Source organism: Purpureocillium takamizusanense, chromosome 1 (genome assembly GCF_022605165.1).
Source record: "Purpureocillium takamizusanense chromosome 1, complete sequence".
Lineage (NCBI taxonomy): Eukaryota > Fungi > Ascomycota > Sordariomycetes > Hypocreales > Ophiocordycipitaceae > Purpureocillium > Purpureocillium takamizusanense.
In genome coordinates this window covers 1-498,474 of record NC_063068.1, presented here as the reverse complement: position 1 = coordinate 498,474, position 498,474 = coordinate 1, and the positions used below count along the sequence as shown (strand labels likewise).

General features: G+C 56.8%; 173 protein-coding genes and 2 non-coding genes across 187 annotated transcripts; 89 read left to right on the top strand and 86 right to left on the bottom strand.

The window, feature by feature from the left end:
- Positions 1–3,830: 3,830 nt before the first annotated feature.
- On the top strand, positions 3,831–8,636 carry RGA2 (Rho-type gtpase-activating protein). The gene is made up of 6 exons (XM_047980950.1): positions 3,831–4,485; positions 4,547–4,577; positions 4,736–5,998; positions 6,058–7,803; positions 7,857–7,990; positions 8,044–8,636. Exons 1-6 carry the CDS (start codon positions 4,408–4,410, stop codon positions 8,188–8,190), a joined length of 3,399 nt encoding a protein of 1,132 aa, XP_047836908.1. The 5' UTR covers positions 3,831–4,407; the 3' UTR covers positions 8,191–8,636.
- Positions 8,637–9,284: 648 nt separating this feature from the next.
- JDV02_000174 (uncharacterized protein) lies at positions 9,285–9,707 on the bottom strand (the record flags this gene model as incomplete). Its single annotated transcript, XM_047980949.1, has 1 exon — positions 9,285–9,707. The coding sequence occupies one exon, from the start codon at positions 9,705–9,707 to the stop codon at positions 9,285–9,287; it is 423 nt and encodes a 140-aa protein (XP_047836907.1).
- A 735-nt stretch (positions 9,708–10,442) lies between these two features.
- On the bottom strand, positions 10,443–14,621 carry STU1 (suppressor of tub2 mutation). Its single transcript, XM_047980948.1, has 5 exons — positions 14,409–14,621; positions 13,669–14,170; positions 13,494–13,597; positions 12,539–13,435; positions 10,443–12,483 (listed from the first exon to the last, which is right to left on the bottom strand). The coding sequence occupies exons 2-5, from the start codon at positions 14,134–14,136 to the stop codon at positions 10,716–10,718; spliced, it is 3,237 nt and encodes a 1,078-aa protein (XP_047836906.1). The 5' UTR covers positions 14,137–14,170; positions 14,409–14,621; the 3' UTR covers positions 10,443–10,715.
- Positions 14,622–15,381: 760 nt separating this feature from the next.
- Positions 15,382–16,701, top strand: JDV02_000172 (uncharacterized protein). Its single transcript, XM_047980947.1, has one exon. The coding sequence runs from the start codon at positions 15,597–15,599 to the stop codon at positions 16,479–16,481; it is 885 nt and encodes a 294-aa protein (XP_047836905.1). The 5' UTR covers positions 15,382–15,596; the 3' UTR covers positions 16,482–16,701.
- On the bottom strand, positions 16,590–18,256 carry JDV02_000171 (uncharacterized protein). The gene has a single exon (XM_047980946.1). The coding sequence runs from the start codon at positions 17,991–17,993 to the stop codon at positions 16,839–16,841; it is 1,155 nt and encodes a 384-aa protein (XP_047836904.1). The 5' UTR covers positions 17,994–18,256; the 3' UTR covers positions 16,590–16,838.
- An 863-nt stretch (positions 18,257–19,119) lies between these two features.
- On the top strand, positions 19,120–19,473 carry JDV02_000170 (uncharacterized protein; the record flags this gene model as incomplete). Its single annotated transcript, XM_047980945.1, has 1 exon — positions 19,120–19,473. The coding sequence occupies one exon, from the start codon at positions 19,120–19,122 to the stop codon at positions 19,471–19,473; it is 354 nt and encodes a 117-aa protein (XP_047836903.1).
- Positions 19,474–19,853: 380 nt separating this feature from the next.
- On the top strand, positions 19,854–20,903 carry JDV02_000169 (uncharacterized protein; the record flags this gene model as incomplete). The annotated part of the gene is made up of 1 exon (XM_047980944.1): positions 19,854–20,903. One exon carries the CDS (start codon positions 19,854–19,856, stop codon positions 20,901–20,903), a length of 1,050 nt encoding a protein of 349 aa, XP_047836902.1.
- A 3,243-nt stretch (positions 20,904–24,146) lies between these two features.
- Positions 24,147–24,482, bottom strand: JDV02_000168 (uncharacterized protein; the record flags this gene model as incomplete). The annotated part of the gene is made up of 2 exons (XM_047980943.1): positions 24,147–24,219; positions 24,319–24,482. 2 exons carry the CDS (start codon positions 24,480–24,482, stop codon positions 24,147–24,149), a joined length of 237 nt encoding a protein of 78 aa, XP_047836901.1.
- A 3,756-nt stretch (positions 24,483–28,238) lies between these two features.
- Positions 28,239–30,316, bottom strand: JDV02_000167 (uncharacterized protein). Its single transcript, XM_047980942.1, has 5 exons — positions 29,795–30,316; positions 29,427–29,715; positions 29,353–29,377; positions 29,097–29,283; positions 28,239–29,017 (listed from the first exon to the last, which is right to left on the bottom strand). The coding sequence occupies exons 1-5, from the start codon at positions 30,301–30,303 to the stop codon at positions 28,366–28,368; spliced, it is 1,662 nt and encodes a 553-aa protein (XP_047836900.1). The 5' UTR covers positions 30,304–30,316; the 3' UTR covers positions 28,239–28,365.
- Positions 30,317–30,723: 407 nt separating this feature from the next.
- On the bottom strand, positions 30,724–32,266 carry JDV02_000166 (uncharacterized protein). Of its 2 annotated transcripts, XM_047980940.1 has the most exons (4): positions 31,882–32,266; positions 31,645–31,827; positions 31,064–31,597; positions 30,724–31,008 (listed from the first exon to the last, which is right to left on the bottom strand). In XM_047980940.1, the coding sequence occupies exons 1-4, from the start codon at positions 31,942–31,944 to the stop codon at positions 30,871–30,873; spliced, it is 918 nt and encodes a 305-aa protein (XP_047836898.1). In that variant the 5' UTR covers positions 31,945–32,266; the 3' UTR covers positions 30,724–30,870. The 2 variants fall into 2 exon arrangements, with proteins under 2 accessions (XP_047836898.1, XP_047836899.1); XM_047980941.1 differs by having other exon boundaries at positions 30,725–31,008; positions 31,064–31,827.
- Positions 32,267–34,167: 1,901 nt separating this feature from the next.
- Positions 34,168–35,136, top strand: JDV02_000165 (uncharacterized protein). Its single transcript, XM_047980939.1, has one exon. It carries the CDS (start codon positions 34,284–34,286, stop codon positions 34,992–34,994), a length of 711 nt encoding a protein of 236 aa, XP_047836897.1. The 5' UTR covers positions 34,168–34,283; the 3' UTR covers positions 34,995–35,136.
- An 890-nt stretch (positions 35,137–36,026) lies between these two features.
- On the top strand, positions 36,027–38,129 carry JDV02_000164 (uncharacterized protein). Its single transcript, XM_047980938.1, has 3 exons — positions 36,027–36,881; positions 36,988–37,346; positions 37,478–38,129. Exons 1-3 carry the CDS (start codon positions 36,524–36,526, stop codon positions 37,823–37,825), a joined length of 1,065 nt encoding a protein of 354 aa, XP_047836896.1. The 5' UTR covers positions 36,027–36,523; the 3' UTR covers positions 37,826–38,129.
- A 2,505-nt stretch (positions 38,130–40,634) lies between these two features.
- Positions 40,635–42,015, top strand: JDV02_000162 (uncharacterized protein; the record flags this gene model as incomplete). Its single annotated transcript, XM_047980937.1, has 2 exons — positions 40,635–41,515; positions 41,580–42,015. The coding sequence occupies 2 exons, from the start codon at positions 40,635–40,637 to the stop codon at positions 42,013–42,015; spliced, it is 1,317 nt and encodes a 438-aa protein (XP_047836895.1).
- Positions 42,016–42,646: 631 nt separating this feature from the next.
- JDV02_000161 (uncharacterized protein) lies at positions 42,647–43,848 on the bottom strand (the record flags this gene model as incomplete). Its single annotated transcript, XM_047980936.1, has 2 exons — positions 42,647–43,510; positions 43,582–43,848. 2 exons carry the CDS (start codon positions 43,846–43,848, stop codon positions 42,647–42,649), a joined length of 1,131 nt encoding a protein of 376 aa, XP_047836894.1.
- Positions 43,849–45,618: 1,770 nt separating this feature from the next.
- Positions 45,619–46,563, top strand: JDV02_000160 (uncharacterized protein; the record flags this gene model as incomplete). Its single annotated transcript, XM_047980935.1, has 4 exons — positions 45,619–45,930; positions 45,999–46,077; positions 46,147–46,207; positions 46,287–46,563. 4 exons carry the CDS (start codon positions 45,619–45,621, stop codon positions 46,561–46,563), a joined length of 729 nt encoding a protein of 242 aa, XP_047836893.1.
- Positions 46,564–46,657: 94 nt separating this feature from the next.
- On the bottom strand, positions 46,658–48,851 carry JDV02_000159 (uncharacterized protein). Its single transcript, XM_047980934.1, has one exon. The coding sequence runs from the start codon at positions 48,697–48,699 to the stop codon at positions 47,314–47,316; it is 1,386 nt and encodes a 461-aa protein (XP_047836892.1). The 5' UTR covers positions 48,700–48,851; the 3' UTR covers positions 46,658–47,313.
- A 500-nt stretch (positions 48,852–49,351) lies between these two features.
- JDV02_000158 (uncharacterized protein) lies at positions 49,352–51,368 on the top strand. Its single transcript, XM_047980933.1, has 3 exons — positions 49,352–49,875; positions 49,947–50,204; positions 50,270–51,368. The coding sequence occupies exons 1-3, from the start codon at positions 49,799–49,801 to the stop codon at positions 51,009–51,011; spliced, it is 1,077 nt and encodes a 358-aa protein (XP_047836891.1). The 5' UTR covers positions 49,352–49,798; the 3' UTR covers positions 51,012–51,368.
- Positions 51,369–53,132: 1,764 nt separating this feature from the next.
- JDV02_000157 (uncharacterized protein) lies at positions 53,133–54,761 on the top strand. The gene has a single exon (XM_047980932.1). The coding sequence runs from the start codon at positions 53,338–53,340 to the stop codon at positions 54,709–54,711; it is 1,374 nt and encodes a 457-aa protein (XP_047836890.1). The 5' UTR covers positions 53,133–53,337; the 3' UTR covers positions 54,712–54,761.
- A 706-nt stretch (positions 54,762–55,467) lies between these two features.
- JDV02_000156 (uncharacterized protein) lies at positions 55,468–57,838 on the top strand. The gene is made up of 2 exons (XM_047980931.1): positions 55,468–57,568; positions 57,636–57,838. The coding sequence occupies exon 1, from the start codon at positions 55,641–55,643 to the stop codon at positions 57,015–57,017; it is 1,377 nt and encodes a 458-aa protein (XP_047836889.1). The 5' UTR covers positions 55,468–55,640; the 3' UTR covers positions 57,018–57,568; positions 57,636–57,838.
- On the top strand, positions 57,500–58,580 carry JDV02_000155 (uncharacterized protein; the record flags this gene model as incomplete). Its single annotated transcript, XM_047980930.1, has 2 exons — positions 57,500–57,568; positions 57,636–58,580. 2 exons carry the CDS (start codon positions 57,500–57,502, stop codon positions 58,578–58,580), a joined length of 1,014 nt encoding a protein of 337 aa, XP_047836888.1.
- A 477-nt stretch (positions 58,581–59,057) lies between these two features.
- Positions 59,058–61,002, top strand: JDV02_000154 (uncharacterized protein). The gene is made up of 3 exons (XM_047980929.1): positions 59,058–59,654; positions 59,737–60,286; positions 60,347–61,002. The coding sequence occupies exons 1-3, from the start codon at positions 59,300–59,302 to the stop codon at positions 60,507–60,509; spliced, it is 1,068 nt and encodes a 355-aa protein (XP_047836887.1). The 5' UTR covers positions 59,058–59,299; the 3' UTR covers positions 60,510–61,002.
- Positions 60,542–63,796, bottom strand: JDV02_000153 (uncharacterized protein). The gene is made up of 3 exons (XM_047980928.1): positions 63,503–63,796; positions 62,822–63,452; positions 60,542–62,743 (listed from the first exon to the last, which is right to left on the bottom strand). The coding sequence occupies exons 2-3, from the start codon at positions 63,380–63,382 to the stop codon at positions 60,758–60,760; spliced, it is 2,547 nt and encodes an 848-aa protein (XP_047836886.1). The 5' UTR covers positions 63,383–63,452; positions 63,503–63,796; the 3' UTR covers positions 60,542–60,757.
- A 213-nt stretch (positions 63,797–64,009) lies between these two features.
- JDV02_000152 (uncharacterized protein) lies at positions 64,010–67,942 on the top strand. The gene is made up of 3 exons (XM_047980927.1): positions 64,010–64,329; positions 64,391–67,484; positions 67,535–67,942. Exons 1-3 carry the CDS (start codon positions 64,235–64,237, stop codon positions 67,832–67,834), a joined length of 3,489 nt encoding a protein of 1,162 aa, XP_047836885.1. The 5' UTR covers positions 64,010–64,234; the 3' UTR covers positions 67,835–67,942.
- Positions 67,943–68,211: 269 nt separating this feature from the next.
- On the top strand, positions 68,212–69,824 carry RIP1 (ubiquinol--cytochrome-c reductase catalytic subunit rip1). Its single transcript, XM_047980926.1, has 4 exons — positions 68,212–68,582; positions 68,711–68,799; positions 68,873–69,023; positions 69,126–69,824. The coding sequence occupies exons 1-4, from the start codon at positions 68,291–68,293 to the stop codon at positions 69,305–69,307; spliced, it is 714 nt and encodes a 237-aa protein (XP_047836884.1). The 5' UTR covers positions 68,212–68,290; the 3' UTR covers positions 69,308–69,824.
- cct1 (chaperonin-containing T-complex alpha subunit Cct1) lies at positions 69,657–71,780 on the bottom strand. Its single transcript, XM_047980925.1, has 3 exons — positions 71,527–71,780; positions 71,388–71,473; positions 69,657–71,319 (listed from the first exon to the last, which is right to left on the bottom strand). Exons 1-3 carry the CDS (start codon positions 71,612–71,614, stop codon positions 69,796–69,798), a joined length of 1,698 nt encoding a protein of 565 aa, XP_047836883.1. The 5' UTR covers positions 71,615–71,780; the 3' UTR covers positions 69,657–69,795.
- Positions 71,781–72,230: 450 nt separating this feature from the next.
- Positions 72,231–74,338, top strand: JDV02_000149 (Proline--tRNA ligase). The gene is made up of 2 exons (XM_047980924.1): positions 72,231–72,864; positions 72,928–74,338. Exons 1-2 carry the CDS (start codon positions 72,443–72,445, stop codon positions 74,174–74,176), a joined length of 1,671 nt encoding a protein of 556 aa, XP_047836882.1. The 5' UTR covers positions 72,231–72,442; the 3' UTR covers positions 74,177–74,338.
- Positions 74,339–74,378: 40 nt separating this feature from the next.
- JDV02_000148 (uncharacterized protein) lies at positions 74,379–75,638 on the bottom strand (the record flags this gene model as incomplete). Its single annotated transcript, XM_047980923.1, has 2 exons — positions 74,379–75,375; positions 75,454–75,638. The coding sequence occupies 2 exons, from the start codon at positions 75,636–75,638 to the stop codon at positions 74,379–74,381; spliced, it is 1,182 nt and encodes a 393-aa protein (XP_047836881.1).
- A 711-nt stretch (positions 75,639–76,349) lies between these two features.
- GINS2 (DNA replication complex GINS protein PSF2) lies at positions 76,350–78,615 on the bottom strand. Its single transcript, XM_047980922.1, has 3 exons — positions 77,926–78,615; positions 77,738–77,842; positions 76,350–77,538 (listed from the first exon to the last, which is right to left on the bottom strand). The coding sequence occupies exons 1-3, from the start codon at positions 77,970–77,972 to the stop codon at positions 76,482–76,484; spliced, it is 1,209 nt and encodes a 402-aa protein (XP_047836880.1). The 5' UTR covers positions 77,973–78,615; the 3' UTR covers positions 76,350–76,481.
- Positions 78,616–81,378: 2,763 nt separating this feature from the next.
- Positions 81,379–82,755, top strand: JDV02_000146 (uncharacterized protein). The gene is made up of 2 exons (XM_047980921.1): positions 81,379–82,105; positions 82,210–82,755. The coding sequence occupies exons 1-2, from the start codon at positions 82,049–82,051 to the stop codon at positions 82,552–82,554; spliced, it is 402 nt and encodes a 133-aa protein (XP_047836879.1). The 5' UTR covers positions 81,379–82,048; the 3' UTR covers positions 82,555–82,755.
- A 2,536-nt stretch (positions 82,756–85,291) lies between these two features.
- Positions 85,292–86,153, top strand: PSF2 (DNA replication protein psf2; the record flags this gene model as incomplete). The annotated part of the gene is made up of 2 exons (XM_047980920.1): positions 85,292–85,405; positions 85,479–86,153. The coding sequence occupies 2 exons, from the start codon at positions 85,292–85,294 to the stop codon at positions 86,151–86,153; spliced, it is 789 nt and encodes a 262-aa protein (XP_047836878.1).
- A 222-nt stretch (positions 86,154–86,375) lies between these two features.
- JDV02_000144 (uncharacterized protein) lies at positions 86,376–88,853 on the bottom strand (the record flags this gene model as incomplete). The annotated part of the gene is made up of 1 exon (XM_047980919.1): positions 86,376–88,853. One exon carries the CDS (start codon positions 88,851–88,853, stop codon positions 86,376–86,378), a length of 2,478 nt encoding a protein of 825 aa, XP_047836877.1.
- Positions 88,854–89,576: 723 nt separating this feature from the next.
- JDV02_000143 (uncharacterized protein) lies at positions 89,577–91,731 on the bottom strand. The gene is made up of 2 exons (XM_047980918.1): positions 91,409–91,731; positions 89,577–91,276 (listed from the first exon to the last, which is right to left on the bottom strand). The coding sequence occupies exons 1-2, from the start codon at positions 91,551–91,553 to the stop codon at positions 89,907–89,909; spliced, it is 1,515 nt and encodes a 504-aa protein (XP_047836876.1). The 5' UTR covers positions 91,554–91,731; the 3' UTR covers positions 89,577–89,906.
- Positions 91,732–94,349: 2,618 nt separating this feature from the next.
- Positions 94,350–96,016, bottom strand: LAP1 (Bacterial leucyl aminopeptidase). Its single transcript, XM_047980917.1, has 3 exons — positions 95,603–96,016; positions 94,807–95,544; positions 94,350–94,737 (listed from the first exon to the last, which is right to left on the bottom strand). Exons 1-3 carry the CDS (start codon positions 95,798–95,800, stop codon positions 94,471–94,473), a joined length of 1,203 nt encoding a protein of 400 aa, XP_047836875.1. The 5' UTR covers positions 95,801–96,016; the 3' UTR covers positions 94,350–94,470.
- Positions 96,017–96,282: 266 nt separating this feature from the next.
- JDV02_000141 (uncharacterized protein) lies at positions 96,283–99,062 on the bottom strand. Its single transcript, XM_047980916.1, has 2 exons — positions 98,444–99,062; positions 96,283–98,352 (listed from the first exon to the last, which is right to left on the bottom strand). The coding sequence occupies exons 1-2, from the start codon at positions 98,827–98,829 to the stop codon at positions 97,551–97,553; spliced, it is 1,188 nt and encodes a 395-aa protein (XP_047836874.1). The 5' UTR covers positions 98,830–99,062; the 3' UTR covers positions 96,283–97,550.
- A 623-nt stretch (positions 99,063–99,685) lies between these two features.
- Positions 99,686–99,949, top strand: JDV02_000140 (uncharacterized protein; the record flags this gene model as incomplete). Its single annotated transcript, XM_047980915.1, has 1 exon — positions 99,686–99,949. One exon carries the CDS (start codon positions 99,686–99,688, stop codon positions 99,947–99,949), a length of 264 nt encoding a protein of 87 aa, XP_047836873.1.
- A 1,833-nt stretch (positions 99,950–101,782) lies between these two features.
- JDV02_000139 (uncharacterized protein) lies at positions 101,783–103,807 on the top strand. Its single transcript, XM_047980914.1, has one exon. It carries the CDS (start codon positions 102,032–102,034, stop codon positions 103,565–103,567), a length of 1,536 nt encoding a protein of 511 aa, XP_047836872.1. The 5' UTR covers positions 101,783–102,031; the 3' UTR covers positions 103,568–103,807.
- JDV02_000138 (uncharacterized protein) lies at positions 103,776–104,861 on the bottom strand. Its single transcript, XM_047980913.1, has 2 exons — positions 104,540–104,861; positions 103,776–104,448 (listed from the first exon to the last, which is right to left on the bottom strand). The coding sequence occupies exons 1-2, from the start codon at positions 104,847–104,849 to the stop codon at positions 103,886–103,888; spliced, it is 873 nt and encodes a 290-aa protein (XP_047836871.1). The 5' UTR covers positions 104,850–104,861; the 3' UTR covers positions 103,776–103,885.
- Positions 104,862–106,374: 1,513 nt separating this feature from the next.
- On the bottom strand, positions 106,375–108,788 carry JDV02_000137 (uncharacterized protein). Its single transcript, XM_047980912.1, has 2 exons — positions 106,628–108,788; positions 106,375–106,535 (listed from the first exon to the last, which is right to left on the bottom strand). Exon 1 carries the CDS (start codon positions 108,535–108,537, stop codon positions 106,684–106,686), a length of 1,854 nt encoding a protein of 617 aa, XP_047836870.1. The 5' UTR covers positions 108,538–108,788; the 3' UTR covers positions 106,375–106,535; positions 106,628–106,683.
- Positions 108,789–109,011: 223 nt separating this feature from the next.
- ALG9 (Dextrin dextranase) lies at positions 109,012–110,995 on the top strand (the record flags this gene model as incomplete). Its single annotated transcript, XM_047980911.1, has 4 exons — positions 109,012–109,073; positions 109,152–109,410; positions 109,465–109,884; positions 109,934–110,995. The coding sequence occupies 4 exons, from the start codon at positions 109,012–109,014 to the stop codon at positions 110,993–110,995; spliced, it is 1,803 nt and encodes a 600-aa protein (XP_047836869.1).
- Positions 110,996–111,399: 404 nt separating this feature from the next.
- JDV02_000135 (uncharacterized protein) lies at positions 111,400–111,780 on the top strand (the record flags this gene model as incomplete). The annotated part of the gene is made up of 1 exon (XM_047980910.1): positions 111,400–111,780. The coding sequence occupies one exon, from the start codon at positions 111,400–111,402 to the stop codon at positions 111,778–111,780; it is 381 nt and encodes a 126-aa protein (XP_047836868.1).
- Positions 111,781–111,826: 46 nt separating this feature from the next.
- JDV02_000134 (uncharacterized protein) lies at positions 111,827–112,612 on the bottom strand (the record flags this gene model as incomplete). Its single annotated transcript, XM_047980909.1, has 1 exon — positions 111,827–112,612. The coding sequence occupies one exon, from the start codon at positions 112,610–112,612 to the stop codon at positions 111,827–111,829; it is 786 nt and encodes a 261-aa protein (XP_047836867.1).
- A 617-nt stretch (positions 112,613–113,229) lies between these two features.
- Positions 113,230–113,565, bottom strand: JDV02_000133 (uncharacterized protein; the record flags this gene model as incomplete). Its single annotated transcript, XM_047980908.1, has 1 exon — positions 113,230–113,565. One exon carries the CDS (start codon positions 113,563–113,565, stop codon positions 113,230–113,232), a length of 336 nt encoding a protein of 111 aa, XP_047836866.1.
- A 479-nt stretch (positions 113,566–114,044) lies between these two features.
- Positions 114,045–116,719, top strand: JDV02_000132 (uncharacterized protein). The gene is made up of 4 exons (XM_047980907.1): positions 114,045–114,423; positions 114,478–114,612; positions 114,673–115,481; positions 115,531–116,719. The coding sequence occupies exons 1-4, from the start codon at positions 114,293–114,295 to the stop codon at positions 116,505–116,507; spliced, it is 2,052 nt and encodes a 683-aa protein (XP_047836865.1). The 5' UTR covers positions 114,045–114,292; the 3' UTR covers positions 116,508–116,719.
- A 191-nt stretch (positions 116,720–116,910) lies between these two features.
- Positions 116,911–119,185, top strand: JDV02_000131 (uncharacterized protein). Of its 2 annotated transcripts, XM_047980905.1 has the most exons (7): positions 116,911–117,247; positions 117,321–117,637; positions 117,714–118,089; positions 118,232–118,443; positions 118,569–118,793; positions 118,856–118,894; positions 118,951–119,185. In XM_047980905.1, the coding sequence occupies exons 1-5, from the start codon at positions 116,965–116,967 to the stop codon at positions 118,740–118,742; spliced, it is 1,362 nt and encodes a 453-aa protein (XP_047836863.1). In that variant the 5' UTR covers positions 116,911–116,964; the 3' UTR covers positions 118,743–118,793; positions 118,856–118,894; positions 118,951–119,185. The 2 variants fall into 2 exon arrangements, with proteins under 2 accessions (XP_047836863.1, XP_047836864.1); XM_047980906.1 differs by having other exon boundaries at positions 118,232–118,793.
- On the bottom strand, positions 118,747–120,993 carry JDV02_000130 (uncharacterized protein). The gene is made up of 5 exons (XM_047980904.1): positions 120,873–120,993; positions 120,554–120,815; positions 119,791–120,490; positions 119,422–119,726; positions 118,747–119,365 (listed from the first exon to the last, which is right to left on the bottom strand). The coding sequence occupies exons 2-5, from the start codon at positions 120,753–120,755 to the stop codon at positions 119,301–119,303; spliced, it is 1,272 nt and encodes a 423-aa protein (XP_047836862.1). The 5' UTR covers positions 120,756–120,815; positions 120,873–120,993; the 3' UTR covers positions 118,747–119,300.
- A 309-nt stretch (positions 120,994–121,302) lies between these two features.
- On the bottom strand, positions 121,303–123,659 carry JDV02_000129 (uncharacterized protein). The gene is made up of 2 exons (XM_047980903.1): positions 122,871–123,659; positions 121,303–122,822 (listed from the first exon to the last, which is right to left on the bottom strand). The coding sequence occupies exons 1-2, from the start codon at positions 123,580–123,582 to the stop codon at positions 121,576–121,578; spliced, it is 1,959 nt and encodes a 652-aa protein (XP_047836861.1). The 5' UTR covers positions 123,583–123,659; the 3' UTR covers positions 121,303–121,575.
- A 152-nt stretch (positions 123,660–123,811) lies between these two features.
- JDV02_000128 (uncharacterized protein) lies at positions 123,812–125,421 on the bottom strand. The gene is made up of 2 exons (XM_047980902.1): positions 125,128–125,421; positions 123,812–125,065 (listed from the first exon to the last, which is right to left on the bottom strand). The coding sequence occupies exons 1-2, from the start codon at positions 125,362–125,364 to the stop codon at positions 123,968–123,970; spliced, it is 1,335 nt and encodes a 444-aa protein (XP_047836860.1). The 5' UTR covers positions 125,365–125,421; the 3' UTR covers positions 123,812–123,967.
- An 886-nt stretch (positions 125,422–126,307) lies between these two features.
- JDV02_000127 (uncharacterized protein) lies at positions 126,308–128,510 on the top strand. The gene is made up of 3 exons (XM_047980901.1): positions 126,308–127,347; positions 127,408–128,049; positions 128,100–128,510. Exons 1-3 carry the CDS (start codon positions 126,797–126,799, stop codon positions 128,365–128,367), a joined length of 1,461 nt encoding a protein of 486 aa, XP_047836859.1. The 5' UTR covers positions 126,308–126,796; the 3' UTR covers positions 128,368–128,510.
- Positions 128,511–128,521: 11 nt separating this feature from the next.
- On the bottom strand, positions 128,522–133,008 carry JDV02_000126 (uncharacterized protein). The gene is made up of 3 exons (XM_047980900.1): positions 132,640–133,008; positions 131,641–132,574; positions 128,522–131,567 (listed from the first exon to the last, which is right to left on the bottom strand). The coding sequence occupies exons 1-3, from the start codon at positions 132,763–132,765 to the stop codon at positions 128,554–128,556; spliced, it is 4,074 nt and encodes a 1,357-aa protein (XP_047836858.1). The 5' UTR covers positions 132,766–133,008; the 3' UTR covers positions 128,522–128,553.
- A 1,851-nt stretch (positions 133,009–134,859) lies between these two features.
- JDV02_000125 (uncharacterized protein) lies at positions 134,860–137,682 on the top strand. 2 transcript variants are annotated; one of them, XM_047980898.1, is made up of 3 exons: positions 134,860–134,919; positions 135,067–135,648; positions 135,722–137,682. In XM_047980898.1, the coding sequence occupies exons 2-3, from the start codon at positions 135,410–135,412 to the stop codon at positions 137,283–137,285; spliced, it is 1,803 nt and encodes a 600-aa protein (XP_047836856.1). In that variant the 5' UTR covers positions 134,860–134,919; positions 135,067–135,409; the 3' UTR covers positions 137,286–137,682. The 2 variants fall into 2 exon arrangements, with proteins under 2 accessions (XP_047836856.1, XP_047836857.1); XM_047980899.1 differs by having other exon boundaries at positions 135,067–137,682.
- JDV02_000124 (Catalase peroxidase) lies at positions 137,327–140,359 on the bottom strand. Its single transcript, XM_047980897.1, has 2 exons — positions 139,768–140,359; positions 137,327–139,689 (listed from the first exon to the last, which is right to left on the bottom strand). Exons 1-2 carry the CDS (start codon positions 140,092–140,094, stop codon positions 137,740–137,742), a joined length of 2,277 nt encoding a protein of 758 aa, XP_047836855.1. The 5' UTR covers positions 140,095–140,359; the 3' UTR covers positions 137,327–137,739.
- Positions 140,360–142,069: 1,710 nt separating this feature from the next.
- Positions 142,070–145,092, bottom strand: JDV02_000123 (uncharacterized protein; the record flags this gene model as incomplete). The annotated part of the gene is made up of 2 exons (XM_047980896.1): positions 142,070–144,076; positions 144,913–145,092. 2 exons carry the CDS (start codon positions 145,090–145,092, stop codon positions 142,070–142,072), a joined length of 2,187 nt encoding a protein of 728 aa, XP_047836854.1.
- A 667-nt stretch (positions 145,093–145,759) lies between these two features.
- On the bottom strand, positions 145,760–147,697 carry JDV02_000122 (uncharacterized protein; the record flags this gene model as incomplete). The annotated part of the gene is made up of 2 exons (XM_047980895.1): positions 147,239–147,697; positions 145,760–147,159 (listed from the first exon to the last, which is right to left on the bottom strand). The coding sequence occupies exons 1-2, from the start codon at positions 147,462–147,464 to the stop codon at positions 145,760–145,762; spliced, it is 1,626 nt and encodes a 541-aa protein (XP_047836853.1). The 5' UTR covers positions 147,465–147,697.
- A 659-nt stretch (positions 147,698–148,356) lies between these two features.
- Positions 148,357–150,342, bottom strand: JDV02_000121 (uncharacterized protein). The gene is made up of 3 exons (XM_047980894.1): positions 149,936–150,342; positions 149,360–149,861; positions 148,357–149,295 (listed from the first exon to the last, which is right to left on the bottom strand). Exons 1-3 carry the CDS (start codon positions 150,152–150,154, stop codon positions 148,463–148,465), a joined length of 1,554 nt encoding a protein of 517 aa, XP_047836852.1. The 5' UTR covers positions 150,155–150,342; the 3' UTR covers positions 148,357–148,462.
- A 539-nt stretch (positions 150,343–150,881) lies between these two features.
- JDV02_000120 (uncharacterized protein) lies at positions 150,882–153,160 on the top strand. Its single transcript, XM_047980893.1, has 2 exons — positions 150,882–151,760; positions 151,833–153,160. Exons 1-2 carry the CDS (start codon positions 150,917–150,919, stop codon positions 153,134–153,136), a joined length of 2,148 nt encoding a protein of 715 aa, XP_047836851.1. The 5' UTR covers positions 150,882–150,916; the 3' UTR covers positions 153,137–153,160.
- Positions 153,161–153,785: 625 nt separating this feature from the next.
- JDV02_000119 (uncharacterized protein) lies at positions 153,786–156,213 on the top strand. Its single transcript, XM_047980892.1, has one exon. It carries the CDS (start codon positions 154,074–154,076, stop codon positions 155,517–155,519), a length of 1,446 nt encoding a protein of 481 aa, XP_047836850.1. The 5' UTR covers positions 153,786–154,073; the 3' UTR covers positions 155,520–156,213.
- Positions 155,144–158,686, bottom strand: JDV02_000118 (uncharacterized protein). The gene is made up of 7 exons (XM_047980891.1): positions 158,319–158,686; positions 158,168–158,238; positions 157,399–158,102; positions 157,104–157,336; positions 156,701–157,042; positions 156,326–156,633; positions 155,144–156,253 (listed from the first exon to the last, which is right to left on the bottom strand). The coding sequence occupies exons 1-7, from the start codon at positions 158,423–158,425 to the stop codon at positions 155,646–155,648; spliced, it is 2,373 nt and encodes a 790-aa protein (XP_047836849.1). The 5' UTR covers positions 158,426–158,686; the 3' UTR covers positions 155,144–155,645.
- Positions 158,687–159,293: 607 nt separating this feature from the next.
- On the bottom strand, positions 159,294–161,733 carry JDV02_000117 (uncharacterized protein). Its single transcript, XM_047980890.1, has 6 exons — positions 161,072–161,733; positions 160,830–161,008; positions 160,175–160,767; positions 159,972–160,115; positions 159,762–159,892; positions 159,294–159,676 (listed from the first exon to the last, which is right to left on the bottom strand). Exons 1-6 carry the CDS (start codon positions 161,608–161,610, stop codon positions 159,391–159,393), a joined length of 1,872 nt encoding a protein of 623 aa, XP_047836848.1. The 5' UTR covers positions 161,611–161,733; the 3' UTR covers positions 159,294–159,390.
- Positions 161,734–163,239: 1,506 nt separating this feature from the next.
- On the top strand, positions 163,240–164,873 carry JDV02_000116 (uncharacterized protein). The gene is made up of 2 exons (XM_047980889.1): positions 163,240–163,818; positions 163,898–164,873. The coding sequence occupies exons 1-2, from the start codon at positions 163,421–163,423 to the stop codon at positions 164,610–164,612; spliced, it is 1,113 nt and encodes a 370-aa protein (XP_047836847.1). The 5' UTR covers positions 163,240–163,420; the 3' UTR covers positions 164,613–164,873.
- Positions 164,874–165,255: 382 nt separating this feature from the next.
- JDV02_000115 (uncharacterized protein) lies at positions 165,256–166,018 on the top strand (the record flags this gene model as incomplete). The annotated part of the gene is made up of 2 exons (XM_047980888.1): positions 165,256–165,303; positions 165,378–166,018. Exons 1-2 carry the CDS (start codon positions 165,267–165,269, stop codon positions 166,016–166,018), a joined length of 678 nt encoding a protein of 225 aa, XP_047836846.1. The 5' UTR covers positions 165,256–165,266.
- A 703-nt stretch (positions 166,019–166,721) lies between these two features.
- JDV02_000114 (uncharacterized protein) lies at positions 166,722–172,226 on the top strand. Its single transcript, XM_047980887.1, has 4 exons — positions 166,722–166,998; positions 167,057–169,161; positions 169,221–170,686; positions 170,742–172,226. The coding sequence occupies exons 1-4, from the start codon at positions 166,738–166,740 to the stop codon at positions 171,779–171,781; spliced, it is 4,872 nt and encodes a 1,623-aa protein (XP_047836845.1). The 5' UTR covers positions 166,722–166,737; the 3' UTR covers positions 171,782–172,226.
- CSK1 (Cyclin-dependent kinase) lies at positions 171,577–173,577 on the bottom strand. The gene is made up of 3 exons (XM_047980886.1): positions 173,314–173,577; positions 172,075–173,246; positions 171,577–172,016 (listed from the first exon to the last, which is right to left on the bottom strand). The coding sequence occupies exons 1-3, from the start codon at positions 173,330–173,332 to the stop codon at positions 171,966–171,968; spliced, it is 1,242 nt and encodes a 413-aa protein (XP_047836844.1). The 5' UTR covers positions 173,333–173,577; the 3' UTR covers positions 171,577–171,965.
- Positions 173,578–174,317: 740 nt separating this feature from the next.
- Positions 174,318–178,042, top strand: SYP1 (Suppressor of Profilin deletion). The gene is made up of 6 exons (XM_047980885.1): positions 174,318–174,630; positions 174,720–174,812; positions 174,869–174,954; positions 175,019–175,737; positions 175,788–176,765; positions 176,817–178,042. The coding sequence occupies exons 1-6, from the start codon at positions 174,592–174,594 to the stop codon at positions 177,536–177,538; spliced, it is 2,637 nt and encodes an 878-aa protein (XP_047836843.1). The 5' UTR covers positions 174,318–174,591; the 3' UTR covers positions 177,539–178,042.
- Positions 178,043–178,667: 625 nt separating this feature from the next.
- On the bottom strand, positions 178,668–180,577 carry TAM41 (Mitochondrial translocator assembly and maintenance protein 41; the record flags this gene model as incomplete). Its single annotated transcript, XM_047980884.1, has 2 exons — positions 180,367–180,577; positions 178,668–180,284 (listed from the first exon to the last, which is right to left on the bottom strand). Exons 1-2 carry the CDS (start codon positions 180,391–180,393, stop codon positions 178,668–178,670), a joined length of 1,644 nt encoding a protein of 547 aa, XP_047836842.1. The 5' UTR covers positions 180,394–180,577.
- An 807-nt stretch (positions 180,578–181,384) lies between these two features.
- Positions 181,385–181,928, bottom strand: JDV02_000110 (uncharacterized protein). The gene has a single exon (XM_047980883.1). The coding sequence runs from the start codon at positions 181,826–181,828 to the stop codon at positions 181,397–181,399; it is 432 nt and encodes a 143-aa protein (XP_047836841.1). The 5' UTR covers positions 181,829–181,928; the 3' UTR covers positions 181,385–181,396.
- Positions 181,929–182,279: 351 nt separating this feature from the next.
- JDV02_000109 (uncharacterized protein) lies at positions 182,280–183,222 on the bottom strand. The gene has a single exon (XM_047980882.1). It carries the CDS (start codon positions 183,194–183,196, stop codon positions 182,345–182,347), a length of 852 nt encoding a protein of 283 aa, XP_047836840.1. The 5' UTR covers positions 183,197–183,222; the 3' UTR covers positions 182,280–182,344.
- Positions 183,223–199,704: 16,482 nt separating this feature from the next.
- Positions 199,705–201,497, top strand: JDV02_000108 (uncharacterized protein). Its single transcript, XM_047980881.1, has 2 exons — positions 199,705–200,492; positions 200,549–201,497. The coding sequence occupies exons 1-2, from the start codon at positions 199,927–199,929 to the stop codon at positions 200,769–200,771; spliced, it is 789 nt and encodes a 262-aa protein (XP_047836839.1). The 5' UTR covers positions 199,705–199,926; the 3' UTR covers positions 200,772–201,497.
- Positions 201,498–202,133: 636 nt separating this feature from the next.
- On the top strand, positions 202,134–203,906 carry JDV02_000107 (uncharacterized protein; the record flags this gene model as incomplete). The annotated part of the gene is made up of 7 exons (XM_047980880.1): positions 202,134–202,256; positions 202,350–202,715; positions 202,783–202,887; positions 202,941–203,015; positions 203,078–203,162; positions 203,220–203,539; positions 203,616–203,906. 7 exons carry the CDS (start codon positions 202,134–202,136, stop codon positions 203,880–203,882), a joined length of 1,341 nt encoding a protein of 446 aa, XP_047836838.1. The 3' UTR covers positions 203,883–203,906.
- Positions 203,907–204,438: 532 nt separating this feature from the next.
- On the top strand, positions 204,439–208,274 carry MAD1 ([Phosphatase 2A protein]-leucine-carboxy methyltransferase). Its single transcript, XM_047980879.1, has 2 exons — positions 204,439–205,668; positions 205,723–208,274. The coding sequence occupies exons 1-2, from the start codon at positions 205,540–205,542 to the stop codon at positions 207,904–207,906; spliced, it is 2,313 nt and encodes a 770-aa protein (XP_047836837.1). The 5' UTR covers positions 204,439–205,539; the 3' UTR covers positions 207,907–208,274.
- On the bottom strand, positions 208,164–210,117 carry JDV02_000105 (uncharacterized protein). Of its 2 annotated transcripts, none has more exons than XM_047980878.1 (2): positions 209,699–210,117; positions 208,164–209,636 (listed from the first exon to the last, which is right to left on the bottom strand). In XM_047980878.1, the coding sequence occupies exons 1-2, from the start codon at positions 209,852–209,854 to the stop codon at positions 208,353–208,355; spliced, it is 1,440 nt and encodes a 479-aa protein (XP_047836836.1). In that variant the 5' UTR covers positions 209,855–210,117; the 3' UTR covers positions 208,164–208,352. The 2 variants fall into 2 exon arrangements, with proteins under 2 accessions (XP_047836836.1, XP_047836835.1); XM_047980877.1 differs by having other exon boundaries at positions 208,164–209,629.
- A 1,007-nt stretch (positions 210,118–211,124) lies between these two features.
- Positions 211,125–211,794, top strand: JDV02_000104 (uncharacterized protein; the record flags this gene model as incomplete). The annotated part of the gene is made up of 2 exons (XM_047980876.1): positions 211,125–211,486; positions 211,575–211,794. 2 exons carry the CDS (start codon positions 211,125–211,127, stop codon positions 211,792–211,794), a joined length of 582 nt encoding a protein of 193 aa, XP_047836834.1.
- Positions 211,795–214,698: 2,904 nt separating this feature from the next.
- On the top strand, positions 214,699–215,975 carry JDV02_000103 (uncharacterized protein; the record flags this gene model as incomplete). Its single annotated transcript, XM_047980875.1, has 2 exons — positions 214,699–215,033; positions 215,111–215,975. The coding sequence occupies 2 exons, from the start codon at positions 214,699–214,701 to the stop codon at positions 215,973–215,975; spliced, it is 1,200 nt and encodes a 399-aa protein (XP_047836833.1).
- Positions 215,976–216,645: 670 nt separating this feature from the next.
- HIP1_1 (histidine permease) lies at positions 216,646–219,402 on the top strand. Its single transcript, XM_047980874.1, has 4 exons — positions 216,646–217,633; positions 217,695–217,902; positions 218,014–218,223; positions 218,289–219,402. The coding sequence occupies exons 1-4, from the start codon at positions 217,213–217,215 to the stop codon at positions 219,355–219,357; spliced, it is 1,908 nt and encodes a 635-aa protein (XP_047836832.1). The 5' UTR covers positions 216,646–217,212; the 3' UTR covers positions 219,358–219,402.
- A 1,034-nt stretch (positions 219,403–220,436) lies between these two features.
- Positions 220,437–222,254, bottom strand: JDV02_000101 (Alpha-amylase; the record flags this gene model as incomplete). The annotated part of the gene is made up of 6 exons (XM_047980873.1): positions 220,437–220,488; positions 220,552–221,069; positions 221,129–221,510; positions 221,571–221,984; positions 222,034–222,081; positions 222,133–222,254. The coding sequence occupies 6 exons, from the start codon at positions 222,252–222,254 to the stop codon at positions 220,467–220,469; spliced, it is 1,506 nt and encodes a 501-aa protein (XP_047836831.1). The 3' UTR covers positions 220,437–220,466.
- Positions 222,255–223,819: 1,565 nt separating this feature from the next.
- Positions 223,820–224,848, top strand: JDV02_000100 (uncharacterized protein; the record flags this gene model as incomplete). Its single annotated transcript, XM_047980872.1, has 1 exon — positions 223,820–224,848. One exon carries the CDS (start codon positions 223,820–223,822, stop codon positions 224,846–224,848), a length of 1,029 nt encoding a protein of 342 aa, XP_047836830.1.
- Positions 224,849–225,032: 184 nt separating this feature from the next.
- Positions 225,033–227,921, bottom strand: JDV02_000099 (uncharacterized protein). The gene has a single exon (XM_047980871.1). It carries the CDS (start codon positions 227,693–227,695, stop codon positions 225,110–225,112), a length of 2,586 nt encoding a protein of 861 aa, XP_047836829.1. The 5' UTR covers positions 227,696–227,921; the 3' UTR covers positions 225,033–225,109.
- A 2,309-nt stretch (positions 227,922–230,230) lies between these two features.
- JDV02_000098 (Aldehyde dehydrogenase (NAD(+))) lies at positions 230,231–231,752 on the bottom strand (the record flags this gene model as incomplete). The annotated part of the gene is made up of 2 exons (XM_047980870.1): positions 230,231–231,277; positions 231,330–231,752. 2 exons carry the CDS (start codon positions 231,750–231,752, stop codon positions 230,231–230,233), a joined length of 1,470 nt encoding a protein of 489 aa, XP_047836828.1.
- Positions 231,753–235,627: 3,875 nt separating this feature from the next.
- Positions 235,628–237,301, top strand: JDV02_000097 (uncharacterized protein; the record flags this gene model as incomplete). The annotated part of the gene is made up of 2 exons (XM_047980869.1): positions 235,628–235,870; positions 235,928–237,301. The coding sequence occupies 2 exons, from the start codon at positions 235,628–235,630 to the stop codon at positions 237,299–237,301; spliced, it is 1,617 nt and encodes a 538-aa protein (XP_047836827.1).
- Positions 237,302–237,514: 213 nt separating this feature from the next.
- Positions 237,515–240,407, bottom strand: JDV02_000096 (uncharacterized protein). The gene is made up of 5 exons (XM_047980868.1): positions 239,716–240,407; positions 238,600–239,631; positions 238,431–238,521; positions 238,218–238,381; positions 237,515–238,156 (listed from the first exon to the last, which is right to left on the bottom strand). The coding sequence occupies exons 1-5, from the start codon at positions 240,208–240,210 to the stop codon at positions 237,746–237,748; spliced, it is 2,193 nt and encodes a 730-aa protein (XP_047836826.1). The 5' UTR covers positions 240,211–240,407; the 3' UTR covers positions 237,515–237,745.
- Positions 240,408–240,590: 183 nt separating this feature from the next.
- On the bottom strand, positions 240,591–241,330 carry JDV02_000095 (uncharacterized protein). Of its 2 annotated transcripts, XM_047980866.1 has the most exons (3): positions 241,180–241,330; positions 240,996–241,097; positions 240,591–240,909 (listed from the first exon to the last, which is right to left on the bottom strand). In XM_047980866.1, exons 1-3 carry the CDS (start codon positions 241,252–241,254, stop codon positions 240,811–240,813), a joined length of 276 nt encoding a protein of 91 aa, XP_047836824.1. In that variant the 5' UTR covers positions 241,255–241,330; the 3' UTR covers positions 240,591–240,810. The 2 variants fall into 2 exon arrangements, with proteins under 2 accessions (XP_047836824.1, XP_047836825.1); XM_047980867.1 differs by having other exon boundaries at positions 240,591–241,097.
- Positions 241,331–242,444: 1,114 nt separating this feature from the next.
- On the top strand, positions 242,445–244,521 carry JDV02_000094 (uncharacterized protein). The gene is made up of 2 exons (XM_047980865.1): positions 242,445–243,364; positions 243,468–244,521. Exons 1-2 carry the CDS (start codon positions 243,114–243,116, stop codon positions 244,207–244,209), a joined length of 993 nt encoding a protein of 330 aa, XP_047836823.1. The 5' UTR covers positions 242,445–243,113; the 3' UTR covers positions 244,210–244,521.
- BEM1 (bud emergence protein 1) lies at positions 244,214–247,896 on the bottom strand. The gene is made up of 5 exons (XM_047980864.1): positions 247,208–247,896; positions 246,793–246,885; positions 245,873–246,664; positions 245,219–245,816; positions 244,214–245,163 (listed from the first exon to the last, which is right to left on the bottom strand). Exons 1-5 carry the CDS (start codon positions 247,211–247,213, stop codon positions 244,895–244,897), a joined length of 1,758 nt encoding a protein of 585 aa, XP_047836822.1. The 5' UTR covers positions 247,214–247,896; the 3' UTR covers positions 244,214–244,894.
- A 4,170-nt stretch (positions 247,897–252,066) lies between these two features.
- On the bottom strand, positions 252,067–254,757 carry JDV02_000092 (uncharacterized protein). Of its 3 annotated transcripts, XM_047980862.1 has the most exons (6): positions 254,374–254,757; positions 254,114–254,279; positions 253,923–254,018; positions 253,092–253,810; positions 252,630–252,959; positions 252,067–252,508 (listed from the first exon to the last, which is right to left on the bottom strand). In XM_047980862.1, the coding sequence occupies exons 1-6, from the start codon at positions 254,661–254,663 to the stop codon at positions 252,163–252,165; spliced, it is 1,947 nt and encodes a 648-aa protein (XP_047836820.1). In that variant the 5' UTR covers positions 254,664–254,757; the 3' UTR covers positions 252,067–252,162. The 3 variants fall into 3 exon arrangements, with proteins under 3 accessions (XP_047836820.1, XP_047836819.1, XP_047836821.1); XM_047980861.1 differs by having other exon boundaries at positions 253,923–254,279; XM_047980863.1 differs by having other exon boundaries at positions 253,092–254,018; positions 254,374–254,754.
- Positions 254,758–255,997: 1,240 nt separating this feature from the next.
- Positions 255,998–258,476, bottom strand: JDV02_000091 (uncharacterized protein). Its single transcript, XM_047980860.1, has 3 exons — positions 258,149–258,476; positions 256,816–258,082; positions 255,998–256,749 (listed from the first exon to the last, which is right to left on the bottom strand). The coding sequence occupies exons 1-3, from the start codon at positions 258,231–258,233 to the stop codon at positions 256,536–256,538; spliced, it is 1,566 nt and encodes a 521-aa protein (XP_047836818.1). The 5' UTR covers positions 258,234–258,476; the 3' UTR covers positions 255,998–256,535.
- Positions 258,477–258,590: 114 nt separating this feature from the next.
- On the top strand, positions 258,591–260,966 carry VPS36 (Amidase). Its single transcript, XM_047980859.1, has 2 exons — positions 258,591–258,951; positions 259,022–260,966. The coding sequence occupies exons 1-2, from the start codon at positions 258,851–258,853 to the stop codon at positions 260,865–260,867; spliced, it is 1,947 nt and encodes a 648-aa protein (XP_047836817.1). The 5' UTR covers positions 258,591–258,850; the 3' UTR covers positions 260,868–260,966.
- Positions 260,912–262,650, bottom strand: JDV02_010828 (uncharacterized protein). The gene has a single exon (XM_047992565.1). The coding sequence runs from the start codon at positions 262,505–262,507 to the stop codon at positions 261,287–261,289; it is 1,221 nt and encodes a 406-aa protein (XP_047836816.1). The 5' UTR covers positions 262,508–262,650; the 3' UTR covers positions 260,912–261,286.
- Positions 262,651–263,344: 694 nt separating this feature from the next.
- Positions 263,345–263,986, bottom strand: JDV02_000089 (uncharacterized protein). Its single transcript, XM_047980858.1, has 2 exons — positions 263,849–263,986; positions 263,345–263,787 (listed from the first exon to the last, which is right to left on the bottom strand). Exons 1-2 carry the CDS (start codon positions 263,900–263,902, stop codon positions 263,560–263,562), a joined length of 282 nt encoding a protein of 93 aa, XP_047836815.1. The 5' UTR covers positions 263,903–263,986; the 3' UTR covers positions 263,345–263,559.
- Positions 263,987–264,199: 213 nt separating this feature from the next.
- Positions 264,200–265,654, top strand: JDV02_000088 (uncharacterized protein). Its single transcript, XM_047980857.1, has 2 exons — positions 264,200–264,541; positions 264,595–265,654. The coding sequence occupies exons 1-2, from the start codon at positions 264,354–264,356 to the stop codon at positions 265,262–265,264; spliced, it is 858 nt and encodes a 285-aa protein (XP_047836814.1). The 5' UTR covers positions 264,200–264,353; the 3' UTR covers positions 265,265–265,654.
- Positions 265,655–265,687: 33 nt separating this feature from the next.
- Positions 265,688–267,142, top strand: JDV02_000087 (uncharacterized protein). Its single transcript, XM_047980856.1, has one exon. The coding sequence runs from the start codon at positions 265,990–265,992 to the stop codon at positions 266,920–266,922; it is 933 nt and encodes a 310-aa protein (XP_047836813.1). The 5' UTR covers positions 265,688–265,989; the 3' UTR covers positions 266,923–267,142.
- A 146-nt stretch (positions 267,143–267,288) lies between these two features.
- JDV02_000086 (uncharacterized protein) lies at positions 267,289–270,447 on the top strand. The gene is made up of 2 exons (XM_047980855.1): positions 267,289–269,529; positions 269,584–270,447. The coding sequence occupies exons 1-2, from the start codon at positions 267,317–267,319 to the stop codon at positions 270,287–270,289; spliced, it is 2,919 nt and encodes a 972-aa protein (XP_047836812.1). The 5' UTR covers positions 267,289–267,316; the 3' UTR covers positions 270,290–270,447.
- Positions 270,172–271,032, bottom strand: JDV02_000085 (uncharacterized protein). The gene is made up of 2 exons (XM_047980854.1): positions 270,797–271,032; positions 270,172–270,722 (listed from the first exon to the last, which is right to left on the bottom strand). Exons 1-2 carry the CDS (start codon positions 270,907–270,909, stop codon positions 270,455–270,457), a joined length of 381 nt encoding a protein of 126 aa, XP_047836811.1. The 5' UTR covers positions 270,910–271,032; the 3' UTR covers positions 270,172–270,454.
- Positions 271,033–271,314: 282 nt separating this feature from the next.
- Positions 271,315–276,828, top strand: JDV02_000084 (uncharacterized protein). The gene is made up of 2 exons (XM_047980853.1): positions 271,315–274,176; positions 274,224–276,828. Exons 1-2 carry the CDS (start codon positions 271,926–271,928, stop codon positions 276,524–276,526), a joined length of 4,554 nt encoding a protein of 1,517 aa, XP_047836810.1. The 5' UTR covers positions 271,315–271,925; the 3' UTR covers positions 276,527–276,828.
- On the bottom strand, positions 276,767–277,958 carry JDV02_000083 (uncharacterized protein). 2 transcript variants are annotated; one of them, XM_047980851.1, is made up of 2 exons: positions 277,190–277,958; positions 276,767–277,101 (listed from the first exon to the last, which is right to left on the bottom strand). In XM_047980851.1, exons 1-2 carry the CDS (start codon positions 277,901–277,903, stop codon positions 276,874–276,876), a joined length of 942 nt encoding a protein of 313 aa, XP_047836808.1. In that variant the 5' UTR covers positions 277,904–277,958; the 3' UTR covers positions 276,767–276,873. The 2 variants fall into 2 exon arrangements, with proteins under 2 accessions (XP_047836808.1, XP_047836809.1); XM_047980852.1 differs by having other exon boundaries at positions 276,767–277,958.
- A 3,006-nt stretch (positions 277,959–280,964) lies between these two features.
- Positions 280,965–281,739, top strand: JDV02_000082 (uncharacterized protein; the record flags this gene model as incomplete). The annotated part of the gene is made up of 2 exons (XM_047980850.1): positions 280,965–281,249; positions 281,443–281,739. The coding sequence occupies 2 exons, from the start codon at positions 280,965–280,967 to the stop codon at positions 281,737–281,739; spliced, it is 582 nt and encodes a 193-aa protein (XP_047836807.1).
- Positions 281,740–282,161: 422 nt separating this feature from the next.
- Positions 282,162–284,170, top strand: JDV02_000081 (uncharacterized protein). 2 transcript variants are annotated; one of them, XM_047980848.1, is made up of 3 exons: positions 282,162–282,540; positions 282,683–282,994; positions 283,075–284,170. In XM_047980848.1, the coding sequence occupies exons 1-3, from the start codon at positions 282,348–282,350 to the stop codon at positions 283,779–283,781; spliced, it is 1,212 nt and encodes a 403-aa protein (XP_047836805.1). In that variant the 5' UTR covers positions 282,162–282,347; the 3' UTR covers positions 283,782–284,170. The 2 variants fall into 2 exon arrangements, with proteins under 2 accessions (XP_047836805.1, XP_047836806.1); XM_047980849.1 differs by having other exon boundaries at positions 282,162–282,994.
- Positions 284,038–288,353, bottom strand: JDV02_000080 (uncharacterized protein). The gene is made up of 3 exons (XM_047980847.1): positions 287,780–288,353; positions 285,418–287,706; positions 284,038–285,367 (listed from the first exon to the last, which is right to left on the bottom strand). The coding sequence occupies exons 1-3, from the start codon at positions 288,112–288,114 to the stop codon at positions 284,701–284,703; spliced, it is 3,291 nt and encodes a 1,096-aa protein (XP_047836804.1). The 5' UTR covers positions 288,115–288,353; the 3' UTR covers positions 284,038–284,700.
- A 1,200-nt stretch (positions 288,354–289,553) lies between these two features.
- On the top strand, positions 289,554–290,231 carry JDV02_000079 (uncharacterized protein; the record flags this gene model as incomplete). Its single annotated transcript, XM_047980846.1, has 1 exon — positions 289,554–290,231. The coding sequence occupies one exon, from the start codon at positions 289,554–289,556 to the stop codon at positions 290,229–290,231; it is 678 nt and encodes a 225-aa protein (XP_047836803.1).
- Positions 290,232–291,165: 934 nt separating this feature from the next.
- fur4_1 (uracil permease) lies at positions 291,166–293,905 on the top strand. The gene is made up of 3 exons (XM_047980845.1): positions 291,166–291,796; positions 292,001–292,310; positions 292,439–293,905. The coding sequence occupies exons 1-3, from the start codon at positions 291,713–291,715 to the stop codon at positions 293,704–293,706; spliced, it is 1,662 nt and encodes a 553-aa protein (XP_047836802.1). The 5' UTR covers positions 291,166–291,712; the 3' UTR covers positions 293,707–293,905.
- A 255-nt stretch (positions 293,906–294,160) lies between these two features.
- On the bottom strand, positions 294,161–294,232 carry JDV02_000077. The gene has a single exon. It is a non-coding gene; the product is annotated as a tRNA-Thr (tRNA).
- Positions 294,233–294,722: 490 nt separating this feature from the next.
- JDV02_000076 (uncharacterized protein) lies at positions 294,723–297,557 on the bottom strand. Its single transcript, XM_047980844.1, has 3 exons — positions 296,626–297,557; positions 295,708–296,525; positions 294,723–295,651 (listed from the first exon to the last, which is right to left on the bottom strand). Exons 1-3 carry the CDS (start codon positions 296,878–296,880, stop codon positions 294,943–294,945), a joined length of 1,782 nt encoding a protein of 593 aa, XP_047836801.1. The 5' UTR covers positions 296,881–297,557; the 3' UTR covers positions 294,723–294,942.
- A 476-nt stretch (positions 297,558–298,033) lies between these two features.
- On the top strand, positions 298,034–301,499 carry JDV02_000075 (uncharacterized protein). Its single transcript, XM_047980843.1, has 3 exons — positions 298,034–299,654; positions 299,761–300,268; positions 300,329–301,499. Exons 1-3 carry the CDS (start codon positions 298,634–298,636, stop codon positions 301,035–301,037), a joined length of 2,238 nt encoding a protein of 745 aa, XP_047836800.1. The 5' UTR covers positions 298,034–298,633; the 3' UTR covers positions 301,038–301,499.
- JDV02_000074 (uncharacterized protein) lies at positions 301,464–302,611 on the bottom strand. The gene has a single exon (XM_047980842.1). The coding sequence runs from the start codon at positions 302,319–302,321 to the stop codon at positions 301,731–301,733; it is 591 nt and encodes a 196-aa protein (XP_047836799.1). The 5' UTR covers positions 302,322–302,611; the 3' UTR covers positions 301,464–301,730.
- Positions 302,612–306,132: 3,521 nt separating this feature from the next.
- JDV02_000073 (uncharacterized protein) lies at positions 306,133–308,326 on the top strand. The gene is made up of 3 exons (XM_047980841.1): positions 306,133–307,085; positions 307,174–307,649; positions 307,715–308,326. The coding sequence occupies exons 1-3, from the start codon at positions 306,980–306,982 to the stop codon at positions 308,114–308,116; spliced, it is 984 nt and encodes a 327-aa protein (XP_047836798.1). The 5' UTR covers positions 306,133–306,979; the 3' UTR covers positions 308,117–308,326.
- Positions 306,843–311,340, bottom strand: JDV02_000072 (uncharacterized protein). Of its 2 annotated transcripts, XM_047980839.1 has the most exons (3): positions 310,739–311,340; positions 309,017–310,675; positions 306,843–308,962 (listed from the first exon to the last, which is right to left on the bottom strand). In XM_047980839.1, the coding sequence occupies exons 1-3, from the start codon at positions 310,852–310,854 to the stop codon at positions 308,950–308,952; spliced, it is 1,788 nt and encodes a 595-aa protein (XP_047836796.1). In that variant the 5' UTR covers positions 310,855–311,340; the 3' UTR covers positions 306,843–308,949. The 2 variants fall into 2 exon arrangements, with proteins under 2 accessions (XP_047836796.1, XP_047836797.1); XM_047980840.1 differs by having other exon boundaries at positions 306,843–310,675.
- A 496-nt stretch (positions 311,341–311,836) lies between these two features.
- Positions 311,837–313,350, bottom strand: JDV02_000071 (uncharacterized protein). The gene is made up of 2 exons (XM_047980838.1): positions 312,331–313,350; positions 311,837–312,264 (listed from the first exon to the last, which is right to left on the bottom strand). Exons 1-2 carry the CDS (start codon positions 312,790–312,792, stop codon positions 312,055–312,057), a joined length of 672 nt encoding a protein of 223 aa, XP_047836795.1. The 5' UTR covers positions 312,793–313,350; the 3' UTR covers positions 311,837–312,054.
- Positions 313,351–314,235: 885 nt separating this feature from the next.
- Positions 314,236–315,407, top strand: PPG1 (Protein-serine/threonine phosphatase; the record flags this gene model as incomplete). Its single annotated transcript, XM_047980837.1, has 4 exons — positions 314,236–314,251; positions 314,327–314,560; positions 314,645–314,899; positions 314,950–315,407. The coding sequence occupies 4 exons, from the start codon at positions 314,236–314,238 to the stop codon at positions 315,405–315,407; spliced, it is 963 nt and encodes a 320-aa protein (XP_047836794.1).
- RDI1 (rho GDP dissociation inhibitor) lies at positions 315,359–316,779 on the bottom strand. 2 transcript variants are annotated; one of them, XM_047980835.1, is made up of 4 exons: positions 316,506–316,779; positions 315,953–316,275; positions 315,850–315,898; positions 315,359–315,796 (listed from the first exon to the last, which is right to left on the bottom strand). In XM_047980835.1, the coding sequence occupies exons 1-4, from the start codon at positions 316,597–316,599 to the stop codon at positions 315,666–315,668; spliced, it is 597 nt and encodes a 198-aa protein (XP_047836792.1). In that variant the 5' UTR covers positions 316,600–316,779; the 3' UTR covers positions 315,359–315,665. The 2 variants fall into 2 exon arrangements, with proteins under 2 accessions (XP_047836792.1, XP_047836793.1); XM_047980836.1 differs by having other exon boundaries at positions 315,359–315,898.
- Positions 316,780–318,589: 1,810 nt separating this feature from the next.
- Positions 318,590–321,625, top strand: JDV02_000068 (uncharacterized protein). The gene is made up of 3 exons (XM_047980834.1): positions 318,590–319,376; positions 319,466–320,933; positions 320,987–321,625. Exons 2-3 carry the CDS (start codon positions 319,633–319,635, stop codon positions 321,018–321,020), a joined length of 1,335 nt encoding a protein of 444 aa, XP_047836791.1. The 5' UTR covers positions 318,590–319,376; positions 319,466–319,632; the 3' UTR covers positions 321,021–321,625.
- A 463-nt stretch (positions 321,626–322,088) lies between these two features.
- JDV02_000067 lies at positions 322,089–322,172 on the bottom strand. Its single transcript has one exon. It is a non-coding gene; the product is annotated as a tRNA-Ile (tRNA).
- A 937-nt stretch (positions 322,173–323,109) lies between these two features.
- JDV02_000066 (uncharacterized protein) lies at positions 323,110–324,241 on the top strand (the record flags this gene model as incomplete). Its single annotated transcript, XM_047980833.1, has 3 exons — positions 323,110–323,243; positions 323,338–323,604; positions 323,689–324,241. The coding sequence occupies 3 exons, from the start codon at positions 323,110–323,112 to the stop codon at positions 324,239–324,241; spliced, it is 954 nt and encodes a 317-aa protein (XP_047836790.1).
- Positions 324,242–324,569: 328 nt separating this feature from the next.
- JDV02_000065 (uncharacterized protein) lies at positions 324,570–326,466 on the bottom strand (the record flags this gene model as incomplete). Its single annotated transcript, XM_047980832.1, has 2 exons — positions 326,072–326,466; positions 324,570–326,007 (listed from the first exon to the last, which is right to left on the bottom strand). Exons 1-2 carry the CDS (start codon positions 326,305–326,307, stop codon positions 324,570–324,572), a joined length of 1,674 nt encoding a protein of 557 aa, XP_047836789.1. The 5' UTR covers positions 326,308–326,466.
- Positions 326,467–330,625: 4,159 nt separating this feature from the next.
- Positions 330,626–331,633, bottom strand: JDV02_000064 (uncharacterized protein). The gene is made up of 4 exons (XM_047980831.1): positions 331,414–331,633; positions 331,252–331,353; positions 331,105–331,191; positions 330,626–331,054 (listed from the first exon to the last, which is right to left on the bottom strand). The coding sequence occupies exons 1-4, from the start codon at positions 331,586–331,588 to the stop codon at positions 330,939–330,941; spliced, it is 480 nt and encodes a 159-aa protein (XP_047836788.1). The 5' UTR covers positions 331,589–331,633; the 3' UTR covers positions 330,626–330,938.
- An 839-nt stretch (positions 331,634–332,472) lies between these two features.
- Positions 332,473–333,496, top strand: JDV02_000063 (uncharacterized protein). The gene is made up of 4 exons (XM_047980830.1): positions 332,473–332,783; positions 332,834–332,968; positions 333,028–333,114; positions 333,166–333,496. Exons 1-4 carry the CDS (start codon positions 332,540–332,542, stop codon positions 333,294–333,296), a joined length of 597 nt encoding a protein of 198 aa, XP_047836787.1. The 5' UTR covers positions 332,473–332,539; the 3' UTR covers positions 333,297–333,496.
- A 1,055-nt stretch (positions 333,497–334,551) lies between these two features.
- JDV02_000062 (uncharacterized protein) lies at positions 334,552–335,648 on the top strand (the record flags this gene model as incomplete). Its single annotated transcript, XM_047980829.1, has 2 exons — positions 334,552–335,110; positions 335,200–335,648. The coding sequence occupies exons 1-2, from the start codon at positions 334,714–334,716 to the stop codon at positions 335,646–335,648; spliced, it is 846 nt and encodes a 281-aa protein (XP_047836786.1). The 5' UTR covers positions 334,552–334,713.
- Positions 335,641–337,043, bottom strand: JDV02_000061 (RING-type E3 ubiquitin transferase). Its single transcript, XM_047980828.1, has 3 exons — positions 336,714–337,043; positions 336,073–336,622; positions 335,641–336,004 (listed from the first exon to the last, which is right to left on the bottom strand). Exons 1-3 carry the CDS (start codon positions 336,800–336,802, stop codon positions 335,831–335,833), a joined length of 813 nt encoding a protein of 270 aa, XP_047836785.1. The 5' UTR covers positions 336,803–337,043; the 3' UTR covers positions 335,641–335,830.
- Positions 337,044–337,797: 754 nt separating this feature from the next.
- Positions 337,798–339,077, bottom strand: JDV02_000060 (uncharacterized protein). Its single transcript, XM_047980827.1, has 6 exons — positions 338,968–339,077; positions 338,834–338,911; positions 338,688–338,771; positions 338,502–338,549; positions 338,418–338,444; positions 337,798–338,357 (listed from the first exon to the last, which is right to left on the bottom strand). Exons 1-6 carry the CDS (start codon positions 339,037–339,039, stop codon positions 337,935–337,937), a joined length of 732 nt encoding a protein of 243 aa, XP_047836784.1. The 5' UTR covers positions 339,040–339,077; the 3' UTR covers positions 337,798–337,934.
- A 3,049-nt stretch (positions 339,078–342,126) lies between these two features.
- Positions 342,127–345,973, top strand: JDV02_000059 (uncharacterized protein). The gene is made up of 3 exons (XM_047980826.1): positions 342,127–343,238; positions 343,287–343,570; positions 343,631–345,973. Exons 1-3 carry the CDS (start codon positions 342,327–342,329, stop codon positions 344,196–344,198), a joined length of 1,764 nt encoding a protein of 587 aa, XP_047836782.1. The 5' UTR covers positions 342,127–342,326; the 3' UTR covers positions 344,199–345,973.
- Positions 344,069–345,453, bottom strand: JDV02_000058 (NADPH:quinone reductase). Its single transcript, XM_047980825.1, has one exon. It carries the CDS (start codon positions 345,193–345,195, stop codon positions 344,242–344,244), a length of 954 nt encoding a protein of 317 aa, XP_047836783.1. The 5' UTR covers positions 345,196–345,453; the 3' UTR covers positions 344,069–344,241.
- Positions 345,974–346,104: 131 nt separating the features above from the next.
- Positions 346,105–346,725, top strand: JDV02_000057 (uncharacterized protein). The gene is made up of 2 exons (XM_047980824.1): positions 346,105–346,172; positions 346,235–346,725. Exons 1-2 carry the CDS (start codon positions 346,153–346,155, stop codon positions 346,605–346,607), a joined length of 393 nt encoding a protein of 130 aa, XP_047836781.1. The 5' UTR covers positions 346,105–346,152; the 3' UTR covers positions 346,608–346,725.
- Positions 346,726–346,813: 88 nt separating this feature from the next.
- Positions 346,814–347,349, bottom strand: JDV02_000056 (uncharacterized protein; the record flags this gene model as incomplete). Its single annotated transcript, XM_047980823.1, has 2 exons — positions 346,814–347,277; positions 347,346–347,349. The coding sequence occupies 2 exons, from the start codon at positions 347,347–347,349 to the stop codon at positions 346,814–346,816; spliced, it is 468 nt and encodes a 155-aa protein (XP_047836780.1).
- A 3,962-nt stretch (positions 347,350–351,311) lies between these two features.
- Positions 351,312–356,367, top strand: JDV02_000055 (uncharacterized protein). Its single transcript, XM_047980822.1, has 2 exons — positions 351,312–351,581; positions 351,636–356,367. Exon 2 carries the CDS (start codon positions 352,959–352,961, stop codon positions 356,199–356,201), a length of 3,243 nt encoding a protein of 1,080 aa, XP_047836779.1. The 5' UTR covers positions 351,312–351,581; positions 351,636–352,958; the 3' UTR covers positions 356,202–356,367.
- A 191-nt stretch (positions 356,368–356,558) lies between these two features.
- Positions 356,559–359,495, bottom strand: JDV02_000054 (uncharacterized protein). The gene is made up of 2 exons (XM_047980821.1): positions 356,795–359,495; positions 356,559–356,731 (listed from the first exon to the last, which is right to left on the bottom strand). Exon 1 carries the CDS (start codon positions 358,919–358,921, stop codon positions 357,287–357,289), a length of 1,635 nt encoding a protein of 544 aa, XP_047836778.1. The 5' UTR covers positions 358,922–359,495; the 3' UTR covers positions 356,559–356,731; positions 356,795–357,286.
- A 195-nt stretch (positions 359,496–359,690) lies between these two features.
- JDV02_000053 (uncharacterized protein) lies at positions 359,691–361,368 on the bottom strand. The gene is made up of 2 exons (XM_047980820.1): positions 360,962–361,368; positions 359,691–360,897 (listed from the first exon to the last, which is right to left on the bottom strand). Exons 1-2 carry the CDS (start codon positions 361,073–361,075, stop codon positions 359,752–359,754), a joined length of 1,260 nt encoding a protein of 419 aa, XP_047836777.1. The 5' UTR covers positions 361,076–361,368; the 3' UTR covers positions 359,691–359,751.
- A 404-nt stretch (positions 361,369–361,772) lies between these two features.
- JDV02_000052 (Arginase) lies at positions 361,773–363,014 on the bottom strand (the record flags this gene model as incomplete). The annotated part of the gene is made up of 1 exon (XM_047980819.1): positions 361,773–363,014. The coding sequence occupies exon 1, from the start codon at positions 362,685–362,687 to the stop codon at positions 361,773–361,775; it is 915 nt and encodes a 304-aa protein (XP_047836776.1). The 5' UTR covers positions 362,688–363,014.
- Positions 363,015–363,159: 145 nt separating this feature from the next.
- On the top strand, positions 363,160–364,639 carry URA9 (Dihydroorotate dehydrogenase (quinone), mitochondrial). The gene has a single exon (XM_047980818.1). The coding sequence runs from the start codon at positions 363,222–363,224 to the stop codon at positions 364,623–364,625; it is 1,404 nt and encodes a 467-aa protein (XP_047836775.1). The 5' UTR covers positions 363,160–363,221; the 3' UTR covers positions 364,626–364,639.
- Positions 364,640–367,103: 2,464 nt separating this feature from the next.
- JDV02_000050 (uncharacterized protein) lies at positions 367,104–368,178 on the top strand. The gene is made up of 2 exons (XM_047980817.1): positions 367,104–367,658; positions 367,727–368,178. Exons 1-2 carry the CDS (start codon positions 367,334–367,336, stop codon positions 368,092–368,094), a joined length of 693 nt encoding a protein of 230 aa, XP_047836774.1. The 5' UTR covers positions 367,104–367,333; the 3' UTR covers positions 368,095–368,178.
- A 1,703-nt stretch (positions 368,179–369,881) lies between these two features.
- JDV02_000049 (uncharacterized protein) lies at positions 369,882–370,355 on the top strand (the record flags this gene model as incomplete). Its single annotated transcript, XM_047980816.1, has 1 exon — positions 369,882–370,355. The coding sequence occupies exon 1, from the start codon at positions 369,966–369,968 to the stop codon at positions 370,353–370,355; it is 390 nt and encodes a 129-aa protein (XP_047836773.1). The 5' UTR covers positions 369,882–369,965.
- A 1,504-nt stretch (positions 370,356–371,859) lies between these two features.
- JDV02_000048 (Endoglycosylceramidase) lies at positions 371,860–373,426 on the top strand (the record flags this gene model as incomplete). Its single annotated transcript, XM_047980815.1, has 2 exons — positions 371,860–372,336; positions 372,398–373,426. The coding sequence occupies 2 exons, from the start codon at positions 371,860–371,862 to the stop codon at positions 373,424–373,426; spliced, it is 1,506 nt and encodes a 501-aa protein (XP_047836772.1).
- Positions 373,427–374,579: 1,153 nt separating this feature from the next.
- Positions 374,580–377,365, top strand: OPT6_1 (oligopeptide transporter 6; the record flags this gene model as incomplete). Its single annotated transcript, XM_047980814.1, has 2 exons — positions 374,580–376,766; positions 376,817–377,365. 2 exons carry the CDS (start codon positions 374,580–374,582, stop codon positions 377,363–377,365), a joined length of 2,736 nt encoding a protein of 911 aa, XP_047836771.1.
- Positions 377,366–378,957: 1,592 nt separating this feature from the next.
- FKS1_1 (1,3-beta-glucan synthase) lies at positions 378,958–385,217 on the top strand. Its single transcript, XM_047980813.1, has 3 exons — positions 378,958–379,459; positions 379,515–384,782; positions 384,841–385,217. The coding sequence occupies exons 1-3, from the start codon at positions 379,305–379,307 to the stop codon at positions 385,172–385,174; spliced, it is 5,757 nt and encodes a 1,918-aa protein (XP_047836770.1). The 5' UTR covers positions 378,958–379,304; the 3' UTR covers positions 385,175–385,217.
- Positions 385,218–387,401: 2,184 nt separating this feature from the next.
- On the bottom strand, positions 387,402–388,723 carry JDV02_000045 (uncharacterized protein). Its single transcript, XM_047980812.1, has 2 exons — positions 387,885–388,723; positions 387,402–387,832 (listed from the first exon to the last, which is right to left on the bottom strand). Exons 1-2 carry the CDS (start codon positions 388,683–388,685, stop codon positions 387,458–387,460), a joined length of 1,176 nt encoding a protein of 391 aa, XP_047836769.1. The 5' UTR covers positions 388,686–388,723; the 3' UTR covers positions 387,402–387,457.
- A 1,073-nt stretch (positions 388,724–389,796) lies between these two features.
- JDV02_000044 (Hyaluronan synthase) lies at positions 389,797–392,012 on the top strand. Its single transcript, XM_047980811.1, has 3 exons — positions 389,797–390,453; positions 390,509–391,129; positions 391,206–392,012. The coding sequence occupies exons 1-3, from the start codon at positions 389,956–389,958 to the stop codon at positions 391,911–391,913; spliced, it is 1,827 nt and encodes a 608-aa protein (XP_047836768.1). The 5' UTR covers positions 389,797–389,955; the 3' UTR covers positions 391,914–392,012.
- Positions 392,013–393,185: 1,173 nt separating this feature from the next.
- Positions 393,186–394,283, top strand: JDV02_000043 (Beta-1,4-mannosyl-glycoprotein 4-beta-N-acetylglucosaminyltransferase; the record flags this gene model as incomplete). Its single annotated transcript, XM_047980810.1, has 1 exon — positions 393,186–394,283. The coding sequence occupies one exon, from the start codon at positions 393,186–393,188 to the stop codon at positions 394,281–394,283; it is 1,098 nt and encodes a 365-aa protein (XP_047836767.1).
- Positions 394,284–394,315: 32 nt separating this feature from the next.
- On the bottom strand, positions 394,316–395,651 carry JDV02_000042 (uncharacterized protein; the record flags this gene model as incomplete). Its single annotated transcript, XM_047980809.1, has 3 exons — positions 395,481–395,651; positions 394,886–395,405; positions 394,316–394,821 (listed from the first exon to the last, which is right to left on the bottom strand). The coding sequence occupies exons 2-3, from the start codon at positions 395,277–395,279 to the stop codon at positions 394,316–394,318; spliced, it is 900 nt and encodes a 299-aa protein (XP_047836766.1). The 5' UTR covers positions 395,280–395,405; positions 395,481–395,651.
- A 666-nt stretch (positions 395,652–396,317) lies between these two features.
- JDV02_000041 (uncharacterized protein) lies at positions 396,318–397,095 on the top strand. The gene is made up of 2 exons (XM_047980808.1): positions 396,318–396,661; positions 396,728–397,095. Exons 1-2 carry the CDS (start codon positions 396,554–396,556, stop codon positions 397,085–397,087), a joined length of 468 nt encoding a protein of 155 aa, XP_047836765.1. The 5' UTR covers positions 396,318–396,553; the 3' UTR covers positions 397,088–397,095.
- A 930-nt stretch (positions 397,096–398,025) lies between these two features.
- Positions 398,026–398,952, top strand: JDV02_000040 (uncharacterized protein; the record flags this gene model as incomplete). The annotated part of the gene is made up of 1 exon (XM_047980807.1): positions 398,026–398,952. One exon carries the CDS (start codon positions 398,026–398,028, stop codon positions 398,950–398,952), a length of 927 nt encoding a protein of 308 aa, XP_047836764.1.
- Positions 398,953–399,428: 476 nt separating this feature from the next.
- JDV02_000039 (uncharacterized protein) lies at positions 399,429–400,283 on the top strand (the record flags this gene model as incomplete). The annotated part of the gene is made up of 1 exon (XM_047980806.1): positions 399,429–400,283. The coding sequence occupies one exon, from the start codon at positions 399,429–399,431 to the stop codon at positions 400,281–400,283; it is 855 nt and encodes a 284-aa protein (XP_047836763.1).
- A 499-nt stretch (positions 400,284–400,782) lies between these two features.
- JDV02_000038 (uncharacterized protein) lies at positions 400,783–401,305 on the bottom strand (the record flags this gene model as incomplete). Its single annotated transcript, XM_047980805.1, has 3 exons — positions 400,783–400,885; positions 400,936–400,946; positions 401,027–401,305. The coding sequence occupies 3 exons, from the start codon at positions 401,303–401,305 to the stop codon at positions 400,783–400,785; spliced, it is 393 nt and encodes a 130-aa protein (XP_047836762.1).
- A 3,409-nt stretch (positions 401,306–404,714) lies between these two features.
- On the top strand, positions 404,715–406,406 carry JDV02_000037 (uncharacterized protein; the record flags this gene model as incomplete). The annotated part of the gene is made up of 1 exon (XM_047980804.1): positions 404,715–406,406. One exon carries the CDS (start codon positions 404,715–404,717, stop codon positions 406,404–406,406), a length of 1,692 nt encoding a protein of 563 aa, XP_047836761.1.
- Positions 406,407–408,464: 2,058 nt separating this feature from the next.
- On the bottom strand, positions 408,465–408,987 carry JDV02_000036 (uncharacterized protein). Its single transcript, XM_047980803.1, has one exon. The coding sequence runs from the start codon at positions 408,965–408,967 to the stop codon at positions 408,614–408,616; it is 354 nt and encodes a 117-aa protein (XP_047836760.1). The 5' UTR covers positions 408,968–408,987; the 3' UTR covers positions 408,465–408,613.
- A 5,628-nt stretch (positions 408,988–414,615) lies between these two features.
- JDV02_000035 (uncharacterized protein) lies at positions 414,616–415,889 on the top strand (the record flags this gene model as incomplete). Its single annotated transcript, XM_047980802.1, has 3 exons — positions 414,616–415,459; positions 415,530–415,670; positions 415,744–415,889. 3 exons carry the CDS (start codon positions 414,616–414,618, stop codon positions 415,887–415,889), a joined length of 1,131 nt encoding a protein of 376 aa, XP_047836759.1.
- JDV02_000034 (uncharacterized protein) lies at positions 415,840–416,774 on the bottom strand. The gene has a single exon (XM_047980801.1). The coding sequence runs from the start codon at positions 416,735–416,737 to the stop codon at positions 416,321–416,323; it is 417 nt and encodes a 138-aa protein (XP_047836758.1). The 5' UTR covers positions 416,738–416,774; the 3' UTR covers positions 415,840–416,320.
- Positions 416,775–418,327: 1,553 nt separating this feature from the next.
- On the top strand, positions 418,328–418,984 carry JDV02_000033 (uncharacterized protein). The gene is made up of 2 exons (XM_047980800.1): positions 418,328–418,389; positions 418,526–418,984. Exons 1-2 carry the CDS (start codon positions 418,333–418,335, stop codon positions 418,910–418,912), a joined length of 444 nt encoding a protein of 147 aa, XP_047836757.1. The 5' UTR covers positions 418,328–418,332; the 3' UTR covers positions 418,913–418,984.
- A 1,176-nt stretch (positions 418,985–420,160) lies between these two features.
- On the top strand, positions 420,161–421,483 carry JDV02_000032 (uncharacterized protein). The gene has a single exon (XM_047980799.1). It carries the CDS (start codon positions 420,702–420,704, stop codon positions 421,278–421,280), a length of 579 nt encoding a protein of 192 aa, XP_047836756.1. The 5' UTR covers positions 420,161–420,701; the 3' UTR covers positions 421,281–421,483.
- Positions 421,362–423,859, bottom strand: ALG10 (glucosyltransferase; the record flags this gene model as incomplete). Its single annotated transcript, XM_047980798.1, has 5 exons — positions 421,362–422,623; positions 422,672–422,809; positions 422,858–423,450; positions 423,500–423,588; positions 423,641–423,859. 5 exons carry the CDS (start codon positions 423,857–423,859, stop codon positions 421,542–421,544), a joined length of 2,121 nt encoding a protein of 706 aa, XP_047836755.1. The 3' UTR covers positions 421,362–421,541.
- A 307-nt stretch (positions 423,860–424,166) lies between these two features.
- Positions 424,167–425,423, bottom strand: JDV02_000030 (uncharacterized protein). Its single transcript, XM_047980797.1, has 4 exons — positions 424,979–425,423; positions 424,614–424,707; positions 424,501–424,557; positions 424,167–424,449 (listed from the first exon to the last, which is right to left on the bottom strand). The coding sequence occupies exons 1-4, from the start codon at positions 425,317–425,319 to the stop codon at positions 424,441–424,443; spliced, it is 501 nt and encodes a 166-aa protein (XP_047836754.1). The 5' UTR covers positions 425,320–425,423; the 3' UTR covers positions 424,167–424,440.
- A 163-nt stretch (positions 425,424–425,586) lies between these two features.
- On the top strand, positions 425,587–427,349 carry JDV02_000029 (uncharacterized protein). The gene is made up of 2 exons (XM_047980796.1): positions 425,587–425,795; positions 425,868–427,349. The coding sequence occupies exons 1-2, from the start codon at positions 425,648–425,650 to the stop codon at positions 426,749–426,751; spliced, it is 1,032 nt and encodes a 343-aa protein (XP_047836753.1). The 5' UTR covers positions 425,587–425,647; the 3' UTR covers positions 426,752–427,349.
- On the bottom strand, positions 426,873–429,651 carry TMN2 (Transmembrane 9 super member 2). Its single transcript, XM_047980795.1, has 2 exons — positions 427,468–429,651; positions 426,873–427,408 (listed from the first exon to the last, which is right to left on the bottom strand). The coding sequence occupies exons 1-2, from the start codon at positions 429,338–429,340 to the stop codon at positions 427,341–427,343; spliced, it is 1,941 nt and encodes a 646-aa protein (XP_047836752.1). The 5' UTR covers positions 429,341–429,651; the 3' UTR covers positions 426,873–427,340.
- Positions 429,652–430,169: 518 nt separating this feature from the next.
- On the top strand, positions 430,170–431,433 carry JDV02_000027 (uncharacterized protein). Its single transcript, XM_047980794.1, has one exon. It carries the CDS (start codon positions 430,241–430,243, stop codon positions 431,375–431,377), a length of 1,137 nt encoding a protein of 378 aa, XP_047836751.1. The 5' UTR covers positions 430,170–430,240; the 3' UTR covers positions 431,378–431,433.
- A 783-nt stretch (positions 431,434–432,216) lies between these two features.
- Positions 432,217–433,766, top strand: JDV02_000026 (uncharacterized protein). The gene is made up of 2 exons (XM_047980793.1): positions 432,217–432,915; positions 432,994–433,766. Exons 1-2 carry the CDS (start codon positions 432,384–432,386, stop codon positions 433,656–433,658), a joined length of 1,197 nt encoding a protein of 398 aa, XP_047836750.1. The 5' UTR covers positions 432,217–432,383; the 3' UTR covers positions 433,659–433,766.
- A 215-nt stretch (positions 433,767–433,981) lies between these two features.
- On the bottom strand, positions 433,982–437,297 carry PAT1 (DNA topoisomerase 2-associated protein pat1). Its single transcript, XM_047980792.1, has 3 exons — positions 437,037–437,297; positions 434,631–436,839; positions 433,982–434,573 (listed from the first exon to the last, which is right to left on the bottom strand). Exons 2-3 carry the CDS (start codon positions 436,793–436,795, stop codon positions 434,285–434,287), a joined length of 2,454 nt encoding a protein of 817 aa, XP_047836749.1. The 5' UTR covers positions 436,796–436,839; positions 437,037–437,297; the 3' UTR covers positions 433,982–434,284.
- Positions 437,298–439,437: 2,140 nt separating this feature from the next.
- Positions 439,438–441,318, top strand: KRE2 (alpha 1,2-mannosyltransferase 2.4.1). The gene is made up of 4 exons (XM_047980791.1): positions 439,438–439,773; positions 439,913–440,836; positions 440,893–441,181; positions 441,236–441,318. Exons 1-4 carry the CDS (start codon positions 439,720–439,722, stop codon positions 441,301–441,303), a joined length of 1,335 nt encoding a protein of 444 aa, XP_047836748.1. The 5' UTR covers positions 439,438–439,719; the 3' UTR covers positions 441,304–441,318.
- A 203-nt stretch (positions 441,319–441,521) lies between these two features.
- Positions 441,522–442,697, bottom strand: JDV02_000023 (uncharacterized protein). Its single transcript, XM_047980790.1, has 2 exons — positions 442,018–442,697; positions 441,522–441,849 (listed from the first exon to the last, which is right to left on the bottom strand). The coding sequence occupies exons 1-2, from the start codon at positions 442,591–442,593 to the stop codon at positions 441,775–441,777; spliced, it is 651 nt and encodes a 216-aa protein (XP_047836747.1). The 5' UTR covers positions 442,594–442,697; the 3' UTR covers positions 441,522–441,774.
- A 300-nt stretch (positions 442,698–442,997) lies between these two features.
- JDV02_000022 (uncharacterized protein) lies at positions 442,998–445,021 on the top strand. The gene is made up of 3 exons (XM_047980789.1): positions 442,998–443,465; positions 443,595–444,788; positions 444,887–445,021. Exons 1-3 carry the CDS (start codon positions 443,344–443,346, stop codon positions 444,930–444,932), a joined length of 1,362 nt encoding a protein of 453 aa, XP_047836746.1. The 5' UTR covers positions 442,998–443,343; the 3' UTR covers positions 444,933–445,021.
- A 339-nt stretch (positions 445,022–445,360) lies between these two features.
- Positions 445,361–445,665, bottom strand: JDV02_000021 (uncharacterized protein; the record flags this gene model as incomplete). The annotated part of the gene is made up of 2 exons (XM_047980788.1): positions 445,361–445,635; positions 445,662–445,665. 2 exons carry the CDS (start codon positions 445,663–445,665, stop codon positions 445,361–445,363), a joined length of 279 nt encoding a protein of 92 aa, XP_047836745.1.
- A 46-nt stretch (positions 445,666–445,711) lies between these two features.
- PKC1_1 (Protein kinase C) lies at positions 445,712–449,540 on the bottom strand (the record flags this gene model as incomplete). The annotated part of the gene is made up of 7 exons (XM_047980787.1): positions 445,712–445,773; positions 445,824–446,229; positions 446,280–446,481; positions 446,536–447,655; positions 447,717–448,700; positions 448,773–449,039; positions 449,114–449,540. 7 exons carry the CDS (start codon positions 449,538–449,540, stop codon positions 445,712–445,714), a joined length of 3,468 nt encoding a protein of 1,155 aa, XP_047836744.1.
- A 2,375-nt stretch (positions 449,541–451,915) lies between these two features.
- SHE9 (sensitivity to high expression protein she9) lies at positions 451,916–453,389 on the bottom strand. The gene has a single exon (XM_047980786.1). The coding sequence runs from the start codon at positions 453,317–453,319 to the stop codon at positions 452,093–452,095; it is 1,227 nt and encodes a 408-aa protein (XP_047836743.1). The 5' UTR covers positions 453,320–453,389; the 3' UTR covers positions 451,916–452,092.
- Positions 453,390–454,113: 724 nt separating this feature from the next.
- Positions 454,114–454,968, top strand: JDV02_000018 (uncharacterized protein; the record flags this gene model as incomplete). Its single annotated transcript, XM_047980785.1, has 2 exons — positions 454,114–454,744; positions 454,835–454,968. The coding sequence occupies 2 exons, from the start codon at positions 454,114–454,116 to the stop codon at positions 454,966–454,968; spliced, it is 765 nt and encodes a 254-aa protein (XP_047836742.1).
- Positions 454,969–455,230: 262 nt separating this feature from the next.
- JDV02_000017 (uncharacterized protein) lies at positions 455,231–456,960 on the bottom strand (the record flags this gene model as incomplete). The annotated part of the gene is made up of 2 exons (XM_047980784.1): positions 455,231–456,458; positions 456,545–456,960. 2 exons carry the CDS (start codon positions 456,958–456,960, stop codon positions 455,249–455,251), a joined length of 1,626 nt encoding a protein of 541 aa, XP_047836741.1. The 3' UTR covers positions 455,231–455,248.
- A 759-nt stretch (positions 456,961–457,719) lies between these two features.
- Positions 457,720–460,760, bottom strand: ALG3 (Dolichyl-P-Man:Man(5)GlcNAc(2)-PP-dolichol alpha-1,3-mannosyltransferase). Its single transcript, XM_047980782.1, has 2 exons — positions 460,102–460,760; positions 457,720–459,993 (listed from the first exon to the last, which is right to left on the bottom strand). The coding sequence occupies exons 1-2, from the start codon at positions 460,669–460,671 to the stop codon at positions 459,082–459,084; spliced, it is 1,482 nt and encodes a 493-aa protein (XP_047836739.1). The 5' UTR covers positions 460,672–460,760; the 3' UTR covers positions 457,720–459,081.
- Positions 458,542–459,059, top strand: JDV02_000016 (uncharacterized protein; the record flags this gene model as incomplete). Its single annotated transcript, XM_047980783.1, has 2 exons — positions 458,542–458,852; positions 458,954–459,059. 2 exons carry the CDS (start codon positions 458,542–458,544, stop codon positions 459,057–459,059), a joined length of 417 nt encoding a protein of 138 aa, XP_047836740.1.
- A 199-nt stretch (positions 460,761–460,959) lies between the features above and the next one.
- DAO1_1 (D-amino acid oxidase) lies at positions 460,960–462,356 on the bottom strand (the record flags this gene model as incomplete). The annotated part of the gene is made up of 4 exons (XM_047980781.1): positions 460,960–461,891; positions 461,964–462,061; positions 462,139–462,276; positions 462,331–462,356. The coding sequence occupies 4 exons, from the start codon at positions 462,354–462,356 to the stop codon at positions 460,960–460,962; spliced, it is 1,194 nt and encodes a 397-aa protein (XP_047836738.1).
- A 1,807-nt stretch (positions 462,357–464,163) lies between these two features.
- Positions 464,164–464,896, bottom strand: JDV02_000013 (uncharacterized protein). The gene has a single exon (XM_047980780.1). The coding sequence runs from the start codon at positions 464,800–464,802 to the stop codon at positions 464,446–464,448; it is 357 nt and encodes a 118-aa protein (XP_047836737.1). The 5' UTR covers positions 464,803–464,896; the 3' UTR covers positions 464,164–464,445.
- A 3,288-nt stretch (positions 464,897–468,184) lies between these two features.
- On the top strand, positions 468,185–471,975 carry JDV02_000012 (uncharacterized protein). The gene has a single exon (XM_047980779.1). It carries the CDS (start codon positions 468,948–468,950, stop codon positions 471,327–471,329), a length of 2,382 nt encoding a protein of 793 aa, XP_047836736.1. The 5' UTR covers positions 468,185–468,947; the 3' UTR covers positions 471,330–471,975.
- A 153-nt stretch (positions 471,976–472,128) lies between these two features.
- On the top strand, positions 472,129–473,253 carry TRX1 (thioredoxin trx1). Its single transcript, XM_047980778.1, has 3 exons — positions 472,129–472,501; positions 472,582–472,686; positions 472,843–473,253. Exons 1-3 carry the CDS (start codon positions 472,377–472,379, stop codon positions 473,039–473,041), a joined length of 429 nt encoding a protein of 142 aa, XP_047836735.1. The 5' UTR covers positions 472,129–472,376; the 3' UTR covers positions 473,042–473,253.
- A 165-nt stretch (positions 473,254–473,418) lies between these two features.
- On the top strand, positions 473,419–475,265 carry NUF2 (kinetochore-associated Ndc80 complex subunit nuf2). The gene is made up of 2 exons (XM_047980777.1): positions 473,419–474,751; positions 474,829–475,265. Exons 1-2 carry the CDS (start codon positions 473,480–473,482, stop codon positions 474,946–474,948), a joined length of 1,392 nt encoding a protein of 463 aa, XP_047836734.1. The 5' UTR covers positions 473,419–473,479; the 3' UTR covers positions 474,949–475,265.
- Positions 475,137–476,426, bottom strand: JDV02_000009 (uncharacterized protein). Its single transcript, XM_047980776.1, has one exon. The coding sequence runs from the start codon at positions 476,198–476,200 to the stop codon at positions 475,178–475,180; it is 1,023 nt and encodes a 340-aa protein (XP_047836733.1). The 5' UTR covers positions 476,201–476,426; the 3' UTR covers positions 475,137–475,177.
- Positions 476,427–476,763: 337 nt separating this feature from the next.
- JDV02_000008 (uncharacterized protein) lies at positions 476,764–477,672 on the bottom strand (the record flags this gene model as incomplete). The annotated part of the gene is made up of 1 exon (XM_047980775.1): positions 476,764–477,672. The coding sequence occupies one exon, from the start codon at positions 477,670–477,672 to the stop codon at positions 476,764–476,766; it is 909 nt and encodes a 302-aa protein (XP_047836732.1).
- Positions 477,673–479,465: 1,793 nt separating this feature from the next.
- On the top strand, positions 479,466–482,117 carry APL6 (AP-3 complex subunit beta). Its single transcript, XM_047980774.1, has 3 exons — positions 479,466–479,580; positions 479,644–479,795; positions 479,884–482,117. The coding sequence occupies exons 1-3, from the start codon at positions 479,541–479,543 to the stop codon at positions 482,014–482,016; spliced, it is 2,325 nt and encodes a 774-aa protein (XP_047836731.1). The 5' UTR covers positions 479,466–479,540; the 3' UTR covers positions 482,017–482,117.
- On the bottom strand, positions 482,025–484,501 carry JDV02_000006 (uncharacterized protein). 2 transcript variants are annotated; one of them, XM_047980772.1, is made up of 3 exons: positions 483,354–484,501; positions 482,653–483,157; positions 482,025–482,525 (listed from the first exon to the last, which is right to left on the bottom strand). In XM_047980772.1, the coding sequence occupies exons 1-3, from the start codon at positions 483,580–483,582 to the stop codon at positions 482,243–482,245; spliced, it is 1,017 nt and encodes a 338-aa protein (XP_047836729.1). In that variant the 5' UTR covers positions 483,583–484,501; the 3' UTR covers positions 482,025–482,242. The 2 variants fall into 2 exon arrangements, with proteins under 2 accessions (XP_047836729.1, XP_047836730.1); XM_047980773.1 differs by lacking the exon at positions 483,354–484,501 and having other exon boundaries at positions 482,653–483,245.
- A 553-nt stretch (positions 484,502–485,054) lies between these two features.
- On the bottom strand, positions 485,055–486,639 carry JDV02_000005 (3-hydroxyisobutyrate dehydrogenase). The gene is made up of 3 exons (XM_047980771.1): positions 486,292–486,639; positions 486,019–486,189; positions 485,055–485,912 (listed from the first exon to the last, which is right to left on the bottom strand). Exons 1-3 carry the CDS (start codon positions 486,607–486,609, stop codon positions 485,184–485,186), a joined length of 1,218 nt encoding a protein of 405 aa, XP_047836728.1. The 5' UTR covers positions 486,610–486,639; the 3' UTR covers positions 485,055–485,183.
- A 290-nt stretch (positions 486,640–486,929) lies between these two features.
- JDV02_000004 (uncharacterized protein) lies at positions 486,930–487,937 on the bottom strand. Its single transcript, XM_047980770.1, has one exon. It carries the CDS (start codon positions 487,692–487,694, stop codon positions 487,068–487,070), a length of 627 nt encoding a protein of 208 aa, XP_047836727.1. The 5' UTR covers positions 487,695–487,937; the 3' UTR covers positions 486,930–487,067.
- A 111-nt stretch (positions 487,938–488,048) lies between these two features.
- JDV02_000003 (uncharacterized protein) lies at positions 488,049–489,339 on the top strand. The gene has a single exon (XM_047980769.1). It carries the CDS (start codon positions 488,238–488,240, stop codon positions 489,096–489,098), a length of 861 nt encoding a protein of 286 aa, XP_047836726.1. The 5' UTR covers positions 488,049–488,237; the 3' UTR covers positions 489,099–489,339.
- Positions 489,340–493,474: 4,135 nt separating this feature from the next.
- JDV02_000002 (uncharacterized protein) lies at positions 493,475–494,048 on the top strand (the record flags this gene model as incomplete). The annotated part of the gene is made up of 2 exons (XM_047980768.1): positions 493,475–493,775; positions 493,837–494,048. 2 exons carry the CDS (start codon positions 493,475–493,477, stop codon positions 494,046–494,048), a joined length of 513 nt encoding a protein of 170 aa, XP_047836725.1.
- Positions 494,049–496,381: 2,333 nt separating this feature from the next.
- Positions 496,382–496,840, top strand: JDV02_000001 (uncharacterized protein; the record flags this gene model as incomplete). Its single annotated transcript, XM_047980767.1, has 2 exons — positions 496,382–496,429; positions 496,493–496,840. The coding sequence occupies 2 exons, from the start codon at positions 496,382–496,384 to the stop codon at positions 496,838–496,840; spliced, it is 396 nt and encodes a 131-aa protein (XP_047836724.1).
- Positions 496,841–498,474: the final 1,634 nt, after the last annotated feature.

Genomic DNA, 498,474 nt, shown 5'->3' with positions numbered 1-498,474 from the left:
CGCCGTCTGCATCGCCACGGCGAGGGCATGAGGGGCAGGAGAAGCCCCTGCTCATATCATGTACGTATGTGCGGACCACCACCACCACCACCACCACCACCCAGGCCCGGCCGATCGCTCGCCGCGACAAGGGTTCTGAATCTCACAAAAGGCATGCATGCACGCACGCACGCATGCACGCAGGCTGATGAGATGGGCTGAGCGAGCCGAGGCGGGGCCTGCCTTGTTGCTTGGCTTGTTTGAGCGTGCGTGTGCCGAGCTGCAAAGAAAGGTAGTACGTAGGTAGACAAACGCTGCGGCGCCACCCTACCTACAGTAGCTAAGGTATCCCAGTATGCGTGCCCCCATACATAGAGTACGTCGGAAGTAGTACGGAGGAGACTCATCTCATGGCTGGATGGAGTCGCTCCTTGTTGTTTCAACCTTGGGCTGCGCGAACTCCCCATCCCCCCCAGGAAGATGGAAACTGTGACATGCCAGGCACAGGCACAGGCTTCAGACCCGCCCCAGGGCTCTCTCTCCGAGCGCGCGCCACGTCTAAAATGGATGCGTTGCGCAACGGCATCCCTGACTACCTACGTAGTAAGTTAGTAGTGTAGGTATTCGTAGGAGGTGGTAACCCCCTTGTACTACGAGACGAGGAGGAGGGAGAAGATGGAGGAGCAAAGTCGGCGGCCAGCGCGCGCGCGCCCCTGGCCAAGGGACTAGGTGCGGCGCCCCCTTTTCCACCCCCCTCGAGGCTGTTTCGTGGCGGGTGGGGGGAGGGTCCCCATGTAGATGAAACGACATGGCAAGCCAGCCAAGCGCCAGGGTGGAGAGAGCGTGGCTGCGCTTCCAGTCGTCGTTCGACGTCGAGGCATCCCATCTCTCGTCTGCTGGTATGATGACGACAGTGGTGATGGTAACGATGACGATGACGATGACGATGATGAGGGTGATGCGAGGCAGAGCCGCTTGCTGTGCATGCTCCAGATCGTGGCGGGCGCCCTGTTACGCATGGTACATAGATATTGCGTGCGATGGGACGCGCAAAGTATAATATGAGGGTACCTATAGCATGCATCACCAGCAGGCTTTCCCGGCGGGCCGGGTCGGTCGGCGGGACGATCGATGGCCGCCGATGGCGCGGCCGCCGCGTTGTGTCCGCGATGCAACACTGTTCCGACATGGCGCTGAGCACGAGGCGTTTGCGTATTACTGTATCTGCAAACTACAACTCGAGTACATCTTGTTTGCGAGTGCAGTACGTATACTACTATACCACGTATTTGTCGTGCCTCATCCTGTAGTTTGTAGGAGATACGTCCGCGGTTTTGGTGTGGGTGTTTCGTGAGCCTGCCCATACGTTTTGGTAGCCTCGCACAAGAAACAAGGCACGAGCAGAGAGAGTGAGAGAGTCACGGCCAATCCGCTGCGTGTTTATAAAAAAAAAAGAAGGCCGGCTGACCCTCCTGGCCCCCGGTGTTGTCGTTGTTGGGTGTTGTTTGCGCCGGACGATTTCAGCCGGTGTGCATGTGCGTCCCTGGATCTGTATGTGCCTTGTGTGCGCGTCGAGACGACGACATCTGCCCACCGCCGGCCCTGCCTGTCCGGCCGGTTGGGACACGGCAGGCAGCGCGAGACACACATCTTTGGCCGCATGGAACAGAGGGCGAGCGGCAGTCACTCCAACAGGAGCAAAATGCAACAAACCCGCACGGCGTGAATACTACCTCTACATCAGTACTACTACTGCATACTAGGTACGACCACCACGTACTTCGTACTTCGTACATGCAACAAGGTACTGAGGTACTACGCGCTGCATACAACATGGCTGGACACGTAGGTAGGTAGCTGTAGGTTTCTGCTGACAGCAGCCTCTGGAATGGGCTTATGCGAGTCCAGGCCTTGCTCACTTTCCGCTTCGGGAGGCGGCGAGCAGAGGACTGGCCCGTCGAGCGACCCGGTTGGCCACGGCCGTGTAATGAGTTTAAAGCACGGAGGAAAGCATGGCAAGCAGGCAGGCCAAAGCCTCTTCCCGTTGTTGCTGACCCCGGATGGCGGGCAAAACACACCGCCCGCCGGACGCAAAGATGGATGCTTGGCCCATGCTCACCTCACCACCCCTCCTCATCCCTCCTTCTGCCGGCATCAGCCATCCATGTCCCACTCCACCCAGCCAGCTGGCCAGCCAGCCGTCATACAGCCAGCCATGCGGCCAGCTTGCTGACTTGTCGCCAGCGTTGCGCGGTTTCTCCAGACTGGACTGGCCTGGCTCGGCGCCCCCCCTGGCCGTTTCCCCGATCCAACGCGGGTGGCGATCCCTGTCTGACTCGTCGCGTGGGAGTCAGCCGCCCGTGACGGAACAATGCACAGCGGGCGGGCAGGCGGTCGATCGATACCACTACGTACTGCACCGTACCGTCGAGCCTGGGGGATCCCCGAGTGTTGCTGCTGCTGCTGCTGCTGCTGTTGCTGCTGTTGCGGTGGTGCGGCGCAGAAACCAGTTGCACGTACTCCGTATATCGGCTGGCGCTGCGCGGGCGATGGAGCTCGTTTCGCTGCCGGCTTTGGTGGGCGCCAACGAGATCAACCACACGCCGCCCCCGAACAGGGTCCTGGAACTCGAAATGCCCTGGCTTCCTCGCGCTCCCCCCCTGCTGGTCCAGCATGGCATGGCCCCGTCGCGCTTGTCAGCCCCTGGTCTCCATCCATCGAGGGCCCCTCTGTGGCGTCCCGCAGTTCGTCGCGCTTGCGTCGCTCCAGTTTGGCGTGAAAAGAGGCGGCCGGCCAGAGAGAGGGAGAGACGCGCCTCTCGCAGTGGCCGCCGTCAGCTCCGAGGCCAAAAAGCCCGCTCAGTCTGCCTGCCCTTCTGTGGGTGACGGGAGGGTGATGGTGTGCTGGCCGATGATGATGGGAGAAGGGGCCACACATTGGCTATGGCTTTCCCATCGTCCATGTGGCCAGCCACAGCTTCTCCACGGAGCACCTGTGCTGATGCCGGTAGGTGCTGGTTCTGGGACGCCCATCGGGCCAACAGGAACGTGTCCACGCGCGCGCGAGGACGGCCGTCGTGCTCGCACCTAGCTCTGCGTCCGAGGCAGGGTACTACCTAATAAGAGCACGTAGTAGAAGGACAGGCACGTAGCCCAAGGCCACCGAGGTGGGTTTGTCTGCTGTCAGCCCCGATCCGCAGCATTCCACGACCCTGAATTAGGTGACCGCCGCCCTGTGGTCGAAAGCGCCGCGCGGGATCCGGGTACCAGACAAGGGGGCCGGGAAGGGGTCGTTGCTCGTCAGGCACCGGGCTTTACTAGCGTGAACCCGCACGGGATGGTGGTGCACCACAAGAAGGGGAGCGGTTCCGTTTGCCGGCTCAACTCGACTGCGGGTTGGGGCTGTGACGAGGGGGGGTGGATGAGTGGTGTGGTGTGAAGGGATCCTGGAAGCTGCTTTGTACCTTCAGTACTAACTACTAGGTAAGCTTGTCGGCCGGCTCGCACCTGTAATGTGCCCGACCAGTGGAGTCCGGCCACCTGTGAGTTGAGGTGAGAGCCTGCCCGAACAGCAGCCTGGGCAGATGGGCATACAGCGCTGGGCCTGGCAGCATCCATCCATCCATTGAGCTCCCGTCCGTCCGCCCGCCAAGCTGCCCCCGGGGCCTGCTATCCGGGTCTCGTCGCTGACCCGCCTGCCATCCGCCGCCGTGGCGGCTCCCCTGGCTGGCCAGCTCGTGCTCCACAGCCTTTAGGGAGGCACTGGCCAGCTAGCCTAGAGCGCTGGGCTCCCCCAGTCCAGGCCAGCAGCCAATGTTCATTCCCTCCTTGCGCCCAATCCCTCTACGTTCCTCCTCGCCGACCTTGCCTCTCCGGCTCGACATCCCGCCGCGCCCTCCTCGTCCCTTTTCCCTCTTCCGTGCATCATCCTCCCACATTCTCGCCGCTCTGCTTTTGCCACGGCCACGGCGCAGAGCAAGCCTCCCAGAGTCATCGGCGCTTCTCCGTTCCTTTGTCTGCGCCGCGCCCGCTGGCTCGCTTCGGCGCCTCTCTTCCCCCCAAGAAGCAAAAGCCCGGCCGACCTCCTGATCCCGCGTCCGTGGCGGACGCCCGTCTACACGCCCTGGCCGCCGCTCGACCCGCGCCATTGAAAGCCGTCCTGCGGCTCGTCCTTGGCCCTGACCTGACTCCATCGACGACCGCGCATGGTCGTTCGTTCCGTCCATAGCGAACCTGTCCGTTGCTTTTCCTGCCCGGCCCCGCAGCCGCCGCCGTCGATCGGAGCCGCCGTCGATGCTTTCGAGTCGGTAGTCCGCCGTCCCGTCGCACGAATTCTCAACCGTCCTCGACTATACGGCCCGCGCCCGCATCTTCTCTCGACGCCGATAAGGTTCTCAACCGGTGGCCGTTCGTGCCGTGACACGTCGCCATGGCCACCATCGTCGACGAGTATCTGGACACCCAGATGGACACTGACGATGTCTTCCCCTGCAAGGGCTGCGGCGAGGTTCGTTCCGTCCGTCTCCGGTGCTGCCCTGGAGCGCGAACCTGACTGGTTTATTGCACAGATCCTCGAAGAAGGGAAAGCATTTGAGTTAGGTACGTCGATGCTGCCTTCTGCCTCCTCTCCGGCGCACAGAGCGCGCCTTAGCTGCTTGCCACCTGGCGGGCTTTGTCCGCTACTTTGCCTGGCTTGCCGTCGGCCTCCCCGCATGACCGCAGGCCGCCCAGCTGACACTTCCCTTTCTACCTAACAGCTGGCAACCGGTGGCATCTCGACTGCTTCCGTTGCAACACCTGCGGCACTCTCCTCGACTCTGATGCGAACTTGCTCCTCCTCGGCGACGGCTCTCTCATATGCAACAACTGCACCTACAGCTGTAACGCCTGCGGCAACAAAATCGAAGACCTTGCCATCCTCACCGGAGACCAAGCCTTTTGCGCCACGTGTTTCCGATGCCGAAATTGTAAACGAAAGATAGAGAACCTGCGATACGCGAGAACATCACAGGGCATCTTTTGCATGGGCTGCCATGAGACATTAATGGCCAGACGCAGGAAGAAATCCAAGGCAGCAGCAGCCGCCAAGGCTCGCGAAAAAGAAAACTCGCCTGCCATGACCGAAAAGTCTCTGCCGGCGCTGCCGCCCAACGCGATCCCCAACAATGCCTTCTCGAACGACCGCGTTGAACCCGACTCTGACACCCCGACCGAACTGTCCCCGCGACCCCGTGCTGGCCACAGATATGATGAGTCGTTGTCGTTGTCCCGAGGCAGCTCCCGGCCTGCTCGATCTCCGGAACGTGAGTCAGCTACCAAGTCCGAGGGCCTGAGCCTGCCGGCGACCACATATCGGAAGAATCGCGCTTCGGGCATGTACGCAACCGTAGATCCCTCAGAATCGCCCGAGAGCTTCTTCATCCCCATTGGTGTCGATCCAAGTCCCGCGCCCTATAGCGGAACCCCCAGATCTACGTCGGACAGTGCTAGCGCGAAGAAGGACAAGGACTACTTCAGCGTGCCCAAGTCCTCATCCAGTTCTTCGGAGAAACGCAGCGACTCTCACGCGTCCACGCCGCACATCGCCTTCCAGGAGAAGGGTCGGCAACACTCGTCCGACCTCGACATCACGCAAGTCAAGCAGCAACCGCGGCAGCAGTCCAAGGCCTCAGACCAGGACCAGAGTAAGACGTCTCCATCATCAGGGAACGAGTTCCAACTCCAAGATGCCCCTCGGGCGAAGAGCCTCGCGTCGCGAAGCAGCAGTTCCAACTCTGTGCCCCACGATGGCGCGTCTGGCAAGTCAGCGAACGGCATCTCCCGCAAAGAGGGACTATCCAACTTGTCGGAGTCGAGCAAGACAAACGAAAACCTGCCGCCGCCTCGTCCTTCTCAGGACTCCAAACGACAAGAAGACGAGGAGAACAGCTCTCACGATGTGGTCATAAAGGGGCCGCCACGCGCCGACAGCTCCAAGTCGATTCCGCGTAAAGAGGTTCCTTCGAGTACCTCAAGGGCCGGTATTATGCCTCAGCGACCGTATCAAGTGACCAGATTAATCGCTGACATGCCCGTTTAGCAAATGGCAAAACAGGCACCCCAGGCAGGCCCCCGGCGCCTGGTACTAAAGCTGGTACCACGGACACATACATGCACCCGCGCGCGGCACCTGCGCCGCCAGGTAACCAGGGCCATGCCACAAAGGAGTCCATCAGCTCCAATTACGAGCCAGCATCTCCCAAGGTGTCGCCAAAGCTGCCCAGGTGGAGCAGTGGCGGAGATTTCAGCATGGATGAGGACATGGCTAGGATCCTTGGGACCGACGAAGGTTCATCCTCTATTCTGCGCAGAGTCTCGAATGTCGTTCGTCACGGCCGCACCGGTAGTGTCGAGTCCGGCTACCACCCACATAGATCGAGCCACGCCCGGAGCATCAGCGAGACCACACGGGCGACGGTCTCTCCCAGATGGCCAAAGACGCCCGCGGGCGATGACCACAACGGCCATCCCGACATCAGCAACCCCGTCTCTCTCGCCACTGCCGACGATCCCCATCTGCTCAAACGCCAGCTTAGGAACTCGGAGCAGAGGGTCGCCGAGCTGGAGCGACAGTTCACCACCGAGAAGGATCTTCAGAACCTGAACAAAAAGCTCATTGAGAAGAGGAAGACCGTGTCTGTCCTGGACACCCAGACTGAGATTATGATTCGTCAGCTGGAGGTCCTGGCAGGTTACGTCGAACGTGCAAAGGAGACAAAGACGCCCATTGATCCTCGGGATCTGGAGGATTCTGCCATCAAAGAGTTCGTGCAGAAGCTTGACAAAGTCAAGATGGCCATGTCGGCGTCCATTGAGCAGCTTCACGAAGAACGGGACCTTGTGCTCGCCGAGAAAAACCAGGCCATGTCCGACCGGGATCGCGCTCTCATGGAGTTCGAGCAACTTTCCTCCAAGAACGCGCAGCTCGCTGACATGAACAACGACCTCACCCATCAAATCCAGGAGCGATTCAAGTCTCAGATTGGCGGCGACTTGAAACCTCCCAACGGCCTCGGAATTTACGGTTCCAAAGGAGGGGCCGGTTCGGCTTTGAACCTTGATGCTTCCAGTATGACTACTGGAGCCACGCTGGTAGCTGATGAGGAGCCTATTGTGGAGAGTGGCCCTACGGTGGTGCATGTTCGCAAGGGCCAAGTCAAGAAGTTCAACTGGAAGAAGGGTTCCAAGACTATGGCTCAGAATGTGGCCAAGGGTGTGAACAGGGCCGTGGTCGCATTCCAGCAGAACGACCGCGAGAGGATGCAACACGGCGGGCTGGTCGGAGACAACATTGGCTTGCCGTACAACATGACGGTTTCACAGGTAGAATCTCCCGCCCCCGTCGGCCCGAACAGCCAGGGCAGGCAACAACTCGACCCTGGCCGGCAAGGCTTCGGCTTCTTCGGGAAGAAGAATGCTATGCCCAAGTCGGCGTCAGCCAGCGCCGTCGCAGTGCCTGCCGCTGCAGAGCCTGCCTCGACCCTGTTTGGCTCCGACCTCGGCGAGCGAGCCGAGTACGAACGTCGCCAGATCCCCACCGTTGTCTCACGATGCATTGAGGAGGTTGAGCTCAGAGGCATGGACCAAGAGGGAATCTACCGGAAGACGGGTGGAAACTCGCAGGTCAACATGATCAAGGATGGCTTCGACAAGAATGACAATTTTGACATCTCCGACCCGGATATCGACATCACTGCAGTCACTAGCGTCTTGAAGCAGTACTTCCGAAAACTGCCAACGCCGCTACTCACTTTTGAGGTGTATGAGCGAATTCTGGAGTGCAACGGTACGTCATGACCCGCCCTGGTGTACTGTTACAATTTTACTGACTCAATGTAGCCATTGCCGACGAAACGGAGCGGTGTGATCACTTACGAAGGACATTTGTTTCCATGCCGCAGAGCCACAAGGACTGTCTCGAGTTTTTGATGTTCCACCTATCTCGTGTGGCCCAGCGTGAACCCGAGAACCTGGTAAGATGCGCTTTTTGCATTCCATAAACGGCAATGACTAACTCATCGGATAGATGTCACCAAAGAACCTCGCCGTCGTCTTCGCACCTACCATCATGCGAGACCTCAGCATCGAGCGAGAGATGACCGACATGCACGCGAAGAACATTGCCGTGCAGTTCGTCATAGAAAACAGCCACAGAATCTTTGACGACTCGTAAACGGTGTCTCGATAGTCATCTGAGAGCCGACTTTCGCAATCTGCGACGGCGTTACTGTTTTTACATCTGCCTGAAGCTATCTCCATCATCGGGTAATACCCTTTCCTTTCGGGGAATGCCCTTTTCTTGCTTTTATTTCCAGCCGATTCAGAACCCAGGTCATCACTGTGGAGTTGGTACGGAGGGGGAGATATCATGGGGGGCCCGGCGGTCTTGTGTCGTGTCTCCTGGTCGCTGCTGGGGGCCGCTTTTTGCTCTGCTCGCGTGCGTCTTTTCTTCGCTTGGGCGGGCACTTTTCTGTACGTGGCTGGGCACTGAGACCTTGGCCTTGTACCGACTTGCAGTGCGGTATTGTTCTGTAGCCCTCACATTCTAAGGGAGAAACGATACCAAAGATTACTCTAGAAGGTACTATAACGGACGATACCGAAGAAGATTCACAACAATTCTTTCCTTTCTTTTTATGTGACTACTGTCCGATCGAGATGCTACGCCAATAGGGTGACTTTTCAGTTGCTTTACCCTACTTGCAAAGGGGCCGTGAAGTTCTGCTCCGTAGCATCGGCGGTCCTCGAGCCTTTTTACATACATGCCAGCCCAAGTATCGCGCCTATGTATGCATTCACCCGGCCGCACGATCACGACGCCGGGATCGCCTTGGCTAGGCGGGCTACGTCGTGGGCGGCTTAGAGGGTCATGCGACAATAGCCTGTGACTTTTGGACCTTTGGTCCATGTGAGTGCGAGTTTGGGGTGCATACCATTTATTCTGATCGGGTTCCAAGCCGCCGCCGCATGCCAAGGGCCTTCATTGGGTGAAACGGCCCAACGTTTGTTGATATCGTTGCTCTTTCTAAGAATACCTGGTGCCGCCAGACCGCAACACCCCCCCCCCTCTCCCCAAGCTTGATGGTTATGCATGGAAAATCATAGAAGAAAAAAAAAAGATTAAGCGAACAAGAAGAAGAAGAAGAAGAAGAAGAAGAAGAAAACATAGCAAACAGAGTAGGGGGGCAGTGTTGCGTGCGTTCAGGTACGCATCCAGCAGCAGCAGCCAACACCCACCCACCCACCCACCTACCGGCCACCCCCTCCTCACGCTTCCGGCGCACTTCTATGCCTGTCAAGATTCCGAGAATTCTCCCTCGTCAGGGGCCGAAACGTCGCGCAGATATTGAAATGGATCAGACATCTAATCAGCTCCCCCGCCTTGGCGGCATCGGCGTAGCCCAGGCCGAAGAAGACGATGTCGGTGCCGGGCATCTCCGCAAAGTACACCCTCTTGATGCCCGTCTCGTTGCGGATTATCCTCAGCTTGAGGGGCAGCTCGCTCCGCTTCCAGCCGTGCTCGTCGATGGCCAGGACCGGCCAGAAGACGAGGGCACTGTCCCCTACCCATTTCACGGATTGCGTCACTTCTTCTCCTCGTTGTTCCACGTCCAGCACCCTGTGCGCGAGGTCCTCGCAGAACATGACGCTGAGGAACTGTGACACGTGCTCGGCTTCGCTCAGCTGCATGTAGGGTCCTACTTCGATTTCGGCTGGGGGGACGCTGGGCCTGGGGGCGCGTCGCTGTGCCCTTGTCCTCGCCATTTCATCAGGAGTTTCTTCGATGGAGGGAGGAAGTGGTGACGGCCTCTGTTCTGTTCCCCAATGTTTCACGGCGGCGTGAAGAGTAGCTGGGCCGCGAAGGGGGGGGGGGGTGTTTCTGGTAGGGGTCAATCGTAGTGACTTGGTCGGTATTATTTGCGCTCCCTCCCTCTCTGCCAAACTCGCGTTCTTCAACGCGCGTTAGAGCCAGACCTTGATGCCTCTTTATCTCTCTGACCACTACTGCTTGGGCCAGATGCTGTTGTACGCTTCACGAGGGGCTCGGTGTTTCACCATCCGAGCACAGAGTCCTAAAGTTACGTAAACCTCAATGTAGATGACGATAACCAATATCCAGCTTGACCGAGCTTGCCTCGCCCGCAGAGATCACAGCCTGGTGTTCACTTCTTTCCTGCGACCGTGCCCCGCCGTCAAAGCTTCCCCTTGGCCACCCGGTCGGTCTATTAATAAAGCCTTACGATCCTTGACACGTACGTCACGAGACAAACTCGAGAGCAATCATTACGTCCAAGTAAGAAACTGGACTCACCCACTTCTGTATTCCCATGTGAATGAATAGGGGATCAACAGTTTGCACGGTGGTCAAAAATGGCGAGCCAATAGCCACCTTGAACGGTGAGGGTGCATGACCACTATTACAAGCTCTGATGATTCTAGGACAGCGCGTGAGCTGCGTACCATATTCATCCAATATATTACAATGTCTCTACACAAACTACGCCCATGCGCCTCATCCCCAAAGACCAACTCCAACACCGGCGCGCTGGCTACGCAAACCAGCATAACATGACAAAACAGCATAAATAAGCGCACGCTTTTCATTCCTTCCATCAGACCCATCATCGTGTTGTAAACGCCTACACCGTGCGCTTTCCTGCATCTACAATAACGGCAAGTCTTCGATTGACCCCTCGCTCAAGAAGCAGCCGCGGCGCTACCAGCAGGGCTAAAGACCTGCTCGCGCTGCTTTTTGACGATGTAGTAGGTGATGAGGCTCTTCGGGTCTTCCTTCACGCCGCGAAGCGCATCCCAGAATGCTGCCTCACCCACGCGCTCGTGCAAAGACACGCAAAACTTGACGGCGTCCATGCGGACTCCCGAGTCCGCCGATTCGATGCATCCCCCGGCGAGGCTGGTGAGCTGGCCAAGCTCGCCCTCGTTGGGGATGAACTCGAGTCGCTTATCAAGCATCTCGCGCAGTACGTGGAGGCCCATGCTGAGGGTGCGGCACCCCTCCGTGGTCGTGTCGGAACAGGACTGAAGGCGTCGAGTGAGCACCACGACCATCTCGGACCCATCGCCAAGGGCCACGAGCTCGTCGGCGAGGAGCTCAAGGCCGCTAACGACATGAGCACGGGAATCGTATGCGCTTCGCGTCTGTAGGAGAGACTCGAGGGCCTTGGAGACGTGCGGTCGGAAGTTGTCACGCTCCTTGCGAAGCAGCAACTTGATAGTCGTGAGGGCCTGAGCCTTGACGTCCTGCGCCTTGTCCGCAGGGAGGGTGGGGAGAGTGTCTTCGAGGAACTGGAACAGACCAAGGACTAACGCTTCAAACTTGTCATCGGTGAAGACGGTCCTGCTGTCACGGATGAGTGATTGCAGCTTGCGGAAGCCATGAACCTCCAGCGACTTGGCTTTGATCTTGGCGATACCGCTGTCCAGCAGACGGCTATTTTGTCTAGCCTTCTCGGGAGAATCGATCTGCTCCACCGTGGGCTCCTTGCCGTTGGGCTTTAGGAGGTTCGCTGCATCCTCGTTCACTGGCTTGTCCTCAAGGACAGGAGATGTAAATGTGGGTCTGGGTGTCGCCTGATCATCCGTGAAGGGGTCCTCGTACACCTGCAAGGTGCGAGAAGATGATTCTTGCGGTATTTCGGGCTGAGTCGGGGAAGCAATCAGCGTCGACTCGGCATCAAGAGGCATTCTCGGCGGCCGTGGTGCTTGTGGCGACGATGTCCTGATGCTCGACATTTGCGGCACAACAAGCGTAATGTCTTCGTTCGCCTTGGAGGGACTGGACGATGGGATCGTCGTGCGCGATTGACGGAACCTGCTTGGGCTTTCCTTTGGCGATGGGATCTTGGACACTTGCGAGTGCACCGCTGGAGACGCGACACTCGATTCGCTAGCATGTGTGACATGGCCGGGTCTAGTGCGCGGCGCGGTCCTCTTCGGGGTCGTGTCTCTTGGCTTTGGGGTGGCGTGCTTGGATTTGAGAGTCTCGGGACTGTCGACCTCAAGCGAGGAGGGGTGGTCCCGGACTGAATAAGGCCCAGCCGTGGCTGGTCGAGCTGCCATCTCCGGCCTCCTTCGAGCCGGCCGCATAGGAGCCACTGACATACCTCCGGCGTTGACGGCGGTAGTCGGCTCGGGACGCATTCGCGTTCCGGATGGCTTTGCGGGGGCTGCGGCATGGCTGGAGCTGCTCGTTGTCGTAGTCGTTCGGACGGGGGAAATATGTGCCATAGCAGAGCCCGGGCGCGCAGGGAGGTTCTTGGCGGCAAGTGCCTTTTTCTGGGCCATCATGGCTTCGCGCAGACTCGGTTTGCTCGAGGTCATGGTGCTCCTAGACAAGCCAAGGCCCGGCCGGGCTGGAGGATCCGCGGACTTCTTGGGCGAGTTGGGGTTGTTGGGGTCTTTATTAAGGAGCTTCTGCGCCGTGGAATCCAAGTCGGCCATTATCCTGCGAGCTCGAGTTAGCGATGTGAAGCCGGCGGCAAATCGATGGAGGCACCTACGCATCGGCTCGTGCAGGCCAAACGCCCCAGAATGCCCAGTACGCTGACCGCATCTTCTCACGCACTCCTGGGTTGGCATCTCCGAGGCCCTTCTTGATGCACTTTTCCATCAGATCAACGCCCCCGCTGTGCTCGATGTGGCTCTTGTGGTGCGCCTCCTTTTTCAAAATCGTCTTGAGCCAGCCGGTCGAGTACAACCTGGGCTGCACGTTCTTGTCTTGACAGGCGCTCCAGATGTGCTGCATCAGTCGAGCCGTATAGCTCACACGGCCGATGATGGTGTCGACAGTGGTATTGGCGAGTTGCGAGCTGATCTTCTTGGTGCCGGCAGAAAGCTTGACGAACGTCTGCATCAACAGCTCCACCATGGGGTCCATGGCAGGGCCAAACGTGATGGCAATATCCTGAACCAGTCCGCAACCCTCCTTGGACAAGCTGGTGCGCAGCGAGTTGACGGCCTTGATAATGCCGTCCAGCATGCTTCGCAAGCCGGCGAGGAAGGAGTCGGGAAAGTCAGCCGGCGCATTGCCGGCATTGAGCTTCCGCAGAGTGCCCATGCTTTGCTCGCGCTTCATCCAGTTTTGCTCCGTCTCTTTGCCCTCAAAGTGCCACGCCATCTCGCGGAACATATCCTCCAGCTCGCGATGGGTGTTGACGTACATGGGCTCGATGGGTTCGGCTTGGACATCAACGGCGGGGGTTACGGGACGCTCGCTCCCGATGGAGGACACACTGGCGGCGAGATTCGGGCGGGTCGGATGCGTCACGTCACCTGGTGTGTCTGGTCGGCCGCCGGTCGGAGCGAGGGCCTTGACGATGGCCTGTTCGATAGCAGGTCGGACTTTGAAGTTCTTGAGCTGTCGCTTGAGATCAGACTTGGCCGCGTTCGGTGCGGTCCTGTGTTGATTAGTGCGTAAGCGAGATGAAGGCATTGCCGAGGTTGGGTGGCGCATACTTGAATAGTTCAATGACGGTGCTTTTAGCCGCGTCTCGGACCATGCCGTCCGCATCCTCAAGCAGCTCCATTAGGAGCGGCACATAGCTCCTGAACTGCAGTCCCTGCTCCTTGTGAGTCTTTCGGCGATGGCTGTTAGTGTCCGTCCAGAAGTGAGTTGCGACGAGAGACGTACCTGCAGAAGCCACTGCATACCAGCTTCCTTGGCTCTTGGGTTCTTGCCGCTCATGGCCGAATTGCGCACGACGCGCTCAACATCCTGCGGAGCCACGGCATAGAAGGTGTTGAGGCCATGAAGAGCCAACCCGCGGAACTTGTCCTTTTGGTCGCCGAGCTTTTCGATGACAAGCGGCAGGGTGCGGACGGCCTCCTTGGCCAGGAGCTTCGGGTCCTGGCGGGACAGGCGCGTGAGGAGGTGGTTCAGGGCAGTGAAGCCGGCATTGACAAGCGCCGAGTGCTGGGATGACGACGCGGCGCGCAGACCGTCGAAGAGCAGGGGCACTGAGGTCTCAGGGACGTTGTGCTGCTTGATGCACGACTTGACTGTGGTGACGAGCTGGACCTTGGCGTCGAGGGTCGAATCGCTGCGCAGGATAGCCACGAGGTCGGCGACCTGCTGGTCGGTAAGCTTGCTGTCTGCCATGGCCGGTAGGTGCGGCGTGGCTCGTTCGAGATAGCTAGAGCTGTCGCGAATTGCAGTCAGTCAAAGAGGCGCCCGTTTCACATGTCGAGGCAAACTAGCTGCGGTCCGACTTGGTGATGCGCAGGAAAAGATGCTTCAGCAGACGCGGAGAGACAGGAATTGCGCACCGTCCCGAGCGGGAAGCAACGGTGGCGTCCAGGGCCCAAGTCTGTCTTGTCTGTGGGCGTCTTCGGGGCAAACCCAAGGGCGGGCGGAGGGGGGTGAGACCTCACAATTTAGCTACGGAGGCGAGCGGAGCTTGTCGCAGGAAGCAAGGGCGGCTCGCTGTCAGAGTCCGGGGCAGCGAGAAGGGCGAATCAGGCTGGAGGGGGACGATCGCATTGGGAGGGCGCGCGCGCGGTGCTGCGTGTGTGGTTCGATGGGAGTGTCGGGAGGATGCTTTTTGTTTTTTGGTTGTTGATGACTGGTGATGGTGGTTGTGGTGGTGGTGAGGAGAAGGAGGTGGCGCGCAAAACAAACCTACCTTGCCTACCCACCGCAGTGAGACGGTGGGCGGAGGTGCAGCTGGGCGTTCCCCATTTCCGTTTGAATGGGCGTCGTTGGGCGGCGGCCGCGGCTGACGTGACCGACTCCCAATGCAGCAGCGCAGCGGCGAGGTGGGCGCGGGTTGCCGTGGTAAACGGTGGGCACTTCAGCGGCGGCCGGCCAGCACGCGGACGGGGCCCCGACGGGAGCTTCCATCCGCCAATCGCAGGAGCTTCGCGCCCGCTGTGGCTTCGCGGCCTGGTGCTCAGCAACGGCGTCATTTTAGCGGGGCGTCGCGTCTCTCCTGGGCGGGCAGCACCTCAGAGTCGCAACCGAGGCGCGTTCCTTTGTGGTGGAGCACTCACTGCAGGCGGGTGGGTTGGCTGCCCAGATCAATGTATTACCTACCCCGCCAACTCAAGCACCAAGTCGGCAGCCTCCCTGGAATGATAGCATTTTGGGCATCTCGGATCGTTACCGCATCATCGGCACATCTTTGCTCACATTTATTCGTCGTCAACGGGTGTTTTCCAAAGCAGTCGCTATTGATACGCACTTTCTTACTCTTTCGACTGGTTTTTTTTTTTTGCTACAGCTTTTAGCTGGCTATGAATAGAGTGCCCTCATGCAGTCAGTAGCAGCGGAGTGTTCCGTCGTAACTGAGAGAACCTGTAACCTGTTCTCTCAGACCCGTGCCCCTCCCCCCCCCCTCTTCCATCCACCATCCCTTCCCCGATCCAGGGGTCCAAGACTCCAAACCCCAGATCCGCAGTCCACCTCCGTCCGGCCCTGGGAGGCACACGACCCGCGACACTCCGTAGATTAGGCCCCCTGTCCGAGTCCTAGCGGTGCTATCGTTGGACTTGCTGTCCGTTCGTGGCGCACCGTCCGTCCGTGTCGTGTACTCCTTTATATCATCCACGAAAACCAGCACCATGTCCGTCCCGCCTCCCGGAACCACGCCGGCGCCGTCGTCGACGAGCATCTTCCAGCCCGCCATGTCGCCCGCCGTCCGCTCCAAGACGGACGAAGGCGACAGCAACGACAGCACCGCTACTTCTACTACTCCCACTCCTACCACCAGCAGCGACGGCGATGACGCCGAGCACGCGCCCAAGTTCCCCATGCCCAAGCTCCGCCTCGAGATCCGCGACCTCGGCCACCCCGGCGCCCGCCTCTTCCTCGACTCGGTCAACGCCACCGACTGCATGACGGCGGCCGTCGCCAACCTCCTCCGGCTACTATACGGCTCGCCCACCAACCCCACCACGACGGTCCCGCCGACCCGCTCCGTCACGCTCATCCTGCGCGACATGCCCGGCGTCGCCTACACCACGGGCTCCGACCTCGACGACGACCACAAGGAGGTGCACTTCTCGCTGCCCTACCTCGCCCGCGTACCCTCGCCCCGCGGCCCGGACGAGGTCGCCGGCGTCGTCACCCACGAACTTGTCCACTGCTACCAGTTCAACGCCTTCGGCACCTGCCCCGGGGGCCTCATCGAGGGCATCGCCGACTGGGTGCGCCTGCGCTGCGGCCTCGTGCCCCCGCACTGGGCGCGTGATGCCGACGGCGACTGGGACGCTGGGTACCAGAAGACGGCGTATTTCCTCGAGTACCTCGAGCGCCGACTCGGCGATGGCTTCGTCAGCCGCGTCAACGAGAAGCTGCGCATTCAGAGGTACGAGGCGAGTACCTTTTGGTGTGAGCTCACGGGGCACGAGGTCGACAAGCTCTGGGAGGACTATCGCGAGAGCCTCAAGGCCAGCAAAAACACGACGGGCGGTGATGCGCCGCAGACAAACAGCAGCAGCAGCTAGCGTCTGCGTCGCAAGAGAAGGAGTGAATTCAGATGGCCGCCCCCCCGGGCGACCGCTTGTATGGGCATAGAGGCATGCATGTTGTTTGCGATTCGGCTTACAAGCGTACGGCGCAAAGGGTTGCATATAAGCATTCAAAGAAATATTGGTATAAACTGTAAATCGAGAGATAGGACGGCCATTTGTTCGTGGCCAGTGATATGAGACCTGATATCCAATAGTCCGCAATTAACCGTTTCCAACGCCCTACCGTATTCTTCGCAGAATCAAACGTCCGTAACGCCGATGACAATGAGTCTAGGAATCTGGTCCTTTCGCCTCGCTTTTCTCTGGCCTACTGTACCCCTGCCTCCTTCTCTATGCGCGCACGGGACCGTGGGCGTCGCTCTCGCTGACGACGCTGCCCACCTCGGACCAGCTCACTGGCGTCAACACGCCCTCGCTGGCACTCATCACGTCGTACGGCCGCCCCGTCTCAGCCGCCCGCAGCGAGCGCACGTCCTGCGCGAGATCCTCGCCGGACCCGACCAGCGACACCGAATCCGTCGGCGTCAGCTGGCCATCGTCGCTGACGAGCTCCGGCTCCGACATGGGCGCCGCAGGCGTTACCGGCAGGGGCGAATAGAAGTTGCGGCTCGAGTCTTGCGCCCACGCCTGGATGGAGGCGTACGCCTCGTGGCGGTCCTCCTGCCCGGCAGACATGTACTCGTCGTCGGGCAGATGACGCTCCAGCGTACATGGGAGCTCGGACGGAGACTGCTGCAACGTCTCCGTGTGGGAAGCGAGGTCGATTAGGGCGGGCGATGCCTCCAGCGTGGCGCTGCGCACGTCGTCACCCTCGCGCGTAGTGGCGCTGTAGATATCCGACAGGCCTTCGTCCTTTCCGGGCGCGATGAAGGTGGCGCTCATCTCAGCAATATCGTCGCCATCGATGTGATGCTCGTCCGCGAACGGGTTGCTGTAGAGCGCAGAGGAGAACCCCCGCGAGCCTTCACCGCGGTGCCGAAGCCCAGGCTGAGAGTCTTGCACCTCTGCGCCGGTCTTGAACACATACGCGCCTGTCTCGGATCCCTCATCCTTGCGCAAGAAGTCATCAAAGGACGACCCCCGGTGGGCACCAGCTGGTCTCTTTGGAGGGGCCGGAAGTGCGGCCGGCTGCTTTTCTTCCTGATCCTTCTTTTCCAGTAATACCCTGTTCCAGTAGAGGAGCTCCTCACGCTGCCTCCTGCGGGTCTCTTCATCGGCATCGACGCCGGGCTCGGCACAGGAGCGGTGTCCGCCGCTGGACAACATGAAGCCCTCGGCATCCTCGGGTCTGTTGAATCGGGGCTCGCGATATGGCGGGTTGATGCCGTCGCCGATCGAGTGCAGGGTCATGGCTATGCGTCGACGTATGTCGTCGGCGTAGCGTCGCAGCTCAGGCGACTCGTACATAGCCATCGCGGCGGCGACGGCCACCGAGACGGCGACGACGGCGCCCGAGGCGAGGACGACGTGGTTCACGATGGGCATGTTTGATGTTGGCAGGCGGATGCCCGGCAGAGGGGGACCAGAGGCGGGGTAGTTGGGAATCGGATGCCGCGGGGAAAACAGGTAAATCAAGAAGTCAACGACGTTTGAGACGGCGGGCTACGGGCCCGGGGGAGGCCACAAAGATGAAGTGTCGAGCTTGCCACTGGGCAAGTGCGAGAGTCAGGGACCCCAACTATGAGCTCCGTGACGAAGCCTCAGGTGATGGTGTCGGCTGTGCTTGCGTAGGCCTGAGGGCGACTCATTTGCCACAGGGCTGTCGTCACTGGTCGCCCTCACAGGCAAGCGCCTTGCTTTCCCCATCGGGACGCAAGCTGAGGCGTGGCCGCGTACCCGTCCGCGTGCGAGGTCACATGATCTCAGCCGGTCACTGTTCTGCCTTGCGCCGTGGCTGGAGTCATGGCGTCGACGACTAGGCAAGGCAGAGGCAGGCAGTGAATTAGTATTATAATATATTTAGCTTAAGGACTTATTTTGAAAATTGATTTAATTACTCTACCAGACCTTCCTCGTAACTAAAGCCACCTTCTAGGCGCTCCCTAAGTCGGCATTCGTCGGCCTCTAGAAGCGCCTATTCCCGCTGTACTGTGCCGTCCAGACGACCCTGCTGCTACTCACGGCGCTGACGTTTCCGCCGCGCGGACTGTCGTCGCTGGTGCATGTGGTAACGGTAAAGGACAACAGCAGCAGGCACGATGCCATACTCCTGCTCATCACCGGGGGCGCGGCGCTCGTCAACTTGACGGCGTTTGGACCCAAGACGCGGGGCGCGATGCTGCATCTGTTTAGCCCTGCCGGTAAGTATATTGGTCCAATCGAAAATGGCGTAACACGTTGTCGCGCCCCATTGATGTCTGGTTCTCAACAACTGTCACAGGCAGTCGTCGTGATATCGCGAGAGATGGCACCGAGAAACCGCCGAGCAGCCTACAGTCGCTCAAAGGTCCTTTTCTACATACCACGCCACTGCGATACACCTAGACCTCATTTCCGTCGGCGCGACGTTGTGGTATGGCTGGCGATTGGCGACGAGGCTGGACTCTGACGGCACATGCGGCAGCGGAAGCTAGCTAACTTAGCTAGCTAACCAGCAAAGCGGGCATGTACAATGACGAATATGGACTCTCGCCGCTGCGCTGCCTCAGCTGAAAAGGTTGCTTTCAAATCACCTTTTTTTTTTCCGTCAAGTGTGATGGGGCGTGCAGTTCAATCTCGGCGCTGCTGCTGGGTCGTCACACAATATCTCTGGGACCTGCAACTGGGTTCCTGCAAGTCAGCGGCCGCGGGAAGGGAGACGATGCAACGTCATGACAAAGATGTTTATCCCGAGAGGAGGCACCAGCCCAAGATGCAGGTGATGAAGATGTCGGTTTTGATTGCGCTGAAACATGTCGATACGGAAAGAGGTATAACATTCGACAATTACCGTAATGTTGACGCCTGTTGTGATATTGGGGGGTAGGGTGACGATGCAGTGGCGCGCGGTCGCCAGCTGGGCTTCAGTTACATATGTAGGTTTGGGATGGGTTTCTTTGGTAGACTGATGGCGAGGTGATGGATAGGTGATTAGGCTTATGTGGTTGGGGTAGGTAGTTGAGATGGTTGGCAACGGAGATGCGATTGACGACCGTTTGTCAGGAGACTGGACGAGCTTTCTTGAGTGTGTGCATGAATTGGCAATCTGCAAGTGTTGCTAGCTTCGTGATTCCAGTAAGCTGTATAATTTATATAAAGGTCCGTCTGGCTCTCATTTTTGTTGTTTCGCCCGGCCAGCCATCAGACTGCTTCAGCATCGGTGTAGCCATTTCCACATACTCATTGTCCCTCTCATCTATAACCATCATGGTTCGCCTCAGTCTCATCAACCTAGTAGCATGCTCGATCGGGGCCACTGCGGCTCAGACGGTCGACGGCTCAGACCTAGATCTAGAGGTCGATAGCGTTACACACCCCGAGCCGAGGGTCACCACTACAATCCCTTACCTCGGCACAACTAAGACCTGGACGACACTCCGTCCCTGCAGCACCGGCCCGGTCATCGTCGTCATCCAGACCCCCATTAAGGTAACACAGTGTGGAGGTCACTCGGCCACGACATCGCACACAGCGACGCAGACCACGCCCACCACCGTGACGTCGTCAGAGACCAAGACGACGAACACCGCCAGCCATACTACCACATCCTCCTCCTCCTCCTCCAAGTGTCCAGAGCCCACGCCCGGCGGGCCCTGCCGCGTCCGGTACGGCTGCCCAGCCCAGGGCCTCGACATCGCCTACTACGCCAACCCCTTCGGCGGCTACAGCCGGCAGGGCAGCGGCCTCTCCTCGTCCTATTACCTCACGCAGGACCTCCGCCCGCGCGCCGCCTCGCTCACCAACCAGACCTACTTCCCGCAGGACACGCCGCCCGATGCGTCCGCCTTCCCGCGCGTCTACCCGCGACCCGCGGACCTCCCCGGCGCGTGGTACGCCGTGGGCTGGACGCGCGCCACCAACGGGGGCCTCGCCGTCGACGCCAATAACTTCACCGTCGTATACACGGGCTTCTATCGCGCGCCCGAGTCGGGCGTCTTCCGCCTATGCACCACGGCGGATAACGAAAACGACGTCTTCTGGGGGCACGGCGCAGCGTTTGATTGCGTCACCGGGCGGGCGGACCCCAAGGCCAGACCGACGGTGGTCTCGACGGGCGGCAACTACATCAACGGCATCAACTGCACCGACGTGACACTCGCCGAGGGGGAGTACTACCCGCTACGGAGCGTTACGGGCAACTGGCAGGGCCCCTCGGCGTTCAACCTGACCGTCAAGAGGCCGAGCGAGTCGTTTGAGAATCGCAAGAACATCTTTGACGGGCTGGTGTTCCCCCACTCGTGCGGAAGTTACTTCTGAGGGCTGGGCGGTGTAGTTGCGAGGCTGTGCTGTGCTGTGCTGGGCTGGGCTGCTGCTTGCATGTTGTCTGGTGGCGGCCCGTTCATGGTCTGATCCGGTTCCCGAGGCTGGCTTGTTGCGCCTCAACGGCAACAAAACCTGTGCCTGGTGCGCTCTTTGAGGGATATTTTCGTATTGTGTCTCGCCGCCGAAGATTTGTTTCTCGTCATAGTATATACCATTGTTGCTCCGTTGGTCCCTGCCGCTGGCTTGCCTAGTACTGTACGTAGACGCTAGAGTATGTCTGGTGGTACGAACAAAAGAAAACGAGATATAGGCTAGTCTTGCCGTTGGAAAAAGAACAATATCTTAGTCTTGTACCACGGTCAAAGTAGGTAATACTGCGAATACCCGCACGTACCGAGCGCGCGATGTAACATGGGATGATGCGGCGCCGCGACTCCCCTCTCCGCCCGGCATCCTGTGCCGCAACGTCTTATCGGCCGCTGCCGGACCGGCCGACGCAGACCGCAGGCCCCAGACGCCGGGCCGGCGGGGAGCTCGGGCCCTGTAGTAGTAGCGCATCGCGTACCAGATTATTGCTGCTTACATGTATGTGCCGGGCGCTCGACACATTGTTGTCGCACGACCCGGAGAGTGACGGCGGACGGACGGCAACGACGACGACGACCAATATGAAGGAAGGAGGGCTGGAGGCATGAGTCTTGAGCCTTACCCTACTGCTAGGCAGACGGCCTGACTCGCGCGGCAGGACCGGGATGGCGGGCGCGTATAATATTAGAGAGAGAGCGAGACGGCGCTCGACCGTGGGCTCAGACGCAGAGAGGGGACTGCCGGATGTGGGACGGTGCTCTAGCTGCAGAAGCCACCGTTGATGGATGACGCCTGCGTGGAGTTGAACGACGCGAGGCGCTGCAAGGTACGAGACTCTTTTCTCGTACTTCGTACGGGCGCGAAGCGACACTGGGGGGGGACCGGGTAGACGGCCAGCAGGCATTGCCCAATCTGGCAAGCACACTTGAGCGCCGTTTATCGATGCGACGTCGGAAGGGCTGGTCTAACCGGCAACGGGCCGAGTACCATCCATCAAGCGCTGGGCGCTCGTTTCGCAACGCTCGCGGATCGTTTCACGGATCGGAGAACCGCTGTGTCATCTGGACACACGATACTCTATCCAGGCATGTCCGATGTAAGTTACGAAGTATATAGGCACTTCGTATTTCTGACAATGCTCAGCACTAGAAGGTCCCAAGGTAGCGAGTGAGTGAGCATCGTACTCGACAGCACACAGCAACTTGGGTAGTAGTACTCAATACCTGAGCAAGCGCCGTCACTGTCCCGCCGCGTTACAAAACTTCATACCTGTAAGGGCGTCAATTAATGCTGCTTTGCGTATCCACCTCGGCCTTCGCGCGCCAGCTCGTCGCTCGCAGAGGCGCTGGCTGCCCGATTCACTCGTCACGCTCGGCACGGCAACGCCGGCCGGCGTCGGTCCGAGAATTGCAAGGCTCACAACTTGCTTACACTTCGGTGCTAGCACGGAGACACGCCCCCGCGACGCCGTGGAGCCGCGACAACTACCTTGCCTATCTCCGCGAAGCCCGCCCGCCCACAACAAAGAGCGAGCCAGGGCGGGAGTGCCGCTCGCTGTTGCCGTCCCCAGTATTTGCCTGCCCTTGCCTGCCCATGGGACCCGTGAAAGGCAGGAACATTATTGCACTACCTTAAGAGGTACAGTATAGGTGCGTAACTCAGCTAGAGGTACTGAAACTGGAAGGTACAAACGCCAAGGCGATGGAGACGCCAGTCAGTCTCCGAGCCGGCGTCGGGAAGGAGCGGTGGCTGCGCTTCCCTTGTCGCCAGCTGGATGGACCCAACCCAAGCCTGGCTGGCCAGTCGGAGCCCCGTCAATTAGGTAGCACCTTCATCCACCGCCAGGGCAGGCACGCCCTGTCATGTCAAGAAAACAAAGTCCCGTCAACACCGACAAAAGCCCTGCAGCTCTTGTTGGTGGTGCAACTCGTCGGGCGTCCTTGACGGGCCCATTCGGGCGGAAGTGCAGGGGGAGGAGCGAAGAAAGGGTCCTGTGTCCTGTGTCTTGTACCTGTGCATCTATGCATCCCGTCTGCATATCTGCATGCTGCATCATGCCACCTACAGCTTTTTTTTTTCGTGCAAAGTGCGACTTATCCCGCCTGTCGTAATCCTTCGGTGACGGTTTGGGGGGCGGCTACCTGGCCGGCCACCCCATCCCCTGTCAGCCCGTCAATCCCCCCGTGGGCCGTTAGACCGATGCAACACCACGCGCGCACTTGCTGCTCTGGGGCTCTGCAGGGCATCGATCGGTACTGCATGGGTGTTGCTGCACGCACGCTGCAGCCTCAGCAACGCCATCATAAAAAGGGCCTTGCTACAAGCTCTTGACACGTTGTATGGAGGACGCCGGGATGTCTTTTTTGTCACCAGCCCAGACAGGAAGCGGCACGCGAAAAAGGGGCCATCGAGCAAAAGCAAGGTCAACAGACGACAAAGAGGTTCCATTAGTGAATTGCGACGAGTCACGCCGCGTTGAGCAAAACGTACGCAGAACACCGCCGTTGATGCCTTTTCTCCCTCGCTTTCTAGGTCATTATCGCCCAATGACAGCCTGCAAACTTCTGAGAAAACCCATCTGGTGAAAGGGAGGAAGAAAATTCTTGCGACGCCACGACGGCGGCGGCCGCCACACCCAAAGGGTATCGACTGAAAAGGGGGGGAAAATCCATGAGACCGCTCCGTGGACTTGCCGCGGGTGGGCGCCCGGCTGGTTGATGAGTGGATGGGTGGTGGGTGGGCGGGCGGTTGAAGGTTTTCTTTCTGCGATGTGGTGGCCAGCCGATTTGGTGGTGCAGTGCCGCTCATTCCGAATTGTCCCCAGTGCCGTTCGAAAGGGGGGGGCGGAGATCTCTCCAGCGCCGGCTGGAGTCAAGACGCCCCCGCTAATCATCACCGCGCGCCCTCCGTTCATCCGTTGCCGCCTAAGCAAGCAATGCACGCTGCCCGGGTCACAATGGAAATGATCCTTGGATTAACAAACAAAATAATTGTTGGGGAGAATAACGCCGCATGCATTCTGTAACGCCGTATGCTTGTCTTGCTTCATGGTCGTAACCGTAAAAATTTTTGGTTGGTGCCTGGGCACCACCGCCAGTCTCCAGGGCCCCAGTGTTGGGTGAGCCGCCAAAGATCTTCAACAGCGCATGTCTAAGACGTGGTGCTCGATGCACTGGAGTCGACCGAGTCCATGGAGCTGGTGCGGGCGGCCTTCATGCGCTCACTGTAGAGGGCGACACGGTCAGCAGGTATTCTCTCTCCGTTTCTCTCTCGCTCTCTCTCAGACTGTCCTCTCTCCCGCGACAAAGACAAGTAGACCTACTAGGCGGAACGGTCCTGCAGGGTGCAGGCCCAGCGGGCGTTGCCCGTCTGGATGTGGAACTTGATGCCCTTGTTGTCGCCAAAGGTAGCGGGCGCGGCAGCGGGCTGGGACGCGGCCGCAGCGCTGGAGGGGGCGGCGCCAGAGGAAGCAGGAGAGCCGGGCATTGTGAATGTGGAGGAGGGTTGTCGTATAAGCCTGGGGCTATTGTTGTTATGTGAGAGGATGGGCACGGTGAGACAGCGAGTATGCGATATGCGGTTCGGTTCAGTAAAGACAAGTGAGTTGGACGGGTCGAGTCGAAGACGAGTCAAAGGGGAGGGCCAGGCGTCCTCTTATACAATCGCTGAAACAGTGAGTGGCGCCGTTTTGTGAGTAACGAAGTAAGTAGGTATCAAGCTTATCATGGGGTTGGGGCTTCGAGGTATGGGTATGGGGATGGGAGGGGGGGGGGGCAGCCACACTACGGCAACACGGCAAACCCGGCCACCAAGGCCATGACACCTCTTCCGCACGCCTCTCGGCGCCGGGGGCGCTGCGCGCTCTGCGATTGTGGCTCCCCAGATCGCACCGTCTGGCAAGGCGATTAATTTTAGGGTGCCACATACCTAGTAGGCACGCAGTACGCACATCCAGTACAAGGGTACCCAAAGAGAGACAAGGGGGGGTGGAAAAGAGTTACCATCTGCAGCAGGTGAGCCGCAGTGTCACGCCTATTCTGCGACAGCAAACGGCGCGACGCGCCCAGCCAAGACGGCCGAAGATGTCGAGGTGCCGTGCGTGTACCACGCCGTCTGAGTGAGCCATTTTCTGGAAGGGCACGCCACGGTCCTTTGCTCCCCCGTTGGAGCAATCTCGGTGCCCCACGATCGTGAGGTGGGTTCGGGATCCGCCCAGTCCGTCAGTCGCGTCCCCCCTGACGAGGCGGGTGGATGGACGGTGTTGAGATGGGGGCCCTCATCAACCCTGCTGCGTTGGGCCCCGAACGACAGCCCTGGCCAGGCTCTCCGGTGTCAGGTATTTTGTTACGAAGCACGTATTCCCACAGCACCTGTACAGTTAGTACTACTCTGTCGTCAAGCAACCGTCGACCGGGCGCGAGAACAATTGACCCTCTTTGTTCCCACCCCGTGGGCCCGGAGATTGTCAAGCCTGCGCCGGATCCGACGCGGCAAGGTTGACGCCCAAGTTGGGGCGGTCTACGTCGAAGCGGTCCGTTGCCAGTGCTGTAACACAGGCGTTTGGTGCATAGGTACAGTACATGCGTACCTACGGAGTACATGCAAGCCTTGGTAGGAGCTGTCGTTGCAGATGGCGCTCGACGGACCGGGGCCAGGGCCAGAGCCGCCTTGCTTCCGCCCTCATCATCAGCTGGGAGGGGGGGGGGCGGACGAGGGGGAGCGCGCCTGTGCGTCAGAAGAGTTTTGAAGGGGGCGGCATGATTGTGCCGCGTATCATCACGTACCAATGTACTTGGTTTGATGCCATGACAACGTTGCTCAACTCTGCGGCCGCCGGCGGCGTCTACGGTGGAGAGTCGCGGTGAGACAAACCCCGCGGACACGCACCTCGTCGCACATACTACTGCTACCTTAAATGGCAGTCTATTCCGGGTCTGGCGCCCTGCCTTGGCATCTGGGTGAGGAAGGCAAGGAAGGGCAGCTCGCCAGGAAGACGGATGGACGGATGGATGGCTGGAAGGATGGCAAGGATGGCATGGGTCGGACAACGGCGTTTTTGTGATGCGCGAGGCGGGAGGTGTTGTGCTGTAGCCCCGAAGTACAGTAGCTGCTGGAGAAATGGAAGAAAAGAAAACGGAGCCGCCTCCACCACCCCCAACCCCAGGTGGATGGATGGTGTGCTCCGCGGCAGTCATCCAACTGACCACTGATGAGTTGCACAGTACTGGTACGAAGTGGCAGGGGGTGGGACGCCCATCGGCCAATGCCAGACAAGCCTGGGCAAACAAGCCTTGCCCGCAGGGTTCTAGAAGGATGGAACGCTGCCAGCCCGCGGCGCCTGCTTCCATTGGCGTCATCCATCCTTTCCGCCACCACCGACGGCCATCTTCTCCTGGCTACGCGGATCCTGCCTAATAAGATACCTACGTGGACACGTACTTCGAAGTGCGAGCGAAGTACTAATATAGGTACTACGTGGCTAATAAGGTACTACAGGTAAGTTTGCAAGCAACAGCCCCCCATCCCCCCCACGGACATCCGAGTCGCGCTCACTCATCAGTGATTGCCAATCCCTCGCCTCCCACGGCCCACGACAGCATCGTTCTCAAGGTTGATTCGTTTGGCACAAAGGTGCGTGGCCTGGCGATCGTCGTCGAACAGACTTGCAACCGCCCACCACTTCCATCACATCCCCTCATGACCCCCCAGACCCCATCCCCGCAGTGGCTTGCTGCCGGCGAGGAATGACCAAGTGTCCCTCCCGTCGGAACCCGCAAGCGGCGACGCCAACAGCCACGGCCATATCAACCACTGTTTCGAGTCTCGCTCGCCTCCTCCACCTTCTCCCCCAACCATCGTCCCCTCGACGCCTATCAGTACGTCATTCTGCCAGCTCACACCATCCACCCCATCGCGGCCCCGGCGTGCCGTCTACCGTGACAGAGGGGCGGATGGAACAGGGAAGGATTGGCCCGGCGAGCTTTATTGTGACGACGCATGCAGCGCACATCGCGTCGCATCGCATCACGTCGTCGTCGTCGTCGTCTGGGCAGCTCGCTCCTTGTCGGGGCGTCGCTGACAGCCGCTCTCCGCCCATGCCAAGAATGGCCTTAGCAAAGCGAAATGTCATCGCCTTGTCCTCCCCGCTCTACCCTCACTCGCTGGAGCGAGAGATTGGCGCACCATCTGCCCTGTGCGCTAGGTAGACACAAATCAACTCGTATCAGTATTGCCCATAATAGGGCTCTGGGGCTTTTTAAAGCCACAATAGAAGGGAAAAGAGCGGCTGTCGTCCTATTTCGGCGTCTTGGCCCGCAAAGGAGGTGTAAAAATGAACTCGGACCAACCGTCGTTCGGCGGTTGATTCTTACGCGAGGTCATCTAGCATTGCCTGGCTGTCACTCCCGCCAGACGCAGCGCCACGGCATATGTAGTCTAAGCGTCGGAGTAGATCTCCCAAATGGCCTAGGGCTCTGGGCCGTCACGATCTTGCTCGCCTCGTCTGCTGCACCTTTCTGCGCCTTTTCCAGCACAACACGCTTTCGTGGAGCATCGCGTCCTGTATTATCGTGCGTCGGAGGGCGTCTCCGCTGTTGCTGTTGCTGTTGTGCAATGGTCCGTCCCGAGCCAGGGACAGCTCGTCTGGTGAGACCCTGGATCGTCAGCAGGCACGTAGCAACCCCCGACGTTTGTCACTAACTCTGACAAGAGCCACCACAAACTGCATGCAAACCATTGCAGAAAGGCAGGGTAAATTGAGCTTCATACGTAGCTCAATTGAAAACTTTTGCATGAGCTTCTGCTATGTTTTATTTTTTTTTAAGCGCTGATTTTCGGTAGAATTTAATGTTCATATACTTCGTAGTGTGTGCTGTACATCTAGCCGGGTTGGCAGATCGTCGCCAACGTCCCAACCATCGTGATGGCACCCCGATAGCAGGCAGCTTACAGAGCGCCGGCATACTCTCCACAGTTAACGTTGACGTCGGCACCCTTATAGTGAAACATCTGACCACCTTCTCATGTCTGGCAGTAGCGCAAAGTGCGTTTTCATGCCGTGCGACCTGGGAGTGGACGCCGACATCCTTATTCAGTAGCATTCGGACCACCTGCTCACATCTTCCGATGCAGAGGTTTGGGGCATCTGGCGGAGGAGGACCAATAAACGCAGGTTGCCATTTAGTAGAAAACTTCATGTATTTGCGCGAAGACGTCGAAATACATGTACACAACATGACAAACCCCAGCTCCTAGACCTCATTATTACTTTCCTAATAGTTGCATAATATACTTATGAAGTACTTTTACCATCCACGACCTACCACTGGAGTCCCGCACCCACAAGCGTACCGTTTATCGCAGTCCCGCATCAGTTGTTCTGAACTGCACGTGGCGGGAGTGCAATCCGGACTGACTTGAGCGGCAGAATCACCACAGCTGAGATGAATGCCAAGACTGCGCAGGAAAGAAACATTGCATGTAGTGCCGCTTCGTAGCTCTGGATGACTTGCTGACGGTACGGGGCGTTCAGCTGCAAAATTGCCGCGACAGAAGATCTGGCCAGAGATATAACGTGGTCTCTCTCGGCGCCATGGACAAATTTGTCAAGGTAGTGCACAAGGGCATTTTGAACAACCAAGCTGCTGACGGCAACGCCAAGCACCATACCAAGGCTCCGCCACAGAAGCAGGGTTGTCGTGACGACTGCCTGCTCACTTTGTGCCGATACTGCTAGCATAGCTATCAAAGTTCCAGGATACTGGAGCCCTTGGCCTATTGATGACGGGACAAGAGCAACGAGGTAAAGAGCCTGTGCCATGTTTCGTTGCAGGAGCCAGAGAGGGAGCGTGCCCAAAAGGTAGCAAGATACCCCCAGGTAAAGTGCCCACTTAATATGTCGTGTGTGAGTTATGGTAAGACCTGTCATGGCAGCTGTGACGGACGTGACAATAGATGGCAGCATCAAATAGAGTCCGGACGATGTCGCACTCGACAACAACACTGCCTGGAAGTATAGAGGCCTGAGAGCCAATTATTAGCTCATCACCAGCTGAGTATGTGTAATTGATACGCGAACGATATGTCTAGGAAAATACTGACATGTTGAACAATACCGCATGCGTCAGCATGGCTGCAATCAGGTTTGAGTAGAGGAGGTTGGCGTGCGGACGATGCCACACCAATCGCAAAGGGATGATGGGGCTTGCCACTCGTGACTCGGTCCACATGAAGGCCAGTAGAGAGAGGACAAAGAGACCAAGTGAAAGCACAATAAACGGATGGGACCCTTGTATTCGGAAAAGGTTAGCATGCGTGAATACAAAACCGATTCCTTCGGAGGTCATTTTCGCCTTACATGGCAGGATATTTCCACCAAGATTCTGTAATAACATTAGCGTGTAATTCAAGTGGAAGCAGAGAAAGTCTTACCAATGCTAAAAGCAGACAGACGATGCAAATAGCCAGCAATAAAGAACCTCCAGTATCGAATTCTTTAAGCGTCGTCCAAATGCTCCGCCTAAGGCTATGCTCCCGCAATCCGAGGCCACTAGGGATAAAAGCCAAGGACACCCCAAAACATGACAGCAGAATGGGTACCTGGATGCCAAACTCCCATCGCCATCCAATGGTCTCGGCCAGGACTCCACCGAGAGCGGCGCCCAAGGAGGAGCCAAGACCAAAGGTGACGTTGCAGTACGCCTGATAGGAGCCTCGACGTCTAATAAGGCGAGTATTGTCAGCTACTTCACGCAAAGGGCTCGGTCTCAAAGGGACGTGGAATTCGGAGCATGGCATACTCAACAGGTACCAGGTCGCTTGTGATGATCTGTCCCAGCGCCATCGCCCCTCCGGCGCCGAGTCCACAGAACGCCCTGGCGATCACGAAGGTCCAGAAAGTGCCTGCTATGGCGCACCATGCAGTAGCCAGTGCAAAGATACCAATGCATCCGACAAAAAGTGGTTTGCGACCGGTAGCATCTGACAGGCGGCCCAGGAGAGGCTGTATGGCCGTCGACGCGATCAAAAACGCTGTCGAAAGCCACGATGCCCCGCTAGCTACTCCAAAATGTGACGTGATGATAGGATGGGAGGATGACAGGATAGTAGTGTCGAAGAATCCAATAAACTGTACAAGTAGGACTTGCGAGAAAATGAGCCAGAATCGATGTTTTAAAGGACCGTGCTGGTACGAGGGCGATGTCGAGGGTTGCGTAGCTAGCAATGGCGAGGTTTCTGTGGCTTCCGTGGTAGTAGAGCCAACGGCCTGGACTCCAGGCACAGGCTTGACTGCCATGGCCTTGGCCATTGTGGGTGCTAAGATGGTGGCAGCTATTGAAGACGAGCCAGCTACAGCTGACGAGCTGTCAGCCCTTTATGTCTATATATGCCCCACCTCTATTCATTTGTCCTTCTTTTTTTTTGTTTCCTTTTTTTGTTTAAAGATTCGAGACAGCCTCTCGGTGATACCCATTTGTGGCTCTTCATCCGCTACCCGGCTCCTCGCCCCCAATCTTCCTCCGGGCCTCATCAACCCGGCAATCGTGCTGCAGGACCAAGCATGCTGAAGAGCATTGCCTGGCTGCATAAGTGGCTCATACCCTGCAAGGAGCCCGCATGCACACGTACGTCAAGATGTCGTTTGTGTTTCACATCGATCCTACCGTAAGAGCATAAAAACACAGTGCCACATCTATTGGGACTTCACGTGTTCGATGTAAAACAACAGCTTAGAAGTTAAATACACGCAGTGTGGTCATAGCTGGAGGCTCTATCCGATATTCTGATGCCAGAAAACCACTGGCTATATAAGGGTGACGAGGCCCATGAGCATCTCACAATCATTCTGGCAAACTACCATAAAGCATACATGAAACTAGACTTTGAGGCAGTACTGCTTGAGATACTCATAGTGCGGAATGTTGGCGTCCACAGTCTCACGAATGACCCTCTGCGCTTCCGATCCATACTTCTCCGCCCACTCCTTGTTCTCATCTTCGACTGACACGGTTTTCTGGTTGCAAAATGTCAGTAACATGGGTGAAGGCCTCAAAGCACCCATTACTTACCTGAGCATGCGTTCTTGGCTTGAGACTTGACGATCCATCAACATTGCCGTGGAAACCCTGGAATACAGTGGGAACCAGTCGGGCAGCGTGCTCCCTGTCGGCGTCGCTCCACTCAAGCATCTCCGGCCTAAAGTCAATTGCCACTCTATCGCAGTAACTTCTAACGATCTTCTCCGGCTCGTCAAGTAAATCATCCGCATCGATGACAATGAGCCGGCTTTTGTCAACAAGACCCTTCTCGATGCAGAAGTCGAGCATTCGCCTCAACTCCAAGTAGCCCGCCTCGCTCGGCAGGAAGCCGTCGAAGCCCGTTCCCTGGCTTAGGGGCGGAGTGGTGCAGCGGTAGAAGGACGGGATGGAGCGCCGTGGGTGTCGGATAAGGAATGTGAAGTGAAATTGCTGCAGGACTTCAAGTGGCAACACTGTTGGGTTACCAGGTTCCACTCCGGCTCCGAGAGATGGTACGATGCTAGACAGTTTTCCGTCTGGCTCAAACAGGGAAAAAGCCATTTCTTTCACGAATATTCTCTTGCCCTAGTTCACGTCAGTGGAGAATTAGAATGACGGTCTGTGGCTCCAACCCTCTCCTCCGCCTCTGCAAAGCTATCGAGGACAGCTTTATAGGTCACTGCAGAAAACTCTGACGTAGCGACAGTGGCAGACGTGCCCTTGTAGCGCTCTGACACAGCCTCAGGTCCGAAATAGAATGCAATGTTGAAAGGCTCATGGAAAGTCGCCAGGATATCACGTCGAGTTGTAAAGACCTGCGACTTGTCAATGAATTTGTCCCATTGGCTTTATCCCGAAGTCAGACGTACCCTCTCAAACGCAGTAGACACCGCCCGCGGGTGTGTCAGGACGATGATGCGGGGAGAAGTCATCCTGTTGGTGGTTGCGACACAGTAGGGTGTGGTAAAAGAGTGATAACAGACTGCGAGAGGGACGCAAGGAGCGCCAGGCTCGCTATTCTCGTTTATAGCTCAACGATAATGTCGGGTTACTTCATGCCGACGGCCCGCCGACATCCGTCTGTGTTCAAGGGTTGTTGGGTATATGTATGCGTTGTCAAGACATGCATGCAGTGAAAGCGGCACATGTGCTAGACATACTTGAAAAGCGGCAAGTCAGAGACAATCGTCAGCCGGCCCCTGGTGTATTGTCATCTCCCAGAATTGGGCACCTGTTACTGATTGTCCTACAAAGCAGGTCGCTTTTTGCCATTTTCTGTGACTACGGGTCCGAATGTGCCATTCACGGCTGACCCAATGCATGATGGTACGTAGTCGGAAAGAGGAAAGGGAGCGCATTGGAGCTCATTACATGTACCCGCTGTGCGTGCATACGACGCTCAGCTCTGTCAGCTATACATACTTTGAGTCTATATTTTGGTTAGACCTGTTTATACAAAAGCTGAAGTTACAGGGAAGTTCCCTGACGCATGCCGTATTTGAGCTCTTCACTGGCTGTAATGTGCGTCAAGACTTCGTGGATCATGGTGGCGGCAACGACACGGCACGATCCCACAACAACTTCGGGGGAGAGGGATACCACTAATAAGCCCCGCACGGGTCGATCCGCATACCTGCCCTTGCCCCCCTGCCCAAGGCGGGACAAGCAAGAACGCAAAAGTGCAATTGCACAGGCCGCATTGTCGCACGGAGTTGCTCAACCGTCAGTGTAGCAATATCACATAATTTCAAGTGACGACCGGCCTTGATGCAAGTCCAGTCACTGGGCAGTCGCTGCATGCTGGTTGAATTGCAACAGGGGATGTGCAAGACATTGACAAAGCGGTGGGGCATACCTGCAGGGACTTGTGTCGCTCTGCGCTCGATTTCAGCTGAGGACCTTCAGCTGAGGGCCTCTCTGTCAACCAGAAAAGTTGGAGGATCCCGGAGCTTGTCCCGCGGAACAGACCTTGCCAATGTGAAACAACACAAGATTAATAGCCGGTGACCCTGTTGGTGGTGAATTTAATATATCTCATCTTTCTTCTTGGTCGTTGGCGTCTTGTCTCTGTTGGTCCCGATGTGACCAGCCCTAAGGCAGGTTGGGACGACAGCTCCAGGCACCGGTGGCCCATGGCATGCATGAGTACGTATCTATATAGCAATGTCTGAGGGGATCTTCACTCGGCAATCGGTGAGACAGATATCCAGGTGAGCCGTCGTCCAAGGGCATCAGCAGGGGTTGGGCCCTGGACCCGCGGAACTCGAACCGTCGGGCGTCGGCCACACTTGGCGGTGTACGAAGTATGCAGAAGGCACTTCCCCAGGACCCCGCCTTTTGAGCTCGCGAAGCTGCGGCCTGGAGCCATCTGTGACTGTGGCAGCGAGGCTCCTGCACGCAGCTATTGTCTTGCTTGCCTGAGAGTCTGTACCGGAGACTGTGGTTGCGTCAATGAGTGCCGCAACCATGGATGTGCAACACAACGATAAATCGGTGGAAACTGCCATTATGGTAACACTTGATGCTACGCTGCGTTGCAATAAATTTAAGCAAATGGGGGTCGACCACGAGAACAAGTCAACATCAACCCGGGCGGCCCGGTACACAAGAGTCGTCATCGACTGTCTGGATAGACAGCATAAGCACGCACACCTGGATTGAACGGGCAACTACAGTACCGCTGGGAGCAGCGACTATAGATAAAATTGTTGCTTTCATATGAAAGGTGGACATCAAAGGCTATCACCACAAATGAGACCGCGAACACCGTTGACCTCTTATCACCAAACCCACCATATACAAGACGCCTTGCCCAGTCCCGCCCATGAGCACTCTCGTGAACGTTAGGACGATTACGTCGGGCGACAGCGAGGCATCGCGGGTCGTACTCGTCATTGCTGCTGCTGCTGCCTGGTATCTCTCGGTTGCCTCACGTTGCAAGCAGGATAATCACACACAGGAAATACGGGAAACGGTACTATACCATATGTAAGCTGAAAAAGTAGTGGCAGGCTCCTCCTTGATGCTCCCATAGGTTACTCCGCATGTTCGCTGCATATATGACAGCGAGAGAACATACGACATCTTGACGTATGAGGATTCCGTGGTTACACGAGAGCCCCCGCAGCCTCATGTTTGATGTCGGCCTGCTAAATCAACATTTTGTGTATTGAAACGGGGAGAATCACATGTCGAGGTGGCCAATTCGGCTCGCCTCTAGATTACCTTTTGAACCCAGCCCTTCAATACTCCAACGACCTTCTAAAAGCTAATGACCATGGCCCCAGCACGCATTCTTCTTTCGCACGGCGTTCTCGCCGACGGCTCGTCGTGGTCCAAGGTCATTCCCCACCTCCAGGCAGCGGGCCACGAGGTAATCACCTGTCAAGAGCCGCTCACCAGCCTCCCAGACGACATCAACGTCGTCAAGACTGCTCTGAAGACGCTCAACGACCGGAGCGATGTGCCAATCGTTGTCGCCGGGCACTCCTTCGGCGGCTTCGTCATAACGAATGCGGTGACCGACGCGCCCAACGTCAAGGCCCTGGTCTACGTGATGGCTTACGCCCCGGACAAGGGCGAGAGCGTCAACTCGCTCAGCGCCGACTACACGCCTTTGGAGTCGCACAAGTACTTTGTCCCCGACGCTGGAGGTCGCCTCCTCCTGGGGCAGCCAGAGTACGTCAAATACTTTGCGCCTGACGTCAACCCCGTGGATGCCCGTGTTCTGGCTGCGAGCCAGGGTCCCTTCGACGGTGCCCGGTGGGACTTTGCATCCGGAGAGCCGGCCTGGAAGCAGGTCAACAACAAGTACTACGTCATTGCCGAAAAGGATCAGATTATCCAGCCCGAGCTGCAGGCATTCTTTGCTAAGCGTATGAACGCCAAGACTCATACACTGAAGGGGGCCAGCCATGCTGGACTCATTAGCCGTGGGGAGGCCGTTGCTGATATCATCCTCGAGGCTGCGAATAGCTCCTAAGCGATTTTAGCAGCGCGGGTAATCCAGACGAAGGGCTGGCCCCCGGGTGCTGAATATCTTGTGCAGTTGCTTCCAAACCCCCATGGCGGGCCTACTTCCGTTCTCACTGTCCAGTACACGAGGATCTTCCTTGGCTTAAAACCCATAAGATTGACATTCTATCTAAATGAAATGATCGCTGTGATCTCAGCGCGTCGCATAAGAGAGCCGCGGTGTCAAAAGTCAATTTGCGAATGCCAAGTTCTGGCTCATGGACCGATTCTACCCATAAGGTTTAGTTGTCGTCGTGTTTCCCCTCGGACTCGGATTCTTGGCATGAGCAGCCATTCATGTTGTGGCACTGCGAGCTCTTGCTCATAGTCGCAATCTGGGAAGACGCGATATAATGTTCCTTCGCGCTCAAGGGTTTAATATGTGGGTGTGAACTTCGTTTCTGGTGCGTAGATCCCTTGCTAGCCTACACTGCAGGCGGCAGCTTGAGACGGGTGCTCAGCTTGACGCACGGCCGCGCGGCCGCCTCTCATAACATTTTCCGGGGGAAAAAACAGAAGAAAAATACACACAGCAACCCGCAGAAAGCGTCAAAGGGCCCATCGATTCTTTAGCGCACCGCGTGGGGCAATTGCTAAGGGAACTTCGTAGGCTGCTTGAGGGCGTCTCCGGCAGCGGTTGAGCCGACCCCAGACCCAGTCCTACAGAGTCAACGTGTCTCGTCGTGTGCGATGCTCGGCCCCATCTCTCACGGCCGCCCTCGTCGTCGTCGTCGTCGTCGTCGTCGCATCTGGCCTTCTACTGTTATGGCCCTCGCGCTTCAGCAAGTGTGAAGGCTATTTTTACCACAAAATGCCATCGAGCTGGCGGGCTACCGTGAGTGTGTGACCGCTTGGCAGGCATCGGCTAAGGCCGCGTCGTTTTGGCTTACACGGTGACGCGTTCCGACCCGTTTTGGATCCTCTGGCCACCACTTGTCGCTGGCGTTCGGGGAACCGGCTGAGAGTCCACAACAACACTGCATCGATCAGGGGAGTATCGGCTACGGGAACGCATCATGGCTCATGGGAGGGAAGGCGTCGCAATTGAGACCCGTATTTCGTATCTTGGTTCGGGGTTGGTGTCTTTGGTCATGACTGTCATGGTATGCGCCCTTGCAGCCACCGCTACCGGGCCTTCCGTCGTAGTGGAACCCCCGACCCGGGTTTGAACAACATGCCCCCGGTAGGGACGGCCAAACTCCTTCACAGCAAACACATTACGCGTCATCTGCTGCGACCATTGGCTTGCTTACACACTTTCTCTTCGCGGGTATGGCGATGAGCCTCAGGGGTTGCGCAAGAACAGTCGGGACTTGGGACGCCATCTCCTTGAAGCGCTCGCGATGCGTGCAGGGTAGTACTTACTTCGTAGTATAAGTGTCATGGAGAGACACGCCACGGTGAAAGAGATTGGGTAGGAGCAGGAAGCAGACGTGACGTGGAACCGCAAACTCGTCGTAGCTAGATTCAACCGGAGCATCATTCGTTGCCGCCGACATGGCCACACCAACTATTACTCTGGGGCCGACCCGGACATTCGCTGCCAGGTCTACGGCCACTTGCACCACGGCCGTGCCGGACAGATACGGCCATGTCCCGGGCGACGCATGCGATGCCTACTACGACTTCTACCCGAGCTTCGTGGGCAACCTGGCCTTCGCCGCGCTCTTCAGCCTCAGCACCACAGGCCACCTCGTGGAGGCCGTCGTGTTCAAGAAACGATTCTGCTGGGTCGTCATTATGGGCGGCCTGTGGGAGACGGCCGCCTTTATCATCAGAACCCTCGGTTCGCACAATCAGCAGGAGATGCAGTATGCTCTCTGGGGGCAGCTCCTCTTCCTTCTGGCCCCGCTGTGTGCGCGCTCTCTCCCTCTCTCTTTCTGCCGGGTTTATCCACCATCCTGCTATTCCGAGCGTTGGGCATACCGCTGACGTTTTTCTCCGCCGCTTTGAATCAACAGGGATCAATGCCTTCGTGTACATGACAGTCGCGCGCATGGTGCACTTTGCCTTGCCGAGCCGGAGAATCTGGGGCATTCGCGCAGCGCGCATGACGCTGCTTTTCGTGTGGCTGGACATTGTGTGCTTCCTCGTACAAGGCGGTGGCGGGAGCCTGCTGTCCGGCGACAACTCGGCCGACGTGCGGAGCATCGGATCCAAGGTGTACATGTCGGGCGTGGGCTTACAGCTAGCCTTCGTGCTCGTCTTCATCGTCCTGACCGGTTGCTTCTACCTCGAGATGCGACGGGTGACGGGCGGCAGGATGGGGCTGATGCGATGGTTGACACTGGCCATGATTGCCGTGCTGCTCTTCATTGTAGTGAGTCACGTCTCTTCTCTCTGTTTTTCTCCCCCCCTCACTCAGTGCGGGCCTATTCGGGATGGGTCCCATAATCTAGAGGAAGCGCGACGGTAGATACCGCTGTGCTGACATACCGGCTCTGATGATAGATGCGCATCGTCTATCGCCTCGTCGAGTTCAGTCCAGGCGCAGGCACGGACAACCCGCTCCTGACGAGCGAGATATACCCCTTCATGCTGGACGCGTTCCCAATGCTGGTTGCGCTGGTACTGCTCAACGTCATGCACCCCGGCTTCGTGCTGCGCGGACCGGAGAGCGAGTTCCCGCACATCAGCCGCGCGGAGAAGAAGGCACTGAAGGCGAAGAAGAAGGAGGACAAGCAACGGCGCAAGGAGGAAAAGAAGCGAGGCAAAGGCGGCCGGCCGAGCAGCGAGTACGCGCTAGCGGACGATGTGCGCCGGGCGACGGGGAGCGAGAGCGAAGCAGAAAGGATGTAAGAAGAGTGGTAAACCTCAGTATGCTCCTGTTTCGATGTACGAAGACGTTGTGTAAACCGACACCACTTACACCTCTGTAAGTGAAGCTCTTGATTGCCCGATTGGGAAGGAGGAATGGCCACCAAAGTGTGAAACTAACACAAGTGCAAATAGTGTGCGCAGTGTTCACAAGCGAGCCAACTGGCTTAGCAATCGTCCAATAGCGTGATTGGTTTAGTGGTAAAATTCTCCGTTGCCATCCGTGCAACGTCGGGGAGCCCTGGGTTCGATTCCCAGATCACGCAACACCATGTTTTTTTGCTGTCCTCAATCAAGAATCTGCTTTTGTCATTCATGGGTGCTTTTTTGCTCCCTTTGCAGACGATTGTTGGTTCCGCGGGTCGCTTTGACAAAGGAGAAGTGATATGAATGGCATTACGCTTACGTTTGGGACAATTGAATCGGAGTTGAATCGGATCAAGACCATGGCCTTGGTGCCTATTGCCAAACGACTGCAACCAGTCATCGCCCAGCACAGCCATTCTTTGTTCCGTGTATCGTGCAGTTGGGTGGTTGGGACTGGCCAGCCAAGAGCCATGTGTCCTGGTTGACCCCTGGGTGACAGACACACCCGACGACGGGCTGCGCCACGACACAAGCCGTTTTTCTAAGAAAAGAAGCCCAGGCCACCTGGTTTTTCGCACCGTGAATCTCGCCTCTGTGTGCGCTTCGACACACAGTGCAGAAATGCGCGCTGGCAGGCAAAAGACGTTGGGAGACAGGACTCCACTCCCCGGCGCTAGGCCCTGGACGGGTCATGGTGCCAGGGGTCTTCAGGGACCTTGGAACCTGCTGGCGTGGGGGAATGACGCTGAAGAGGCGCCAACCTTCAGCCCGCCAGGTCCCATCCCTCCGCCACTCCACGGGGGAAAGGCCACATGCAAGGCCCGGGTTGCCTGGTGGGCATCTTTTGGATGGATTGGATGCATCACGACATGCCCGGGCATCGTAGCACCGGCCGAACCAGCGGCGGGCGTCGGTGCACAGCCCTCGGAGAGAGCCCTGCCCGTCCCGCCAGGCCGATCGTGGGCCCCCCGCTGGTGCGACGAACGACGGCGACGACGACACGACGACGTTTTTCTTTGTTCCCGTTGCTTGACCACGCGTGGGCCCCGGCGAAGGGTGTGAGGACCTGGATCTTTTTATTATTCTTCGTCTTATTGCGCAACGTACTACGTACTACGTACGAAGTAGGTAGGTCCGATGCGGCACCACGTCCCGCGTCTCACCATGTCGGCGGCCGATCGGCAGAAGCTGGTTGGGGCGAGATCGCGACGTGGCAATGGTGGGCCGGTGTCGCTTACACGAATCGCAGAATAAATGGGATGTGCGACAAAGACTCGCCGAGTTGTGTTGTTGGACAGCGGATGAGGCATCTCATTCTCGCCCCTCTCTCCATCTCAGTTACGCTGTCCGGGTCCCTCTCTCGAGAGCGGGCAGGCGGGCGAGTCCCCTCCTCCGTGCCCCAATGAGTGAGTGAGTGGCAGCAGGTAATCAAATTGGTCCGGGGCCGAGGACGCAGGCTGGCACCGGCGACTACTAGGTAGGTGGAAAGGGCCCCAACGGGCCCTGAGCGAGGCAGGCGAGGGCAATTCGGCAGCAAATTGCGTGCATGAATGTGTGTACGCGGAGATGCAGCGAAGAAGAGAAAGAAGGAGGTCTGCCCTGGGGGGGCAGGACAAGCAGCCTGTCCGCCCGTCAGCTTCAGCGCCGGTTCGCCCAGCCACCCGCCGATGCCACCCTACCTCCTGCACCACCGCATCCGCCTCGTGGACAGGACCACTGCCGCTTCCCCATCGTGTGCCTTGCGCTTTCGCTAGTGACGCTGCCGCTCTTTGTCCCCTCGTCGCGCCGTGTTGGCGTGGTGGTCGCCCCCAGCTCAGTCCCGTCTCTCGCGATGACCAGCGGGGGGCGAGTCAGCGCATAAGAAGCAATTAATACATAGATAGGATGGGGGTTGCTGTCTCTCTGGGCCCCGAGTTCACGCCACTTTCCCTTCCTTTGAGATTCTTGGGCCCCGCGATTCCTTGTCATGAGGCGGCTGGACGACGGCTGTCACCTCAGCTCCGTCTGTTATCGCTCAGGTGCCAATACTTCACTTGACTTGGCGCACCCATCCCACCGCCCAACGTGCTTCGCGCCCGCCTCCCTACCTTACAAAGTACTTTCGTACCTTGCCGCCGGTTATTATCTGAAGATCCTGCAGGTGCCTGGCCCCCCTCAATCGATCGCTCCTGCTGCCAGTTGTGCCAAGTCTCTTCTTCCTTCGAAGGATTTTGCGTCTACTTCGTAGTACTTTCTTTGGGGCACGAGCGAGCAACGATAATACGAGGCAGCCCCTACACACGAGCTCCCGCTCGTCGGCTGCGGACCTTACGCTCACTCATCAGGCACGATCACCGCCCATCTCAACGACCTTTACGCCTCATCCTCCCGCCCGTCTCCTTGTTGCAGTGCCGGCACCTGCCTGCTTCGTACACCCGATCCTGCGCCCAGTCACTTCTTCCCCCCACCGCCCCCGACTGCCGCCTTCGCCTGGTCCTGCCTCGCGCCCCCTCTTCCCATCCTCATCGCGTCGTCCGCTCGAGGCATCGGGGCGCAGCCAGCTACTCAGTTTTGCTTCACCCGTCTTCGCCGACCTGCAACAACTAGATTCATACCGCCACGAGTATGCCACTTGCTTCCTCTTCTTGGATAGAGCAATCATAGCCTGTGCGGGCTCGAGCCATCACTTTGCGCCAACTCATACAGGCAGCATCCTCACAATACAATGACTGCCCGCCTTTCGCGCCAACGCTTACCACCACCCCCGGCGGGCCTCGCCTTTGTCGCCATCTCCCTCTCTCAGCTCGCGAGCGGCCATGTACTTCCCCGAGAGACCGAGACCGCCCACTTTCGTCCGCTCAAGGTCGAGCCATGGCCTCTCGCTGCCAGCACCGCCGCGCCAGCGCACTCTCCAGCTCCTACGGCGGCCATCGAGCTTCGCGATGACCACACCCTCTACAACACCGTCTGTGGCTACATAGGAGGAAACCCGGCGCTGCCTGCGACGTGTATGGCGGGATCGCACTGCGCCGTCGACGTCCAGCATGGCGCTATGGGCTGCTGCCCTAACGGAGGCGACTGCAACAGCGGTATCTTCACCAGTTGCGTCGACAAGAACAGCGGCCCGCAGACCGCCGACGACCCTTATGTCTACACCTGCGCCGGCAAGAATGTCTGTTACAAAAACACGTTTGATGGCGGCTACTTCCAATACGGTTGCGGCAGTGCGTCGAATTTGGCCACCAGCGTCGCCACCAGCGCGTCGGGACACAGTGCCCTGCACCTTAGCCACTTGACGGTCTCTCTGACTGCCACGGCCACGGCCCGCACCACTCCTACAACCATCGGATCCTCCACCACCTCGGACACTAAGTCTGACTCCGAGCCTGGTAGCACCCAGGCATCGCCATCGACGTCAGCTACTAGCGACGCCGTCGCGCCCAAGAAGGAGTCGAGCACGCCCAACACGGGTGCAATCGTCGGAGGCACTGTCGGAGGCGTCGCCTTCCTCGTCGCTTTGGTCGCGCTCGGCATCTTGTTGTGGCGGAGGAGACGAGGCAACACACGCCGGGGGCCAGGGCCGACGCAGGATACTAAGTATATCAGGTGAGACACTTCTCCTCCCCAGCCCGCTATTCGACGAGACATTGTGTACTGACGAATGTGGCAGCCCAATGGCTGATGTCCATCGAGACTTTGAGGCGTTGCCGTCATCTCACGAAGCCTCGGAACGAGACCTTCCGTTGCAGGTTCCACCAGCCCACAGGAATGGAGACGGCGTCAGCCCCGACAGCTCGGACGGCGACGTCGGCATGGCATATCACCACCACAATTACCTGCAAGACGGGGTACCGCCTGAAGGGATCACGGTGGGTCGCGGCGCCGACTATGCGTTGGACTACGATCAAGTTCCCTTGACGAGAGAAATCGACGACTTTTCCCACGGGTTCAACTCGGCACTCGAAAACATTCAAGAAGATGACAGCCCGACGCAGCCCAACATGGACTATATGTCGGCTTATCCCGGACCGCGGCGGGATAGGAGCGGAGGAGGGATATTGTGGCAACAGAACCGCCGCCAGGCTCGCAACCCCATGTGGATGTGAGTGGCGGGTCGACGACCAGTGCTTCTGCCCATAATTCATCAATGGTTGATTGGGCCCGCTTGTAGATGGGGATAAAAAGCAAGTTGGCGTTTGGGTGTTTCTATCAACTCAGGCGGGTGCTTTTACTTTGCTTTGGTTTGATACCCCCTAGAACCGACGAGACTCGGATTGAGAGACGGCCTTTATTTGTATACAACACTGGGGCACGGCACGGAAATAGCGCTTTGTTACAGCGTGCCTATCGCGGGGGATGATAAGTGGCAGCCTCAGAGTGCATTGCCTACACTACACTGGGACCTGGAATATCAAAGCAGCAGCTTCATTTGAGCAGCTTCGCAGTGCTACTGCCTTTTGCCTGAATGCCGTTTATTTGCGACGCTCTGTGGGGATTTCACGGGTAGTTGCCTCGATTTGCTGTGAGCTACCTACGGCTCGAGAGCCTAGGCTCGCCCACGTCGCACATGATCGTGGACGAGGAAGTCACCATCCTTTGCCAAGCCCTCACGTCTTGGTAGCCATCGGTTGCGCATCCTTCCCCGTCTCGTCGTTCATATCTCACAGACCCCATGTCCCGGTTGTCATAGGTCCCGCAGGCTCCTCCGGCTCCTTGAATGATGGGGGAAGCGTCGGTCTATGCGGGAGCGGTGCCCTCGCTCCTCGTCCGAGCGGGCTCCTCACCGGGGGCCCAGCACTCCTCGAGCTCGTCACCGCCGTATTCACCCTGGCAAATCATAACCCGGCTAGACGTCTTCGGGGAAGGGTCGCTCTGAGGTGCCGTGCCCGTGGGGGGGACGTCACGACCGAGGAGGGTTTTCGCATCCCGAGACAATTCTTGCACGGGAACGGCCACGAGCCTCTTGTTGTCAAAAATCGACTCCCACCACGGCTTGCTGTACTGGGGTGGTGGGCAATTCGCGTTGGCGCGGAAGTAGTTGTACAGGGTGTGTAGGCGCCTGACCTGGCCTGGCGTGAACCCCTCCGACATCTCCCCAAGGGACATGATGTTCTTGTCAGAGCACCTTGTTCGAACCTCTTTGCAGTCCGGAGTTGACTTCTTCCCAAAGGCCACGGGGTTGTTGCTGGAGCAACGGCTCAGCTCGTTGAGGCAGCTCGGGACAAGACCGCCATCGTTGAGGCACATGTCCTCGAACGGGTGAAGTAGCCCCATCCAAGCGGCCGTCAATTGCGCGACCATCGGCGACGATGGCGCCGAGCCCGTCTCCTGCAGGAATACTCCATCCGGAATTTCCCCCGAGTCCGATAGGTTCTTGGGTGCCAAGGCGCCTTCCGCGTATTCACCATCTAGCTTCGGACTGCCAAAGTAAAGGTTGAGGTCCTTGCCGCAACCCCTATGGCGGGGCCACAAGCGATTCTCTACAAAGAGACCGACCGCCCCGGCATCAATGAAGCGCTCTGTGTCCCGAAGCACGAAGGAAATCTTGGCTGGATTGAACCAACGGTTGAGCATGGAGACGTACGCGTCGTAGACCGCCGGCTATTTTTGGGGGGGTGTATGAGCTACTCGACGCATCGCAGACTTTGAACGAGGGGACGGACAACGCTTACCTCTGTACGCACGCCTTGACGCGAGCTCCTGAACGAGTGGATGTGAACACCGATCTCAATGGGCTTGTCTTTGTATGTGTTGTTCTTCTCCAGCTCAGCCATGTGCTTGTTGATCTCATATGCACCTCCGTGGTGCTGTCGCCAAACGTCGCAAGTGGATTTCGAAGATTCCTGAAGTTGGGCAGTACCATCTCCTTGTCCCTTCTCGACAGCGAGCGCGGCGACCGACGTGGCCAGCAGGCCTTGCAAGATAGCAGTCGACAACATGTTTGACAAAACTCTTTTCTGGATATTCCGTAACAAGTCTTTTCTGTAGAATGATTATGGCTGATAGAGACCACCAAACAGTTCCAGACACGGCGAGGAAGCTGACGCCTTTTATACACGGAGACCACTGTTTGAGACCACTGTTCGGTCGTATTGACGATGACGAAGTTCCCCATATTCCCCTCTTCCTCGCCGGAACAGCGTGGTTCTTGACCGGCCCTCTAGTCTCGTATGACTGTGCATGTTCTGCTATGCTGGAGGATTGGCCGTGACCAGTGAAACCCGTGATCGTATTTTTGGCTTGTGCTCTGCATATGATGCCACGTCAACGAGCCTCGAGCGATTGGTGCTTCAAGCGTTAAGGAATTCGTCGGTATATCAGGTGCAAATGCGGCGAGATAGCTATGGCTCGGGTGACATATACTAGCAAGGCTCGGAAGGCCTGGAGGCCCGCCGGAAGTGCGGCTCTGCACCTGTCAGGAGGGTCAGTTGCGGCAGGCCCCCGGTGCCGACAAGGTTGCGCCTTGTTCGCCCATCCGTTCCGCATTGTGCGGTGTTTTCGCCCTGCCGCGCAGCGCATGACATGTGCTAAAGGGTAGGATACCGGATAGCCTACGTGTTAAATTTAGGTTTGGCGTACGTTTGTGAGAGGCATTGAGCTTCATGCGCGACTCGATTGCTCATGATCGAATGATTTGTCTTGGCTGTGCGAATATACTGGACTTGGCGGAGCTGTCAATCACGAGGCTCTGACAGACGAGGATCAATGGGGCCCCGGTTTCGGCTATGCGTTAACTATATATAAACCCTAAATCCTGCAAGGCGAACTCACGAGGGACAGTTATATAGTATGTAGACGAGCTTGAACCTTCGCGTCGACCGCAAGAAATGCCTCGGGTAGATAAAGGGTGCAAGGATTGATACTTTGTAAGAAACAGCATGTTAAATGTATTCGTCGAGCTAGCCTCAAGGGCATGATGACTTACATGTGCTTGTGAATGATAAAATTGCTTGTTAAGAGGAGCAATAGCTTCGTCCTGTTAATATTGATGCTGGAGATTCTCCTGGACAGAGGCAAAGGGTGGACGACATGGGGCTTTACTCGGTGACGAAGTATCTCCGGTACTACCGAGGAGATACCACATTCCGTGAAGCCATTCTACCCCCTCCCCGTTCTGCTTGCAATTTTGAAAATGAATCGGCCTGGGGCCGAGTGGATGTCCACGATGTAGGCCGACGCTAGACACTAGCATGTCTGGTTGAAACGTTTGACCAGGGTCCTCCATTTTCTCACTCAAACATGCACAGACAACATTTCAGTCGATTGGGAAATACTTGACAGTTGGGAAATTCCCGAGATTTGCTGCGGAGACTGGTAGACATTCTTTTTGTCAAGCAGCCAGGCATGGGGTGTTCCGGTACACGTTGGCTAGCTTCACCTCTTACCCCGATAATGGCAACGGTAATCGTCATATGGCCTTCCATAACTAGCTAAAGCTACAGTAGCAATCGAAAGAGGAAGGCCGGCAGTTTTTGTCCTTCCGCAAAGCGTAAAGGAATTCCACGCGAACCAAAGGTGCACATATTGATGGCATCGGCACCAAACTTCTAGAAGGAGGTTGGCCGATATTGGGAAGCCGTAACATGAAGGGGATACATACAACTTGGGTTGATGAGACGTAGATATAAAGTATGAAGGCTACCAAACAGTCTGTGTTCTCTCTTTAATCGGCCTCAGAGCTGGACAAGCCGTCATCTTCGGGGTTTATCATGCCGACAATGTTTCATACCACCATTTTCATTTCGCTCCTCACCGCTGTGGCTCAGGCAACGTCTGTCCTGAGCCCCCAAGCTGGCGAGCGGTCGCAAATTAGGCACTCAAAAAGAGGCGATGTTCTGATGAACAACTGGTGCGGCCCTGTCAAGCAGGTCACCCAGGTGACTTCTGTTGAGGCGAGCTGGAGCGTTCCGTCCGTCTCGCGGCAGCAAGGCACCACGGATGACAACTGGTTCTACCACTGGGTCGGTATCGATGGTGTGGGAAATTGCAATGTCTTGTTGCAGGCAGGCACTGGTTCGACCGTGAGTATTCGATGGCTCTAGAGTCTTTTGACCACCTGGATGACATTGTGACTCTGACGCTGCGGTAGATTTACGATGGATATACCGATACTTACGCCTGGTACGAGTTTTACCCAGGTAACATGACCTATGCTCGTGAAGTACCAGGTATTGCTCTTCTACCTCTACCTATCGCATTTTGATAGCTATCTTTAAGACTAATTGACCGGGTTCTAGTTGCCATTGGCGATGATGTATACGTCAGCGTCGTTGCAACTTCCACCACGTCCGGCACAATGTAGGTTCAACGAAGACACGAAGCAGCCAGTAGAGTCCCCTCAGGAAGCTTGGCCACTGATTCAAGGCATCAAATGCAGTTACATCGAGAACAAGACGAACAAGAAGTCGCATACATACTACTTGGAAAGCGAATTTGGTGCTCTCTGCTTGGAGCACGCCGAGTGGATCGCCGAAGCTCCTGGCAAACCTCTTCCCAACTTCTCGACGTTCAGCATGACCGGAGCAAAGGGAGCTACTGCGAGTGGACAGACCTTCGACATGCAGGGCTCGGACATGGACTACATGTATCACTACGGGCCGTGCCGTGCGAAACTCCAGGGCGGGTCGGACGTGACGTTTTATAACAGGGTATAGCGACTGGAGTCGAGACACGGAACTCGCTACAGGATCTATGGCTTGGCAAAGGGTCAGTAGAACTAGGGTACCAGATAGGGCCTCATGTGATTTATCTACCACTGTATATTTCGATTAATTTGCCCATTTTGATCTTGATAGTACGCTTGTTATTTTGCTCTCGGTAATCCATTGTTGAGGCTGGCCGCATCTGGGACTGCTCGTAAGCTTTGACCAGACTTCTTCGCCCGAGTCGTGTGCGGCAATCTTGTATGGAAAATTACAAGCGATCAAGGCCTAGCAGAGTGCCAATGGCTCTTAACCATAACACTAAGAGGTTTAATCGTTTACCAACGCCACTTGCATCCCAACGAAGAAAGGATGCCGGACTGTGCGTATTCGGCTTCCTGGCAAGGCTTACTGATAGGGGCCAGAGACCGCGTCGATAGAGTCTTACTCGCCCTGAACATTTCGACTGAAGACGGGAATCATTCGCTTAGCGCATGTGTGCCCTTGTACTGACTGGCTACCCTGTTCCGAGGGCACACGACAAGGCGGTGGCGACAGCTGACGGAGGGCGGGGACTCAGTATGGTGCCACAGCACCGAGACAGGATTAAGCTTATTTCAGGTGTCCATAACCCATAAGCAACTACTGAATTCCCATTGACAGCGACAGTGCTCCCAATTTCCGTCAGTCGCACGGCAACAGATCTCTTGGCCCAAGCCCTGTGGACATCGTCCGAATGAGGTCGGCACGGCTGTCGGTAACTTAGCTCTGGGTATTGCTAATAGACCAGATCTTTAGCGATGATTCATCGAGAACCCGGCATTGACTGCTTTTGTCCAAAGTGTCACCGAGGACATGATCCGGAGAGTGTTCCCAGGCACCGGAGCAAGTGGCAACTACAGAACCGCAATCGTGCAGTATCGTGCTGCCGACAGGCGAATCGTGAGCCTTCCAATCCCAGGAGGGCGACAGAGGTCCGTCCCGAAGCCCGACGTTGTCCCACACGAGGACGTGGCCGTCTTGAGAGCCTCCCCAGACCTCAAAGCCAGCGGAACCGTATATATCACTTTGAAACAGGTCGCATGTCAATCTTTGCTGGCTGGCGCATCTGCGACCCGTCAAGACACTGAGCAGCTTTCCGGCACCGCGGATGTCGTACACGAGAAGTCCGCTCGACTGCCGTTCATTGATCACAAGATAGCGGCCACACGGGCTCCATGAAACTTGGACGACGCCTTGACCTCCGATGTCGAGGCCAAAGTCCGCGCTGGCGGCTTGTGAGATACTCCAGTTGGCAACCACCTTGTTTGTGCGCGACAGATCGTACATGCCCATCCAACGAGTCCAAGTCCCCGCAGCCACGAGAGACCCTCCGTTGGCATCGTAGGGAGAGGCGGCAAGGGCTGAGACGGTCCCTTTCATACCCACACCACTTCCCTTGGAAATATGTCTCTTGGACGGGATAGTGGGCACTGTCGTGAGGGGCCCGTCGGAGCCATGACGAGAGACGTCGAAAAGATCGAGGCGGTTTGCGGACCCGCAAAGGAAGTGAGTGCCGGGCTGCTGCCAAATCATGGAAGCGGGCGTTATGTACTGCTCAGTTTCCTTCCTGATGAGCCTGTACGAGCCCAGCGGCGTCTGATGCGTGTCTGGGTCAGGGAACGCATGGTGGAGGTGGATTGGATGGTCTCTACAGCTGACGAGATATGTCTGCGAGACAGGGTCGGCCAGACTGAAGAAGGGCGCGGCAGCAATGGCATACGTGGGCTCTGGGAGGTTGGTTGTGGCTTGGGGCTCCAGCACGAGGTCTTGGCCGGCAGACTGCAGGAGGTCGGCCGGGAGGACGAAGGAGGAGACGGAGTTGTCTGAGGCGCCTACAATGATGGTGGTGCCGTCGGACGTCCACTGGGCCGACGAGTAAAAGAGGCGGCGCTTGGATGCAGCGTCAGGGATGCCGCCACTTGCCGTCTGTCTCTGCACGTCATCATTCGTCTGCGGCTGCGGCGTCTCGCTTGGAGCGGGCCGCCGTGCCAGGAGCTCAATTTCTGGCATGCCTCCCGGTCCTTGGGTCGTGTGTGCTTGTTGATCAGGGGCGGCCGCGCTGGCGGCGTCGACGACACAAGCAGTGTCTGTTTTGGGCGAGGTCATTGTTGGGTCTTCTTTTGACGCCCAACGGCGGCGTGACCGCGATGCTCCATGAACTGGCGGCCGATTTTTGGATGCCGATCTACGGCTGATGGGCGCATGCGCGCGTCCTGTGCCGGGAAGGGATGATGCGAGGAGGGGGTGGGTGGTGGTGGATGGGCAATTGAAGAATGGGATGTCTGAATCGGTGGCGCAAAGCATGGAGCTCTCTCCAGCTGCAGTCGAGTTCGGTGCACCATCATGGAGCGCCGCAAAAAAGGCCCGTCCTCAGACAAGGTGCAGTGGAGGTCTCGCTGAGATGACCACTGAGGCGCTGCGCTGCCAGTGGCAGGGGCCCTAGCGCTCCAGGGAGCTCCAGCTGCACGGGCGACGTCATTGCCAGGGCCCCCGTTCCGGGTTAGCGCAGGACGAGGCGCTGGGGTCCATGTTAGTCTCAAATACAGGCTTGGCGTACTTTTTAGGCGGGCCAAGACCGTCTGGAGACCGGGCAAGGTGGGTGCCCACTAACACCGAGCATCGTGAAAGTGGGCCGGCTGCGGACGCTGGCAGCGGGCAGGGCAGCGTAGTGGATCCCCCCAGTCGCGCCCGCATCCCTGTGCCGCCCGCCCCAGCCCAGCACACACAGGCCTCAACAGCCCAGTCATCCTCGACTCGACTGAGCTCGTCTTGGCTCGGCTCGGCTCGCCTCACCTCAACTCACCTCACCTCTCTTCGGCCTCGTCTCCGTCCTTCCGCCTGCGTAGAGCCGCCCTTCCGTGCCGCTCTCTCCCTCGACCCACCGCCATCGTCGCCGCCGCCGCCGCTCCCGACGACCAGACTCGCCGTCGCGTACGAAGTACGACGCTCCATCACAGCCTCAGAGCCGTTCTCAGGCCAAGGCGCAGCGCACATCCCGCCAGGCGTCACTCTCCCATCAATCCTACCCCTCCCAACCACCATGACGGTCTCGTAGAGCTGGCGCTCCGTGGCTCTTTCTCTCCCAAGACAAGCCGACAGCCCTGAAGCAGCAGCTGCTCTGCTGCTCGTGCGGCTTCTTCGTTTCATTGTCGCCTGCGGGCCACCGCTGCCATCTTCTGGCCATCTCCGTCGACGAGCCAAAGCCATGGACTTTGTGCAGTCGACCGCTGCCGAGTGCGAGCGGCTCAAGACGCCCTCGTACCTGGAGCTTATTGTGTCCATGTTAGTCGTCCCCCTTGCTCCCGAAAGGTTCCGGATGGTCCGCGTTCCAGGGTTAACTCGCTATTGCTCAGCTTCATCCTGATCGGACTTTTGATTTCATACCTGCCCCAACACTATCGCATCATTTCGCGCGGGACATCTGAGGGCATTTCCCCCTACTTTGTTCTGCTCGGCACCACGTCCGCCACCGCCGGCTTCGCCAACATCCTGACCGTCCCGCCTTCACGTGCTGCCATTAGCTGCTGCAAAGAGCTCGAGACGTTTGAGTGTGCCGCCGGCTTGCTGGGGGTGGCTCAGCTCGGCATGCAGTGGCTGTGTTTCGCGCTCATGTACGCCATGCATCCCACCTCATCCTTGCCATCTATTGCCATGTGTTGCTGACAGCGCTCTTTAGACTCGTTCTATTCCTCATCTTTTTCCGTTATAGAGAGGCAAATGTTCCCCAGGAAGAGCTAGGCGGAGAGTCACCAAAGTGGCAAACGGCCGTTGCCGTCGGCCTGCTCTGTGTCGTCCATGGCCTTATTGTTATCATCGTCACGGGCGTGTTTGCCATCGCTTTGCCCAACCACCTCACTGTGTGGGCCAACACCCTCGGCGTCATGGCAGCTGGCCTCGCGGCCGTTCAGTACGTCCCGCAGATATGGATGACGTACCATTTGAAGCACGTCGGAAGCTTGAGCATCCCCATGATGTGCATCCAAACACCTGGAGGATTCTTGTTCGCGGCCAGTCTCTATGCGAGGCTCGGGCCCGAGGGCTGGAGCACTTGGGCGATCTATCTTCTGACGGCCGTGATGCAAGGCACCGTGCTGGTTCTCGGTGTGTATTATGAAATCGCGGCACGCCGATACGACGGTCACAGCGCCGAGCATAGCGTCAACGGGCCACATCCCTCGGCCGATGGCACGGCCGCGGCCCCCCGCCGCCCGTCTGCCAATCGGACTTATTCGGAAGGCTGGGAGCGCGGCCTACCTGGTCCCTTCACCGGGCACCCGGAGCGCTACGCCGAGACGGAAGAAGATCTTGATCACATACAGGAGCGCGAGGAGCGGGCCATTGCGCGGGAGAACCAGCCGCTTCTGCGTCCCGGCGGGATAGGCAACCCCCGCAGAAACTATAATTCTACCCGCAACTAATCTACCCTACCGGTTTAGAGTTAGTTGCGGGAGGAAGATCAGGAAGGCGGGTGAGGCGGAGGAGAAAGAAGAGGAGAAGAAGAAGAAGCGAAGACTGGGTTCCTTTCTATATGTCTAATTAGCACATTTATCATTATCTGGACATCTCAACAAAGCGTGTGTTCTTGCATTGATTTGTTGAGTTGCAACTGACGAATTTCCGAGCGTTTGGCGAGGGACAAGTATTATCAAACTCAACCGCGTGTCGATGCCGGCAACCCATGCAAGTGTATAGCTGCGGGTAGCTCTCTTTGGCAGTCGAGAGGGTGAGCTGGTTGGTGGTTCAGCGCAAGAATTCTCGTTCGCGCATGCAATTTACAAACCCATCATCATGGACCTTTCACAACCTTTACCTCGGCTGTCCGGGACTAAAGCCGGGGAAGCAGAGTAGTCATCGTACGCCCCAGCCGAGGAAGCTTTCGCGATGCATCAGTCCCGGAGCTGATCCGTCAGTGCAAGCCTCGCTTGCGTGTTCCTATACGCTCCCCGCCGAGTCACGCCACAGGATGCGTCAGAAACCCTTGGCGGTGACTGCATTCGGCTACATCTCCGTGATCTAGCATAGAAGGCTTGACAACATGCAAGTCGTCCGTATGACCAATGACTTCGCCTAGCATTTGAGAGTGGTGGGCGGCTACGATATCGTATAGGCCAGACACTTGTCCACACAGGTGTGAGACAACTGACATGGAGGGATAGAAGAACAGTGCAGGAACAGGCTTAACGATGGGGTCGGCACGGCTGGCATCGCGGCTTATCATCATCCCGACAATGGTACTACTTCAGTCGTTCCCAAATTCCCCGGTCGGCATATACGCCAATGCAAGGCTACGCGGAAGCGAGGTGTGTGACTGCTTGTCGATCGTGGGGTAGAAGACGATGCGTGCCGTGGGGGTGATACCCATGATCAAGCAGCGGCTGTGTAGAAGGGGGGGGCTGGGCGCTTCCTCGCGAGAAGCCGCCTCCGCAAAGACGAAAAGGACGATGAGGGCCTATTCGAGAGGGGGGAGCACGAAGCGAGGGTGGCCGCGATGTGACGGTGGTGGTGCCCCATCCTGTAAGTGCGGAGTCGAACTCGAGGTTGTCGAATGCACTTCACTTACACCGGCGATGCGGGGGATGAAGACCGTGCATAAGCGATGGGAAAGGGCTGTACCAAGTACGAAGTACGGCGTTGCAAAGGCTACATAGCTACCCCGCAGGCGGAACGAAAGGGGAGCACACCCCAGATACGAACTAGGTAATAAGTTAGTCTGGTGGTGAAGCCCCCGGCTATGCTCGAGTTTGGCAGACGGCAGCGCTGATCGCGTGTGGTTGCATGCGGGCGCCAGCGCGGGACCGCGGTTTAGATGGGTTGCAACGACAATCGGCCCTTCGGGGGGCGCATTGGCACTTGCGCATTCCTGTCCCTCTTTCATCCACTCACTGCATCTTGCCCTTTATGCTCTACTACTAACTAGTTACTTGTCTTCCTTTTCGATGGACCGCCTCTTCCAAAGTGCGCGGCTGTCCGTGCGCATGCTACGCGGTAAGCAAGTGACTGCGGCGAGGTTCCGAGTTTGGGTTCACCAGCTCGGCTCAACCGTTGATTAACCCTCCGTAAGCGGCCAGTAATGCATGGATGAAAGCACGGAAAAGGAAGTCTCAGCAGGGGCGATGACCGGTCGGGGAGATTAATCAGTCAGCTGCGCCGGCACGGCTATGTATGCGGTGCAACCCGGGGCGCGGGCGCGCGCAGGGGGGGGCGTGACTTTGTGTGTAAGCCAGCTGCGATACCTTGGCATGGCTCGGCGACCGATGGTTCGCGCGCGTGGTGCATGTATGCCGAGGGGGCCGATACAACCTCACGTACATGTCACTAGGCGGGCATTGGGCCGCCAGCCAGCCTCGTAGCCATGGCTTTGGCGTTTTGGTCGGGCAGGCGGTGACTCGGGTCGGGGACCTAGGGGGGCATGTGATGTCTCACCCATGATGAATGGGATACGGAGAGCAGAAAGAACAGGTCTCGGTCTATTTTGCGAGCTCAGCCGCGCTGTGTTTAAAGACGGGGCACTGTCCCGGTTGATGGGATATGCTTGAACGATTGTGGCCGTCCTCGAGGAATGTAGGTGCACGGAAAGAGTGAGCACTGAGTACTAGTAGCAGCGTTGTCTCTCTCCAAAGTCATTGACGCTCGCTCTTCTCTGGGAAGAGGCGGTGGTATCGTCGCAAGGAGTCGTCGCATACCAAGACCAACTCCTCGTCTCCTCGTCGACAACCCCGAGAGGTCGTCACCCGTCATCACACCATGGTCGCGTTCGGACTCCGGCTCGTGGCGTCCTTGGCCGTCTCGGCGGGCGTTGCCCTTGCGGCGCCTCCGTCCGACCGGCTGCTGGTCGACCGGGCCCAGGGCGTGCTGCCGAGCAAGGACCCCTGGTACGCCGTGCCGGGCGGCCTCGACGCCATCAAACCGGGGACTATCCTCAAGCACCGGGCGCCGCCCAAGCCCATCGCGGCGTTTGGGCTGCTCCCCGTGAACCTCGAGGCGTCTTATCAGATCCTATACCGCACGACGGACAGTCTAGGCAACGCGACCGCAACGGCCGTGACCGTCATGGTGCCGCACAGCGCCGACTACACAAAGGTCCTGTCGTACCAGGTCGCCGAGGACTCGGCCACCATCAACTGCGCGCCATCCTATGCGTTCCAGTTCGACCACGCCAAGGGCCCGGACATGGGCACCATGGTGACCGAGGCGGAGCTGCTGCTTGTCGAGGCCGCCCTCGAAAGGGGGTGGGTTGTCATTGCGCCCGACTTCCTCGGCCCCAAGGGCGCCTTCTTGGCCAACGCTCTGGCCGGCTACGCGACGCTCGACGGGATCCGCGCGGCCATCAACTCCCATTCCTTCACGGGCATCAGCACGAATCCGACGGTCACCATGTGGGGTTATTCGGGCGGCAGCCTCGCCTCGCTCTGGGCCGCGGAGCTGCAGCCGACGTACGCCCCGGAGCTCAAGATTGCGGGCGCGGCCGTGGGCGGGACGGTGCCCAACATCACGACGGTGGTGACGAGCATCAACGGCAAGGGGTCCGCGGGGCTGATCCCGACGGGCGTCGTCGGGCTGATGAACCAGTACCCGGAGCTGGTGCCGGTCGTGGAGCAGCACCTGCTGCCGCAGTACCGCGACGAGTTCTTCAAGGTGCGCGGGCAGTGCCTGGCGGCCAACTCGAAGCAGTTTGAGAACAAGGACATTGTGGGCATGTTTGACGACCGGAACCTCGTGTACACGAACCCGACGGCGGTGCGCATCATCGAGGAGAACGCCCAGGGCATCACGGGGACGCCACGCATCCCGCTCTTCATCTATAAGTCGGTCAAGGACGAGATCAGCCCCATCGGCGAGACGGACGCGCTCGTCGACAAGTGGTGCGCCGGCGGCACGCCCATCGAGTACCAGCGCGACAGGGAGTCAGACCACGAGAAGCTGGCCATTCTGGCGGCGCCCAAGGCGCTGTCGTGGCTCATCGATACGATGAACGGGCGGAACCGCAACACGCAATGCGAGACCCGCACCGTCTTCTCCTCCCTGCTGGATCCGGCCGTGATTGGGGTGCTGCCCAAGTTTCTCATTGACGCGCTGCTGGACTTGCTTGGGAAGCCCGTCGGACCATTGATCGGATGAAGCTGTACATAACGGTCGTGCGACGTCGTGTTCGTGCGTATTGACGATTGACTATTCGTATGCTTGCAAGTAATGGACGTGCTTGTGCTTGTGTTCGCCCCGGGCCTTGTTGGCAATACTGAGTGTAGTGGGCGCTTTCATCGGTAGATGGATCATCGACGCTTTCGGATCCAAGAGAAGAAATGATGGCGTCTTGGAGCACGGCGAAGCAAACGTGGACGCAGGCTGCCCCGTCACGTGGGCGCAGAAACCCACAACTAAAGCTATCGCGATGACGCCTGTCACTTGAAATGATCTTTTGCTAACACAACACATGTCGGAGACAACGTCGCTTACGAACGCCGGTGTGTAAACAACCGTCCCTTACAAAGGCCGCAAAAGCAGAACCATGCGCCCTGCAAATCCTCGTCGAAGACACCAAGAGCTCATAGGCCTGCTCCCGCTCGTCGTGTCATAGCCTCGTCAGGCCTCGAAGCCCGTATGCCACCGTCTTAAGAAGCATGTCAGCGGCGACTGCCAAGCGCAAACGCGTCAAAAGGGCATGCGTCCCTTGTCACCAGCGGAAGCGGAAATGCGACGCCCAGTATCCGTGTGGCATGTGCACCACCTACGAGTACAGCTGCAGGTACACCGATCAAGAAGATGACGGTGATGATGGCATCAGCGACGCTGCGGCAGTGGCTGTCCCCTTGCCGACCCCGGCAGAGCGCGTCAGCCTCAAGCGCAGGCGTGGAACGTCGAGCCCGGCCGCCATTACCACATCACGCAGTCCCACCAACCGGTTCTATGAAGCAAGGAATATTCGCGAAACAGCCCACGGCTCGTCGACGCAGACTCACACTACTACGAGCGACGCGTCCCCGGCCACCACAGCGCCCGTCGGCATCTTCGATGAGCACAGGCCCGTATACGCCGGGGCATCCGCGACCATGGCGTTCCCGCACATTCTGGGCGTGGCGCTGGGTTCCGACAGCCCTCCCAAGATGCACTCGTTTGCTTACAACTTTGGCGTTCGCCCCGAGGAGGCTTCCCAAGCTCACGACGTGCTAGGGAAACTCATCTCGGAGGATGACCTTGGTTTCTTCTCGGGCGTGTACTTTTCCGAGTTGGCCCCCATCGCCGACCTGATGGACTCGGCGATCTACGCCCAGCGATGTCGCGACTATTATCGTAGCCCCGGCAGTGCTGCAGCTGCCTTTGCCGCTGCGGCCGCCGGTGTGGCCGCTCTGGGGTCTTTTCTGTCACCCGACAGACACCCGCGGGAGTCCGAGATGGTGCAGTACGCCAAAGCCATCCTCGACGACCCGGCCTCGATGCGCATGCCGTCCGTCGACTACATCGTCGCGTGGGGTCTACGAATGTTGTACCTACGGGCCACAGCCTTCCCCAATAGTGCCTGGATCGCGTCGTGCACCGTCATGCACCTTTGTGAGGCAGTAGGGCTTCACGAGGAAGACAACATCAAGAAGATGGCGTCCGTCTCCGACGCCGCGACCACGGGATATGACGCAGACCGACTGAGGCGGATTTTCTGGACCGCGTGGGCAGGGCACAATATCCTGTCCTACGAATACGATCGTTCGCCTGTGCGATTCAGGGCACTAACTTGCCAGGCCATCGTCCCCGCCGCAGGGTCCGTCGCCGATCAGTTTGTACGAATAGCCCAGGTCATCCCGGCACCCAATTCCCCGTTCCGTCTTGAATGCCAGCAGCCTCTAGCATCTCCGAGGGAAGAGCTGTTTGAGCGCATCAAGGCATTGAGCAAACTCGAGTGCACCCATCCATTCTTGGTCATGACCAAAGCCGACCTCGCTTTTTGTTTCTATCGGCGCATTTACCAGCTCAAGATGGATATAACCGACGAGATCATCCAGCTCATCATTGAGAGCGGCAACGCAGCCGTGGGAGCGGCCGAGCAGCTGGCTGGCCAGGGTCGTCTATTCTGGAACGTCATTGGCAGCGTATTTCACTACACCTGCGTCCTGTTAGCCATAGACACGCCTGCCGCCTCTATGCACATTGCCGCTGCCTTCAAGGGCTTGGAGAAGCTCGTCGTAGCTGCTGACACGGGACTAACGCGCGAGGCACTATCGATGGCGCGACACCTGCTCAGCCTCAAGAAAGATAAGAAGCGAAAGGAGCTCGCTCAGCTGGAAGCTGTCGAAGCGGGCTATCAACTCTTCGAGGAGCCCTTGGAGGAGTCCGAGGCCGTTGTGACGGCGCCGGAGATGGGCTGGGGATGGGACTGGAGTCAGTTCCTCGTCGAGCCATATCTGTCGATGCTTGGCTCTGACGTTCAATTGTAGCGGCATGGACATAACCACTATATGACACCCTTCCTCGGAGCGATACGGAGACATCCGGAAGGCAAGCATCACTGCCATGCGGTTGTCGTGATGCGTGATGCGGTTGCTGCGGCTGCTGCGGCTCTTGCGGCCCGCCACTGCACCAGCCCAGGCGTTGTCGTGCTAGGCTCTGTTAGTCCATGCCCGCGCACGCCAGTGGGACTCGGGGCCATTCATCACCCCGGGAGGAGGCAGGTTGAACTCGGACATAGGACTCTTCAAAGACGAGCCCGGAATTCGGGAATCCGGCCCGGCTCGACGGGCTCAGGATGATAGAGAGGCATTGAGAGCATCATCGAGACGCGAATGTATATAAATGGGTGGGCATTCGCTGCTTCAGAGAGCAAGAGCCAGACACCAGAATCACACGCACACGCACACAGCGCCTACACCATCCCAAGACGCTCAACCACCTTGGTTTATTGTCAGGACATAGTGCCACGATGTCCAAGTACGCCAAAAACCAGCCGAACGGCTTCAGAAATGCCATAGAGAGAGTTGCCATTGTCGGGGTAAATCGAGCACTGCCCCCGCCACTGCATAACACACAATAATGTTGACAAACTTCAACTTTATTAGGCTGGAGGCACCGTTGGGTCGCACATTGTCGCCTCCCTGCTTGCCACCGGGAATCACAAAGTCACGGCCCTCTCCCGCAAGGACAGCAGCAACAACCCCCCCGAGGGTGTCCTCGTCGCCCCCGTCGACTACGACGACGAGGCCAGCCTCGTCACCGCCCTCAAGGACCAGCAGTTCCTCATCATCTCGTTGAGCCCCTCGGCGCCGCGCGACACCCACAGCAAGCTCGTCCGAGCCGCCGCCCAGGCCGGCGTGCCCTACGTCATGCCCAACGGGTACGGCGGCGACGTCGAGGACAGCAAACTTGGCCGGGAGTCGCTGCTGGGTCCCGTGGCGAGGGCCCAGAGGGACGAGATCGAGAAGCTCGGGATGCGGTGGATCACCGTGTGCTGCGGGTTTTGGTACGACTATAGTTTGGGGGGCGGCGAGGCGCGCTTCGGATTCGACTTTGACAGGCGCTCCGTGACGATATTCGACGACGGTCGCACCAAGAACTCGACGTCGACGTTGGCGCAGGTCGGACGCGCGGTGGCCAAGGTGCTGAGCCTAAAGGAGCTCCCCGACGACGAAAAGGACAAGAGCCTTACCCTAGCGGCGTTCCTCGACAAGGGCGTGTACGTCACGAGCTTCGTGGTCAGCCAAAACGACATGCTGGAGAGCGTCAAGCGCGTGACGGGCACCGCAGATGCCGACTGGACGATTACCCACGAGAGCACCAAGCAGCGGTACGACGAGGGCCTCGCGCAGGTCCAGGCCGGGAACATGGCGGGCTTCGCCAAGATGCTGTATGGGAGGGCGTTCTTCCCGGGCGATGCGAGCGACATGTCCGCCAAGGCGCAGAACGAGCTGCTTGGGCTGCCGGAGGAGAGCCTGGATGAGTGTACCGAGGCGGCCATTGCCCTTGCCCGGAAGCTGCAGCTTCGTGCCGAGCGCATGGCGACCTAGACAGTGGCCGCTGCATGCAGGCTTTGCATGAAATTACTCATGGCATATGGTTAGGATAGATCATAGAAAGATGACCTCCCTGGTCAAGCCGTCCCTCCCGCTGTGTCGTGTCGTGCCAGGAGGGCCGCGACGAGAGCGATTATGAGCGTATGTTATTCGAGGCGAGAGAGGTGCTTACTAGCCACCGAAACGGCCTTTATCGTGATGCAGCATGCCAATGGTCAACTGGCCGGGCCAGTCTTCATTATGCGCGCTGCGTAGAAGCATAGCGATACGTGTCTCTCTCCCCGCTCACCGGATTGACAGCAAGTGAGTGATGATGACTCGGGATGCGACCCCTGCCGGCGTTCCGGCAAAGATAAGCGTCGTCCACAAACGGGCCCGCATGCGTTGCGCTCGACCCCTGATTGGCAGATTCCGCCCACAACCCCCCCATCTGAATCATCGATGCGTCTCGCCTCCGACCGGCCATGGAGCCCGTCATCAAACTGTCTTCTATCGTTCCGTAACGCGCCCGTTGATAGTCAACCCCGCGCCCGGCCATTGCCACCTACCAAGTTGCACCTCCAGACTTGCCGTCCACCAAAGGCTCGCCACGCGTTCGAGCCAGCCCGGCACCCTGCGCCTGCCATCCATTGCATCAGGGTGCTGCCCCTCGAGTGTCAAGCACATCCCCGTCGCGGTCAATAATTCGATTAACGCGTCTCCCGCCCTCCTCCATGGCCATATATAGCGCCGTGCCTCCGCCGGAGGAACTCGTGTCGAACCAGTTGCCGCCGCAGACACCCTCGACGCCCGTTACCAATGGCGCCATTGACATCGACGCCTGGACGATCCAGGCTCTCCAATCGTTGAGCATCTCCCCCGTCGCCCGCGGCACCGGCACCCCCCTCGCCATCAACATCGACGACTGCAAGGTCACGGTCAAGACCGAGGCTCGCGCCCTTGACCCCGCCCGGTCGAAGACGCCAGACGTCCCGCGGCGGCCGCCGTCTGCGCGGGACAGTCAGCGCAAGCGGGACGCTCTTCTCCGAGGCAAGGAGGGCAGCCGGCAACGGCGTCGCTGGGAGAACGGTATGATGCTGCGCGCAATTCTTAAAACCCCCCTGGGAGCCGCCTGCCCCAATGGCCGCTGACATGAAGCGGGCGTGTCCAGATCGTCTCATCGGGGTTCCAAACGTGCAACCGCCGTTGCCGTCCGACTGGGAGGTCCGTCCGGCTCACCCCGTCCGCCGCGTTCCATATCAGCTCGCCCAGTTCTGGGACCGAGGCGTGCGGCAGCGGATTGAAGACAAGACGTCGGCTCTCCAGGCCGCCCGCAAGAAGCAGCAGCGCAATGCCGGCAGCGCCACCGGCCTGGGTGTCGGCGAGGTGCCCCGCGATCTGAGGGAGTCGGCCAAGCGCAACCCGGTCATCCGGAGCTGGGTGCGATCCCTCGAAGATCCCGTGCGGCAATACCTCGTCGACGAGCAAGGCCGCCGCCGACGGGGCGAGACAGAGCAGCGGTCAGACAGCATCGAAACCGACGACGAGCTGGACTCTGAGGACGAGGAGATTGTCTTTGTCGGACGTAAGAGCGCGATGAGGGAGCTCAAGGAGAAGCGGGAGGCGAGGCATAAAATGGCCCGGCGCGAAGTTGAGCACGAGACTGTTGATTCGGGCCTCGTCTTCGACTCGTTTGGCGAGGGCGAAAACGCCGCCTTCAAGTGCGTACCCCCATCCCCCATCCCTGTCTGTCCACCACAAGCTGACGCGCTCTTTCTCAGGCGCTGGCTCACCCACTCCATTTCCGACTACTACGGCCTTGCATCACGGTCCGTTGTTGTTCGCAACTCGTGCAAGGTCGTGTACGTTGGCCTGCATCAAGGTCACCACCTGTCAAAGCCCTCCTTTGGGAGTCTGCCCGTGCCGTTGTGGCAGTTGTGCTAAGTTGCCGACTCGAAGCGACATTTCTCTTCGCCGTCGGTTGCTCCACGACGGCAATTTTGATACACGACTGTACTCTGTGCATAAAGAACTGATACAGGATATACGGTATACCCAGAACGGGTAGTAGATGTCTTCTTGGGCCGGCTCAGTGGGCTATGATCCCCTGCTATGGCCAAGTCGCAAGTGCTGTTACCATATAACAAGCAAAAGTGCCAAGATCTACGCAATGAATCCCGTGTCGGCCCCTGTCAAAGCCAGGACCTACCCAGCAGCCTGCTACATCTGGCGAGCGCTTTATGCCCTCCTAGCACGGTGCCATACTTTGCAATCTTCATCTGCATCGGCAAGTCGAGGAACTCTGCAAGGCCAGAATTTCCATACTCCGCAAGGAGAGACTTGGATATGATTTGAGCACTCATGGCGTTCAACCCAGCTCGACGGAAGAAAAGCTCCCAGGGTGATTCTTCCAAAGTGATGACATTTGCGAGACTGGCTGTCCCTGTACTGCAATGACACAAGAAGGCCAGAATCCATTGCGCAAGTGTGCCGTTGGCGCCTGGAACAAGAAATGTCGGTACCCTTGTACAAAGGCTATTCGCAAAGCGAGCAAAGTCGGCGTACGACGCCAAGTCGGACGGGCTGAGACTACCGCTAAACTCGCCCGCCATATTCGACTCGGAAACGAGAACGATTAAAGTCTCGTATTTGAGACTGGCATTGTATATCCGGTCCCGAAGAGGGGCGCGCCCTTGTGACCCTGGAAGAGGCTTTTGCCTAACCTTGACGAGGCTCGTGGCTATAAGCCCCATCGTTGGTGTCAGGCATACATCGGCGTCTATCGCAGCCAAGCAGTCATATTGGCCTTGAGTTCCCGCTTCGGGGAAAGGTCTATCAGCGCCAAGCAACGAGAAGTCTCGGTCGACCAAGAGCTCCGGCGGCAAGTAGGTCTCCAACTGACGTATGATGGATCGATCGAGCGTCAGTGACACAATGCAGGGCCCTTTCTGGTCCGGTATCTCGAAGACAGGCTGCGGTGCTCGCCTCGGCTCTTTCTGATGTTGAGGCACTGACTGTTGCCGATGGCGAGTCGCTGACAACTGCGGCTGAGCGGCCTGTCGAGTTGGGCCTTGTCCCAGCGTTTTTGAGCCCGATAGCCGCCGCCGCTTAACACCCCGCAAGGCAATGAAGTCGTTCAAGAGCCTAGCGGTGCTTGAGATGTCCTCGGCGTGCAGGCTTCGCGGGCAGTTGTCGTCAACAATCTCACCATGCCCAACAGTCGGAAATCCTGTTGGCTGCTGAGGAACAGCTCGGGAAATGTCTAAAGGGAGCTGTCGAATGTCGGTTTCCGTTGTGTGACAGGCGAGTGTATCGTCGGTGGCAGGTTCTGAAACATCTGACAACTCCGGCTCTGGGTCTTCTGTCGCTTTGATTCTGATCGAGTCGCGCATTGTGAGGACTTGTATCCATGGCCGATCCTCGAGAAAGTCGTCCTGCTGGCTCGCCGACGCCTGAGTCAACTCTTCATGGAGACTTAACTTCCCAACACCACGCGGTAGTGGATTCCATCTCAGCTCACTGTCAAGCAATGCAGTCTGCGATATGCTAGTCACCAGGTGTCCCATCAGTGCGTATGACCCGACGAGGAGCTTGGAGAGGTGCTGTCTAGCTGTCCACGTATCAAATGGCCCCTGTGCCTCGGGGGTTTCAGTGTCCACAGACGGCACTGGGATACGTGAGTTGGTGTCGTAGGAGCATAGCTGTTCATGATCAAGTATGGCGGAGAGTTCGGAACGACGACTGTCCAGAAAGGTCACCAGCGCGTCGTCAAAGTATTTGTCGCAGATCTCTTCGTGGGAAGTCGAATCGGAACTATCTGGCATAACAGGAAGTCGGATTGCGGTCAAGGTTTCGTTCGCAGAGGGAGGATCCGAGTTCACAGCAGACAAAGGTACATCGACAATCAGGTCAGCGATCGACGTTTGGCCCAACTCGTAGTCTAGACAAGTCAGCAGTGGCGATGTGGTAACAGTGGTAGGCGGGGCCGCGACGTCTGAATCGAGACCTCCGTAGCGCAGCTGTGATTGGAGTTGCTGCACCAGAGGCGGAACTGGACTGCTTGCTTCAGACACGAGGTCAACGATGCTACCGTCTGGTCCCGGTATGAATGGTGAGGCCGGTTCAGAGCTGGAAACAGGAGAAAGCGGCGGTGTGATACATATCGGTCGGCCGGGAGGCTGCTTCTTTGGTAAGCGATGATCATGCGAGTCTCATGTGAAGTGGGTGGATGGTAGGCTCCAGTTCTGCTCACGGACCAGTGATAGTCCCATATTCGGATTTATGGGTGTCATTGCATCAGCAGCTGCTTCAATCGCCTCGTCTGCTAATTGCTGTTGCAAGACCAGATGTGAACTCGTGGAGGCTGCTGGAAATGCCAAAGACTCATCGTTTTCCACCGCGACAGGGCAAAGGGGCAGCCAGGCCTCGCGAAGGAGGCAAGTCCGCACAGATGCAACAGACCTGGCATACTCGGCGAAATCACTCTCCGGAAGTGAGCCAAGATCGAGGTCATCCACAGGCAAGGTGACGTTCTTGACTGTGCAAAACCGTGGCAGAATCGGAGGCGCTCGCGGTGTCAAATTAGGGGCGTCGGATTGCCCATCTGGGGCGGAGTCCGGTTGTATGTTTGGACGAGGGATAGACCAGGTCCGCAGGTTTGGTTCGTGGTCGTGACCTTGGGACTCTGGTGTTGTAGTCGAGGATTGAATAGACGCTGTGTGGCTGCGAAGGGAGAATGGTGGTAGTTGATGGTTTCGAAAACATCCAGAGCAACGGCCGTACTCGTAAGCGGACTCCATCTCAGTGACAGATCCCATGGTGCGTGTTTCGTCGCGGAACGATGCGCTTCAGGATCGGAGTGACCGCAACGATGGTCGCACTCTTACACTGGTTTGGTCATTGGGGCAAACCCTAATGCCTCACTGATTATTATGTACCTTTGGCAAATATTTGTGGTCTATGCTGCGTTTAATCCGTGTGTAATTATCGCTAGTCCGATGGCAGGTACGAGTTGTTTGCTCTTTCCGTATTTCTTGCGAGCAATGGGAGTTGAGATATCCAACAGCTGGCAGGCGTATGCCCTCAATGCGACGTACATGACACGAGTCTGAAGCGCGAGCAACTGGCGACAGGTCCGGCGCTGAGACCAAATGAGGCGCATGCTTCTGTGCGAAGACAAATGCACATGCGGCGGCACGACATAAGATGTTCGCCATCGAATAGGGTAGCTTAGAGGCCTTTGATGTGAACTGGGACTGAATGGAAACAGCAAGGGCAGACCCGCGACTATGTACCTGCCTAGCAGCGCTAATAGCGTGCGGTTATGGAGTGCTATGGTGCTTGCTGGGTGGTACGGTTGGTAGCGTTCCAGGCTATTAGTGAGCGACTGGTCTCCCGGCCAGTGCAGTTGGTGCTCCAAGCTCCACCTTCATCGTCAGCCACCGGCGTATCAATGCTGACCTCCATCCCTCCACTGGCACTGGCACAATTGGAGCTGCCGGAGCTCACGCCCCTCCACCCTGCTAACTCCGGCTCGGTGACGCACGACATTGCAACGAAACGTGACCGCTTTCGATGCGGGCATGAAGGACTTTAGCTCTCCCGGAGAGCAGAATCGCTTCTTCCTTTCTTTATCTGGCAATCACGCCTGATTTCCTCGCACAGCCACCATGTCATACGTCGCGCCGGTTCACAAGCCGACCAGCGTGCGCCATGCACTTCGCATCCGGTTCCTCGATCCGGAGCACGAGGATCTTGTTCTGGCGTGAGTACCGCTGCACGCACGAGAAGCCTGTTACTGTCATTCCTAACCTGTCGACATTCAGCAAGGCGAATCGGCTGGAAATCTGGCGCTTGACCGACGATGGGATGGTCTGCCTGCACACCAAGCTTATCTACGGGACCATATCGATGCTTCAACGCCTTCAGCCCAAGGACGCGACTACCGACCTTCTATTCATCGGAACCGACAGGTTACAATACTTCAACGTCGCATGGAACCCTGCCACGAAGCAGCTCGACACTGTAGAGCAAACGATCGAAGACGGTGCCGAGCAGTATATGCGCCAGTCTCAAAGCCAGAATAAATGCCTTGTCGATCCCACAGGCAAGTTCATGGCCATGCATCTGTGGGAGGGCGTTCTGAACGTGTTTCGGCTGCCGACGCGAAAGGGCGCCACAACAAAACTGGTCGCGCTTGACCAGGTTCGCCTCACGGAGCTGTGGATGAAGGCCAGCACATTTCTTCACAGCCGAACGGGCCATCCTCGGATAGCTTTCCTATACAAGACGCAACTGGACCAGGAAGAGGCGCGCATTGCCGTGTATCGACTGACAAAAGATGACAAGGGCGGAGAGGTGTCCAAGTTCGACCCGCACCGGGAACGGGAACTGGACCAGGTGATCCAGGATCCATATGCCTCCATGTTGATCCCCGTACCTGTGGTCGAGGAAAAGAGATACCACGTACGGAACAACGACGGAGCTAGAGCACACCTGGGCGGCGTCCTGGTTGTGGGCGAAACGCTTCTGACCTATTTCGACAGTCTCACCTACTCGAGCGTCTCTTCGCCCCTCAAGGAACCGAAGATATACGTTGCCTGGGCGGAGTACGACGGCATGCGCTACCTTCTGGCTGACGACTATGGTCGCATGGACCTCCTGACGATAGAAACGACGTTTGAAGCTACGGGCGTGGTCGTTACTGGCATGAGCGTGGCCCCCATGAATTCCCCAGATGGCACTGCACGTACCTCACGGGCCTCGACACTCGTCTATATGGGCGACAACAATCTTTTTCTGGCATCGCACCATGGAGACTCACAGCTTCTGAAGGTAGACGTGGACAATCGAACCATGATCCCCGTCAAAGCACTGTCGAACAACGCGCCCATTCTTGACTTTGCTATAATGGACATGGGAAACCGCGAAGGCGATAGCCAGCTTGGCAACGCCTTCTCTTCAGGACAGGCAAGGATTGTCGCCGGATGCGGTGCGTACCGTGATGGGAGCTTGCGCAGCATCAGAAGTGGCGTCGGCCTGGAGGACGAAGGGATACTGGATGAGATACCAGGCACGAGAGGCTTGTTTTCTTTAAAATCGCACGGCTCTGCGTCGGTTAACACGCTGGTCATATCTTTTATCTCAGAATCACGTGTTCTCTGTTTCGATCCTGACGGAGGCATAGAAGAGGTGTTCTCGTTCCAAGGTTTGACATTGGATCAAGAGACGCTGCTGGTCACAAATATCCCCAGCGGGCAACTTCTACAAATCACGCCGTTGTCGGTTACTCTGCTGGATTCGGAAAGTGGGATTGCGGTATCAACATGGGATGTCCCGCAAGGGAAGACCATTACTGCAGCGTCTGCAAATGCCAAATGGGCGTTGCTGGCCGTGGACGGCTCGACACTAGTCTCCCTGAATATCTCCGAAAATCTGGCCGCCACGACGAAGGAAGCTTCCCACGACGCTATATCCGGCCACGCAGACCAGATCTCATGCTTACATGCTGCAAGAGATCCTGAAAACCTTGGGGTGGTGGGGTGGTGGTCGTCTGGCACCATATCTGTCGTGGAGTTGGCGACCCTGAAGCCTCTTCAGGGCGAATCGCTTAGACAGACAGAAGACAGTGCTTCTGTTCCGAGGGACATTGCCTTGGTTCAGTTACATCCGCCTGGGACTGCGGGCCCTACCTTGTTGATCGCCCTGGAGGACGGAAACGTGGTCACTTTCAATGTGTCGACCGAAAGCTATTCCTTGTCAGGGCGCAAAAGCGTAATACTGGGGAGCAGCCCGGCGCGGCTGCATATTCTCCCCCAAGATGATGGTACATACAGTGTTTTCGCAACGACGGAGCATGCCAGCCTCATCTACAGCGCTGAAGGCCGCGTCATTTACTCGGCAACGACGGCCGACGATGCGACATTTGTGGCTCCATTTGACTCAGCGGCGTTCCCCAATTCGATCATTCTATCAACAGACTACCACATCCGACTATGTCGCATCGACAAAGAGCGTCTGACGCATGTCAAATCACTGCCGGTGCAGGAAACGGTCCGTCGGGTAGCATATTCACCAGGCTTGAGAGCTTTCGGCCTAGGTTGCATAAAGAAGGAGCTAATCCACAACGAGGAGATCATCACAAGTACCTTCAAGCTTGTCGACGAAATCATCTTTCAAGAATTGGGCGACCCGTTCGTATTAAACGCCTCCGCCTCGCTAGAAATGGTTGAATGCGTCATTCGTGCAGAGTTGCCTGACAGCAGCGGCACTCCCGCGGAGCGATTCATTGTCGGCACAAGCTTCATAACCGATACCGAGATTGCTGAAGACGGCGATACCCGTGGCCGAATCCTGATCCTCGGTGTCGGGGACGATCGGCAGGTGTATCAGATAGTGTCACACAACCTGAAGGGCGCTTGCCGTTGTTTGGGCGTCATGGGCGACTACATTGTCGCGGGACTATCCAAAACAGTTGTCGTGTACAGCTACGACGAGGAGACCACAGCATCTGGGTCGCTACAGAAGGTAGCCGCTTACAGGCCAGCGTCATTTCCCGTGGATCTGGACATATCCGGCAACATGATCGGCGTCGTGGACCTCATGCAGTCCTTGGCTCTGGTCGAATTTATCCCCTCACAAGACGGCAGTCGGGCGAAGCTCGAAGAAAGGGCGAGGCACTACCAGGCCGCTTGGGCTACATCAGTCTGTCATCTGGATGGCGATAGATGGCTGGAGGCGGATGCACAGGGCAACATTATTGTCTTGAGGCGCAATCAAGAGGCTCCGACTGAACAAGACCAGCGACGTCTAGAAATCACGAGCGAGATGAATATTGGGGAGCAGATCAACCGAATACGCAGGCTGCACGTCGCCTCGAGCGAATCCGCCATTGTATCTCCGAAGGCGTTCCTCGGATCGGTAAGCGCAGAGTCACCACATTTTTAATCGCAATGCTAACAAGCAGAAAGATTGATGGCACGCTGTACCTGTTTGGAGACATATCGCCTCAGTATCAAGACCTACTTTTGACGTTTCAAAGCAAGCTCCAAGACTACATCTATGCTCCAGGTAACATAAGCTTTGACCTGTGGCGGGCGTTCAGAAACCAAAGCCGAGAAGGAGAAGGCCCGTATCGCTTTGTTGACGGAGAGATGGTTGAGAGATTTTTGGATCTCGACGAAGGAAAGCAAGAGCTGGTCTGTGAAGGCCTGGGACCAAGCGCTGAAGAAATGCGTAACATGGTTGAGGAATTGAGACGAATGCACTAGTAGCCGGCAACCTCGGGTGGAAACCAGAACGGTGGCAATCGGAGAGAGTTATGTAGACAATTGTATCATGACGAGTGATCGGACCTAGACAAAATGCTTTCCCTTACGTATCGCTCTGTGTCTGGCGTTTAGGTGAATGAGCAGTTGGTCAGTTGGTGTTACCACAGGCATGAGTCCTGGCTTGCATCAGCTGCAAGATCGAGGGAAAGGTACGTACCCCGGGAGAGTCCGGGAAAGGCGCGCGGTGGTGGCACGCAGCCAATGAAGGGCTGTCAATTTCGGAGCTCGCGAGCTGGTTGGTAGCCTGAGGCCACCAGCCCCAGGCGTCCAAAACTTTCGGCACCAGAGGCAATCGTCACAGCCGACGGAGCCACCACCCACCCGCATAGGAGGAAAAGACCTCAATCACGAAGCCAGCCTCGCAACACCCGGCCCTCCTCCACTCCCTCAACAACGATGGCGTCCCTATCGACCGCTTCGCGCCTGTGCCTGCGCTCGGCCGCCGCCGTCAACCCGGCCGCCGTGCGCGCCGCCGCCCTGAGCACCACGGCCATGCGACCGGCCGGTGGCGCTGCGAGCGCCTCGTACACGAGCCCTTTCAAGGGCAACGAATCCAAGGGCAACAAGATCCCCGACTTTGGAAAGTACATGTCCAAGAACAGCGAGGGCTCCAACAAGCTCTTCTCGTACTTCATGGTCGGCGCCATGGGCGCCATGACCGCCGCTGGCGCCAAGAGCACCGTTCAGGGTATGTTTTGGTATCTTCGGGAGGAATGATCCATTGAGCCATTGGAAGGGCGCGACGTGGATCTGTGGTGATCGGATATATCTAATCGCCGATCAATGGACGGGGTTTGCTGATGCACGTCTGCGCAGAGTTCCTGGTCAACATGTCCGCGTCTGCCGACGTTCTGGCCATGGCCAAGGTTGAGGTCGACCTCAATGCCATTCCCGAGGGCAAGAACGTGAGTAGAATTTCCCGCACGCGGGTGTATCGACTCGAGCACGTCGGTTGTCTAATCAATCGTTCCCGTACAGGTCATTATCAAGTGGCGAGGCAAGCCCGTCTTCATCCGACACCGCACCCAGGACGAGATCGACCAGGCCAACAAGGTCAACATCTCCTCCCTCCGTGACCCCCAGTCCGATGACGACCGCGTCAAGAAGCCCGAGTGGCTGGTCATGCTGGGTATGTTTCTCTAACCCTGGCAACGGCGGGCGCGGGGTGGTGCATATAGCATACCACAATGGCGCCTGGAATCCCGCGAGAGAAGATACTAACGAGGGACAGGCGTCTGCACGCATCTCGGCTGTGTCCCCATCGGTGAGGCCGGCGACTATGGTGGCTGGTTCTGCCCTTGCCACGGTTCTCACTACGACATCTCCGGCCGGATAAGAAAGGGACCTGCCCCGCTCAACCTCGAGATCCCCGAGTACGACTTCCCGGAGGACGGCAAGCTGGTCGTCGGTTAAAGCGTGAACGGGAATTGTATCTCTGAGTCTGTACGAATACTCAACGGGGAGACAAAGGGAAAGGGGAGGGGCCTTTACATCGATTCGACGAGAAGATAGATTCATCGAGGAAGGCTATGAGCGGGTCACGGGGCCAGGGAAAGAGGACGGAAAGGTGCCGCGTCCTCGGTGGACGCCACTCCTGTTGCCTTAGATGTGGAATACGCGGCTTGTATAAAAAATACAACGTTCTACCAAACACCACGAGGGCGGAGCAGTTTCTTTTGTCAAGCAATATACATACTCACAACTGTTAACCCGTGTGTTTGCCTCGCCGCTGTGAAAAATGTGGCGCTGATGGGCATAAATGGTCGGAATTAATAAACATAGGCCGCCAACAGACACGAATTGATACAGAGTTCTGACCTCTCGTTTGCACCAGTTCTATGTAGGTAGTTACATCTATTACCCGGCATACAACCCCAGCCCACGATTCACGCACGACCGGCTTAATGGCCATGTCCGTCATCCTCCCTTTGTTCCGGATCCAACTTGATGAGGGTATCGATGCGCATGATGCTGATACAGGCCTCGACGGCGCTCTTGAGCTGCCGGACCTTGCTGATGCTGGGCTCGAGGACGCCGAGCTTGAGCTCGTCGACGACCTTGCCGCGCATGAGATCCAGGCCGTAGTTCTTGTAACCCTTCTTGCGGGCAATGGTCTTCTCGTCCTCGCTGCCGTCACCCTCCTGGATGCGCTGTGAAAGGGCGTGTCGTGACCGCAGTTGGGCGACGAGCTCGGCGCCGTCCTTGGCGGCATTGACAGCCAACGTCTTGGGCACCACGAGTAGCGACTGGGCGAACTCGCCGATGGCGAGCTGCTCGCGCGAACCGACGGTACCGGCAAACTCCTCGAGGTAGATGTGGAGGGCCGTCTCGACGGCGCCACCGCCAGGCACAATGCTGCCGCTCTCGAGCGTCCGCTTAACGGCACAGAGTGAGTCGTGCACAGAGCGCTCCATCTCGTCCAGCGTGAAGTCATTGGGGCCACGCAGAATGCATGACGCGGATGAGTGTGCCTTGGTGCCCTTGATGAGGATGCATTCGTCGTCCGAAATGCGCTCCTGGCTGACCTCGTCCGCGTAGCCCAGATAAGACGGGTCGAACCGCTCGTCGCCGTTGAGGTCGGATAGGGTGCTGAGGAGTGTGCCGCCAGTGGCCCTGGCGATCCGGCGCAGATCCTCCTTCTTGCATCTCCTCACACCCATGGCGCCCTTCTCGATAAAAGCCTTGAGGACCAGGTCGTCAATACCCTTAGTTGTCAAAATGACGTTGGCGCCGGCCTTGAGGATCATGTCCACTTTCTCGAGGATCATGCCCGACTCGCGGGCGCGAATCTGCTCTAATTGTTGCGGGTCGTCGACTGTGATCTGAACGCCCATCTTCATCCTCTCCTTCTGCAGGTTCATGTCCAAGATGGCAATCTTGGCGTCCTTGATGTAGGTGGGCATGGCTTGGGAGGCAACGGTGCAGTTCAGGGCGTAGCCCTTAACTAGCATCGACTCGCGAGTGCTCTTGCCATGGGCCTTGAGAATGTTGACGGCCTTGACGGGATACTTTGTCTCGTTTCGGTTGTTCGTCGTCTTAACAGCCAACATAGCATCGACAACCATGTTGGCGAAGAAGTCAGAGTCGGCGCCGATGATCTTGCTGGACATGGACGTCTTGGCAATGCTGAGAAGAGACTCGCGGCCGAGGTTCTCGACCTTGATGCTGACGTTCTCGTTGAGGTACTTGACGGCCTCGCGCAGGGCGAGACGGTAGCCGGTGATGATGGTGGTCGGGTGGATGCGGTTTTTCATCAGCTCGTTGCCGCGTCGCAGCAGCTCGGCGGCGATGAGGACGACGGAGGTGGTGCCGTCGCCAACCTCCTTATCCTGCTGCTGAGCCAGGTCGACCAAGATCTTGCCGGCGGGGTCTTCGACATCGAGGAGGCTGAGGATCGTGGCGCCGTCGTTGGTTACGGTAACATCCTGGTTTTGCGTGTGAGGGACAGCTCCGTTGGACTGCGATGCGAGGGTTCGCGGGGGTATCTGCTTACGCCGATGTCGTCCACCATCATCTTGTCGAGGCCGCTGGGCCCGAAAGAGCTCTTGACCACATTTGCGATCGCCTGAGTAGCAAGCACTGGAAGTATGTTAGCGTGCGTGAGCAGCCTGCACTGGAGCTGCATTGCTTGCCGTTCTGGTCGCGGATGTCGGAGCCTGAGATCTTCTGGCCGCCGAGGAACAGGGTGCCGTTCCGGGGCTGCTCGAACATGGACGCCATGGCTGTGGTCGTCCGGAGGGGTGTTCAGGCGACGTGAACGGTGTCGAGGAGAGGCGGTGATGCGACGTCGTTCTGGTGCGGAATTTCAAAGCCCAGCTGTGTCGTGGGATAGGAGCCTCCACAAGCTGGCGGGCGTAGCTCCAGTTGCGCTGCAGACTGCCCCTCGATACTTTTTCGCCGGAAGCTCGGATTGTTCCAGCTCCGGGGGTTTCTCCCTTTTGCGATGGAACCATGGAATTTGTGGCGCGGGCCAGTGAGGCGGCGACAGCCAGCAGCAGGGGAACCAGCCGTGCTTCTTCCCGTCGGTGGAGCCGGAGAGCCCCCCCTGCGCTGTGTGTCCGGTGACCACCGCCTCGGACAGTTGGTCCGGTCAGTGAAGGGCGCTGCCCGCGCTCCGCCAGCCAGCAGGGCCGCCGCTACCCATGGAAGCCCAAGCGGCCCAGGCCAGGGCGCCGAGACCCTGGGGCGGCTCCAGTTCTGATTGGCTGATTCACCTGTGACCTGAAATTTTGTCGTGGCCCCAATTGCCCCTCCTACCGATAGGGAAGGCGCGTGGCGGGGCAGCCGCCACAACCACAACGACACCGGAGCCCGATAAAAGAGTCGGTGCGAGTCACCTCCTCGCCCTGACAATACCCTTTCTTCGGCCTGACTGCTCCCACTGCAGCGACTCGACGACAGCTCCCCTCCTCGGGCTGCGAGTTGACTCACATACACTGCACCAGCGTTTCGTTTTAAAGAGCGAGCTTTGCGAGCCTCCTCTCCGAGTCCGCATCCTTTCCCTCCCATTTTCGACTTATCGCGATCGAGATCGGATACGTCGCCACTATGGACGGTGCCGTAGAACCCTCCAAGAGCGCCTTGAAGAAGGCTGAGAAACAGGCCAAGCTCGCCGCTGAGAAGGCCGCCAAAGCCGCGAAGAAGACCGCACGCCCCGTTGTCGGCGGCAAGAAGGCTGACGACATTATCGGCATCACCGTCTCGAAGGCGGAGAATTTCCCAGCATGGTACCAAGAGGTTGTTCTCAAGTCCGACATGGTCGAATACTACCAGGAAATTTCCGGCTTCTTCGTCCTGCGCCCTCTGGCCATGCATGTGTGGAGCGAGATTCGCAAGTGGTTCAGTGGCCACATCGAGGAGATGGGTGTCGACGAGGTCAGCTTCCCGCTGTTCCTGTCCGCCAAGTCCTTGGAGAAGGAAAAGGACCACGTCGAGGGTTTTGCCCCTGAGCTGGCATGGGTCACAAAGGCGTGAGTTGTTCCCTGCAACCCCGGGATAATTGGCTTCTTGGACCCTGGCTCACACAGCGATAGCGGCGATAAGGATCTCGAGGTCCCGGTTGCGATTCGTCCCACTTCCGAAGCCGTCATGTACCCTTACTACTCTAAGTGGATTCGCAGCCATCGAGATCTTCCCTTGCGATTGAATCAGTGGAACTCGGTCGTGCGATGGGAGGCCAAGCAGACCACTCCCTTCCTTCGAACGCGGGAGTTCTTGTGGCAGGAGGGCCACACAGCACACTTGACAGAAGAGCTCGCCGGCAAGGAGGTGCTGGAGATTCTTGAGCTGTATGCTGGTGTCTACGAGCAGCTCCTCGCTCTCCCCGTCGTTCGCGGCACCAAGACGGAAAACGAGAAGTTTGCTGGTGGCTACTACACTACCACTGTCGAGGGATACGTGCCTGCCAACGGCCGCGGTATTCAGGGCGCCACCTCCCACTGCCTGGGCCAGAATTTCAGCAAGATGTTCGACATCACTGTGGAGGACCCGCAAAACAAGGGTCAGCACGTCCACGTGTGGCAGAACTCATGGGGTCTGTCGACTCGCGTCATTGGTGTCATGGTCATGGTTCATGGCGACGACAAGGGGCTTGTTCTTCCCCCTCGCGTTGCCAAGATCCAGACAATTCTCATTCCCGTCGGAATCAATAAGAGCACTACTCCTGAGGACAGAAAGAAGCACGAGGAGCAAGTTGACAGCATCAGGAAAACGCTGAGGAAGGCGGGCGTCCGCGCCGATTCTGACTGGAGAGAGGGCTATACCCCGGCTTGGAAGTTCAATGACTGGGAGCTGAAGGGTGTCCCACTGCGGATTGAATTCGGCCCCAAGGATGCCGCTAAGGAGGTGGTCAGCTGGGCGAGACGAGACACTGGCGAGAAGGGCGTGTTCCCCATCGCCGAGGTTGGCACCAAGGTGCCTGAATTGCTGGAGACGATTCAAAAGGACATGTACAACAAGGCCGAGGCATCTTTCCGGGAGCATCGGCTCAAGATTACCAAGTGGGAAGATGTACTCCCTGCTCTGGACGACAAGAACGTGGTTCTAATTCCGTTCTGCCTGGACGGCAAGTGCGAGGACCGCATCAAGGAGCTGACGACGCGGGTTGACGAGCACCCGGATCTCCCCGACAACCAAAAGCTTCCCTCAATGGGCATGAAGAGCTTGTGCATCCCCTTCGACCAGCCCACTGGGGACGAGCTCGTGCCGGGCGAAACGGCCTGCCTCAACCCCGAGTGCAAGGGCAAGGCGCAGAAATGGGTCATGTTTGGACGCAGCTACTAAGCGACGGAGCATTTTGGCGTCGTTTGAGCCGGAAATGTACTGGAGTTGGCATACTCGGGGTGTTTGGTGATTTTCGTCTGTGAAGGGCACATGGCTGGTTTTCACAAGGCGGGAGGGAGTATAGATGAATGGATGATGATGAATCTAATGTCTATTGCCGCTGGTGTGACTTGCCGTGCATGTTTTGATGAACTCGCAATGCCTAGCACCACTCGTAGCGTTCATTTGCGACCCATTCGATGTCTTGAACAGACCCGTCGCCGAACCACCGTAGGCTGGCGATGCTGTCTTCCTCCCTGATGATGTGCTTAACATGCAGGTCGTCCATCTCGATGATGAGACGCCTTGTCCTCTCATCGGGGTTCCACATGTCGACCCGAGTGCACATCCACTCGTGCGCCTCTGCCCGTGCGGCTTCGAGGATGGCACGCCAGGCGCGGGTCAGATCAGAGTCCGAGATGCCCGGATTCTCGACGACGGAGCGCTGTATGTACAGCACGTTCTTGGCGAGGTCTGTGGTACCGCCGGAGTGGACGCGAGCCCAGATGGCCCAAACGCGAGAGCCGTCAGAGGGGTTAGTGTACAGGGCGCCGTGGACGGCGGGCGCGCGGCCAAGATGGTGCGTCGACATGAACGCCTCGCGGGTAAAGTGCCACCGCATGTGGTTCATGTCTGGGAGGATGGCGACGCGCGTCTTGGTGGTGGGGCGGGCGGCATCGTCGAGGGCGATGCGCTCGCGGAGGAGCTTCTCGTCGAGGGCCACGAGAGGCTCGAGGTTCTCGTCTGTGATGGGCGTCGTCGTCGCCGCCGTCTTCGTCTTCGTAAGCTCGCCGCGGGCACTGGCAGCAGCAGTAGCAGCATCTTTGCCGGGCGAGCCCACAGCAGCGGCGGCGGGCAACGACAGGTGAGTGCTCTCAAAGGGCGCCCAGCCGAGCCCCGCGTAAAAGGTCTTGCCAATGTCCGAGAAGAGCACGGAGAAGGCGGCGTCGCCGGGCCGGCGGGCTTCGTCGTCGGCGAGCTTCCTGCCGAGGAGGTCGAGCATGCGGGCGGCGTGGCCCTGCCGGCGGGACTCGGGGTAGGTGAAGACGCTGGCGACGCCGTGGGCGTAGACGTCGCGGGCGGTGGACTCGCCGGGGGCGCGGACGAGGGCGCGCTTGCGCAGCGTCTCGCAGGAAGAGAGGACGGGGCGGCGGCGATTGCTGTTGGCGCTGTTACCGCTATTGCTGCTGTTGGTGTCCCCGGTAGTGGTGGCGGTGGTGGTGGTCAAGATCCATTACGCCATGCCACCGTCTCGCGCGAGCGGCACGGTGAGGAGCTCCCTCTCGCGCGCGAGGTAGACGTCGAGGGGGTAGGACGGGCCCCAGAACGGATGCGTGTGCGTCCATGTGCGGACCTGCTCGTCGGCATCTGGGTGGGTGAGGACGAAGCCCGCGTCATCAGCGAGCGCTGATGATGAGGCCATGGTTTGTGGTGGTGGTGGTGTCGTCTGTTGGATGAGCTGGGTCGTCTACTTTGCGATTCTCCAGGACACCAGATTTCAGCGAAAGGCCCTGGCTGCCAAGGTGAGTGACAGTGTTCTGTCCGGTAAGGATTTTTTTGGGGGAGCTCAACTTGACGTGGTCCAACGGGATGTGGCGGGAGAGAACTACGGTGTCTGAGATGTATGCAGGTAGAGATAGATGGCGAGGTTGTAAGTCGCTCGATCATCAACCGCGCCCTCTTGCCCCGCACGGTTTGCCAAAGGTGGAGAGGTCTCTTTGTACCTGTTACGTTAGGAACTGTGTGGCACTACTACCTACGTACTACGTATCGTACGCCAAGTTGTCAACCCCTCGCTGCCCCGCTGTTGCTGTTGCTTCCGGGCAGACGCAGTCCGGGAGCCGGTGCTGCCCCCGAGAAGGCACCGAACCCGGAGGCCGGACCTGGAGGCCAGAGGCCGGAGCCGGGCGTGCGCGCGCCGGATCGCCTCCGAGACGGACCTCCCAACAGAGAGACGGAGCCCAACACGGGACTGTCCTGAATCGGACTGGATGCAATGTAACACTACTTCGTACAAAAGTATGCAACGCGATGCGACGTAACGTAACGCAATGCAGCACCGACGTACATAATAGTATAATGATATATAAGAGGCAAATTCGGCCCTAGCACAGGGCCACGAAATCTAGTAACATTGGAGGTGTTAGTTGGTAGCCGCAACATGGCAATGCAACTCTGGCATGAACAATGCAGCAACGACTAAAGGGGCAGATAAATGCCACGAATATCCTCTCTCCTTCTTCTTTTCTTTCCACTGTCTCGTCCTTTACGCCTCGCACGGCATCTCGTCCAGCGGGATACCATGCCGAATGTCATCCGAGCGGTCAAAGTCGCGCGCCTGCACGGCGAGGAACTGCAGCACATGGCGAAGCATGCCCCTCAACTTTGGCCTCGTCGTGGCCGTCGCCGTCGTCCGTGAGTCCGAACTGCCGCCGCCGCCGCCGCCGCTGCAGAGCTCGTCGAGGATGCGCTGCCCGCTCTGCAGGTGCGCCTCGGCGGCGACCTGGTCGCCGTTTATGGTCTCGAAGATGACGAAGAAGACGGCGCACAAGATGGCCTCGTGCAGGTCCGTGGTGCGTCGCGCCTCGCGCAGCGCGTGCCCGTAGCACGTCAGCGCGCGACCGTAGTGGTCGGCCGTCGTTCGGACACTGTGTTGCTGCTGGCGCGGCCCTGCCGTCGGCCGGCGGTGCTGCTGGTGCGGCGGCGGCGGATAATCCTGTTGTTGATGGTGTTGGTGTTGGTGGTGGTGGCCGTCGGCCGAGTGTATAATGGTCGGCCCCTTGGCAAAGATGAGCGTGTGGACGGCTATGTTGGCGTACCGCACCGCCGTGCTCTCCCGTACGAGGTGCGGCATCGTCTGCTTCCAAAACGCGTCATCCAAAACCACTGTGGTGGAATCCATGGCCGCGGCTTGCTGGCGCTGTGGCGGATAGAATGGTGGCGATGGACGATGATGGTGATGATGATGAGGAGGAGGAGGAGGAGGAGCGTTGTCGAGGTAGCTAGCGGAGACCAGCTCGACGCCGCCAAATTCTGGAGGGCTGGGGGCCATGGTCGAGAACGCGGCGCTCGACACCGATGATGCGTCGTCCGTCCAGCTGTTTCCGTGGGACGATGATGGTGTCGGGGGTGGTTGACCAGCGTGAAGGGGGGGACTTGTTCTTGCCCGTTGGGAGGCAGAGGAGGAGGAGGATGCTGCCCGCGACCGTGACGACCCTGATTGTTGGAGAGACTCGGGGCTTTCGTAGCCGCTGCAATATCCTGCCCACTTGAGGCAGTTTTTGCAGCATGGTTTCGTCTCGTCGCATTTGACGTGTCGCCGCCTGCACAGAAGCACGGGGTTAGTATCCTAGCATCCGGTCGGCGGTTCGTCAGAAAAGGGGGGAGGGGGGGGGGGGGCGAGCATCCGTCGCAGTACGGAGAGACTTACTTGCCTGCCACGTGTCAGCACATCATCACAGCATCAGCATCAATATTTCGCGGGCAAGATCAAAGACAGGAGGAGCTCAAGGGCACATCGACTTACACGTCACGCAGCCGGTGCGTACTTTGGCAAACTTGGCGCGCGTCGCGCGCTTCTGCTTGGCCACGGCGAAGGTGGTCATCATGGGTTCCCCCGACGTGGTCCTATTCCCTGAGTTAGACTAGACAGAATTGGAGGGCAAAGAGCAGCGGGGAGATGGAAAAAAAGAAGTCTTGTATGCACGTGCCTTTCCGAGTCGGTAGTGCCAGACAGCAACATGTCTGGACTCATCATGGCTTGTATGTCTAGTATGCAACTAGACGACGACAGGGACAACAACACACCAGCAGCACCAACAGCAACATGGAATAGTAATGCACGGCGCCTGCAGGAGGAGAATACAACGCTTCGGGAAGCAGAGAAGAAAAAGGAGTTAGAAGGGCCGAGGAAGTTTCTGTGCCGCGACCCTGGGATATGGATGGGTATGTAGGTCGTATTTGTGTTGGTGCCGGGGAGGGTTGCAGGCAGGCAGGCAGGCAGGCTGGCAGGTAGGCAGGCGCGGCGTGTGTGTCTGGTTTGTGAGTGCGTCTGCGTGGTAGTTGGTGGTGGTGGCGGTAGTATCGTCCGGAGTGGTGGAAGCAAGGTAGGTGTAGGTAGCAGCAGCAGGAGTCAGGCCGCGGCGGATGACGCTCCCCCCCAGTGAGTGTGTGTGCGTGTGTGCGTGGAAGGGGGACCCTCGAAAACAACTCAGGGCCAGCCTGTTGTATTACATGCCGGTCCAATAGAATAAAACGATGCAGCGCGCAGCAGCCCGCCGGACTTAAGTATAGTACGTGCGAGGGAAGGCATGGAGGGCCCGCCCGCCTTCTTTTATGTGGCCTGACCCCAGTTGAGGTCGATGGCACAGGCACAGGCACACACATGAATGTAGTGTGCTATTACAGGCAACGAGCAGCCGAGTACCATAATCCCATCACGACTGCATGCTAGCTAGTAGTAGCCGGGGATCTCGGCAGTCGTACATACACATGACGGGGGGGGAGGGGGGTGTCGGGTCGAGTGAGTGTGTGTGTGTGTGTGTGTGTGTCTGGCCAAGCCTGGCTTCTGGGGAAATGGGTGGGAGGCAGACAGGCAGACAGGCAGACAGGCTGGCAGGAAGAAGACAGGCAGGAGGACAGGCAGGCAGGTTGGTAAAAAAGTGAGGCAGGGTCACAAAGTCAAAACGTGGACACGGTTGTCGTCGACCATCGTCGTCGTCGTCTTCGTCGTCCGCCCCCTTGTCCATGGGGCTGAGCGCAGCCACGTTTTTTTTCTTGGAGCCGAGGGGCGTCGGCGGATATAGGGAGTTGGGACACAGGAACCACGTCGGCGACCAAGGCACCGGGTCTCTGCGACTCCGCGCTCAGCTGGGAGGTTGAGGCCGTGGTCCATTGGCTCCGCGATGGCCCTCCGCCCAGCCCGCCAGCCAAGGGAGGAAGGGGAGGGGGGTGTGCAGTTTAGGAGGGCTGGTGATGATTGGATAACGGTCCAAAGTGATTCAAGATGTCAATGGGGGGGGGGGCTGCTGCTGCTGCTGCTGCTGCTGCTGCTACTCTTCTTGCACGCCGCCCTCCATGCGCCGCCGCGTGCCTGCTTGGCTGTGGCTTTCTCTAGGCTCTCTGGTTTTCTCGCCCTGTCTCTCTCTCTCTCTGTCTTCTCACGGTAGGAACCAAGACGACGACGACGACGCTGTCTGGTTACTCTGGTACAGGATAGACGCACCTCACCGGCCGCCAAAGAGGTTGGCAGCGGCTTCTTCGGGGCTAGAGCTAGACCTGCATGACGGGAGCATCTGCTGGAACATTGGACTACGTAGCCGCACGAGGTTGGTGGTGCAGGCCTGGCGCGGCGCGCGGACTCCCCGGTCAGCCCTACGAGGCGGAGACGCACCTGTCAGCAGAGGAAACCAAGGCGCGGCGCGCGCCCTTTCCCTGTGAGTGGGTACTATGTAACAGGTGAGTGAGTGAGTGAGTGAGTGTGAGAGACAAAGGACATGATGATCCACAAGTCTCAAGGTTCTCAACTCCGCAGGCCGGGCCCCAATCGTCTCCGCTCTCCGTCCCAATCTCACGCACACAAAACAAGCATCGCCATCGTCATGTATGTATGATGTATGTGTATGTCATGTCATCCGCTACGTGCAAAGTATACTGCGTGCAGGGAACGCCGTGAGCGAACCAAATTACCTACCTAGCTAGGGCACATCAAGGACCCCCGTGGTGAGCACCAGACCAGAGGAGAGGACTCAGAGGAGGAGGAGGCGGCGGCGGCGTTTGTGTTCCCGGCAACCCCTCCCATCCCCATCCTGTTTTCTGACGCCGTTCCGTTTGGTTGGGAGGAGGAGCCACCAAAAAAAAAACGGCCCCCAAATCTAGAATCTGGAAGTTGTTTCGAACCCCCCCCCCACCGTCATCTCTCCCTCTCTCTCCCGGCAGCTTCAACGCCGGGGTGACGGATGACGGCAAGAAGCAGATACCAAGTGGTCTCGGTGTCGGGGCAGCGAATGGTCCGACTCCGCGGTGCGTTGCCGTGACTCCGTCTGGCGGACGTCTGGAAGATTCTCGGTGTAACGCGAACAGCCCGCCGTTGATGCCGTGAGTCAAATGGCGACGCGAAACACTGCACCCTCAGCGCTCACCGAGAGACCTCCCTCGGGCCGTGATATGCTCATCAGTAGGCATCTATCCATCCAGTCTCCGCCCCGTGCGTGCTCCCTGGATCCAACGTTGCGTGCGTAGGTTGCTTTCCTGCACACACGGCATGTGCTTTGTAGAGCAATTCCCGGCAGGCAATCCGTGAAGAATGGCGACCAACTCGGCTAGTGAGGCTAGATGCCGCGCCCATGAGTCCCCACTATCCCCCAGGTGTCGTATCATCACCATCGTCATCATCATCATTCATCATCACCACCACCACCACCACCATCATCCACGTCGGTCGTCGCACGCAGCGAGCCCGCGCGGCCGGGCGACCGACGGGATGCACGCCATCGGCCTTGTCTGATATCAAGGGGCGAGCGGCGGCGACTGTGTGTAGGAACTGGCCTGCAGGCCCCATGGCATGGGGCCGACTTGCATCATGTGCGGCGGCCGCTGTGCTGCTCTGCCCCTGCGCTCCCGGAGGGTTTGGACGCGCCGGGCGGTCCGCCGTTTTGTCGGCGACGAGAGCACTGCCACGCCGCGGCATGGCGGTGAAGCGCCGTCAGCCGGTGACTTGATCGTGGAGCATCAATGGAGCACCAGCACATGGGAGTGGAGCTTGCGGCAGGGCGGCTCGCAGCGGGTGTCGCGCCGACGCCCCCCGGCAACTGCTATAGGTAGGTAAGCTACCTACAGTCCAGTCCAGTCCACTGCGGGCAGTTCAGTGCAGTTGGGCAGTCCACTGCAGTCCACTGCAGTCCACTGCATCCACTGCGGCCTGCAGTCCATCCGTCCCTCGTCACTCCATGCCAGTACCAAACAATTGAGGCTCATCCATGGATCCGTTCCACTTCACACACGCATCCCCCCCTTCTTTCACCTTTCCCCCACCACGGAATGCCGACATGCATGCGGGCCCGCACGCCGGGGTTCTTGCTTGAGCCGACTATCGTCCCGCCATTTCGGCGTCGCCGACGCGGGCCGCCGCCGCCTGCTAGCGTTTCCTGGGACTCATGGCGCGAACGGCGGCCGAGGCACGGCCGCTCCGTCGCGCGCGCGGGCGGCTCATCTGGACGAGACAGACGGACAGACGGACGGACGGGGCGCGGGCGCCGTTCACATGAAGAGCCAAATATAAAGAAATGCCACCCCCGCCGCCGCCCCTTCCAGATCAGGAAGCAAGATTCAATCGCGATTGCCAGACGCCGACCGACGCCGTTATATCTGACCTCACCTCTCATTCTATGTGTAATGCGATGGTGACGCATGTCAGGCGGCCTCCTGACGATGGCCAGGCAGGCTCATCGTGCGCCCCCAAACCCTCCGACTTTGTACGAGCGCTTGGGGTTCTCGCGGCGTCGTGCGCGTGCCTCGCGATAAATGTGCGTCACATCTACGATGAGCTCTGATAGCCCGATCTGTACAGTATACGTATTGGTAATGCGGTCGCCTTGGAGAACCCCTCTTTAGACAACTGCTCGGCCAAATGCTGAAACACTTGCGTTATGAGATGAGGGATTTGCCACGTAGGGCCGATGTAGTTCGGCCTGCTCGAGGGCAAGCATCAATGGTTATATATCGTGAACCAGGGCCCAACAAAATCCAATCTTCACATCAATCTACGAGGAACTGCCAGACTGGCACTGCAGTCGCCCACGTACGCCGTTCGACTTGAAGCAGCCCAGCCCCAACATGCCCGGCGAACCCAAAGCCCAGAAAGTGGAGCGGACACACGTCATATTGCACGGTGTAAGTTTCTTCCACGGCCTTATATTGTCTGGGACCATGCCTCTCAACATGAGTTACACCCGTGGGGAGTCCGTCCTCTGACACCTCCTGGCACTTGTTCAAAGCATTGCAAGGTCGACACGCAAAAATGCCACGCCCCGCAGTTTGGGCCGCACGTCGAGCTCGGCATCCCTCGGAGACCTGTTATTAAAGCGCCAGATTTGATCGCCAAGTGCAGCAGCGACCTGCCCCCTGACCACCCTTACATTCTTTTCCCAGAACGATTTTCGTATGCTCCAGTGAAGCCGGTACGTCCACCTTCTACGGCGTCCAGCACAAGTCCCTCCCCCTCCCTCAACTTCCTTGGCCCCTGCATACATACTCGACATGAGACTTTGGAAGTTGACAAAGACTCCCATCGGGTTTCAAGCAGTGCGCTTGGGACGGCAATCCATGTTACTACAACATGACGAGCAACAAGGCCTTTTGCTATTGAGAGATGCTTGGTTAGCATCGCCATGGAGAGCTAAACAGGAGCAATCTTCATGCACACGGGTCGCTGGTGTCACTGTATCTGCCTACCTACCTACCTCCCCAAGCTAGTAGCAAAGAATATCAGGCTCCCATATACTGTCTTGATTACAAGTCCCGTGCCTGGAGGCCGACGTCACCATGCAAATAAAAAGAAACGAGACCACCCCTCCCCCGTCAATCGTGCGTCGTGTGCAAGGCTCATGTGCCCTGCCATTGCATCCCACAGGCTCGGTCTAGAATCCCAGTCGGCGCCCGGCGGCAAGGCGCGAACGGTACCGCCAATGAAGCCAGGCGTAGGGGGGAAAGAAATGGTCTCGGCAGCCTGACCCAAAAGCAGCTCTCTCCCTCCCTCCATCTCTCCCTCTGATGATGGGCGCCGGTGGTGGCATGACCCCAAAAAAAGCAGCCCCAAGCACAGCCCATAGGAGGGGAGGGAAACATCAATGTCCAGCCGGCGTAGGGCTGAAGACGCCACGTCTTTACGCCGCAGGGATAGGCCTGCAGAAACGACAGGTCCTGGAGTCCTCCTGAGGCACCAAGCCACCAAGATCACGGGCCATGGGCTTGCTGCGGCGCTGTGATGGCGTCGGCCTTGAATTCGAGACGTTAACGTAGTATGGGGGACGAACGGCAAGTGCCGTCGCGTTGGGACGGAGTTGGAGCAGCGTTGTAATTTCTTTGAATTTTTTGAATTTTTTTAAAAAACAATAATTTGAGGCCAATGCCAAGTTCTGGGCAGCTCATAACTCCCCCAACGGAAACCTAGCAAAAGACAGGGGCCATCACCGAAAGGCCTTACTGCTAGTAGATGATACAGATTACAGACCCACGAGCTGGATTATATGGCATGAATCCTTCCCTGCAAGACATGTGCTGAGACGAATTGCCCGGATTGTCGAACAACATGAGCTTCCACGCGTCGCGTACTCTGTGGAAAGGCACTGGGCCCGGTCAGGCGGTTGCGTAATGATACGAAGCTATCGCAGCTTGTACTACATTAACCAGGAGAGGGCTGAGTAACACTAAAGTTCAAAAAATATTTACGTTCGTTTCAGCCCGTTGGTGCCTCCGTCTTTGCTAATTAGTTATGAAATCAAGTCAGTCTCGTCGGCTGGTGACGTCGTCTTGTAAATTTATATGTAGGTCGGGCGACAACCCCAGACACGGTGCTTGCGCGTCCTGTATGGCATTAACTAAAACTTACGGCATGTGTCACATAACGCGTCATATCATTGAAATTTATGTAGTTCACCTGATCAGAATCAGCTCCAAGTCATCACCTAATGCATTGTTTCATCTAGACGTCAGTGCGTTTCTATTCGACAGCTGTTGCTAAGCCCTGAATAATCCATGTCTCTAGCGGCTGGACCATCTCCGGCGGCCACGTCTTCCCAATATCTATATAACATTCATGGAAGGAACGCGGTGCGGCTTGCACGTTCCCTGAGTACTTGTTACGTGTAAAGATGAGGCCGCTGGTAACGCCAGCCTTTGTTGCGTTTCTCGCCATAGCCATTGCCAACCCCGCACCCGCAGATGAGCAACTTGCTGCGTTGCTAGAGTCCTTGGCAGAAGTCAATCGACAAGTGCGGGGTGCGAGTAGCTACCATCTGCTACCTGATTCACAGAGAGTACAGTACTGATGCGCGTCCTGTAGACCTGCGATCCGAAAACAAGCGTCTGCACTGCGACTTACTATGACCTCGGTCCGTCTAATGGAGGTACCGCGCCTTTGAAATACCCCGTGGACGTGGAAAGATGGTGTTCTAATCGTGTACGTGTTCCTGGGCAAACATTCACCGTGTTCCCCGCGCAACAAACGGCCCCCAGGGAACTGACCGCCAGATGCTCTAGTGCCGATCTATAAAAGCCCCCTGTGTGGTTGAAAGAGTGGAGTCGCAATTGGCTCCGGATGAGAAGCGCTGCCATATGCGCGCGCCGAGTGCAGACATCCTTTTATCAAATATCCCCATTCATTTACATGAAGGCAACTGGGGTATGACTTTGACATTTAATAAAAAAAAATAATGAACCCTTGTTCCTGTGTCAAACTGATTATTGACGCTGATGGAGGAGTCAAGTGGTTTCCATGCTGGGCGTTGATGACTGGGCTGCCATCAACTCTGGTAGCTACCCTTCTTCGTTTCTCGTCCTGAAGCCCTGTGTGCAAAGTCCGACAGTATGAGGTTGCCAGCAACAACTTCCCCATCTCGTCAAACCTGAACCAGCGTTTCGTCAACGCGCATAACCACAGTATATGTTTTTGGTAAAGCTGACGAACATTGATAGAGAAAGCTGTGACCGTTCTCCGACAAGCTTTGGGAGGCTTGATGTCACCGCCTTGGGGATAGTTTCTCCTCAACGTTTTTCATTACTTAGGATACCTGTCTATGTGTTCGGGCTATGACATGCATAATCTCTTAGTATTTTGGCTATGACTGCAGCAGGTTGAGGAGCTCAATTTTATGCTATCGGGTAGGCTGGGCTCACTTGGTGGTGCGCACAGGCTATAATAGGGAGCTCCAGTCCGGCTTGGAGTGGGGTCGAAAAGGAAGTCCAACGGAGGGGGGCCATCCGTTCCCTCCTCGGCGGCACCTGATGGTCGCAACTACTCACCAAACTCTGCTTCGTCCGCCAGCAGCCAAGTTTCCGCCTTCCGAGCCGTTACTCACAATGGCGCTGCCTCTGCCGCCGGGCCTTGTGCCCTCTGAGGTTGGATTTCTTTGCGAGATGGAGCTCGTCACCGTGGTCCCGCGACAGCGTCTCGAGCCCATTGCCCTGCTCTCCGTAAGCGCGTCTCCGTCGCGTCTTCTCGTCCTCCCAAGCCCTCGTCCTTCTGTGACTAACCTCGGCGAGACAGGGCGAGACTCCGACGCTGCGGCCCCCGCACCGGGCAAATATCCCGCTCTGGCTCGCTCTCCTTCTCAAAAAGCAGCGGCGCGCCAACATCGTCGCCCCTCCCTGGCTGCACCCGGACTCCCTTCGCGACATCATCCACCACGAGACGAAGATTGACACCAAGGGCTGGGCACCGCCGCCTCCGCCGCCCGCGCGCGGGGACGCCCGCGGTAATGCGCGCCGCTACGGCCAGGGTGCTAGAGACGGCCAAGATGGCCAATTGGGCGTTGATGAGAGGGTCTTGTCGCCGCCCTTCCTCCCCTCGTGCACGTCCGATGCCCCCGTCGGCGCCCTGCCCTATCACTGGTTCGAGCTCGCCGAGATGCTCCTCGCCCATGCCGCCGACGATGTACCCGCCGCTGCCGAGGTCCGTTCCCTGCTGCGCGACCTGCAAGAGGTGCGCGCCGCGAAGATGCGTGCCAGCACGGCCCAGCTCGAGGTTGGCGTGGACGGAGTCATGAGCCTCCGCGGTGTCGGCGCCATGGAGCTCGCTGAAAGTCGGGGATTCGTCATCGGCGTCGTCGAGGGCGTGCGTAAGATTGGGTCCAGCGCCGAGGCGGTACGCCGCGAGGAAGAGGAGGAGCACGGTGGACGGGGCGACGATGACGAGCCGAGTGATGACGACATGGGTCTGTGAAGACCGATGCATGACGAGGGAATTGTTTATGGAGGACTCGACTATCGATATCACGATGCTACGACGGCAACTCTTTCCGTTGCTTTCTGTTGATCTGTCTCTCCAACGCTTTACACCCATACAAGTATGTGCCCTTGCATTACCCAGCCTCTCAGGCGCCTTAACGCACCAACTAACACGAGGCTGAAACAAGATGCTACAGGTGCCACCTCAGATAGGTGCCTACTTTTTCGCCTGGGCACCGGAGTGCGGACCAGGTCCGACGAGCTTGGCATTGGGTGTCCCGGCGGTTGCTCCCGACTTGGTACCGGCGGCCCGGACACTGCCCGCTGGAACTGCTGGAGCCAAGTTTTTACCAGCGACTGGCGCTGCGCAGCCCTTATTGCCGCTGGGTGGCAGGCTTCCACTTGGGACAGAAGGCGCTTTCCCCTTTGCGACGGCCGGTGTAGTGCCTTTGCCGACGAGTTGTCCTATTCCCTTACCGGCGGTGGGAGGCGTGGTCCCCTTGCCGCCGGCGGCCGTGGCATTCTTACCGACTACTGGCGGTGCAACCGCCTTGCCTACGACAGGCGTGGTTCCCTTGACAGCAACGGTCTTCAAGGCTCCTTTATCGGCGACTGAGAGCGTGGCTACCTTGCCAGAGATAGGAGGTGCGGTCCCCTTCACAGCGGCGGGCGCGGTTCCTTTGACGCCGACGGGCTGCATAGCTCCTTTGTTGGCGAGGGCGGGCGTATTCCCCTTGCCGGCAACTGGCTGTACTGCCCCCTTACCAGCCGCGGGTGTGTTTTCTTTGACGCCAATGGGCAGTGCAGTCCTCTTACCGGCGGTGGGCATGGTTCCTTTGACGCCAACGGGCTGCGCGGCTCCCTTGCCGGCAGCAAGACCCGTTGGACCCTTGGCGACAACTGGCTGTGCGCTTCCTTTACGAGCTGCGGGCATGGTTCCCTTCACGGCGACGGATTGTACACCTCCCTTACCGGCAGTAAGAGCCGTTGTTTCTTTACCGGGGGCTGGCTGTGCGCTACCATTGCCAGCGGCGGGCGGCGATGCTCCCTTACCGCCAAAGAGCTGCATCAGGCCCTTACTAGCGGCAGGTGGCGCGGCTCCCTTACCGGCGACTGACTCCGTGATCGCCCTCCCGGCTGCGTGCGGCGTTGTTTTGTTATCGACGGCCGGCTTTGTCTTACCTTTGCCAGCGACGGGTGGCGTGATTCCCTTCCCAGCGACAGGCTGACTCACCCCGTTACCAACAGCAGGCGGCGTGGATACTTTACCGACAACGGGCTGTACGCTCTCTTTACCTGTGACTGGTGGAGTGGTCCCCTTTCTGGCGATGGTTTGGGCGGCGCTCTTGCCATCGACGGACTGTGCGGCATCTTTGACAGCAGCAGGCGGTGTATTACCTTTGCCAAAGGGCCAAAGTCTCCCAATACCCCCGGAAGACGAATTCTTATCGCCGCTGGATGATTCAGCATTCTTGCTGGCAGACGGTCCAACACCCTTGGTAGCGGTCGGTGTGATGCCATCGCCAACAACCGGCGTGGTGCCGTTACTGACGGTTGCTACCGTATCCTTGCCAGCGGGTGGCACCGTGTCCCTGCCGGCGAGCGGTAGCGTGCCTTTGCCAGCGATTGCTATCGTGCCCTTTCCAGCGGTCGGTGTAGTTCCCTTGGCAGCGGGTGGCACAGTGCTCTTGCCAGCGGCCGGGACTGGGCCCTTGATCGAGGCTGGTACAGGGCCCTTGTGGACGGGTGGTGGACTTCCGCGAATGCCACGAGGTGATTTCTTACCAGAATCGGCCGGTGCAGTTGCCTTGCCGAAGGGCCATAGCTTTCGCGGCTTAGATGCCTTGTGGATGGGCGACAGACTTCCACGCCGGACAGGAGGCACATTCTTACCGGCCATGGGCTGTGAGGCACCCTTGGCACCGGTCGGCGTAACTCCCTTGGGAACAGGTCGCGTGGAACGCTTAATGTTGGGAGACACAACTGCCGAGCCGACAGGCAGCACCTTTCCACCACCGATGGGTAAAGCCTTCGGAGTCCTCACCGCGGGCATAGCTCGAGCGCCAGGTGGCGGCGCCGCCCTACGGTTGGCGGGGGGCGGCATGGCGGTCCTAGGGCTCGGCATATTGTCGAGATCCATCTCGTCAGGATTCCGTGGTTTGCTCCGCGGGCCAAACCCGTTGCCCGTCTGGAATTGCGTGCGAATTGGTACGACACGCATTTTATCGGGACGTGGGGATTGCGTAGGCCGGGCTCCATTTTCCGACTTGGACGTTGTCAAGGGCACCACCACCTTACCATGGTCCTTGGGGCCAGTGCCCTTCGGCTCTAATCCCACTTTGGCGCTAATGGGATGCTGGCGAATTCTCGAAGCAGTGTCGTTTTTGTGCGGTGCGGGTTTGGGGCCACGCAAACTCGTGCCCTGGGGTACGTTCCTGAGCATTGCGGTATTGAAACCATACCTGGTTGCCAGCGCCTGGCTGGCGCGTCGAGCGAAAAAGTCCGGCCCTAGCTGCTGACAGACGTCGAAGAACGTGAGGGGGGCGGGATCCGGGGGCAGCGGCTCCTTGGGGCGACCTCGGTAGTCGAGGCCGGACATGAGGTATGGCGCGTCGGCGAGATGTGCACGGATGCGTGTGAAGCGCATGGCTGTCCCGAAGCGGCGCGGTCGTGTGGGCTTCTGGACGGCAGACATGGCGAGAGACTAGGCGTTTGTGATATGTCTTGTCGAGAGTGTGTTGAGCGAGTGTATTGACAACAGTGACGAAAATGAGAGTCTTGACAAAAGTGCCGAAAAGGTGAAAAGAGTGTGAGTTTCTTGCTCGTCTCTCATCTTGGGGAAGAAGAAAGTAGGGGGTTCAAATACGTCGAATGCAGTCCCTCTACTGATGGAGCGTCCGACTCGTTCATATCGCGTGTGTTTTCTGAGCACTCGTGTCCATGTACTGGCGAAGCATGTTCAGTCCTTGTGTCTGCCCTTGGGGGGGGCTATCATCCCGTACGTTGCACAAAGGGCAATGTTCTGATGGTGCGCGCAAGAGACAAAGCCGCGAGGAGCCAGACGGTGAACAGGAGTTTGAACAAAGTTAAAACACTTGCTGACCTGGGCTGGGACACTATATTCCTGACTGGAGACACGTTGTCACCAGAACGCTATCGACTTGGGCCGTCAACATGGGTTGGGATAGCAAGCGAATGCGAATGACGCACTTTCCCGCCAACGACGAGCCAAAGCTGCCCGGTGGGTAGAACAGGAAGGCGTGAAAGCCACGCAGATACACCAAACATGATTTGAACCCCTGCGACACGCGCGGCGAAGGGGGCTCGTGGTGCTGTAGCGCATAAGGTGACTGGGTATCAGCTACCGTGCGGACTTGCGAAAGAAGAAGCGATGCTTTGCCGGGGAGCATATCGTGGAGTGGGTTCGAGAATATTTGGTGTTCAAAACGCCGTCCGAATAGACAAGCCTATGCGAAATACAAATAAATCTCCTGCTCTGTTCTCCGTTGCTTCTCTTAGGGCGATGGCGTCTTCAAGCGTTGTGTACCTTCAGCGATCTCTGTTCGGACATGAACGATGAGACTAGCCAGGTAGCGCGAACAGGCGCTCAACGTAAAGTATGCCGCTATATTACCAGATTACCATATATACGCCGTTCTTAATACCCATCCAAATTGCCGCTGACCATATCCAAATGTTGTAACCCCCCCCCCCCTTCGTGCCTAGCCTTTCCCGATATTATTGCATGTTAGGGCTTCTGCGATACAAACCGGTCCTTGTGGGACTTGAACAGTTTGGAGCTATCGAGCAGCTTGCCCGAGTCAGACCTATAAAAGTCTACTTGTAGGTTTTGCGTGTCGAGGAAGCGGATGGTGGCGTAGCTAAAGGCGTCGTCGTACGCCCAGGCGTTGAGCGGGCCCTTCTTGCCAACGGCGCTCAGGCCCTCGATGCTGCCCGCGCCGCCGGCGATAATGTACATGGGCGCCTTGGGGTCGTTCATGCCGGCCTTGTCGGCGGTGCCGTTGAAGGCGGGGTAGAAGCGCTGTGAGTTGTGGACGTGGCCGAAGACGCCGAGGTCGACGCCGTACTTGTACATGAGGCCCTCAAAGGCCTTCTGGCAAGGCTTGCAGCCGCCGTCGCCGGTCGTGTACCACGGCCGGTGGCCGGCTACGATGACCCACGGCGTAATGGTGCGGTCGATGGACGCGAGGTCGGCCTCGAAGAACTCCAGCTGCTGGTTGCGAGCGCCAAAGGGGCCGGTCTTGAAGCCCTGCTCGCCGCCCTCCGCGTCGGGCGCGTCGGCGAAGTCCGTCTCGGTGTCGATCATGACGACGTGCACCATGCCGTACTCGAAGGAGAACCAAAAGGGCGGTTTGGCCAGCGCGGCGGCCTTGTTGGCGTTGACCTTGGCGGCGGCGTCTTCCGAGGTGGAGGAAAAGGCGGTGGGCATGAGGCCATTGCCGAAGCGGCTCATGAAGTCGGTGAAGTTCTTCTGGCCGGTGGGGCAACCCCGGTTTAGGGCCGGTAGCTCATTGCAGACGGCCTCGTGGTTTCCGGGGCTGACCATGTAGGGCTTGCGGCCGGCGATGGGGGCGAGCTGGTCGTAAAAGTTCTCGAGGATGGCCTGGAAGGCGTCCGTGCCATGTAAGACGTTGTGGGGGCGCAGGAACCAGTCGTCTGCGTAGCCGAGGTCGCCCGGGTGGATGACGAACTCGTAGTCGTCGATGGTCTGGGCGAGGCGGCCGATGGTGGTGTGATTGAGCGAGGGCTGGATGGAGGGGATGGTGTCGCGCTTGGAGTGGTCGCCCCTAATGGTGAAGCCGTCCTCGCCGTAGACGCCGAGGTCGATGACGGCGTTGATGGCGAAGGGCGTCTTGTCGCCGGCGACGCGCGGGCTCATGAACTGCTCGACGTTGGAGTTGGCCGACTCGATCTTGTAGTAGTAGACGGTGGCGGGATTGAGGTCCGTCAGGGTGACCGTGTGAGACCACGTCCGCGACGTGGGGTACGTGATGGAGCGATTGGTGCAGGCCTCCAGCTTTAGGGAGCCGGACAAGGTGCCGTACTTTACGCATGCCTTGTCAAGCTGCTTGTATGTGTTCCACGCTATGGAGACGGCTGTTGCAACGCATAAGACGAAGGACATGCCAAGTCAGCCACGTCAAGATCCAGATTTGAACTGCTGAGAGGGACGGGGAAAGGTGGGTATATTTTTTTTTCTTTTTCTTTTTGGCTTTGGTTTGCGCTTACCATTGGGCCCGTTGACGGCAATGCGCTCCTGCACCGGCGTCGACAAGTCGTTCGGCTTGGGCGGCAGTCGGGCCTTGGCGAGTGCATCGCCGACGAACAGCGCCGCCGCCACGAGGGTTCCGTAGAAAGAGATGACGGGGGCCATGATGGCGAAGGGGCGGGGCGGGGCGGGGCGAGGCGAGGTCACGCAGGAGGAGCAGAGACGAGAAGACAGGTCGACCGGCTTGGAGTGAGATGGCCTATATGGCTAGAGACAGAAGCATACTACCACGACGGCTGCTATGTTGTAGGCAAGTAGGTAGGGCGAAAGCAGTGCGGGAGGGGGAGATGGAGACGGAGATGGAGATGGAGATATAGGTTGAGAGTTTGAGCGAGAGAGTAACAGAGATAGCCCTGATATATACTCATACATACATACTAACGTTACTACACCAAGCAGCCATCACAGGCATTGCCATGTGCACGGCTTCGCTCAAGACACAGCCCGGGGCAGCCTCCGCGTCCGCCCGGACTTTTTCGAAAAACCCCGAGCTTGCTCGCTCGGGCCGGCCTGGATACCTCGCTTCATGTTGCCGCCCTCCTGCGCCGCCGGGTGAGCCCGGCCGTATGCGGGGGGCCTACCAACGTGACTGGCAGCTCCTAGTCAGTCCCCGTTTCCCCCCTTCCCGTCCCCTCCCATAAGCAGCGAGAGAGAGAGAGAAATAGAGAGAGGGAAATGAATAAAAAAAATGTTAAAAAAAAAGACGGGACGAGGGCGGCGCCGATCACTTCGGTTGCGTTGCATGGCGTGCGCGCACAGCGGGCGACAGACGACGTCCGGCGCACGCGTGGGAATATGGTGTACAACCATTGGCCCGGGGGAGGCCCACCGCTAAAAAAAGAGAAACCCACCTTCTCTTCCAATCTATCATCATCCCAAGTTTTTCCCCAAATGCCCTCAAACTACCCACTATCTAGCCCGTCCGTCCGGGCGGCCGGCGGCAGATGGCCGGCCAGGGGGCGCGCTACTCGTCTCCCGTCCTACTGCGCCTCACAGGTCGCTCACAAGGACGAGCAACGGGGGTAACGGGGTCCCTTCGTAATAAACAAGCAACTACTAACACCAACTTGGGGTATCCACTATCATGTTTGGTGAACTGCCTGCCTCTTCTGCCTGGTGCTGTGGCCCCCTCCCCGTCAGTGCGTGCTCTCACCAAGCAGTCGTCAGTTTCGTCCTCGTGGCGCACCCCATCCCTGCATGTCCCGTTTCTAAAAGGGTAAGTTTCCTGCTACGTATAATGCATCGGGCCATGGCCGCTGTGCATACTTTCCCGGCACGATAGTAAGAAAACTCGAGCGCGCCATGTTTCCGCAGTTTTGAAACAAGAGGCAAAGCCCCTCCTCCCCTCCTCCCCTCCTCCCCTTGCCTCCCTTTTTGCTCGGCAAAACCATCAAACAATCATCAAACATGAACTTTGCAATCCCTTCCGACTCCAGCAGTTCCCCCCCCCCCCCTCTCCCTCCCGCTCCCTCCCTCTCGCCTTCGGTATTGCAAGGCGTTAGTCGACCGGCAAGCGGGGGGTGCGTGCGGGCGGGCGGGGCCGCTGGGACTGCAAGTGGGTGGTGGCCTGCTCAGTGCCGGCAACCGGGAACGTGTCGAGTGAGCAGGGCCGCGGAGGGGAGCGATTACCATACCGACGGCCGCCATTCGCCAGCTGCAGATCAGTCAGGGCACTAATAACTTTCCGCTGCTTTTGACTCGACTTGATACTGGGCCTCGGGACGGATGTGCGCTGTGACCTCCCATTCAGGTCGTCCAACTCCGCGTCTAGGTGGTGGTGTTGGTGGTGCCAGATCGTCGTCCCGTCCTCCGGCGGATATGTATTAGATACTAATCAGAAAAGGGCTAATTCAGGACGTCGGTATCGCGGGCCTGTGCCGTTTCGGTGATACGAGACCGGGCATTTCACGAAGCGGGCGGGGTTTGAGGCACAAGAAATGCTGGGAGAAGGGCGGGCAAAATGCCATACACAATGCGACCTTCTACTATCGCAACTGTGATTGCCCTGTCGCGACAAGAGGCAAAGATGCCAAAGAAGATGGAAAAAGATAAGGAAGATCATCGCCCGTCTCAATGACGGGCTCGTAAGGACAGTGGGGCCAGCCTCCGTCCATCAATCGCTCTCTCGCTAGCCGTGCGACGCCAATCATCAGGCCGGCATGGTAGCTTCACACGCCAACACCAGACAGAAACATACAAGTGTGTGTCTGTGTGTGTGTGTTTGTAAACGGGTGCGCACGAGGCCTCGCGAAAAGGGTGTGGTGTGAAGCAGCGAGAGACCACCAGGCGCTCCCATCATCCCATGTACAGACTCCAGAGGCTAAAGGGAGGTCGCGGCGGGTCCCAGGGCTACATCGGTCGAAAGCCAGCATGTTTTGTTCCCGCCGCTCCCTGCGGGACAGTAACTGCCTTACTACTAATAGCCTGCATAACTCGGTAGCTATCTTGGGCCTTGCCGTATTCAGATGAACGCCTGATCTAATGCATCCGCCAACCCCCCCTAGCTGCCTGCCTGTTTAGGGACGCTCTTTCGAGGCGCATGCATGCGTACCGTACCGTACCGCACCGCCTATGGTGGTTTCGGACCCCCCTTGTAGCAGCTCGCTTGCGTAGAATCTTGCTAATCGAGTGACGGGCGGACGAATGGGCAGAAGACGGACGGCGTGCCTGCGCGATTGGTGAAGAACGACACCCGAGGCGTTGGGGCAGCAGACATCCAGACGTGGAAAGACGTCGACCGGCAATTGGGCAGGACCGCGGTTCGGCTTCATTCAAACTATAGCAGGCGAGCGGTTCGTATACCTTGCACACTCCGCGGGCAACTAACTTTTGTAACCACCAGACGCCAAGCTGTGAACGGGGCATCTACAATCACCAGCTAAGCTTCTCAAGAGGTAATATTCTATTCATACTGTCAAGCTTGCTACTTGCTGCCACCCTCCGCCGGCTCTCTCTCGGCTGCGCTGGTGATTGCTAACATTCGTGTCTAGGGGCGGCGCCACTGCTCTTCCATCTCTCGTCCTTACAGCTCACTCGGCTCCTCCTTCTGCTTGCCCTCAAAGTCGTGGAAGCCCAGCTCATACACGAGTCCAAGAGTCATGCGCGCATGCTCTAGCATGTGGTCAAACGACAGATACTTGATCAGGTCGTCCGTCGTGTGAATGTGCGGGTCCGAGTTCTCAAACGCCGACTCGATGACAAACGCAGACGGGTAGCCGGCCTTGGACGCCGATGCGTGATCGGAGCAGGCATACCCGCACTTGGTCTCGACCCAGGGAATGTTGCAGTACTGTGTGAGTGCACATCCGTCAGCAAGACCTTCTCTATCCGTGGGAGAGGCGGTCAGGGAAAAACTCACCTGTTCAATCACCGTCTTGATAAATTTGGTCAGGCCCGGATCGACATAGTCTACAATGACACCAACGCTCTCCGGGTCACCGGCATCCAGCGTTCCCTGCACATATCCCGTCATGTCCTGCTGCAGCATGGCCTTGACGTCGCGGTTGCTCTTCTCGTACGACTGGAAGATGTCTTGGCTGCCGAGCAGCCCACCCTCCTCGGCGCTGTACCAGTGGAACTCGATCGTGTTGGGCGCCTTGCCCTCGACCACGTCCTTGGATCCGAGGAGCGTGCGGAACACCTCCAGGATGGTCACGGTGCCGCTGCCGTCGTCATCGGCCCCGGGCGCGGCAAGGATGGACGGCAGCCAGAGGTTGGTCGAGTCCTGGTGCGCGCCGATGACAATGGTGCTGTTGCTCTGCCCCGGGATCGTGGCGATGACCGAGTGCTGCTTCCACGCGTGCGGGAAGCTCTCCGCGTGGACAGAGCCCTTCGCGCCCGCATCCTTGATGATATCATTGACCTTGGCCAGCACCCAGTCCGATGACTGCAGGCCGTAGTCGGACTTGTAGTAGCGCGTGTGGAAGCTCGTGAGCTTCTCAAGGTTCTGCTTCATGTGTTTCTTGTCGAGCTTTTTGGAAAGCTTGCCGACGGCATCCTGCCTGACGCATTTGCCCGGGAACGTGACGGGGGACGCGGCTCGCATATGCTTGCCGAGGTTGCGGGCGTTGGTAATGTCCATGAAGTTCTGGCCGTTCTATACACGGCGGGTCAGTATCGCGCAATGGCAAAACGAGCATTTGGAGCGATCGCACCCTCTTCATCCCCCACTTGTCCTCCTCGGTGACCCATTTCGTCTCGCCGGGAGACGTCTCGACCAGGAATTTGTCCGTGTTGGGGTGCAGCTCGACGTGCGCGTTGGCGGCGGCGGCGGCACGCTCGTGCGTCTCGAGGAAGCGAGCCGAGATGACCGGCACGCACGCGGCGAGCAGCGAGGTGTGGGAGAGCTTCATGTTGGGTAGAAGGCGACGACGGGGGCGATGATGATGAGGACGATGACGATGATGGAGGAGAGAGGTTGACCTCTTCGCTGGAGGCCAGCGCTAGCTGGGTGTCGCAGCCGGCCCCCCGAGTGTCAGACCAGGCGGTCGCGTCACAGCGCAAGCTGCCTAATCGGGTTGGGCTGGACCCCGCGTTCCGCTGTCCGTTGCTGATGACGACGACGCCACCGTCACAACATGGTGGGAATTTCATCCGACCTTTCGAAGGTTTTGGCTGTGATTATTTGGCGCTTCAGTCGGTGGTCAAGATATACGATTTATGACAAGAATCGCTACCAAGCTCACAGAAAACCCGGGTCGCCCTGCTGAGGAAAACGGAGGGTTTTACTGGGGATTGCCACTATCAATGGCTTCGATAACTGGGTGTCGCCCACAGAATGCAGCATCTGAGTTACAGAACCCTCAAATCTTTTGTATAGGAACTACCAAAAAATTGTCCGAATGCCAGAGCCAACTTGCAGATGCGCCGAGCAAGCCAAGACTCGCGCATGATGTACGTATATCCATGTGCCCATGCGAGCGCATCGTCAATGCCTACTTGCACGCGGGGCACTCGTCTTCCATGCGATCCATGAGATGAGCCGAACCTGGCGAAAGCGCTGCTACCTAGCGGCTGAAGAACGATGGAGGGCTGACGGCGCGGGCACGTAGCAGGCCAGCATGTCGGTACCAGCATCTAGACAAAACGGCTGTGGCCCGCACGGATAGCGCGAGGTCAACGGCAGCACTCGCGCTGGTAATTTGGCGACTTTGCACGCTGTATGTGCACGATGCTCCAGATCGAGTCCTTCGAAAACCAGGGGGTCCATCAATATAGGGTATTATACAACATCTATCGGTCGGTCCCTCTGGGGATGAAGAGAGCACACTATCATAAGCGTGCTGCCTCGGCGAAGACCGAACCTGCACCATCCGCTTGTACGTGTAGGTGTTATGACGCTGTCTTGAAGATCCAGAGATCACCGTCACCGTCACCGTCACCGTCACCGCCGCCGCCTCTCTCTGCAGTCAAGCTGCAGCTCACGACTCCCCAGAGAGCAGGAAAACAACTTCAGTCGGGGCAAAGGGAGACTTGACGATGCTGAACGCATGCGATAAGGGACGCGAGCACGCTCGAAACAGCACGCTTCTCATTCAAAGGCCCATAAACTCTTAGTGACAGACAGGTCGAGATCATGCTCCCATCGCTAATAGCAAGGAGGGTGGAGCAATTTGGAAACACTCTCTCCCTCCCCGGACAGGAGTCCCCCGCGATCCCGCCAATCTTCCGCATCGGCGGAAGGACCGCGTTCCGAGTAGATCAACCAAGCCACCGCGGCTGATGCGCGTTTCAAAACGTGACGCTTCTTGAGGAGGGGAGGGCCTGACTGCTGGTGCATCACGGCTGCTGAGCTGCGTCAATCATCATCTCGTGCAATGCTATGGCCATCCCGCCAGCGGTGCGGCCGCCAAGCGGCATTTCTAAATGCGATGCTGTCTGGAAGTAGTCGCTATGCCGTAGTGACGTCGCGTTGGTGAGGGGCAAAAAGAGTCAGGTCCTTGGAATGCGTCGTAGCCAGCTCGCGGCTTAGAACGGGTTATGTCGGACCTATGTCTCGGCAAACTCTGGTTCATGATGCCGCCAAAGACACAATCTTAAATGTTCATCGCCCGCTTGATCCGGGTTGATAGAAGATTCGCAAGCTCCATAGAGTCATGGTCTTCAGCCTTGCAAGTCGCGTCCGCTCTTTAGACACCTCCCTTTCCTGCCCACTTCCTGCCGAAGATACTCGAGGCGGTCCTCGTCCTGCTCGTCAAAGCCGAACGCGCCCTTCCAAAACCCGCAATCTATGTTTGGCGTCTCGCCGCGGGTCTTGACTTGTTCTTGAGCCGCACGGTCTACCGGTGGCAGGTTCTTGTTGCCTGACTGGGTGTCGATGATGCTGGGCCCGGGGACGTGGTGGAAGAGCTCCGGGTTGACCGTCCAGCAACGCAGTCCGTAGTCGCGGCAGCTGAGCAGGATCAAGACATCGTAAGCCTTGTAGCCCCCTTCGGATGGCTCCTTGCCTCCCCATTCTAGGATACGGCGCGCGCCCGCGCGTGAGAGCGCATAGCCAAAGGTGCAGAGCGGAAAGACGGAGCGGTGGACGAGGCGCGTGTATTCGTCGACGCCGAGATTCTTCATCAACGATTTCGTAAAGGGATGTAGGTTGTCAGAATGCGACATGGATGGGTCGATGAACGCCGTGTGTGGCGTCTTTTCGAGGTCTTTGGGCTTGACATGGCCATCTTTGAACTCGACGTCCATGCCATGCCAGTAGTCGCCGCAATGGCCCAGATAAAGCAGGTCCCAGCTACTCGGATCGCCGTATGGATACTTTCGCGCGTCAAGACGTCTCGATGTCCGGCCGAGGACCTGGCGCACGGCGGCGGACACGAGTGGTGCTTGAGTTGTGCGGAGCCGGATGTCCCAGTCGACGTCGTCCTCGAGAAACAAGGCGGTATCTGCTCCCGAGTCGAGGAACCTAGGTAGCGATAGAAAGCGTCAAAGGTTAGAGACGCACACAGGCCTTGAACAAGCGACGCGATTGCAAGGAGGTGCGGGTTTTCCCTTACTGTTGCAGAGCGTGTAGATGCCCGAGCCAAGCTAGCAGTGAGCCCTTGCTAATAGACGAATTATTTGCAAGTCTGAAGTTGCGCTCATCGGCTTCCGTCCAAACTGGCTGCTCGGGAATGGTGAACTGCAACTCGGTGACATTGGCCGCCTGGATGATGCCCTTGCGACGCGCCGACCCTCGCTGCGAGATGACATAGATTTGACCGAAGCCAAGCGTAGCATTGCTGCTGGATGCCACAATGCCATCGTTCGACCCATCACCGCCCTCTATCCGGAAGAAGGACAGCAGCTGGCTTGACGTGAAGATCCAGACGACGAAGACGAGGAGGCACAGAGCTATCGCCCTGCCCGTGCGCAGCCGACGGTTGGCTTTGAGAAGCAGCATGTCGTCCTTTTGCTTTGGGTTGCGTCGTCCATGTCACGGCGGCGGCCAAAAAGAGGAGCTGGAAAGGGCCAGGTTTAACAAATTGCACGCTCGCTGCCTTGCAGCCTCCCCAGATCCTTCCGCCCGGCGGCACTGATTTACGCGCGACCTGAGGCCACGCACCCAGCCAGCCAGCCAGCCCGTCACATGGCGGCAAGCAGGCTTGGCAAATCATGCAGATTTGGAAGAACAAGGGCTGCCTGCTGGTACACTTCCAGGGCAGGGCTGTCGTTCCGGTGGCTGCTGGCGGCTGGCGGCATGCTCCTCTCCTGAGTCCCATCATGCCGCCGCTAGGTACCTAGTACACAGTAAATCGCGCACAGTGCCCTCCAAAACCACTATATAGCGTCACATTGTGGGAGATTTCTCGTCCCGTTGTCAGCAAGCACCACCAGCACCACAAGCCGGGGGGGTTGGATGGATGGTGGGATCCACGCATGTCCGGACACGGTGATGGGGGGACACGATGTTGCCAGGGGTCCTGGGCGCCGTGGGTGGCGTCTCAAGCCAACAGGCGGCCGGGACGGACCAACAACAGCGCTTATCCCCAAGCCGGTCGACCTCCTGCAGGCGACTTCTTGTTTGCGTCAGAATGAGCGCCTCTGTTGGAGCCTGGGCCCTCGGGGGCGGCTGAAAGAGTCCAGTGACTCGAAATTGAGTGTGCGTACATATAATTGCCTGTCGACCACCTTTCATCCGTCCGTCCCACCCCGGCTCTAGTAACAGTTGTCCAGATCAGATCGCCACGAATTCGCGGAAGTAAGCGGCGAACGATTCCACACGCCCGTCAGCCAGCAGCCCTCGTCTCAGCAAAACCATGCTCGCGGCCAAGGCGGGCCAGAGCCACTTCCTCGCTGCCGTGCTCATCCTCGCCCTTTCGTGCGCGGCAGTGCGCGCCGCCGGCGCCGTCGTCGTCCCTGCACCCGACGAAGTCATCAAACCGATCGACGAGACGACGAACAAGCAAAATCCGGGACAGACATGCGCTGCGTATTATCGGATCGACGATGTCACCGAGATTAACGACGAAATAAGGCGATGTCTGATACCCCGTGAGGCTGGAAACAATCCAAGACAATGAAGGGGGGGGCCTGGCTGGCTATCTGGCTGGACGAGAGAGCACGAGCGACTTGCATTTTCTTCGTCAGATTTGAGCAAAAGCGCAGATGCGGTTTCGGGAGTTTCGGCAAACCACATGGTGTACAAATTGAGGAACAACTCGGCCTGGCAGGGTGATACGATACATGGGCTCTGAGCTCCAGGGCGGCGGTGGCGCGCGTCGCTCCAACATAACGTGCAATGCGCGCTTACAAACGTTAATATATTCGTACCATCGGCATCTGCTCGGCATAACGCAGTCGTGGTCCTGAGGTTGCGGCCTAGGTGGTGCCTATGTCGGTTGATACGCCTGAGTTCAACACTGCAGCTGCCAGAAATGTTGCGACCACAACGGCATAAAATCAATGTCGGTGGGGCACTGTGCGCGACGTTGGAGTAACCTTCACGAGAGCACGGCACATTATTGCGGCGACAGGTGTGGTCATTGGGAGGGTTTGCTTGCCTGCGACAGCATCTGTAGCGTATCTATTCGCTGCAAGCCGCGGGTAAAGTACGAAAGGACTGTCGCAGGGCCATGGCTAATGCCAGCCAGGCTCGTAGCTTTGAGGTGCGCATGAACTGACCGTCATTAGCCTCATGGGCACATCGAGGGGAGGACGAGGGTCAACGGCACGGAAGGGGCAAGGCTCGCGACGGGTGGCATCTCACACTCGCTCGCTCACGCGCGCCCGCCAGCCACCTTCGGCCGCTACTGCACGCACAGAACAGGGCAGACTTGGCACCTCCTCTGAGAGGGGTGTGTGTGTGTGGATCCATCTAATGGATCCCTCCAACCCGCTGGGCTGTTGGGCGCCAGCTGGGGTACGTACCTGCATGACGAGGAGATGGAGGGCCAACGCCAGGGCGATAGTCAGCCTGCGTCCAGCAGACCTTAGTACTGCATCGGTATTGTAACAGGTTGCTGCCATTACAGCGCGTCGCCCACTGTTCCGTTCGCTGGAGAGTCAACACCCGGAGGCTACTAATTGTGGCCGCCCTGCGTCGCTCCACCTCTACCTACGAAGCACTCCTTGCCTGGTGCCCTACCTAAGAATTCCTGGTGACCAGGCCCTGTCAAATGAACCGTCCTAATCGCGTGACTGAATCCACATCGCGGCGGTAGCTCCGGAGCAAAGTCTCGACAATGCCTGCCACGTGCCGTTCCCCTGGAGTCTCAGACCCAGTTGATGTGGATGGTTGACGGCGGCAGAAACGCTTTGGGAAGCTAAAACTCGCACTAAGATAACGTTGAAGACGCTGGGCAGAGACAGAAAGAATGCGGTTCGGCGCGGGCGAGGTATTACGTTAGCTACTAAGTTACTACCTTACTTAGTTCGTGGTGGCCTGAGAATCGGCTTTTGCGGTACGAAGCACAGCTCATCAAGGCAGCTGGAAGAAAATCCCTTCTTGCGGGTCGCACGAGTGGCTGCCGTATTCGACAAAGTACTAACTAACCTACCTACAGGCCGCTGGGAGGAACTGCCTGCTGTAGGTAGTATGAACAATAATGATGTCCACCGCTTATTCTCAGGTCACTCACACTTCCATCGCCGCGAGCCAGAAAACCCGGACGCTCCCAAGTACCCACCCTTCAATTTCAGGCCCACTGTTGGCCGGCTTCCCATGCACTACGATCCGCCCTGATTTGTTCCGGGCCAGCCAAACGACATTGCAGCCCACCCTCAGCGCGACCGTTGGGGGCAGCGAGGATAACCTCCTCCACACCGTGCGAAGAGCGCCCGAGACGCACTGCCCAGCTGGACACGACACTCGACAACAGCCCCGTATGAGTGAAGAAGCTGGGGCCTTTGCTTCGCGCCAAAATCGATCATCCCTCCCCCTTTCTTCTCAGCCTTGGAAAGCTCGTCCCCATTGCACGAGCCAAGGCCCGGCCACCCACTTGCCCGTGAACGATGGGGGCCATGCTCCGGTTTGGTTTCTGTCATTTTGCTTCCTCTGCTGCTGCGGCCGCCATCTCGCGTCAGCCCAGGCCTCCGGTTTCCGGCCATTTGGTCCAACTGTCATGACTGAAGGCTCAGGGAGCCTCCAAGTTTGAGCCGTCGTCATGATGCGGAGGCGGATCAGGCTGACGCTAGTCTCCATATCTGCCCTGCTTGCATTTGCCATATTTGGCGGCATGCTGCAGGGTCGGTTATCAGGGAGCGCAGGCATATCCGACCCGACGCTCAGAAACGGACGTTTGGCTGCTGGGACGGCTTGCGCGTTCGACACTTCCCACTTCGCCGATATCAAGCAACGATATGGCATCGATGACCAGTTCGACTACCACGCTCGAATCGTCAGCTTTCGGCGTCGCCAAGGCCTCGAGCGGAAGAGCATGACGGTTCTCCCGCAGGCGTTACTGAGCACAAACACGGTGCCGATCGACATCACGAAGCAGGTCAACGCAGGCACCGTCAATGGCGACTGCCCCAAGCCCATACAAGTCGAGGTCCCGGTTTCCGGCCTGGCCTCCAGCGTCGTGGCTTCGGACTTTGCGTTCGGCGTATCGACTACATTCAAACGACTAAATGAGTCGCGCGTTGACATGATCGGTGACTGGCAATACTGGCTCACGAATGGCCATGGCGTCAGTAATGGCGCCAAGCTGTTCCTCATACTTGAGGAGGCTAGCGACGAGGAGCTCCGCGACGCTCGCACAATTCTTCGCGATGCCGGAATTGAGGCCCAAGTCGACCGATCAAACGAACCACATATGCCCGTTCGATACATCAACCTCGTTCCGCACCTATATCGACAGGAGGATTCTCGACACAGAAAGTGGCTAGTATTATGCGACGACGACACGTTCTTTCCCAGCATGCATAGTCTGATTCGGAGCCTCGGCGCCTTTGATCACTCTAAAGATCTTTATATCGGCACGCTCTCGGAAGACGTCGGTGCTGTTGAGCGACATGGTTCTCAAGCATTTGGTGGAGCCGGCGTGTTCTTATCATTACCAATGGCCAAGAAGATTACAGACTCTATCAGCGTTTGCGCATCGCCGCAGAAGGTGGAGGAGGCGGGATGGCAAGGCGACAAGCTCTTGCGTAATTGCATCTACGAAAACAGCAACGCACGACTTGTTGTATTGCCGGGCCTCTGGCAGCTGGACTTCCGAGGCGACGCGGCAGGATTCTACGAGTGGGGTCACAAACCGCTCTCGCTTCACCATTACCGAGGTGGTGGCTGGCACGAGGCTCGACCTTTGCAATTCAGCAAAATCGCCTACACCTGCGGCGAGGACTGCATCTTGCAGCGTTTCCAGACCTCCGATGACTTCATCATTTCCGGGCACTCCATTGCTTACTACCCTGCGGGCATCACGTTCGAGACAAGTCAGGTCGAACGTACGTTTGAGGCGCTGTGGGAAAAGGGTTGGAATTTCGATTTCGTGTTTGGGCCTCAGCGGCCGCCACTGAAGAAGGGTGGCGAGAAGATCTCGTGGACGATCCAAGGGTCGGAGATCCAACCCGATGGCTCAGTATTGCAAACATACCTGAGGAACAAGGACGATACCCGCTGGGAGGGTGTAGGGCATCGGCAGATGGGTGACCGCGATAGCGTGATTGAGCTGATCTGGGTGCCGTCTCCCACCTGAACATGCTCTTTTTTTGCATCATCTGGAGGGCATACATGCATCGGGCAATCAAGACCTTTGTATAAGGCAGGCTTCGGGGCGTTCTTTGGTGGTTACAATACATGACTGGCGATATGCAGCTCGTGGCTGAACAGGGTCACGTTCCCGTAATCCAGATATTGGGCTAGCACAAAGTCGAAGTATGCTCTACACATCATGTGAGGTATCATGCAGCTTAAATTCAAAGTACCGACTTCAAACCAATATTCGCAGCCACGGAGTCGATATTTCGGGAGAGTTGCACGTAAATACCATCGCCAAAGCCCCAAACCTCTGAGGCTACCCAAGTTCTGCCATATCTCTATGGTGGTGTCCAGGCAGCTCAGAAGGCGGTTGCTGAGGTACGGGAGTGACCGGAAGGGCCGTCTTAGACATGTTGGTCGAGGTGAAGCCGCCGGAGTTCAAGTAGCTCGCAGACCGCAGCTCTTCCAGCTCCCTCTTCTTTTTTGATCGGTACCCCGCAAAGAGGAGGATTGCGGCAAGGATGGCCAAACCGGCGACTCCTGCGCCGGCGCCGATGCCCGCTTTGGCTCCGGTCGAAAGCCCATTGTCAGTGGTCGCTTGTACGGTTGGGGAGGACGAAGGAGTCGCTGATGAGGATGATGGCGATGAAGATGACGATGGTGTGGATGTCGATGTAGTAGTACTTGTCGATGAGGAAGTAGTTGTTACCGCGGGCGAGATGTAAAAGAAGCCCGATGATTGATTTGTGATGGACGTGTTTCCTTGGGCAGAGGGGCCTCCTTCAAAGAGCCAGAGGAAGAACTTGTCGGAAGTGTCCAGGTTCAGGGTGTAGCTCTGCACCACCCAGTCGAAGTCCGTGTCCGGTCCATTGGTGGTTTCTGTATTAACGGGAAGCCTAGGTGAGACTTTCATTCGTGTTCTGCCTGCAGGTCTCTCTCTGCCTGCTGCGATGGGGTATAGTATACATACGGAAGAGAATGGGCCCTAGCCTTCCAGCACTATCCAACTGTTGCCAAAGAGCGATGGTGTACTCCGTGTATGTAGTCCTATACTTGATCTTTTGCACGTCACCAGCCCTCCAGCGCGGGTAAGGGGGCGCCCCGGGGACGAAGAACTCGGCCAGGGACAGGACCGAGGGGACGTGGACACTGATGAGCAGGATCCAGACGAGAGCGCCCAACATGGCTGGCTGGGTGGACGAAGCCCCCCAGGGGCGACGGAGGAGACGTTGTTGCAGCGCGTGATGTGATGGATGTATGTATGTTTGATGTACGGACATGAAAGAAAGCAGCGACCGCACGGTGCAAACAAAGGGTGCGGTCGGGAACGACATGCCCATGTGCTCTTTATTATTCCTGCCACGAGGCGGCAGCGGCTGCTGCAACCAACACCAACTTGTGATGACTGCAGCCCACCACCCAACCCCTTGTCCTGCCCTGCCATGGACATTGTTTTTTCACTCTCCAGCATGCAGGCCCGCGGGCCGGCGCTTAGGCGGCAGCAGCAACCGCAGTAGCTGGCCTCCCAAGCCCAAGTGTGGTTGAAGATGGGCACAACAACCAACCCTTGCTCTCAGCCAGCCTGGCCCCCCTGTCAACACCTGCCGCACCGAGCGAGGAAGTGCATCCTACGAGGAGCAAACAGCTGGAACAGAAAATTGGCGAGTGGGGTCTGAAGGTTTCTTCCACAGTTCTAACCAGGTCTCCCGCCTCCCTGCTCGATATGTGAATGGTTTGATACACCCTCCTCAGCGAAAAAGGGTGAGGCGTTGCGTGAACCGCGGATCGCCTCCACACACAACCCCAGCATCCCCGAGCCGTGCCGTTCGTTTCCGCCTCCCCCGTCATTACCCCTGTTCCCAACGCCGCTATGATCACTTTCAAGAGCCTCCTCCTTAGTGTGGGTGCCTGTCACCATCACTGTGTCTTCTACAATGGAACGAAGACGTTGACACCATCGCTGGTTACACAAGGAGCTGCATACTGGGGAGAGACAAATGTGACAGCTGCTCGTGCCGGACTACAGGGTCGCCCGGTCGTGTCACCTTGAGGGGGGGGGCGCAGCCGCCATTCAAATCACTACAAAAGTGCTCATTCGTCTGCGAAGCAACCCTGGTCTGATGTTGTCAGCAGTGTGCACCTCGAGGCCCCCTTCAGCAAGGCCCGTCACATGCAGCGCGGCCGTCAGCGCCGCAGCTTGAGGCGCCAAAGACGCTCTGGCAGCTGGCCTTCCACCCGCATTACTAAATAGGGTCCAAGGGTAAATGGTTAATGAGCCCCTTAGCCCTGATGCTCATCCTCTCTCCATTGCAGGACGTGTGAAAGCGCTGGCGTCCCCTAGCGTCAAGCACACAAGCTTGTCGTTCTCCCAATAACCCTCTGCACCGATGGACAGCTCGTTGATATACTACTCACTTGCACTCTGCAAACTTCGAAGCCTGTCGGAGCATTAGCTCCGCTAAGTAGCATTGCACGTGGCTTGCTTTCGCTTCTTGAACACCAGAGATGGCATATAATGTTTTGCAGCCATCATAGCTTTGTCTTTAGGATCAACCACCAGTCCTATTATGAACCTTACTTCCATACCTCAAAGACAGCCAGCAAAGGAGAAGTAACCCGTACGGCAGAACATCTTCCGGCCACCATCCCCAGCGGCAACCACCTCCCCTGGCTAGTAGGCGCTCAGCCATTCTACCCTGCAACAACAGTCTACAGATGCACCAGCCGAGGAAGATATCTCTAATTGGGCAACGAAACTGGTTTCACTGCGAGTCTTTCGGGGAATGTTCTGTCTCTCTCGCGGCATGAGCTTTGACGATATTGTTGGATTATTAACCAACTCATTGACGGTAGGTTGCGGCATGTTCTCTTTGAGCATGTGTACACTGCCTTGTCTAAGATCTCCTCTTTCCTTCCCAAGACTTTAGAAGCTCATCATAGATGAGTTGTCATTCAAACTTATTGCCCTAACTCGGGTTAGAGTCTTCTATTGCCTTGAGGCAGACTATCCATCATGGCAAGTCTGGCGTGGGCCATTTAAAGAGCCTCTCGTGCTTACACTGTGCCTGCAGGATGGTATCAACCGCTGTACTTCGTAGTCCTCTATTGATCCGGCTAAGACGGAGGCGGATGCTGGTATTGCCCGCCCCATTGCTGACCACCCCCTTGCGCCTGCATCTGGCTCATTAGGGCAGCGAGCAGAGCTGGGTTAACAAAAGCACCGCCTCCAGCCTGCTGCTGCTGCTGCTGCTGCGGTTGTTGTTGACCAGGCCAGCCTGGAGGCGGTGGCGGTGGCGGTGGCGGCAGTGTACCAGGGGCAGGAACCCCTTGCTGGCCTTGGGGTTGTGGCCAGCCTGGAAACTGGAAGCCAAAGGCCGGCATAGACGGCGCCGCCTGTGACTGATGACCAGGTTGAGGTGAAACAGGTCTCCATGCGGGTTGCTGCTGTGGTTGTTGCGCATGTTGGGGATACTGCCCGTATCCCTGAGGCGCCTGGGAGTAGCCATCCCTCGCCTGGTTGTTCCCGCCTCCCCGTCCGCCGCGTCCAGGCCCACCTCTTCCCCTGCCGCCTCTGCCACGGAGGTCGCCGCGCCGGCCACCGCGGTGGAGACCGGGCCGAGGCGGTAGCTCGACCGGCTCGCTCGAGGGACCTCCAGCGCCGAAACCCGGTGGCCGTGTCAACGGCTTGTACGGCCCATCATCATCATCGTAGTTGAGCGTGTCAGAGGACGCGCTGACCTCCTGTCGCAGCGGATGAGCCCCTCTGAAGCCGCCCCGCGCGCCTCCATCGCCTCCGGCACCAGCCTTGTTCTTGTTCTTTCTTTGCTTGATGGAGCGCTTATATTCGGCTTCCTTTTCGTCGTCAGAGAATTCCATCTCATCGTCGCCCACCTCCTCATCATGAATGTTACTCGCGTCCGAGCCCTTCGTGTTCTTTAGCGGTTCGGTGAAGACGAACGATGCGTGATCGACGGGATAGAAAATCTTGGCACCCAACTCAACTCCTAGCTCCTTGATCTCGTCTTTTGAGTTGAAGCGCACCGTATACATGGGCTGAAGAACCTTGCCAATGGTCTCGGCGACAGCACCAATGACGACGCGTTCCGCGTTGCAGAGCACGGAGCCAGTGTCGAGGACTTGGTATTCGCCTGGAGTGAAGGCCTTGATGAGCATAATGTTTTCGACAATGTGCTCCACCGAACCTAGTTCCTCAATCCTCATGTCCGTGGTTATGGTAACATCAGGCCGGGGAATTGCCTCTTCCGCGAGCTCATTTTTCGTGCGTAGCTGATTGGCGTTACCTGGCCGTCCGCGTTCGCCCTCGTCGTCGGACCCCCCAGCCTCCGCGTCCATGAGCAGGCGTGCGGTTTCTTCGAGGCCAAGGAGTTCGTAGCCCCCTTCATCGGAGGAGTCTGAACTGCTTGAATCGGTCGAGGACTCGTATGGCGAAGAGTCGACTTCCCATTCAGGGTTCTCGCCCTCGTCGTTTTGTAGCTCTGTAGTGCCTGATGGCTCTTGCGGCAGTGGTTGTGACTGCGCAGTAGTCGACATTGCCGTTTCGCATGTCGTCTCGCCCAGTTCACTAATGGCGGCCTCCAATGCCGATGGCGCCGTGGTCGTTGTCGTGATTTCGGATGTCGTTTCGCCGAGCCCGCCAATAGCTGCCTCTAGCGCAGATGTTAATGACGGACTCTCCGCCTTGTCAACCGCCATTGAGTCTTCAGTCGTGGCATGGTCTAGTGTTACGCCTTGCGATTCGACCGGCACGCCAGTTTCATGTACGGAGCTTGGTGCAGGCTCCGTGGCTGGTGCTGGAGGTTCCGTGGTCAAAGGTTCGACGTCGGCCATGTGCTCCTCTGATGCAGCACTGGCGGCGGCGGCGGTCGCACTCATGGCATCGGCGGCAACAGGCGGCAGGGATTCGTTAGGCTTAGCCTGCCCGAGACCGGGAATGTGAAAGCCGGACATTGCGGCGGTGCGCGTTGTGTAGATCGGTCGCGCGAAGTGGAAAAAGTCCCGACTGCACTGGAGGAGAAATGAGGCAGACTGACAGCGCGAGGCGGCGCTCACGTCTTGCTTGACGCCTTTGTCGGGATCTGTCGGGCAGGAGTAAAGTTCTGCATACGTGAGAGAAGAGTCGCTTTTTTAGAGGCGTACGCAAAATGCCGCGGATGGGATTGCAGCGATTGCAAAAGGAATGGAGGACTGAGGCGGCAGAGGCGCAACTTAAATGTGCCAGGCAGAACCTTCTTCGGGGTCCTGTCAAGAAAAATCAAGGTGAGCGGACAGGTGGGTCCCCAGTCCGCGTCTGGCGCTACCTTGACCGAGCCTCACCGAGCGCGACCAGGACAGGCAGGGGTGCTCCCTAAGCTCTCTCGCTCATGACGACACATTTCGGCACCGGCAAACGACCTGTGCTGGCCGCGCAGTGAAGCACTCACCATGCCTCCCAAAGCGCAGCCTGCTCAATTTGAGCACCCGGCCTCCTCTCATGCCAAGAAAAAGTGAGTTCCGAGTCCCAGTGTTTTGCGCTCCCTCCCAGGAGTGTTTGTGGCTGCCGCAGCTGCTAACCTGCCGACCAGGCGCAAGGGCCCCCATCCCATCGAGCCCATTACGGCCTTCTACATCTTCCTGGTGGCGGGCATGGTCGCCGCCCTGTTCGCGCCAATTCAGGACTGCGATGAGACGTTCAATTATTGGGAGCCCGCCCACTATCTGTCCCACGGCTACGGCCTGCAGACGTGGGAGTACTCGCCCGAGTTTGCTATCCGCAGCTGGCTGTACATAGCTCTCCATGCCGTCGTCGGCAACGCGCGCCGGCTGCTCCCGCAGTCCAGCAAGGTGAGCCAAGTTGACATCGTGAAGGGCGCGTGATCTGAGCTGACGCACCTCCAGGTTGCCGAGTTCTACTTTGTTCGATATGGGCTCGCCTTTGTCTGCGCGCTGTGCCAGACAATGCTGTTCAAAGTCATCAGCCTCACCCTCAACGGCAGGATAGCCATCTTCTTTCTGATTGCGACTGTCACAAGCCCCGGCAACTTCCACGCCAGCGCCGCCTTCTTGCCATCAAGCTTTGCCATGTACATGTGTATGCTCGGGACCGCGGCTTTCATGAACTGGCGCGGCGGGCTCAAGACGTCGCAGGGCATTTTTTGGTTTGCCATGGGTGGTGTTTTAGGATGGCCATTCGCAGCGGCCTTGTGTGCGCCTTACATCCTCGAAGAGATCGTCTTCACTTTTGTCAGCGATAAAACGGCGTTCATCGAATCGCTGATTCGACTTGTCCGCGGCGTCATCTCTGGGCTCATCATCGTGGTATGTAAAGCGCTGTTGTTATGCACGGCCTGGAGTTGACCAGTTTCAGTTTTTCGATTTCTTGATCAATCTCTTTTTCTATAAGAAGATTGCCGTCGTATCTTGGAATATTGTCAAGTACAATATCTTTTCCTCGACGGGCGGACCCGATCTCTATGGCACAGAACCGTGGACCTTTTACTTCAAGAATTTGGCGCTCAACTTCAACATCTGGTTTGTGCTGGCATTGCTGGCACTACCGCTATTTTTATTGCAAAAGCTCATTGCCCCGTCTGGACATGGCTTCCAAATTGGTCTGCGGACGGTGGTTTTCGTTGCCCCGTTCTACATGTGGCTTGCCATCTTCACCGCACAGCCGCACAAGGAAGAGAGGTTTATGTACCCGGTGTATCCGTTTCTCGCACTGAACGCATCGATGTCGCTGCACATACTGCTTACAGCTATCGGAAGTACCGACCCGGAAACCCTCATGGGAAAGATCCCAGCTCGCCTCAAGCTGTTGGCTGTCAGTCTCGTCGTGTTCCTCTCAGTGGACATTAGCTTGTCGAGAATATACGGCATTTACTCGGCATATAACGCGCCACTGAGCATTTACAAACCCTTGTGGGGTGACGGCAGCGATGGGGCCGGCGGCGTCGGCGGGCAGGACGACTTGGTTTGCTTCGGCAAAGAATGGTACCGCTTCCCCTCGTCGTACTTTCTGCCGCGCGACATGCACGCCAAATTTGTGCGATCCGAGTTCCGCGGTCTATTGCCGGGCGAGTTCTCCGAGGCAAAGACGGGCTTCGGCTTCTGGAGCGGCACGTGGCTCCCCACGAGCGGCCTCAATGACCGCAACGAGGAGGACCTGGGCAAGTATGTTGATCTACGGGCGTGCTCCTTTCTTGTGGACACACAATATCCGGAGCGCAAGGAGCCGCTGCCGCCAAACGAGCCCGACTACGTCGCGGACACGGAGAACTGGGAGGTGATCAAATGCGAGCCCTTTCTCGACGCGGCCAAGACGCCTCTCCTGGCGAGGATGGTATGGTTGCCTGATGTGCCGGCTATGCCAGACAAGTTTCGCAGAAGATGGGGCCGCCACTGCCTGCTTCACCGAAGAAGCAAGTGAGCAAAGTGCGTCAGATAGTCAAAACCAGTCTAGTGGCGGCTTGTCACTGTTGTGATTAGAGTAAGAGAGGCATAGAGAGGCCAGGGAGAGGCCATGTGCAAACTGCAAACATAGAAAGCTTAGGTGTACCAAGAGGGTGGCTGTAGCTTATTACAAGGCGTCGCAACGAAGTTTAGGTCGAGTGGCGTTGCTGTCTTGGCGCTCCCGTGACGCACGCTAGGAGGTCGACCTACAATGGTGAGGTCATCGCTAGGTACAAAGAAGCAGACGACGCGCAGTCTTGCCTGCCTCCATCAACTTTATTCCGTCAACCTCGTCAATCCCGCAAATAACGTCCCTTGACTGTCATCTATTAAGCCATCGCATCAAGACTAGACTCCCGGTACAGAGACAATCAGCTCGTCATGGCATCTCTATTAATTGCGCTTGCTGTCGGTGGGCGCCACTTATACCTGGTTCACAAAGACAAGAAGCGCGAAAGGCGTCAGCGCAAACTGCTGCAGGAAGAAATGGAGGGGTGCGATCGCAACGCGGGGTCTCGTTCTGGCAAGAGGGTCTTGAGAAAAGGACGCTCTGGGCGGCGGCGGGAGGGGGATGGGACGGACAACCCAACGGTCAGATATGCGCGACGCGACTCGCAGGAGACAATGACGAGAAATCGCCTGATAAGGGATGAAGACTCGGCTAGCAGGTTAAGCGAGCAGTCGACACTCGTTGGGGATGATGAAGCAGGTGCAGGGGGAGTGCAGGGAAATGACAGCTATCACTCTAATGTGGCTGCATAGAAGGCTCATAGAACGCAAGCCAATTGATCATCTAATTATTGCGCAACTACTGTTGGTCTGGGTCGGCATCCTTGAACGTCGTGCCAATGGCCACCTCATCATACCAGATCTGACGGAAGCCCTGGCTGCCCTTCATGTAGCCGTCGTCGTGCCAGCTGTTGGCATACAGACCGACGCGGTACTGGAAGACGCTATCGTCGTCGACGGTGGTGGGCACGTTAAGGCGCTCGAAGACCTTGTTGCCGTCGAGCCAGATCTTGTAGTACCCAGATGAGTCGCTGGCCCACCTGGCCTGGACGACGACCCTGTGCCACTGGCCGGCCTGGAGGGTGGCGAGGTTGGGCAGGGTGTCGATCTTGCGGGAGCAGTCAGGCTGGCGGTAGTGGCCGCTGACGATGCGCGAGGTGAGCTGGTTGCCCTGGACCCAGATCATGGCCGAAGGCATCCAGTCGTCGCCGCCGCAGCCCGCGCCGGGTCGGTTGGCGATGAACTGGGCGATGTTGTACGACTGGTCCTGGAACTCCCACGCCTCTGAGAGGCGGAACGCGAAGCCGTAGAAGAGCGTGTCGCCGCGCTTGTAGCCGTAGTTATGGTCCACCTCGGAGTGGTACCTGTCGTGGTAGCTGGCGTCGTACGTCTGCGTCATCTTGAGGGCCGTGCCGCCCTTATAAGACACGTTGTCCACCTGCGTGACGGTGCCTTGATGCTCGTGCCGCACGTAGTCCCAGCCGTTGAGGGTGCCCGAGTTATAGAAGGTGCGCTCGGCGAGGACGATGCCCGGTGCGGAGGCGGCAGCGAGGAACGCCGCGAGCGAAGAGACGAGTGCGACCATCGCGGGTGAGATCCTGTGTCAGGCCTTGCTATCTTATTGTCTCTTGTTGTTCTCAGGTTGCTCAAGATTGCGCGAGTAGCTGGAAGATGGCGTCGCTTGGCTCTTGACTGGGTTCCAAGTCTATTCGGGTCGTCGATCTACTCGAGAGTAACACTCGATCCTTGAGGTGGTCCTGTCGCCTTGGTCAACTTATATACTTCGGACTTTGGCAATATCCATCGCCTGCCTCGCCAGAGACCACTACCACATCCTGTACCCAGCGTCCACACGATGGTGAATCCGTCGGCGTCTCCGTCAGGGTCCGCACATGGTCGGTCAGCGTAGCGTTTCATCGCCCTTGCGCGGCGGCAGCTGGTCCATCGAGGATGCCACCAATGCCGTCCCCAGGAACACACCGTGGCGGCGGCACAGAGGCAAGATGGACAAGCACTCGCCGTGGAGAGCCGTACCCCGCGAATTTAAAAAGCTCGGAAGGATCTCGGTCGGATCGCGTGGTGGTGCGCGCTGCCGGGCCCGCGCGTGAAAGACGATTCGCGGATTAATTCCATGGCGCCGATGCATGAGCATTCAACCTGCCTCAAGCGGGCCATGGTCTGTCTCTTGGTGTCCCTTGGAGGCTAAAGGAGGCGATGGCCTGTCTTGGTGTCCGGGGGAAATCGCTGAAGCCTGACCGAGTCGAGGGTCTGGCGTGAGAAGCGTCCCCGTTTCCATATAGATATGATGCCCGAGGGGGCGTACAGTCGAACCCGGCCTGGTGCGGGGAACAGATGCTGCGAGAGGGGTTGGATGCTTGTGACGTATTCGGGGGACTGGACGGTGTCGTGTTGTTGCACCTCGGCTGGAGTAAGTACCCAAGCATCCCACCTGTCAGAGTTGCATCGAGAGGCGAGGGTGGCTTGACCCCGCTGCCAACGGAGTCGTCGTTTCATCTTGAAAGGGTGAGAGCAATCCATTGTTGACGACGAGGGGCCAGAAGCCACTCACGGCAGTGTGACATGTCGTCTGATGAGGCTATGGCCGCACCCAACAACGGGCGCCGAGACATGCGTAATCGCAAATATGAGCGAACGGCCTCGACTGCCGATATATCACTGATCAGAGATGGAAAGATGAACAAGGTATCGCACGCAACCGGTTGGACAAGACTGCCACTACATGGTAACGTTAAAATGCACTTCGTGCGTTAGCACTTAGGGACTTACTGTCACGCCTGCCCTGTGAGACAGATAGCAGTCCACTGAGTGGACATAACCCTTAAGGTTGCCTCAAGGGGCAGGAACAGCTCGCCTTGGCCTGGGACCGTGCCCGGCACATAGGAGCAATCGTCGCAGCACGTGCCCCCCTGAAGCTGCGCCCAGCGCGACGTCCAGGGCTCAGACCCACTGTGGCGGTCCCGCGACAGCAGCCAGCACCCTCCATCACAAAGGGCACTGCATCGAATCCAACAGGGCCCAAATGCCGGCGCGGTGAGCTCACCTGCCTGAATGGCGCAGCTCGACTCCATCCCTTGTTGGCCCCCTTTGCCCACTGACATCACCGCCAGGAACATCGCTCTCTCCCCGTCACGAGCGGCGTCGCCCGCGGCTTTTATTTTCATCCGCCTCTCCGAAACCCTCTGTCTTATCGTTATTGTCATCTACCGGCTCCTTACGGTGGCCGGCGCGTTCCCTTCCCAGCACCATGCCTATCCGCGTGAGGTCAAAAGCGCAGCCGGTGCGCGATATGAGCCCCGTGTCTGCCAGGATGGACTTCGACCTCCCCGACATTGCCGAAGACGACTCATTCCGCCAGGTCGTGCGCAAGCTATCTACGTAAGCCGGTATGCTGTTCCGTCCGGCACGATTGCCCAGGCTGATGCGCTGCAGATACTTCTACGACGCCATCGAGCTGCCCAGCACGTTTGAGCAGCTTAGGACAACTGCGGCTGGCAATTGCATACGCGTGCTCGTCGACCACCTCAACAACACCTGCACCAACCCTGCCATTGTCAATGCGCTACTGTGCGTGCCGAATTCTTCCCTCATCTTTTACGGGACCGTATTTGCTGACCGGGCTGCCAGCGCTCTCAAGTGGCACTATGCCGCCGATAGCGAGCATCAGGGCCTAGGCGAGGCCCGATCCAATGCCTGCGAGATCGTCGCCTGGCGCTTCCTCTCTCGGCTCTCTGAACGGGAGGCCATGAATTACTGCCTCTACGAGATCCCGGACCCCAAGGGAGACGAGGATGAGCCACCTGTCGAGCGCGACCAGGAAGCTGGCGAGACCTCCCCCCTGTTGCCGCGCATCCTGCCCAGCACCGGCGATGACGCCGGGCAGCGTCCGGCTGGCAGCTCGGCCAAAAAGGCTACTCTACTTAGCTCGTTGTCCAGACTGACCAACGCTAGCGAAGAGGCGTCTGATGACCTCGACCCGACCATCGCCTTCAAAGGCCTCAATGCGTTGGAGATAGCAGCCATTGCCGACGCCAAGCGTTTCCTCAGTCAGCATGCCGTGCAAAAGATCATCACTGGCATTTGGAACGGGGACATTGTGTTTTGGGATTCGCTGTCTGTGCACGCCTCCAAGAAGCACAAATATTACAATCCGCAAAAGTCGGACCCGTTCTCTCGCTTGCGTGTTCCCAAGTACCTGAAGAGCTGGGAGGTACTTTTTTTTGCAGTGTTTCTTGGCCTCTATTACACGGTGCTCATCGTACGCGACGAGGAGCACATTACCGTCACGGAAACCATCCTATATCTGTGGATTGCGGCCTTTTTCTATGATGAACTGACCGAATGGATGGATGCCGGGTCCGTCTTCTACACCACAGATATATGGAACTTGTTTGACATGATAATGATCTTCATCGGCTTCACCTTCGGCGTTCTCAGTAAGTTTCTGGTAATGGGCTTTTTAGAACACCTGCTCACCAAGGCCAGGGATCATTGGAATCACACAGCAAGACAAGCAGCTTACCGATGTCGCATTCAACGTGCTCTCCCTGGAGGCATTATTTATGATGCCTCGTATCTGCTCCATCCTGAGCTTGAGTCCGTACTGGGGTACCTTGATTCCCTGTCTCAAGGAGATGGGCAAGGACTTCCTCAAGTTCATGGTGCTCGTCGTCATCATCTACTTTGGCTTCCTGACCACCTTTTCACTCGTCGGCCGTGATACCTTTGGCCTTGGCAGGATGACAGGTATCCTTACCAAGATCTTCTTTGGCTCCAGCTACGTCGGCTTCGAGATCATGAACCAGATTGACCCCATCTTCGGACCGCCGCTGATGATCATCTTCATCACCCTCTCATCCATTCTTCTGACTGGCTCCCTCACGGGTATGCTGTCCAACAGCTTCTCCCGCGTCATCACTCACGCAAAGGAGGAGTATCTCTATGTTTATAGCGTCTACGTCTTGGAGGCGTCCACAAGTAATAGGCTTACGCATTTCTACCCTCCCTTCAACCTCCTCGCCCTGGCGATATTCCGGCCTCTCCGTCTCATTTTCCGCCGGGATGACAAGTTTCGCCAGGGCCGCATCGTCCTGCTCAAGGTCACACACCTGCCCATTGTAGGGGCAATCCAACTGTATGAGCTTGTTAGACGCAGGGTCACTGCTTCTGGCACGTTCAAGGGACCTAAGGAGGCCAAGAGAAGGCAGCCTCGGCCGTTCGCGAGGCCCACGTCTGGCAACCATAGCCGGCAGCTGTGGCCGTCTACACCGCGCATCGGATCACGCTCAACTGAGCGCCGACGTGAAGACGACGACCTGATGGAAGCGCCGACTGCTGTTGAGGCGCAGATCTTGGAGCTGACGAGCAAAATTGAGAAGCTAACTGCGGCTGTAATGGCTCTTCAGGAGAGCCCGTCGGCGTCGAAGGTCACATCAGAAAACCTCAGTGCGTCGGCGTCCTGAGGCGTTACCGCTTGAACCTGCGAGGCGGATGTGCGATGTTGTAATTGGTGTATGGTGCAGCTTGAGAATGGTGGCGAAACCGGATGCCGAATGACTCTCTGAACCTAGAAGACGTTTCCGTGGTGCAGGTGGTACCTTTGTTCATCCTGAATATGCGTGAATTCTTCGTAGTTGAGCTCTATCGAACAGGGTTAGACGTTGGCAAATCCTACGATGTTTTGTACCTTGCTGCTCTGTCGCATACATCCGTGTGGTGCCGTTGTCGTCCCCTGGAAAGTAGCCGATAGTGGACGCGGCGGGTCAGGGCCGAGACCCGGGGCCCCCCGGGCCGCGCCTCTTCCGGCCTACACTTGTGTGGCTTAGACCGGACTCCCCGCCTTCAACAGCTTGCAGCGTCACTTCACTTGAGGCCACGCACATCAGCACCGTGAAGATGCAAGGATAAGGATCAAGCAAAATGCAATCGCCAGCGAACGGGCGACCAGCCGGTAAGGAGCTCAGCGGACTCTCGGCAATCGAGATTCATGATGCCATTCAGCGTGGCGAAGTCACGGTGCAGCAATATGTGGAGGATCTGATTCGGCAGCATGAGAAGAGAGACGGCGAAATTCACGCCTGGGTTCACTACGACAAGGAATACATCCGGTCACAGGCCAAGGCTCTAGATGCGGTACCGACCGAAGTGAGGGGCCCGCTACACGGTGTAGCATTTGGTATCAAGGACATCTTCCTCACGCGCGGTATGTGAGCCTATACCATCATCATGCAGCATGGCACGACCTGACGCGAAGAGCACTTGACATGTGGTACTAGACATGCCGACGAGGTACTTTTCCCCTTTCCACGAATTTGACGGCAACGGTGCGTCAGACTCGGCCGCCGTTGGGGTCCTGCGCGCGTCGGGGGCGCTGCTCCTTGGAAAGACGGCAACAACCGAGCTTGCGTCTACAATGGTGGGCGGACCCTGCGTGAACCCGAGGAGCAAGGGCGGCAAGTCCTATACTCCCGGGGGTTCGTCCTCTGGCTCGGCGGCTGCGGTGGCGGACGGCCAGGTACCGATCGCGTTGGGGACACAGACCGGCGGGAGTATTGTGCGGCCCGGATCCTTTTGCGGTGTTTGGGCATTCAAGGTATGTTGAAGTGGCTTATTAGAAGAGGCTTCCCCGGGAGCAGATGTCCGATGGACAGCTGACGCGAATCAATAAGCCAACATGGGGTCTTGTCTCGACGGAAGGCGTGAGCCGCTGCTCGGTGACGTGCGACACCGTGGGCTTCTTCGCAAACCACGTCGATGATCTTGAACTTGTCGCGCGTGTCTTCCGACTAGAATTGGACACACCAGAGCGCGCAAACAGTATTAAGACACCGTTTGAGGTACGCGGGGCCCGGGTTGCCATGATCAAGACGCACGTGTGGGAGCTGGCCAAGCCGGCGACACGAGCGGCGTGGCAGCGTGCACGGGAGTTGCTCGTGGCGGCGGGCGCGCAGGTCGAGGATGTGGATTTGCCGGGAGGCTTTGCGCGGGCGCATGAATGGCGAGAGGTTATAGCTGGGAGCGAGGCGCGGTCTGCGTTTCTGTCACGTACGTTTATCCTTGCTTCTCACGCTTTGATCTTTCTTCGCCGCCTGTCAGCGCACTCGCAGCAGCCTTTTCGCCTATAATCAACTCTGCACGGATGCCGCGCAGCGCAGAATGTACGGATAACACGGAATATGGTGAGCAGGATACCTGGAGGACAAGGACAAGCTGCATGAGACCCTGCGCCCGTTTGTGGAGAGGCGGCACGTCCCAGGGCGGGACGACATAATCGACGCGCATGACGGCATCGCGGCCCTACGCCGTGAGTGGGACGGCATCGCGGCCAGGTACGATGCGATCGTCACACCGAGCGTGCCGGGGGAGGCACCCGAGGGTCTAGGCGACACGGGCAGCGCGGTGCGTACACACTCGCCCACTTTGCATCTCTTTCTTTGACGGCTCGGTTCTGAGGGCGCTCCGGTGTGATGGCGAGGTACAACACATACTAACTGCTGCTCTGGCTGGGCAACGCACTTTTGTAGGTCTTCAACGTCATGTGGACAGTGCTGCATGCACCGACGCTCAATGTGCCCGGCTTCGTGGGCGAAAGTGGCATGCCAGTGGGGTTGACAGTGGTTGGGGGGCGGTACAGAGATATGGAGGTTCTGAGGGCAGGAAGGGCCATTGGTGAGGTCTTCAACGAGAGCCGTGTATGACCGTGGTACGTTTTGGGGAGTCCATTGGTGAGGTCTTGACGTTCTTGAAAGGTACAGTAACTTCCAATTATTGTTCTCTAGGGTGAAGGGGTGCAGCGCTGACGGGTCGGTAGGGACGCCTTCAGATTCGCCTAAATACTCGATGTAAGTGGGTGAGTGCTGAGCTCAGATGACGTCCAAAGGAGTGTTAGTTAACTGACGCCTTCAGCCCGTGGTAGAGGTCGCGGACTTGTCAATCTTGAGAACCATTGACCCAAGTCGAATAAAAAGCGTCCATCGCGAGTCCCTCTGAGGACAAGAGACTTGCGTCGCGATTGAAGAACTTCTAAAACCATTTCGCTCGCCCTCTCTTTCCTCTTTCTCCGAATAATCCCTAATCGATAATCGACATGTGACTCGTCCTGGTTCAATGGCGCGCGAGAGCCTTTGGCCGTACGCTTTTGTGGCATAGCTTCCTACCGGCCCTCGGAAGTCGGTCCCGAAAGCCACTTCCCGTTTCTATTCTAGTCTTCAGGGTAATTCGCGGCAGTAAAGTTGTTAATGAAGCATTGCTCGTCGTCACAACGTTGCTGAGTAACTTCTCTCCGACTCTGGAATCTCGAGCCCCAACCACTTCCAGCAGCCTACAGTTGTTGGTCAGTATGTCGAGCATAAAGTAGGTCAAGTGGTATGAGATTACCGGAGAGATACAGATCGGTGCCGAAATATTTCTTCAGCACCTCCGGCCCCGATCTTGTAGAGTCGGGGTTTGACGCAACGGCGCTCTTGCCAACGGCCATCGCAATCATGGGCGCAAGATACACGAGCTCCCGGTACTGTGGCTCATGGCCAACGCTGTTCTCCAATGTTTTTTGGTGAATGTTCATGGCGATGCAGTATCCGCCATGCATGGCGCCGCCGCAGCGCTTGATGCCAGACCATTTGGCTGCGTCTCCGGCGCAGTAATGGTACTCGAAGTTTGGCGTGTCGGCGGGGAACATTAAGCTACAGTGCGTAAGTAACAATGGAAAAAATTGGCCCAGATGACTCTTCCAAGGCAGCAGCTTACTTGGGTTGAATGCGAACATGCCCCGAAGGGGCGACGGCGGCACCGGGGAGGAACCTCGTTGACGGTACACCATTGGAAATGGCCGTGATGACCATGCTCGCTGGAACCTGGACGCCGTTGGTGAACTTGACGTCGTATTCACCGGAGCGTCCTCCTGCTTCGATCTTGTCGCAGCTTTCCATTCGATGGCCCATGAATGTTTCGACATCTGCTCCCTTGAGCAGATCCAAGGACGTATCCTTACACTCATCGGTAAGACCCTCAGACGAGAGAAGTTTGTCGCGAGAGTGAGCGAGCATAACCTTGATGTCAGGCATGACGAGCTTCAATTCGGCCGCCATTTCCACCCCGACAGCGCCACCGCCGACAACCATGACGCCGTGTCTTGCGTTTTGAGCTTCTTTGATATGGTTGTGTACCTCTGCCAAATAGTCCGAATAAGTAAGCGACTGCGGAACTACCGGCCAATCTCTCCTTAACCCGGTGGCGGTGACCATGTAGTCATAGTCAAGGATATTCTCCTCGTTGCTATCGTGGGCAAGCACTGTAGCCCTCTTGGCGCTGCAATCCACGTGCGACAGCTTTCCGTGGATGAACTTGACGTTGGGTTCCTTGGAAAGCTTCAGGTCCTTGAACGGGACCCACGCCTGCTTGGAGTAGTTGAAGTCGGCCAAGGCAAGTGGAGAGCCGACGACGTGGACTGTTCGTGGTGTCAGAGGTGTACTGGATTCGAAGAATCGAGCACCCAAAGGTAAAAACTTACAAAACCCATCTCTCTCATCGACAATCACAATCTCGAACTGGACTTTGGGCCACTGGTCGTCGATGACATAGGGCTCCGGAGCCATGCGAGGGGGTAGGCCATGGTGTAGGTCCAGGAGGTTGACTGCCACGGCGAGGCCCGCATAGCTACCGCCGGCAATCAGAACCCTGACCGTTGTCTTCGAGCCCACGGCGGACGGCATTGCAGCGGAAGGGGGAAATAGCACAACAAGAAGGGTTGCAACGCAGGTCTACCGACAGCCCTTGGCTCTGGTGTTAACGTTTGAGCTCAAGCTCACCAAGAACTACCAGTTACGTACGAGGGCCAGAACCTTGCGCTGAATGGTGACGACTGTTGAGACAGCGAGGCGTTGGTCCAGTCGCGAGAGACAAGCACGCCCAAACTGTGCCAGCGAATGCCTAGATCGGCTTTAGGAAAGAATACGCGGGGATCAACTCGGGTTAATAGCAGGTAATAATAAATGTCTCATAGAAACAAACCGCGCGCGCGCGCCCAGACGAGCGGTCCAGGATCAACATGGCTTTTAGGGGGTTGTCCCGCAGTCCACGGTTCTGGTGAAATGCTGGGCACCCACGCGAGGAAGGTTTTCGGTACACACCCACTGGGCGTGTGCAGATACCCCCGTTCCACCTTTGCGGCGTCTGGTCATCGCTACGAGCGCCAAGCCAACTGAGGATTTTTTTGCTGCCAAGGAAATGCTGCAGATCGCAGCGCCTTTCTTCGTTGGTGTTCCAGTTGCTGCGCCGCGGACTTTAATCAGATGCATCTAATCAATCAGCCCCACCCACAAATGACCACCGAGAGGTTGGTGTGTGGGTATCACATTACATGTCGGAACCCCGACTGATTCCGAAAAACGCCGACGACAAGCAGTTCCCCACCAATGAAGCGATGCGATCTACATGCCCATTCAGGGCCGTCACGAACTCCCACGATCCTACCCACAAACCATCGTATGTGAGATGCCACGGCCGGACATGTAGCTTTTTGGAAATCAGGCTCTAGTCTACATGCCCATTCCCATTGCTCAGGGGCATGTCCCCTCCCTTGATAGCATGGGCGATCTGTAATGCCAGCGTCCGAGAAAATTGTCGGCACCATGAAAAGCTGCCCGTCATGAACCAGAAGCCAGGTATCCCCGTCGGCCTCCACCAGCCCTTTCTCTCTTGCTCGTGATCGAACGACCCAAAGCCTTCAAGTTTGTCCGCAACGTCGTCTCCCATAAGCTTTCGCACCGTCAAGATATTCCTCTCGTAGCCGGTCGCAAAAACAATCACGTCTGCGGCTATGCTTGTCCCGTCTGCCAATATGACAGATCGCTCCCCGAGCTCTTGCACACCTCCCTCGCACTGATGGACCTTGATGCGCCCATCGATGATCATCTGGCAGGCTCCCTGATCGATGTAATAATGCCCTCCAGTGATAAGCTGATGGTCTGCGAGTCCATATCCGTCCTCACCGGTACGGATGGCAAGTCCAGCCTTCCTAAGTCCGGCGAGCATCTCTCGATCGGCCTTGGCCATCTTACGCGTCAGGCCAATGCTCATGGAGCGAATGAGAGCGATAGGGATAGAGTTTCCGAGCAGATCCGCCTCTTCAGTTGTCAGACCTGGTGTGTTCCACAGGCCGAGCTGGAGGTTCCTCCACGTATCCCTAGACAGGCAGAAAATGGGGTTGCGCTGAACCATGGACACTTCTTGCGCGCCACAGCGCACAAAGTCCTGGGCAATATCGTGTCCGCTGGTGCTGCTCCCAATAACGACGACTCTCTGGGTCTTGACATCGGGCACGTTTCGGGCCGACTGATGCGCGATTGAATGGTAGATGATACCTTTGAACGCCCCCTGGTTCTTGAAGCTAGGAGTGATGGGAACGTCGCTGTAGTTTCCGGTGGCAAGCACGACGTGGTCTGGGTAGAGGACATCTTCTCCGTGCGGGCCATTAACTCGAACTTCGTATTTTGACCCAACCCTTCTCACGGACGTGACCGCAGTATTGAGCTGCACATCAAGGCCCATGATTTGCGAGTAGTGCTCCAGGAAATCGGCGGTCTGATCCCGATTGAGCCATTCGGGCCAATTGTCAGGATACTTCATGAACGGATAGTGGTCAGTGAAGGTCGGCGTATTGAGCATGATGGTTTCGTATCGCTTTCTCCAGGAATCGCCGACACGCGCCCACCTGTCGACGACGCGGGTTCTAATCCCCATGGCATGAAGGCGAGCGGCCAACGATATGCCGGCTTGGCCTGAGGCTGTTAGCGAGTGCTCACAAACAACGTCCTGTAAGTACATACCTGCGCCAACGATGACAACTGATGGCTCAACTTTGTCGCCGTTGGCCTGGCGGTCATGCAATAAGGGCGCGCCCCCTCGAATCCTTCGTGTCTCTAATTCTTCCTGGAAGTGAAGCTGAACTAGCTCCGTGTATACGGTCCATACTTTCCACTCTCCGCTGGGCTCGTTCACCAGTTTCAAGACACCATGGCCTTTACCAAATTTCGTTTGGAAAGAAAAAGCCGACTGCACCCAAAAGTCTCCAGACCATTCGACAAGGAATGGCTTCAACCCTCCGGATGAAGGCTTAAGATCGGTCATGACGACATCGGAGTCATGCAGATACGTGCTAATGTTCTCGAAGCCCCTCTTGGTGGTGATATCCCATGACAGTCCCAGCATGTCTCGCCACCAGCAGTCCGTGAGGAAGGACTCCGAAAGGCTGGCAAACTTGCGCTCTTCGAAACATATTTGCAGCTTGGAGAGCCACGCTGTGACGATTTCATTGGGATCAACGTTGTCCCTGCTCACATGGAGGCTAAGTTTTGGAAACTGAGGTAGCACGGTGCCATCCATCTCGAGAGTTGGTGCCACAAGGTGGCAATAACCCGGGATCGCGGAAAGGCGCCGGTAATTCTCAAGGTGGTGGCAGCTGATAATGGAAGGGGGTGTTCCTGACTGAACCGGTGGGCAACAGAACGAATCTTGGATGGGCAGTATACCGTCGAGCATGTCCAAATATAAGCATGAAGGACGGGAGGTGATGTACCATCCTTGTCTTGCACCAGGATTCGGGGCTTGGAGGAGGCGTGGAGCACGGCGATCATCGGAGGCCATTATGAGAGACTACGAGCACCTACCTATGATGCGGGGCTCCGCTGAGAAGACATGGGAGAGCTATGGCCTGAGGAGCTACAGCAGTAGGGGGGTGTATGTATCAGGGGATATCTGCTCACGGAGCCTCCCCTTGCGCCCATACATCTACCGCAAGGAATATCCATATTAGATCACTTATGCTTGGCAATACGGAAGTGTTCCGCCTGTCTCTTTTCTCTGCTTGTTGAAGGAACCATGATGTAAGCGTCAACAAGACATCGAGTCGTCTATACTCCTTTTACTAGCCCCTCCAAACTGCTTCCAAGGCAACGAAGAAGGTCATGGGGTTGGCCTCCAGTCGCACAACGTCGAACCTCTCGTCTGCCGCCTTGAAAATCGTCCTCCATGCCTCAGCCGGGCGCTCCTGAGCGTTGAAAAGAGCCATCATCCTCAGGTCTGTGGCTGTACCCATCTGCTGAATTGAGCGTGGTGTGTTTGCGGCGCCCCCATCGGCCTCCTGGTGTCCAACATAATCCAGGAAGAAGACTTTGCTGCCCGGTCGCAGCGCAGGTACCAGAGCCTTGAGGATTTTGACGCATTCTTCATCTGGCCAATCGTGTAGAATGAGCTTGATGAGGAAAATGTCAGCTTCAACGGGCTGCGCGTTGAAGAAGTCGTGAGCTTTAAAATTGACACGGTCTTTAAGGGCGTCTGGGCGGTGCCGATGGAAGACCGACTCGGCGTGGGGAAGATCCTCGACGACAATGTTGAGATTTGGGAAGCGCTGCGCCAGGGCGAATGAATCATGGCCTCCGGAGCCACCGAGATCAACAATGGTCGCGTTTCCGAGAGCCTTCCAGTCAAAAGACTCGGCCAGTGTGGACTCCAGGTGGAAAATGTCTTTGATGTAGCGCATAAACTCGACGAAGTTTCTTTGGCGCCAACCCTTCTCTTTGCCCTCACCATCATTCTCAATGAAGTCCCATGACGTTTTATAGTTGCCAATGCAACCACCTCGCTGGTAGAGAGCAAAGGCAGTTTCGCCGATTTCCTTGGTCAGAGCTGGCTTGCCACGCGAGTAAAGCTCCAGCGCGCGGTTCGTGGCCAGCATGGGCGCTCCTGCGTCGTCAATGATGGTAGAGACAAGCGCACGAAGTCCGGAAGACTTGGCGAGAGCTGCGGAACGAGAGGAGTGAGAGACTCGCTTCGTCACTTTGAAGTCGCCGTCTGGTGCAAAAAAGCGCAAGGTGGTGGCATGTCTGAGGACGCGGTCCACCACCTCCTCGGGCAGCTGTGCGTGATCTGCGATCTCCTTGACGGATGAGGAACCGTCCAAGGGAACAGCAGACCAGAAATCGAAGTGATTCATGAGATTCAGCGCCATGATGTCGGGAACACACTAGATTCCCAGTTTGTAAACGGGTTTAATCGCACGGCAGGCATTAAGGTCTCAAAACTTACTGTATGTACGTGATTGAAGATGCTCTCACTTGGCCCCTGGACCAAGTACCATAGATCTGTTATCTTGTCGAGCAGCGTCTGACGCTGCAGAAACATCTCGCCGCTCAAGTTCTCATAGCTTACTGGACTGTCAGCCTTGAAACTCGGCTCGGTGATTTTCTGTTCAGCCAGCGACTTCGTGAAGCTATCCGACAGGGCCGTGATTTCGGCCGCCAGGCCCTGAATACTCTCACTCATCGTGTTCGGTTCACTGTCAGTGCATGTACCTGTGGTTTGCCCCTGATGAGGATAAAGGGGGTACGGATGATTACTGGAGTAAATTTATACCGCGAACTAAATCGCAAGCAACCGACTGCATTACGAGGTATCGTCCCAGTACGGCGCGCTACCGCCACGCATGTGCCTGCAGTCAACCCCCTCAATTGACCGCGCCGCCAAGTCAAGCCACAGCTGCGCAGCAGTCGATGCCAATTCCGGTGTGGGATGGAAGGCCTCGGTGCCGCTGACTTACGTACGGCAGTGGAGCCATGATGCTCATGGCACGATGCGTAGCGTTTATGACCAGGGATCCTAGTGCCTGGTGGCCGCAGTGAGCTTCATGTTCTTGACCGGTGTTTAGATGTACCGCAGCCTCGGCCGAATGCCTGCAAGTCACACGGCCCCCAAAGGTGGAGTCGACCCCCATCTTGCCCTTCTGCGGCCGCATTGTTCACCACCTGGTGGCTCCCACGAAAATCATCGGTTGACAAGGCTCACACCCTGTACATTGGAATACATGGCTGCGCCTCGTACATGCAGTCTCGGCAGCGATCACTCCCATTTCAGATCTAGCTGACATGTGCGACCAAGGTTCGTCGAGGAGCGCGAATTCTGTACACGAAGCTCGAGAGATGAGGCATGCCGAGTCCTGGCTAGCTTCGTTCGTGATCCAAGTCTTGGTCCGCTAGCTAGGCCGCGCAATAAGGTCGAGTATCGTTATTGCCGAAAGAAACCATGCTGGGTCGGGGGGCGCCGCCGCCGCCGTGCCCCTCCAGAAGGAAGCTCCCGCCGCCCCAAGAAAATGCCGCAGGGTTTGGCTCGATGGTGGCGGCGCCATCAAATCTTATCAATCGGATCTGAAAATCAGTCTTGGTGAGGTGTCTAGGGTTGGTTTAGCGGATTGTCCCACAACTCTTAAGCATGACTTGTGGAGCGTCAGGGGAAGGAATCTGACGCACGGCAGTGCTGCATTCGCCGCTCACGACGCTGCGGATGGAGGAGTTGCCCGAACATTTAGACGAACACGGGCGATATTCCTCGCCGTGTCTCTTGGTTGACGAGAATTGGCCGAAGAACATTCATCCACCAAAATGACTGGCATGGGTCCTGCCAAGATATTGCCAAATGCCAAGGCCTGAATGGTGTGTCACCAAGCTTGTTGAGCAAGATCCGCAGTGGCACGTCGTAGCGACGCTCCATTGAAAGAGTGAGTGATAGAGTAAGCGAGATGGGCATTTTGAATTTCACATTATGCAGCGATCTGGGCCTTGGGACCCAGCCCGACGGGCCACCCGGTTCATAGAATCCAAATGGTAAAATATACTCACATGGCCTGACTGTGAATCTTTCTCCCGTCAGAAATGTCCACCAATTGCAAAGAACAAACAAAGTCCCTTCTGCTGAGCGAGAGATGGATAATCAGAAAAAGGTTTTGATGCTGACCAACTCCGAGTTGGGACAGGCAAATGTCTTTCTTGCGGTCGCTCATGAGCTATTACAGCTCGACTCACGTGTTCAGGTTGATATTTGCTCCTTTGCGCCATTGGCAAATCACGTCTCGTCGATAACTCAGCCTGGCACCGGCAATGGAGGCAACGGCAGAGTCAGTTTCATCCAGTTATCAGGCCCGTCTTGGAAAGAGGCACTTTTCGGTCGCCCAGATCACCAGTTTCAAGAGCTGTGCGATATACGGCCGACAGTCTGGAACGTTGCAAAGGCCACCAAGCTGACCCGCATTGGTTGCCCCTGGACGCCGGAGGAGGCCTGCGACACGGTCAAACAGCTGGAACAGATAATCACGGACACAAAGCCAGACTTGATTGTCGTCGACAACGCCTTTCCTCCGGCAGTGACAATCTGTTACAAGCTCAAGCCAAACTGGGTCGTACTGTCTCCCAACACTTACAAGGAGTTTGCGCTGGCCAAACAGCCGAATCAGCAATACTACTGGAAATACCCGCCGTAAGATTAGTTAGTGTCTGCAGAATAGGGGCTCGCTGAAGCTGACGTATGCTGCATTAGACCGAGATCTACTATTCCGTTCCCAGTGCCATGGTATCAGATACCCTTGGTGTACTACATGGTCCGAAAGATGTTCCTGAACGATTCCGATACCTGGATGCTCCAACATGTCCAGAAGATGAAAGAGACTATCGATACCGACTATGCAGACTGGGCGTACATATCCATTGTCCCCCCAGAAGGCTTAAAGATCCTTCTTGCGGCCCGCCCAGAGATCGACTTTCCGTTCGATGTTATGCCCAAGCACATGATTCCGTGCGGTCCGATATTGAAGCCTACTCAAGCAATTGGCGATGCGGACCCGGATCTCGCGAAGTGGCTAGCCAGGCGCCCTACCGTTTTCGTGAATTTGGGCACTCATGCATCCGTGACAGAGAAGAAGGCTGTCGAGATGGCGAAGGCCTTGAGGCACCTCCTCCAAAGAGCAGAAAAGAGACACACACAGTTACAGGTTCTCTGGAAGCTTCATCGACGCGGTGACTATGAGCTGTCAAGCTTGTCTGATGTGTTAGGGGAGAAGTGGTTGGAGCATGTCCGCATAACTGACTGGCTTGACGTTGAGCCCACGGCCGTCCTGGAATCTGGGTACATCGCCTGCTCCGTGAATCATGGAGGAGCAAACTCTTTCTTCGAGGCTATTAGGTGCGTACCCGGTTCCGACTTCCCGACACTGCGCTTACTGACCCGCTCAGTGCCGGAGTACCTCAGGTAATTCTGCCTGTTTGGGGTGACACCTACGACTTTGCGAAGCGCGCGGAGTGGCTCGGCATCGGCAAGTTTGGTAACCCTCGACATGCACCGGACGTTGATGCTAGGGAGCTTGGGCGTAACTTGGAGAAAGTACTGTTTGGCCCTCGGGCACAGGGAATAAAGGAAAAGGCACAGCGCCTGGCAGATCTTTGTCGCGATGGTGGTGGTGGACGACGCATCGCAGCTGAGCATATTTTACAGATGCTTTAGAAGCGAAATTAGGGTTTGTAGTCTTGGAACTGGTCTTCAGCATAAATGTCCTCGATACTGTCAGTGGCACCGCAAGGTTGGACAACTTGGTAGCACACCAATCCGCGCGAGATTAAGAAGGGCACCACATGGCCATGTACTACGACATGCATATTGGCATGTAAACAAATTTATATTCGAAAGTTCCTATTGCAACATTTGCTGCGTCGCGTTCAGCCTGTAGCTCTCATTTTTCTCCATCAGCTCCGCGTGCCGACCACTATCGACAATGCAGCCCCCTTCCACCACGAGAATCACGTTTGCCTTATGCACGGTATGCAGTCTGTGCGTGATTGCCAGTACCGTGGTCCCTGCAGAAGCACTTTCAAGACTTTTTTGAAGAGCCGCCTCGCCTGCCGCATCCAGAGCGCTGGTACTTTCGTCCATGAGCAACAGTCGCGGTCGACGGACCAGGGCACGGGCAATGGCAAGTCGCTGTTTCTGACCTCCGGATAGACGTGATGCCGACGCGCCACAGGGCGTATCGTATCCTTGCGGAAGAGCGACAATTTCGTCGTGGATCCCAGCGGCGCGACAGGCCGCCTCGATCTCCTCATCTGAAGCGTCGTGCCCAGGAACCGCACCCAGAGCAACATTGTGTCGCACGGTTCCGTCAAAGAGGGTGGGATCCTGAGGTACTAATGCGACAATGTCGCGGAAAGAGTCTGGCAGCCTTGAGATGTCCTGATTGTCTATGAGAATAGATCCCGACGTAGGTGCGTATAGCCTTTGAACGAGATTCATGATAGTGCTTTTGCCGGCTCCGGAGGGGCCGACTAGGCCACAAAATTGGTTGGGCTGAATGGTAAAGGAGACCTTATCAAGAACCGGTGTCTCAGGAGTCCTGGGGTATGCGAATGAAACGTCGTTAAACGTGACCTTGACGCCTCCCTTGGCAGTGGCGAAGGGCGGGTCTGGCCTAGGTTTCGCAGCAGACTCGACGTCCGTCCCGTCAGTGCAGATGCCCTTAACGCGAACGGTAGATCCTATGTGGACAATCTCCATGACGCGAGCTATGGCGAGACGAGCCCTGGAAAATTCTGGGGCGAGGGTAAACATGGTGCTCCAGAGCTTCGCGCCTGTGAGCATGGCGACTAAGACGATGAGAAGGTCTCGCTGTGTGTATTCGCCCTTCATGATGAGCTGGGATCCCCACCAATACGTCAAACCGTTGACGAATGGAGAAGTCGTGTGAGAAATCGACAGCAGGATGTTGGTTGTGGCTGCTGACCGGACGACCTGGTTCATGGGCGGCGCCAGCAACCGCTTGTACGACTCCATATAGGTGGTCTCGAGGGAGAGTGTCGCCACGCTGCGGATAGATTGAATGGCTTCAGATGCCAACGAATTAGCCTTTGCAAACGACTCCTTGTGTCTCTCTTCGAAGCGGGCCAACATGCGCAATTGCATGAAGCCAGATCCGAGAAGGATCGGGATGGAGACCAGAGCGACGAGAGCGATCTTCCAGGCGTAGATGTGAGAGATGATGACGCCGATGATGATGTTGACGCCGATCGCGAATATAGTTCCGAATGTAGAGCCGCTGAAGCTTCCAATAGCCATGCAGTCCTTGGTGATGATTGACAGCAAGGCAGAGGGAGTGCGACCCAGTGAAGTGTGCCAATCGAGAGACTGTTCCAAGAGCGACCGAAACGATAATGTGCGCAGAGCAAACAGAATCCTCTCGCCGATGATGCCGAATCCCAACCAGGCAAAGAAGTTTGCAAACAACTCGATTGCGCCAAGCATGAAGATGAGCCCACCGAAGAAGCGACCCATGGACAAGATACGCTCGACGGTGCTCTGACACGGGTTCAAGGCCCCAACCGTGTAGCCAAAGATCATTCCAGAGCCCGTAAACACAGCCCCAACGAAGACGGCGGCGAAAAGAGCGAGGACGAGCCACCCCAGGGAGGGTCTGATGAGCCAGAGGATGCCTTTCAAGACGCTGCTGAACGGCCTTTGAGTAACGTTCTTGCTGCCGACTTCGTCACCGTCATCATTTCCACTAGACTCCGACTTCTCGTGTGAAGTGGATTGCGGCTTCTTGTTTGTAGTATCGCGGTCGAACAAGTCGCCATCACCTTTTTTGCCTAAATCGTCCACAGAGGTGCTTGAGAGGCATTCGGTTTCTTCTGGGTCGCCACCACTCGCGTTCACCTTCTGCAATCTTGCCAACGCTGCAAATTTTCCATCCTCCCTGGCCATAAGTTCAGAATAAGTTCCTTGTTCCATGACCTCCCCGCCTTCCATGACGATAATGTTGTCGGCCTCGCGGATCGTGGCAAGTCGGTGGGCGATGGAGATGATTGCTTGTTTGCGAGAGGCAGCCACGCGCGCAATGGCGTCCTGCATGCGACGCTCGCTCGCAGAATCGACGCTGGCAGTAGCCTCGTCAAGAATGAGCACCTCGGCGTCCCGAATTAGAGCCTGCGCAAGCGCAATGCGTTGACGCTGGCCGCCACTGACCGAGGTGCCTTTGGGACCGACAGAGGTTCCATATCCAGCGCTTAGACGATCGATGAACTCGGCAGCGTCGGCTTGTTCCGCTGCCTTTCGTACGCAATCGGCAATCTCAGCCAAGCCGCCCCCTTGAGCTTCTGCCCAGGACATTGCATCCCTTCCTTTTGCGGCTGCTTGGGCCAGTAACGGGCCACCAAGAAAGGGCTTGAGGTGCCGATGACGCTCATGGGGCGAGTTGACAAGTCCCAGGGCAATGTTCTCCAGTATAGAACAGTTAAACAGGGAAGGCTCCTGCTGTACAAAGGTCATGCAGCTTCTCAGCGTGCGCACATTGAGATTTCTAATGTCTTGCCCATTCATCTCGATGCATCCGTCCGTAGGATCATGTAATCGAGCGATCAAGGAAGCGATTGTCGACTTGCCGCTACCTGAAAGGCCAACAATTGCGGTGTACTTGCCAGCCGGGAACTCAAGGTTGATGTTTCGCAGGGCGGGTTGCCCTGGCCGCGTTGGGTACTCGAACGTGACATTGCGAAACGTGATGCTCTTTGGTGTGTCTGATGGCAGAGCCAGGCCGGCATCCGAAGTGCCGTCGATAGCAGATGGCTCTTTGATGTCTCTGATGAGACGCTGATACGCGGAGACTGCGCCGCCGATGAATGGGAGCATTGGTGCTATCCCCCCCAGCATAACGCAGGCTATTCGCAGTTAGTATTATGCTGTGGCCGCAATTTTTGTTGCGGGTTGCAACGGCGCCATTATACGACTCACCGTCGATTAGAAGATACACAATGGCGTAGATCTGGCCAATGGATGATCCCTCACTGTTGTCTCTGGCTGCCTCGGCGATTTTGATACTGCCTTGCCAAAAGGCCAGGGCGTTTGCGCTATATGCGAAGAAGTAGATCAAGCCTGTCTGCACCGAGGCAATGATGGCCTTGGCAATGGCGTGCTTGTGTGCGACAGACATATGCCCAACGAACATGTCCTCGAGTCGAGAAGCGGCGCCGAATGCCTGAACCACGGGTATGTGCGATAGCGCCTCTGACGCAATCGATGAGGCAGATGCAACTGCTTCGCTATGCCTTTCTGCGAACTTTGCCGTGTACCTGCTGCCAATGGCGCCGGAGAGAAGAAACGCCGGCATCACGGATATCAGGATACCCGCCAGCCGTGGCTGTTGCGAGAAGGCAATGACAAACACCGTGGTCATGAAGCTCAAGGTGGAAACAATGGCGCCGACCTTTTCGGATGTGCCTGACTGCACGGCTGCGATGTCGCTTTGCAGCCTGCTCGAGACCTGCCCTGCCGATCCACGAGTGTCGAAGAACGAAGGCGGCTGCCGCAGCAGTGCGGCGACATAGTGATTGCGTAGACGCTGGGCGAGCCGCTGGCTGACGATGCTCCAAGCGGTGAGGTAGCAGTAGATGAGAACGAACGCAATGGCGCCAATCCATGCGGTTTTGATGACCTTGTCGTTGATGGACGACTCGTAACGGAAGGGATCTTGGCCGGAGCCATTTTCGGCGGCGCACGTCGCGCTGTTAAAGTTGTCTACCAGCTGACCGAAGAGCACTCCAATCAAAGGAAATGGCACGCCGGCTCCCACGGCACATATCGTTCCAAAGATGATGAGAGCAATGTCAACCCAGGTGGGCTCGGCGGCGAATAGGAGTCGGAAGAAGGCGAAGAATTGGCTGAATATCTAGAACAACATGTTCAGTCAACCTGTGTCACGATCCGTGTAACATCACGCCACCAGCAGCTTACGTGTTTCCCTTGCTTCTCGCTCTGGCTTTTCGGACTGCCCTCACTTTCTGCTCCTTGTCTGGCCATTTGCCCTTGGTCCTGCCCAGCTTCTTCCTCGCCCCCGCGCTTTTCCTTCTCCGAAGGCATTGCCCCCGAGTACTTGCGTCGTGCGGCAAGCTTGTGGTTCACCGACCAAAACACATTGACAATGAACGTAACGAAAGTTGAACAAAAAGAACTACTCTTCCGGCCTCTCGGTGGCAGTGAGGGTAGGGTCACAAAGTGCCCAGCTGTTAAACGACGGTATCGGGCTTAGAGAAGCCTTCTCTCCGGCAGTCTTCAATCGCGGTGTGGCTGACTGACGAACGAGCCAAGGCGGCAGCCACTTCCTCAGAAACTAGGTCTTGGGCTTGTTGGGCATTTCTCCGAGATCAGATAAGCTCGAGCGAGCATGTGACGCCTGGTGCCAAGAGAAGCTTGGCGGGAGTTACTCGCGCACTTCATCACATGTACCTTGATTGTACCGAACAGGGGGGGCTGCATCAGATAATTAGGGAGTGTCGGTAGTGAAAAGCGGCAGGCAGGCCGACGCGAACGTTCCCGCAGCCATTAATGGGCACCCACCATGCAAGAGGAGCTAGCCGTCCCTTGCTTGACCTTGACAATCACTTCCGCTGTTGAGAAAATTATTACGTTTTCTTTGCCGCCGTGGCACTTCGCAGCTCCTCGGCCGAGGCAGGTCGCATTTCCGACGCAGCTGGTGATTGATGCCGCACAGGATACCAACCCATACCTAGACACAAGATTTTCACGGTTGGCAATGCAAGTGGGAAACGTCTGCATGGCAATATGGATGCATGGATCGCCATTGTCGACGTACGTTTAGGGCCCGCTATGGTGGCTGGTTTCGACCATCCGCGGGACAGCGCTCGTCATATATTATCTGCCTCATTCTTGTAGGCGGACAAGATATTGTTGCTTAGAGATCTCACGGCTCCTCTCTAACCCTGTGAGCAAATGTTCAGCAATTGCAAAGGGCACCAGTCGTCTTTATCCTTAGCCCAGGACCTGTCCAGCAAGATGTATGTCTGGCAGCCATTCAACAGCTTTTGCGCCATGAAGCCCACGCTGGCATTCGTCTCCGTTCCCCTGGATTTCTATCTACATCAGTCATCGAAAACGATACGATTTGGTTCCGAAAAGTCAGACGCGTTTCGACGATTGATATAAGAAGACGAACACATTGCTGCCAGCAAAGTGCGTGCAGTCTGTCGGCGTGTTCTGGGAACGCTCTGTAAGGCGGGAATGGGCTCAGTTTCTACACGACTGCATGGGTTTCAGATCATCTCGGGATCTGGATATTTTGCGTATTTTCATCTATACGAATGGATACATCGTGGCACGCACAGCCCATGAGCATTATTGAAACTTATAGGCATGGAATACTCTGATGGATGGGATCGGAGAGCCGAATGTTCTGTGTCCCTGATGTTTTGCGTCCCTAATTATACTGTATAACGATGTCGACCACTATTGGTGTGCCATTGACAAAGTCCTGCCAGCATCTATTGACAAGCTGGGGAGGTCGCAGCCTACCTGTATCAATAATACATAGCGACGAGAGAAGACGCGGTGACCGAAGCGCCAACGTCCCAAGTTGACATGAAGCCTCTGCTCCTTGAGTCACACAATGAGCATGCGGGAAGACAGCTTTAACACTGTTGGTGCGGAAGAGGAGATGGGGGCTCAGAGAGAGCGACGCGATGATCCTTGCCATTGACGCCGATGCCCTGGATTCCGCGTACGGTGAACCAGCCACTAAACCCTGCTGGTTGAGTTAGCCCGGCGCTGCGAGAACAAAGCGGCGGGTTTGGTGTGCCTGTTGGTTTGGTGGATGCAGACGGACAAGGACCGATGTGGGCATCCCACACAGCCTGTCAACGGCTGAGCGGGGGGAGGTCAGACGAGACAGCTGCGCCGCATCCCATCTTATCAGATCCTCTTACGCAAGACTTTCTCGACCATCTTTCCCGTCCAACATGCTGCAGCACGTGTGTACTACCATAGAAGCACGCACCCTCGGCTGCCGTCGGGTATTGATGCGACCGCTAAGTTTTTGTTGGACACCAGATAGTTGTCGCCGCTCTTGGCGAAGCTGCCGCTGCCGCCAACGATTTCCCTCTTGGATCCAGTCCCGCCGAGCAGGAGGTGGCGTGTGATGGATGGGGCCTATGGGTCCGAGTTTAAACTGACGCCCGCATCTAATCAGATCCTTGGGCCTGGGTGCTGTTTTCGTGACTGGTGAATTGCATCCCCCCCCCCCCTCCCACCTCCCCCCTGCACGGCTTCCACGTTTGTCCTGCACCGGACAGAACGCTGGCTTAATCGAACGGGCATGATCACGCGTGTTGGATGCTGTGCCAAGCTCACAGGACCGGACGGTATTAGGGTACCTACAGGCCCCTTCCCCCAACCACCATTTGGCGGTGATGGACCCAGGCGGTTTAAGCGCTGCCGCCGTCGCACTCAGGGGGCGAAGGGTTCGAATAATCCCAGTCCTCCGGGGCCTGCAGATTTTTTTTTTCTTTCTTCCCTCGGATGATAATTGAGATCGAATAAGTCACGCTTGTCGCCGGGATCTTCCGTTTGTCTTCCCAAATGCGTCGCTATATCTATCTTTGTTCGTAACTTTTCGCCAACACCTTCGTCTCTCTGCAAATCGCTCTTATTATCATTAGCCTTTTTCCAGAACTCCCTCTCCCTGTTTTTGCCGACGGCATTGACGACAACAATGCACGCAGTTGGCGCTGACGGGCCTCGGCCGCAGGTTGGCGACCACGCTGTAACCGTCGACGAAGAGAAACATCCTGCTCAAAACGATGTCACCTCGGCCGCGGTCATGTCGGACGACCACGCCAAGAATGAAGAGGACAACAATTCCAACAACGGGGAGTTCCAAGATGGCGTGAAGCGCGTCCGTGCCATCACGACCGCTTGGTCGAAATGGACGCTCTTCACCATGTTTGCGCTGTATGTGTAGCAGCGACGCCGGCAGTTGAGCTCGCATGTCTGGTTCGTTCAACGTTGCTAATAAAAATCGTAGCCTGTATCTGGTCACCTTTGTGGATTATCTCCAAAATGCGGTTGATTCAGCGCTCAACCCGTACATCACCTCCTCTTTTGGGAGCCACGGCCTTCTCAATGTTGGCAGCGTCCTGTCCACCATCATTGGCGCATGCGCCCCGTTGGGTTTGTCCAAGATCATCGACGTCTTGGGCCGCGTCGAGGGCTTTACGCTCATGCTCCTCGTCTCCGTCATCGGTAGCATCATGAAGGCCGTCGCCAAGAACGTCTCTACCTATGTCGCCGCCCACACGCTCTACTGGACGGGTCACATCGGGATTGGCTACGTCGTCCGCGTTATGCTTTCCGACATGAGCAGCCTCAAGAACCGCATGCTTGTCATCGGCTTCAATCAGACGCCAAGAATCATCAGCAACTTGGCCGGCCCCAATATTGCAGCAAAGTTTCTTAACGGGCTCAATTTCCGCTGGGCCTTTGGCGCCTTCGCCATCATCCTGGTCGGATGCAGCTTGCCGGCCATGGGCCTCATGACTTACATGTTCCGCAAGGCTCTCAAGAATGGCCTCTTCCAGAAGCGAGCACCATCGGGAAGGAAGTGGCACGAGTCTGTCAAGCATTATGTCATTGAGATTGACTTGGCCGGCATGTTACTCATCATGGGCGCGCTTTCTTGCATCCTGCTGCCATTCAGCTTGGTGAGGTACGCTCCACAGCAGTGGAAGACGCCATACATCATCGCCATGCTGGTGCTTGGCGTGATCCTATTCCCCGTCTTCTACATTTGGGAGGCCAAGTTTGCGCCAGTACAATTCTTGCCCTGGAAATATCTCAAGCAGGGGACCATCATTGGCTCCTGCTTGCTATACGGCATCATGTTCTTGTCCACCTTTACTTGGAACGGCTACTTCAACTCGTACCTGCAGGTGGTGCATAGGCAGAGCGTGGAGCATGCGGGATACATTGTCAACACCTACTCCCTCACATCATCGTTCTTTGGGCCCATCATCGGTTACATCATTCACAAAACCGGCAACTTCAAGTGGACCGCCTATAGCGGCGTGCCGATCATGCTGCTGGGGACGGCGCTCATCCTGCCTTTCCGCCAGCCCGACGCGCCCGTGGGAATTCTCGTCTTCACCCAGTTCCTTGTGGGCCTGGGCAGCGAGGTCTTTGTCATTTGCAGTTCGCTTGCAGTCATGGCTCCCGTCACGCATCAATACATTGCCGTCACCAACGCGCTTGCCGGCTTGTTCGGCGGCTTCGGCGCCTCAATCGGTTTGTCCATCGCAGGAGGAATTTGGAACAATCTCCTGCCCCAGGAGCTGTACAATCGTCTTCCTGAGGCGGCGAAGGGTCGATCGGCACAAATTTTCGGTGACATCAAATTGCAAATGTCGTTCCCCGACGGTTCGCCGGAGCGGGACGCTATCGTTGCAGCCTATGCTCACGTCATGAGGTACATGCTCATCACTGGAGTGGCTTTGATGCCTCTGTGCTTGCTGTCCATTGTTGTCTGGAAGAACATCAATGTCAAGAAGATCGAGGAGGAAAGGGGCAAGCAGACAAAGGGCACTACTTTCTAAAGGACGGGTCGATCACATTAACGGCAATCTCTAATAGCAACCTGCAGTCTTCTTCTGCTTCAGGACATTAGTGTTCTAATCACCTTAAGAGCGAAATACATGACACGGCAATGAGACCGCTCTTGGTTCATACAGTGGAGGTGGTGGATTCTCTGTCAGCTCAAGCCATACCCTGACCAGCATCACCTCCACACGCTTCGGTCTACGAAGTACAAGACTAATCATATTAACACACCCGAAAAAGGCGATAACCAGTCAATTTCTTTTCAATTGGTGCCGCCTGCAGTTTTGTTTCAACAATTAGTGTTCAAGTCATACTCCGTGCCATCGACAGCTCATTTTGCTTCGCACATGTTTGACCACACATGTACGTTTCCTTTCGTACTCAAGAAACTACTCATCGGAAGTTCTCTGTCGGTATCCCTTTCATCCCCTCACTAAGAGTGGGCTTTGCTCACAGCCGGCTCGTAGCCCGCTGGCTGGCCTCCTTGCTCAACTCAAATCGGTCCAAGTTCATGACCTTGTCCCACGCGGCAATGAAGTCCTTCACAAATCTCTGAGCACCATCGGCGCTACCATAAACCTCAGCAACGGCACGCAACTCGGCCTGAGAGCCGAAAGCAAGGTCAGCCCTAGTGGCCGTCCACTTCTTGGCACCGCTCTTGCGGTCGCTGCCCTCAAAGACGTCCCCGTCGGAGCCAGCCTGCTTCCAGACAGTGCCCATATCCAGGAGGTTGACAAAGAAGTCGTTGGTCAGAGTTCCGGGCCGGCTGGTGAAGACGCCGTGGGCCGAACCGTCGTAGTTGGTGTTGAGGACACGCAGGCCACCAACGAGAGCTGTGAGCTCAGGGGGCGACAGAGTGAGAAGCTGCGCCCTGTCGATCAGGAAGTTCTCCAGCTTGATTCTGTCGGTAGACTTGCCGTAGTTGCGGAAACCGTCGGCATACGGCTCGAGGTGTCCAACAGACTCGACATCGGTCTGCTCCTGTGTGGCATCCATGCGGCCCGGGGTGAAAGGGACCGTCACGTCGTTGCCAGCGTCCTTGGCGGCCTTCTCGACGGAAGCGCAGCCAGCCAAGACGATCAGATCGGCCAGGGAAACTTTCTTGCCACCACTTTGGAATTGCTTCTGAATTTTCTCCAGAGTGCTGAGTACTTCCGCAAGCTGACGAGGGTTGTTGACCTCCCAGTCCTTCTGCGGCGCGAGGCGGATGCGGGCGCCGTTGGCACCTCCACGCTTATCGCTGCCGCGGAACGTCGACGCAGAGGCCCAGGCAGTGGACACAAACTTGGAAGGGTTTACGCCGGAGGCGAGGATCTCCTTCTTGAGGGCCGCGATATCACGGTCATCGATGACAGCGTGGTTCAGGGCCGGGATGGGATCCTGCCAAATGAAGTCCTCGGAGGGGACCTCGGGTCCAACATAACGAACACGAGGGCCCATGTCGCGGTGCGTCAGCTTGAACCACGCCTTGGCGAAAGCATCTGCGAACTGGTCGGGGTTCTCCAGGAAGCGGCGGGAGATCTTCTCGTACGCCGGGTCGTAACGAAGCGACAGGTCGGTGGTCAGCATGGTCGGCAGGTGCTTCTTGTTGGGGTCAAAAGCATCGGGGATAATAGGTTCGGCATTCTTGGCCACCCACTGGTTGGCACCAGCCGGGCTCTTGGTGAGCTCCCAGTCGTACTTGAAGAGGTACTCGAAGTACTGGTTGCTCCACTTGGTGGGCGTCTTGGTCCATGTCACCTCGAGGCCACTGGTGATGGTGTCGGGGCCCTTGCCAGTACCGTGGCTGTTCTGCCAGCCAAGGCCCTGAGCCTCGATGCCAGCCGCCTCGGGCTCCTTGCCCACATTGCTGGCGGGCGCAGCACCGTGCGTCTTGCCGAAGGTGTGGCCACCAGCAATGAGGGCAACGGTCTCCTCGTCGTTCATGGCCATGCGGCCAAAGGTGGTGCGAATGTCCCGGGCTGCGGCCACGGGGTCGGGGTTGCCATCAGGACCCTCGGGATTCACATAGATGAGACCCATGTGGGCGGCGGCAAGAGGCGATTCGAGGTCACGAGTGTGGATGTCCTTGGCATCGGGGGCCTTTTGAGCGGCGTCAACGGCACCGTGGTGCTTGACGCCCTCGTTACCGTGCGAGTAGCGGACATCGTTGCCCAGCCAAGTGGTCTCACCACCCCAGTAAACGGACTCGTCGGCCTCCCAGGCGTCGGAGCGGCCGCCGGCAAAGCCGTACGTCTTGAAACCCATGGACTCGAGCGCCACGTTGCCCGTCAGGACGAGCAAATCGGCCCACGAAATCTTGTTGCCATACTTCTGCTTGATGGGCCACAGCAGCCGGCGGGCCTTGTCGAGACTGACGTTATCCGGCCAGCTGTTGAGAGGCGCGAATCGCTGCTGACCCTGTTGCGAGTTGAAACGCTGGTCAGTAACAACCCCGGCAAACCGAGCTCAAGGAAGAGTCGCTCATCTGAATCATACCTGACCGGCGCCGCCACGGCCGTCAAACACGCGGTAGGTGCCCGCGCTGTGCCACGCCATGCGGATGAAGAGGCCGCCGTAGTGGCCAAAGTCCGCAGGCCACCACTCCTGGGAGTCGGTCATGAGCGCGTGGAGGTCCTTCTTGACGCCCTCATAGTCGAGGGTCTTGAAGGCAGCGGCATAATCGAAGTCCTTGCCCAGGGGGTTGGTCAGGTCGGTGTGCTGGCGAAGGATATTGAGCTTGACCGAGTCGGGCCACCAGTCGCGGTTCCTGGTGCCGCCGCCACCAATGTTCATCTCCTGAACAGGACACTTGCGCTCTGCCATGATGCTGCGTGTGTGTGTCTCTCGTCCGTCGGTTGATTGCAAAGTCGAAGCTGCCCCTTGGAGCTGCTGTGCGATGAGCTGATGGAAATGGGAGAGATGCAATTGGGGGGGCTTCAACGCATGAGTGGCGCCACCCCCCGCGTTTTATGTGCCAACGGACCCCGCACCCAATGACGAATAGCCGGAATCTTATTTGCTCGGGGTGAGTCCGCCGAGCGACAGTTACGCACTTTATCCGGGCCATAACGAGACACCAGGCGGTCGGCCCCATTCGATGGTGAAGATTGAGTTACGGCGCGTTAAGGGTCTTATCATTTTCGGACGTCCCGGCCAAGAGCTACCTACGCACCTACCTTCCTTCACAGCGAGCTCGCCGGTCCTTCCGCGTCCGTTCCGTGGTCCCGCCAACGCTTGCGGGCCCTGCTCTCCCTCAAGGTTCTACGGATATACGGGATGTCCACGCGAGGTGAACCTAATACGAGTTATACAATTGGCCGCTACTGTCCCTTTTTCAACCATCAAGGACGATGGAAGCCGAGAGTTTGCGGATCTCGTCGCCCTCCTGGTCCATCTCTCCCGCTCTCGAAGCGGCTTGGTTCCACACAATCGAATTCTGTCCACGTACGAAGTAGTACAAAGTAACATGCAGCTTCCCCGTCAGGCCCATGCCCCCTTGTCTTCAGCGTTGGCACCGGCAGTTCGGTGGAATATGCCGGCCGCCTCCGCCCGGGCCTTTTATTGGTCCCAGCTCCTCAGTTTCGCCAAACCCCCTGGCCCTCCCTCCCTCCGTGATTGCGCGAGGACCTAATAACTTAACCTGCCTGCGTCCATCAACGTTTCCCACAAACCTCGGCTTGCCGCTGAATCCACTGCTATCCAGTCAGTCCACCGGTTTTTGGTCCGGTCTATTACCACGCCGACGACGACCGGTTCTTGAGCTTTCGACGCCCCTTGACAAGTTGGGAAGGCATCAGCGAGCTCCTACCCCGCCACGCTGGCCTTGCCACCCCACCTGAGCGGCTTCCGCGGCCCAGTTTGCCGACCACGGGACGCCTGGTCAACGCGGTCAAGGACTGGACCTGCATGCTTGTCTTCACTGCTTACCAGGGGATGCACGTGCGGAGGGGCAAGTGCTGAGCCACCGCAATGGCTTATTACCTGAGCCCGTATTCGTGAGCAGGTAAACTGTGCAAACTGTTCCTTTGGAGCAAAGCCGCCATCTGCAAGTTCGGTTAGCGTCGAGGAAAGTTTGGGGGCCCCCGTTCCTACCGATGTCCACCGATGCTGTCTCACTGCTTGGGTAAAATGGAGCCCCGAGCCACTTTTCCGCAGCGAAGCTGTTGCGACTCGGGTAGCTACGCCTGCTGAGTTGTTTGGAAACGCTCTAAACGGGTGAATGACGCGCAGATTCCACAGCAACCAGCTGCCGCGGCATTCCAGCTGCAACGGTGGGGACCACTTCTCGTGTCTCCCTCGTTATCCTCCGGCAATTGATAGTCACCTGCCTGAGCCATCCGAAATCGAGCAGCCAATTGAGCAAAGAGCAATTGCCGGTATAAGAGCTGAAGATGTTCCAAGGCATTGAAATGCTAGCAAGCGGCCACAGGATCTTTCCAGCGCGTTCAATCACTTGATCTTTGGTTTTCGAGGCTATCAGGGCTGCACGCCCTGCCCTGGAAAGAGTTAACCACCCCAAGTGGATAAAAAGGCTCGCTTTGCTCAAGGGGGATCCGTCGGTACGACGAAAGAGCCGCAATGCCAAACGAAAAACTGTTCAAACCTTCGCTCGAGGGCGTCGGCCAAGGAACCAGCAGTGGAAGAAGTTTGGCTGCTCTGTAGCCTCGGCGAGTACATGTAGCAGAGATGTTCACGACCAATGAAGCAGCAATGGGCCTCTGCGACGAGTTTTGTGTGTCTCAACCACGCTTGCAATTGCCATATAAGAGTGTCAACCCTGTAGAACAGAAACGTCACGCTATTCAACCTCAGTCCACATCTGTGAAAGCCGCAAGACTTCCGCCCATTCATCTCCGCGGTTCGCGTTAGCCATTCCTGATTGCATATTGTTGAAAAGTTGCGCTCCCGTGGCCCCGTGTTCCGTTTCGTACCACCCAATGGAGCTATTGCCGTGCAGGTTGCCGTCCGTGGTGTCGCTCAATACCGCCATGCTGTTCATGCCCGAGTACATGAGACTCAGCTGCCCCTGATGCATCGCGTTCATCATCCTCATCTGTTTCATCTGCTGTATGAACTCAATCCTGGGGACTGTCTGGATCCAGACTTGCAGTCGCCGACTTGCAAACTCTTTGAACTCATTGAGAGCGGCGTTAGACTCGTCGGAGCCCGGAGTCCCGGCCTCACATGCCTTCAGCCACATGCCGCGCATTCGAGGCGACCAGACTTGACATATCTGGAAACGCTCGTCGTACTCGCCTTCGAACGTGAGCTTACTGCCCAGCGGCGTGTCGGCAACAAAGCTGAGGTAGCAGTTCTCGCAAAAGAGTGCCTCGGGGTATCCCCACCACTTCGCCTTCTCCCGACTCTTGACACCTGCACAAGCCTGGACCCCCGCAAACTTGGCGACGAAATCCGTGAAAGGGTGGAAAATCCCCGTATCGAATGCCTGGATAAATTTGCCCATGTACTGCTTGAACCGTGGACTGGTGACGCAAAAGCTGCAGACTATCGTTGCCTCAGCGTCCCGCGTGACTGGCTCGAAAAAGCTGTCGAGCTCGTGCGCCTGTACGATGCCCGTGTGGCAAGCTTCGCAAATGCTGAAGTCCGCGCATCCACCGGATATTGTCCACCAGTTGCCTCGTATGATCCCATTTGCCGTACACGGCACAAGGCTGGAGATCTTGGCTGCACGTCGTGCAAAGTCGTCAAAGTCTTTTGTAAAGAGTGCCGTTTCAAGAGCGAACGCTATTGGCAGCTTGCTGCTTGACAAATCGCAGGTTCTTCTCTTCCCGAGCATATCCATCCATGCGTCAAAGCCTGTTTTCGGTGGGTGAGCTTCAAACTCGTCCTTGAACCCTGTATATGCGAGCTTGTCCAGGTAGCATGTCTCGCAAACATGGAAGTTATCGATGCCTCGTCGCGACAGATACCACGTGAGCGAGTTCAAGTCGACCTCCTTGCCCTCGCAGACGGGCAGTTGGCAACGTTTAGTCGCGACTGCCACGAAGCCTTGCCAGTCGTTACGTCTGGAAAAGTCCATGGCGGCGCGCATAATGTACGGGATCTGCATGTCGCAGATCCACTTGTCGTTGGGGCCCTGCTGTTGATATGGCGTAAATCTCGTCTCAAAACTCGAACCTACTACTGAGTCTTCGTAGCAGGCCTCGCAGGCAATGAAGCCGTCTATGTCGTTGGCTGCCATGCCAAACCACTTCAAACCATCGTCGGCGGTGACGACGCTTGCACCTTTGCAGGCAGGGATGTCAAGGCGCTTCTGCATAAAGGCCCGCAGCGAAGTTGTATCGTTCGAACGGAGAGACGACGGCCATAAAACGTCCTTGACGCGTGGGTGATGAAAGCCGCAAATAGAAGACGAACCGTCTGGTCGCTTTATGCGAATGAAACTTGACTCCAAGACGGTATTCTTTACATTATCCGCGTGGCAACGGGTACAGATGAGATAGGATGGTACGCCTTCCAGGTGATACCAATCGAGAGCGTAGTCCACCACTCTGGTCTCAGAGCAGAACCGGACAACACCGTTTGGTTCGCCCTTGGCCTTGATGGGCTCCAGTGTCCTCTTCGTAGCTCGTGGTGAGGACTTCAATGGCGGCGGTGGCTGGGAGCCCGGAGGTTGAGGACTGACATTCAGCTTACCCAAGTCGGTGGACAATTGCCCGATGCCGTCTTGAGCATAGCTGGCAGCCTCACCGGTTGAGAGAGCCGGATGGTTACTGCTGGATACCGTCTCGTTCCGGGCAACGGTTTCAGGCGAGTCGTGCGCCGAGGCCGACTGGACCTGGGGCTGCGGAGGCGGATGTGCTTCATTATTGTAGGAACTGTCGTTGCGGCCGTGTTGGTTTGCTTCCAGGCTGTGATTGATTGGCACAGGACGCCGCGGTGGCACTCCATTGCTGATTCCCGGTGCAGGTAGAGGCGAGGCTACGGAATTATGAGAGTTTAACGTGGGATTCGTGGGTACCGGTATGTTTGGGGTGGGCGCAGGCGGCGCTGTCGTGTATGCAGTAGGCCACGACGGTGCATTTTGTACGGCGTGCGCATGAGCGGTAGGTTGTATATACGTCTGGTTCGGCTGGAAATCGTTCGACGGCGTGTAGGGCGCTGGGGGCGCAGCCTGACTACTGTCTTGTTGATACTGAGCGGGTTGCGGTGGCACATAGGGTGCTGGCGGTGGCGGAGGCGGAGGATATGAGTAGAGATGGGGGGAATGGCTATTAGGAACGGGCGGCTGGGCAGTCTGGTACGGCGGTACTGTATATGGAGTCGCCGATACTGGTTGTTGGAAACCCGTGGGGCGAGGATATTCGGGCGGAATCGGGCAGCTTTCATATGTCGTTTGCTGGGTTGTTGGTACTGGGCCAGCAGGTGCATGTTGAGAGCCATAATATGGTGCGGAGGCACTATTCGACTCTCCCCCCATTTGGTTCGGGGGAGGCGGAAAGTAAGGCGCGTTCGCTGCGTGGGGTGAAGGGTATGTAGCCGCCTGGCTCGGTGGTGCGGAGTAGGGTGTTGTCGCGGGGCTCGAATACAATGCAGGTTGTTGAGCCGGCTAGTAGTATGAAGATAGCTGTCCGTTAGAAGTTGATATCATCCCAACAAGGCGGCTGTTGCTCTACTTACGGGGTTGGCGTTGTGATGGCCAGCGCCGTACTGTGCGCCGCCGCCGTAGCCGTATCCCTGCGGCGGTTTGGAGGAACTCGATTGATCCTGCAGCTTCGACACTCGCTGCTGGACCTGCTGCTGGCCGGCGGCATAGGCCTTGGCTAAGCCGGTCTTGAACGCCTTGCCGAGGGAGTCCATGGTGGCTTTCGATATGTTTTGTCCCTGCAACCTTTTGGACGTGAGGAATCAATATTGACGAAGTCGATAGGGGACAGACAAGACCTTCGCAAAATCGTTGCGGGCGAGGCCTCGTCGCGGGACTTGGGCGGACCATATATTCGCTCATGGGGGCCCCATCGTGAAACCGTCAACGGGCGGTCTCGACTCTTCCACGATCCCAGATATGCCTTGCATGCTCTGTGGCTGCCTCGTGTCATCGGCGGGGCACGACCAACGCCATGTCAACGCCCAGGGGACACATACAGATCATGGCGCACAAGTCCGCCCGCCGGATCCTGGGGCTGAGCTCGTTTATTGGTGAATTGCATTAGCCTTTCCATGAAAGTAGTATGACCCTGCGCTTTGCGGCTGAAATCTGCTTACCGTGATACGACATGAGTATCCCTGCGATCAGTACGTTACGCCCAACGGGAGCCTAGTTTGAGCCCCGTGCGGAATGTCGACCTAACGAAACTCATGTTGGGGGCGACCAAATGGCACGATTCATTGGTAAGAACTGGGTCACAGTATACAGTGCTTTACTTCGTGCTACATGTATATACATTTGCCCTCAACTCTGGAACGCAGCCAACACGAAACCCCAATTTCATCAATGGCTCTTTGATCATTTGCGAATCGCGTCGCGTCATTTCTCCTCACGCACCTCGACATCATTATGAACGTGAGCAACATGCTTCCGAAGAGAGGCCTTGACAGGGTCATCGGCCTCAAAAATTTCCGACATCTCTTCCAGAGACCGTCGGCGAGTTTCGACAGAAAAGAAGTAGCTGACGGTCGCCTGCATAAAGTCCCACCCAATGAAGATGATGTAGGTATACCAGCCGATTTTCTGCAAGGCAATCGGGAAGCAGAACTGGTTGATAAAGGCAAGAGCATGGACAAAGGCAAACACAAATGCAATGCCCTTGCCTCTCTGTTCATATGAAAGGCATTCCACAGGGTACAGCGCTTGGAGAGGCGTCATGCCGAAGTTGTAACACCACCCGAAGATGAAGATGAAGGCAATGCCGGCAGAGGCGGCGGTTGAAGACTTTGTGCTTGCATAGGCGCCCGCACCCCCAGTGATGCCGGCGAAGCAAATGGCGCAGGCCACCGAGGTCCAGATACAGGTCGGACGACGGCCCATCTTTTCGATCAGCGAGGCACCGACGTACGCCGCGACAGCCGAAATCGCGGTGTAGCCCAGGTTAATGTTGAGGACCTGATCCGACTTGGTTAGGCCCGCTGTTGCCAGCATGGCCGGGAGATAGTAGCTGACGACGGCATTACCAGAGCATTGGCCCCAGACGGAAGGGATGAGGGCATTGAACATGCGCCACCTCGCGGAGCGAGTCTTGTAGAGGTCGCTATAATCCCACCAATGCTTGTCCGACCCGTTGAGCGTGATGACCTGGCGGTATTCATCCATCTGAAGACGAACGAGGGGGTGGTCCGGCCTGCCTGCGCCGTGGTACTTGGTAAGGAAAGCCAGGGCCTGCTCCTCGCGATGGTTGGCAAACATCCACCGCGGTGACTCGGGGAAGCTCAAAACAGAGAAGCAGACGATGGCTGGGCAGATCATCTGGCACCAGACGGGAATCTGCCAGGCGGCGTCGCCTCCGTACTGCACCGAGCCGCGGGTGACGCCAGCGGCCATGAGGGCCCCCACGGCATACGTGCAGTTGTAAAACGCCGTCAGGACGCCGCGATAGTTGGGGGGCGATATCTCGGCGATCCAAATGGAGCTGGCCGCGCGAGTGATGCTGACGCCAAAGCCGAGGAAGAAACGGCCGGCCACGAATTGAGGCGTGTTCTTGGCCAGGCCGGACAGGATGGTGCTGGCAATGACGATGACGCTCCCGATGAAGATTCCCATGCGGCGACCGCGAAAGTCGCACGCGGGACCGGTGACGGGGAGGGACGCAATGGTGCCGACAGTGTACATGGCCGAGATGTAGCCCAGCTTGGAGCCCGTCTTTTCTACCTGAAAGCGCTCTCGGAAGCCGTCCATTGCGGGCAGAGAGCCAAAGATGGACCCGTCATAACCTGCAGGAGAGTCAGTCAGTCAGTTGACCTGCGCAACGGAGAGAGTGTGGCGTCTGGACGCGTCTCTGATGGTACGAACCGTTCATGGTAGAGCAAAGAAAGGCTATCATGGCGTAGACGTAGAGCTGCAGCAGAGGCTTGCTCCAAGGATCAAGCTTGTCGGTAGCGAGAGCCTCGGCAAGGCCATCCGCGGAGGGGACGACGTCGTGGTGCACATTGTCGTGATGCACGATCTCGTGGCTCTCTGGTATCTTGTTGTCATCAGAGGCTCGCCATGCAGGCGAGTCCGCAATTGGGGCCGGCATGGTCTTTGGCCGCTCGCTGCGCGGGGGGGAAGCTGGTGAAGAAAGACTTCAATGCAATGTTGCTTTGCGCAACTCGTTGGGCCACGCCTTGATTTGGCAACAGGAGCTGGTGCGTGTCGCAGTGGCGATGGCGCTCATGGCTTCGGAAATGTGAGAAGATGCGAGCATGCATGTATATACATACCCCTTCCAGGCTCGGGTCGAACCACGGCTGCCCAGTGGCGAGCGTGTCGTTCTCGGCTTGGAGTTTACCAACAAGCGAGCCTTCCCCCCCGCGGCGGCGAAAGCCATGAGCGCCGCCGTCGTGTTCTGGGCAGACGGTGCCTCTCCGCATCGGCCCCGGAGTCAAGCCCCCTGTCGCCTGGGGAGTTAGCGCTCGGCGGTCAGGGCCGTGACGCACCCGGAGACTGTCCCATCGGACGCAACGCTAAACAAGTGACTGTGGGTGTTGATGTTAGTAGTCTGGAATCCCCCTCGTCTCAATTGCCATTTCCCGCACCTGATTTTATTCCCCGCCTCCAAAGCGAGCGCCGCATCTCGTGTGAAGACCGACTAACACGAGTTGAGGAATCTAGACATCTCCAGTCAATCCCGGAATCCGGGGACTGTCAGGCTACGCCTCCGCACCCCGGACGCCCCCACAAGCTGGGTTCCTTTTGACTTTCACAACTGGAAGTATGCAGACGCTGCGCATAGAGCGGACCGAAGCCCAACAGCTTGCGGACGCTGGTCACCGCGGCTGGTCCGATGGGCTTTAAGCAGACTCATTGAACATGATCCGCGCCGCATCAGCCCTCATTCGATTTTGCGCAGAATCGCGGCAACGTACATCTATGTCATGTGTCAATATTGCCTTCCAGATGCGATTGAAGCTAAATGAACACACGCCACCGTACAAAGTAGACCATAGAAACTGGCCCGTCTAAAGAATCTATGATTGATGCCAATGTCTGCTTCTCCCACGTTGAATGCGAATGAGAGGCTGCCTCTCATTCCACTCAGCATATACCCGCCTGCAGCAGTCTATTGCCGAATTCGAGAAGATAGTAGTCTCCATACACAAGCCCATGGTTCGCGTACTTGTCCGTCCAGTCCCGGTTGAAGTTGGCAGTGGCACGCTTCAATATCGCATCGAATGGTGGTTCGGACGAGCCACCCCCACCACCCTCGTGTTCAGCGGCAATGGTTGCCCGCCCATCCTCTCCATCCCTGACGACCAGCCTCAGCTCGTCGGTGCTATAGCACAGCTCGAGCGTCTCCTTGACAATGCGAATTGCCGCATCAAAAAACCTGCGGGCGCCTGCCGCATCACCCACGGCATTCAACGAGCTGTGAAGCAACAACAGGCCATTTGCAGCAATCATGCCGGCGGAGCTGTCCCGCAGAGGGTCGCTCTCATCAATGGGGGCATCAAAGTCCCACAGAGGAACATAGCGTCCAGTCTTGGTGCCGTTCTCCAGGGTCACCTCGACTGACGATGGCGCTGACTCCATGCGCTTGATGAAATGCTCGGCCAGACCGCAGGCCGTCGCAAGAAATACGGGGTCCTTGGTCCAGTTGTATGTTTGCGCATAACCCAAGATTCCCCAAGCTTGCCCTCTTGCCCACGTGGAGTCGTCTGCGTAGCCCTGCGCTGTGAGGCGCTGCGACACCTTGCCCGTTTCCGGGCAGAGGTTGGCGACGTGACAGGTCGAATATTGAGTATACATGGAGTCTTCGGACGGTAGCTCCCGCAGATGCGTTTCCCGCACAGTGTGTGCATGCGTCGTGGCGATGTCGATGAGTCGTTGCGACGAAGCATGGTGCCCAGCGTAGTACAGCAGGTCAAGGTCTGTAGTAGCCATGGTTAGTACGTCAATGACCTGCAACCGAAATTTTGGACGAGGATGGCTTACTGCACATGCTGTCGATGATGACAAGAAAGCATCCTTCTTTGCTTGAGAACCCGTGGCAATTGTTCACGAAGGTGTCCCAGCTTCTGATGGCCAAAGTCTTCTCGTTGTAGCGACTCGCCAGACTCTCGGCTGCGGTCAGAATTGATTCCAGGCTCTTTACATTCCCCGTCAGCTCGTAGTCACGCCTCAGCGCCGGCTCAACTATGAACCCAATATCGTGGGTGTCGGTTCTGTATGCCATTTGGTGCAGCGGCTGCGCCCAGTCGCGGCACACTTGGAGAAGGCCCTCCCGGAGCTGTTGTCGCGACTCTGCGGTGACGGTGTCATTGCCGTCGCCGCCGCCCTTGAGAAAATGCTGGGGGTACTTGATCGACCTCTCCAAAAGGCAGTACAGGCTCCCCGGGAAGAACCCGCATGTCCAGAACTCGGCGTCACGATATTGATACACCCCGAAATCGGGTCCAGACTGCGGCACGGTTTCGGGGAAGGTTTCCGGGGGATTCTACGCGAATGTCAGCCAGGCTAGTTCACAGGTGTTTCTGTACACGAAGTCGTGCCGCAGTTCGAAACACCAACCTTCCGTCCAAGGTGCTCAGTCGCCGTCTTCCAAAGTTTGAGGATCGCGTTGTCGGAGTACAGGTTCCTCAACTGCGAAGGAACAGTCGCAATTTTGGTTGCGCCGTTGCGATCGGCTCGTGCTTCGACGGAGCGTGAGAGCTTGCCGCCATTGACTTGCTTTCCTTCTCCGTTCGTGGCTGCCACGCCATTGAGAGAGGAAGGCGTGAGGCTGCCCATTTTCTTCAATCGAGTATGCTTTGTTATACAGGTACGCAAGTGAGGGCGCTCGCTGTGTCGGGGCTGTGAATCCTGGAGCTCGGCAGCTTAAGTAGAAAGGTATTTCACTTGCATTTCGCCTCATTACCATCTGCTAGGGCTCCATTTATGGTCCCCTTTCCCGACTGGAGGCATCAAGTCTGTGTCGGCCCTTCACTTGGTCCGCAGCAGGATGGTGCACGCGGATTACTGCTGCAGGAGCCATTGGCAGCGCTGTTGCGTCGAGGGAGGTGGAACATGGACAAAGGTGCAACAGCAAGATCGACGGCGAGTTGGTCCGGAGGCGGCGCCGAAGCTGGTCCGCACTCCGCAGGCCGGTGCACCGCTGCAACGTGGGGGCCATTTCTGGCCTTCACAGAGTGAGACGGGTCAGTGACGGTTTGTCGTCGATCGGTTGGATGATCAGGCCAAGACGCCGTCGACAAATCATTGTCATCGCGACGGGAAAAAAAAGTGATGGTATTTCGGCGTTGACCCACGCCATTTCGTTTCACAACTCATCACATTCAGGTTGGACAATGCGATGGTGAAGGGGCGAACAGAAAGACCACAGGTTGGGTACAGCTGATGCGGGTACTTTGAAGAGCAGCGTGGGGCTGGACAAGCTGGCGGTGGAACTTATAAGTTGACCAACCTAACCGCCGTGTAGATGAACGGCGGCCTGGACCCTCGGTCCACTGTGAGTCGTGCAGTGTCCGAAGCTACACGACGTTACGAATCACGATGCCGACTCTCGCAGGCTTCTCGGACAACCCGCTGCACACAAAGACCGACATCACCCGGGCATGCGAGGCTCTTCTGCATCCCCTGCTCCCCTACTTCTCCAAGCACCACGCGCGCGTCAGGATCCCAGTAGAATCGGCAGCTCATTTCGACGATCTAGCCGCACAATTAGAGGGTTATGCGCGGCCACTATGGGTTGTCGGAGCGCTATTGTCGGAACCAGACGCAACTGGAGGGATTGATGCACACAATTCGCTGCTCCAGCCGTGGATAGACGGGCTGCAATATGGCGTCGACCCGTCGTCCCCAGAGTTTTGGGGGGACATTGTCGACATGGATCAAAGGATGGTCGAAGCCGAGATCATCTCCTTTGCCCTCCTGACGGCACCGCGTGCTCTCTACGACCCATTATCGGATGATTGCAAAGAGCATTTGGCCAACTGGTTGTACGGCTTGAACGGCAAAGCGATGCCGGAGAATAACTGGCGCTGGTTCCGCGTCATGTCGAATCTAGCCCTCATCAAAGTCTGCGGCCGTTCCAAGGAGCAGCTGTGGCCGTTGATGGAAAGGGACCTCCAGACCCTCGACTCGTTTGACATTGGCGATGGATGGTCGGCCGACGGCCCATGGCGACCGGTCACAGAAGATCCAGAGGATGAGGGAGCCGGACCGAGTGCAGCCTACGGGCGTCACGCCGACTACTATTCCGGCAGTTTCGCCATCCAGTTCAGCCAGCTGTTGTACTCTAAGTTGGCGGCCGACCTCGACCCGAGCAGGGCGGCAAAGTATCGAGAAAGGGCTAGGCAGTTCAGTCGCACGTTCTGGAGATACTTTGACTGCGATGGTAAGCACCCGTGCCGCTTTGGCACATCGTTCCTTATGCGTACCACGATGTGCTGATTGTCCGGTCCTGCAGGCGCTGGTATCCCGTTCGGCAGGTCCCTTACTTACCGTTTCGCCATGAGCGGCTTCTATGCCGCGTTTGCATGTGCTGGGCTTTGTGACGACAGTGACCCTCTGATGTCCCACGGCGCTATCAAGGGCATGCTGCTCCGAAACTTGCGTTGGTGGGCTACCAACTCCGAGGGCATCTTTTGGCCAGACGGCACGCTCAACATTGGTTTCGTGTATCCGAACATGTACATGGCCGAACCCTACAACTCCCCTCAGTCGCCATACTGGGCGCTCAAATCGCTAATCGTGGCCGCTCTGCCTGCCGCGCACCCCTTTTGGGCCGCCGAGGAACTCGCCCACCCACTTCTACACGACACAGGCAAGCAGCCGCCAGTTCATGTCGCCGGAGTAGACTTGGTCAAGCCCGCGCGCCAGATCCTCTGTAACCACGAGGGCGGCAGTCACCATTTCCTGCTCTCATCGGGGCCATTTGCCGTGTGGCCGATGAAGGTGCCAGAGGCCAAGTACTCCAAGTTTGCATACTCGTCGTCCTTTGGTTTCAGCGTCCCAGCGGGCGGCACCATCAATCAGATCGCGCCCGATAACACGCTTGCCTTGAGTCTTGACGATGGCGATACTTGGGCGGTGCGATGGATATCTGTCGGAGAAACCACCACCATTGAGGTGCCCGTAAACGGCGAGATGGTCCCCGCGATGGTGAATCGCTGGCGGCCATGGCGGAAGAGAGCCCTAGAGGTAGAGACGACCCTCGTTGCGCCTTGCAGTCAGTGGCCTGATTGGCATGTGCGTGTACACCGCGTGCGATCTGTGGGCTCTGGGCTCCGACAAGGCGAATCATTTACAGCTGTGGAAGGCGGATTCGCGATTGATGGCCGACGCCGCTCCGATGGCCGTTCCCTATGGAATGGCCGTGCTCAGGGCGGGCCGGACACGCCGTTGAGTGCCTATAACATCACAGACGGCAGTGAAGGCGCTTTCGAAACATCGAAGGCGGCTTTCGTCCTGTCTGCAGCCGGCGCCAGCGGCATCATGGACTTATCACCCCCAGGACCTTTTGAGTCCACAACCGGCGAGGTGATGAAGACGGATCCCAATACCAATCTACTGACGCCGCGCACTCTTCTGCCAATCATTCGCAAGGCTTCCAGCGATACTCTTACCCAGGACTTTGTCTTGGCTACGGCTGTCTTCGCCATCTCATCGAAGCCAGGCCCTAAGCACCGGGCCACGGACAACCTCGGTCACCGATGGGCGCAGACGCCCAGGATCTCTTGGGATCAGGGCGGCCACTTCGCATTGGCTTAGTCTAGGCAGGTCATTTAGTTGTACTTTTAATCTATATCCTTGTCCTACAGCCAGACAACGTGACAGGAGCGATCCGCTGCATTCTTCATGCGAGCACGGGGCCACTGTCTACACGTCGTGTATGCAGACAATACCCCTGATTCACGACATATGTAGTTCAAGACGCCCGGACGCCCGGGTTCAACGAGCGTTTCTGGTGCGTCTCCCTGACAGCACCGAAATCTTCACTAGGGCAAATGTTGCTGAGTGCAACTGAGTGGGCATCCAAGCAGGCCTTTTCTTCGGCCCCAGTCTCAATTCCCCAAATACCACGAGAGGCATCCATCTAGATCTCAGCTGTTGGAGGTGGGCGTCTGGGCTGCCACTGGACGGCTACCGTGGCCCACAAACAAAACCACCGTAGCTGTCCGCGCGTCCGGACGGCTGTCGGCGTCATGGGGCATTGGTGATGGGGGCGGCAGCGGTGCGGTCGCAGCCCCGGCGAGGGGTTTGTGGGGTAATCGGCTCACTTGCCGTCAGGCCATGTTCCAATGACCTGCTCCCGGGCGATTGACACGATGGCAACGCACGAGAACGTCGGCATGGTCTCGGTCATCGACTCCGCAAAGCATGGTCGCTTCGGTGCACCAGTCAACAAGCGCAGCCGGTTATCAACTAAAGCCTTTCGTGGCCGGGGTCCCGGTCATGCCCGCTGGCCACTACAAGTGCCCCCCGGTGGCTTGTTGCAGGAACCGTAGTTCTAACCATGACCTTGATCTGTCGTGCTATAAAAGCTTGACTACAGAATCGTAAAAACGAAGAGTCGGCAGTCTCCCCGCCAGGCTTCTTCTGGCTCACATTTGTGACCGTACATAACTCTCATTCCATAATTGAGGTTGACAATCAGGAACGAAGCCTTGTGTTTTGAGCGGTTTGCCTTTCAACAAGCAACTCGACCATGGCTCCAATCAGCAGAACCTTAATCGCCGTCGCCGCATGGAGCAGCCCGGCGTTGGCAACAAACTACTACGTGGATTGCTCGCAATCATCAGCCGGTTCCGGGACACAAAGTAGTCCATGGAACAGTCTCGCGCAGGTGAACTCGCCAACGTTCGCGGCGGGCGACGTGATTTCGATCAAGGCCGGTACGACATGTAAGGGGGTTCTGTCGCCCAAAGGCAGCGGCACAGCGTCGGCCTCGATCAAACTCACCAGCTACGGCTCCGGAAGCAACCCCATCATTGATGGCAACGGGGCTGCTGCCGCAGTCACGCTGACCAACCAGGATTACTGGACTATTTCCAAGCTCTCCGTCACCAACCCGGCCTCTGCCCTCGCCGCCAGGCAAGGCATTCACGCCACGTCTAGTGACGGCAAGACACACACGGGCATAACCATTGATGGCAATACGGTCTACAATGTCGCGGGCCAAACGAACAAAGCCACGCACTCTGCGGATTTCATTCTCTCTGCCGGCATCCTCGTGGACGTAGCCAACAAAGGCAGCCGCTACGATGGCGTACTGGTCCAGAATAACGATGTCCACGATTGTGGAGGCGGTGGCATCAAGGTGCGAGTGGGCGAGGCGACAAACTTGGGCCAGAAGCCTCACGTCACCAAGAACAACATTAACGCTTGCGGCGGCGACGGAATCTTAATCTCCTACGGTAACGAGCCTCTCATCGACTATAATACAGCCAGCAACCTCGGCACCGGAGCCTATCCATGGACTGGTGGTAATTTCGCGGGGATGTGGGTTCTAGGCGATCATAATCCCGTCATCTCGCACAACGTCGTCTACGGCAGCATCATGTCTCTATACGATAGCGAGGCTTTCGATTGCGACTGGGGCAATACCGGAAACTGCACTGTCGAGTATAACTACAGTCGCGATAATGCCGGCGGCGCGTTCCTAAACTGCGACGGCTGCGGCACGTCTGGCGGCGCGGACCAGATCGTGCGGTATAACATCTTCGAGAACGATTGCCGCATGATCAGCAACGGCGATAAGCCCACGCTCTACTTCTACCAGAATGTCATGTATTGCGCGGATAAAGACTTTGAGATTGAAGTGCCCCCGACGACGCACTTTACAAACAACATCTTTGTCGGCAACAGCAAATCGACGCTGCCCACACGCGGTGGGATAAGCTGGGAGTGGAATGTCTTCCAAGATGTCGCCCGTCCAACCAACAATGGCATCGCCGGAAACCCATTCTTTGTTGACCCAGGCAAGGGAGGCAACACCCTGGATTCAGTCGGCGGCTACCAACTCAAGAAGACGTCACCGGCCTTGCACAATGGCGCTATCGTTGCCGATAATGGTGGAAGGGACTATTATGGGAACGCCGTCTCGGCAACAGAGAAGCCCAATCGCGGTGCCTATGAGGGGCCGGGCATCTAAGTATTGCAGCGTCAATGGGGCTAGATAAAGCGTTTGCGTGTTCGTCCATGTCCATTTTCAGGAATCCAGAAGTTCGTAAATTCAGGCATGACTTCGTGAAGAATTTCGGCACGACCAGAGCATACTTCAGCTAGAGTCCTGCGCCCCTTTACGCTGAGCCACTTCACCATCTCGATTAGGTCGCTTGTCGTATTCTTTTGCCCGGCTTTCAAGTCTCCTCAGCTCGGCGAAAAAGTCGAAATCTTTGGCCCCGGAGCCGACAACCATCTCTGTTCCCTCAGCGGCCGCTGAGCGACCACTTGCAGCCACGGTCATCGGCCAGCCACCGGTACGAGAAGCCGGCAGCAATGACTGCGCAAAGTCGACAACATTCTCGCCAAGCGCGTTGATACTATCGGCGCCAAAGGACGCGATCCCACCCGGGCTAATGCCGCTGGATGGGGACGTCGCACAGTGTTGCAGCACACTTGGGATATCGGCTGCGCTTGATATGTTGTAGAAGTCGGGGAATGGTGTTTGCTGCGGCGGCCTCGATGCCGACGGCTCGGCTTGGTATGACGGGAGGTCTCGGTCTCTTTGTTCGGCAAGCGCTCTGGCGAGCTTCGTCGCCGGGCTCTCCGGACAGATGTTATTAGCTTGAGAGTCGGCCGACAGGCGTCGAGATACTTCATTCAAGGACGAAATGATAGAGCTGACTTCATCAGGAGGTCGTACGGCGTAGTAGGACGCTTGCGCTGTAGTGGTCCATGTTAGTCGCTCTGCCTCAATCGCCAGCCAACAGGGCGTGAACCTCTCGCTGAACATACCTAGTAATACTTGCCCGGCGACAAACAGGCAAAAGGTAAATTGATGAGGAGCTATTCCCTCACTCACAGCTAGATATCGTCGCGAGATCTTGTCAATCTTCATCGCCGCCATGACACATGCCTCCTTTGACGCTGCCGAGACGAGCCCCGAAAGCCATGCCTTGGACTGCGGCGGGGGGTGAGCGAGTCTACGATGCAGCATGATGATGGCGGCGTTGTGCGTCATGTGTGCCAACGTCAGATTCGGATCGATGTAGCCGTTTACGACTCGGACATCCCGCCATCGGTGCGTCAAACACAGTTCCCATCTACGCGAGCAGTCAGTTCTGCGAAATAGTCTCCTTTCAAGGGCGGCTTTGTGGAGGGATGACATACTGCAGCAGACGCGAGTCGAGTTGGCGGAAGCGGGTCAACCATGCCGACAGTCGATTGGCATCCCCGTGCTCCAACGAGTGACGCAGATTAAACTTGGTGATGAGAGACAAGGACTCGGTCGCTTCGATGGTATATGCAAGACCACCAACACCGTTTGGTCCTTCTTTTGTCGCATACGGGGGCGGGAATGGCGATGTCTCTTCCGGTGCCGCGCTATCCTCCACCTGCGGCTGGTCGTCCAGCTTGAAATACGAGGTCTCAACGCATTGATCGGACTCCCACATGCACCCGTCACATGGCAGGCGTCTTCGAATGCTTTTGCTGGATATTGCCGGAGCGGTGCTTGTAACGACTCTCGTTAGATCACCTGCATGAGGTTTCAGTCGGGTATACAGAGTCGTACCTCGTCATGATGCTGCAGAAGCGATCCATCAAAAAAGCCGCCCAGAACACTCTCCTCCGCTCTTCGGTCTCAAGCCACGTAGTTGCTGGCTGTAGTACAGGGGGGCTCGTCATGAAGAACTCCGCAAAGGAGTCTCCTCTCGCCGAGTCTTCAGCATTGAGCTGCAGGTCCTCGACCTTGCGCGTGACGAGAGAAATGAGAGACCACGGCGACGAACTCCTTCCACTTCCAAGCTGGAGCAACAGTTAGCTACAACATCTCGTCAGACTGGTCGTGATGATGATGAACTTCGTACAGTGTCGAACGTGATGAGCAGCAAGGCCTGAACAGCCTCAATCGAGTTTGCCTCTGTCGCTGTAGAGGTCACCCCTTGGCGACAGACTTCAGCGTATTCGCTCAGATCACTCACTTCCTCCGCGTCGGTCTTGACCACGTGCTTGGCAGCTACGGCGACTATAGCGCGGATGATGAGGGTGACGCCATCGGACCGGTTCGGGTCACGCGCTCGCCGAAGGAACGTCGACGGATGAAGGACCGGCAGCCATGGATGCACCACTTTGAAGTACGTCGTCAGGGTGTCATCAACCTGCTTCGGAAGCGGGTTCAGAGAGCACAAATCCTCCGTCGACGTTGTGTGGATACGCTTCGGCGCTGCGTACGCTTCGAAGCTTCGCTTCCGCTTTGTTCCAAGCTCGGGGAGTCGACCGCCCCCTTGGCCGTCGTGATCTGAATCCGCATTTGCCGCCGCCGACTGCAGCGCTTGTTTCAAGCGGTCCGTGTGCATGCGCAGTATCGTCGGGTGTTCCCCCTCGCTGTTCGACCGGCCGGGGGAAGTCGGTGGCCCGACACGACTCCGACCGGCGTCCATGAACTGCTGCATCAAGATGCCTTGGCCGAGGAACATGCTCTCCAGCGCGTCTATCCGCTGGTTGAGGCGCTCCACTACACCAGTCTTGATGCCGCCCTTGAGGCGTTTGTCCTCGTATGTGCACTCGACACCTGTATGGGTCTGTGAGCGAGACGAATTCGGGCGCCAGGTTGGATCCGTCACTTGCTATTCTTACCGGACTTGACGCATTGTGAGCACGGCTGTTGCCTGGAGCATTTTGACTTCTTTTTGCGACAGGACTGGCATCTATTGCAAACAAGAACAAAACGATTAGATTGCCGTTAGACAGGGCTTTTGCTGCGACGCCCACGTGGAAGGACACAAACGCTGGTGTTTCCTCGCTCCCTGGGCCATCGGCGCGATTCTGGGATCCGAATGCGTCGTCCTGTTCGTATTCTCCATCAACAAGCTCCGCTTCGATGTTTGAGCCCATTGCGTCACGTCAGTCGCACGGCTTGTCTCCGAGCACAGGCACGGACAATGTCGAGTGTCAAAAACGACTCTTGCCGAGCGTTGTGAGATGCAGGGTCTTCGACTGAGCTCCTCAACATCATCGTGCCACCACGGTCCCGTACCGATTTGACCCCAGCGCCGTTGACTCGAACCAGCGGAGTCGCCTCGCCGCAAACCCCAACTATCGCCTGCTGGTGCCTGCCGCGACCCGCGGGCCCATCAGCGAACCACTGACGGCGCGTACAGTATACGAGTCGCAGAAGAAGGACCCTAGTCGGCTCCCCGCCAAGTGCAACGTGACCCCATGCTGTGGGGAAGCTCTCGTTCCCCAAAACCCCGCGATCGGCTCACACACTCCCCTCGTCGCCGGCGTACGGAACGCCACCGGGCCGGCCTCCGCCCTGCGCGGGGAGTCGGGGACTGGGGGGGGTCGCTACGGCTTCGTTTGGTGTTGCGGCACACCCCAACTAGCATCACGGTCCCCATGGGGAAGTCCATATCGCCTGGACGCCGCCCACGTGCAGTCGCCAGTGTTTCCCGCAGAAGGATCGTGGGGTGTCGGCTCCCCGTTCGTTGAGAATCAAGTGCACGTGGTGTGTCAGAAAATTTGGTCGCATCGAGACCCGCATTGATTTGTTATGTTTGTTAGTGTCACCACGACTTCACCACGAACACACCAAGCCTTCACGGCTTACCCTGTACGCGTGAAACACGATTCGTTGTTGAAACGTTTCTGATGTGCGGAGAGTTAGCTGGTGGCCTCTGTGCCGTGAATTAATACTAACTACGTTCGTTATCAAGGATCGGTAGATCATGTCTCTGCATTGAAGGCTATATGTATAGCTAAGGGTCGCAAGTATGTACATGTAGCTAATAAAGGTGTGTCCATATGCATGACGCAACGGGAGGGCCTGAAGCAAACAATTGGGTTTGCCAGCGTACCAGCTAAACCCCGCCTCTACCCCGAGCTGCTTTGTACAGAGCCTGGATATCGGACTTCCACTGTACCGCGTCGGGCCGAAGCACGCGTCGGTCGTAAGTGTATAAGCCATTGACCTCTCCTTCAACGTCAGTTGTCTGGGTCCAAACACCACCGCTGCACGCGTATCGCTCCACTTGCTCTCGAAATTCTCTGAAGAGAACTCCTGCGCGATAGTTGTATGCGTTGAGATCTTCGTTGATCTCGTAGGTCTGGTTGATGCTGTTGACAGCTTGGTCGACCTTCCAGAGGCTATGAAGGGGCGGCTTTGATCAGCTCCTGTCACACTTGCACAAATTTTGACGCAAATTGTATGGCGATGACAGGAAATACATACTGCTCAGATGACACATTGTGTCCGATGCCACCGAACTCGCCCTGGAAGCCAATTCGCTTGGGGTCGTAGGGCGAGGACGCCAGAGAATAGAACGGCGTGCCGCACTGAGGGTTGGCATAATGATGGTTGTCCTGTATATTAGATTGGTGGTGTCCACTGTCAGTCTCACTACCAATTGATTGGGGACTTCGCGGCTGAACGAGGGCTTACCGAGAAATCGCCAAAACCGTGGTCGTTCCATCCCGTCACCGAGTTGATGAGCCTCGTGGGATCAATTTCGCGGACAATCTCAGTCAGCTTCTCCTCCGGAAAGGGCTGAGTCCTCAGCTGGCCCCAGCCTTCGTTGTAGATGACCTGCGTTGAGTCGTTAGACAAGTTTCGGCCCACATTTGGCTCAATGCTATACGACCTACCCAGGTAACAATAGATGTGTAGCTCTTGTGCTCATTGATGAGAATCTCGAGCTGGCGTTGGAATTCTGCCTGCTGAGCATCATTTGGGGGTCTGTTACCATCGGCGGGCAGGCTGGGCATGTCTTGGAGGACCATCAAGCCAATTTCGTCACAAGCCTGGTAGAACAGGTCCGGCTCCACCTTGATGTGCTTGCGGAGCATGTTGAAGCCCAGGCTCTTGAGCATCTTGAGATCGTAGATCATGGCCTCGCGGCTGGGTGGCGTGTAAAGGCCGTCGGGCCAGAAGCCCTGGTCCAAAGTGCCGAAAAGGAAGTTGAACTTGCCGTTGAGCAGCGGGCGCTGGACACCCTCCACGACCCCGGTGGTGATGCTGCGGAAGCCTGTATAACTGTGGACCTTATCATCACCCATGGTCACGGTGACATTGTACAGGTTGGGCGATGCAGGAGACCACAGCTTAGGGGACTCGACACGGAATTTGACCTCGGTGTTGGCTGAACCCGACTTTGTCGCGACAACTCTGCCCCGGCTGTCAATGACGTCGAACTTGACCTTTGCATTCCCCTTCTGGGAAGTGTGAGCACAAGCAGTGACTGAAGCGCGGCATTAGCGATTGCATCTTCCTTCATTCGTCGAGAGCCAGAGCCCATCCTACCTTGACCATGCATATCGGCAGCAACGTCCAGCTGGGTCACATGGTTTGAGGCGACGCCCTCCATCCACACGGTCTGCCAGATGCCCGAGCACGGCCGGTACCAGATGTGGCTGGGGTTCTTGGTCTGCTTGCCTACCGGGATGATGTCCGCGTCGGTAGGATCAAAGACATAGACGACACTGCGAATGCGTCAGTCGGTTACTATGCGGACCCTTCTTGAAGTTCAAGAGATCAGGACATACAGCTTATTGCTCTGGCCGACCTTGACATTTTCAGTCACATCGATGCTGAAGCGGAAATATCCGCCGGTGTTGGTGCCGACTTTGACGCCATTGACGAACACGGTCGCCTGGTAATCGACGGCCTCGAAGTTGAGAACGATCGACTTTCCGCCCCAGGAGCGGGGGACCTTGAAGTCTCTCGCGAACCACATATTTGTGACGTTGAGCTCCTGGAGTCCAGAAAGACCACTCTCAATGCATGAGGGAATCATGGTCTCGCGGTCCAGAGGTCCGCTCGGAGGGTCGCTGGCATCGTCGCCACCGGCGTTTCGGAAAGTCCAAATGCCGTTCAAGCTTTGCCAGTTATCGCGCCGCAATTGCGGGCGAGGATGCTCGGGCCAGGGATCGGTGCCGACCTCATAGGTCCAATCCGTGTCCAGAGGCGGCGTCTGAACCTTGTAAGGCACCGGGGCGCGCTTGACGTTGGAGGCCGTGGATGCTGTTGCCAAAGAACTGAGCAACACCGCAGCCACCCAGGCAGGCGCAGAAGTGAGACGCATCGTGAAGGGCTTCAATGGAAACAACAAAGTGCAAAGACGCAAAGAAGCAAATCACCTTCTTCGTTCAATTCGTGCGCGCGCGACTTTGACACCCCGACGCTGGATGATGGAGCTCTATCGCCTGAGATCTGCAAACACTCAACAACAACTACGAGCCACGGCTCTGTCTTAAATACGTACGCGTTTGTCGTGTTTCTCCCTCGCATGACCGAGCCCCTCTTCCTTGGCGACAAGGGGTTCCTTACGATCTGGTTCGGCGTAGTCTGAAGACAGTGTCATCAAACATTGTCGATCAGTGAGACACCACGCCTAGCATGCCGGTGTCATGTCGGCGGTCGTGTCCTGGACTATGCCTGCAAGGCCCATTGTCCAACGTCACGCGTCCAAGGAACAACTCTTGCCATGACATCCTTTGCAGGCATCGCGGATGACAAAACTGTGCGGGCAAGCAACGCCGATTGGACCGCATATGCCGTTGCCCCTTTGGTGCCTGCACAAGGCTCCAGGGGTGCATGAGGCTAGAATTGTCTTGGGGTAGTGTGATTCATGCGACTGTTATACTACTGCAGTACGTCCCCCCGGTATTATGACAAGGGAGAAGGCCGGCCGAGCGCGCGACGCTATCCCCATCGGCCGCAACCCTACTCCGTCAAGATCTAGCATGCAAAGCTAAAGTCGCGTGGGCGGGGTGGGGTTGCTCTTGGTGCTTAATCGATCGTCACGCTGCGTGGAGACGCTGGATTTGGCGCCCATATGATCAGGTCATTCATGCTGAGAGCACCCACGAGACTTGCTCTTGCCTCCGGGGTCCAAGGCAGCCGGTCATCTTGCCAAGACTGCGTTGGCTCCCGTGGACTGAGGCTCAAAGAGGGTTGACTTGCCCGTTGAGGAGAAGATGCGCACGGATGGTAGGGGTTGGCATCGTGACGTTAAGAGGACTGGAGCGGGTAACTGTGTAAACAAGGGCGGACGGCTAGGCCGTGCAAGAGCCTAAATGTAAGACATTGCCGCTGCAACCACACGTCGCATTTACCAAGAACAAGCTTAAGCTACCATTACCACCTCGAACGCGTATCGCCCTCGCGGCTGTCTCACTTGCGGGTTGCCATTTGATGTGAGTGAGCATGTCAAGAGATGTTGGCATAAACTTGGCACTTTATAACATGAAGCTATCCTCGTCGTGTTGAAGTACGGTAATAGGACCAGCCACACGGAAAGGTAGTCGCGTGCCGAGTGGCTTTGGTTGTTGCGCCCCACGGGGCCGGCAAGGCAAGGGGCCACCACCCACCCTCTGGACGGAGCCCAGCACCCGCCGGGTCGCGTCCTGTCGGAATGAAGCAATGAACAGCCGGCATGGCGCGCGGCACGGCAGGGTTCTTCCCCGCCATTGGCTGCAAGCTGCAGTGTGTGTCGATTGTTCGCCCAGTGGGTTGTCACTGCGTGCTTTCTTTCTTCGCCAAGCTTCGACTCTTTTGCCCGCTCTGAGGCGGAGAGACAATTACTCTCCGCGTCAGCTAAACACATAAAGACAAGTTCATGCATACCTGATATCCACCACTTGGGGGGGGGAATGGGCGTTAGAGGTTGCCAAGCTGTCATGGTCTCGCCACTCTTTCACGGTGGCATGGACCAGAGTGGAGGCATGTCAGACGGACCCCGGACTTTGTGTCCCCGCTCGCAAAACTCGCCGCGCGTTGCGACACGCTCACGAGCGAGTCTCGAACTGGGCTTCATTCTTTGAAGGCGTCGAAAGGCTCACGAAGTCCATGCCCACGTCGTCGAGCGCTGTCTCAAACTACAGCCGTCAATCATGCCTGCTACGGTCATCATTACTCGCCGCTCAGGGGCAAAGGCTCCGTCGAGGACCAACAGAGCAATTCGCGCGTTGCCCATCGTGGCGTTGGCGCTGCTCATGGCTAGAGCAGTGTTGATGGCCGAAACGTCCGGGCCCCTCATTGAGCGCATGCATGAGCGCTCGCGATTCGAGTTTAGGGACGCCAGCGCTGCCTTGACGAGGCGGTTCTATGGCGTGACACTCATCGACGAGTTGTTTAGTCCCATCACGGCGGCCTTTGCTCTTCTCCAATTTGGAGTTGATTCGAGCGCCTACTGGCAGTCCCTGGTTTTCCTCACGGACTTTGCTGGGATATACGCCATCTTACTGCTTGAATCGTCTCGCGGCATGTACCGCGCGACCGTCTTCCGCTAGTACGTGTTCCCGGATAATGTGGTCTCGAATACTACTACGCGATCCAGTCGTTTGCTAACGTTTGTTGCCGGCTTTAAGCCCCATACTCCTAACATTCTTCGCACAGATTATCCCCGTCGGCCTACTGGGACCCATATACTACTTCGCGCTGTCTGTGTTGGCACCGCTGAACCAACTTCTTGACTCACCCGATATCGGGCGCCTCGACCCTGCCGTCGTTGCTGCCGTCCTCCCCACGGTTTTCCTCGCCTACTACCTGCCCCATTTTGGATCATATTGGTCTACATCTCTGGAAGACAGACACTGGTGGAATTGGATATGGCAACTCTATGGTGTTTGGGGCTCGTTGCTGCTCCTGCTGCTTGCTAGATCGGGCCTCGCGGGCTTTCTACTGCCGTCGACCCGGTCTACCGACTACCTACGCATCTCCGTGGGAACATTCGCAGCAGTCGGTACACTAACACACTGGTACGCGGCCCTCAACGCTGATGCTCCCCTCTTGGAAGCGCTCGTACCCAAATACCTCCTTCGGAATCCCCAGGACGGAATGGTAGCCCTTCGTACGATCGTGCAATACGACTACGTCTGCTCCTTCGGCGCAGTGTATTGTTGGCTTGGGTACCAATACCAGGACTTGAAAGCCGCCGGCCGGACGCGCCTATCATGGGCACGGATTGGGACTGTTGCCGTTGTGTCGACCGCAATTTGCGGGCCTGGAAGTGCCTTGTTACTAGGATGGTACACAAGAGAGCGCATTCTTCGAACTGGTAGGACAGCGACGAAAGTGGATTAAGCAATGCGTTTCAGGGACGGATTTCGACCCATGCTGCGAGTATTGACCAGCTGCCACAGCAGCAAAGCAGCCAGAGAAGATTTCAATGCGGTTGCACGAACGAGGCTCTCGGCGATCGCAGTAATGAAGTCGAATTACGAACGGAAAAGGCGCCCTGAAGCGCAGTGTGCCTCCATTGGGGTGGAATGCTTGTGAGTAAGAGGTTACAATGATGGAAGGAAGGGCATCTTGGCGGCAAGTTCTGGACGACCGACCAAATTCCTTACCTGAACGGAGCTTTGCCGTCAACTCAAAACGGCCTCGCGACCGTGCCATCTAATCTAGTTGGCGACGACAGGGCGCTGCAGACGAATCCTTCTGCTACTGAACAAATCGTGTACTCCGCATTAAATGATCCTACTAGGACTACAATGGTCGAGAGGGAAACCCATCAGTCGGTCGGGGCATCAGACACGCCGTGCCGTCGGAGGCGTCGGAGCGAACTAAAACTTGGCAAAAGATAGATTGCCCTTTCTTTGCATGGGTGTTTGTACGGTGGCTTGATGGGTGTCGGTGGCGTAGGCTTAATTTTGACGCGTCAACCCCTTCTTTGCTTCAATCTCGCTCATGTGAATACTTATCCATATCATACTACGTACTGCAAAGCAAATCAACATGGCCGACGTTGAAACAAGCTCCGGCGCGGGAAAAGGTGCGTGGCGCCATGCGCGAGATGGCTGCGATACTGCCCACAGCTGACATGTTTGTGCATTCCCGATTCCATAGCCCTCGTGGCACCCGCAGCTGCGGTGCTGGCTCCTGTTTTCGAGGACGACCCGGCAATCACCTATGTGCTCAATTCACTCCCTCGCCAAGAGCGCATCGCATACCTCCCAGCATACTTCACCGCGCTCCTCACAGCCGCCGCGCTGAATCGCGCCGTGTTTTACGAGGCAGCATCGTGGCAATGCACCTCGGTGGTCATGCCTCCCGGGGAGGATGTAGGCAACCCCTGGACGTTGATCCCGGCGGGTCTGGTCGACATGCTCAGAAGAATAGGCTTTGGAGGATGTAAGAAGATGATTTGGGAGTTCACCAACCTTACTGGCAACGCCAAGAAGCGGGAGCTGGGCAAGGAGAAGTATTACTACATCTTCTTCATCGGCACGGCGGTAGAAGGCAGAGGCCGTGGCTTGGCCAGCAGGCTGATTGAGGAGGCGAAGAAACTCGCCGCCAAGGAAAGACTACCGGTCTGGCTCGAAGCCACCACAGAGAGGAACAGGCGGCTGTACAGCAAGTTGGGCTTCAAGGACCTGGGAGGGATCGTCCTAGGCAAGGGAAAAGTCGGCGCCGATGGAGAGCGCAAGAATGGCGGCGAAGGCGTGACAATTTGGCCGATGATCTGGAGGCCTAAGAGCAAGACGTAACCGTTCTCTCGAGACATCTTGCAAGCACGCGACTTGCTGATTTTTGCTGATTTCGGCTTACCATGTATATATAAGTCTTTATCGGACCCTTGTTGGTTCACTTTAAGACGACTGTCTGCCTCGCTGAGCTGCCGGCGGAGCGGTGCCCGCCCCGACGTGTATCGAATGCATTCGCTTCGCATCTCCTCATTGTGACTTGGAACCTGAGGCCCGGCCATTTATTATCGGGGCTCAAGTTAATGCATGGCGACGCTGCGTTCTTGTTCGCTGTCAGTCGGTACTTATCAAGGGCAACCCTGCCGCTGGTCTTAAACCGAATTCGGCTCGCCGGGTCGTTCTCCGCACAGACGAATTTATTGACGTCGACGCCGGGTTCTCCTTTGAGTGTCAGCCAGCGCGCATCAAATGGGAACCTTAGTAACTACCTGTGCTGCCAGTCACTGTGGCTCATAACTGGCGGGGCCCAGGCCAGCTGGAACCGCCAGGGCGCAAACTGTAGGTTCGGCGCGAGGCAAACTTTCGCGGGGAGGGACCCCTCCACTCCTTCCCGGCCTGACATCATCTGTAAATATTTCCGTCCGCCTGCCCGGTGCTGCACTCGTCCTCACTTTCAATACTCTCATACACACCTCCGACACTCGATTCAATCCCACGACATTGGATAGAAGTAGCGAAGACACGCCCGCAGCTTACGTTCACGTCGTGTGCGATCCGTCATCATGAGCCGCCCCCCACTAGGCAAGGGCGGCGGCGCCCGCTCCGCCTTTGGCAGCGCCGCCACGGGCAGCTCTCTGTCGTACCTCGCCGAGCCGCCCTCGTTCGCCGCCGTCTCCGATCCGAATATCGTCGTCTCCCTCAAAAACGTGCTCAAGAAGGATAGCACCACCAAGGCGAAGGCGCTCGATGATCTCCTGCAGCACGTCCTGGCCCGCCCCCACGAGCAAGGAGGCGGTGTCGAGGATGCTCTCCTCGATGTCTGGGTACGTCTCTTCCTCCGTACCCGCGCGACCATGGAGCTGCGTGTAACAAGACTTATAGACTCAAATCTATCCGCGCATCTCCATCGACAACTCCCGACGAGTCCGCGAACTTTCGCACACCTTGCAACTCGAGCTCCTCAAGTCGGCCCGGAAGCGCATGGAACGCCATCTACCCAAGGTTGTTGGCGCATGGCTCTCCGGTCTTTACGACCGCGACCGCGTCGTCGCCCGTGCGGCAAACGATGGCCTCTCTTCTTTCCTCAACACGCCTGAAAAGGTGTCTGGCTTTTGGCACAAGTGCCGCGGCCAGATCCTCGACTACGCGACCGAAGCAATACAGGAGACTAAGGACACCTTGAGTGACGAACGATCCACCACGGCCGAGGAAGCTGAAGCCAAATATTTTCGGGTTGTTACAGCCAGCATCTCCCTGGTTCTTGGCTTGCTCCAGCTTCGCGACGCCGGTCTGGAGGAGCTGAGCGAAAAGTATGACGACTACTTTAGCCACGACGTTGTTTGGGATGCTGTCACCTTCCAAGATCAGCAAGTCAGGAAGGCTGCTTGTCAGCTTCTCTTCATCTGTCTCGAGCGCAAGCTCCCCTACGCCGATTCTGCCAGGGCTCGCCGAGCCTTCGTGACAGGAGGTCTCAAGACGAGCCAGGCAGGTTCTGCGCTTGAGTACGTGCGGGCCTTGACCAAGCTTGCTCAACACAACCCTTCCATCTGGGAAGGCAGCCCTAACGACAAGAAGTCCCCCTTTACGCGACTGCAGGCATTCGTTGCCAAGGGCTCCCAGGGTAGTCCACCCAAATTCTGGGAGTATCTTGACCAACTGCTGGCACAGCTGCCTGCCAGCATGCTCACGGTCAAGGCTGCTTCCGGTCTGCTGTCGTCTCTCAAGTCCGGGATCACAAGTCGCGACGAGCCGCGCACCAATACCTCGTTCTCCTGGAAATGCTTCGTCGATGCGACCAACCGATGCCTGAAACCTCTGTCTGACGATGAGCGGCTCGAGATCGCAAAAGAGCATCTGTTTCCACTTTTCAAAAATTTTGTTTTTGGGGTGTCCGACAAACAGACCGCGATCCCAATGGGGCCCAATGCCATGTCTGTAATCGTGGACATTGATATTGGCCTCCTGGATATATCCTCCCACTTGGCTGACGCCGTGACTGCCGAGTGGGATCGCCTGGCAACTCAGCTCTGCACAAATATATCCGGATCGCTTCCGGAGGTTTCCAAAGACTATCAGACATCGCAGTCTCAGATTGCTGAGGAAGGAAGGCGCTGGTTTGGTCTCGTCGGGCTGCTTCGTGACGAACGGCAATACACGACCAACGTCGCTCACATTACAGCCCCTTCCAGAAAGATCATCTCGCAGTGTCTCGCGATCCTTCAAAGCAGAAACTTGAAGCCCTTTGGGGCTGCTCAGGTGCTCGAGTATGCCTTGAGCACAGCAGCTCACCTGTTCGAAGGCGATCTAGGTCGACGAGTCGGCGATTTTCTTCAGTCGGCTGCTGAGGATAGCATGGACAAAGTGCTGCTGTCAGCATCATCGCAGAGTCTCTTTGCTTGTCTGCGTATCTTTGGTAGCATCCCAGGCCACCAGGAATGCTACCAGAGAGTATGGCGAGTGTGGGCTTTGGCATCTCTTAGTCTGCCAGATCCAGGGCAGCGAAATTTGGCCCTTACACATCTCGTCTCCCACCCAGAGGCCACATCACTGGCGCATAGCATTTCTGGCCTCCAAGAAGCAATTGTGGAACAGGCTCACTTGGCGGCAGAGGCGAACCCGATTGCCCAAAGCCATTCTCTCGCCCTTGTGCGAGCGGCCTTGGAGTGCAAGGCAGTCGGGTTGGACGCGCGCCGCAAGATAGCAAAGGATGGAGTGACTTTCTTATCCACACAACCCCAGCATCCCGAACGGGTCCTTGAGGTCTTGGAAGCGGTTGCGGCAACTGATCATGATCTCTTCGCCGAGGATGAGGCCATCCGCACCCAACTTGTCGCCCTGCTCCTCGGGCTCACGGAGCTTTCGAGCAGCGCCGTGTCGGAAAAGACGGCCAGATTGCGATCATTGGTCGATGTACAGGCGAAAGGCTCGCTCCCCGTGGTCGATGTTATACAGTCCAATTTGGAACGAGTCGGGCCGCACTCACTCGAGTATGTTCGCAGACGACCCGGTTGCATGCTGCTGCATGTATCGCTAACAAGCTCTCCAGGATTAGCACACTCGTCTCCCAAGCTAGGGCTGCTGCAAAGAGCGGTACGCCCTGGGAGGACATTCTTCCTAGCACAAATGCTTGGATGGCAGAACTCTCACCGTTCTTGGACCAGCCTCTGAATCCTTCTCTGGCCATCACCTGCAGCATTGAAGGCGCCGTTGCCCTTCCACAGCCAGATGTGGCCCTGCCATCTTCTCAGATTCGGGTCCAACGCGATCGGAAGGGGCGTTGCGTGCCTGTCCGAATGGCTCTATACACGTGTGAGCTCTTCAGAGCAGCAACCAAAGACATAGTTCTTCCGCGGCAATTCCACATCGAACTCCTCTACTTGCAATGCCTATCGCTTCAGCTCGCATCGGACCAGATGACTTTGGCGGGAGCCGATGGAATGTGGCAGAACCTGAAAGTCGGAGACGCCGCCATCGAAGCCGAGGAGCTTGTCACGTCATCCAGGGGAATGTTGAATGATATTGCTTCAGCTGCAGACCGATGGCATTCTTCCGAGGATGATAGTATCTCCGGCGTCATTAACGGCTTGATCGACCTAGCGATGAATGAGACGACTGACCTTTCCCCCAGAGGCCTATACAGCGCTCGAATTTTGACCGAGCTGCTCCAAGCGCTTACAGACGCTCATGGCCTTCCGGTGGGCATAGAAGAGCGGTTTCTTCGCTCAGACTTGCTGAAGGCCAAGCCTGAAACGGTTCTTGGAGCCGCGGCACTGGTCAAGGGGTTTGGCGAGCACCTGAAAGCATCAAAGGCCGTCGGCAACTTCTGCAATCGTCTTGTCAGCGATGTCGCAGCTGCCACTGTCACGGGCGGCGTGAGCACACACATGACGCTCGTTCTCTTCACCCTATACGCGCGATTGTATGACATTGGCGAGCTTCCAGTGGCTAATAACCGGATTGTATTCGCTGCCAAGCAAATCACGTCCTGGGTAGACGGCCTCGACGCACTGGATCCTAATCTCTGCGCGGAAATGTGTCGTGCACTTACCTGGCTGCTTCCTTGCATGAAGGAAGTGTACGGCTCATATTGGGAGAAGGCACTACACCTCTGCACTGGGTTATGGGAGCGTGCTGGGCAGCTTGTGTTACACCAAGCCCTCCCGTTCATTTACTCGTCGCTCAAGCTATACAAGGCGCTCGAGGGCATCCAGGAATCAAATGACGACCTTCAAGAGGCCTTGAAGGATTTCTCGACCACCAAATCCAGAGGGCTAGTGGAACTCTTGAAGCTTCCTCGTGATTCTACTTCACAGCCACTGGAGATCGTGGACGCCATCCTGTGCCGGGAGCTGGAGAAGATGCCCGTATCGCGGATACCGGATCCAGTGAGCTTGTTCCCTCTGGTTGCCTCTGACTCGCGCGACATTCAGACTGCCGCTTTCAACATGCTTCACAAGAAAATACCCGAACGGCAGGAACAAGAAGCGGTTGAAACTCTGCTCGATAAGAAAGGTAGGTCTCTCTGGTGAGAATGGATGCTCGTAGCCCGTGTATTGATGATTTATAGATGCCCGACTTCCGGATGAGCTTCTCTCGCTCTTGTTGGACCCACCGACGCTCGACAAGTACTCGGATGAGGCGCTGGCCGAGTTTCCTAGCAGCATCCGCTGCTATCTTCTCACATGGAAGCTTCTTTTCGATGCGTTTTCGGGCGCGGCTTTCAAGTTACGAAATGACTACACAGAACACCTGAAGACGGGTGACTACGTGAACTCGTTTCTGGAGTTCTTGTTTGATGTGCTTGGACACTCGGCAGCGCATCCCTTGAATCTCGACAAGGAATGTCTTGGGCCGAACGAAATTTGCGACTATGACATCAAACTGGCCGAGACAGAACCGGCTGAGAAGAGCTTGCACTGGCTGCTGGTGCACCTGTATTACCTGACATTGAAGTATATTCCCGGACTGTTCCGAACTTGGTACATTGACTGTCGATCGAAGCAGACCAAGATCACGGTCGAGTCATGGACGACGAAGTACTTCTCGTCGCTCATCATTGCCGACACACTCGACGGTGTGCAAGCTTGGGCAGACACGCAGGAACCGCCGGCGGGAGACGAACAAGAGCTCCTGGTCAAGGTCTCGAAGCCGGCCAAGGAGGTCACAGCAGCCTACGACGTGGATGAGTCGCAAGCTTCCATCGCGATCAAGTTGCCCCCAAGCTACCCCATAGAGGGGGTGACGGTCTCTGGCCTGCACCGCGTGGCGGTGACGGAGCGCAGGTGGCAGAGCTGGATCATGACGACGCAAGGAGTGATCACCTTTTCCAATGGCAGCATAATCGATGGGCTGCAGGTGTTCAAGCGCAACATGATAGGGGCGCTCAAGGGTCAGAGCGAGTGCGCCATTTGCTACAGCATCATCTCGACCGACAAACGCACGCCGGACAAGCGTTGCACCACCTGCAAGAACCTCTTCCACCGCACCTGTCTGTACAAGTGGTTCCAGACCAGCAACCAGAACACATGTCCTTTGTGCAGGAATCCGATCGACTATCTCGGGGCGGACACGGCGAAACGGAGACAGGACCCTCGATACGGACTCTGAGGAAGCTGGTCGTCATTGTCGTATTGGGTCGTTGGGTTGGACAGGGGGAGTATTTAGACGATTGCATCATGGGCGTCCACATACGGCGGGATAGTCTAAGAGGACAAAATCAGGGTTGTGGGCCGTACTACATTGGGTTGTTTCCTAGTAAGCAGGGCAGCCATTTTGCTCTTAAGAATATCGGTTATCGCTGTGCCTCAGGATCAGGATGAGTAAACAAAGGCAATGCGAGGCACTACGCACTCTGGTAAGCGAGTCATCTTGACCTGATTTGAAGAGTTGGAAGGACGTACCTGGACTGCTGTCACCCGCTTTTTGTCGAACCTGAGCAGATCCGCCACGACAGCTCCTATCTCGTGGTCCAGGTTCGGCAGGATGTCGCTCCACGGGCGTTGCGGGAACACTGTCCATAACTCAAATGGAGATACTTTAAAACTTTGCGCCTCGGGCCACGTCTGCACCGTTGGGGTACCAAGCGTCTTGAAGATGCTGAGGATAAGGCCAAGCTGGCTCCCATCCTCGCTGGCGGGGCGCGACTCGAACGGCGGCGCCCCCGTTGCGGCTTCTGCAAGGGCGACGCCCAGAGACCACATGTCCACGCCAGCGTCGTACGACTTGTTTCCGAACAGCACTTCTGGCGCGCGGTACGGCCCGGTACCAATGTCGAGAATTTTGTCGTCAGGTGGCTCGGCCGCAGCAGAGAGAGTGGGGTGCCACGCAGTACCAAAGTCCGATAGACGCGCAGGACCGCTTGGAGATGCAAGCAGGACGGCCGAGGGCTTGACGTCTCGATGAATGATGCCCATGGCGTGGATGTAAGAGAGACCGCGTAGGACGTCGCGGAATATGACAGCCAGTTGTCTCTTGGGCAGGCCTTTGCTCGCATTGTTCCCGCTTCCGCCGGTGCTGCTGCTTTGGACCTGGGCGATTACGTCGGTGAGCGTTGGTGGCATGTAGGGGAAGCGGAGCACCATGTGCTGCTCTTGGTCGTGGAAGACGTCGAGGAGCCTGATGATCTCGGGGCATTCCGACAGGAGGCCGAGGATCTTGGCCTCGCGGCGGGGATTGTGCGGCTCAATGTTGCGGTGGGTGGTTATGACCTTCAGGGCGTTGGAGCCGGAGCGGAAGACTTGGGACGTGATGCCCTCGGCTATAGGCGTGCAATTCGTGTACGCCCCGATGCGAATGCCGCCTTGGTCGCCCGAGGCGTGGTGCGAGGTTGCCTCGTCGAGAGCTGCCTCGAAGGGTGTGGATGCTGGTAAGATTGACGACGAGGGGCTTGAGTGAGTAGCTAGGTCCGCCTTCCAGATTGTCTCATATTCTTCCTGAGCATGTGTGTCAGCTTTTGTGTGTTGGTTCTGGGGGAGCGAACTGTGGGCGGCTTGCTCGTGAGGTTGCATCCTTGTACGCTCTTTGCTCGATGGCGACGGCGTCGCCTTGGGCAGTGGCTGATAGAGACGTCTGTCTGTTGAGTTCTTGGTGAGAACGTGTGACTCCGTGGCCGTTTGTGTAAACGTCATGAATAATCTCACAATGTCTGTATGACTTCATATCGATCTAGTGCCGACAAGGCAGATTTCCATTCCATCCCGGCCATGGTAGCCAGAAGCACGAGGACTCAATACTATACTCCGCAGGCAAGCTATGCACATCCTCAAGGCCCGATGGCAATTGACGGCGGGGCCGGCGGGGAAAGCGGAAGCCTCGGGCGCTTCATGCGCTTTCCGGGACGGGAGAGGGAGGATAGTATATCGAGACGGCGGACGTGGCCGGTTGAAGTTTCGTCCCAAGCCGAGCTCGGCGCAGCTGGCTCCCGGGTAGGCCGGTTGAAGCGCGGGCGGATTGGAGGAGCGAGCTCCATGCGACGCCAAACGGGACGAATTGATGAAGGTCTGCTGCGGCAGGCACCACCATGCATGAACCCGGGGCAAGCAAGGGCAAGCGAGCGGTTGGGGCTGCCAACGGCGGGGGCGTGACGGACGGCTTGCACGGGTCTGGGCAGCGTCAGCCAATGGCTGCACCGAAGGTTCGGTGCGCAGAGGGAGAATGTGTTGGATGCCAGCGCGAGCTTTTGGGCCTTCAATCTCACTGCGACAACCGAGCGGAAGTTCCAGTGGCCACCTGTACAGTACCTTACAGTATACAGACTGGAGGCATGAAGTACTAAAGTTGGTAGCGCCGATTACCTACCGTACTATAGGTAATTATTAGCACCAGCTAATTACAGGCGGGGGTCCGCAGCGGCGGCGCTTTGAGGCTGGGCTCCGCTGCACTGGTAGCTCCCGGTGGGCGGAGCCGCTGCCAGACGGGTGGGCGGGCAGCGGGCAGGGACGGACGCATGGAACCTTCCAAGGTTGATGGAATTGACTGGTGCACCCGGGCGGCCCCAACCCAGCCTCCCCGCCCAGTCAAGCCAGCCCAGTCCAGTCCAGTCCAGCCCAGCCCAGCCCAGCCCAGCCGAGCGTTGCGCGTGAACGGCGGCGGCGGCAGCGTCGTCGTGGCGGCGTCACGGTGCCATCCGTCATCTCCAATCCACCAAGTCCTCTCACCACCTTTTGCCATCGCCACGACTTCAACACCTCTACGCCCCGCTGCCAGTCTCGTCATGCGCCATTGCCAGCAAGCGCGCGCCGCCGCCCTTTCCATCTGACTGTCTCAGCGCCATGCGCGCATTCGTTTGAACCATCGCCAGACACCTCTCCCGACGCCCAGCGCTCACCCTCGCTCTCTCTGCTCCCTGACCTCCCCTCTCCCACGTACACCGTCGAAGCCGCAGCTATAAGCAAGCTCTCTCCCCATCGCCAGCCACCATGGAGGACGTGGCGAGGGCCGAGTACCCCGGCATGCTGGTGAGCGGCAACCCCCCTCTTCGGCCCTCTGCACGCTCGGCCCATCCTACGCATTGGCCGCGCGGACTTGACTGACTGACCATCGACAGGCCAACCTGCAGCCCGGCCAGGCCGTGCAGACGCTCAACGACCGAGTCAAGCGCATCAACAAGATCAACCTCGAGATCGCCGACTGGCTTCAGGTATGGAGACGGCGACAATCTATAGCGGCACGGCCAATTGACCTGTTGTACTATAGGAGCGTCGTCGAGTCGAGGAGCAATATGTCCTAGGCTTGCGCAAACTTGCTCAGGCCAAAGCGCCTAACGCGGCATCAGAGCTCGGGTGCGTGCATTCTGCTGGGTCAAGTACTCCCTTGACTCCCAGGAAGCTGACGATGGCTTTACAGAGTCTTCCAAAGCCCTTGGTCACGGGCTCTCGACTCGGTCGAGCGCATCGCCAAGTCACACCATGTCTTCGCCGAACGCATCGAAAAGGACGTCGAGGGCCCTCTGCGCGTCTTTCAACAGCGGCCCGACTACCTCAACATGCACAACATTTCTAGCAACCTCGGCGCCATGGCCAAGGATCTCGAGGATGCGCAGGACAAGGCCGACAAGCTCAACAAGAAGGGCGGCAAGGCCAGCGCCCAAAAAGTTGACGCCGCGACCTCACGGCTCGAGTCGGCGACGCAACAGTGGGAGTCACAGGCGCCATTCATTTTCGAGACCCTTCAGGCCCTCGATGAGTCGCGCATCAACCAATTGCGCGATCTTCTAACCCAGTACCAGACTCACGAGTCCGACCAAGCACAACGCTCCCAGGACATCGCCGTCGAGACCCTTGCTGTAATGCTCGAGATCAACACCGAGAGGGAGATACAAGATTTTGCCCAGCGCACCACCGCCGGACGGCCGTCCGTACCGACGAGGACGTCGACGAGGCGCTCATCGATGGCAACGGGTCGGCCGCCTTCTTCGTCTGCTGGGCCGCCGCCCCCGCTGCCCACCGCCGCGACCAACAACACGACGGCGTCGTCCGTGCCGCCGCAGGCGCCGGCCTCTCAGCCGCCCGCCGATGATGACGCCAGCGAACACAACTCTATGCCTCCCCCGGAGGTCAAGCCTGGTACGTGATTTGCTGTGGCCCCTGCCCCGGTCGCTCTGACACATGTATAGAGTCCAAATTGCGCCGACTTGGGACAATGTTTGGTGGGCGGCGACGACAAAGCATACACGGCGGCTTCGGCCAGCTCTCCCCCGGTAAGGGCGGCACCACGTTCGGGCGGCTAGGAAGCAGCCACGGCCGCGGTGTGTCTCCTCGAGCGTCCTCTAGCAACTTGCACCAAGAGTCGACGCGGTTGTCGTCCCTGGCCGAGACCCCCGACCAGACGAGCCAGGATGAACCGGCCACACGGGGCGACCACCCTCAGGCGACAACCAATGGTGTCACAGGTCATACTCTGGTTGATACGTCGACTCCCGCCGCCGTGAACGGCACCGACGTAGCCAGCGTGCCTCCGCCGCCGGGGCCGCCGCCGTCACAGCAGCAAGGCGACAGTTCCGGCGTCAAGGACTCTGAGGGCTTCACGATACGAGCACCGATGAACGATCCCATCTCCGAGGCCCAGCGTGAAGCCGCCGGCGACGAAGCGGACCAGCTTCTCAAGCTCAACATCCAGAATAAACCAGTCGAGGACGAGGATCCGGAAGCGAAACAGGCTGCCCTGTCAAGTGTGGCCAACACGCTCAAGATGGGACCCGCAACTCGCCGTGCCGGCACCATAAGAGGACGTCGTGACGTGCGCAACACAATGTATGTGCCACCGGTAGGCACCATCATCGGGCAGTCAGATGGCGCGACGCCCTCAGGCCCCGGCTCGCCTCCGTTGACTGCGTCGTCGTTCACGCGGCCACCCGCGGTGCAGGCCCTGGCGTCCGAGGCGAGTGTTGCGGGAACTTCTGACAGCCAATCTGTGCGATCGGGGAACTCGCTGGGCAGCCTGGCTCATGCTAAGCACCCGGAAATGGTGGGTCCGGGCCTCAACACCTCGATCATCGAAACCGTCTCTGCCGTCTTCGAAGATGGTGTCATTAAGAGCACCTCAATCGCGGGAGAGGTTGCTTTTGTCAATAACGGCAGCGATGGAAGCAAGAGTGAGCATCTTCCTGCAACCGAGTCCAGTGCTTCTACTGACTTGTCGGCAGCACATGAGACTATCCGTATCAACAGCTTCCCCAGCCTCGAGCGCATCGGTCCGAATCGAATCTTCGTCCAGAATGCATCTTCCGAGCACCCTGACCGGTTCAGCCTCGACCTGTCCCATCTCAGCAAGACGTCGATCGGTTTCTCGTACCGCGTCTTTGCCGAGGAGGCTGAGACGCCTGCTCTTGGGCGGTACGCACCACTACTGTTGAAGCCTGCATGGAAGCCGCAGGGCGACAAGCTCGGCCTATTGTTGCAGTACCAACTGAACCCGCTGTCTGAGCTCGTAGCTCCCGTGACATTGCACAATGTCGTCTTTGTCGCTACCTACGACGGCAAGTCCAGTGGCGCGCAGACGAAGCCTAGCGGGACACACCTCAAGGAGAAGCACCTTGTGTACTGGCGGCTGGGCGATGTGACACTCACAAACGAGATGCAGAAGATTGTGTGCCGCATAGTTGGCGCCGAGGGCGTCACCCCAACACCAGGCCATGTCGAGGCGCGGTGGGAGTATACGGCCGCTGGCAACGAGCCCGTCGGCAGCGGCATCTCAATCTCTCGACTTGTGGAAGGCAAGGGAAAGGGCAAGGAGGCGGCGGCGCCGTCCGATGATGACCCTTTTGCTGATCAGAGTCAGTCTGCGGCGGCCGCAGCCGGGGGGGAAACTTGGGTCGACGTGCCGTTGCAGCGGAAGCTTGTAAGCGGCAAATACGAGGGCAAGTGAGAAGAGAGAGCCTTTCCAAGTACCGTGGATGGAGATGCTTGGGCCATCTTTCTTCCTGGCCATGCATGCCCAGCTACGTTCTTTCTCATTTTCCGCATCCCGCCTGGAGTTGTCCCCTGTGCGTCCGCTGGCCTGGCGACTATGCCTCTGTTCTTGTCCGTCTTTAAGAAGCGCGGGCAGCCCAACCATTTTCATCTTTTCGTTTGTTTTATCTTTCTTGCAACCATTCTACCGGTCACAGATTCTTGAGGTATCGCTGTACGCATCAGCAGCGGCAGCGACAGCTGTCGCCATGGCTGAGAGGAGGAGAAGGGAGGAGGGCCCAAGAGCAAGAGGAAGACGAAGACCAAGAACAGGTGGAGAGACATGGAGAGTTGGTGGAGTAGGCGACGGCGAAGATTGAGGTTGATTCAGCTTGGAAGAAGTTTGGACACCCGCACAGATATCTTAGTTGATTCCCGCCCGTTTTCCTCCTCCCCTACAAAGCAACAATACGTACAGTACGATGTCTCGTTGTCGAGTAGGGCATTACGAAGTCGGTAGCAGTAGCAGTAGCAGTAACAAGTGGGAGGATGGCAAGGGGGGGTTATGACAAGGCATCAGGGACCTCGCGTCCAATAGTAGTAGGTTGTATGAATACAAATACGGCTTTCTTACTCCCATCTCGGGACCAACTCGATTCTCTCTGCGCGGCGCCGACGTCCGCCGTGTTGAGCCCGAATCTCCCGACAGCGGAGACAAGGTCCTCCGACATCGTGCTAGTCGTTTGTTGATATCTGTCTCTTTTGTCTATCCTGTGGTGCCCACTGGCTTTTGTTCTGTTGACTTCCACCGTTCAAACTCCGATCATGCCCAAACCTATGCGTGCCCTCCACCCAATGCTCGTCCCTGTCCAGTCGTCGCCTAGCGTCTCCGACGGCGAGGTCAGACCCAAACAAAAGAAAAGAGCCCCGAAAAGGCAATGCGAGTTGTCCCGGACGCAGTAGCCTGCAGAAGAAGAAAAGTCCACCGCGATCTTCCCACCAGGACGCGTGCCATACGCGTGCCAAGGGTTGTTGTGGTGCCATGCCCAGTAATGCTACAATACAGATCAATATGTACAGGGGACAGAGGGAGCGCTGCCTTGCCCTTACTCTTCCTTCTTCTCGCTGCTGCTGTGGCCACTGGCCCTTTCTTGGTCCTGAGGCTCCGGTTTCTTAGCCGCGGCATCTTTGCGGCCCTTTTTCCACTTGGCGTACTTTTCGCCCAGGTATCTGAAAGTACGGCCCCAGCCGCCCATAAGCAGGCCCTTGATGCTCTGCGTCGTGCTCGGCCAGTTGACCGTCTGCTTGATAACCTGGCGCACGATATGTTGCAGGTCCGCTGGGTCATCGCGTGCGATGCGCTGTTCGAACTCACCGCCCTGTCGACGCTTGATGGAGCTGCCGTCGTCGGACGATGCTTCCATCATGCGGTTGAACTCCTCGCGAGGCATGTGAAACTTCTTCTGGTATTGGAAGTAAAGACGGGATTGGAAGCTGCGAGGTAGGCGCCTGACCATGTTGCCGCGCTTGACGGGGTCCATATCCTGTTGAAGCTTGGTGTCGGCCAAGGGGTCAAGTACCCAGTCCTCATCGTCGAGACGGACCGGGCTAGTAAAAGCTACGTTGGGGAGCGTCTTGATCAGAGGTGCGTAGAGTCGGCGGAAATGGACGACGTTGTTGTTGACAATATTGTCAACCTTGTTCTTATTCTCCGTCGGCAGGGCCATGCGCGGGTCGCCGAGGTAGCTGAGCCCCGCGATGGTGCTGTAGAGCTGCGTCTCGGTGAAGTCTGGCGGGAGCAGGAGGAGAGCGGTGCGAACAGCGGCGATGAGGTTGTGTTGATTGGCGAGGCGAACCTGTGGGTGGTCGCGCAGAATCTTGACGGGTTTTTGAAGGCGGCCCGCCAGATACAGGTTATCCCATGTGGAGAGGTCCTTGACGAGGTTGTCGATGCTGGTGACACCGTACTTGATAAGCATACCGTTCATTTCGATATAAGGGTTGAAATAGACGCCGGCGCCCCAGCTCTGCACTCGCGAGACGAATCCCGAGCCAAGGGAGGCGATGCCTGAGTAGTGGTCCCGGTGCTGCTTCATGTTTATGGAGTGCCAATGTTGCGTATGCGACACACCAAATATAAAGTCGATCATCTTGGGAGAACCCTTTTGTGCCTTGACCAGGGCCTCGGGAGGCTTGGGATGCACCGCGCGGAATTCGGCTTCGGTGATGCTACGGCCGCTCGTGTCCTCTTGTGGGAACACACCTGAGCCGTAGGCGAAGCAGTACACAATAGGTGCATTGAACTGTCGTAGCATGATGCGCAGGGCCTCCTTGAGCTCGTAGTTTATAATCATGTGCTGATTGACGCCAAACAGACGATGAGGCAAGTCTTCGAAGGACTTGATAGCGAAGTCGACCGAGTCCTCCCAGTCGTCGCCGTAGAGGTTGAACTTGCCGCCCGCCGACTCTTTTTTCTTCCGTCCAGAGGCGAACGATTCGGAAGACGTACTAGTCGCTGTGGATGGAGGTGCGGAGGACGGCGAAGCTGACGAGGATCCGGGCGAAGAGCTCGGCGCATCTTCCCGGGAGGTGAAGTTTGAGCTCCATCGGGGCTGGCCGACTTGCGCGAGGCGGCGGTATCTGATTATCAACTGCGCGCGCGAAGGTGATAACCTAGGGCCTGTACGAATGGCAATTGTTGAGACTATCGGCCTCGCCGCCATCTTTATCCATGTCAGCCGGGCCGCGCGGGTGAGGGTTAGGCGGGAGTTAGGCAGGAGGCGCGAAGCATCTGGGTCGACATACTGCGAGGCCGAGCTCGAGAACGACCATGGTGACGCGCCGACAGCGAGCGGGGGGCTATGCAGTTTCTCGCGCACGGTCTTCGGGATGGTTCTGGACAAGCAGCTGGGCTGCGAAGGGTCGGGGCTATTGGGAAGCTTCCATAGGTGGCGCGGGAGCTGACGAGGCTGCGGTCGTTTAATGTGTTGTCGTGAAGCCGTGGTGACGCAATTGGCGTTACGCGTGCGCAGGCTGTCTGTGGTGTCGTTGAGGCACAAAGACACGCCGAAGTGCAAGTTGGATTGATGTTGATGTCGGAAGTTGCTCGACTCGCTGAACATTGGGTGACCAGCATTTCGGAGCCAAGGAAGTGGACGCGGCAGGGTCTGAGGTGGGTCGCAGAAAGCCGGCTGCAGCTGACGAATGGGAGCGTGGAGCACTGGGCCGCAAGGCAAGGGAAGGTGCCTGCCTGTCCGGTACTCCGGCTTTGCCAGTGACTAAGGTACCTACCTTACTACGTACCTTACGTACGAAGTAGTGGTCCCAGCAGCAACCGAGGAAGGAGCTGCGTCACTGCCTAGGTTAGTACCTACCCATGTCACCTGCGTGAAGCTCGGAGCGGAGAAACGCTCGTGCTTCCTTCCATGAAATTCAAAGGGCTCTCTACATTAGTACTAAGTTACTATCCTTGCCTATTAGTAGAGAACAGTACTTTAGAGGCCCTAGAGGGCAGGCACTCAGTCCGAATTTGCTCATCATGCTGTAAAAAATGCAATTCGCTTTATTAGGTAGTACTAGGCATCAAGGTACTAACTGACCTGGCTGATACTGACATGGGCACCCTGTCGTCACCCCTTCCTTGCCCGCTCTCCGTTCTTCCGGCGGCTACCGCGGGGCTGGCCTGCAAACAAATAACAAGTTTGCTCGCTCCCTCATCTTGCTTGCCATGGCATTCCGAGGGCCACAGTCGAAAGGCCAACTCAACACGCAATCAGCCATCATCGCTCCCACATCCGCCCAAACGCCCAGCGCTCGCCCGCACGTCCCGCGTCCCTCAAGTGCCACGTCCGTCGCCAGCCATGTCCGACAGCCGCCGCCCTAGGTTATCACTGTGCTCATAGTCCCTGACCGAGCTCTGTCCCGTCGCCGGGTTTTCGTCTTCCTTGTGCACGTGGATGCTGCCGTCGCGCCTGAGGTCAATGTCGACTACGTGGTACGCCCCATGCGCGTCCACTGTCTCTCGGTGATGCCGCCAGCCTTCCACGGTGGCAAAGTCCGAGTGCTCCTCGTACGTCCCGAGCACCGGGTCCGTGTACGAGCCCTGCCGCGCCGCGAGCGATTCCGTTGTGCCATGCAGCGCTCGGATGGCCGCCTCGTTGATCACGGGCGCGCTGGTACGGCGAGGAGGAGGACGCTGGGCATCCACTGGTGCTGCGTTGGGCGCGTCGCGCGCGCCTTTTGAAGGGCTTGTGTGTGCATCTGTCATCTTGAGCGAGTTGCACTGTAATTCACACACGAGACAACAGCCCTTTGTAGGGCGGGAGCTGTGGATAAAGATATTTTGTCCATGTCCCTCGTGGCCCCCTCGGTCGCAGGACCCTGTTGATGTCACATGTGCATCATGACATTGTGCCCGCACGCCACAACGGGGACTGGGAGACGATGGGCGCTTGTGAGCCGTTTAAACTTTTCATCACGTCTGGTGACCTGCCATTTACGGTTGCTTGTCACGTCACCCTCAATTCGTTCCTGGATTCAGCTGGGCTCAATTGTCCGTGAGCACTCCCCACGGGGGCGCGGGATCTCACACCACGAGCTTCAAATCACACCACGGCATGAGGCCACAGCCAGTCGTCTCTTATGGACCGAATCGCATTCACTGCGACGGCAACTCCTAACAGGCCCAAATTCCTCATTTCAGGAAGGATACTAAGGAAAGAGGGTACTCGCATGCTACTAGGCATGCATGACAATCGCCCCCAAGCCGGTCTCATGAGGACAATCAGCATTCCTTCAGATCCGTGTTCTCCAGCCCGGGAAAGCAACCATAGCGCTCCATGATGAGCTGCGTCTTCGACGAGTCTTCCGCTAGGAACCAGCCCTTGCCCGTCAGGAATTGTTGGAGCCGCGTTCCCTCGTTTGCAGCCGTCACGCGGTCGTCAGTCTCGAAAGACGCCTCCACGATACACTCGAGCCCGGTCCCTTCGGCGTCCAGGACGTGCCATACCTCGACTTGCAGCTCCATCCCCTCCCAGTCGCCAATCGAGCGTCCGACCATGACTGGCCCAAAGAATCTTGTTGCTGCCAGCGTTGTGGTCCCCCATTTCTTGCAGCCCCAATTGTCGAACTGGTCAGGAGCCTGCTCCCTTAGTAGTCTGCGCGCGTCTCTTGTGCTCGGCAAGTCCACGCCCGTACCATCCGTCGGTCCGGCCTCTTTGTTGCAGCGTATTGCGAGTGTCTGTGTCCTATGACCCCATATGACCTGGATCTCGTGGTCTTTCTCGTTCAGCTTGAAACCCCTCTCATTTGCGGCAGTAAGCGCCTCATCAATGGCCTCTCCAGTGATGTCGGACCATCTCTCATACGTGAGCTTCAAGCCAGATGAGCACTCAACTCGGCAGACTCGGACACACCATCCCGCGTTGTAGATTTCAGTACAGCTCGTGTCGAGGAACCCCACGTTCATCTGCGTGGCGGTTGCAGGTAGCCCAAGTGCGGACAGGACATTGCTTTTGAGATTGCGGCCCGCGTCCAAGACGGCAAGTGGATCAAGCTGCAGCCTAACTTCATAAGCGGGGGCAATTGCGTTATCCCCTTCCACGGAGATGGCGGTCATGGTTGAGGTCGATGCCATTGTTTGCTTTTTGTGGTGTATCAGTTGGTGTCCGTTCCTCACAGCCATGGAATGTGGTTTGAGAACCTCCAAAACTCGAGATATTCCAGGAAGTAGGCATTAGTCTCGAGTTCCCGGCTCTGCCGAACGCCACACGATGTCTGGTGGAATAATGTACGAACAAGCGCTGACAACGGCGGGACGGCAGCTTGACGATTCAGGCTATTTCCTGCCGCATCGTGCTTAAAGTATGCATTGAGTTAGTATCTTTAAGGCTCTGAACCGAGACCCGGGCGCCGTGGCACTAGAGACAGCTGAACTTCGATGTCGTGGCCAGCCTTTGGGTCGCGATTCGTGAGGCTGAAAAACCAACTTCCACAAGGTCGGATGCTCACACGCGCTCCACGAGCTGCGCCGTGGGACATTAAGTTCAACCCGCGAAGCTCCGCGCCCGCACTCCCAATGGCCGGCCGTACAGGCTCCCAATTATCCTCAAGGGGTCAACGCACCCAAGGTCTGCATCCGCGTCACCGTGACGAATAGTGCGACCCTGAGCAGAACATACTAAAAATTAAGTAACAATACCCAGTTGACTGTTTGCCAGGCCCACACGTGTGTCATTGCCACTTTCTGCTCTCAATGTGCAGTACGAATATAGGCTCGGCCTCGTCCCATAATCGGACGCCCTAAGCTTGTATGAGACACCCCGGGCGACGCATCTGAAAACACTAGGCGCACCGATCACAAACGAGGCAATAGCTTGACCCGATGCTGGTCAAACCATGTTTGAACTAGGCAATAGAGCTAGCGCCCACGTCACTAATAGCCACGAACCTGGGAGGTGAGACTCGACGATCCCATTCAGGTTAGCAGGCTGCGATTCGTATAGAAGATTATGGGACGTGCATAGGGCTACGTTTGAGAAAGAGAGAAAAAAAAACCTCGTCGAAGGTTCGTGCGTCTGATATGACCACACGATATTCACTTCTTCCAGCAATACGCGTCGTGGATCAGAGGAGCTTACTTGCTGGAAAGCTCCTACATGTATCATTAGTCGACGTCGTGACTATTTCTTTCAACCACGTGAGGGCTGCGGGGTTTATGCTGCAGCAGCATGGTCATGACCAGCCAAATCGCGGCCCATATATATGATCTAGGGGTATCTCGAACCATTCTATGAAATTGAAGCGACCCGATACGCCGAATGAAGCAAGAAGCAGCAAAATGAGATCTCAGGGCGCTCTGATCCTGTTCCTCCTAACTCAGGCAGTTAGGGGAATAGATTTCTCGGTAATGATCCCTGTCCGTTCTACTTTTGGGAATATACTGATTGTATTCCGCTCATGTGGAGCGATTGACAGTATCTTTCGCATGGGGTGAGTGAAAGATCTCTGTGCTCTCTAGACAGCGCACTCGCCCCGAAAAAGTGGCAGTGAGAGTGGGCAAAAGCTAACAATGGGATCAGACTTGTTGCCAGGCCACCAATGAGTGCACATTCAAGGTGAAACATGGATTCACCGATGGCAAGCAGTGGCGTGACGGGCTTCCAGCCCCCAAGCTGCAACGGAGATCAGCTGTCGGACCACCATTCTACTGGCTCACAGAGAAATGTCCCGACACCGACACGGGCCGAGTGAGCAGAGGTACTCTTTTCATGGCTTTGGCTCGCGCTAACGCAAGGTGAACGCAGTGCTCAAACGATGGGGAGTACTGCGTACGCAACGACAGTACCAAGCGAGTAGCCTGCGATTGATTCTGCAAGTCATCGAGCCTCTTGTCGCAATGTGCTGCTCATGTTCGGGTCTGCGTGAGTGCTTGCTCATTCTCGCGGGGACCGGCGGGGGCTCACCACAATAGTTGGCTGTAGTGTTGGAGCTGACCAGCACATGTCTGGCATGTAAACGGAGGAAGGCAATGAGGCACGAGAAATTCCGGTACTTGGTGGCTTAGGTGTTGATTTAAAGTTGGAGAAGGATCAAATCTGGTGGTGAATTGTCGCGAGAATCTGTGGTCGTCGTGTTCCAATGATGGTAACCTGGTCTGACATGCTTGGGGCACCATTTGACGGGTTATGTATCTATCTGGGGCTGAATGTCACGACCACCGACTACTTAGTCGTGTAAATGGTCAGCCAGGATGTCCTGCAATCTCTCTATATGCAAGTAGTTGGTAAAGCGAACAAGTAACTGCCTTGCTCGGGACCGATGATGACCAGAAAGTAAGTCACCTGTTACTCTGCGCGTTGGCTTATGATAATGCTTAGCAATATACAAGACAGGGACAGCTAAGAAATCTTACAATTAAGCACGTAGGAAGCAGTGGCATTCTGGGCAGTCGCAAGATCATGCCTAAGACCCGGCGTGCTACGTGTCTCTAACGTAGATCCGTCGGGAAACTCGGCTGGCGCGTACAGCCGATGGGGAGAGCTGCGGAGCTAGAGTGCTTCAGTGTTCAAGACGTGAGCAAAATTCCATTAACGAGTCGTTAGACCGTTGCCTAGCCAGACTTCCCTCTATTTCTTATTTCAATGTTATATCAGGGCTGAGTCACTGAGGTTTAGGAGTGTATGAAGCCTGGACGTCAACCCCGCAGTATATTCCCATGGACCAACTTGCGTCTTAGAGCCACAGCATAATTCCTAACTATATTTTAATAAGAACTTTAAAATTAAGGAGGAAAAATAAGAGGCTACGCCTAGTACGCTACGGTAGGTTAAAAACCCTATATTAGTTACGTAGCCCTAGGCTACGTGCTAGAGCATATAATACGATCCGTCATAGAAGTCATATTATAGGTCTAAACGGACGTGTGGGGTCTTAGTAACAGGGGATGGCAGCAGAGAGTAAGCACATCCTCAAACTGCCTAGCGTAATTTCTACGGCGGGATGTTTGGTCACGGCTTGGGCCAGTGGTGGTTGGGTAGGACTGGGCGTTAGCCAGTCATTCTTCTCGCAAGGAGCAACCATCAGGTCGATGGCCTCGATTCTATACTTGGAGATCTCCTCATCGGTCCAAATCTCGGGCCAGCAGCAAAGCATCTCGGCCGGCGGTTAAAATCCCTGATTTGATTGATGGTGCAAACAAAAGCCTGAAACCAACAAGTAAACGCCGGCCTTTAGGCCGGCGTCAAATTGGGCCAGCCACCAATGAGGCGAGGTCGCGAAGTGAAATACACAAAGAGTCATGGAAAGTAGTCGACCGCAGTTTCCACTTTGCGGTTACTGGTAGGTCGTTTCATAGGATGCAATAACACCTCCCAGAAGTCCTCGTTTTTGCCGCGCGGCTCTCGGAACAACCATCTTGGCGGTTTGGCGCAAGCTGTGAAGCCAATGAGTTCAGGAACTAATTATCATTCCCATGTTTAGGATGCTTAGTCAATCTAATAATAGACCGGCAACAAGGGAAGAGAGGGGAAGAGAGGGAAGAGAATACAACGCTATTCAGGTATAAATAGTCGCCCAAACTCTCTACTGAACCCTTATGCCAGGTAAATCAACATCGAGTCTTATCTAAAGCATCTTCAGTTCTCATTCATATTTTTTCGAATTACACCCACCGCAATTATGCCAAAACCCAAGTCCTCATCGTCTGCGTCGTCTGGCTTGCAGCAGATTCAGGCACAAATCAATCAATTGGACAACGAACTCCGGTCAATCGCGCAGAACATCCGCCACTGGGAAAAACAGACTGATCATCCTGTTTATGGGCATCCTGCGAGACTGAAACTGCAGGAGCTGTATGACCAACAAGTCTCTTATAGTAGGCTTAAGAAGTCTTTGGAGCAAAATGTTAGGGGCTACCACCAATCTCTATCCAATGGCCGTCGAAGTAGCAGCGACTCTAGCAGGTCCAGCAAATCTAACAAGTCCAGCGGATCCGGCAAATCCGGCAAATCCAGCAAGTCGTCCGGATCCTCCGCATCAAGCGAGCCCGCAGGGAACGGCTGGTGGTGCGCCTGTGGTGTTCTGAATTACACTCACCCAGATGATCAATACTTCTGCTGGGGCTGCAACAACCAAACTTTCAACGATCAAACTTGTATGTGGGCTTTCGACCCACATCCGAACGATCCTTTTCCCTGGCCAACCGATATGGCTGACCCCTGGGCCAACGCCAATAACCAGCCCGAGTAACCGCAGAATGACGGAATCGGGCCCTTTGCACCTTTAGAACGAGCTCAAGATATATGTGGGAGGACAATATAGCTTCATCATCAGGCGTGTTTGTATAGAAGAAGCCGCGCTGCAGTGATCGGAATGGTCTGGTCTGTCTTGGTCTTGGTCTGGTCTGTCTTGGTCTTGGTCTGGTCCGTCTTGGTCTTGGTCTGGTCCAGACCGCTAAGACTTGGCCTGGGTACGGAGGTATAAGGCCAGACGCTGAATTTGTCATGGGGATCGCTGAAGAGTTTAGGTTGCTATCAATGGGTTACTGGTCATAAATTGAGTACTGTTGTTATTACTATTCCTATAGTTTATGTTTAAGTTTCTATTCCCTTCAAGGCGACTCTCTTGGAGGCCATGCTAGGCGCCCCTACAGCGACGGCCCTCAGCTTCATGACCGGTGGCACATTGAAGCCGCATTCATCAACCCATTTAAACACTCCAAAATAACGAATTGAGGGTGACATATTGTATTGTTCTAAGGTGACATGCAAGGAACCTAGATATGGACGTATCGCGGGCCAGTAGTGTATGGTGTTTCTGCAGATGTGCCCCTCTTAAGTTGGTGTCGGCCACGTGACAGCTTTAGTGGAGTCGCGGCCCGAGTTGGAATGTGTGTCTGGGTGTGCGTTACGGCACAAGCAACGAAATAGGTGCTTTGAGGGGCCTAGAAATAGGCTATTGAATTGATGATCAAATAGGCCGATTTGAGACCTTGTTTTGAGGCCCTATTTGATGCCTCTTGTGGCCTTGATTGATGGCCTTCTTGATGCTTGTGATGTGTGCTGATAGCTTCATTTCAGACATCTCAAGACCCCTCTTTCCTTAGTCATCTCGGTCCGACCCCTTCCGGTCTGACAGTTGGTGCCAGTACGTGCCTAAGGCACACACAAGGGACGCCAGGCTTCACAGCTTTCAGCTATAAAGGGAGGCATTACCCCACACCAGCTCTAACGAAACCTTCTAACAAACCTTCAAATTTCCACGACATCCACTTCGGAGCCATATTTAACAACTTGACTCCCTACGCATCCTTTCGAATCTCAGGTTATATTTATTACCACAATGTCTATCAATCGACCTGCCGGCACGCTTAGTGTAGCGGACTACCAGAGAATAGTCGACGAGATATCAGCAATTCGTGATGCTGCGAAGGGCGATCGCTCCATGTCAAACGACAAAAAGCGGCAGATAGCTGAGGAGTTCAGTGCGGCTAGAAGGGACCTCCGAGCTGCTTCTCAAGCGGCTATGGCCTCTGCAGCACAGACATCGTCCACTGACCCCAGACATCTCTAGCCACAGTACTGGAGTCTACATTCCTTGCGTTGTTTCTTACAACTACTCGAGAGAATAGAAGGAGCGAAGTTGACCATCGGACTGGTGGAGCAAACAAAGGATAACGACATGAAAGGTTTGGGAGAATGCTTGAGGGGATGGGCAAATTCCGAGCACCCTTGGCGCGTTAGATCAAGCTGAGGGTTCCCCTGATGATTCCCGGGAATCAAGCCAACAAATCTCGATCACCTGCCCCAGTTTATCAACAAGACGACAAAGTATGGCTAGACACACATCGGCCCGTTCCGTATTTCGCAAGTGATCGGTCCGGTCACATACCGACTTAAACTTCCACCATCGATGGAGATTCACAACGTTTTCCACACAAACCTGCTCTGTGCAGAAGCTACGGAACCCCTCCCGCATCAGCACCCAACAGAGACTGTACTCGTTCGGCTGGAACCCGAACGCTCGGGGCTGGGCAGAGAATGGATGACTGAGAAGATACTGAACTCCAGGATCACGAAGAACGGACAAGGAGAGGCCAGATTGGAATATTACCCCCCTCACCACGGCCGACCTAAACCAGCGGCCCTGACGCGTTTCCTTTGTAATTGAGAGCCTATTTATTATGATGGCGATGACTATTACTACGACTGCCTACTGCCTACTGCCTCTTCCTCTTCTGCATAGCCAGCTGGGCCTGCCTGTTTGCGCGCAGCAGCCTACAGAGCTGGTCCATTGAGTAACCCATTTGTTTCCTCCTCGTTTTCACTCTTTGCTCAACAGAAAGTGGTGGCGCCAAAGAAGACTATCCAGGTCGAGTTGCCGACACTCTTCAGCCAACACAGTGGATGTGACGCACGTCGGACACCTCGTCAGAAGGCCTGACAACCAACCGAGTGCAGTCATGTGACGAAGCGATGGTCAGCCGAATCCACCTTGTGCTGCACTACGAACCCTTAGGAAAAGAAGCGCGTAAGTCCGTGTGGCAGCACATCCTGGAGTAGGCCAAGACGAAACATGGCGAGGCAGACCTCCAAGGCGTCCTTGATGAACTGTCAGCTGGGTCCTCATATAACCCTAACTGTCCCCTCCTTTCCCCATCCGTCGTGTCAGCTGGCCGCCGCGTCTGACCGCGTAGGCGGCCAACGAGGCGGAATTACCAATCAAGGACCTTCTCCTGAGCCCAGGTCATGGTCGCTAGCATCAAGGAGATTGGCTGCATCACGACCATCCCCGTCACTTCAGTGACAGCCGCCTGGGTTAAACGCGTCCTCCTATTATCGTATTCCGGCCGCAGAGATGCTCTCAGGGCACGAGTTTCTTTTCGTAGTCGGTGTCATTCATAGCCGCTCTGTCGGTTGATCGATCCCCGCTGTGTCCTAGTAGTACCTCGACGATGGCTTAGTAGCAGAAGAACGAAACGTGAGGTGAACTCGGTCCTGGTGGGCGTAGAGTTTCGTGGCCAGACTCTTTTTGAAGGGGCGCACGTGGAGCTACGTGCCAAGCGTGACGACGGTGCCGCGCGTGTCGCTGATTAATGCGGCGTTTTGCTATTGGCTGGCTGGCGGTGCGGTGTTCGGGGGTGTGTCGTGAGAGCGGTCGACATCCACATCAGAGGAGGCACTTGAAGGGGGAAGATGGAAGACATCAGCCTCGGGTGGACGTCGGATCCTTGGCCCCCTCACCTTATTGGTCCTGTTGGTTCTATTTTTGGCGGGTGGAGCCAGCCAGGGATCCGTGACTGTGCCGCAGTCATATAACCGCCAGCCCACCATGGCTCAGGCACGGCTCAGGCACGGCTCAGTTAAAGCAGCAACGGCTCAGGTTTTCGAACGAGAGAGGAAAGTGGCCAGGGCAACTTTCGGGAGTCGCATATGGCTGTTGTCTTTGCCATCCGGGTGTAACGGAGCCTAGATAGGGTCCTAAGAGTTTGCTGTTGCTTAGGAGGTAAGCTAGGTTTGACGAGCAGTAAACGATTCAACAAGAGTTCGGTCAGAAGCTTTGAAGACTTCTCATTCAGCGCGTCGTGGGCTCCCAGGGCCGCCGCGGCATCCTGCCCAGCGCTCCCGGACGGCCTGCCGCCTCTCCTGCCGGCACCACCGCGGCTAAGAGCACCGTGATCCCCGTCAAGGACTCGGACGGCAAGTTCCCTTGCCCGCACTGCACCAAGACCTACCTCCATGCGAAGCACCTGAAGCGTCATCTTCTTCGACACACCGGCGATCGCCCCTGTTATCGTTGCAACAGCGTCAGAGCCAGTTTCTGGATTCTTTGAGATTTGAACAAATAGACTCGCGCCGGTCAGACATCAAAGTTTCTCTCCGAAAAACGCTAGCCACGTTCCAGTTCTCGCCAACGGGCACGATCTACGGTGTCAAACTGAACCGACACTACTCTCCACTCGCAGCCCAATCGTTATCCATCTACCCGACGCTAGGCGAACATATCCCGACGAGAGTCTAGCTCTAGAGCCTAAGTAAGAGCGCTACACGCCTCTCACCTAGATATCAGCTTTATCACCGCCGTGCCCTATACCACTAGCGAACCTATTTAAGACGCCTATTCCTATAACGAACGATCTTTATTTATTTACAAACAAACATATAGCAAAATGCTATAATAATAAGCGAGACGGCAATAAGGGGCCCTAGAATAAAGAAAAAAACTATAAAGCCATACGATATAGCCTAAAAGGCATAGTCGCAGCCCTCGTGACAGACCGACTTAAATACCGTCCGTTTCCCTATTACGACTCTTAAGACTACTATTAGCTCTACTGCCGCTCTAACGGGCTTATTAATAGTAGAAAATAGAAGAAGTATAGTAATATAATATAGCATAATCGGGTAGCATTATAACCTTTAAGCCTATTAGACGATACCTGCGGCTCTTAGGGTGCTATAAATGACCTAGTGTATATGTATATGGGCTATAAACTACTTAACCTTAGGTCCTAGTAGCCGGCAGAGATGCTGCAAATAAAGAATATCCCGCAATAGAGAGTTACGGTAGTATTCCCGTAAGAGTTTAGAGAAGCACTTTCTATGCCCGTCGGTTTTATGCAATACGCTAATAAAGCAAATATAAATTGTGTGCCCCGCTAGCCCTAGGGTGCTAGTTATTAAGGATGCCCGCCTAATAGTCTGGTCGCAGAGGCCGCGGAATTAGAGCTCATCGGTATAGGTGCAACCTGGTAAGTATCCTAGCATAGTGCTGTTTTCGATAAACAGCACTAATATTGAGCTACAGTCGGGAATGATAAGCTTCGTATAGCTCATAGAGACATAACTATATAGTTAATCAACCTTTTAGAGGCTAGATTTACGACTATAACCATTTACCATAAGGCAGCGAAAGTCTTTATTACGGTAAAGCAGGCTTACGCTATCGGGATAGTCGCTTTTAAAGTAAGATTCGCGGCGTCGGCTACCGACTTATAGCTAACTATATCCCCTATCTTAGAAACCGGATATAGCTACCCTACGGCGTTAAAACTTAGCCTATTAGCGATAATAGCGGTATTTAATATATAGCGAACAATTAATACTAGCTAGAAGGCTTAGGAAGTAATAGTATAGTAAAAGAAGTAGATAGTAGGTACGAAGTATTTATACGAATATACTTCTTTACTTTAATGCTAATAATATTATAGCTACCTAGTCTATCGCTATCATTATTCGATATACTTAACGCTATAAAGTCTATATCCGATAGGCTTATAGCACTAGCTAAGCCAGCGGAGAGTCTACCGCTTACCGCGTAGCATTAGCTATAATACTTCGCGAGATATTATCGAGCCTTCCGACTATAGAATAAACGACTCTATAGGCTATTTATAGAAGACTCCTTTAATATGCAAATATAATAGATAGGGAGCTAACCGACTTATAAGTAGCATTAAGGCAGTAATATAGGCCTAGCCGAACGAAAGCTAGCATTAGGCAAATAATATAATAGGGCGAAATATTACTAATATATATAAATACGAGGAGGTCGCATTAGCTAAAACTAGGTAGGGGCCTATAGTTATTTATTCTCTATTCGCTCGGGTATAGAGGGCGAGAGGGGGGAAGGTCGCTATACCGCGTATACAGACGAAAAATTTTATATATTAATAATAATATAAACGGATACGACTATATATAGGAGCCTAATATATATATATTATTATATATTACACTACGTATAGTAATATGAATTTATATAGGAAGTAGCTAGTACCTATAACACCTAGTCCTTTATTACTAGAGAGCGTGCCTCTAAGAGTATTATAAGGACGTTAAAGAAGACTATCGCATAGAGAACTAATTACAAAATATCTAGACTTAGAATATTTATCCGCAGTAAGCCGATACAATAATCTATATATTAAGGTCGAGCGCCTATATACGTTATGCTTTAACTTCATTAAGGTTAAAGCTTAAATATTAATTATATATATCGGAATAATAGCTTTAATTATAGGGACTCTATACTATAAAGCAAATCTTTCCTTTATATATAAAGGGTAGCGTATTATCGTGCGCTTATAGATAGCTCTTTAAGATAATTCTTATTAATTAATACGATACTAACTATAATCCCTATAGAGATAATTATCTAATAAGCTATTAATACGTCCGACTTTAATAGCTATATACTACCTAATAAAGCTTTTCGATCCTACTTTAATATAGATAATCTATAAAGCTTAGAGCCCGAGTACCTTATTGAATACTTACTTATAATATAGAAGACTTAAAAGATAGAGCTATTTCTAATTAAGTAGGTAAGAAGGAGTATAAGTTAAGAGCTAGAAAAGAACGTCCTTAACTATAGCCTTACTAAATTTAAAAGAATATATTACGGTTTCTAGGACGGTATTAAGATACTTTAAACGTAGGTTAGGGGTAAAGTATTATAGTATAAGATATTATTCTTAAATTTCGACGGAGTAGATAAAGATAGGTCCTAGTAAGTATTAGAGATAATAATAGACCTAAACGTCCCTATTAGGCACGAAATAAAAAAAAAACGTAAGTAAAGTAAGCATAGTTAGACATTATACTATATATTAAAGTACGCCTAACTACTATAGCGGTAGCTATATTGCGTCTACGTTACGTAAAAATCTAGCTATAGAAAGTAAACTATAAGATACGAGAACTATTAGTTTCTACCTATAGCGGAACTACTATCTAACGGTTACGCCTAGTAGTAATAGTCCTTTACTATAGGCTTCGAATAACGATAATAGATATCTAAGTCCTAGGCAATATATATATTAGAGTTACTAAGCTAACTATATAGTAAATCGAGACCTAAAGTACTAAAAAGCTATCCCGAACGGTAGAATAATAAATAAGATAGCTAGACGATATCGCTATCGTAGCGCGGGAGCGCGGAAGTTATCCTAACGACGTTAATCTACGAACGGGTAGAAGTACTAAAGCGGGCTAATAGACGAAAGCTTATATACTCGATAGCTACGCGGCCGATTATAAAGAAGTATACGCATTAAGGCATAACTTAAACGAGACTCTTAGCGATCACTTAAGGGATAGCGACGCCCTATATATACGTCGCGAGTAGTATAACGCTAGAAAGCTATACCTAGATTGCGAGAAACTCACTCTATAAATATATTGTATAGTATACTATACGATAACGCTAATAATACGGTTAACGAAGAGTTCCTCGCTTATACTCGATACCTTTAATAGATAATTATCTATAAAACCTTAAAGTACGGCTTTAAGAATAAAGATATAGGACTTATCGATCGGGTCCTTAATATCTACTACTTTTATTTCGAGGGAACTAGATAATCGAACTACGCATTCGAGATACTCTATTTAAAGCGGCTCGTAAGCATTAAAGCTTACGATAAGGAGCTTCGGCGCGCTATCCTCTCGAATAGCCTCGTTAATCTATATAGCCGCCGGGATACCTAGTAAGAAGTCGACTATAGCCTCGAATATCTAAACCTAGAGCTAAAAAGAGAGCTCTAGGCCCGTCGAATATCGACTTTTAGATTAGATACGCTATTTAAGACGACTTTATTAATAGCGGAATATACGGTTTGTCTTTATAAGTCGATAAAGAAGGCATTCGCCCGGAAGGATAACTTAATATATTCTATGCCCTCCCCGACGGATAATATTTATATACTAGCATTTAAGCTAGTATGCGACTCGGTTAAATTTTATAACGACGGTAAGAAGGTAAGATATTAGGCGCTAAATATATATATAATCGGGCTCGAAAGAGTAGTAACTAAAAAACTAAAGGCATTTAATACGAAAGTCGTAAAGGATAAAGATCGAATAGTCGTACTACCTTTTAAGAGGAGAGGAGCTACGTCTAATCTAGATCCTTATAGCGATATAATAGCGATATTAATATACGTATACTTATAGAGTTTCTAGTTTCATACTAATAGACATCATTAGCCCTTAAAGGATAGAGATATAACTAGCGAATAGGGCTTACCTTTAGATACCGAGTTAAAGTAACCTATCTATAATACCTACTTACTATAGTCGTAGCCGCTATTATTCCCTTTCTTACTATAAGGGCTTCTCCTTGCGTTAGGGTTAAGAATACCGAGGGCAACCTATTTCGTTATTACCCCCTTCCCTCGATTCGATACGGGACGTTTCGAGACCTAATTACCGCTAATTTCTCTAATTACCTCAATCTTACGGTCTTCGGGAATACCTAATACGGTAGAAGAATAATCTACCTCTAGCGATATTATCGACTTATCTATATATACGAATAACGAGTTCGCGGATGCGATAGGTATTACTAGAGTATGTAGATAGGGAGAGTAAGAAGCTAACGCCTCTCTTGCCTAGGTAATAATTCGCTCTAGTAAGGAAGCGTACTCTTCTCGCTCCTATGCGAATAATAGAACTTTACGCTCTTAGTTAGGAGTCATTAGAGTCTCTATCTTAATAGACGCCTTTCTCCTTAGAGTTATTTATTAAATTACTAGCCATTCGGCAGCGAGACAAGCCTATCTTTCTAATAACGCTCTTTATCTTAGAACTTAAGCTATAGCTATAGTTCCTAGCCTATAGCCTCCGGGCCAGTTCCTTACTATATAGCGCTTAATTTCGTTAAACTCTCTAAATAACTCGCCTAAATAGTCCTTTATCTAAGTCGACGTTATAAACTTTAGTAACTTAGTAGCCGAGCGAATATTCGTATATTCTATCGACATTAATATCTACTCACCCTTCTACGTAAATATCCGCATAGAAAGCTCCGGCCTCATTATTTAATAAGTCGAATCGATAACGTTATCTCCCTAGCGGATTAGGCAGTCGAAAAACATATATAATGCCGTTCCGGTCTATAGTATCCGAAGACTAGCGGCGGTATCCTATAGGAAAGGTAACGTTCGCGCTAAATTAGGGTTACAGACATTATAGTAGTCGTATAATCTAGGAGCCGGCAACCTAGACGCCAGGTCTAATAGACTCTCCTATAGCCAATCTATTAGGATTATATAGAGATATGCAGATCGATTAACGCAATTAAATAGTGCCGGGTAGTTACTATATAGGTCTGCTTAGCGTTCTCTCTCCGTCTTGCGGCTATATTCGTCGCCTAGTATAATATATTTAGTAGCGGCGTCTACGGTAATATCTGATTTATTGTCTAGAATATTACTATCTACTCTTAGATCTATAGAGTGCGACTAAGCTAACCGGCTCGTATCGGGAAGCCGTCTCGAAGACGATAGCTTCCGAGGAGCGCCCGATAACGCCGGCCTTTACGCTAGAGTTCAGTCGCCTATAGCCTAGCTTTCTACTAAGAAGATAGCCTCGCCTTTAATACTAGTTATCCTAGCCATACGGCCGAACCATTAGATAAGAACGTATAAGAGTCGTTCTAGAGGGAGGCTATATTAGATAACTCGTATAATATCCGATAGATCTACTTTAGTTCTTAGTAATTCTATAGCTACTATAATTCGGATCTTAGAATCGGGTTTAAAAAACTCGTCGTATATAGCATTCTTATTATTAAGGGTAGTATATAAGTAGTAGACTTAGATAATCTACTTATAATCGCGGGCTCCTATAGTCCTATATAATAGTCTCTATAGCTACTCCTATAGACATTCCGTATATTTTTAGATATCGCGCCGGGAGTCGATAAAGATAATAGTCTTCGGAATACTCTATAGCGTCGGGGAGCCGTTTATAGTAGCGTCTTATAGAATAAAGTAGAGGCTTGTAAATCTCCTTATTATTCGTAGTAGGATCGTCTCGACGATTAACTTAATCTCTGGCCTATCGATAGACGATCGAAAGAACTTATAGCTAACCTAAAAGCCTGTCATTCTCCTCGTAGTCTCTAACGTCGTCCGGTCAAGAGTAGCGGAATAGCTAAACTAAGGAATACCTCCTCCTAGCCTTCGGCGAAGGAGAGAGAGTTATACGTATTATAGATAGATACTACTTCCCTAAAGGGCAACTAAATAGAGCTTATCTATAGCGACGACGTAGACCCGTTTCTTAAAACCCGGGCTACTTACTATCGATCGAAACTAACTAGCTACGATCTCTAGGCCTATAATAAGATAAGTATATCTACCCGTCTCGATATCCTAGGCTAGTGCGTCGGTCTTATCGGTCCTACCATTAATAAATATACATTACGCCCCCAGAAGCCTTTAGATTTTAATGCACTACTCCTATCTAATTCGATCTAAAGGGACGATAATAAGGCCAATATTACCGCGATAAAATAGCGGCATAGCCTAGAATATAATACTCTTACTAAAGGATAACTTAGCTACTAAAAGAAGGTCCTCCCTTCTAAATACTAAATACTATATAGTATCTACCTACTTCTAATAGGGTTCGAATAAATAGAGATAGCGTTCTAGACCTACCCGGATAATACCCTTCTATACCTCCTTAGGTGCGTCTATTACCCTTTCGACTAGTCGCTATATAGCTATTATACTAGTAATGCCATTAGTATCGTAAACGAGATCTCATACGTTATATACGGTCTCTCGTTACTACCTTCGAAAGCTCGCCCGGCTTCGCATAATATAGCGCATAACGCGCTTAATAATAAGACATTAGCGTAAATTTTAGCCTAAAAGAGGTTTATATTATATCTAACGCATATTTTCTAGCTTTATTCGACTATAAGCCTAGCAACGGTAGCTAGATAATAATTCGGACGCGATCTAGCTTACTATAAATTAGCATTTTCTATAAGATATAGCTATGCGGATATTAAGAGCTTATATCTCTAGATAGAAAATACTTCAATATACGATTAATTAAAGGTTAGGATGTATTCGATATATCTTAATATAGTTATTAATGAATTGTGATTTTGCTAGAACCACAGAGATACGCATAAAACACATATAAAGTTGCCGCAGAGCAGTGTAATTCTGGGACAGGATCCTCAGGCCTTTTACTAGAGGAGTACTCTAGGTAACGTAACCTTTTCCAAAAACGGTTAGACTCCTCTTAAATGGCCTGAGCGCTACTGAGGTAAATTGTAGTTAAGTCGAGCCTAGAGCGCCAGAGGAACTAGTTTGTTCATTACCTAAGCATAGATAGCTAGGTCTCCACAGACTAATTTATATATTCATTTAAATAATAAATGCAAGCTACGCAGCGCGCCTCTATGATTTCTTAGGCCTAGGCTGCCTCCTAAGAATAATAAGCTTTAATGCTTTATTAAGGCTTCGTTTCGGAGCTTTAGTTGCTAGGCGAGGTCAGCGTTAGTGGCTTAACCTATAGCGATATTCCGCATTTATACTAGGAGCTAATAAGGGTCTAGCGATCTATCCCATTATATCGCTTTTACTAGTATCTAATTAGTTATTTCAGGCCTTACTAGAGCTATACGTTAGTTACCTATAGACCGACGAGCTCCTACTAGAACGTTATAGAGATCAGCGCAATCTATAGCTAGGTTAGTACTAACGTACTATATTATTAGATACTTAAGCGTATTAGCCCCTAACTTTATATAGATAACTCTAAAGGGGCTTATACTATCCCCTAGCTATTTAGCCTTGCGTTATAATAGATAGCGGCGGTTCTAGTAGAGCTAGGGCAGGCCGATAAGGAGTAATTAACGAGTAGGAGTCATACTAGATATATAGGCATATACCGATTTACGGTAAAGAATTCATACTAAAGCATAGCTATTATAATGCCCGCGATAGAGGATATCTTATATTACGGCTAGTAAGTAGTCATGACTAATAAATATTGCTATCTTTAATATACTATATATTCGTGCCTTAATAGTAGATACTATAGAAGATATAGAGGAATCGCTACTAACCGGCCGCAAGAGAAATAAATAAGGCGGAACGCACTCTTACTATTATTAGCCATTCCTAGTACGTAGCTTAATATATATTCCGCACCTTAATTAAGGCTACTAATGCCGCATGCGGCCGTAATAATTGCCTATTAGCCCGAGGGACGTACTTATATAGAATAATCCCTCGCTCCTAAACGCTATATAGCGCTGACGGTATGCTACGTTCGCAGCCGCCGGTGTGAAGACCCACCTACCAGGTTATAAACCAATTAGGCGCCCTATATACCTAATTATGGAGGGTATCTCAGGGAGGCAGCTTAGGCGCGACTTAGGCGCTACGCAGGCACTAATCAGGCGCTACTTAGGCTGCTTAGGCGCTACTTAGGGTAAAGCGGCGGGAGCTCAGGAAAATGACTGAGAGAGGAAATTCCAAATGTCGGGATTCGGATCGTGTATTCTTTTGTAGCGCGGGGAGTGAAACGATGACGCTCTCTGCGGAGTCTCAGGAGCATGGCTCGGAAGGATTCCAAAGTGGCATCGCTGTGGGACCCAATGGCGGTGATGCTCTGGCGCCTCTGGCACCGCATATGGTATCAGTCGAGCGGTTCAGTCACCAGGAACAGCACCGCATTCGAGGAAGTAAACAACAGGAGCTGACGCGGCTTCACACCATCCACGGCGGGAACAACCCCGGAGGCTCCAAAATGAAAACAGGCAGCCGCAAATGCAGCGTCCACTTCGACAATTGGGCGCCGGTGGTTGGCCGCTGATTCTTAATTCCACGGAAACCTTTGATGTTTTCTCCAGTGCCTCGCAGGTCTGCCTAATTCCCAATGTCTGTGGCCCGCCTAAGTGCGACTTTGAGATACAATGCACAGCACGAAGCTGTCGAGTACCCTTGTCGACTGCATGCGGCGACTCTTGCTAGTGTCAGCCAGCTTCGTAACCCTGTCGGGAACGTCCCGAAGGGGCAAGGATCATTGATGCTGATGCGCTACCGCGCAAGCATTGATGAGGCGCAATGTTCCCATCTCTGGTCGAATAAACCATATCAATGTCAAAGACAATAAGACCTGGTCCAAATACCCCCTTCTGTCCATTTGCTTGGTCTGTTCTTCTCGACCACGAGTTGTACTGTATCACACGGAAGCATCAGAAATAAAACATAACGAACCGAAAATGACTCCTCCAAATTCCACCAAGCCCGATTCTTACATCGTCGCCCGGCTGCTGCGGTATCTTTCCACGGCCACTTTGCCGATTGGCGTTGCGCTCCTCGTCGCCCATGGCGTCAAGACTGCCCATGTCGTCCCGGCCCTCGGGCTCCTCCCTCTGACTGGATCTGCTCTGCTCGCAATTGTGAGTCTGCGCCGTCAGAAGACCATGGCTGTCTGGTCACCGGTCCACCGCATCGCTGCGCAAACCATTCTTATTGCGGATTTCATTCTGGGGCTTCTCTATCTGGCCGTGTTGATCCCTAGCTGGATAACACTATCACAACGGCACTGGCGAGACCCGACCAACAACTCCCTCGTTATTTTGGGGACATATGGCACCGTGCTGCTGCTTCTAAACCTGTACGTGTCCCAGGATAGCGTTTATCGCCCATATGCTTACCCGTCTGAACTACCAGAGTCGTCCACACGTTCTTCACCTTCGCCTTCTTCTTGCATCACATGGTTATCAGGGTGCAGCGATGGGGTCAGGAGCGTGGCGGCGGGTTTAGCGCCGTATGGGCCGGACCGATGGAACAAGCGGAAGAATATGCCCCCTTCACGGATGCGGGAGCGAGGACTTCGATGGAGACGAGGGCCGACCTGGACATAGGCCCTGACCGCCCGTCCGAAGACGCCTGAGTCTAAGCACACACCAAATGCTGCTCTCCCAGATCCACCACTGCGTCTAGTGAACGGACGCATTGTCGCATTGGTGCGTATCTGGGTTTGCAATATTGTGCCAAAGGGTCATCGTGTCGCTTCCCCATTACACGAGCCCCGAGGTGCTGGCCTGGAAGATCGACTATTAATGCTGCATGATTTACCTTGGCCTGGTCGGCGGGCAACGCAACTTCAGTGAGGAACGAGACGGGCGGTTCCATGGCCACACTTGCCGAACAGTGGACTAGTTGGCCAGGAGCTGGGGACGATACAGGGGTGTATCTTATGCATCTTTTTAGGGCGTTCCACCAACTTGTTGGTGGCTGAACAAGGTTGTGTGTTATACCAGTGCAGTCGGCTTCTCTAGCATTGTATCATGTTGGAGAGGCAGATCGGCTACTGTTCATGTTTCACAAAGTCCCCTTTCCCCTACACATGGCTTGTTGGTTGCTCATTCCCGCGCTGACAAGGAGTCGGCACTTAACTTTCTGTACCTTATTTCGTAGGCCATCTACAACAGCAGTGCACCTACCGTTTCACTGACGCGGGGTTTGCAGGCGAGCAGGTGGACTGGAGGCCTCTTGCGTGGTGCTTATCTGGTGCTCGTCAGGGAACGTGATCGGCATTTGAGTCGGCAACTGCTTCAGCCCTCGCAGAAGATGCCACAAACTCCAGAGACCTCCTGAGAACCCCAGAAGCGCTAATTATGGTATCGCCGCATGCCCGATCAGAAGGCAGTCTGTGATGGATTCACACCCGCACTGTGAGAGGCCAGGGTCCAAGATGCACACTTGCCTCAATGAGGGCATACGCTATCCCTTTGCACTAAAATCATTCTTGTTATCGTATTTTCAAGCCTGCTGAACCAATGACAATTTTTATCGTTGGATTCACTTGAGAATTGACGCAGTAGTAGACTGTTTGACTTTATACGGCACTCTGCGCCCTTGGCCATCCAACACTGTACCCCAAGGCCAGGGTAAAGAAGTCCAGTCGCCCGACAACTTAAGGCATCCACAGCTCCCAGAGACTGCTGAAAGTTTGTTCTACATTTCCCTACCACAAGTTCTCATGATCAGACTCTCTTGATCGCTTATCCTGCTGGATGATTGTTGTTGCTAGCTTGTCGGCCACGTGCGAAAAGGCGCCCTGAAGCAGGGGTTCGGTGGCACAAAGAGCCCGAGAGCTCGACCCGTTTGTCCATCCGAAGATTGACATACCTAAGGAGGACTTTTCCGTTTCATCTCAATATTGCAACATTGCAACACTCGCAGCCGCCCATTTGACCCACGATAGGTTAGTATCCCGCAATAGAGGGCCATCATACGTCGATCTCCAGCAATGGATGTTCACGGCCCCGGATCCGATGTGGACGGCAAAGTGCAAGATCCCATCCACCCACAGGATGTCGCAGGCTGCGTTACGCCAGCCGAGCAGTCAGATCCTCGCTCCGGTACTCCGCAGGTAAGCAACGCCCAAGGCACCTTTCATTACATATTTGACTGCATCCCGATTCACCACATCAGGGGCTTGTGACCTAAACGTGTCTCTTTGCAGAATAACATATCTTTGAAGCGTGAAGAGGTCGATGCCTTGGCGCCTAGTACCGCAGAAGAAGTTGCCGCCGCACCGATTGTTATCCACCGCGATGTCCTTGAACGCGCCAAATTCGATGATACACATATCAAAAAGCTTGCGGAGAATCATCGACTTCGTCAGAGACGAAAGATCAAGAAGTTCTATGCCAACCAAAACGAACTGATAGACCAATTTCTCGGAGTCGAAGATGAAGAACGTCTCGCCTCAGATGAAGAGATACACATGCGACCGAGGATCAAGTTCGCCGTTTATGCCTCCTTTGCTGTCAACGTCTGTCTCTTCATCATTCAACTGTATGCTGCTATATCCACGGGATCCTTGGCTGTATGTCAAGCGCTACTCGAGTCTACCTCTCTTTATGCCTGCTGTGGCTGACATAGTGATTGTACAGCTTTTCGCAACGGCTGCCGATGCCTTTATGGATCTGGTGTCGTCCACTGTGATGTTGATCACATCGAAACTTGCACAGCGACCGAGCGTCTATAAATTTCCAGTTGTAAGCAGTTTCTATACCCATTCCGCTGAGGGTGTCACTGAAGAACAGTACAGGGCCGGACAAGGATTGAGCCCATTGGTATCATTGTCTTTTGCGCTCTGATGGCTACAGTTGCCGTGCAACTGCTGGTATGTTATTATACCTGATCATGGATTTACGAGAGTAAGCTGTGATATGCTAATACCATCAGATTGAATCGGCTCGATCACTTGCCGGGGGAGAACGAGAATCGACTCCTCTGCAAATTGTACCTCTAACCCTCGTTGGGGTGGCCAGTATGTGGTCAGCGCTCAATGGGGTGAAAAGGAAAGCTGCTAATAGAATTACTATAGTATTTTCCAAGAGCTCTTTGATGATATATTGCTACTTCTACAGGCGATTTCCGTCTGTGAAAGTCTTCTTCGTGGACCATCGCAACGACATCGTCGTGAACATCTTCGGCCTCGTCATGTCCATCGTGGGCGACCACTTCATCTGGTACCTGGACCCCGTGGGAGCAATCTGCATCGCCCTTATCATCCTCTTCTCATGGGCGGCAAATGCTTTTGAGCAGGTGTGGCTGCTTGCTGGCAAAGGCGCGCCGAGAACTTACGTTTCTCGGCTCATCTATGTGGCACTGACACACAGCCCGCACATCCTGAAGGTAGACACGGTCAGTGCAGGTCTCCATGACACTCCATTCCCCCCGGCTATACTACCCTTCATACTAACGGCTGTTAATGTGACAGTGCCGTGCATACCATGCCGGGCAGAGATACTTTGTAGAAATCGACATCGTCATGGACGCGGACACACCGCTGAAGATCTCCCATGACGTCGGCCAGTCGCTGCAGCGCAAGCTCGAAGGATTGGCCGATGTCGAAAGAGCGTTTGTGCACGTCGACTATGACTCTGAACACAACGTTCACGAAGAGCATAAACCACTCTACGAGGCGTTCAAGTCGAGAGACTTGAAAAGCAGACTTGTCTCTTTGGCCAAAAAATTTGGGCACTGACCATCGGCTTGTACTGGCCTTACTTTGCTGCGACCACACTCTGGCTACAATTGACGAGATGAAGCTTGTGGGAAACACGCCGCGCTGTTCAATGCGTTAAACTGGGATTCTAACTGAAAAAAATCGATTTTACTTACATCAACGAAACGCTGTGATCAACGTGTGCATTGCAGACCGACACCAGATCGGAGACTTGTCATAATACCAAGCCTGGACTGTACAGCTGACACCCTCGATGTGAGCTCGATCAACGGCAAGACTGAAGCTGGCCTCGCTGTGTCACAAACCCCGGTATCTGCAATACAACCGCGAGACGATTTTCCCGATGGAACTTGCTGCACCTCGATCGGCCTCTAGAAAAGCCGCGAGGAGCCACATTATTTGACGAAAGGGCGAGATGTCGAGACGCCACATGCACGACTGACATGCGTCATTCATACATCACTCCGCCCACAGATACATGTATTCAGCCGTCTCACAAACCCCGCCAGCTGTGATATATATATATGTAACCGAGGTCTCTGAGTCCCGTCGCCTTGGGATTTGCCTGTTTATTCGTACTTGAACATATCCAAAATATTGAACACAAATAGTCCGAAATGTCGTCGATTCGACCACTCGCATCGCCCGCTCTTCGGGGCACTTTGCTGTACCCGAGCAGAAGATTTCTCTCATCAACAACGGCAAATCGGGCTGTCGCAACGCCACCCCGTCAGCCAATCTACGAGGGCGGTGACTTCGTCGGTGACGGTGGCGAGCCGCTGCCGGGAAGCTCGGGGAGGGGCCCAAAGGGCGCGAAGAATTCGTAATGCCGCCTCAGCGCGCATTTTGCGATTATTCAAACAGCTTCAAGATATCAAAGTGCTAACAAAGTCGACGTCAGACCGGGCATGCTCGCGGCGGCCGGAGCTGCGCTCGCGCTCGGGGCGTACTGGATGTTCAAAGCCAAGCGCCCCGAGGCATCCCAAGAGGCGACGGGTAAGGGCGAGAACACGAAGGCCAAATGAATCGTCCAGCCCTGCACCGCCACATTGCTCACAAAAATGAGAAGAAACTGTAAAGTATATGGGATCGCTGATGTTGCTCATGACGAAAAATTTGTCAGTCCTTCACTTGGGCACGCCGCTATCTGTGCAGTAGGATCTCGATAGTAAGAGTTGTCATTGTATGGAGAATTCCCGTCGTCTTCGCCCAGAATCGGCGTCGCGCATAGGTGTAGATGTGGTCCAGAGCTTCGTCGAACATGCGGCAGCCTATGGCATCCCGGAGGCATCCATACACATATCCAGAACTCCCATGAATGGCAGAGACACCCGTATTGGCCAGACGCGAACAGCATCTCTGACCTCTTCATCGCACATCAAGTACTACCGTCGCTCGGGGGAGACGACCGGGTGCAGAAAAGCGCATACTCACATCATGAACGTCACTCAAACTGCACCAGAAATCTTCGCGCGATCCGTGGGATGTGCTGGGATTCACAAAGCAGCTTTGTCCTGCGTGGCATCTTGGTTGCTTGCTTGCTTCCCGTGGTGAACCCTTACGAGTAGGCAACATCACGTGACCGTGGAGCTGTCTTGCGATCAACAACGTCAACTCGCGCTGCAGCTTCGATCGCGCCAACGCAGCCCGCTCACGCGTCGTCTTCAACGCTACGATGCGGAGCCACACACCGCAGGAGGGCGAGCGCAGCGGTCCTGGTGGCCGTCGCGGCTCCCTGACAAGCCGGTTGCGCGCCAGCACCTCCGCATTGCCTCGGCCACAAACCAACTTGCGCGAGACAAGAGTAAATCAACGTTGCCATGGAACGGGGAACGTGGGAGAGCTAACCAGGAGGTAGATTTCCTCATTTCGCGCGACGCAGCCTACCTATAACCTCATTACCGGCGCGGAGCCCAATTCTCGACCCTCGTCGCGGCAAAGTTACGCGGCAGAGTCTGTCCGTCCAGGCTCACGCGAAAGCTCCAAGGAAAACATGGCGCCGCCCGACGCGGACGAGTACGAGAAATACCGAAAGGAGATAGAGTCTTTGAAGGCCGAAATTGGTACCCTGCAGTATCGCATGCAGACCGCCGAGCAGGAGAAGGAAATCGCTCTGTCTCAGCAGAACAACAAGTTGGAACAGGCACGTCGAAGCCAACAAGATGAGGCACAGCAGCGGCAGCTTGCGGAAACCGACCGCGCCAAAGCCACAGAACAGGCTGAGTCGGTGCGGCGAGAGCTGGACGAGCTGAGAGAGAAGGCCGAAGCTGAGCAAAAGTCCTGGGAACGTAAAACGCGAGAGGCGCAAGACGAAGCGCGTCTTCTCCAGGAGCAGCTCGATGACCTTTCCTCCGCAAGGGAAGAGGCCGCCCGAATAGCCGAGAAGAAGATGGCAGACCTGCAGATGCAGATCACCGCCTGCCAGAATTCTATCCAAGTGCTGGAGCAAGAGGGTCAGACAAAAGACGATGCGCTGCAACACTCTCAGACCCAGTTGGCCGACAGGGATGGCCGCATCGCAGAGCTGGAGGCCGACGTCCTCCGTCTCAAGGCACAGAGCGGTGACGCCGAGACCATGGAGATTATCAAACGAGAGCTCTCGGAGCAAGTACAGCACATCCGCGCCCTGGAAGCCACCAATCGTGACCAGCTGTCCGAACTCAAACACTTACGGTCTGTCAATAAAGCCGTTGAGATTGTTGAAGAGGAGAAGCGGACACTCCAGCGCAGGCTCGAGTCTGCAGAGACACTGGAGGCTGAGCTGACCGAGGCACGGCTACAGCGGCAGCGACTGGAGGACGAGCGCCGTGCGTGGACGTCGTATCTGCAAAACGCATCAGAGACCGATGACGACGTGTTCGACTCGCCCGAGGCCATGGCTCGGGCGCTGGTCCAGGAGCGGCTGACGACGGCGTCGTACGTGGAGCAGCTCGGCGCTCTCCGCGCCGAGATGGCGGCTCAGGAAAACACGACGCAGTCGCTCAAAGAGGAGCGGACGCAGCTCAAAGAACAGCTCGAGACGGCCAAGGACACGGCGAGTACCTCGGCGACAGACAAGGCTCGCTTGCGGCTCGACCGACAGCGCGCTCTGGCACTGAAGGAAGTCGAGTACCTACGCGCACAGCTCAAGGCGATTGACGAGGAGGATCATACGATGCAGCCGGGTCAATATGACGAGGCTCGGGTTGCGCGGGTGCAGGCGCTGGAAAGCATCGTCGACGATTACAAGGCCGAGGTTCAGACGCTGCACGCCGAACTCTCGTCTCGAGAGCCGCAAGTGGGCACGCCGCAGCCCGCCGCTGCCGGGACAAAACGGTCCCGGCTGGACGACGATGAAACGCAGGAGCAGCTGGGACAGCTTTCGCGCAAGAACCGGAAGCTCCAAGACGAGCTGACATCGCTGCAAACCAAAGCGTCACTGCTGGAGAAGGACCTCGCCGCCAGCAGGGAGCAGCTCTTGGCGGCAAAGGAACGCGGCCAGACGCGCGTCCTGTCTCTCCGCTCGAACCCAACGTCGGACCACGAGGCGATCAAGCGGTCAACGCTCGAGGCGCTCCAGAACGAGAATAGAGACCTGCTCGCCAACCTGCGCGCGCGGCATCCAGACCCATCGGTGCCCGTCATCCCCACGTCGGTGCTCGGCGCCATGGAGCGCGAGATCGCGGCCGCCAAGGCGGAGACGGCGTCGGCCAAAAAGTCGGCGCAGCGCCTCAAGGAGGTCTGGGGCTCCAAGTCGCACGAGTTCAAAGAGGCCATCTTCTCCACGCTGGGCTGGACCGTCACCTTCATCCCCAACGGCAAGATGCGCGTCGAGAGCACCTTTTACCCGTCCCAGACGGACGAGCACGAGAACTCGATTGTCTTTGACGGCGAGCGCGGGACCATGAAGGTCGGTGGCGGGCCCCGGAGCGCCTTTGCCCGCCGCATAGCAGACCAGATCGGCTTCTGGGTCCGCGAGAAGGGCTGCATCCCGGGCTTTCTGGCGGCGCTGACGCTAGAGTTCTACGAGGAGCACAATGCCGCCAAGGCGGGAGAGGCATAGAACGACTGATGTAGATTGACCGTCAACTGGACGAGTCTGTTTGTCTCGCGAATGGCGCGCCGAAGGGAATCGATCGAGAGACACGCATGCATGCTTACGGAGTTGAACTGATTCCAGGGCAGGCGCGGGCGGCGGGCACCTTGCCAACTGAGTTAAACCGAATAAAGGCCATGCGGTGCCATATTGGTGCATGGGCATTCCACGAGCGATGTCAGGTGTTTTGGTCTTTGCACAATGGAAACCAATCAAAAGATGAACATTCAACTAGCTGTGTACTCCGCGTATCTGGCCATAACCATACATATTGAAGCCGCGCCATCGGCTGGCTTAGTTGATGACGGATTTTATATCCATACACCCGTCGTGTCATCATCGTGTAAGCATGGCTACATAAGATACCCATTTCCCCATACATGAAGCAAATACCTGCCCCGTGATAAATCAACTCACGAGTCGTAGGTTGCAGCCCCCTGGACTCTACTACGAGCGTTGCGCACACGCTCCTCATCCATGGCGTTCCGCCACTCGCAGTCGGCGGCGAACTCGCAAGTGCCGCACTTGAACGCCTCCTCAATGTCCACGCCCTTGGCGCGCCGCTCCCCGCGCCACCACGCCATGTAGCTACCCAGGTAGCTGTCGAGGGCCTGCGCCGAGACGGGGAAGTCGTGGACGTCAAGCATCCGTCCGTCGGATCGGAGCATATACTGCACACGGAGCATGTCGCCGAGGGAATCGGCGCCGTCGGGGAAGGCAAGCTTGATCTCCTTTCGGACGAGGCGGAGCATGTCGCGTAGGGTCTGGTAGCGAATGAGGTCATCACCCAGGATCGCACCTGGTCCCGCGGCTCGATGGCTAGCCGGATCGTCTGCTTGAGAGGCGGTGGTGGCGCCGCGAATGTTGTCTTCCATGTCGGCCGGGCTCAGCGGCGCGTCGTAAAACACCTCGTCATGAAGGTCCCCAATCTGCGCCAGGAACGCGTCTGTGAAGCGATCGTCCGGGTCCAAGCCGTATCTTCGAAAAACTTTGAGAAAATCAAGCTTCTCGGAAGCCATGTCGGATAGGAAGCGGTGATAGAGAAGCAGCTGGATCTTTGCCGGCCGCAGCAGGGACTTGGATACCGGGGCACGACTCCCGCGCGTCTTCACATCGGTGAGGTAGACCTTGGGCAGGGCTGACTTTTTCTTGGATGGGAAGTAGTCTGTCAGGGCAGATTGCTTGGAATCAGGCTGGGAGGCTTGGCTGGACAGCTCTTCTTCGAACTCGGGGTTCGGATGCTCGTGGCTGACTCCATCGATGACACCATTGACCAGGTTGCCGTCGACAGTCCCCCAGACCTCGAGTTCGCGTGTCAGGCCCGTCTGTCGCAACGTCCGCAGTCCCTGGACTAGGTTCCATAGCCGTAGAGCAAATGCGTCCTCCTTGCTCGCAATCTCGATGGGCACAGTGGTATGGACTTGATCTTCGAGCTTCCGGTGGACTTTGGACCCCTGCCGCATGGCGGCGGTTCGGGTGCGCCGCCCTCCGGGAAGACGGGTCAGTGTGTACCAGTACTGCAGCTCGCACCAAGCGCCCGAGGTGAGGTCGCTGACAGTGAGGGGTTTGCGGGGATACGAGCGGAAGCGTTGGAGTGGTGAGCGCTGGTCTTCAAGGTCGCCGGAGTCGACGTCGGCAGACTCCTGAGCAGGAACCTGGACATTTTCCAGTTCGGACAGGGCGCGGCTCACTAGGCGCTTCGGTCAGTCAGTGGAAAACTTGCTGCAGGTGAGGCAGATGGTGAAACTGTGAGGCTTACGATCCGGGTAGCTGATGTCCTCATCGGCGGCTGGTGTAGTAGTAGACGCCGGGGGGACGAGCCGGCTGTCAGATGCCTGATGATGCACGATGCAGAGACGCGAGCATGTGCACTGAGGGGCCTCAGAGCCGCGTGGTTGAGTGCTTCCCTCTGCATGATCTGGTATCGCGTCTATCGCAGCGCGTACGCTCGGGTCTTTGCATAAGGCGGGGGGCGTGTGAGCGAGGCTGGGCCCGGCGTCGGTGGCGAGTCGAATTAACTCGAGTTCCTCCTCGGGCGTGAAATCGTAGCCATAGTCGCTATCGCTATCGAGAGACTCGACGGCAGCCATGGCTCCCGCGACAGTGATTCATGTCTGCGAGAGCATGTCGGAGAGTGGATTGGGACTGGTCACGAGAGCTGATGCAGAGGGAAGGAGGCGGCGGCAGCAGCAGCAGGAGCCGGATGCGAGGGATCGAATCGGGAAAGACGCGATAAAGACGCGGGGTCACGTGGGGGGTATGCACGGTGATTTGGCAGTACAAAGTATTGGTCGCGCAGGCAGACACGTCCAGACACAGGCAGCCAAGCCGCTGGATGGCGGACGTCCAGCCTGGCTGGTCAGTGACATTCTTCCGGCCCAAGAAATTCAAAGGTGGCTTGACGGTATCTACCAAGGACTTCCAGGCAGAGGGCAAAGTCTTGCTTCGACGTCGGCGCATGGATGAGCGTGTCCGTCTTGACGCCTCAGCGGGGGCCGATGGTTGCCTTTCGGCGTCACGAACAGCGACTGACTCACGCACGCGAAAACGAGGACCAGCTGTGCGGCGGGCGTCGTCCATCGTCCACCAGAGCAGCGCTCCTCCCGGTCGTCTGCGCGCCCATGGAAGCTGCCGCAGTGGCCGAACCAAACCAGCCTTCTCTCGGTCACCGCAGGCGGCCTGCAGCGGCCCTGAAACATCCAGCCAGCGGGCGCTGGTGGCGCTGCCGCCGTGCATCTCGGCATGCCTCCCAGCCAGTAACTGACGTGATTATTTGTCAGTAGGCGTCGATGCTGCGTGACACGAAAAGCTGCGCCCCCTGTCCAGCTCTCCGCCAGCACCTCCAATGGAGCCGAGTTGAGAGGAGAGCCTTCCCACATCCCCCATCGTCACTCCCGCTCTCCCCATCACTACTTTTTGTCTGCGGTTGACGATCTGGCCCGTCCCGTCGTCCCGTCATGGGATGCGCGGGGCTGAGCCGCCCTGAAACCGGTGCCTGCCGTGGCTGATGATGACATTGAGAATACGAGGGCTGCCTGGCTTCGGAGTGCCGGCAGTCTCCCAGGCAGCACTAAAGTTCGCCGCATGCATAAGAGAGCCAGACATCGCGCACGCAGCTCCCATTTCCCGGCCCTGTCCTGGGCATCCAGCTCATCTCCGCATCGTAACCCTCCAGCGCTGGCATCATGACAACGACGAGTGATGCGGCTCCGGCCGTCCTCCGCCGCCGACGACCCACTACCTCCGAGCCGGTGCCGGCCCCCTGCGGTGTTGGACGGCGCGACTCCGCGTCTGACACGGTCCCTACGGCCCGGGTCGACCTGTTGTCACTCCCGCCCGAGCTTCACCTGGCCGTCTCCGAGTACCTCATCTACCCCGACGCCCTGTCGCTCAAACATACCAATCGCCACTTCTACAGCATCGTTGACACGGGCATTGACCTCAAGATCAACTGGCTGTTGGAGCGGCGCCGCCTTCACCTCGAGTGTCCCAACGACCGCCGCTGCGATTTCGGCAGTGACCTGCGTTTCTGCCGCGGGAGCGTACCGTACGTTCTTGCCTGTCCCCTTTGGGCCCCCTCCCTTGCCTTGGCCAGTCGGTGACATCTACTAACAGGGGTGGTTTGGACTTAACAGCCTTCTGATGCGCCGTCGCCGCGAGCACATCGAATGCGAGTCGCGCCCGGGGCTCGGCTGCGTCGTCTACGGCACACCTGCCTGCTCACACCGGCTCCGGAGGCCGAACCGCTGGCGAGCCGGTCTGCAGGCCAAGTTTACGGTCGAGCTGTGGTGGCTCCTGTTAATCGCTCTTGTGCCCGTCTTCTGCGCCTGCATTCTGGCCGCCCGCTGGTTTTAACAATTGAGCGCAACTGTCGCTTGTGGCACTTGCGGCATTCCATCTCATTGAACATAGCAAGGAGTCTTTTAATGGGTAATACCGAGCCGGCTGCAGGCAGCTGAAGCCACCGATCTTCGACGCACGAATGAGTTTATGTATGAACAGGTACTACCCTAGAATGCAAGCTTCAAGAACTTAATGGCTCTCGCGTGCGAGCGCAGGCTGTCCGCGCTTTCCTTTCACCTGTTCTCACTGCCAACGTGTGCGCTCGACCCGAGGGCTCGTTCTCAGTCGTGCTGGCTGACGCTGCGTCGTAGCCATCGTCACGGCACAGCTGCTAGCATTGAGGGGTGGCCATCATCAGCACTTATGCCCTGTGCCGCGGGGCTGGGCTGGTGCCACTCATCTTTAGCTCCAGGCACGCGCCGACCACCCAAAAGTGCAGTGTGCCAATTAAATTGACCACAGAAGTCGCTCCTGTCACAGAGCTCGAGCTTAAATCAAGCAAGGAACAAAAAGACACAAGGCCAGTCGGTGCGTATTGGAGCACTGTGCGCGGCGCAGGCGGTAGGTATCATCTGCCAGAGAGAGACTAGGGGACAATTGCCTGCAAAGTCCGAGCCTGCATGCAAGCTTGCGCTCGCATCCAGGGAACATGGCCTAAACGATTGGCCCGGTTTCAAGGCCGCACATCACCAACGCAAGGTCGCACTGCATAAACGCCAAGAATAGGGGAACGCGGAACAAACAATGGACAACTATATCTGGGCCGGAGTAAGTGAGAGCCATGGCGAGCATGAATGATGGATGATGTGGAGGCGCGAAGCCTCAATTTACCACGCTTGCTTCGTTGAGGTGCAGTCGATTTGACGGTACGAAGTACCGTGCAGCCAACTTGCAGCAGGCCGAGTGCATATTCTTTATTGTATTCTACGAAGTATAGTAGATTCATTTCCTGTACTCTTTTGACTTTCCATGTCGCAACCCTGACGTGCGCAAGGGTAACTGACGCTTGGCTTTCTCTGCATAAAAACATGAAGTTACAGCCACCGCGTTCGCAGAGGTGCGCCTTGCCAAGGTGAGGCTTATTCTGCGAAGTTCTACTGTTTATTAGCAACCAGACCTGTCCACTCACTTGTCCATGCACGTCGTCAGGGGTACAGCTAGCAGTACAGTAACCCTCTCCTCCACGCATCGAGCTCGCCGCATGGCGCGTCTTGGCGCTGGTATCTACACCAAGCGTAGTAGTGCCTCACCAGCTGCTCGAGCACAGGGCTCACGAACTGAAGGGAGCCATTGCGTCTGTGCGCGACAAGGTTTCTCTATTTAAAGTTGCGATTTGATGAAGACTGCCAGCAACCGGGGGGCGGATCCGACGAGCGCCGGGAGGACAATTGTCATGCATGAAACGTAACCATTAACCGCTGGAAACAACCGCGTGTTTTCGGTTAGAGGCTCACTCATCACATGCGACCAACAACAACACGGCTCACCCGTATCTCCGGGACAGGAACCGGGTCGCGGCGCACAGTACCCCGCACCGTACGTAAACTTGGTGCTTCCCTACTTTAGAAGCTGTATGCTGTGTCAAGTGATGGGGACCAGAGTGGTGAGGGTTCCGAGGCTTGCCAAGGCAGAACCCGCTGATGCTAGTACGTAGAACACGGTTCTCAGATCAGTTCAGGCAGCGGCGGCTTGGAGGGATGCACCCTGAAGGTTAGGGTCGATTCATCAACAAAAACTTGATAATGAACATCACGCCCCTGTTTGTCGCGCCAGATGGGATAGCTTCGATCTCCAAGGCGGGCTCGGTGGGCTCTCCGATCACGGAGGCAATCGACCTCACCACCGGTGGATTTTCATATTTCGGGTGCGATAGGAAGGCCCTCGACGGCGAAGCGTCAACTATTGACATGTGCTGCCGTCACGTCTCCACGAGACAATAGACTTGTCCCCCAATAGTGCCGGTCCATCTCAACGCTGTAGAAGGCGCAGACCTAGGGTGACTCTCTACTATGTATCTGTTTCGGCGCAAGAAACCTCTATTGGCCTGGGTCGCGCCACTGAAGGTGTTCTGGACGCAACAGCAGCCAGTCGCACCCCTCAATAGTCGAAGCCATCAGCAGGACGGATCCGTCCGGGGCGTTGATGGCGGCCTGCGATACAGGGAATGATCAACGCGCCCCGGCTAATGATGCATGGAACTGAATCAATCCCAGGCTCGCTTATCGGCTGGCTGTCTCAGGGGGCCAGGCAACGCCTGCTGCTGCTGCTGCTGCTGCTGCTGCTGACGATTTTCTTTCCCCGCAAATCGATAGACACACCTGCTTCCCCTGTTGAGCCGAGGAATCGTCTGTGCCAATTTCCCGCTTCACATCGCTCCAAGCGCCACGTTCCGCGCGGGCGAGCATCGAGAAGTCTAGCAGAACCCAGTTCCCCTTCCACACCACCGACTCTCCACCATGCGCTAGGTGGCGTGATTTGGTGACGGCTCCGCGGCGAGGACCCCTGGTCGACAAGAACCAAAAGCCCGAGCCCTGGGCGACTGGGCTGAGATGCGGCGTCAAAGACCGTCTCACTATTCAGGCAGGCCGAGAAAGACCAGACCTGTGGGCATACAGTGTGTGCCTGAACAATGGGGAGTGTGCCCGCCCCTGCATGCTGGTGGTCCACGGTACGCCACTCGCTGCCCTGCACTGGATGGACGCAGCCTCGTGGCACGGCATGGACCTGCGAATAGTAGTACAAGTTGCTCTCGCCATTCATCCGGCAAGCTTGACTTTTGCATCGTTATGAGAGAGTCGTTGAATCGCTTCACGCTGTCTGTGTTTATCGCACTCTTGACTGTCAGACGACCGCCACTCGACGACTTGACAACTCGACAACCATGACATTCACCACACGCCTGAGACGACCAGCAAAATGACATTCTACTCCTCGGCACCACCGCTGAGGGACTTCAGCGAAGCCAAGCCCACGCTGCTCGTGGCCTGGTGGACGACGTTGTTTTGCACTTGCCTGATCTTGCTTCGTCTAGCGGGGCGTTATATTCGAGTCGAGAAGCTCTTTGTCGAGGACAGGATCGCAGCCGGCGCGCTTATACCACTTTACCTTCGCATCGTGTGCGTTCACATGGTCCTGCTGTACGGCACAAACAATGCACAGCTCGAAGGAAGCGGACTATCACCCGTGGATCTCGACAAGAGAGTCACTGGAAGCCGCGTGGTGCTGGCATCGCGAGTCTTTTACGCCGCGACGTAAGTTTTGCTGCCGCGAGGAAATCCTGTATATGAATGGGGTCCCATGGTGTTGAATGCTGATGCGATGAGCACAGACTATGGACGCTCAAGTTTACCACGCTCGAGTTCCTGGGCCGCCTCGCAGGCGCATCCATGAAGAAGCTCTATCAACGCCTCATCATCGCCTTGCGAGTCGTTCTCATCGCCACCTTTGTCGCCGTTGTGGCCAGCGACCTAGCCGAGTGCCAGCCGTTTGCCAACTACTGGCAGGTCGTGCCGGACCCAGGGCCAAAATGTCGCCAGGGCTTCTCCCAGCTCCTCACAATGGGCGTCTCGAGCGCCGTTCTCGACGCCATTCTCGTCATTTTCCCGGTTCCCATCATCATTTCGACTCGCATCGCGACCAAGCGCAAAGTCCTGCTCGTCATGCTTTTCTGCTTTGGCTTTCTTACTGTCGGCATCACCGCCTACCGCCTCCCCGTAATTATTGATCAGAAGGGCGACCAAATCGCCCGCTCCATGTGGGCTTCCATCGAGCTGCTCGCCGCCACTACAGTCGCCAATCTCGTGGCCTTGGGATCCTTCCTACGAGACAGCGGCGTCAGGAAGACCAAGTTCCGGCCCCAGTACCATAGCAGCGGCACGGGGTCGCGATCACGGCAGAAGGGTCAGCCCTCGACCAGTAATTGGTATGAGACGGAGACGACGAGGCGCAATAGGAGTGACAGCGACGACTGGGTGGACGAGGAACGTTCCAATACGACCACTGACGTACGCGGCGACGCCCAGGCTCGTCAACACAGCGAAGGCAGGGGTGGTGGTGGTGGCGGTGGTGCCAGCCCAACAAACAGCCATGACTCGCTCATCCGGCAGGGAACCCAGGGCATCTTCTCGCGAGGGACCACGGGAGAGGAGCCCAGACCTCCCAGCCCGGCTGTCGTGGCTGGGCAGCGAAGATAGATTAATTGATACGTCCGTTGTGGCCATCGTCTTAGAAAACAAACCCAATGCCAAGTGTACGCGAAATAGCATTAATTCTGGTGCATTAGGCTATTGGCAGCTCAGACACCATTACACCCTCCCAGCCGCCTGCCTGAGACGATTCCAGCTTGGCCTGCTTGCCGCTGGATCCTAGCCTGCTTTACTCCTCCTCCTCCTCCTCGACTGCAGGAGACGAGCAATGTGAAGCAGCGCAGCGCGCGACAGCAACCCTTGCAACCGCTGAGAGCAAAGCTAGCCAAGCAAACCCGGACAGGGCACATATCGGTCCAGCCAGCCAAAATTGCCAACGAGGTAGTTTTTGACACTGACGCGATTCTGTTGGTCAACCTAGAGTTGCGGGAGCTGAGAGCTGCCCAAACGGGATCCCGTCTTATCAGCCCCAAGCAGGCTAACCCCAGGTTTGCGGAGACTGCCCACTGCAGTCCCACATGGCCTGGCTCTCTGTAGTACGTAGAGGAGGGAGGGAGAGAGAGGCGGCTTGGGGAGGGGGGGGTGGGGGGGTCTTGTGGGACGCCGCGACGCCAATGCAGAAAAGGGCCACACGCGTCTTGCAGCAAGGTCGGTGGTGGTGGATGGTGGTGGTGTTCCAGAAACGAGGCCATTCTTTGTCCTCCTGTCTGGGCGTGCCGTTCCACCTCCCCTGGGCCCCCTACCCCTGACGCCCAGCCATGGGTCCCGCGTCTGGTGGCGTCTAGTGTGCGCGACTGGGAGAGAGAGAGGGTGTTGTGCACTGTCGCACTGTGACGGGGATCGTCAACGGGCTCTTCGACTGCCATCATGTCTGGTGCGCCACGCCGGGCAACCACGGTGCGATGGCATGGATGACAGGCAGGTTGGCCGAGTCCCATGCTGTCCGCGTTGTGAAGAAGCAGGGCTTCCATGTGTGTGGCGGCGGCCTCGATATGACATGATCCGATCCCGCCCCCGAGGAGGGCTCTTCTTCAGGCAGGGACCTGCTTCCCCCCTCCCCCGTTCCTCGTCGTTCGAGTCCAAGACAGGCGTGGCAGTCTTTTATCAATGCGACGCAGCTTCCGGATCGACACTGCGAGAGCCCGCTTGGGTCGCACGGCCTTAAGCATACGAAGCACCACGCACGGAAACACTCGCCGTTGAGTCGCATGCATAAACTTGACTACATCTTTCTCTTCTGAACACGCGACGAGGCTTCGACGTTGCATCGCCGCCGACGCCCATCATGGCTGGCAACAACGACCCCGAGGGCGCCAGGCCTATGAAGCCAGGCATCACGTATACGCGTGACTTTGAGGTCGTCGAGATGAGCGACTTCTCGACCGACAAGTCTCGCGGGCAGTTCGCGACGACTACTACATCCTACTCCATCTCGACGGCGGGCCGGCCTGCGCACTCGTCCGGCCGCAAGCCGACCTCGACGGCATCACTTGGCCGTCGTTGGGTCGACAGCTTCCGCCGCGTAGAGGGCGTGCCCATCGGCGGCCACAAAGGCTACCATGTCAACGACGGCATGCCGGACCCGGCCCAGGTTGGCGACCGCTTCTACGACTTGCGCGCGGCCAATGCGCGGACGGCCAACTCGGCCCTCGCCCGTGACCTCAAGTCGCGACATTTGCAGATGATTGCCATAGGCGGCTCTATTGGTATGTCCACGTCCCCAAGAGCACAAATGGCCTCAATTTGTTGTTCACACCGCGCGCAAAGGAACCGGCTTGTTTGTGAGCTCTGGCATGGCGCTGTTCCAGGGCGGACCAGTGTCAATGCTCTTGGCCTATATTATGACCGGGGCCTTTCAGTTTTGCACAATGCAAAGCTTAGGCGAACTTGTCGTAACCTTTCCCATTGCGGGCTCCTTTTCCGTGTTTTCGACACGTTTCCTGGACCCATCATGGGGGTTCGCCATGGGATGGAAGTGAGTGAACCCCTGATCCCTGAGCCATGCCAAGATGCTCGCGCACACCGCGTCTTCGCAATGTGCCCTTGATCGACATCCAGCAATCTCATCTGACATTCAATTCTGCAGTTATGCTCTCCAATGGCTCTTTGCTATGCCGCTCGAGCTCATTGCTGGTGCCTTCACCATCCAGTACTGGAACCAATCTCTGAGCCCCGCCATCTTCGTCACCATTTTCCTTCTCGTTTTAGCCGGTATCAACCTCATGGGCATCAAGGGCTATGGTGAGGCCGAGTTTATATTTTCGACCATCAAGGTCACAGCCGTCGTCGGCTTCATGTAAGCAAACCACACCCCCACCCACTATGGGCTTTGGAACACACTTTCTAACCTTAGCAATCCAGTCTCCTCGGAGTCGTAATCAACATTGGCGGCAGCCCTCATGACGGGTACATTGGCGGCAAGTACTGGCTTGACCCTGGCCCTACCAACCACGGGTTCAAAGGCTTCTGCAGCGTGCTCGCCACGTCATCTTTCTCCTTTGTGGGCACCGAGCTTGTTGGTCTCGCAGCCGCCGAAGCCTCCAACCCCAAAAAGTCCCTTCCTAGCGCCATCAAGCAGGTCTTTTGGCGCATCGCTATTTTTTACGTCGTTTCGTTGTTGCTAGTTGGCCTGCTTGTTCCATACAATGAGCCGCGTCTTTTGGGGGGCCGGACCTCCGTGGACGCCACGGCCAGTCCTTTTGTCATTGCCGTTGAGAGCGCCGGGCAGACAATTCTTCCGAGCGTCATGAATGGCGTTATTCTCGCCGCTGTAATGAGCGTCGGCAACTCTGCCGTCTTTGGGTCGTCACGAACACTTGCCGCGCTGGCCGAGCAGTCGCATGCGCCCAAAATATTCGCGTACGTTGACCGCAAGGGTCGACCCTTGGTGGCCACCATCTTCGCCCTCGCCCTCGGTCTCCTTGCTTACATGGCTGCCGTCAATGTTCACAATCAAGTCTTTGATTGGCTATTCGCCATTTGCGGGTTGTCGGGCCTCTTCACTTGGGCAAGCATCTGCCTTTGCCACATCCGCTTCCGACGCGCGTGGGCACTCGCCGGTCATACGTTGGACCAGCTGCCCTTCAGGTCGCAGGCTGGCGTGATTGGAGCCTGTATCGGCTTAGGGGGAAATCTGCTTGTCCTGATCTCGCAGTTTTGGATTGCCGTCTCACCCATCAGTACCGATGACGCTCCAGTCACGCCGACGGGAACTGCAAAGAGCTTTTTCCTGAAAATGATGGCGGTTCCTGTGGTTCTCCTCTTCTACCTGGCCCACAAAATCTGGTTCAGGACGGGGATCGTCAGCTACAAGAACATGGATATCGACTCTGGGCGAAGTTTTACCAGAGTTCCCGCGCTGTCTGCGGAGGACGAAATGCGCTACAAAGCATGGCCATTATGGAAGAGAGTTTATAGAACCCTTTGCTAGTTGCAATGGTTTGTTGAGAGATACCATATTGTATTTATTTAATCGTACTTAATAACTAGCCATTTGCTTGGTGAAAATCTTCGGTCCAGTTCCCCCTACATGATCATTTTGCCCCCCTTTGGGATGAGACTTGTCTCTTCTGTAAAGCCACTCTTGCCTTATGCCTCAAGTAGCATTTGGTGGAGGACCAAAACATTACGAGAGAGGCGCGGGGAGTGATCTGTTTCTCCCGTCTGGTTCTTTTGGACACTGCCAACGCCGCTGGGAGAAGTCAATCAAGGAAGGCGATGGACATCAGAGTTCTTGAATAGCGCGACATTCACGAAGGAAGGCATATTCTTATATCAACACGTTTTCAGCTTCACGGCCAGGGCATGATGTCGCGACGCCAAGCGTAACAACGATTTCGGTCAAAACATTCATGTTGCCAACAACCTTGAATGAAAGAAAATATTCAATATATCAGTGTAATGTTCTTGAAATATTGCTCTAGAAACTTTTCTTCGATCAAAGCTACGCGTCATTTAGGTATGCCACAGTATTGTCGCCTATATTCTACCCAAATCACGTCCTCGGATATCACTTGCAAACCTTAGTGCCTTGTGATCAGTCTGCTTAATTTTTCCGAACCTAAGGCGCTTGCGGAGGGTTATCTTCTAGTTTATTTATTCTAAAGGTCCCGTATAGCTTGCGAATAAGCCCTCGACTTTGAGATGTTTCGTAGATTCTATATTGTTTCCCAGTAATCTAGAAACTTAGACCTGGCAGAGATATCGCATGGTGATGATGATACTCATTTGGCACATGGACTTGACCGCGAAAGAAAATGACGGGGACGCTCTTGGACGCATCACTCTATTACACCAGCATATGCTGCCAGACTAGGCTATAGTACGCCACCCATCGAGGTCATCACCGCCTGGTGGAGATGAGCAAGGCCGCCGTTGGCGCGCGTGTGTTGCTGGTATTCAGGCCCTGTCCTGCGCTGTGAACACATCCCGTAGACTCTAACTGTCGCACGGGGTTTGTTCTCGTCTGGCATGCCCACTGCTGTGGCGTGGAGATAAAGAATCCTTAACGTCTGTGCTTCGTATAGAAGTGATCCCCCTTTATTCGTAAATGCTGCTGTTGCTGCAAGTGTTATGTTAGTGCGGATGCATGATCCATCGAAGATCTCGGCTGAAGCAAACTCACAATTTTGTCTCGTTGAACCTGTCCCGCCCAGCCGCATTGCACCGCACCCAGACGCTCGCACTGCATTGCCCACATGTAAAGTCGCCAAAGCCATCCTCTCCAATGACGACCTCACCATCTGCCCAGCCCAAAACATCAGTCCATTTTTCACCTGCGTGCATCTCGCCGACATGCATCCGCTTGGCTCCAGGGCCCGCATTGCTGAGTACGACCGCCATTCCCGCCGGCCTGTCGTGGGTGCCGTATCGCACCCAGCCCAAACATGTAGCGTAGTCGAAGTAGTCTGCCTGCTTCCCGTAGGCGTAGAGCTTTCTCGCGAGCATCAAGTGCGGAAGCATGCCTCCACATGAAGGTGGGAACTCGTGCTCGCCCTTGATGCCATAGACGTCGCCGTACCAAACGCAGGGATAGCCCTCGCCGCGCAGAAGTATCAATGAGTATGCGATGGGCTTGAACCAATCGGCGATTGGGGCCTCAAGGGCCTGGTAGGGCTGCGTGTCGTGGTTCATAACGAGAGTCTAGGCGTGTGTCAGCTCACGATCAACACGTGCAGCGCGGCATACAGGTCAGCACTCACGACAGCGTTCACGGGACTGGACTGTACTAGGGTATTGTCGAACACTTGGCGAATGTCCGCACCGTCGGCTTGACTGATGGCGCTAAAGTTGTGCACGAGAGGCGCGTCGAATAGCGAGAACTTTTTGTCCATCCGGTCAAGGTAGCTGTGCATGTCTTCGAGGCTGTCTTTCCAGAATTCGCCAACGAAGAACCAGCCCTTGCCGTACTTTTCGTCCATCTGCTTCACGAATTTCTCAAGAAATTCGGCGCTGAAGTGCTTGATGGCATCAAAGCGCATGCCTTTGAGGGGCAGAGTGTCGGCTAACCATTTACCCCAGGCCAGGACGTCCGCCTCAACTTCCGGGTGGTCGTAGTCCAAGTCTGACCCCATGAGGTAGTCACTGGAGTTCAACTGTCAGATGCTGCACCGGAACATGGCTGTATGTCCAACTGGGACTCACTAATTGCCCTTTTCGTCATCGACGTCCGGCGTCTCTGCCCACTGCCCGTCTGACTTCTCACCGAGAATCTTATAGATGGCCGACTTCTTGTTCGCTGCATTGTAGTCGACGCCGCTGAAGTGATACCAATGGTACTTTTGCTTGCTGTACGTGTCGCCTCTGCCGGGAAAGTCATAGCCCACCCAGGCGTCAATCTCATAAGGGTCACTAACAACCTTGGTTCGGTCGTCGGGATCGACCTCCACTGCTTCGCACTTCTCTCTGTGGTCAGCAGCGAAGCGATGGTTGAGCACGGCATCCCAGTAAATGCCAACGCCGTTGTCATTCGCGGTCCTGCAGAGTGTCTCAAGCTCCGCCTTGGTGCCCCATTTCGTACCCACGGAGCCCTTTTGGTCAAATTCGCCAATGTCATATCTAACCACCGTCAATTACTGCGCAGATCCAGGAGATTGAAAGCCCTTACAAGTCATAAATGTCATAGCCATTGCCATCCTTGCTGGAAGCCTTGCAGCTACCTGGGCTGTTAGCCATTAGCCTAATGGTTATGGCAGAATGCACGTACCCAGGAGGTATCCAAATGTTGTCGATGCCCCAGGCCTTCAGTTGCGGGATTTGCTCCGCGAGGCGCTTCCAGTGTTTTTGATCAGCCGGCACATACCACTCAAACCCCTGCATCATCGTCATATTTTCGGGGGTTGCATTCTGTCGCGCCATGGTGTCTACTTCGTGACGGGCCGAGCCGCATCTAGGTACGCAACCAATCTTGTAGTGCTCGGTTGTGAGTGCTGAGAAGCAGACGGCAATCCTGGCTGCGACTGGCGCCGAGCGCCATACTAATAAGATTTGGCAGTGTCGTTCGCCATCTCGATCCCAACTTAAACCAGGTCTAAATCAGGGAATGGGGGGAACTAGAAGTCTCCACTGTCGCCCAAGAAGTTGGGAAAGGATCCTGGGAGCGGAGTGTTGGTACAGTCTTCCAAACTGCCGGAGCCCAATCATGTCCCGCCTTTGTCCAACGCGATGAGGTTGTGGGCCAATATTTCGTACAAGCGAAGTCCTCCACCGGCAGGCTCAGCGCGCCATGCTCGTGCATCACTAGTAGCTGAGCTTATAGGGTCAAGACTCTCTAGTAGTGTATGGCGAAAACTGCTTGATTGATTGACTGACAAGAGGGGTAGTGCCCCTCAACTTATGCCTCAACTGTTGAGCGATCCACCTCACTCGCGACATGTGCTTATATGTCCCTGACCCCTTCCTTTCGCACTCAATTTGACAAGGATCCAGGTCAAACAATGCCTTTGGAAGCGTATTGTAAACAGGACAGCAGGCTTTGCCTATCGGCGTCTTCCTTGTCCTTGCGTCCTGGCTATAATATCGCACTCACTGGAACGATCGCGCGATTGTGCCGCCATGGTGGGAGGGGTGGTCGCTTTCACCTAACATGGCAGGACCAATGGCATACTCGAGCCCCATGGCTAACAAGGTCTGTGAAATTGTATGCCATGGTGGCGAAGGGACAGGGGAGACGGAAGTTTGTAGTGAAGCTCTGTATTTTTATTTGATGGCGGGGCCGATACCCAGTGTTGAGGTTCAATAATCTTGACAAAGAAAAAAAGTCCGTGTCTCGGGCAGCCTGCATGTGTTTGATGGGCCAGCGGGCACGGAGCGACATGAAAAAGCGCCCCTTCTGAGACCCGAATTTTATTTTCGGTTTGTGCCGACTCTTCCGGTTTTACCGGCCCGTCTTACTCGAGCTACCGTCAAAAAGTTGTTGATTCATGCATGTCTGGTGGCACAAGTGGCGTTACCTGGTGCCAGCCAGCGGAACATTCGCTACAATTCGGACTCAGGTTTCCGCCATGACATTTTCGCAAGATTACATCTTTGGCGGGAATTGTGAGATGGAATAGCAAGCGCAAAGTCACAGAAAAGAGGCAAGCTTGTACTGTATGCGTTTAGGTCTGACCTTGAAACCACGAAGTCGACTGACACGTATGCCCAGCAGCCGACGAAGGACAAGCCCTTGTACGATTGGGTAATACATTGATTTATAATCAACTTGTCTCTCTCATGTATTAGATCTGCTCATTTCTTGGTGTAAGTGTTTATGATTACTCAGCAAAGAAGTTGCCAGCACTACTTGGAGGAGGAAATCGAGGTTTAACAGGGCATTTTCATCGGCACATGTAAGCCTCAGGAGCCCTTCGCAACGATCTGAAAGTCGGTTTCACCACATCCGAGTTGTCAAAATGGCCGATTCACGACGGGTATTGTTGATCTCGTATCCGCGATCAGCGTCGAACCTCTTGGTTCGGATGCTAGGCCTGGACGACCAGCCTGATGTTTCTCGAAATCAGAGCCGCGGCTACCATCTAAAAGAGATGGCTCTCCTCTCACTCGAAGGAAATCTATGGGACAAACCACTTGGCCAGTGGGGTGACAACGAGCAGCGCCTTCGACAAGCCGCCCTCGACGGGTTCGACGCATTGGAGAAGACCCGGGCTGCCGGTGACTCCCAAGGGAAGATTACTTTTATCAAAGAACATGCTACGTTTTTGACAGACCCCAACGTCATAAGCGACTTCATTTTTGGACAAGCAAATGCAAAGGGAAAGCGATGGCGTATCGACGAGACCGGCTCTGAGAACATGAAGGCACCAGACGGGTACTCGCCGTTGAACGACACGATGTTCTCCGACGCATATCTCCGGCAATGGACGCTTGCCTTTATCGTGAGGCACCCGGCCCTGGCATTCCCATCGCTCTATAGGATTCGTTTGAACGATATGCCAGACAATGAGTTCCCGAAGGGGGCAGCAAACCACCTGCTCGTGTACATGACAATCAGGTGGAGTCGAAGACTATACGATCTCGCGACAGAGCTCAATGAGAGGAACAGAAATGGCGCGGCTTCGGAAAATGGCATCTCCTCACGACCGTTGGTTCTTGACGCCGATGATGTGATAGCCAACCCTCAGGTTGTCGAGACGTTTGCTGCTCTACTCGGACTGGATCCTGATCGGGTTCGGTCTAGTTGGGCCCCGATCACGCAAGAGCAGAAGGAAAGGCTGTCGGCCAGGGGACAGATCATGCTGTCGACACTGAACGCTTCAAACGGCATCATACCAGACAAGTCGGCCGCTAGCATCAGCATCACTGCCGAGGCAAAGAAGTGGGTGGAGGAGTTTGGACTCGCGCGGGCTCAGCAGCTCGAGAAATGGGTGCGAGACGCGATGCCTGATTACGAATATTTGAAGGAGAGGCGGTTGCGCTTGTAAGGTGATCGATCCTTGGGCGATGTACAGAGACTCGTTGTGTTGAGCAAGGTCCTATGTGGGCAACCACTTCGATGGTTGTGTCATGCAGTGGGTGAGCGCCAACGTGCATGGTCATATCTCTTGGATAAGCAGAGTAGGGTGAAAGAGGCAAGAGTGAATCGAATAGTCCAGGAGTAATAATATTTTACACGAGCGCATTTTTTTTAATTGGATTAACGACATAAATGAATGTATATAATACAACGCTAAACCAGAGATCTATTAGTTGTTCTGGATATATGCCGAGTCGTATCTATATCGTTTCCTGTTCTCCTCCACCCACCAGCGCGCCATGAAAGCAGCCTCTTCCGCCCACTTCGCCGACTCGATACCATGCTTCTCCTTGATCTTTTGCAAGCATGAGAAGAAGTCGAATGCAACTGTCGGGTTCTCCTCGTGCGGGTCTGGGCCGAGGTCCGTATACCGCCACTCCACATTCTCAACCACCGGCACCACCAATCGCCGATTCGAGTCGCGGGCATCGCGCACGGCGAGCATGGCACGACCTGGGTTCATGACTGTGAACTGCCAGTACCCATGGCTTCCTGACTGCTCGTCGGAAACCTTTCGCAGGGGTCGGATAAGAGACTGGCCCTCGTAGTTGCGGATCAGATCCTCGGCAGCCTTGGTTTGCGCATGCGACAACGACCCCGTCTCGAGAAGCACATCCAAGATAGTTGGAAGAATCTGCAATGACTCGACTGCATCATCGATGTCGATATGCGGCAAGTCAGGGTGGGAGATGACTAACGGCACGTGGAAGTTGCCAATATTCGGGTTAAAGTAGGGCGTCACGCCGTTATTCTCCGCTACGGAGATTCCATGGTCTCCCACCAGAATAACCAGCGTCTCGTTTGCGACATGCTGTTCGTCGAGGATGCCCATGATGCGATTCAGCCAGCGGTCGACGTACCCAACGGAGTTGACGTAGTGTGATAGATCTCCGAGACCATCGTTCGAAAGCTCGACGTACTCCTCTTCTTCGGGGATTGCGAATGGATGATGTGTTGTGCTCGTGAAATGTGATAGGAAAACCCGTTCGTTCTTCTCTCGCGCCATTACAAACGCGTCTCGCATGTAGTCCTCAACGGCGATTTCGGCCATGCCGTAATAATTGATCTCGGGCAGTTTCACGGCGCCGAACTTCGCATCTTTGCTCTGTAGATACTCCTTGTAGACAAAGTTCTCTGGTTTGTAGCCAAGGAAGGGCATCTGCTCGTGCTGTTTATCGTAGGTATCGGTGATGGACTGAATCATGCTGGATCTCCATTTCAAGGAGGTGAAGTCACTCGTGGAGTTGGCTCCCTCAAGCGTATTGAACACATCAAGGATTTGAGGCAGGCAAGGCTGGTAGATGTGGTTCTGATACTCGACATTGAAGTCGGCAACAAGAGGGGTGATGCCACAAAGTGTCCCAGTCATACTCTTTAGAGTATAAGTCGCTGTCGTATAGGCATTGTTGAAGCTGATGCCACCGCGCCGCTTTTTCTCCTTGTGCTCAAAGCCATCATTGTAATCCCCGGTTAGGAAGTTGGCAGTCTTCGTCAGCGTTGCGAGTCTCTCCTCAGCCTTCTTAGACAATTTCTTGTCCGGGAAGGTGTTGGCGAACTTGTTCCAGATGAAGCCGTTCTTCTTGATTGGAAAAACGTCCTTTCTGGTGCTTTCGAGCTTCAACAGTAGCACATGGCGGATGTTGATGCCCGCTAGCTGTCCACGGAGCTGTGGTAGCAGAGAGTCTTCGAGATTCGAGATCTTGAGCGGATCCTTCGCTGCGCTGTAGTGTTCACTGTTCGGAGAATACCAGTCCTCGAAGCCGGCAACTGGCCCCTCCTTGGGAAGCCAAGAAAACGGTGGCGGTTTCGTAAGCGCCGTGCGGTCATCCCAATGGCGATTAATGCCGTTTCCGTAGAATGGGAGCAGGCCGGCGAGACTTGGTGAGGAGTGGGCGTAATCGACCCACGGAAGCAATATCATGGTCCATGACAAGAACACCAAAGAGCTTTCCCCGGGCCGGATGATGGACGAAAGCACTTGCACAATGATTACAGCGCCAAGAGCGATCTTTGGCCACCTCGAGCTGGATGGCAGAGCATCGCCCTCGTGGTCAAGCTCGCCCTTCAACTCAAGATCCTGATCGTCGTCATCATCACGATGTTGGAGGTAGGTATATTTCGGGCCGGTCGGTAGGAAACGTCGAATGAGGGAGAGAAGACGAGTAAAAGGCCACGCGACAAGGGTCTGGGCAAGGCTGGCAGCGGCAAACAAGTAGTCCTGCACAATCCAGCTCAGGGCAATCAAGGCGACGCCGACGAGGATCGACGATGCCAGCCCGGAGAGCAGCACCTTGCGCGAGGATTTGTCGCCAACGAAGCCAATGTTGCGCCAGTGAACCTCGGAGCCCGCTACGGCGAAGAATGAGATGTTCGCCGATGCCAGGCTGTAGGTAACAGTAGCGAGAATAGTCGCCAGAGTCACGCCAAGCACGCGGAGCCAGCGTCGATTCGCAGCGAGTTTTTCGTCGAGCAGGAGTCGCACAAGGAGCAGGAATGTCGTGTCTTGGGTGAAGAAGGAAAAGCCCCAGAAGAGCAGGTCGGTTGCGTTTAGTGCTGTGTGGTGGGCGTAGATGTGCACTGCTTTGGCGCTGAGGGTCGAGACAGCTGCGACAGAAAAGACGAAGGAGCGGCAAGCGAAGCGAGTGACGATGCCATGGAGAAATCTGCGATTCAAACGAGTGACAACGGCAAGAGCGAGAAGTCGGAGGGCCGCGAAGAGCACGCGCGCGCCCCGAAGCATCAGGTCGACGGCCATGTCGATTTTGCAAGCCGTCAACAGACCATCTGACCCAAGTTTGACGCGGTTGCCTTTGCGAATCCGACGCGGGTGGGAAGACTTTGTTTGACCGTTTACGAGAAGTTGAGGCGGCGGGCGGCTCTCGCTTGGGGCTGAGGGGCGGCACGGCGCAACCCGCAGTCTGAGCGAGACCCTCCCCAAGTTGGTGACAACCGAGAACCTGACTAGCCCCAGTGCGGCAAGGAGACACGAGGACATCCAGTGAAGTGAAGTGGTGGCACCGGGCACGAAATTGCCACTGTTGGGTGTGACGGGCGCGCTCGTCAAGCTTACTCCTGTGCACTGGCCAAATGCAAGGATGGATTCCAACAAACGCACCAGTCTGCCTCCCCTGAACCGATCCCCTGACAGTGGCGCCGGGGTTTGGCTCTTTCTTTCATTCTTTCATTCTTTCCTTTCTTTTCTTCTCACGGGGAGGGGGCTGCGTGTCCATCGCGTACGAGGACCTACTTCCTACTACGTTGCGACGGTACGACGTTTGAATCGGCCCAAAGAGCAGCCACATCAAGATTCCCGATGCGTCCGATATTCGATGCGAATTGAATTTTCCCTGCTGCGAGTCCCTCGCCCCTCGAGGTACCAAGTACCAAGTACAGTACTCCGTACGTAGCAGTAGAATGCCTGCGGTGGGAGAGACAAGACGGACACGAGGCAGCTCGGATCACGGCACCACCATGATGGCCAACATCGGGCAAGTAGGTGCCAAAAACAAAAAGCACCGCCTGTGCAAGCCCAGGTGGTGTAGAAGTCGTATCAAGGTGTGTTCTGTGTTATTGTTTTCAACACCCGCATACCGGGGGGGGGGAGGTACCCATGTGGACAGTGGCCGAACTGGGGCCGGCGGCACGCGAGTATGTGACCCCCCGAGTCGAACCAATCATCAGCCTAGTCTAGCCCCTTTTTGGGTCATACGACTACTCCAACGGTACAGAAATACATAAATCCCTGCGCCACCTCGGACACTTCCAGGTTGGGTGGCGTAGCCCCTGCGTTGGTTGGCTGGCTGGTTGGTTGGTTGGCTGCCAGAGACGGGGTTCTCGGCCTGTCAAATTCTCCTTGATGGGGTCCGTCAGCATGGGGGCATGGGGGGGCTGGGCGTCAGGGCGGCATGGGCGGGACAGAAGCGATTTGGATTCAAGAACAAAGGGGCAACATTGGCTTGTCCAGTGGCCGACGGCGCCCACAGCTGACGTCGGCTCCCAACCGCACCTCTGTTACTTTTGCATCCCCACGAGACGCCCGGCCAAGCCAACCCACAGTCTCCATCTATTCCACCCTCGACTTATACCTCGACTTATACCATGGTAACGGCCTCCTATTCATGCAATCATGCAAGACCATGATCTCAGGGGATGCGTGGTGTGAGCACTCAAGGACAACCGGGCGGAATGAGGCTGCCCCAAAGGCCGGTTGATGGGTAAGATGAACATGATCGCCCTGTACCCACCAGCTTCGTGCCCACCACGTCTCCTAGACCAGGAATCTTTGTGGCGCACGCGATAGTTAGTGCAGCCCTACGACGGGTCCAGCGGAAAACGCACCGAGTACGGAATGCCTTTTCGAATACCTATTGTGCCGCGAAGACTGCACGTAGCAGGAGGCCACGTGCAGCTTTACTTTGTACATACTGCAAACTTCAGAAGAGCCCCTTACTTGCCCGAGTTCGACAGCATGCGCACAAGGGTTGACGGGCGAGCAACTTAATCAACACTCAATGGGCTGACAAGGGAGCTTGGCGAGGCAGCGACTTCGTAGGCATTGAATGCGTCACAGACGGCTCCACCGTCTCCTGCTCTGGGGACGACTCGACTCCCCACAGACCCTAGATGTATCACAGCCAGGGGGTACATGATCCCGTAGTATATGTATGTCGTGCCGTCACAGCACAGAGCCGCCTGCCGCTCCGAAGCTGAGCGCAAATCCTTCTCATTCAACACTTTCCACTCCCTGCGGCTAGTCTTGTGCTCCGACCTGACGTGACGCAACGTACATGTACCTAAGAGTTTGGCGATGGATGGAATCGGTGGCAGACATGCAGCTGAGTCGAGGGGGAAAGCAGTCAGCATCAGCACTTGTGCGGGAAATGGGCATCTTTCCCAGGGATCTCTTGGCGCTGCCGTCAAAAACAAACCCAAACTTGTAACTTGTCCCTTGTCAGAAAGACTGAAGGTTCCGACGGCAGTCATGCATGCACAGCATTTATTTGTTTATTTGCCTTTCGCCTTTCGAAACCCCCAATTGTGTTCCGGGAAGAATGAAGGGTCCGACGGCATTCATGCACAGCATTTGCCTTTCGTCCTTCATTCAATGCTATATCAACGGAAGCTATTTTAGCCACCGCACGACTGCACCGAGCATAAGGCCCGGCTTGCCCACCAGCTGCGGCTCTGTCAGCTTATTAGAGAGTGACCCGCGTGATCAACGTGCAGCAATCACTAGTTAATTAACTAAATACTAACAAGACACGCTGCCCTGCCTGGTTGCCTCAGCCGCTCAGCCGTCGTATTTCATGTTAATCTTGATCGTTTTCGGCTCCATGAATTCTCGAACTCCGTACCAGCCTCCCGTGCGCCCGTGGCCACTGCCTTTCGTTCCTCCGAATGCCGATTGAAGATCCCCGATCCCGCCTGCGTTGATAGTCACCACGCCTGCTTCCATCTTGCGTGCGATGCGAATGGCTCTTGCAATGTCGCGAGTGAAGATTTGCGCCGCAAGGCCGTACTCGGTGTCGTTTGCCAATTCGATCGCCTCCTCCTCCGTCTCGAACGTCTTGATCAATACCACCGGGCCGTAGACCTCCTCCCTCCAGAGCTGGGAGCCTTCTTTGACATCAACGAAGATTGTCGGCTGCACATAGCACCCCGAGGTCCCTTTTCTAGAGCCGCCGGTGAGCACCGTGGCGTCCTTTTTACCAGCCTCGATACCGGCAAGCACATGCTCAAGCTGCTTCTCGTCCGCGAGCGCACCGATGCCTGATGTAGGGTCAATCGGGTCTCGAGGGAGATCAGCTTCCACTTTCTCAAAGGCCTCCTTCATCCTTTGCGTGAAAGTCGCTGCAATCGACGATTGGACTAGCAGCCTGGTGCTTGCGGTACACGCTTGGCCGTTGATTGCAAGGAAGTGGCTGGCACAGACTTGCACCACGTTATCGAGGTTGCAATCGTCGAACACGACGCCAGGAGCTTTCCCGCCTAGCTCAAGGATGGTCTTCTTCATGTTGCTCTTCGCGGCGAGCTCCGCGACTTTCTTGCCGGTTGGAGCTGATCCAGTAAATCCGAGGACACGAATCTTCATGTGTGCTGCTAGTTGGGCGCCGGTTTCCCCGTCGCCTGAGATGATATTGATCACGCCTGGTGGGAAGCCTGCCTCGGAAATGAGGTCCGCGATAATGAGAGCATCAAATGGCGACTTCTCGGAGGCTTTGTATACCAAAGTGTTGCCGGAAGCAATCGCTGCTCCCACGTAAAACGCAAAGTATACGAGACCGGCGTTCCAAGTGCTCACGGCGGCGCAAACACCTGCTGGTCCCCATTCGACAATCTAGTGAAACATTAGAAACTTGATCGCAGGCAAGGCGCAGTAGGATACTCACCTTGTACGTGCCGTCGTCTTGGTCCGTGAAACTTTGGCCTTCGATCTTGTCGGCGAAACTCGCCGACGATTTGAGGGTGGCAACGGTCCAGGGCCCGAAGACATGTTGCGTGAGCATGATGGTTGCACCCATAGACAAAGTTTCCGCCTTTGCGAATTCCGGGATACGCATTTCAATGAGCTCAGCGAACTTGATGAGGCAGTCCCTTCGCTGAGGACCTGTGAATTTCGACCAGGGTCCCTTGAACGCAGCTTCCGCCGCCTCAACAGCCGCGTCGACGTCGGCCGACCCCGCAACTTGGACGTTTCCTACCACATTGCCATTGGATGGATTGCGGACGCTGATGGTTCGACCTGATGTTGCATCGACGAACTCATTGTTGATGAAGAGCCGGAACTCGTAGGAAGTGTTCGTGTCAGCCATAATGCGCACAAGATCTCTTTACTCGGGATCGCTCAATGTTCTGATCTAAAGACTTGTCAAAAGCACGACTGTCGACGTAGAATACTTATAGTTGCCAATATCACAGGCCTGCTAACGTAGAGACATGCTGCCGACAGTGCCGTCGCCACTCAGCGCTAGCGAAACGACTGATGTTGAATCAGTGACATAGCATCCCATTGGCGAACAGCAACTGCCGAAATTGGAATTTGCTCTCTGACATCTAGCTGACCGCTTGTCATCAAGGCTCTCATGTCCATATCCTAGCAAGGCGACTCGTTGCTTCCAACTTAATGGGGAGGCATCCGCTACTCCGAGAAGGAACACGCCCGTCTCCAATTAGCAACATCATCGCTGATAAAGAAGAATTTTTTCAGACACCTGCAAAGATCAAAGCTGTCTTCTTGTGAGTATGACAGGCAGTCCGCGAAACCCAGATCTGGTGCTCGTCCTTCTGCGGCCACACTCGCCTCTTGCTCCTATGAGCTGCACAGAATAGTGTCAAAGGTTATTGTTGTTATGTCCCAAACAGAGGCCTTTCGGGACTTCGTTTCTTCCTAGCGACGTGCGACTCAATCGTCCTGTACGGATTGTTTCTCCTGGGATGTTGGGTATGCCAGTAACGACAGTGGGCGTCGTCGTTGCTACAAGGCCTACGTTAGGCCCACATTGATACATTGGAAACATTTCTGGAGTGGAGAGCAACTCACAATACCGGTCATATTTTGTGTAACTTTCCAGTTGCTTTGACTTTGCGCGAATAGGTTACAAGGCCTGCATTGTGACAACGGTCAGGTATACCATGAACAGCTCTCAGCCCAGCCTCTTGGCAGCTCAGAATAGGTGATAGAACGTCTTTTATAGGCTACCTTACTTCAGTTCCGTGCAGGGAGTGTGGTCAAAGTCAGTGGCGTGTCTCCGTTCAGAAGCCGCAGGTGCTGTTTAGCCTGTGGCTTACATGACTTTATGTTCATCAAGGCATGCCATGAGGATGCGCTTTTGCATATTCTGCCCTACCTAAGCGCTTCTTCCTATTTCTGAGAGTAAGCACTCCGTTATCTCCAATCACTAAGTTTCCAGTGCCCATGACGCCCTCGTCTCCTATCAGTGGAAGAGCAAAGGGCCTTATTCCACCTGCGATGAGATATGGATGTCTGTTCTTGTCGCCACGCCTGACAACATGAGCAGTCCTAAAAATAGACTGCCAATGCGACATTGTACTGTCCAACTCCGACCCAATGGATGAATGTTTACTCGCCCTCTTAGTCGCGCTTCGCTTTCGGCTTCGCACCCGTGCCGGCGAAAATGCCGGGCCTGCCACACAACTGAGTCTCTCTTCCCGCTTTCTTGGGCGGCTGTGCTTTCAATAACGATATGACTAGTCCTGGCTAAAGACATTATGGTAGGAGTGACAGCTCTCACTCCCCCCTACAACGGGTCGCAACATCAAAGGGGTCGCATCAGCGGTACGACGGACCGTATGTGGTAGACCACGTGTAGCATTGTTGAATCAGCCGACCAATCGTTATGGGACACTACACTGTGTTACTTCACGGGCTACCATGGTTTTCTGGATGGCAGCTTCATTGTCCTACCATGAGAAGTCCGGTTAAACTAAAGGGTATATGCTGTGCCTCACTCGAAGAGCTTTGGGTTGTATCTGCCTCCAACGCGGCTAATCACGACAAGACATGCATTTCATTTATTGCGATCAAATCACAGATAGCCACATTCTCCCGAGCACCTCTTGGAATATACCTGCCGGTTGGGGAGGCCAGCGGGATGGCGGCCCGCCGCGATGTTTTAGGCACGAACGCGTATTGACTTGCAGGGTTTCAGGGCTCGGAAATGATTCCATATGGATCGGACGGCAGCCATTGCGCGGGGGCGGGCCGACGATTGCGGGGAGGCAGCGCAGACTGCGACTGGTGTGGGTATCATCGACTTCCGAAGGGCTGCGCGTGTAAGTGCATTCAGCAAGTCTTCGAATGCAATAGACGGCTCTTCTGCATTCAACTTATTTCAGAGATTCAGGTGGCAAATGATGTGGCAGATGTGGCAATGATTGTCCAGGAGCCTGTGACCGTGATGGTTGGTTCAATCAAGATCAATGACAACCGTAGCGAACGGGGAAGCTCGCCCACCCCTACAGAGCCGGGGAGCGCCTCCGAAAACCGACAACCTACGAATGTGCCGTAAAGCTGCAGAATAGTTGACCTGGCGATAGTTTCCATGATTTAGCCTGAGTGCTTTGACCCTCTATCGTGACTGCCTTCCATGACACGGCGACGGCACGAAGACTGGAGACTGGAGGTCAACAATCCTGAAAATGTATAAAAGAGGTTCGGACCGTCGCCTCTTTCGACCGTGCTCAATAGGACTCTTCAAGATCATCCAGAACTCTCATCGTCTGTTCGTCTCTCTCCGCACAAAGCAACAACCACCGCAAAACCCATCAAAATGAAGACCACCACGGTTATCCTCGCCCTTGTTGCTGCGGCCTTTGCCGCCCCTGCCCCTGCCCCTGCGGAGGATGCAGTTCTCCAGAAACGGGGTTGCGCTGCTGGGTCGTGGTGCTCGAATGGACAGTGCTGGATCACGCCTACCTGCCCTGCCGGGTGGTGCGGCCCCGCGTACCAGTCGGGCCAAAGCTGCTAGGTAAGTAATACGTCACGACGCATTCATGCCGTGGTCCATCTCAGCCTATGCACTTCAATGTACATCGCTAACTTGGGAAAAGGCTATGCAACACACGCTGAGCTTTGAAAGTGATGGGCAGTCCGATGCACGGGAAAGCCGGGGAAGTCATTCAACATGATGTTGTGGACATAGTATGGAGCAGTCCTTGGCGTGTCAGTACATGGGCTGAAGCGCGGTGGTCCATGACGACTCCGCCTCCTCCAGAATGCACTTTGTGACAACTTCCCGTACTCGCGTTACACCAATGACAATGAAGATCTCAACGGGCCATGTCAAGAACCTGCGGTGTACGGGTGCACATGCCTGTATTCGTGTACGTGAGGTCACAGATCTGCGTTTGTCTTCAACTGCCATCCCACGGACGATCCCACAGCGTGCCAAGTGCCAAGCAAGTATGAGCTGCGCCTGAGACCAAAGCGTTCCCTGCAAGGTCCCAGACTGTCGAACTAGTCGTCGCCCTTGTACAGTAACGTACGGCTTGGCCCGCCCGCTTATTTACCCCGCTTATAGCCACTGATGAGCACGACCAGCCCTATGAAGTGCCGACAGGTCACCCGCATGCCCATGATCGATCCCTGCGACTCGGTGCCTCCGAAGCGGGCGATTGAGGCCAAGCAAGTTCCAGGGCTATCTGAGACCTGTGAGGTGCACATTGCACAGCATTACGTCGATAGCGAACGCCACAAACCTCAGCTTCCGCGTAATCCGTCGTGGGCCACATGCAGCCCGCCATGCGTGGACCTCAGTCGAGGCTCGCATCATCGCCAATAATTTCCTAAGGCTGAGCCGTGCCGTCCTCGGTTGCAGTTTGCTTCAACGCTTTTGTGAAACGCCGTCTGCAGAGCATGCGACTTGGCACTCACACACCGGTCAGATTGAGTAAAAAGTTCAGCCAGCCATCAGCGCCAAAACATGGTCTAGATCATCAGGATTTGCGTCTCGGGATGCCACACAGAAGATGAATGAACACCAAGCCGAAATGATAATTTGGAGCCCAGTGCTGCCTCTCAGGCTTTCCCTGTATGTATAAAGGCTGGCCATCGTCGTCAAGCAGATCAATATCAACGATTTGAACATCAAGTCAGTCAGCTAGCCCGAGCATACACACTTGGACAAATATATTCACAGCAACTTGTTTGAAACTCACCCTCTCCACGATGGAGTCATACGGACCAATCTGCTTCACCAAGATCCTGGGGGTCAACGATGATGACAGTATTCCTCCCAAGGAGAGTGTCTCGTTGGCCATCGGAGAAAATCCGCGAAATGGATCTCTCACCTTGCCGCCCGCCCCGACTGCCCCTGGTGGCCCTCTGGGGCTTGCTATGATGACACGCAAGTTCTGGGCACCCGGTCGCGAGTTGAAGATTAACTTCCAGGGAGGATCGACATGGCAGAAGGTTTCGTCTCGCGGGCCACCATGACACCGACATGCAGGGTTACTGACAACATATCAGGAACAAGTCAAGAAGTATGCACCGGAATGGACTCAATGGGCCAACATACGATTCACATTTGTCGATTCTGGGGAAGTAGACATTCTCATTGCGTTCAACCCTGGCTTGGGGTCTTGGTCGTACCTGGGAACGGACTGTTCGTGGTTCAGCTCGCAGAACCGCCCGTCGATGAACCTGGGATGGATCAACGACAACCGCTCTGAAGACGAGCTGCGCTCCGTCATCCTTCACGAGTTCGGCCACGCCCTGGGTGCAGTGCACGAGCACGAGAGCCCGTACGCCAACATCCCTTGGAACAAAGACCAGGTCTACAAGGACCTCGGCAGGCCGCCAAACAACTGGGACAAGGCCAAGGTGGACCAAAACATGTTCACCCTGTACACGCTGCAGGACACCCAAGCTACCGACTTTGACCCCGACAGCGTCATGCTGTATTACTTCCCTGCCAGCTGGACCACGAACGGCAAGGGGACCAAGTACAACACAAGTCTCTCAAACCTGGACAAGGCCTATGCCAAGTTCTGCTACCCGAAGGGTGACTTCGACGCAGGACAGTTCAACACCATGGAAGTCCGCCCATGGGACAAGCCGCAGCTGGACAACGACAAAGTGATCTACTACCAGAAGAAGTACGATACTGTCCCAGAGCTACCTGTCGGCCTTACGTCCCTCGACATCGGTTGCGCTGCCAATATTCGGATCAGAGCTCTGACCAGCGACGCAACCACGGAGAAGTTCAAGGCTTCTCTCCAGAGCTGGGCGGACACCATTTTGTACTCCGCCTCCATGACCTACCTGGAGAAGAGTTCCACCTTCAGCTACATGCAAACCGGCGTCTACAACACGCAGGAAACGCGCCCGTGGAACAAGCCACAGCTCACCCAGTCCAAGCGCATCAACTTCGCCACGCCATTCTCTTCTCCGCCCAAGGTCATCACCTGGCTCCAGGCACTGGACATGGATAAGAGCAAGAACTGGCGTATCAAGGTGTATCCCAGCGACATCGACAACACAGGCTTCACCATCCACGCCGACTCCTGGGCCGATTCTATCCTGTACAGCGCTGGCGTTACTTGGCTCGCGTATCCCGCCAACCAACCTGGCGTCACCAGTGGCACCTTCAACACCCAAGATGTGCGGCCCTGGAACCAGCCTCAGGCGGAGAACTCCGGCGTCTTCAATTTCCCTACAGCCTTCTCGAAGCCGCCCAAGATAATCATGGCTCTGAACACCCTGGACTACGACCACACCCGAAACTTGCGACTGAGGCTGAGCACGTCTTCGGTGACCAACACGGGCATCACATGGCATCTTCAAAGCTGGTGGGACTCGATCATGTATAGCTCGGGTGCTTCCTTCTTCGCTTGGACTTGAATCTCATCCTGAGGCAAACATCGCGACACATTCATTCCGACATTTCTTACTCTGAAGAGCGGCACTATTTACATGTGGTGCGCATTTTCCGTCCTCGCGCCTCTAGGACCTGACCAGTGGGCCGGGCTTGGCAAGCCTTGATGTGTCAACGCAAGTTCCGTACTATCTGTAGGTAGTGATACTCTCGTCAAAACCAAATTGGATGATTGTTAGCCTCCAATGTACAGATGGTCCAATGTCGTACATGCGTTTGAGACTGCACACGTACGTGTCAAGACTAATCTAAGTTGAACTTCCATACGTAAGATGCCACAGTGACTGCATTGTAGAACTGATACAAGGAGCGCGCGTCATACCACTTCAATAGAAGGGCCAGGAATGTGCCTAGTTGCGCAAGAATAGCACAAACACTAAAGAAGCCACCCCTTACTAGGCCAGATCATCTCACCATGAGGCATCTCCACGCTTTATCTCACCGTCCACGCATCTGCGAACCCATCCCCACACCTCATTGTGCCAAACTCTGCTGTTCTCCGGGTTTAGCACCCAGTGGCGCTCGTCCGAGAACGTAAGGAAGCGCGTCGGCACCCCGTGCGCATGCAGCGTGTTCATGGCCGCCAGCCCCTCCGTCAGGGGGCACCGGTAGTCCTTATCGCTGTGGATAATGATGGTCGGTGGCGCGCGTCCCCAGTTGCGCAGGAGCTCTGCCCGCCCCGGGTTGAAGCGCTCAAAGGCCGCCGGGTCCTGCCAGTAGTACAGGGGCCCGTGGAAGGAGCCGTCGTCGAATATGACGTCGTTTTGGAGGAAGAAGGAGGGCAGTTTATGCATGCCATCGTGCCATACGGCACAGCAAAACTTGAAACTCGGCGTCAGTTACTGCACGGAGAGTGAAGGCTGATGGGGAGGTGGGACTTGCCTTGTTGATAATCTCTTGTCCAAAGAACCAACTGACCATGTATCCGCCATAGCTGGCGCCGGCGAGGACCGCCTTATTCTGGTCCAGATAGGACAGCTTCTCGAGGTAGGCGATGAGATTCACCAGATCCTCAAACGCCCTGCCTCCCCATTGGCCATTGATTCCTGGCTCGTCAGCACATTTGCTTCCCCAAGCAGCAGGCAACATACTCACCCCTGGCCAGCTCGAGTCCATAGCCGGTGCTGCCGGTGATGTTGGGACACACAATGACGTAGCCCTGTTCTGCCCAAGCCGCCATGTTCCACTACGAAACCAAGTATGGTCAGTCACACTCTTTCAAGGTCGACTCGCGTCTGGTATGTTCAAGCCGCGGAAGACTAACCCTGGTGCTCCAGGCGTCCGACCATGAAGACACCGGGCCCCCGTGTGGCATCAAAACCCAGGGGTACTTTTTCGTCTCGTCAAAGTCGGTTGGTCGTAGCATAAACGAGTGCAGGCACACGCCCTGCGCGCCCTCGTACCAAAATTCGGAAACCATGTCGCGCGAAATGCCAAACTTGGCGCCGTGCTTGGTCGCAGACGATATGACGCGCACGTCGCTGCCGCCGCTCTCTGCCCTGACGTCGTCGCTCGATCCATGGGGGCCGAATGATGCAGAAATGTCAACCAACTGCCACGTGCTGCTGTCCACGAAGCTGCTGCTCGACACCAAGAGCTTCTCCCAGCAGCCCTCGCGCAATGGGTAGTATCCAGAAACGGAGCCTTCGCGGAAGACGAAGTGAGGGCGTTCTCCGTCCTGCAGCTTCAGGGTCGAAAGCACGGTGCGGCCGCACTTTTGGCTTTCCAGGATGAGGGTATCCGAGCTACCCGCAAACTCGAATGCACCCGGGGGGTCATGTTCCTCAACGTTGCCATCGCCGCCGCTGCCGTGCTCGCCGCTGGGGCCCAAGGTGCGCGTGACGAGAGCAAAGACATCAAACGCGGCAAGCGAACCCGTCGAGGCCAGATACAGACGGTTCGCGTACAGGTCGCCGGGCTGCGAGTAGAGAAACATGACGTTGCTCGCGTCGTCGGGCGAGAAGCGCATGTTGCCGCCGATGCAGGGGCGCACGTCGGAGGGTAGGACAATGGGCTTGGGCTTGGATGTGGGTGGTAGGGTGAACGAGTCGATCGACACGAAAAAAGGCAGCGTGACGATGCCCTCGTCGGGGCGTCGACGGGTCACGTCGCGAGCGAAGAAAGCGACGCCTCTATGCGAGATGTCAAAATTGCTCAGCGGCTCTGCAACGTCATACATGCCGGCTGGGGCCTCGAGGTTAGGCTCGTCAGTCAGCAGGTTGAGCAGCGGGCCGGCGAGAGACCAACGACCGTCCTCGAGCTGAAGCTTGTTGTACCAGAGCGAGTAGCGCTGCTCCTTGTACAGCGCGTTCCACTGGATGAACATATGTCAGTGCCGAATCTCGTCTGGAGGAGTGACCCATCACAGGATGCGGCTTACAACGCGAATCTGGGCAGTGTCAAAGACGCGTGCGGTAGACCGTTTTTCGACGACCTCATCATTGTACAATTCCCCCTGAGTGCCAACAAGGCCCGTCACCATGAAGACGACACCACCATCATCGAGCCGCTGTAGCTTGATGTTGGCGACGGGGGCGTCGAACTCGGCGACCAGGTAGTGCTCAGCGCCGACATGCTCTCCGCTGGCGACGAAGGCCTTGGTCACGCCCTTGTCCTCCGACTTGAGATAGATGACGTTGTTGGTGCCGGGGATCCAGACGGCATCGTGGACCTTGTCGTCGTCGCTGAGCTGGCGCGAGGGTGCGCCGTCGGTGGTGAGGTCGGCGACGCGCACCTCCTTGCGCGTCTTGCCGTCGTCGAAGCTGTGCGTGGAGAGGGTGAAGAGGGCGAGGGCGCCGTCGTGATTCGGGACCGCGACACCGCGCCGAGGAGCGCCGAGGAGGGTCTCTGCTGTCAGCTTTTGTACCTGGACCATGATGATGCTGGTAACCGGGGGTGCACTCTGGTGCAGGTTGTAAAGTAGCTGAATGAGAGGGCCAGATTATTTCCTTTTGTGTAAAGGTCGGAATACCTTAGGTGACGACCATAGATCTTATGAAGCGGCAGAGCCTCGAAAATGGCCCGTGTGTTTAATTTACGACGGAGCAGAATGCCCACGCAAGAGCTGACGAGGCATCGGCCTTGGTGGTTAAGGCATCAACTAGGGCGCCCTCCAGATCGGGTAGGTGACCCGTCGCGGCCGCCATGAACCCCGCATTAGGTAGGTAGTTACCAAGTTCGGTTCCTCAAGTAACTATTGAATATCGCAAAATAAAGATCCAATGCAATTTCTGCGCCAGGCAGATATATCGCTACATACTTCGTAGGTATTCGTATAACACTCCTCTACTAGCATTGCCAACTTAGCGCCTAATGAGTGCCATGTAATACAAAGCAGCGGTCCGAGCACCAACTCAAAGAAAAAAATGAAGAAGAAAAGACGCCACGTCAAACCCTCTCAATTCATGTTGCTCTTGGATGATAGGACAGGACCCCTTCACATTCCCGCTTCCATCAAATGTCTTCTCAACCAATGTCAGCCCATCGGGTTCGCGTCGTCAGTGCAAACGATAATTGGTTCCTGGTTTTCCCAGTCTGCCGATTTTTTGTAGCAGCCGCCGCCACCACAGGGGCACTGAAGACCACGTGTTAGCACTCGCAACGGCATCAGTGGTGGTGGTGGTGATGGTGATTGGAGGCAACGTCGTCTGGTGCACCTACGGGATGGAGGCTGTGGCACGCGCGGTCAGCGTAGCGAGCCACCTCCTCGGCAGTCAACGGAGTTTGCGGGTGCCAGCACGTGGCTGTACTGAGATCGCAGTACTGTATGTCATTGTCAGCGTCCCCTTCGTTACTACATCATCTCTCATGCCCCCTGTGGGCTGTGGCGCCGCTGTCGACTTACCCCTGGGTGGCGAGCCTCATCAGCGGCTGCAAAGCTGCACAGGGAGAGCACCGCGACGATGGAACCGTACTTCATTGTTGCTGCTACCGACTCAATTGACGCGCAAAACAAAGAGACGAGCGACTTCAGGGTATATGAACAAACAAATACTTCGTACAAAGTTGCAGACGAAAAGACTCAGAACAACCCTACTAGGTTACAACACGCCATTATATATGCTTTTGAGGTCGCAAAACTGCACAGACTTGCATCGCCACAGCCCATGCTTTAGTGACGTAGGTGTATTACAATCAGAGCAAATACCTTTTGCCTCGGTGTGATTACTCGCTCACGGCTTTGACATTCTCAACTGTCGCCCCCTCGCTGCTAACTCAGGGACTGGAGTCAGGGGTTGCCGGCTGTGCCTGGGCGAAGATGCAGTACAGGCATATCGCCGGGGCGCTGCGGTAGTTAATAACTTAATCGTTGGTCAGACCGACAGGCAGCCCGTGCTCTGAGCATAGCAGGTAGTAGTAGCGCTCATTAGCAAAGCTGCGCCGCCGCGACAACCCGGAATGGCCGCACATTGAAACGAGTCCAAGCACCGTCGATGCACGTCGCGATTGTGCTCTGCTCTCCGTTTATAGTCACACGTGCTTGGAGCAAAAAGGTCTCAGTGTATTATTCAATGATACTAGAACCCCAACGGCATGCCATCCGACGCGAAATTGAAACCGGTGGCGGCTATTCTATAACTACTATGTACGTAATTAAGGACTCGTCAGCGTCAAAGACATGCCACATGTAGCCTGTTGGTCTTAGCACGATCTATGGAATCAGTCCCTCACTCAGCACGTACCCTAATGACAAGCCACCAGCACACCAGTCTGATGAGGTACATAATCGTACATTTATCAATTGCCAGTGCCTGGCTTCTCACTGTCCCCCTCCCCTTTCCAGAACATCCCACTTGAGGTCCTGGCGGTAAGGGGGAAGTACGGTATGGTCGAGATGCGAGTAAGCAACAGTACGAAGTACGAAGTACAGTATACCTGCTGGCGGGAAAGCAGGGCGACACGACACACCTACGACTGCCGCCGTCCTGTCCGCCCGTCTCCACTAGAAGCCGCCCCCCGTTCCTGCCTGCCTGTCTGTCTGTCTGTCTGTCTGTCTCACCTAGGCTAGGCGTAGCCGCCCTCGCTCCCGCCCACCCGCCCGCCGCCCAATCTTCATCTCCGATCTCGGGGCGTCCGGCCGACCTTCCGGCCATCTCTACTTCGTACTACCTTGCCCGTCTGACGGAGGAGCCATCATCATCATCATCATCATCCTGGGGCGCGCGGTCCAGATACCCAACGTTAGTAACTAGTACTACATCACGACACCGTCGCCTACCCATTCGCAACAACAGCAGCATTCACATTACACCGCAGACGCGTCCTTCGTCACGCGGTCAATTCGTCTGCTTTTCGTTGTTACAGCCGTTGCAACACAAGCGCTGCAGCCCCCGTTGCAACCTCTCTAAAACTCAACCCCGGCCCTGCCTTAACCCTGCCTGCCTGCGCGCTCGCGCCCGCAGTGTGCGACGAAGAAATAAATACTCAGCAAGCAATGCGCCGTCATCAGCCGTTCTCCTGCGGATCGCCCAAAGCGTCATCCTCATCATCGTCATCATCATCGTCGTCGTCGTCCTGTCCGCCGCAGCTCCAGCGTCTCTGCCTGCTCTAGCCGCGCTTCTCCGCCGCCGGACCAGACCGCTGCCCCTCCTCGTACAAAATACGTCGTACGTGTGTACTGTACTCGCCAGAGGGGCTCGTTTTAAACCTCAACCCGCCCGCCAGGCCCTGCCGCTGCGTGTGCGGCAGAAGCTCACCCCCACTCGCTTCTAACTTTTAAATCACTCTCTGTCCGCGCGCGCGCGCGCGGCATTATCAGATCCGCAACCCTCCCATGAAATGAAGACGTCGACCCATGAAGATGGTCTTGGGGGCGCCGCTCCGGCGCAGCCGCCTACGGTCCCTGTAATGGCGAGCAGCAGAAGCGCGGCCTCGTCGTCGCCCGGGCCACCATCGTCACCCTCGTCGAAACAGCAGCTGCAGCAGAAGCATTGGAACACCAAAAACCTGCCCGCCCGTCTCGCCGCCGACCTGGCCAGCGCCCTCACCGCCGGCGCCCTCATCGCCCCCGTCATCTCCATCATCGACCGGTCAGTAGCCTCTCTATACCTCGTCATACATGCCTACTAGACATACAGCTCCTCTCTGTTGCTCAAGCCCCTAGACTGACCGTCTCTTCTGGTTCATATATAGCTCCATCATGGAAAACGCCTCGGGCCGCGCCCCTTCCCTCTCCGCCTCCCTCCGCGCCTCCTTCGCCGCCCTCCTCACCCGCCCTCGCTCCGTCCTCTTCTCCCGTCCGACCTCCCTCGTCCTCCTACTCTACGCGGGAACCTACCTCACCGCCAACGCCCTCGACACCTTCACCTCCGCCGCCCGCGGCCGCCCTGCCTCCGCCGTGTCCGCCGGCCCCGCCAAGTTCGCCGCCTCGTCCGTCGCCAACGTCGGCCTATGCGTCTACAAGGACCGCCAGTTCGTTCGCCTCTTCGGCGCCGTCGTCTCCTCCTCTGCTGCTGCTTCCGCCGCACGACCCGTTCCGCTCCCTTGCTACGCCCTCTTCACCCTCCGCGACTGCATCACCATCTTCGCCTCCTTCAACCTCCCCCCGCTGCTCGCCCCGCACATCGACCACCGCCTCTCGAGCGACCTGCGCCGCCACGTCTCCGGCTTGACCGCCGCGCAATTCCTCGCCCCCGCGGCCGTCCAGCTCGTCTCCACGCCGTTGCACCTCCTCGGCCTCGACTTATATAACCGTCCCTCCGGCGGCACCGCCGGCCACCTTCCTCCCCCGTCGTGGCGCGACCGCTGGGCCGCCGTTCGAGCCAATTGGCTCGTCAGTGCCGCGGCCAGGGTTTGTCGCATCGTTCCCGCCTTCGGCGTCGGCGGCGTCGTCAACACAAAGGTCCGGCGCGGCTTCATGGAGCGCCTCGAGTGAGGGGGGGGCCGCCTCATATTGCATCTTGATACTTGCATGTTGGGCGTCCCAGCGCATTTAATTGTCTCTTCTTGTACAGTATACATGATCACCTAGGTTGGAAAGCATCAGCCACGAGACGCAGTCATGAAGTACATTGGATATCATATAGACGAACGGGTTAGACAAGACAGGACGGTCACGCTGCCGCATCACCAGCCATCTGCTTATTTGCTCAGACATGTATCTTTTGCATCAGTTTCGCAGTGCTGAACCGCGTCTTCCAGCCCACCCGCCCGTCTCACGTCGCCTCACTCTCCGCCAGGCGTCTTTCCCCATTCATCATTCATGCTTGAAGCAATGTGCTGCCGCCGCCCAATCCCTCTCCACTTCACACGCGTCTTCGTAACAAGGTATCAAGCCTCAACATGCCTCGTGACTGCGGGGCGAAAATCCATACGTGACCCAGCTTCCATAACGCCATTCCTCGGCCCGGGCCATCCTCTGTAAGTTAGGTGAAGGGGGGGCCGTAAGGTTCCCGCCAAATCAAACATGTACAAGGGGGCAAAAAAAAAAAAAGTAAATGGCTTTGGCGGTCGAAGGTCGACCGCCAGACCTGCGAGGTATGAAGATAAGAAGGGTCGGTGGCAGCCTGTCACCGACGCCTTGGGGGTATGCGAGGTCGCTCGAGCCGTGGTTTCCCTCTTCAGGAAACCTCGACAAAAAGCGTCAGCTTCTCGTTGCGCTGCAGCGCGTAGTCGAGGTCGCCGTTGTTCGCCAGGTTTTGTCGCCTGCCCGAGGGTTCGTCTTGGAAAGAGAGCTGGACCTGCTCACCCGCAGTGGCCTTGACGCGGTCTCGGATCCTTTCGGCCAGCTCCTGAAACTGGATGTCTGTCGACACCCTCATTGCGAACACGTCGTCCTTGAACCGTACTTTGATCTTCATCGGTGCGGCTTGCTTCTGCGTGCCATCGGCTGCAAACCGTTAGTAGGTGGTCACTGAAACAATACGCAGCGGTTCGAGTCCTACCTTGCTGCGAGGTGCCCTGCCGCGGTGTCGCAGACAGACCTCCGTAATTGTAGCCATTCAGGTTATTGCGTGACCCTTGTCTAGAGGCATCGTTCGCCGGCGAGTCGGAGGACTGATGCGAGCCTTGTGACAGGCGGTATTCCTCCTCGCCATTCGCGTTGTTGTCGATCTCGTAGTCGCCTTCGCGGGGGGCGAAGAAGAACTTGACCAACTTGCAGCGCGATATGTGCGGAGGTTGGTTCAGCAAATTCTTGACGTACGCATCGAGGTTGTAAAGGCGGCCTTCGGTAATGGCATCGGTAACGTAGCTGACGGGGCCGGGCATGTACGGGAGAGACCGCTTCTGCGTGCCCGTATTGCCAGCCTCGGCGGGGAACTCGGCGAGCAGGGCGATTTGGAAATCATAAAAGTCCTGATAGTAGCGCGACAGCTCCCAGGAGCGTCCATCCTCCAGTTCCGCCTCGATGACGAACCAGTACTTCTCCTCGGCATAGCAGTATCGGGGTATTCGAGCCCACACCGGGGCGTAGAGGTGGGCAGCGGATTCTTCCGAGTTGTCTTGTACCGGCTGTTGCCCGCCGGCGTTGGCGTACATGGCCTGTTTGCGCCGTTAGTTTGCGGCCGGCATTTACGACCCGCAGTGAGAAAGCCTACCTGAGACCCGTTGTGGTTAACCTGTTGTTGTTGCTGCTGCAAGCTCATGCGCGTCATGTTCTGTTCAAGCCCCGCCTGTTGCTGGTGCTGTGGCTGCTGCGGCTGCGGCTGATTTTGCGGACCTCTAGATCCATCAAACTTTCCGAGGGTGATGCTGCTGTTCTTGTACTGTGCTGCCATCCTCTTCCACTCCTCGACTGTCGGGACGTTGGCCTTTCTGAGGGCTTCGAGGGGATCCGCCACCGGGGTCGGCGGGTTCGTGCGATACGAGTCGTCATCAAAAATATCGATGAAGCCGATGGGGATCAAGCCTGGTCCGCCCAGCCTGCGGATGGGCTTGGCGACAACCCATTCCTTGTTTGATTGGGCAATGATGATGAGGTCCTCGTCTTCGTTGGCTGTCAACTCATCGGGGCGTCCTTTGGCGGCTTCAAAGTAGTATTTGACCTTGGCGCTGACGATGCCACCTGATTTGGTAGGTTTGGAGGCTCGGTTAACGCCGGTGGAGTGGACAGCAGCCTCGCCATAGCCCGAGTCGTGGTCCTGGCTCTTGCTGTCGGACTGCGCGCTGTCGCGCTCGGTGCGGCCGAGCACCTGGAAATAGCCTACCGGGACGAGGCCACGGGCATCGGGCAGCGCCGGGTTACAGGCCTCATACCAGTTGGCGTCGTCCTCGCGTCCGATGACGTGGAAGAAGTCTCCTTTGGAGAAGCTGAGGATTTGAACGCCAGCCTTGGCAAAGCTTTGAGCGAGGGCTTCATCGGGTTGGTAATCATCGTTGGCCCGGATAACCTATGCAACGAGATCAGCACCGGCTCGTTTTTTTGCCACTCGTCGGCAACGAATCGTCGATAGATGAGCGAGGACGCCATGCGAGCGATAGCGCTCGGGAGGGCTGCGCCGAGGCAGTAAAGACCAACCTTTTTGGGCGGGACGATGGCGAGCGCTGACTTGGAGCCAATGGAGGCGCTGTTGGGCTTGTGTTTCTCGCTCTTCATAGAACGACGTAGTGCCTTGACCAAATCCATGGCGGTTAGCTTGGATGAAACGACCATGCAGGCATGCGGTTCGAACGTTGCCCGGCGAAACGTCGTACGTTGGGGAAACAGTGCGGGGAGGGGGGTCGTGATGATGCAAGAAGGACCCGGGGCGGCCGCGGCAGGAAGCGCAAGCGCATCCGTGCTCGTGCGCGCACGATTCATTTCGTACTAGGAGACGTCGACAGGTTGGACAAAAAAGACATGCCGAAGCGCCGTGCTGCGTCGAGCAGGAAAGGGAGAGGGATGACAATAGGGGTTGTAGTCGACCCGAATGCGAACAAAAGAACTAACGAACCTTCATCTTGTGCGACAGCCTCCAGCGTAGTGCAGTTGCAGAGGAGCGGGTGGCGGCAGTGTCGACACGGAGGCGTCGTCAAAGAAACGTTGTGGGCGGCGGACGACGCAGGCCTTGTGTGTGCGTCGTTTGTCGGCGTCTCGGTCGCAGGCGATGAGAAGAGCGTCGACGCGCAACACTCGCAAATCCGCCTTTGATCTTCGCGGTGCAGCTGTACCGTAGCTGTAGGCGGGAGAGAGCCTGGCTACGCCACAAACACACAAAGCTGACTGAATACCAAGCGTCCTGCCTGTCCTGCGACAAATGCCTCGGGGCGGTGCCGTCAGCCCTGGGGCGGGGCAATCGCAGGGAGGGGGTGCTCGATCGATTTGCCGGTTGCCAGTCGGTCGTCGAGGGCCTGGACTCGTCTTGTCTCTGTCGGTGGTCGGAAGGGGAGTTCGGTCGCTGGCGAGGGAGAGGGAGAGGGAGAGGGAGTGAACGGGCGAGTGCGGGAGAGCGAGCGAGCGGGGAGGAGGGAAAAGGGCGATGGACCCGGCGGCGCTGGTGACGATGCTCGAAAGCCACCACAAACGGGCGGCGAGTGGGCGGGTGATGGGCAAAAAATGGAGGCAGATGGAGCGGCAGCAGGGAGGAGGAGAGACGGCAGGGAAAAGGGTGAAGGAGGGGGAGTGAATGGCCTGGTGGTGACGGGTGAGTGTACAACTGATAATGCGGTGCGCTGCTGCTGCCCCCTAGGTACTACGGACAGTACGGTACCTTACCTTATTACTTGCTGGTCCTCCTCAGTCACAGTGACAGGGCCCGTCACTGCACCACCACCTTATCCAGGTTGGTCCCATCCGTTCCTTTTAGCAGCCGCACAGTCCATCAGCGCAGCCGAAGCAGGGCGGCAGGGGTCCAATCCTGGTGGTTGTGGTTGGGGGTGGTGGTGGTGGACGGTGCGTTTCTGTGTCTGATGAGGGTGGGCGTGGGTGTGTGGATAGGTGGATGCCCGCACATGGAGCATGCAGTTGCCGCCCCCCGGGGCTGAACTTGTAGGTACGTACGGAGTATGTAGGTACCGTACCATTGAAGCACAGCTGGGCAATATCAGCACTGCAGGCGAATGCAGCTGGGGGTTTGGGTGCTTGCTCGCTCGCCTCGGGCAACCTGTCTGCATGGATGGATGCTGCCCGCCCAACAAGAACCGGCTCTTCCACTGTCGCCCAGGGCATTTACTAGCAGTGGTCAAGGTACGTTACCCGGCACTCTGCGTGGGTTATTAGTAGCTTCTTCCAGGTTCGGCATGACTTCCAGTTCTGGCACTGCCTTCCAAGTTGTCAATGACTTTCGCGTGCGCGCTCAAGCACCTAGATGACACCAGACCCGGCCTCGCTTCGCTTCGCCTCGCCTCTCCTCATGCGGTCCCTGCGAGCCGCTTCCCCTGGGAGAGCGCGAACACCAGCAGGCGGCGCAGAGGCCACCTCCCTCCCAACTGTCGTTGTGCGCCAGGAAAATCTTGGACAGAGTCGAGTGGGGCTCTCATCGCTTTCTGGTCCAGCAGCCCACGCCGCTGGGATGATGCCCGCCCCGCTGCCGCCAATTGGCGTCCGTCCCAGGCGGGCGGCGGGCGCATTGGCGGGGAGGTTTATGGGGGGCTTCAATGGGGTCATAGGTAGGTAGGTACCAGCGGCGCAGGGCATTGAAGTGGGGGCCAACGAGCTGGGCGCCACAGACGCCCACGCAGCGTCTGATGCTAGGGCTGGTGCACTGCGGCACTCTATCAGCGCCTCCTCTTTGCTAGTACCTGTACCTTAGTAGGGTACTACTACCCAAAGTACCTTAGTAGTATTAAGGGCAAGATCACAATGACGGGCAGCCGAGTATTCGTAGCTGCCCAGTGCCTAGTAGGTCTCTCATTGCCCGCGCTTATCAACGTCGGGCCACCGAGACCGCGACCCCTGCTCGCGTGATTGTGTTGCTCCGCGTTCCGTGTTCCTGTTCCTGCTTTATGTATATGCGACAAAAATGTGACTCGTACCATGCCGGGCATGCTGTGCTGCTGTGCCGTTGCGTGTTGCCTCTGCGCAACGGCGCCCGGCGACGCTACCTAGCTGGGCGTCGCGCCACGCCACACAAGATCCCGTTGTGGTTGCGCGACTTGCAGTTATTAGTTGATGATGGATCCATCCATCCGTCCGTCAATGCAGCCAGCAACGGATGGAGCGCGCGCAGAGCCTGGCTGACATCCGGTCGTGGGGCTCATGGCGCGCGCGCGCTGTTGGGCCGTCGAATTTCACGCAAAGAAAGTTCCAGAAGAAGAAAAACGTACGGTACGTTGCCTGCTTTGCGTTGCTTTGCCCTGCGCGACTTGCGTCTGCGATCGACGCCGAGATCTTCTTCAGCACACTTCTCTTTCGTGAGTTGCATTCTCCAAGTCTCTAATGCTGGACATTAAGCCCAGAGCGGGGCCCCGACGCGACAGGCTGGTGAACAGAGCTTTCAGGGCTACATAGGTACCTGGTAGTGGAGGCCCCCCCCCCCCCTCGGGATCTACTAACAACGGACAGTGCGACGCCGGTCCCAAGTACCAAACTTCAACATGCGATTTTACCCACCCTTCAGCACCAACTCGGATGCTGGGTGCTTGGCAGTCTTCGGGGCTTGAAGAACCTCCACCTAAAGTACAGTAACATACCTCTTACCTTTCGTTGAACCACCTTAGATATACAGTAGGCTGGCATTTACCTCCGGGATAGGTACGTAGTACTGCTGTCAATGGATCCGGCGATGCAGGACGGACGGTCCGTGCAGGATCCGTGTGGCCCCCCACCCCGCCGCCCCGCCGCCGCCGCCGCTACGACTGCTGCTGCCCCTCCTCCTGCCTCTTGCCCCGTCCAATTTGATCACGTTTTCCCCATCGTCTCTCCTCCGCCTTGCAAGCCTTTCCCTGTCCTCTATTTCTTCGAGCGAAGCAACATGCCACCGCACCACACCACCCCCGACAAGGCCTTGAAGGCGTAGCCCTGCCAATCCATGCGCTCGCATGCCCATGAAACGCATCCCGGGGAGCATCCGCGCCTTGCCCTGCAGCGGGCACCGTGCATCGACGTTGGCGCGGGGGGGCTCGGCAGCGAATGCCGCACCCGCCTTCTGGAGAGACTTGGGGCGATCGATGCATCGACCCCCCTTCCTCCCTGCTTCCGCCTCTCGGCTTCCGCATCCCCTTTCATCAATGGTACGTAGTGTATATATCGTCATCATCGCCCAAACCCGGCCGCCCCCCTCCAACCAGCCAGCCAGCTTCCGCTGATGTTAGTAGTAGTACCGATTCGATGCTCCCGTCCCAGCCTAGATGCCATCCTCCTGCCTGCCAACTCGCGCGGCGCCGATTCGCCCGTCCCATGTAGATTGCGCCACCACAAGTACCGACCCCGCAACGAGCTGGGTTGCGCAGGGGGTCGACTCCCAGCGTTGCGCAATGGGGTCTGATGAAGGCACCAAAGCGGCCACCAGGCACGACTTGTGTCAACAGTTTCCATCCCACCATGCTCGAGCGGTTACGATACGTAGCGCAACCCGCTTCGTATACCCATTCGTTGATGCCGTCCAACCGCCGGGAGGGGAACGTCGCCTTGCGCCACGCCATGGCCAGAACATTCGAGCGCAACCCCAAGTTCCACAGACTCACAGGGTCAAGGATCCTCTAGGTACGAAGAAGCAGTTGCCGCCATCCCATGGAGCCGCTCAATGCTGGGTGAGCTATCTCGACCAACTGTTGCGCTCCTTGTGGTTCTGCACTGCTGTGTTACCAGTTCTCCAAAGCCTCCCTTGGTAGCCGTCCCGTCCCCTTCTCGGGATGACCAGGGATCCCTAGCTTTCTCCTGCCCATCTTCGTAGTAACCTCCGCTTCATTCACGCAGCACAGCCTAGACCACTGGCCCCATAGTCCCCGGACTGCGGATGCTGTCATGGGTCGTATACATCACACTCAACTAAACGCTTGCTGCTTCGCCGCAGCGGAGTCCGCCACCTTTAATGCCATACATCCTCGGTTTTTCAACATGCCTTCCTAGCCCTTGTTCTACATGACTCGCATGACTGACAACATGCCTGAGTTCATTCCAGGGGAATGCTTTGCCATCCCCCCGCCCGGGACATCGTTTCGGGTGATCCCGTGAAGTTGTCCTCGCGAATGCCGCTTCGATTAGGATACGTCGGCTCGGCTCGTCACTCAGGGTCATGGCTTGAACCAGGACTGTTCCGGTCCCAACAACATAGAGGAACTCTGGTGCTCAAATACAGTAAGTGCTCGATATCGCCGCGGACGCAGACATGCATGTAGGGTAGTGGGCGCTTAGACGGCCCCTATATGGGCGGCAACAGATGTGCCTAGGTAGGTCTGTACTTGGCTGGCAGCCTCTTGTGGCCGCTAATGCAGCACGACCCTTCCTGGACGATGAAGATCGGGAAACTGACGACTATCTTTCCAAACTTGAGGTTTCCGTGCAGTGGATTAGGGGGGAACGCTGCCATTGAAGTGAAGGCTGCAACGCATCCGCATTCGTCCAGCGGCGGTAGGGACGCAATGCGGCCCGATAGTATCCGATGAACAAAACACATCAGCAACGGCGGCCTCTCATTCACGCAAATGCTCGTCTCGTTGCTTGGTTTCTTTATCTTCATCTCTTTATTTCTCTCTTCATTTGTCTCATCTGTCTTCTCAGTGTCCAGGCACGAAGAGCCGTAGGTCCCATGCCGTGTTAGCCTCACGCATCCTCCTTGCCCTCCACTGCACTGCTCATTCAGAGCCCCTGGTACTGAAAACGTCTGACTATCATCAAGAGAGCAAGATGTTTCACCCATGAGTATACGACTGGCTCAAGCAACCTTCTTTTCACACGTCTTTTATGAAAGGCCGGCAGTGCAAGGCGTATGACCAGCATCTCTAATTACGTGTATGCGCGTTCCCCCTGTCAGTTCCCATTAAGGGCCTTGTCCTTCTCTTGAGTCTTTTCAATCTTGGCAATCGTTCGGGCCACCCCCTCCTCATCCTTGCGGTCCTCCTCCTCTAGCTTGACGTTGTGCATGAACCACATGACGAAGAGATTCGGCGCGCACATGCACGTTGCGACGATGCCTAGGATGCGCTGCGATTCCCGGTAGCTTTGGTCGATGGCGGCGCGGGCGGGTGACCCCGCGGGGTACTTCTGCGCGACGACGATGGATTGGAAGATTTGTAGGGCGTTCTTCTTGTCCTGTTCCGGCAGATAGTTGAGGAGTTTATCGGGGAGGGTGTTGCGCCAGATGGCCCCCGAGATGCTGGAGAATGTGTTGCTCATATAAGCAAGAATCCATTCATTATTGCGTTACCCGCTCTTTCACGACGCCGCCTCGTAGACGATAGATGGCAGGATTGGGGAAGGGTAGCAGAAAGACTCACCTGGTTCCGATTGCGGCGCCCACGCTGTTGGCAGCTTGGAAGATCCCCGTCGCCACGGCCACCTCCTGGCGTGACACGACGGCCTGGACCGACACCTGCGCCGCCGTCTGCCAGAGAGCTCGACCGACGCCGGAGACGACCTTGGAGGCGATGAAGGCGGCCTCGCTGCCGTACCGCCCGTCGCCCATGTCCACGAGGTATATCATGATGCCCTGTCCGAGGATGACGAGCGGGGGGCCCGCGAGTGCCCAGTAGTGCGCATTCTTGGTATACTTCATGCCTAGGGCGACGAAGAGGCCCGAGATTTGGAAGGCAACGCGCAGCGAGTTACTGTAGGCAAATCGACGTCAGTCAAATCGCTTTTCCCCATGTTGCCTGCTCGCTTGGTGATTCTTTCGCGTCCACATCTCCCGACCCAGCCAAAGAAAAAGGGGGCAGTCAGTGGACAAAAGAGGTACGTACTCGATGCGCGTGGCATTCGCCGGCGAAAAGTGCCCAGCGACCTGGAGATAGCTTGGGAAGAAGATGGTGAAGAGGCTGTACTCCATGAAGTCAAACGTCTGGATGAAGCAGGCAACGATGACGGTGCGGTTGGCCATGTGCGCCGGGATGTAAGGCTTCTTGGCGAAGCGAATATCCCAGACGAGGAACGCGAGGAAGCACACGACCCCCACGACGAGCATGGCGATGAAGCTGCCCTCGCGCCAGCGGTTGGGGTTGAACGAGCCGGTCAGGGACACGGGGATGAGGATGAGCGACAGTCCCACGACGAGCAGCACCAGGCCCGCGAGGTCAATCTCCGTCCAAACGAGGTGCAGGACCTTTTTCCACGCGGGGGTGCTGCTGCTGCTGCCTGGGCTACAGCCGGAGACGCTAGTGGGGGACTTGGCCACGAGGCCGTGGCGACGAGCTCGACGCTGCAGCACCACCATGGTGGCGATGAGGGGGACGGCGACGACGGGCACAACGATGGCCCACGCGCCGTAGGACCAGCGCCAGCCGGCGTTTTGAAGGAAGCCTTCGCCTATGAGGCTGCCGAGATACAACGCGGGGATGGTGGTGATGGACTCGGGCAGGGTGGACCAGAAGGCGCGGTTGACGAGGGTGGTGGCGTCGGCGATGAAGACTTGCTGCGTGAGCCCGAAGCCCGTGGATCCGACAGCGTCGAAAAGTCCCGCTGCCTGTGTATCCGGAAATCAGTCCAGGGTCATTAATATATTTTTCGTGTTGGCACCGTATGTGCTTAAGGGGTGTAGAAAAAAGGGGGGAGGGGCGGGCCTGGCAGCCTCATACAAAGTAGGCTCCAATGTCGACGCTCGTGGCGTAGATGATGAAGCTCAGCGTCTGGAAAACAATGGACAGAGTAAACATTTCGGCACGACCAAAGACCTAGAAGGCAATGGAGGTTCGGGCGTCAGCACATGGTCCACAAACCGTCTTCCTCGGCCTCGTCTCCAACATCGAGCTTCCTAGGGAGACTTTACATCGCTGAGCTTTGCAATGATGGGATACGCCACGATTCGGGTGATGTTGATGACGACGTGCGCGGCGCTCATGAACGAGTGCTTCTTGAAGGCGCTCGTGACGTACGGCTGCAGCACCATGTGCGAGTAGTCGGAAAAGGTGATGATGAGCGTCGTCAGGAACAGGCTGCCCCCCTTGGAATCAGTAACCTTGTCATATCCCACAGGCAATCCGACCGCTGGGACCATCGGAGGCACAGTTTGGAGTCGAGCACACGCACCTGCTAAAGGCGATGAGCAGCGTTGTGCGCGACCACGCCTTCTTCAGGATCATTGCCTTTTGCACGCCCGCCTGGACGAAGCTCGACTCGCTGTACTCGGACGCAGCATCGCCGCCACCGACTCCAGCCGGGTCCCCATCGCGGTCCCTATGTGCGTCTTGTTCCACATCCACGACGACGGTGCTCTTCTTCTCGCTGGGCGTGTCGACGGGCTGGTGGTGCTGTTGTGGCTCGTCGTAAGCGACATCAACGCCTTGCGGGCGGATGCCATGGTCGTCGTCTTCTGCCATGTTAAGGGGTATTCCGCAAAGGCTCGACTTTGAGATGCGCTCAGAGCAGACAGTCGTCCTCCCGTTGTCTTCCAAAACGCGAACAGAGGTCTACTTTCCGGACACAGAATCTCCTGCGCACAAAAAGAAGGGTGGTCGCCGCCCGTGTTATGTTCATCGTAGGCGCACTTGCTCGGTTGCCGGCCGGCCTGACGGACTTACACCGCGACTGCGCATGGTCCACCTACTACGGGTAGCCAAGCAGCCACTCAACCCTACCTACCTACTCTCCTACAACTCGGCTGGAATATCCCTCGCTCTCACGCCAGGCCCACGAGCACAATAACTACAAGACGGGTCATCCGGAGCAGAGAAGGCTAGTGACAGAAGCCACACGCACATGGGCCGACCGCAGAGACACACTAGTCAGCCCATGGGACTGGGTATATATGCCTGCCCGGGACCCCAGTGGAGGTGCTGGTTTCTGGGACAGCGAGTGAGTGCTGGAGGATGCCCCTCCCCCCGCCAGCCTCCCCCACCGTGGCATGCAGCCGCGCGCCGGGGTTTACCTAGGTAGGGATGGGGCGCTACGGGTGCTTCCACCGTGCCGCAAAGCACGCTAGAAATTTTTATCAATCTAATCTCTGCCCACCCATTACATCGCCTCGTCTACGTACGAACTACCTTACCCGCCACCAGGCCAAGTACCACATCACATCAACGCCCCCGTCGCATGTCCCTCACGGCCAGCCCGCTTCTCTCTGCTTGGACGACCTTGCCGGCCATTGCCGAGAACGGCAGCTCGTACCAAGTGGAAACGTATCAGGCCCGCGTGGCCGACGAGGTTTTCCCCCTCTCATCCGGTAATGCGCTGCGCCAGCCAGAGAACCCATCGTATACTACCTATGCGACATGGCATCGGTCCACTGCAAGCCCACGCCTAAGCGGTGTTGCATCCCGCTGCGCGGAGCGGGGCCCGTCTGCAAGACAAAATTCCTCCGTCTTACGGTAACCTCTCGCATCCCGAACCGGGAAGACAACCCTGTTGATTGCCATACATGGGCGGCTTTGCCAGGCGGAGCATCCGTCCACGCTGCTGAGCAACGGCCATGGTCGAAACCGCATGCTAACCATCTGCTGCAACTGGTTCCGAGCTTTTAGGTAGTGGTCTTGGAAGCCTCCACAGCCGGGATCAGGCACGATCAATGTGTCGCCGAAAACCCCAACAGCACGACAGTATACCGAGACCCTGCAGAGGTGAAATGTTCTCCTCCATCACCAAACAAGAGATTAGAAAATCAGTGTCTGCACCACACCATGTGAGCCTTACCAAACGGCACGATGCTCAACGTTCTGCTCAATTGTCATGTTTGATTGAAGAATCACTGTCTGCTCTAGCTAGACTATTCTTCGCTACATCCAAACAGAATGCGAGCCCGGTAAAACTCCAAACGCCCGTCATGCAATCCATCTATGCCTCAGCGTCGTGAAACCCTGCTACGGGTCGATTGTCGTCGTGTCGGATCGGAAAGGTGTCATTACGGTCGATATCGATGCCGCTCATCCCCCCTACCCTCACGTATTCTGTTGCTGTTTATTAATATTCATTTCCGCCAATCTGCTCGTTCACGCAGACCGGTCAGGTCCAAGACTGTCACGTCTCAGCGGGCGTGAGAAATCGCTTTTGTTGCATGGTTGCTCTCGGCCGAGGCTCTCCAGACACTGGCACGGCCTCGGCCACAAAAAAGGAGCCGTCGTTCACGGGTATCAAAGCACATCGTCGAACGCCCATTACGCGAAGCGGACCGAGTCCAACAAGAAAACGGCTTCATGTCGAGCCAGACAAGAAAGGGGGGGGAGTTGGGGCCAAGAGATAGAGAGAGACGACAAACTTCAGATTTGTCCCTTGATGTCGACTTTGCTGAAGGCCGCGGCCCGGAAACTCTCAAAGAGAGGGCCGGCCTTGCCGGCCAGAAATGCGATGTGGTCCTGGCGATCTTCGAGGAGATGCTGACCCTGATGGTGGATGATGAACTGAGCAGCATCGGCATCCGACTCAAAAGCAAGCTCTTCAGTAATAAAGCGCAATTTGACGTCGGGCTTGTAACTGTGACATTGTCAGTACATGTAGGCACGTGCGCAGCTTCAGGGCCTCACAGGACTCAGTACTCACCTCTTGCAAATGTTGCTCATGGCCGCAAGGCGCTCCCGTACGACAAACATGTCCATGAGATATGCTCCCATGTTGGGCGTGTCCAGGTACAGCTGGAAAAACTTATGGTAGTTGCCCAGAGCAAGCGCCGAGCGCACGTTCAGGGCATGCTTGATGGGGCGCTCCTCCTTCTCTGCTGCGGTTAAGTCTGCCAGAATGTCGTTCAACCCGGAGCGGTTGGCCGTGTGGATGAAATACAAGATACGGTACGCCTTGAACTCATGGGGATGGCCCTTGAGGCCGAGGCCGTAGAGGGATCGAAGCTGCGTTTGGCACTGGTTATACTCACCGATATCCCCCTTCTCCAAGGCAATGCGGGCGTGAATTTCATAGACAGAAACAGTAAAATCATTCTTGATGCGTTGCACCGTCAGATCTTGGCGCATCGACTTGAGCTGGTCGCAAATGTACGAGTAGTTGCCCTCGTCGCGCCACTTCTTCTTAAGAAGATCGAGCGTCTGGCGGAGCACCCCCTCGGGACGCACGTTGGACGCCACGGGCGGAGCCGTGAGACGAAGGTACCGTTTCTCCAGCGTCTCGCAGGTTCCGACAATGGGTCCCGATGAGGGTGGCGTTGGGCTTGGCGAGCGGTACACGGCTTTGTACTCGCTTTCGAAGCGGCGTTTTCGCTTGCTGGCCGCGTCCTTCGAGAACTTACTTTGCTTCGCCGACACTTCCGCGGCGGAGCGTTTGTCGGCAGCCGGATATGAGACGCGGTCCTCGAGTGACCCACGAAGGTTAGCAGTGCGCCACGGCGACTTGGACGCGTCTCCCTCGGCATATTCAGATGATTTTCTCTTTTTGGATTTGAGAGATTTTCCGGGTGCTGCTGCTCCGGACACGGCGTCACCCTTGAAGCGTGCATCACGCTCAGCCTTGACGAGGGCCTGAGGTAAGGGAGTGTTGTCCCAGTCAATCGTATACAGTGTGCCATTCTCCTTGGCCACGCCGATGGTCTCCTTCAACTTATTCTCTACTTCTGCACGGGGAACCGTTGGATCTTCATTCTGTGGCAAGAAGGAGCGTTGAACATAGCGTCGGACAGCATCAGGCCAGTCCGTTTTGCTCTTGGACTGCTGTGGCGCAGCTGGTGGGTTTGGGGAAGGCTGCTGGAGAGCTGCGGCGGCGGGGGGAGGTGGAGGCGGGTAGCCAGTAAACGGTGGAGGGGGAACTGCGGCTGGGAACTGGCCGAAGCCCTGGCGAACTTGGACGGGAACATAGGCTGGATCTGTCTCCATGTCAGCTGGGGCCTTCCGCAGCAATGCTGATGATGAGAAGCGAGGAGATGACGTACTGGAGGGATACGCATACGACGCGGGCGTGGATGGTTGAGGGACGCCCGGCGCTTGCTGGGCAGCCGCTGGCCACCCGGGCATCATCTTGGCAACCGGGCTGCCAGGACAGGGGTTAGTGGTTTACGGTAGTGGCGGTTAGAAGCTCGAGCCTCAGCCGGCGTCGCGATAGATGCAAGAGGCTCGCGGGTGAGATGCCGGATTGTCGTGGTGGCGGTGACGATGTCGGTGGTTGCGGAGTGAGAAATAGTTGAGGAAGCGCAAGCGCTATTTGTCAGGGCTCACTCAAGGGGGCGGGTGCACAAGCCAGTCCCGTGACCACGCCCCGGCAAATTCTCGGCTATTAAGGTAAGTTCCCTGCGGCCCGTGTTTGGTGACTTCACGCACAGGGGTGGGTGCCTTATCCTAAATGGCGGGGCCAGGCGAGTCGACAACCATGGAGGTTGCATGGCTTCTGCAACGGTGACGATATAGGACGCAGCCACACCAACCCTCAACATCGGAGAGCCCGCTACATACACTCCATCACTGTTTCTGAAGCTATAGCTTCGCGACGTGTCACCCGCTGCGCAACTGTTGCACGAGCCCGCCCGGTCGCGTCATTGCTCTGCGCCTCATCCATGCCACGTCTAATGTGCTTCCCCGCCGCGGATTGACGGCCCTCTATCTCCCATCTGATGCGCGTTCGCTCCACGACATGACGAATGTTTCTAAAACATATCGACCTGACCACCGCTCTGCGGCCTTCTTACCTACCAGATGAGGTGCTACTGTTTGTGCAGGACAATGTCGGCCTCTACGAGGGGTATGCTGCCCACGAGCTCGTACAGATGATGCGCCTGCGTCAAGCACGGCGGCTAACCTCGCATGCGCAGCAAATACAAACTTCCGAACCAGCAGAATGGCCAGGTTTACCTGACTTCGCACCGGATATGTTATGTCGACAAGCTCGAGCCCCGCGCCAACTCGGTTGCACTGGAGCTAAAAGAGATCGACCGTTACGAATTCTATGCTGGCTTTCTAAAGTCCTCGCCAAAGGTAACCATCGTCCCTAAGCCTTCTAAGCGGTCCTCTCTTCATGGGCGTGCCGTATCCAATGTCGCCTTGCCGTCGAGGACCGACTCTACATCACCAGCACGCAGGGACAGCGCCTATCGACCACCGTCGGAACCACCTCCACTAACAACGGCAACGTGGGTTTGTACAATCTGCAGCTTCTCGAACCCCATCCCTGTGAATTTTGATCCACAAGCTGCCAATGCCCACACGCCGCTGCCGCCTTGCCTGGCTTGTGGTATCAAGCCGACGCTCTCACATGTACTGAAGGCGGCCATCACCAACGCCAGTAACAGGCCGACCTCTACGCCTTCAATGCAGAGCTCGACCGCCCTTGCACTGCGGCCGATACTCGCAGACAGTGTCTTGCAGCCGACGCTCAACAATGGTCTTCCATCATCAACAGAAGCCGCCGCAAGACCCGGCACCGAATCCGGTGCCTCGTTCCAGTGCCCGCGATGCACCTTTTCAAACCACCCATCTCTTCTGGCCTGCGAGATGTGCGGTGCTTCTTTGGTATCCCGTAACGTCTCATCTCTTCCTGCGGGGCAGCACACCGATGAGATCAGAACGCAATCTCCTGGGCCAGTCTTGGACCCGAAAGGAAGGAACGGGCCAGGAGGAATCGATGTCTCCGACAGCGTGAAGATTTCTCTCCGAGGCGGTGGGGAAAAGATATTCCACGAGCGACTCAAGGGTGCCATGACACAGCGTAAGTGGCTACTCCAAAATGCACCTCCAGCACCACGGGGCAGTCGCATGGTAAATGAGCCCCTCGGCAACGGGTCAGGCCACGGACAGCCGAGTGCCAGGACGAAAACGGCTGGCATCGCGGGCTTGGAGCAGCTCGGATTGAATATGCGCAAGAACAACGAGCTGCTGATCGGCAGCGCGTTCGAGGATCTGGAGGCGTTGATGGCCTCTGCTAAGGAGGTGATTGCCCTGGCGGAACGATTTGCCCGGCAGAACGGTGCGAATGGCGATGTGTCCGCAAAGGAAAACGCTATTCTGGCCGAGTCTGCAAGCCAGCTCGGTTTGATTACGACAAAGGACATCGTCGGCGGTGGCGGCTCAGAGTCGCTATACCTGTCCGAGCTGGCCCGCAACATGGCCGAGTTCCTAGCCGATGACTCGAGGGGCGTTTTGAAGAAGGCGGGCGGCATCATCACACTTGTTGACTTGTGGGCCATGTTCAACCGCGCACGAGGAGGCGTCGAGCTCGTAAGCCCCATGGACTTCGAGAAGGCTGCCCGCCTATGGGAGAGCCTCAAGCTACCCGTCCGGCTGCGCACCTTTCGCAGCGGCGTCATGGTGGTGCAGGGCCGCGATCGCACCGACCAGACAACCATCCGGGCGCTCCTGTCCTGGCTGCAAGACCTGCACGAGTTCCCGCCCGAACGCGACGTGCTGTGGGACTGGCGTGCATTCGGGCGTGGCGTTACCGCGCAGGAGACGGCTGAGCGATTTGGTTGGAGCATCGGCGTCGCTGAGGAGGAGCTGCTCATGGCCGAGGAGCAGGGCGCTCTGTGCCGCGAGGAGGGCATCGAGGGGCTCAAGTTCTGGAAGAACTACATCGACACTGGAGACGTGCGGCCGCCCAAGAGCCAGCAGCAGATGGATGCCGAGGCCGTCATACGCTCACTCAAGGAGAGCGGCTTTATATAGACCAACACAGGACATACACGGAGCATATCATAGTTCAAGCAAGAGGCATAGTGTGGCCGTCATGCCGTTTTTCATATTCGAATCGAAAACAAATTAGAGCACATACATGTATTATGAAGGTGCACCAGGTTATGCTGACCTCGCAGCGCCCAACTAAATAGCCGCCCTGAATACAAAGACTCTGGCGGATACACAACCCATGCTGTGCTCGTTGAAGTCGGCCCAAGGCCAACTGCCTACAGACTTCGTGGCTGTGCCAAATGCATTGACCCTCAAATCTCTCCCAGAACTCCACAAGCGCCGTGCCTTTTGCTCCTCAAACACTTGTCGGAAAACGAAACCGGGCCCGCTGGCTACGAGACGCCGCTCCGACATCGCGAAGCACGAAGAGCTAAGTCCTAGCAATAACTGCGATTCCCTCAAACAACGACATGCGTGGACATATGCTCGACTGCCTCCTTAATGGTGCGGAGCATTCGCTGGTTGACGCAGAAAGGGCAGCGCAGCGGGCGTTCATGACTGGAGACGGGCCCGTCGGAATGAATCGGCGTCAGGGTCAGGTCGGTGCCCATGTCGTGTGCCGGCGTGGCATATCGTGCGTCTGAGGAGGATGCCCTGCCGGGACCAGGTGTAGACATCATGGTCTGCGGAGGTGGCACTTGCATCCCTGCTGCCCTCTCCTGGCGCTCGCGCTCCTCGCGTACCGCAGCGGCCTGCTCTTCGGCAGCCTGTTCTTCCTGCTGCAGCTGGCGGAGGGCGTTCTGAAGCACCACCTCCGGGTCGTCTTCAGCGTACATGGGCTGTTCCGGCGGCGGAGGCGGAGGAGGAGTCGGCGGGTCGGGCGGCGGGGGAAGATGCGTCATGGGAGGCGCGACGTGCGCATGCGCGGAGGTGCCTCCCAACCTACGGATGACCTCGTCGCGGACGAGAGCGCAGGTGTTCAGCGTGGCCTCCACACCGACCACGCGCAAAACCTGCTCCTTGATGGCAGAGGGGTTCGTGTCGGGGTGGATGGCCATGACGCGCGGCACGCAGTCTGCCAGATACTCGATATCCTCTGCCGGGTCGACTGTGTCATCGCCGTGGCGCCGCTGCCTCCTAATGAGCAGGCCGTAGCGCTTCTTGAAGCGGTGGATCCAACCAGGAGAGAATTCGGGAGCGTTCTCATCCTTATAGCGCGGGAGCTGACTGAAGATGGACTTTGCCTTGTCGCCCAGCTCCTCGTTGGTGGGTTGGCGGCCGGATGCTTGAACCTGCTGATACCATAGGAGGACAAGCTTCTCGACGTCGGGCCAGTTACCAAAGCGCAGACGCGAGCCCGAAAGCTGCGGGTTGTCGCCGTCGAGACGCGAGTATTTGGGAGAGAGGGAATGCGAGACGGTCGACTGGCTGATCTGCTGGCCGTACTGGGCCCAGAACCACTCGATGCAGGCCTTGTGGGAAGGTCGGACGGGCTGCGCGCTGGCCCAGCGACGCAGGGCGCGACGTTGGTCGAGGGTCAGCGAATGCCGCTCCTTGGGGTTTGTTGAACCACCAGAGGAGACGGCAGACGCCGCGGCGGCCACATTTTGGGCGTGCTGCTGCGCGAGGTCCGAGGCCGTGGCGGCGACGAGCGCCGGGTCCGTCGTGACATCCGTCATGGCATTAGACCAGACGCTCCGGCTCTCCTTTTAGATGATCCCCACGGCGGGGGCGTCCCTTGGGGGGGTTGGTGCTCTACCGGATGTAATCGTTGTATCCGAACAAGGCGAGGTGGGATTGTTTCGATTAAGGAGGACGCGGCGATGAACTACGCTGGGGGAAGACGGGTGAAGGTGGGGGGGCGCCGGGCTAGCTCTGCAACAATGAGGTGCCTGAACACGTGATCTTGTGTCTCGCACAGGCATAAACTCGGCTTTTACATGTCGGGTCGGCTAACTTGATCGGCATGCGCCCCTTGCGTGTTTGAGTTATTCGATTCCGAGGCATCCTGGAATAACAAGAATTGAGGCATGTCCCTATCTCCTAGTCTCTGTGCCTGATGCAATTGGCTCTGCTAGCGTACCTATCTGGCCCGAGAGGCGCTGCGGTGAGCGTCGAGACAGATCAAGCCACGGGCATGGAAGAGCCAAAGCCCACCAAACACTTCGGGGGGGGCAGAACTAGGCGCTGCCACCAGTTTACGTTCAAGATTCCCTCTTTGCATGAGTTGGTCATGCCATCGGGAGAGTTACTTGATAAAGGCGCGACTGCAGGTCGATCAATACCTTGACTGACCCTCAGAGGTCTTGCAGCGCCAGTCTATCGCATCACAAAATACTAGCATATGCCTGTGGAGAGTCCAGAAAGCACGTATAAGGCACATGAGTACCTAAAGACACAAGCAAATACTTCATTGGCGAGACTTCGCAGAAGGCGCCATCGTCGACCGGCGAGCGCGGGAAGAAGGAGAGGGGGGGGATGGCGCAGGCATCACGTTTGCCCTCACACACGAGGAGCCGCACACTCGGTATTACTGCTGATGTAGGCCGAATCACAAGGGCACTGCGTTGCCTTTGCGTTCGTAGTCAATTCCAAAGCCACGTCATACATGGACAATGCGTGATCGGCCGAGTCCTCTGTACTTCGTATTGAGCGAGCAGATCGCCACATGCCTCTATATGTACACCGGTCGTGTCGTACAATGCCCAATTCGTCACCTCCCTGCACCCGCTTACTGCTTCTTCTCCTGCTCCTCCATGAACTTCCTGTCGGTCTTGTCAGTGATCCGTCTGGCCACAGTGTTCGTCGGGGAAATCGAAATCACGCACTTGATGAAGTCGGCCTCATCAGAGCTCGAGGCGTTGATCGGAGGGGTAGCCTTGTCGGCGGCCGCCTTCTTGGGGCCGGACAGAGCGTAGTATGTGCCGCCGAAGAGGGTAGCCAGCCAACCCATGGCAATCTGTGACGAATCGTCAGTCTGGTGTTCGGGGGCAAGCCGACAGGTAGGAAGGGTGACGGACGTGGTGGCTTCCGAGGCGCAGGCCCGCGACGTTGTAGTAAGCGACACCGGCCATCTTGATGGATTGAGTCTCGGTGTGGAGGGTCGGGGATTGGATCGACGGGGAGGCTATCAAGGCGACGAGAGTGGCTCTGTTGACGATGGTCGCGGGAGAGCTCTCGATCTCAAATTCCGCCCTGAGAGACCGCAGTGCCTGGAATTGCAGGCCGAAAAATTGCCGGGTGGAACGGGTGTAATTGGGCCGGGGTTGGTGAAGATACGCCCCACTACAGGGTAAGCAACTTTACACTAGCCGCACCGCTGTTGACGTCAAGGCGACCTCCAGTTCGCTCGCGACCCCGAAGGACCGAATACCGATACTCCAGTACCAGTAGCCAACCAACAACAGCACCCAACAAACAGCTTACCTCGATCCCCTCGCCACTGCGCAGTTGACTCTGCGTCGACAACTTCTCGTCGCCCCATTTCCAAAGACAGCTCCAGCTACTATTCACTGACACATCGCGATGCCTTGGTGGGGCAAGCCCAAGGAGGAGGCCAAGCCTGACCAGGCTCAGGAAGATGGCACACCAGCCAGCTCGTCTCTCGATCCGCACAAGCTGCCCCCAAGAGAGCGGCTTCCCAAGGGGCTCCAGACGATTGTCGACAAAGCCGACGAGGATGGGAGGCTCTATGAAGACTTGCGCGAGGGATAGTGAGTTCTGCGATCTTCTGTGCGTATTATGTCCCAATAGCTAACTCCTACAGCGCTCGTCCGTCCACCGACACCAACCTCCGCTACGCCGCCTATGCCACACGACTACGGACCATACTACTCTCGGCGCATCGCTATGTCGCGTATACGTCCGACATTGGCGAGTCTTTCCGGCCGGTGGCGCATCCGTACATGGTGCGCACGGCGTACGGAATCTCGTGGATGTACATCCTTGGCGACGTTTCGTACGAAGGGTACAAGGCGTACTGGCACAATCAGCGCATCCTCAACCCGCAGCTACAGCTCACACCGCATCAGGAGAAGGTGACCGGCCTGCCGGCGGAGAGCTCGGCGCCCAAAGACGCGAAACCTAGGACGGTGTCGCCGCTCGAGGACTGGCGGACCGTCATGGTCCAGCGAGGCATCTTCCAGAGCGTAGCAAGCATGGGCCTACCGGCATTCACAATCCACAGCGTGGTGCGCTACTCGGGGCGAGCAATGAAGAACGTCAAGAACGTGACGTTGCGCACGTGGGCGCCCATCGGGCTCGGCCTGGCGATTGTTCCTTTCCTGCCCGCCATGTTCGACGAGCCGGTCGAGCACGCGGTCGAGTGGACCTTCCACCGCGGCTTCGAGGCTTTTGGCGGCAAGCAGGCCGTGGGTGACGCGCCCAGAACTGGGCGGGAAAGGGTGCTGAACCAAAAAGTGATCAAGGATGAGTAGATTAAGCCTTGGTTTCAGCAGTTGGTGTCTATTAGGTATATGTTGTATAAGGCGCTCGTTGATTTGATGGCATTGAAGGCGCAGGACGCTCGACTCTTTCACTCGGTATGAAGACCAGGACCGCTCTGCAGATCATAATGCAATACATATTCACTGCAAGGTACGAGGTATGATGATACCTCATGGTTCACGCGGATGGTGGATACATCAGCTTGGCGGCGAGTCGGCGACGTACGGCCACTGCCCGGCTTTCACGTTCTCTCTGGGGCTGTGTGCGTGGCTTGGCCAGTGCGCGAGTCGCCGACAGAGAGGGGTTGAGGGGTCTCTTGGGGCCTGGGGTCCCTGTCGTTGCCCCACGATAGGCGGCCTCGATTGTCAGCTCACCTACAGTTACGTAGTAACCTCAATCTACACTCAGCATCGCTCTCTGCTAGTCACGACCTGGAATAAGCTTCAAGCCGCTCCTTTGTACCTGAACATTACGGCTCGCAATATCGCAGCCGGATTTAACATTCCAGGGCTTTGGCCTTTGCGCGCCGCGAGCTCAGGGGCGGCAACGCCGAAGCCTGCGTAAGCGTCGGGTGGGAGGAGACTTCCAGACGGTTCCAGGCTTCGCCGCTTCGCTGAGCAACCGCCACAGCCGGCCAGCACTGACGACGCGGCCGTGCCTGCGCTCTCCGAGTCACGACGAGGGATAAAACAATTGAAGCTTCCGCAGATTTACCATGGCGTCCTCATCGAATCCCGACGCCGACGGCACCAGCTACGTCATGCGAGACAAGACAGACGCCACGCTCGTCGGCAAGCACTGCCAGTACGAGTACTGCAACCAACTCGATTTCCTCCCCTTCCTCTGCCAGTCATGCGGCAAGACTTACTGCCTCGATCACCGCACCGAGTCGGGCCACAAGTGCTCCAATCCGGGCGCCTGGGCGCAGCGCAAGCGGCAGGCCGAACTCGCCAAGCCGTCCATCGGCCAGGGCAAGACGCTGCGAGACCGCGTCTCCCAAAAGCCCTGCGCCTCGCCCGACTGTAAGACGGTCGTGGGCACGTCGCTGACGCCGGGCGTTCACTGCGACACGTGCAATCGCGACTACTGCCTCAAGCATCGGCTGAGGGAGGACCACGACTGCAAGAACCTGGTGCCCATCGGGGCCCGTCCCTCGCCGCAGATCGACGCCGTCGCGCAGAAGACGAAAACTACACTCGACAAGTTGCGCGCTTGGGGCTCAGCCAAGCGCCAGCAGGCCGAACGCGCCCTGCCAAAGCCGAAGCCCAGTTCCACGGCGGCGCGTCTCGCCGCCACGGCCAAGCTCAGGAAGACAGCCAAGGGTCGCAAAGACATTTCCGAAGACAAGCGCATCTACCTCTACGTCGAGGCAGAGGCGGAGACGGCTAAAGCCAAGCTTCCAAAGGGGGAGTTCTTCTTCTCCAAGGATTGGGTTGTCGGTCGCTTGCTCGACGATGCGGCGCAGCAGCTGCAGGTGCAGAACATGAACAACAAGAGCTCCGATGAGAGGGACAAGCTGCGTGTCTTCCACGTCGAAGGCGGCCGGCTGCTCGAGTTCAACGAGAAGATCGGGTCGTCACTGCAGAGCGGCAACACCGTCATTCTACTCAGGGGCGTTGGACCGCCCCCGAATTTGATGGAGCCATGAGTTTTTGTCGGCGTTTAACGGGGAAGTAGTGTGGAGGCGATGGTCATTGTGAGGACTTGAGCATCAATACCCAGATTATAGAGGCATGGGAAGCCGGCATTATTGGCTACGAGGTACATGAAGAGCACTTCAAATTTAATCAGCCATTGTGGAATCAAATTGTAATATAGAGTAGAGCACTCATCGTCTCAATGACCAAATGGCCAACGGCATATTGAGTCTTCGGATCTCGATGTTCGGTTCAGGGTAGTAAAGTTGGTGTTGATCGCCTGGCTTAAGGGGTCACGTGCTTTCGTGTTGGCTCGCGACTCAATGACGCAGACCCAGAGTGCTGCCCACTCCTGTCGCATCCACCGTTCTTTCAATATGCGTTCCGTGGCGTTCGCGCAACGTTATGCCTCCCCACGTGCCGCGAAAGCGGCTGCGCGAATCGCCGAGCCCTGAGAAGAGCCCGAATGGCTCCGGTCCGAAGGGGCACTCGACTGGCTCAAGTCGGCGAAAAACCACCTTATACGATGACCTCGACGCAACCGCACACCCCTCGTCCTCGAAACAATTCACGTCAGTTGCGTCGGGTTTTGATGAGGATGATAGCGACAGCTCTTTGACGTCTCTTTCGGATCAAGAGTTTGAAGATGTTCCCGCGGCGAAGCGGCCAAGAATCGAACAGTCCGACGATGAAGACGATATTGAGTTTGAAGACGTCGAGGCGCCGACCGTGTCCTCAACAGCCGTGCCGACGGTGTCGGGCGACCTCGAACTGACGCTCAACAAGGACACTCGTATCTCGCTTACGAATCCTTTTGGCGAGAAGAAAGGTCCTACGAAGCGGGAGCGGAAAGTCCGAAATGCGACCCACTGCGTGCACGTCATGTCATTGCTTTGGCACAACGCAGTGCGGAACTCGTGGCTTTGCGATGCCGAGCTTCAGGCCATAATGGTCTCGCACATCCCTCCCAGACTCTGGGGCGAAGTTGAGCGCTGGAGACGAAACTCTGGTCTCGTCAAGGCCCTTCCGCCGTCGAAGGCTAAACCACCGCCTAAAGAGCGCGCCAAAGGCCAGGGCAGGCGAAAGGCGCCGTCCGACCGTGAGGCTAGGGACTGGAGCTCGGAGGCAACAAGACTGGAGGACGGTGTCGTGGACATGAGCCATGGCGATCCTCTTTTTCGCCTGATGCAGACCTTGGTATCCTGGTGGAAGCAGCGTTTCCGAATTACCGCACCTGGTTTGCGAAAATGGGGCTACATGGACCTAGAGCGGCTGGATCGACTCACCAAAGGATTTCAAGATCGTCCCGAGGACACGGCGCGGTTCGGGGAGAGGATACTCGATCTAAATTCATTTCGCCAGTGCGCCATCGACTGCCGTGGAAGTCGTGACGTGGGAGCACAGCTTTTCACGGCGCTTTTGCGGGGATTAGGCTTGGAAGCGCGCATGGTTGCTAATTTGCAGTGCCTCGGGTTTGGGTGGAACAAACTGGAAGATGCCGAGCCAGAGAAGGACGACAAGACAGCCGAGGAAGTCGTGACAACCAAAGCATCAAGAAAGTCAAAGGCGAACGGCTCTAGAACCCCGAAAATGTCACAGGAGGCGGTTTCAGACAAGAAGCGAAATGTGCGATCATCTGACAAAGTCAAGCGGGAAGACTCTGACGACAAGCTTAAGCTGGAATATATGGACACTGATGACGAATCAGTTGTGGAGGTGGAGATCACGCCCAAGAAGACACGGACGTTAAAAAAGTTCGACAACGACTTGGAATTTCCCCACTACTGGACTGAAGTGCTATCCCCAGTCACCAAAAAGTATTTGCCGGTAGATCCCATCAAAGCGACCATTGCAACAAACCGCGACCTGGTTGAGTCATTCGAACCGCGGGGGGCAAAGGCGGATAGGGCTCGAGAGATCATGGCTTACATAGTCGGATATTCCCCTGACGGGACAGCCAAGGACATAACAGTGCGATATCTTAAGCGGCAAACAATGCCTGGTCGAACCAAGGGTGTGCGTTTGTCTCCTGACAAGATCCCGGTCTATAATCGTCACGGCAAAGTCAAGCGCTATGAGTTATATGACTGGTTCAAGACCGCTATGTCGGGGTATCGACGAGGGGACAGGAAACGACCTATCACTGAGGTCGATGAGCAGGAGGACACCACCGATCTAAAACCTGCCAAACCCGAGAAGAAGGAAGTCAAGGAAGGCCAAGAAACGCTACAATATTACAAGCAATCCAAGGACTTCGTGCTGGAGAGACATCTCAGGCGAGAAGAAGCTCTCAAGCCTGACGCAGCCCCTGCTAAGAAGTTCACGAACAAGCTTAAAGGCGGCAAAGTCGAGGAGTTGGATGTTTTCCTACGCGCAGACGTTGTCAATGTCAAGAGCGCTGAGACATGGCACAAGCAGGGCCGAGCTCCCATCCCTGGTGAGCAGCCGCTGAAAAGGGTTCCCTATCGGGCTGCCACCTTGAATCGGAAGCGTGTGATCCTGGAGGCGGAGGCAGCCACCGGTGAAAAGGTGTTGCAGGGACTGTACAGCTTTGAGCAGACCGATTGGATCATACCACCTCCAATCAAGGATGGCGTCATCCCGAAGAATGAATATGGGTATATATGCCAGCTCCTGTACTACTACCAGAACTATTGCTTACCATCGCATAGGAATATTGATTTGTTTGCGGAACACATGTGTCCCAAAGGTGCGGTCCATGTGCCGTTTCGAGGTGCCATGCGTGTCTGCAAGAGGCTACAGATCGACTATGCTGAGGCTGTCGTCGACTTTGAGTTTGGGCACCGCATGGCAGTACCTGTGATACAGGGAGTCGTTATCGCAGAAGAGCACCGCGACCAAGTCATGGCTGAGCTGGAAAAGGACGAGGCCGAGCGGCGCCGAAAGGAAGACGAAAAGCGGCGCACCGCGTCATTGAAACAATGGCGCAAGTTTATAATGGGCCTACGCATTGTACAACGGATTCGTCAAGAGTATGGCGACATTGACGACAGCGTGTCGGTATTTGCGCACAAGGGCGGCGTCCCGCTCCACGAGCCGTTGGCGGAGCATCATGACGAAGACTTGGCGGGCGGATTTTTGCCTGAGGGCTACGAGGAGGATGTCAATGAAGATGGTACAAGCCAGCAAATATCGAGCTTTTTCCCAGTTGGAGATGAGGACGGAGAGGAACCGGTAGATGATGGACTCATTATGGAGGACCACCAGCACGACGTCGGCAGGCCCTCAAACAAAGACCAGGCATCAGAGGAAGAGCAAGAAAGCAAGACAAAGACGCCGGCTCGAAGACAGCCTGCAAGAGGTCGGCAAAAAGCGGGACGGAAGATCGTGTCCGAGGACGAAAATGAGGACGAGTGATCAAATGGGTCAACTCAGACGCTGCCAACGACCAATAATAGTACAGTATACAACGCGACGCATGTTAGGAAACCCAATATCACATATAGATGCCACTTATCCTGTGTGGCTGCATTGGAGCTGTTACTTTCGGATGCATTGTATTCGTAATAAAGGTCCTTGAGGCTAGCGATTTTTTCCAAATCTCTCATGCCACTTGCCCTTGCTACCCGTATCTTTCAAGGGGCCCCTGTTGACGGTCGACTCAGGAACGGCGTCGAGCTCGACAGTTTCCTGTATGGTTGAGATGATGGATAGGCCGGGCTGAGGGTTGGAGGACGGCGTGCTCGGCGAAATCAGAAATAGAGCGTTCGAAGTGTTCTTCTGCCGCATCGCATATGATTTGTCGGCCGTCTTGAGCACCGCGGCGGATTCTGACGATTCGAGAGTGAGACTGCGGTTGTCAGATATAAGATACCCAAAGTGTTGGTCCCGAGATGGAGAGGAGGGGGATCACATAGCACCTACACCGGGGCGGCGTCAGATTCGAGTAACGACTCAAGCTCGGGTGGCAGCTCGACGAGGCGGTAGCCCGCATCGTGCGGCAGGTGGAGGAGAGTTATCCCCTGCTCCTGGCTCATGATGGCTTTTGGCGTTTGCACTAGATGCAGTGCTATGACAAGTGATGCATCAATCTCATGATGAGTGCAGCGGGCACGAGGGCGTGAGTAGCGAATGAGTGAGGTCTAGATACTGACAGACAGTGAGGGGCCTGGAGGACATCGTCGGCGGGGTTGTTCAGGGATAATAAAGCGGGCTGCTGCCCCTCCATCCATTTTCGGCACAGCGTTGTTTACATGGCGGGACGGGGTTCAGTGGTCAGGGGCCCACTCGTGCTTTTTTTAGCAGGCCAACAAACCAAGAAGCCACCTGCAGTCAGTGCTGGGTCCGATCGCACTGGCCCTGACGCGTTTGACGCGTCTAGCCTGCCGGGATCCATGATCTTCCGTACTTGCCTCGCTTGACCGCTCGTTTGCAGGACGTAAACTACATACAGCGAGTGTTCGGACAGGAAAAGGGACCCCATTTCGGCTGGTCTCACCACAGCGCAGGGACGCTTACCCATCTTATTCTTCACCCCGTGGCATCACCGGCATCGCGCATAGCCTTTATTCTGTAAATACCCCCTGCCCTTGTCTGTTCTTGACCCCGTCGCGCGCCTTGTCTACCTGGGCTTGAGCGCCCTGCGCCACCGTGGTTCCCCGATCGCCTCCGTGTGGGCTGCATATCGACAAAAGCCTCGCACGCGAGCCATCCAATCCTTCTCGCATCATACATACGTACGTAGTACATGTTTACCTGTACGCCTCGGCGTCACCATTCAACGCCCGCCTGCGTGAGGTGGCCCACACCGGACCCGCTCCGTTCATGCGTTGTTGTGCGCACGGCATCGACAGGCACCGCGCGCTCACGTCGTAACGAAGAGACTGCGACCGATTAGACGGCCCCCTCCTCCGACCGCGACCAAGCGACGACGGGCCACACCCTTGGCCAGAGACAACAAATACCAGCCGGCACGGCTCACGCGCCTGCACACACCTCATCGCTCGAGGCCGGCCCGACGCCTCTAGCATGAGCGCGGCCCGTTGACGGGACCATGGTTCGCGTCACCGACGACCTGGCGCTCTCGCCCGAGAGCGTCGTTCTCTACCATGCCTCGGACCCGCTGCTCGGTCACCTGCCCGTCCTCGTCTTCCACGGGCCTTCGACCACGGCCAACTACACGCACAACAGCTCCCGCGTCCAGCTCCATGTTCTCTCGCCCGCCGGCTTCCAGTCCTTTCCACGCGTCACCATCTCGCCCAACTCACCCTTCTACACCGTCGTCAACCACCTACCCCGCGAATTCCAGGGCGACGAGGTCTATCGTGGCCTTGCATTTGGCCTCTTCAAGTACTTCAACGAGCTCTCGGACGGCGTCAAGACATACCTGCGCAATGCGTATCCCACCAGGGGCAAACGACCTGGCAGCGCGCCTGCGCTCTTTGGCGAGCAGCACGCTGCCGACTTGGTCGCTACCATGACCAAAAGCGAAAATGCGACCTCCGTTATCACAGCGCTCAACGAGGCGCTCCAAACCCAGCATGTGAGCCATGTCGACGTCGATTTCGTGCTCCCGCCCGGCACCATCGTGCCGCTACAACCCACCGATTACGAAGAGGTACCTGACGATGAGGACGACATACTTGATCCGACATTGCGCCAGTATGGTGGCTACACGCCGCTCGTGAAACTTCTCGGCGAACCGGTATTCCTACCCACAAGTCGACTGCGTCGGGCACCGTCCAAGCCGACGGCCTTGAACCGAAGCAAGTCATTCACCAAGGACCAGAAGTTTGAGCTGAGGATGAAACTGGCTGAGCTTGTCGACACGGAGGAGCGCTACGTCATGAAACTTGGTGAGCTGGTGCACCACATTGCTCGTGACTTCCGAGAGTCGGCCAAGAAACGGTCACCGGATAGCCTGAGTCCGTCCGAGGAGGAACTCGGGAGGCTGTTTCCACCTTCCGCGGACAGCATCTTGCAGGTCAACTCGGAGTTTGTCCAACAGCTTCGGAAGATTATGGACGAGTCGGAGGAGGAGGCGACCAAAGACATGGAGACTACAACGCCCAACATCCTAGGCTCTAAGCTAGGGAACTCCCCGCGGATACGCGACCCGAGCGGCGCCCTGGCCATGGCGCGCTTGTTCTTGGAATGGTTCCCGAAATTTACAGAATGCTACCAAAACTACATCAAAGCCAGCCAGCATTTCCCGACCCTGCTCAACTCGTTCCTCGACCAGCAGTCAAGCTTCAGGCAGCGCGTTCACCAAACAGGCGAACAGACTGTTCGCTCCATTCTCATCGAGCCCGTGCAGCGACTGCCTCGATACAGTCTCCTCATCGACCAAATTGTGGGGTCACTTCCCATGACCCATCCGGCCCTACAGCCCATGCTGAAGGCCCGGGATATCATAACCAATATCTGTTCTATGGATGAGCCGCTACCCGACAAGCCTCATGTGGTCAGCCGACTTCGAAATATGGTTGAAGCCTGGCCCGTGGAATTCGAGCCGCAAGGCCGTTTGGTCCTGGCAGCCGACTTCCTGGAACTGACCCCTCCGTTCCAGTCTCCTGCTAGTGAGGTAGAAGCAGCAGGCATGTTCTTGCTGTTCTCCGACTGCATTGTTGTGCTCAAGAAGACGGGGGCCAGCATGACTGGGCGAGATCTCCTGCGGGAGATTGACAAGCCGTCGGCGGCGGAACTGTTGATCTCGATGACCAACGCAGCCGGCGGGACAGCTTCCTATGAATTTGCGTTCACGGGATGGCATACTTTGGCAGATGTGCGCTTCACTGAGTCGTCTGATGGGACACTGGTGTGGATGACGTCGACGCAGGACATGAAGGGTGCGCATACTGGCGAGCACAAATTGAGCAAGTCACCTACATCTCGCTGCTTCATGCTGCAGGAGGCATTTGAGGGCAAGGCCGCCAAATGGGCAGAGGATATCGTCAAAGCCCGAGTGGAGGCGCGTTTCTCAGAAGCGGAACGCGAAAATCCCTGTTGGACGCTTCGTTCTGTGCGCATGCAGGACAGTAGCCTCGGACTGCACGCTGCCGTCTTCCAAGAGGGAGCGCACCAGCTCATCGAGGGTCGACGGGAGCCCGCATCAATCAGGATCGTAGTCGATCACGAGAAGGGCACCAAGGGTGCGCCTGTAGGACACTATGGCGTCGAGATCGTGGTCAATTTGTCGAGCGGCAACATGAAGCGCGTATCGATACTCACTGTGGGGCTAAACGGCAAGCAGTATCAGGACGACGTGGCGCTGGAGGACTTATTGCCGACCATGTCGCGCAGGAGTAAGTTACCCATCCACGTGGAAAGGATTTATGCTAATTGTGGCCAGTTATCCAACTCCTAAGCACGCAATTCGACCTCGCCAACATGAACCTCACGGCCGCGCTGGTCTCATACTATACCAAGACTATTCGTGGATTGAGTTTGTCCAATAGAGTGGAAAAAACGCGGTCATTCCTTGCCGCGTCTCCTGTCAAGCTCCTCTCCAACCTTTGGGGAGGCGGGTCGAACAGCAACACGCCGGAGATAACTGTGACGAATAACAAGCACCAGCATACGCCGTCGCTGCACCGCACTGAGAGCCACCACTCGATGTTTGGGTCCATCAGGGGCAAAGATGAGCGCCCGGCTACAGCCGACAGCCGTCCGGAGAACCCCCTGATGAGGCTCGAGCAGACATTTACGGGATACATTGCCGCCCTCCAGGGACGCAAGGGCTCCATCATCGGCCGCACGCTGTTGAACAGGTCTCTTGTGGACGAGCTGACCGTCAACGACCTGTACAACCGACTGATCGAAAGCCCGTTCGACTACGAGGCAGGAAGCGACCTTGGTACCGAAGTCATATTCGTTGCGTTCGAAAACTTTATCAGAATGGCCTGGGCAGAGCAGATGGGCCCAGTCATGACGATGCAGGCACTCGATTCACTGCAAGAGCGGGCGAACAAGAGAGTCCCCGGAAATTTTGCGGATTTTGTCAACTATTTGTTTAAGGAGATGGCACCACAGAATCGCAGAGCGTTCACGGCGTTGATCAAGCTGCTGGCCGATTTGCTCGATGGATGTGGTAATGACAGCGACCGCGGTGCGTTGACGCTGGCGTTTGCGGAGCTTCTGGTCACGGATGGCACGGCGCCTAACTACATCAACCTGCTCGACCGTCTGGTAGAAGACTGCGACAAAATCTTTGAGGACCCGTGGATGCAGCACACACTCAACTTTGCAGGATCTAGCATCGACTCCATCAGCTCCGGCACACGTCCCAGAGCACATACTGCCTCCATAACTTCCAACACATCGTCACTGCGCCGCAAGTTTGGCCTTGATATGCTCCTGAGACAGAATCAAAAGGAGGAGAGGCCATCGGTGTGGCGCTCGCTCAGCAAGCACCGGAATCCCGCTACTGGCGAAGCTTCGAGCTTGTCTCGTGGAGTCATGAGCCGTACACGATCGATCGACGACAACACGATACCGAGGGGTCTGCTCAAGCGGCCTGGGTCGCGTGACCGACCTCCGCTTGCCGGGGCCTTTGACGAGGCGCCACAGCGGCCGGCGAGCTCTCATCGACTCGACTTCCCGCTCGACACCATTGGAGAGCCTCCGGACAACCCGGCAGGGTCCAAGCGCAGCAAAAAGAAGCGCCGCAGCTCTCTGTCCGACTTGAAGAGCTTGATGGCGTCTGCTACCATCGATGACGAGCCGCTCGAGCCGCTCCAGACGACTAGGGAGACTTCTGGCAAGATGAACGCGACGACGCCGGTTACGAGCCCCAAGAACGCAGCACCTTCTAGGATACCGGTGAGCCCTAACGTGGCGCACGTTCTGAAGAGTCCGCGATCAAAGGAAAACTATGCCGACCCTTTTGCAAGCACGCCCTTGATCATCGGACCGCCCCTAGTGCGACCGGAGACGGCGCCCAAGGTCGAGCCGCTGGCCAAGATACCCGCTCCTTCGAGACCCCAGGACTCGCCGATTAAGCGTCGGAGTCACGCCAAGACGCTCTCGTCAACGAGCATCCCTATACTTAAGCCGGCGCGACCTGCCACCTCTGGGGGAGACTCCCCAACACGGCCGTCTAGCCCGACTAGGACCGCGACGATGAAGTTGCGCCTACAATCGCCACAGAGGCTGCGCGAGCGCTTGCAGACGGAGAAAAAGGCGGTTGGAGACGCGGACGCATCTCTGCAGTCTGAGATGTCCCGAATCGGTGCCGAGATGGCACGCCTCGACCACAGCGACGGCAGCAATCAGACAGCGGACGTGCGGCGACTGGGCGCGTCGGTTAAGGCGCTCGAGAACAGGATTCCGGCGGTGTTGCGCGAGCTCACAGACAAGCAGGCCGCAATGCAGCGTGCCATGGAGACGACGGTGAAGTCGACCGAGGTGAAGATGCGGGCGGTGGACCAGCTGCACAAGGAAGCGGTGGCAGAAAACGAGCTGCTGTATGAGCGCTTTAACGGCGAGCTGGCCAAGATTGTCAAGGCGCTCAAGGGCAAAGGCAAGGATGACAGTGAGGAGCTCTTGGCGCGGCTCAAGGACCAGAGCGAGGAGACGGCGCGACTCAAGAAGGAAAATGCACGACTGAAGCGCGACATGGCGAGCCTGCGGGCGGCGCTCAAAAGCTTGGAGTGAAGCGTCGCATTTCCTGACGGTGCCGACGACATGTGCACCCGCGAACTGTGTTGGGTACTTTGTATAGAGTGTTGTACACTTGGTTGAGTTCTGTCTACGCACAGCATAGGAGTCTGACCGGCACTGGGTTTATATGGACTGGGCGGGCGGTGCGCGGTGGGCTCTGTACAGAAACGGGATCGGTCTGGTTCAGGCGGTCACTGTAGGGATGCACAAATTGAGACGTGGAAATGACCACGACTTGGAATCGAGTCGCAAGTACAGACTACAGTACCCATACGCCACGCTATGCTACGAAATGGTGCACTCTCCCTACTAGGCTTCTTACCTCGTCATCCATAGCTCTTTCAGCGATACATTGAGAACTGCGAATCGTCTTCTACAGCATCGCTGTCCTGCGTTGATGTCGGCTTCTTCTCTTTGCCCTGTTCGTACCGGCACTCGAAGAAGAGTGGACCTGCCTGGACGGCGCGGATGGGCGTGGTGGAGGCGCCGCCAAGAGCAGACCCTGTGAAGGGGTTACTCAGTGTGGGGGGCTGAAGGTCAGGCTGCGAGGGAATCCAGAGCTGGGGATGCTGTTTATTGCGCGTGAGCTACTGTTGCCTCGGTGGCCCTGATGGAAGGGATACGGAACCTAAGGAGGGGGGATTTGAATTGACAAACCTCGATCGGGGCAGGAGCCTCGTCGTGCAGCTCGATGGCGAGAGTAAAAGTGCTGCCTTCGGGAGGCGGGGGGTTCGTCTCCGCCGCGTAGGCTATCCTTCGCAAGGCACCCCTGAAGGCCTCGTTGACGTCCGTCCAGTTGACGGCACCGTCATCATCATCATCGCCACCCATGCCGCGATACAACATCACCATCCTCCTCCTCCTCCGCTCCTCCGCCGCGGCCGCGCCGACACCACCCCTGCCCTTCCTGTTCCAACCCCCTCCTCCTCCTCCCCCGACGGCACCACCACCACCACCATCAGCACCACGGCCCTGGTCGTCGAGGTCCTCGCGCGGAAAGCCCGAGAGGTCAAAGACCCAGCGCTCGGCGACGGCGAGGTCGTCGGGGTGGTGCACGACGAGGGCGACGGTGCGGACGGCGCCGCGGCGGAGCTGGGGCAAGACGGCGGCGACGGCGTCGCGGACCCAGGCGCAGACGTCCGGGTGCCTCGACTGGTAGGCGGGGAGGTTGTAAGCGGTGGCGAGGAGGAAGGTTTCGGGTGGGTAGAGGCGGCGGTGGCGGAGGAGCGTGTGCAGGGCGATGGTGAGGAAGGCGGCGAAGGAGGAGAGGAGCGCGGAGGTCTGTGGGGGGGGGAGGGAGATGGGGGCGTCGTCCGAGTCGTCGGGGGGCGGCGCGGGGCCGGCGGCGGCGGCGGCGGCCGAGGTGGACATGCCGGATAGGGCGCAGCGCTATTTGTTGTCGCCTCCGATAGCAGTGATAGGGAACAAAAGGGAGGATTGGATGGAGGTGATGGTGTCGCGTAGAGGGGAGCTCTTGGGGCGTGTTGAGGGGGAACGCGCTGTCACGTGAGCACTAAGTGACTTGCACGACATAATTTGAGTCACGGACTTCGTGCAATATAATTTCGTAACAAGTATACTGTACAAGACAACGCTTGAGTTCACGTAATAGCTTCAAACTGCTACGGGCATTGTACTTCTGTATTTGGGAAATTGCGTCGGCGCCTCGCTTGGGGACTTAATCCCTTCTCCCGCCAACGTTCGAGATATGATTGGGCACATCAGTCGACAACGACGATGACCGAGATATAATCTCCCCATGATATGGCATGAGTGGGCATATCACGACTCGAACCCTAGACTCCCACTCTCTGGGACGTGGACAAACTTGTCTGAGATAATGCTGTAGATGCTACGAAATACGTACTAACTAGTAGCTCTCTTACCTGACCTTTGGCCCCGTGCTGATGCGAAACCTGATGATATCTGTCGCGTAATGGCATCTTGATGCTTTCTCTGCCATGTAGATTCCAAGAGCGCCACAAAGCCCCTGAGAAAAATCACGCGCATGTACCAGAAAAGTACGATGACGTCTTGGAAATACTAGGCTCCTCATGGCACCGGTATCAGGAACATATCGGGCCAACAGAAATGGGCGGGTGTGCCGGAGTCCAGGCGCATGGCTCGTTGAATATGGTACGATACGATATGATTGGCGCACTCGCAGGTCTCGTGAGACAGGCTGAGATCGGATGGCTTGAATAGGCAATCACTCTGCATGATTTTGTGCATCCGCCATCTCGTATCTGCTGTCATCGCACGCCCGGGTCGTCGGCGGCAGTCTGTCTCTTCGTCTTGCACGGGCCATCTTCGCCTGAGGAGCCTTGGTAGCGTCCACTAGCGCTGGGGTCATCCTGAAAAGTATAAAAGGGAGGAGAGCCGAAGTTGTTCAAGTCATACCTCGGGAGTCACCGTTGCAGGAACACTCACCCGAGTCACATCTCTTGCCACAGTCGCAATTTACAGTACAACTCTCCTGGCTTCCACCAGCAATGCCCGCCTCCTCCTATTCTCTTCTCCTCGTCCTCGTGGCTGCCGGCTTCTTCGGCATCTCGGCAATCGCCACCGACACTCCTGCGGCGAAGAAAACGCAGCGTACGTCCAGATCGGAACACCTCGTAACCTGGCAGCAGTGGGACCTAGGCGGCGACGTTCCGTATTGGATCCGGTGCCCGAAGACGGACGCATCGGGCAACCCGCTCAAGGTGCCCCCAAATGAGTCTTGCGTGCCGCCCAATGCCATGTGCACCAAATCTCTCAGCCTCTGTTTCATGACCCTGGTGACCGAGGCCGAGCGGATAGAATGCAGTGTATGCGAATGCATGAGAAAGCCGGTAAAATTACGGTCTAAAAGCCTTGTAAGTACGTTTTAAAAGCCTTGTCACGCGGGGAGAAGAGAGTAGGAGAAGAAATAGTGCGAAAAATACAGACCAAAGGGGCGGGCTTGGCTGGCGTGGCAATGGCATGACTAACGTTGAATAGCGAAAGCGGCCTTTGGCGACTATTCACGAGGAGGAAGAGTAGCTGTCAGCTACCAACGAGGGTGTGTGTGAGTCTGATACGAACAACCTAGCGAGATGAAACGTAGTCGATGTGGTTAAGTGCCTTGCAGGCTGGAAAAAGTTCGAACGAATTCCGGAGAAGCTGGGTCGGATCGTGTGAGTTCAAGATCTAGACGGAATGATACTCTAACTTATATAATGCGCTGGGTTGATCTGTGAAACTGAACGGGTCTGTGTCTCTACCGCCTAGCGTTTTCCGAAAGGGAGTTATTCCTCGAACCCACGTTTCAATAGCAAATCCTTAAATTGTAGCGCATACGACTGTTAACCTAGGTTTCGTAATATACCTTATATACCCCGATAATAGCTAGTGAGAAAACTCAACAGAATTTAGTAATATTTAGGGTTAGGGCTAGGATTAAGGTTAATATAGTATATGTCCTTTTTATCTTTATTTTATTATAGACATTTACGATAAGAAGGCTAGTAAAGGTAGGAATTAAGGTGCGTAAGATATTAATGGCTGCCTGGCCACGATTGGGGACTGTCTATTGAAACGTGGGGGTCGAGGGACAACTCCCTTTTTGAAACCGATGGGGTTTCTTCATGGATAACTGTAGATGCACTTATATTATCTGAAAAAGTATATGGATCTGTGTTTCTGCTTCCGAAATGTTGAACCCTGGAAGGTCTCTTGATGGATAAGTGTAGATGACGTCTGTGTTACTCAGAGACAATGGTTTTTGGTTGGCTGGTCATAAGCCTGCGTATTCTTGTTAGGACCCATAAGAGGCTTTGACGGGGCCCCCGAGGTTCCTTTATGGATAATCGCAGATAGCGCCTGTGTCGTTTGGAGACTATGGCTCTGGTTGGTTATTTATGAGCCTGCCCGTCGTGCTCGTACACATAGATGTTTGCAATCACCATGCAAAGTCAGTTCATGCACGTAATCTTAACAAGTTATTGAACGTCGTGATTGCTGTGTTCAAGTTCAAGTGGTGCGTATTACATAAATGCGTGAGACGAGGCGAGGCATCAACGTGATACGTAACCATTTAGTAATACGTCGGGAACATGAATGGGCCAGAGCCACTACGTTGCCTCGCAGGCAGCAGAGACGCCATCTTGCTTTCTGAAAGGAATTAAACGAAGAAAGATAAAGCCGCAGGCACTTTCCTCTTCAGGCCAGGCACATACCCGTTTGCGACCTTAACGGCTATCTGAGTTGTTCGGTCGTTTCGCAGAGGGCTGCACAGGCCACCATCCGCCGCAGCAACGATGGCGTTCTCTGGAGTGACAAGTTGCGACGGACGAGCATAAAAAGGAGGGCATTGTCGCCGGTGATGCTCCTCTGCTCCAAATAAGTCCGACAGAGCAATTCGCATAGCCCACGTACTTCGCAAGTCACCGACGGCAACAACACCACCAACATGCGGGCCAACATCTGCATCATGGCCTTGCTGGCCGCCAGCGGGCTCGGCTCGGCCGGAACCGCCTCGTTCCGCCGTGCAGACGTCTCCACCCATGTCGTCGGGGGGGGGCTCATGATCGAGTGCAACGCGCCGAGGCACTTGGTGCCTAAGGAATGCTTTCCGCCCTACGCCAAGTGTGAGCAGCACGAGCACAAGTACTCTTTGCAAGAGGATGTGTACGAGAAGTATTCCGCCGAGTGCTTCCGGCTGTGCCGCTGCACAGCGGCCCCGAACCAGGACAAGGTGCGTGCAGGCGAGCGTGTTCCTCCAAGATCCCCCGCTTCCGACTCGCCTTGGGCTGGCCTTTCCTGGCCGGTGATGAGCGCCGCCGGCTGCACGGGCAGGGAGGGAACCAAAGAGGAGATGCGAACACTGCCCACCGCTGGATGGACGGACAGACAGACAGACAGGCAGGCAGGCTGACTTGACTTGACAGAAGCAGTCGCAGGCCACCCAGGCGTCGCACTTACAGCATCAGGACGGAACGCCGCGGCCCACCAAGACGTTGGGCTGGCCTCTCAAGGACGCTGCGACCCGGCGACCCCTCAAACTGATGCTATCTAGTCACGAGAGGTTGCCGCGCGCCGGCAAGGCGCCAAGGCCGACCAAGAGCGTCATGTTTGAGGGCGAGCTGTTTGCCGGCGAGCTGTGCGAAATGCCCACGAACGCGCCGGTCCCCAAGGCGCCCGCGGGCAAGTCGGGTTCGTCTTGGCTCGAACTTAGCGACAACTAGAGCGAGTGGGCGAGGGCACGCGAGCGCCCATCCGCCCGGCATTGGTTTGGCGCGTGGCATGGAAGTGTTGATGGCACTCGGGAAGGATGGGACGTTTCATGAGTTGGATGTTTCATGGGTCTGCTTGGAAGGTCATGCCAGTGGACTATTCAGGTAAAACACTTTGGGCAGTTTGGGGTCGACTTGTCAAGTTACTGGACAGAAAGAAAACGGTCGTGCATTGATGTATACCAGAGAAAACGTTATGAGGGTATGAAATTCTAAGGTTGGCAAGGTTTCTACGAAGTTACGGTCCGGTTTCCCCACTTGTAGGGCTGAAGCTTGAGGCAGCATGGAATGACGTTACGCCGCCACCTGCAGAGCTCCAGCTCCCCCCGGGGAAAAGCGTCTTCCCCTCCAGCTCCATCTCCATCTCCACCTCCCACCTCAACCTCGCTCGGCATCAACTACACTACATATGCCATCACAAGCTTCACCTCCGCAGGCTGCGTCTCCGCCCAACCCTCTCGCTCGATAGTCCCATCATCAACGCCGTGCATCGCCATCGCCAGCATCATCATCGTCTCCCGTCCGCCCGCCCGTTTCGCGCGACCACCCCATCCATCGCCATGGCGTCCGCGCCATCGACGCTCGGCACCGCCGCCATCCTCGGCGGCATGGCCGACGCCCTGCCCGCGCACCCGCCCAACGACGACTCCTCCGACCTCGCCAGCTCCTACGAGGCAGTCGCCCTGCTTATCCACGCCTACCTCGCCGCTCTGGGCTTTGAGCTCTGCGGCTTCGACGAGGACAAGCCCGTCGGTAAGTTGACCAGCGAGCCAAGGAGGACGGGCGGGTCACCATGCAGAACAAAGGGGAGGGGGCGGGGACCGAGGAAGTGAGGAAGAGATAGAGGAAACACCAAGATGGGGCGCTGTTATTGCTGCTAACGCGACGCTCGCAGACTGTGCCGCCACCGCCCCCCGTCTGCCGTCCCAGTGGAACGACCGCTTCGGCGCCCTCTCCTTCGTCTACCGCCACAAGCAGTCGTCGATGCGCTTCGTCATCCGCGTCGACCGCATGGGCGGCAAGGTCGAGGTCCGCGGCCTCGCCGTCGGCGCCGACACCATCCACCGCTTTGAGCGCGCCGTTCGCGACGTCGTTCGCGCAGACGGCCTCCCCCTCCGCGTCTCTCTGAACCCCGACGGCGCCGAGGACCGCTCCGACCTGGTCGACAAGATGCGCGCGCTTTTTGTCTCGGAACAGGCCATTGTCGGTGCGTTGCCTTGATTCATCTCAAAGAAAGAAAGCAGCGTGTGGAAATGAACCCCCAAGCCAAGCTGACATGCCCGCAAGACATCCTCCACGACCTCAAGGTCAATATCGTCCAGAAGCTCATCCCCAAGCTCCAGCGCGAGGGCTATGTCGAGATCGACGACCGCGACGCCCAAGAGGCCGCCCAGGCCGAGCGTCGCGCCCAGGAAGCTCGCGACCCGGATCGCCCCTTCCGCGGCGGCGAGCCCCAGCAGCCGCACCCCCATCCGCATCCGCACCCGCTGCCCGACCTCGCCCGGCCCCGTCCCGGTGCCCCCGTCGGCGACTTCCCGCCCCCCGGTTTCGAGGACGAATACGAGATGAATCGCCCCCCGCGCGCCGGTGCCGGCATCGTCTTTCCCGACGGCCGCTCACCCTTCAACATCGGCCACGACGACCTGAACCCCCCCGGCCTCGGCCCCCACGATCCGCTAAGGGGATCGTTCGTCCCCGGAGGCGGGTTGCCGCGCCCGGGCCGCCCCTCGGGCATGCACCCGACGTTTGACGACCCGCTCTTTGCCGGGCAGCGCGGCCCAGGCGGCTTCGTGAGCGATGGCGACCCCTCAGCCGGCTACGTCGACCCACAGTCTCCCCCGGGCGCGCGTTGGGATCCCGTCGGCCCCGGCGGCGGTCCGCGACGCGGCGGGCCCGGCGGCTCCCGTGGGGGCGGCAACTACCCCTTTGGTGACTTTGGCGGCGGGGGAGGCTACGGCGGAGGTGGCTTCGGCGGCGGCGGGCACATCATTTAGGCTTTCGCGTTGCTTTCGTGCCACGAAGAGATGGGATGAACGGAACATTGATGGCAGGAGAGGCTGCCTTGTACGAAGTAAACGATTTTGATACCACCGACGAGTTGCACACACGCTCTATGATCACATGAAGGAATCACAACGACCCAAGATTGATGGACAAGTTCAAAAAAAAAAAAAACCCCCCCCACATGTACCATTACCTTTGTCTTGTAATCCCTCGCTCACGTTCGAAATTTTTGAATTTGTATTACTACTTTTCTGTTCACTATTCTTGCCCTGAACTAGTGAGGGTGGGGTAACAGCTTCGTCGTTCGTCCTTTTGTCTCTCTTTGTACGTTCGTCCGTCTATCTAGTTGCTCAGAATACCCCTGCGTGGTCACGTATCGAAACGACGTCTCGTTCGTTCCTCAATCGCGGTGAATGTGTGAGCCGGTGACGTCAGGGAGAGAATGGTTGGTGGTGAAACGTGCCAACAAGTACCAGTTTGCTCGCCGCAAGTGAAGACAATAGACACCCGCTGTCCAGCTATATAACCCAACTGCCAAACAGCGCTGCGCATGGACCAGGAGAGGCTGAACTTGAGACCAAAAGGGGCCTGTATGTGTTGGTGATAATGGGGCCATCGCGGAGGAGGGTATGAAGGGGGTGGTGTGGTTTGGGGATGGATTGGGGGATGAAAAATTGTGATGTGATGTGCGTACAGGGGGGACACTGGGCTCTAGGTTCAACACTTGCGAAGGACGTACCCCGCCAGCTCCGATAAAGACTCACGCCAACAATGTCTAGTCCTGGGACGTGATGCTCCGCCCCGATGAGTCGCTCGCTCTTAATTCCAGTTCGTCATGAGAGGCGCCTGGCTGCCCCCGGAAAGTCTTGCCTCCTGGAGCAATCCGAGTGGCTCGGGCCAAGCAGACTTCTACTGTTGTGCCGAGTTGGCCAGCTCGCTAAGCTTGGCCTTTTCTTCGTCTGACAGCATGCCGTACCAGTTCTGGAAGCCGGCAGTGTTTTCCCGACCACATCGGACAAAGAACTCAATCAGGTAGGCTTGCGTCTCGTCGTCCTTGTAGCGACGGCCACCGCCCTCCGTAAACGACATGAGGTCCGACTTGGTCATTCCGAGGCTCAGATCAAGCGTGTCGTCGTCTTCCCAGCCGTCGTCGTCATCATCGGACTCGAGGTCCGCGTTAGCGGACACGGCTGCCGCTGCGGCGTCGGCTGCACTGCGTGCTCCAGATGCCGACAACAGCTCTTCGATCAAGAGCTTGATGATCTTGAGCGGGGCCGGGATGATGGTATATTTATCAGGGTCTGCGCATTCGGGCTCGTTAGCACTGAGAAAAGCAGACAAGCTGTCTCGGTAGCGCTCCGAAAAGAAGACGCCTCCGATTAACAGCTGATGTCCAAATCCCTCCAGACTTCCAGAGGTAATCAAACGACGAATAGCACCATTGGTTAACATACTCTGCTTCGACCGTGATCGCGTCTTGATCCGGCCATCGTCGTTGATGATCAGGTCACCCTTGACATTAATTTGGGCCAGGCGATCGTCGCTGAGGGAGTACAGCTTCGACAGCGCAATGACACTGCAAGTAATTAGCAGCCGACTCGTCAAGTCACGGTAAATCGCACTTACTTTTGACGAATCTCATCGTAGCCGGCAAAACTGATTGAGTTCTCCAGCCACTTGGCCAGCACAATCTGCAGGCCGTTCTGGCCGTTGATCTGGAGCTGGCTCAGGAACTCGACCACGTCCTGGGCGCCGGCGAGGGAGAGCCGCGCGAAAACCAAGATCAGAGACTGGATGAATGCCGCCGCCTGGGCCGTGTCGACGCGAGTGGCGACAGCCTGCAGCAGTTGGGGCAGATACGGTCCCAGGCGCTGCTGGCCGGCCTTCTCGACTAGCTCAGCTGCTAGACCGCCAACCTCAGAAGCGGCGTTGTCCTCAATCTCAGGCTTCAGGAGTCGATCCACAATGCGGAGGCACACCTCTAGGCCAGACACGCCGTTGGCGTCCTGCCAGTTGAAGACCTGCTGGTGGTCGTGCATGAGCACATACTTGACTGTCTCGGCGCCTGGTCGTAGAACTTCGCCCTCAGTCGTCTCCAGGAGCACGCGATTCAGCTTAGGGAAGGTGGCGGCCACGAACCCGTCTGGCAGCGGCTCGGGACCATGCTCGGCCAGAACGGCGAGCAGCTCTGTCGCAATGGTCACCAGCGGGTTATCGTCGATGAGCGGACCGACGTCGAAGGCGCCGGTCAGCGTCGGAAGGGTCTTGGTGCAGAGGGCGCTAAACGCTGCGCTGTCGCCTGCCAGCGCCTTGACGACCTCCTCAAATGCCTCAGTCACCAGCATCGTAACCTGAAAGTTCGCAGCACCCAGCTTGGCGAGCATGAAGAGCATGTCCAAGGGCTGGTGGTCGCTAGAGAGCGCAATCTTGGTGTCCATGACGACAACGGCACGAAGCGCCTCGGCCAGCGTCACCAGAAGCTCGTCGGCCTCCTCCATGTCCGAAGGGTCCTTGCTATTCATGTAGCCGTGGATGGCGGCGATGATGGGCCCTTGCTTGTCGAGGCCAACCTGTTCAGCGCTGATCAAACCCTCGAGGGCCTTGACGCACGCGACTTGGACCACCTCGGACTCTTCAGCCGTGATGGACGCGATCATGTGGTCGAGCAGAGGTACAGCCGGGTCGGACTGCTTGGGCTGGATGCTAGGCAGCTGAAACGAGCGGCCAAGCATACCGGCGGCCAGGTAGCCCCTGGCCCGGAGCAGCGGCTCCTTGGCGGTCTTGATGGTGTAATCAATCATCTTGAAGTAGTCAGCCGCGATGGCCGGTCGAACGGGTTTGCTGAGGTCTTGAAAGTCGCTGAGTAGCATGACGAACAGGTAGAGAGCCGACTCTTGGCTTCTCCAAGCGGAGGGACCCGAACCGGGGAAGAGGCTAGTGGTATAGCCAAACAGGCCGTCAAGGGTCTTGTGGTTGAACCACTCGCCCATCTTGATGAGAAGATCACCGGCGGCTGTACGAGGCGTATAGTTGGCCGTGACAGCAATTTCTTCGGCGAGGTAGAGCGAGCAATCAATATCCCAAAGCTCTTCTTCCTCCTGGATGATGCGAGAGTAGCTGACGAGCATTGTCATGATCTGAACCACCCACGGGACGTCGCGGGCCTCGGCGTGAGCCTGAAGCTGGGAGTCGAGCTCGGCCTTGACGCGAGGCGCCCGGAAGCACTGGTTCAGGAAGTCGAGTTCCTCGAGCACGAGAAAGTCGAGAGTGTAGGGCAAACTATCAGCATCCTCAAGCCGACCCTGGCAGCTACCATTAACGTACAGCTGCTCGTAGGGGTCTTGGAGGTTAGTGAGCTCGTCCCAGACGGCCGTGAAGAGGGTAGTGCTGTGAGGCAGTAGCAGGTTGCCAAAGCCACGACGAAGCCGAATGAGCGTCTTGACGACCTGCAACTTGAGGGCGATGATGCTGTTCCATTCCTCGGGCTGCCTCTCGCTCAAATCGGCAGAAGGAAGCGTCTCTTGGAGGACTAGAACGAAGAAGGAGATCCAGCCCGGACTAGAGGCGCCGTCGCCCTCGAGAAGGAGCCTGGCAAACCCTTCCACCTCTTGGGCGTGGGCGTCTTTGACCATGTTCATCAGGTCGAGGCAAGTTCGGAACACGGAAATGGCGAGTGCGCGCAGCATGGGCTTTCGGTTCGCATTGTGGACGACCTCGGTCAGAGCATTGGCAATGTCGCGAGCCATGGAAAAGAATTGGTCCTCGGAGATGCTCTCCTCGGTGAGGTCGCCGAGGACCTTGAGGGCGCCTCGAAGCTGGTTGTCAGTACCCGAGGCCATGACGCCCAAGACGGCGGGGAGGAGGGCCGGCCATTTCTCGGGGAAGTCGTGAATGGCGATCTTGCCGACGGTATAGCTGGCGGGAGGAGAAGGTGGTTAGCAGCGCTGACAGACACGGGCGTGAGATTTGCGGATGAGGGTTAACGAACCTGGATTGGGTCTTGACCTTGCGGTCCTCCTCGTGTCCGATGGCCAGGTCGAGAAGAACCCGCTTGACGTGTTCTCTGGCTTCCTCAGAGATGTGAATAGGAGGCTCCTCGCTGGGGTCCTCGCTGGCCCAATTGGCCTCGACGAACAGACGCAGGTTGGTGAGGGCGGCCTGGCGGACGGTGACGGCGACGGACGCGTGGGAGGCAATGTTGGCCAGGCAGACGGGGAAGGCAGGATTGGGGCGGGCGCGCTTCAGCTCGATCTCGGCCTGTTGTCGAGGTGCCTGTTCGGGCAGCATCGTGTTGGCGAGCAGCTGCGCGAGTTGGTCCTCCATGGCTGCGACGAGGGGGGGCGCGGGCGGCGCGTGATTGACGGGAGAGGGGAGATGTCGTGGTTTCTTGGGTAGGTGATGTCGGTATGGTGATGACGCCGTCGCGGTCTCTCGGCGGTGGCGGGGTGGCGGGCGTGGAGGAGATGGGGTGCCACCGCTTGTTTGGGAGTGAGACGCGTTGAGCGGCGGTGATGATGGATTGGTGTGGTGGTGTGTGAGGCGGTTCCGGCGGTGGCAGTGGGGGCGAAGAGGGGGCAGTGGGAGTCGTGGGTGCGCGATAAGAGAAATTCTTCCGATAATGAATGGCCTGGCGTGAGCTGTGGTGGGGTACGGCGGCGCGTGTGGGCAGCTGTCGACCTGACCTGGCCTGGCCTGGCCTGTGCCTTTTGGTACCTGACCTAGGTGAGCAGTGGCGAACCTGCACGCTGGTAATGGTTAAGCTAGGTTCTTCCGTTCAATTGGCCTTGGACGCAGGGCAGCGCCCCAGCTGCACCAGCCGTAGCACCAGGAAGGAACCTTCCATGTACCTCCAGCTTCGAGTTCGCGTCCACAGCTACCTAGTAGTAAATTCATAGTGGACACGCGCACCGCCGCTCTGGTCCCCCCCACACCGTCGAGACGGACCCGACGAGACGCGACGCTCCACCACCGCAAGGTTCGGCAGGTTTAGGTAACAATGGGCAGCGGGCGGGACGCAGTGCCCGGCATTCCAGGCACAGCGGGGTCGACCGGCAGGGGTCCTCCAGCTCGCTAAAATAAACGGTTGGCACACGAATGGACCTCACTCGCGTCATCACGTCGCTACTACGACAGCACTGGCATCAAAAAGACTGGACTATATATATAGTAGCTGTTATTTTACCCTACATTAAACGAAGAGATCCCGAGCTCTGGCCCACGAGATGCTCTTTTGGTGATTCTTTAGTTGCCTCCCCTCTTTGCTGCGAAATGCAGACTTTCAAGCTGTAGCCGAAGCAGCGAATGCCGGCGGATGGAGTGGACGGGGAGCCTGCTGTCTCTCGACACCGCCAGCCTCTTCATGGGACCGCTGGGTAACGAGTTCGTTGCGCAACGTCTTACATCTATGGCTCTTCAGCTTATCCCAGAAAAGTTCATCCGTCCCAAGTTCATGCCCGCTGATACAAGGGGAGAACGGGAACAAGTCACTAGAGGTGCAGGCCCCTCGAAACCCAGTCTCGTTCACTCGAGCATGCTGCCCGGCAACGGCGAGGCATGCGCCGTGTTCATGTCGACCATCGCCAGCTCAGGTGAGTGTGCCGGCCGGCAAGAAAATTCGACTAGAAATTGAATGTGTTCGGACTGCATGACGCGTTGCCATCCTTGACTCCCTCATCACGCGCAGTCCTGTTTCCCTTGCACGCGGAGCAAAAACACAAGCTCAAACATCACCAAACGCGCGTGATCGAAAAAGAAGACGAACAATGTCAGCCACGCTTGAGAAGCTGCCCACTGCGGCCCTGCTCAAGATCACGGGTTACCTCCACGGCCCCCTTGACATCCTTGCGCTTGCCTGCGTCAACAAGACCATGCACGAGCGTGTCACCACCCGGGCGCAACAGATTCTCGGCCCCATCATTGCCCGCAACATCTTCGCTATCAATATTCACGTCCTCCTGCGTGTTGCGTACGCGACGACCCTCTTCCGCGACTGCCTCCCCAAGCTCTCCGAGTTTGCGCTCCCGGCCCCCATTCAGATCCACGACTTCGCCGTCCTCGCCTGCGCTGCTCACCTCGCAGGCCACACGACGAAACTGGTCATCAAAAAGGGCATGGAGCTTGTGTTCAACCAGTCCCTGTGCCCTTTTACCCCCGTCCTGTCTTACACGACGGCCGCCTACGCCACCTGGCTGAACAAGGGAATCTGCATCCAACGTTGCGCCCTCATCGACTACGCAGCGCGCATCTGGCTCTCGAAGCAGATGGCCGCCCCAGACAGCCCGCGCTTCGCCTGGAGAGACTTTCTTCTCGACTTGTACCCGGCCGAGACGGTCAACAACGGGCTCTGGTGCGAGCACTGGTGTTCCCTTGTGCAGGATGCATATATGCCAGAGGGTCAGTGGAGACAGCTCGTCACGAGAGCGATTCAGGCGCGGCTATGATAAACCCCCTCCCTCTCGCGCCGGCCACGACGACAACGACTACCTAGAAACACCAGCTCACACAACAGGGTACTGCTAGAACAAGATCGGCTCGCCCATTGGTTCGACTGGGACCCGGCCGATTTCGAACTCGTTTTTCCGGCCACCTGGTTCACTTAAGCGGAGACGGCCACGGGTCGGACCATGGGGGACACGTAAAGGGGATAGATGCCGGATGGGATTGGGGGACGGGATGGATGGAGGGGATGGGGGATATATGGCCCAGATGAAGGGGAGCGTCCTGGGGCGGCTGTATGCTCATCTTGTCCTGTGACGTCTTGTCCTGCGATACCAGATTCCGCCGGCGGCAGATAATACCGACCTGTGTGACGGGTGATTTGGAAGAGTGCACTTTGTGTGGGCGAGCTTCATTCTCGAAGTGGCACTCTGGTATCGCGAGCTGATAGAGGGCCTTATCTGCAGCAGAGAAGCTGCTGCAGCCACCACATGGCCCGTCATCCGCTGCAGATTGACACTGACTCGATGAGATCGAGTAATGCCATGCAGGCTTGGCGGCGCGCGGGGTGTGGGGATGGCCGACTGGACTGTCTGCGACCTTGGGTGGTGGTGGTGGTGGTGGAAGTGGAAGTGGTAGTAGTACGCGTGCATGAAAGTTGTAGTGGAAGATAAGCCAGGACGATAGGTAGTAAACACAGCGATTTAGCCAGCCAAAGGCAGTGGCCAATTCCATCTCCAAAGAGGGTCTTGATGGATCAGATCTGGCGCCAAGCTTCGTTTTGGGGGTGCCATAGTTAGCATGGAACCCTTATCAAGCGAGTCTGACGACCGGCCCCCCCCCCCCCCTCGTCCCTGGAGACTCCCTGCCAGCGCCAATCAGGGCCCGTACCGCCGGCGACGCCTGCACACCCACCCTCTTCTCTTCCCCCGCGAGTCTGGGCTCGATCCAGCTCCTGCATGACGTTGGTCGCTCAAACACACGCTCGACCGAACGACCAAGGCAACACAGAGACCCAGACGTCGGTAGCGTACGTTAGTAACTCGCCAGCACGCTCATCGAATCGAACCCAAAAAAAGCTTGTGCTTGCTCGTTGCGCGCGCGAGGGGCAAAGGAGCGGGGGGCGAAACAGCCAGCCAGCCAGCATGGGCCACGCGACGAGCCGTTGCGATGCCGGCTAGTGGTAACTGGGGAGAGATGCCCGCCACCACCAACAGCTCGGCCGCGATAAGACATTTCAACGAAGGGCAATAGCAGGGAGTGAGACGCGGACGGGCCGTCCCATACATAAAACGCTGGCCCGTCCGCCAGGTCCCCTCGAGAGCGGGGTGAGACGACGGGTGCAGTCTTTTTTTCTTTTCCCTTGTCGACGGCTGTGTCGTTCTTCTCGCCCACGAGGTCTCTTGATCAACGGGCGTTGGGGTCCTCGTCATCTTTTTAGAAGCACCAACAAGACGTGCCGTCCGCAGTCGTCTTGCGCCCCATCATGGCGGCCAAGTCTCGCTTCCGATACTGGGCCGACCGACTGGCGGTCGAGTCGGAGCCGGGACTGACGGCAAGCCAGCTTATGGTGCGTTTTATTTCCCCGTTTGTGTGACTGAAACGCGCGCTGGACCATGGCCATTATCGCGACATGCTTCAGTCTTCACCACTCAGTGCTTCCTCCTCCTACTTCCTCTCCACCACTACCATAACCACCCAACATAACCACGAAATAATACAATGAGGCAAAAACCACCACAGCAAGTCGCCCGCTAATACAAACAATGAGCAGCTCACAAACCACGACCTCAAGCCCGTCGAGCGCGCCCGCCGCCAGTGGGGCAGCTGGAACTTTGTCGGCTTCTGGATCGCCGACTCGTTCAACATCAACACCTGGATGATCTCGTCGTCCATGATCGTCGCCGGGCTCTCGTGGTGGCAGGCCTGGCTGTGCGTCTGGCTCGGGTATGCCGTCGCCGCCGTCTTCATCGTCCTGACCGGCCGCATCGGCGCCGTCTACCACGTTGGCTTCCCCATCGTCGGCCGCGCCTCGTTTGGCATCTGGGGCAGTTTGTGGCCTGTCTTTAACCGCGCCGCCATGGGTGCGTGACCTTTTCTCCTTCTTCCTTTCACTCTCCCTCTTGACCCCCGTTCCGTTCAACTCAACAAGATGTGAGAGAAGGAGGGAGAGAAAAAGAGCCACAAGCTAAACTTACGTCTGCCCACCTAGCCTGCGTCTGGTACGGCGTCCAGGCCTACATCGGCGGCCAGTGCGTCTACCTCATGATCCGCGCCATCTGGAGGTCCGGCTGGGACCGCACCACCATGCCGGGCCCCTTTGACCCGGCCGCCTCCAGCACGCCCGACTACGTCTCCTTCTTCCTCTTCTGGCTCGTCTCGCTGCCGGCCATCTGGTTCCCCGTCCACAAGATCCGCCACCTATTCACCGTCAAGGCCTACTTCGTACCCCCTGCCGGCATCGCCTTCCTCGTCTGGGCCGTCGTGCGCGCCGGCAACATCGGTGCCATCGTCCGCCAGCCCAACACGGTCCACGGCAGCGCCCTGGCCTGGGAGCTCGTCCGCGGCGTCATGTCCTCCATTGCCAACTTCGCCACTCTCATCGTCAACGACCCGGACTTTTCGCGCTTCGCCCGCCGGCCCCGCGACGCCTTTTGGTCGCAGCTGGTGACCATCCCCGTCGGCTTCGCCCTCACCTCCCTCATTGGCATCCTCGTCTCGTCGTCGTCGGCCGTCATCTACGGGGCCCCCGTGTGGGACCCGCTTAAGCTCCTCGACCGCTTCATCGACGATGGCGGCTCCGGCCAGCGCTTCGGCGTCTTCATCATCGCCCTCGCCTTCGCCCTCGCCCAGCTCGGCACAAACATCGCCGCCAACTCCGTGTCCGCCGGCACCGACATGACGGCCCTGCTGCCCCGCTGGATCAACATCCGCCGCGGCGGCTACATCTGCGCCGCCGTCGGCCTCGCCATGTGCCCCTACAACCTGCTCACCAGCGCCAACAACTTCACCACCTACCTATCTGCCTATAGCGTCTTCCTCAGCTCCATCGCCGGCGTCATGATCTCCGACTACTACTTTGTGCGGCGCGGCTTCCTCGACATCCGCGAGCTCTACGACGCGCGCCGCACGGGACCGTACTTTTACACGTGTGGCGTCCACTGGCGCGCCTACGCCGCCTACATCGCCGGCATCCTCGTCAACGTCGTCGGCTTCGCCGGAGCCGTCGGCACCAAGGTGCCCATCGGCGCCACCTACCTCTACAACCTCAACTTCTTTGTCGGCTTCGGCGTCTCCTCGGCAATGTACTGGGCGTTGTGTCGCCTGTTTCCCGTGCCGGCCACAAGCGACAAGTGGATGGAGGTGGGCGACGAGATAGACGACGTGCATGTGGCCTACGACCGAGACAGCGACCAATACGACGAGGAGAGGGTCGCCGGGGAGGGCAAAGGCGGCTCATTATCGCCGCGGGTAGACTAAATCACGGATTATTGGGGGGCGTTTTGATGTTTGGAGTTTGCATTGCGAGCCTTTTTCTGTCTTCATCCAGAATAACAAGAAGCTCGCGACCGAAGCGAATATTTGCCGTGCCTTTACCCTACATGCACCTAGGCCGGAATGGGTACATGAACAAAAAAGTCTGTGGAATTCGTCGGTCTCCCGGAGCATATAGCAAGCATCCTTGCCATCGTAGCTAAATGGCAAGGAGGGAACTTTTCGGATCTGCTTGAGACAAAGCAACGCGAGCCTATACGGAGTACGGCGTACACAGACAAACGCACATACCGGCTCCATGCAAAGACTGGCAGCATCCCGACAGGATCGCGGATCATCGCACCCCAACAATTCCCGCAGCTGGTCGCGACATCATCCCCATACCATGCCCAACGGCAAATAAAAAGGAAAAAGAAACACAGGCAAAAGAAGAATCGCGTGCCTCCTGCCAGAGTCGAACTGACGACCTTGTCATTACTAGTGACACGCTCTACCGCTGAGCCAAGGAGGCGGGATTGTTGATTGGAGCGTGGCGTATTTCAAATTAATAGGGCCGAGGGCATTATTCGCGCGTGGGTCGTCATGGGACCCGCCCTCCATCGCGGAGGCAATTGGGCACAACCATCACCAGAGAGGGCCCCTGGCTAATGATGGGCGATCTAACTCATGCTATATGGAGTACGACTAGGCCCAACCTGGTTGTTAGTCGTCTTTGCCCTCCTTCGGTGACAAGCAGCCTTTGGCCGAATCAGCATTGCGATGTTATACAAAATGTGTAATTGGTCATGGCGGCGTTCAACCTCTCTGCGTCCCAGCCTCCAGGCGTCATCAGCAGAACCTACGTACCCGGTGGCAGGCATCCCAGTTTGGGATATAGTACAATTCGGCCTCCTCGTTACGTGGTGCTCTTAATCGCGATCGCACTGTCTGAGTCCATTGTTGTTACAGACTCGGGTCTTCGCCGCTCTGCGACCATCAGTTTGACATGCCGTCAGTCAGATATCGTAATTGAGGATGAGCGATTAATATAGTACAACAAAAAGGGTAGCCTCCTTCATCTAGCCCTAACAGGTCTCTAAGCTGCTTGCCCACGCATATAACTCCCCGCTGTAAGTCTGTTTGTCTGTCCGCAGCGGTTTATGCTGCATGTGTCCCATGTATACTCTTCTGTCAATACATATCGTTTACGTCCCCAGAAAGGCGGGAAAGGGTCCCCTCCAGCTACTTCTGGGCTGCGTCCAGAGGAGACACTGCCACCACAGCCGTCTTCTCGCTGTCCGCTTCAAGGGTGGCCTGGGTCTCGGCGTCAGAGTCCACGGCCGTCGCGTCCGAGCTCTGCGTGTCTCGCCTCTGCAGCCTGGGTCGCTCCACGACACTCTCCTCCTTCTCCTTCTCCTGCTCCTTCTCATCGACCGTCAGGGCACAACCTGCTTTGCCCAGCTTGATGCAGCTACTGGAGATGAGGGCCAAAAAGGCAAGGCCTGCGGCAATCAAGAATACGCCCTTGTACTGCGACTTGACGTCCATGCCCGAAGCTTCGAACTGGCCCTTGGCCACGTCCGCGATGGCTAGCACCAGCGCCCCGCCGACGAAAACCGTGATGGTTATGACAGCGCCGGCCATGCCCTGGCGGTGGCGTGGCAGACTTGTCGTAAGGAACACATTGCTCACCGTCCAGAGCACGTCCACGCACGCTGCCTCGCAGACCATGGCGGGAAACACCCAAGCCCAGTAGTTCGGATTCTCGGGTATGAGGGCAAAGAGGAGCACGGCGACCACCTTGCAGATGCCCGAGAAGATGAGCAGGACGCGGCCCGGAAAGATGTGGAGGATTAGCCCGGCGAAGGTCGACAGAATGAGTCCGCTGGCCGCCCATGGCGCGAACCAAACGGCCGTAATCAATGCCGATTTCCCCAGAATAGTTTCGATGCTAGTACTCTGTGTCAGCAGAAAATGTCTCACTCTAGAAAAAAGAAGGCGACATACTAGAAATTAGTGTAAAACAGGTACACGGAGAATACGCCCCACGAGAGGAGCAGACAGAAAAGCATGCGTTTGATGTACTTGACGCGAAAGATGTCAGCAGGAATGAGTGGCGCCGTTGCAACCCATCCCTCCACGTAAACAGTGGCCGCGAGGAACAACAGCCCCAGGACGAGCGTCGAGACAATCTCCGGGGAGGACCAGCCGCGGCGCGCATGGCTGCTCTCGGTGATGGAGTAGATGGTCAGCATGAGGCCGGGGATCATGGTGCATGTCCCCCACCAGTCCATCTTGACGTTCATCTTGCGTGTCTCGGTGTAGTCGCGTGGCGAGGTCAGAAGCGCCCCGAGGCAGCAGAGCCCAGTGACGATGCCTCCGATCCAAAAGTACCATCGCCACTGTAGCAGATCTTGCGCCAAGCCGCCAATGATGATGCCCGCAAAGAACCCCAGGGGTGCCGTAGCGCCGTAAAGGGCGAAAACGAGGTTTTTCCTGGGGCCGGGCCGGTAGATGGTGCCGAGCATGGAGATGCCTGCTGGGAGGAATGCGGCCGCTCCCAGCCCCTCCATGGCACGACAAAGGACCAGCGTCGTGAAATTCTGGGCAAATCCCGTGGCAATACCCCAGATGGAGAACCACATCAGGCCGCTGTTGAAGACGATGTATCCCCCGTACATGTCGGTGACGCGACCTAGCGGAAAGAGGAATGAGCCGGCCACCAAGGTCAGCACGCTCGAGGGCCACGTCTGAGACGAAGGGGGGATGTCGAAGGGCTCAACGAGCGCGGGTAGGACGACCTGGAAGCCGCCGATAACAAATTCCTGATCATCAAAGGTCAGTGGCGGCGTTGGCAAGGATGCGGCCGGAAGGCAAGAGGGTCGAGCACCGGTATCGCAGCCCGAACTTGGGAGGAGTGCTTACCGCCATGGACAGCGACACGAGCATCGCCGTAACAAAGGCTATCTCGAGCCATGTTGACGAGAAGGCGGCTGGTCTCTCCCGTCCTAGCCTCTCAAAGTCGATTTTTCGTTGCTCGAGCTCTTCGGAGCTCTCTCGCAGAGTGGTGATGGACTCGTTGGAAGACATTTTTCGGCGTGGCCCTCGTCGGCCAGCTGCAACGGCGTCCACCAGAGACAGTTTATATCGGCTGGGCTCATCATCTCGCCGCGTTGACATGTCCTTTCCTCCTTTCTCAACTCACAGGAGACAGTTTGATAGCCGTAGCCTGACGCCATGGTGACGGAGGTCCATTCCTTGTCGGCTGCTTTGCTCTCAAACTTGTCGGGAGACCACATGGTGGAGAGACAAAATTTCCCCCCGAGCCAGCGCTGCCTGCGTCATCAAGGCGTCGCGAGTGCGGCGAGGCGTTCATCGTCACCGTTTCTTGGCCGCGTGGCCCTGCTGCTTTGAGCCGCTTCACTGCGGAACTGGGAGTGCCATTCGCGTCCTTGACGCTTCCTAGACAAGAGCCGCGATGACCGGCCCCTGGGCTGTCCTGGCCCACGCAGCAGGGGCATAGCTTATCCAGTTGACTCCTTAGAGCAGCTAAGCGGTCAACATCCAGGTCTAGGATAGAGCAGGGACCGACAAAGGGAGGATGAGGACACGAGACCCCCGCGACGCGATGTGTCATGAGGGCATTCCAGACGTTTTGGGGGCCTGCCTCTGTCTGCTAGCATTACTAAGTAGTAACCGAAAGCCACAAGATAGTAAAGCACTGCGTCGAATCGCCTGGGCGGCGGTAACGACTGGCCCAGCAGGTGGCATAGGCGACTGCCGAGCCAGGCATCCCTGCTTCCATGGAGCTTCTCGAGGGACGTGGGTTCGGAGACCGGCTCGGAGACCAGGGTGTGCTTGCGCAGCGAACCGGTTTACTTGCCGCAGGATGGAGTCGGGCATGCATGGTATAGGTATCCGGGACCGTGTTGCAGTAGCACAGTGTTGCCAGTTTGATCCAGCATCGCGCGGATCTTTTCCTTGAGCGCCGAAGCGGGCGCTGAGAGATTGCCCCTTTAGGCGGCTAGGCTCCCTCTGGATGGCCGGCGAGCCACGGCGGCGCAGCGACAGGCTTCAGCGGCTTTGGAGGCAACCTTAGTGCTGCAGGTCCCGGCACACATCGGCTGCAAGATGTGTTGTCTGGTTTCCGCTTTGGGCGGGCTTGGGCGAGCGGATGCCGCTGTGGGCGTCACCGAGTGGCCTATCACGACCGCGTGGACGCACTACCAGTGGCCCCAGTCGGTCGGTCCAGCAGGAAGGGTTGGAGGGAGCAAAGAGTGGCGGACGCTTCGCCGGCCATCTGTCGCCCTGTCTGCTGTGCTCGCTCGGGCCATCCAAAGACGACGGAGCTGCTGCTCACATGGCTTCCGCCACTCGAGCTCAGCGCTCCAACCAGGGGCTGGGCGGCGTCGGACCTCGACGTCCCAGGCAATCGGGACCCCGCCATGCCATCCATCCACATCATCGGGCCTCATCTCGAGAGGAGAGTCGTCTCGTCACCAACACGGCTCGCGTGAACCCTCATCCCCCTCCGCTGCAGCAGCTCCAGGAAACGACAAGACCATGGCCATGCCCGCCACGTCGTGACAGCGCGCCCTTTGCCGCGCTGCCTTGGTCGACCATCTAGCTCCTTGGTCTCGCGTCACCCTCAACTTGACACATCGTCAGCACCAGCCCTCCTCCCGCCGCCTCGTCGAAACCAGCAGAGGGCACTGTACTCTCCGACATCCGCATCGGCGAACAAAGGTCGACCGACGAACGTCCCTCGAGCGGATCCCCCGCACGGTTCGGGCGTCTCGTCGACTGCAGAATATAGGCCGAGGTGTTCAGTCGCTGCTGCACCCGCCGGCCAGGTCTCACCGCGGCAGAGACACTGGCAAACGAGCCCCGCGAGAGGGTGACCCATCTCAGAATACCAGGAGCACAGCTGCGTATGCCCCAAACCAGCAGGCCCTGCCACAATTGCCGCCGCCGCCGCCTGCGCTGCGATCGCTCATGGCCGACGTGCCACAAATGCGCGGTCTCGGGGCAGGAATGCCTCGGGTACGGCAAGGTCTTCGTCTGGACGCAAGCCCTCGACGCACAGGGGAATAACCTCCGGCCGCCGCCCCCGCCTGCCGCGGCGGCTTCAGCAGGCTCCTTGTCGGCGACGGTGAGCCCCTCGCGCTACCACCAGGAGCGGATGGTGCGGGAGCGTCAACGACAGCAGGGGCAACAACAGCAGCATGGACACTTTACCCAGCAGCAGCAGCAACAACAGCAACAGCAAGAACAGGAAGAGAACCAGCAGCGTCAACCGTGGCGGCCCAATGATGGCGCGGTTCCCGACGCCAGGCACCAGGCGCAGGGGTGGTGCGAGCCCATGAGTGTGCACGAGAGCAGGGATGCCTCCATCGACAATGGTCCAGACCCGGGAGGGGCAGCCGATGGAGAAATGCAAAGAGCTGTTGGTAGCGAAGCCGACGAAGTAGGAGGTGGAGGAGGAGGAGGAGCTGCTGCTGCGGGAGCAGGACAGCACAGCATGTCGCCGCTGCAGGACGAAGAGGGTCACGGGTTCAGGCACGGGCTCTCATCAAACCATCAGCATAAGCACGAGCGCCACCAACACCAACATCTTCAACTCCAGCATCGTCAACTCCACCCGCCTCTTCTCCTCGATCAGCCTCAGCACCAGCACCAGCAGCAGAGACAGAGACGCGAGCAGCAGCGACACTACACAGTTTCGCTGGGCTTCCTTAACCGGCAACCCCAGTTACCACGCGATCATGGGAGCGTTAGTTCCATTTCGGACGCCACCAGTTGGTATCCATCGCCCTCATCGGCCGGTGTCACGCCTGGCGATGTCGCCCCGGGCCGAGATTACTTCGCACCCCGCGGCAGAGTCGCCCTCAGCGCCTTGACTGACCCCGTGTTCCAAGACCTGGACCGGACCTCACGGTACTACCTGGCCCACTGTCAGTTGCCCCGAATTACCCGTGTCAATGCCCCCTTTCTGCATGTCTGCATGGGCTTCGTGCGGCTCCTCACGCCTGTGTGGCCATGGCAGCTAACCACGAACAGTCGCCGACCACGTCTGCAAGGATCTCGTCGCCCGCGATGGCCCTGGAAACAACCCGTTCCGGGAGCTCATCCCACTCACGACGAGGCACCCACTGCTCCTCCACATCCTCGTGGCCACGTCGGCCATTCACTGGTCTAACCTCTTTCGTCCCATTACCACGATTCCCACGGGATTAACGGATCCTGGCGGCTACCTTGCCCAGCTGCGAGCCAAGGACCTGGTGTCGCGCGCAGCCCTTATCGATGCCCTTACCGCCAAGCAGACGGCCATGCTCCACCTTCGCCAGGTTCTCGACACGCTGGATCCCGCAGGCAGCGAAGTGGCCCTGGCAGCGATGCACTTTTTCATCCGTTTTGACCTAATCGACCTGGAAAGGAATGGCGACAAGGGGTGGCTCACACACCTTGATGGCGCCAGGAGCATTCTAGCCGTCCTGTCTCCCTCTGCCGCTGCCACAAGCTCATCGAGCAGGATGTTGCGGGACTGTGTCATTGCTGACTGTTTTATGTAAGTCATGCGGATTGGGTGGAACGCCATTCAACCTGCGATAACTAATACGCTGTTAAGATACCACGCCCTTGGATCGACTCTTGCTTCAGGCGCCCTTGCGGCGCGCATTGCTCGCTATGCAGTCGAGGTGCTTCCCGTATTGGAGCGAGTCGAAACCAACAGCTACCTTTCGTGTCCCGCTGCCGTGCTGCAGGTCATATTGAGGGCGTCTGAGTTCTCATACGAGAGCGAGTCGTTTGGCACCACGTTGACTCTGGGGGCCGCCGAGGAGGCACTTGAGCTCATCCGTAACCTGCGAGCATTCGACATGGACGCGTGGGCTGCAAAGCTCCGTACGGACGTGCGGAGCCGGGCCCATGTCGCATCGGCTCATCGCGGAGCAGCGTGTCTTTATGTACTCCAGGCACTCCCCCTGGCGCGAGCGGCGCGACCCGTGGACCCGGATTCTCTCGTTGACGAGATCCTCATGCATCTGAGCCAGCTCGACGAGGGGGACCCCTACTTCAAGGCAACGTCTTGGCCGACATTTATCGCGGGCGCCGAGACGCGTGATCCCGATAAGCGAATGTGGACGCTCAAACGCCTCTTGTCAATCTGGAAGATTTGCTCCTGGGGGTACATATTCACGGCCATTGAGATGCTCAAAACGACGTGGGACATGCAGGACCGGCACGACGCGATGGTCGGCGGAGACAGGCCATTGCAAGGCAGCGTCAATTGGCTCAAAGATCTCAAAGCCATGGGATTTGACTACCTCATTGTCTAAAAAAAAATTGGTCACTTGCGGCATTTTTATGGGTGTGCAAACTACTTACTGTCTTTGGCTGTCCCGCTTATCTCGTCACGGCATTGTAACAGCGTTGTGCATTTCCGGGAGTATAGCAAGGGCCACCAAGTGTTTTGGCGAGAGGAGCTTTCAACGTAGGGCAGGGCATTGATTGTCGGCATGGTGTTCAAAAGGGGTGAAGGGAAAGTATGGAGTCGGTTCACTCCGACCTTGTCTTGTTATTGTTATGCGACTACACAGCATCTGTTTCTTTCTTTACTGTCATGTCCCTGCAAACGGTCTGCCTGCTGGTGGCACTTGCTGGACGCAACCGACTTTGCTGCCATGGACGCTGGTGCGTCCTCAAGTCACGGCCAAAACAAAGGACATACGCGAGAGACTCTTTCCTGTTCTGAATTTGGAATGCCGATGTATTTTTAGCAGTTGAAGATGACATGACCCTTCGTTTCTTGATGCATGTGTCACCCCAACAAGCCATGCGAATCGGCTACGTGCAGCCGAGTAATCATCATCAAGACGCCTTGAACGACGAAGCCACCATTGAATCAACGCGAGTCGATGCGATACGGCCCCTCGCGGGTTTCCATGAACGTTCTGCGACGCACAACTCGCAGCACTATCAAATAGCAGAAACAACGCTAGGATGTTTTGCCGCCATGTCCCAGATTCTCCTTACATGCACGCTGCCGCACCACCGAAGATCACCGGATCGATTGATGAACCCCTCTGGCTGTTTCTCCGGTCCTGCTCGTACTTGGCCATGAAGGTCATCAAGACCATGAGGTCAAAGTCGTCTCCCCAGGAGACCTCGAGCTGCAGCGAGCCGAGCAACCTGTCGTAATCCAACATGGCGCAGCCCTCGCACTTTTCCACGTCGACGAGGTCGAGGCCCTTCTTGCCCGTGGGGGCGAAGCGGTCCCTGTTCTTCTGCCACACGAACGTCTTCCACACCATGGCGCCGCCGGGCCCCGCGGGCACCATCATGCCCCAGCGGTAGTCGGAGGACATGGCGACGGTGGGCGCGGCCTCGAACGACTTGCCGGGCACCAGCCTGTACGTGCCGACGCTGTTGGGGGGCAGCTCGGCGAGGGCCAGGATCTCCCCCTTGACCTCTTTCCCGGTGTGCAGCCTGAGGAGGTCCTTGTCGCGCTGGTGCCTGGACGTGGGTATGTAGAGGCTGAGCTCCGTGCCGTCATTCTTCTTCATGGTGTACCATTTGTTGAGGTGCGGCCGGGCGATGCTGTAAAACGTGTAGGCAGGCATGGCTGGCGGAACCAATGCTCTTGAACGGGAGGGGAGGTTTTAAGTTTTCTCTTTCCTTCCTCTTGATATGAGACTTGCAAGAGAGCAAATGTCTTGGAAGAAACCCGAGATATAGCTGGACTGCAATATCCTCTGTTGACGGTTCGGCGTAGTGGCGGTCTTTGGTCGTGGCGGGCGCATCACGCGATGTTTATACCGCCGCCACTGGCCATAGCACGGGGCCCATCGCGAAGATGTGTTGGTGGCGCTCCTCCCCCCCCCCCCCATATTGCCAAACCTGCCTTGCCCCGGCCCCCATCTCGAGAGCCATCTGCTGGTATCTGCGCCGTGGGCTGAGGGGACGGACCATTCAGGGAAAAGGGCACGCTACCGCCCGGGTTTGGTGTCAGGCCTGTCACGCATCGATGCGATCGACAAGACAGCGTGCGTAGGCACTGTCCCTGGCCCGGCCCCGGCGCCGCGACGGCTCCCGGGGGGGCGGACGATAGGCTCACTCGATCTCTCTCGGCTGCTTATCGGTGAACAGAAGGTTCTCTGCATCGTGGCTGACCAACTTTGTCGATGAAGAAGAGCCAGGCGCCCGAGGGCACAACGCTATGCCGCTCTGCGTCATGAGACGTCGCCCTCCGCCTCGCTGCGGACGACTGCCCGATGCCGAGATGCCATCGCAAAGACCTCTGCAAAATTAGCCATGAATCTTTCTCTCTCTCTCTCTCTCTCTCTCTCTCTCTCCCCCCCCCCGCCCCCCCCTCTTCTTCAAACCCACTCGATAGGAGGCATATCGTGTTTTGGCTCGGGGTCCAGGTCCATGACACGGACTGATTAGAGAGCCTGTACGTTCGTGGCCAATCCTGCTGAGCGTCTGTGTATGTCGAGGAGAGGGGGGAGGCGGGGACAAGCGAAAAAAAAAAACCCAGTGTCTTGTCGAGTTTCACGGTACACGGGCCAGCGTTAAAGGTAAGCAAAGAATTCTTCATTTGTCATCGTGTGCTTGTCGGAGGAGTGTAGCTCAGACAAGTGCACATCTCGCGATGTGGTCTGGTGCGTGGGATGCGGTGTAACTCAGCACTTGCTCCGCCTAGGGGGGGGCCGTTGTGTGGCTCGGCAAACTCGTCAGACTAGACTTACTCTCAAGCACATCAGCCATGGAAACGGAATTTTTCTTTTCTTTCTCGAAGGCGCAGAGAGAGAGAGAGTCACGGACCGGTCACGCGCGCAACATCACGGCAGCACGTACACGCCACCGACGACATGAGCATGCCCGTTTTGGCACGTGCGCCGCGCGCCGCGATGTTCGCGTGCTGGCTAGACAAGGAACTGAGCGCAAGCAAGAGGCACTTATCAGAACGGCTTGACGGGCGCAACAACAACGATCGCATGCCTGCCCGCGACGTTGTGAGAACGGCTCAACCGCTGGCGCGCGTGCAGGACGACACCGGTTACAAACGGGCCAACAAGCTGCATACCATGAGCCGACAGACTTGGGAGTTGGAGGGGGGTGGACGCCAGGACACGCGCGTAGCGGTTCCAGCGATAGACATGCATGAACGTCCTGCCGCGGGGCTGTTCTGAAGGGGTTTCCATAACACAGTAGTACCTACTAATGCATGTCCTCTGCTCGTCTGCAAAGTGCCACAGAGAAGGAGCCCACGATTTGATACAGCAACTCGCGACGCCATGGACGGTGCATGGTAATTTTTCCTCTCTTTTCACATAGTCTTGTCTCTCTCTCTCTCTCTCTGTCTTTCTTTCGTCATCGGTTCATTTCATCCGTCGGCCGGTCGGCGTCCATCACCGCCCACTAACACCAGAGCAAGCCGCTCCTCGCCGAGCGCGGCACCGGTGGTGGCACGGTTTCAGGCCGTTCATTTCCATCGGCAAAGGTCGCTGAAACAAGGGACCACCAACCACCCTCACCCGCTGAAACAGTGCCACAGACGTACTACTAGTACCACCAGTTCGAGGCGAACGCGGTGGGGGGGGGGGGTCGTCAAAGTTTGGTTTGTGCCCTCTCCGCCTGCGTTTCGCCCGCACCTGCTCCAGTCCTCTGTCCGTGTTGAAAAGCATCCGACCGTTTGTCTCATGCCTGCCATGACGTAAATTCATGTATGTAATACCCATGTACTGTGTGTATGTACCTAGTATGTATGCACGCACGAAGTACATGCCTCCATCCAAAGCCCAGGGAACATGCAACGTGCTGAAAGACATGATGCGGTCTGCCGGGCCAGACGTCCGTTGGTCAATTGCGCATGTATCGAACATGAAGCCATAGCCACATCTACGTCGCCACGAGCAGCATCTACGCGCACCGTCCGTTTGGTACTCCTTGTCGATAACTTTAGGTAATCCTCCTCATACTACCACCACTACTACTACTATCAGTGCTCTGATAGTTACAACTGGCGCCTATGCATCTACGCTGCCGGCCGGCAGCCTTTTACACGCCATCGCCGCCCGCATCTGCCACCTCCTCGCCTACGTAAAGAGTCAAGACCACCAAGGGCAGTCTTCCTCTCTCGCACGCCGAAAGAATCGCAAGGGTCGTCGGGGCGGTGTTTCAAGCTAGTAGTCCCTTCGTACCAGTTCGATCACTCCCGCATCCCGGGGCAGCAGCAGGTTTCCTTCCTCCACTGCATCTGCTGCCCCTCTCCCGCATCTGTGCTGACTGATTAGCGCTTCTTCGCGTGTTCGTCGCGCGCAGATCCGCAGATCCAAAACGACTCGCGCCGGAAACCAAACGAACCGTCCGTGTCGCCCAATTTTTTTTTTCCCTCCTTCTTTTCTTTTCTCCTTTGATGGTTCGGTCGCAGGAAGGGCTCGTTCGCTCGCTACTACCTACGTACTAATCCTCCACATTTTGCCAATGGTACCCTAACAACGAACCACCCAAACCCCCGAACCATGCCTCTTTCAACAAAACCCGAAACCGGGAAGCGCGTCACAAAACGGTCGTACCAAAATTAGCAGCGTACAATGTCCATCCATCGGTTTGCGGCACGCAGTTTGCCGTTGAGAACTCTATATGCGTACTTGGCATTTGAGAGCGTGCCCACTGCTTCGGTAGATTTCATTACAGTGCATTCGATAGGTAACTAGCGACAGGGTGCTGCTCGCTCGCTCGCTCGCTCGCTCTATTGTATGTGAGGCGCACGGTTGGGTTTGGGGTTCTTTCCACGGGCCTTTTTTTTTCTCTTCATCAAACGCCGCCATCGCTCGGAGCCGGAATGGGCCGGGTTACTGTACTTGTCAGTGCCCTCTGTGATACTGCATCCCATCGCAAGCCTCGCTGCCGTAGAACTCGCACAGTTGGCAACTATCGCCGGCCAAGATGGCTCGCCTCGATCGCTTCACAGCAAAGCGCATTTGCCGTTGTCGCAATCATATCTGCGCGCTGTCTCTCGATTCATTGATGATTCCTCGCTGCCTTTTCCACCTCCCATGTTCCCCCATCTTGTCACTGCATCAGTGCGTCATCACCGAGGGGGCTGGCTGGTGGAAGCATCACCGATCCCCCCCAACCGGGTTTCATCATCGCCCTCCCGCGCCCCCTCACAGCCACGCGATGCCCTAAGGCTCTCTATCCCGCTGTCACCCTCTCCGACATGAACCGGACCCCTGGAGAGCCTCCTTGCCCCCCGGCCCCACAAGCCTCCCGAGCACCACCACGACCGCAACTCATCTGCCGGTGACTGATTAGTATCTCCTGCGACGCGCGCCCGCATCGTCGAAAGCTGAAGATGCTACGTACGTACTGGACCATTCCCGTCCGTGCCTCCCCTCGCCTTCCGCCCATCGTGTCGTGTTCGGCCGCAGGACATCCACCAAAACGCCACACTTCGGCTGTGGCTCGTTCCGCGCGCGAGCCAAGGAAGAGACAGACTCTCGTCCCCATGCAACGACATGCCGCGTCGCTTCCCCTTCTTCTTCCCCTTCATCTTCGTCTCCTTTCTTCTTCTTCTGTACCCCCCTTGTTCGTTTGGACCATCGCAACCTAATCCCGTTTCTGGTTGCCGCGTGCCGTGATCCTCGATCTTTCGAGTTTCAGGCCGAGCATCACAATGTTTTGCACTACGCTCCTTCTTTCCTTCTTCCCCCCCCGGCTCGCTCGCTCCCTCTCTATTCTCCCCCATCATGAACGACGGGACCGTCGGAGGCCTACTGTCTTCGGCCAGAAACATGTACTACGCATCTGTGTCGTGTGAGAGCCGTTTCCTTCGAGCTCGCGGGACGCATCTCCGTGGGCCCCATCTCTCCCCGGTTCCAAGGTCTGAACGTCGCGGCACGATTCAAAGCCTCTTGCTCCATGTGAAGCCAAAGCGCACCCCCCGTTCATGCGGGAACGGCAAACGTATTCCGGACAGACCGTGTGAACTACAGAAGTCTGAAGGCGTCTCGATAGTCTATATAACTGCGAGTCATTCGCTCGCTACCACTACGACTGGCTCATCCCCAAGCCTCTCTTGTCTTCAATTTATAGCTTCCTTCCCTCGCTTGCAATACTCTCCTTCTCTTGTGCTTCTCTTATCCAGGTCTGTGACCATTTGTGCACAAAGCCCCGGAGGCTGCCTTCGTCTTCTTGCAGAAACAAGCTTGTTCCAAAGCTAGTCTATTATTCACTTGTTGCAATACTTGCAGCTATTTTTTAATCACTCACCATGCGTTACGCTTTCGTCTACTCGGCCCTCGTCGCCTGCGCCTCGGCGCACGGAGTGGTCACCTCCATCACAGGCGCCAACGGTGTCGTGATGCCCGGATTGAGCAGTACGTCTTCTTGCCGTCTCCCTGCCGGAAGCCCCCAGCCGCCTCGCGACCAACAGGGAGCGCGGAGCTGACAGTGTTGGTCAAATAGTTGCCGACGGCACCCCTCGCGACTGCTCGAGCAACGGTTGTGGCTCCCAGGCCGACACCTCCATCATCCGCGACCGTGAGATCGCCAACGGACGGGCCAGCCCCCTTGGCCGCACCCAGGGCAACGGCCCTGTTGACGCCGCAAAGATGGTCAACGCTTTCATGAGTGGCACGAGCGCCCCGACCAACAAGGGCAAAGAGTCCTCGGTCGGCCAAGAAGATGACCTCTCCGGCCTCGCCGGCCTCACCGGCCTCAAGGGCATCGGACAGCGGAGCAACGAAGAGAGCAAGCGCCAGCTCGGCGGGCTCTTGGGCGGCCTCCTCGGTGGCAATGGCGGCGGCCGCGGTGGTGGCAACGCTGGCACCAAGTCCAACAAGGCTGCCGAAACCATGGTCGCCGCGACGGCCGGCAATGGTCAAACGCAGGGAATGCCCACCTGCAGTGACAATGGCGAGGTCACAATCACCTACCGTCAGGTACGCACCATCACAGCATACCCGCAATCCCGCAATCCCAGATGCTGACGTGACACACATCTTAGATCAACCAGGACGGTGCCGGGCCTCTGTCGGCCAAGATCGATCCCTCCTCCGGCGGCACCGACGCCAGCGCCTTCCAGACTGCCCAGGTCACGCAGAATGTCCCCGGTATCGTTGCCGGCCTGTCCACGGCCACCAACACCGACTTCACCGTCAAGGTACAGATGCCGCAGGGCATGACCTGTACTGGCACGGTGGGCAATGCCACCAATGTCTGCGTCGGTATGGTCAGGAATAGCACCCCGGCCGGTCCCTTTGGCGGCTCCTTTGCTTTCACTCAGCCCGAGAAGGCTCGCGCCCGCGCCCTTGCCTACCGCCTTAAGAAGCGTTTTGAGATTACCCGCCGAGAAGAACTCGCCGACTTCGAGGTTACCGAGGTCGACGAGGACGAAGACGAGGAGTAAACATGATTTCTTGCAAATAGAGTGCTGGCCGTCGAGAATTCGAAGGCAAGGGAGGCGGGAAAAGCATCAGTCGCTGGACTGGATGCTGCATCGACACGGGAAACGCCCGTCAATAGGGAGGAAACATTGTGTGAACTTACCTGCTGAGCTCATTGTACATCGTCTTGTTTATCTAATTTTGACACCTGGCTTTATATAAGTATGTTTTGGCATTGCGGTCCCTGTGTGCCGCTGAAGTGATGGGAACGAAGGGCGGTGGCGTGGCAAGTAGATGGTGGTTGGAATACGGGGCACAGAGAAGAAGTGATTAAATGGAGAGCGCATGAAGGACCGCCAGCCCCCCTTCTGCGACTCCGCGGCGACACGAGGGTGGAGGGGGAAACGGCAAAAGGTCTTTTTTCTACCTGCTTGTCATGCCAAACAGAACGAAAGACGCGCGACGCTGCGCTCCTAACGCCCATTGGCACGGGTCTCAACCCGAGAAAGCGTGCCAAATGAGCCAGTTCACGCACACTTCGTGAACTTCTAGACAGAAATGAAAACGCCTGTTCCATGCTTGGTCGTGACGGTCGTGGGGCCCAAGGGGAAAAGGTTCACGCAGAGAGACACGAGTGCAGATAGCAAGCAGACAGTGGGGGTGTGTCGGGCACCAAGGCCACATATCCCAACCGCAAAAGGTAGTACAAGAAGCAGTGGCAAGCCTCAGGGGCCATTGGGCCTGCTATGAGTCCGACCACGGCGTGACCAGTAAGAGAATCACGAGTAATTAACGAGGCTCGAGGGGCAGCAACGCCCGCTACGGTGCCATGATGGGGCGATCGTCGCATCGTCGCTTACCAGCGGCGGCTGCGAATGTTAGAAAGAAAGCTCCTTCAGCCTGAGACCGAGATAAAATCGTACCTATAGGCCGAGTTGGCGTTGGCCGGACGACGCTTAGCCTTCACGGGTTTCCGGTCCGAACGCTGGCGCGGCGGACTGTCGGCCACGAGCTTCTGCTTCACTGGCCGACCTAAGAGCTCAGCCTCCAAAGAATTCAAGTCCGACGACTTGCTGGACGCAGAGGATTGCTTCGATCCCTGAGACGCATGGGAACCTCGGCGTTTCCGGTCGGCCTGTCTAGGGACGTCGAGTCCGTCCCAGAGGGTGCCATTCACAGTTCCGCTCTCGCTGGTCTTGTCACTCCTCGGTGCTGGGCTATCGGGTCTTCGCTTCTTGTGGTGTTGGCGCTCCTCCACGTCGCTGCTACGCGAGCGTTTGTAGTGCGGGCCAGGTTCACCAGACGTGGACCGTTGTGGCTGTCTCATCATCGTAGGCTCATACGACGAGGTGCTAGTTCTCGCATCATCGTTGCCAATCTCACCTTCCTCCTTATCGGTGCTGACCGTCTTAGTCTCCACAGCCTCGTCCTCGGTGTTGCGCTCCGGCGCAGCGTCGTCAGCCGCGAGCTCGTCCACAAGGCGCACTTGGTCAACCACTTCAGGCATATGCGCCACCAGAGGACCCTGGGACCTATCGGCTTCTTTCCCCTGGGGCGGCTTGTGAGCAGGACCCGCTTCATCGCCGATGGGTTCGGCTTGTATTGATTCCTCTGGCTGGTCTTTGTTCGCTCCACCGGCCCTCTCGGATCGACTTCTTTTCGCTGGCGACGTAGACGCGCGGATCTGCGTTTCAGAGTGATTGCCTTTGCGGAATTGCTGAGAACTAGGCTTGGGATGGTTGTGGTTTGGCCGGCTTGGCGGTGAGCCCTGAGAAGACGAGTAACGTTGTCCTGCTGACGAGGGGAAGGCATGGGCATCGTACTGAGAGCCATGACTCGCGTGCTTGTTTCCACCCCTGTGATCCCTGTGACGCCCGTCTTGACTATCCTGCCTGTCGTGTTTGCGTTTGTTGCGGTGATCGCGTTGAGTTTTGGTCTGGTCCTGGCTCGGCGGCGGCTTCGGCGGCAGTGGATGGCTCATCCTAGTGCCTGGTAGCTTAGGCGGCGGCTGTGCGAAACCTGCTGGCGGCGCTGGGCGAGGCTGAGGCGGCGGGGGCCTGGGAGAGTGGTGCGAAGAAGAGTGCGCATACGGCGCCGGCGCCGGCTGAGGCGCTTGCTGGCCGTAATAAGACGGTGGTGGCCTGTGGTCGTGGGCAACAGGCGCTCCGGGGTACGGAGCAGGTGGAAGAGGACCCGGCATTGGACGCGCGTAGCCCGGAGGAGTGTATTGCAGTGGAGCTCCATAAGGGCTTGGGGGGTGATAGGGCTGGCCCGAAGCGTACGGATAGGGCGGCGGCGTGTAGCCGGGGGGGTACGACGGAGATGGAGTGCCGTACTGAGAGTAATGCGGCGCGGGCGGCGGTCCAGGAATTGCATTAGGATGTTGATGGTGTCCTGGGAGAAGCGGAGGCGGAGGCGGAGGCTGATAGGGGCCCATGCCAGGGCCATAGGATGGAGGCTGCGGCGGAGGTGGAGGCGCATACTTGGTGATGATGGGTCCCTTCGATCTTTTGGAAGAATTGCCGTGATGCTTCGGTATGCCCTGACTGGGAGCAGGTGCGTTCTTCCAGGCAGCCAAACCACTGCATTACAATTAGCTACCATCGGACGACTGATGTTGGCCTGAGCTTAACGATGCGACTTACGCTGGCGTTGCTCGGGTAGGTTCAGGACATGCAACCGCCCAGTGCCCTACGGCACCGCAGTTGTAGCATTGCGGCTCATGGGACCGACCGTCATAGCCGGAAAAGGTGTCTGCCATGGCCGTGGCTCGTGGGGCCGACGCGGCACGAGGATGAGTGAGAGAGCAACGCGCAAGTGATGTGTTCCCAGATCGCTCAGGCGGAGAGTGAGGCGCAGTCGCGCCCAGAGTCCCCGCCGCTCACGTCGCGTCAGGCAATCAAAAATCCGGATGGATGGATGAAGCGCCAGGGAGGAGCTGGGGTTGAACGGTTGAGGTCGGGCAGCGCGCCAGCTCAGCCGTCGTGGTAGGATCAGGTTGGCGTGAGCGTGCAAACAGCTGGCGAGTCGACAGGCCGGCCCTCCCATGCCCTGCGATGCTGCGTCAGGGGCCTTCACATCAGGCAGGCCAACCGAGGCGTGAGAATCGCGTTCTGGGCGACGAGGCACGCAACATGTATTGCGACGAACGCCCAGCGTCGTTGGAGCAGCTGAGCCGAGCGACAAGCGCGAGAGGTGGTGACAGTCGGGTTACGCTTGTTTGGTGAGTGGGATGGAGCTGGAGCTGGAACACTGGGGTAACACGTGAGACGGCGCACGGGCCAATACCCTCGCTGGGTCGCCTAAGGCACTAACTGACACAGCCTGGCGTCCAGTGGTGTGGCTCGCCGGACTTTGGTGTGCACATTGGGCCGCGAATTAGCCGCGTCAAACGGCCTTGAGTAATCCCCAGTGGATCAATCGTTTCGAGGCCATCTTCCCGTGTACTTCGTACGAAGTATGCAGCGACGCACTGCCGACTTGTCTGGCAACGTCCCGCAGTCTGTCATGTTCTTATCCTGCGCTTGCCGTCGTCGCCAAGACAGTTGGACATCAGCCCGCAAGTAGACCTCGCCTCGCCATGGCATATAGTTCCGTGTGCAGGCTAGGTCGGTGCAGCTGGCAACGCCAAACTCGATGCAGAGGAAGCGTACGAAGTATAGACTAGCAGCCTGCAATGAGTGACAACGAGGTCTTCGCTGGCGACGTCAATAGGCGGCTCGGCTCGCCCGCGAGTAGAAATACTGCCATTAAATACTTCGTAAAGGTGAACAAGTATATACAATGAATCATCAATCCGTAGTGGCACAACCTTCGGCGCCTTTGATGACGCGAGTAGCAGCCTGTCATGGCCGTTGTCGACTTGTCGACAACCTATAAGCACGGGGCGGTTCAAACGGTTGGTCAGGAGCCAGTGGCGAATAATGGGACAATATAATCCACCCATTTACCCTCGAGCATATCATCCGCCAAATTGAGACGCTGGTCTCGAAAAGCCCTCCGTCTGCACGTACCCAGTCCTCTTCAAGGTGATGCTCCAGTTAGCCGAGTTAAAAGCTTCGCCTCCCAGAAAGTAGGGCTCCATCATCACAAGCTTGAGGCAGTACGCGCGTATAGCTTGCAGGCCGGACGTGACCTCAGAATACGACTCGAGCTTCTTTTCAACCGATTGCTAAAGCGGTAATGCCTCGTCAGAAGTTGCGTATGGCGCAAGCCGCCATCCCAAGGGGAGACTTACATTATTGCAGACCACTACAGTCATCTCACTGTCGTAATAGACGTCGCTGCAGACATTGGGGCCGGGCGGCAGAATGGGCCCCGGTCCAGCCCGGTTGTTGAATTTGTTCATGGCGTTAACAACAGTCTTGTATGGTGGTACCCCATATTTCGACTCGTTGCAAATGACTACGGCGCCAGCGAAGGTGCCGTCGCGTTTCTCATTTGTTGGCGACTCTGATGTTGCGTTTAGCGCGAAGTCGGTATCCCAGTCTGGGTTGACAGCCAGCAGCTGGTCGTACACCTCCTGCACCGTCCCTCTGAGGGTCAACCTGGGGCCATTAGGGAATGCCTGGGCATCCCACGTCAGGGGCGCCCAGCGGACTCCATCGAGAGAGTCTCCGTCCTTGCGAGTCCACACGTCGGAGCTGGGAGCAGCCAGGGCGGCTGCCGCCGCAAAGGCGGAGAGAACGATGAGTCGCATCGAGAGTAGAATCAGTCCAATCGGGCCGGAGTCGAGGTATCGAGAGCCATACGGCGAATTGGCACCGCAAGGATTATAAATGTAGGAAAAATGAGTATGTTCCCGAAGGCACGACCATCCTTTGGAGGCAGCCGATCTGGGAAGGGTCCTCGTTTTCAAGTTTTGCGGGAGATTTGTCTCGAAAGGCGGTACGTAATAGTCTAGGTTCTTGAATTAGTAAATATGTGGTGGATTATCGAGCCTTACAATGAACGCTCGGATCAGCAAGTGGTGTTGTGCCATCCCAAAGGCGACCTTGCGACCAATGGGAGAATGCAGGCTTGACATGAAACGATACCGTTTCCGATTCAAGGCCCGCCACTTCGCGAACACGCTCAACACAAACCAAAAAGTGGCTGAGCAGTCTCATGAGGCGTCAGTGTCGCTGCATGGACGACGGGTTTGTCACCGGATGGACGGCAGTGGGCCATCACCGGCTATTCCCTCAGCCTGGAGTGCATGGCGATGTACATGCATTCGAAATACTTGAATAATTCGTATAAGTAGGACTGTACGAAGGAGCATGATGAAATTAATTCTGCCTCGGTCCGTAATACTTGGCACCGCGCAACAAGCCTGCGAAAAGACATGGTCGTCATAATGGCTGCTGCACAGTGCCGCATAGTGCTCCTGCCCCTGGCTGCCCTATCGCAAAGGCAAGGCAGCGACAAAAGACCACCGCACCGTGCACCCAGGATGGGGGGCATGGGGGCGCTCCAATGGGTTTCAAGGAGCGTAGATTAGCTAAGGTAGGTAGTCAACCAGCCAGCCTTCCACGCACTGTGCCTACTACTCAAATACCCATACTGTTGTATCTTCCTCCTCGCTCGAGATTCCAAACGGGAAAGAAGTTAGTTATTTCGCGGCGTCCGAACACGGGAGTAGAAGCGATTCTTCGTCACGTGCTACACCGAACTGGCGCGTACCATTGGCGGGCAAGCCGCCCAAAACGAAACACCCTGTTTGCCCCCTCCCCCCAAACGGTGCGGCGCTACAGGCAGTACGTAGTGCGGCGTGGTAAGAGCTGGAGGGCTGCTAGCCTTGGTAATCCAATCCGACCCAGCCGGCAGAACCTGCAACCCAGAGCTCCCAAGCAGCCAGCACCTTCGGCAGCGACACGGACTTTTCGCTTCTTCAATGATCGCCTAGCTCTTCCTCGCGGCTCGCTGCCCACGCCAAGCTGCACGCATCCAGCCCAGCTTCCGATCATGTTGGTGCAGGCCGTCGTCTGCTGCAGCGCTCTTCTCCCCATCCGTCCGTCGACATAGCTCGGAGCAGACGCGCCACAGCCGGTCTTGATGAAGCTGCCCCGATCCGTCAGACCGCTCGCGACCGAACCCCCAGCCTGGACTTGAGGGCAACACTCGCCGAGCTCGTTTGCAAGTCGACACATTCGGCGCCACGATGCCCAGCTTACCTTGTGAGCGCGGCACCCCCATTCCCCTTCCCCCCTGGCGACCACAGTAACTAACCTTGGTTGCTGCCCGCCCATCAGCTTCCGTCGACCTCGACGAGTGCATCTCACGGCTATACAAGAAGGAACTCCTCGCAGAGTCGGTCATCGAGGCGATATGCGCCAAGACAAAGGAGCTGCTCATGCGAGAGAGCAACGTGGTGCACGTCAAGGCGCCCGTCACCGTCGTCGGCGACATCCACGGCCAGTTCTTCGACCTGATTGAGATTTTCAGGATAGGCGGCTACTGCCCGGATACCAACTATCTCTTCTTGGGTATGTGTGCCGACTTACGGCATGTGCCCCAGGCCTAGGGCGACGTGATAAACCGGACAAGCTGACAGGGTGACGGACGAGCAGGCGATTATGTCGACCGCGGCATGTTTAGCGTCGAGACCATCTCCCTGCTCGTGTGTTTAAAGCTACGATACCCCGAACGCGTGCATTTAATTCGCGGAAACCACGAGTCCCGCGGCGTCACCCAGTCGTACGGTTTCTACACTGAGTGCTCCCGCAAGTACGGCAATGCCAACGTCTGGCACTACTTTACCGACATGTTTGACTTTCTCACGCTGAGCGTCGTCATCGACAACCAAATCTTCTGCGTCCACGGTGGTGAGTTTCGTCGAAACCACGCTCCCGTTGTGTCTTCTGACTCCTTACAGGGCTGTCCCCGTCCATACACTCCATCGACCAGATCAAAATCATTGATCGCTTTCGAGAAATTCCCCACGAGGGTCCCATGGCCGATCTCGTCTGGTCTGATCCCGACCCCGAGCGAGACGAGTTTTCATTATCGCCCCGGGGAGCGGGATACACATTCGGCGCCCAGGTTGTCAAGAAGTTCCTGGCCGTCAACAACATGTCGCACATCCTGCGCGCCCACCAGCTCTGCCAGGAGGGCTTCCAGGTGCTCTACGACGACCGACTGAGCACGGTCTGGAGCGCGCCCAACTACTGCTACCGGTGCGGCAACATGGCCAGCGTCCTCGAGGTTAGCGACGGTGGGGAGCGCTTCTTCAACGTCTTCGCCGCCGCGCCGGAAAACGACCTTCACAAAGACCAACAGCCCGGTAACGAGAAGGTGGCAGACGGAAACGCCCTACCTGATTACTTCCTATAGTCCTAGGGGCGTTCATTTCATGCACAACCCAGTCGGTGGCGCATCATGGGAACAAAGCGACACCCAGCATGTCATGGCGATATGAAACATGGCTCCTTTATTCTCTTTGCATGTGTCTGCAGATGATGAGGCGAAATATCACGCCGACTTTTCCGCGCCCTTGAGGATCTGGTATACTCGTGTTCTCATGACGCTCGACGACAGAAACAACATCAATGCATGCCAGCGGTGGCATTCAGATGCGGGCCCGGCATCACCTCACCAGTCCTTGGCGATGTCGAAGCTCCACTCGAACTCGAGGTGCTTCTTCTTGTCGTCGTCGACGAAGCTTGAGATGGCATTATAATGGCCGCGGGCAAGCATACCCGAGGGCGCCTCCTCCTCTTGAACTAGCAGGCTATCAGCTGGGGCCAGAATGCAGAGAGGCCTATGGCGCGCTTACACTTCTTGATGTACGTGGTCTGCTTGTCAGTGTTGGGTGCGTAGCTTCCCTGCGAGCTGTCAGCACGGAGAAGGCTGATCGAGGGACGCGAGGCGTCACCGACAATCATTTCCGAGTCCTTGGACACCTTGATGCCCTTGCGCTTGACCACCTGCACATAATGCAGGCCGCTGAGGATCTCGTGCTGCACCTTGAACTTTGCGCTCATGGTGAACTTGGAGCCCTCCTTGATCTTAAAGGGCTTGTCCTTCATGGTGGCTTCGCTGCCGGGCCGGGAGAGGTCGATGGTGACGGGGTCGCGGCCGGGCGAGTCCATGGTGAGGCTCAGAATGATGCACACGCGGGAGTCGTTGGGGTCGGAAATGTCTTTGCCGCCGCCGAGACCCAAGGACTCTTTGTATCGCTGGAGGGACTCATCGCCGGCATCTAACATGGGTTGTTGCGGTTAGCTGCTGACCATGAAGTGGTAGTTTGATTGTATATAAGTATCGGATCAGATGCTGGCCGCAGGACAGGCCTGGGGTGGGGACTCGTAAAGCACCATCAACCCCTCTTCGGGGCTGGGAAGGTGGACGTAGCGGAGAGCGAGCCATCGAAGCTAATGTTAAATTGCAAGACAACATCGGGGTCTGTCTCGAGAAAGTGCATGCACCCACCCATTTGCTGGTACTCAGCCAAGCTCTGCTTAGGCTGGGAGAGCTTGTAGCCTTGCGTCTCCTCGGGCATGGTGTCATCATCGTGGGAGGCCATGGTGAGAAGGCGGACAGGTAGCGGGGAAGGTCAAAGGCGGAGCGTAATCAGATCGTACGACGTAGATTGCAAGTCGATTTTGCGTAGACTAGCTTGAAGGTACCGGAGAACTGAGGCGGACGAGGAGGAGGAGAGGGAGAAAATACACGAGATGGGAGAATCGGTCAAGAGCCAGCAGGGCCGCCGTTGGAGGGGGAGGAGACAGGCGGCGGCGGCGGCGATTGTCACGGTGACGATGGAGGGGCTTGCAGCCCAGGGGCCCTCGCCGCCGCATTGGTGGGGGCGGAGGCAACTGGCATGATTGGACGGAGAGACAAGCTCAGGGGTACGACACCGGGGGGAGGGAAGCCAGGGCCCCAGGGGGGAGCTGAGGTTACGGGTGTCTGTCACGGTCGCAGCAGCAGGAGCAGCAGCGTCAGGTCTCGTAGTACGTAGTACCGTCTATGCGGGTCGGTTGCGACACTAGCCGTGTGCATCTTCTTGCCAGTCCTCTCTTTGCTCCTCCTCTATAACCGTTCAGAGGCGAGTTTGAGCGTTGCGTGTGTGGCTTGCTGCTGTCCAGACAACGTTGATGCTGGAGCTCGACAAGGGGTGCGCTGTTGGGCTCTGACTAAGACTGAGTCTGGACACGGAGACGGGCGGTGGGCAAATTGGCGAGGCAAGGCACGAGTCGCGACACACGACGTGGGGCGGCGCGCGGTGTGGGCCTGGGCGCATCGGAAACGAGCAGATGGACAACAGCTTCGTCGAGTGCCTGATGAACTGAGCGCGTCTCGTGATGGCACCCTAGCTAGGTAGCTAGGAGATCGTACCTGACCCACGCTCTTCATGCCTGAGGCTTTGCTTGCCAAGGACAGATAGTGGTGCCGAATAGTGGCATACCCTAGACTCAGACCGTCTTGTGTTGGCAGCGCGATAGGAACGTCAGAAAGGGTTTTGGGGATGGAAGAAGAGGCACTCTTGAGAGTTGCACTGTGTTGGTATCTTTATGTGTCACGTCGACGCCGCATCGGGTTGTAGATTTCCCTCGTCGTAGCAGTGGTTGAGATATTCCGTGCCCTCAACCCATGAATATAGTGCGCGTCCCGCATTGACACAATGTACGGACGCAGATGAACTCGCACTTTGAGCCAAAGCAATTCTCCGTCAAATAGTCCCACCGTCAATACCTACCGTTGACAGTGCCCCAGCTTGCACATCTAATCCAGTGGCACCCAATTGGATGCGCAACGAGTGCGACGGCCTGCCCTACCTATGTACTTTGTACACGTTGCTCTGTCGCAGCAAACGTGCATGACAGTGACAACAGCCTGCACTTCGAATCTCACTTGGCCCTGAACAAGTGCTCCCTGTAGCTTGCTGGCAGGCTCGCCAATGCACGTGAGCTTGCTCTCGGCGGCGCGTCAGAGAGAAAAAAAAAGTACCACCCGCACCTCGCGCTATCTAGCCAGGCGGCGGCCCGAGGCGGAAACGCCGCCTCGAGTTCCCCGAACAGCTTGCCTTGCAAGCCTTGCGCTGCGGTTGCAAATGGAACGGATAGTGCAGTACGTCGAGGCAGGATAAGCTTTACGCGTTTGATGAGTACCGCGTTATTGCAGGACATGCCCAGCCATGCCCTTTTCCAACGACCCCGCCCAGCATCCTCCTGCTGCTTCCCACAAGGGTAGGGTCGCGTCGGCCCTCCCATCGCCCCCCCTCTGGCCGCGTGCCTCATCCAGCTGGGTAGGTGTGTGCCCCCGAGCGAGTGCAGTGGTGGTCCAAGGGTCCCAAGGACCAGCGGGAGCCCGGCAAGAGACCCTGGCACGTTGTGAGGAGGCATGTCACCCCTGCGCCAAAAATGGCGCATCCTGATACTTTCGGAGGGTCGTCTCATCGCGTCGCCCGCCGTCGCCTTACCCAGGCGCGCACGGGACCCCGTGCGCCCTTTCATCCTTCAATCATCGTAGCAAGGTACTTGCACCTTCCGTCCAGCTTGCGGTGAGGGGATGGAGGGCGGGCGGGCATCGGATTGAATGGCATGGCATGGGTTCCGGGGTTCCAGCCCAGGCTGCTTTCCAGCAACCGCGGGCCACTGATGAGCCACTGATGCGCCCGCGCACGGCTCGCGCCATCATGCCCAGAACAGCCCTGGCCCAGCGCTGGACCAGCTGGTCTATTGGCGCTTCCGCCCGCCCACCACCCCGGGCTGCCCGACGACCGCTCCCGTCGACGGGAGGGCGGGCACCTTCTAGGTTGGCGCCTTCCGGGGTCTCAGAGAGCATGCGCGCGCGCGCGAGAGAGAGACGGAGAGAGAGGGAGCCGGGCGCCTTCCAGCTCTCACCTCATGCCCGAGCATCGGTCCACATCCACATCCACATCCATCCCATCCCACATCCAGCGTGGCCAGTCCGAAAGAGGTCAGCACCAGACGCTCCACCAATTTGCGCCAGCGGCCCCCCGTCCGTCCATCCATCCATCCATCCACCACCTCCGCCCGTCTCTCCCCCCCCCAGCATCGCGAATCTCTTTCCCGTCCTTCCCTCGCCCACACCCGCATCCGCTCAGCAGCAGCACCACCACCACCACGCGTCCACGTCGTAGGTGGTCCACGGCAGGCGTCGCTCTCCCCAGCTGGCCCATCCGCCGCATTCGCTGCCGCCGCGTCTCTGCGAACCGGCCCCAGCATTTTCTTCTTCTCTTTCTTTCGCCCTCTGGGTTGGTTGGTGAATTGGCGCCTCGCCCGATTCGGTCTACGTCGCCAGTCGCTTCATCCGTGATCCCCGGTCCCTGCATCGTATGTATGCGCCCTCGTCCTCTTTTTTCTCGCGCATTCATCCTCGCCGTCGCGCTCGCCCTTGCCGCAAAACAGGCTGACGGATTGCCGCAGGCCGGCTCTATAGGTTACTCGCGCGTCGTGTGTCGAGTTGGATATCGCTGTTCGTGCTAGCCGCACAGTCGCAGTTCGCTTTCGGTTCCCTCTGGACTCGACGCGACTCGAACGCCCGCACGCGCATTCCGCCGGCCACGTCGCATCGACGGCCATAGACCATCATCATGGCACCCCCAAGCACCAGAAGCCTGCCTTCGCGGACCAATCCCCTCATGGTCGAGGACATCCCCGAGTGTAGGTCGCGGTCACTTTCTTCGCGGTCGGTCGCGTTGGTTCGCGTATGCGTGCGCGCTAACCTCCAACCCCCCACAGACCACGAGCTCGTCGCGCGACGACGCCTCGGCCAGACCAAGCTGACCCCAAAGATGGTCGGCGGCGATGAGGCAGAGTCCGGCGCCCTCGGCGCCTTTGAGTACGCCCACCTCCGAGCCCCCCTGCCCAAGGGCATCGTGTCAGGAATCTTCAAGTCCAGCCCGACCAGCTACTTTTTGATGCGCCGGAGCTTCGACGGCTACGTCTCCGCCACCGGCATGTTCAAGGCCACCTTCCCCTACGCCGAGGCCGCCGAGGAGGAGGCCGAGCGCAAGTACATCAAGTCTCTGCCGACCACGAGCCCCGAGGAGACGGCCGGCAACATCTGGATCCCCCCGGAGCAGGCCCTTGCCCTTGCTCAGGAGTACAACATTGACATCTGGATCCGAGCCCTGCTCGATACCGCCAAGATCCCCGTGTCGACCGCCTCGGACTCGCCACCCAAGAATGTCAGCGCACCCCCCAAGTTTGATGTCGCCAAGGCCCAGAAGCAGCAGCTGGCCCCGCCCACGCCCTCGTCCATCCCGCGCAGTTCGCGCGCGCGCCGATCCGCCAGCCCGACCAAGAGCACGAAGCGTGCCCCGGCCTCGCCTCGCAAGCGTAGCGCCAAAGCCAAGCTCGAATCTGCCGAGGTCAATGGCGATACCGCCAAGAAGGGCAAGCAGGACGATATCGTCATGAAGACGTCTGCCTTTGAACCCGCCGTAGTCCTGGAGCCGAGGGAAGAGGACCCCAAGGTCAAGGTCCACGTGGACGAGGAGGTCTCGACGGACGTCAACGGCGTGGAGACCAAGCACACCGTGACCGAGGTGGACATTCCTCTGCCTACGGCAGGTGAGCCGCCGAACGCGGAAGAGATTGCCAAGATGATGGAGGCGGCCAAGGAGATGGTCAAGAAGGACAGAGAGTCTGCCAGCGCCGAGGCCGAGGACAAGATTGATGACAAGAAGGCCAAACCCGAGTCGACCAAGAAGAGCAAGCGCAAGGCGACCGACATCTCCGTCTCGGAGAAGAGCCCTGGCAAGAAGATGAGCGACGCCGAGGTCAAAGAGGAGGCGCCGCGGGCAAAGAAGGTCAAGACGGCCACCGAGGTGCAAAAGGACAGGGTCAAGAACAGGGCGCTCTTTGGCATAGGGGCCACTGTCGCGGTCGGGTAAGTCGAGTCCAACGCGCATCACGTCGCGTGCAAATGTTAACCTGTTCTAGTGCACTCGTCCCATGGCTCGTCAACTTTCTGTAAGACGAGACGGCGACTGGCCCGACGCAGCGCACCGGATGTCGACGCCCGCCGCCTTTGTGCATATCATGTTTTTGGTGTCAGTAATATCCGCGCACGGAGAGGAGAATACCCCCCTTTGCCTCGAGCTCTTGCGCCCAGCTTGGAACTGGATATAGTAGTCGTTTTTCTTTGGCCAGCCTGGTTGCAATGAGCTCGGGGCGTCGAACCTTTTGTCTTTGTGGTTGCACTACGCCCCATTTTTTATTATAAGACTGATATTCCCCCACATTCGCTTTCTTTCCCCCTTTCGCCCTTTCCCGCCGCTCATTACGGAAGGGGAGGAAAACGGCCGCTTTGGTGGCTAGCGACGAAACAGCAGTGTTGTGAGATATAGGCGTACGAGGGATGGATGGGGTCGCTTGGTGTGAATAGCCTCACACGCATCGGTAGTGGTGGATGGCGTTTTGCGCGTCAAGGCGGGGGGCCAGGCGGGTGCAGTATTGTTTGTAATGAATACAAGACGTGCAGTGCCTCTTGCCGCACTGCTCGCAAGGACTGAAGTTGGGGATTTTGCGTAGAGAATGGATGTCCCTGATGAGAATATCCGGTGGCGTCTTATCCGAAACGGCAACCGTTGGGTCGCTTGCAATGACTTGATCCACACATGCAGCGCGTGGCACCGTTCTGTCGCATTGCCCTTCATCACCACACAATCTACAGTTGGTATTCCTGGATGGGTGTCCGGACGGGGTCACATGTGGACTACGTAGCACAACGGCTCCATTCGGCTTCCAAACCACCACAACCCTAGGTTCCAAACAACGACTCGGCCCGTCCACGAGGACAGTACGATACGTATTGGCGAGTCGTCACCTGGAAAACAGATCGTGGCCAGACGCCCGCGTCCGCTCAAACGCCACGTGCTCTTTGTCTGTTGAAACGAGACAGACCCTTCCCCCCCCGTCCGTAGGTCAAAGGCTGATAGAGACGTCTCAAAAAAAAAAAAGGCCAAAAAAAAAAAGCATCAATGGTATTGTCTTCACCTTCTCTGGGTGAGGAAAAGGAACAAAAGACAAAAAAATGGAAAGCTGCTCCCTGCAAGGGTCGAACTTGCGACCTTGAGATGACCAAGGAATATTAGTCCCACGCTCTAACCAACTGAGCTAAGGAAGCTTTCAAGCTTGGAGCTGTTTTTGTTGACGGTGCGTGAGATATTACGTACTATCAAGTGTATGTGGGTCTGAGACCGCTGCGGGTCTCGCTGGCACTCGGCCCCTCCCCCAGGCCACTGTTGCGCACCCACCCGTGGCTACCCGCGGTGGTGTCGACTCAGTTCCGTGCACTAATACAAGTCAGCCGGCCCTCCCCCGTGGTCAGTGTTCGATCGCATTCAGTTTATGGAACAGCCTTGAATATCGAGTCTTATTAGTCTAGAAGCAGTCGTTTGATCGCAGGCCGCGGCGCCGACGGGACTTTGAATGATATGGTTACTAAGTACTTCGTACTTCATATACTGTATACTTCGTACTGCACATGCATGAAATGGTCTAACACAACTGCCCTTCAAGGCACGCCTGCAAGACAGACTGGAGAAGAGGAACAGGCGAAGCGGAAGGCATCGCTCCGCACGCGTTGACAAAGACCCTGGTACTCGAAATCACTTTCACTCACTTGACGGAAGAAATGCACTACTAGCACCCGCATGTAGTGGCGGGCACTGTGTCCGGGGGTGCTTCACATCTTTGGCGCCTTTTCACCTGCGGTCTGTCTTGAGCCCCTTCTTTTGGCCCTCGGCAACTCAACAAACTCGTAGCATGAGCCACTAAGTCTTGGCCAAAGGACCTTCGGCGTCAATTCACCCCGGCTAGAGTCGCCAGTCACCACCTTGGGCCGCTCCGCTCCGCTAGTGACACAGGACATCAAAATAAGCTTGATTCAGGCTATTCCGCTACTGGTCATGAAGCCCGTGTGGGCTCGTGGAGCACGCGCGCCGCCCGCGGCCACACACCAGCCAAGCCCATATAAGATGACGGCGGTGGCCGGACCGCCCCCCATGTTCGGGGCAACATGGTGAAATCAGCGCTGCCACAACCTCATTCAAGCACCCGTCATGTTGCTTGCCGTATATCTCGCTGCGCTGCTCTGCCCCGTGCGCGGGCGAGCCGAGGAGATCGACCCGTCGTCGAATCTGCGCCCCAGCAACGTGACGGGCCTCATCTACTATCTCTACCGCTGGACAGGATCGTATGCCGCGACGCCTCATCGCTCTGACAGCGCAGCAGCTGCGCTATACGTAAAGGTGCTGACATTGTCGGCGGCGGCGGTCGCCTCTACCTAGGTACTATAATGGGACGACGACGCTGCGCATCGACCCGCAAGACATGATGGACGACACCGAATGCGACACGTTTGCCAGGGGCCCGGTCGAGATTTCGTTTGAGAACTCGCTCCTCGCGATTGTCAAGTCGAATCGCTACGTTCCTGACCAGAACGAGCTCACGTTTTCGCTCAGCTTCTGGGACAAGAGCCTCAACATCACGCCCGCGAGGAGTAACAACGATGATGGGCCCATCAATGATATCCAGACCATCTCATCCGTCATCTCGTAAGCTCCTCGCCCCCCCTTTGCGCGACCGAGGCAAAATAAAAGGGCTGCTGAACTAACCGATTGCTACTACTACTTTACAAGGATGAATCGCTACACCAAGCCGACTGAGACTATACCCCCCACGTGGCAGCTCAACACGTCGCACATCGACGGCACTACCTCCTATTCCTTCAGCGGGTACCGCAACTTCACGCAACAGCAGGTCGTCGGCTTCAACTACAGCACGTGCAAGTCATCGGCTCTTGACGAGTACGCCGGCGCGCTGCTCAACCCGTCCCAGCGCAAGAGCCACCTCGACACGCTCAACGTGACGGCCTTTCCGTTTGTGAGCGGGCGATTCGACAACAGCTCTGCGAGCCTCGAGATCCGCGCCGTGATCAAGAGCGGCAACAAGGGCGAGGACCACGACGAGGGGAGCTTCTTGGGCGGGCCGATTACCATCAGTTTCCTGGGGAAGCTCGACGCGGAGAGGTCCGACTTGCTGCTGTCCAGCTCGAACGATACGCCCGTGTGGAACTCGACGCTGGGGTATGAGAGGGACTTGATGGGGAAAGCCAGTGCGAGTTGGAGGGTCCGCGTCGGTGGGTGGACGGCGGGTGTCGCGGCGGCGGCGGCGTTGGCTTGGGTGTTGTAATGGACGTGCTGTGATGAGGTATGCGACATGACGATGCATCGACGATGACGAGGCCCAGCGTGTGAATAGACCAAGCGGTTCACGGCCAAGACCCTCATAGACAATGTATATATGGAAGAAGTATGTCGTGCAGCTGAAAAGTGCTCTGAAAGGAGGGATTTGAGAGGGGCATGTTGCGATATGAGATTAGGTGGTAGTGAAGGTTACGAGGTCTATCGATTCCAGTTCCCATTCAGGTCTGGGAACACTGCGCAAACGCGATCGCCGGAGAAAAGAGAAGGAGTATGGGAAAAGCTCGTCAGCGTAGCAAAATTATGCCTAGCGTTCATCACCATGACAGGCGTCGCTTGAGTACGGCTCGTACAGCTCTATTGGGCCGCGCCACGCCGGTCCCAGGCACAGAGCCCGGGACTTGCCACGGTCCGCCGCCCGGGGGCTCCATGTCCCATAGTGTGATGAAGCACGCGGCTATGAGCAGAATCTCCTTCTCGGCAAACGTGCGGCCCTTGCAAATGCCGACGCCAGCACCCCAGGGCCGTAGCCGCCCGTACCTCGCGACCGGCTTCCCGCTCCGCTCGTCCACCTCGAGGAAGCGATCTGGGATGAACTTGTCCGGTTCTGGGAAGATGGATGGTTCGCGCTGGATGCCGGCGTGGGGGACTGAGATCCACGTCCCGGCCTCCAGCTGGTGTTGATGCTTCCCGTCGGGGACTAGCAGCGCCCGGGCAATGTATCGTATCGAAGTCGGCTCGTTCACCATGCGGAAGGTCTCGAACATGGCCGATTTGAGCAGCGGACAGTCTCGTCCGAGCGCCGGCAGATCTACGCTCGTGATCTGCGGCGGCGCAGCAGCGTCTCTCGACACCATGAGATGAGGCTGGACCTCGTTGCGTAACTCGTCCAGCAGCCCAGGCGTGGCGTAGACGTAGAGAATGAACCAGAAGACCAACGGCTGCGTGTTTGCGTTTTGGCCCCAGAACGTCCCCGTCTCCAGTCTTCCACGATTCTCGATGGGGATGTCGAAGTCGCTGAATGCCGCGTTCCTCTCCTTGGCAACCGTACTGACGTCGCTCATGTCCGCATCAAAGTCGACGGGCTCGTCGTTGATGAACTGATTCAGACGGCGAAAGAAGCCGCCGAGCGCAATGTGAAGGCGACGTCGGGCCGCCACGCCTTCCTTGAAGGACTTGATGGGGATCCATTTCGGCGCGCCTGCGACGAGCAGCGGGAAAGCATGGTTGTCAAACTTCCAAAAGTCGTCGAGCAGCGTGGCGTTGCGGTCGAGAAAGTCCTGGCCGTAAAGCTGTGGGATGGAGATGCAGGCGCCCAGGTCTCGCAGCAGATTCTCCAGATCCAGTTCAACGGCGCCCGCATGGCCCGCCGCCGGGTCCGGCCTCGTAACGACGGAGACCTTTGCTGCCCGTTCCCAGCGACGCTGCTCGGCCGGCTCCTCCGAGAACGAGAGCATGGCGCCCACCTTGCCGGGCACGTCGGCTCTCGCGAGGGCTGCGGTGGCCGCCTCGTCGTTGACAAAGCCCTTCTCCACGGGGGCAGAGAGCTTCTTGCACAAGGCCGGGAAGCGAGGTCGAAGCTCTGGCGGCACGAGGCCACCAAACACGCGTAGGACCATGCTCAGACCCAGCGGGTTTGTGTCCAGCGAGCGGTGGCCCGCCGCAAACAACTTGTCGACCCCAGGCAGATTGTACAAGATCTGGTGTCGCCGCGTGATGCCGAACAGCGACCCTGTCCGACGGCGTAGGGCGAACCTAACATCGCATCAGTCAGTATATATGCCGCCACTTGTGCGCGTTGCGTATCGGGAAGACGCACGGCAAGTATGAAGCCAGCCCGCGGCACTGCAAGAGGATGGTGCTGAGGCCAATCTCCAGCGGCACGTAGGCGGGCATGAGCTGGCTCGCCTTGGGTTCGTGCGGGCTCCGCGCATGGCCCCGGCAGAGCCACACGACGACGGCCGCAGTCACAGTCACAAGAAGGGCGTTGATGTACAACGGCTGCGAGGCCAACTGGCGGAGTATGCCGGCGGCGTCCGACGCCTCCTGTGCCATCACTCACTCGGTCGCGCTGGTGCGTGCAGGGCGGGCACCGCAGCCGGCTTTGAGGTTTTTGGGTCTTTTAGTGCCTTGCGATACGGCCATGCGCTTGAAGAAGCAGAAGCCGACTGGCACGAGGCGAGAGACCGATTGCAGCCTGTCGTGTTGCCGTCGTGTTGCCGTCGTGTTGCTGTCGTGTCGCAGTGAGCAGCCTTGTTGGCCGGGGTAATCGGCAAGCCAACATACGGTTAGTCGCCGCATCGTTCTCTGTGGCAAAAAATGGCTGACGATGGTACTGTCTCACACTCTGGCCTGGCCATCGACAGCCTGGTGGGCCAACCCGTTTGTTGACGATATTATCTAGACCACGATGAACATGATGTTGCTGGCCTCGCCGCCTGCACACACCAGTATCCGTCTGTTTCTGTGTCCATTCCCCCCCATCTTTTCGGCTGTATTTCTGTTATCGTGCCACCTGCAAAGCAGGCTTTCTTTGTCGCGCCTCGCACATCAGGTTTCGGCATGTGCCGCGTGGTGCACCGTAGCGCGCCGCTCATTAGGCAAATCATCTACAGTGAAAGGATCCGACGCCGCCCCAAATATTCGATGGCCTGCTTAATCACTTATCAGCTGTTGGTCAATAGCCCAGGCAGGGCTGGCTGCAACAGTTCGGACATGGACTAAAAGGTGGAGCGAGATTTGGCGCTCATATTGTAGACTAGGGTACAGCATACACACTGAGGAAAGCCATTCATCAATTGCGGCTGCAAACTCGGAATCGATAGATATTCTGATTCGACTGAAAAAAATAAATAAAAAAATAAAGGCTTATCTACTAATAGCATCCATAGAACGAAAAGGAACCGTCATGCTTCGACGACGCCTAAATGCAAATCTGCCGCAGATAGTATATCTCTCACACCCGGATCTGGCTTCTTGGCAGTGACAAGACATGGACATGGCCCAATAGCGACTTCAACCCATCACGTCAATGCCATCTCGCGAATCTGAAGGCGCTCCTATACTGAGTTTCTCTGACATGCGCGAGTTATTTAAGCCAACTGATCGCCTCGAGAAACGGCCGTAGCTCGGAGTCTTAGGCGTGGAAGCTGTTGGCCGCATGGACGCCGACGACCGAGCCCCATTAGGTGCAAAGGGTGAGCTCTCGGCATCAAATGGGCTTGCGTAGGAGGGGCTGATGTTGCGGTAGTTCAGTCGATATTTGGATAGCCAGACAGTCTTTCCAAGCAGGGCCAAAATGTGTTTATATCATCCGGCGTAGGGAGCCCCGAACAATACAGCGCAGGGCAAGGACATGCGCCGACTTACTTGTCTTAGACAGCCACATGAGCTGCCGTTGGGATACTACGACCCGTGTTCTACTATTGTAAAGTAACGACGTTATCTGCCCTTAGCCCGAGTCTTTATCGAGCATTACGATTAATCGTTGGCTGACTCCTATACGCTTAGCTATATTGACTTTAAACGTATGGTCTGCGGGCGCATACTGGCTAAGATAATGGACTAAAGCGTCAGGCGCGAGGTGACGCCCTGTAGAAACGGCACCTGTGTACGCTTATTGGTAGGTGTAAGCTAGACATCCTATGTATAGTTAGTCGCCGTTCGTAAATATGACCGTTGGGTCGGTCTAAGATAGGCCGTTGTATGTCTTGGCTTCCTGCTGGCCTGAAAAAAAAAACGAACCACGAAATTGGAGTTTCTTCTGTCCCGGCCGTGCGACTGAGTACACGCGGACGATGTAGTATTTTGTCAAAAAGAGACCAAGTAAACTAGGAACGCTTTTCTCCTCTAAGCTCTATCTAACCGTATCGGGATCCTTTGTATGTGCACTATATGTGTCACACTATACGAGGCAACGAAGGCCCTGGCAAGCCACCACATACTTGTCAAAGGCCTCCGCTTGGGTTTATCTCTTTTTGACGGCTCTCGATATACTGGCTCATCACAGAGGCCTTCTTAGGTTCTATAGACGTGGATTTAAAGCATCCGCCGCCAAGTGACCCCGAGGGTTCCCACGCCGCCGGCAGGAAGTGGTGCTAGTAGTGGTCCAAGTTCACTAGCGACTCAGCATTTACATCTCACCATATGTATACATGATCCTGGTGGGAGTACTACGATTGCGAGACAGAATCTTATGCACGGGTCAGGGGCTGCCACTGAGCACTCCCGTGGCTAAGTGAACATACGACAGGTCTGCTTCCGTCCAGTAATTTCGTCCGTTCACCGCTTTGATCCCCTCAGTATATATGATTCAGGACGATGATCAAAACGATATCTATATCGAATTCTATAAGGCGAGGGGAAGAAGTGGCCTGACTTGACTCATCTCAGGCGTGTCTTTCTCACCTACCGAGGACCTCATTCCTCGGGGACGGGGTTTATATGGGAAGACCAAGATAGACCGTGGCGGCCAATACGACCAAGTGGCAGCCACCAAAATCTGGAAAAGGGGTTGGTCGTCGTCGTAGCTGACAAGGCAACGCAGCTAATAAGTTTACGCGAATGCCAAGCAGTGAGATTACATAGGCTACTTTCAGCCGGCAGGGTCTATCTGTCATACTGAAAGCCCAACTAAAGATGTTTATTTTACCCTTTATCTATGATGCCGTTTCTACGTGCCGGGTTTCGGCAAATGTTAAGTCAGCTGGTTTACCGAGCCGCCATACCGATAAAGAAGACGAGGTACTAGCCTATTGCATTGATCGCCTGGCATGGGCGATATCTGGACCTGCCAGCCCGGCGCCAATGCTGGCAGACCTCATCCCGCTTCACAATCTCGAGCACGAAGACATCATACTCAACAAAAACGTTGATAGAGCTACGGCGGACGGCCTATTCGAGGCTCAGCTCTCGCTCCTTCGGTCGGCGTATTTCTTGTACCTAGGACTGGACGTCGAATTCGTAAAGGCCTGCGACATAGCAGCTCATCATCTCAAGCGCGCCCTCTTGTCTGCAGTCCATGCAGGTGACGCGCTTAAATGGCTAGACCTTTTTTGGAGTCATTATTTAATGGTCATGTGAGTCTTGTCCATACATCCCAGTCTCACGAAACGTAAGAGCTGAATGTAAACTCTCTATAGGATCCGGACTCCGGGCGATGGGCTATAGCAATGGTATAGCAAGCTTCAGTCCAATACGTGCACGCAGGGCTGCGATAGGGCCGGGGCAATCGAGTGTATTTGGCATTAGGTCGAGTTGGTAGAGAGGATTAGGAGGATGCATGGGGTATCCGTGCCTTGCGCTTATGAGGTCTAGCTTTTCCGTTACGCGCTAAACATATACGCAGCGTTTGAGACTTAAAAACGTGAAGGCTGCTTGGTTGGGCTATACGCCGCTATTGTGGCCAACCTTTTGCCGCTTGGTCAAAAATACGCGGACGGGTCAAGCCCGTGCTATCGCGCTAGATTTAAAACTATTGGCAAGTGGTTAGTCAGTGCCGTTGTCTATCTATAGCAACTTCTATATTTTGAGCGCGTAGAGTATAGCTACTAGTGAGTATAAAAACCGACCTCTCGCGGTTTCTTAAAGCTCTATTGCTTACAGTCTTAGGGAATGCGGCTTCCTATGCACTCTTGCAGAGGCATGGCTGTCCGGGGCGATTCAGGGAGCCACTGAACGTAGCCAGCTTCTATTTTTCTAGATATCGCCGTCCTCTACTCGGGTTCACTTACTGCGCTTGATAAATATAGGGAGGAAATCAGCGCATTGCCCGAATGCGTGATGCCTGCTGACGCGGAGTTACGCATGGATTCGGAGGATTCCGTGTTAGAGTCTGAGCCTGTTACTCTTGCTGCAATCTATACGAGCTTTAGGAGCAGCTAAGAACATTAGTCTAGCGTAACAACGAGTATATAATATTGACATATCAAGTAAATCGTCCGAGGCCATTTTAAAGTAAGAATCTCACTATTTATAACCCTAAACCTTACAACGGACTATAGTGCCATTTCATATGCAGTCGCACGTAGCTAGCTAGCCTGCTTTAGACTGCGATAGCTTTAACTGCGCGCAGCCCGGAGGCCTTCAATTATTGCTGCAGCCTGACAGCCCGGTGGCCCGCGGTGGCTTTAATTACTGCTGCAGCTCGTAGCCCGCAGCCCGGCAGGGGAAAGTGTGACACTGTAGCCCGGGCTTGGAAGACCTTAGAGGTGGGAAAATATAGAAACGCGTGACTGTAAACACTGCCATCCTGAAGTAATAATGATCGCAGGTTCCAACGCGACGTCGTCGTCATATATGACAGCAGCTCCCTCGAGATCTACGGCACGGACATATCAATGATATTAGCTATCTTTGTCGACTCCTCGTCTACCCCTATTATCGGAACGTATCCGATAGTGAGGTCCCGGCCGACCGTAGGAAGTTGTCTCGCTGTGCCGCGTCCTACTCTGCCATGTCCTACTCTGCCGTGTCTCGCCATGCCGTGTCTAGCTCAGCCGCACATTAATATATATCCGTTCAATACCGACTCATACAGATGATAGGCAAGGCGAGGAAACACATAGATGGCCTGCAGCAAGACTCGTCTCATATTACCAGACTCCGTAGAGAAGAAATTTTGCTTCAATAAATAGCTGTTCTGGCGTTTTAACCTGTATCGCAAGCTGTGAACCAAGCCCCCAGCATCATGGTCGATGCATTTGGGAACTTTCGGTAGCTTTTGGGTATGCTTTGAGCCACTGCTCCCTCGTGAATGCTTCAGCATTAGCCCGAAAGAACTCTGTTATTCTTGCATTCAGATCTAAACAGCGTGTCAGACTTAAACCAGATCTTCAACTGAAGGACACTTGCCGTCAACAGTCATTGGCGTTGTAGGTTGCAAGGAGTAGTGGTCTGACCGCTCATGGACTAGGAGAAGGTGGTCAGGAAGCCTAGTTCCTTCATCCTGGCTGTTAGCATGTTACATGTTCGCGACGGTGAATTATCTGATCAGCTTACCTTCGGGAACTGCATATACGATGGTGTTATCCCCTCGGAACCGCCAGGATACCAGAGATTGTTGGTACGGTGAATTGGGTCGCATCGATGCGCCGTTGGGGGCTAGAGTGCGGCTTAGTCCAGCATTTTCAAGGGGATCAATTCTTGACCACGGTTACTGACTGACATAGCTTGATGGGTCAAGGGCCTTTGGTACGACGAGTCCTTGCTCAATGAAGATGTCATAGGTATGTCGCTGAGGTGACCAGACTCGCAACTTAACGAAAGGGCCATTGTTGACTCGGAAAAGTTCTTTGGGGAACTTCCTGAATACCCCAATTAGATTGGAGAGCGTCATGTCGGACCCAGGCTGGTTTGGTCGTGAGAGAAAAGGAGTTTAGTTATCTATCATCCAGGTTCGAATGGAAATTCCAGTCACAATGTTATGACTTCCTTTTTTTTGCATTGCCTCAGGCAATAGCAATGGTGCCTGGCAAGTGAGCGTCCTCGGAATTGAACTTTCTCCAGCGCCGGTACTCCGTGGCTTACGGGAAGGCTGGGATGGCAAGAACCAACAACAATCTGACCAACCTGCATAATTGTCGCTGGCCTCCTTTTGGTCCAAAAAATTGCGTACTCCGTAGTATATAGAATCAGCATCGTCGTAGCTAGCGCTGGCCAAGTCGACAGCCTTCAGGCGTCTACCTTTCTCCAAACTGGATCGCCCCATTGGCCCTAATTCACCCAACGTCTCCTCATAGCGTTCCATAAGACCTCGCATATCAAGGACTGGTTGGGGAAGCCCCAACTAAAGAGTGGCCTTGGCTACTGAGCATGCATAGAAGTGGTTTGCAGTACCCGATGCATTGGCGAATCGATGCATTGGCGAATGCCTAGGTAGGCACTTTCTGCGCTACTAAAAGCACTTAAAGGGTGATGACAAATAACGTGCATACTTCGTACAGTCATAATTGGACACAACAAGAACAAAATAAACAGGACATATAAGAGCCCTAAGGTGTGGTCTATATCTACAGATTATTCCTGCCACTATCGTTGTCTTGCTTGTCGCGATTATTAGCCTGCTAGCTTCCTGGACGACAGCGATCTTTCTGCTCTGTGGCCCGAAAGGAGGCTGGTGGGTTAGTCAGAACCCAAGCTCTGATTTGCCCAATAACAACGAAGCGTAAAACGGCAAAAATTATTGCCGAGCGACACCTCTCATAACACATGTGGCCCAACATTGAACCTCCCTTGTTCTATCTACGCAATGATTAGACCTGTGCTAGGGAACGGTTGACATTTCGCCATGATTGGACGCGTCTACGGCTTTGCCCGCAGCCTACGACAGCCGCACACTTTGCTTCGACGGCAGTACTCGGTGAAAGCGATATACTCCTCGTTCCCCGCCACCTTACACTACTATTGCCCGCGCCGCACCTCTGCCTTATTTAACCACCAAGAGATTGACAGCCGGCCGGACGATATGTATGACGAAGGGGTGATTGTACAGAGTGACGGCCTCGTATATCCAGCTGTTAGCAAAACGTCGGGTACGTAGATTGAAGGCTTCTGTCAGACAGGGCTAAAGTGGTTGTGATAGCTTCGAACGGCGCAATCTTGTTTCCGAATACTTTCATGATGCAGGAGCTCGTACGCCAGTACTTCGATGACGTCCTCGATCGTCAGGATGAAGGCAAACAAATTGAAAGTCCATTTATCTGCACTATTCCTAAGGGTACAGATAAATTCTCCGCGACACTATCAACGTCTAAACAACTAACGCAAGTCATACAGGGACACCTATTCCCGGCCATCTCATTCTCATCAACGAGTATCTTTCCAGATTTTCTCTTCAGCCGTCACATGGCATGTTGCTGGAAGGTGCGTTCTATTACATTCCTCGAAGCTAAGCATTATGCTAATTCTGTCTAGATTTGAATCGCTCGTTGGACGAGTTCTACAAATCGTATGCCCGGAGGGAGACGGTGGAGAACTGGCTGGACACCCACCCCTTTCCGCAAGCAGTAGCAGATGACGCAGATGCCGTCTGGATGGCCAAGTGATGCAACGTAGAGAAGTGGAAATGCCGTTCAGCGACAGATATGTTTGGTGTAGAGACAAGGTTGCCAGCAAAGAAGCTAGGTCGCAAAGCGAAGATCACACACTCCTGCACGAATTAGATGCTTGCATATCACGGACCACCGGGTTCCTGGAGAAGTTGAGTTTAATAGTAACTATCTTGAAGAATGTACCTAATTTTGGAGGCCTACTTGGCCCCGCTGTACCACGCCGAGATACCCATATACTCAGTCCCACGCAACTTGCACCCGGAGACGAACGTAGGCGGGAATGTGCTCGTGGCAAACTCCATCAAGTGCAGGTCCTAGAATTCAGGTGAATATCTTTCCATCATGTCGTCACGGTTTCAGGCTTCTTCCTTTCAAATCCTTGAAGATAGCAAAAGCAGACTTAACAGTGCGGCTATGAGCCCCTTCAAAAGTTTCTGCATCGGTCGAGGCAAAATAAGTGCGTCTCGCTCCGAAAGTCTTGGTGCTTCCTTATCAAGACCACTTCTTAACCCACACATAGATATCCGATTGTCTTCCATTCCCATGGGTACGGCGGCCGACTTCAAATATTGGGAAGACGGTGATAATCTTACTTAGACTTCTGTGCCCGTTGCTACCAGGGTCGAAGTCTGGGTGCCGCGTGGTAACAAGCTCGCCACATGCAACTTTAGAGAGTGTAGTCCAACTGTCATGATCTGAAGCTTTCTCCACAGTCTTTTGCAACAAACTTCTCACGTGGCTGTATTCCTCCGCCCACATTACTAGGACTGAGGTGTCGTTAGGATCGGCAACATGCGGCGCGGGCTCACTTATGGCGCGATTCACGACCTAGATAGATGTACTTGTACTGTCAATGATCCTGTACAACGCGGCCCGGTTTCGCGGTTCGGCTCGTGGACGGTATCTGCGAGAGTCTTGCCATCCTTAGCAATGGACCAGTGGAAGGTGACTCCATGGGAAGATGCTAGATCAACGTTGGCCAATGAGCCAACCCCCGGCTAGCTGATACGCGACCTAGAAGGGGCGCCCACGGAGCTTTTTTCGTGTGTTTGACGGCTCGCAAAGTCATGTCGAGGGAGAAGGTCTCAGCCGAGTACGCGCGGCAAGGCACACTGCGCATGTACCGTGATGTCATTGAGGTGAGACGGAGGCGCGACCAATATGCTCCACCGTAGCCAGATGCCGAGTTCGCTGACCGTATTACTTCAGTCGCCTAGCGCTGTGACTGATGGTCATCTCAATCGTATCCCGTCACGGAAGTCGAGCACTCAACGTCGAGGAGCGCCGAAAAGGAAGCTCACGCGCACCTGAAAAGGGGCTTGGAAAACTGTAGGCGGACACCAGTCTCTCCATCTCCGGTCGGTTTCGCGTCAATCGAGTCGCACGTCGCCACCCATAGCTTACACAGGTCATGGACGGCGAATCAACATTTGTGCTCCCGCGCTACATCATCGAGATGGAGTCTACTGCCACGTTCCAGCTACTTAGTACCCTCGTTAGAGAGCCCACAGCATCCGTCACCGACGTGCTTGAGCAGTTTTCCCATCTCACGTCGGCCGCAAGAAGCCCCTCCAACGAAGAGACCCCGTTCGGTGCTCTCCCTTACAACACGTGCTGCGCTCTACTTGAGATTGCGAAGCGCACGGCGCCTCAGGCACAGCACAAGCTCGTCAGCTTTGTTACTGAACTGCAGAAAGTAAAGCTTTATGACCAAAGAGACGGCGGACAGATGAGCAGTGAGGGGTATCTCCTCTGGACAGAGCTGCCTGCGCTGGGATATACCGCCGCGGACGAATGGAACGCCTTTGGTAAGCCACAGGGATGCTGCTTGATGTCGATGTAGATAGAGCTCATCGCAAATTTGTAGGCCTGAAGGTGGGTAGCTAACACTCTGCAGATGTTACGACGGCGAGCACACCCTCCGAGGAGACACGTCGTTACGAAAACATGATAGCACTCTTGGCACAACTCAGCACTGCTGCCGACGTGGACTACGCGGAAACAACGGTGCCCGAGCTGGACTTTACATTTTGGTCGCTGCGTGCGTTCAAGGAGGCGTTCGATCAACAGGATTCTACGGACGCGGCAGTGCGGACGGCGTGTATGTGGCTCATTTACGGGTCGAAGAGGCTGTGGGCCAATATCCAGTATGGGCGTGTCTTTGGGAGGCGGGACGGCGAACCGGGCGTGGTGCTGACCAAGGAGATGTGGGACTCGTGGGTGGAAGGTCTTCGTCGTGTGAAGGAGCATTGCCAACGCCCAGAGACTCACGACATCGTGGATGAAGCACTGGCAAGCATGGGCCGTCTGAGCGCTCAGCCTTTCACGAACGGGTCGAGCAATTGAGTTGCTATGGAGTACGTTGAGTATACATGGAAACGCTATAAATATCATCATGCCTAGACTTTGGTGTTGAGGTTAACGCTACGTGTCCCGACCCAAAACGCCATTCAACGCTTCATGTACCAAGACGCAAATATATCCATCCGCAAGAAATGACTGTGAATAGGCTCCGCGGCGGCCGCTGGCTAATAATCAACGGCCCAGCCGTTGTGCTCGAGGAATTCATCGCACGCCTGCCGCAGGCCGAGGTTGGGTCGCAGCTCGGAGGGCTGCAACGGCTCGCGGGTCAAGGGGTCGCTGGGGTGTCGGCGCAGGTGCTCCATGATGGAGGCGCGCTCGTACGACTTGCCCGTCTTCGTCTGCAAAAATTAAATGGTCAGCCGCATAGTCCCGTGCCCCGGCGCGCGGTACCCAGTGGACGGCTTACGATGACGGGATCAACCATGATGCCAAACGATATATCGTCGATGGCCCACTCGGGCACCTCGCGACGCACCCCGGCCTGCGCGCGGGCGCGTTCGAACATGTCCCTGAGCAGCGACGCCTTTGCGTCCGCCTCGTCGCGAATAAAGTCCTTCTCCGCGTCGTCGGTCTCGGAGGCGAGGAGCTGGTCGCGCCTCGACTGGAGCAGGTCGCACAGCTCGCGCTCGAGATCGACGGCCTCCCTGGCGCGGTGCTTCTCCCGGCTCTCCCAGCGCTCCTTCTTGGCTCGCAGGACGAGGGCCGTGACGGCGGCGAGGGAGCGGTCGTTTGTGGCGGCGCAGAGCTCGTGGGCCTTGTTGGCGGACTCGAGGGCGGCATCGTAGTCGCGGAGGGCGAGCTGGGCCTGGGCGAGGTAGTAGTTGGCCTTCATGTTGGCGGGCGCGAGGGCCAGGCAGGTGATGCAGTCGGAGATGACTGAGTCCCAATGGCTGAGCTTGAGGCGTGCCATGGCACGGTTGGTGAAGAGGGCGGGATTCTTGGGGTCAACTAGTATGCTGTGGGGGGTAATATGAGACGCAGGTCAGTCATAGGGGGGGCCTCCTGGTATCCCGCATCGTGGGCGATGCGGGTGAAAGAGCAACTCACGCGCGGGAGTAGAGGCTCTCGGCGCCGGCATAATCGCCTGTCTGGAAAAGGCGGTTGCCCTCCTCCTTGAGAGAAAGTGACCGAGACATGCTGGGCGATTTTGTCAACCCGTGGGGACAGATAAGCGGGAGCGGCGCCGATGCAAGCGGGGGAGCGTTTTCTCGCCGCTCTTTGCAGACGCCCGTCGTTGTTGGCGGCCAAGGAAACTGGGCCGAGATCTACTGTTGCCAGGGAGCGCGAGGATCAGTCAACCATATCGCAGCATGGCGAGTGCTTCACCATGACAGCACCGCATGGGTTTGCGGTGTGCAGTTGCGCGCGGCCGAGGGGGGGGGGGAAGGAGACCAACGACGGAGGTTGAGGAGTGGCGGAGTTTGACGTCGGAGCGCGCCCCGCGGAGCTGCTTGGGGGCCTGCGCTCGGCGCTTGTTCCCACTGAGGTCGGGGGCTTCTCCAGGGGTATTTGGCGGGGTGCGAGGCTTAGCTCCAGCGTCGGGCTGGGGTCTGGCTGGTCCACTAATCAGGTACTGAGGTTATATGCATCCCGCTGCCGTCGGAAGATTCCAGAAGAGAAAAGACGTTGGCTTGTGGGGGCGAGCAGCCGAAGGCCAAATATTGGCATCCTGCCAACGTTCCACGAGTCGCAGAGGAACAGTGCTGGCATTCAATCACAGCGCAACGCAGCGCAGGCGTGACACCAACCCAATGCAGTTATACCGCGGCCATCTCCGCGGGACGATATACCACTGCGTTCCCAGATAAGCGCACACGAGGTTCCTTGTAGCGTGCGACATGTGTTGAATCGTCATACTCACTTATTCATGTACTGCTTTGACTGTGTTGATGACGCATGTATGGTCTACTAGACACAGCCAGAGTGCTGACTTTGTACGATACCCCTACGGAGTGGGCATGACGAGACCTCATGGTAACCCCGGGCCACATCATGAGTTATCCACGATCTAACGCCTGCCCAAGGTGTCCTTGCGGCTGTAGCAGCAATCATATCCACGCGTGCCTACAATGGCATCTGCAGCCATTATGGCGATGGAGACTTATGCTGGAGGAGCAAACACCATTTGGATTGCTATGAAATGAGCATGGGCATCTCGCATATCAATTCGTAAAGTACCATACCCATGAGCTCAATCTTAGAGGAGTGTTACCCCGTGGCCCTACCAACAGCGGCCGCCTCGAGGCGAAGAAGCGCTCAAGTTTGCATCTAGTTCTGGCCCTTGAGCTTTCCTTCGACGCAGCCAGCCATGTTGTCTGGGTTCGTTCCATGGCACTGCTCCATCGCCGCATAGCATGGAATGTCTTGCTCTGGCTCCATTCGGCAAGCCGCCCACTTCTGGCAGGTCTGCCACGCGTCGCCCGGGTTGCGAACCGAGCTGCCGATCTTGCAGTCGACCTGTTCGATCTGCTTCTTGATGCAGCCATCCAGGTCGCCGTTGTTTCCCTGGCAGCGCTCCATGGCCACATAGCATAACACCGAGTTGCGGTCTACCTCGCCCTTGCAGGTCGCCCACTCCTTGCAGTTCTTCCACGCGTCGCCCGGCTTCTGAGCCGATTTCGGGACGGCAGGGCACTTGGCTTTGGCAGCCTGGCCGCCCGCAGACTTCTTCTTATAGCAGGTAATCTTGTTCTGTACCCCTCGTTAGTTTACACGAACGGACATATGGTTCGTCTTCGGCTGCCTGCGAACCTCTTCGCGTTGCTGGCATGTATTGCACTAGAAAGTCGATTAGCCTCTACCACGCAGTTTATTGCACGTGAGTAGTCAACTTACACCGTCCTTGGGGTTTCCGCAGGCGTCTGCTAGTGTGGTATAGCCGTTCTATGATCGTAGTCAGTAAAGAAGTGCCGTACGGCCGTTCGGCTACCCCCAACGAGAGACGGTATAGGGCGTACCTTTTTGGCCTAATATTGTCGTGTCAGATATTGCTTTCTAGCACTCGTCGCAACTTCAAGACACATCACTCACCCAGTCAAGCCAATCAGACTTGGGCTCCGCCAAACGGCAAATAACACGATCATTCTTGTCATCATTGTGCACCTCCTACATTCGATTGCAAGTCAGCGACATTACGTGTAGGTCGCTTCTCGTGGTGAGTTACTCACAGTGCGGCAAAGGACGTCACCCTTGCCCTCGCTACGATAAGTGTTGATGAAATGCTGTAGGCCGGCCTGGCTCGAGTTCTAATCAGGAAGTTAACGAGGACCGTCTGCTAATCTTCCTCCGGCATGATACGAACCGGTGGCAGGTTCGCTTTGCCAGCTACAGCGGTAGCCATGGCCATAGCAACAGCGAACAGTGGAGTGTACATGATGGCGTCAAAGTATGTTCTTAGTCGTGATGATATCGATATTTGGTTTGTAGCAGATGTTGCTCGTGTAGTCCATCTACAGGCCGGGGATCCTACCCGTATTTATAAGTCTTGATCCTAAGGTAATACCTTTTACTAACCGTGGCAGGGCGTCCTTGATGGCCACATCAGGCCACATACCTTTATGTGTCCCCGTCTATCTAATATAATTAAATAGCGCTGATAATATATCAAGCTCGGTATGTCGGCTTTTACTGTTGATCTTCGCCATGCAAAGTGATCATTTCGATCCATGTGCATTACTCGAGAATTCACAGTAGCAATAGCACCTGCATAAAAGACATAAAGGTTCATGCTGATGTCTTCTCCTACATGTACTTTGTGATCATCTGAAACGGTGACATGGGGAGACTCGCCTGAACTTATGCTAGTACATGGTCTCGTTCTGCTTGTCCTATAGGAGCCTGCATCTCTCATCCTGTGAAATCGACGAGGCATTTAGGCAGCCATCAGATGATACCCACGGAACCAAGCCGACCATGCCTTGGAAGCTAGACCTTCTTACTATCGCCACGGAGACTGACCGCACAGCTCCTCATGGTTTCGTGACGAACAAGGCCGCCCATACTGTGGAGATCGAAGATGACTGGTCGCGCGAGGCAGCGCCGGGGGCACGTACTTTGGTGCAGTTCAGGGAGCAGCTCCTTTGTCACATCCTTGCTGGTGACAATGCTCCCCAAGTCCCGGGCCACCCCCGGGATCATGGAATTCCGGTCCGCGCTTCATGCCTGTGCCCTAGAAGACCGCAGATCAAAGTGATGTCGCTTGGCCCGTACCTTGGTTCGTGCATGATGTGGTAGCCAGGCACAGTGGCATGAGACAAGTAATTGGGACCATGGGCGTTGCCACTACTGGATAAAGTGGGAGGTTCTGTCGTCGACGGAGGGAGTGGCCGGGCTCATCAAGGCTGGGGCCCAAGTGCGAGTCATTTGACGTCTTTCACTCCGTGGCAAAGAAGCGAGTTGGAGAGACAGAAGCTTTCAAGCTGACACAAAGGTCAAAATTGGCGCTAGAGACGCATATATTGTTTTACCACCATGGTTGCGAAGCATGCCGTCATGGGTCATGCTCTCAGTCCGCAACAATGTTGTCGTGAGATGCCAGCCAATTTCTGAAGCCAAGAGATTTGATGCCGCGGACGGTTCACCGCGTATACTGTAGAAACGAGCTACGGTCGACAACGTGGTTTCTTCAATAGGATTGTCAGCACGTGTGGAAAATCCCGTCAACCATGGGGGAGGCGATTCAAGGCCGGCAACACTCGACACTCACGCCCTGGGCTTGCAATACAATGCTAGACTAGACAGACCGGCCCAGAGCCTTGGCTCAACGCCACGAGGGTGCCCTGTCGATGCATATGGCGGCACCAGGGCGCTTCTGTGATGGGGTCTGCGGGCGTCGGCTGGGAGCGCTGATGAATTGGAAGGTTACTGGAAAGATGCGTCTACGGCTTAGCTGAGAGTATCAACATCGATGAGCAAGTTTTCTGAAGTGCGCTCGCGACGAGCCTGGACTCCTCTTCGATTTGTGAGCTCACACATGTCCCATGTCGAGCTGTCCAGGTGGGTATCTGATTGTACTTTTTGCTTAGGCCTTACTCGTTCGGCAGCTGTGCCGCCGCGAAGTCTCAAGCATATTACTTCGTCGTACCGTACGAGCTGCTATATCGAGATGACGAGCAAGATGCCGGATGCCAGATGGCAATCATCTCTGCCGGAAGTTGACACGACTGCATGATAAGAGCTACTTGCCATGATGATGTCCTTCCGTACAACGTGTCGACAGGGAAGAGAGCTGGCGTCCGGTGTGTTCTCCACCAAATGTTCTTACGTATTAGGAAGTCATCTTGGGACACCTTGATGAGCTCAACGACCGGTCAGCTGGGCCGGCTGGAGAAGCGATTAATCGCGGGGGTGGAGCGGAGGTTGGGGACATCGCGGCTGCTGTTCTAGAACAACACGGGAGGAGAGTCAAGCCAACCCTCATCACTAATAAGGCAAGACGGGAACGTCGCTCGAGAAACACCAGCATGTTATTTCGCACGCCATCACCTCGTGGACGTTGCGGACCGGCAGTGCTACTACAAGAAGATCAGGATCGAGGCCTACACGAGGACATGCCTACGGCGCAACAGCTCGGGCGAGCCTGAAGTTGACGGGGTAAACCGCAGTCGGCTGTATAGTATCTGCACGGCACTTTTCTACCACGTCAATCAACTGTTTCAGGGCTCGCAGCTGTGCATCAAATCAGATGCAGGCATGTGGCGTGTCCTCAATTCATTTCTACCACCATGCGGGAGATCCACTGGGAACCACGGGTGCGCATTCGACCAGTGCCGACCTCACGTGTGCTTATTATCTTCTCATCGAACAATATGCATAAACTCCAGCTGGAGATCGGTCGAAACACCCCCTTGAATGGGGATGGCGCTATTCCTTCTCTGCCGGGCGCGGTTCTGCGGTGTAAGTGGGAGCCGGCGCATTGAACTGATGATGGAGCAGTGGACGGGCGCTGTCCACTGGTTTTGCTTCGGCTCGTGCAATTCGAGTAGTCACTAGTTACGTTTTACAATATACTGGCTCCTCGCATGATGCATCTGCCTGGACGGACTTACGAGCTGCGCACCAGCACCGTCCTATTTGGACGGACTTTGATGTCTGTATTGGTAGCCCGAGTAAGTGAAATGGAACGAGTTAGCGTCGCACTTTTGGTAGCGTCTGGTCTATAAGTGCCGAAGTTGGTCCATGGACTCTATTAGTAGTTGTGTAGTAGTATCCTCCACCTCTCGCGTTGATACTGATATTGAGGGCTTTGGGACTGGACTGTCTGTAAATACTTCGCGGGTCATGGTCCTCTACGCGCCCCAAAGGATCCAGGAACAATGGAGCCTGGAGAGGCCCCTCCTCAGCGATTGGCGCCCCGCTAACGCTCGCATCGGCGCTGTCCGACTGTGCATGGCCCAGTAACCTGGTTCGCGGCACCAGACAGAGCAGACTGACTTGAGCGTAAACCTTGCATCAGCATCACACCTTGGCGGCCCTCGGTGCATGTGAGCCAAGACAAGTCCAGCACCATGACGCCGTGACCGCCGCCCAATTCTCACTAGGCTTCTATCGCTCATGGCGAGCAGCATCAACGGATTAGACAACACTGCTAAACACCGCGTGATTCCCTAGCCAGGACTCTCTACGTCTTGGTCGGCCGAGACCACCCGGCGAGGCGGCGACATGGACGAGGACGGCAGCCAGGACACACTCGATCGGGCCGGAGTGCCTCGCCAGGGATGGAGGCAAAACGGTCGAGTGACGATTGCTTGCACCGCCTGCCGCAGTCAGCATCTTCGCTGCGACGCCGCTCAGCCAGTGTGCTCCCGATGCCGCGCACTTGCCAAGCGTTGCATGTACACCAACGTGCGACGGAGTCGCCGGAAGGCTCCAAAGGTCTTGGAGAGTTCGGCGCCGGAGCCCCAAGACCAGCATGAGGACGGTTACGATGCCATACCCACGACCGACTTAGCCGGTGTCTCTGCCATGACGCAGCAGGGACCATCGATGAACCGGCGACCAGATGCTTCCTCACAGCCTTTCACCCCCAACGTCTCCGTCGAGGTCAGCTCCGCTATTGATGCATTCTATTCCCGCTTCTTCCCCGGCCATCCGTTTGTACTTCCAAAGATTCCCTTCATTTCTCAGCTGCAACGGGACCCCGCCTCGGTTGCGGACTTGCTGTCAGTCATGGCCCTGATTGGGTCCCTGTATCTCCGCGATGGGCGATCGCAAGCGTACAGACGAGGCACTGAGCAGTCACTGCAGCGGCAACTACCACGGGGGGGATTCTCTGTGCAGGCCCTCATGCTCTTTGCCCTGGTACTGGAGTGGAGCGGCGACAACGAGCGGGCGGAAGCAACCTTGGGGCTGGCCAAATCGATGGCCCTGGCGATTCACATGAACCGGAAGGCCTTTTCAATACGACACGGTCAAGGTAACCCAGTCGTGGAGGAATGTTGGCGACGGACTTGGTGGGACCTCTATGTCATTGATGCTCTATTTGCTGGCATTCGTCACCAGCCCACCTTTGATCTCTGGAGCGTCGACGCGGACGTGAACCTGCCTGGGGAAGAAGCAGACTACATTGACGGGGTAAGTCTTGCGAGTTCGTTTCTGTTGGTACACCCTGACACAAGCCAGAATATCGCGTGCCCGCGCACGCTTTTGGATTACGAAGACCGAGGTTTCGACGAGGTAGACGTTCCGTTCTCCTCCTTTACGTACCTCATCGACGCGGCTCGCATCTTGGGGACCACGCTAGCGGCCGGAGACGTCATGGGAGGATCTCCGGTAGCCCTGGTCAAGAACGCCGAGGCGAATATCATGAGCTGGGACCTGCACCTACCGCAGAGCAAGAGGGATCCCGTCCGCCCCAACGGGTCCGTCGACGAGGTGCTCTTTCGGGCGCACATGGTGATTAATACGTATGTTGGGTCTCACTCGTCTCGTGACCGCCCCTGGTTACAGAATGCTAACAGATGCAGTGTGGCGACTCACCTACACAGGCCGAGGTCGCTCCTCCACTACAGCACGATGGAATTGCTATGCTCCAAGTACGCGCCGCCTCTACCGGCAGAAGTTTTGGCGCCGGAAGAGAAGCACCACGACAAGCACACGCACAAGGCCATCCGTGCAGCTATTGCTTTCATCGACCTCCTGACGGTGCCCGCAACCCCAACGTCGCATAGCCCCTTCGTCATGTGCATGGGCTCCATGGCGATGGCGACACACATGTCCGCGTGCGAGCTCCTCCTCCGTGACGACGACTTTGCCCATGCGCGAGACCGTGTGCGCGTGTTTCTCGGTATCCTGCGGGCGTTTGAAGGGGTGTGGCCACAAGCATGCAAGTGGTCCGGTGAGATGAGGCTCATGGCTAAGGCGGTGTTTGCGAACCGTGATAGGGCCGGAAACCTCATTACAGACCCGCTGGGAGCATTGACGCAGAGCCTGGGCGATGGGGTCTCGCACACGGACAATACGGGCTCTGGAGGCTCTGTGGATGACTTGGACATGCTGCTCACCGATGCAGGCTTTGGCGAGATTATCATCTGAACCATTCGATGACCTTTTGCTTCGAATAAATAAGCGTCCAACATTACGACACAAAAGTTATCACCACTTTGCCAGATCTACCTCGTTGCCGTCCAAACTCCCACGCTTCGACAGCCTTGTCGATGGGAAACTCCGTCACCTTGAGCGGCTTGACGGAGCCTGTCTGTAACAGTTCCGCAACTTTGCCCAAATTCTCGCCGGAAGCCGTGACGACAAAGTATACCCAGTTTACATGGGGCTTTGCCTCGCTGAGCTCTGGCTTCGCCTTGCCAGAAGCCCACGGGGGAGGTGGATCCGCCACCGTGACCACGGCGCCGCCGTCCCTGACCGTCTTTGACGCCTTGGCGAGCGTTTCACCGCCTACCGTGTCAAACACAGCATCGACGCTGTCGACTGCGTCTTCCCAGTCAGTAGCGTTGTAGTCGACGACTCTACTGGCGCCGAGCTCCTCGACGAACGAATGGTTGCGCGAAGACGCCAGCGCAATCACCTCTGCGCCCAGAAGCTGCTTTGCGAGCTGCACGAGCTGCACGCCGACAGCGCCCGACGCGCCCGTGACGAGCACCCTGGCGCCCTTTTCAAGTTTGGCATGCTGGAAGATGGCCTCCCACGCCGTCAGCGCGGGGATGGGCAGCGCCGCCGCCTGGGCGTGCGAAATGGCCGCGGGCTTCCTCGTGACTTCGGCCGGCGAGGCGACCGCGTACTCGGCTTGGCCCCCCTGGCTCGCGTCGGCGGCGAGCATGGCGAAGACATCGTCGCCAACGGCGAGTGGGCCGGCGTAGGATGGGCCCAACGCGCTGACGACGCCCGAGATGTCATGGCCGGGGATGCGGTTGCGCGTGTTGTAGACTTCGGGCCAGGAGACCTCGTCGGCTGTGACCCCAGCGGCGTGCACGCGGATGAGGATGTCGCTGCCGGTGGCCGTTGGCTGGGGCATGTTGTCGTTGAGGACCACGGATGGGGCGGACTTGTCGCCGAGGATCTGAACGGCCTTCATGCTGGGGCTGGGTTGGGGCAAATGCTATGCTATTGTCTTTTTTTGGTCTTGTTGAGGGCTCGTGTTCATTCGTCGTTGTCGTCGTCGTGGATAATGATGGGCAGTTTCATGCCAACCCTTGGAGCTGACGCATCAGTCGACGACACACCCCGTTAAGTACTCCGTCACTTGTTGGGCAACCGCCATCGATGCGACATGGCGTTCGGGTCAAACTCAAACTGCATCGGGTCGCGGCCACCTAGCAGGCGTTACGAGAGGGGTACTCTTCTACTATCCAGCAACCGCCTCGTCGTGTGCACTTCACGACTGGTACCAACTGACTCCTTCTCTGTCCATTACATGGAATGGACAGCTTGGGCGTGACATGGCTTCGGGTCAAGGTCAGCTTATGCAGCGAGACGCGGGGATGTCTCGCTGCCAAGAACCGGTGTCCGACCCGAATACAGACAGCGACTTGGCATCCGCCGTATATCTCGTGCCATTGCAGGTAGCCTCATGTACTCGGGCCGCTCGGGAAGGGCGGGGCGTCCCCTCCGACCCGGTGTGGGGCCGTGTCTCCCGCGCTTTCATCAGGCGGTAGTGGGCCTGGGCCAAACGGGTAGCCGTCTCGGGTACCCGGCAAGCCGGCACCCAACAGAAATATCCTCACATGTTGCCAGCACTGTCTATGGAAGGGGAAATCTGTCAAGGGGTCGGCAGTCGGTCGGCATCTTCGTGGAGTACTTCCACGTCATCTGACTTGGACTGAGTCGGACCATGAAGTCATGAATGATCCTACGCATGGAAGGTCGATGTCAAATTGTACTTGACACTAGAACTATAAAAGACACCTCTCGTCAAGGCCACAAAGCGGCGGTCTTGTGGTACAAACTCAAAAACATCAACTTCTCACTCGCATCTTCCTGAAGACTCTCTCTCTCTCACTCACGCACGCACGCACGCGCACACGCCGCAACCATGTCCGACAACAAGCAGTTGTAAGTCGTGAGCCTGAACCGCCTTGTGTGCTGTTCTGCTAACACGGCCTCTCCACCCTCAGAACCCGCCCCCGCGAGACAGTCAAGGTCGCCTTTGACTATGAGCTCGCCAACTGCCCCGGCAAGTCCATCATCGGCCTCCAACTCGAGCTCCCGCCTGGCGGCTGGACGCCTCCCCACAGACACGGAGGGGCACAGGTGGTCGCTCTCATCCAAGAGGGCGAGATGCTCAGCGGAATGAATGGAAACCCGCCCAGGGTATACGGGCCGGAGCAGACATTCATGGAGCTCCCTGGATGCCACCATACCGTGGGGGATAACAACAGCGCGACGGAGCGGTGCCGATTCTTGGCCATCATGGTGGTTGACACTGAAACTATTAAGACGGGAGGATATGCGGCCCTCACGGTGTTGGACGAGGAGTGGCGAAGCTAGATCCACATTGCCTCAAGCAGAAACGGGAAGTGAGGCATACGTCGAAGTTTTCATGTATACTTTCTGAGTTCCCCTCGAAGACCCGTCTCTAATTATGCAACGACGTTGAACAGCCCGTATCCTCATGCTACTATGCCTGTACTCGGTGACGTAAAGTACAAGGTTCTGCAATGACCAAACAAGTATTACTCGCGAGCAAAACTTCCTCAGAAGAACATAGATCGTTTCCTGTCTTTCCTTTGCGTTGCTCTGCTTTGGTCTACTTGCCACGTCCTCCAGGAACTCTCCGTCGTGTCCGTCACCTCCGTCGGCACTGTAGATTGCACGCGAGGTCTGTCGATGTGAACCTGACCGGGAGGGTGAAGCCCTGAGGTTTGCTGGTGCTCGGGCCCTAGTTCTTCATCCTGCAATCCCCACCGTGAGCTTGGAGGCGACGGCGATGTCACACCTGTGGGGGGAGGATCGGTCGTGCTCTGCTGCAGCCTGACGCGCGCCGGGCCGTTCTGCTCTTCGTCTGCGTAGACGGCGCGCATGTAACCATCGACGAGAACCGTTTCAGACACTCGTCGCGCAGGGGTCTTGTCGTCGCCAAGACGGTCAAAGTTGCGTCGCCCGCTCCTTTTCCGCTTGTAGCAGCAGATGCCCAGCAACAGTAAAATAGCCACAAAAGCTGCAACGCAGTATGTAGGTGGTCAGCGAGACGCAAGAAGTAGAAAAGTCGCTGGAAAGCGTCCATACCCATAGTTCCAACCACGATGCCGGCATCGGCGCCGGCACTCAGCCCAGACGGACTGCTGCCTCCAGAAATGGCTGCCCTGTCAGTTGCGGTTCCGCTCGCTTGGCTCTCAGCTTTGTTGCTCGTGGGAATTGCTGGCTCCTGTGTCCCTGTGGACGTGCCTATACCAGTAGATGGGACGCTGGCTGCTTCCGTGGCTGTGGGTGTTTTTGTGACCGTGATCAGGGTCGAGGTCGACGATGTTTCGAAGAAGTTCCCTGGTACCCCGGCAAATGTCTTTGTATCTGATGGGGAAGGAACAAATCGCGAACTCGGATTCTGAAGCGATGGCGCAGTGCTTGGTATCGACTGTTGTGAGGATACTTGGCTCACCGAGCTGGGTAAGATGCGCATGGAACCGGTTAACGTATTGCTGGCCTGCGTGGATGAGACTAGGCCCCGCGATGTAGTCGTTTCTGGGCCCGAGTCTGAATCTGAGGAGGCATCAGACACAGAGCCCGACTTAGACTCGCTACTGCTTGACTTCTGTGCAGGCAGTTTTGGAGCATCGGGTAAGCGGACGCATCGCCTCCGTTGAGCATGTGACCTCGTGGAAGCATCATTTTCGCACTCTGAGTCACTATTCGCGTCGTTCGACGTCTTTTCCCTGCGCGAGATGCGGCGTCGCAGCTTGCCATGGGCCGCTCGCCGCCTGATTTTGTGCTTAGTTGGTACATGATCGTTGGTAGTAGCAAGGTCAGGCTTTCGCTGCGCACCTTCGGGCAAAGGACCAACGGCCTTCATTGTCGCCGTCGTACGGGTCCGCGGCCGCGCGAGAAGTCATATTCACGGAACCAACTGTTCTCTCAAAGGAGAAATGTCGGCATCACGAAGCTTTGTTTTATTTGGCAGAGATTGCAGAAGCAAACGGAACATGACTACATGTACGGCAGAAGCATCTCCTGGCTTTCTTCATGCGCGGGAGAGCCGGCCGACAAATCCCTTAACCCAATGCCTTGAGACTGTGGGATGTTTCTGGTCTTGTGAGACGCCGATGCAGCACACAACTAACTTAGTAAGTGTTTTTCGATCGCTTGTTTCGTACCCCCGCCCACACACGGTTTTGAACCCGCTCGCGGGAGACCACGTTCTGTATATAGGCCACGCTGTGGCGTAGGACGTTTCAGAGCTGGACCTCTTTCCTTTGCCGGGCGGCTCCATTGGTCTCCCTTCCGGTTTGCTCCCGGTGCCGTTTGCTATTTAAACTCTGCCCCAGATTTTTTAAAACATCGCACCGGTTTCGCAGGCTACAAGGGACGTTTGGCTAGTTCTCCTCCGTGCGGGGGGGAGGTTCATCAGCACGAGACGCTGGTCAAGTGGAATCGCCATTGCTGTCCGGCAGCTTGTGAACGCCTTGAAACTTGCTTGCAGACCAGGACTTGCAGCCCCCCCTGTAGACCATTGAGTAATATTTTTGCGCCAACGTGCATCGGAGAGGAAGGTCGCGAGGAGGTTTTTCTTCATGGAGGGCATGGGGTATGAGCTATTGGATGCTGTCGCTCGTTGCAGACAGCCTCATTTTCGACCTCACCCACACGAATCAGCGACAGCCACACGCCGACGGTATCCTAGCTATCTATCTCGAACATGATCGGGAGCACGTTGCATCGCACGGCCGAGATCGACGTGCGGATGGCGAGGCACATTTCCAAGCCCGGAGTCACTGGCCGCAGCGTAGGGAGATTACGAGCAGACCCCAAGTAGTATTGTACGTGTGCGAGGGTGAGATGAGAAGCAGATTGAGAGAGACGGTTTCCGTGAGAATTGCTACACCCTCTGCACAGCTTTCGCTGAGGATGCGCACGATGGGAAGTCCTACACGTTGCGTGAGACGAGGCTGGGCTCCTGAAACGGACCCACCACATCGCTGATCATCTCGATCCCTACACGCATGTCATCAACCTGTTGACGGGAGTGAGGTGATGTGCGTCGAACCCTCGTACATACAACACGTTGGTGGTTCAACGCGAGGGCGCTCCATGACGCCGGCCCCCGCGCATGGGGTTCTGCTGCTGTCGTGTGGCACGGAACATTACGTCGTGGCCCGCAGGAACAAATGGCCGGTTGGTAACACGAGGCGTTCCCGAGATGTTGTGTTGGTCGCGGGCAGTGGAGCCCCCCCCGATATTCACAACGCCGCAGGGCGCTCGAGCCCTCATGACGACCAACAGAGGTGTCAATGGGTTACCAAGAGTAAAAAAGGAAGGCTTTTGCGTGAGGCACACAAGTGATGGAGTGGCGGAAGTTGCCGAAGTTTGCGAGTCTGCAAATACCAACTCCAACGATGCTTGTTCATAGTATAAGTCGCTGCGCACCACGCAAACAACATGAGGGCACCCAGCACTGTGGCACTACCATTTCCAGGCCAAAGGGACGGACCCCCCGACAACGTTCGATATCGATATCCACCGATAATCTGTGCGTAGCGGGAGGCGTTGGGACTAGTACCGAGACGCAGAAAAAGAGGCGCAGGGACGTTCCTCAAGAATTGAACCGAGCGGAGATGGGGCCCGCTCGCGTAGCAGTGCCAGTCGCCACGCGTTGATCCACCTCTAGCTAACAAGGCTTGGGGTCTTGGTCTCGCTTTTGGTATGGTACGGTAGGTAGGACGCTCGGGCCGATGCGTGGATGCTTAGCAAGACGCGGCTCACGACGTAAGTTACACGGATACCGGATAACGCAAGGGGGATGGGCGGCCAACGGCCGGCTGGCACTGGAAATCGTCGCGGCTGCGGGCAACTCCCAAAGGATGGAGGGAGCGCCTTATTGAGCCAAAAAACGTCGGCCTTTTCTTTTTTGTCTTTGCAAATACAATAGTACAAAGATTTCTCCGGCGACGAAAATGGGGCGATGGTGGAAGAATGGCTGAGGGACGCAAATCACCGGACCGCCAAAAAGTCTAATAGAACGATCTGAGTGAGCAGCGGGAAAAAGGTCCCCGGCGTTGCTCCGAAGCGCATCGGGGGTGCAGCAGCACCCACCGCACACGGATATATGGGTCAGTACTGAGTCTGTATTCGTCCTGCTCCCCGCGGTGAGTTCCATCAAATATTTGGTTCCCTGTGCTTGTTCCCTTGCTGCTGCGCTCCCGCCACATCAACGGACATGGGCGTCGTTGACCTACGTACGCGCTTCAACTTGACTGGGTTCATGTCGGGCGGCGCACGGAGTACAAACCAGAGATTAACTTGGGCGCCCACGCGGTGCGGCGCTGCGCTTGGGTTCGATGTTCATGCTTTTGTTTTGTTTGGATGGCCGGTGGCCAACCATCCAGCGCATCATCGATAACACACCGGACGAGCAACGGAGTCCAGTCCGGGGTCAGTGCGCGCGCCGGAATTGGTTCCGTATCGGGGTGCCCTTCCATCGGCGCCTCTTGACTGCGGCTGCTCGTCGGAATATCCCTCGTACCTATTTTCTCTCTCTCTCCTCCACGTTGGTGGAGATAGCAACAGAGAGCGAGGCTCGTCAAGCTTGCGAGGCTTGCCAGGGTCTTGGTTCGACATCAACGGAGCAGCACCACTACACACCGGCAGCCCAGCCCAGCCCGGCCCAGCCAAGGCAGGGGGTTTTGCTGTTGTGCTTGGGACTAGCTCTCGCACTAGGCGAAGCTTCCAAGCAGAATTGCCAATCGTTGGGCGGGGGTGTGGGATGGGATGGGCCTTGCTTGTAACTATGATAGCGGCAACAGTGGGCAGCCAGGGTCGGCGACGCCCGCGACGCGGAGTCATGACTAGCCGGGCCGCCCAGGAGCAAGTTAGTAGCATGCATGTACCTCGTAATGCTTCTCCTTACATTGAAAGTGGGTGGGCTTGCGAGCGTGCTGCTTCTCTTTCTGCTCTTCAAGTCCGGCCGCAGCCTCGTTTTGGGCGGGTACATTGTAGGCAAGGCGACGGCGGTTGTTGCGATGCTCTTTGATGTCTCAAAATCACAGAAATCCCAAACACCCACCCCCACGCGCCTCACTGCCGGCAGTCCCGAGATGGCAATATCCCCTTATCCCCAGACATCGGATCTGATCGTGCGTGCGCGCGCAGGCAGAAAGGTTCCGCTTACATACATGCCGTCTGAACCCGGGCATTAGGTCCCAGGGCGACCCCTATATGCGTTCGTGAGACGCGGCATCCGACATGTACGTTCCCCACAATCCACATCATCCCAACTACCCAAGGCCAGAGACATTTTGCGAACTGCAGTAGGTAGGTAGGTAGCATCCCGAGGAGGGGGAATTCCATGCCAATTACTCCGTACAGAGTTACATGACCTGTTCCCTCGGCCCCTGCCTTGAAGGACTCGAGGCGATCAAACGCGTGGCGGTCCCCGCCCGGCATTCAAGGCCCACGCCTCCGCCAGCCATGAAGACCATTGCAGCCACAACTGCGTCCAATACAGTACATTTTCTACAATATACAAGACAGGGAGCCCCCCCCCTGTCTACTACGTTCGGGGGTGGGTTGGTTTGCACGTCCATCCATCCATCCATCCATCGGGACTCAGACACGTCCGTGCGGCTTCCGCCGCCGCAACCGAAGTCCCCGTGCCCGAACCGCACCGGCCGCCGCGCCGTCGCCGCCCGCGGCCGCCATCTTAACCGCGGCCCTTCATCTGCTGGTGGTGGTGCCACTACGGTGGGTGAGTCAAACGCCACCATCGTAGCCATCACAAACGCCTAGAAGCCGTCCCGTCGCTCTTTCAACCGTCGCCACCGCGCGCCGCCTCACGTGGGAAAAGGGGGGGGGGGGGGCTCGGACATAATAAAGAATCACGACGGCGGGAATGTACGTATCTATCTTTTTTTTGCGAGATTGGCAGGGCAAGTCTGGCGAGATTGGGGGCTTTGGGCAGCCACCACTGAGCATGCCATCCCATCCCACACACCTTGCCACGTTCTGTTATCATGTGTTATGCCATGACAGTGCGCGACTTGCTCATTCCAAGAAAGGTCAAGGCCGCGAGAAAAAGAAAGAGGCCCTCCCTCCCGCTCGCTGGCGCTCAGCTTTCCCAGTGTCGATGATGCTGCCGCTGCTCCTCAAGTACACTACGTATACACACACACACACACACACACACACACAAGACGCTTGGGCAAGGAACCCTGGACTTCGCAAAGGGCGCCACCGTGAACCAGTAGATTTGGAAAGACTGGGGAATTGCCAGGCTAGGTCCATGGCACGGACTGGGCCCAGGCAAACGTTATACCGCACGAGGACTCTTCCAGCCATGGTGGCCCGACGCCATCGTGGCAACTCCTGAAGCTTTTCGCACTTCTCCTGGTGCCGCGGGGCGCGACTTGACTGCTACTACCCACGGCCAAGTCTCTTTTTCCATCTGACCTCGGGGAGAGGGGAGGGGGGAGAGGGGAGGGGGCGCTTGCTCATCTGTTGTTTCCATCTACGTACCGACATAACGTTCAAGCATTGCACACACACACACACATCTCCGGCCTCCCCAGAGGAACGTCTGGATAACTACCCGTGCCATTTCTCAGTTTCGTTCCTTTTGCGAATCGAACCTGGTCCTTCTTTTCCCGCCTGTGTGTGTGTGTGTGTGTGTATTTGCTTTTCTCTTACACCATCATGAGCTACAGGCTGCAGGACCTCTCCCTCGACGACAGAAGATCAATATTGTCCGATCGTACTTCTTCGACGGGCCCGCCACCCTCTGTTCCGCCCAAGGAGCCCTCGATATTTGACCTGAGAGAGGCCCTCGGTCTGCCACCGTCTGCGTCCACGAGTAGTGTTGCCACCGCCTCGGCTCATACACCACCGCTGGGTTTGCGCCATTATCAGCAGCAGCAGCAGCAGGGACAACAGCACCACCACCAACAACTACTACAGCAACAACAACAACAAGCACCACCACCGTTGTTTCAAGACAACTCGTCTGCGCACTCCTGGCCGCTCGCGTCGGACCACCAGCAGCAGCAACAGCAACAACAACACCACGCTGCAGGCCATCTCGCGGCCGCGCCCTCGTTCCTACGTCATCATCATCCTCACCACCACGGCGGCAACACCATGGCGCATTCGTCCAAGGCGCACACGCAGTGCCTCCACCTATGCAGCAACACGGCCGCAGCGGCCGACCGCGTGGCGGAAAAGATGGCCGAGTACACCACGCTGGTCAAGCACCTCCCCCACGGCTTCGACGTGCTTGCCAACGACCTCCTCGACACGTCCCAGGTGCTGTTCCTCATCGAGGCTGGTCTCTCCGAGGCGGTGCGCCAGGGGCAGTCGGCGCCCCTGGACATGATCACCGTGCTGGACAAGAAGTTCCGTGCCGCGCTGAACCAGTTCCGCACGCTCGACCAGATTGTGCAGAAGCAGCTCGACTACGAGCGAAAGGGCGCCATGGGCCGCATGAAGCGCGGCTTCGGGCGGGTGTTTGGCGACAGCGGCCTCGACAGCCACACCACGTCGCTCGTCAAGACGCGCGAGGACTTGAAGATGAGCGCCTACATGTTCCAGTGGAGCGTGACCGCCGATAAGATCGAGAGCGAGTTGGGCATCGGGTATATTGGTCTGTCCTCGGCGCTCGAGAGCTCGGATCTCAGGCGCAAGCGCGCCGCCGGCAGCATCGCGTCCGAGGACCTGCAAAAGGGGCAAGCTTTGTTCAACCGGCCGCCTGGCTCGGCGCCCCATCATACCGAGTCGGACCAGTTCCGGCTGCCGAGCATACCGCAGGCGAGCCTTTCTCAGCAGCATCAGCATCAGCAAGCCCAGAACTCGAGGGCAGATAGGGCCGGCCCGCTGAGCCACGACTCGTCGCTGAGCGGCGAGAGCGGCCACTTCGGCCGCGCCTCCTCCGCGGACCATGACAGCCCGCTGACGCGATACACGGACCCGTCCATCGTGGGCTCGTATGACGGCGGTGCGCTGCATCTGTCGCATCAGCGCGGCGGCGGCAAGGCGGGCGCAGGGGCGGTGGCGCCGGGCCTCGGCACGTTTGACGAGATCCCCGAGCCAAGCCTCGAGCTCGAAGCCCTCGTCAGCGACGTGGTGAGCCTCGATCTAGAAGGCAGCAAGGTCTCGCGCCTCAAGAGCGAGCCCTTCACCATGCCCCGCCGCCGGCCGCGCAGCAAGATCGACGCGGACAAGGCCAACGCCCACGAGGCCCTCGTCGGCGCCGTGCGGTCCCGGGACAACCGCCTCCTCACGCAGCTCCTGGACCGGGGCGTCTCGCCCAACGCGGGCAGCAGCGGCTCCGACCCGCTCAACGAGGCCATCATGGCGCAGGACGGCGAGGCCCTGCGGCTGCTGCTGCTCTACGGCGGGGACCCCAACGAGACGGACCGCGACGACGTCTGCCCGCTCGTGGCGGCCGTGGAGCGCTCGTTCCTCGAGGCCGCCGTCGCCCTGCTCAAGTACGGCGCCGACCCGAACCTCTCGGCCGCCGGCCCGGACTCGGAGACGCCCCTGACGGTGGCCGCCGTCGCCCACAACGTGCGCCTCACGCACCTGCTGCTCATGTACGGGGGCAACGCCCGGCAGACGACGGCCAACGGCAGCACCCTCCTCATCGAGTCGGTGGGCAAGAAGACGCCCAAGACGCTCGTCGAGATGCTGCTCGCGTGCGGCGCGGACCCCGACGCCAAGAACCGCGAGGGCACGACGGTGCTCTTCCAGGCCGTCACCTCGGGCAGGGCGGACATCGTGGGCATCCTGCTCGAGGGCGGTGCCAGCCCCAACCTCCCCGGCCCCAAGCACATGCTGTGGCCGTCCACGTACCAGCCTGCGTGCCTGAAGCTCCTGCTGGTGCACGGGGCCGATTACAAAAAGGCCCCTGGCGTCATGGAGCTCGCGGCCAGCATCAACAGCATCGAGTCGATCCGCATCCTCCTCGACGCCGGTGTCGACCCCAACGCCAAAAAGGACGGCGTCTACACCCCGCTCTGCACGGCCATCCGCGACAACCGCAGCGACATCTTCGAGCTGCTGCTGAGCCGCGGCGCGGACCCCAACGTCCCGGCCAGCGAGTACCCGACCTTCAAGTGCATCACCCACAACCGCCTGAGCTTCTTGCCCGCCCTCGTCGCCGCCGGCGCGACCCTCAACACGCCGAGGGGCATCCTCGAGACGGCCGTGTCGTCCAACTACATGGAGGCCATGAAGTGGCTGCTGGACCAGGGGCTCGACCCAGACGACAAGACGCCCAACGGCCGCACCGCGCTCACGAGTGCCATCCGCGACGGCCGTGTCGAGATGGTCGACGAGCTCCTCCGACGCGGCGCCAACCCCAACGTCCGCGGGCAGGACTGGCCCGTGTGCATGGCGGTGCGCAACCCGGACATGCTGCGCCGCATCCTGGCCGTGCTGCCGGAGCCGCGCGCCTTCAAGGGCGTCGTGGAGCGCGCCGTCGTGGCCAACCAGCTGGAATCCGTCAAGCTCCTGCTCGACGCGGGCGTCTCGGTCGAGGATCGCAACGGCGGCGTCTTCTCGCCCCTGACCACGGCTCTCCGCGAGGGCCGCCGCGACATCGTCGCCTTCCTCATCAAGGAGGGTGGTGCCGACGTGAACGCTCCGGGCGAGCACCTGCCCATCGTCAAGGCCTTGCGTCGCCGCCAGGAGGGCGCCGCTGGCTACGACGAGATGATCGACATGCTGCTCGACAAGGGCGCGGACCCCAACAAGATGTACCGCGGCTGGAACGGCATCATGCAGGCCCTCGAGAGCGGTGACCTCCCTGTTCTGAAGAAGCTGTGCAAGCGTAGCGGCGTCGATCTGAGCGTCAAGGACGAGCTTGGCCGCACCGTGACCGAGATTGCCATTTCCCGACGATGGGAGGAGGCGGTCAACATCCTTCTTGCGAGCTCCAACTAACGTGAGTGATTGGTTAGTGCTCCCTTGGGCCTGTTGCTCAGGGTTCATGAAGCTTTGGCGGAGGACGGACCACTGGAAATTGACTTACAGAGATATCCCTCATTGCATTTTCTATTCCCTTTGTCGGGCCTCCATAGCTCATAATTATACATGTACTATATGCCACTACCCAGGGTGCCTGTGCACAGCGGGGGCTTTGAGTATCTGGGGCCGTCGTTGTAGGTTATAATGTGCCAGACCGAGGCCTGTTGCCATCAAAGGCAGCGATTCAACTTGAAGTCTGATGTGTAGCATACCTACCTACCCAGGCAAGCTCTTCTGCGCTGTGATCCGTTCAAATTGCGATACCGAGTCCCTCAAGGAATGGCTCCAGCGACGGTGGACGCCCTAACAACTCTTCCAGCATCTTGGCTTCATCGCCGCTGCCTCCCTTGTCCAGTATCGTCCTTCGGTACCGGCGCGCCGCCGCAGCATCCATGGGGTGGTCACGGAAGCACGTCTCCCAGATGTCTGCCGCGAATATTCGCGTTCTGCACAGATAACGTCAGCACAAAAAAGGCTCCTCGCGTGCGCCCACACGAAGAAAAACTGACTGGAGGTACGAGTAATAGCTGGCTTCGACACCCCACACGAAATGTGCGGTAGTGACGTGCCCGTGTCCCAACACTGCCTCGTTTCCTAGCCGAGCCAAGCCGGTTAATTCACCAAGCAATGAGTCAAAGACACCAGGAATGTCCATTTCCTTAAGAAGCGCGTGTGAAGGGGGATCGTGGACCCTCATGTCGAACAGCGCTAGGGCCACTTGCCGCGATGTGAGAATCCCGGCGTTCACGCTCTTCGTGGCGATGAGACTGTCAATGAGACCATGCGGTATGTTGCGCGGCGGCATGTCGTTGTTTTCATCACTTTGCTGTCTCCGCCACGCCTGTTCGCATTGGCTCGAAAGATGCGAGTAGTGGCAGCTGAGTCGCTGCAGCGTCTGGGGCGTCCAGCACCAATACTCGAGGAGCTGACTCGGAGCCTCGATGAAGTCCTTGACGGCGCGGTGACCGTGGAAGGTGATGTACTTGGATCTTCCCAGAAGGTCATGAATGCCTATTGCGCACGCAACAGGTTAGACGACCATCTGGCCCTGGAGTGGAGGCGATGAAGCACTTGCCATGACCGAGTTCGTGGAAGATGGTAACCAGCTCAGAGTGCTGCAGAAGTGACGGCCTGTCTTGAGAGGGAGGAGAAAGATTGCAGATTAAAGCCGTCGCGACAGGCTTACGGTTACCATCTTCGTCGACATAGCTCTGTGGCTCAGCGGTCAGTGCTGAGGGATCATCTCTCTTGCACCGGTTGAGGCGACCTACCGGACGTATGTTGAAGTTTGCCCCGCCGTTATACTTGCCTGGGCGTGGATAGATATCCGTGTATAGATACCCCAAGAAAGCAGTGCTTTCCACATCCCATACTGCAAACATCTTGACATCTCGATGCCACGTATCCCCTTCTGCTTTGTCCGTGACCTCCTCAATTCTCAGACCAAAGAGCTCCTGAAACACGCCCATCATCTGCACAATGGTGTAATCAGCCGGAAAATACTCTGACAGCAGGTCGTGGTCGACATTCTTGTCGCGTAGCATCTTCTGATGGTAGTACTCAAAGTCCCAAACATGGAGCCGTGGTGCGCCGCCGTCCTGTGCAAGCTGCTGCCGCAGCTGGAGCAACTCGCTGTCGACAAGCGGCCGGAGCTTCTCCTTGAGTTCCCCAAGCAGCTTGCCCACCGCCGCAGGAGACTTGGCCAATCGGTTGCTGGTACTCTGCGCCGCAAACGATGTGTAGCCGCTGAGCCGTGCTGCTTCGTCCCGCAGTAGCACGATCTCTCGGAAGATATCGACATTCTCTGGGCAGATGGACTCGCTAGCGATGAACACAACTTTCCGAGTTTCTGCATCGTGGCACTGTCGTAGGACGGCTTGAACGTCTGGTCTCTTTAGCGTGACGCGGCGCTTCCCCTCCTCATTCACTTCCAAGCTGTCGTACTTTGCGCGAGACAGGCCGGCGAGCTGCGCTTCCGCCATCCACAGCCCGCCTGGGTCAGAGGCGATGTTGTCCATGAAGGCGTTTCGTAGTTTGATGCTTCGTTTGCTTATTTCGGAAAAACGATCTCGCGTTGCCTTATCCATGTTGGCTCCAGTATCTGTAAACCAGCGATACACGGTGTCCAATAGTTTCTTCTCCTCAGTCGTGAGACTGTCTTCATTGACCCTCCGCTTCGCCGCATCCACGAGAGTGAAAAGCTCCTCATTCTCGACCGTAGCGAGGCTGTCGCGTTCAATGGCCTGGATGGCTTGCGACGCCGCCTTGCGGATGTCTGCATCCGGTGCGACGTTCTGCAGTAAAGACAGGAGCTGGCCTTCGCTGGACCTGTTGCCGAACTCAATGGCTTCGATCACATTGGCAAACGATGCTTCTTCGGCAGTGACAGAGCCGAGGATGGCAGTCAGATTCGCCTCTGTCCTTTTGCTGCTTTGCCTTGCTTCCTCAGCAAAGTCAGACTCACTCAGGTCGAACTTTGGCGCCGATGCTCGACTGTCGCGTGTCATTATCGCCGCTCGTACGGCTGTTGGCCGCCAGTCTACTCTTGAAGCTTGTCCTCGGGTAAAGCAACAGTATCTAGAATTCGCGTAGACGAAATGCAGATGCTTAAGATGTGGATCAACCTTCCAGATCATCAAAGTAAGGACGAGGCGAGACGCTGATTGAGTCGTTCTCGTTCCGCCTATTAAGAAAGCCTTGTTCAGGAATGCTGTTCAATCTTGACCATCTCGCCAGCGCTCCTCGATCGTTAGCTGCTTCGCTTTCTTCCGGTCTCAGCGTCGGCCATGCATATCTTGCTAAAAATGGTGCGCGATTTCTAGCCCGTGTCAGCACGCCTGCATTGGCCTGCGCGAGGGGGCGTCTCGTGACGTTTCTCTTGATCACGGGATCACTCATCGATGCTGGCTCAAAAAAGATCGCGCTTCTCCGCCTTGTTGGTCGTGCAATATGATCTCGATGGCACGAACTCGTCGAGATGTGAGCCGCTGCCGGAGCTCCAAGCATGCGAGCTACATACCTCCCATATGCATTTGACACGTCAATTGCAAACACCCTCGTAGTGCAGCCACAGCCTACGAGCGTTGCCAAAGAAAATTGCCCGTAGAAAATTGCCAAACAGATCGACCCGGCGCTTGCCGCCCGTCCATATCTCTACTTTTGCGCCCATCACCTGCGGCCACGTCCCCTGGCTCCGAAGCCTGCCGTCTATGTGGGCGCTGTCTTATGCGACGGCTCCCACCATGCGTTCTAAAATCGAGATTACCATGCATTATTTCGCATGTCGGTCAAGTGCGCACTCCAGAGCTCGTTTGGTCACATCGAGCGTGGTACAGTGCTAGCCTGTTTTAGCGGGCCGAGGGACTGAACGAGAGCGAGAACGAGCTGCTGCGTCTTATAAAGGCAGCCGCTTTGTCCAGCCCCTCGCCCACTCCCACATTGTTCTTCCTCTTCAACTTTTCCATCATCAAACGTTGTCGGTCGGCAGCGGTGGGATCTTGCCCGTCCTAACGACCTCTAGGGGCCAGCGAATCATGGCCAGCCAGTCCCCCGTGAGCGCCGCGGCCATGGCGCGCACTTCCTGAGATCCCGCGTCGCCAATCCACCAAATGTGTCGGTAGCGGGACAGCAGGGCAAAATAGAATGACAGCATGACTATGGCTCGCGAATGCCCCTCCTGCACCAGCTCGATGAAGCGGCCCTTGACGAGCATGGGGAATATGATGAGGCGCCGGCAGACCTCGTGCTCCTCACCAGCACGGGCAGCCTCGACGGTACCTCCAAGGTAGCTCAAGGTGGTCTCGTAGGCGTCACGAATTTCGTCATCCCAGGGTTCATCGGCATCACGGCCAAGCGGCTCCCGAGCGACGATGTGCTCAAGCCCGCGCCGTCGCGCTTCGCCGAAGCGTTCCTCGAGGTTGTTGATGATGGGGCTTGTGTGCAGCATGCGATACGCGACGGACTGCGTGTCGTGGCCGACGATCTTGTTGGCTGCGCGGACGACAGCCGAGGTGCTCGCATTCATCATGAGCCACTCCACGGGGGGCTCATAGGGCACGCGGCTCCGTTCTTGCAGTAGCGTAAAGGAGCAGACGCGGAAGAGCGACGAGGTAAGGCAGACGATATCGGCGTTGGTCTCCGAGATGCTGGTGAGAGCCTTGTTGTGTTCGCGCAGGGCCATGGAGAGGTACTTGCGATGGGCGTCGACAGCGGCTGGCTCGCGGTCGTCGCCAGAGGAGACGGCAATGTGCAGGGCGGCGAGCGAGTTCATGCAGTAGAGCAAGGCGTCGGAGCCGAGGGCCAGCTTGGGCACGAGGGCGGCGTACATGAAGAGCGTCTTGTCGTCGATGGCAACCGTCTCGCCCGTCTCCGTCAGGTACTTGTGCATGAGGCGGACCTCGATCATGCGGCGCTCACGCGTCTCGGGCGGGTCATCGGGCTCGGCGACGGAGTCCTTGGGCCGGGCCATGGCGGCGGCGACGCGGGCCTCGGCGGTGCCCTGGACGAAAGGGGCGGCGGGCACCATGCAGCGTTCCTGGGGCGGGACGCGGTCGTAGAAGCATGTGGCGCAGTGCCGCTCGCAGCTGTCGCAGACGGGCTTCGCTTCGTTGCACTGGGATTATCGTCGTCGTCAGCAACAGGGCGACGCCGTGAGAAGAAGGGCGACCGCGCCTCACCTTGACTCTCCGCTGGCGGCATCGCTGGCAACCGTAGCGGGACTTCTTGTGGCTCAGTTTGGGCGCGCGATGGGGTGTCGCCGACGGGACTCCGAGGTAGTACTGGCTGAACATGGCGACAGCGGTCTTCGTTGACGCTTGCAATGCTGGGCTCTCAAGGATCGTGGTCCCAGCCGTCGGTCGCCGTAGTCATTGCCGTGGGCGGTCGACAGCAGCCGTGGAGCGCCGTCGTCGCGAGGGAGGATGATGGGCCGACGAGGATAGCGTGAGGCTCCGCCCCGGCGTCGTGGGCCGGGATAAAACGTGGTTGCGTGCACCGTAGCATTTTGAACCGCGAGTCTCCGTCGCCCTCGGCAGTGACATGGATGCTCCGCGCGTCGGCCGGGCGTTTGGCGAGATGGTGGTGGGGGTGTCAGAGTTTGGGGGCGGCTGCTTTAGTACCCTCCCTCTGCAGTATACGAAGTACGTACAATTGGTTGCGTGAGATTGATTTCTCGACCGCACCTGCCTGCCTTTGACGGCGTCACGACGCGCTGACAGGTAATCAAGTACGTACTTGGCACTGTGTACAGTGGATGCGATTTCTAATCCAATTTGTCGGATTGCGCTTTCGTCCACACGGGGAGCTCGCATACTTCGTACATACTACTAACCTAGTAGTACTACCAAGGTAGGAGTCACGGGTCGATCATCAGTCATCAGCATGCGCACGCGTGTAAGCCGCATCGCGTAAAGTGAAAGCCCTCAACGTGCCCCGAATGCACTGCAACTCGCACATATTATCCATGTCAAGCGGTATTCGGGTCGTCGCCTACTCAGCCTTTGACAAGGACCCGATGAATGACTGCACGGCTTGTATCGCGACCCTCGCAATGTTGTCCGCCCCTTCATACGAGGGATCAAACGATGCAATCGTCAGCGAGACGGGCTTCGTCTGGGAGGCGACCTCGTCCAGACACCCGAGGATATCCTCCTCCAACAAGCCTCCTGCGGTGCCGAACTTGTTTGCCTTGCCGAGCGACAGGTCCAAGCTGTCCAAATCGAGGTGAACCATGGTCTGGCCTAGCCGCTTCCGTTGCAGTGCCTGACCCAGCTTATCCCTGAAATCCGCCTTGGTCTCCGCGTCGCCCCAAATGACGTCGAAGCCGGCCTCGACGACACGTGCCCGTTCCTCGTCGGTCACATCCCGCATGCCGACGTGGATCAGGTTGTCGAGGTTCAACGGGTGGTGGCCAGGGACTGTCTGCAAGAGGCGCTGGTAGCAGCGACCGGCCAGCAGCGAAATAGGCATCGAGTCGCCGTAGCCGCTGGCGAGGGTGTCGGGGGTGTGGATGTCGTCGTGCGCGTCAAACCACACGCAGCCAAGCCGCGAGCCGTCCACGGCACCTCCATCCGCGACGGCCCCGGAAGCAACGAGACCGGCGGCAACACCCACGGCGCCGGTGCAGTCGCCAGAGAGCACGACGGGGAAACTGCTTCGGCGGCGCTCTTGGGCAACGAGCCGCGCCGTCCGTCGCAAGACCTCAAAGGACCGAGCCAGCTCGTCGTCTGTTTCGTCCACGGGCTCTACTTCGACTCGGCGCACTGGCAGCCCGAGCTCCTCGAGGGCCGGGATGAGCCCATGCTGCTGCAGGAACAGCGGCCCCGCACCCGTCTTGGAGCCCCGGATGCCAACATGGAAGGGCGACACGATGACGGACAAGGACCTGATGACAGGGCCGCGCATTGTGCCGGCTGCGTGTTGGTGCGTACGTGCGTAGGTGAGTGTCGGATTGGTCGCGACAGATGCAATTAGGAACCCCTTGTTGCTGTATGGGTTTGTCTGACCGTATAGCTGCCCGGATCACTGCTCTTCTTCTTATACGCGGCACGCCACGCCACAGGCACGCTTGTCAATCAGCACCCAAGGGCGCATGCTACCAGTATGAGTCAATTGGGAGGTCCGAACACGCCTTGCGGCCGACCATGTCACGACTCTTTGGATTGGGCATGGCTGCGCTCGAGTAGGAAAGAAAAAACAGCCAAGTGCCGCTATGTGACAATTCTTTATGCGAAGGCAGGGAGGGTGTTATCACTTATTATGATGGAAGCCAAAGTCGGGACAGTGCGTAGTACCGTGCATAGTACATCAAGGCACTGTCTGTACGGCCTTCTGCTTCACGCCGCGACTGCAGCTCAAGGCCGAAATTTGCTTCCATTATTACACCACCGGCCGACGCATGCCATTGAGACACAACGCGGGTTTGTGTCGCCGCAGGTCATGTCGGTCTCAACTCTACGATCGCAGTTGGGCATGCGCGGCCTCCGACCGATTCCCAAGGCGCGGCTCGGCCAATCTCAGCCGCGCTTCTCCCAGCATCGCCATGCCTCGACCACGACCAACGCGGCTGGCGCCCAGGGCGGCCGTGCCAAAGTCATTCTCTACGGGAGCGCTCTCGCTGCGTCGCTGTACGTCGCATACTTCTACGTCACCGACACGCGGGCCTTTGTCCACCGATGGATCGTGCCGCGGCTGCTGAGAGTCGCCTTCCCCGATGCCGAAGACGCGCACCGCTCCGGCACCGCCATGATGAAGACGCTTTACAAGCTGAACCTCCACATCCGCGAACGCGACGCCTCCCTCAATGACCCTGCCCTTTCGACCACGGTTTTCGACGTCCCGATCAGCAATCCGATTGGTATCTCGGCCGGGCTGGACAAGGGCGCTGAGATCCCCGACCCGCTCTTCGCCCTCGGCGCCGGCGTTGTCGAGGTCGGCGGCATAACACCACTTGCGCAGGGCGGCAACCCCCGGCCTCGCGTATGGCGTGTCCCGGGCATTGACGGCATGGTGAACCGCTGCGGTCTCAATTCGGAAGGCGCCGATGCCGTCGCCATGCGCCTGCGCGACAGGCTACGACGCTTCGCGCGCTCTTTGGATGTCAGCGAGGCGGCCGTTTTGAACGGCGAGGCGGGCGTGCCGCCGGGGAGCTTGCAAGCTGGCCGGCTGCTCGCGGTGCAGGTGGCGAAGAACAAGGAGACGAACGAGCGGGACGAAAAGGCCGTGGCAGACGACTACGTGTATTGCGTACGGCGCTTGGCACCCTACGCGGACGTGCTCGTCGTCAACGTGAGCAGCCCCAACACGCCAGGTCTGCGGGATCTGCAGGCCACTGGCCCGTTGACGCGGCTGCTGGGCGCCGTGGTGGAGGAGGCGCGGCAGACGGCGCGCAAGACGGCGCCGCGGGTCATGGTCAAGGTGTCGCCGGACGAAGACACGGATGAGCAGATGGAGGGCATCGTGCAGGCGGTGCAGCTCAGCGGCGTCGACGGCATCATCGTGGGCAACACGACCAAGAGCCGGTCGGGGCTGGTACCCTCCGGCATAAAGCTGACGGCACGGGAGGAGCAGGCGCTGGCGGAGCAGGGTGGCTACTCTGGGCCGGCCATGTTTGGGCGGACGCTGGACCTGGTTGGCCGGTATCGCAAGATGCTGGACGAGAAGTCGCACAGCACGGGGACGGCGCAAAAGGCCATCTTCGCGACGGGAGGCATCACCAATGGGGAGCAGGCGCTGCAGGTGCTCAACGCGGGCGCGAGCGTGGCCATGGTGTATACTCAATTGGTCTATGGTGGCGCGGGTACGGTGACGAGGATCAAGAAGGAGATGAAGGAGCGCATGTAGGGTACTGTAGGGAGGGATTCATAGACAGCGAAACTCGAAAATACGCCTTGTGATATCACCTGTGTCACCCGAGGACGCGCGTTTGGGCGCAGGTGAGGTCTCACAACCTACTACCTATGGATGGGCTCGCGGAGATGGGCCAGTGGGCTGGCTTGGCAAGCCAAAGAGACAAACACGCAAATGCAAGCATTGTGTGTGTGTACGCAGTACGCAGTAAGTAGGTACTCTCATGAATCGTACGTACTTGCCTGGACGCGTGGAGCCACGATGATCGCTCGTCGCCGCCAACAGACGGCGAAGCGTTGCGGCGAGCAGGCTGTTTAAAAATAGTAGCGAGGGCTTGCGCGTAATAATGGCGGGTGCAGTGCAGTGCATTGCAGTGCATTGCGATGCCCTCATCATTCTCGCCTCACGCCGAGAGAACAAAAATCTGCCTTGCTTGCGCGTCCGCCCACTATCGGACTATAGGCCGCATCCTTGTGGGATAGCAGACTGGTCTGGATGATCGACTGGCTGCTGCTGCTGCTGCTGCTGCCGCCGCCGCCGCTGCTTTTTTGTCAAAGCAAAGCTTGGATGTGGCTGCTGGCGGCGTCGTCACCTCATATTGAGATTGGTGGCAGCCATCGTCGCTTGACATTTGACGAGGCGGGCGGCATAGTGGCTTGGTTTACGAGGCATTTGCCGGGGGTGAGTGAGCTGACGCTGAGGGCATTGATCTTGACTGTGTAGAGAGAGCATGAGACTGCCCAGCATGGGTCGTTGCATCGTTGCTTGTGGGACAAGATCATGGCTCTTCATGCGGGTCGTGCGTGCGCGTGGCTGGGGATGTCGATCGTCGTGGTGTGGTGGTGGCTGACGACGATGAGAGCCACGCACAAAACGGTTCCTCCCCATCCTGGCCAGGTTGGGCAACATGTCGCGTGAGCTCGCCGCCGGTGTGAAAGAAACCTTGGCTCATTAGCGGCGGTTGGCCGTGCCGCGTGGCCGGATCATCGCGCGCTGTGTTGGTGGTGAGGGTGGCATGGCTTAGGGAAGAGAGGAAGGGGCCTTGCCTTGCCCTGTTTCGACCTGCCGGTTGTCGCAGAGTGGGTGTGCTCATCAGCTTGTTAGTGTGGGTTAAAAGAAGGCCGGCCTAGCCAGACATCGTGAGGACAAGGTGCAGCTCTCTGTCGATCGACGACGAGTGGTTAGAGAGTCAAGATCCATGCGCTCATGGGGGGCCTGCCTTTGCCTGCTGCCCCCCTTTCGTGGCCTAAACTAGGCCGGCCGACTGGCTAGAGAGACACGATGATGATGATGATGGCACTCGGTCGCAGCCCGACGGGCGACACCGCCACGACGGCCATTGCGTGGACGACGGGCTTGGCTGGGCCGGGGAAGGGGATGACGGATTCTGGGGCAGGCTGTAGGGCCACGAAAATAGTACCCAAGCATTAGCTACGAAGAGGTACTACTTCGCATGTAGCAACGTTGAATGTCGCCCGCCTGTCCTGTACGAGGAAAGAAGCTCGTCTCCTTACTCGAGGCTGGCGGCCTGCAGCTTTGGAGGTAGGGATCCGTACCTACATCGCACAGTAACCGTCGGACGCGTTGCGTTACCAACCAACAAGGCCAGACGAGAACAAACGCACGGTTGAGTGTGGGTGTCGGCCGGCAGCGCCACGCTGATCGTCCCGGCTCCTCAGAGTCCTCACTAACTTGCTATTCCCGGCGGGCGGGCCAACAAGCGCTCTGGACTTGACGCACGCTTGACGACGCCAAGCCGAGACGCCTTTCTGGCCGGGCTGTCGGCGAGGAGGAGGAGTGGCTGCTTGACACATAGTTTTTTCTTGTCGGTTCCGTACTTGCCGAGACTTGGCGGTCTCTGCGACTTGCTCCTGCGCTCACGGAGCAAACAAACAAGCACCTTCAATATAACTACGCACCATACAGGATTATACGTGTTTCTTGCGGGGGCTGGGAGGTAATGATGATGATCTTGCCGACGGCATGCTGAGAACAGAGGCAACGGTGGTCGCCATGCAAGCAGGTGGCCTCGACAAGACTGCCGATACCTCGTTCTTTCGTCTCGCCTGCGTACGAAGTACTGTACCTCTCAGTCATCCAGTCACTCGTTGCCCCGGCGGGGCCTTTGGTTTGACGACGCGGCTTGCGACGAGGGCCGATCACTCACCTGTTTGCCGTTGGTGTGGAGGCTACCTTTTGGCACAAGGGTCAATCATCAGTGCAAAGACGCAAGGTGACGACCACGGTACCTTAGTACTAAGGTATCTGTAGGTAAGTATCTCGTAAGGCAATACCGAGACCCGACAGCCCGAGGAAGGCGCACCCATGTCCATCTTTCCATCTCAACGAGGCAACCTCCCCCCAGCCGCTGCAGCAGGTGACGTAGCTGTGGGCGGCCAAGCCCCGTTGGGCCATCATGTCTCTTCTCTTTCCCACCAACGCCATGACGTGCGCCTTCTCAGGTACGGAGTACGTACCTCCAGGCTCATCAGAGCTTCCTTCCCGTCGTCGACTAAGACGGGACGAATTGTCTTAAGCAAACATAAAAGCCATTGATGCCCATCGTTGCCGAGCCGTAACCCCTTGAGGCCCCTCTTCCCATCCGCATCACCAGCAGCACTCCAGACCTGAATTCGTTTGTGCTCTTTTATAGCACCCATCCACCTCGCACACCCTCGCAGCTTACTCTCTCGCCGAGCATCATGTATTCCAAGACCATCATCGCCGCCCTGGCGCCCTTGGCGCTCGTCGCGCGTGCCAGCGTCGACTTTGACATGGACGACGTCCCGAACTCGTGCGCGACCATCTGCCGCCCAATTGGTACGCTCTCGGACCGCTGCGACACGGACCTGCGTAGCGACATCGACCGCGACGAGAAGCTCCTCGAGGCGCAGTGCGTCTGCACCAACCGCAGCTTCGACGTGGCCAAGATCGCCGCCCTGTGTGCCGACTGCATGCACCAGAGCGCCAATGGCAAGAGGAGGCGCGATGATGACAACAACCGCGCCGACCGGGACGACCTCAAGGGTAAGTTGACCTTTCCGTCGCCCAGCACGCCTCAGGGGCATTTGGTGTTGTTGACACGTTGGTTATAGACATCGACAACATCATGTCGACGTGCGGCTTCACCAGCACAAAGTACAACCCGTCCGCCACGGGCGAGGTCCAGAGCATCACCGTCGCCGCCACCGCAGCGACCGACATCAGCCAGCTCACCACAACCTTGACGGGTGGCAGCCAGCCCGCGCAAACGTCGGCCAGCGGATCCAAGACTGCGTCGGCAGTGACTCAGACGACGACCATGACCAGCGGCAGCAGCACCATCACTAGCACCAGGACCAGCAGCGGCACGCAGGCGTCCGCGTCATCGTCGACCAGCACTGCGGCAGCGGCGGCGGCTACGCGAGCCCCGATGATGGTGTACGTGGCTGGCGCGGCTGTCGCCGGTGGCCTCATGCTGTAATTGATTGGACGGCGTTGCCCAGACTTTACAACAAGGGATGATGAGGGGCGAGCTTGGCGTTGATGCGAGACAGATTGTGGAGAGGCCGCCCTCGACTGTCGGGATGCAAGTTCGGGACTGATGAACCTACCTAATGCCCTAGTGAATATAATTGATCTTCCTTCGAGGCTCTCGATCGAACTGTTGTAGACATTTGGGCAAGAAGTAAACGAACTTGCGAAATAGGCACGTTCTATCGCAGCTTCGCCACCATTTTGTCAGCCACAGGTTACCCAGAAGTTATCTAGGCCTGTGCAGGCGCGTCGTCGACCTCGTCCCTCGCACCGCAGCCGCCCTCAAATGTGTGGATGATACTGTAGATGGTCTCGCGATTCATTGGGGGCTAATACGACGTACACCAACGTACACTAATGCAACCGCTGCTCGCCGTCATGTCAACCACGACATAGATACATGTGTCGGCGTCGAGAGTCGAGACAGTGTTGATTTGTAAAGGGTCGTTGAGTAGGAAGACTGCAAGCCTCTCTCTTGGCGCTTCCTCCTTCCTTACCGTACGTCTAATGCCTTGTCACGAAGCAGGATAGCGGAGTAGCAACCGCGCCACGCTGTTTCAATAACACGTCCCCCCCCCCCCCCAACACACAAAGCCGACGACGGATTGTGTCTACCCTAGCCTACCTGCCGGAGGTTGTTTTCAACACTCGTCGCTCTTGTTTCTCCCTCACACGACGCGAAAAACGTGTGCGCGAGATGACAGGCTACTATCGCGAAGCTTTTCGGCATCCTGTTTCGCTCCTACAAGCGATATATTAAGTTACAATGGACACTGTCCAGCCAGGGTAGGTAGCTGCGTGGCGAGGATGCGCAGAAACCGGGGAGGTGGCGAGCGCACTGGAAAGCCCCCCCCACTGCATATGTGTCTCGATAAGAGGAAGGTTAATTCCTTATTTGTTCATTCGAGGAGAACCAACTACCAGCGGCAATGAAGATGCTGTCTAGAAGTGGCAGCTCGCGGGGTCCGCCAAGCCAAGTTCCCTCGCGGGGTAGTCGGGCTGGACACCTGGCCAACAACCGACTCGCAGTGACGAAGACCATGAGTGACGGGTCAGTAGTGCTTGGGTAAAGGATGTTAGATGAGTTTCACTGCGTGATCGGTCTGCATGGGCTTCAGCCTTACTCGTGGGGTGCCTCTGTCGCTAACTGGGAAGTAACTACTTGCTCCAATGCCAGTGACACTGGGCCATCGTGTTCAGACGACGTTGCGTGCCTATCAAATACTTCCAGATAATTCATGGAATCTACTATGCGTCTAAGCGCTGCTCGTGTATTTTCGCCATTGGGGACCTGTGGTCCAGTATCCCGCTCATACAGAAGAGGTTGAGCGGCCTACCACCAGACGGTCCTGGTTTTAGTGGTATGTAGTACGTCGCGTTGCGTGTCTGCAGGACAAAGGATACCAGCGCTGAAGATAGAGCTGGCGCCACCTGCGTCGCTGTTCAAACATCTTCCTTGCCTCTAACCTGTCTGGGGTGCCGTCGATTCCTAAGCACCCAGACGTTGTGTAAGTCGGCACCGGAGTTAGCGGAGCCCGGCAGCGCGAGGCGATCCGATACATCCACCATGACGCGGCTCAACTCTAAATTCAGGGCTTTATTAAATGACTACACTTGCCTCATTAAAAAAACTCCAACTACTTAGAGAAACCTCGAGACTTGATGGAGTGTCCGAGTACAAGTCGAGTCTTCGTATAAGTTTCTCCATTGAACGCTCCAAACCTTTGAGCTCTTTAGGCCACCAGCAAGTAATCACCGGACCGCGCGAGAAAGCACTTGACTCCCTCGACACTGCAAGCGGCACCTGCAGGCACCACCATGTCGCAACACCCAAACTCGATGAGCCTCGGCTTAGGCCTGGCCGCGATGCTTCTCGGATTCGGCCTCAACGGTCTCGCGCGCCCCGACGCACACCTCAAAGCATTGGGATTCCCGGGCCACCAGGCCGATCCCGCGGCGCACAAACTCAATCACGCCCTGATGCGCATCTGGGGCGTCCGCAATTTGACCGTCGGCTCGCTGCTTGCTTTAATATGGAACACGGGCGACGAGAAGCTGATGGGCGCCTGTTTGTGTGTTGTGATGGCTCTGCCTATTGTGGACGGGTTTGTTAGCCGGTCGCTGACCGGGGGAGGCGAGCTTCAACACTGGGTGTTTCTGCCTGTACTAGCATTGCTCACTAGCAGGCTGTTTGGGTGGTTTGACTAGATAGCATAGGTAGTCAAAACTGCGACTTTGGCAGTCGTTCCAAGGCAGTGTTTGGAAGGAATAGCTTGGTCGAGACCACCGTGGAGTTCAGATTAGAGACTCACGCGTAGGTATGAATTGGACTGCAATCATGGAAGACCTGGCGTTCCCATGAAAGGGCTCAGTTGTCGCTGCGCTAATGACTTGCGTAAAAGCGTCACCGAGTCGGACCATCTGCGTGCGGTCCAGAGCACAGGCGACGACAACGGCGTGCTGGCGGTGGTTTCCGACATGCGTCACACCGTAATGGGGGCACATCATGGGCATGATACGTGTGGTTGCCGGCGGGGCTGCACTGGTGACTGGACCGTCGATGCGCACAGCTGCCGCGGGCCGGCACGCATCAGAAGCATCTTCAAAACGCTGTGCTACTGATCTCATCACTTCTTCCATCATTGGGGTGCTCTGCAAACCCATGTCCAGGTTCCGAAAAGATCGCTTCCAAAAGTCCCTAGACACACTGCAAACGCGGAAGACGCAGGATCGATGCCGTCTGCGGCGGGATGATGTTCGACCGCGCAGTCAACGCTTTGGGGTTTGGGTGCTTAAGCGAAGTCCCTTTAGAGCTGTAGCTTGTGATTAGAACTTGGCTGTGCGTGTTAGTCCGACATAGAATGGCCACAAGATGTGATGGGGGGACGAACATGAACCCGCCAAGTTGCCCACCACCTTGCACCAGTGCAGCCAGCCACATGACTCCGCACGAGGTGCTCTTGGTCTCTCGCCTCCAGACTGGGTTTCTCGGTACAGAGTCACGGTTGGCACGCAATCACTGTAGTGCCTAGGGTACCTGGTAAAGTGTGCTCAATAAACAAGGTGCTTTCAGGCCTCTCCAGCGGTGCACGTAACAAAAGGAAATCGTGCTCATTATGCCCTACCTTAGGACCGTCACCCGCCTCGCGCGCAGTGCGCGGGGAAGGTGACATGGCGTCTAGTCGCGGTCAATGCGGGGATGGTCCAAGAGGATTTCTAGGCCTCATGCTAGGCGACCTTACGAGCTGCCAAATCAGGGTCGAATATGAACCAAGAAGAGTGTGGTCGGAGCGATCGGGAGAATCCAGATGTCCGGCTGGCGGGGGTGGTGCGTTGACATGAGGGCCCGAATCGTCGCTTATACTGTACAAAGCCGGATGGAGGCGTGCGATGGCAGTCCGAGCGAAGGCCTGGCGCCTGGCGCACGGCCGGCCCGACCCTAGGACACATGCGAGCGGCCCCATGGCGCTTTTCTACATCGATGTCGATGTCGTTCCGAAGATCGCGATCGTCAGAAAGCGGGAAGAGGTGCCGCCCCTCTCAAGACAAGTAGAAGCAAGCAGTGGGCTTTTATATTTCCGTACAGAGGAATACTAGGATCCCATATAATACTCGTGCGGCATGGTAGGTAGTCCAAGGTGTTGTGTTGTTCAATCGGGCTATCGCCTGCTCATAGCATCTCGCCTTATTGCTGCTGCTGATCCTCTCCAAAATGCTGTCAACGTTTCTTGGTGCGGCTTCCTTGTTGGTGGTGACAGGCCTGCAGCCGGCATCTGTGTTGGCTCAGGATCCTGAGGGCTGGTACAAGGCTCACCCTGGTATGCCCCGTATCAGCCAGGTGAATCAAGAGACGCATCAGATTGTGGACGAGTTTGGGCGAACGCGGTTCTTCCACGGAACCAACGTCGTGATGAAGGAACCGCCATGGTATCGGCCAATGGAATGGGTGCCGGGGGTATCGTCGTTTGGCGAGCAAGATGTCAAAATGTTGCACGACTTGGGCCTGAACGTGGTGCGACTGGGACACCACTGGGCTGGCGCAGAGCCCGTGCGTGGCCAGTACAACCAGACGTTTCTGGACATCATGAAGAAGCAGACGAAGCTGGCGGAGGAACACGGACTGTATGTTTTGGTGGATGTGCACCAGGACTGCCTGGCTCGACAGTTTTGCGGCCACGGCGCACCTGATGTAAGTTCTCGATGCCACCAGTTGTCATTGAGCACGCGGAGCGCAGCTGACCGCTTAACAGTGGTTCGCCAAAAGCGACTGGGTATCAAAGGGAAAGATGTATCCGTTTCCCCTCAAACTGACACCGTTTCCCGTGGATGCGAATGGCTTCCCCACGCCCCAGTCGCTCTGCAGCACCGTCGACTGGGCGTTGAGCTACACGTCTGTATCGCTCGGCAACGCATTCGGGAGGCTATACAACAATTACGACGGCCTGGGAGACGCATTCGCAGCATACTGGAGAAAGTTAGCGTCACAGTACGCCACAACGACCAACGTCGTCGGATACAACCTGCTGAATGAGCCCTGGGTTGGCGATACCTGGGCTGATCCGACGCTGCTTGTGCCGGGGGTTGCGGACCACAAGGCCATGGAGGGGCTCTGGAATCGCGCGGCGACCCAGATTCGCACCGTGGATAATGACACGCTTATTTGGTTTGAGGGCGCTACGCTGGATATCTTGTCGGGCTTCAACAATGTCCCTCTTTCGGACGGGTCCAAGTCGGTGCATTCGTTCCACTACTACAGCCCGCCGCAGTTGGGTTCCATCTCCACCACGCTCGACAATCGCCGCAAGGACAATGAGCGACTCAAGACGGCTGGCGTGCTGACCGAGCTGACATTCTGGATGGGCGACGAGAAGCAGATGCGGGGCCTGGCCGATGCCGTGTCGGCAACCGATGAGAAGCTCTTCTCGTGGATCGGCTGGGCGTACGAGAACCTGTACAACGGCACATCGGGCCAGCCCTACCCTGAGCTGGCAACGCACTATAGCCGTGCGTACCCCGCCGCAGTCGCTGGAAGCGTCAAGAGCTTCGCCTTCTCGGAGAGCTCGGGCACGTTCCAGCTGCGCTTCACGTCTGGTCCGAGCAATAAGGCACCGACGGAAGTAATCTTGCCCGAGTCTCAGTTTCCCAACAGCTATAGCATTGAGGTCTCGCCCGTTGGCAGCTTGGTGCCGTATCGGCGCGACAAGCGGACGTTGGCTCTGTTTACATCAAGCAGCATCAAGACCGCCACCGATATCTCGGTCAGAATCACGCGCAAATAACCCTCGCACGTACACATCCGCAGAGCACCTGCACATAAGGAAATGAAAACAAAGAAGCACATTTTACATCACGTTCTGCCTATATTGAGGTACATTTTGCCGTGATGATGGAATGGATGATTTGCCGCCGCAAGTAGCCGACATGTTGGACCATCCAAATTCGCTGGCCCAGCCAACATGTCGACCTTTACGAAGCTCTCCAACACCGATCATAATAATAAGTCATGCGTAGACACGGTGCGCTACATGAGTAGCCTCTACTGTGAATTCTACGCGTAGGACCATTTTCTTCGCGTTAGTTCAGCCATTTCTAGTACCCGACCATGAATGCCGCTGCCCATGGCCAACCCCAAGGAAGGTCTGCTGAAGCTAGAGCCCGGGCCCTAAGGATCGTGTATGTTTGAGCCGCAACACTCTATACAAAGCTGGCATGAAACTTTCTTTGCAATCTCCTTAAGAAAGTGAGGCGGGGAGTGGGTAGAGTGTCAATCCTCAGTGGATTGCACGCTCCAGAGCAAAGTCACCCTGTCCCGGACCGTGAATGTCACGCTGCACATGCACCGCACTGGGGCGTTTATCTAATCGGTGTGATTGTATTCTTGCAATTCGCATCTGCATGTATCGACCCAACAGCGGACGCAGAACTAGGAAGCCGGTTAGACGAATATACGTAAAAGTACTTCCACATACCCACTACGCTCATGTCACGCGCTATTCGTGCATGGCCACTCTCATGTATCAAGCATCGAATTTGTCACCCACGCCCCCGGATCCCGATCTACTCGTGACCGAAGAGCTGATAGGTGCTCCGGAATCCTGGGCAGGCAAACCATTGGGCATTGACTCCAGAGCCAGACGCCAATAGGGGCAGGTGTTGGTTGAGACGGGCCACACAAATGCCGCCTTTTACTTCAAACCTACATCATGTGGTATAACACGAGCAAAATAACAGAGGCCACAGTGCAGCTTGACTTCCAGATTAAAGTGCGGGGTTAAAAGTCCATGAGTGTTATATGCCTTGCGTTCCTCTCCATGTTGTCACGCCTTGGGATATTAAAGGTGCTTGGGTCGAACTTTTTCGCCGACGACCACCGTACCGCCGGTCATCATTGTTCGAGCAAGACGGAAGCTCATTCCGCTCGAACCGGCAATAATGGCATCCTCTGAGCCTAAAGCACAAGACGTCACAAATATCGTATCCGCGGAAGGGCCAAATGAGAAACATGGCCCCTCAGCGAGTGCGGTCGGCGTCGATCCCACGCCGCAGGAGATTCGGGAGCAACTGGGCGGCCAAGGCGACCAGATACCTCCACTTGACGACATACAGTATGTCACAGACAGAGTTCGACTCCTGACGGTGGAAGAGTGCCAGAACATTAATACAAAAATGTTGGAGGATCACGCCAACGACTATAACTTCTCGGAGCAACTTCGAGAGAAGCTGGCGACTCTGGCTCAAGGGCCTAGCAATAAGCAGAGCTTGGACGACTGGGAGCTGCAGCTGAAAACGGAAACCGCGGTAAATAGGTTCTTCTCGCCATACCCAGAGGTGCGGGCCGTTGCTATCCCAACCGACGACGTCAACATGCCCTGCGAAACTATTCGTTCTCACTTTTTGGGGCTCGCCTGGGCCGTCGTCGGTCAGTTCACCAACTCATTGTTCAACTCTCGCTTCCCTTCAATAGTTCTCTCTTCTCCTGTGACCCAACTACTGTTATATCCATGCGGATTGTTTCTCGCCAAAATTTTACCAGACTGGGGCCTCACTGTTCGTGGCAAACGCGTCTCACTCAACCCCGGCCCGTGGACCTACAAGGAACAGATGCTCTCGACTATTATTGTCAACGTCTCTCTGACCACCGCGTACTGCTTCTTCAACATTCAGACCCAAACGGTCTACTACAAAGACCAATGGCTCACCCCTGCTTACGGTATTCTGCTGTTGCTCTCGACCCAGCTCATGGGTCTCGGCTTCGCTGGGATGCTTCGTCGATTCGTCGTCTACCCTGTGGAGGCATTATGGCCAAGCATTCTGCCGACAGTAGCACTCAACCGTGCTCTATTAGTGCCAGAGAAGCAGGTGACGATTAATGGGTGGAGCATATCTCGATATAAATTCTTCTTTGCCGTTTTTGCCGCCATGTTGGTGTATTTCTGGATTCCAGGCTACCTATTCACCGCACTCAGTACCTTTTCCTGGATTTCGTGGATCGCGCCCAACAACTTTCACCTCAATATCATCACTGGCTCACAGCTTGGTTTGGGGTTTAACCCCCTCGCGTCTTTCGACTGGAGCGTAATTGCGGCCTCTAGTCAGCCTCTGACATATCCCTTCTTCGCAACGCTGCAATTCTTCATAGGCGTTCTTCTCGCTGGCTTCATCATCATTGGGGTGTATTATACGAATACTCGTTGGACTGGCTACCTTCCGCCTAACTCGTCAGCCATCTTCGACAACACTGGAGCAAGGTACAATATCTCAAAAGTGATTGAGAACGGCATTTTGGTGGAAGACAAATACAAAGCCTACTCTCCGGTATTTTACTCCGCTGCCAATCTGGTTGGATACACGGCTTTTTTCGCCTTCTATCCGCTCACGATAGTATTCGTCACGCTTGACCTTTGGCGGCCTCTTCTGAAGACATTCAAGACAATGGCCACCTCGACAACGTCGTCTGTGAAACGGCAGCTCGTTAGTTTTAGGGACGCGACCCTTTTAATTTCGAGTGGCCAGTTTCGAGAGGCTGGTCGGCGCTTGCGACAGGGTTTCGACGGAGAGGGCTCCATATACGACGGTTTCGATGACCCCTTCACCGAGACGATGAGGCACTATCCAGAGGTTCCTGACTGGTGGTTCTTCTCCATCGCCCTTTGCGCCTTTTTGTTCGCGATCATCATCTTGTGCAACTGGCCCCAGCTCCAAACGCCGGTTTGGACCATCTTTTTTGTCATTGGGCTTAACCTGGTCTTTCTCATTCCGTTGGCATATCTTTACTCTATCTCGGGCACCCCTACTGGCCTGAACGTTGCAAGTGAGCTTATAGTTGGGTATGCTTTGCCTGGGCACCCAGAGGCCCTGATGTTTGTCAAGGCTTTCGGATACATCATCGGCACCCAAGCAGACAACTACGTTTCAGATCAAAAGATGGGCCTCTACGCTAGGATACCTCCTCGTGCCATTTACCGTGGCCAGTTGATCAGTGCTATCGTATCAGCGATCGTTTGTTACGGCGTCGTACAATTCGTGGATACCATTCCGGACATTTGTAGCCCTACTCAGGCCTCTAAATTCACGTGTGCAAGTGGATCACTTGTCTACTTCTCATCATCTATTGTTTGGGTACGTTGTTGTTGCTAATGCTCCCTTGCCTCATTCTAACATCAGTATAGGGCGCCATCGGGCCAAAGAGGACCTACTCGCAGATTTACCCCGCCATGCAATACGGATTCCTGCTCGGCTTCCTCCTGGCCGTTGTATGGTGGGGTGCGAAGGCTTACGGGCCACGTTTCCGCCAGTTGTGCAAAGACACACTGCCGGCGCCAGTATTTCTGCTGCTAAACACAACCGTCTTCACACCGGCCTCTTGGCTCAAGAACGTCCATCCGTCAATCGTCATCACTGGTTTCCTGATCTGGGCGCCGCTGAACCTAGCCTACTATACCGGTGCCCTCTACCTAGCATTTTATTTCATGTACTACCTCAAAAGGAACAAGACGGCGTGGTGGGAGAAGTATACCTATGTTTTATCCGCAGCCTTGACGGGTGGGCTGGCGTTCTCTGCCATTATCATGTTCTTTGCAGTCCAGTATTACCCCAAGGAACTCCACTGGTGGGGTAACGATGTCAATGGAAACACCATTGACGGCGGCGCTGGGCGGACCGCGCTGCTGCCGGTCCTGCCCGATAAAGGGTACTTTGGTCCCGATTCTTGGTATTGACCAGAAAAAGGTGGCAATTGTCGTCTATGAGGCCGCAGTGGCAGGCTGACATCACTGGGTGAGAGCAAATCCATGGTGCGACTCCCAGCACAGGGCATTGTGGGTGTGTGCTTGATGTATGCAGGTCACCAATGGGTAGGATTGGCCCCGCTGCTTCAGAACCCAGCAACGGAAGCGATGGCGCCGCAGTCTTCGTCAAGGGTATCACCGTATCAAGCCAGTCCCGTGAACGATGACTAGTATATATACAAACATGCCAATTTGGTCACTGTTTCGCGAACGCAGAAGCCCGATGGCGGCACGGCACCAGACAATGTAGACTCATCGCCCTCGGCCCCTGATCGCGGGGGCGGGGCTGTGATGCTGAGTACGGGAAACAGCGCAGACAGACAATCCCGTCGTGACAAGAATACGAGACATGAAAACGGAGCTTGAGGCCGACTGATGCACAGTGCAGTGACTGGGCTGTGTCTTCTCGTATATTGTCCGTCCAGAGCGCGGACCCGCATATCTTGTCCGAATCTTTGTGATAGGCAAGCTCGATGAACGAGACAGGTCAGATATAGCGACGGCCTCCCACTCCAGGCCAGTGAGCGGGGTGGGGCCTTTGAGGCGCTGTGATCGGGTGCATGCGCTATGTCGAATCCCACCGGACTTGGATGTTTGAAGGCGCGAGCAGTTCCGGCCGATCCGCCCGCCTATCTCGGTCGGCTTGGGCCACACAAATGCACGCGTAGGGCCTGCTGCGCCAGCAGTGCTCCCGTTATTAGAGGGAAGAGTTTGCTCTTGCCGTGTTGCCATCGAGCTGGCAGCACTGCTTCTGTTGCCCTCACCCATTTTGGTGTTTTTGTGTTTCTAACCGGTCTTCGGACCGGGCTTCGGTGCGGTAAAATGGTGACATACCGACGACTAAAATCCCCGCTTTGACTACCCCTGACGCTTGCATGTTGCACTGCCACCTAATTAGTCGGTGTCTACCGCTTACAGTTTTATCCATTTAGCAAAGAATCTACATTCTGACGCGCACAACTTACAAGTGAGGTCATTGGCGCTGGTCTGCCGCGTCATCACTAAATGGAGCGGCTCGCATCAATCTGAACATGGCAGGAGGCGGAGCATTGCAAGCCACTGAAGGGAGACCCGCCGCAACATTCCTACCGGCTTGGGGCGGTATCTCGGGGCTCGTAAGCTAGTTGGAAATTTTCTGGGTCTATGAACAGTGGGCGGTTTGCGCCTTGAGAATGAGAGGCGCGTTGTCTGGAAGTTGCCGTAAACAGCGGAGCCACTTTGCTTCATTGTTGAGGGAGTATGAAGCGAGCGTGAACAAGCTGCTTGATGTCAACAAGCGGGCGTGACAGCCTGTTGTTGGCTGATCTCTGTCTCATCAGGCCTGGAAGAGATCGAGCGATGTGCGCTCCCCCTTCGGTAATGCCCGGGTTTTCGACTGTGTCCGCTAATGCAGGAACAGGTGTCCCGGCCATACTGGCTGTTCCATTCACCTTCAAATCCGCACCCCCCAATCCTCGCCCTGCTTGCAAAGCACACTGAATACGAGGCTGCCAAGGTTGTTTAGACTTGGACACCTGATGCTACTCGTCCGTTGTTTGGGGGCTTTTTTTAGGGCATGGGGCTGTCTCCTTTCGATGCTCCCGAAGACTGGACCGGAGCAAGGCGGCTCCATGTTGTGCTTTATGCTAGCCCATTTTTCTCAGCACGCACTGACAGCTCGGGGGTCTCCCGCTCATGCTCCTCCATCCTAACCTTCTTTTTGCTGCGGACCGGAGCCTAATGTAGCGAATATTCTGTTCGCACGCTCTTCGACCGATATCGAGGCATGTTGCAATTTTCCCCCTGCTCTATGCATACGCTCGCTTCGCCAGACTCCAGGTGAGGTTGAACGGTCTTGTCGCCAAGTTGAGAACCGACATCACCAGCAAACATGGCGGGATATCCAGGTGGCCAGGACAGCTACCATCACAGCGGCCAAAGCCGCGGGCCTGGTGATCTTGACTTGCAATACGACGATGCCCGCAGCTACGATCACGAAAACGAAACTCGCGCTTACCATGGAGATGACGGCTATTACGATGAATCGTACGTTAGCCTTCTGTCGATGCCTCGCACGTTCATCGCTGACATGCCCTTGCAGGGGTTACTACAATGCGGAACCCAACAACCCGTACCATCTCAACGGCGGGTATTACAACTCGAACGAACAATGGGAGGCTGAATACGACAATGGTTTCCACGGGAACAATTCGTATGATCAGTACCATGATGAGCCATACGGTACCCATCCCATGGACCGGAGTGCGGGAAGCCGCGGGGAAACTCCGATCGATCTCGCAGCGGCTCATCATGACCCGGCGGACGACTACTACAGCAACTATGAAGGGGTAGACCGTGAATACCGTCCGTCGTCGGCATGGGGTGGTTTCACGGACAACCAATCGTCACGCCATTCGGCCGGCAGCAACTATGGCTATGATCAGCCTATCGAGCAGCGCTCACGGGAACCCTACCCCGCTTGGTCTTCCGACGCCAACATTCCAGTATCAAAAGAGGAAATTGAAGACATATTCATGGACCTGGCTGCAAAATTTGGGTTTCAGCGCGACAGCATGCGCAACATGTACGATCACCTCATGACACTTCTTGATTCACGAGCGTCCCGCATGCCTCCAAACCAAGCCCTGCTCTCCCTTCACGCCGACTACATCGGCGGTGACAACGCGAACTATCGGAAATGGTACTTTGCGTCACAAATGGATCTTGAGGATGCCACGGGTACCTCGAATGTCAACAATCAAGGCTTACGGCGCAAGGACAAAGGCAAAAAGAAGAAGAAGAAGGGCGGCGGCGACAATGACAACGGACCAGAGGCTCTCGAGGGACTTGAAGATGACTTGAGCCTCGAGGGCTCCGAGGAACGATGGCTATCTCGAATGAACCGAATGTCTCAGCACGACCGCGCACGCCAAGTTGCTCTCTATTTATTGTGCTGGGGCGAGGCTAATCAAGTCCGCTTCATGCCCGAGTGTCTCTGCTTTATTTTCAAGTGTGCCGATGACTACCTCAACTCGGCCGCTTGTCAAGCCAAGGTAGAGCCCGTTGAAGAGTTCGCTTACCTCAACAATGTCATCACGCCCTTATACCAATTCTGTCGCGACCAAGGCTATGAAATTCTCAATGGTGTTTACGTTCGCCGCGAACGGGATCACAAGAACATTATTGGCTATGACGATTGCAACCAGCTTTTCTGGTACGCAGAAGGCATCGATCGACTTATTCTCGAAGACAAAACAAAGCTGGTTGACGTACCGCCTACTGAGAGGTACCTCAAAATGAACCAGATCAATTGGAAGAAGTCTTTCTTCAAGACATATAAGGAAACGCGATCGTGGTTTCACCTTTTGGTCAATTTCAATCGTATCTGGATTATTCACATAACGATGTTCTGGTTTTACACAGCGCACAACGCTCCGACATTACTCCTCGGTTCAGAATACGAGCAACAAGTGGACAATCAGCCACGCGGGTCTCAACAATTTGCCGTCGTTGGCTTCGGAGGAGCCCTGGCAACTCTCATTCAGATACTTGCCACAATCGCCGAGTGGGCTTATGTTCCACGCCGGTGGACTGGTGCGCAGCATCTTACGAAACGATTGCTTTTTCTAATCGTCATATTCATCCTCAACGTTGGACCCGGAGTCAAAGTATTCATGAAACCCACTCCTGTTAGCGATGGAGGTGTCGATGTCGACCTCATTGTTGGCATTGTTCATTTCATCATCGCCCTTTTGACGTTCCTTTTCTTTGCCGTCATGCCTCTCGGTGGCCTTTTTGGCAGCTATTTGTCGACAAAGTCGAGGCGCTATATTGCAAGCCAGACGTTTACGGCCAGCTGGCCGAGGCTTTCGGGCGATGGCATGGCTATGTCATTCGGACTTTGGGTCGCAATCTTTGGCTTGAAGCTAGGAGTTTCCTATAAGTCCCTAACGCTTTCTTTCAGAGATGTTATCCGTTACCTCTCGATTTTCCACCCAGTATGCCAAGGCGAAAACATTATTGGCAAATCTCTCTGCGAATACCACCCGGTCATTCTCCTAGCTCTCATGGCTCTCACCGATTTATTCTTCTTCTTTCTGGATACATACCTATTTTACGTCCTCTTCAACACGCTATTTTCGGTTGCGCGGTCGTTCTATATAGGGTCATCGATTTTGACCCCGTGGAGGAACATTTTCTCCCGCCTGCCGAAGAGAATTTACTCCAAGATTCTCGCAACGACGGACATGGAGATCAAATACAAGCCTAAAGTTCTGATTTCGCAAATTTGGAACGCCGTTGTCATCTCTATGTACCGCGAGCACCTTCTTTCTATCGACCACGTTCAGAAGCTTCTTTATCACCAAGTCCCGTCCGAAGAAGAAGGGAAACGGACCCTACGAGCTCCCACCTTTTTTGTATCTCAGGAAGACCACTCTTTCAAGACTGAGTTCTTCCCTAGTTACAGTGAGGCTGAGCGTCGAATCTCGTTTTTCGCACACTCGTTGTCAACTCCGATTCCCGAGCCCCTCCCGGTCGACAATATGCCAACCTTTACTGTCATGATCCCTCACTATAGCGAGAAGATTCTATTATCTCTCCGAGAGATTATAAGAGAAGATGAACCGTACTCGCGGGTGACTCTATTAGAGTACCTCAAACAGCTGCACCCACACGAATGGAATTGCTTTGTTACCGACACGAAGATCCTGGCCGATGAAACTGAACAAGCAAATGGCGGTGGATTCGAGAAAAACGACCAAAGCGATGCTAAGTCAAAAATCGATGACCTACCATTTTATTGCATTGGATTTAAGAGTTCAGCCCCCGAATATGCACTCCGAACTCGCATCTGGGCGTCACTCCGTTCCCAAACCTTATACCGCACCGTCTCCGGATTCATGAACTATAGTCGGGCCATTAAGCTCCTATATCGCGTCGAGAACCCAGAGGTTGTTCAAGCCTTTGGTAACCGCTCTGATCGGCTTGAAAGGGAGCTCGAACGAATGGCTCGCCGGAAGTTCAGAATTCTAGTTTCCATGCAACGGTATTCGAAATTCACCAAGGAAGAGATGGAAAACGCGGAGTTCCTGCTTCGCGCGTATCCAGACATGCAAATAGCTTTTCTCGACGAAGAACCGCCTGAGTCAGAGGGCGATGAGCCCCGGATTTATTCCTCTTTGGTTGACGGCTACTGCGAGCTTCTCGAGAATGGCAGGCGCAAGCCGAAATTCCGCGTTCAGCTCTCGGGAAATCCCATCTTGGGCGACGGAAAGTCAGACAACCAGAATCACGCCTTAATTTTCTACCGCGGAGAGTATATCCAGCTCATTGATGCGAATCAGGACAACTACCTAGAGGAATGCCTGAAAATTCGCAGCGTCCTTGCTGAGTTTGAGGAGATGCGTCCAGACAATACCTTGCCGTATAGCCCCGGAGCCAAAGCCAAGAAGGGCGCTAAATCGCCAGTAGCGATTCTTGGAGCCCGCGAATACATCTTTTCCGAGAACATTGGCATTCTTGGGGACGTTGCTGCTGGAAAGGAACAGACATTTGGAACACTTTTTGCGCGCACGCTAGCAGAGATCGGCGGGAAGCTTCATTACGGGCATCCCGACTTTCTCCATGGCATTTTCATGACAACACGAGGCGGAGTTTCGAAGGCTCAAAAAGGCCTCCACCTCAATGAAGACATCTTCGCCGGAATGAACGCAATTCTACGCGGGGGACGGATCAAGCATTGTGAATACTACCAATGCGGTAAGGGACGCGACTTGGGATTCGGCTCTATCCTCAATTTCACAACGAAAATCGGGACTGGTATGGGAGAACAGATGCTCTCGAGGGAGTATTACTATCTCGGCACGCAACTTCCCCTGGATCGGTTTCTCTCCTTTTACTACGCCCATGCCGGATTCCACATTAACAACCTCTTTATAATGGCGTCTATCCAGCTCTTTATGCTTACTTTGATGAACTTTGGTGCGTTGAGACACGAGACGATCTCTTGCGATTACAATCGGAACAAGCCTATTACGGACCCTTTAACGCCAACAGGCTGTGTCAATAATGATGCTCTTATGGACTGGGTTCAACGCTGCGTTATTTCGATATTCGTCGTATTTTTCATCTCGTTCATTCCCTTGGTCGTTCAAGAAATGTCTGAGCGAGGGGTCTGGCGCGGCGCGCTCCGCTTTCTCAAACAGCTCTTTTCCCTATCCACCTTTTTCGAAGTATTTGTCTGTCAGATCTACTCAGATTCAGTTCAGCAAAACTTGACCTTCGGCGGAGCACGCTATATTGGTACAGGACGTGGCTTCGCTACGGCTCGCATTCCGTTCGGAGTCCTATATTCACGATTTGCGGGACAGTCCATTTATTTTGGCGCGAGACTACTATTAATGCTCTTATTCGCCACCGTCACCGTTTGGCAAGCAGCCTTGGTGTACTTCTGGATTACATTGATGGGTCTCACAGTTTCCCCCTTTCTCTTCAACCCACATCAATTCTCCTGGAACGACTTCTTTATAGACTATCGGGAATTTCTCCGCTGGCTTTCTCGCGGAAACTCAAGGAGCCACGGATCGTCATGGATTGCCTTTTGCCGCTTATCCAGGACAAAGACAACGGGGTACAAACGGAAGTTACTTGGCCAGGCTTCATCCAAGACCTTTACAGATGTCCCCAGGGCTGCCATGGCGAACATTGTCTTTAGTGAAATCGTCACGCCACTGTTCCAAGTCGCCTGGACGCTTATACCATATCTCTATATCAATGCACAGACCGGCGTGGAAAAGAGCAACAATCCAGGAGTCAAGGATATTCACGCCACGGACGCACTCATTCGCGTTTTGGTTGTGTCTTTGGCACCTATTGGCATCAACGCTGGGGTCCTATTCGCGATGTTTGGCATGGCATGCTGTATGGGGCCTGTTCTGAGTATGTGCTGCAAAAAGGTCGGCTCTGTTCTAGCAGCTATTGCGCACGGCGCGGCTGTTCTCTTTGCAATCATCTTCTTCGAAGCTCTATTCCTTCTTGAAGGCTTCAACTTCGCACGGACGCTTGCTGGACTGGTTGCAGCAATTGCCATTCAGAGGTTTATATTTAAGCTCATTGTGAGCCTGGCCCTGACAAGAGAGATGAAGACGGATGAGTCAAATATTGCTTTCTGGAACGGCAAGTGGTACTCGATGGGCTGGCACTCAATGTCTCAGCCAGCACGAGAATTGCTTTGCAAAATTACGGAGCTGAGCATGTTCGCGGCCGACTTCATACTTGGCCACTGGCTTCTTTTCCTAATGATGCCTGTCGTCTTGGTGCCACAGATCGACAAACTTCATTCCATAATGCTATTTTGGCTACGGCCAAGGTAAGTTCGCTTTGACCCGAGTCTCCGGAAGTTTGTTCCATTGACTAATTGTTTCTAGCCGGCAAATTCGACCACCTATTTACTCGCAGAAACAGTCAAAGCTCAGGAGACGGCGCGTAATTCGGTTTGCCTGCCTTTACTTTGCGTTGCTGGCTCTCTTCGTTGGCTTGCTCGTGGGACCGGTGGTTGCAGGTAAAAAGTTACCCGCAGACACCTTTTCTGGTCTTAAGACGTCAGTGTCTTTTGGGGGCAAGCTTTACTTGTTTCAACCTAACCTCCAGAACGACAACACGAATGGCACCACACAGACAGGAACAGGGCGAGATGGATACACTGGCGCGTATACGCCATCCACTGCATCTACAGTAGCAGCGAGGACTACAGCTGTCTAGAAGAACACTGAGCGCGGAGGCGTTTTGCCTGGCACTTGTAACAGACAATGAAGAGGGGTTCACTACTGCTCCAAATGTACCATATTTTCCATTTTCAGTCGGTTTCGTTTCTAGGTAGGTAGTGTCGGAAAACCTTGACAGCTCAGCCACGAAAGTTGCAAGACACTCAGACATTGTTAATTTCGGTCACAGCAAACGAAATGTACGAAATGTCTAAAATCATATAGACGAAGCAATGATACCAAAGGAACGTCCCTGTCTCAGTAGCTGTGCCTATGACTACCCCTCGTGCTAGTCGAGAACATGCTGTGGGAGTGAATCCAGGTTGTGCGTGTGTACCGTATCACTAGTTTCTGCCCGCCACCTCGAACTGCGCATCGCAAGATGCCTCTACAGTTACATCCTTCGGGACGTACTGAAGGATGCTTTCCTCGCCGTCGCCGCCGCCAAACCCTCCGACTCGATTCCCCGCAGCCGCAGCGGCCCCGAACAATCCTGCATTAGGAACAGGGCCGACTTGGAGCTCACGGATATGAACGGGCCGCACAGACTCCTTACCCATAGCGCGTGCATACCACCTAGCCTTGTGAAGTGCGTCCTCGTAAGCCTTTTCAGTGACAAGTGCACGCAATTCCTGCAAAGTCTCGTCTCTCAGCGTCCAACGCACGTCGTGCACAGTGACAAGTGGCATCTTCGCGATGCTGGATGTAAAGTCGCTGAGCTTGACAAAGTCTCGGAATGTGGCGCAGATAGTCACGCTGGCTTCGTATACGACTTTGCGCGTTGATATTTCGCGCGGAGGCTGCGGTGGCGGCGCAGAAAACAGCCCTCCGTGCCCAAAGCCGGGAAGGTTTTCGTTCTGTCTATAAGAACGTGTGGACAAGGATCCCGAGGACCAACTTTGAACAGCTGCCTCAGTCACAGTCGATGAAGGGTTGGAACCTGTGGTCTGTGGCGTCGCCAGGGGACGGATGAGTCCATGGATATCTTGAACCGCTGTGCGCACCGCAGCTGAGGCTGCAACATGGTCGTCGTCCGTGGATCGTAGTACAACAGTCAAAGTGGCGAGCTCCGGCTGTCTGTCAACCTTGCTGTGACCAGACACGACGACTTCGACGGAGGCCATTGTCGCTTGACTGCGAAGTTTTGCTGGTTGTATTTGGTGTGAGAGCGTTGTTCATGCCCGTACAACACAAGGCAGACTCGTCGTTCATATTTATCGGTAATCGTTGGGGTGGATTGCGGCTGAGATGGCCATAGCCCAGTCTCGGCCGTCAGGGGCCAACCGAGCTGCAAAGCCCCAACTTCTATCATTATATCCGAATTCGACATACTTTAATCCGTTGGTTCAATTGCACAACAGGCATCTCTAGTCGCATATTTGTTCAACGGTGTCGATATCAAGCCCTCCTTTCAGGCTACCATCCCCACTGTCAGCGCAATCACTCTGACTTCCCCTACTCTATCGTATCTCTCCGTCATTAAACCTCGAGTCCCCCTTGGGCCTGGGCGCCATATTTTGCAATCAGCTTTTCTTGCTTATGCTACGGGTAAGCCAAAGTGATGGTCTTGCGAGATACCTCAACCGATTGATGTCGCCAGTATCTCACAGCTATGGAACTTTAGACACCCTGAACTGGATCGCTGATAGGAGCCTCTGGCCACAATTACCATCCAGGATGGCAAGGCTATCGTGGCAGGATCAGCGTGTTGATGAGCTAATTGCCCAACACGGAGCTGTTCCTCCCCCTTGGTTCGAGTACCCGGATACTCATCCATACGACATTGTGTGGCGTATGGGTGACGGCGAGTCTTATATAGAATTGTTTTACAAATGGTGGGACCTTGAGAAGGAAGTTTGGGTTGAAGCACGACGTATTGAGTACTTTCGACGGTGGCCCCCTCCCCCTCGATGGTTGAAGCACATGATAGACTGCATCTGGGATATCCGGCATGAAAACTTTGAGGACGAGGAATCATTCGACTACAAACCTTATTTCGCTCGTACAAATCAGCTAGGTTTCGGATCGCTTGAGGATTATGAGCGAGATTTGGCCGAGTTTGGACAGGAGGGAAATGAATGAGCAGAGGAGAGTTCATGTTTCAACGCAAATAATAGGCTATTGCAAGCATAACTATCAACGTGTACGGCCATACGCATCATATATATAGACGCCGCCAATGGCAGCGCGCTTCATGCCCCCAAACGCCTATTTACACCATCGCTGTACATGAAAAGTCTATCGCGCCACGTGAATGCAATCTGAACCAGAACACAGCGCCTCAACATGTCCAGCCCTCTAGCCGGTCGGGCATCCACCCGCTGGTGTGCTTTAGTGACGTCTTCCGCTGGGACATGGACGGTGCATAGCCCTGTCCCATGGTAATCTTGTCGTCTAGCTTGCACAGGTCTTCGACGAACGACCACATAGCGCAGTTAGTCCAGCCTTTGCAGGCAGCCTCACAGGCCTTGACGGACTGCCACGCCTTCTTCCACAAGGCGGCATCGTACTTGCTGCCGTCCTTGGGAACAGCTGCCCACTCCTTGTTGGCAGAAGATATCTCGTAGAGGCTAGCCATATTGTCCCACCACTCCGCGTTCTTCTGGATTCGGGGCAAGATCATGCTCCTGAAGAAGTCGCGATATAACAGCGGGGTCTAGACGTTCTTGTCAGCAAGAGATGTACAAGAAGAGGGGTGGCGGACGTACGTTGAAGTCCCACCTCTTCTCCAGGTCGTAGTAGCGAGCAACGTCTCGGTTGTGGACTTTGTGCCAGGACAGCAAGGGATGGCACCAGTTACTCTTGCTGAAGGCAAAGGTCCAGTGGACTAAGGGATTGAAGCCCCACGTGAACTTCTCATCGCCCCCGTTCTCCCCGAAGCGGATCCCATGCTCTTTCAACGCCAGGCCGAGCACTTGGTCGCCACAGCAGTGGTCCGCGACGTACTGGTGATACTTTTCCACCATGCCCGGGTTCTTGCCAAACGAGGCCTCCCAGGCGCCCCTTGAGAGCACAAAGCCCGCGCCACCGTGTGCAAACACGGCGTCCGACTTGGCGGCATAGCTGCCCAGGTAGTGCTTCTTCCGCCAGTCGAAGGCCGCCAAAAACTTCCGGATGTTGGGGAGGAACAGGTACGCGTCGTCTTCCATATAAATGTACCACTTGACGTGCGGCCAATTCCGCCCGGCATGCTCCATGAGCGGGATGAACTTGTACTTGTCGACGATCCAACCGCCGACGGGGCCCCATTCATCGCCGTCGACACCAGCGGCCTCGCTGTAGTAATTGTGGGCGACGTATTCGGGCTGCTGCCGGTATACGTCGAAGTCGGCCGATCGCTTGGCCTCGTCGGTCATGTTGGCGAGGGCATCGACGACGGTGAAGGAGCCGATGGTCTCAGCATTGTCCGAATATATAACAATGTTGGACGGGGAGATGCGGCTGCTAGAAAGTGTTGTGGTGAGGTGGACGAGGAGGCGCTTCCACATGGACGTGCCGCCGGTCTTCATGATGAGCAGGATCTCATCATCCCCAAGCCTGTCTGACGTCGCGGGGGCTTTTGAGGGCGCTGTGTTTGGGGAAACTTGCTGAGTCGGCTCGGCGGCTGGCGCTTTGCCGCTTGGCTTATTACTGTCAACTGGCTCATCAGTCGTGGGGTGAACGCGTACGGGTGTCGCATCGCGATTAGTCGTGTTGGGAACGGGAAGCCCAAAGTTCTCTACGGCCGGATCGACCAAGGTGAAAACCAAGATGATACAGATCGCGATGATCACCGCCGGGACCAGCCGGTTATTCCTGTAGGTGACGGCCATGTCCGCCCAAGGTCAATGCTGCGGTCAAGACAACGATTCCACCGTATCGCAGAGACAAAGAAAGGCCTTGGGAGAAGGAGAGAGCCATTCTCTTTTGTGGAGCTTGCGCCGGCTTAAGGCTGCCTTCTAGATGGGCTCTCTTTTTTTTTCACCCTCGGTCCCTGTAGATTTCAGCCGATGTCGATCTTCGGGTCAGCGCCAACGTAGTGCCTCGTGTGGGCGCCCCTAATAAGAGCGGGTGACCTGAGAATTCTAGCGTCACCTTGCAAAAATGCGGTTGCACTAACTATGACTACGACTACGTGCATCAAGGTGCATGTACTGACCGGTCGAGCCGAGCAGGATGGGCTTTGTGCCGTGGAGCTTTTGCCTAAAAAAGAATCTATACGTGCCGTGTCTCAGACGTCACGAGCTGACAGTGAAGATTCCGATCCCGATAGGCATCACGCCCAAGCCGTCCTCCCGAGATCAGACCAGACGAGAGCGGAGCTAGTAGGTGCACCCTTGCGTTGCACTCGCCACGGAACAGTCCCGAGTCAGGGCCCGAGCGCAAGGCAAAGTGACCCAAAAGTCTTCATCGACTTGTTCAGACAGGGGGCCCCTATGCGGCTCTGCTCGTATTGTGTCATTTCCACAGGCTTCAATGGTCCACCGACGGGTTCTGGTCTCTGCGGACCCCGTCAGCCGCAACCCTGGCAGTTCTCTTTGGCGAGGACGGCAATGGGAAAGATCGGCGGTTTCCCAAGTGAGAAAGTTCCATGAAAGCCGAGGGCTCTTGGCATGCTTGCCCATGTTTCCCGCGTTGCGACTACGACTCATTCTTATCGCCATGTGCTCCCACGAAGGCTTTCTGTTCGCCTGATGGGCGCGTGAGCAGAGCGTTCTTGCAGCGGCCGGTGTCTGCCGTCACTCGTTTATTATCTTCGCAGACATGCCGCTCGAGGCGTGAGTCTTTTACCAACACGACATGGCTATCGCGGAGAGCTATTGGCAGCAAGCGGGATCTGGCTCTGCTCTCGCGGAGCCGGCCGTCTCGCCGCCTTCGGTCTCGATGCTGCGCAAGGTGCTCAACGTTGCCGGCTGCATTGCCTGCCTTCCAATATATTGGATGGCAACTGTTCACTGCCGCTGGCCAGTGACACTCGATCTCATCCTCACAATCGCCCTCACGGAGCTGACCCGATATGTCAACGAAGGGAGGCGCATGGCCTACTATGAGGACTTCCAGTCACCGGCAACGAACCAAGCCATGGATCCGGAAAAGGCTGCGCTGCAGCTTGAGCTGCTATCGCCTTGCAGCCCGCAGTTGGACTGCATGGCCGCCGTGGTGGGATGGCGCGAGGACCCGGCGCTCTTCACCAGAGCGCTGGAGAGCTACAAGACGGCGAGCGGTTGCGTGTTTCTTATGGTTGGTATTGACGGCGACGAAGCCCAGGACCAAGACATGGTCGACGTCTTCAATCTGGTAAGCCGTTCTCTTTCTGGAAGTGCCCAGGGGAGCGAGCTCTAACACGATGCAGGTTTACCCCCAGGGATCGGCCACCCTCCACGTTCCGGAGCCTCTGGGCGAGGTCGCCCATCGTGTTCGCGAAGAGCAAATCGCCACCCGACAGCGACGGGGCCAGAAGGTTGACCACGAGGAGGTGGACCGGATCGCCATGGAGCATTGCGTCAAGCTCGTCCGCGCTCTCATCCTGCAAGCCGACATCTCGCTGAGCGGCCCCAACGCCATCACCCAGCTATGCATCCGCCAGCGGCACCTGCACAAAAAGGGCATCATGTTTTCCACGTACATCTTCTCCCTGGTCATTGCTGCGGAACTGGGCATCGAGTTCCTCTGGAGCTCCGACTCGGACACCATCGTTGCCCAGGACTCGCTGAGCAGGACAGTCGACACCGTCGCCGCGGACCCGGCCATCGGGGGCGCGAGCTCGGCGCTGGTCGTGCATAACGGCCAGGAGACGGCGGTGACGAAGCTCGCCGAGACGGTATATTGGGGAGAGCTGTACCTGACTCGGTCGCTACCGGCAGCAACGGCGACAAGCGACTGTCAGAGCGGACCGAGCACCCTCTTCCGTCTGGCTGCGCTGCCGCCCATCCTAGTCCCCTGGTATCTGCAGACCATCTTTGGGAAGCGCATGGTAAGCTTCCATCTTGAGAAGTGTCTGTTCACTAAGCGCGAATGGAACCGCAAGCTGACCCCTGGGCTGCTGTCAGATCATCAACGAGGACCGCCATCTCACGACCAACCTGCTGCAGCGCGGCTGGGGCATCGTGTTCGCCTCGGACGTCCTCACATCGACAGACACGCCGACGACGCTCGCGCGCTGGCTCCGTCAGCAGGTCCGCTGGGCCCGAGCGACGCACATCGAGTCTCTCCTGCAGCCGCGCGTCTACCCCATGAACCACCCGCTGCTCTTCTACTCCATGTCCAAACGCGAATTCGGCCCCGCCATTGCGCTGCTCGCCGTGGTGTACTACTTCTTCACTTCCCGGCAGCTCATCGCCGTCTCCGCGGCCGACCTGCTGCTGCGCTGCGTGACCGCATTCGCGTACAACGTCCTGCGGAACCCGCACCGCCTGGAGCCGAGGTCCCTCAAGTGGGTGGTACCGGGAATGGCCTTCTACCACATCCCGCTCCCCGCCGTGCATGTATGGAGCATGTTGACGCTGACGGCGGATGGCTGGGGCACGAGCATGAGGGCGAGCGGGGAAAGGGCAAAGAAGGACAGCGTCAGGCAGGCGTGGTTCGAGACTGGGTTTTTCGTTGTCTGGATGGGCATCATCGCAGGATGTTTGGCTCGGTGGTCCAGCGACCATCTGCTTATGATCGTTGGGATCTGGAAATCTCTCTTTTTTATATGCAGCGTGGCATCTGCTTCCTATACGGCCTGGCGACTAACTATTTACAAAACGTCCTACTGATTAACGAATGAATAGAATAGAGAACTAGAAAGCATTCCTTGTTTGCATGGAGGGACTTGGAGTATTGGAGAACGTAATGAGAACATCTGGGGCCCCTGGTGGCCAACAACGCATCCTCCAGCGCATTCATCCGTGGTACTGCAGATTTAAGGCACGCACAAAACTTTATATGCTCTTTTATACTCGCCGAGCAGCCGAGAGATGCCGAGCTGGCATTACGTTAATTACGTGACCTTCAGGCCAAAGAAATCGCTAGGGGTGGATCATTGTCCACCAAACATGCACTGACAGCACCGACATCTCCATTCGACATCCTGCTGTGCCACTAGAATAAACATAGCACGTGGTGATTTTAACCGTGGGCACTTCCTGTGCAACCGGAGTCTCGACAACAAACCCCCAGAGCAGAACCCGTGGCTGCCGTGTCGATTCAATCATGCTGTGCATGTAGCTCACGTCGTAGAGCGCACATCTCCTCACTCCTGATGGCGGGGAATCTACAACAAACGTTAACTTCCGACCTATTGGCTTTTGCATAACCCTCCAAGACCTATTTAACATTACTGACAGAGACCCCAGCTGTAGCAGTGATCGGCCTCAGTGCCCATGAAGACCTCCCACAACCAACCACCGAGTCTAATTCCGTGACCTTTCGTTATACTCGGCCGTTGCACCATCGGCCATGGAAGCTGCTTCGCTTCTGATCATGGAAGCTGCCACTGGTGTGGAAGCCGCTGCAAGTCCATCTGTAACAAGTTTCCATCGTTTCTAGGGGACGACGTTTGCCTGCTTTCGCTGTTCGAGCCTGGTCTAAGGCGAGCTCGATGGTCCCTTGCAAAAGCACAGCCTCAACAGCCGGGAACAAACTTTGCACAATCTGTAGCGCCCATTTGGCTCACAGTACCACGTGAATGTTTACACAGTTCGTGCTGTTCTCGCCACGGTGGGTTCCCTCAGCCCTTGTTCCAGGTCCAGTCGTCACGCCCTTTCGGGGCAGCCGGTCCCTGTATAGTGAAGCGAGCTCACGTGATATAGATTCGTACGGTACAGTATACGTTTGCTGTTGGCCCTTCAGCCCTGTCCATTATGCATTATGCAGATGCCTTGTGCCAGGAGGTGGGTGGATGTTGGTCCGGCGTACCAACCTGTCAGTGGATGCCGGGTTCGACTGTAAACAAGGGGACGCGCGGCACTCCGGCTTAGAACCCTAAACATTTCTCAAGCATCTGCTTCTCAAAAGTCGAAATGACAGCTAAGCTGCGTGCCAGAATCATGCTCGGCATGGGGATTTTCCTGCTGATCTGGTGGCTTTTCTCCCGGCCCGAACCGTATAATAGGGGTGGCTCTCACGAAATCACCACTGGAGCGCCGCGACCGCCGTTCGATCTTATAAAAGCGATCTCGGACCGCGACCACATACATGTCGAGTACTATGGTTCCGCGGCCGCGCGTGAGTTTTGCGTCGCGCACGGATATACCGTCTTCATACCGCGCAGCCTTTCTAGGCGCAAAGTATACGACCTCGTCATGATAAACTCGGAGCTGGACTTTCTTGAGATCCGTTTAGATACGCTATACGACTATGTCGACTACTTCATTATTGTCGAATCTCCAAAGACCTTCCAAGGCGGAGAGAAGCCTCTTCTACTACGAGAGAACTGGGCCAGATTCCGTCGCTATCACGACAAGATGATCTATCACGAACTCACGTTCCCAGCCGCATTCAACCCACGGCGCGCGTGGGACTATGAAGATTTACAGCGAGACGCGACGTATGAGCAGGTTATGGTCAAGTTACAGGGACGAAAAGCTCCGAATCGGGGGGATGTCATCCTTGTAGCCGACGTCGATGAGATCCCTCGCCCGCAATCTCTCCTTGTGCTCCGCTCCTGCAACTATCCTCGCCGCCTGACGCTGGCCTCTAGGTTCTACTATTACTCTTTCCAGATTCTACATACCGGACCAGAATGGCAACACCCCCAGGCCACATTCTACGAGGGTCCCCGCACACTAAAGCCCACCAACCTACGCAACGGTGATGGCGGCTTCCCCTTATTCCGTCACCGAGAAAAGGGGGTGCTAAACAACGCGGCGTGGCATTGCAGCAGCTGCTTCGCCACGATAGAGGAGTTCCTCAACAAAATTTCTAGCTTTTCCCACGGATGGATGAATGCCGAGCAATATAGGGATAGGGACAGGATCGCTACCGCAGTGAGGGAAGGGAGGGATTTGTGGGAAAGGGGGCAGGATACGTTCACCAAGCTCGAGGGGAACGAGGACGTGCCTCCGCTGGTGCTAGCGGAGCCAGAGCGATTCGGATATATGATGAGTCGGGACGGCCCGTCGGCAGGGTTCACGGACTATCCATAAACGGAAAATAACCTTTACATTGATTAGGCGCTTTACGACTTGTGGCTCTCCTCAGCCTTATCCATGGCGGCACACGCATTCTTCGCCTCGGTCCGGACCTTTTCATCTAGCCGCTCCATACTGTGAATCGCGGCAAACCTCCCCTTCCATAGCCGCCACCGCTGCGGACATAATCCATTCGTGCCCCTGAACTTGCGCCGCAGCCTGATAGCCTCCTTCTTGTCAAGCCTCCATAGAGGGCCGGCCGTAGCTCCATGGACCTCCTCGTCGCGCCCGTACAAGCGCTCTCCGGTGTGGACCATCCATGATGCGGCGATGCTGACCTTGTATGGCAAACCCTCGATCGAGGCCGGGTCATCGTCGACCTCATCTGGGGCGCCGCGGACATGCCTCATGGTGCCTTCCAAGGCGTCTACAAAGGCCCAGACGGCGTACATCTCGAAGGGAAAGAAGCCCATGCCGGCGACGCGCGATGCGTAAGCCTGGAGATTGACGGCCCGCTCCTTTCTCTGCACCTCCCCGGAGGCTCTCGAATCGCCTAGTGAAGTTGTCAACGTCAGCCAGCCGTGCAGATGATGACAGTCAAAGAAAACACGACTCACCATCATCGAGCTTTTCACGAAACGTATTGGCAAACATGGGCAAGCCCGTCCATAGCTGCACGTCGCCCTCGCTGCCCCAGTCCTCTCCCAAGCTGACCGTCCTGGGCGGCAGGTCGTGAAGCGCCCTGACGACGTCTGCTAGCTGGTCCTGCTGCGGACCGTCGTAGGGCAGTTGGCGCGCCAAGTCGTGCACCAGATCCCAGAACCACCAGAGGAACGACCCCGCAGAGCCGTGTTGCGCGTAGTCGTTACTGCAGAGGGCGTTCAGGGATGCCGCAGCTTCGCTTGGCGACTTGGAGCGGTTGGGCGCGAGGACCGCATTGAGCGTCTCAACCACGTCGCCTGCAAAGTCCGGGGCGCCTTCATCTTCGAGGCGGAGTTGCACATGAGACATTTTCTTTTCGTTTCGGTCTGTCCTGCTTGTGAGAGAGAGATGGGTTGTTGGAGAGAGGAAGGAACACGAAGCGAATGCAATGTGCTGGCTCTTGTGCAGCGCGTACAGTCACTCTTCGAACATTCGCTAGTTTAATGGAGTGAGCCAAATGCGAATGCGGATCTTTGCAGGTTTTGGTTCCAAAATCCTGCCTATGCTTACCGGTTTGTTGGCCACACCTGCACCGCCTCAAACGGAAGATGGCCGCGACTCGCCCAATAACCCGCTCTCTCCACTGACGCTGTCAGACGGTTTGTGCTATTTTATAATGGATCACCAGTCAGACTCGCTGCGAAAACAAGAAAGATCACCAACCAGCTCAAATTATATGGCACTATAGAGCCATGCGTCCGAAAGCTAGTGTGTCATCATCCGAGGCTCAAGCACAGACTCGGCTGGGGGATGGGGGCTCATTGCGACTCTGACTGCCTTCCAGAACGGGTCAGGCAGGTTGGCAGGCATCGGCAAGCGCCAGCCGCAGCACCAGGCAATGCAGCCATGTACCACTCGCTTGCCGATCAGCTGCAGGATCCGCGGAACTACTGCATTGCATCGACTGAATGGTCGGGATATCCGCGAATTGCCGACATGTTGCGGTATTGACGTCTAGTCTCGCCGAGTTTCGACTTGCATCTGCACAAGAAGAGTCGACCATATACACGACCGGGCTCTCACAAAGCTAAGCTGTGTTTTAAAGTCGTACGTTTCAACAAAGGAACGGCAATTAATGGTAGACCTCGTCAATATGGGGATGTCAGCTTAGACCAGCGGCAGGGCACAGACGCAGTCGATCTGTCAGCTCGCGGCCCACTGGGCCCCGATTTCTATTCCTTCAAGAGTTCCTCAGCCTCGTTGCCAGGGGGTCGGTTCGATACCCGGCGCTTGTCCCTTCCCGATGTAACCAAACGTAGCTGACGAGGAATAATAAATCGCGCGGGCTGTTGAATATCATGGCCTGAGGCGGAAGACGCTGTGGAGTCGCGACTTGACCTAGGAAGGATGCCGGTGCACGGCGAGCGCGTTCATGTGTCTGTCTAGGATGCCAGGCCGTTCCTCTTGGGGGCTATGGCCTGTGGCTCAATGATTCGACGCCCGAGTCTCGCGAAGCACCGTCTACATGTATAAATAAACCTATGCCAGTCTTGCGATAGACCAGACGTAGAACCACAACCCAAATTAGTCGACGCATCTTCTATCCTGTACTCGGTCAACTATCGCCCTTGAAATCAGTCATCATGGTTGCCTATTCGTACCTTTTGAGCCTTCTCGCGGCGACCGCTGCCGTCGCCAGCCCTGCCCCTATCCCCAACGACGAGTTCTCCCTCGAAGCTCGCGCTGGTCAGGTACTATACCCTCCATATCTTCTCACACCGCGCACCATGTCCACGTATTAACAGGGAGTTTGGTAGATCTACGTGTGCAAGGCTGGTGCGGACAATAACGGCCAGCATTACGGCGATATCAGCTACGACAAGTCAATCGGCTTCTTTCGTGACGCCAAGACCAAGACGGGCCAGAGCGGCTACCCCAAGCCGTTTGACAACAAGGGCAATGTCATGAAGTTTGCCAAGGGCTGTGGCAAGGATGTTTGGGAGCTGCCCGTCCTCGCTAACGGCAAGCCTTACAATTATAAGGAGAAGAAGGGCGACAAGAACAAGCCCGGTCCGATGCGCGTCTACTACACCAAGGACCTCAAGTGGTGCGGCATTGGCGGCAAATTGAAGCCGGACGGCACTGGCAACCCGCACAACTGCCAGCTCAAGAAGTAAACCTCGAGATGACAGGGTCTGGATAGAGATGAACGGCCAGCCACTGCTAGTCTTTAATCTGCTGGATGCTGGCTGAGATCTCTGGGCAGCCCTGAGCGGGTGGCCAGCTTTATGGGAACGTGATGGGGAACGATCTGTACATAGGCTCAATTTGATGAGAACGAATTGAAGGCTCGGACCGTCCCCGAGCACATCCCCTGGCTCACCCACGTCACACTTTCGCAATCTGAGAACGCGCCGTGGTAGACACAGCTGTTGACGTCTATACTTATATGGCGAGAAAATGGATGCGGAGATTATAAGTGTCCAGCGTATGTCCTCCAGCTGAGGCATTGTAGCCGAGCCTTGACTTCGGACGGTGGAAGTGCGGCCCATCACCAATCACTGCGAGAAACAGAACAGCCATCATAAAGCTCGCGTAAACTCAGCGGCCCACGTTCTATTTTATCCACCGAAGCCTGACATTATGTCACTCGATAAGCCAACACCGCTTGTTAACATTTAGCATTTAATAGTGATGGTCGCACACTATGTACACCTGATGGTCTGCGACACGGTATTTTAGACAGTAAGGCCGATGTTACCCAGCTGAGCAAGTGGTGTCTTACAGTGCCTGTGTAGTACTGGCGCTCGCTCAAAGCCGCCCGGGACTTTATTAGAGGCCATTCCTGTTTTAGCTACCGCCGCTCCCTCGGTGATGAGTCACGGCCGGGCGTATCGATGGCACGGTGAAGCCATCTCATTACGTCTCGCCGCGACATTGCGTCCGTGACGAGCAATTGACCGTGTCTACCATAAAGGGAAAGCAGGTGAGAAGCCAACTGGCAGCACTATAAGACGGAGACGAAACACTCGCCTGTCGTATCTACGAGCCCACTCTACTCCTCGCAAGACAGTCAAGGCGGCAATGTTTCTCGCCTGATCGAGGCCCCTCATCAATGATGGCGTCCCCCTATGGCCTCTGGGGGTATCTCAGGTTGAAGGCAATCGCATCGCTTCTCCGCCTGCTTACCTACGTTTTTACGCGCTCTCACTTCCGGCCATCCTCAACGTGTAAGCGCAAGGAAGTGCGCATCCCGTCCCGCGAGAAGGGCCGCTTCATCAAAGCTTGGATCTACCACCCGCCCGGCTACGTCGACGGCGGCGAGCCTTCGGGGGTCGTCGTCAATTGGCATGGAGGCGGTTACATCATTCCCAATTTGGGCATGGACCACGCCTTCTGCGAGCGGGTGGCCCGCGACACGAATCTTCAGGTACTGGACGCCGACTACCAGAAAGGACCTGAGCGGCCGTTCCCCGGGGCTGTAGAAGACGCCGAGGACGTGCTGCGATGGGTCGAGAGCCAGAAGCGCGTCTTCGACATCGACCGGGTGGCGCTGTCTGGGTTCAGTTCCGGCGGCAACCTGGCACTGGTGGCGGCGTCCGATCTGCGACGCCAATTCAAGAACATCAACATCCGAGCCGTCTACGCTTTCTACCCTGGCGTCGACCTGAGCATAACCGCGGAGGAGCGGTTGGTACCAGAGCCCATCGAGCCGCTGCCCGCTTGGTTCCAGCGCTTCCTTGCCGACGCCTACGTCCCGAGGGTTCAGGACCGGACGTCGCCCAGGGTGTCGCCAACGTTTGCCGAGGCGTCTTCGTTCCCTGAGCGCACCATGCTCTTTGTCTGCTCGGGAGATGTGCTGGCGCCGGAGACAGAGGCCTTTGGCCGGAAACTGGAGCAGGCTGGATGTGGCGTCGAGGTGGTCAAGCTGGAAGGGGTTGGGCACGGGTTCGACAAGACGATCAAGCCGAGGCTGCATAACCCTGAGAAGACGGAGCTGGCGTACAGCAAGGTTATCAAAAGCCTCAAGGCTACCATTTAGATAGTTGAGGTGAGGGCCTTGAGGCACGAGTGACACAGGCAAACACGAGATTCAATGTTGCTCCCCCCGAAACCTGGATGAGTAGGGAGGCCAGGTTCATCGCGAGAAGCAGTCTGTTTTCGATAGGTGTTGCCATCAACACAACACATCCTACGTGGTGACGGAAATAGCGTCTTGCCCGGAGTGCAAGATGAAGGAAGATGAAGATAATAGTGCCAGGTCGGGGCGGATGTGGAGCTGACGATCGGCTGCGGAGGCGGAGGCGGCGCCCGCTATGGGTTGCGCCTGCCGTTCAGAAGCTCCGACACCGGACTTGATCAACCGCCATGAATTGGAACCAAACAAACATATAAAGTTTCCCTCTGTCGCCTCACTGGAGACGGTCAAACAACATACAGGCACAGCTGGTGAAGACAACACCGTGCTGTTTCCCACAAAGCCCCCGCCCACAACTCCCCCAGACGTTATTTGTAGCCATGTCCGCAACAGACGGCGCACCCAACAAATCCGAGGCCGCGACTTACACGCATGGCCACCACGCCTCAGTGCTGCGGTCGCACGCCTGGCGCACCGCCGCCAACTCGGCGGCCTTTCTGCTGCCACATGTCGCGCCGTCCATGCGCGTCCTCGACATCGGCTGCGGACCCGGCACCATCACCGTCGACCTGGCCGCGCTCGTCCCGCAGGGCCACGTCACGGGCCTCGAGCGCGCCGGCGACGTGCTGGAAAAGGCGCGGGCCCTGGCCGCCGAACGAGGCGTCGCCAACATCGACTTCGTCGTCGGCGACGCCAACGCCCTCGACTTCCCCGACGGCAGCTTCGACGTCGTCTTCTGCCACCAGGTCCTGCAGCACGTCAAGGACCCCGTCGGCATCCTGCGCGAGATGCGTCGCGTCGCCAGGCCCGGCAGCGGCATCGTCGCCGCCCGCGAGTCCGACTACGGCGCCTTCTCGTGGCACCCCGACGTCGACGGCATGGAGGACTGGCGCGCCCTGTACCGGCGGGTAGCGACCGCCAACGGCGGCGAACCCGACGCGGGTCGCATGGTGCACGCCTGGGCCCGTCGCGCCGGCTTCGCGCCCGCCGACGTGTCCGCGAGCTCCACCAGCTGGTGCTACAGCACGCCCGAAGAAATCGCCTGGTGGAGCGGGTTATGGGCGGAGCGAACGGTGGCTTCTTCGTTTGCCGAGACGGCGAAGGAGGCGGGCGTGGCCACCGAAGATGAACTGGCAAAGGCTTCCGATGTCTGGAAGCGGTGGGGGTCCGAGGAGGATGCTTGGTTTGCGGTGCCGAGCGGCGAGGTGATATGCCGGAGGAGGGCAGAGCCTTGATATTTACATGAAATAGTCGATGTCGTTCCAGACGTTCCCATCTCAGCCAGATTGCTCAATGGAGACGTTGGATTCCAGCAATGAATAATGATCTCAAATATAAGTCGCTATTTAAAAAGCATTGCTTTGTTCAATGCAGCCCAGTCAGCAGTGTCAGATCGAATCCGAGTACTACGGTATTCGTGCTGCTCGGTGCTGATTTTTAGGTACAAGTCACGATCATGGCACATGCCCACACATGCTTGTCAGTGCCTTGTGTTTTTCTCAGTCCAAAGTAGCAGCCGTGCTGCATTCGACGGAGACGTCGGCTATCGGCCTCTAGCTATAATAACATATGCTTTCCTAGGGCAAAGCTGCCTACCAATACAAATAATCTTCCACGGTGTGGAACGAGGGCACGGATTAGCCCGTGAAACGAACACCTGCTCCCTCCCCTACGGCGGATGAAGGTCTCCCTGGTGATGGACCCGGGCTCTCACCATCAGACATCGCCCCGCTTCTAGGCCTCAACGATTTCTCCGTCAACCTGGTACAGTTGACCGTTGGCCGACCAAGTACCGGCGTATCTCTGTTGTCCCTTGACACACTGGTTGATCATGTCCCTGCAACTTGTCAGTAAAACCCCGAATTGGAAACGAGAACTCGCGCTCACTCGGTAGCGGCCTGTGTTGAATTGCTTAGTTAGCTTCTCTGCACCGCATGAAAGATTTGATAGGGTGGTGGAGTTATTGCGTTCGTCGTACCCAGCAGTCTTTGAACCCCTTTTTGTTGCTCGTGTACTTGCGCGTGAGGGTCACCTGAAGCTTCATCTGGCCGCCATAACCGAGCGGCTTCGAGGCATAGGTCGAGCACTCCTGCTGATAGCCGCAGCCTGAGTTGGGCTCGTTGTGACACATGGCGTAGCGAGCATCCCAGTAAGGGTCTGCGAGGTCCGCGAGGCCCTTGTTCACAATGCCAAAGCAGTCGGCGGCGAGGGTCGATGCCACATAGGCACTGAGGACGGAGAGGGTCATGAGCTTCATGATGGCAATCGACGAAAGATTGGGATTGCAGTTGGGAGAAGAAGATGAAAGGTTGGGTTCATTGATGCTCGAACCAAGGCACCCCTCGCGGCTTTTATTGTTGCGCGGCACAACAAAGTCGCGCCCGGTTCTTCCAGGGCTTTGCTCTTGGACCAACATTGAACTCTCTGGATCGTACACGTCCCACTTCTCGTTTGCGCCATCGGCCTGTCGCGGCATCTTCATCTCCCAATTCGCCTAGGTCGTTCGTCGAATTCCACGCGAATGCTGAGAAAGTCGCTGCGAAGTCGCTATTTTCGGCCTTCGGTTCCGAAGCGTAGCTACATTACACCTAGGAACATTGAAATGATCTCCATATTTCTGTCTGTGTCAGCTTCGCGGGCGGGCTAACATGCTTACAGGCACTAATATGCTCGCATACGGGATAGAGGTAAGCAAGTTATAAACGAAAGCTATCCGTCATGCCCGAAGAGCAAGCCCGAAGAGTATATAAGTTTCGGGGCATGGGGCTCCACAATTTACGTGCTAAGTTAGTCTGTCTGCGCGCTCATTCTTATTAGCTTGAGCCGACCCGGCCCTCATCTGCTGCCTCGAGAATCTTGCATAAAACTCGCATAAGCGTCGCAAGGGCATGAGAAATAACATTTTCGACGTAGCAATAAACTCAGCAGGCGCGGAAAAGCAACCAGTTACTCTATCTTCATACAGGACTGTAATAACTATTCTAAAAATTGCAAGAGCTTCTATAACAGCCATTAGTCTTAGATACCACTACCATTCCCTTCTCCGCTAGTCAAGACCTGTACCTAGCGAGATGAGACATGATCTGTAGCGTTACTTTTGACATGGATAAAGCCCAGTGCTCAGTCACGGCAAGCATCAATCAGCTAAAGAACCGCCATAGTGACATCTTCCAGCCAGGCGCGCGAGAACCGTTGGATTCACAGCTTCCCCTCCGAGCCCCGAGGTGGAAGCCTTGCTCGATATACCAGAAACGATTTCTATTGCCCAGAGCAGTCCTTTTCCAGGGCTAGCGCAATTACTGGCACTCTTAAAGCCTAAGCATTTTCGATCTTTTTGGACGAGGTCGTCACTCTTAAGGCGCCAAATAGATAAACGGCTTGCGAGACCTAAGGAATTCCCCCCCGCGATGTGCTTTAGACCATTTACTTTAACGAGAGCAGGATGCCGCCGACCGAGCGGACGCGATCCCGATTTCTATTCCCTAGCGATTCGAGATGAGGTATGTACTGAGAGGGTATGCTCAAGGCAACGGCTAACTCTTCTCAAGCTTCTATGGTATTTAGTCGCGGGTCATGACACTACTGCAATAGTCTTGGCGTGGTAGTTGAAGCATATGATCCGATACTAAGACGTGCAGTCTCGATTCCGTGAAGCCCTATGGCAGGCATGCCCTCTCGCACGCTCGGAATACCGCCTGCCGACAATGTCCGAGTTACTCTCCCTGCAAGTACCTTACTTTAATCGGTGGTTGAGGAGCCGCTTCTATGTGCCGCGACTGCGACACCTATTATCCGAAAAGCGACATGCGATACCTATATTCGCGAATATAGGATCTCGAAAGATACAGACATCATCATCTGCCTAGCGGGACCTTCTCTAATAGAGTCCGGTATCGAACACTCTGGAAAAGCCAAACCTGCGGTGGGGATCAGCGGTGGACAAGGAGTCCCTGCTTGGAAAGACGATGACATCGCTGAAGGAGACCGACGACAACGGTCATAAACGGGGGTTTTCGATCCGAGAGCCGGTCCGAACCTAGCATTCTCTACTGGGCCCCGCCAATGCTTCGGTAAGAGGCAGGCTCTCCCCTAGCTGAAGTTCATCATGGCGCTCTTAATCTTCAGTTTCAAAGTTGTGAAAGTGAAGAACCCACTCAATAGCGACGAAAAGGAGTAGCTGAACAGCGGCGACATTGAAGAGCACATTGTCAATCGCCCCAAGTACTGTCATGTCACGATCGAGAGAGTATGAGAGAACAACAACGGCGGATGCATTGCCGCATTAGGAGCCACAGGATATGCATAATCGAAAGGGCATAATGTCGATGCAGATAGATGGGAACTTGCATGCTTTCTAGAGGTGTCGCGGCGTGGCTAGGTTGGTGAGGTGTTGGGGGAACTGCACACCGAGGGTGGCTCCATCCTCGACACAGACCAGGTCCGACTTATATGCAGGTACTTGCACCCTCGCTTCCGCGGGATGTTTATTATGGGTCTGGCTTTAGTGCCGGATGGAATTTTATCAGAAGGAGATGGTGTCATGTCTCGATCAGTTTCAGCGGCTGTGCAGCGTATGCGACCGAGAACGACCCGTCCGATCTCGAACCATGTGTTCGGCAAGGTGGCTCCACAGTCGATAAGCCACATCGTGGTCTACTTTGTAAGCGGGATAGTTTGCAAGGACATGAGTAGCCATGCTGGCATTGCCATGCCTTTCCTGACACAATCGCACCCTAGGAGTTTAATGTATATTCGGCTATCGCTACGCCGGCGCGTCCGGCTCTCCTCTACATCTCGTATTAGGAACAGAATGGTCTTATTAGAGATGTAACGTTTCAGATAATCCGATCTTGCCCGCGGTGTAAATTTTTCGTCCGAACTATGGCCGTGTAGTGAATTGTAAGATGTAGATGGAGAATTCGGGCACTTAATCGGTTCACGGCTTCTTCGCAGACGTAGAGCCCGTGGGGCGCGGGAGTGGCGGATGAGGCCAGGGGGAACAGACAGCATTTTCATGCACACGCTAGGCTCGAACATCAACGGTGTTATTATTGCTGTTTTCTTGGTCAGTATGCTCGTGGCGACAACCGAAATACCAAGTCACTTAGTAGTAGTAGCCGAAACCGTGCCAGATAGAGTCCCGTCAAGTTGATCAAAAGCCAAAAGTAACTCGCGGGCTTCTCATTGTCACGAGGCAGAGGCCAAAGGCTGCATCGCCATGCATAGCGAGTCAACACAAAGGTACTTGGTGCATACAAACTTGCCCCAACGATGATCGACTCTAGGATGGATGTATGGATGGATGGATGGATGGAGGGATGGAGGGATGGCAGGACTGCGTGTCTGAGGATTCGGGAACCCCGACTGCGCGGAGAATCGCGCCCGTCGTCAATAAGGGGTGCAGGTAAGTTGACTCGTCGCCCCCGAAGGAATCGAAAAAAAAAGGCATGGCCCAGGGACGTCTGGTTCGAGAGGTGTAAGCGGGCTCTCACAGGCCACCACGACGCATATGTGCCGTGTAGAGATGTAGGCAGTCGTACGAGGTCGTAGTATAAAAGCGCTGCTCCTGTCCCTTCTACCGCCAAAACTGGCACCGCATCACTCACTAGTTGTTCTTCGAGCCAGCAATCTGTTGACCGCCATCATTGGCCGGATACCAGTTCATTATGAAGTTACTCATACCAGCTCTCGCAATATCGACGTGGGCCGCCATCGGCAGCGCCCTTCGAATCCCTTCCACTTCCAGCAGCGGCAGCGACCTTGGCCATATTGCGACCATCGACGAGCTCAAGCCTGGGCTGCACTCCCCTCGCCATTTTAATCGGCTAGAGCAGCGGAACGATCCAGAATTTGTTGAGGAGTTCAACGTTCAAACGAGCACTCCGGAACTATTCAGCAGTCTCATCGAGCGACTGCGCCGCAGGGTTCAGGACCGTGATACTCTCTCTCATAGCCTACCGGTTCTCCCTCCTCAACAGAATCCGCCCAATAGATGGTTCGACCTAGTACTACGTACACAATCTCAGGCTATGAGGTTTAGGATCCGAATGGACAACCTCTACCTGGATGGCTATCGAGCCGAGGCCTCTGATCACTGGTACGAATTTAATCCGGACCCTGGTCAGCCACAACTCATCCCCGGATCCGCGCTCTTGGGGTTTCGGGGTGGCTACCCCGCCTTGGAGGCTGCTGCTGCTGAGGGCCACTCAAGAACTACCATCCCGCTCGGCCGGCAGCAACTTATCAATGCTGTAAACAGCCTTGCGCGCTCACGTGATGATGATCACAGCACCAGAGCGCGTGGATTGATTGTCGTTATTCAGATGATTTCTGAAGCCATGAGATTTACAAGAATAACTACTTATATTTCCGATGCCTACCTAGAAGGCATTATACCGGACGGCAATATCACTGGGCTTGAAAACGGCTGGGGACGGGTTTCTGCCGCATTGCTCCATCACGACCAGAATCCCGAGACTTTTCGGCTTCCTCAGCCTAACCCCATGCACATCGGAGGGGTGGCAGACGCAATCGCTGTGCTCGGCATGTTGCTACGTTACAACATTAACGGTGGTTCTAGGCCTCGGCGCCAGGTCCAGGCATTGATTCCCGAAGGCCGCCCGTTGGTAGAGATCCTCTGGGTGGTCATTGACAACATCGATCAGGAGAACCCGGGCGATCTCTACGGCACCATTACAGCTACCGACAGCGTGGGCACGCAAGACATCTACAATATCGACAAGGCGAACCCCCAGTCTATCCGCCCGCGCGACCCAGTCGCGCTCTCTGGCCCATCTCGGGCAATCTCGGCCGCTGACAGCTTCCTTATCGACCTAAATCTTATGGACCATGACTCCGACCCATCCCCCGAGGACGAGGTCAGCCGAGGTCAGATTGACTGGAACTACTACAGTACGGGCAATTTATACGACACGCCAATCCATACCGCAATCAAGGGCAAATACGGCCAGGCAACGGTGAATTATATTGTGATGAGTAACGCCGCAGAAGCCGTCGTGGAGGTCGTTCTGATCAATGGGGACAACGAGAACCCAGCCGACATTTTTGGGACACTCAAAGTAACGAGCAGATTTGTCTCGCGCGAGCTTTTCAATAAGGCACAGAAGGATAGCATAAGTGTGCGCCCGGGAGAGTCTATCCCTCTGTCGAGGGCCGTGATGGCCGTGCCACTAGACGATACGCTCGTGGTTCGCGCGGATCTTTGGGACTACGATCCCGTCAGCAATGATGAGGTAGCGAAGGGGGTCGCTTCGCTACGCCCTCAAGTGCTGCACTCGACTAAGGAGAGAATTAGAGGACAATATGGCGAGGTCGAAGTCAGGGTCACCTGGTCTTGATGCCTGACAATCATGTGAGGATCTTATATTAGCCTCGTTCTGTATTGTCGCGCGCGCTGTGGGGGATATGTCAGGAGCTACCAGACCATCAAGCTAAAGCAAAAGAGGATTAAGTAGATAGGGGTTATCTTATTAGTCTATCCTAAATGATCCTTTTGCCCTGAGTTATCTCTTTCGCCGTTTTTCGAGGCATCCTTTAGAAGCCCCGGTAGCTGCTATTATCTGTTGATATAATATGAAGGCAAGGAGTGGTACTGCCGTTTACTTCTAAATATAAGCGCTTGTAAGTCGGCGCAGCTTTTGGCCGGATGGTAAGACAGACGCACGCCGCCGCGGCAAAAACACCTCGGACTACTACGAAAATAGTGATAGCCCCCCGTTATATCTAGAAACAGTTACTAACGTTATGCAACTGGCCCCGTGTCTCATACCAATGCTACCCCCAATTTCAACATTAACATCACCCCATGTTATATCATATAAACATAAAAGAGGGCTTCTTTCTAGATGCCTGGTCATCTTTTTTCACTCTAATTAATTTCCCACGCAAATACTCAAGATGATGACCACGGCGGGTTTTTTAGTGCTCTGTCTGTGTTTTCTGGTTCGTGCCCAGTCGCCTATGAGCGTATATGGGTGCTCTGGCCGAGGTTTTACAGGCCACTGCGAAACGTTCACCTGCCCATACCAGGCCTGCTGCCAGCTGCCCAGCTTCTTCTTCCAGACAAGCCTTGTCTCCGTCAGATCGACCGGCTTGTACTCATTCCGTCTTTTCACAGACGCGGGGTGCAAGTACCACTGCAATGACAATGACAATGGCAGCCGGCTAGTCGACAGCCAAGGTTGGGGTAACATTGGTGCAGCAGCGTATGCATGCATCGATGGTCCTTTCTAGCCGGCTCGAGATTTTGTTCCTATGCGCTCTTCAATTTTGGCAGGAGTAAGCCTTTACTCAGTAAGGATGATATAACGGACCAGTCTACGCATGGCTAATCCCTCCCTAGCATAGCTACGATGTTCGGGCCGGAACGGCGGTCGCTTCGGCTATAGAGGCAGAAAATGTGCATCGAGAGAGTTTGCGCAAACGTTAAATTGCTAAGGCATTGCCGAAGCAAGAGTTGTCCAGTGGTGTGTGCCTAAAGGGCGGCGTTCTTAGGGGTACTATTGAAAAGATCTTTTGACGATTTGATAAAGTAAATAACTTAGGGGTTCTTCATTATACTAGCAGAAAGTTCGTACGCTCTATGACAGTTATATCGTCCGTTCGCCGCCACCCGTCTGGTCCCTGGTGATCGTCGTAAATATCTCCTTGATGGCACGCTCGTCACCTGTGTATTGACAGAATTTTCCGAAATAGACAATAGAAGCTAGTAGCCCGTCTAATATAGAACAGCCTAGGCTCAAAATTTTCAGCAACACGATTGACCATTTGTGCCTTCAACATCCACCGAGACGCCGTCTAGAAGGGGGCGCCCGCCGCTGAAGATCGGTGAGATATCGTCATGTCTCTTGCTGACTCAAAACGGCATACTGGTTGGTGGTTTTGACTAGGTTTTGCAGTCGATGAACTGACGATAACGTATGACCGTGTTACTGATGATGATATACGGGCAATGCGGAACCCGCATGACCCCCTATCCCGTATCATTGTACTTTATAAGCCAAGGCCCAGGGTTCAGTCACGAACAGAGGCAACTTTGTGTTGCGTTAGATCGACTGGCTACACGTGTATTGGCGTCTGCTAAATTAGACTAAGCCATACGCTAAGAAGTGGTACGGGCTCGATTCCTCAATTACAGCCCGTAAATCTTTTCGCAGCAATGGCTATTGTACTTATATGCTCGCATATTCAACGCATTCGGATGCTTTAGTAAGACAACAACGCTCAGGACAGAAGATATTCCCCCCACGTTATGTCTGGCAGTAAGCGGGTCCTCGGACTAATGCTGGTCTGTTCCAGGAAGGTAGTTTGCTTTTCCATGCATAGCGATGAGGCGTCATGACGGATCATATAGGGTAAATCTACTCTGGTCGGAGCATGGCAGCCTTCTCATCGCACCCTTACTTAAGTGTCGCCACGGCCCTAAGGGTCTCTTGTAAAATAAAGTTACGTCGACTTATTTTCCAGATCTGACTTTAATTCATCACTCCCCTAATGCCGCCTAGTTATAGTCCTTAATGCAGTTCCTAACAGCAATCAGATGTCTTCAGCCAAAATTCTTCCAATTGGCCTTCTCATCGCTAGAGTATTGAGAGGCGACATTATTCAGAATTTTTTCCATGGAACCGATTGCACCACTGATATCGTTGGCAGCACCGTTCAGGCGCTGGATGGACCCGCCGAGGTTGAATTGACCAGCGATCCGTGAAGTCGTTTCGTCTCCCGTGACCTGTTGAATCTGCCCCAGCACGGAATTGCGCAAGTCTGCGAGCTTTTGACTGAGTGCAGCGACTTCGGCATAGTTGACTTGCTGCTGGCGGGTAGAGGCAGTATCCGCGGGAGCGGCAAACGTCGAGCTGAACGTGATTGCGAATGCAACGAGGAAACTGAAGGCTTGCATCGTAGTGGAGAAGACAGTGGATATAGGTTGAGCAAGTAACTTTATTATCCGTGGAAGCAAATGAATTTGATAAGGATTGATTCATAGCGCACATTCCACTTCATAATGGGTTCGCTCTGACTTATTAAGTACATGCTACAGTTACATCCCTTGGACGCGGTCCCGTCCGACGGGTAACTGCCTCATCAGCGTGCATACAAGGTCCATGCCTGCGAAGAAATAACGTGGAAATTGGTCGTTTCAGCTGTAGTAAGCGCTAACCATGAGAAAAAACACCGGAGTGGTACGCAGCTCTCATCAGTGGGGCGGTGCTATGGCGTTCTAATTATTATAGCTAAAAATAACCTTACTTATTATCGGCACATCTAGGTTTTCCACCAACCACGATATTGAACGTCGACTCAGAGAGCAAGATACATTTCCAAGTCGCAACTGTCCAGATTCGTTGCCATTCAGTCTGCATGGCCATCCCATGTCAGTCTAGCTTATTATCAACAGGCTAGTTACGTATAACCCTGCCTACTGGGTAATGAAAACCGCCGCGCTTGTGGAGCCAACCTCTCAGGATTCCTCATCGCACCAAGGATGTCGCCGAGGCGGCTGAAGCCACGTTTGCTGCTGTGTAACAACAAGCTTACAACAAGCTTAAAACAGACGTCAACTCATGGCCCGCAATCATTCGTATGCTGTCCTCCCGTCAAAAACTCAAATTGAGTCTTGTCTGGAACAATGAAAGGAACCCGATATGACCAGTGGGCAATGACCATTACATGCCTTTCGTTCCACGGGCGCGGCGCGAGCTCCGCTGCTGATGCAATCCACGTCGGCTCGAAGCATGCGGTCTCATCTTATCGGGGCGCCGCCACTCTGCCAAAATGTGCCCTGATTCTCCGCCCTGCCGCGAGTGAGGTTGATGACAGTGGAGAGAGCGCGCAACGCATTTGAGTTACATTTCGTGACGGGACTATCATCGGCGATCTGGCCTCGGGGGAACGGGGCGCGTGTGGCTAGAGAGACGAGGAACACTTTACCAACGAAAGGCATGGCTGCAACAACGTCACAACTCCTCCATCAACATCGCGCGGATACAAAGCCCCCTGGAGAGCTCTACAAGCATTTGCACCGCACCAAAACCCAGAACTATCCAATGAGGCGTCCAAAACAGCTGCCACCATTCCCGCAAGACTCGAAGTCGTAGCTCCTGCAGATCTGCTCATCAATCTAATATAGGCTGCCATGGATTAGTCGCAATGCTCCGCAACGGTAGAGGTCCCGTCTTGTTACTTTGGGCAGATATCGACGCTCTTCCCGTACAGGAGTGAACAAGCTTGGAATACACTGGCACGAAGCGAATGATTCAGGCCACTTCTGGACTGGAGGATTCGGTGAGGCACCCTTGTGGTCACGATTCATGACCACGGTTCTCACGCAAGCATGCCACAAACTTCAGTGAGTCCAGTTATCATTGCGACCACCACAATCTTCAAGCTGCAGACCCTGGTCAGTCACGAGACGGACCCAGTGGAGTCAAGTGTCGTCACTGTCGTGACGGTGCCTACTGGTAATGCAGAGATTGTGATCCCAGGTACAGCCATGTTGGATATAGACACGCGTTCAATCAGTGTCACGACGCGAGAGTATTTATGGATCGGATCAAGACTATTGCCCATTCAGAGAGCTCTTGTTCTGAATGTGTGAAAGACCCAGGGTTCAAACAGACACGTTCGTTTCCTCCGACCATCAACGACGAGGATATAACGTAAGAGATTGAGAAGATGATTTTCAACCATTTCGGGTAAGGCCCGAATCGATTCAATAAGTCAATACCGAGACTCAGCTTCAGTGAAGACTTCACCGTTCTTGACACTTCCGTCGGCCGGCGATATTGCTTCTTCACATATGGCTGTGTTGGCAAGGAGTTGTGGGACTGGGCGGAGAAGAAGTGAAGATATTTCAGGGACAGTCGTTGTAATCACTTGTCAAACTTTCGACCAGCTATCATGCCGGCTCTAAGAGCTAGGATGGACGGATACGCACGTGGAGCTTGACGTTTTTCATGAATCGCAAGCCAGAAATGAGCAGTCACAGCTTTTCAAGTTATATAGCTTTACTGACCAGATTCTTTTGCTTCGTCGATTCCTATAAAGTAGCAAGCAATTGAGAAGCATTGGGGTGCGATTACCGGACGATTTCCAGGAGGAAGAAATACAAGTACTATCACCACGAGCACGCCATCAGAAGGTGCTCTATCAGCTCAAGTTGCCTCAATAACGAATTGGAACTAAACCGACGCATCATATTCCCGCAGTATATGTTCAGTTGGAAACAAGTTAGCGATGGCTTTTTACCGCATTATCTGGCTTGAATGGATAGGGTCACTAGGGAATGAACGGCTCTTAAGATCCTGGCATACTTTATGGGAAATAAGGGCTCAAGAGCATAAGGGTTACACTAGCGCTGAAATATACGAGATGAAGTACAGTAGCTTGCTGGAAGCTGTCATGTATTTGTGAAGCCACGAGATGATCTTTCCACCCCACTATTGGCCTAACACTACCGTCATGTCCCGTCTACGTACACCTCACTACCTCATCACGCACCTAGTGAGTGGTAGATACCCGGAATCACAAGCATAGGGCCAACTGATTTGGAATCATGCGTTCCTTTATGACATCCGCCTCGATGTCGTGGGTGATCTAGCCGAGCATTACGAATTCAAGTCCGCAAAGTCTCCTTAGAAGTACACAATCTATTTGCGTAACTCCCATAAAGGGTAGTAGTAAATTTTCCAACTTGTTCAAGACCTCGGTTGATGATATGAGTGAGCTTTATATCTACTCGCTTATAGCCGCCGGGACCACGGCGACGTTCACACTCAGCGCAGTGAAGTGATGCCGTCGATACTATGCTATTGCCTGTACAAAGCCAGTTTACGAGTCTAACACGCCTATTCATCCCCTTCCAGTATCTGGACTAGTCTCGTATAGGCAGGTCCCATACTATAGGTTGTGCGCACACACTGTTAGCAAGCATGTGGTCTATCTTGGTCATAGTAACGATTTGGAATCATGAATACCTTGTGAAATACGAGCCAATACGTGAAGAGGACGTCGTCCCGGGCACCAATCAGTGGATCTGAGTAGATCTACCACCATTTTATGACGAAAGATTGTCAGTACAGTCGTCCTCGACTTCGCTGAGGTATAATTACGCTTGCATGCGCTCTTCGGTCTTGTGTCAGGCTTCGTGTAGAACGATCATTCATATCGCTTGCGTTGCTTCAAGCCTCTTCACTAGTATTTCTCCTCATATTATCTCTACGGCTTGCCCCTTAGTCAGACCAGTCGCCGAAAATGCAGCTCCTTGCCATTCTGACACTTGTTTCGCTGGCTATGTCTGTCCCAGTTGATCCCCGCGGATTTGGATGCCCACAGTGTCCACCGGACTACCGCATCCCTGCTTCAGGCCAATAAAATGCTGATGATGCCGATGTTTCTATTGTGAGTTTCACATTGGTTCTTTCATTCTACCGACTTGAGCTAATTTTTGTCTAAGCCGACCCAGTAGTTATCTTCTTAGCCTTCTCTCATACGTTATATTGGGTGACAGAGGACAAGAAATATGCTATGATGAAAGACTTGACTGAGGATAACATATTGTTGCAAAAGCGCTCGTCAAGGGCAAATCTCCCCGATATCAATATTGGCAAATTCATATGATTGACTGATGGATCTCATATCTGCAGATATAATGAAGATGACAATCGCTATGCTGTTCGCACAAATCGAGGATAAGTTTAGCAAAGGGCTAATGAGAAATAACTGCAAACCATGGTTTTCTCTCTAGAACAATGTCCGATTGTATAAAGGATGTATTACCCCCTTCCTATGCGAGTTGATCCCAACCTCCCCCACTGGAATCAACAACTCGTGCCCATCATGTCACGACGCGCCCGTGGCTTATTGTGCCCTGAGCTCAGCCTCAGGACCCAAGCCTTGTCATTACCATCGACCCCTCTTGTGTTTTCACCTTTAATTTTGGAAACCCTCGAAGATGCCTCTTCCTTTAGTGCTAGCCTCGTCGGATCCGACTGCAGTAGCACTAGCGCGTTCGACATAATTAAACCGCCTGGTCACCGCGTTATTATGATCCTTCAGTTTGCCTTGCCTCACAAAAGCTTGGATCTTGCCAAGCATTTGGCTGAAGGCAAGAATTGGCTGAAGGCAAGAAAGTGGTTAACCCGTTCAAGGTATAGTTATCTCATGGCGACGTCTTTGCGGAGGCGGGTCCGATCACATGCTACACCATGTCATTTGGGGTATGGCACTTCGCAAGCTTGATATAGGAAAACCGGCAAGCCGTAGCCGTGAGAAGTTGCCAAGGTATGCCGTCGGATCCGATAGTAATAAAATTAGTCTACACAGTCGACTACGGGAGCCATATTAGAGGGCGTACTCGCAAGTTGCGCTGCACCCAATATGTGTTGGGCCAGCCTAATACCCGTCGAAACATAACTAGTTGCAATCTCCATAGAGTGATTCGAGACTCCTCTCGCTGCAGTCAGAATCCGACAGGCCCGCAACGAAGCGGCGCCACCCCACAAACAGAGCTCGACATGCCCGCGATCGTTCATGTTAGACGCCAATCAGAGTGCCACTGGGCGCCGAGAATGGACCGCTCCCCGCACTGGAACGATGCAGGACTGGGCGCCAAAATGCGGGGTTCACGACAAGCTAATCGCAGCCACATGAGCTTCAAGGCAGGCTTGCTCCTGAACATAAAGAGAGCAATAGCGTGTGCAGCCCTTCTACCCGTAACATAATTGCAATAGTACGCGAATATGGACGATTCGAGACGTTAATGGTTCATTACTGTGCTGCAATGGAATTGAAACAGGGCTTTCAATCTAATCTCATGATCCGAGCTGCCCTAACCTGCCTCGTGAGCGAGGGCAAGTCTAGGGCCGGCTTGTTTAGCACGTGTACTATCTAAGCAGGGGATTTCGGGGTGTGCCAGACACTACAAGTCCTGCACTCACAATTCCTCGCTAGCGTCATCCCTTTTTGAGGTTCGGATCCGCGCCTTGTGAGAGCTCAGCCGGGTCAAAGAAATGGTTTGGCAGATTCTTGGTCCCAGAAAGTCGACAGTACTATAGAAGCTATACATACCTGTATCAAGACGAAGGCTATCTGAGCTTATGAGTATTCAACAAAAGCGAGAGCGTCGACGGGGTAGCGATCCGGGGTGAGCGGACGCTATGGGATCGGGGACCGCTCGAGTTGGTACTCGCTTAGTCTCATCGCGAGATAGCGGCTTATGGCAGACAGGCAAAGTGCCCCAGCATGGCGAGGGCACCTTTGAACAGCAGTGTTGTGCGAGTAGCCAAAACGGCCGTTGAACGGATCGAGGCGGGGTCAGTTGCATCATTTTCTTAGATTTCTCGGACCCGAACCACCGGATCCTATGAGCAGCTGTTCGATTGGACGGGTTGAGAGACATCACAAAGAAGTCATAAATAGCGCTGGCGTACACCTTTCCGACCGAGTTGAATATCGGGCAACTGATAGATACAGATCGACCGTAATTTGACAACTTCAACACGAGCTCTGAACGCGATGCATTTCTTTAGCAGCAAGGCCTGGCCAGTCATGGCGGCGCTGTCATCAATCGAAAATGTCATGGCTGTGGACCTCCCTGGATACAACGTCGACCCAAGCTCTGTATCCGTTTCGGGACTATCATCCGGCGGCTTCATGGCAGCCCAGCTTGGAATTGCGTATTCCGGTACATTCCGCACTGGATTTGGTGTCTTTGCTGGCGGCCCGTTCGATTGTGCTCGAAACCAGCAGGTCAGTGACTATGGCTGTCTCATGGGCCTGATCATAAGTTTCTTACAAGTATCCAAGTACTCTCTGTGCATGAACAACGGAAGTCCCAATATTCAGACCCCAACACAAAATATGAAAACGTGGAGCGCAAGCCAAATCGATGACGTAGCAAATCTAAAACAGCGCAAGATATTCATGGAAGTAGGCACATCTGACTCCACCGTCGGCCCGAACCCCATGAACGCCCTGAAGCAACAGCTATCTGGGTTCGCAACCGCTGGAAACATTGCATTCGTATCTCGGTCAGGCCAGGCGCATACCTTTCCCACAGACTTTGACAGCAGCGGTAACAACGCCTGTGGATCAAGTTCGTCGCCGTATATATCCAACTGCGGCTACGATGGTGCCGGTGCGGTCCTGAAGTGGATGTACGGCACTTTGCTAGCTCGATCATCCAGCGCCCAGGGAACTTTTGTCAATTTCGCCCAGTCGGGGAAGTATGGGTCCCTGGGCATGGATCAAACAGGATACCTCTACGTTCCGAAGTCCTGCCAAGACGGATCCAAAGTCTGCAAGCTGCACGTTGCGCTCCACGGGTGCTTGCAAACTATCTCCGACATCCAGAACAAGTATACAGTGAGCACCGGGTACAATCTGTGGGCAGGTGAGAGATGGACATATTGGCGTGCTCATCCTCCAAGAGACAGAGCCCGGTGTCGCTAACGGTTAGCAAGATGCAAATGATATTCTAATCCTGTATCCCCAAGCCGTTCATGATCCCACGCCCAGACAGGCCTGGCAAGGTCTAGTTCCCAATCCGAATGGCTGCTGGGACTGGATCGGCTGGTATGGTCAGAACGCGGATCAAATAGGGGGTGAGTGACACCGTGAAGCTAAGTCGGGGGTTATGTTCGGAACAGCTAACCAAGGTCCCCTATAGGCGTACAGATGACTGCTATAGTCAACCAAGTAAACCAAATCACCAGCGGTTTCAAGCCGGGTGGCGGCGGCTCACCCTCAACTACATCAAGTCCGCCCGTTGGCAGTTCAACAACATCTCAAGAGCTACCTTCGACAACTGCCACTGTTCCTAAAGCTCCGCTCTATGGTCAGTGTGGAGGTTTAGGATGGACTGGCCCGACTGAATGTGAACAGGGCGTTTGCACGGCATATAGCCCAATCTACGCTCAATGTTTGTTGCCAGTCTAACATAGTTGGGCTAGTCGCATGGGAATCATTTTCACTGCTGCGTCTCCTTGATCGTTTCAACCTTGAAATGTCTGGCAATGTCGGCTAGTTGGCGTGTACAGGACAGCTGGTCTTTTGCAACTCCGACAAAGAGACGGGGCTGCCTGACAAAACTCCATGTCGTTGCGCCAACTATCATAGACAATACGACAGTCTTGTATCCGGAACGCCCAACACTTGGGAGAGCGAAAATTGCATTTCCATGCCTTATGATGATGGGTCTTTCTACGCGGCCTCCTTTTCTAGGGACCCGCAGAGCCTCTGTGCTTCTGGTCCATCAATCTCTCGTTCGACAATCCGCATCGTCCCACACCCCATTTGCCATGTCTAGCGCAATTTCGCTGAACTGGTCCGGCGTCAGCTCATGCGACAGGATAATCCGAATCGCAAAGGGCGTCGCTATGACCGAATCTAGCTCAAGTGTCCTCTCCTTGACTACTTTCATGATATGGCAGAGAAGAGTCTCCATAGGGAAAGGCCGAGATGCGCGGTAGGCGCATTGAACAGTGTCAATATGCTGGCTGCGGACGATGATGTCGACGGCGGGAGGCCCTATATATTCCTGGTGGTCGCCGTCGGCCGCGAGCCGCACCTCGCCAGTCGCGCGATCGTAATACTTGCCGTCCACGACGGGCGTTCGACCCTCGTCATGCCACCCCGGGCAATGAAACTCAAGGGGATGAGACAGAGACATAACGTAGAATTGATGTATTGTATAGTTTTGGACGAAGTTTAATCTGGGTATGGTTTAAGAGTTTTGTCTTTATCGTTGGGGGTGAAAGGTTGTGTAGCGGGGATGTAAGTGGGAGGTTTTTAAGGTGCGTGAAAACAACGCTTTTATACCTGGCAAGACGGGACTGGGCGGCACGCGGGGCAGATTGCTTCCGTCGTCATCCGCGCCTATCATATCATCTAGCAAGGTTCGTTCACGCCAGGTTGGAGGCATAAAAAGGCGAACGGATCCCATTCATGATTCTAGCTACGCATACGACAACGACCTGGCTCGGCTGCTGGAGGAGCATACGTCTGGTTTGGAGCATAACTGGGGACCTAAATCCATGCTAGCTCAGAAGCAGGCCCATGACTGATTTAGGCCTTTTTTAGCTCAGGCTATACCAAACGAGTATTCTCTGCAGTAGCAAAGCGGTTTACGATGGACGCCCATATCGTAGTGGTTCAATTTACCACGTCACCAGCTACGGGCTGCCCAGCCGTTTTATATGATTGAAATCACCTCTGCCTCCAGCTGCCTCCGCGCCTCCCACGGCCCGGCAGCCGGTCGCGATCCAGGGCCTGGCTTGTTCCCCAGCAGCGGCTCAGGCATGCGTACGAAGTAGGTTCCCGTCTCGCCGCCGGGCTCGGTGCAGTGTAGTAGATGGATGTCCCGTGGGCTCTTAGTGTTCAGGAGCCGCGTAGGCAGAGGCGTGATTTGATCGCGGACGCCTCGCAGGAGCGATGCCGCGAGCATGAAGCATTCAACCCCCGGCACGCAAAATGCTTCAGCGCCTACACACTGCAGAGCATACCTATCGCTTTTCGTGGGCGGCATCGACGCAATCATCAATGAACGGATGACGCGACAGGGAAACCAGCCTCGCCCGGAAAGACGGCAGAGCCCGAGCAAACGCGGGCGGACCATGCAGCCTTGGCCATGGTGAGCCCGGCTTATTATTGGGGGTTGACTAGCTACGTTATTAGTTCCTCGCAGCTCTTCTTCTTGCGAACGAAAGACGTACTGTTATTAGCCGCTCAAAGGTGCATGCATGGCTAGCCGCTACGAGGACAATAATGGCGCAGGATCGTGGCGTCTTTCCCGTCTCGCACCATCGTGATGAGCATCCATCTGCAGCAGCCTTTATTATAGTCGCGCAAGTCGTCGACCTCTGACGCAATTGAGCCGCTTTTATTACGGAGTACGTACTTGAAGAAGAAGAAAAAAACCTGCGAGACACCACGCAGACGACACCGCCGCCGCGTCGAGACCGCTCATGAGCTTCCGTGCTCCGGACGCCACGTCAAGCCACCACGGCCCCAATTACCCCACTGCGGCAGGCGGACGGGCGGGCAGCGGGCTGTTGTTGCGCCGGCGGGTGGCACCGTGGCGTTCGGGATGAGGCAACCCCGGGAACAGCGACGCCGGAGCGCTGGTATAAGTAGAGGTCCTGGGTCATGTCATGTTCCTGGAGCAGAGACTCGTCGTCGTCGTCGCTGCCGTCTCATCAGGTCTCCGTTCCAAAAAAGACTCAACGATCCGAACGACCAAAAATTGATACGAAAAACAACAACAATATGGCCATCCACACCGAAATCGAGATTGCCGCTCCCCCAGCGCAGGTCAGGAAAACAGTGCGTTCTCTCCGCGCGCCCCCCTCTCCACCCATCATGAGCTTCATCACCGGCCCCTCCCTTCCTGCCCCCCACATACTTGCATGGACACACCCCAACAACAGGCAACAATAAATTTAAAAAAAAAAAAAAACAGTTCCTCGACTTCCAAGCCTTGCCCACCTGGACCAACGGCTTCATCAAGTCCATCACGCCCGCGGACCCTTCCGCCGCGCCCGGCACGCGCCTCACGGTGGCCCTCGAGGGCATCACCATGTCGCCGACGGTGCTCACCAACTCGGAGAGCGAGTTCAGCTGGCGCGGGAAGCTGTGGAGCCTCCCCGGCGTCTTCACCGGGGACCACCACTTCCGCTTCCGCCCCAGCGACAAGACGCCCGGCGGCACGACCCTCGAGCAGGGCGAGGACTTTTACGGCGTGCTGAGCTTCATCATCGCCGAGGGCACCGGCTTCTGGGATAAGACCAAAAAGGGCTTCGAGGCCTTTAACGAGGATATCAAGAAGAAATGTGAGGGCGACAAGTAGGGGCGGCGGCTTTGGGCAGTCGTTTGGAATCCCGACATTGTTATCGGTCGGCGCGTCTTAGTGGTCGGACCTTGTTTGTAGCGGCATGACACACTGGCGTTTTTCTCTCTTGGCCGATCTAGTTCATAATTACTCGACGGCCGCGACTATATGCCATGAGCAAACTCTGGATTCTTTTCAGCTTTTGCTATGCTCTCCCCGGCTCGACCCTCGGGGCACCCAACTCGTACGACGATGGATTGCCTTCCACGGCCCGTTCTCGCCGCTTGATGCCCAATAAGCCACCCAACTCGGTGCGTCCAACGGCCTGTGACACTTCACAGTCGGCGATTAAGGCTCGGCTGTCTACCTACATACATAGCAGTGGCAATTATTTCTTAACTTGAGCTGTTTGCAGTTCAACAGGTTCCGCCGGGAGCTTTCCGCAAATGTTCAGGGTAGGTCAGTACCTCTAGCACAGAGCGACTGAAAGAGAGCGTCTCCTCGCTATCACGGTGCAGGATCTAACACGACCACCGGTGTGGCATGCTTTTCTCCGCCCATCGGGGGGCAGTTTAAATGATGGTCCACAAAGTATGTGCCAAAGGGTGCCATGCCATCGTACCGAGTTTCCATCTTTTGCGGCGGCTACATCGCCGCGGCCCGAGGGCGATGGACCCGACCACCCGAGGCGGGGCGCGCGAGCGCCCTTCACATCGCATCTCACAGCAACATGATGCTGCTCCGTGGATGAGCGACGACGAGGCGGGGGGCGACTGGGAGACAGATGCTGGGCTTTTTCTGGTGGTGCACACGCTGTGGCATGCCGGGCGGCGGGTGGCAGCGTGCACGAGTCATCCCACAGCAGCAGCCATTCAAATGGAAGTCTCTCGCGCACTGCGCCGCGGCCATCCAGGTACTTCTTACCTCCATACCTGGCCCGTGCTCGACAGCCAGCCCAGCCAGCTGGGCAGGCGCCTCCCTCCCCGCGCAGCCTATCGCGACCCCGCCATTAGTCACTGTTACCAGTACCCACCCAGGAACCTCACCCTGCTGGCCACCCACCCCCCGGCTTTTACCGAGCGGCCGCGGCAGCGCAGCCATGGATCCTTCGCCCTCGACGTCAGAGACGGGACGCATCGCATCGCCTGTCTGCGGGCGGAGTACATGGCCGGCTGGGGTTTCTCTCCTCTCCTACACACACGCACACACTGATGCACCAAACACACCGCAGCGCACCACACACCACCACCTCAACCGCCGCCGCCCGTGGCCGCCGCTGCTTCCCGCAGTTGTCCGAGATTTTCAACCACTAAAGTATACTGTACCTACCTACTCGTCGGGACGGACATCATTACCGACGACCACCACCCCCTCCCTCTCTTCCACGACACACCACACATACACGCATCCCACGCACGCACGCACGCACGCTGCCCATCGCATGCCCCGACGTTTGACACGATCCCGACCAGGCCGCCCGCGAGCCTGTCCGACCCGGCGAGCTGCCTGCCCGACCGACTTGGTGTTGAGGCGACCGACCCGGCGCTGCCCTTGCCCTGCAACTCTTCCGCCCACCCGAACCCCTCCAGGGCTTGGCTTCATCAACCAGCCGGCATCTCATCAACGCCGTCCCCTCGCCGCCGCGTGAGTACGACTCGCCATCACTCGCACTAGCTAGGCATCTGCGACGAAACCATCGACACACCCCGCTGCCCTTTCTTTCCCGGTGCTCGTCGAGTGCCACACCCGCCCGCCCGCTCGCTCCCCTCTTCAACGATCACAGCTCCACCAACTCGGCGGCGTCGCGATGCCGTCCCAGCGACCCTACTTCCTCACCTCTTTCCTCTCCGCCTTCCGCCAGCAGGGTCCCTCCCTACAGACCACGCAACAGCCCAACAAGCACACCAGCCAGGCCTCCACGTCGGGCAGCCCAGCCGCCTCAGCGAACTACACGACTGCTGGCTACTCCCATCACCATCACCATCACAACCACCATCACGCCCACGCTCAGAGCGCATCCACATCGCCGCCTTCGTCATCATCATCACCACCGCCGCCATCGTCATCCTCACCGCGCACCATATCCGCGGCAGCCGCAGCCGCAGCCGCCGCCTCCATCACACCCTCTGCGTCCCCGACACCTCACAGCAACAACGCCACCGGCCGCTCCCCCTCAGCCGTAAACAGCATCCCCATCCCGAACCGCTCGGGCGCACGCCGCCGCGGCAGCGATAGCAGCAGCGAGGGGTTCAGGGATGCCCTCGGCGCGGACAAGTGGTACATTGGCGGGCGCACCGCCGGCGGCGAGGAGCGCTTCTTCAAGCTCGGCGTTGTACGCCGCGTTCGCAGCAATGACGGCTTGAGTCTCGACCGGCTGAGTCTATGATGGCTGGTTATGAAATGCCCACCATGGGGCTCGCCACCGCAGCCGGCTTCACGTAGCTGGCCAACGTATATAATGACTTATGGGACATCTTTCCGGCGCAGCGGCTTCTTTTTCACGCTCACGCGTGCCAGCACGGGACAGGGTAAAGGGAAGGGAACTACGTGTATGTATCTATCGTCAAAATACGACGTCCGTTTTGCACCACGGCGCTATTCCTTGTGATGCTGTGGGCATAGCTCTTGCTTGACGCCCGATCATCGACTACCACATGAACCGCTGCAGGCGCCCGTCGTCTAGCGCCGTCCCGTCCTCGGCACGCCATACATATGGCTTTGCAATGAAGATGTAGCACGTCGCCAGGTTTACCGCCGCAAACCACACAGTCTCCAAGACCAGACGGACATCATACCGTGTAAAGATCCGAGCGGCTCTGCCCGTCAACGTATACACGCCGCTGACGAGCAGATGATCGGGCAGCCTCCAAGCAGGGACAAAGAGCCTCCACACTACCCATGGAATGATGAAGTACCTGGGCTCTACTAGAGGCGCCGTAACGAGCGACAGAGATGTCGCGAGCAGAAACAGCAAGCCCGTCGACGTCGACGCGGTGTTTGCCGAGTAGCGCAAAGGGTCGTCCGCAAGTTGCCGCTGTGACTGAGAGTCCTCCGCTGTGCGGCCATCGGCTAGCGACGTCGCCGGGTACCTAGCCTTGGTCTGCCTCTTCTCACTATAGGCGATCCAAAACGGATGGCTCAGATACGGGCTGTCATCTGGCACCGTAGCGGGGGCAGGGGACAAGCCGCTGTACCCGGCCAGAGTGCCCCAGACCATCCATCGGCTAACTGTGTACGCGAACACGAGGGCGTACCGGATCCAGCCCGCACGCCGAATGGTGTACCGGAAGACGTAGAACATGTAATGGCGATTGTCTGCTAGCGTGAACGGGTGGATGATGGTGTTGAAGCGGACTATGAGTCCCGCGAGTACCACCGTTCCGAAAAGATACAGAGGCCACGACAACAACTTGAAACCTTCGGCGATGCCCAGTGCGAGGGATACTTTGGACTGCTTTGCTGCAATAGGTGAAGGCCTCGTGCCGTCATCTCGAGGCGATGTCTTGCTGATACTCGATGCGGAGATGTTGAATGGCCTATCTCGAGGCCCGCTTGGAACATGGACCGTGGACTGCGGCTGTGGCCGTTGTGACTTCACCCCGATATGGAGCGCACACAGGAGAGAAACGACAGATGGTAGGAGCAGCGGCAGTGAGAAGAAGGCAAAAAACGGCCAGATATAGAGCATCTGTGCCAGATGAAGTGTCGCCACATGATTCGACTTGTCACCTGCGCATCGTGAGCGATATCCCTTACAGTCTGCATGGGAGCACTCACCGAGGACGACACCGCCGTTCCAGGCCACAAAAACGGCGAAGACGACGAGAACCATAACGTACGGCCACACCTGCCGCATAATGCGCAACGGATTGCAGAGGGCCGCAATCACGAGACTGATTGCCGTGTACAACATATCTGGGCGGCGTCAGAATGGCCCCCCAGCACCGGCAAGGTGCGACTCACCATCGTGCCACGCATGGCGGAGCGGCAGATCATGAATATCGCCGACCGAATATCGCCAGGCAAAGTACTTGATTTGATCCCCAAGCGTCGTCATGAAGGGTTGATCTGCTCGTTCTGGTCGGAGCGTCTTCACGGCGTGAACAGCCTCCAGGCCGCCCATGAAAACGACGATCCAGAACACATTCGTCTGTCGCATCAACAAGGCCAGTAGTCCAATTGCGACTGTGCAGAGGTCGCTTGTAAAGGAGCTCCTGTCTTGCGCCACGCGTTTCAGGTGATTGAGAAACGCGCCGACGACGACGGCCGTAGAGAGCACGTCTGTGTAGTAGAGGCCCGAGAAGAAGAATAAGAGCGGAAACAATGCAATGTTGAACGCGGTATGTAACGCGTAGGCCGAGTATGGACGTGATAGCGATCGTGAGAATGCTCCATATAGCTGTGCCTCGATCTCTCGGCGACAGAGCAGCGCCAGGTACACCAGGGCGAACAGGCCGGCAGCATTGCCTACGCGAAGGCTCACGGCATCGCAGCGAGATGCACCGTCCAAGCCGAGCCAACTGGTCATCTGCAAGAGCGATATCGAGAACAGGTACCTGATCCTATCAATTTCCACACGGTGAACCGACGTTGCGCAGTACTTACAGCCCCGGGGGTGTCGTGATTTTGTCGTCCCACTCGCGAAACTTGCCCTCGCAGTATTTTTGAGCCTGCGGAATGTGGAACACCTCATCCTGCTCAGGATGTCAGCCTGGATCTCTGACGCTCGGTGAGAAACGGGCATACAAGGTACGGCTCGGGAACCTCTCGGGAGACGACGCGAGACCAGGCAACGCAAGCGGCCGCCAGCACAGCGGGGAAGACGAGGGCCCATGGTCTGTCGCGTACTGCCCGTGAATGGAAGAGAAAGACATAAGAAAATACAGCCAGCAAAAGCGAGCATAGCAGCAGGGTGCTGAAATCGATGCTGGCCATGAGCATCGACGTGGCCGTGTCACCCATCATGCGCTGGTGGTGGTCGGGTCTCGCGTCTCGGGCGCAGCTTCAGGCAGCAAGTTAGTCGTACAACGTGTTGCAGAATTTTATCCCATAAGACTGCTCTGCTCACCCGACTACCTCATTATGTGCTTGTTCGTCGCGTGTAAAGTCATTTGAGTGGTGAAAGAGTCGCCCGGAGATTAGCTGTCCACACAGGACAGATCTGGATGATGAGCATGCCACAGTGCATTTGCACTGTCTTGGGCACTGTATTTACAGAAACGGTTGAACTTTCTCAGTGCCAAACCCGCGAAACAGTGAGCAATGCTGATAAGTCTACATGTGATATTCGTTTGGCCCTGCCGGAACGCGGAGAGATGCCGGTCAAACTAGTCCCAGTTGACATACAAGGCCCGCAAGCAAGAGGTGGTCGTCACGCGACTCGCACATGCCCTGTCAATGACTCCAACTGTGGCACGAGAAGTTGCCGAATGTTTCTATTTTGTTCATCTTATACAAAGGAAGCAAGGAAACAGACCCATCTGCCAGCAGGACTCGACAGGTTGTTTGTTGTACAGTTTCTACCCTCCACCGTCCACCACAATCGTTTAGAAAGGCTGTATCTAGTCAGTCACCCGCAATGTGGCGGCAAATAGGAGCCAACTTACGTTGTCCGAAGCCGGGATTTCCGCCGGGATGAAGTACTTTCCAACCACGGGGATTTGCTGCCACATGTCAGTCCACCATCCCGAGACCTCGTCATGCTCGCGATATCGCCTACCTGAAGAATGTCGCGCTGAACACGAGGAATGCCGGAGACGTAGAGGAGGGCAGCGATGACGCCAGCGCCGCCAAAGGAAGCGGTGCGGAGGCCTCTGCAAGTGAGTCAGTGACTATAACCTTCCACAACCGTTGGCTTCTCTGCTCATGGGTGTGCACGAGCCGGCGCGATCCTTGTGGAACTCCCAGAAGCTCAGCAGGACTATTTCGCCACGCCGAAGTGTCTCCCATCCGTTTGAGCGGGCTCAGGTCGCGCCCGCCCGCACTCAGATCGTCCCGTCGTCTCGCTTCGTGGCTTCGTGGTCGTCCGCCACTCCATCCATGTATTCTATCGAAAGCAACGCGAACCATAAAGCAGTAACTTACAGCCGGAAAGCAGAGGTCTTGTTCATGCCATGGAAGTTGGGCTGGAAGTGGTATCTGATGGATGGCTCGGTCAGTTCTGCTGCCCCTCGTGCGGTGTTAGGCACAACAGGCCAGGGCTCCGATGCGATGCCACGCCAGCGCATCGGCGCCAATCGACTCGGTTGGAACTCGCATCGAATCTGGGACAGTCGAGACGTACTTGGGGCCGTAGGCACTCTTGAACTCCGCGGCGCGGAAAGGAGTCTGCGGGAAAGCATAGTCAGTCCGCCGGCTCCTCTCACGTGTTGGGCCACGGCGTAGCCACAGTCGGGCGGGCAGTCGTGGGGCCTAGGATGTGCCATGGTTTTCAAGACTTACAGGGGAGACCATTATGACTGGATTCGTGGCGGTCGAAGCCGTGTGCGCTGTTCAATCGTTCGTCAAAGAGGATGGCCGATGATGTTGGAGTGTCGCTGTCGCTGCGCGAGTTTGCCGGACGGGAAGCCCCGGGTGGTGGTGCCTGAGGCGGACACCAAAATTTCAGCCAACCACACACCAGGAATTGCGGACCCACTCAAGCTCAAGACAAGATGGTGTTCCATCTTCTTCATCAGCCTCGCCCTCGGCCTCTTTGATCCCCGCAGCGTCAACATTACTCCACCAACCTTGCCCGCCGCCATTTGGTGCAGCATGGACAAATATATCGACGGCCGCTTCGAGCGGCTGGAAAAGGCCCTGTCGAACCTGATCGATTCCGTCGCCAAATATCACCCGTCCGTCAGCCAGGCCGAGGAGCTCAAGGCTGCCGACACGGAACTCGGCAAGGGCTTGGAGCAAGGTCGGTTGCTCGCCATCACGTCTTCCGCAAAACGCACGCCCTTTCATGCTAAATAATATGCTCCAACAACAGTGCAAACGCATCAGAGGAACCACCTGCGCATCCTACGGCTGCGACAGACCTCGGCCGCTCTGGACACGCAGATCAAGGATACTCTCACGAGCCTCGCCGAAGCGCGTCGTGGCATTGTCACGACGCGCACCACCACGTTCCCTCGCGAGCCGAACTATCCCATCGCCTACGAGGAGCTCCTCAGCTACGCTCGCCGCATCAGCAAGACGACCCTTCCGCCCGCCGCGACCATCAACGCAGCCACCGCCCTTGCCACGGTACCTGCCTCCCCCGAGGGCCAGACGCCCGCCGCCAATGACTCGCAGACGCCCGCCGCCGTGACGCCTTCTGCGCGTACTCCCTCGCGAACGCAAAGCCCTGCGCCGAACGGCGCCCTTTCGCAGGCGCCCCTTTCGGAGCCCCCCACCCAACAAACCACCGCTCTGTCCATGAACACCAGTCTACCAGAGGGCATGAGCCAGTACCTCAACCCCCTGTCGGGTCAGCTGTTCTTTCCGTGGCCGCTCGAGGACAAGATTCGGTCTGGTGCCCTTGCCTCGTACCAGATCCTCGCCGAACAAGGCATCGACCCGAAAGGATACGATCCCGTCACAGAGGAGGAGCGCAAGCGCAAGGACGAGGAAGAGCGCAGGGTCAAGGAAGAGCAAGAGCAAAAGGAGCGCGAGGAGCGTGAGAAGCAGATGCGCGAAGAGAGAGAGCGCATCAGAGTGGAGCGAGAACGTCAGCGGGAAAAGGAGCAGGAGGAATGGCGGCGAGCGAGCATTGCAGGCAACGCACCCGACTCGGCGGGGCTGCCGCGGACCAACACGGGCGCCGGCGAGAAGAAACAGTTCCAGTTCACGAACCTGGATGACCTGGACGATGACGATGACGACGATGACTAGTGCCCACGCTGTGTCGTGCGCTGAATGCGAATTTAGTTTCTGGAGTCTTTCACGCTGGCGAGGAACAAGCGGTCGCAGCACAATTTTAATGAAACGAATATTCATGGCGTGAGCTGCATTCCCCCACCTCTTTGCTACTTGATGAGGCATCTTACCCTGAACGCTGCGCAACTTGCCTTTCCATCCTCGATCCAAGAGACCTCTGCGGTCTCGAACTAGGTAGCAGTCCTGTGGTCCGCGCCTCCCTGGCGTATGCGCCATGAACCGTGTCGCAATGTGACTGCGTGGTTCGACTCTATACAAGGCGTCAACAAGTCGCGATAACCTTAGGTATTGTCACTGAGTTGGCTTTATTACCGATGCAACGTTTACAATCATGTGTCTATCAACTTCGCTTTTTAACCTCACACACATCCTGCGCCGCGTGCGGCACAATGGCTACCCCTCTTTGAGACCACAACACCCGCGCGGCATCCGGGACGGGGCAGTTCAGCTGGTCAAGCAAACAATATTTGTACAAGTGCAGAGCGGCACCGTCCTGCGATAGTGCCACACAGCTTGGAAAGGTCGCCATGGCTCCCCATAAGTCTTAGTCGATCTTGATGGAAGAGTAAATCTTGCGAACGAACCACCAGCTGGCAAAATAGCCAATGGAGCCTGTCGTGTGTTAGACATGGAAAGAAGTATACCGCGGGCCGTGGGAGAACAAAACGTACCAGCAAGAATAAAGAACAAAAAGGAAATGAGCGCGCTATAGCCAATGTACAGCACGGTGCCGGCCATGGTGGCGAGCTTCACCTTGGTCACCAGGTACAGTAGGCAGTTGAGGAAGATGTAGACGCCGCTGGTGCCGGCGGCGAGGAACGAGCGCCACTGCCAGTTGTAGTTCTCGGAGCAGAGCAGGAAGTAGGTCATAAGGACGGTGACGGCGGCGCAAACGACAATCATGAGGCCGTAGCAGAGGAAGAGGAAGCCAAACATGTAGTAAATGCGACTGAACCAGATGGAGCTCATGATGAAGTAGAGCTCCACGAAAATGGCACCAAACGGCAGCAGGCCGACGATGAGCATGCTCGGAATGGGCTTCAGGTACGTCGTGCAAGGGGGGATCTGTCGCGGGATCTGGTTGGTGCGGACGGGTGCCTCGATCTGCCGACTGCGGAAACCGAGCCACGAGCCGGCCACGGAAAGAGGAATCGAGATGACGAACCAGATGCCAATGATGACGAGCATCGTGGTAAAGGGCACCGCGCCTGACGACCCCTTGGCCCACAGGAAAATGTCCAACAGGAAGAAGGCGGAAAAGACGATGCCGGGAACCAACAGAGGGGTGAGCGCGATGTTGAGCTTCCACTGCTCGCCCTGCAGGGCCTTGTACACGCGGGCAGAGGCATAGCCGCCGACGAAGCCGAGAAGGGTGTAAAGTAGGATCATGATTGTGCCCAGAGAGCCGCGATTCGACGGCGAGAGGAAGCCGAGGAGGGCAAAGACGATGGTGGTGCCGGTCATGACAAAGAGCTGTGCGCCATTGCCCAGAAGCACGGAGAGGAGAAGCGGGCGCGAAGGCGTGCGAAAGACATCGCCATGGACCAGCTTCCAGCCCGAGTCTTCCTGCACGCCGTCCTCGAGCGCGGAGGTTCCGCTGAGATCGTCGAGGTTGATCTGGTCCAGGCGGTTATAGCGGGTAATGTCCTTTTTGAGCGTCCTGACCAGGATTGACATGACGGTGAGGACAAGGATGACGACGATAATGGCCGTGTCTATCAGCCAGAACCAGTGGATCTTGGGGTCAAAGACGTGCAGGTACTTGTCCCAACGAGTGGCCCAGGCCGTGTCCGACTTTTTCCAGTAGACGCTGTAGCTGAACTGCACCTCCTGGTCCTTCTCGCCCGACTTGAAGAGGACGGGGCCGTGGTTGTCGCCACAATCAGCTTCGCCAGGGTAGTCCTTGGACCCGGGTTGAACGACGACGCCAACTACGCGAAGCTGGTTCGGGTCGCCGCTGACCTCGTGGTATTCGATCCAGATCTCGTAGTGATTGTTGAAAAAGATCTCCTCATCCTCAATGTCCTCACCAAGGAAGCCACCGAGCATAAAGCCGGGGCTATAGAAGGTGGTGCCGGTCAGATCATCCTGAATCTTCTGCCCGGCGGGCAAGCCATCCACAAGCCAGTTGAGGCTGTAGCCCTGCTCGATCCTCTCGATGACGAATTCTCTCATTTTCTCTGGGTACGTCGCCTTGCACAACGGCTTACACGTCTCGTTCTTGCCCATATACAGCTCAAAAGGCGACGTCATGATCCTGTCGCCAAAGAGGATGCTCCCCAAACTCTCCGAGACATATTCGGGCCCATCCTTTGGTTGACAGAACTGGAACGCTGGGTGGTAGTAGTCGTACGAGATGACCGAGTGCAAACGGTAGTCCTGCAGCGCGGCGACGGGCTTGATACTGTTGACATTGAGCGGAACGCGATCCCCAGGCTTGTAGGAGGTCGGTGCGACGCCTGGCAGGTAGAAGGCGGAGGCGAGCTGCGGCGCGGCGAGGAGCGCCGCGAAGAGCGCCGCAGGCGCAGCGTCTCGAAAATACATGGCTTGCTCTGTTCAGACCATTCCAAGGGGCGTCGGCGTCGCGAGTATCGCAGGGAGGCGGCGGCTCGAGATTCGGCGTCGCCTTGGGTGGGTGATGAGCAAGCCCAGGACGGGGCTGGACCAGCACGGACGGAGTACTTAATTAAGAGGCGTATGTCTATGCGAACGGGATCAGGTCGCAACGGGCCGCAGACACAGCGGGACGCAGTGAGAAGGCGCGTGTCGCGGTCGGACGCAGATGGCGGTGTCCGTGAGAATCGTGGGTGCAGCGACCAGGCTGGCGATGGTTGTCGTGTCTGAATGGGAGTGCAAGGCAGCCGCAGCTTCCAGGTTTCCCTCATCATTCCGCAGGCCAGGTTGTCGTTCGGGAGCTGGCAAAAATTCCCAAAGGGGCTTAGTTAGGAGCGCTGACGTGGGCATCTCACCTTCACCAAGTTCATCGTCAGTGCAGCTGGAGCCCGCCTGGAGCGTTTGCGACGTTATTAGGCGGTGGGTAGGAAGGTACAGGTAGCTGGAGCGCTCTGCAGCGCCAACGGTAGCTGCGGCACAGCGCGTCATGTCCCTATGGCGGGGCCGGTGGTGCTGCCCGTGGCCACCTCCATTCCGTCCCGTCGCTCGCTAGGTACCCTGGAGGTGTGTCCAATGGATGTCTCAGCAGCCCGAGGCGCCCGCCCGTGTCTCGCGGCCCCGCTGGGTGGCGGGCGGTAACCTGGAACCAGCCTGGCGGTCATGGGCGGCCAGCTGATATGGATGGCCCCGCTAAAAAGTTTCGACAAAAAAAAAAGTGCCGTTTTGATGCTCGCGGTGGGAAGCCTCGAATTTTCCACTGCACCTCATCAACATCGACCATTGCCATTACCGTTGCCGTCGTCATTCCAACCCACGCGGTGGACAGAGGCCATGGCCGCACCGACGACCCTGCCGGCCCTTCTGGGCTCTCTGACTCAGTCGCTGTCGCTCGCCCAAGAAGCGACCCCGAAGATCGCCGAGATCGAGCACCCCAAGGACGGCATTTCCCTACTAGACGTCAAGAACGAGCTGCTGCTCTCCTACCTCCAGAATCTCGTCTTTCTCATCCTTCTCAAGCTACGCAATGCCAAGTCGGCCGCGGGCAGCACCGATCTGGATGACTCCGTCCGTGCTAAGCTCGTCGAGCTACGCCTCTACCTGGAGAAGGGGGCGCGGCCCCTCGAAGAGAAGCTACGCTTTTCCATTGAGCGCTTTTTGCGGACCGCCGAGGACACACAGCGCGATCAGCAGATGAATGGCAAGAAAACCTCGAAAGGGGCTCACTCAGGTTCAGAGTCCGGGTCGGACGACGAGGACGAAGACGACTCCGACGAGGGGGATAATGATGCCGCCCAGGACCGCCGACCCAGCCACTCACGCCGCCCTGGCCGAGCAGCCGCACCCAACCTCCATACTCTCGTCGACGACGTGACGGCCCGCCCGACTGAGCGCGACGATGGCCCCTCGGGCATCTACCGGCCACCGAAGCGCGACCGCGCGGTCATGGAGACTACTCGCGCGCGCGACAAGTCCGACGGCCGCCGGCCACAGCGCTCTCACACCATGGAGGAGTTTGTCAACTCGGAGCTGTCCGCCGCGCCCATGGTCGAGCCTAGTATTGGTACGACCATCGTCCAGGGCGGACGCAAGATGAAGACGGCGCAGGAGCGCAAGGACGAGGACGAGCGCCGCGAGTACGAAGAGACCAATCTCGTGCGCCTCCCCAAGCTCAGCAAGAAGGACCGCGCAAAGAAGAACAAGGAGGCCGGTCGCAGTGCCCGTATGCAATTCGGCGGCGAGGAGTGGCGCGATCTTGGCGAGGGCGTCGACCGCATCGACCGCCTCACCAAGCGCAAGGGGCCCGCTGGCGGCAGCGTACGCGCCCTGCTCGACAAGAGTCGCAAGCGCGGCTTCGACACGTCCGACGGGCCGAGGGGCAGCGGCCATGGCCCGGAGATTGGGGAGCGGTTCCAGAAGAAGGTCAGGGTCATGGAAGGCGGCCGGCGGGACAGGGGAAAGCGGAGGTAGATCCTGCGGCCTACATCGCCCCAATACAACATCTATGCATCAAAACGTGCCTGCCTCTTTCTTTGAGATTCAAAGACTATTTTCATCTCCCCATCACTTCGTTCCAGCCAAGACGTGGCATGGCATCCTCGCACCATGTCTTCTGGGGCGTTCGTGTCCATGCCATCATGGCTTGTCCCACTGTCTCTCCCGCCACCAATTGTCCACAGAGTCATGGTGAATCATGGCGGGCACGGTACCCACGCATGTTTCCGTGTACAATGGCATCGACCTCCAACTGGCCACCGGCAGTACATCAGGTGTATCGCTTTTGCACTCTGCCAAGCTGGCGCCAATAAGTCAGGCTACGCGGGGGGGAACCCAGAGAGGTGGAGCATTAGATGTAGAGGTACATAAGTTCAGTATACATACAGAGAACCTAGGTATTAATGGTCCTGCCTGCTTCTTCGACTTCGGTGACTCAGACAAATGAGACGCCAACAGGCGAGGCGGGGTGCTCTTGAATCCTCCGCACTTCTCCAACCAGGGGGTCACGAAGCCACAAGTCGAGGCGATAGCGGGGAAAGCACATTTTGTCGCAAGCGGGCGCGCCACGGGCAAATGGCCGATGCGTCACGGCACATTGGCGAGACGCACATTGGCGAGACATGGGCCGACTGCCACGTATCAATTGCAGCTTTTGTGAGGTCAAGTCTTCTTCTGGCGTCTGCCATGGCGGGCAAGTGTAGTCTGGGCGCACTCCTGCCTCATCCCGCCGTCCACGGTTGGCTGATAAGATAAGAGCTGCCGCCACCATGAATTTTCTTGAAAGCCGCTTGTTGGCACGCAGTTTGCGACCGACAAACCCCCACCTCGTCACCAACCTCGCCCTCGCTCCCAATGCTGCGCCTTGTGTGATTCCTCGGGGCCTCGACATTGATCGTTCCCTCTTCGCTGGGAGAGGACGCACTCATCGAGGACGCCCCGCCGCCCTGAAAAATTCCCCCCTCTCCGACCGCCGCGCGCCATGCCCACAGCCGCAGCCCCCAAGGCCGTCGACACAAACGACACGGCCGACTCGTCCTCGGACCCCATCACGGCGTCGTATCAGGTCTTCCTCAACCCGGCGCTGCCGCTCGGCCGGCGACTTCTCGTCTTGCAGCACCCGAACCGTACCGATGACGCGCCGCGCCCGCCGCCCACCGAGATGCGCGTCAAGGCCCACTCGGGCATGGTCGAGGTCGACATGCCCCTCGACACGGGCGTCGCCTACGATCGCGAGAAGGGCCTCAAGTGGGGGCGCACACTCAACGCCTCCATGGCCACCAAGAACGGCGGCAGCCACGGCCTCGCCGGCGGCTTCGGCTTCGGCGCCGTCCAGCAGCGAGGGCCCGGCCGCAAGAAGGGCGACGCCGCGGCCGCCGGCGCAGACGACGAGGACCAGTACCTCGACTGGAACGACGCCGTGAGGCAGGACAAGGTCCTGCGCACGCAGACCCTCGGCGGCCAGTACCCCGACACCAACGAGGTGCAGTACATGGTCGGCGTCTTTCAAGGCAGTGAGTGTTCCCTCCCCTTGCCTCCTGTCCCAGAGGCCATGCCCATGGCTCGCAAGCTGACTGTTGCCCGTCACGCAGAGGATCTCCATCTTACACCCGTCTCCTCGCTCGTCCACCTCCGCCCGCAGCTACATCACATCGACGCCACCACGCAACAGGAGCGCAACGCCGCCGCCGCCGCCTCCAAAGACGCCGGTGCCGGCGGCGCCTCCTCCACTGCTGCGCGCGCCATCCACATGACCATCAAGGCCACCGGCGACGGCGACGCCGTCACAACCGAGACCATGGCCGACCGCCTGCGCTACGTCCAGAGCGAGCCTTGGCGCAAGATGCGCTACACGGACGAAAACGAGGAGGCTGCCTGGGAGGTGTACAACGAGAGCCTCTTCCTCAGGCCAAAGGCCGACGACGCCCAGCCCACAGCCGCCGCCGCCGTGCACGGCAAGGACGCCCAAGCACAGCAGCAGCCGCCCCTCGAGGACGCGGTGCCGAGGTTCGGTGCCAAATGGGCCGACAAGCAGCTGCTCGAGGCCGTCAGCGGCATCGTCAAGCCCGACCCCCCCGAGCCGGAACCCCCGGTCGTGAAGGCGGAGCCCAAGGGTAAGCATCCCGAAGTTGCCCCCGATGAGGCCAGAAGGCCAAAGGGCAGGACGACGCGAGGCGGAGGCACGGCAGGCGCCGCCCCCCGAAGGGGTGGTCGGGCAAAAGCATCGACGTCCAAGACCACCGTCAACATTGACTGAGCCGCCCCGTCGGTCAGCCACGCAAGAAGCCAAAAGGCAAATCTAGCTGCAAGCAAGATGTAAGTATTGAGCCATGTGCGTCGTCACGCACGTGCTTTCACATGGGTCGGCGCAAAGGGAGTCAAGGAACGGGGTTGTGGCCAAGACAAATTACCCCCAATGGGACTCGTAAGCATCGTATCGCGGGAAAAATAGATTCTTTTTTGATATGAACTTGTAAAAGCACTCGCGCGTTCCCCTCGTCCTCGCACCGAAATCCACGCTGCATGGGATTAAATACAGCCCCATCCACGCCATGCCATGCCACGCCATGTCCAGGATGTCCACTTCGGTATCGCGGCATATCCTGCCCCCCTTTCCTAGTGTACAGTAGCGACACGATGCAGGGAAGCTCCCCCTTCGCCACGTTCTGCAGGCCGATTTGGGCATGGTTGCTCCATCCAGTCCATGTACACGACGTGCCTCTCATCCCTCGCGCATGGCCTCCTAAAGCACATCCCAGCCCGATGTGCCTAGAGATAGCAGCAGCGCCCAAGGATAGGTAAGCGACCTGCCATGAAACAGCCCCCAAGAAAGGGCAGAGGGCCGGACCACACAGCCAAATGCGAGCCCCGCACGTTCCGTCTCTACTGAAGCAGCTCCACGTCCAGGCCGATAGAACGCATAAACAGATTGACACTGCCGAGGCGCTCCGCCGCCATGGCAGGTGGGAGCGTCTTGGCCAGCGATACGGTGTCGAGGACGCGGTCCTTGACGGCCAGCACCAGCCGCGTCTGTTGGTCGTGCGTAGCAGTGACTCCCATGGCGGCCAGGAGCTGCCACACGTAAACGTCAACGCCGGCGTTGACGCTGCCGGGGAACATGTACGGCAGCGAAGGCTCGAGCTTGCTGAACAGAATCTCGAATGTTTGGTCCCTAGTGCTTGGTTAGCTGTGTGTTCTCTTCCAAGTTTCGACAAAAGCGCAAACGTACCACTTCTCCCACTGCTCGGGGCTACCCGCGCCAGTCTGCTTCAGCAGCACGGCGCGGCTCAAAATCAGGGTGAGCATGGACACTCCAATTCTGGTCCGGGCAATCAGGTCAATGTTCAGCTTCGTGGCAAGCAGGTTGAGGAGCCCGTCCACAATATCCAGTCCAGTATCGTTGAAGTACTGCATCAACGAAGGCATGACGGTAGAGATGAACAGCTCAATATTCTCTCGCATACGCGAGTTGAGGTGCTCTCCGTTGTCGACGGCGGCCCCGTCGACAACGTCCAGCTGGTCGAGATGGTAGACAATCATGGTCAAAATGGTGGTCCGCTGCTCAAAGCTGAGGTGCGGAAAGATGCGAGGGATTGCCTTCTTTCCCTTGGCGCAAGAGAGGAAGGCGATGAACGGGTGCAGCACGGTGGCACCGATGGGCTCGTGGACCTTGAGTTCGTTCCATAGCTTGGCGTTGTAGGCGTCGAGGATGGCACTCCATTCCTTATGCTTCTCCTCCAGCACGGGGTCGGGTTGACCGGTGAGCGGGGGCGGCAGTAGGCGTACGTGGTCCTCTATCTTCATGAGCGTCTCGTAGACCTTTTCGACATTGCGAAGAATGCTCTTGCGGTCAAGTCCGCTCTGTGGTGGCGACTTCTTGCCGTTGCTGGGTCGGGTCGACTCGCTCTCGGTGCGCTTGATGTTGAGCAGCGGCTTGGGCGTCTTGGCGTTGCTGAAGGAAATCTTGCCCAGGCTGCCCGCGATGACGAGCTGCGGGTTTTTGGGCTTGTTCTTGGCGGCCTCCACCGCGCGCTGGACCTGCTGCTCCATGCGCTGGATGTGGTTTTCGGCGGGCCGCCCGTGTCTCCGCATGCCATGGCGGCTGCCCGTTTGGAACAGGTACGTCTGGGCAAAGTTGCTGAGCGGCTGGCTGGGGTTCTGACGCTGGCCAGCTCGGATGTGGCTGTAGACCTGGTAGTAGAAGTCTTCAGAGAGAGCGTCGCCCCCTTGCTCGACATTGCCCGTGGCAGAAACGAGCTGTTGAAGCTGGATGCGGGTGATGAAGTTCTTGTCCTGGGGAGTCATGAGCCCGTTATCCTTGGACAGGAGCCAGATCTTGTGGTTCCGCTTGGCACGCTTCGTTTCTTGGTCTAGGAAAGCGACTTTCTCGTCCTCCGACATCTGCATCAGATGAGGGTGCGCGTGGAGGGCCTGCTGGATCCCCTGCAGCGAGCCCTGAGAGCGGCTGGGCTGGTGTCCATGGACGCCCATGCGGGCGGCATCGGTTGAGATGCGGTTCGGGTTCTGAAGGATCTGCATGGGCTGGGTAGGAGCTGGCTGGCGCTGCGCGTGCTGCGGTTGCGGCTGCGGCTGCGGCGTGGGCAGTTTCTCCGAGGTTGTTGGGAGCTTCGCATGCTGGTGCGCCTGGGGCCGTTGCAAGATGGTGACGGGATGTCCGTGACCCAGATGAGGCTGAGCGTGTTGCTGCTGGTGTTGCTGCTGCTGCTGAAACTGCTGCTGCGGAGCAGGGTAGCCGGCGGCGACAGGCGGGTACGACGAGGGCTCTGTGAATGACGCTTGCGGCTGGGCGGGTTTCGATTGAGCGCGCATGGCGGCCTCGACTTCCTCCAGACTCATGATCTTCCTCCCAGCCTGGGCCTGAGGAGCGGTGGGCTGTGCCGTGGCGGGTTTGGATGGGCCGATGCCCCAGATGCTCTGATCGACGTGCAAGTCAGGCATGGGCTCGTTGTCGCGGTATTTTTCGTAACCCGATCGGGCGGGACGCTGTGTCTGAGGCTGGCCATAGTAGGACGTCGGCTGCATGGCGGGCTGGGCCTGCTGGACGTTGGACCTAGTTATGGGCTGCTGGCGGTGGTAGCGAACATGTTCCTCCTCGATGGCATCGGCGACCTTGGCCGTCTGGCCAAAGAAGTCAAAGTCCTTGCCAACCTTGCCGGTGGGGCCGGTGTCGCCGCCAAAAGTATCATCATTGAAGACATCGTCGGTTTCGTCGAGCTGGTCGCCGAGCCCATCGTATGTATCTTCGAACTCGAGGGCGTCGTCGCCGATGTCGTCGCGGCCAGAGAGTCCAGCAAACGGATCATGGGCCTGGGAGAAGCCCGGGGCCGCGGTGTTGTGACCTTGGCCACTGGTGTCGAACCCAAAAAACGACATGTTGGACTGGCTAGAGCAGAGCCGCGGGAAGAGCTTCGATGGTACTGCGAGAGGATCAGCGGATGCCGTGGGAAGAGAGGTCAAGGCGGCGACAAATGGGCCCAAGGCAGGTCATGTTTGCCGAGCAGGGAGCGGTGGCTCCGGCGCGCAACGCATGAGCAGGGAGGGAGACAAGGATCATGTCGCAGGGTCGCAGACCGCAGGCGAGGGTGATGCAGAGGATCAAAAAGGATCGACTCACCACTAGAAGGATAAGAGAGTCGCGAGAGATGCCAGGTCGCACAAATCTATCATGGTGCCCTTCAGAGAAGCTCTGAAAATACCGAAACGAGGCGAAGACCCCCGGGGGCCGAGCGATGCTGCAGCGACTCACTCGGACAATGGGAGACGAAGCGATGTAGACGGCACGTCTTGGATGCAACGTGCGGGCCGCGGCGATGGGAGTCGGCCGCGTTTTGAGATTGAGAAGATGCGCAGTGAGGGAGAGGAACTGACGTTGACGATGTTCCCCACCTGGTGGTAGCAGTAGTTGGTCTTTGGCGGACTGTGGGCGATGGGCTGGCAAATTCCGCGTGCGGCGGGCGGGCCCTCAGCGCAACCATCAGCGCCAACTGCAGAGCATCCAGCGTTTACCTACGTCCAGTCACGTGGGTGCCCAGACGGTCGAAACCCACACGGCATGTTCTTAGTCAGGGCCTCGGGGCCTTCCATCATCGTACTTCGTACCTACGAAGCAATAACGCACGGCGGCCATGCAGGTGGGCGTACTGCCGCCCACCTATAAGGCGACATGGACGCTGACCACATACCCCTAGGCCCAGGCAGCTATATCAATTAGCAACCAGCTGTTCGAGGCACAGGCACCAACTCAAACGGAGTCTTGGTGCATGATTTCTCACTTTGGGCGGCGACGGCTTGTGTTTATTTCTTCGTACGTAGTACTGCGGGCGGTATTTGTGGTCCACATTGTATACAGGTAGAGGCACCTTGGCAACTACCTTGGTAGTACTTGTGAACTCGGGTTGAAGTGAACTGGGCATGTATCTATTCGTCGCGCTGGCTCTTCGTCAACAAGTGCACAACGCTGAGCCGCCCGGGGCAGGCAAGCGGCAGCACACGCCACGCCCACAACTGAGCTCAGCCGCCGCCGCCGCCGCCAATGACGGGGAGAGTTCCCGCGCAGGCATCTATTGCGGCTTGACGGGGCAAGTGAGAGGCAGGCAGACTGCCACGACAAAGAGCAGACTGTGTCTTGTCTGCTTCTGTGCAATGTGGTACTGCATCCTTGTGAGAAGTGCGTCCTTGTGAGAAGTACGGATATGTGGTCTCCAACCTTGATTGGTCTTGTTGGTGTCTACCTACAGAGTTATTCAGTAAGATGGTAATTGGCTGTGAGCAAACCCTGACCTGGCACCTCCGTCCCGCCATCCATCCCGTCGACGATCCACGGCCGCCCGTCGCGGGAAGGCCAACAAGCAAGGACCCTGGGGCATGTGCGCCACCAATGTCGCAGTCGGTTGCACACGTAATGGTGTGTCGATGGGGTGAGCCAAGCCAAGAACCCACCAGTGATGCAAGGCAAGTCCCGAGCAACGATGCAACAGCCACAATAACAACAACCGGGCCAGCCGCGTGCAGACAGGACGGAGGAATGGGACAACAGGTTTGAGGCTTATTGCGCCGTGACAAGCGGGTGCATGGCTTGGCATTGTACCTGATAACTGAGATGGGTTCATCAACTGGCGACACTAGTAAATAACTTGGAATTATGGTACCTTACCTTGCTTTGGTTGGTACCTTGCGTACTTGATCAAAGGACGGCGCGAGCGGGCGGGCGGACGGGCCACGCCAGCGCAGCCGGGCCTGTGTAGGTACCTTCCACCTTCTAAAAAGCACATGTATTGAACCCACCTGCACCTTAGGACCTTATCCATCCATTCGATGCGGGCTCAAAGCTACCCACGAAGGCAGACGTTGCGACCAAGGACGGCCACAGTACCATGTCTATTGACGAGCGTGGATGCCCCTTTCGGACCCAGAGGTAACTTAGCATACAGAGGCATGTGCCAAATAAAACCAAGAAGGCGCAAACACCTCGTGAGCCGTACCACGCAGCACGCAGTCGCCGACTCGTCATACAGACGGGGGTGGCTGTGGTGCCTTGGCCGTCTGCCGTCTTCTTCGCGCAAAGAAAGCAATGCGGCCGGTGCTCCGTGCGACGCGCCCAACGATTGATTTCATCTCGTGTTACCCGTCGTCGCCCTGATGAGCGAGCTGCTGATATCGGCTCGAGACTGCACTGCACCGCGCCACCTCCAAGTGAGATGGCAGCCCTGGCCTCGCACCGGACCACCACCACCACCACCACTATCCGCCCAGCCACCATCGACAAGTCTCCTGGCGGCCCCCCCTTTTCGAGCGCGCCTGCTGAGCTAAATCTTCTGCAGTAACCCAAACTGCTTGGTTGGTTCTCGGCACCTGAACGCGAGAGAGAGAAAGGCAGACGTGGCGCGCTACCTCAGTATACGAAGTACTTCGTATGTAAATATCTGCGGACAGGTACAAAGTGCAACTCAACCTGCCATTCAGCTCCGCGCCTCCCGTCCAGCCCACGCCCAGCCCAGCCCAGCGCAGCACCAGCACCAGCCCATGCTGGACACGCTACATCCACGCTACGGGCCCCCGTGGGTGGTAGCCGGTGAGACCACGCAACGCTGACCCCTGATGTGAGGGCCGCCGCCAGGGTCGTTTTCCTCTCCCTCTTCCTGCTGCTCTCGTATCGAGCTCGCTCTTTCTCCCTCTCTCCCCCCTCCCCTCCGTCATTGTTTTACCTCTTTTGTCTTCTTCTCTCTCTCGCTTCCTTCACTACGACACGCCTGTCCGCCGCCGCCGCTCGCTGCAATCGCAGGCGAGTGATCCCGATCATGATGGCCGGCGGAAACTCGCGTTACGTGCGCTACATTGCCATCGCCATATTCGTGCGTCTCCCCTGCGACCCCCAGCGGGACAGTTCCCCCTCCTACTATATCGTGCTGTTTTATGCGCGCCGCATAAACTCCGAGAGCATGGGGGAGCACCACTGACTCTCGCGCTGACGAACCCCTACTAATTAAATAGACTCTCGCCCTCTTTTACTTCGTCTCAAATTCCAAATACGATGCCGTCAGCATCCGCGATGCCATTCCCCACGCCTCCGACAAATCGCCGCCCGCCGCCGAGAAGCCCAAGCCGCCGCAGACGGACTCCAAGATTACGCCGCCGCTGCCAGCCACGGACAAGAAGCCCATCGACAAGCCCGCCGACAAGCCCGCCGACATCTCCACGACCAAGCGCCCCACGGGCGACGCCAAGGAGTTCCCCCTGGCCCTGAGCCCGGAGGACCCCAACTGGGACAACGACCTCACTGGCATCGCCCCCGGCCCGCGCATGAATGCCACTTTCGTCACCCTGGCTCGCAACAGCGACGTGTGGGACATCGCCCGCTCCATCCGCCAGGTCGAGGACCGGTTCAATAAGCGCTACAACTACGACTGGGTCTTCCTCAACGACAAGCCCTTTGACGACACTTTCAAGAAGGTGACGACTTCGCTCGTCTCGGGCAAGACGCACTATGGCGAGATTCCCAAGGAGCACTGGTCCTTCCCCGAGTGGATTGACCAGGAAAAGGCCAAGAAGGTGCGCGAGGACATGGCGGAGCGCAAGATCATCTACGGCGACTCCATCAGCTACCGTCACATGTGCCGATTTGAGTCGGGCTTCTTCTTCCGCCAGCCCCTCATGATGAACTACGACTACTACTGGCGCGTCGAGCCCTCCATCGAACTCTACTGCGACATCCACTACGACCCCTTTCGCCTCATGCACGAGCAGGGCAAGAAGTACAGTTTCGTTCTCAGCCTCTACGAATACGTCGAGACCATCAAGACCCTCTGGGACAGCACCAAGAAGTTCATGAAGAACCACCCCGAACACATTGCCGCCGACAACTCAATGGGCTTTCTGAGCGACGACGGCGGAGACACGTATAACCGTTGCCACTTTGTGCGTCCAGCGCCTCCCCATGGCGGCGACGCATGCATTCGCTGACTGTTTTTTAGTGGTCCAACTTTGAGGTTGGCAGCCTCAACTGGCTGCGCAGCAAGCAGTACATTGACTTTTTCGAGTCGCTCGACCAGGATGGCGGCTTCTTTTACGAGCGGTGGGGCGACGCCCCTGTCCACTCTATCGCGGCAGGCCTGATGCTCAACAAGAGCGACATCCACTTTTTCAACGACATCGCCTACTGGCATGTGCCCTTCACGCACTGCCCGACGGGCGAGAAGACGCGCCTGGCTCTCCGCTGCCACTGCAATCCCAAGGATAACTTTGACTGGAAGGGCTACTCCTGTATGCGCCATCACTCTCTGTGACTGGATTCGACGCACCTGCTGACTCTCATAGGCACATCGCGATACTTCGACATTAACGGCATGAAGAAGCCCGAGGGCTTCGAGAACCAGCAGGATTAGTAGCAAGAACACCCCAGCATGCAACTAGAGGAGGCAGGGGGGGGGGCGCAGGCGAAACAACAGCCTGGCGCCACGTTGGGTGTATCATAACGGTCAGCCTCAAGTCTGCGGACGCAGCGCTTGGCCACAACAGCTCGAAATGGCCGGCCACGGGCCGCCATCACCACGACTTGACACGGGGGAAAAGTATAAAGAGCACACGGTTATACTAACGGTCTGACGGTCTGACATTGCAGTAAAGGCGGCGTCTGTCTGGGTTCAAAAACCACTCGCACGAATTTTGTTGCGACGGGTGTGGCAATGTACATATAGGCTGTAATACGACAGCAGTGGTGGTTTCGCGTGTCCTTTGCTTATGCCCGACGCTCCGTGTGTATTGTTACAGTATGATATAGATTGATGACTTGGGGCTGTCCCTCAATGCCCCCCAGCTTTCTGTTCTCATCTCCATGCCGTGGCTTAGACGCTCGCTCAGCCGACGGTCGCCGTTTTCGGCTTCTTGGTGCCGTACTTGCTGCGGCTTGTCGTTCGGTTCGCGACGCCTCCCTGTCCATTCAGTCAGTTACACTATTCGGCCTGCAGTCGCTCACATGCCCGGCACGACAGGCGGCACAAAAACAGGAAGCGCAGCAAAGACCTGGAGTAATTCACGAAGCAAAGGGGCGACGAGGCCGGAGGGGGCGGGCATGCAAGGAGCACAAAACTAAAACTCACCAGGTCGAGAGCCCCACGGATGAGGTGATAGCGCACACCGGGACAGTCCTGGGCGCGGCCGCCGCGGACGAGGACGACGCTGTGCTGCTGGATGTTGTGGCCCTCGCCGGGGATGTAGGCGGTGATGACGGCGCCCGAGGAGAGCTTGACACGGGCCGTCTTGCGCTCGCCCGAGTTGGGCTTCTTGGGGCGGACGACGCCGACGCGCAGGCAGACGCCCTTTAGGGCCGGGCAGCGCAAGTTGGAGAGGGCCGGGGAGACGGCGTGGCGCGCGCGCTTGCCCTTGCGCATGCCGCGGAGGACCTGGTTGAGCGTCTTGGGGCGGGGTGCCGTCGTCGAGAAGGCGCGCGGGGAGGGGAGGGACGTGGGGAACCGCGGAAACGGCGACGGCGGCAGGCGGGAGAGGACGGCGGAGGGTGAGGGTGAGGAGGAGAGGCGGGATGATGACGGCGAGGGTCGTGACGAGTGCCGCGAGGCTGCCGTTGAAAGAGCCCGGCTGGCGGCTGATTGCGAAGAAGAGAGGACGGCACGCCTCGCGCGAGGCGCCCAGAGGTGCCGCAGAATGGTGCCAACCATGATGGCGCGGAATTGAAGGCGTCGCTAGCTGGTGGTGATGGTCGTCTGAAGGTAGGTCTACCAACGAGGCTCGGACGACTTGGTTGCCAAAATCTCCCCAGCGCAGCTTCCCTGTGAACCTACCAACCAGGGGTCCGCGCACCAACCACCAAGCTGGCTGATGAGAGGGTCACGTGCGATGTACAGGTATGCCCCGGCGAATCGATTCGCCGTGCACCGAACTGAATTACCTCCCTTGTCCTCGGGGAGGCGTCACATGCCCGCCCCACCGCAGACGTCCCTGACGTGGACGGATAAACCCCGGGCTTGGCGTTCGCGCCCCACCGCCGGCCTGGTTATCCTCGGCACAAAAGCGCCAAAGGCGACCATGTCCCCCGGTTTGTCGCCCCGGCAAAGGCGCGACACCCACCTCGAGACGGGGCCCCGGGCCGGAGGGCGGGCTGGGCCAGAGCAAGCAGGCGACGAGCCGCCCGCCGCCCGCTGTTGCAGCGGCAGAGCTTCACCGGGCCATGGAGTCCCCGAACCCATTGCCACACCTCTCCCCTCCCCTCCCTACATGAACAACGCCGTCCTTTTTTTTCCTGCCCTCCTTCCTCTTCGTCGGCTTGATCTTGTTGATCCCTGACTTATATCCTGTCCTTTCTCTCTCTCTCTCTTCCCCCCTCCTCTCTCCCTCCTCCTACCCCTCGAGCGTGGTCGGGTGACCTTCACGGCTTACACAGTCCCACCACACGCCCGACGCACAACACAATGTCGTCGTCCTTCACGAGGGTCCTTCGCCCCGCGCTGCGTAGCGGACGCGGACTGGCCACGCGGGTTGCGAGCAACAGCAGCCGAAACGGTGCGGCCAGGCAGGCCACGCGGGCGAATGTGTAAGTTCAAACCAACCCCCAGCATCCCCCCTCCCTCCCCCTTCCCTTGCCAAGGGAAAGTTGGCAATGCGTGCCGCGTTTGGAAGTTATATGGGCTCTGAGACTGACAATGGGGTGTGTGTGTCGCAGTGCCGCCGCTCGCCCCCTCTCCACGACGGCCGCCCGCCGCAGCGACTCCTCCTCCTCACCGGTCGACATCACCGACATCCCCCCCACGCCCATCAGCCACCTGTCCGAGGTGGAGGCCGCCATGGCCGAGTCCGTGTCCAAGTTCGCGTCCGAGGTGGTGCTGCCCAGGGCGCGCGACATGGACGAGGCCGAGGCCATGGACCCGGCGCTCGTGGAGCAGCTCTTCGAGCAGGGGCTCATGGGCGTCGAGATACCCGAGGAGTACGGCGGCGCGGGCATGAACTTCACCTCGGCCATCATCGGCATCGAGGAGCTCGCCCGCGCCGACCCCTCGGTCAGCGTCATGGTCGACGTGCACAACACGCTCTGCAACACCGCCATCCTCAAGTACGCCTCCCCCGCCCTCAAGAAGAAGTGGCTGCCGCGCCTCGCCACCAACACCGTCGCCTCCTTCTGCCTCTCCGAGCCCGTCTCCGGCTCCGACGCCTTCGCCCTCGCCACAAAGGCCACCGAGACCGATTCCGGCTTCAAGATCAGCGGCGGCAAGATGTGGATCACAAACTCCATGGAGGCCGACCTCTTCATCGTCTTCGCCAACCTCGACCCCTCCAAGGGCTACCGCGGCATCACCGCCTTCCTCGTCGAAAAGGGCACCCCGGGCTTCTCCATCGCCAAGAAGGAGAAGAAGCTCGGCATCCGCGCCAGCAGCACCTGCGTCCTCAACTTCGACGACGTCGAGGTCCCCAAGGAGAACCTGCTGGGCGAGCGCGGCCAGGGCTACAAGTACGCCATCGCCCTGCTCAACGAGGGCCGCATCGGCATCGCCGCTCAAATGACGGGCCTCGCCCTCGGCGCCTTCGAAAACGCCGTCCGCTACGTCTGGAACGACCGCCGCCAGTTCGGCTCCCTCGTCGGCGAGTTCCAGGGCATGCAGCACCAGATCGCTCAGGCTTACACCGAGATCGCCGCCGCCCGCGCCCTCGTCTACAACGCCGCCCGCAAGAAGGAGGCCGGCGAGGATTTCGTCCGCGACGCCGCCATGGCCAAGCTCTACGCCGCACAGGTCGCTGGCAAGGTCAGCGGACAGGCCGTCGAGTGGATGGGCGGCATGGGCTTTGTGCGCGAGGGTCTCGCCGAGAAGTTCTTCCGCGACAGCAAGATCGGCGCCATCTACGAGGGCACCAGCAATATCCAGTACGTCCAGGCCTAACTAACCCTCCCTCATTTTCGCTTTCCTTAACGTCTGTCGGCTCCAAGACATGCGACTTGACTAACAACTGGTTTCCACGCAGGCTCAACACCATTGCCAAGCTCCTGCAAAAGGAGTACACCAACTAAAGCAAACCGCTTCCTCAAGACATTGGACAGAGAGGGGCCAGTCTATATAAATCATGTAAAACGAACCAACCACACCTAGATTCAGTGTCGCGTGAATACATTGCCTCTAGACCCAATTGCTGCGCAACTTGATCTAGCTCATAGCTTGCCTGCTTGCACTTCACCTTTCGTATTAAAAATGTATAGTTTTCTCTGCTACCTCTCCTCGCGCTCCATGCAGACCCTACCCCTTTTCCCAGGCGTCAAGCCCAAGGCGTGTAATTTTACCCCGATCGCTGCCCCGGTATCGAAAGCATTCCACGTACTCAACAATCGTAGCGAGCGAGAATATTAAAGTCCACCTCTCGCGACGCACTTCTCGTACGTCGCACCACCAATCCCCGACCCTTACGCCAGCGCGGGCGGTGCGCCGCCTCACCGGCTGCTCCTCATACTCCACTGCCCTCATGGCCCAGCATATCGTCGTCCATTGTGTCGACGTCGACGTCGCTGCGTGCTTCCGACCCGGTGCGTGTGTCGCTGTCGTCGGACTCGTCAAGGTTTGACTCGTCTCCTTCTCCGACCTCGGTGTCGTCCTCGCCCTCAGTCGCGCAGTCCGATACCTCTTCACCTCGTTCGGCCTCACCGACCGGCTCAAAGGAGCTGTTGCTTTCGACGCAGGTCCTGGCACCGCCATCGCCACCCCAGTTGGTCTCCGAGCGTCCTTTGTCCGTCGACAGAAAAGACCACCCATCGGAGCCCGCATGAGCCTCGAGAGAGGCCTCGGCAGACTTCTCCTCCTACTCAAAGTCGGCCGTATACGAAAAGCCACGGAACTCTTCCTGCATGGCTTGCGACAACACTGTAGACGGTTAGTACATGCTCTTCTTCGCCGTATACTTGTCAACTCACCTGATTGCACCGGCGTGAGCACCGGCGTGACGCTCGTGAATTCCGAGTCGAAGTTGCTGGTGTCGGTGGCATTCTTGATCGTTGGCTTGAATGGTGGCTGAACCCGCTTGTGGTAAATGTCATCCCAGTTGATGTTCCGGAAAAAGGGCTGGCTCATGACCTCCTGAGCGTCCGTTGGTCCGCTTCCCAATCTCTGATCAGGTTCGCGGGTAAGGAGCTTCTGCAAGATTGACACCGAGTCTCTAGGCATGTGAATCGGATACAGGGGCTCGTCCGCGAGGATAGCGTCGTAGATTTCGTCTTCGTCCTCGCCACGGAACGGAGATTGTTGCAGCAGCATCTGATATATCAGGACGCCAAATGCCCACCAGTCCACCGCGCGGCCGTATTTCTTATCCAGCAAGATCTAATTTTGTCAGCTGAGGGGCTCGTACACGTCCAGTAGACAGAACAAACCTCTGGGGCCATGAACTCTGGCGTTCCACAGAACGTGCTGGTCGTTGAGCCGTACCACATGTCCTCCTTGCAGAGACCGTAGTCTGCGACTTTGATGTGACCGTCGAGGGTCAACATGATGTTGTCAAGCTTAAGATCACGGTAGATGACGCCGTTCTCGTGGAAGTATTTGAGTGCCAGGCACACCTCAGCCGCGTAAAACCTGGATATGTTAACAGAGGCCCTCTTCAGAAGCCGGAAAAGGGGGAGTCCATACTGTGCTCGCTTGGTGCCAAACTGACCGCGCTGGATGTGCAGCATCAGGTCACCACCGCTCACGTATTCCATGACAAAATACACGCGGGTCTCCGTCTGGAAACAGGCGTGCAGGTTGGTCAAGAACGGGTGTCGCTCCTTATTCGCGATCAGAAAGACTCGCTTCTCGGACTTGATACTCTCCACTTCGTCGTTCTCGATAATAAACTCCTTCTTGAGCACTTTGATGGCATAAAGCCGTCTTGACCGTTTCGTCTCCGCGAGCATGACCTTACCAAAGTTGCCCTTGCCCAGCACAGCAAGGAAGTTGAAGTGATCCAGCCCGATACGCTGACCGGTGCCAGGGTCCGTAGCCAGAGGCAGGGTCTTTCGCTGCCCGGCCACAGCTCCGGCTGTGGGCCTCTGCGCGGGAGGCTCCTGGACCGGCGGCTTGACGACAGGGGCCGGCGTGGGGTAAGCCTGCTGCGGGGCTTGCTGCTGGACTGGAGACGTCGGCTGTTGTTGGGCTGGTCGGGCCTGCACAGGCGCTTGTCCGCCGTACGGAGCATTGACGTTGGCATAGTCGGCGGGGTTGTATTTGCGCTGCTGAGGCTGTCCGCCATACTGGCCGTGTCCGTAGGCGTCCTCCTGCGTCGGCTGCGGAGATGGCTGATCGTAGCCGCCGTATCGCCCGTAGTCAGACTGCCGTTGCGGCTGCTGCTGTTGCTGTTGTTGCTGCTGCTGCTGCTGCGGGTAGCCACTGGCCGCACTAGACATCGCTGCCGATGCCGCGGCAGCAGCAGCCGTGTTGGACGGGATTCGACCCGGCTGGGCCGGCCGCTGAGGCGACGTCTGGTTCGCATACATGACCTTGGCAGCCTCCGTCGCCTCAGAAGACACAGCGCCGCCATATTGAGATTGCGTGGATCCAGAGTAGGACGGTGTGGACGAGTGCGTCGTGCCCGTGGGGCTCATCTTGCTTGTGCCAGAGCGCAGGGTGCGGTCTGACATGGACGAGGCCTTGGCCTGCCTCTGCTTCTGTATGCGGATGCCTTCCAAGATCTGGTTGGCGACAGCCATGGACATACCACAGAAGTCAGGCACCAGGTGAACGCAGTGAGCGTGGCACGTGAGGCCACATTCTGCTTGCGGGTTAGCAAACATGGACCGCAAGGGGGGAAGGGGGGGGACATGTGCTCGTACCAGAGCATTTTCTGCAGTTCTTTTTGCCAAACGGCAAGATGTAACCGCAGTGGCAGCACCAGTTGGCCGTCATGTTGGAGAAGGGCTGGAACCTGTGAGGGATGCGGTGGTTGATCTTCTCCTCGTCTGGATCCGTCTCGGCGTTGCTCTTGCTGATGCACTTGGTCACGACGCTAGGATAACACTTAGTGTGGCAAGTGTACTTGCAATCCTCGCACTGCATGCCGGCGGAGTACTTGAGGAAATCGCCGCAGAGGGCGCAGCGCATGATGTTGTAGAACTGGTGCTGGACGAACTTGTGTCCGTACATCTCGTGCACCTCTTCCTTTCTCTGGCGGACGGCGCCTTTTCGCCCCAGACCCACATCGACTGGACGCCGATCCTTGTTATGTTTGACAAAGCTCATCTGAAGCTGGATCTGGCCGGTGGGCTCTAGATTGAACCAGCCGTCGATGGGCCCGACGTTGACCTGAGGCTGCGGGCCAGGGGCGCCAAACTGGCCGCCCTGCTGCGGCTGTTGTCCCTGAGCGCCGAAGCCGCCGCCATGCTGCCCCTGAGTAGGACTCATGGGGAACTGCGGCGGCGGCGAGCCGGGGTTGTTGCCCATCTGATCGGCCGAAACCCAGCCGGAAAAGTTCATCTCGGCCTCAATTCTTTTGCGGCGCATCTCCTCGACGATGTCGGATATTCTTACCCAGAGGAGGCCAATGGGTATCGGGTGCTCGCCAGGCTTGTCGTACACGGTGACTTCGATCTCGTTGGCCTTATCCACGTCGATGGTGTGCTGCTCATTATCCCAGCGGTCGGTGCGGGACGCCTTGGTGCGCGCCATGACGGTGTCCTCGACCTTGACGGCGACAAAAGTCTCGGGGCCTCGTGCGAAGCGGCCGGTGGCGGCGTGGTCGACGCCCTGAACGCCCATGACACGGATGACGAGTCGTCCGCTCAGGGGTTTACGCAAGTTAGGCGTGTTGATGGAGTCGTCTGATCAGTGTTAGTGACCATCTTACATACCGAGCGAGCGGGGTAGTGGGAGTAGGGGTCGCGTTTACGTACCGTCCTGGGCATCAGCCGAGTCCATATCGATGTGCAGCTCCTCGTATCTCTTCAATGCCTGCTTCAAGAGAACGATTTTCTGCTTGCTCTCGACCCGGCGGCCGGCGGCGTCGGCCTTGCTCTTGCGGTCGCCCTCCATGCCGTAGAGCTGTACCATCTTCTCGACGCCCTTGAGGTACTGCTCCTCGACGTTGAGCTTGAACTGGATCTGTGACAGCATGAGTTGAATGCGCGGGCCGAGGTGCGGCGTGTCGTATTTGATCAGATCTGCAGAAAGTACAAGGGGTCAGTCAGTCAATCAGGCACAGCGGGCAGATGGAGCCCAGCAAGGAGGAACACACCAAGCTTCGTGTAGTTGGGTCGGGCCTTGGGCATGCCAGAGCCAGGCCCCGGCGGCGCGTAGGGGTGTCTCGGAGGCATCAAGTCGCCGTGTTGGCCAATTTGGCTGTATTGAGTCGAGCCGGCGCCGTAGGAGCCCTGATCTCCCCAGGCGGCATTGGGATCCTTGGGGGGAGGGGTGGGAGGCGGGCCGCCGTCGTCGCCCAGGGACATGGAGCCCATGCCCTGCTGGACCTTGCGCTGCTTGATAGCCTCCAGGCGCTCCTTGAAGAACTTGATGTTGCGCTCATTGTCCCGTAGCTCGCTGTCGATGCGGGAACGGTGAGTCTCGTTGATGGGGAGATTACGCATGCTGATGGCGGCCGTCATGAGAGCCTCCTCGCGGTCAATCTTGGCCTGGATGCTGCGGATGGCCTCATCGTCGTTCATGATGGGCAGGCGTGCAGCGCGATGCGTTCGCGCGGGACGAAGTCGTGAGCGGGCGGAGGGGCCGAGGGGTGGCTCAAGATTCGACGGCTGCGGAGCAACGGCGAGAGAGGGGTTCTGCTGCAGCGGCGGGTAACAGCTAGGGCGGACTGGTGGACGGAGGGTCGGCCGTGTTCCAAAAAGAAGAAGAGAGGGGAGAGGAAAGGAGAGAGCGCCCCTCGAAGGTTGTAAAGACCTAGGAGAGAGGCGTCGAGGGGGGCGAGGGTGGGAGGGAGAAAGGAAGCGGGTGTGCGCGTTCCTGTAGAGAGGGTGTGGTGGTGTGGGAGGTGGTGGTGGTGGTGGTGAGGTTTTGTGTTTTGGGGAGGGGACCGAGGCGGAGGCAAGCAATGGGCGGCGGCAGCGAATGTCGTCAGTGATTGCTCAACACAACCTCGTCAGGCGTAATGGGTGACGGATCCCGGGACTTGCGGAGGGAGAGGTGGGGGTGCGCGGCGCTGCAACAGCTGGAGCACCCAGTAGGCCAGGTGCTGGTGGGCGCTGCAGTCGCCAGCGGGGTGCTGCCCAGGAGTCCGGGTGGACAGCTGGAGCCCTGGAGCCCGAGGGCACTGCAGTGGACCTCCACCAGCTGTCGTAGGCGCTGCCCGTCCGGCGTATCAGGCCGGGCAGGCCTCCAGCTCCATCAGTCAGGGCTGCTCTGGCGTGTCGGCTTGTCAGTGACAGGAATTCCGACCGGAACCTAGCCCATCCATCAACCTGGTGGGCGCAGTGCAGCCGCACACACACATCTCCAGGTAGGACTCTGGGCCAGGACTTTGAGACTGGCCCGCATGCAAGCTTCCCATAGGTCTCTCCTGGTGGGCTGGAGGTCAGGCAGGCAGGCATTTCGATCTGGCGCGCATCGATGGCGGGGTAGGTTCGACTGTGCTGGCGCTGGGATCCCTGAGTGCCCGCCCCCGTCAACCACGATGCTTTGCCAGGCACCGCCAACCTTGTTAAGATTCCAGGTTCATTCATGCCCATCGCTCGTGCCTACCTACCTTACCTACCGATTGCCTACATCTAGTACCTTATTACCCATGCAGTGTCATCCGGCAAGCTTGATGAGCAACCATCACCGTCGCCACAGCATCGTCGCCGGCAGAACCCAAGAGAAGAGGGCGGGGGCACATCAACTCCCGAGGCAGCAGCCACGCTGCCCATCCATCCGTCCGTCCGTCCATCAGCTGCGCGCGGTTTCAGGCGCCGTACCAATGGCGCGCCACCGTCGAGCATGTGCTTGTGAAATTGTGAATCCCGTCTGTCTGTCGCGTCTCGCGGCACCGACGGCACGCCACCACACGGCTGGACAACGAGGGGAGAGGAAACCTCGGCGGATAAGGAAACCTGCATAGACAAGGTACAGTACACATGTAAGCTATCGTCACGCTTCACCATCTGGCCATTTCTGCAGCAGCGCACCGCGCGCTCGCTCTCCCGCGTCTCTCTGCATCGGCGCCACACGCGCCGCCCGCAGACGCATGTTGATACCACACCCGTCCCTCCGGTCGGTGCGGCCTGCATGCAGCGCACGTCATCAATCTCAGCGGCAGATTATGGGATTCCTTCTGGCGTAGGTAGGTAGTAGCCGTGCTCGCCGGAGGCTGCTCGGGGTGCACCGCACCCACCGGCGATACGTTCCGCCCTCGCGAGGGACAGCAGCAGAGGCAGCCCAGCCAGCCTAGCTGTCGCCAGCCGCGTCGATACCATTTGACACTGGATATTCCATTTGGGCACCAAGGCCGCACGCACAGCCTCCTCCTCCTCCTCCTCCTCCCGCGACCACACGTCCAACGAGCGGCCTCCCAGTGACGCAACCGACCGCAGGGCGCGCGCGCTGCCCAAGGACGACGGGCCTCCTAGACCCGGCACTTCTCCACGTGACGCTCTCGTGTCCAGTGGCAGTGGACGTCGGTCGAATGGGGCGGCGAACAGGTCGCCAACAAAGGACGGACATGGTGGGTTTGACGAGCTGCGCCTCACTGTCCCATCTTGGACCCTGCGTGACGTCGGTTCGTATTCGTGTCTCCGTCCTTTTCCTGAGAGGCGCCCAATACCGCGATGCACGGCTCCTTCCGGCGTGGCTCTCTTGACTGGTGAAAGCTCTGGCGCGTAGGTCGCGCGTTGAGAAACGTCGACTTGGGCTGCCTTGCCCAACGTCACCCTACCCTGCGGTACCACGAATCGAATTGCAAGAGCTTCGCCTTCAGGCCGACTCCCTTGGGCGCGGCGCATTCCACCCGTGCGGCCCATAGCCAATGCATAGATGGAAAAGAATTCGTATATTGGGCTCCTCTAGTCTTCTAGGCACGTCGCGTTGCCGTCACAGCAAAGTCCTGCAAGTCCTGTTGGCATAGCCGCACATACAAGTTGCAGACCAACACCAGATGGACACCCCCGTCATGCAACGTGGGGAGGAGCACGTAGACGTGTCTAGATTCGTCGCCATATTGTACATGGGCCATGTCTTATGGTACAAGGTAGAGTCATCTCGCTCGCTCGCAATGCAATGCCACCACCTACGCTCCCCGAGCCAGAAGCAGCGCTATGCTCCCGGCCACCGCAGCACCCGCCAGCGCCGCCTCCAGGGCCAGCACGGACGCGTCCCTCATTCTCAAGTCTATCCTCCTCTCGCTACCCAGGTCTTGAACGGCCGACTGCCACCGTCCAGGGTCTAGTATGATGTCCCGCCATGTGCCCTCGGGCCCCTCGTCTTGGGCACCAGAGACGTCTTGCAGCGCCGCCACAGGGGTAGACAGCTCCGCGCCGAGTTCCTGCTCTTGCCGGCGAACCCGTTCCTCATCCTTCTTGGCGAGACTCAGCTTCACTGCCGAGAGCTCGTTGCGAACTTCCTCTAGCACGGCCTTCTCCTCGGCGACAACGCCTTTGACGAGCCGCCTTCGGCGCCAGGGCTCGGCGACAAACTGCAGCACCACGAAGAGCACAAAGTTCATGCCCATGAGGCCCCACGTGCCCCAGGTGCTGGCCCTGCGTATCCTGTCGCTCCAGATCTGCTCCTCGTGGTAGCGCTTGAGGATGCCTGCGCTGAGGCGCTGGCTGAGCTTCTGCTCGTCGGCCTCGGCCTCGGTCAAGGACTCCTGCGCGCTGGCGACCTCGCCCTCGAGCACGTGGTCGGCGCGATACAGCTCCGTGAAGCGCTCCAGGTCGTGCGGCGACCACGAGTCCTTGCGCGCAAGGAGCGTCGTCACCTCGCGCTGCGTCGTAGCGCGCTTGGTGTTGGACGTCTTGTAGGCCTGCCGGGCAGTCCGCACGCGTGACTGCGCATCGGCGAGCTGCACTTCGAGGGATTCGTTCTCGGCTTTGATACGATCGATGGACGAGTAGCCCGTGATGTCGTTGAGGGTGTGCGAGGCGGTCAGCACACGAGACTGGAGGTTGTCCATGAGGTGGCTGAACTTTTGGTTGAAGTCGCTGCGTCGGCGATCCATGCTCGAGGGGAGCTCCGACGCCTGCGGGAGAGAGTCGGGCGCCGGCGGATCGGATTCGGCGTTGACCTTGTGGACCTTTTCGCTGTTGTCTGGAGGCGGCTGCGTCGAGTAGAGGCGCAACCGGGAAGCAATGGCCCCGCGACCGCTGCACGGCGAGCAGAGGGACCTGTTCGGTTGGAGGGCATCCGAGGTAGTAGCTGCTGCCAGAGTCGGCCGGAACGTGGCCCGATCCGTGAGGAGCAGCCGTCGGCCATGAGCCCAGGCTGCTTGCGCAACCGAGCGACCAAAGGGCTGCATCGCGGGTGTGAGTTGCGGCGTTGCGGCGGCGGCGGCGGCGGCGGCGGCGCGGGCTACCGGTGTCGGGGAGCGTCAATGTTGGAGTCGGACAATTGAAGCGAGGTCCCCCATCCAGGCCGAGCAATGCCGACACAATTCTGCCCGCCCAGGCCAGGCACCGACGGCGTTGCGGCCGGGATGGATGCAACCTAGCTGACCGCCTTCTATGGCGTCCATTCCAGTGGGCCAGGGGCCGTGGAGCCTGCCGCCGCAGCGGCGTGCGTGCCCGGGCGGTCAGCGAAAAAAGTTCGACCACGGGAGGGAGGGCGGGCGGACGGCGGGGCGACGCTTGCAGCTCCAGCGGTGCAGCAGGGTCCAGCCATCCCCTGCGAGTCGGGATCAGCGGGGCTACCACGGGCGCTGCAGGGGCGCTTTGACGGCGCCCGCCATCCAGCATCCACCCACAACGCGCGACGACCCTCCATGACGACAATCCAGCCAGAACCTCCTGAGCCGCTTCCCACGACAGTCGTCAACGCGAGTTTTTTAATGGGCCGGGGCGTTCAAATATTGTGGGAACATGCTGGCCTAATCTCTTTCGACTGACGTCGTGTTGGGACTTGGATTCGACTGACAGATGGCTGATTAGAACTTGGAAGAAGCAGCATCCCTCGCCGTTTCTGCCGCTTTTTTCTCCCTCATTACCCCTCGATTGCCCCTCCATTCGCCAGCTGCTTTGCCCCTCGTTCGCCAACGCACTGAGCCCGAGATACCCACACGATCTAGATCAGAGAAAAGAGGCAACCACCGCCACAATGGGCTCCATCAATCCCAGCGACACGCCGGCGCTCGCCACGAACCCGCGGTTCATCTTCTTCACCGACTTTGACGGCACCGTCACGACGGCCGACTCCAACGACTACATGACGGACAACCTGGGCTACGGGCGCGAGCGCCGCGTCCAGGGCAACAAGGACGTGCTCTTCGGCGGCGTCCACTTCCGCGACTCGTTCCAGGAGATGATGGACAGCATCAAGACACCGTACCCCGAGTGCGTCGCCACGCTCCTCAAGAACATCAAGCTCGACCCGGGCTTCAAGGAGTTTTACGCGTGGTCGCGCGAGAACAACGTGCCCATCGTCATCCTCAGCGGCGGCATGCAGCCCATCATCCGCGCGCTGCTCGACAACCTGCTCGGCGAGGGCCAGTGGGACATTCAGATTGTCAGCAACGACGTGCGCGCCCGTGACGGCAAGACGCTCGACCAGGAGGGCGGCTGGCGCATCGAGTTCCACGACGACAGCATCCACGGCCACGACAAGTCCATTGAGATCCGCAAGTACTCGTCCTTGCCCAACAGGCCCACCATGTTTTACGCCGGCGACGGCGTGTCGGATCTGTCGGCGGCCAAGGAGACGGACCTGCTGTTTGCAAAGGCCGACAAGGGTATGTATCTGCGTTCTTCCTGATATTCCTCCAGAGGGCCCCCGTCTGGACGAGATCATGTACAGTTCAGAACGCTTACACAGAACGCAGATCTCGTCACCTGGTGCGAAAATGAAAAGGTGCCCTTCGTCACGTTCCGCGACTGGACGAGCATTACGCAGACGGTCAAGGACATTGCCGAGGGCAAAATCACCGTCCAGGACGCCGCCCGCGGCCGCATCTAAGAGGACAGCTTTACGACATTGGACGAACGAGCGAGATGAGACGAGATTGGACATGCGACATAGAATGGAGAACCAAATAATGTCGATTCCGTGTTGGTTATAGACGGATGACAAGGGATCTGCACAGTTCACATTTAGAAGCCGAGTATACCTATAGACGCGCCCGCCGCCAGCAGGGAATGGCGAGCAGCAACAGCTTCACCGGACGGCATGCACATCATTATTACCAATAGTAGAAATTCCCATGAACCACTGCGTCTTCACCCGATCCAGTAACCAACTACTCGGTTCTCTTATCTTCGAGCGGGACCCCATACCAGCACAGCAGCATCACGACAAACAGGAAGATGACGATGGGGTGTAGCACCGACGTGCCCACGGCCTGGGCCAGCAGACCGGTGATGAAGGGCGCCACCGCGCCGCCCAGGCTCCCGCACGCACTGATGGTGCCCATGCCGCTCAGCACGTCGCGCGACGCCATGCCGCGCATGAAGACGGCCGCGGCGCACGGGTATATGGGCCCGAGCAGGAGGCCGACGACGGACACGGCCACGGCGTCGCCCACGACGTTGGGCACCCACCAGACGAGCAGCTGGAAGGCCAGCGCGCCGGCCACGAGCCCGTAGACGAAGCGCTTCTCGCCCAGGCGCTGAGCCCCGGCCGCCGACAGGAAGAAGCGCCCCAGCGTGATGCCCGCCCAGAAGCCCGCCGACACGTAGCCGACCGACGAGGGGTCCCCGCCGCGCCCGTGGATCAGGAAGGAGATGACCCAGCCCGAGATGGACACCTCGGCGCCCTGGTACGCGAAGATGAAGACGGCGCCCAGCAGCACCACGCGCAGCCTCAGCGCCGTGAACATGCTCAGCAGAGGCGGCGGTGACGGTGACGGTGACGGCGGCGACGACACTTCAGTGGTGCCCGGCATCTGCTGCTGCTGCTCGCCACTCGCGGAGCCGGAGCCAGACGACTCGCGCCGCTCCCGCTGCCTTCTCTGCTGCTGCCGCCGCCGCTGCTCCTTCTCCTCGTCCGCCTCCTCCTTCTCGTAGCCCCAAAACGTCCAGAGCGTCAATACGAGCGTCAGCAGGCTGATGCCCAGCGTGATGATGTAGTAGCGCGCCCACACGGCGTGCGCGACGGTGACGAGCGCCGTGGCGACGAGGGGGCCCGCGATGCCGCCGACGCCGTAGCACCCGTGCAGCAGGCCGAGCATGAGCGTGCCGTTGTGCAGGCCGCCGCAAAACGTGTTGCCCATGGCGACGTTGACGGCGATGCCGAAGCCGACGAAGAAGAAGGCGAATACGACGAGCACGAACGGCGCCTCGGCCACGAGCGGCACGTACGCGAGCGTCATCATGGCCTGGCCCAGCCCGAGCAGCCGCGCTCGCCCGAGCCGGTTGCGCAGCGTGTCGAGGACCAGCGCCGCCACGACGAAGCCCAGCGCCTGGCCGACGAAGATGAGCGAGACGACGCCGTAGCCGATGTTGTAGTATCTGTGTGCGTACGTCAGTCAGTCAGTCAGTCTCTCCTCTGTCCGCCGCACGGGAGGAGGAGGAAGGGGCAAAAAAAGAAGTATTACTTTTCCATGTAGGGAATCAGCGCGCCGGCCGCGCCATCGCTCAGCGCGTTGCCCAGGTTCGTGAGGCACATGGCCAGCAGGCGGAAGCGGTTCATAAACGGATGCCACACGGTCGCAATGGTCGCGACGGGGGCGGCCGTCCCCCCGCCGCTCGTCGGCGTGCTCGGCCGGCTCATCTCGACGTCTCCGTCTCCGAAAGAGTCGGTGCCGGTGCCGGCGGCCGCTTGTCCGTGCGTCGGCAACCGCTGCAGCTCGACCGAATCGCCGCGGACGTGAGGCGCGCCCGGGTACGTCCTCGGCACGGCCTTGGCCGGCGCCGCGAGCGGGTGCGACGCCTCATCGCCGCCGCTGCCGCCGCCGTGGGCCGAGGCGCGGGACTGCACCTCGACGAGGGTCCGCAGCATGGCCGAGTCCATGGCGATCGATCGGTCGACCACTTGCTGATGGACGTGGTGGTTATACTTTGTGTGTATATACGGTGTATGAGAGACGACACGGATATATATGTGTGTGTGTGTGTATACGATGTTGCTGAAATCGTGGGGAACTGGCCTCACCCGCAGTCGTAAAAGAACATTGGCGAGGAATCGAACGATGTGCCAAGCAAACCAAGTCGTGGCGAGTGCGAGCAGCTTATAACTTTTATGCCAGCGTAATAAGTAGTCCCTCTCCCAACCCACGAAAGCTGGCAGCTCCACGATATTTCTACTAATTCTAGGACGATACTACTAAAGCAGAGATGGAGCGGTCCCAGCAAGCGCCATCGGGAGCAGAAGCAACGAAACGACTCACCGGGGAAACGCCACCCCCCCTCGCCCAACCGGCGTGTGCTGCTAGGTTAGTACAGTACGAGGTTGACGGCGCGCCGGGCGACAGACAGACAGCTGGCAGTCAATCTCTTCGCATCAGCTGGACACCTCAAGAGCCAGCCGGGCTTGAGCTACTAACATCTATCGGGTTGGTCGGCGGGAAGCCCACCCGGATCCCCATGGTGTGTGTCCACAACAAGCATCCACAGTGCATTATTACTCCCCTCGCCTGATATCCGTCCCAGCTATGCTGCTAAGTAGGAGTAGCAGGTAACAGAGGCACGGTCGAGCTGGAAGTGGGAAAACATGGACACGTACCAACGGGCGTACTATAGCTCGCTGGCAGACGGAGGGGGGGATTCTCAGCCTGGCAAATACTAACGTACTTGGTACAAAAATAGGTACGTAGCAATTCTCTCGAATGGGAGAAAAAAAGTAGTTATCCATCGCCACGAAGCTTCCTTTCCTTCTCCACCATCCCTTCCTTCACCCCAGTGCGGGCCGCACAGACAGACAGACAGACAGATAAGCCCTGCTGGTCCGATCGCGAGGCCGGCAGCCGGTGCGGTACCTACGGTACCTCAGTAGGTACGTATCAAGCTTCATCACGACATCGTCGGGCCCATCCCCTTGTCGCCCAGCAGGGCGACAGTCACCCAGTCCTCTCCGCCGCATCAAGACGGTGTGTCACGAGTGGTTGCCATTGGAGAGAGGGGGGCGGGAGGAGAGCCCGCTTGATTCCATGATCGGATAAAAGCTTGTATGTAGCCAGTGCTCGCTGGGGCCGGCCACCAGCAGGTTCGGTAAACGGAGGTGGTGACGGAGGTGGTGGTGGTGGTGGCGGCGATGGGAACGAGCATCTCGAGTCGGACCCCCGGTGGCGCCCAATGTGGAAAGTCCGCCAGGGACCCTATCGCGGGCGGGACCTGAACTAAAACTGATTTGGACTGGACGTCCTTGAGCCTGCCAGTGGCTCGCCGCGGTGGTGGGAGGGGCGTGCGACGGCACGCACATTGGAGCCCCGTGATCCACCAAAAATTCATCCAGATGCGTTTTTGAATTGACCGACGACATCGGTCTCCAATTCTGTCCGCACCGCTAGACGCCCATTAACGCACGTGCGCGCGCTCTGCCTCAAACACGCGTCGCGGCTGGCTCCCGTCCCAATCCCGAAAGATTCCAGACAACATGGGCCGCCCGAAGCGCAACATCCTCGCCGCCGCCGAGGCGTCCCTGAGCCCGCCCGACGCTCTCGGGCCCAACCAGTCCCTCGTGCGCGTCGTCCGCCCCGAGGGCAACAACCTCTTCGCCTGCGAGCTGCCGAGCCGCAAGCCCGTCCTCCTCGAGCTGGCCCAGCGCTTCCGCAACACCATCTGGGTCAAGCGCGGGGGCTTCGTCGTCGCCGAGCGCTACAGCGAGAGCGCCGAGGAGACCCGCGCCGACGGCGAGATTGTCAACATTGTGCGCGACGAGAAGCTCTGGCGCCAGCAGCCGTACTGGTGCGTTCAAGCCTCCCCTCCGCCTCCAACAATAGTGCCTTTGGAACCCAGTCAGAGTGACCACAGAGAGCTGATTGAACATGTGTGCCATTCATGACCAGGCCAAAGGAGTTTGCCAAGAACGCTTACGACCTGACCGACTCCGAGGACGAATCCAACGTCGGCAAGATGCCGCCCAGCGACTCCGAAGACGACGACGAGGAGTGAACCACCCTTGTCCTGATTCACATCACTTGGTCTTGGCATCGGTCGATGCCCGCTTCCTCGCCTCTGCTTCACCTTCCTCCTTGGCGGAACCACCAAAATAGGTCAGCACGACGGTGACGAGAAGGACATTGACCACGGCCGTCGAGCTCGCGTCCGTGCTCGGGAAAACGTTCCACGCCCACTCCTGCACGAGCCACAGCGGGATCGCGAGCAGCGGCTGCGGCGCTGCCCTCCACAGCAGGTACGGCGTCGACCACGCCAGGTACGCATAGAATTGGTAGTGCAGGGAGCGCGCGAAGAGCAGGCCGATGACGTTGGCGGAAAGCATCGTCGTCATGACATAGTCGGGCGTGACGCGGCTCGACACGCGCAGCTCCTCGGCTGGCGAGAACGGGGACTTGCCCTTGAGGAGCGCTAGGATCAGGGAAGACAGCGGCCGGTCGGCGGGCCGGAGCCACCGCGTGGTGATGAAGATGGCGAGGACGAGCGCGTGGCCCGCCAGCAAGGAGAGCGCGAAGCCCTTGCTCAGAAACATGTCCTCACCTAGCATACGCCAATTGACCGTCCACTCAAACTTGAACTGCCGCGACAGCTCAAACGCCCGCCCCAGGTAGCCCCTCCAATTGCCCGCCAGGAACGGCACTGCGATGGCCATCTGCACCTGCGCCATGAGCCACGCCAGGCGCAGGCTGCCCCGGAACCCGCGCCCGAGGAAGAGCAACACGGCCACGGCGGGCAGCACCAGCAGCAGTGACATCTTGATGCCGAGACCCCACGTATACGCCAGGCTGCCGAGCGTCCAGTGCCGCCGCTGGAAGAAGTAGACGGCCAGCCACAGGAACAAGGCGGCGAAGCAGTCGTTGAAGCACCGGAGGATGAAGACGCTGTGCAGGCGCTTCGACAGGATGAGGAGCGGGAAGATGTACGGCGGGACCTATTGCGTCGCGGAATTCACCACACACCCATGGTCAGCTTTGTTCTCCGCAACAACTCAAATCGTCGTCTCGCGTAACGTGCAAGGAGGCGAGGCGGCAGCACCAACCTTGGCCTTCCAGTAGCTCAGCATCACCACCGCCAGCGTCGCCATGTACAGCACCGCGAACAGCTGCTGCGCCAGCAGGATGCTCTTGCCGCGGTCCGTCAGGTAGTACAGCCCCGTGTAGATGTAGACGTGCGCCGCCGGGTACACGAGCGGGCCCGTGCCGCCCTCGATGCGCGTGTAGTCGCGCTCGCCGCCGACGTACTGGGCGACTTGCTCCATGTACGCGACCCAGTCGATCTCGGTGTCTGCGGGCGGTGGGAGTGCATGGTCAGCATGGCGTGACGTTTGTACACGATGGCACAGGCTCTCGTCAACGACCCATGCAAGAAAGAGAGAGAGAGAGAGCCCGGGCCGAAAAAGGGATCCAAGGAGTAACGGGTGGACGAGGGCGAAAGGGGACATCGTCGGACACATACAGGGAACCTTCCAGAGGACGAGCACGCAGAGGACCGCGTCCAGACACCACAGCGCGGGCGGGACCAGCTTTGAAAGGGCATGCTGACCGGTCGCGATGGCCATGGCAAAGCGCCATGCCTGTACGTGTGTCGGCGCGGGCTGCGGCGGCGACATCGTGAACGAGCGGCCCTGTCGCAATGGTGCAAAGGTCACCGTGAGGTGGTGGGAGAGAGATGGACACTGTATTAGGAGCTTCAATGTTGCAGCTACGTAGGTACGAAGTATGGGGGGAGCTTTGCGATAGGTGGGGTGGACACAGGGTCTGGCCCCACTGCTGCACATACTGCTGCACGTATTCGTACGTTCGTACGTAGACGCCTCCAGCTGTCTCTCGTGTCTCAAACTTGACGGCCTCCTTGTTCCCGCATCTCTGGTCAACGCAACAAGTGCTTCGTCCCTTCCTCAATCCACGGGCTCGTCCTCAACAACCACGTACTTAGTATCAGGATCAGGTCTCCTGCTTAGCACAAATGTCTGTATATGGTGCCCGGGGGTCACGGGCAGCCCGAGGCGAATCTCGTTGACGAGCTCGACGACACGCTCCGCACAGCCGTACGACCCTTGATATCCCCATCCCGCGTGTCCGTAATTGTGCACCACCCACGGCGCCGTCGCCTCGTCCCGGCCGTCGCCAAGACGCAGCCTCTCCCGCTCGATGCGAACGCCGCCCTTGCGGTACGGCCGGAGCCCGACATTGTGTCGCACGATGCTGAGCGCCTCGATGCCTCGGCCCTCGCCGCCCACCAAGTCCGGGCACGCCTCCACCGCGCGCCGCATGATGCGCACGGCAATGTTGGGGTCCGGCGCCGATTCCCAGTTGCCCATGTCGTACGTGCCGCCAAGTATGGTGCCCCCGCCGCCGGCCCGCTGCATCAGGTATAGAATCTCCGTGTCGCCGTCGTCGGTGCCCGAAGTCGACACCATGGGCGTGCACTCGTTACGCACCAGCACCGTCTGGCCGCGCACAGGCATCATGGCCTCGTCCTGCACGCCCCCGAGCCGCAGCGAGCCGAGTCCCGTCGCGTTGACAATCACGTCCGCTGGCCGGCCCGCATGACTGAGGTACTGGGCCTCCGCCAAGTCACGCAGCACCATCCGCCGTACCACCACGCCGTGCGCGAGACATTGTCCGAGAAGCCACTGCAGGTACGTCGCCGTGTTGATGCACACGCTGGTAAACTCACATCCCGAGTCGTGTCCCGGGATGACCTCGTTGGCGCGCAGCTCGCGATACTCCGGCATCACGTCCTTGTACCAGGGGTCATCGTCGAACATGGGGTCCGCAACGCGCTTGCTGCCTTGCATGTCCTGTTCACGCCTGTAGATGCGGTACTCTATGGTTTTCAGGCGTCAGAGAGATCATGGATGCCATACGCAGAGGCGCGACGCGGCGAGGCGTAACTTACTCTGGAAGTGTATCCCCGTTTCTGGGGCCACCTCGGCCAGGCGCTTCAGCTCCGGCCAGGTCCGTCGCTCCCATCGGCTGTCGTCCAGGCTTGCCATTCTGGAACATTTACTCGTGCATTAGCAAAAAACGCACCCATATTCAAGCCCACCACCGTGACCAGGCAGCAGACATACGGCGAGACGTTGGCGCCAGCCCACGGCGACGCATACTCAATATCGTAATCGCCCGGCATGTGTTTCGCAACCACCGTGACGCTGGCCCGCCTGCCCATAGCGAGCAGCAGCGCCGAGGTGAGGCCACTGACGCCCGCGCTGGACAAAGCGTTAGCATGTGTCAACTCACAAAGGGGCAGTGGGGAGGCGTACCCGACCACGACAATAGTGTTAACCATGTTGCCGATAAGCTAACCTTGGAGTTTATCGTCCTACTGAGTTCGAGATCAAAACTGCGGATGGATGTGAAGCAAGCAACATGTCGAGGTTTGGACTGCGATGAGAGCGACGGCCGGGCGTCATATAACAGTCGGCAGACGTCGGCTGGAGGAGCGACGGGATCTCTACGTTTGCGCCTTCCCAATCCCCGCTTCAGCAATCCTTTGGTGGGTCGCGACGGCTTTGGCAATCCAGGCCACCAACTCGTCCCTACCCCGACGCCTCTGTCGCGCCTGGTCTGCCTGTTCAATCGGTTCAGCTATGCCGCCAGACAACCATTTTCGGAATTTGGAGGTACTTACGTACTACTCCGCAGCATGTCGCGGTCTTTGGTTGCCAAGTGTAGGGTAAGTTGCGCCTTTGGTCACTTACACATGGCGCGGCCGTGAACACCCCCCTCCGACGACGTCCTTGGTGATCGTGAAACTGCTCGTTCGCTACACGCATATGGATGGATGACCGTGTAGATATGCTCATACTCCTGTAAAGATGAACGCTCATCAAGCTAGGATTTTGCAAATTTTGAGCTCCGCCGCCGAGCAGAAGGACTTCCTGCTGCACGCACAACGACGTATCGAGGGGGATTACACTGCAGTGTTTGCGGACGGCTCCTCCCCTCTCTGCGCGACAGCTCTGAGAACCGGGCTCCAGAAGGAACAATGCGATGATTTGCATGATTCTCTACAAATGCACAAAAGGCCACAGTTTGGGCAGTTGTCGTCCGTCTCACCTCGCCTTTCCCATGTCGGAGCAGGATGACTGAGCGCCCGTGACCCTTGCGACGACCCTCCCCAGCTAGCTCCCTGAAGGCAGGCATGCTCACCTCTTGCGGAGGCAGCCTTTTAGAAGGGGAAAGGGGTAGTTAGGAGCTGGCCTTGAGGACAAAGAACTTGCGCCTGGCTCGGCAAACATTCTCCGAGGCGCTGGGCCGTCTTTCAGATCGCTCCTTGTCGTCCTCCCCCCCATCCCTCCCCCTCCGTTGAAGTTGACGTGGCTGCACCTTCACTCTAGCCCCGTTCGTCTCACGTGCGGCATGCAAAGTAGATGACAACACGGTCGGTCACTACATTGTAGGCGTCGGCATTCTGAATAATGACGGAGTAGACCCAGATACCGACTATCGACGCAGCCCTGCAATTCGATGAGCGAGGTTGATCCCTACGTCGGCCATGTCACTCGCGGTAGTACTTATATTGCCAGCTGCATGGGCAGTCTAGTACCAGCACCGCTGCAGAGTTGAGCGCGACCCGCGTCCAACACATGTCGAATGACAGCGCTGAAAGGAAAGGGAAGCCAATGGCAGAGAAGTCCCAGCTCGTTTGCTCGGTCCCTGACGATAGGCCTCGGTAGCTGCCGTAGGACTCTGACGCATCAAAAGGCGTAGGCAACCTCAAGTCTTGTTGGGTTTATACGTACGAGCTCGTCGTTCGTATCCATTGCCGTCTATGAAGTAGGAGATTTAAGTATCGTGGTAAACGAACGGTATGGCTCTGTTAGGCCCTTGTCACTTGCCGGATTCGCCAGTGATCGGGAGGGACAGATGCACAGCCAATTGTCAAGGTGCCCGACGTTCGTTTGTGTCTGTGCTCCACTGCACTGTACTGCACTGCAACTGCACTGCAGGCATGCACGGCGGCGCAACCCTGTCCAAGAACAGAGTCGTTGACCTGGCAGTCCATCATGTCCCTCTCCGCATCGAGCAGAAGCTGAAGGCTAGTAGGGAACGAAAAGAGACACCTCAGGGCGCAAAGCAGCGGATGTCTGCCTGTTCAGTCATTCAATCTCCATCCCCGAGCACGCGCTCCTGTGATGCTAGTGGAAGGGTCGCACCCAACAGGCACGGTGGGCGGGATCCTGCAGGGGGATCGCAACAGCGTCGACGACGCATCTCAGACCTGTCCATCCATCTGTCTGTAGCCCGCCAGACACGGGCTGTTGCTGGTGCATAGCCACCAGGGTCAGCTCATCAGAGGGTGGCATGACACGGAAAGGCGCCATATAATAGTCGATGGGAGATGTCACGAAAGCGGAAGCGCATGACGGCGATCTCTATGCTCCCCGCGTGCGCCGGTGGATGGATACTTGAACCGGTTTCTCGAGGACATTGCCTCGATGCATGACGTTGGTCAGCCTGCTAATTCGAAGAACGAGTTGGGGGGGATGGGCCGGAGTGAGCAGGGCGGCTGGGGTTGGCGGCGAGGGAGCCAAGGCCCATGACGACAGGGACTGGAGCTTGCCAGGGATCGGCCATGCAGCATCCCCATTGGCGTTGGCATCCAGAGCTTGTCCTGCCCCGTGGCTCTCGGCGCGCTTGATCTGCCATCGGCGGTGCCGGCGGGCTGCCATGACATGGCTGCCTGTCCGCAGTATGTCCCGTGGTTCGGCCCCAGTCCTCGTCAGCGCCATCTATCAGTTCTTCTTTTGCCCTTTCACACTGTACGACTACTCCTGCGAATTCGAACAACTATAAGTACTTCGTACACATTACAGCAGTCCTCTGTGCAACGCGGCCGATTTCCATGAGGGGAGGGAGGGGGAATCCAAGGGAGCGCGAGGCGGGCGAATACGAAGGAGCCACAGCGGGTCTCAGGCACGCGGTTCCTGGTTGATACGAAAAGGGCCTCGTTGCTGGTCGCACGCTTCTCTTTCTTGGCCTGCAGCCGTCCCGCAGATGGGCAAAACGAAAACGGCTCCTTTCGGGCAGGAAGACGTGTGGCCGGTTGTGCCTTCTCGTAAAAGCAGCGCGACGGCGGCCCAAACGACTGGAGCACAGGACTCGTACGTACGTGTGGCGAACGCGCACACAACTGGTCCAGGTCTGGTTCCTGATCCAGTGCGGTCAGCCAGTCATCATTGTACGTACTGTATCGTGTCGGACAGGACAGGATCGAGACAGTGTCGGCTTGATCTGAATCAGGCACCGGCAAACCGCCCTCCATGTCTTGCGCCAACTACGATTCGACGACCCTCGGGTTTGTTGCTAGTAGTAGTACGTAGTCTCAACGCCGGGCCGGGTAAAAAGAAACAAGAGTTTCATGCTGCACTTTGTTGCAGCACTGGTGATTTTTCTGCACCAACGGGAAGCAGCAGCCCAGAGCTCGACCGACACACCGATTGCTTTTGGCCCAAAAAAAGCCCCCCTTTGGAGGAGAAGAGAAGATGAGGCACGGGATCACAGCGAGCAGCAGAGAGGCGCACACTAAGGCATGTGGCTGCGAAGTGGCAACGCGCAGCGAGTCAAATCGTCCAGGCGGCTCGCCAACCCCTCTTCCTCTCGCGTGGTCCCGTGGACGGACGGCAACGAGGGAGGACACGAGGCGGACGAAAGTCGCTGACGAACTGTGTGGACGTTGATGAGGGAGGGGCGGGACGCTGGGCCTGAAGACGGGAGCTGCTGGCGCAGGTCAGTCTTGAGAGATGGGGAGGGAGACCGAGACGCCCCATGGCCCCTCGCGCGCGTCGCAAGGTTGAGCGGCCTGGCTGGTCCCAACGGGTGGACGCTTCGGAACGAAAGTGTGAGTACTCGTGTTACTGATGAGCACATCCACCCATCGCCTTGTGCTTATTCTTGGTCGAACAAGACGGGACGGAACCGGGAGGGGCGGTCGAATCTGGAACGATCGGTGTGTCCCCCGGTGCGTGCGATTCGGTGCGGTGCGGTGCGTTGCGGTGCTGTGTTGTGCCTGCGTCCAAACTGTGCTGTACCGTACATGCCGGACCTTATGCATACTGGGTGCTTCGCAGCGGTTGGTGGCTGAGGTGGACGGATTTGGTGGTATTGTTGCGCAATCGAGCAACAAAGCCAACGGCACACAAGCTGGGATGGGACGGACATACATGGTGGTCTGAGGGCGTGGCAATGACAATTGCTGGCTGGCCGGAACGCGGGGCCGGCATGGAGTGTTGGAACTTGCATCATGGAAACATCCATCGAGAGGGCAGGAGCAAAGAGGGACCAGTAGCGCCTGCACTTTCCAGCCAGCCCGCTCCTCCAGCCTGTGCTGGCTGACTGCACTGCACAATGCAGCACGGTACAGTAAGTACAAAATGATACCGTGCAGCTTTTATTTAGGCGACTTTGTCCCAATGGGGCCTTCCGACTCTTCGCGTTTTGTAGGCCGGTTGGTGATGCGTAGCATGTACAGTATCTACCTACCCTTTATAGCAGAAAGAGTGTCTGCCTGACCCAGGTAAGGCGCTGTTGCGTATGCATGGAAAGAGAATGCCGCCGCCCGGTACCCTCGGGCACCGCCAACAAGCTGTCTGGTGCTAGGTGTGCTGCCAGGGCAGGCAGCCTGTGCGAGGGACCGCACCCCCTACCTGGTAGCAGTTACTTTCTTAGTAGGTAAGCTCCAATATGCCTTGATGGTGGTACTGTGCGAAATGCACGTGGGCTTGTCTTCCAGCCACGGTCGCCCGCCATCGAGTTTCGGGGAGGCAGTCGAGGCAGCGCAGTCAGCCAGCGCCGTGATGGGTGTGGTGGAGATTGTTTCTGGGACCTAGGGGCTTCTCCCGCGGTCAAACAGGCTCTTCTGGCCGAGCGGCGGCTCCAAGGCTTTCAGCACTGACGTTTGATCGCTCGGCCGCAGCGGGTTGAGCCAAAAATTGCTCCGGGGCAAGCCATACGCCCGGATCGGGTCGACGCCTCCCAACCCGGCGGCCGCTTGGACTGAATTGCACGGCGTGCATGGCGGGAGCCCGGCAGGCGGCTGGCGGAGCCTGCTGGTGCCATTCCATTCCACGCCATGGATCCCACCCGACGCCATCCACACACTCTGCCCGCCTGTTGGCGGGGCGGGTGCCAGCCCACTGACTGATGGGTCGCGACCCAGCAGCCGTCTCCATCGTCGCCGCCTGTGCTGCGTGCTGCCCGTGTTGTGCTGAGCAGCCTGTGCTGCGCCTTCTGTGAGGCGCGTGCTGCAACCTACGCCTCAATGCCCCCCGAAGATGCCCTCGCACTCAGGGGCGGACGACAAGCTTGTCCTGGGGCGCTCCTGGTCGAGTGTCTGCGGCACAGCCCTGGAAGGTCTCTCACCACCCAAGGCGCCGCTCCTCGCCAGCCAGTCCCGCCACCAACCCGGGCAACCTTGGATGCGTCCGTGGCGGCGGGTTCCCGAGCGTGGCCCCCCCGATCGGTGGGAAGAGCCAGCAGGACAGGACGCTAATAAGAACCAAGCGCACGCTCCATCCCGGACGCTTCAGCGTTCCAAGCAATGGAAGCCAAGCCCGCCGTCTTTTGCCGGGCAGGCCAGGCCAGACCAGGCCAGGATGCCAGGGTGGGCGGCAGCGGCAGTGGGCGGGCCCGATCCAGGAGTGGACGGGGATGGGAGTGAGTGTGTTGAAGTGGAATTGTGGATGGTGTCAGTGCTTTGTCCGCCAATCCAGTGCATGACGGGCCCCAGCCATTTCGTCCAAGAAACAAGCACAGAGCGGGCGTCCAGACGTGACTGCTCCTGGACCGTGAATGGTTGGAGGTTAAAGGAGGCGGCGACGGAAGGAGGGAAGGGCACAAGGGTGGATGGATCCATTACCTGGGGAGGCGCCGCAACGCAGCTCAGTCCTGCCTGCTCCCCCCGCCGCTGCTGTTGCATTTCGTACTGTGCCAAGTCGAGGTACATACCTACTTTACCTTTTTCTCCAGCGCCCCACGGGACGTGTATCCGCCCAGTCCCAGCAAGCATCCCCAGCGACTCCTCCCCCCCTTCTGGTCTGGCAGGGCCCACGACAGCCACCTCGCTCACACAGACACAGGCGGGACAGAGACGCCCACACACAGACAGACAGACAGACGCCGTCGACGGCCCTCCCATCCTGCCATCCTGGCCGCTCCCCCAGGCGGAATGGCCGCCATTTTTAATCGCATTCCCTCCCGCCACCCTCGGCTCCAATTACGTTGGGTCCAACTTCTCTGTTCGATTCTGCTCCTCTGCCTGCTCGTATCGCCCCCTCGCTCGCCTGCACGCACGCACGCACGCACATCTTATCCAGGGCCATCTGCTGCCACCGCCTCGACCCTTCTCAACACTCCACACGCTGGGGCATCTTAACCGATAGACGGGCTGCTTCCATACGTATTCGACTCGACGACTCGCATTTACATCCTGCCCTCGCCAAGGAAGCCCTCGGGAGGAACGAAGCAAAGGTCAAACTCACCCTACTCCCCGCAGCGCCGGCACACCGCAAGAGCCGATTGATTGCTGCATACCACAGCGGCGCGCCTCGCTCCTTTGGCACCCAACGCGTATCGTCCACACGCGCTGCACGGCCCTTCTCTTGTCGCTCGCCTGTGTCTTCAGCGGACCCTTCCCCGTCGTCGCCGAGACCGATATAGCACCAGCGTATTTTTCGCCGTGCCACGAACACCCGCACGGGCGGTCACCGTCGCCGCGCCCAACGATTTGTCTGGCGAATGCATGACCTCGAGACCCGACATTTAATTACACGACCACGATGCAACCATACGAGCCGCCTAGTCCTGTCATAACATCCGACTCGCGTACAACGACGACTTGCAACTGATCCCACGCGAAACGACACAACCCGACGCCACCATGGCCCTGTGGCCCTTTCGCCGCAAGAGCTCTCGCAAGCGGTCCAGAAGCGGCGCGGCCCTCTCGGATGGCGAGGGTCCGCAGCTTCACGGTCATGACGAGGGCGTTGCCGCCGCGAGGGCCGCGTCCAAGAAGAAGCAGCGAACCGAGCCCGTCAAGCTCCGCCGCCGCCCGCGGACGTACAGCTTCTCGCCCGGTCGTAACGACTCGATTCGAGTAGACAGACCCCATGCCGCTCGCCAGCCAGCTGGTCGCGCCGGCGGCGCCGCTGATACCGGTCAGCAGGAGCTCGGCTGGACGCGCACACCGACCCTTCACCACAGAATCAATCCGCCTCCCTCGAGAAGACGCAGCAGCAAGAGGAGGCGAGAGGACCACGAGAGAGAGGCCGAGATCAAGGCTATGAGCGCTCACATGCCTACCCGGCTCGGCGTTGACGCCTCGACCACTGGAGGAGCCTTGACCAAGCAGAGCAGTAAGAGGGCCAAGACGAACGCCACCACGGGCCAATGGGACAAACCCACGTCAAACATCTCGCTGCCGCTCCCAGACTCGATTCGCTCCAGCCGATCGTCCGACTCCGACTTTGTCGCCTACAAAATTTCCGCTCTGGATTCCCTGGCGCCGCGGCCGACGCTTCGTTACGCCCAAGGGTCCCGATGGACGCCCTCGCGAGCCTCCGACCCAGCCGCGTCTGGGACTCAGAAGAAGCGGATTGCTGAGTGGGATGCCATTCCGGAGGGAGGTCTGGATTCTCGCAAGCGTATCGATGACCTTGCCGACGGGCTCGACGCCAGCGACCTGCGAGAACTCATGGAGCGCGACAACCGCAGACGTGAGAGAAAGCGCCAACTCGAGCAGGAGCGCGTCGAGCGCAGGCTGGCGCGCAGGGCCGAGAAGCAACGGCGAGACGAGGCAGAGGCCCGAAAGTCGGGGACGCCGCCGCCCGAGAATCTCGAACGTGGTGTCCTGGGCCGTGAGCTGGTTGGGTTGGGCATCGACCCACCTTCGGCTGTGGTAACCTCCTCCAAGAGACGAGCATCACCCACGGGGGAGCCCTTGTCTGAATTGGAACAGACATCGTCTAAGGAGCCGTTAGAATCGTTTCACCGCTCCGAGACTCTACCAAAAGAGGAGTCAACAGAAACCGACCATCAAGCTGCCGCCGCTAGTACCGCGGCGCACACCAAGTTACCCGCTGCCCGTGAGGCCCAAGCGTCAACAGCATCGCAGGGCTCCCTCCTCGGTGGGCTCCTACGCGCCAAAAAGTCGCTGTCCAAGTCGACCCTCGGCTCGGACAAGGACCGCATGGTAGTCGACGATGAGCCGCGCAAGGACTCAGTGGGCAGCAACAAGCATGCTCGCCTGTCCATTACCTCGTTTCTGAGATGGGGAGGACGAAGCAGACGCAACTCCGGCCCGTCCTCGTTCTCCAACACGTCTCGCGAGGAGATGCAAGCTGCCGCTCAAGCGCAGGCGGAGGCGCTCGCGAAGCTACAAGGCGAAGATGTCTCGCACCCGAATTACCTTGCCAGCAAAGTCGGTGCCGCACCTAAACGAACGCGGTCGCGGTTCCGCGAAGACCTCCCCGATTTTCCGCTATCCCCCCCCGACTCGCGTGTGCAGTCGCCCGAGTCGGAGCCGCCGCCTTTGCCCATGGTTGCCGAGGTGAAGACGCCCGAGACAGAATCCCGGCCGACCGTGTCGAGTCGCCTTGGTACGCCCTCGTCTGCGCCCCGACTTATTGAGGGTGCCCAAGCCGCGTCCAGGTCAGACGATAAGGTATATGGTGCCCAGTCGGTAGAGGATCCATACCAGTCCATCTCACTCGCATCCATTGACTCCGAGGGATCCTGGTTGTCTGGACGGATCGGCAGCAAGCGGTCTGCCACTTTGCGGGACAGCATTGCCAAGGCCAACCATCGGGACCATGCCATGACAGAGTCTCCCTCCAGCGGCACGCCGGATGAAGCGGCCATTACCGACGACGACTACCTATCGCGGTTAGCCCCGCGCCGACATTCTGGCGTCGCGATGGCTGGGCGGCCGTCTGGAGAGGGCCGACCCAGCAGTGACGAGGACGAGCCGATGCGCGAGGGCGACGTCAAATGGGGCGCTGTAGGGGCCAGACCCCATCTCGTCCAGTACCACCTGCACAATCGCGACACGATGCGAAGCCACGAAGTCTTAATGAACATGGAGTCTGGTGACGATGACAGCGAGGTCTCGCCCGTGTCGCCAGTCAGCCCAGTGAGCCTGGAAAAGGCCGATGTCCAACGTGCCAGGAGCGTGAATGTTGGTCAAGGTCACAGCAGGAACTTTAGCGCCGGGAGCGCCAGGCTTTTGGATATCTATCCGAGAGAATCTCTCGAAAAGCACTAGGTGTGAGGAGAGGGCAGGCGACCCATTGGAGTGTTCTAACAAGAGCAGAGTCAGATGCAGAGCAGCTTCCCACGCGTCGACAGCCAAAATATTGTTTGGCGGCATCGCGATACCATACTCCACAGACCCGGGCGAAGAATGCAGCTTCCTATTTCCTTTGTGTTCGTCCAGCGCATTCGACACTGACCGAAGTCACTCTTTTACTATTTCCTTGGATAAAGCAAAAAATCCAAAAAGAAAAAAAACTTGGAAAACAAAGAAAGTCACATCAAAAAAGGATAAAAACTTGGAAAATCACAACAGGAAGCTGCTGCAACTGACTCTGCTCTTTGTACGACACACTTCATGGAGCCTGCCTTTCTCAACTGGTCGCAGCTCCATGTTATTGGACATTTCTGATTTTGCCTCGCTATATTATTCGTACATACACCGCATATGATACCCGTGCGTCGGAAAGAGATGGTCCCTTGAGCTTTTTTGTTTTGGAGGATGGACATGGTTTCCATCTAGCATCCAATGCGTGGGATCCTGGCCCGCGGGATGGGTCGGTCGAGCATGACGAGCGTGTCTAGTTGGATTATTAGCAAGGCGCGCTCCAAGGACTCGGGATGCGGATAGAAAATGAATGATTTGAGTTGTCTCCCAATCTGGTGTGCGTGCATGACTGTGACTGCAGGGGCTGCGGGCCTCAGGGATCAAGGGCATTGGGTTCAACTCCTCCGGATGCAGACGACCCCAGCGCATGCAATTAATCTAGCCAAGAGATGATTGAATGCCTCGGTCAAGAGCCGCAGCCTGTCAGCTGTGACTGTGACTGTCGGTGTCGATGCATCATCTTGCCTCGTCGCGGGGGTGGGAGATGTCGCGCCGGGATGGGCCAGCGCGCCGGGATGCCAGTGGAACTGCTTAGCTCATCCGCGTCTGAACCTGTTCGTGACGCTAACAATTGTGAGGACGTTGTTCATTGAGCACCTCACAACCTTGCCAACGCACGTGGCCGACTCCATCTCTCTTCTTGCATCATTCCAAATAGACGCGAGTATAAACATGTTTTCAGCCCGTCTCGTCCGGTCCCTCGCGCCGCAGGCCAGGCTAAGCGGCGTCACGGCCCAAGCCGCATTCAGGGCCTTTCACTCGACGCCCGCGCGGAGGATCGTCCACGAGGTCAAGAGGTGAGTGACGCCGACCCGTCCGATACTACCACCCCCAGCTGTGGTAACATTCCGCTGATTCTGTGGTGCGTCTCTCACAGCGCGGAGGAGTTCCAAAAGGTCGTGTCGGACAACGAGAACGTCATCGTTGATTGCTTCGCGACGTGGTGCGGGCCATGCAAGGCCATTGCGCCCATCCTGGCCAAGTACGCATAAAAGCCCTGTACTGCTTCGTCTCTATTGTTCATCCGTATCATCTGTTGCCGTCGGTCGGTCCTTGCCTTTAGCAGGTGGCGATTGATCGGCGGAGGCCTTTGCGGTTTCGTTGCGATAAAGAGGCTGGGTGGCTGACGACATGACAGGCATTCCGAGGAGGCCGAGTTCAAGGACAAGGTGCACTTTGTCAAGTTTGACGTCGACGAGGTACAAGCGGTGACGCAGGCGCTGGGCGTGCGGGCGATGCCGACCTTTTTCTTCTTCAAGGGCGGAAAGAAGGTTGGTGAGGTGGTTGGCGCGAATCCGCCCGCCCTGGTCGAGGGGTTGCGGAACCTCCTTCAGTAAAGGCACGGCGGATGGGGAGAAGTGTACGACTACGAATTGGAGACATGCGCTGTGCGTTTGTATAAGAAAGCGTTTACGATATAAGAAGTGGACATGATGTGTGCAGAGCGCGTTGCGAGTGGTGAGAGGATGGACCGCATCGTTGTGACGACCATATCAGATGAAGAGACTGTTCATTTGAATCTAGATAGGTATACTCATTTATCGTGCACCATCACTTCTTAGGAATGCGATCCGTCTGAGCAATGACGTGAGGGCTCGTGCTTGGTGAACGTGGTTGTGAAGGCGAGTTGAGTCACGTGCCGTCGTGGGGCCCAGTGTTCCTCCAGCAACGCGTCAAGTGTTTATCGCGCCGCCTTCCAAGAGCCAAGCGCGACACATCACCGACATACAACGCGACAACCAACCCATTAATCGCGCCGCTTGCAAACTTTCAAGATGGCATACAACCCGCGGATGAGCATCATCCCCTCGAACCAGCAGCAGAGCCGGTCTCGCAAGAAGGAAGAGGAAGCCGACGCGTTCATGCGCCTGCCCGACCGCGAGATCGTGGGCTGCATCACCGATATAGGCATCAACTTTACCGTTGCCGACCTGCAGAAACCGAACCCGTCGCACGTGCAACAAATCTTCGAGTGGTTCGCCGAGCTGTTGCTCAATGCGACGCGCGAGACGGTCGAACCGGCGATGCGCGCCGCGGCGGAAGACGTGTGCGGCGAGTTCGCCGACGTGATCCCACCCGACACTCGCAATCTCATGGGCTTCTACGTGTCGCTGCGGAGGCTTCTGTTCGAGTGCGGCATCACCGACTTTACGTTCAACGACCTGTACAAGCCGACGTACGAGCGGCTCGTCAAGATCTTCAGCTACCTCATCAACTTTGTGCGCTTCCGCGAGTCGCAGACGAGCGTCATCGACGAGCACTTCAACAAGACCGAGTCGGCCAAGTCGCGCATCGAGACGCTCTACGCCGAGAACCAGGACAACGAGGCGCGCCTCGAGGACATGCGACACAACCGCAAGGCCATGGAGGCGCAGGTGCGGGAGAAGACGATGCGCAACGAGGAGCTCAAGAGCCGGCTGCTCGAGCTCCGCGAGAACCAGAAGAAGGTGGCGATGCGCCTCGAGGACGCCAAGCAGAAGAAGGGCGAGCTGACGAGCGCGCTCGAGCAACGGACGCAAGACAAGATGACGCTCAAGCAGGAGAGCGCCAAGCTGCGGCCGTACATGCTGCAGAGCCCGTCGGCGCTGCAGGACAACCTCGCGGAGCTGCGCGAGATCCTCAACAACGACAAGGCGCACATCGACGCGCTGGACCGCCGGGCCCGCGCGCTGCAGACGTCGGCCGACTCCTTCACCGTGGTGTCGGCGGACGTGGCGTCGTGCATCAAGATCCTGGACGAGATCGCGGCGGAGCTGGGCAAGGAGGAGGAGGAGATGGCGCGCAACGCCAAGCAGCGCGACGCGCTCTCCGAGAGGGGCAACAACGCGCGCGAGGTGGAGCGCGCCGAGCAGATGCTGCGGCGGCAGCTGGCCAAGTGGACGGAGCGGACGGAGAAGCTCCGCGAGCAGAGCGGGCAAAAGGCGCACGAGGCCAAGGAGAAGATGCACGAGCTGCGGGCCGTCCATAAACGCCTGACGGAGGAGCACACGGAGAAGACCAAGGAGATGGAGATTCGGAGGGTGCGCATCGAGCAGACGGAGAAGAAGGTAAGCCCATCTCTCATTTCCCTCTCAGCGTCTGCTTCTCCCGGGACTTTCCTGGCTGACTACCGCTACGTTACTAGATGCTCGACCTCAAGGAGAACATCGAGAACGAGGTCCACACCGCGTACGATGAGTACCTCAAGATGGAGGCCCACATCAAGCTGTACATAACGGAGATGGAGCAGACGATTGGGCAGTAAGCGCGTGTGCCGATGGCGTGCGGCGGCGGCGTTCTGGATGGTGGCTTGTATGCGTGCATGAAAGAAAGGGGGCGAGATGATACCATAGTCTGGCGTTGGGGTTGGGATACTTTGCGTGGGCTTTGGGAATTGCGTACGGACTCGGTGTGCGTTTTGCATAGACACTGGGAACACCATGATGAACAAACCGGTACTGCTTTCTCGTATCTTGAGTTTCTCTACAGCTTTTTCACCCACCAGCCGGCGGCGGCACGTCAAACCACCGCGCGAGGACCCTCCTGATGGGCACCGTCTTGCCACGCCACGAACCGTCGCGCCGGCGCTCCGCACCGCTCAAGATGGGCACCGGCTCTGCCAAGGCGGCCAGCAGCTCGGGGCTGCTGCAGCTGCTGGCCCCTCCATCGTGATGATGCTGGCCCCCAAAGTCAGCGCCTTTGTCGCGTTCCATGCGCCTTGGCTCCACGAGCACGGGCACCAGCCCACCACAGCGAGCGGCGCACTCGACGAGCTCCGCGAGCGAGGCGTTGAGCCCTCGGGCGGACCATTCGGTGCCGTCGCGATGCAGCTCCAAGAGGCCGTAGACGAGGAGCAGAGGTCGGTGTTGTTGTTGGCGGTGGTGCTGCCTTGTTGTCGGCCTCCTGTTGCGGGGACAGGCGTCGTCGCCGTCGCCGCCTTTGCCATCCCCTGCTGGCGGGGCCATGATGTCGGACTGTGGCGGCGGGTGTCCCGCCGGTGGAGGAGGAGGGGTAGAAGATGACGAGATGGTGCCAGAGAAGGAGGAAGCGGCAAGGTGGGCGCGCAGGTGGACGACGCTCGGGACGAAGAGCATGCGGATGTGGCGCGAGATGGAGACCTGCAGGAGGGTCGCGGAGAGGAGTTGTTGGGCTGGTATCGCGGGCCGCTGCTGGCTCTCGGCGGTACCGGACCCCCCTTGAGCATCGACTGCCGTGCTCGCGCTCGCGCCCGCGCCCCCTTCTCCATTCTCATCTGCTGTGTCGTCGCCACGCGGTGCTACGTGTGGCCGTTGCTCTTCTTGTTCCTGCTCCAGCTGCTGCTGTTGCTGCTGGCGAACGTCCTGCACGAGCGCCTCGACAAACTGCTCCTTGGGCCAGCAAACGATGAGTGTGGTTGGGTGCCTCAGGTGTGCGAGCGTGTGCGTGAGGAGCTCGGACGGCGTCGCGGGAGGGAGCAGGAAGGGGGAGGGGGGAAGGGGCGACGATGCGCCGCCGCCGCCGCCGCCGCCGCGAGTCATGGCGACGGTTCGATGACGAGCCGAGGGTGGGCGTGAGCGGACGTGGTTGGCATCGTTGTTTGCGGACTTGTGATGGTTGTCTGTGTTGTTGTGATGTGTGAGGGTGATGATGATGGTGGAGGTTTGAGTGTGATAGATAGCTATGGATGGGTGATGGATGATGATTGATGGTGGGCGGTGGGGGCGGGGCGTTGTCGATCCGATTACTGAGTACTGACCGAATTAGGCAATCCCAACCAACGACACAGACTTACACGCACTCAGAGTCAGAACGCACAACACATGAAATGGGTTTTAGGCAATAGTAACAAAGAATATGGATTACTTGACCGAATGGCACCGAGTTGTCGCCTCGTTTCGACCTGGCGTACGAGAAGACTTCCCGCCGCTGGGGAAACCCGACCAGCGCGAGGATGCATTCGATCAAGGCCTGGCTGGTTCAAGCTGACGCACCTTTGACATGATCACCCCTCATGTGTTCGCAACACCGGACTTTGGGCTTATTGTTGACAACTCGAGAGCCTCGGAGACCCCTCCCCCGAGGTGCCGCAAACCGGTTGATCTCACCAACCGCCGTACACGCAGTCAAAGTTGGTAGTTGCGGGCACCTCAACACTCGCCGTGTATACGTGCCCGACGGGAACGTCTCGATAGCGGACCATGTATCCCTGCTTTGTCAGGACCGGCTCCGGCACGGGCTTCGCGACGGAGCCCATCCACCTGCTCACGTCGATCTTGGTGAGCTTGTACGCGTAGATGGTCTTCCCCGGCATGGCCACCATGTGGTCGGGCTTGGCCATGATCCGCAGCGGGTCAACCTCCATGCGCCGGGGTGTCGTGGAGTCTCCGTTGGGGGACACCTGGAAGAAGTCGAGCGGCAGCTCCTTGTCCTGGTGCCGCTTCGACTTCTCGAGCACCGCCGTCAGCGCCTCCCGTGCCTCGGGCTCGATGACCAGCTTCCGCTCCATGTCCTGCGCCCGCGCCGGGGTCCGCGTCGGCATCGGTGCGGGCCGCTCGCGGTACTGCATGTCCGAGGCGATCATGAGGCCCGTGACCATGTACACGGGCTGGTAGTTCACAACGCCCAGCTCGAGGTGTGCCTTGATGACTGGGTGCGCCTTGAGCATGGAGGCCACCTCTTTGCCACTGGGGGGGTCCGTAAAGTGCACGACCTCGAGCTGGGTTAGGAGGTGCCGCGGGATCTGCCTGTTGGCCTTGAAGGTGCCCACCTTGTTGGGGTGCACGGGGAAGAGGTAGTTGACCTCGTCGAAGAGCAGCGGCTGCATCACCTGCACGTTCCGCTCGACGTACGTGTGGATCCCCACCTTGGCGGCACGGGCGAGCCTTTGGGCGTCAAGATGCGTCGTGAGGAAGGTGTCGGTCGGATGGAGAAGGACGGTGCCTAGCTGGAGGAGTCGGGGGTCAGCCTCGCGCAGGTCGCACGGGAGGATGTACGTAGAACAGTCCTGCATGGTGGTGGTGGTGAGGTTGCCCCCGGGCCTTGCGTGAGGTTCGGGGTATGTTGAGAGGGACGGGAACGGAGTTGTGTGTGATCTGGACGTGGTGACAAGTGAGGTTCTTCTTGGGTGTAAAAGGACAAGACTGATCGGGTTGAGTCGTTATAGCGAGATCGAGACCAATCTGGCGACGTTGAACTGGACCAGCTTTAAGTAGCTCTTGGCTGGCGAGGCAGGCGCCATGACGATCTTTTGTCCTCATGAACAGACGTGGACTGCGTAAAAAAGTCCGTTCGTGGCCACCCTTTGTTGACACCGACACCCCGAATCGCTTCAACGCAGAAGCATTTGTCCTTACGGGCTCAACGTATATCCTCCCGCGTACACAAGGTCTCCAAGCCGAACGAGGAACCCACAAAGACCTAGATAAAGAATCATGGGCACCAAGGCCACAAGAGCCACGATCCCTATGACGGCCACAAGGGCCACAAGAGTTACCAGGGCCACCAGGGCCACGAGTGCCGCTATGGCCACGAGAGATACGACAGACATGCCGCCCATTGAAACGAAAGTAGTCTGTTCTGCGAGCGCAAGAAAAGTGTTCCAAATTTCGGCGTCTAGGATCCAAGTAGTTTGTGTCCTGAGGTCATTATGGCAGTTGAGCTGCACCACAAGCAATCACCTAGAGCTGCCAATGCGACGAGCAGCTTGCAACTCGGTTCAAAAGTCGATGAATCGTCGCGGCTCGTCTGTATCAGAGCATCCTGGCCTTGGTTTTGGTCTGCTTTCACTCTCTCTGCATGAGTGATTGGGTCCGGGCCGTCTGTGTTTGCTGGACAGACACAACTTGCCTGACCTACCTCAACTTCGAGTCGATGTACTCGATCCGTTCACTCGTGAGAAATGAGCCGGGTTCAATGATACAAGGGCAGACAAGGAGCGCCAGCACTTTGAAGCTCTATGCCCTTTGCTGTCCTATCATGTCAGTCCTACAAGCACGGCCCTGTTCATATTGTACCATCCGCGTCTTTCCGAGCTCGGCCCCTCGCCGCCAAAGTAACCAGCGGACCACATGTCTTTATCGGAACAGGTCGCCCACGTTGTGAGGGAATGAGAGCGAGCTGAGAATTGTAAAGCCAGCCTATCGTTTATCCTTGCACAGGAGGTAGCTACTCTCAGTCGGGCGAACAGCAATGACTCAATGAATCCGCGCAAGTCAAGGAGGAGCATCTGGGCTTTTATTGAGGGGCTTGTTTCGGAAACTGAGTCGTTTGTACTGATTGCTTCGGTTCGTTCCCGTCTCATTGAACCATGTGTCGACTCAGGCTGTCGCTCAATTGAACAAGCACGAAATACGTCGGTCCTCAGTTCCATGGATCGTGTAGACATGCTCTCTTTAGTAAGCTGCCTGCAACGCCAGGAACAAAGCGACGGCACACGGAACGACAAGGAACTTGAACTCATCAGCGCTGCGACCAGCAAGGATGGTAAGGGTTAGTAGTTCACCACGAACAAGAGCAGGCAGGTTTGTAGCAGAATGGGCAAGAAAGCGTTTGAAACGCTCAGAAGACTACGTCGGAGACGGGCGGGACTGGACTGTCAAGGACATAAACGGTCATGGGACATGCTTGGAGTTATAGAAGTAAATTGAGAAAAGGGTAAATCTTTCGGGTGCGCTGGGAGGACTGGGAGGACTGGGAAAGTTGGAAGGCGGGAGGGTACGTACCCCGATAGCTTCCTGGGTTGGTGGGGGGGGGGGGGCCGCAGCTGCCATCCATGAGTTACGGCGGCGTCATCCCTCCCGATTCAATTCAACCCAGCACCTTCTCGACAGCGTCCAATCCAATCCACACACCGCACGGGCGCAGCTCCTACCGGCAACGATGGAGTCGATAGCGAGGATCTCGGGTCTCATGGAGACTGGTGAGCGATGCCGCATCCCCTTGTCTGTCCCCGCCCCTCTGCTAACGACGACTCTTTCCGCAGCGAGAGAGCTGACCCTCGATGCCGCCCAGGCGACGCGCAACATGAGCAACATGCGAACCAGCGCCCGCCCGCTCGATCGCAACCAGATGAGGAAGCTCCTCGACAGCAGGAATGACCGGGAGATTCTCGACGGCCTGCGACGGGTCATCTCGGTGAGCACGCACGCACTGCTGTCGTCGTGGCCTCGACGCGGTCTAGCCAGGCGGACAGACGGACGGAGACGACTGACGATGCTTCTAGATGATGTACCGAAACCACAAGACGCTGCCATTCTTCTCCTCGGTCGTCAAGAATGTCGCCTCGCCCAACATCGAAATCAAGAAGCTCGTCTACATCTACCTCATCCACCACGCCGAGCACGAGCCCGACCTCGCCCTCCTCTCCATCAACACCATCCAGAAGTCGCTGTCCGACACCAACCCCCAGGTCCGCGCCCTCGCCCTTAAGACCATGTCGGGCATCCGCGTCCCCGTCATCAGCCAGATCGTCTCTCTTGCCATCAAGAAGGGCGTCGTCGACATGAGCCCCTACGTCCGCAAGGCCGCCGCCTTGGCCATCCCCAAGTGCTACCGCCTCGACCCTAGCCAGTCGCCGCAGCTCATCGAATACCTGTCCGCCCTTCTCGGCGACAAGCAATACTACGTCGCCGGCGCGGCAGTATCCTCGTTCCTCGAGATCTGCCCCGAGCGCATCGACCTGATACACAAGCACTACCGCGCCCTGGTGCGCAAGATCGTGGACATGGACGAGTGGAGTCAGTTGGCCATGCTGCGTCTGATGACTTGCTACGCGCGCAAGTGCTTCCCGCGGAGTCAAGGATCGAAGAGCCCTACACAGGATAATTCGACCGATGACTTTTACAGCGAGTCCACGGGTGCTGCCTCGGGCCGCGGCTCCTCCATGAATCCCGACCTGCTCCTCCTCCTCAACGCCCTACGACCGCTGCTCCAGAGCCGCAACTCTGCCGTCGTTGTCGCCGTTGCGCGGTGCTACGTCGCTGTCGGGACGCCCGAGTACGTCAAACTCGCCGTCGGTCCACTCGTTGCGTTGCTGCGCGGGGCCCAGGACATCCAGCAGATTGCCCTCTACAACATCGTCTCGGTCTGCCTCCTCCGGCCAACGGATTTTGTAAAGTACGCCAGCCACTTCCTGGTCAAGTCGACGGACACGGCGCCCGTCTGGGAACTGAAACTGGAGGTCTTGGCCATCATCTTTCCCCACAGCCCCATTCATGTCAAGAGCCTCATCCTGAAGGAGCTTGAGCACTTTTCGCAAGGGTCGAACAAGGCGCTGGTGCGAGAAGCCGTTCGCGCGATCGGACGATGCGCGCAGTCCGATGTGACGACGGCCCCCCGGTGCTTAAAGTTGCTCCTAGGGCAGATCACGAGTCTAGATGGGACGCTCGCCGCCGAGTCTCTGACGGTCATCCGCCACCTGATACAGCAAGATGCTGAGGGCCATGTTGGCACCGTGGTAAGGCTTGCAAAGAACCTCGACTCTGCCACGGATCCGCAGGCCCGGGCCACCATCATCTGGCTTGTGGGCGAGTTCTCTGGACTCAATGGCGAGGACAATATTGCACCAGACGTCTTGCGAATCCTTCTCAAGGACTTTGTGAGCGAGTCGGAGGCTGCCAAGCGCCAGATCCTGTTGCTCGCCGCCAAGGTCTACCTGCACCACATTAATCGCCAGAGCGAGGCCGAAAAAGAAAGGGCAGCCGAGGAGGATCCGCCGCAAGAGTTGGACAAGCATCCGATTGAAAGGCTGTGGGACTATGTGGTGCTGCTTGTCAGGTACGACACGTCGTACGACCTCAGAGACCGGGCGAGAATGTATCGATCCTTGCTGGGCGTCCCCCAGCTGGCGACGCTCATGCTCCTGGCCCCTAAGCCTGCCCCACAGGCCCCGAGCCCGTCGGAATCGAGAAAGGGCTTTCTGCTCGGGTCGTCAACGTTGGTCCTGGCCGGCGGAGGCGGCATTCACGGCCTGAGTGGATACGAGACCTTGCCGGACTGGGTCGAGGCTGGCAAGGAGCCGGATCCGAGACTCCGGGACGAGAATGGAGGCGGGCCGTCATCCCGCCACGACGGCGACAAGGCTACGCCCGCAACGGAGAGGCTTGACGACGCAGCCCGGGCCACGCCGCCGCAAAGGGCGAATGGTCTCGGCGAAAAGGTTGGCGCCAAAACTCTGGATGATTGGCTGGCCGAGGAAGAAGACAATGGAGAGACGGAGGAGGATGAGACGGAAGAAGAGACGGACGATGAGGAGGAAGAAGGGGAAGAGAGCGATGAGGATGAGGAGGATGAGGAGGAGGAAGAGGAAGAGGAGAGTGACGACGATGGGGAGAATGATAGGCTGGTCAAGCAGTGAATTATTAGCATCGCATCATGGGTACACTAGAGGCATAGCGAGCAAAGGGCATGGAGTCCAAGTCTTGCTTCTCGTAAGCCTTGAAAAATATGCATTGCAACTCTACTGTCCTGCAAGGACGATGAAATGACAACATGATGCGCTTCAACGCCGTCTATCCGATGCCGGGGCGCGCGACTCGCCCCCCCTCTTTGCTCGCCTGTGGAGGAAGCTCGCGTGCGACGACTCAAGCCGGCTGCTCAACCTTTGACCTCTCGTTGGCTGAGCCGGGCGTCTCATTCTTGGTTTCGTCACTCTCGCCGTCGCGCTCCGCATCAGCGGCTGCGTGGTCAGGGTTCGCTCGGGCCATGTCCTTGGCGTAGCCGTTGCGCATCTGCGGGAAGAAGATGCCCGGATGGAAGATGGTGAGGAGGTAGACGGCGATGAGGACGAGGGTGCTGTCGAGGACGAGGAAGCTGGGCTGGTCCTGCATGATGTGGTTGCCCCAGCCGCCGCTCATCTCGACGATTCTGCGATGTGCCGGTAATGTGTCAGTGGGCGTTCCAAGCACAGGAAGAGGTCCAGCACAGAGGAAGAGCGGAGGGAGAAAGATAGGGATGATGGGAAGGGTCGAAGGGACGTTGTTTGTGGACTCACCGGTACACACAACGCACGAGAATGGCCATGTACGCAGCCGTGACAGCCCACACAAACTGCCGAAACCTCCCATCGTTCCACAGCGCGAGCGTCTCCCGCGACGCCTTGCCCGAGGACACGTGCCGCGCGGCGCGGCGCCAGTAGTCGGCGCCCATGAGCCCGAAGAGGGCGAGCACGACGACCTGCAGGGCGACGCCGGCGATGATGGCCTGGTTGCCGGCTCGCTGGAGCTTGCGGTTCTCGTGGCCGGCGGCGGCGGCGATGCCCCCGCCGATGGCCTGAACGACGAGGCAGGTGAGGTCGGCGGGGAGGAAGATGCGCGGGTACCAGGCGGGGGGGATGCGGGAGAGGCGCGTCGGCCCTCCCAGGTGCAGGGCGACGTGCTTGAGGGTGAGGTAGACGGAGACGCAGATGAAGGTCGGGGCGAGGATGATGGCGCAGATTTGGAGCTCAAAGGCGCCGTTGTTCCAGGGGTTGTAGTGGAGGAGGATGCGGCCGACGTATCCTGTGGTGTCCAAAGTCAGTCTCTTCATTACCAACCTGCTTTCTTCTTCTTCTTCAACTTCAAGTTGCGCAACTCAAGTCAAGAAGCCACGTGTCCGGCTTCGCGTTGGGAACAAGAACATGGTCACGGCGGCATTACAGACAGAGAGAGAGTGAGAGAGAGAGAGAGAGAGAGAGAAAGAAAAGAGACAACTCACCGGCCGTCTCGAGAATCAAGCCCACGGTAATGGCCGCGCCGTACGTCCAGGTGCGCTTCCACGCGCCCAGGCCCGCGGCGGCGAAGAGGCACAGCGCGAAGGCGATGGTGAAGAAGATGCCAGACCCGAGGTTGGGGTAGTAGCCCAGCACGGTGCCCTCGACGGGGCACCCAAAGGAGACTTGGGTGCAGTCCTTCATGCGCGCGCCGGTTGAGTTGCCCGAGGACATGGCTGCTGCGGGCGGCGGGGAGGCGCAAGTCGCTCCTGTTTCTTCCTGTGTCGACTTTTTCTTGGGTTTTTCTAGTTTTCAATCTTGCTCGCCCTCTCCGTCTGATCGTTGCCTTGTGAGATTCGTTTGTGTGTATCTTCTGTTTTTCTTTTCGCGGAGAGTCGAGACTGTTGCGCCTGCTGCTGGCTGGATGTTCAGCGGCTCCGCGTGTGGATGGATGGATGGATGGATGGAATCGTCCGTGTCGCCGCCGCTACAACAATCAAGTTGGTCGGATCGCAGCACAACTGACAGAAGGACAAGTAAAATTGGCGATACGTAACGGGAAGCGCTGTACCGGGGGTGAAAAGAGAGCAAGAAAAAAAGGGTTAGAGAGAGAGAGTGTGTGTGAGAAGGCGTCTGCACCGTCGTCCTTCGCCGCGCGGTCCCGGTTCCCGTTGAAGGCACAAGTAGTGGTGGTTTCACGTCTGTGACGGGACGTCGGGGGCGGGCGGGCGGCAACGTGGGGATCAAATATGGATGTATGATAATTTGGTGTCTATAACCAAGAGCGGAATCTGACCATACCAAGAGACTGCTAGCAGTAGTAGTAGTAGCAGTAGCCCTATCGGCCCTTGATCCTGCCGGGCTGTTCCCTCGCCCTCTCAATCAATACTTCTACTTACCGCTAGCCTGAGCGATGACGGCCGCGACTTTTCTTTGGGTGCGCGAGAGACCAACAAGGGGCCCGAAGGGGCGCATCGAAAGGGACCACCACCACCACCAGATGGGGCCAAAGTCCGCAACCCAAGTCCGCTGGGTCCGGTGAGCTGACGGCGGCGCGTGGGGGCAGCACGATTGTTGGTGGATGGGGAATGGGGAGAGTGGAGGGAGGGGGGGAAGAAGCATGGACGACGGTCGTCTTGAATCACGTACCCACGGACCAGCAGCTCATCAGCAGTTGTCCCTTTCATCCGTCGATGACGGGGGCAGAGTGTTCGATGATCAGGGTGGCTTTGTAGCAGCAGGCGGACTCACGATGCCTTGTCCTTTCTTGCTGTCAGAACAATAAGTATCGCGGGACGCTCTCTCTCTCTGGTTATCCCCGTTGTCACCTCGTACTCGTAGTGCTACAACTACGGCCGCTAGTCAAGACCGCAACAACTCCGAAGTGGCGGGCGCTAATAAGGCCAGGGTGCGTGCGTGCGTCTTTGACGTGCAGGGACGGCGTGGGCTCATCAGCAGTAGTGGCAGCGCTCTCTCTCGGGTCGGCGCCGTCCCGGACGCCTCCTTTTTTGTGAATGGAAAGAAAAAGGTGGGTAGCAGGAGGAGGTGCTGGTCCGGCCGCTCGGCCGAGCGAGTCGCGGGACGAATTGTTTCAACGCAGGGCGCTGTGCAGCACGTTTCTGCTGTAAGCTGTGCTGACGGTTGGGTTTGCGGAGCTGTAGAGCAGTGAGTGTTGTGGCGAAAGTCTGGTATTCCATGGTCTGCGTCTCTCGCTTTCTTCTTGTAGGATAAAAGGCACCATCAGAGAGGCATGGAACACCATGCGATAGTGGGCACCTACGCACTCCGAGGGCATACAAAGACATCGACTGGCATCTGCTGCTCTACCATACAAGTTACTCCCCCTCCTTCCCCCCCAGATAGCGGTACACGACGGAAAAGTCGCGCCCCTTGCACTCATCGAGCTTCTCGGCCGCCTCGTACACGCCGTAGGCCGCGTCGGCCATGGCCATGCGCGCGCCCGCCTCCTCGGCCGCCACCATGGCCAGCCGCAGGTCCTTCTTCATGAGCGAGATGCCGAACCCGCCGCGGTAGTCCCTGCCCGCGGGCGCCGCCTCGACGACGCCCCGGACCGGGTTGTTGACCTCGCTGGGCCAGCACCGGCCCGTGCTGACGTTGATGACGCCCGCCAGCGTCCTCGGGTCCAGCCCCCAGCGCATCCCCAGGTTCATGGCCTCGGCCGTCGCGATGTTGTTGAGCGCCAGCAGGTAGTTGTTGGCCAGCTTGGCCGACAGGCCCGCCCCCTGCGCGCCGCAGTGCAGCACCTTGCGCCCCATGCGCAGCAGCGTCGGCTCCACGCGCGGCACGAGGGCCTCGTCGGCGCCCAGCATAAAGGTCAGCGTGCCCGCCGTCGCGCCCACCACGCCGCCCGACATGGGCGCGTCCACGAAGGTGCCCTGGCCCGCCGACGCGACCGACGCCGCCACCTGCCGCGACGTTGACGGGTCGATGGTCGAGCAGTCGACGAAGATGCGGTCTCGTTTCTCGGGGAGGGACGACGTTAGGATCGACTTGTAGACGCCCTGCACGTGCTGCGGCTCGGGGAGGACCGTGATGACCGTGTCCTGCGTAGACAGACGGTCCGTTAGAAAAGTTGTCATGGGTGACAGCCGCCAGCCGGCCAGCCAGAACGGGCGGACGGGGGGCGCGGGGGACAGCAACAAGACTCACGGCGTCCTTGGATGCATCAAAGGCGCTGGCCGCCAGCTCGACGGTCGCGCCGTTGCCCACCGCCTTCATCTCCGTCTCGAGGCCCTTCATGGCCTGGGGATTGATGTCGAAGATGGCCACCTTGTCTGTCGGCTTGAGCTTGGCCTGGAGGTTCCTGGCCATTTGATAGCCCTAACTCTCCCGTGTGAGCCGTCATGATGGGCAAAAACAAAACCCGCCGACGAAAACGCAACCGCCGGCTGTGGTGTTGTTGGGGGAAACGGGAACGCCTACCATCTGGCCGAGACCGACAAAGCCGTAGGTGTCGAGGCGGCGCGCCGTGCTGGCAAAGCCCCTCCTCTGGACGAGGCCGCCCAGGCGTGTTGCTGCGACTCTCATGTTGGGTTGCGTGATAACGACTTGGACACGGGATCCATCACGACAGAAGAAGCCCCCAAGACGAGGAAGCCAGACGAGCCGAGACTGGTGGATGCGGCGACAAGACAGATGGCGGGGTGGCAGGCACTGGCGTTGCTCTTTTACCGAGAAAGCCCGCCCATTGCCGTTGCCAGCCACGCTGTGCAAACGGGGACGGACCCCCGCCGCCATCATTCGTTGCCGGTTGGCGGCAGGGGTTGGGGGACTGTGGAGGCGACCTATCTTTGGGGGAGGGGCGGCGGGTTGGGGCGGGTTGGATGCGGAGAAATGGCCCGGGGGCCTTGGGTGCTTTGCGCGCTGTAAGCCCCTGAACCCAGCCAGGAAGGTTCTCTCTAGTAGGTGCCTCTCCTGGCCTTATGACAGTGGAGCGCCAGCCTGCTCCTTGAGCACCCGACTTCTTGGGGAAGTCTCCCGACAAACAAGAAGAAGTCGCTGCATAAAGCCGGAAGCCACCTGTAGGAGCTCCTATAAGTGCCTATCCACCAGTAAATTACTTTTAGCAGCCAGCCGTGTCAAACTCCCTGGGTCTTGAACAGCCCAACAAGACTTTTCCCGTGATCATTGGGGGCGTCTCAAACCGCCGACCCACGAACCGCCGCCACTACGTGCCACCATCACCAGATCCTCACTCATCACTCGACGTACCCCAGGTCGCGAAACGCCCGGTCCAGAATATCCCGAATCGTCCGCTCCTTGCGCAGGTTGTACTGCATGACCGACTCGCCGTTGCGCGCCGCCACCTCGGCCGCCTCGCGCTTCGTCCGCGCGTACAGCGCAAAGTCGTCGGGTGACCTTGTCAGCCAGTCGCGGAAGATGCGGTGCCGCTCCGCCTCGGGGCAGCCCGGCCCCCAGACGTGTAGGTTGATGGGGAACTGCTCTCCGCGCGCGCCGCCCTGGCAGAAGAAGCGGTGCTCGTGCCAGTGCGGCTCGCGCAGCAGGAAGACGAAGCCCGCGCTCCTCTCGAGCGGCCCCACGTACGCCGCCTCGTCGCGGACGTCGCGCACCGTCAGGTCCACGTCGATGATGGCCTTGGCCGGCATCCCGGGCACGCTCGTCGACCCCACGTGCGCGACCGACACGGCCGTGGCGCCGAGCGCGTCCTCGATGCGCGCCTTGGCCTCGGCAAAGTGTCGCGCCCAGCTCGGGTCTGCCTCCACCATGGCCACCGGCGGCTGGAACTTGCGCTCCGCGATGCGCTCCACCAGCTCCGGGTCGAAGTCGTCGTGCTTGACAAGCTCTTTGAGGGGCACTGACGGCATCGTCGTATACGAGACTTGAGCACGGCACTCGTTATCGAACCCGGTCTGGAATAGCGACGGACGACAGGGCGGGCTGTCGGCGCAAAGAAAGAGACAAGGCGACGGCGGCGGTTTGAAAGGGCAGAAGTGAACCGAAGAGGCAGTTGTTGTTCATCGGCCAGGTGCCCAGTGGCGGCTCTTATCAACCTCTCCACATGAACCCGCCGCCCCAAGTCGTCATCTCACGGCGGCACCGCTCTGCCGTGTCTGATGATTGATCCAGGCCGGCGACCGCAAAGAGCGATAGCCTCACACGTACGAAGTAGTAAGCCGCCGCCGGTGACTCACCGGCCTTGATTGGTGGCCCGTAGACCAGGCGCTGCAACGGCGCGGATGCCCCGCTGGAGGCTCTTCGTGAAACTGCCATCCCGATTATTAGGTAGGTATTTACATGCGACACTGACAGGGTCTTGGCGTCGGTGACAGCAACAACTCCCGTTTGCAAATTCCACGACGGTCCTCATATTCGTGCATGAAGCTTCCACCGGTCCCAATCTTCGAAGAATGCAAGATTTTTTAGACAGTCCTGTCCCACAAGGACACTTTTTCACCAACGCCCCCACTTGCCATACTCGACGAGAGGCGACCAAGCACTACCTCCGTGCCTCGCATTTCAATGAACCGCGACCTGCAAACGACGGCGACATTCTCAAGGTACTGCACGAGATCACCCACCCATTCTCCATGGGCCAGATTGTCGACCGAGAGATCAGTGTCCGACAAGATCAGTCAGTATGCAAGTCTGTTAGAATCGGCCGATCTGACCTGAGTGCGGAAAAACGCAACCTTGAGCTCGTCAAGGCAAATACGAATGTTCCGGTGCCTCACGTCGGCAAGTACTATCGATCCGCGGACTTTGAACACCTCCTCATGGACAGGATGCCGGGGACAACACTAGAAAGGGCTTGGCCCATGTTGTCAGTTCAGGAGCGGGAATCCGTTGCTGATCAGGTTGTGACCTTCATCCATCAACTTCGCCAGCTGCAATCGTCGAATATTCAAGCCGCGCTTCTCCAGAGACAGCCACTTCGCACTGGTCTACGAACTGCCACGGATTTCTGTAGGGAGAGAGTCAGGGACTACTCATGGAATGAGGACATTACTGCATTTGTTGACGATCGAAGCGCAGCAGTCAGCAAGCAGCCGAACGTGTTCACACATGGAGATTTGGATTGGGGCAACATTATGGTCGCCAACGGCCAGGTTTGTGGTATAATCGACTTGGAAAGCAGTGGCTTCTTCCCTCCATGCTGGGAATGGGTTACGGTCAAAAGGCTATCCCAAGGTCACCCTGATGGCTCTTGGTTCTGTCTCTTGGAGCAGCGATTGCGCAATGTTGACTGTTCCGAATGGGACAGGATGTAGGAGGTCGAGCAGCTTATTATAGCCTTGAGTCGACATTCGCAGTGGGCTTTGACACCCGAAGCCCGGCAGGCAAACCGAACGAGAGGATGGCTCGAACTCGCCCAGATTCTAGGCAAGGACCAGGGTGACCCGCCTCTGGCCGCCTATTCCACTGCGTCGGAACATCCCTGGTGGCTCGAGTTAGTAAGCCGAAGTGATTGGGCTAGGGAGCAGAAAGGGGAGCAGACGGCAGCCGGCTAATAAGCCGGTGCGCCTAATCCCACTGCCCTCCGGAGTTAATCCCACTATATACCGCACTATATTAGGCAGGTAAGGTAGGGCGTCTGCCTATTCCTAGGCTTATAATTAGCTGCCCTATAATTCGACAGGGCGCCGAGACCTATAAAAGGTACTTAGGTATCCGCAAAGGCCGTCATCTCTACAATTTTTGGTTGCTTAGCGACTAACGACAATATGGCAATAAGTCTAGAAAGCTGTCCAGACCACGTCATCGAGCTTTTTATCGAACTGCTAGACCTGGACGACATTAGGAACCTCCGCCTGACTTGCAGCTCTCTGGCGGTGAAGTCGTCATGTCATCGCTTCAAAAGCTTCTTCCAATTAAAACACGTGGACTTGACAAACGAAGTTCTACGGACTTTTGCTCAATTGGCCCAGGGTGGAGGACTTCCGTGCCTCGTGCAGGAACTTTCCCTCACTGGGCTTGCCGAAGAAGCTGAGGCAAGCAAACGACAAACCCGAGATCTTTCGCGCCAAGAGACAATGAGCCGGGCGCATGGAATAGCATTGCTCAGTCAAGCGTTCAATGGCCTTGCAAAACATAGCGGGACGGGGACACTCACATCCCTCACGCTGAGGGTAGTCGTTGTACGTAACGATAAACAAAGGGTCTTACCCGCTGATAAGCCCTTCAGTATGTCCAAGAAAAAGTTATGGCGATGCACTGTGTACACATTTGACACAGCCCTACGTGCCTTGGCGGCGAGCAATTTGCGAATCCAAAATCTCAATATTCTCAACGACGCGGAGATGCAACAATGCAGCCTGGCTAGCGATCAACTCAATATAATTGACTGGAACGACCCCGGAATCGCCGAGTCACTTGTTAGCCTACGATCGCTATCGATCAGCATTTCAACTCGACGTTTCTGGTACCACAAAGACAGAGACGAGGATGAGGAGAACTGGCCAAAGGTAAAGAGAGATGCAGCGGAAATACGATCAGAAGCGGAAGACGACTGCAACTTCTCAGGCCTCTCAAAATTGTTTGCACTGTGTCCCCGGCTTGAGGATTTCGAGCTACACTACCTTTCCGTCCGCATTGCAGGCATGACTTCTGGGTACGGTAGCGAAAAGATTTTACAACGTGTCGTTGAATTGGAAAGGCTGCCTACCCTCGGGCGTTGCAGACTCCGCGGGATCACTGCTAGGGAAGTGGACTTGCTTGAGTTTATTAAGCGAACAGAAGTCCGCGAGCTGGCTTTAGAAACGGTGTATCTTGACGCTGGTACATTTCGATCGATCATGGATCATTGCACAAGCAAGCTGGCAAACATGACGAAACTTTACTTTGATGTCTTATACGAGGATCGAATGGTTTTTTTCGCTGGCGGTGCGAGATCTAGGATCGGGTACCCTTTTGGAAGGTTCTCAGTCGAAGAAGTTGACCCTGGACAGACCATTGAGTCCGAACGGCTAGAGAGAGAAGGCGACAATGTTCGCTACGCCATTACTTATGTTCTTGACCCTTGTTCATGGCCTACAGGAAATCCTTTGTATGCTCAATGGAGACAGTTCCAGCGGAAAGAGTATGAAAGTCGATAGTCGAGTTCCGAACAGGATCATATTTTTATTGCAAATTCTTGCTAGATGCATGTTTAACTACGTCCTGCTACGTTCAAACCCAGGTTTCGGCCTCTGAAACTTGTTGCTTCCATCCAAAGACGCCAGTCTGCCAGACCATGTCCGTCAGCGTTGACGTCGTACTCGAAGAGGGCGACGCCCCTCCACCAAGGTATCCCCTGCCTATTTGCCGGGTACAAAGGGCTGTAATTATACGACGTGATTCCAATTCCAGGTACGAGCGATTGAAGTAAAGCACGCCTGTTGATGAGAGCGAGGCTCTATCAATATACCGAAGCACTGTTGAGAATGCGATTTAAAGGGGAGAGGAGGGGAAGCGCACTTACAAATCATCGTACTCAGCCTGCCACGACCGTAATACCTCATTATTGGGCTGAGCTCTATTACGCGGTGCCATGATGAACGCCCAGGCATGATCGTCGGAACCAGTAAACAGCTCTTTGCTAAGAGCAGGCCCGACAGCCCCAGGTGTAGGCCCTTGACCTCTTATCATGTTGAGGACAGCGTAAAAACCGATAAAGGGACGCACTCGGCCGTCCAGACCAGCCGGTTGGTAGTGGATATCTTCCCAGAAGTGACACTGTCGTAGTCCATGATCAGTCATGGCGTGTTGCGGATACAGTAGCAGAGCGAATATGAAAAGGCGTTACCATATAGACAGCACGAGCAGACACAACTGTCAAGACTATACAGCCTGTGAGTTCTGTGTCGGCCGTGCCGGCTAGGTACTGGCCTCCATCGAGGGGCGCAGTGTCAAATCTATGCTGAACGCAAAAGCTGGGACCATAAAAACCTCCAGCGGAATAGTGGCATAACTTTTCCACATTGTTCCTTTCGCTTTGACCTTCAAGGTATTCTCCGATTCCGTCTTGTTCAATCTCTTCAAGTTGACGTTTGAGGAGATGTGCATATGAGTCAGGTCCCACATGGGTTGTGGCATTTGGAAAGTTGATAACGTCGAGCAGACTGCGCTTTTTGTGCTTATCGCAAAATGATGCTCCGCAGGTATTGGGAGCGCAGACTGATAGGCAAGATTTGCTGCCATCCCTTTTGCTGAGGCCAACGGTGTACCTGTCGCTACGCGCGTTAGCCCACTGTCTCTCGCTTGCTTAATTTGCCTGCATCTTGCACGTACGCCGGCCTGTTTTGCGGAAATGAGTGATCTACTACGCGAGCATTGCAGTGGATCAAGATCAAGCAAACCAAAGCGACAAGAACGCTGACATTGGCTCGCAACATCTTTGATCATCAGCAAAAGTGCGAGAGAAAAGTTGGTGTAATGTTAGCCCAATAGGCATGCCACGGTAGACAGCTTGTGCGACAAGTGTTATACGAGAGTGGTTTCTTCAATCGCCTCGTGAGTGACACCCCTGGCCCACAAACAAAGTGCTATTCTGCCTGGTTTGGTCCGGCGCAATGGCGTCTTTCGGGCTGCAGGACATCATACATGGTTGTGCCAATTATTAAATGTCACGGTAGTATTCAACGGATAATTAATTTCCGTTGCAGAATCCCCTGCATTGGCCTCGGTCGACGAAGCGACAGGGCCCATCGCCGCGCAAGTTATTGGCCGTTAGCAGCCGGCAAGAGGCTCGAGTGCGTACGTTTCACATGTCAAGGCTGCAATATTCATGTATGTGACATGATGCAGTGAATAAATGTTATTAATCGCGAAAAGCATAAGTGGATGTAGCGAGCGCTCCGATGACAACTCTCATGCCTGGTCATCGCGATCCAGTCCTGAATTTCCGTAAATGCGCGAGTCGGATTCTACAATGTCATTTTCAAATCTCATATCTCTTTCTTTTTGTTTGACGCTCGTTTCAAGTATTGGTTTGGTCGATGCGGCAGTCACGACCTCTGGGATAGTGGCCGACACGGCAAAGACGCAGGCCAGCAATGCGACAAAGACTAATATAGCTTTCGCATCGGCCGTCAAGGTAGCGGCGTCCGTGTCGGCAGAGCTTCAGCAACTTTCTAGTGTACCCGCTGTACCAATCCCCTCAAACATCGCAACTTTCCCTGAATATGCTGTCGTCAGTCGACTGGCGCCTGCATTGCCCCCACTGTAGGCTGGCATCAGCTTGCCAGATTCCGAAGAAATGGTGGAGCATTTAATCGCGTCGACAAACACTTCCGCCATTGGAAAGACTCTTGCTGGGCGTCAAGATGTCCTGAGAGTCATGATCGTCGGCGACTCCATGTCCCAAGGTTAGGAAGGCGACTGGACCTGGCGATACCGCATATGGCAATGGTTTCAGCAAAATGGAATCGTCAAATTCGTGGGTCCTTACACAGGAACACGGACGCCCCAGCCTTCATCACCACCACAGCCTCCCCCTTTGTACGGCACTACTCCGACGCTGGCGCCAATTGACGCTACCGGTGGCTACGCCAAAGGTGTAGATGGGTCATTTCTGTCGAACTGTAACCACTTTTGTCTTTGGGGACGACCGGCCGCTGTAGACAAAGGCCTCATCCAAGCAGCTCTGGAGCAGAATCAAGCCGATCTCATGCTGGCCATGCTTGGCTTCAATGACATGGGCTGGTTCTACAGCGACGCAGAGGGCACCATCGACAGCATGGACACCCTGATTTCAAACGCCAGAGCGGTAAATCCAGAACTCCAATTTGCAGTTGCAAACGTGCCACAGCGCAGCTTCATTGGCGGTCGAGAAGACCTGGTGAAGAACACTAACATCTACAATAACCTGCTCCCAAATGCAATATCGAAGTGGTCGACTCATCAGTCTCCGATCCACTTGGTTGATCTTGAGCAAAATTATAATTGCCAACCAGGGGGTTGTCCCGCAGGTGAGCGACGGCTACGAAGAGTGGCAAGTTTGGAAGCATGCTGACAATAATGACACTGCAGGCTATGACGGCCTCCATCCGAATGCCTGGGGCGAGTTCCTGATCGCGAATGCCTTTTCTCAAACACCAGTCAACGAGTTCAAATTGGGTTCCAAGCCGCTGGCAATTCCTCCTCAAAAAGACCCGAGCCTTACGAGAGACCTCCCAGTGCCTTCGAACTTCAACGTCTTCTTTAGAACTCTAGACCTAGACTTACGCCCCTCTAGCCTATAGCTAATTACTTTACTTAAAAAGCGCCACTATAACTCCCTAGACTTATCTTTATAAATAGATAACCTAAATAATAATACCGTAATAAATAACTATCCTAGGTCTTTTAAGTTAATATTAATAAGAATAGCCCTTTATATGACTATATATTAATGCTTACTAATATAAAATAAAATAATATTATCTTATTATAAAAGCCTTAAATATAAATATATAATTCCTACTACTTTATTAAGATATACCTTACTTATAATACTTATTTATTAGTTAATACCTAAGAAAATAATAATACCTAACTATATATTATAATATATATACGCTATAATATAAGACTCTTAATAGACTAATAGCGCCTCGTATTATCTTAATATATCCTTTAGCTTATTATTAATAGCGTAATAATAGTCAATATCTATTAAGGACTAAGTATTAATATAACTTTAGAGATACTATTTATGTAGCTAATAGCTAACTAATATATTATTATAAGAGACTTTATTATAAGGCATTATTTATAATAAGTTAGCCCTTTATATAGCTATAATAATAGTATTATAACTTAGGCTTTTAAAAATAACCTCTTCTTATTTAATCTAGTTAATACTTTAATAAGTATATACTTTATTTAGTTAACGAAAGTATTTATAAATTTTAAGGATTTAATAATATATTTAAAGGGATCCCTATTATTTTTTTTTCTAGAGATTTCCGATAATTTTAGCTTATTCGAGATTATATAATCCTTCTTCCGAGCTATAAAATCCTATAAGATAATAATAAGACCTTAGCTACTTACCCTAATATAGCAAAAGGAAGTTTAAGTATTACGAGACTTTATCCGGCTAGCTTAGTGACCGCAAAACTCAATATAGCTAGCCTAGTAACCGCGAAATTCGATACAGTTAGCTCTATAACCGCGAAATTCAAAACGGCAACTTACGCGAGGCCTGATGCTCGTAGCAATAAGGCATAACGAGGGGTATAGAATCTATTAGTAGATAAGCTAGGGATGGCATATGTCTTAGTTATGGTCGTGCCGCACTTAAGCTAGAACCGACACGTATCGAGGCATGCAGTAGCTTCCATTATCGTGCCATGGCATTACGCTAATGTTTCGCTACCGCAACGATGTGGCGGGACGTTAGACGCTGGGCAGAGGAAGATCCGAAGTATGACCCATCGGCTGTGCTCCTGTGCTTACTCCCATCAATTGGACTACAGAGCAAGGTCAAGACAAACAGCGTAATTGCTTTAGAGCTGCATGCATGTTCCAGACACGTGGTGAAAATGAGAACGACTCCGCAGTGGCGAGCGCATGATCACACGTCAGCGGTCAAGGTTCGACGCGGGCCAGAGAATACCGCATATATGATGGTCCAGCAGCACAAGATGGCAGGCCACGATTGCGGGGAGCCGTATTGAATTGGCCAGCCCTGATCCTGCCTCCAAGCCGAACACCCACACCGCACTGATACGGCAATTTTCATACAACCTCTGCCAGCATGCATCATACGTTGGACGCACTAGCTTCTTTCCTGAGCCTGCCAGCTGCGGGTTTAGCTTTGCTCCTCGGCGGGATGATAGTGATCCTAAGCTGGCAAAACGCGCGGCGGCCATTTCCGAGTAGCGCACCCTATCTCCTTAGAGGATGGCCCGTACTTGGATCTGTCAAATTTTTCTGGGACAGGGGAAAGTTCCTCAAAAGCGGCAAACGAACAAACAGTTCCGGGCAATTCAGTTTCTACTGCGGGCCACATCTCGTCGTTGCCTTATCGGGCCACGCGGCGAGGTCGTCGCTTTGCACAGCTCGTGGCCTTGATCTAATAGCTGGGTAAGTGCAAATGGAAAATCCGAACGCGAATACCGCTTAATAGGTGTTATATGTCAGTTTCGATACGCTTCTTGCGCCCATGCCAAAAGTCGACCGCTTTTACAATGGTGACCTAACCGGACACTTCAATTACATGCTTAAGCGTTGCATGCATAAGAATCACCTAGAGACGAATCTGCACTACCTTACAGCTGACACTATGGACGCATTCGGAAAAATCGACACTTCCCTTCCAATTGACCCGTTTGATGTCATGGTTAATCTCATTTATCGACTTACGCATCGCGTCTTGGGTTGCCATGACATCGCCAATTGCCCCAAATTGCTCACCAAGACGCTCGCCCTATACGATCAGTTACACAGGACTTCAGCGTGCGAGATCATGTTCCCGCATCTACCCACATTAAGCAGGCTGCGCAAAATGTGGGCTGGCACTAAACTTCATTGGATTTTTAAGCAGATCGTAGAGGAAAGGCGAATAAGTGGAAAGACCAGTACAGATGCCATGCAAGCTATGATTGAACAACGAGATGATGACATTGCTATATCGTCCGTATGTTACTTCTTATTTTTTGTTTACCATGAGTCTCGTCGCTCACCTGTCTTGTTGCAATAGTTCATTATTGGCGCCATCTTCGCCGGCCTCATTAATAGCTGGTACAACGCCGCCTGGATCCCATGCTTCCTTTCATACGATTCGTACTGGCACGAGAGACTAAGGAGAGAAGTCGACGAAGTCGTGCTCAAGCACCGAATTTCACGGTATGAGACCGCAGCCGATGTCCTATCTAGGCTGTCGATACGCGAGTGGGAGCATGAATTCCCACTTATCGAACTCGGCCTCCGAGACTCTATCCGCATTGTCATGACTGGTGCTTCATTTCGAAAGAACATCAGCGGTGGAGGCATCAGAATTGGCGACAGTGACGAGATGATCCCGAATAACGCGTTCGCCGTATGTTAGGTCTGGAATTCAGAGGCGCTCGGGGTATACGAACTAACAAAAGAGTAAGATGTACGCCATGGATGACATTCACATGAATGAGCACATATACCATAACCCGGGCAAGTGGGACCCTGGACGGTATTTACCGTCAAGGCAGGAAGACCAGGAGGTACCTTACGCGTACCTCGGCTGGGGAGGTGGTCTTCATCAGTGCCGTAAGTAGACCTGCTGAGCCCGGGTTCCGCGTTTCAAGATGATCAAAAGACTGAAACCGAAACAGCAGGCATGAGAGTGAGTCTACTTACAGTAACGCTAGGGGTATAAAAAGGACATTAACATCGAGCGCTCAGTTTGCCAAACTGGAAATCGTCATTTGCACAGCAATGTTTCTGGCAAAGTTTGACTTCAAACGTTGCGATAAATACGGCCATGGGACAACAGAGCCACTCCCGGCGATTGACCGTAATGCCCCTAATGCAAAGAGGCCAGCACAACGCATGTTCCTGAAATGTGAACTGCGTAGCTAGAACAGAGACAGACATCAGAGTCTCGGACAGAGTAGCATGAGCTATATGTTAACCTTCGTAGCTCGTTTTGCTTCGATTTTAATCAAGTCCATTTTGAACGGTGGGGTAGAGGCTCTGGTCCACGATCACGACAATCTTAGTAGGTGTCTGGGAAAAGGTTTTTTGGGCTCTTTGGTGTATTTGCTAGCGATCTGGGAGAGTTGGTCAAAATTATGCATTCACAGATCACGGCCTTCCCGGCATCGGAATATACATGGAGTTGAGCATGTGGAATTGTTTCTTTACGGTTGCTAAACTCGCTCGGTGATCGCCGTCCCTTTGGCTTGAGTACCAGGGCACCGTGGCTAGCTGGAAACGGGGTCGGCAGGGCCAGTGACGCTGTACCCAGGGCGTCGCGCCCGCAGAGTCCTAGTTATGATGACCAAGCAATGTGTCGACGGAAATACTTGGACAGGCGCAACACTTACCACGACGACCCAGAGGATCAAGCTCCAAAGCCGCTGGTGACATGCGCATACCCATAGACGGCAGGTTGTCACATGGCGGCTGTTAATCGGCGTCAGGAACATATCAGAACTAGGTGGCGGCGGGCGTTGGCGTTGTGTGCCGCGCACACACACCAAGCTGTCTTTACTAGAGTGTCCGCGAAATGCAAACGACAATATGCTATGTTACAACCTGATTTCGTTCGGCCTTAGCGGAAGCCTCAACCTGCGAGGTTACACTACTGATTCGTACTACGGGCTTCGGGCCAAAGCTTCTCGTCGTTCTCCTGGGCTCGGTTCCAGCTGGCGAATGGGCATCCCATCCGACACGGCACGATATAGCACGACATGGCACGCCAGCTATACATAGGAAGATTGGCCTTGATCACAATCAGTGTGCATTAGTGAGCACTGCTCGAGTCTCGCGTCACACCGCTATATCTCAGGTCCGAGCGCGGAATCGTTTCGTGCGTAGACTATAAGTCTTAGGGTTAGGGTTAGGGTTAGGGTTAGGGTTAGGGTTAGGGTTAGGGTTAGGGTTAGGGTTAGGGTTAGGGTTAGGGTTAGGGTTAGGGTTAGGGTTAGGGTTAGGGTTAGGGTTAGGGTTAGGGTTAGGGTTAGGGTTAGGGTTAGGGTTAGG

Bases quoted from the DNA above. Each gene is read 5' to 3' on its own strand.
- JDV02_000129 (XM_047980903.1), bottom strand. From the start codon at position 123,582: ATGCTCGACGGTATACTGCCCATCCAAGATTCGTTCTGTTGCCCACCG. The intron at 122,823-122,870 runs GTATGTACTTAC...TAACAGCCTCAG, and splicing joins AGTTGTCATCGTTGGCGCAG to GCCAAGCCGGCATATCGTTG.
- JDV02_000157 (XM_047980932.1), top strand. From the start codon at position 53,338: ATGGTCGCGTTCGGACTCCGGCTCGTGGCGTCCTTGGCCGTCTCGGCG.
- JDV02_000089 (XM_047980858.1), bottom strand. From the start codon at position 263,902: ATGGCCGGTGTCGCTTACTACAACGTCGCGGGCCTGCGCCTCGGAAGC. The intron at 263,788-263,848 runs GTCCGTCACCCT...GATTCGTCACAG, and splicing joins TGCGCCTCGGAAGCCACCAC to ATTGCCATGGGTTGGCTGGC.
- KRE2 (XM_047980791.1), top strand. From the start codon at position 439,720: ATGATGGCCGGCGGAAACTCGCGTTACGTGCGCTACATTGCCATCGCC. The intron at 440,837-440,892 runs GTGCGTCCAGCG...ACTGTTTTTTAG, and splicing joins CGTATAACCGTTGCCACTTT to TGGTCCAACTTTGAGGTTGG. The intron at 441,182-441,235 runs GTATGCGCCATC...TGACTCTCATAG, and splicing joins TGACTGGAAGGGCTACTCCT to GCACATCGCGATACTTCGAC.
- JDV02_000094 (XM_047980865.1), top strand. From the start codon at position 243,114: ATGAAGACGTCGACCCATGAAGATGGTCTTGGGGGCGCCGCTCCGGCG. The intron at 243,365-243,467 runs GTCAGTAGCCTC...GTTCATATATAG, and splicing joins GTCATCTCCATCATCGACCG to CTCCATCATGGAAAACGCCT.
- JDV02_000105 (XM_047980877.1), bottom strand. From the start codon at position 210,029: ATGGCTGCCGTCGAGTCTCTCGATAGCGATAGCGACTATGGCTACGAT. The intron at 209,630-209,698 runs GTAAGCCTCACA...CGAAGCGCCTAG, and splicing joins GGACATCAGCTACCCGGATC to TGAGCCGCGCCCTGTCCGAA.
- NUF2 (XM_047980777.1), top strand. From the start codon at position 473,480: ATGGCATACAACCCGCGGATGAGCATCATCCCCTCGAACCAGCAGCAG. The intron at 474,752-474,828 runs GTAAGCCCATCT...CTACGTTACTAG, and splicing joins TCGAGCAGACGGAGAAGAAG to ATGCTCGACCTCAAGGAGAA.
- JDV02_000132 (XM_047980907.1), top strand. From the start codon at position 114,293: ATGCCTATCCGCGTGAGGTCAAAAGCGCAGCCGGTGCGCGATATGAGC. The intron at 114,424-114,477 runs GTAAGCCGGTAT...GATGCGCTGCAG, and splicing joins GTCGTGCGCAAGCTATCTAC to ATACTTCTACGACGCCATCG. The intron at 115,482-115,530 runs GTAAGTTTCTGG...CACCAAGGCCAG, and splicing joins CTTCACCTTCGGCGTTCTCA to GGATCATTGGAATCACACAG.
- JDV02_000165 (XM_047980939.1), top strand. From the start codon at position 34,284: ATGACCATGGCCCCAGCACGCATTCTTCTTTCGCACGGCGTTCTCGCC.
- FKS1_1 (XM_047980813.1), top strand. From the start codon at position 379,305: ATGGCGGGATATCCAGGTGGCCAGGACAGCTACCATCACAGCGGCCAA. The intron at 379,460-379,514 runs GTACGTTAGCCT...ATGCCCTTGCAG, and splicing joins GACGGCTATTACGATGAATC to GGGTTACTACAATGCGGAAC. The intron at 384,783-384,840 runs GTAAGTTCGCTT...AATTGTTTCTAG, and splicing joins CTATTTTGGCTACGGCCAAG to CCGGCAAATTCGACCACCTA.
- JDV02_000085 (XM_047980854.1), bottom strand. From the start codon at position 270,909: ATGAGCCAGGAGCAGGGGATAACTCTCCTCCACCTGCCGCACGATGCG. The intron at 270,723-270,796 runs GTAGGTGCTATG...TGACAACCGCAG, and splicing joins GAATCTGACGCCGCCCCGGT to TCTCACTCTCGAATCGTCAG.
- JDV02_000127 (XM_047980901.1), top strand. From the start codon at position 126,797: ATGGATAATCAGAAAAAGGTTTTGATGCTGACCAACTCCGAGTTGGGA. The intron at 127,348-127,407 runs GTAAGATTAGTT...ATGCTGCATTAG, and splicing joins TACTACTGGAAATACCCGCC to ACCGAGATCTACTATTCCGT. The intron at 128,050-128,099 runs GTGCGTACCCGG...TGACCCGCTCAG, and splicing joins TCTTTCTTCGAGGCTATTAG to TGCCGGAGTACCTCAGGTAA.
- JDV02_000167 (XM_047980942.1), bottom strand. From the start codon at position 30,303: ATGGCCAAGGCCATGGCAGTCAAGCCTGTGCCTGGAGTCCAGGCCGTT. The intron at 29,716-29,794 runs GTATGCCATGCT...TCGCCTTATTAG, and splicing joins AGCGACCTGGTACCTGTTGA to ACGTCGAGGCTCCTATCAGG. The intron at 29,018-29,096 runs GTCAGTATTTTC...ATTGGCTCTCAG, and splicing joins CATGCGGTATTGTTCAACAT to GCCTCTATACTTCCAGGCAG.
- TRX1 (XM_047980778.1), top strand. From the start codon at position 472,377: ATGTTTTCAGCCCGTCTCGTCCGGTCCCTCGCGCCGCAGGCCAGGCTA. The intron at 472,502-472,581 runs GTGAGTGACGCC...CGTCTCTCACAG, and splicing joins ATCGTCCACGAGGTCAAGAG to CGCGGAGGAGTTCCAAAAGG. The intron at 472,687-472,842 runs GTACGCATAAAA...ACGACATGACAG, and splicing joins ATTGCGCCCATCCTGGCCAA to GCATTCCGAGGAGGCCGAGT.
- JDV02_000075 (XM_047980843.1), top strand. From the start codon at position 298,634: ATGCCCCAAACCAGCAGGCCCTGCCACAATTGCCGCCGCCGCCGCCTG. The intron at 299,655-299,760 runs GTCAGTTGCCCC...AACCACGAACAG, and splicing joins ACGGTACTACCTGGCCCACT to TCGCCGACCACGTCTGCAAG. The intron at 300,269-300,328 runs GTAAGTCATGCG...TACGCTGTTAAG, and splicing joins GTCATTGCTGACTGTTTTAT to ATACCACGCCCTTGGATCGA.
- JDV02_000055 (XM_047980822.1), top strand. From the start codon at position 352,959: ATGAGCTACAGGCTGCAGGACCTCTCCCTCGACGACAGAAGATCAATA.
- JDV02_000128 (XM_047980902.1), bottom strand. From the start codon at position 125,364: ATGAGTGAGAGTATTCAGGGCCTGGCGGCCGAAATCACGGCCCTGTCG. The intron at 125,066-125,127 runs GTAAGTTTTGAG...CTGGGAATCTAG, and splicing joins TCTTCAATCACGTACATACA to TGTGTTCCCGACATCATGGC.
- JDV02_000086 (XM_047980855.1), top strand. From the start codon at position 267,317: ATGCCTCCCCACGTGCCGCGAAAGCGGCTGCGCGAATCGCCGAGCCCT. The intron at 269,530-269,583 runs GTATATATGCCA...ACCATCGCATAG, and splicing joins ATCCCGAAGAATGAATATGG to GAATATTGATTTGTTTGCGG.
- JDV02_000172 (XM_047980947.1), top strand. From the start codon at position 15,597: ATGTCCGTCCCGCCTCCCGGAACCACGCCGGCGCCGTCGTCGACGAGC.
- JDV02_000164 (XM_047980938.1), top strand. From the start codon at position 36,524: ATGGCCACACCAACTATTACTCTGGGGCCGACCCGGACATTCGCTGCC. The intron at 36,882-36,987 runs GTGCGCGCTCTC...TTGAATCAACAG, and splicing joins CTTCCTTCTGGCCCCGCTGT to GGATCAATGCCTTCGTGTAC. The intron at 37,347-37,477 runs GTGAGTCACGTC...CTCTGATGATAG, and splicing joins CCGTGCTGCTCTTCATTGTA to ATGCGCATCGTCTATCGCCT.
- JDV02_000125 (XM_047980898.1), top strand. From the start codon at position 135,410: ATGCACGCAGTTGGCGCTGACGGGCCTCGGCCGCAGGTTGGCGACCAC. The intron at 135,649-135,721 runs GTATGTGTAGCA...TAAAAATCGTAG, and splicing joins CTCTTCACCATGTTTGCGCT to CCTGTATCTGGTCACCTTTG.
- JDV02_000099 (XM_047980871.1), bottom strand. From the start codon at position 227,695: ATGGCCGTCGACCTGATGCTTCGGGGCGCGCGCGTGCTCTTCGCGGCC.
- ALG3 (XM_047980782.1), bottom strand. From the start codon at position 460,671: ATGTCGCCGCCGCAGCCCGCGCCGACACACGTACAGGCATGGCGCTTT. The intron at 459,994-460,101 runs GTTGGTGCTGCC...GCGACGCAATAG, and splicing joins TGAGCTACTGGAAGGCCAAG to GTCCCGCCGTACATCTTCCC.
- JDV02_000154 (XM_047980929.1), top strand. From the start codon at position 59,300: ATGGCCATATATAGCGCCGTGCCTCCGCCGGAGGAACTCGTGTCGAAC. The intron at 59,655-59,736 runs GTATGATGCTGC...GGGCGTGTCCAG, and splicing joins ACGGCGTCGCTGGGAGAACG to ATCGTCTCATCGGGGTTCCA. The intron at 60,287-60,346 runs GTGCGTACCCCC...GCTCTTTCTCAG, and splicing joins GGCGAAAACGCCGCCTTCAA to GCGCTGGCTCACCCACTCCA.
- JDV02_000006 (XM_047980772.1), bottom strand. From the start codon at position 483,582: ATGTCCTCGGGCAACTCAACCGGCGCGCGCATGAAGGACTGCACCCAA. The intron at 483,158-483,353 runs GTGAGTTGTCTC...TGGACACCACAG, and splicing joins CTTGATTCTCGAGACGGCCG to GATACGTCGGCCGCATCCTC. The intron at 482,526-482,652 runs GTGAGTCCACAA...GGCACATCGCAG, and splicing joins CTCGTGCGTTGTGTGTACCG to AATCGTCGAGATGAGCGGCG.
- JDV02_000091 (XM_047980860.1), bottom strand. From the start codon at position 258,233: ATGATGCCCGGGTGGCCAGCGGCTGCCCAGCAAGCGCCGGGCGTCCCT. The intron at 258,083-258,148 runs GTACGTCATCTC...ACATGGAGACAG, and splicing joins GTCGTATGCGTATCCCTCCA to ATCCAGCCTATGTTCCCGTC. The intron at 256,750-256,815 runs GTGAGTACTGAG...ACAATGTCACAG, and splicing joins ATGAGCAACATTTGCAAGAG to TTACAAGCCCGACGTCAAAT.
- JDV02_000088 (XM_047980857.1), top strand. From the start codon at position 264,354: ATGCCTTGGTGGGGCAAGCCCAAGGAGGAGGCCAAGCCTGACCAGGCT. The intron at 264,542-264,594 runs GTGAGTTCTGCG...TAACTCCTACAG, and splicing joins GAAGACTTGCGCGAGGGATA to CGCTCGTCCGTCCACCGACA.
- JDV02_000058 (XM_047980825.1), bottom strand. From the start codon at position 345,195: ATGAAGGCCGTTCAGATCCTCGGCGACAAGTCCGCCCCATCCGTGGTC.
- JDV02_000063 (XM_047980830.1), top strand. From the start codon at position 332,540: ATGATTGGACGCGTCTACGGCTTTGCCCGCAGCCTACGACAGCCGCAC. The intron at 332,969-333,027 runs GTACAGATAAAT...CAAGTCATACAG, and splicing joins TATCTGCACTATTCCTAAGG to GGACACCTATTCCCGGCCAT. The intron at 333,115-333,165 runs GTGCGTTCTATT...AATTCTGTCTAG, and splicing joins ACATGGCATGTTGCTGGAAG to ATTTGAATCGCTCGTTGGAC.
- JDV02_000141 (XM_047980916.1), bottom strand. From the start codon at position 98,829: ATGCTGCTTCTCAAAGCCAACCGTCGGCTGCGCACGGGCAGGGCGATA. The intron at 98,353-98,443 runs GTAAGGGAAAAC...ATCGCTACCTAG, and splicing joins CATCTACACGCTCTGCAACA to GTTCCTCGACTCGGGAGCAG.
- JDV02_000068 (XM_047980834.1), top strand. From the start codon at position 319,633: ATGGCACCCCCAAGCACCAGAAGCCTGCCTTCGCGGACCAATCCCCTC. The intron at 320,934-320,986 runs GTAAGTCGAGTC...AACCTGTTCTAG, and splicing joins GGGGCCACTGTCGCGGTCGG to TGCACTCGTCCCATGGCTCG.
- JDV02_000131 (XM_047980905.1), top strand. From the start codon at position 116,965: ATGCAATCGCCAGCGAACGGGCGACCAGCCGGTAAGGAGCTCAGCGGA. The intron at 117,248-117,320 runs GTATGTGAGCCT...ATGTGGTACTAG, and splicing joins GGACATCTTCCTCACGCGCG to ACATGCCGACGAGGTACTTT. The intron at 118,090-118,231 runs GTACGTTTATCC...TATGGTGAGCAG, and splicing joins GCGGTCTGCGTTTCTGTCAC to GATACCTGGAGGACAAGGAC.
- JDV02_000013 (XM_047980780.1), bottom strand. From the start codon at position 464,802: ATGGCGCTGACGAGGACTGGGGCCGAACCACGGGACATACTGCGGACA.
- APL6 (XM_047980774.1), top strand. From the start codon at position 479,541: ATGGAGTCGATAGCGAGGATCTCGGGTCTCATGGAGACTG. The intron at 479,581-479,643 runs GTGAGCGATGCC...CTCTTTCCGCAG, and splicing joins CTCGGGTCTCATGGAGACTG to CGAGAGAGCTGACCCTCGAT. The intron at 479,796-479,883 runs GTGAGCACGCAC...CGATGCTTCTAG, and splicing joins GCCTGCGACGGGTCATCTCG to ATGATGTACCGAAACCACAA.
- JDV02_000083 (XM_047980851.1), bottom strand. From the start codon at position 277,903: ATGTCCACCTCGGCCGCCGCCGCCGCCGCCGGCCCCGCGCCGCCCCCC. The intron at 277,102-277,189 runs GTTTGTCAATTC...CGCAATAAACAG, and splicing joins AGGCTCCTGCCCCGATCGAG to CATCCCCAGCTCTGGATTCC.
- JDV02_000119 (XM_047980892.1), top strand. From the start codon at position 154,074: ATGGCTCCAATCAGCAGAACCTTAATCGCCGTCGCCGCATGGAGCAGC.
- JDV02_000060 (XM_047980827.1), bottom strand. From the start codon at position 339,039: ATGTACACTCCACTGTTCGCTGTTGCTATGGCCATGGCTACCGCTGTA. The intron at 338,772-338,833 runs GTGAGTAACTCA...AATCGAATGTAG, and splicing joins GTGACGTCCTTTGCCGCACT to GAGGTGCACAATGATGACAA. The intron at 338,445-338,501 runs GTAAGTTGACTA...TCGACTTTCTAG, and splicing joins GCGGAAACCCCAAGGACGGT to TGCAATACATGCCAGCAACG.
- RGA2 (XM_047980950.1), top strand. From the start codon at position 4,408: ATGGCCACCATCGTCGACGAGTATCTGGACACCCAGATGGACACTGAC. The intron at 7,804-7,856 runs GTACGTCATGAC...GACTCAATGTAG, and splicing joins GCGAATTCTGGAGTGCAACG to CCATTGCCGACGAAACGGAG. The intron at 7,991-8,043 runs GTAAGATGCGCT...CTCATCGGATAG, and splicing joins AGCGTGAACCCGAGAACCTG to ATGTCACCAAAGAACCTCGC.
- JDV02_010828 (XM_047992565.1), bottom strand. From the start codon at position 262,507: ATGACGGATGTCACGACGGACCCGGCGCTCGTCGCCGCCACGGCCTCG.
- JDV02_000071 (XM_047980838.1), bottom strand. From the start codon at position 312,792: ATGCGACTCATCGTTCTCTCCGCCTTTGCGGCGGCAGCCGCCCTGGCT. The intron at 312,265-312,330 runs GTAAGTCTCCCC...TTACCGCTTTAG, and splicing joins CTGTAGTGGTCTGCAATAAT to CAATCGGTTGAAAAGAAGCT.
- JDV02_000087 (XM_047980856.1), top strand. From the start codon at position 265,990: ATGGCGTCCTCATCGAATCCCGACGCCGACGGCACCAGCTACGTCATG.
- JDV02_000054 (XM_047980821.1), bottom strand. From the start codon at position 358,921: ATGATCTGGAAGGTTGATCCACATCTTAAGCATCTGCATTTCGTCTAC.
- JDV02_000074 (XM_047980842.1), bottom strand. From the start codon at position 302,321: ATGCCTGCCTACACGTTTTACAGCATCGCCCGGCCGCACCTCAACAAA.
- JDV02_000061 (XM_047980828.1), bottom strand. From the start codon at position 336,802: ATGTCTCGGTCACTTTCTCTCAAGGAGGAGGGCAACCGCCTTTTCCAG. The intron at 336,623-336,713 runs GTGAGTTGCTCT...TACCCCCCACAG, and splicing joins GAGAGCCTCTACTCCCGCGC to CATACTAGTTGACCCCAAGA. The intron at 336,005-336,072 runs GTAAGCCGTCCA...TAATTTTTGCAG, and splicing joins TCATGGTTGATCCCGTCATC to ACGAAGACGGGCAAGTCGTA.
- PAT1 (XM_047980792.1), bottom strand. From the start codon at position 436,795: ATGTCGTTTTTTGGGTTCGACACCAGTGGCCAAGGTCACAACACCGCG. The intron at 434,574-434,630 runs GTACGTTTGCGC...ACCAAGCACTAG, and splicing joins CCCGAGCAGTGGGAGAAGTG to GGACCAAACATTCGAGATTC.
- JDV02_000027 (XM_047980794.1), top strand. From the start codon at position 430,241: ATGGCCGCACCGACGACCCTGCCGGCCCTTCTGGGCTCTCTGACTCAG.
- SHE9 (XM_047980786.1), bottom strand. From the start codon at position 453,319: ATGCAGCCCTTTGGTCGCTCGGTTGCGCAAGCAGCCTGGGCTCATGGC.
- JDV02_000118 (XM_047980891.1), bottom strand. From the start codon at position 158,425: ATGGGCTCAAACATCGAAGCGGAGCTTGTTGATGGAGAATACGAACAG. The intron at 156,634-156,700 runs GTATGTCATCCC...CTGCTCGCGTAG, and splicing joins CTCGACTCGCGTCTGCTGCA to ATGGGAACTGTGTTTGACGC. The intron at 156,254-156,325 runs GTATGTTCAGCG...GGACCACTACAG, and splicing joins CGCCGGGCAAGTATTACTAG to CGCAAGCGTCCTACTACGCC.
- RDI1 (XM_047980835.1), bottom strand. From the start codon at position 316,599: ATGGCCTCCCACGATGATGACACCATGCCCGAGGAGACGCAAGGCTAC. The intron at 316,276-316,505 runs GTGGGTGCATGC...AACCCATGTTAG, and splicing joins GGCTGAGTACCAGCAAATGG to ATGCCGGCGATGAGTCCCTC. The intron at 315,797-315,849 runs GTAAGCGCGCCA...ATAGCCTGCTAG, and splicing joins GACCACGTACATCAAGAAGT to TTCAAGAGGAGGAGGCGCCC.
- JDV02_000121 (XM_047980894.1), bottom strand. From the start codon at position 150,154: ATGGGCAGCCTCACGCCTTCCTCTCTCAATGGCGTGGCAGCCACGAAC. The intron at 149,862-149,935 runs GTTGGTGTTTCG...ACATTCGCGTAG, and splicing joins CTGAGCACCTTGGACGGAAG to AATCCCCCGGAAACCTTCCC. The intron at 149,296-149,359 runs GTAAGCCATCCT...TGGCTACTACAG, and splicing joins CATCATCGACAGCATGTGCA to ACCTTGACCTGCTGTACTAC.
- JDV02_000096 (XM_047980868.1), bottom strand. From the start codon at position 240,210: ATGGTCCAGGTACAAAAGCTGACAGCAGAGACCCTCCTCGGCGCTCCT. The intron at 238,522-238,599 runs GTTAGTCTTCCG...TTGGTTTCGTAG, and splicing joins CGGACGCCTGGAGCACCAGG to TGGAACATGGCGGCTTGGGC. The intron at 238,382-238,430 runs GTGAGTATGTTG...CTGACGAGCCAG, and splicing joins TGGACTCGAGCTGGCCAGGG to GAATCAATGGCCAATGGGGA.
- JDV02_000124 (XM_047980897.1), bottom strand. From the start codon at position 140,094: ATGGCAGAGCGCAAGTGTCCTGTTCAGGAGATGAACATTGGTGGCGGC. The intron at 139,690-139,767 runs GTATGATTCAGA...AACTCGCAACAG, and splicing joins GCCGTGGCGGCGCCGGTCAG to GGTCAGCAGCGATTCGCGCC.
- JDV02_000108 (XM_047980881.1), top strand. From the start codon at position 199,927: ATGAGGCGCAATGTTCCCATCTCTGGTCGAATAAACCATATCAATGTC. The intron at 200,493-200,548 runs GTACGTGTCCCA...CTGAACTACCAG, and splicing joins GTGCTGCTGCTTCTAAACCT to AGTCGTCCACACGTTCTTCA.
- JDV02_000022 (XM_047980789.1), top strand. From the start codon at position 443,344: ATGTCGTCGTCCTTCACGAGGGTCCTTCGCCCCGCGCTGCGTAGCGGA. The intron at 443,466-443,594 runs GTAAGTTCAAAC...TGTGTGTCGCAG, and splicing joins CAGGCCACGCGGGCGAATGT to TGCCGCCGCTCGCCCCCTCT. The intron at 444,789-444,886 runs GTACGTCCAGGC...GTTTCCACGCAG, and splicing joins GAGGGCACCAGCAATATCCA to GCTCAACACCATTGCCAAGC.
- JDV02_000126 (XM_047980900.1), bottom strand. From the start codon at position 132,765: ATGCCTTCGGAGAAGGAAAAGCGCGGGGGCGAGGAAGAAGCTGGGCAG. The intron at 132,575-132,639 runs GTAAGCTGCTGG...ATGTTGTTCTAG, and splicing joins GCGAGAAGCAAGGGAAACAC to ATATTCAGCCAATTCTTCGC. The intron at 131,568-131,640 runs GTGAGTCGTATA...AACTGCGAATAG, and splicing joins TGTGTATCTTCTAATCGACG to CCTGCGTTATGCTGGGGGGG.
- JDV02_000064 (XM_047980831.1), bottom strand. From the start codon at position 331,588: ATGACGCTCTCCAATCTAATTGGGGTATTCAGGAAGTTCCCCAAAGAA. The intron at 331,192-331,251 runs GTAAGCTGATCA...GCCAGGATGAAG, and splicing joins CGTATATGCAGTTCCCGAAG to GAACTAGGCTTCCTGACCAC. The intron at 331,055-331,104 runs GCAAGTGTCCTT...CACGCTGTTTAG, and splicing joins AACGCCAATGACTGTTGACG to ATCTGAATGCAAGAATAACA.
- JDV02_000171 (XM_047980946.1), bottom strand. From the start codon at position 17,993: ATGCCCATCGTGAACCACGTCGTCCTCGCCTCGGGCGCCGTCGTCGCC.
- JDV02_000117 (XM_047980890.1), bottom strand. From the start codon at position 161,610: ATGCGTCTCACTTCTGCGCCTGCCTGGGTGGCTGCGGTGTTGCTCAGT. The intron at 161,009-161,071 runs GTATGTCCTGAT...ACGCATTCGCAG, and splicing joins GTCGGCCAGAGCAATAAGCT to TGTCGTCTATGTCTTTGATC. The intron at 159,893-159,971 runs GTAAGCCCTCGT...TCTAATATACAG, and splicing joins ACGGTTTTGGCGATTTCTCG to GACAACCATCATTATGCCAA.
- JDV02_000080 (XM_047980847.1), bottom strand. From the start codon at position 288,114: ATGGAGGACCAACTCGCGCAGCTGCTCGCCAACACGATGCTGCCCGAA. The intron at 287,707-287,779 runs GTTCGTTAACCC...TCCTCCCGCCAG, and splicing joins AAGGTCAAGACCCAATCCAG to CTATACCGTCGGCAAGATCG. The intron at 285,368-285,417 runs GTAAGTGCGATT...AATTACTTGCAG, and splicing joins TACGATGAGATTCGTCAAAA to TGTCATTGCGCTGTCGAAGC.
- JDV02_000023 (XM_047980790.1), bottom strand. From the start codon at position 442,593: ATGGTTGGCACCATTCTGCGGCACCTCTGGGCGCCTCGCGCGAGGCGT. The intron at 441,850-442,017 runs GTGAGTTTTAGT...CTGAATGGACAG, and splicing joins TCCGTGGGGCTCTCGACCTG to GGAGGCGTCGCGAACCGAAC.
- JDV02_000033 (XM_047980800.1), top strand. From the start codon at position 418,333: ATGGCCATCCACACCGAAATCGAGATTGCCGCTCCCCCAGCGCAGGTC. The intron at 418,390-418,525 runs GTGCGTTCTCTC...AAAAAAAAACAG, and splicing joins CAGCGCAGGTCAGGAAAACA to TTCCTCGACTTCCAAGCCTT.
- JDV02_000005 (XM_047980771.1), bottom strand. From the start codon at position 486,609: ATGATGGCGGCGGGGGTCCGTCCCCGTTTGCACAGCGTGGCTGGCAAC. The intron at 486,190-486,291 runs GTAGGCGTTCCC...CGGGAGAGTTAG, and splicing joins TTGTCGGTCTCGGCCAGATG to GGCTATCAAATGGCCAGGAA. The intron at 485,913-486,018 runs GTGAGTCTTGTT...CTGTCTACGCAG, and splicing joins TTGATGCATCCAAGGACGCC to GACACGGTCATCACGGTCCT.
- JDV02_000044 (XM_047980811.1), top strand. From the start codon at position 389,956: ATGGCTATCGCGGAGAGCTATTGGCAGCAAGCGGGATCTGGCTCTGCT. The intron at 390,454-390,508 runs GTAAGCCGTTCT...AACACGATGCAG, and splicing joins TGGTCGACGTCTTCAATCTG to GTTTACCCCCAGGGATCGGC. The intron at 391,130-391,205 runs GTAAGCTTCCAT...GGCTGCTGTCAG, and splicing joins CCATCTTTGGGAAGCGCATG to ATCATCAACGAGGACCGCCA.
- MAD1 (XM_047980879.1), top strand. From the start codon at position 205,540: ATGCGGAGCCACACACCGCAGGAGGGCGAGCGCAGCGGTCCTGGTGGC. The intron at 205,669-205,722 runs GTAAATCAACGT...ACCAGGAGGTAG, and splicing joins CCAACTTGCGCGAGACAAGA to ATTTCCTCATTTCGCGCGAC.
- JDV02_000130 (XM_047980904.1), bottom strand. From the start codon at position 120,755: ATGCCGTCCGCCGTGGGCTCGAAGACAACGGTCAGGGTTCTGATTGCC. The intron at 120,491-120,553 runs GTAAGTTTTTAC...CACCACGAACAG, and splicing joins CGATGAGAGAGATGGGTTTT to TCCACGTCGTCGGCTCTCCA. The intron at 119,366-119,421 runs GTAATCTCATAC...CAACAACTGTAG, and splicing joins CACCGATCTGTATCTCTCCG to GCTGCTGGAAGTGGTTGGGG.
- JDV02_000116 (XM_047980889.1), top strand. From the start codon at position 163,421: ATGCCTGCTACGGTCATCATTACTCGCCGCTCAGGGGCAAAGGCTCCG. The intron at 163,819-163,897 runs GTACGTGTTCCC...GCCGGCTTTAAG, and splicing joins CGCGCGACCGTCTTCCGCTA to CCCCATACTCCTAACATTCT.
- JDV02_000057 (XM_047980824.1), top strand. From the start codon at position 346,153: ATGTCCGACAACAAGCAGTT. The intron at 346,173-346,234 runs GTAAGTCGTGAG...CTCCACCCTCAG, and splicing joins ATGTCCGACAACAAGCAGTT to AACCCGCCCCCGCGAGACAG.
- JDV02_000034 (XM_047980801.1), bottom strand. From the start codon at position 416,737: ATGTCTCTGTCTCATCCCCTTGAGTTTCATTGCCCGGGGTGGCATGAC.
- JDV02_000156 (XM_047980931.1), top strand. From the start codon at position 55,641: ATGGCGTTCCCGCACATTCTGGGCGTGGCGCTGGGTTCCGACAGCCCT.
- JDV02_000120 (XM_047980893.1), top strand. From the start codon at position 150,917: ATGCCGACTCTCGCAGGCTTCTCGGACAACCCGCTGCACACAAAGACC. The intron at 151,761-151,832 runs GTAAGCACCCGT...CCGGTCCTGCAG, and splicing joins GAGATACTTTGACTGCGATG to GCGCTGGTATCCCGTTCGGC.
- JDV02_000026 (XM_047980793.1), top strand. From the start codon at position 432,384: ATGCCCACAGCCGCAGCCCCCAAGGCCGTCGACACAAACGACACGGCC. The intron at 432,916-432,993 runs GTGAGTGTTCCC...CCCGTCACGCAG, and splicing joins GGTCGGCGTCTTTCAAGGCA to AGGATCTCCATCTTACACCC.
- JDV02_000139 (XM_047980914.1), top strand. From the start codon at position 102,032: ATGATGCGGAGGCGGATCAGGCTGACGCTAGTCTCCATATCTGCCCTG.
- JDV02_000146 (XM_047980921.1), top strand. From the start codon at position 82,049: ATGCCCGGCGAACCCAAAGCCCAGAAAGTGGAGCGGACACACGTCATA. The intron at 82,106-82,209 runs GTAAGTTTCTTC...ACTTGTTCAAAG, and splicing joins CACACGTCATATTGCACGGT to CATTGCAAGGTCGACACGCA.
- JDV02_000050 (XM_047980817.1), top strand. From the start codon at position 367,334: ATGTATTCCAAGACCATCATCGCCGCCCTGGCGCCCTTGGCGCTCGTC. The intron at 367,659-367,726 runs GTAAGTTGACCT...CGTTGGTTATAG, and splicing joins CGACCGGGACGACCTCAAGG to ACATCGACAACATCATGTCG.
- HIP1_1 (XM_047980874.1), top strand. From the start codon at position 217,213: ATGGCTGGCAACAACGACCCCGAGGGCGCCAGGCCTATGAAGCCAGGC. The intron at 217,634-217,694 runs GTATGTCCACGT...CCGCGCGCAAAG, and splicing joins TGCCATAGGCGGCTCTATTG to GAACCGGCTTGTTTGTGAGC. The intron at 218,224-218,288 runs GTAAGCAAACCA...TTAGCAATCCAG, and splicing joins ACAGCCGTCGTCGGCTTCAT to TCTCCTCGGAGTCGTAATCA.
- JDV02_000073 (XM_047980841.1), top strand. From the start codon at position 306,980: ATGCGTTACGCTTTCGTCTACTCGGCCCTCGTCGCCTGCGCCTCGGCG. The intron at 307,086-307,173 runs GTACGTCTTCTT...TTGGTCAAATAG, and splicing joins CGTGATGCCCGGATTGAGCA to TTGCCGACGGCACCCCTCGC. The intron at 307,650-307,714 runs GTACGCACCATC...CACACATCTTAG, and splicing joins TCACAATCACCTACCGTCAG to ATCAACCAGGACGGTGCCGG.
- CSK1 (XM_047980886.1), bottom strand. The intron at 172,017-172,074 runs GTACGTCCTTCC...CAGAGTGCGTAG, and splicing joins AGCGGGTGACAGCAGTCCAG to TGCCTCGCATTGCCTTTGTT.
- JDV02_000032 (XM_047980799.1), top strand. From the start codon at position 420,702: ATGCCGTCCCAGCGACCCTACTTCCTCACCTCTTTCCTCTCCGCCTTC.
- JDV02_000045 (XM_047980812.1), bottom strand. From the start codon at position 388,685: ATGAAGACCGGCGGCACGTCCATGTGGAAGCGCCTCCTCGTCCACCTC. The intron at 387,833-387,884 runs GTACGTCCGCCA...AAGAACGTCTAG, and splicing joins AGAAGAGGTGGGACTTCAAC to ACCCCGCTGTTATATCGCGA.
- JDV02_000158 (XM_047980933.1), top strand. From the start codon at position 49,799: ATGGACTTTGTGCAGTCGACCGCTGCCGAGTGCGAGCGGCTCAAGACG. The intron at 49,876-49,946 runs GTTAGTCGTCCC...GCTATTGCTCAG, and splicing joins CTGGAGCTTATTGTGTCCAT to CTTCATCCTGATCGGACTTT. The intron at 50,205-50,269 runs GTACGCCATGCA...AGCGCTCTTTAG, and splicing joins TGGCTGTGTTTCGCGCTCAT to ACTCGTTCTATTCCTCATCT.
- JDV02_000009 (XM_047980776.1), bottom strand. From the start codon at position 476,200: ATGACTCGCGGCGGCGGCGGCGGCGGCGGCGCATCGTCGCCCCTTCCC.
- JDV02_000092 (XM_047980862.1), bottom strand. From the start codon at position 254,663: ATGGCAGAAGACGACGACCATGGCATCCGCCCGCAAGGCGTTGATGTC. The intron at 254,280-254,373 runs GTGCGTGTGCTC...CAAGGGGGGCAG, and splicing joins CTGCTCATCGCCTTTAGCAG to CCTGTTCCTGACGACGCTCA. The intron at 252,960-253,091 runs GTACGTACCTCT...ATTTGCCTACAG, and splicing joins GCGAATGCCACGCGCATCGA to TAACTCGCTGCGCGTTGCCT.
- JDV02_000036 (XM_047980803.1), bottom strand. From the start codon at position 408,967: ATGCAAGCCTTCAGTTTCCTCGTTGCATTCGCAATCACGTTCAGCTCG.
- JDV02_000003 (XM_047980769.1), top strand. From the start codon at position 488,238: ATGCAAGATTTTTTAGACAGTCCTGTCCCACAAGGACACTTTTTCACC.
- JDV02_000152 (XM_047980927.1), top strand. From the start codon at position 64,235: ATGTCATACGTCGCGCCGGTTCACAAGCCGACCAGCGTGCGCCATGCA. The intron at 64,330-64,390 runs GTGAGTACCGCT...GTCGACATTCAG, and splicing joins CACGAGGATCTTGTTCTGGC to CAAGGCGAATCGGCTGGAAA. The intron at 67,485-67,534 runs GTAAGCGCAGAG...ACAAGCAGAAAG, and splicing joins CGAAGGCGTTCCTCGGATCG to ATTGATGGCACGCTGTACCT.
- URA9 (XM_047980818.1), top strand. From the start codon at position 363,222: ATGTCGGTCTCAACTCTACGATCGCAGTTGGGCATGCGCGGCCTCCGA.
- STU1 (XM_047980948.1), bottom strand. From the start codon at position 14,136: ATGGCAGACAGCAAGCTTACCGACCAGCAGGTCGCCGACCTCGTGGCT. The intron at 13,598-13,668 runs GTACGTCTCTCG...CACAAGGAGCAG, and splicing joins GTATGCAGTGGCTTCTGCAG to GGACTGCAGTTCAGGAGCTA. The intron at 12,484-12,538 runs GTAGGTGCCTCC...TCGAGCTCGCAG, and splicing joins TGGCCTGCACGAGCCGATGC to GATAATGGCCGACTTGGATT.
- TMN2 (XM_047980795.1), bottom strand. From the start codon at position 429,340: ATGTATTTTCGAGACGCTGCGCCTGCGGCGCTCTTCGCGGCGCTCCTC. The intron at 427,409-427,467 runs GTACGTTTTGTT...AACACACGACAG, and splicing joins TTTGTTCTTTATTCTTGCTG to GCTCCATTGGCTATTTTGCC.
- RIP1 (XM_047980926.1), top strand. From the start codon at position 68,291: ATGGCGTCCCTATCGACCGCTTCGCGCCTGTGCCTGCGCTCGGCCGCC. The intron at 68,583-68,710 runs GTATGTTTTGGT...ACGTCTGCGCAG, and splicing joins CGCCAAGAGCACCGTTCAGG to AGTTCCTGGTCAACATGTCC. The intron at 68,800-68,872 runs GTGAGTAGAATT...GTTCCCGTACAG, and splicing joins CCATTCCCGAGGGCAAGAAC to GTCATTATCAAGTGGCGAGG.
- JDV02_000110 (XM_047980883.1), bottom strand. From the start codon at position 181,828: ATGACAGATGCACACACAAGCCCTTCAAAAGGCGCGCGCGACGCGCCC.
- JDV02_000041 (XM_047980808.1), top strand. From the start codon at position 396,554: ATGGTTGCCTATTCGTACCTTTTGAGCCTTCTCGCGGCGACCGCTGCC. The intron at 396,662-396,727 runs GTACTATACCCT...GGAGTTTGGTAG, and splicing joins TCGAAGCTCGCGCTGGTCAG to ATCTACGTGTGCAAGGCTGG.
- GINS2 (XM_047980922.1), bottom strand. From the start codon at position 77,972: ATGATGAGTCCAGACATGTTGCTGTCTGGCACTACCGACTCGGAAAG. The intron at 77,843-77,925 runs GCACGTGCATAC...CTCAGGGAATAG, and splicing joins GGCACTACCGACTCGGAAAG to GACCACGTCGGGGGAACCCA. The intron at 77,539-77,737 runs GTCGATGTGCCC...GCTTCTGTGCAG, and splicing joins ACCGGCTGCGTGACGTGTAA to GCGGCGACACGTCAAATGCG.
- JDV02_000012 (XM_047980779.1), top strand. From the start codon at position 468,948: ATGGCCCTGTGGCCCTTTCGCCGCAAGAGCTCTCGCAAGCGGTCCAGA.
- cct1 (XM_047980925.1), bottom strand. From the start codon at position 71,614: ATGGCGTCCATGTTCGAGCAGCCCCGGAACGGCACCCTGTTCCTCGGC. The intron at 71,474-71,526 runs GCAAGCAATGCA...ACATACTTCCAG, and splicing joins CGACATCCGCGACCAGAACG to TGCTTGCTACTCAGGCGATC. The intron at 71,320-71,387 runs GTAAGCAGATAC...ACGCAAAACCAG, and splicing joins TGATGGTGGACGACATCGGC to GATGTTACCGTAACCAACGA.
- fur4_1 (XM_047980845.1), top strand. From the start codon at position 291,713: ATGGCGGCCAAGTCTCGCTTCCGATACTGGGCCGACCGACTGGCGGTC. The intron at 291,797-292,000 runs GTGCGTTTTATT...AACAATGAGCAG, and splicing joins TGACGGCAAGCCAGCTTATG to CTCACAAACCACGACCTCAA. The intron at 292,311-292,438 runs GTGCGTGACCTT...CTGCCCACCTAG, and splicing joins CTTTAACCGCGCCGCCATGG to CCTGCGTCTGGTACGGCGTC.
- JDV02_000153 (XM_047980928.1), bottom strand. From the start codon at position 63,382: ATGGGATCTGTCACTGAGATGGAGTCCGCTTACGAGTACGGCCGTTGC. The intron at 62,744-62,821 runs GTCCGTGAGCAG...CCAAAGAAGCAG, and splicing joins CGAATATGGGACTATCACTG to CCTCCCGGCCGACCGATATG.
- VPS36 (XM_047980859.1), top strand. From the start codon at position 258,851: ATGTTTCTAAAACATATCGACCTGACCACCGCTCTGCGGCCTTCTTAC. The intron at 258,952-259,021 runs GTATGCTGCCCA...TCGCATGCGCAG, and splicing joins AATGTCGGCCTCTACGAGGG to CAAATACAAACTTCCGAACC.
- JDV02_000053 (XM_047980820.1), bottom strand. From the start codon at position 361,075: ATGTTCAGCCAGTACTACCTCGGAGTCCCGTCGGCGACACCCCATCGC. The intron at 360,898-360,961 runs GTGAGGCGCGGT...CGATAATCCCAG, and splicing joins GCCGCCAGCGGAGAGTCAAG to TGCAACGAAGCGAAGCCCGT.
- JDV02_000081 (XM_047980848.1), top strand. From the start codon at position 282,348: ATGGCGTCCGCGCCATCGACGCTCGGCACCGCCGCCATCCTCGGCGGC. The intron at 282,541-282,682 runs GTAAGTTGACCA...CGACGCTCGCAG, and splicing joins CGACGAGGACAAGCCCGTCG to ACTGTGCCGCCACCGCCCCC. The intron at 282,995-283,074 runs GTGCGTTGCCTT...CATGCCCGCAAG, and splicing joins CTCGGAACAGGCCATTGTCG to ACATCCTCCACGACCTCAAG.
- JDV02_000095 (XM_047980866.1), bottom strand. From the start codon at position 241,254: ATGAAGTACGGTTCCATCGTCGCGGTGCTCTCCCTGTGCAGCTTTGCA. The intron at 241,098-241,179 runs GTAAGTCGACAG...AATGACATACAG, and splicing joins ATGAGGCTCGCCACCCAGGG to TACTGCGATCTCAGTACAGC. The intron at 240,910-240,995 runs GTAGGTGCACCA...CGTGGTCTTCAG, and splicing joins CGTGCCACAGCCTCCATCCC to TGCCCCTGTGGTGGCGGCGG.
- SYP1 (XM_047980885.1), top strand. From the start codon at position 174,592: ATGGAGGACGTGGCGAGGGCCGAGTACCCCGGCATGCTG. The intron at 174,813-174,868 runs GTATGGAGACGG...GTTGTACTATAG, and splicing joins AGATCGCCGACTGGCTTCAG to GAGCGTCGTCGAGTCGAGGA. The intron at 174,955-175,018 runs GTGCGTGCATTC...ATGGCTTTACAG, and splicing joins AACGCGGCATCAGAGCTCGG to AGTCTTCCAAAGCCCTTGGT.
- JDV02_000059 (XM_047980826.1), top strand. From the start codon at position 342,327: ATGGACGAGGACGGCAGCCAGGACACACTCGATCGGGCCGGAGTGCCT. The intron at 343,239-343,286 runs GTAAGTCTTGCG...GACACAAGCCAG, and splicing joins AAGCAGACTACATTGACGGG to AATATCGCGTGCCCGCGCAC. The intron at 343,571-343,630 runs GTATGTTGGGTC...TAACAGATGCAG, and splicing joins GCGCACATGGTGATTAATAC to TGTGGCGACTCACCTACACA.
- JDV02_000004 (XM_047980770.1), bottom strand. From the start codon at position 487,694: ATGCCGTCAGTGCCCCTCAAAGAGCTTGTCAAGCACGACGACTTCGAC.
- JDV02_000076 (XM_047980844.1), bottom strand. From the start codon at position 296,880: ATGTCAACGCGGCGAGATGATGAGCCCAGCCGATATAAACTGTCTCTG. The intron at 296,526-296,625 runs GTAAGCACTCCT...TTTGATGATCAG, and splicing joins TCGTGTCGCTGTCCATGGCG to GAATTTGTTATCGGCGGCTT. The intron at 295,652-295,707 runs GTATGTCGCCTT...ACAGAGTACTAG, and splicing joins CTGTTTTACACTAATTTCTA to CATCGAAACTATTCTGGGGA.
- LAP1 (XM_047980917.1), bottom strand. From the start codon at position 95,800: ATGAAGCTCTCCCACACCTCGCTGCTCGCCGCGTGCGTGCCGGTCATC. The intron at 95,545-95,602 runs GTGCGATCGCTC...CGCCGTGTATAG, and splicing joins ACAAGTGGGGGATGAAGAGG to AACGGCCAGAACTTCATGGA. The intron at 94,738-94,806 runs GTGAGTTTTTCC...GCACTCACACAG, and splicing joins TCAAGACGGTGATTGAACAG to TACTGCAACATTCCCTGGGT.
- JDV02_000143 (XM_047980918.1), bottom strand. From the start codon at position 91,553: ATGGCCCCCGTCATCTCTTTCTACGGAACCCTCGTGGCGGCGGCGCTG. The intron at 91,277-91,408 runs GTAAGCGCAAAC...GCGTTGCAACAG, and splicing joins TGCCGTCAACGGGCCCAATG to CCGTCTCCATAGCGTGGAAC.
- JDV02_000030 (XM_047980797.1), bottom strand. From the start codon at position 425,319: ATGGCACATCCTAGGCCCCACGACTGCCCGCCCGACTGTGGCTACGCC. The intron at 424,708-424,978 runs GTAAGTTACTGC...ACTCACTTGCAG, and splicing joins AAGACCTCTGCTTTCCGGCT to AGGCCTCCGCACCGCTTCCT. The intron at 424,558-424,613 runs GTAGGCGATATC...GACATGTGGCAG, and splicing joins TTCAGCGCGACATTCTTCAG to CAAATCCCCGTGGTTGGAAA.
- JDV02_000166 (XM_047980940.1), bottom strand. From the start codon at position 31,944: ATGACTTCTCCCCGCATCATCGTCCTGACACACCCGCGGGCGGTGTCT. The intron at 31,828-31,881 runs GTACGTCTGACT...GACAAGTCGCAG, and splicing joins TGTCTACTGCGTTTGAGAGG to GTCTTTACAACTCGACGTGA. The intron at 31,009-31,063 runs GTAAGTAATGGG...TTTTGCAACCAG, and splicing joins AGCCAAGAACGCATGCTCAG to AAAACCGTGTCAGTCGAAGA.
- JDV02_000072 (XM_047980840.1), bottom strand. From the start codon at position 310,854: ATGGCAGACACCTTTTCCGGCTATGACGGTCGGTCCCATGAGCCGCAA. The intron at 310,676-310,738 runs GTAAGTCGCATC...ATTGTAATGCAG, and splicing joins CCTACCCGAGCAACGCCAGC to TGGTTTGGCTGCCTGGAAGA.
- JDV02_000138 (XM_047980913.1), bottom strand. From the start codon at position 104,849: ATGTCCGTACATCAAACATACATACATCCATCACATCACGCGCTGCAA. The intron at 104,449-104,539 runs GTATGTATACTA...CCGTTAATACAG, and splicing joins GCTAGGGCCCATTCTCTTCC to AAACCACCAATGGACCGGAC.
- JDV02_000149 (XM_047980924.1), top strand. From the start codon at position 72,443: ATGGACGGTGCCGTAGAACCCTCCAAGAGCGCCTTGAAGAAGGCTGAG. The intron at 72,865-72,927 runs GTGAGTTGTTCC...ACACAGCGATAG, and splicing joins CTGGCATGGGTCACAAAGGC to CGGCGATAAGGATCTCGAGG.
- JDV02_000159 (XM_047980934.1), bottom strand. From the start codon at position 48,699: ATGACCTCGCCCAAAACAGACACTGCTTGTGTCGTCGACGCCGCCAGC.
- JDV02_000137 (XM_047980912.1), bottom strand. From the start codon at position 108,537: ATGTCCGGCTTTCACATTCCCGGTCTCGGGCAGGCTAAGCCTAACGAA.
- JDV02_000084 (XM_047980853.1), top strand. From the start codon at position 271,926: ATGGTTCGCGTCACCGACGACCTGGCGCTCTCGCCCGAGAGCGTCGTT. The intron at 274,177-274,223 runs GTAAGTTACCCA...AATTGTGGCCAG, and splicing joins GCCGACCATGTCGCGCAGGA to TTATCCAACTCCTAAGCACG.
- JDV02_000029 (XM_047980796.1), top strand. From the start codon at position 425,648: ATGGACAAATATATCGACGGCCGCTTCGAGCGGCTGGAAAAGGCCCTG. The intron at 425,796-425,867 runs GTCGGTTGCTCG...CTCCAACAACAG, and splicing joins CGGCAAGGGCTTGGAGCAAG to TGCAAACGCATCAGAGGAAC.
- JDV02_000109 (XM_047980882.1), bottom strand. From the start codon at position 183,196: ATGGCATCGACCTCAACCATGACCGCCATCTCCGTGGAAGGGGATAAC.
- JDV02_000114 (XM_047980887.1), top strand. From the start codon at position 166,738: ATGAGCCGCCCCCCACTAGGCAAGGGCGGCGGCGCCCGCTCCGCCTTT. The intron at 169,162-169,220 runs GTATGTTCGCAG...CAAGCTCTCCAG, and splicing joins GTCGGGCCGCACTCACTCGA to GATTAGCACACTCGTCTCCC. The intron at 170,687-170,741 runs GTAGGTCTCTCT...GATGATTTATAG, and splicing joins AACTCTGCTCGATAAGAAAG to ATGCCCGACTTCCGGATGAG.
- BEM1 (XM_047980864.1), bottom strand. The intron at 245,817-245,872 runs GTAGGCTTTCTC...CGGCGCAAACAG, and splicing joins TTAACCACAACGGGTCTCAG to GCCATGTACGCCAACGCCGG. The intron at 245,164-245,218 runs GTAGGACTCGAA...AACGGTTTGCAG, and splicing joins GCAGGGCACCTCGCAGCAAG to CCGATGGCACGCAGAAGCAA.